A 418,109-nucleotide genomic window follows, 5' to 3' on the forward strand; every position below is an offset into this window, starting at 1 on the left:
TCCAGTTTACAGTGTTTACAGTTGTTAATCGGCAGGGTTGTTCGTTAATCAGCAGGGTTGTTCATTCTCTGGGGTTCTGGACGGAGACTACAGGTAAAGGTACCAACCACCTTCGTCACGATTTCAGACACCTTAATATCAAGTTTCAGTCAGAGCTTAAACCTCAGATATCCTGCTTCCTGTTGCTCAGCAGCCTCTGGAACCAAAGGCTTCTCAAACCAGTATTTAGCCCTGGTCTTAGAACAGGAATTCTGCTTTCCCGACATGTAAAGGACAACGTACAAGCAGTAGGAGTTCCCCCAGGAAAGCAAAGGGAAGCTTCTTCAAGATTTTCAGACATTTCCCCAGAAGGGGCCTAACATGCAACCCGCAGGGGGAGAAACCCATGAATAGCTAGGCATGATTCGAACTTTTAGTTTCCTCATGTCCCCTTTCACAGGAAGCTGCTGGAAAATAGAGTAGGGAGGAGGGGGAGGTGGCCGTCTAACACTGCCCTCCTTGGAGGGGCGTGTTTACATGAGGCGGGGGAAGCCCTGGGAGGGGTAGTAAAGGGAGAACAAGTAGCAAGTGTAACACAGACAGTGGCTGGGGAGGACTAGACTTATTTCAACAGGTCTCTACATTGAGGCACCTGAAATCTGGTGAGAACTTTACACAACTTATTCTATATATAAAGCACAAGACACTCTACAACGTATAGGGTTGCCACTTAAGATTGAGACAAAGGGCGCTCACAAGGTGACGGTGGGGGGGCCAGGGGGTTGCCCGGGGCAGGGAGGGGGCACTCAGAGAAGCAAGCTTCCAGCTGGGAGCCCCCAACGCAGCTTGATCCCAGGACCCTATCACGACCTGAGCAGACACAACCGAGCCAGCCAGGTAACTAACCCCTAAGGTTGCCACTTAAAGTGTTTGGTTTGGTCTCAACCTTTTAAAAAAAATTTGAGAGACAGAGAGGCAGAGACAGGAAGAAGCAGGCTCCTCACGATGCGGGACTCGATCAGGATCTGGAGATCACATCCTAAGCCAAAGGCAGAAGCCCAACCACTGAGCCAACCCGGGGTCCCTTGGTCTTAGAACCTTAAAGGACTGTTCACTTTCTAGACCTCAACATACCTTGTGAGAACTGGCTGCCTGGATACAAGAATGAGCCCTTACCTAACGACACTCCTAAGATGAACACAGCTACTCGTCAGCAACATTACTGTGGGCCAGGCACTCTCACTGCTTAGAACTCCCCGTGGCAGTTATCGCTCCCAGCATACACTCAGTGGGCCAGAAATTTGCCTCTAACAAACCCAACTTGGGTTTACACCAATAGGAAATGAAGCTTCTAATTGCATTTGTCCCTTTATGAAGATCTCCATTTCTGCACTGCTAAAAGGTACAGCTTTTTAAAACAGCAAACTATGGACAAAACCAACAGCTGCCTTTAGTGGCACACCACATCCGCATTATCTGTGGCCTTTTCCAGCGCAATTTCCTGAGAGCTCAGTAGTTTGCAAGGCTACAAAGATTCACTCTGCATCTACAAGATCAGATACCTGGCTTAGAGCATTAATAACCTTTCCATGTACAAAGAACTGTATTAGAGTGAAATGATGTGGGTCCTGATGTTGCAAAGACATGGGAGTCATGGGAATGGGAACAGTATCTCTATCACCCAGAGCTGCCCTGAGTTTTTAAAGTTTTCAGGAGGGGATGAAGCTTGAAGTAAATCCATTAGCCTGGAGGACAACAGGACAAAGTGCTGGCCTGGGCTTGAAACCTTGGCTCTAACAGGTGAGAAGCCATGGGTAGAAGTCATGCAGAGGCCTAGAAATAGGACAAGCACCTTTTGCACTGACGGGGAGCATAGCCGGAGTACATCTACATGTCCTATGCATTCAAGAGAGAAGTATCAGTCTAGAAAGGCAGGGGGCTGATGGAGCAGGCTTATGAAATTATGAACAGCTCCTTAACAGGGCTTATGTGATCATATTCTCTGAGTCCCTTCTTTCCCCACCCCCCTATCCAAATCCATTTTCCATCCACTTTAAAAACTGAAGAACTATGACCCCAAGAGGCATTTCCCAGGCAGTCTGGCCCCAGTTTGTGAGGATACGCCAGTTGTGGCAGACTGACAACTTGCCAATGTCCTTCCTTCCTCTCCTTGTTCCTTCTCAGGTGACACCAACTGGGCACACACAAGCCCAAAATAAAAACCAACTCCTGGCTTCAGAGTGGTAAAGCTCAACAAGGAACAAACAGTGGTCTAGAATAACCTTATCAGAGAGCCAGCACATGCCCTTGTACTTGTCCGCTTGCAGATTCCACGTCATTCCAAAGAGAAAGAGCAAGTGGTAGCTAAAACTCAACCATCCATCTTCAGCCCTGAGGTCCATCAGGGAGGTAGATGAATAGGTCCCTCTGGTGGCAGAGCCACCAAGCATAATTACCTAGCCACTCCTAGGTCTCATTGAGACCAGTTCCCCCAAAATGTGAAGCTATAATTCAACTGCTAATACCACCAATTCCAAGCAGTATGCTGCCAAAGGGTGCTTAAGTTGAGGAGGCTGCTTTTCAAACATCTCCTGTATTCTGTTTTAGGCAAAGTTTATGGGTTAGAATTTATCCCAAGAGGCAGAGAATCCTAGAATTTTTAAGACTGAGAAAGCAGGGGCAGGTGACAGAGCGAGAGAAAGGAGGCTCCCTGGTGAGTAGGGAGTCCTGATGCCGGACTCGGGACTCGCTCCCAGGAGCCAGGATCATGACCTGAGCCCAAGGCAGATGCTGACTAAGCAACCCAGGCACTGAGAATCCTAGAAATAAAAGTTACTCTTATTTCCAATGGAAAAGTTTTATTTCATAGTTTACAAATTTAAGTCATTTAACACAGGTACAACAGAAACGTGTGAACGTGAACCCTACACCACCCCCAAAAAGCATATGAAAACACACAAGGATAGGGAAATTCAAAACTAAGTTGCCTAAACGTACAATTTTCGAACTAGGCCTATCATTAAGGTCCGCGGCTTCAGTAGGAAAGCATGGTCCGCGAGTAGTGATCATGCAAGTCCACCTGGAGGGCACTCTGATCCCTGTTCAGCTTCAGCGCCTCGGAAAGGAGGCTGCGCAGCCGCTCAACACTATCAACCAAGCGGTTCACCTTTGGAAAAGTAATGAGTCTTTCCAGGGGCACGTAGAATTTCTTTCCCACACAGTAAGGCTTGGGGGAGCTCTCAATTTGGGCCCTTTGAGCGTCGGTGACGATTAATCCGTACCGTGGGACGCAACTGTCTTCTGGCACCAATCTACCGTTCACCTTTTTCTTCTTCGGATCCACGATAAACCGCAGTCTCATAGAGTTGGAGGCTCTTAACACCTCTGCACTCAGGACTAACAGGAGGTTTTTCTTCTCCTGTAAACTGGGATATGCTGTTGTAAAAACCTGAAGGAAAAAAATTTCATCACTTTCCTGCATCTCGAATTAACTGTACACTTGTATATCAAACCCTATCAGCCGGGAGTGCAACATAATGGGAATCACTACTGGCACAGTTTCTGCAAAGATTTAATCCTGATGATCAAAAAGTATCCCAAAGCCAGGTTTCTACCAATTCACACCAACCCAATGTTCCAACTTGATATTAGAAGGAAAAGGGTATAAAAATTGTTAAAAGGTCTATCATAAATAAATAAAAATTAAAAAAAAAAAAGAGGGATCCTTGGGTGGCGCAGCGGTTTGGCGCCTGCCTTTGGCCCAGGGCGTGATCCTGGAGATCTGGGATCGAATCCCACATCGGGCTCCTGGTGCATGGAGCCTGCTTCTCCCTCTGCCTATGTCTCTGCCTCTCTCTCTCTCTCTCTCTGTGACTATCATAAATAAATAAAAATATTTAAAAAAATTGTTAAAAGGGCAACGTGCTTATTCTTCACACCAGAACCTGAAAACAAGGGTCTGAGAAGCTTGGAGGTTCAGGGGTAATTCCTTTCCTGAGCCCCACTATGAAGTACTGCTGGCTTTCCTCTTTCCTGCTGCTGCTGACAGGGGGAGGGTCGCTGGCACATCAGCTTGGTGGTCTCTAAGGAGGTGGTCTCTAATCAACCCATGCCCAGTTGTGGGCATGAAAACTTCTCCTAAGATCATTTACACTTATCTCTACAGAGTTCAGCATCCTAACCCATCTGCTTCTTTCCCTGGTCACTACCTCACAAAATACTCACGGTTTCATAAACATGTTCCTCTGGTGTGGAAATGCATGATTCAGTTGCCTTTGCTTCGTTTTTCTGGAAGACCCCTATCTGGGTACAGTACCCAACATGCTCAGCTCCTGCTGGTGGAGACCCCACACCAGTAAACTCTACTGAGTAATTGTAGAGATTTGCCACATCCGAAGCCCTGAAATCAATTTTGAAACGTATTAACATAATGAGCTAAGATTTACTAAATGCAACACAGTAACACACAGGGTTTACTTCCTTCTGAGGGATTCAGGGTCCTGAGTGTCAGTGTCCAAGTAATTGTAAAAATATGGAGAAAGGAAAAGTTAGAGCACAGTTTATGGGTAAAAAAGGAGACCACACTGGTTACAATCCCAATTGTTGCGCAATGCCAGAAACATGACGTCTGGCAAGGCCCTGGCAAGGAACCCCCCTGGCAAGGCTCACCTACAGTGCCCTATGCCCTCTGCTTTGTTTCCTCATCTTCACACCACTACTTAGGCCTTCGTATCAAGACACCTGGTGCCCCCCCACCATACACTTTTCCATGCTTGCCTGTCTCATATGCCCAAATACGGAGGCTCCTTTATATGCGCCAAGCTGAATATTGGGAATTTATATGTAAAAAGACATCATAGCATTTTAAACTCCTGTGGGATACCACACACACACACACACACACACACACACATATTGATAAGACTCGAACTCACCAGGTCTGAAACTGTATTCTGTTCCACTCAAATTTGTGATCTAAGTGTCTAAAGGTTGATGCTGGAAACAGGGGATTGAATTCAGAGTTTGGTGTGCTGATGATGATGATACGTGGGGAATAATAGCCAAATACAACTTCAGGAAACTTGGCCAGATCTTCAGAATCTAAATGTTCTATCCTGAAATGGTCAACAGGAAAGAATGCAATTATTTTCCTAGTTAAAGACTGTATTCATGAGACAGAGACAGAGACAGAGGAAGAAGCAGCTCCGTGCAAGGATCCTAGATCAGGATCATGCTCTGAGCTGAAGGCAGATGCTTAACCACTGACCACCAAGGGGTCCCTAAAAAAATTTCCATCGCTACATTGATTTACCCCTTCTCTAAATATAGAACAGTACTTAAATGACTTAAACCCAACTCTTCATATTCGCACTTTGCACTTCATCCACGTTACTCCTTTTCAGGGCTCTCTGGGCTTCAATGAAAGTAACTAAAGAAATGAGCAAAAGTATAAGCTCCCAGGAAACCTGCAGGTTTAGGAGACCAGAATACATGCCTTAGTTGTGGGCTTCAGGATCAGATACCAGTAGATTCTCACCCACACTCAAGAATCAGATCAACTAAGTACAGCCACTAGACCTGGGAAGCCATTCCTATCCTGATGCAGCAAGAGACACTAGTTGACAGAAAAACTCTACACAATATAAACAAACATTTTTAGGGCAAATATGCTGTCCAACTCCCCATAACCACTACAGCTCAGCTGGATGGTGATAGGGGCAGGAGATTAACTCCAGACCAGTAACTGGAAGATGCATAGGTACATGACTCAGCATCCTGGGTCTTCAATTTGGCTTCCTTGCAGTATGAATGCAAATACACAAAATGTGTAGTTGCAGCTATAATGCACTTGAGTGAAATTTCTTTAAATTCATACATTAGACAAAAGAAAAATGGTTGGGGAGATCCCTGGGTGGCTCAGTGGTTTAGCCCTTGCCTTCAGCCCAGGGCATGATCCTGGAGTCCCGGGATCGAGTCCCACGTCAGGCTCCCTGCGGGGAGCCTGCTTCTCCCTCTGCCTGTGTCTCTGCCTCTGTCTCTCAAGAATAAAATCTTTTTCTGTCTCTCAAGAATAAATAAAATCTTTTTCTCTCTGTCTCAAGAATAAATAAAATCTTTTTCTGTCTCTCAAGAATAAATAAAATCTTTTAAAAAAATCTGAAAGACAGAAGGCAAGAGCCTGACGTGGGACTCGATCCCGGGACTCCAGGATCATGCCCTGGGCCGAAGGCAAGAGTTAAACCACCGAGCCACCCAGTCTGCCCTAAATAAAATATTTTTTAAAAAACGGGTGCTCCTGCTATTTTTACAGCTTATCTGTAAATCTGAAAATAAAGCCAATCCTGTCAAAGCAATCTGCTTTACAAATTTAAATTATAAAATTTAGAGAACACTAAATTTACTGATACTAATTATATACAGCTTCTAATTTATACAGGAAGAATCAGTTTAATACTTACAATTCAATACATGTCATCAAGTCAAATCCAACCAAACGAGAGTCCTTCTGTACAGCAGAGCCACGATACAAGGTTATAGTCAAATCTAGGTCCCGAGGAACTAGATAATCCCCCACTGATGGGCTCAAATTACTTCTGCAAAAAACATAGAAGGGATCTTTCAATACTAATCTATTAAGAATCTCACCAGCTGTAGAATTCTAATAACTATCTAAATCAGTTTTCCATGACTTGATGTATTAAGCTCCAGGTCACAGGGTAACTTCCTCATAGATTACTGGTCAGACTAAAGAGCTGGTCCTGCTTAAATTAAAAGGCCTGGGACAATGTCTTAAGTTTAAGTTCTCTTGGTGTCCAGCATTAAAGATTTTGCCATTTGAAAATCTGCAGTGGTTTGGCTATTGTAATTAACTGAGGCTATGCTTTCTCCACTGGTCAGAAAAACTTATTCTCCATATTATAATAAAGTCATTCGGGTGCACTTGAGGCTATCATGGTGCCAATCTTCTAAACCAAGCTGTATGGACACTTCCTCACGCTGCCACTAATTTCAAATTATGCATAGAAACTTGTTATTACATTTCCCATTGAGAGGTACTGCCAGCGTAAGTATCTACTCCAACAAGATGTTCAATGCAATGATGGTATTTTAGCATCCATATAAGTGTGGCATCTCCAAAGCCCAAGTCTGCAACCTACAGATGAAACAGAACATTGAAATAGAAGTCAAATGACCAAAATTTTCAAGTGGTTGAGAATTACCATATAAACCATTATGTCAAGATCTTTAGGTAGAACAAAATTAACCTGAAACCTAACAGGCGAGGGGTGGGCAGGGAGTAAATTGTGTTTTTGGCACCCAGAACCCACATGGAAGGTATCCTATAAAATGCTAAGTGTGCATACCAAACATCAGACAGATCTGATCTTGAACAGCGTTTTAGGGATTTATTCAGTGTTAATATAAATGTACATTAAGGGGATTAGATTATTAAATGGATCTTAATTATGCAAGAAGTCTGCATTCACCACAGCAAAATCACCTACTAAATTATGGATTTCCACTTTAGGAGAATACTTTAATGGCACCCAATCCCAAAGATAGATAACCCAAATCAGCTTCTAGGGTAACTAAATGGCTTTTAAGGGGGAATCCAGGGATTTAATACTCAAGACAAGATTCCATATAATATTATCTTAAAAAGCAACGTGTTAAATCTGATTCAATTCTATCAGGAAACCAAAGTATTACAGCACTAATTCCCATGTGAAAAAAAAGGGACTAACTCTCCCTTAGCAATAAGGTATATTCGATCTATTCAATCCAATTTTTCCTCAAACCCGTTTCACCAAAGAACCTTTACCTTTAATATTTTAGGTAAGCCTTGCAATCTACCACAATATTGCACTCAGTAAAGGGTTTCTGAAGCAGGCACATTTATGGGACAGTGGGAGAAGGGTTCATAGCATTAAAAAATCTGGTCCAAGAGCAAATTACAGCTCTTACAAGAAACTTTAAGGATCCCTCCTAGAAAAGGATAACCTCAGCTCAATACATAATACTATCCAATCACACCACCCTTGTATCCCCTGCCAAAAATGTTTACTCCATTATTGAAAAAAAAAAAAAAAAAAAAAAAAAGCTTTTTCCTTTCTTGCAACAAGTCTTTAAATAATCTGCTTACTAACTAAATTTTCGGGTTTTTTATGACTCAGTTAAGACAGTCGGAAAGAAATACCTTCTTGGGTTTATGTTGTTGCACTAAATTTTTAACAAAGAAGTATCTCTGTTTATATAGTGGCGGTCTGAACTCAATCACTTCCTTGGTAGGCACTTCTTCACAATCATCAACCATACTGCTGCACTGAAACAGAAAAGAGGTGTTCTAAAATCAGCCACAAATTCAGGAGTTAAGTAAGGAAAAACGAGCTTCACCACTCTCAATACATTGTCCTTACAGCCACCTGTGTCTGGGGAAAAAAAAAAAAACTCAGTGGTATTTCCTCCAGTTCACATAAGCTCCTCCAGTCTTAAAAGTGAGATTTTGGGTTTATACTTCCTAGAGCTAATGCATTTAAAACAGTCTCTAGGCAACTACCAGAGCTTGGAGTTCAAGTAGGCGGGAGAATGAGACTCCTTGACCAAACTACTCCCAAGCCCTCTGATTAGGCCTTGACCTGGACACCATCGTCTTGGGCCTGCTCAGGCCAGCTTGAAATTTGAGAATGAGACAGCACAAGTAGGGTGCAGGGCTGAGAAAGACTCCCTGCTGAGCAGTGAGCTTAATGAAGGGTCTGTCCATGGACTCTGGGATCATGACCTGAGCCAGAGACAAACATTTGACTGAGCCACCCAGGCACCAAGAACCGTTAATGTCAACCAGATCAAATTTGTAACCACCCCTTGAAAATCTGATGGAGCTGTCTTACTGCCTTACCAAGAATCCTGTTAAATCAGTTTAGCAAGAGCCCACTCCCTTGTGGTCTCTTCCGTCCACACAGCCCTTCCGTTTGCTCATTGGCTATGAATCCCCGGCTGTTGAAAATGGAACTGAACACCATCTCTTCCCTACTGAAGACTTAATTTTTATTAACAAGGCATTTTCCCAGGTGTTCAGTAACCACAGTAGCAATTAGCACAGAAATACGACCTCCATACTCCAAGTGTTCATGGGGCTGTTTATCCAGACACTTCTTGGAAACGCAGACTCTCGGGCCTCTCAGGCCACACGCCTCAATCACCATCTTCAGTTAAAAACTCGCTGATCCAAAAGCACATTAACACCAGTTAAATACTATGAGTGTACTGTTTACCTCAATCCATCTCACGAATCCCTTTTGATACTCCTACAAGCAGGTTAAGAAAAGAATCATTACCTCTTTGTTTTCTCCCATTGCTTCCAAGTTTTGCTGCAACAAAAAAGCGGATGTATCCGAGCTGATTCGGCAAGCACTCGCTGTAAATACAAAGTACCACTTTTTAGGCGAGTCTGGACCCCACAGCTGCCTAAATGAGTAAAAAAGAGCAAGCTCCCTCCCTTTTCTTTACCTGTTACCATTTAATTAACAGAATTTACTCAACCTAAGCGGGGCTTCAGACAAAACAGGCTCAGAAACCAACAGTCACTTCTCACTAGGACAAACCCAGCTCCATACAGTAACCCCCATCGGTCCCCTTTCCGTTAAATTTGATACAAGCTGGACCATGAGTTCAGAGCCCCCAACTTCAGTAACTGACTTCTCAGGTGGCTCCAAACGCGCGGCTCCGAACAGCGACCCTGCGACCCCGCTCCCCCGCTCCCCCGCTGGGGCGCCCGACGCTCGCAGGCTGCCTCCCGCCACCGCGGGTGCGCTCCAGGGGCGGGGAAGGCGCGTCCGACACCCGCTCAGGCGGGACTTAAAGCCCTGGTTCTCAGCCTAAAACGTGGCCCGCACGTCCGTCACCAACTCCGGAGCCGCCGCTCGCCCCCCGCGTTACCCGCCCGCGGCCACACCTGAGCCGCCCGGGTTACCCGCCCGCGGCCACACCTGCGCCGGCCACACCCGCGCCGACCCCTCCCCCGCGGTTCAACCCAAGGCCCGGCCGCCCCGCCCGCGTTACCGCCCACACCCGCGGCCACACCTGAGCCGCCCCGCGTTACCCGCCCGCGGCCACACCCGCGCCGCCCCCTCCCCCCCAGCCACGCCGCCCACACCCGGGCCGTCCACACCCGCGCCCCCCGCCGGGCCCCCCCGCCCCCGCCCCGGTCTCGGGCAGCCCGGGTTCCCAGGCGCGGGGCTTGGAGGCGTCGGTTTCGCGGCTCCTAACGGCCGCCGGCGCGTGCCCCAGGCCATTGCCCAGGCGGCGAGGGCGTGGGGGGGGCATCTGGCCGGCGATCGCAGAGGTGGGGGGGCTCCCCGGGGGGCTCCCCGCCCCCAGCGACGAGCAGAGCGCGGCCCGGCCTTGCCCCGCGTCCAGGGGCGGCACCTCGCCTCCTAACCTGCCGCCTCCCGGAGCCTCAGAACGACCCGCGGGGCCCGGAGGGGCCTCGGCGCTCGGTAAGGCGGGTCCGATGACCTCTGAGCTCAGAAGAACGTTCCTTCAGCCCCAAACCTCCAACCGGTCATTTCCGCGTGCAGGGAGGGCACCTGTGCAGGGAGGGCAGCCACTGGACCATCTCTCAGAAACATTGCTGCATCTCGTGTCCTTCCCCTGCCAGACGTCCAACTGGACACTTTATAACCACTTATGTCTTTATTGTGGGCGGTGGAAGAGTTAGTTTCAGGAGGCCGAGAGGCAAAGCTGCATTCTTTAGGGGAAAAAAAATTTTTAGTCATTTTAAGAGACTGAAAAGCTGGTGCTTATTAATGAATCGATAACCTAATATTCCGTAAATTATATATTAGAACTGCACTTTCAAACAATGCCATAATATGCAAAGGAAAGTAATAACAGCTTTGGAATATCACAAATAGCTTACTCAATTGGGTATTTTGAGGGGTCTAGTCTCATAGTAAACATACAACGCAAGGGTCACTGTTTTGAGACGTTCCTATTGGCCTGAGGAAACTATTTTTTTTCGTTTTTTGTTTTTTAAGATATTTATTCATGAGAGACAGAGAGAGAGGCAGAGACATACGCAGAGGGAGAGGGAGAAGCAGGCTCCTTCCCAGGAGCCTGATGTGGGTCTGGATCCCTAGACCCTAGGCAGGGTCTAGGCCGAAGGCAGAGGCTCAGCCACTGAGCCATCCAGGCGTCCAGAAACAGTAGCTTTAGTCGATTGTCTTCATTAGAGGAATATATTCCTTATTACAGGTATATCATTTAAACAGAATCTTAAAAATTAATAAGTGAATTCCACTTCTGGGTATTTTTAGATTAATTCAACAAGGAGGCCATTGTATTGAGGTGGCTCTAATGCTTGGGCAGCCTACACATCAGCAAACCCAAACATAAGCCTGTAGATGCCTCAAGGTTAAAACATGGAAACCTGAGAATGTCCAGCGGCAGACAGTCCTTCCCAAATAAGGTACCTGTTTAAGCAGTAAGCAATCAAATAATTTCCTTGCTTTGCTTTGGCATCTTCCCTATACAAGTCTTCCCTCTAGCTCCTGACAGTGGTTAGGACCTACCCGATCCAAATTGATTTTTGCTCCAATTCCTAAAAATTTCAATATGCTTCAGTTTATCTATTAACAGTATATATGCAAATGAACCGAAAGCAGAGGCTTAAACAGATATTTGTACACCCGTGTTCATAGCAGTATCATTCAGAGCAGGAAAAGGTAGGAACAATCCAAATGTCCACCGACAGTTGAACAAAGGTGGTATATACATGCAATGAAATATCGTTCAGCCTTTAAAAGGAAATGCTAACATGCTACAGTATAGTTGAACCATGAAGACGTTATGCTAAGTGATAAGCCAGTCACAAAAGGACAAATACCGTAAGGGGCAGAGGGAGGAGGAAAAATAATTTTCAGTGCCACACTTTTCAGGAATATCATAGTTTTAGTCCTGTTCATTGTCTTTGAGGTTTTGTTATCTACCTGCAAACTGGGCTCGATCTTGAATTCTTCTAGTTTTCTCCAATAGATATGGAGATTTTCAATTTTCTCCCATCCTTCTGACTTGGGATCAATAAGAACAGAAACCATCCTTTTCCTAAAGCCCTGAGAGTTGAAGCTGGATGAGTTGATGAAAACTCCACTGAAGTCACCACAATAGCTCATAGCTCATGTATGGATAACCTTCATGCCTTGCTATGTGAGCCAAACCAGAAAGGTCACTGGAACACCTGATGATGTCACCAGCGACATTCAAACTGCAACCCAGGAGAATCTGATTACCACTGCCTCTCCTCACTCTAAAGATGCTTCAAGCCCAATATCTAGAAATCTTCTCCACTAACTGCCCTCTGGACCCAGAAACTCAGCTTATAGTCTGTTCATTAAGTTTTGTTTTTCTTTTGCCATAGAAATGCCATAGAAATTTAAGATTTTTTTTTTTTTTTTTTTTTTTTTTTTTGAGAGAAAGAGTGCACAAGCATGAGGGTCAGAGGGAGAGGGAAAGATAACCTCAAACAGAATACACTGAGTGTGGACCCTGATGCTGGGCTCCATCCCAGGACCCTGAGATCACCACTTGAGCCAAAAAACAAGAGTCAAATGCTCAACCGTCTGAGCCACCCAGGCACCCCTAGAAATGCCTCTTATTAAATCCTGATTGCTTGCACCTCATGTAGGCCTGACTTTGGGAGCTCACCTGAAACACCACCTCCTGAAATGAGGTACAGCTCTTTAACCTAATTGACCTAGTCTCAGGGTTAAGAGACTATTCAATGAGATCTGGGAAAAACTACCAACTGAGCTTCTGGATATGAAACTTCTTGAAGAAGTTTCAAAGGTTATAATTTGAGCAGTAGAATATGTCACCCCAAAGTATGCCTCTTGGGCATAAGGGTTGTTTTGAACTGATTATTTCCGGAAACAGAAAACACAGGAGAACCTCTGAAAACACAATTGAAATTATTTTTGTAAGGGAAATTTATAAAGGAAATCGCCATCTGTAATGGTGTCTCCCTCTTTATGCCAGGCAGGGAAAAATTATACTAAATCACAAGAAATCTTATAAATGGAGAAGAGACTGATTTAAATGTGCAAAACAAACCTTGTCCTTATTTATAGTGCTTTTCCTGATAGCCTCCCATAATTGGCCTCCCCAATACCCCCACTCCAACATCTTTCTTTGTCTATTCTGAAGATGGTATTTAAAATGGTGGCTTGGGGGATCCCTGGGTGGCTCAGCCGTTTAGCGCCTGCCTTTGGCCCAGGGTGTGATCCTGGAGTTCCGGGATTGAGTCCCACGTCGGGCTCCCACTGTGGAGCCTGCTTCTCTCTCTCTCATTAATAAATAAATAAATCTTTAAGAAAAAAAATTAAAAAATAAAAATAAAATGGTGGCTCAGGCTTCCTCTGGGATTTACTTGTTCTTCCCAAGTATCTCTCCTGTATACATGAGGTATACATGTTAATAGATTGTTTATTTTTCATATGTTAATATGTCTTTTAATACAGGAGTCTCAGCCAAAAATTCAAAAAGGTAGAAGGAAAATTAGTTTTCCTCTCCTTCAGTATGATACCATTTATATGAGATACCAAAATTCATGGAGTCAGAAGGGTTGTTGCCAGGGGCTGGGCTGGAGGGAGGAATTGGGTGTTAATGGTTAATGAGTACAGAGTTCAGTTTGGGATGATGGATGATGGTGATGGTTGCACACAACGTGAATGTACTTAATGCCCCTGAACTATATACTTAAAATGGTAAGTTTTAGCATAACATACAGACTTGTCAAATCAATATCCTTATACAGCTGGAAAAAAATTTAAATGTTATGAATATTTTACTACATATTAAAAATATTTAAACTTTTTAAGTTAATAAATGATCTGTACAGGATTCCTGGATTTAGAGTTTTTGCCTTAAGCTGCTAGCTGGATCACTTATGATGTTGAATTCTCATGTCTGACTCCCTCTCCGAATGTGCCTATTTTATCATTTTCCTGGTCTCCTGCTCTTTCAGTGTGAAAATCATCCTTGGCTCTATCCACTTCCACCCTTCCCACATTTGGACAATCGCCAAATCTTGACCTCTTCAAGCTGTCAGTTGCATCTGCTCCTTCCAGTGGCCAGTACCCTTGTTTACCCTTTGTTGTCTTGTTTTCATGCCTAATCTTACCTTCCTACACTAGATTGTTAAGTCCCACTGAGACCATGCTCTACACCTTCGGAATGAGTTTAAATTGAATAGGCCAAATAAACCTGTCCCCACCCACCATACTTTCTTTTCTCTTTACCCTGTATTATTTTTCTTAAAGATTTTATTTATTAGAAGAGAGAGTGAGCAGGGGGTGTGGTGGTTGGGACAGAGGGAGAGGGAGAGGACGACTCCCTGCTGATCAGGGAGCCCAACATGGGCCTCCATCCCAGGACTCCGAGATCATGACCTGAACCAAGGGCAGACCCTGAGCCACTCAGGCGCCCCTCCCCGGTGTTATTTTTTGCCGTAGCACCTACTGCCATCTGATAACCTATATATTTGTTCATTTGCTTATTGCCTGTTTCCTCCTCTTAGAATATTAGCTATAAGGAACTCAAATTTGTTAGCTCCAGTGTCCAGAGCACTACCCGCCTGGTACATCGCAGGCCCTCAGTAAACTTTTCTTAGATAAAGAATTATCATATTTGGTGCCTTTTGTTGTAAAATTCTTTTTATGGTAAAATAAAATATTGGACTTTGGCCAACTGAGAGGAGGTCTCTGGATGGATCCGTGCACATCTGTAACAATGATTTCCATAATTCTAAACAAGTTTGTGTGTGTGCTTTTATGTATGTGACAGAGAAAAAGAGAGAGACACACATAGATTATGTTCTCATAATTTTCTACACAATTATACTGATTTTCTTTATAGTTAAAAAATGTTAATATTGATTTGGCTATTACTCTCTAACCTTTCAAAATTTACTTACTCCTCTGAGTGTCAACTTTTCAGCTGAAAAGTGAGAAATAAGATTACCCATTCAAGGGGTGCCTGGGTGGCTTAGTCGGTTAAGTATCTGTCTTTGGCTCAGGTCATGATCCCTGGGTCCTAGGATGGAGTCCCACATCAGCTCCCTTGCAGCAGGGAGCCTGATTTTCCCTCTCCCTCTGCCCCTACCCCCTGCTTGTGCTCTCTCAAAATCTTAAAAAAAAAAAAAAAAAATTTACCCGTTGAATAAATGTACAGTATACCTATTATAGACCAAGTACTGGTTTGAGTGAAAAAGATAGAGGTACTTATGACTTCCAGTCCAGCAGTTGTGGGTGTGTAACAGGAGCACGGGGGTGCAAGGGCAGCTGGCTCCAAGGGTCTCAAACAGATCAGGTTCAGCCACTGGCTGCTGATAAAATCCAGAGGCAGAGAGAGTGGTGGTAAAAGAAGGAAAGAATTTATTTTAGTGAGGCCAACACTAAGAAGACAGTGGACTAACTTCTCAAAGACTGTCTCCAAAGTGCTGAAACTACTTCCGGGTTTATATAAGGAAAATGAAGGACAAAGGTTGGGGGTACATGTAGGTAGGCTAAAAAGGTCAGGCCAATTACTGACCTGGGGTCAATCACTCGGGACCTTAGGGACCCGGGGCAGTCTTTATTCTTGAGGAGTAGTTTCAGTTCCCACCAAGGATGCTTTGCACACAGGGTCTTTTGCATGAGTTAACAGGTAAGCTGGAAACAAAGAACTTAATCAGAAAGTATAGACAGGTCAAAATGGAGGCAGCAGAGGTCCTCTTTCACGTGTCTGCCGTGCAATAAGTGACCAACAGTTATCCTGGATGCCAGATTGAGCCTGATGCTCAAAATAGGATGAAATATTTAGAGGCCTTGAGAGAGATGTGAGGCAGAAACACTTTGCCAACAACTATATCATCGTGTCCAACCAGATGAACACGGCCGAGGTTGACACAGTGACAGGCAGGTCAACAGGCAGTTCAAAATCTATCGTATCTACAGAGCGTTCTCAGGAGAGGCGAGTCAGATGACTCCACCCTATCTGGCCAAGGTTGACAGCATTATCTCAAAGAACTTCTGAATGGGGAGGGTCAAGATGTGGAATATTTGTCATAAAACAATTGTGGCACACACACACATATCCCCGCCAAAATATTTACTGGGTTTCTGCTGCGATCAATTGTGAGGATGGAATTACTAGGTGGAAAAGACTATGGAGAAAGAAGATTGGAAAGGATTAAAAATCAAGCATTCATTCTAAGATATACCAACGTTGAGATGCATAAAGGACATCAAGTAGAGATTATTAGAAAGATAAACTAATGTGCAGCTTACCTCTCAATCACTTTTCAACCAGCTGAAAATAACTTTAAAAGATTTTTAAGTAATCTCTACACCCAACATGGGACTCAAATTTACAACCCTGAGACCCAGAGCCGCAGGCTGCACTGACTGAGCCCGCCAGGCACCCCTTAAATTAAAACTTAATAAAACATATCCTAGGAAACTAAAACGTGAGCCATCAGCTTTTCTAGCAAACCATTAATCTCCAGGACATTTCTGAGAATCTGTGCAGTGCCCTCAGCCCTATGTGCCCTGCAGCTACAGGACTTTGTGATGAACTCATTCAAAGCTTCCTAGAGGCATTCCCATTGTCCACAGTTTTTTCAACTGGTACCAGGGTAAAATTTATATGCCAGCTTGGCTGGGCCTCAGTGCCCAGCAATTCTTCTGGACGTTTCTATGAAGGTGTTTTTTTGTCTGAAATTAACATCTAAATTGTAGTCTTGCAGTAAAGCTGATAACCCTTTACAATGAGGGTGGGCCTAATCCAATCTGTTGAAGGTTTTAAGAGAATAAAGACTAATCGCCTCCTAGCAAGAGGGAAGTCGGCCAACTAACTGCCTTGGGCTCCAAATACAACTTCACCCTGTGTCTCCACCCCGCTGGCCCACCCTGCAGCTTTTGGACCTACCTTCCTCCTCAATAACATAAGCTAAGTCCTTTAAATAAATAAATATAAATATATATATAAATATAAAAATATATAACAGACACACATTTGATTCTCTGGAAAACCCTTCTTTATACAGCTTTTGAGTTCTCTCCTGTGTGTTCTCTCTTGGGCTGTCAGAAAAAAAAACGGACTCTGTGGGACCCAAGAAATTCAGAAAATGTCCCCCACCCCTGGCTCCTAGATAAGCAACAACTGCAGCCTGTAGCCCAAGTCAGCTCCAAGGAAAACCGCTGGGCACGCCCTTATTGGAATGAGGAACTAAGAGCTTGAGAAACTCCCCCACCCTTCTGGAAATCCCCTAGACCTGCGCATAAAAACCCAGCCGGAAGCCCCCAGGGTCCAGGTCCCTGCCCCGCCTGGTCGGGCACACTTGGGCTCAAGCTCGAGCTGGCTAATAGACCCTCGTGCGCTTGCATCGGTGTCGGCTCCTTGGTGGTTTCTCGGATTCGCAATCTTGGGCACGACATTTAGGGGCTCGTCCGGGATCCGAGAGACCCCAGGACCCCACCCGGAGGGTCCCACGCCTGGTGAGTGCACTCAACTTTCCTCTACCTGTTGCGCGCCTGTTCTGAGCTCCCTGCCCTCCTCCTACCTGCAGGAAGGCCAACCCGTAGAGGGGGACACTGGCTTGGGCGGGCGCGCTGGCGGCGGCGCCGGGGGCCTGGGGGGCGGGGTCCTCACCTGGGGGGAGGGCCGGCTGCCGGCCCATCGGTTCGCTTTCTGTTTTGTCTCCGCGGCCGCACTGGGACGTCTGTCTGCGTTACTGTGTCCTTGTTCATCGCCACGGCTGTCTGTGCCTCGGCGTGGACGGGGAGGGGGGGACATGGTGGGGCGGACACAACCCCCCCCCACACTCTTCCGCTTCTCGGACTTTAGGGAAAGGGCTCAATCCGAGCACGGACATTCGGAGAGGGAAATTTCAGACCTATTATCCTACAGGTTCAGGCCGTGATCTTCAGGGACAAACCGGACGCCACCTCGACCAGGTGCCCTACGTCCTGGCCTGGCGGGACAGGGTCGAGAATCCCCCTCCTTGGCTAAAACCATTTTTACCCCCAAGCAGGACCTCCCAAGATTCTAGCCCAGCGAAAGGCCGAGAAGGCGACCGACTCTACGACCCAAGCGCCCCTTTATCCGGTCGTGCAGGATTCCTCCCCCAGGACCTGATCCTCCCGCCGCCCTGCCGGAGGCGCCGGGGGCTGCAGACGGGGCGCCCCTCCCTGGCGGGTCCCGGAGCGCGGGCGGCCCCGCCCCCGACGGGCCCCGAGAGCGACCGAGGTCCTGGCCGTTCTCCAGCAGTGATTCATGTAATTGGAGAACCCAAAATGCAAAGTGCTCGGAAAACCCGAAGATCTAGTCGGGCTTTTAGATGCTGTTAGGAAGTGAGTCCCGGGGTCGCTGCACCCGCGCCGGCCAGCTGACCCCCGAGGCGGCCCGCCGAGGACCATCCCCTAAAGCTAGGGCTGCGTCGCTCCCACTTACCCGCTAACATCACCTGCGCTGTAGCCCCTCGCGGCTGAAACTAACCCCCACTCACCAAAATCTGACGTGGATAGTTCATAACGCAGCCACGGGAGAAATCTACCCCGATCCTGCTGGCGGTGCTATGACACCCGACCCCCCTTCTACCCTAATGCTTGCAGGTGGAGCCAAAATCCCGGTAGCAAAGGCCTCACCTTACAATCTGTGTCAGGCCAGGGGCCCTGCCTAGGCCTCCAGGCCACTACCGGGTCCTGTGCGATGGCAGGCGGCCTATACACAGGACCGGTGTCATTACCGCCCCAAGACAGCTGGGGCCTGCTCGAGGGATTAGCTCCCTGCGCTCAGGAACAGGTTATGAACAGAACTGGGGCTTCTGCGTGCTGGTTCAACTACTTCCTAGAATCATCTGTTGTTCAGAGGAGCAGGCACTTCAATGGATGGACCCCCCACGGGCGAAATAAGCGAGAGCCCATCTCTGCTGTCACCACCGCCACCCTACTAGGAATTGGTTTGGCTGGCGCAGGAACAGGTATTGCCTCACTGGCCACCCAGGCTTCCCACTACAGTAACCTTGGGGCTGCCATTGATGTAGAAATAGAGCAGAGAGACCTCCACTTCCCACCTCCAAGAATCCCTAACATCTTTATCTGAAGTGGTGCTCCAAAACAGGAGGGGCTTAGACCTAATTTTTCTGCAGCAAGGGGGAGTCTGCTGCCCTGGACGGAGTGCTGTTTCTGCACTGACCACTCAGGGATGGGCAGAGAATCAATGGCAAAGGTCAGGGAAGGATTGTCCAGGCAAAAAGGAGAGTGAGAGCAAGATCAGCAACAGGAGTGGTTCGAATCCTGGTTTGATCATTCCCCCTGGCTAACTACCTTGTTGTCCTCCCTAGCCGGCCCACTTATCATCCTCCTCCTGACCTTTGACCCTGCTTCATTAATAAACTAGTGGCTTTTGTCAGGGATGGGGTTAACCCCGTTCAACTCTTGGTGCTAAGGCAACAATACCAACCACTGAACTTTCAGGACCCATGACTGGGTCCTGCATTGGGTTCCTCTGAAAAGGGGAGGAATGTGGGACCCAAGAAATTCAGAAAATGTCACCCACCCGGCTCCTAGATAAGCAACAACTGCGGCTGTAGCCCAAGTCAGCTCCAAGGAAAACCGCAGAGCACACCCTTATCGGAATGAGGAACTAAGAACTTGAGAAACTCCCCCCACCCCTCTGGAAACCCCCTGCCTCCGCTCTGGGGCTATCCGTTAGGGGTGTGGTCTGTGGTCAGAGGGAAGTGAAGGGCAAGCCCTTGGCGGAAGGTCCATGGCTGGAACGAGGAACCAAGACCCCTAGAGCAGCCCATAAAAATCCAGCTGTAACCCACCTAGGGGTCCAAGTCCCTGCCCCACTGATGGGCATACTTGGACCCAAGCTCGAGCTTGCTAATAAGCCCTCGTGTGCTTGCATCAGTGTTGGCTCCTTGGTGGTTTCTCGGATTCAAAATCTTGGGCACAACAACTCCATTCTTCTCTTCCTAATACCCTTTCATTGACCCCATACATAAATGGATGATAATACCTCTGTATTGGTCAACTATTTTTATATAACAAATCACCCCAAACTCTACAATTTAGAACAACTGTAGAAAAAGTCATTTATGATTCCTCATGGGTCTGTGGATCCACACATCTCGACTGGGCTCTCCTGGGCAGCTCTGCTTTTCTTGTGGCAGCATTCAATCTTGAATACATATGGACTGTCATGACCATTTAAAATTTGGTATGCCCAGAATAACCAGGAGGAAAGTTGTCTCCCTCAAAGTGTTTTGTATGCTTTTTATTATTTTCTTCTTGGAATACCTATTTTCTCTAACTCATTCTTCAAGATGCAGCTCAAATGTCAAATATTCTGAGAAATTTATTAGCCAGGCTGGGGCTCCTTCCTCTGGACTCCAGCAGCACAACATTCATAGTTATATTGCTATTATCTATTGCTTACATAGATAGATGGGTAGATAGATCCCCTAGGCTGTGAATTCCTTGAGGGCAAGGGCCAGAGACTTTTAACCTTATGTCCCAGCTGTGGTGCTTAAAATCCAGAAGGTGTCCAATAAACTTATAACAAACCTCTCGTACTCCAATCCTTAATCTTGCTCTTCAAGTAGATTTTACACTTGTCAGAACCACACTGCTTAGTGTGTTTCATTATGTGATATTTCATAAGGGTAGCTTTCTAAGTGTTTGACTCTTGGGACACCTGGGTGGCTCAGCCGTTGAGCGTCTGCCCTCAATCCAGGGCATGATCCTGAGTCTGGGGATCCAGTCCCGCATTGGGCTCCGCAAGGAGCCTACTTCTCCCTTTGTTTTGTTTTTTTTTTTTTTTACTTTTTTTTTTACTTTTTTTTTACTTCTCCCTTTGACTATGTCTCTGCCTCTCTCTGTGTGTCCCTCATGAATAAATAAATATATTTTTTAGAAGTGTTTAACTCTTTAAAGGACCAGAAAAACTTTCATAAATGTTTACTGATGACCCATTCTGATAGTTACCCTACTTAACAGTGTTGGGCACATTGTTGGCCTTCAAGAAATGATTGTTGGTTGGATCATTAAATTATTGAAAGTCTGTTTTATTCTCCTGTTCCTATTGAGTACATAAGCCATTTAAAAGCCACTAAAAATGATAATTTGTAGAAAAATTACAAAGGAGTTAAATCTGTCTTTAGGTCTTCAGTTTGTCAGTCCTTCCTAACATCAGATGGTAGATGGATCCTGATTAAATTATGCCACTTGTCACACATTTTCTCATATCAAAAAAAAAAAAAAGTTAATGTGTTTAAAAGGAGTTTAAAATGCTGCCAAAGCAGTACTGTCAGAAACCATTAATCTTTAGCTATCTACATACTCCAGAGTAAGGAAAATATTTTACAGGAAAGAATTGTGCCAGCACAGTCATCTAATCTACCTAACCAAGACAAGCTGCATTATAAGGGCAATCTAGGGCACCTGGCTGGCTCGGTCTGTAGAGCATGCAACTCTTGATGTTGGGGTCATTGGGTATAGAGATTGCTTTAAGAAGGGGGGGTGGCAGGCTAAAATTATTCAGCAGTCTATTCACCATTCAAGAAAGTAAGATCTGTGTTACCATTCATTTTCTTTCATGTTACTCTTGTGTTGAAGATGGCTTTTCAACAAATGTGTGTTGATTACCAATGTTACATAAAGCACTACCTAGTGCCTTGAGGGTGGGAATAATGTCCTCAACTGCATATTCAAAAAATGTTTATAGGATGAAAGAACACGGGGCCCATGCACTTGTAGGATGTTATCTTCTCTATGAAGCATTCTCTTATCTCTTGATGTTACTGAGAAGTTTCTCCCTAGTGTTTCCATTGACCCTGGTTGGAGAAAAAGATATAAATTATAGTGGATGAAATAGGTACTATGAAAGAAGGAAGTAAAATACCAGTGGGAGCATAGAGGATAATTCATTCTGCCTTAGAGTCGGTCAGAGACACCTACTGAGAACTGGTAGCTTCTCGCTGGGCTGTGTAGGGTGAAATGGGGAAGACTGATTTCCAAAGAAAGGAAATTAATTCAAGTCACAAAGAAATGAATAAGAATGCCTTTTAACAAAAGGATTTCCCCAAAGTGCATTGCACCGAATATTTGAAGATTACTTATAGTATGAAGACAATTTTTTTTTAAAGATTTTATTTATTTATTCATGAGAGACAGAGGCAGACAGGCAGAGGGAGAAGCAGGCTCCATGCAGGGAGCCTGACGTGGGACTCCATCCCGGGTCTCCAGGATCATGCCCCCGGCAGGAGGCGGTGCTGAACCACTGAGCCACCCAGGGATCCTCTATGAAGACAATTTTTAAACCACATAATTAACATGGAGCCAGTATGAAGGAGAAGTAACATAATATGTAATAGCTGAGGTTAGGTAAATTAGAGGGAGAAAATCTCATTCAGTTTATCCAGTTCCCCTCAATCAGACCAGCCAAGGTCCTGACAGAGGGCTTAGCATGTGTTACACAATAATTTTTTAAAATAAGTTTTGGTGGATCCCTGGGTGGCTCAGCGGTTTGGCACCTGTCTTCAGCCCAGGGCCTGATCCTGGAGTCCTGGGATCGAGTCCCACGTCGGGCTCCCTGCATGGAGCCTGCTTCTCCCTCTGCCTTGTGTCTCTGCCTCTGTGTGTATCTCTCATGAATAAATAAATAAAATCTTTAAAAATATATATTTTGCATTTACTTGTATTTGATAAAGACTTCTTTCTTCTTCCCCCACTAACAGCCATTTGCCGTATTTCCACTTGGCTCAGGCAGAACTGGAGGAACCTTCCCTAAGAGGCTGATTTGGGTATCCACGTAATCAGCTGCTCCTCGGGCACTTACATACGGTGTAAAATAAAATTCTCACATTGGTAAGAGCATGATTCTCATACAAGTAGTGAGCATGGGACAAAGTTTTATTTAACTTACAGTGAGGGAACCAATGGAATGACAGCTGCGGAAGAAAGGATTTGAATAGCAAGTACATAGCGTTAGCAGGAAAGAATGAAGATTGCTAAGCTAGGTATGGAACTGATTAATATCCTAACGATCAATAAAAACCTAACCTTCAGAGTATCCTTTGTTTTCAAGCAGGAAACAACAAATTAGCCCTCCTTAATGTTAACCTGTAACTTTTTAGGGTTGCACACTGGGGCTTCTCACTCACAGATAGTACCTCAGATGTCTGTGAGCCAGCTTATACTCTGGCATGATATTAAAAATATCATGCAATCATCAGTCTCCCAAGTGCTGGATATTTTTTTCTGCTAGTAGTGCTGGCTGTCTTCGTGTGAGAATGGCCGCAGAACTGTCTGGCATCCTGATGGGATGGAGCAGGCCCAGAGGGAAAATCATAACAATGAATGTGTCCTGTGGGCCAGCTCTGCAGCTACATGGGAAGTAAAAAGGAAGAAATTAGACTTGAAATGCATGATTTCTAGAGTCTGTGGAAGAGTCTTCCCGTTATCAGATGTGCAAAATTATATCTATAATTTTAAATATATATATTTGTTCTTAACGAAAGCCCCCACGTTGTATACGCCTCATTGTGTAAACCCACAAACCTGGATCTGCCCTGCCAGGGTCAGGCCTAGAGGAACTGCTTGTACAACATCACAGTTACCCTGATCCCATTCTCCCAATAGGACCTCAGGCACACGGTGGTCCTGGCACCCAACAGGAGAGGAAATGTGGTCAACTTTGGTCAAATCTCCACCCTGGTTCAATCACATGTAAGGTCTAGGCAGGTGGTCAAGCTCATTGAGGACACAGGGCTGCCTCTGTGGGCTTGGGAGAGCAGGACTTCTTAGAATGGTTGGAGAGGACACAGGACAGATATACTGGAGGTACTTAAGATTCCTTATCTGTAGAATGAGGATTAAAAAGATCCATCTGACCTACTTGAAGGTCATTATGGTGAGAAAAGTGAACTAAAAGGTCTAAATAGTATAAATTTATTTTTAAAACCCAAATGACTTTGAATATTCAATAGTGCTCTGATAAAAGATGGCGTAGATGGAATGAAGAGAAATATTTGTTAAAGAGAAAGATATCTGATATTTGTTTATTTAGAAATGTGTTTTTGGGATCCCTGGGTGGCGCAGCGGTTTAGCGCCTGCCCTTGGCCCAGGGCGCGATCCTGGAGACCCGGGATCGAATCCTACGTCAGGCTCCCGGTGCATGGAGCCTGCTTCTCCCTCTGCCTATGTCTCTGCCTCTCTCTCTCTCTCTGTGTGTGTGACTATCATAAATAAATGAAAAAAAAAATTAAAAAAAAATTAGAAATGTGTTTTTTGTTGTTAGAAATGTGTTGAATCAGGGCTCCTAGTGGGAAAAAATTTATTATAGGATATTGAAATCTCACCTAAACTCTTAGGAAGCTAGGGAAAACAACTCTTATACACAGCCTAGAACAAACCCCAACAACCAAGGGGATTCTTTAGCAAAAATACCTGCACCCAAAATTCCACAACTGAGGCTCCACTTTGGATGTCAAAACCTCTGTCACCCTATGACCATGCTTGTCAGAAGATTAACCCCTAGATCTGGGGCCACCTTCTTCCATTGCTCACTTTTGAATCTAGTTCTCCTATGGGTGAGTCTAAGAAGTTGAGCCTAGTTTATATGCAACTGTAAGAGTCTTGGGGTGTAGTTTTTTGGGAGATGCAGGTGGGGCTTCTATTTGGAAATATGTGGAAAATGACCAAATTTAAGGAGGTGTTCAAAGCTATGAAGACTGAATTTCTCCCTCAGAAAAGTACACCTTTATGTCTCAGGCCATAAAAGCCACTAAAAGAATTAAAAGGAGCTAGGTTATGGTAAATAATTCCATAATAATAAAGCAATAATTAATACAAGTAATTTGTAGTAAGCAACTGCTCAGTGTTTACTGTGACGCTAGACACTGCACATATAGACTTGTTTAATCTTGAAGAACCTGTAAGTGGAGTACCATTGATTCCATTTTACATGTTAAAAAAACTGAGATTTGGGATGCCTGGATGGTTCAGTGGTTGAGTGTCTGCCTTTGGCTCAGGGTATGATCTCGGGGTCCTGGGATTGAGTCCCACATCGGGCTCCCACAGGGAGCCTACTTCTCCCTCTGCCTGTGTCTCTGCCTCTCTCTGTGTCTCTCATGAATAAATGAATAAAATCTTAAAAATAAAATAAACAGATTTAAGGTTACCCAAGACTGGGGCACCTGGCTGGCTCAGTAGATAGAGCATACAACTTTTTTGATTCTGGGGTCCTGAGTTCAAGCCCTAAGTTGGGTGTACAGCTTACTTCTAAAAACTCTTAAAAGTTTAACTTAATAAAGTAAATGAAGTTACCCAAGATCATAAATTCCGTAAGCAGCAGAGCTGGACTGAGAGCCCCAGTCGGTCTGGCTTTCATCATGCTCTGGATGGAGCTGGGTGTGGATATTTTGTCCCTTGGTGAGAAAATGTCCTTCAACTACACTTTATTTAGAGGGATGCAAAAAAGGCTGGGGTCTTCAGGCTACCCTCCCTCTCTACACTTCTGCTACTTCCTACTTCTATTCTCTTCTTTAAAACCTCTTTAGAACAAGGAAAAGTGAAGAAGAAATAATTAGAAAAATGCTTCTGACTTCTCAAAAATCTGCAGTCATAGGTTTTAACAAGAATGCTCTAGGCTCTGACATTGTCTGACGTAGCCAGCAGGCTTTAACTTTTGTTGCCCCAGTCACACACCTTTCTGACCTGGGGGAAGGAAGCCTCCCTTCCCCAAAACCACTGTCGAAAAATGTAGGCCTTTCCCCTGAGGATAGGGCTGTAAACAGCTCTTAGACTCACTTTGTCTTGTATTAATTTCTATTTTCCTTGAACATTCTTGTTGATTTGGGATGAGCTCTCCACTATAAGATTCTAGACCAATCCTGTCACCACTAATCTCATAGACCTGTTATTATGTGCCAGGTGGGGCTGAGAGACTCCCATACAAACAGGATTCTGATTATCTGAATGGTACCTGGGGCAATTCTGGGATTGGTGAGTAGATAAGGTTTTCCCTGCCCTCATGACCTATACTTCCTTTTCTTTTTTAAAAATTTATTTATTTATGAAATAAACCCTACACCCAACATGGGGCTTGAACTCACCACCCCAGGGATCAAGAGTCACAGGCTCTTAGCAACCCAGCCAGCCAAGTTTACCTTCATCTTAGAGAAACATTGGCATTTTATTCTCTCCTGTGCTGGGAACTGTCAACAGATTCCTAAGGCAGGAAAGCATTCAAGAGAGACAGGAAGAGAAAGTTGTTTTAGGTAATATGTTGAGGGTTCCCAAGATCGCTCTCAGGTTGGATAACTCAGTAGGAAGACTCACAGGACTCAGCACATAGTAGTAGTCATGAGTCTGATTTATTACAGTGAAAGGAAAACATACTCAGCAAAGGGAAAAGATCCATGGGGCAAAATCTGGAGTAAGCCAAGCACAAACCTACAGGGTCCTCTTCCAGCAGAGCCATAAAGAATGTGATAAAGTTCCTCCAATAACAAGTGGTGGTAACTCACAGATGGCACATGGTCAGGGCCCTTTTTGGTGCAACCATTGCTCTTTCTTTTCTTGGTCACCTTGGAATCGAGGAATCCAAAACTGACAAATTATTTTTAAAGAGATTTTATTTTTCAGATCGGTTTTAGGTTCACAGCAAAAATGAGCAGAAAGTATAATGTTCCCATAAAACCCTTGTCGCCATAAACATAATATTGCTTATTTGCAATATTCCACATTACAGTAGAACATTTATGACAATCAATGAAAGTATATTAACAAATAATTGTCGCCCAAAGTTCATAGTTTACATTAAGGTTCACTCTTGCTGTCATATATTCTATGGGTTTTAACATGTATGTGGTATGTATCCACCCCAGTAGTATCATACAGAGTATTTTCACTGTTGTAAAAATCCTCTGTGCCCTACCTATCTCTTGGAAACTGCTGTCTTCATAGTATGACTGTTCCAGAGGTCATACAGTTGGAATCAGACAGTATATAGCCTTTACAGATTGCTTTTTTTACTTAGTAATATGCATTTAAGTTATCCATGTTTTTTCAAGGCTGAATAGCTCATTTCTTTTTAGTGCTGAATAATATTTCATTGTCTGAGTGTACCACAGATTATCCATTTACCTACCTGGTTGTTTTCAAGTTTTGGCAACTGTAAGTAAAGCTCCTATACACAACTATGAGCAGGTGTTTAGGTGGATATAAGCTTTTAATTCTTTTGGATAAATACCAAGGAGGGCAATTGCTGGATCATGTGGTAAGAGTATGTTTAGTTTTATAGCAAACTGCTGAACTGTTTTCCAAAGTGGCTGTGCCATTTTTTATTATCATCAGCAATGAATGAGAGTTATTTCTGCTCCATATCCTCCTAGCATTTGGTGGTATTAGTGTTCTGGATTTGGGCCATTCTAATGGGCGTGAAAGAGAACTTCAAATGTGCACCCTGTGCCCCCCTACAGATGTGTAGTGGTATCTCATTTTCATTCACATTTCCCTGATGACATTTGGTGAGGCATCTGTTAACTAGGTTGTTTACTATTTTTTTAAACTTTTATTGATTTAAGTAATGTCTACACCCAACATGGAGCTTGAACTCAAAACTCTGAGATCAAGAGTCAGATGCTTTACCAACTGAGCCAGCCAGGAGGTACCCCTTGACTTTTTAATTTAATTTAATTTAATTTAATTTAATTTAATTTAATTTAATTTAATTTTTTAAATAAGCCCTATACCCAAATCAGAACTTGAACTCAGGATTCTGAGATCAAGGTTCACATGCTCTACTGAATGAGCCAGTAAGATGCCCCTCTTTTTGTTTATTTTTAAAGTCTTTGTATAGGGGCACCTGGGTGGCTCAATCAGTTAAGTGTCTGCCTTCAGCTTAGGTCATGATTCCAAAGTCCTGGGATCAAGCCCCACATCAGGTTCTGCACTCAAGGAGCCTGTCTCTCCCTTTCCTTCTACTCCTCCCCACTCATGCTCTCCCTCTCTCTCAAAAAAAAATTAAATAAGTAAATAAAATCTTTGTATATTTTGGATGAGAGCCAGATTATCCATCAATATGTTAAAAAATATTAGATGTATCTTTTACAAATATTTTCTACAAGCCCGTGGCTTCTCTTATAATTCTCTTGATCTCTCACACATTTTTAAACTGACATTCCTAAAATTTTTCATCAAAATTTTATGGAGCTGTGATGGATATAATTCGCTTTGATTTATTAATATTGATATTTGACAATAATATACCACTCCTTTAAAGATAGTCAGTGAAATTTAATACTATAACTGATACTGTTAGGCATTTTAAAAACACATGAAGGGCAGCCCGGGTGGCTCAGCGGTTTAGCGCTGCCTTCAGTCCAGTGCGTGATCCTGGAGACCCTGGATGGAGTCCCACATCAGGCTCCCCGCATGGAGCCTGCTTCTCCCTCTGCCTGTGTCTCTGCCTCTCTCTCCTCTCTGTCTCTCATTAATAAATAAATAAAATATAAATAAATACATAAATACATAAATAAATAAATAATAAAAACACATGAAGCTACTTTGGAAGTGAGAAATTTTATTTCATTATTTTTCTTCTTGATCTAGTATTTTCATTCCACTTCCCTCATAATATTTTATCCTAACAACATTTTTATGTTCACACATCTTTTTTTGGTCAAATTATTTTATTTCCCTGTAAGTAGAAGTATATTTTTAAAAAATGTTTTAAACTTCCTAAGAGCTTTAAAGCTTATTTTCTTCTATAGTACTTATTTAACAGTTATATATAGCTGATCAAAAAAGCAGAGATGTAAGTATTGGTAAATATTAAACACAAAACGTAACATTTTATTGGAAATACATCATTTAATGAGATTATATACATATATATACACATATTTTTTAAAGTTTTTTTTAAGTAATGTCTTCACCCAACATGAGGTTTGCACCTATAACCCCTAGATCAAAAGTTGCATGCTCCATTGAGTGAGCCAGCTAGGTGTTCAAAGATGATATATATTTTTAAGCAACTAGTACATTTAGCTATTTATGAATATTACTGATTTCTAAAGTGAGACAGAATATGTTATCAATATTGTCCCTATTTTTCATTTTTATATATGTAATTGCTGGAAAATCTTATTCACAGAAATGAGTAGATGGATCTGAAGGGGTTTTGTTATAGCAGTGTCACTTGATTCTTTGAACTACTTCCAAGTTATATGCTGTTAAAAAAAGAGACAGCCGACCCAAAATGGAATCACTTATGCTAGCCCACATCAACGGACCAAGACTTAATACCTAACCTAATTGCAGGGAATCCCTGGGTGGCGCAGCGGTTTGGCGCCTGCCTTTGGCCCAGGGTGCGATCCTGGAGATCCCGGGATCGAATCCCACATCGGGCTCCCGGTGCATGGAGCCTGCTTCTCCCTCTGCCTGTGTCTCTGCCTCTCTCTCTCTTTGTGTGACTATCATAAATAAATAAAAATTAAAAAAAAAAAAGAATCAATAACCTAATTGCAGTTTCAGACTCTTCCAGAATATAATCTTATTTTTTTCAAGATTTTAGTTATTGATTTGAGAGACAGCACAAGCTGGGGCTGAGGCAGAGGGAGAGACAGACTCCCCACAGAGCAGGGATCCCAATTCGGGGCTGGATCCCAGGGCTCTGGGATCATGACCTGAGTCAAAGGCAGACACATAACGGACTAACGACCAGGTGCTCCCCAGGACATAATATTAATCTGTCAATCTAGAATTTTCTGATCAACACCAATGAGGTAATCTGCCTGACGGACCCCCTGTGGTCCCTCATAGGAGGCCTGGCCTTGGCCGAAAGAATCCTCTTTTTGCTAAAATAACTTCCTTGACCCACTTCCTTCTGCCTATAAAAGTCTTCCAGTTTGTGTAGCTCCTCAGAGCTCCTTTTATATCTGCTAGATGGGACGCTGCCTGAATCATGATCATTGAATAAAGCCAGTAAGATTTTTAACTGTACTTAGTTGAATTTTGTCTTTTTTTTAACAATACCAAACGATGATGATTTGATATTTCATAAAAAAACAATTTTTAAAGTTTATTTTTTAAATAATCTCTACACCCATTGTGGGGTTTGAACTCATGACCCTGAGATAAAGAGTCATATGCTCTTTTGACTGGGCCAGTCAGGCCCCTCCAAAGTCATTTTTGATGGGGTCTATTTTGTAGACATTTTGATTAGGTCCCCTTCCTATTTTATTGGAAACCACCTGACTTGAAAAAGGATTTTCTTCCCCACCCAAAAAAAGGATTTTTTTTTAAAGATTTTTATATATTTTTTCATGAAAGACACAGAGAGAGAGGCAGAGATACAGGCAGAGGGAGAAGCAGGCTTCTCACAAGGAGCCTGATGCAGGACTCCCAGGACCCTGGAATCATGCCCTGAGCCAAAGGGAGATGTTCAACCGCTGAGCCACCCAGGCATCCCAAAAAAGGATTTTCTGTCTAGTCACTGGAGTCACCTTGTCAACACCAGTGCCAACATTGTTTTTGAGAAACGACACCATGTTTGGACCCTGAGGTTTTTATGCCTTAGGAAAATGTACCATTATAAGATTTTGACGAAAGAAACAAAAGCAAAAATGAACTATTGGGACTTCGTCAAGATAAGAAGCTTTTGCACAGCAAAGGATACAGTCAACAAAACTACAAGACAACCTACAGAATGGGAGAAGATAATTGCAAATGACGTATCAGATCAAGGGCTAGTTTCCTAGATCTATAAAGAACTTATTCAACTCAACAGCAAAGAAACAAACAATCCAATCATGAAATGGGCAAAAGACATGAAGAGAAATCTCACAGAGGAAGACACAGACGTGGCCAACACGCACATGAGAAAATGCTCTGCATCACTTGCCATCAGGGAAATACAAATCAAAGCCACAATGAGATACCACCTCGCCCCAGTGAGAATGGGGAAAATTCACAAAGCAGGAAACCACAAATGTTGGAGAGGATGTGGAGAAAAGGGAACCCTCTTACACTGTTGGTGGGAATGTGACCTGGTGCCGCCACTCTGGAAAAGTGTGTGGAGGTTCCTCAAAGAGTTAAAAACAGACCTGCCCTACGACCCTGCAATTGCAGTGTTGGGGATTTACCCCAAAGATACAGATGCAGTGAGACGCCAGGACACCTGCATCCTAATGTTCACAGCAGCAATGTCCACAATAGCCAAACTGTGGAAGGAGCCTCAGTGACCATCGAAAGCGAACGGATAAAGAAGCTGTGGTTTATGTATACAATGGAATATTCCTCAGCCATTAGAAATGACAAATACCCATCATTTGCTTCGACGTGGATGGAACTGGAGGGTATTATGCTGAGTGAAGTAAGTCAGTCGGAGAAGGACAAACAGTGTATGTTCTCATCCATTTGGGGAATATAAATAATAGTGAAAGGGAATATAAGGGAAGGGAGAAGAAATGTGTGGGAAATATCAGAAAGGGAGACAGAACATAAAGACTCCTAACTCTGGGAAAAGAGCTAGGGGTGGTGGAAGGGGAGGAGGGCAGGGGGTGTGGGTGAGTGGGTGACGGTCACTGAGGGGGGCACTCGACGGGATGAGCACTGGGTGTTATTCTGTATGTTGGCAAACTGAACACCAATAAAAACAACTTTATTATAAAAAAAAAAAAAACAGAAGTAGAATGCAAAGATACTCATGGCTTTGGGAAAACAAAACAAAACAAAGCCCTCCAATTCCTCAAAACATGAACTATATCCTGCACCACTCCAACACAGGTGAAGAGTGTCCTCCCACATCCCACGTAGCTGGAGGCTAGGCGTAGAGGTTCAGATCTCTCTGCGGTTGGGCCTGTGGGACACTCATGTGGACACACTAGGGGAGGGCCCCAGCTTTCTCTCCTCATTCGTGTGGGGGCCATATTTCTGGGGTGAGCCCTCTTCCGTTTCTTACCTCAGAGCAGCACCGATCCCTGTTTGTCGGGAGCACCAGATCATTGTCTAGGGAGCTGGAATAGTTGAAGCCAGAGACCATCTCTTCCAAGACCTCCTGGGTGCAGCTCTGCAAATAGAGTGCCCCGTAAATACAGGGCCAAGAGACCTTAGGGTCCTCCCGCGACATCACCCCCAGGGGACACCTGCATTAGAAACCACGTTCTCCTGTTCAGGCCAGAGGGGCAGCTGTGGAGACATCTGGCAAGGAGGAAGCCAGATGAAAGAGGCTCTTGGGCTCATGACTCCCATACTGGGAGTTGAGCTTGGTCCCCAGGACCCCCCTTCTCATCTGCCTGCTATGGCCTGGGGTCTGAACATCAAAGGTGTGTCAGGCTGCCAACAGCTGGCAGCTGGTTTGTGCCCAGAAGGGCATGTTCCTCTCCTCGGTCCCCTCTACACTCGCACACACACATACACACACACACCCAGACACACTCACACACGCATAAACACACAGACACACACACAAGGAGGTGGCAGAGGTGGGAGCCCGCTCAGCTGAGATCACAGTGTGCCTGCTCTCCAGTGGCCTCCCCAGGTTGCCTTGTTGTACCTGTTGAGGTCTCCTGCCACATAAGCAGAAACGTCGGAGAAGAGGGCCGAGCTGACGTCGACAGCTACGTGAACATCTCTCACTCTGGACTCTCCAGAGCCCAGAGCAACTCAAAGTAGGACAACAGCAAGAGGACATCTTGTTCTCTCAACCGTCTCCAGTAAAGTGAGCGGTTGTGGAATGCAGGTGCCTGGTTACCAGAGTTCCAAATCAGTTGCAGGCCTGTCACCAAGGAAGTGACATCACTTTTTCAAGATACTGGGACCTGGGCCCCTTCCTCCAGTCAGCCCTATCCAGAGCCCCTTCTTGGCAGATGAATGCTTACCCCATGCCATCCCCTTAGCTTTACATCATGTGCCAAGAAATGCCATAGACACAACCCACTGAACATGCAATGAGGTCTACCCGTGAGGACACGGAGCTGAATTCAGACCTTTATTTCTGAGTTTTCTCAGTGCTATGTCATACCTAACCCACTGGGTCTCTCAAATAGTTCACAGTTTCCCAACCTGCACTGTGGAGATCAGCCTGGAATCTCCTAGAATCTACTTCCTAGGCACATCACCAGGGGTCTATGCATGATATTTATAAGGCGTGTGGGCTGGTACCCAGTGTATCTGAAGCACAGATATACGGATGGAAGATTGACCAGAAGGGGTGGGATGAGCCATGGAGCACCGCTTGGCAGAGGCCTGGGCTCCAGCAATGGAATATCACAATAGCAGGTTCCTCTGGCCTCATTTCGATGGGCGCACCACGATGTGGTGGTAACGCTCCAGGAGCCAGACAGGGTCTGAGGCTAGGACTTCCAGTACTATGTTGACTAGCAGTGGTGAGAGTGGACATCCCTGTCTCATTCCTGGTCTTAGGGGAAAGGCTCCCAGTGCTTCCCCATTGAGAATGATATTTGCTGTGGGCTCTTGGTAGATGGCTCTTAAGAGTTAAGGAGTGTCCCCACCGTCCCTACACTCTGAAGAGTTTTCATCAGGAATGGAGGCGGTATTTTGTCAAATGCTTTCTCTGCATCTATGGAGAGGATCCCATGGTTCTTGTTTTTTCTCTTGCTGATATGACCAATCACATTGATTGCTTTAGAGTGTTGAACCAGCCTTGCATCCCGGGCATAAATCCCACTTGGTCATGGTGAACAATCCTCTTAATGTCGCATTGGATCCTATTGGCTAGTATCTTGTTGAGAATGTTTCCGTCCATGTTCATCAGGGATATGGGTCTATAATTCTCCTTTCTGCTGGGTTCGTTGTCTAGTTTTGGAATAAAGGCGATGCTGGCCTCAGAGAACGAGTTTGGAAGTACCCCGTCTCTTTCTATCATTCCGCACAGCTTTAGTAGAATAGGTATGGTTTCTCCTTTCACGTTTGACAGAATTCCCCAGGGAAGCCCTCTGGCCTTGGACTTTTGTGTCTTGGGAGGTTTTTGATGACGGCTTCAATTTCCTCCCTGGTTATTGGCCTGTCAGGTTTTCTATTTCTTTCTGTTCCAGTTTTGGTCGTTTGTGGTTTCCCAGAAATGCGTCTATTTCTTCTATATTGTCTAATTTATTGGTGTATTGCTGCTCATGATATGTTTTTTAAAATCGTTTGTGTTTCCTTGGTGTTGGTGGTCATCTCTCCTTTGTCATTCATGATTTTATTAATTCGTGGCTTTTCTCTCTTCTTTTTAATAAGGCTGGCTCATGGTTTATCTATGTTCTTAATTTTTTCAAAGAACCAACTCCTTGTTTTGTTGATCTGTTCCACAGGTCTTCTGGTCTCTATTTCATTAAGTTCTGCTCGAATCTTTATTAACACTCTTCTTCTGCTGGGTGTAGTTTCTATTTGGTTTTTTGTCTCTAGCTCCTTTCCATGCAAGGTTAGCTTTTGTACTTGAGTGCTTTCCAGTTTTTGGATGGATGCTTGCATTGCGATGTATTTGCCCCTCAGGCTGCTTTTGCTGTATCCCAAAGATTGTGACCGGTTGTATCTTCATTCTCATTGGCTTCCGTGAATCTTTTTAGTTCTTCTCCAATTTCCTGCTTGAGCCTTCCATCTTTCAGCAGGATGGTCCTTAACCTCCCCGTGTTTGAAATCCTTCCAAACTTCTTCTTGTGATTTAGTTCTAATTTCAAAGCATTATGGTGCCAAAATAGGCAGGGGACGATCCCAATCTTTTGGTATCGGTTCAGGCCTGATTTGTGATCCAGTATGTGGTCTATTCTGGAGAAAGTTCCATGCGCAGTTGAGAAAAATGTGTATTCAGTTAGTCTGATGTAAATTTCTGCAAATATCTGTGAAATCCATCTCGTCCGGTCTATCATTTAAAGCTCTGGTTTCTTTGGAGATGTTGTGCTTACAAGATCTGTGGATCGTAGAAAGCGCTACATTCAAGTCACCAAGAGTAAGTGTATCGTTATCTCAGTATGTCTTAACTTTGGTTACTAACTGGCTGATATACTTGGCAGCACCCACATTCGGGGCATAAATATTGATGATTGTTAGGTCTTCTTGTTGGGTTGATCCTTTAAGTATGATATAGTGTCCCTCTTCATCTCTTCCTACAGTCTTGGGGTTAAACTTTAGTTTATCTGATATAAGGATGGCTACCCCTGCTTACTTTTGAGGACCATTTGAATGGTACATGGTTCTTCACCCATTCATTTTCAGGCTGTAGGTGTTTGCCTCAAATGAGTCTCATGGATCCCTGGGTGGCTCAGCAGTTTGGCACCTGCCTTTGGCCTAGGGCGCGATCCTGGATTCCCGGGATCGAGTCCCACGTCCGGCTCCTGGCCTGGAGCCTGCTTCTCTCTCCTCCTGTGTCTCTGCCTCTCTCTCTCTCTCTATGTCCATCATCAATCAATCAATCAATCAATCTTAAAAAAATAAAAATGAAATGAGTCTCTTGTAGACAGCAAATAGGTAGGTCTTGCTTTTTCATCCAGTCTGAAACCCTGCACCTTTTGATGGGCTCATTAAGTCCATTCACGTTCAGAGTTAGTATTGAAAGATAGGAATTTAGTGTCATCATGATACCTATGCAGTCCCTGTTTTTGTGGATTGTTTCCTTGGACCTCCTCTTTCTATTACAGAGTCCCCCTTTGTATTTCTTGCAGAGCCGGCTTGGTGGTCACATATTCTTTCAGTTCCTGCCTATCTTGGAAGCTCTTGATCTCTCCTTCTATTCTGGATGAGAGCCGTGCTGGATAGAGTAATCTCGGCTGCAGGTTCATCTCATTTAGGATCCTGAATGCATCCTGCCGGCCCTTTCTGGCCTGTCAGGTCTCTCTGGAGAGGTCTGCTGTTAATCTCATATTTCTACCCATAAAAGTCAGAGATCTCTTGTCTCTTGCTGCTTTAGGTATCTTCTCTTTCTCTTTGGAATTTGCAAGTTTCAGTATTCAATGTCGAGGTGTTGACTGGTTTTTATTCCTTTTGGGGGGGAATCTCTCCATTTCCTGGATCTGAATGCCTGTTTCCCTTCCCAAGTGAGGAAAGTTCTGAGCTATGATTTGTTCAAATGCATGTCTGGACCTCTGTCCCTTGCGGCGCCCTCGGGAACCCCAAGGAAATGGAGATTTTTCCTTCTGAGGCTGTCATTTTTTTCCCTTCACCGATCCTCATGATCTTTTAAATGTTTTTATCTTTTTTTCCTCAGTTTCCCTCTTTGCCTTCAACTTGTCTTCTATGTCTCTCACTCGTTCTTCTACCTCATGAACCCTCGTCTTTAGGACCTCTAGTTTGGATTGCATCTCATTTAACTGATTTCTAATTTCTGCCTGGTGACCTCTAAAATCTGCAGTCATGAAGTCTCTTGAATCCTTTACGCTTTTTTCTAGAGACACCAGTAGCTTTATAATTGTGCTTCTGAATTGGCTTTCTGACGTTGAATTGTAATCCAAATTCTGTAACTCAGTGAGAAAGAGGAATGTTCCCGAGTCTCACTTTTGAGGTTAGTTTTTCCTTCAGTCATTTTGCTCAGTGCAGAGTGGCCAGAAACAAGTTGTATTGGGAAAAGGAGAAAAGAGCAGAAAAAAAGGAAAGAAGAAGAAGAGGGAGGAGGAGGAGGGGGAGGAAGAGGAGGAGGACGAGGAGGAGAAGAGAAAAAACGGAGGGGAAGCAAACAGAAAACCAAAAGCCAGGGGGCGTATCCTCTGAATCTATGTACTGTAACCCCCTCGACTTCCCCTGGACCTTTGCAGTGCTGTTTGGGCAATAACTGGCTTTTCTGCTGTCCTTCTATGTGGTCTTCTGGTGGCAGGTCCTGCTGTGCTGTTTCTAAGGAATGAGAACCTGGGGGAGCTGCGCAGGCCCCTGCCAGGTGCACGGCAAAGTGGGAGCTGTTCATCCTGTGAGGTCCCTGCTCATCCCAGGTACAAGGTGACCCCAGGAGGAACCACTGTGGCGGCAGCCAGCTCCCCAGCCCTGGAGTCAGCTCCCGCAGTAGCTACCTCAGCTCCCAGTCTCCAGGGGCCTGGATGCTCCGGGGGCAGGGCCGTGGACCTGCACAACTTGGATCCCCCTGGGCAGGAACATCCTCCTCTCCTGGGCCTTTGGGCTTTGCCTGTCCCGGGTGGAAGCCGGGTCCTGGGCTGTGCCCCTAGTACCCTGGGCGCTGGGACCTGCGCTGCTGGAATCCGCACTCGGGGCCCTGGGGCCCCCTGCAGCCCTTTAGGCATCTTGGCCGCGGGGTGGGGGCTCCCCCTGGGCGCAGGTGCTCTGTTAGTGCCCCCGGGAGCCTGAGGGCCTCCCCACCCTCCTGGGATCCTGCCAAACTCACTGGAACTCATGCTCCTCTGGGGGGGGGGGGGGGGCTCTCCTGCCCTGGGGGCCTCGCCCTGGAGCCTCAGCCTGGTTCTTCGGGGGGCCTCCCCTTGTTGGCTTTTTTATTTGTTTACTTTTTCCCCATCTTCCGACCTTCAGAGAAGCGCCAACTCTTCTCACTGCGGCCTTCCAGCTACTCTCTATTTAAATCTCAGGCCGAATTCATAGGTTTTCAGGATGATGCTAAAGTTATCTAGGTAAGTTGGGGGGGGGGGGGGCAGGTGACCTGCGGACCCTCTTCTTCCACCCCCTTGCCCCCTGCCCCATTCGTATGGTAATTGATAGGAATATATTTATTGCCATTTGATCCTTCAGGTCATCAGCTTGGTGGCATTGCCCTCACGGAAGCCCCTGAATGCTCCTCTCTCATTCATCATCTATCAACGATCCAGACAGCAAAGGCTCATGAGCCCCCATGACATAACCGAAGTATAAGACCTAAGGCGTCAGGCTCAGTTAGCGATTCCAGACAAGACAGTGTAAGTGTGTACACTGAGCCTGAGTGTGCAAGCTGCTGAATGTCTGGGACCACGGACATCAGAACAACAAAGACCTGTCTCGCAGGGAGATTGTGTGGGTTTCTGCGGCCGAACCATTATTCTGGCAAGGGGGAGCCGATGTCTGACCCATCAGGTCCCAGCAGGGAAGAGCGGCCACTAGGCCCTCGACCAAGAAACTGGGGCCATCAGGGAATTGCTGCTTTCAAGAGAGCTGCCCAGGGAGGTACAGGGAGGCAGGAGATCTTAGCTCAGGAGTCAGCACAGGAGTTCATGGAAGCTGGCCCAGGTGTGGCCTTCATGTACACAAATATCTCTCCCCCTCATGCACACCAAGAGGGAAAAGGACGTCAGAGATCACTGTCAAGGACCCAGGAGAATTCCAGGCTTGGTCAGGGGTGAAGTTGGAACCCGAGAGCGAGACTGAGGATGGAAGCCGTGCCTGCCCTGAGGTCATCCACTAATGATCTTCCCCTGGCCTCATGCCGTCCATGTGCAGCACAGGGTCTCTTTACGTGTGTGCCCACTTTGGTGTTGATGCAATTGCAGAGGTTGACCTAGACGACTCCACGCTCCGAATAATGGGAATGGCAAACCCGAAACCCAAGCCAAAAGAATCCACATCAGAAGAAGTGGCAAGACAAAGTCCTCCTTCCTTGAAAGTGTACAAAGGGAGCCCCTGTCCTGGGCAGGAGAGGGTCCTGGCGGGCGGTCCCCTTCAGGACCCCCAGGTCAGGGGTGTTGCTGTTCCTGGGGAAGTCCCTGCACCCTCTGAATATCAGCAGCTCTGAGGGGGTGTCTCTGCTGTCTGCCCAAGTTCCTGACACTGTCCTTTGGGGAAGGGGGCCTGGGGATGTGCTTCAGGAGCTGGGAGGAGGCTGGATCCTCTACTTCTTCCCACATCAGGAGCTGGGGACTCTGTAAGATTTCTCCTTTAAAATGAGCACAAGAGGGTCGCCTGGTAGCTCAGTGTCGGGGCCTCTGCCTCTGTCTCAGATCCTGACCCTGGAGCCCTGGGTTTCAGGCCCATGACCGACCCCCCACACGGAGCCCGCCTCTGTCTGTCCCTCGTCAATAAAGAAAACAATATCTGGATGGAAAAGATAGAAAATGACTATGAGACCTTTTGATTCTCTTAGATTCCAACAGGAAGCAAAAGACCCAAACGACTCCTGGACAGTAAAGCGGCTTTAATATCACAACATTGAAATCTTCCATTTATGAGTTAAGACCATGACATATCGTCCTCCCAATAGAAGAGGCGGGAGGAAGTGGTGTCGCACAGACGGGCCCCGTCCCCTTGAGGCCCCTGCACCTCGGCTCAGGCCTGAGGGTGACTGCGGCCGGCTCCTCCTGTCTGGTGGCCGGCTCGGGGCTCCAGCTGGCAGGACAGGGTGTAGCTGAGGACAGAGGGACACGTGTGAGTTGAGCAGGAGCTTCAGGTCCGGAGTCTCCCCTGGGATTTCCAAGGAGCTGGAGCCTGGAGCCCCAGCAGCAGGGCTGGAGGCCGCCCCCGGAGCCAAAGGAGAAGGATCCCTGAGGGGCCCCTGAGCAGGCCGCCCTCCCGCCCTCAGCCCTGGGGGCCTCACCTCTCCTCCTCGCTGAGCCACGTCCCAGACTGGAACCAGGCCCGGAACGGCTGCTCGGGCTCGATGCGGTACCGATCCGCGGCCACCTGGAGCAGCAGGATCTCGGTCAGGACTCGGTACTCCTGGGCCCGGAGAGAGGACGGGGGCATGAGGAGCCTGGGGGCGGCGAGGCCTTCGGGGGCTGCGCCCGGGGACAGGGGCCCGGGGCTGGTCTCTGACACGTGGCGACCCCCCATCCTGCACACTCCTCCCGTCCCAGCTGGTTCTCAGAGGGGAGCACACCCGGCCCAGCCCTGGCCAGGTGTCCCTGATGGCCGCGCCTCTGGCCTGGCCAACTGCGGGGACTTTCCCTTTCTCAGGAAACCGTCCCCGACAATGTGACAATGAGGGGATGGAGGCCCGGCGTGGTGCTCCCGGGGACCCCTCTGACAGCCCCAGCCTCCCCCTCCGTGCGGGAGCTCAGAGAGAGCCTCACCTTGTTCTTCTTCCGGTGGTTGACCTCATTGCCCTGGAAAGCAGACAAGCACAGTCCATCGGGGAGAGGCCTCGGGTGCTACTGGGTGCCGCTACCCACCCCCACTCACGCCGCCCTAGGGCCAGGCACACAGGGGCCAGGACCCCGCAGTGACAGGCCTGCGATCCAGGCCAGGCCCCGGGTCCAGGGAAAGGAGACCTGGCGGGGAGGGAGCGGATCTGGCGTCCCGGAGCACAGGAGGGGAGGACAAAGCCTCAGGTGGGCAGGAGATGCGAGGCTCGCTAAGGGCCTGCTCAGGCCGGGGACCCTGACGTCACTCGGCCCCCACAGGCTGAGGCCCACCCAGCCTGACCTCGGCTGCTTGGCATTCGGGCCGCAGACTCGATCTCGGGACCCGTGACTTAGGTGCAGCCTCCCTCACTCCTCCCAGCCCTGGGCCCTGGACCCGCGCTCCCAGGGCAGCGGGGAGCCTTTCAGGAGGGGAGACTTGCCAAGGACGGAGAGCTCGGGGCTCGGCTCAGGGGCCCTGTGCTCCCCCACATCAGGACTCCGGCCCCCCGTCCCAGCCCCGGGCCCACGCACCTCCAGGTACTCCTCCATGGCAGTATCCAGCATGAAGAGCTCGGTGAGGAAGGTGCCCAGGAAGGGGACGACACCCTGTGTCGGGGCGGGGAAGGAATGAGGCCCTGCTCTCGGGTCCCCGGGGCCCCTCCCTGGGACAGGTCAGCACCCCGGCCCGCCCGCCCCAGCTCCCACGTGGTGCAGACCAGGACCCTTGGGGCCTCCCCTGGGCTCCCCCCCTCACCCTCCCACAACACCAGAGTCCTCCTAAGCGCGTCAAGGGCGAGCTGTAGGACATCGGGGTGTAGGTGCTCCGGGCCCTGCCACCACAGACACATTGTTTCCAGCTGTATAGACCCTCCTCCGGGTCACCTCGAAAGAAGGGTTGTCGAAGCTGTGGCTACGGGAGGCAGAGCTGGAGTCGGAAGGCCCCACCTGCCTTGATTTGGGGCCTTCCAGCTCTCTGGGGAGAACCCTCTCCTCTGGGCTCGAGGCCACGGATCCGGGGCTCGCTCACCTGCTGCTGCTGCCGCCTCTTCCATGCTGTCTGCATGTTGATCCCCAGGGCTCCAAGCTTAGCCGGCCGGTCCTGTAGGGCCAAGGACAAGTTCCTCAAGACCGTGATCACCTCGGGCCACTACTCCCACCAAACTTTCTTTTTTCTTTTCTTTTTATGTATATATTTATTTCTAATGCTGTTCATTTTGCCAACATATAGAATAACACCCAGTGCTCATGCCATCAGGTGCCCCTCCCAGTGCCCGTCACCCAGTCGCCCCCACACCCCGCCCACCTCCCCTTCCACCACCCATCTTTGACCTCACACCCTGGACATCGACCAGAAGCAGAGGGTAGCCGCGACGTCCTCCTTCAGCCTCCCGTGAGGGATTCCAGAACAACCTCAGCTCCAGCATTCACTCCCTGTGTGACCTGGAGCTTGCAGCCTGGCCTCCCTGAGCCTGGTTCCTCACTGGGAAAGGGGCGAATTCCAGCTCCCTCCCTCGGTCTCCCGAGGACCCAGGGTCCTATTCCTACCATCCCCGTTGGGGCCCTCATCCCATTCAAATCCCTCGATGGGCGCAGGCCTGTCCTCTGGGCTCTCCAGTTCGGGAGAGGCCCCCATCGGGACCGGCTGGCGACAGGGAGCGCGAGGGTCCAGCTCAGGGATCCTGGTTGAGCAGCAGCTGCTTTTCCACCCCTGGTGGATTTTCACCCCAGGCTGCGTCCACGTTCATGCCAAAGGCTTCACTCGCCGAAGGAATGCTCCGGGCCAGTCCCTAATTCAGTCACGTAGGACACCGTTGCTCCCACGCCGCCTCTCTTTCTATCCCAACACCTCCCATACTACCTTGAGAAGCAGGTTCCTGCTCTGGGGATTGTCCTGGGAGCACAGTTTTTCAAATGCTTGAATCTTCTTCCTGAGGAGAGAGAAAGAAGGCAGGACGGATGTTGGAACACTAGGTTCGGGTTGAGGGCAGACCCTGTGATCTGAGACCTCGAAGGATTTCAACTGCTGGATCAGGGTTTCCTTGGGTTCCTCTGAGCACTCAGGTCGTTGAAGGACACGGGAGGGAGCTCTTTGGAGGGTCATCCGGTGCATCCGATGCCCTATTAATTGAACAGCTCTGCTTTGGTCAGTTTTGGTTTCAATTGCGAAGAGACTCTAGTTGCTGTCATGTTCGCATCCAAAACCTTGTACCTCAGCTCAGCCCAGACTCCCCAAATGGGGACATTTGGAGGCATGGTGGCCTCTTGGCCAGGAAGCCTGAGAAAATCCCCTGCCCGCCTGCCCACCCACATCCTGTTGTCATGGATTCCTGCCTCCTAGGAAGTCCAGGGTGACCGAGGAAGCCAGAAAGGACAGGCCTATGGGACATCTCTCATCGTTCATGGTCCTTCTGGAGCAAGGACCCCTCACCTGGAAACTTTGGCCCATGTGTTCTTCAGGCGGTGAATTGAGACACTCTGCAGAGCCGAGAGGATGGCGTGCAGGGAGGAGTAGTTCCGTAAGGTTCGGCAGGCCTGGGGAGGAAGAGCATGAGCTGTCAGGTGGCCAGCAGGAGCCCTGTCTGCTGGAGAGCTGCACTCTGCTCAGTGTCAGTCTCCTCTCCTGCATGAGACGGATGTGCAGGGGCCTACAGAAGGGCGCATGGAGGACCCCCCGAGGAGCCCTGCTGGGGAGAGGCGGCATTTCCCTTCCCTCCAAGGAAAGAGTCATGTGGGAACTGAGCATCCCAACATCAGGCCATGCAAGGGATGGGCAGCATGTTCCCGGGAAGAAGAACTCAGAGCAGAGACTTCAACCTTGAGGAATGATCAAGGGAAGAGCAGTTGCCAGGCTCAGAAGAGCAGGTCAGCCGGGCCTCCCGTAGGCTGACCTTGGCCACCTTGATCCAGTGCTCCACCACCTCCGCCCTGTCCCGGGCCGTCATGCGTGCGTTGCCAAGGCAGGTGGTGATGACGCAGTTGGCCACGTTGTTGAACTGGGTGACGGTGGCACTGACTGTGCATGTCCGGTGCTCATATCCAGGCTCATTTCTCTTGGACCAGATGGAGCCCAGGCACTGTTGGGGCTGCACCTTCTTGAAAAGATCCTAGAGAATAGGGGGACGCTCGCTCACACAGCCATTGCACATGCAGGATTCATGTCCTACATAGGGGTCCCCTGTCAGAGCCGGGGCTCAGCCAGCACAGAAAGTGGCCTGACCCAGTTAGAGTCCCTGGACTGCCCTCCATTGCTCTTCCCTGAGGGAGCCCAGTGCAGGATGAACGAGGAGCAGGTACTGCCAGGGGGTGGTAGGGGGGCAGGAGGGCTCTGTACCCTGATCATCCCCACTAACTTCAAGTTACAGGTGGCAGTTTAAGGGGGATCCTCAGGGGGCATCTTCCCCTCCCACTGTTCATGCCCTGGCCCTCCTCCTCTCTCAACAGCACATTCTCACAGAGTGGGGGGCAGCCACACATTTGTCTGCCTCCCTGAACTTCGGTTTCCATTAGATGCCTAATAAGTGTGGGGTGCTCGGCCTCCAAGGCAGGTGCGTGGTGAGTCGTGGGCTCGGCCGCACACAGTGAGTTGCCCCCGCTGCCCGCCCAGGACCAGGGCCTGCCCCTTTACGTATCAGTTCTGGCTCATGTAATCGACACAGGGACTCTGGGTCAGTCCATCCCATGGTCTAGCTCCACAGTCTGCAGCTGGACAGTGAGAGCAAGGGTTTGAGGAACTGGACAGGGTGAGGTGGTTGGTAAGGGATGGAGCTGAGATCTGGACCCCGACCACACAAGTGCGCATCAGGGAAAGGCAGGACTGGGGCAGATGACAGCAGGAAGCAAGCCTGCCCCGGCCCCCCGGCCTGGGCGCCCCGCTGCTCACCGCGTCTATGGAGGTCAACTGCTCTGCCACCAGCTTGGGAGGGAAGGCCATGAGCCCAGGCTGCTCCTCATGCCGCTGGTGCGCGGGGGTTCCCCAGTGGCAGGTGGCCTCTGGGGCTGGAGGTGGCTCCGTCTTTGTGCTTAGGGAAGGAGTGTCAGTCCCCACGAAGGCTGGTGGTGGAACTGACTGCAGTTCAGGACCCGGTACACGTGAGGAAGGCACCAGCTCTTGTTTCAGGTCTGGAGGAGCCGACGGAGGAGACGCCGGAAGGAGCCGTGGAGCTGGCACTGGGACAGGATAAGGAGAAATGTTTGTCCACAGGGCTGACTTGCCCCATGTCCTTCCAGAAACAGGGCAGAGTCCATGGCCGATAGAGAAACACGCAGCCCCTGAACCCCATCCCAGATAGTCTGCCCAGCTTGCAATCCCCCTTACCCTCTGACTCTGCGTCTGCCTCCGTGAGCTGCAGAAGTTGCCGTGGCATCACGATAATGGGGGCATGGCAATACAGGGCATACAGGTTTGCCTGCACCCAGGACTCCTGTACATCGAAGCAGGCCCGGTGCAGGGACGGCCAGGTGTCCTGCAGATTCCGGTCAGGCCAGGTCCCCGAGATGGGAGAGAGGGTGCTGGGGAGAGTCAGGTGCGGAGCCGCATCAGAGCATGGCCTTTCATGCCATGTGGTACTCGCATAGCACCATTCTTTGTGTAGGGGTCCCCGAGAATGTCCTCAGCATGACTTCCAACCCCCCTGTCGCTGGCCTTGCAGTAGATGACCTGGTCATCCAGAAAACCTGTCTGAGTCTGGTGTTTCTACTTCTTCTCTCTTCTCAATGGCCAAGGGCCTCCTCTACTGCATCCTCCATGCACACCGGATTTGGGGCTTAGGTTTGTGGCAGATTGGTGAGTGGTCTGCTCGCCAAAGCTTCTGTTCTTGGCCCCAGTGGTGTATGGGGTGGTCACTCACCTAGAGAATTGCTGGCCCAGGACTCGTTGGGCTGTGGTGAACACTTGGTAGAGACAAGAAAGGACTGGGTTGATGATGAGGCTTCTGTCCTGGAAGGATGGCACCAAGGACTGTAGAAAATCATCCATTCTCCCTTCTCTGAGCGTCAGCATGGTCCTGGCCTCACTCACGGATAGGGTTGATTGCTTTTCACACCAGAGACACAAGGAGGGGCACTGTAGTCAGCCTCCAAACCGGGAACCACTGGGAAGATCAAGGTCTGGCGCCCCGCCCACAGACTCCCAACCCCTCAGAAAGTTGCACAGGACAAGGGACTCGAGTGCCCACACAGAAAATGGTTCGAGGCTTCAAAGTACCACTGGTTTTAGAGAAGACATGGTAAAGCATTGGCCACTTCAACACGTTCTGTTAGCCGAGCAACAACAGCATTCCTCTCAACTACTAGCTCTTACGAAGACCAGGATGCCACAGAGTCTTCAGTTACATCCCAACTGCCACGAGAACACAGAGGCCTAGACCCTCAAATGCTGTTCAAGTTCATATACATTGGGGTGAGAAGAGACCAGAGCGTGGGCTGCATGGGGTTTCCCTTAAGCAGATGTGGCTTCGGCTGTCCCTGACCTAGGAGGAAGGCTCAAGGGAAAATTCCCTTCTCCTGCAGGGCCCAAGGGTGTCAGTTTTTTCTAGAGTAGGCTCTGGGCATGCCCTGATCCTCTCTGCGTGTGGATTGACCATGAATGGGGGCCTGCTCTCACTGCAGGCCTTTAATGGATGTGGTTGGTGGCCTGATCCCCTTCTGCTTGTCAGGGGAGATGGAGGAGTTGAACTCTTGGATGAGCACCTCATCCAAGCGTTCCTGGGTGGATCATTCCAAAAAGAGCCAGCTACTGGTGCCAGGAGGCATCAGAGGCCTTCCCCCTCATCTGGGGTTCCAGGTTATGGCAGGTCTAGCAACCCAAACAGTCTGTGGGGACACATAAGGTGCTCCTTGCAGGACTGCAGAGATGGCAAGAGAATGGCATTAGGTCAAAGGCCAGGGCCTTGAGAGTCTGAATGCCTGTGGCAGACGGCCCCATTGATGGAGGACTACGAAGATCTATCAGGATACAGCTCATGAGCTGTTGGGCCTACAATGATCTGATATGTTCTGAGAGACGACATGTTATTGAGAAACATATAGGGAGAAACTATGTAAACATTTGATATGAAAACATATAGGATGACTTCATCCCGCCCTTGCTTTTGTGTTAAATCACCCTCCTTAGTGTGATGATTTGGAAGGGCTCAGAGAAGGTCGGCAGGGACGGTGGAGCTGGCTTCTCCAAAGCATATCTGGGACTAGTAGGTGAAATAATAAAAACAGAAGACAGAAGATACTCTACGTAGAAAACCCAAAAGCCTCCACCTCAAGATTGCTAGAACTCATACAATTTGAGCAATTTGGTAGCGTGGCAGGGTACAAAATCAATGCCCAGAAATCAGTGGCATTTCTCTACACTACCAATGAGACTGAAGAAAGTGAACTTAAGGAGTCAATCCCATTTACAATTGCACCCAAAAGCATAAGATACCTAGGAATAAACCTAACTAAAGAGGTAAAGGATCTATACCCTAAAAACTACAGAACACATCTGAAGGAAATAGAGGAAGACACAAAGAGATGGAAAAATATTCCATGCTCATGGATTGGCAGAATTGATATTGTGAAAATGTCCATGTTACCCAGGGCAATGTACACGTTTAATGCAATCCCTATCAAAATACCGTGGCCTTTCTTCAGAGAGTTAGAACAAATTATTTTAAGGTTTGTGTGCAATCCGAAAAGACAGGGGAATCGCCAGGGGAATTTTAAAAAAGAAAACCATAGCTGGGGGCATCACAATGCCAGATTTCAGGGTGTACTACAAAGCTGTGGTCATCAAGACAGTGTGGTCCTGGCACAAAAACAGACACATAGATCAATGGAACAGAATAGAGAACCCAGAAGTGGACCCTGAACTTTACGGTCAACTAATATTCGATAAGGTGGAAAGACGATCCACTGGAAGAAAGACAGTCTCTTCAATAAATGGTGCTGGGAAAATTGGACATCCACATGCAGAAGAATGAAACTAGACCACTCTCTTGCAGCAGACACAAAATTGAACTCAAAATGGATGAAAGATCTAAATGTGAGACAAGATTCCATCAAAATCCTAGAGGAGAACACAGGCAACACCCTTTTTGAACTCGGCCACAGTAACTTCTTGCAAGATACATCCACGAAGGCAAAAGAAATAAAAGCAAACATGAACTATTGGGACTTCATCAAGATAAGAAGCTTTTGCACAGCAAAGGATACAGTCAACAATACTCAAAGACAACCTACAGAGTGGGAGAAGAGATTTGCAAATGACGTATCAGATCAAGGGCTAGTTTCCTAGATCTATAAAGAACTTATTCAACTCAACAGCAAAGAAACAAACAATCCAATCATGAAATGGGCAAAAGACATGAAGAGAAATCTCACAGAGGAAGACACAGACGTGGCCAACACGCACATGAGAAAATGCTCTGCATCACTTGCCATCAGGGAAATACAAATCAAAGCCACAATGAGATACCACCTCGCCCCAGTGAGAATGGGGAAAATTCACAAAGCAGGAAACCACAAATGTTGGAGAGGATGTGGAGAAAAGGGAACCCTCTTACACTGTTGGTGGGAATGTGACCTGGTGCCGCCACTCTGGAAAAGTGTGTGGAGGTTCCTCAAAGAGTTAAAAACAGACCTGCCCTACGACCCTGCAATTGCAGTGTTGGGGATTTACCCCAAAGATACAGATGCAGTGAGACGCCAGGACACCTGCATCCTAATGTTCACAGCAGCAATGTCCACAATAGCCAAACTGTGGAAGGAGCCTCAGTGACCATCGAAAGCGAACGGATAAAGAAGCTGTGGTTTATGTATACAATGGAATATTCCTCAGCCATTAGAAATGACAAATACCCATCATTTGCTTCGACGTGGATGGAACTGGAGGGTATTATGCTGAGTGAAGTAAGTCAGTCGGAGAAGGACAAACAGTGTATGTTCTCATCCATTTGGGGAATATAAATAATAGTGAAAGGGAATATAAGGGAAGGGAGAAGAAATGTGTGGGAAATATCAGAAAGGGAGACAGAACATAAAGACTCCTAACTCTGGGAAAAGAGCTAGGGGTGGTGGAAGGGGAGGAGGGCAGGGGGTGTGGGTGAGTGGGTGACGGTCACTGAGGGGGGCACTCGACGGGATGAGCACTGGGTGTTATTCTGTATGTTGGCAAACTGAACACCAATAAAAACAACTTTATTATAAAAAAAAAAAAAACAGAAGTAGAATGCAAAGATACTCATGGCTTTGGGAAAACAAAACAAAACAAAGCCCTCCAATTCCTCAAAACATGAACTATATCCTGCACCACTCCAACACAGGTGAAGAGTGTCCTCCCACATCCCACGTAGCTGGAGGCTAGGCGTAGAGGTTCAGATCTCTCTGCGGTTGGGCCTGTGGGACACTCATGTGGACACACTAGGGGAGGGCCCCAGCTTTCTCTCCTCATTCGTGTGGGGGCCATATTTCTGGGGTGAGCCCTCTTCCGTTTCTTACCTCAGAGCAGCACCGATCCCTGTTTGTCGGGAGCACCAGATCATTGTCTAGGGAGCTGGAATAGTTGAAGCCAGAGACCATCTCTTCCAAGACCTCCTGGGTGCAGCTCTGCAAATAGAGTGCCCCGTAAATACAGGGCCAAGAGACCTTAGGGTCCTCCCGCGACATCACCCCCAGGGGACACCTGCATTAGAAACCACGTTCTCCTGTTCAGGCCAGAGGGGCAGCTGTGGAGACATCTGGCAAGGAGGAAGCCAGATGAAAGAGGCTCTTGGGCTCATGACTCCCATACTGGGAGTTGAGCTTGGTCCCCAGGACCCCCCTTCTCATCTGCCTGCTATGGCCTGGGGTCTGAACATCAAAGGTGTGTCAGGCTGCCAACAGCTGGCAGCTGGTTTGTGCCCAGAAGGGCATGTTCCTCTCCTCGGTCCCCTCTACACTCGCACACACACATACACACACACACCCAGACACACTCACACACGCATAAACACACAGACACACACACAAGGAGGTGGCAGAGGTGGGAGCCCGCTCAGCTGAGATCACAGTGTGCCTGCTCTCCAGTGGCCTCCCCAGGTTGCCTTGTTGTACCTGTTGAGGTCTCCTGCCACATAAGCAGAAACGTCGGAGAAGAGGGCCGAGCTGACGTCGACAGCTACGTGAACATCTCTCACTCTGGACTCTCCAGAGCCCAGAGCAACTCAAAGTAGGACAACAGCAAGAGGACATCTTGTTCTCTCAACCGTCTCCAGTAAAGTGAGCGGTTGTGGAATGCAGGTGCCTGGTTACCAGAGTTCCAAATCAGTTGCAGGCCTGTCACCAAGGAAGTGACATCACTTTTTCAAGATACTGGGACCTGGGCCCCTTCCTCCAGTCAGCCCTATCCAGAGCCCCTTCTTGGCAGATGAATGCTTACCCCATGCCATCCCCTTAGCTTTACATCATGTGCCAAGAAATGCCATAGACACAACCCACTGAACATGCAATGAGGTCTACCCGTGAGGACACGGAGCTGAATTCAGACCTTTATTTCTGAGTTTTCTCAGTGCTATGTCATACCTAACCCACTGGGTCTCTCAAATAGTTCACAGTTTCCCAACCTGCACTGTGGAGATCAGCCTGGAATCTCCTAGAATCTACTTCCTAGGCACATCACCAGGGGTCTATGCATGATATTTATAAGGCGTGTGGGCTGGTACCCAGTGTATCTGAAGCACAGATATACGGATGGAAGATTGACCAGAAGGGGTGGGATGAGCCATGGAGCACCGCTTGGCAGAGGCCTGGGCTCCAGCAATGGAATATCACAATAGCAGGTTCCTCTGGCCTCATTTCGATGGGCGCACCACGATGTGGTGGTAACGCTCCAGGAGCCAGACAGGGTCTGAGGCTAGGACTTCCAGTACTATGTTGACTAGCAGTGGTGAGAGTGGACATCCCTGTCTCATTCCTGGTCTTAGGGGAAAGGCTCCCAGTGCTTCCCCATTGAGAATGATATTTGCTGTGGGCTCTTGGTAGATGGCTCTTAAGAGTTAAGGAGTGTCCCCACCGTCCCTACACTCTGAAGAGTTTTCATCAGGAATGGAGGCGGTATTTTGTCAAATGCTTTCTCTGCATCTATGGAGAGGATCCCATGGTTCTTGTTTTTTCTCTTGCTGATATGACCAATCACATTGATTGCTTTAGAGTGTTGAACCAGCCTTGCATCCCGGGCATAAATCCCACTTGGTCATGGTGAACAATCCTCTTAATGTCGCATTGGATCCTATTGGCTAGTATCTTGTTGAGAATGTTTCCGTCCATGTTCATCAGGGATATGGGTCTATAATTCTCCTTTCTGCTGGGTTCGTTGTCTAGTTTTGGAATAAAGGCGATGCTGGCCTCAGAGAACGAGTTTGGAAGTACCCCGTCTCTTTCTATCATTCCGCACAGCTTTAGTAGAATAGGTATGGTTTCTCCTTTCACGTTTGACAGAATTCCCCAGGGAAGCCCTCTGGCCTTGGACTTTTGTGTCTTGGGAGGTTTTTGATGACGGCTTCAATTTCCTCCCTGGTTATTGGCCTGTCAGGTTTTCTATTTCTTTCTGTTCCAGTTTTGGTCGTTTGTGGTTTCCCAGAAATGCGTCTATTTCTTCTATATTGTCTAATTTATTGGTGTATTGCTGCTCATGATATGTTTTTTAAAATCGTTTGTGTTTCCTTGGTGTTGGTGGTCATCTCTCCTTTGTCATTCATGATTTTATTAATTCGTGGCTTTTCTCTCTTCTTTTTAATAAGGCTGGCTCATGGTTTATCTATGTTCTTAATTTTTTCAAAGAACCAACTCCTTGTTTTGTTGATCTGTTCCACAGGTCTTCTGGTCTCTATTTCATTAAGTTCTGCTCGAATCTTTATTAACACTCTTCTTCTGCTGGGTGTAGTTTCTATTTGGTTTTTTGTCTCTAGCTCCTTTCCATGCAAGGTTAGCTTTTGTACTTGAGTGCTTTCCAGTTTTTGGATGGATGCTTGCATTGCGATGTATTTGCCCCTCAGGCTGCTTTTGCTGTATCCCAAAGATTGTGACCGGTTGTATCTTCATTCTCATTGGCTTCCGTGAATCTTTTTAGTTCTTCTCCAATTTCCTGCTTGAGCCTTCCATCTTTCAGCAGGATGGTCCTTAACCTCCCCGTGTTTGAAATCCTTCCAAACTTCTTCTTGTGATTTAGTTCTAATTTCAAAGCATTATGGTGCCAAAATAGGCAGGGGACGATCCCAATCTTTTGGTATCGGTTCAGGCCTGATTTGTGATCCAGTATGTGGTCTATTCTGGAGAAAGTTCCATGCGCAGTTGAGAAAAATGTGTATTCAGTTAGTCTGATGTAAATTTCTGCAAATATCTGTGAAATCCATCTCGTCCGGTCTATCATTTAAAGCTCTGGTTTCTTTGGAGATGTTGTGCTTACAAGATCTGTGGATCGTAGAAAGCGCTACATTCAAGTCACCAAGAGTAAGTGTATCGTTATCTCAGTATGTCTTAACTTTGGTTACTAACTGGCTGATATACTTGGCAGCACCCACATTCGGGGCATAAATATTGATGATTGTTAGGTCTTCTTGTTGGGTTGATCCTTTAAGTATGATATAGTGTCCCTCTTCATCTCTTCCTACAGTCTTGGGGTTAAACTTTAGTTTATCTGATATAAGGATGGCTACCCCTGCTTACTTTTGAGGACCATTTGAATGGTACATGGTTCTTCACCCATTCATTTTCAGGCTGTAGGTGTTTGCCTCAAATGAGTCTCATGGATCCCTGGGTGGCTCAGCAGTTTGGCACCTGCCTTTGGCCTAGGGCGCGATCCTGGATTCCCGGGATCGAGTCCCACGTCCGGCTCCTGGCCTGGAGCCTGCTTCTCTCTCCTCCTGTGTCTCTGCCTCTCTCTCTCTCTCTATGTCCATCATCAATCAATCAATCAATCAATCTTAAAAAAATAAAAATGAAATGAGTCTCTTGTAGACAGCAAATAGGTAGGTCTTGCTTTTTCATCCAGTCTGAAACCCTGCACCTTTTGATGGGCTCATTAAGTCCATTCACGTTCAGAGTTAGTATTGAAAGATAGGAATTTAGTGTCATCATGATACCTATGCAGTCCCTGTTTTTGTGGATTGTTTCCTTGGACCTCCTCTTTCTATTACAGAGTCCCCCTTTGTATTTCTTGCAGAGCCGGCTTGGTGGTCACATATTCTTTCAGTTCCTGCCTATCTTGGAAGCTCTTGATCTCTCCTTCTATTCTGGATGAGAGCCGTGCTGGATAGAGTAATCTCGGCTGCAGGTTCATCTCATTTAGGATCCTGAATGCATCCTGCCGGCCCTTTCTGGCCTGTCAGGTCTCTCTGGAGAGGTCTGCTGTTAATCTCATATTTCTACCCATAAAAGTCAGAGATCTCTTGTCTCTTGCTGCTTTAGGTATCTTCTCTTTCTCTTTGGAATTTGCAAGTTTCAGTATTCAATGTCGAGGTGTTGACTGGTTTTTATTCCTTTTGGGGGGGAATCTCTCCATTTCCTGGATCTGAATGCCTGTTTCCCTTCCCAAGTGAGGAAAGTTCTGAGCTATGATTTGTTCAAATGCATGTCTGGACCTCTGTCCCTTGCGGCGCCCTCGGGAACCCCAAGGAAATGGAGATTTTTCCTTCTGAGGCTGTCATTTTTTTCCCTTCACCGATCCTCATGATCTTTTAAATGTTTTTATCTTTTTTTCCTCAGTTTCCCTCTTTGCCTTCAACTTGTCTTCTATGTCTCTCACTCGTTCTTCTACCTCATGAACCCTCGTCTTTAGGACCTCTAGTTTGGATTGCATCTCATTTAACTGATTTCTAATTTCTGCCTGGTGACCTCTAAAATCTGCAGTCATGAAGTCTCTTGAATCCTTTACGCTTTTTTCTAGAGACACCAGTAGCTTTATAATTGTGCTTCTGAATTGGCTTTCTGACGTTGAATTGTAATCCAAATTCTGTAACTCAGTGAGAAAGAGGAATGTTCCCGAGTCTCACTTTTGAGGTTAGTTTTTCCTTCAGTCATTTTGCTCAGTGCAGAGTGGCCAGAAACAAGTTGTATTGGGAAAAGGAGAAAAGAGCAGAAAAAAAGGAAAGAAGAAGAAGAGGGAGGAGGAGGAGGGGGAGGAAGAGGAGGAGGACGAGGAGGAGAAGAGAAAAAACGGAGGGGAAGCAAACAGAAAACCAAAAGCCAGGGGGCGTATCCTCTGAATCTATGTACTGTAACCCCCTCGACTTCCCCTGGACCTTTGCAGTGCTGTTTGGGCAATAACTGGCTTTTCTGCTGTCCTTCTATGTGGTCTTCTGGTGGCAGGTCCTGCTGTGCTGTTTCTAAGGAATGAGAACCTGGGGGAGCTGCGCAGGCCCCTGCCAGGTGCACGGCAAAGTGGGAGCTGTTCATCCTGTGAGGTCCCTGCTCATCCCAGGTACAAGGTGACCCCAGGAGGAACCACTGTGGCGGCAGCCAGCTCCCCAGCCCTGGAGTCAGCTCCCGCAGTAGCTACCTCAGCTCCCAGTCTCCAGGGGCCTGGATGCTCCGGGGGCAGGGCCGTGGACCTGCACAACTTGGATCCCCCTGGGCAGGAACATCCTCCTCTCCTGGGCCTTTGGGCTTTGCCTGTCCCGGGTGGAAGCCGGGTCCTGGGCTGTGCCCCTAGTACCCTGGGCGCTGGGACCTGCGCTGCTGGAATCCGCACTCGGGGCCCTGGGGCCCCCTGCAGCCCTTTAGGCATCTTGGCCGCGGGGTGGGGGCTCCCCCTGGGCGCAGGTGCTCTGTTAGTGCCCCCGGGAGCCTGAGGGCCTCCCCACCCTCCTGGGATCCTGCCAAACTCACTGGAACTCATGCTCCTCTGGGGGGGGGGGGGCTCTCCTGCCCTGGGGGCCTCGCCCTGGAGCCTCAGCCTGGTTCTTCGGGGGGCCTCCCCTTGTTGGCTTTTTTATTTGTTTACTTTTTCCCCATCTTCCGACCTTCAGAGAAGCGCCAACTCTTCTCACTGCGGCCTTCCAGCTACTCTCTATTTAAATCTCAGGCCGAATTCATAGGTTTTCAGGATGATGCTAAAGTTATCTAGGTAAGTTGGGGGGGGGGGGGGCAGGTGACCTGCGGACCCTCTTCTTCCACCCCCTTGCCCCCTGCCCCATTCGTATGGTAATTGATAGGAATATATTTATTGCCATTTGATCCTTCAGGTCATCAGCTTGGTGGCATTGCCCTCACGGAAGCCCCTGAATGCTCCTCTCTCATTCATCATCTATCAACGATCCAGACAGCAAAGGCTCATGAGCCCCCATGACATAACCGAAGTATAAGACCTAAGGCGTCAGGCTCAGTTAGCGATTCCAGACAAGACAGTGTAAGTGTGTACACTGAGCCTGAGTGTGCAAGCTGCTGAATGTCTGGGACCACGGACATCAGAACAACAAAGACCTGTCTCGCAGGGAGATTGTGTGGGTTTCTGCGGCCGAACCATTATTCTGGCAAGGGGGAGCCGATGTCTGACCCATCAGGTCCCAGCAGGGAAGAGCGGCCACTAGGCCCTCGACCAAGAAACTGGGGCCATCAGGGAATTGCTGCTTTCAAGAGAGCTGCCCAGGGAGGTACAGGGAGGCAGGAGATCTTAGCTCAGGAGTCAGCACAGGAGTTCATGGAAGCTGGCCCAGGTGTGGCCTTCATGTACACAAATATCTCTCCCCCTCATGCACACCAAGAGGGAAAAGGACGTCAGAGATCACTGTCAAGGACCCAGGAGAATTCCAGGCTTGGTCAGGGGTGAAGTTGGAACCCGAGAGCGAGACTGAGGATGGAAGCCGTGCCTGCCCTGAGGTCATCCACTAATGATCTTCCCCTGGCCTCATGCCGTCCATGTGCAGCACAGGGTCTCTTTACGTGTGTGCCCACTTTGGTGTTGATGCAATTGCAGAGGTTGACCTAGACGACTCCACGCTCCGAATAATGGGAATGGCAAACCCGAAACCCAAGCCAAAAGAATCCACATCAGAAGAAGTGGCAAGACAAAGTCCTCCTTCCTTGAAAGTGTACAAAGGGAGCCCCTGTCCTGGGCAGGAGAGGGTCCTGGCGGGCGGTCCCCTTCAGGACCCCCAGGTCAGGGGTGTTGCTGTTCCTGGGGAAGTCCCTGCACCCTCTGAATATCAGCAGCTCTGAGGGGGTGTCTCTGCTGTCTGCCCAAGTTCCTGACACTGTCCTTTGGGGAAGGGGGCCTGGGGATGTGCTTCAGGAGCTGGGAGGAGGCTGGATCCTCTACTTCTTCCCACATCAGGAGCTGGGGACTCTGTAAGATTTCTCCTTTAAAATGAGCACAAGAGGGTCGCCTGGTAGCTCAGTGTCGGGGCCTCTGCCTCTGTCTCAGATCCTGACCCTGGAGCCCTGGGTTTCAGGCCCATGACCGACCCCCCACACGGAGCCCGCCTCTGTCTGTCCCTCGTCAATAAAGAAAACAATATCTGGATGGAAAAGATAGAAAATGACTATGAGACCTTTTGATTCTCTTAGATTCCAACAGGAAGCAAAAGACCCAAACGACTCCTGGACAGTAAAGCGGCTTTAATATCACAACATTGAAATCTTCCATTTATGAGTTAAGACCATGACATATCGTCCTCCCAATAGAAGAGGCGGGAGGAAGTGGTGTCGCACAGACGGGCCCCGTCCCCTTGAGGCCCCTGCACCTCGGCTCAGGCCTGAGGGTGACTGCGGCCGGCTCCTCCTGTCTGGTGGCCGGCTCGGGGCTCCAGCTGGCAGGACAGGGTGTAGCTGAGGACAGAGGGACACGTGTGAGTTGAGCAGGAGCTTCAGGTCCGGAGTCTCCCCTGGGATTTCCAAGGAGCTGGAGCCTGGAGCCCCAGCAGCAGGGCTGGAGGCCGCCCCCGGAGCCAAAGGAGAAGGATCCCTGAGGGGCCCCTGAGCAGGCCGCCCTCCCGCCCTCAGCCCTGGGGGCCTCACCTCTCCTCCTCGCTGAGCCACGTCCCAGACTGGAACCAGGCCCGGAACGGCTGCTCGGGCTCGATGCGGTACCGATCCGCGGCCACCTGGAGCAGCAGGATCTCGGTCAGGACTCGGTACTCCTGGGCCCGGAGAGAGGACGGGGGCATGAGGAGCCTGGGGGCGGCGAGGCCTTCGGGGGCTGCGCCCGGGGACAGGGGCCCGGGGCTGGTCTCTGACACGTGGCGACCCCCCATCCTGCACACTCCTCCCGTCCCAGCTGGTTCTCAGAGGGGAGCACACCCGGCCCCGCCCTGGCCAGGTGTCCCTGATGGCCGTGCCTCTGGCCTGGCCAACTGCGGGGACTTTCCCTTTCTCAGGAAACCGTCCCCGACAATGTGACAATGAGGGGATGGAGGCCCGGCGTGGTGCTCCCGGGGACCCCTCTGACAGCCCCAGCCTCCCCCTCCGTGCGGGAGCTCAGAGAGAGCCTCACCTTGTTCTTCTTCCGGTGGTTGACCTCATTGCCCTGGAAAGCAGACAAGCACAGTCCATCGGGGAGAGGCCTCGGGTGCTACTGGGTGCCGCTACCCACCCCCACTCACGCCGCCCTAGGGCCAGGCACACAGGGGCCAGGACCCCGCAGTGACAGGCCTGCGATCCAGGCCAGGCCCCGGGTCCAGGGAAAGGAGACCTGGCGGGGAGGGAGCGGATCTGGCGTCCCGGAGCACAGGAGGGGAGGACAAAGCCTCAGGTGGGCAGGAGGTGCGAGGCTCGCTAAGGGCCTGCTCAGGCCGGGGACCCTGACGTCACTCGGCCCCCACAGGCTGAGGCCCACCCAGCCTGACCTCGGCTGCTTGGCATTCGGGCCGCAGACTCGATCTCGGGACCCGTGACTTAGGTGCAGCCTCCCTCACTCCTCCCAGCCCTGGGCCCTGGACCCGCGCTCCCAGGGCAGCGGGGAGCCTTTCAGGAGGGGAGACTTGCCAAGGACGGAGAGCTCGGGGCTCGGCTCAGGGGCCCTGTGCTCCCCCACATCAGGACTCCGGCCCCCCGTCCCAGCCCCGGGCCCACGCACCTCCAGGTACTCCTCCATGGCAGTATCCAGCATGAAGAGCTCGGTGAGGAAGGTGCCCAGGAAGGGGACGACACCCTGTGTCGGGGCGGGGAAGGAATGAGGCCCTGCTCTCGGGTCCCCGGGGTCCCTCCCTGGGACAGGTCAGCACCCCGGCCCGCCCGCCCCAGCTCCCACGTGGTGCAGACCAGGACCCTTGGGGCCTCCCCTGGGCTCCCCCCCTCACCCTCCCACAACACCAGAGTCCTCCTAAGCGCGTCAAGGGCGAGCTGTAGGACATCGGGGTGTAGGTGCTCCGGGCCCTGCCACCACAGACACATTGTTTCCAGCTGTATAGACCCTCCTCCGGGTCACCTCGAAAGAAGGGTTGTCGAAGCTGTGGCTACGGGAGGCAGAGCTGGAGTCGGAAGGCCCCACCTGCCTTGATTTGGGGCCTTCCAGCTCTCTGGGGAGAACCCTCTCCTCTGGGCTCGAGGCCACGGATCCGGGGCTCGCTCACCTGCTGCTGCTGCCGCCTCTTCCATGCTGTCTGCATGTTGATCCCCAGGGCTCCAAGCTTAGCCGGCCGGTCCTGTAGGGCCAAGGACAAGTTCCTCAAGACCGTGATCACCTCGGGCCACTACTCCCACCAAACTTTCTTTTTTCTTTTCTTTTTATGTATATATTTATTTCTAATGCTGTTCATTTTGCCAACATATAGAATAACACCCAGTGCTCATGCCATCAGGTGCCCCTCCCAGTGCCCGTCACCCAGTCGCCCCCACACCCCGCCCACCTCCCCTTCCACCACCCATCTTTGACCTCACACCCTGGACATCGACCAGAAGCAGAGGGTAGCCGCGACGTCCTCCTTCAGCCTCCCGTGAGGGATTCCAGAACAACCTCAGCTCCAGCATTCACTCCCTGTGTGACCTGGAGCTTGCAGCCTGGCCTCCCTGAGCCTGGTTCCTCACTGGGAAAGGGGCGAATTCCAGCTCCCTCCCTCGGTCTCCCGAGGACCCAGGGTCCTATTCCTACCATCCCCGTTGGGGCCCTCATCCCATTCAAATCCCTCGATGGGCGCAGGCCTGTCCTCTGGGCTCTCCAGTTCGGGAGAGGCCCCCATCGGGACCGGCTGGCGACAGGGAGCGCGAGGGTCCAGCTCAGGGATCCTGGTTGAGCAGCAGCTGCTTTTCCACCCCTGGTGGATTTTCACCCCAGGCTGCGTTCACGTTCATGCCAAAGGCTTCACTCGCCGAAGGAATGCTCCGGGCCAGTCCCTAATTCAGTCACGTAGGACACCGTTGCTCCCACGCCGCCTCTCTTTCTATCCCAACACCTCCCATACTACCTTGAGAAGCAGGTTCCTGCTCTGGGGATTGTCCTGGGAGCACAGTTTTTCAAATGCTTGAATCTTCTTCCTGAGGAGAGAGAAAGAAGGCAGGACGGATGTTGGAACACTAGGTTCGGGTTGAGGGCAGACCCTGTGATCTGAGACCTCGAAGGATTTCAACTGCTGGATCAGGGTTTCCTTGGGTTCCTCTGAGCACTCAGGTCGTTGAAGGACACGGGAGGGAGCTCTTTGGAGGGTCATCCGGTGCATCCGATGCCCTATTAATTGAACAGCTCTGCTTTGGTCAGTTTTGGTTTCAATTGCGAAGAGACTCTAGTTGCTGTCATGTTCGCATCCAAAACCTTGTACCTCAGCTCAGCCCAGACTCCCCAAATGGGGACATTTGGAGGCATGGTGGCCTCTTGGCCAGGAAGCCTGAGAAAATCCCCTGCCCGCCTGCCCACCCACATCCTGTTGTCATGGATTCCTGCCTCCTAGGAAGTCCAGGGTGACCGAGGAAGCCAGAAAGGACAGGCCTATGGGACATCTCTCATCAACTGAGTTAATTAGTTTATTTCCTTATTTTTATTTTATTTTTTTAAAGATTTTATTTATTCATTCAGAGAGAGAGAGAGAGAGGCAGAGACACAGGCAGAGGGAGAAGCAGGCTCCATGCAGGAAGCCCGACATGGGACTTGATCCCGAGACTCCAGGGCCATGCCCTGGGCAGAAGGCACCAAACCACTGAGCCATCCAGGGATCCCCTCTTTACTTATTTTTAAAGGGAGGGGGCAGAAGGAGAGGAAGAAAGCATTTTAAGCAGTGTCCACACCTTGTGTGGGGCTCAATCTCACAACCCTGAGATTATGATCTGAGCCAAAATCAAGAGTTGTACACTCAGCTGACGGCCCCCAACTGAGTAAATTTAAAGATCTAATTAACTTTTTTCCAAGGATCCAGGAATGGGGCAGTATCCCATCTAGCAAATAGAAAGGAGTTGTACAAAATGGAAGGCTTTCATAGGCAGAAAGGATGGGACAAGAAAGTTAAAAGATTGCATTCTTTCAAGCAAGTTTCCAGGGCCAGGGTCTTATCAGGCTGATGAGCTCACACAGGCTGATCAGGAAATTTGAGACTGAATGGTTTAAAATTCCACTCCTAGTAAGACTTTTATCTGTAGAGAACAACCTGAGGGTGGCTGGAGGGGAGGTGGGAGGAGAGAGGGGATAAATGGGTGATGGGTATTAAGGAGGACACTTGTGATGAGCAGTGGGTGTTATATGTAAGTGATGAATCACTAAATTCTATTCCTGAAAATAATATTACACTATGTGTTAACTAACTAGATTTTATTGTTTTTATTATTTTATTTGTTTTATTATTTTATTTTAAAAAATATTTTATTTATTCATGAGAGGTACAGAGAGAGGCAAAGACACAGGCAGAGGGAGAAGCAGGCTCCCCACGGGGAGCCCGATGTTGGACTCTATCCTGGGACCCCAGGATCACCCCTGAGCCAAAGGCAGACGCTCAACCACTGAGCCACCAGGCGTCCTACTAACTTGAAACATAATAAATAAAATTCCACTCCTAGAAGAGGCTGAAACTGCATTAACTATTAAATCTTGGTGGGTGAGGCTTAACACAAATGACTCCATTTTGGGCTGGTTATTTTTTTTTTTTAAGATTTTATCTATTTATTCATTCATGAGAGACACACAGAGAGAGAGAGAGAGAGGCAGAGACACAGGCAGAGGGAGAAGCAGGCTCCATGCAGGGAGCCCGGTGTGGGACTCGATCCCGGGACCCCAGGGTCACGCCCTGGGCTGAAGGCGGTGCTAAACCACTGAGCCCCCCCCCCCCCGGGCTGCTCAAGGGCCAGTTATTTCTAACAAGTTCTTGCTCTTGTTTTTTTTTTTTTTTTTCTTTCCTTGCTTCCTCAGAATCTGGGTATGAGCCTGGGTGAATCTATATGACTCCATGACTCCTTCCTTATCCTCCATTCTTTTATTGGGATGTCTGACTGGCTCAGTCGGTAGAGCACACAACTCTTAATCTCAGGGTCATGAGTTCATGAGTTCAAGCCCCTGATTGGCATGCAGCCCACCTAAAAACAAAACACCAAAAAACACATTCTTTTTGCTTCAGGGCCTGCTAACTGCTTGATTTTCTGTTCCATTCAAATCCCAGCAAGGGTCTGGAAGCCCCAGCTCATCTCATTCAGAGGGAGCCACATCACAGGTCACAGCATGTGGATCTGTACTACCTCTGGTCCAAGTGGCCACGGCCAGATGGCCAAGGTCACCAGGTATATATCATGGCCACATAGGGTTGCCCTCTCAACAGCACTAGGAGTGAAACAGTTACACTTAGAAGGGGCAATGGGTGTGCAAAAGCCACAGAGAGGAGGTTGTTATTCACAGTTATTCTCCCTTAAATGATTTTCAAAGGTTGAGGTAGAACCTCTGAAATATTCCTTATTTCTTGTGAACAGCTTAAAATAAATCTGGTATCAAGTTTATGACCCATCTGCTGAGTAGATCTATCCCCTCTGTAATCCTGGCCATGCTACACAGTTGGCAGCCACACAAAAATGTCTCTGGCAAAACGCTGTATCACAATTTAGATTCCTAATGGGAAGTAAAAAGACAACAGTTAGATTTAGAAAATAAGACTGCAATAACATTTTTAAAATTGTTTAAGTGTATTTTATTTAAATTTGATTAATTAATATATAATGTATTATCGGTTTCAGAGGTAGTCAGTGATTCATCAATCTTATACTTAAAAAAAAAAAGACATTTACTTAATTTATTTGAGAGAGAGTGGCAGAGAGGGGGAGAAGCAGGCTCCCCACAGAGCAGGGAGCCTGACACAGGGCTTGATTCTAGGACCCTGGGAGCATGACCCAAGCTGAAAATAAATGCATAACCAACTGAGCCACCCAGGCATCTCGACTGCATTAACATTTTTAAGGTGGATTTTTTTATCATTTACATATTTTTTAAGATTTTTAAAATTTTATTTATTCATGAGAGACACAGAAAGAGAAGCAGAGACACAAGCAGAGGGAGAAGCAGGCTCCCTGCAGGGAGCCCAATGAGGGACTTGAACCCAGAACCCTAGGATCACAACCTGAGCCAAAGGCATACACCCAACTGCTGAGCCACTCAGGTATCCCCCTCTATACCCAGTATGGGGCCAAACTCACAAGAGATCAAGAGTCACCTGTAATACCGACTGAGTCAGCCAGGCACCCCTAGTAATTTTTAAATTTCAACTCATACCTCTTCTGATTCAGTACTTTGAAATAATAACCAATAAATAAGGGTAGCTTTGTCCAATACCCTTGATTGTTTATTTCCACATCCCTGAATGTGCATATCAGATTTTTAGTTCCAGGGTACCTCAGTCAATGGCATCTTATGTTACTCTCGATTTATAGTTCTAAATAGTAAAATGTTCAAAACACCAGAACATTTATATTAATTACACATGGTAGTTATTTTAATTCTTTACTCATTTATTCATGAATGATACATATTTATTTTTTAAAGGATTTTATTTATTATAGAGAGAAAGAGAGTGTGTGAGCATGGGGTCAGGAAGAGGGGGAAGGAGAGGGACAAGCAGACTCCGTGCTGAGCTCCATCCCATCACCAGAGATCATGACCTGAGCCAAAAATCAAGAGTCAGATGCTTCACTGACTGAGCCCCATGATACATATGTATTGAGCAGTTACTACATGAAAACATGCCAGGCTTTTTCTTTTTTTTTTTAATAATAAATTTATTTTTTATTGGTGTTCAATTTGCCACCATACAGAATAACACCCAGTGCTCATCCCATCAAGTGCCCCCCTCAGTGCCCGTCACCCATTCACCCCCACCCCCCGCCCTCCTCCCCTTCTACCATCCCCAGTTCGTTTCCCAGAGTTAGGAGTCTTCATGTTCTGTCTCCCTTTCTGATATTTCCTACCCATTTCTTCTCCCTTCCCTTCTATTCCCTTTCACTATTATTTATATTCCCCAAATGAATGAGAACATATAATGTTTGTCCTTCTCCAATTGACTCACTTCACTCAGCATAATACCCTCCAGTTCCATCCACGTTGAAGCAAATGGTGGGTATTTGTCATTTCTAATGGCTGAGTAATATTCCATTGTATACATAAACCACATCTTCTTTATCCACTCATCTTTCGATGGACACCGAGGCTCCTTCCACAGTTTGGCTATTGTGGACATTGCTGCTATAAACATCGGGGTGCAGGTGTCCCGGCGTTTCACTGCATCTGTATCTTTGGGGTAAATCCCCAACAGTGCAATTGCTGGGTTGTAGGGCAGGTCTATTTTTAACTCTTTGAGGAACCTCCACACAGTTTTCCAGAGAGGCTTTTTCTTTTTGTAAGAAATTGATGGAGGGGTGCCCGGGTGACTCAGTCAATTGAGCATCTCCCTTCTGCTCTGATTGGGTCATGATCCTGGGGTCCTGGTATCGAGTCCTGGGTCAGGCTCCCAACAGGGAGCTTGCTTCTCACTCTGCCTGTGTCCCTGCCTCTCTCTGTGTTTCTCATGAATAAGTAAATTTTAAAAATCTTTTAAAAAAAGAATAAAAAAAGAAAAAGAAAAACAACAGAAACATAAAGGATAGAGTAACCAAAGCAATTTTTAAGATTTATTTACTTATTTGAGAGTGGGAGCACGCAGGGGGGAGGGAGAAAGTTTTTTTTTTTTTTTAATTTTATCTATTTCCTTGAGACAGAGAACAAAGGGAGGGTGAGAGGGAGAGGCAGACTCCCCACTAAGCAGGGAGCCCAATGTGGGGCTCGATCCCAGGTTCCTGGGATTATCATGTCCTGAGCTGAAGGCAGATGATTAACCAACTGAGCCACCCATGTGTCCAAGGGCTGATAGATCTTTTTTTTTTTTTTTTGAAGATTTTTTTATTCATGAGAGACCCACAAAGAGAGAGACATATTTTAAGGGTTTTTTTTTTAAAGTAAGCAGTCCACCCAACTTAGGGCTTGAACTCAGGACCCCAAGATCAAAAAAGTTGCATGCTCTATCTACTGAGCCAGCCAGGTGCCCCAGTCTAGGGTAACCTGAAACCTGTTGTGTGTTTTTTTTTTTAATTTTATTTTTAATATTGTATTCATTTATCCATGAGAGACACAGACAGAGACAGAAGCAGGCTCCATGCACCGGGAGCCCAACGCAGGACTCGATCCCAGGTCTCCAGGATCGCACCTTGGGCCAAAGGCAGGTGCTAAACCGCTGAGCCACCCAGGTGTCCCGGTAGTTCTTTTTTTTTTTAATGTATTTATTTATGATAGTCACACAGAGAGAGAGAGAGAGAGAGAGGCAGAGACATAGGCAGAGGGAGAAGCAGGCTCCATGCACCGGGAGCCCGACGTGGGATTCGATCCTGGGTCTCCAGGATCACGCCCTAGGCCAAAGGCAGGCGCTAAACCGCTGCGCCACCCAGGGATCCCGTGTCCGGGTAGTTCTTAAACATAAAAGCACGAATCATAGGGCAACCTGGTGGCTCAGCGGTTTAGCGCCGCCTTCAGCCTAGGGCGTGATCCTGGAAACCAGGGATCGATTCCCGCATCGGGATCCCTGCATGGAGCCTGCTTCTCCCTCTGCCTGTGTCTCTGCCTCTCTCTGTGTGTCTCTCATGAATAAATAAATAAAATCTTAAAAAAAAAACACACACACACACACACAATGAGGGACACCTGAGTGATGACATACCTCTTAGAATGGCTAAAACAAAAACAACCTATCATGCCAAGTGTTGGTGATGACATGGTACTACTGGAATTCTCATACAGTGCTGGTGGGACTGTAAAATTGTACAACCACTTAGAAAACAGTTTGGCTGTTTTATTCTTTTTCTTTTATTTTTAAATGAGATTTTATTTTTAGGCAATCTCCACACTCCACATGAGACTTGAACTTACAACCCTGAGGCAGCCAGGTGTCCCTTGACTGTTTCTTTAAAACTTAGAGGCACTTGGCTTGCTCAACTGGCTACACTTCCAACTCTTGATTTTAGCTCAGGTCATGATTTCTAGAGTTGAGCCCCACAACTGGGTCTGCACTGGGCATGAAGCCTGCATAGGATTCTCTCTCCCTCTGCCTCCCTCACCCTGTGTGTGCTCTCCCTTGAAAAAAAAAATTTTTTTTAATATATATATATATATATTTTAAATATTTAAAAGTTAATCAGGGATCCCTGGGTGGCGCAGCGGTTTGGCGCCTGCCTTTGGCTCAGGGCGCGATCCTGGAGACCCGGGATCGAATCCCATATCAGGCTCCCGGTGCATGGAGCCTGCTTCTCCCTCTGCCTATGTCTCTGCCTCTCTCTCTCTCTCTCTCTCTCTCTCTGTGACTATCATAAATAAAAATTAAAAAAAAAGAAGTTAAACACATGGGACCCCTGACTGGCTCAGTTGGTAGAACATGTGACTCTTTATCTTGAGGTTGTGAGTTTGATACCCATATTGGGTGCAGAGATTATTTAAAAATAATAATTGAAAAAATAAAAGTTAAACACATCAAATAACAGTCACTCTACATTTAGGTTTGTAGCCAAAAGACACAAAAACATATTTACACAAAGGCTAGTACACAATGTTGATAGCAATTTTATTTATTTATTTGATTTGATTTGATTTAAGGGGCACCTGAGTGGCTCAGTCAGTTAAGCATCTACCCTCAGCTCAGGTCATGATCCCAGGATCCTGGGATCAAGCCCTGCATCGGATCCTTGCTCAGTGGGGAGCCTGCTTCTCCCTCTGCTTCTGCAACTCCCCTTGCTTGTGTTCTCTCTCTCTCTCTCTATTAAGTAAATAAAACCTTTAATTTTTTTTTTTTTTATTTAAGACTGAGAGAGAGCACAGAGGGAGAGGGAGAAGCAGATTCCTTGCTGTGCAGAGCCCAACTTGGGGCTTGATCCTAGGATCATGGCGTGAGTTGAAGGCACGTTTAACCGACAAAGCCAGCCAGGTACCCCAGCAGCTATATTTATAATAGCCCCAAATTAGATAACCAAATGCCCATCACCATATGATTGAACAAACTGTAGGAAATCCTACAATTGAATACTATTCAATAATAATACATATATAATCTTATAACCTGTTGATACAAGCAACAAGGATAAATCTCAGGCTTGTGCTGACCTAAAGAAGCCAGGCAAAAAAGAACGAAGTGTATAATTCCATTTATTTAAAATTCCAGAAAATGCAAACTGACAGAAAATGGCTGCCTGGGGATGGAGTTGAAGGAGACATTGATTCCAAAAGGGCACAAGATAACTTTTGGAGGCGGTGGAAGGTTATCTTGATTGTGGTTGATGAGTGCTGTGGTCTGAATGTATCCCTGCAAAATGCATACGTTGAAAAATTTTTTTAAAGATTTTATTTATTTATGAGAGACACACAGAGAGAGACAGAGACACAGGCAGAGGGAGAAGCAGACTCCATGCAGGGACCCCAATGTGGGACTCGATCCCAGGTCTCCAGGATCAGGCCCTGGGCCAAAGGCAGCACTAAACTGCCCCTAGCCACCTGGGCTGCCCTGAAATTCGAAGTCTCCAAAGTGGCTGTATTAGGAGGTGAAGGCTTTGGGAGGTGTTTAAATCATGAGGGTGGAGCCCTCATACATGGGATCAGTTTTCTTATGAAAGAGATCCTAGGAGGTTCCCCATCTTCAGCCATGTGAGTACAGCTAGGTGTCAACTCTGACCCAGGGAAGAGCATGTCCCTTGATCTTGGTTGGACTCCTTAGCATTCAGAACTGTGAGAGGGACGCCTGGGTGGCTCATTGGTTGAGCATCTGCCTTTAGCTCGGGCACCTGATCCTGGGGGTTCTGGGATAGACTCCCATATCAGGGTCCCGGGAGGGAGCCTGCTTCTCCCTCTGCCTATGTCTCTGTGTATCTTATGAATAAATAAATAAATAAATAAAATCTTTAAAAAATAACTGTGAGAAGTTAATTACTGGTATTTATAAATTACCGTTTGTTGTAACAGCATAAATGGACTAAGACAATTGGTGTGCACTAAGTAATACACTTAAGTAAAGGAAAAACTCGGTTCAACATTCTTTTTCATTGTATTTTCAACTTAGTAATTCATTAGATGTTGGGATCATCAATTTTCCTTGGTAAGTACAGTAATATAAACTAAGTATAGAAAAACAAGATCTACTAAGATGTGAAAACCACTTCTCTCAAAGCTTCAGTTCTTTATTTTTAAGATTTTATTTACTTATTCATGAGAGAGACAGACAGAGAGAGAGAGAGGCAGAGACACAGGCAGAGGGAGAAGCAGGCTCCATGCAGGGAGTCTGATGTGGGACTCGATGCTGGGACCCTGGAATCACGACCTGAGCCAAAGGCAGCCGCTCAACCACTGAGCCACCCAGGTGTCCCTATTTATTATTATTATTTTTTTTTTTATAAATTTTTTTTTTTATTTATTTATGATAGTCACAGAGAGAGAGAGAGAGAGAGAGAGAGGCAGAGACACAGGCAGAGGGAGAAGCAGGCTCCATGCACTGGGAGCCCGATGTGGGATTCGATCCCGGGTCTCCAGGATCGCGCCCTAGGCCGAAGGCAGGCGCCAAACCGCTGCGCCACCTAGGGATCCCCCTATTTATTATTTTTTAAAAGATTTTATGTAATTGTTAGCATGAGCACAAGTGGGGGGCAGCGGGAGAGGGAGAAGCTCTCTTTTCAGCAGGGAGTCTGACTTGGGGATCAATCCCAGGACCCTGAGATCATAATCTGAGTCGCAGGCAAGATGCTGAACCTTAACTGACTGAACCACCCACGTGTCCCTCCAACCATTTATTTATTTATCATTTACCTTTCCTTGCATTGTCATACTAGGTTATCCCCGTTTACCTCCTACTTCTGTTTTCTCCCTCCTGGTTCATCTTTATGCAGGTATGGATTTTCCTCTCCTCTGTATATGAGGCATTGAAAAGTTAGGACCTCCAGTTTCCAACTTTCAACCCAGTGTCTAGGAAAGAATAAATGATAAAAAAGTGCCACAGGGGCACCTGGGTGGCTTCAGCCAAAGAGCGTGTGACTGGATCTTGGGTGGTGAGCTTGAGACCCACGATGCAAGTGGAGATAAATAAGACTTAAATTTTAAAAAAGTGGGGGGGGGGGTCACAGGAATCATATATGATTAAGAGTGGAAATGGTCACTAGGTTTTAGCATGGCAATGAGGATGTCACTGAGTGAGATCTCGGGTAGGGGTGTTACACGTTTGGGATGAAGAATCTGGCAATGCTCTGAAGCATGATTGGAGCCAGAGAATATTATTTGGGGGTCACAGGTGTAATCGCGGAGTCCTGGGATTTAAACGCCAGCGCAGGGATCCCTGGGTGGCGCAGTGGTTTAGCGCCTGCCTTTGGCCCAGGGCGCGATCCTGGAGACCCAGGATCAAATCCCACGTCGGGCTCCCGGTGCATGGAGCCTGCTTCTCCCTCTGCCTATGTCACTGCCTCTCTCTCTCTCTCTCTCTCATAAATAAATAAAAAAATTTAAAAAAATAAAAAATAAAAAAAAATAAACGCCAGCGCATTCCTTGTTTCATCGTGGCCTCCCCCAGCCATTACTCCATCGGCGGCTCCCGTCCTGGGCCGGTCACCGTCCAACGAGTCTGGCCCTCCTGCTTCTACAAACCCCCAGGCTGAAACTGCCCGGTGACAGCCCCTGTAGAAACTCCAGGGCTCTCGGCAGGCTCTCCTAGCTCCCCCAAACCAAGAATCTCCTCTGGGTTAACAACAGCTTTTGAGCGACAAGAGGTACGCGTCCTCCCGCCCGCCTCTCCTCCCCGCGCCCAGAAGGGGCCGCAGAGCCGACGGGCTCGAGCGGGGACGAGCGGGGAGGACAGACAGCCCTAGCCCACGCCCCCACGAGCCCGCGACGCTCCACACGGCAGCTGCATGAGGCTTCCCAATCTTTTTTTTTTTTTTTAAGATTTTATTTACCAATGATAGACACACACACAGACAGAGGCAGAGACACAGGCAGAGGGAGCAGCAGGCTCCAGGCAGGAGACCGACGCGGGCCTCGATCCCCGGTCCCCAGGGTCACGCCCCGGGGCCGAAGGCGGCGCTAAACCGCTGGGCCGCCCGGGCTGCCCAAGGTTTCCCAATCTTACAACCGAATAAATCTGAGGACGCAAACAAATAGTGCCGCCGGCGGACAGAAGGCTGTAACCACTGCGTCGGAACCACACGGCGGCACCAAGGCCGCGTCACCATCCCTTTCAGGGAATCCAGAATCGGTAACTCGAGAGCCTGGAGCGCTCCGTAGGCGTCGAGTCACGCATTCGCGAGCATCTATCCCTGCGGCTCGCTTCCTGCCCGGCTTTCGAGAGGAGGAGGCGGGCCCCTAGTCCAGACACTAAGACACACGAGGTGGGCGCCCGAGCTCCCAGGGGAACCCTCCTAGGAGCCTCGCGCGGAAGACCCCGCAGGGACCGCGGCGCGCACAGAACGCGCGGAACCAGGAAGAGGAAGGCCCCGCCCAGCCGGGCGTCCCTGATTGGCTGCCGGCCCGCTTGGAACTCTGGGGCGGGCGGCGTCACATCCGCCGGGCCCGCCATCTTGTTCCCAGGGGCAGTTGGCGGAAGAGATCGCGCTCCGTGGCCGCCGGCTCGCCTTCTGCCGGGAGTTCTCGCGGCCCGCGCTTCGGCGTCTACGTTCGCCTCAGGGTCCTTCTGTCGGCGTCCCCGTTGCCCTCCCTCACCCAGCTGGGGGACAGCGAGGCGGCCCCCTCTCCCGACGGCGTTCCATGGAGTAGGGTCCCGGACCGTTGTCCCGAGGAGCGAGATCGAGCTTGGCCCCCTCCCCCTCCCTCCTCCCTCCCTCCTTCCTTCCGCCGCAACATGGCTAACAACAGCCCCGCGCTGACAGGCAACTCGCAGCCGCAGCACCAGGCGGCGGCGGCCGCGGCCCAGCAGCAGCAGCAGTGCGGCGGCGGCGGCGGCGCCACCAAGCCGGCGGTCTCGGGCAAGCAGGGGAATGTGCTGCCGCTGTGGGGCAACGAGAAGACGATGAACCTCAACCCCATGATCTTGACCAATATCCTGTCGTCGCCTTACTTCAAAGTGCAGCTCTACGAGCTCAAGACCTACCACGAGGTGGTGGACGAGATCTACTTTAAGGTACGAAGCGTCTAGGCCTGGGGGGCCGGGGCGGGCGGGTCAGTTCCGTGGAGGGGTGTGGAGGAGCCGGGCGGAGGCGGCCCTTGAGGTCTGAGCGTCCGTAGGCGCGGGGGGTTGGGTGGGGGAGCGGTGCTCCGTAGTCGGCCAGGGAGGGGTCAGACGGGCCGCCCGAGCCCGCCACCATTGAAGTCTCTCCTCCCCCAACCTCCTGCCCACCCCTGGGGGAAGTTGGGCGGGAGGGGTGGGGGAGGGGAGAAGAGGGTGACTGAATCCTCTCCAGTTCACAGCTTTAAAATTATTCCTTTTGACGTGGATCTACTCAGCGCCAACTTGTTGGTGCTTCTCCCGCTCACCCCGGGCCAGGGCGTGTATTGACTTCGATGTTGGCCTCGTGTTGTTGGTATTCTTTATCCGATCCAGACAGGGAAGTGGTCAGTGCGAGTGTCGGGTGGGGGTGGGAGGGTTGAGGGTGGAGAGGTGCCAGGGCAGGAGGTGTACAGAAGGCCTGGAAAATTTCCCAGCAGGAAGTCAGGAGTAAGTGGTCTCAGTTACTTGTGCATTGGGCTTGTTTAGAATTATCTGGGCCCTGGGCTTCTGCGGCAGGGTCGGTGCTGGCTTGGCTGTGCTGGGGAGCTCACCTGGCGCCTCCTCACTGCACTCTTGTCTCAGTTCTTGTTTCGTTAGCAGGATTGACTCAGTCTTGCAGCGAGGCTCGGAGCAGCCCAGGGTCGCAGGTAGAGGTATGCACTATTAATCATGCTCAATCGCCATAAATGCATTTCCCTGGTTAAATGAACGGCTAATTAGGTACTTTTTGGCCATTGGTTTTGGGCTTTTCTTCACCAACTAGATAGGTTTTCTCCACTTCCCTGCAAATTATGTAGTTTTAAAAATATCTTCCAGGCCTCGTAAGGTTAATTCATATTTTAAGGAATGTTAATAGTCTTAATGATCTTTAAATATTTTAGCTAGAACATGTAACAAAACACCATCCATTTTGAGTATTTAATTCTTGGAACATTTGACAGACCACAAAGTATTTTCTGTGATCTGAACATACCTGTAGAAGTGTTAGCAGAAGGAAATTCTCTTTATTTGCTTTTAGGTTATATTCTGCCCACAATCCTCCCCCCACCCCACCTCTTTAAGCGATTAGGGTATTAAAGGATTTTTTTTTTTTTTTGAGATACTAGTTTTTGATAGAAAATGATACTTTGAGAGTACAGTTCAACTTTGGGTATGTAAACTACACTGAAATTTTGTTATCTTTTTATAAGAGTATATTGTAAGTAATTGTAGTACTTTGAACTAGGTTTATTAGCTTTTAAAAGGTAAGACCTTTTTCAGCATGAATACAGTATGGTGGATATTCTTAGTTTTGTGTAGTAAACTTAAAGAAACCATGGAAAATTGGGTTCCTGCTCTTTCTGTAGCAGGTTCTGTTTAGTAACACAGGCAGATGTTAATGTGATAGAGGAAAAGCTTGTTTTCAAATTTCAAATACTGTGTTTTGAAACAATTTAAGATTGTACTAGAAATTATTTAAATATAGTTTAAAAATTAAAGATGGAGGCTTTGTTATCAGGATGTCCAGATTAAATAATCATTGAAATATGTAGGCTTCTAGTTTTAAGTCAGTTTTGTGTTGCATCCCCCCCCTTTGGCTGGCCTTTAAGGAATTGAAACATCTTTCATAGCAAACTGGGGGAAGGAAATGAAACCTTAAAGCAGTGCTGAGCCTAACAGTGTAATGCTTACATTCAAATGCATGCTTTTCTGTCTGAAGCCACTGAAAAAGGCTATAAAAATGTAACCATGGGTGGGTGAAGCTACACTTTTAGGAATGCATAGTGAAAGAACAGGATTTTACTTTGATTTTGTTTTAAATTAAGAGAAACAGATCTTTCTAAAAGACCTTGAGTTATGTGTTACCAAATTAATATTCTTTCTTTGCTATTTGTAGGTAAAGTATGTGGTTTTTATAGGGTGCTCATCTCAACAAAGATACTGTATCAATTATACTTAATATAATGACTAGTCACACTCAGTTTTTAACAGTTTATACTGTTTTTCTGGGGGAAAACTGAATTGGTTTACATAATTAGGCTGAAAATAAACCCAACAAGAATGATCTTTGTAGGTGTGGCCCTTGTAATTTCATCTTTAATCAGGAACGAACATAATGCCTATTCATGGTAAAAAAAAATGTACAGTTTCATAATTTTGCATTAGAAGTAACTTATTGCTGTTTAACATACTTAAGTCATTTTTCTTTATTTGATGTAGAATTTTAAATCATAAAATTAAGAGCATTATTTTTTGAAATACTAAAACTTCATTGATGCTTCAAGTTGAAGCCTTAAATCCATTTTAAAATGAGAATCTTTATTTTTTTAAACAACTCAGAGTAAGATACAAAATTTTAATATATTATCACGTTTTTTACAATTATATGAGATTCCTAGAAATCTCTTGGCTCAACAAGAATCAGCTCTCTACAGAGCTGTTTTAATGGAATTTCTGCTCATGAAACTGTTGAGGTTTTTGCCAAACTCTGGCAGTTTTATTGGTGCTTTTAAAAAAACTAAGCAGTTTTTCAAAGATGGTTTATATAATGTATGTAAGCAAAATATATAATGTCAATACACTCAGCTTCCAAACTTTTGGAAGAATCTGCTCTATTATGGACTTGGGTTTACTTTAATCATAGCTTTAAAAAAATTCGAAGTATGAATGTTTGTTGTGTTCCTCTTTTCTATTTCAGGTCACGCATGTTGAGCCGTGGGAGAAAGGAAGCAGGAAAACAGCAGGCCAAACGGGGATGTGCGGAGGGGTAAGTAGAAGTACGTGCATTTTTCAGTTTTTCTGTGTCTGATAACTAAGTTTATATTTAGGAAACTAAAAGTGACAGTTACTCAAATGACAGTTGGCAAAGCTTAGAAGTTTTGCTTTTATCTAAATCCAGGTGGCTCGTGAATGGGGTTAAAACATGCTGTTTAATAATGCTCTAATGTTAGTTTTGGATCATATCTTGTTATTACTACCTAATGGAATTAATCAATTGGTGTTAAATATCTCTGTTTTTTTACTACTTTTTTTTTTTTTTTTAACTGTTTCCCTTAAAGGTTCGAGGTGTTGGAACAGGAGGAATTGTTTCTACAGCTTTCTGCCTGTTATACAAATTATTTACTCTGAAGCTAACTCGTAAGCAAGTGATGGGTCTCATAACGCACACAGACTCTCCATATATTAGAGCCCTTGGATTTATGTATATAAGGTAAGCATGCATTTATCTACATTTCCATTAAGTATATCATTTTAATTCATGTAAACCTAATCAATCTTTTGTAATTCTAGGTACACACAGCCCCCTACAGATCTATGGGACTGGTTTGAATCTTTCCTTGATGATGAAGAGGTATGTCAACAAGGGTAATAATTAGTTTTCTTCTCATTGCTCTCATGTTTTTAGTATCTTTTATTGGAGGCTTAATGTTTTTCACAATCTCCTGTAGTTAGGTTTACTTCACTCTTACTTTTGGAATTGCTGTCCTTTTACTAAGACATAGTGGATTTTATATATCATTAAGTTTTTTAAATTTTCTTATTTCTTAATTGTTTAAATGGTTTTGGTAACTATTAAATTTTTTCTTCCTGATTACATTTTGTGTATTGCATTGATCTTGACTTGTACAGTTGATAGTGATTTTTTAAGTGGGCCAGTCTCAGGATTGAGGTGTTAAGACATGCCCGTACAATACTAATTATAGTGCTTTTATTCTTTTGGAACTTTTCAGCTCTCTACACTCTAACTTCTTCCATGTATCTTAATACTCCCACTTGCGTAGACGTGCAGAATTGAAGAGCTGGGTGGGATTTCAATAGGGTGAGAGTTTAGATGATATATCCAAAATGATCAAAGTATTTCAATTCTAGCTACTTTTGGAAACATTGCTGTGTCATATTTAAATCACAGTTATGTATTAATATGCTTACACAGTGATGTCCAAGATCTCAAAAAGGTACTTCATACATACCTGTATTATCCATACATATGCCCCCCACCACTTTGTATTTTAAGGTTCATAGCATAAACTTTGAGTCCCATGCTTCAATAGTACTATTTAAAACATTTGTACAAAGAATTTGTTGAATTAAAGGATAGTTCTAATAGGTCTTCCTAGTGTGTTTTTATATTATGTGCACACCTAAAACTCTCTTGTAGGCATGGAGAATTTTAGTCTGCTTTTTTTTTTTTTTTTTTTTTTTTGGCAGGGGCTATTTACTGAATTACTCATTTTCCTGAAGAAGCAAAAAATGTATTAGGTGATAAATCACAATCTTTAAAGTAGTTTTTCTTTTTAGAAGAGATTTTTCAGGCCAAAACACTTCTCCCTTCTATATTTAAAAAGCATGTCCCTCTTCGTAATTGGTATTGTATTAGGTTTGTTTCTGAATGCTTCTATTTAATCTGTTTTTTATTGTATTTACAAACCTTAGGATCTCTATTTAAGCTAACTTATTGTTTTCTTCCTTAGATATCTGCAGCGATTATATTTGGAAATACTGTATATCTGAACACTTAAATGTGTGTGAGTGCAAGCAGTTTTACCTTTAGCTCTTGTTTTCCTGTTTAGATAACAAATCTCACTTTCCTTGTGTGCTTGCACTATAGGTTTGGGACTGACAATAGCTGACTAACATGTCCTGAGCTGTGAGAGGGCATAGCAAGAAGGCCTTCATGCGGTAATGACCCTTTTCAGAGACAATGGTCATCATGGATTATGCGTTTCCAATTATTTGTTCATTTATTTATTTTCTACATGACTCTAAATTAGAAACCTCACTGCTTCATGGCAGTTGGTTTGCTATTGCTTCCAGTTTTATGAGGGCTTCATTTTATATTAGAGCTGTTAAAAGATAATCTTTAGAGAGGATTGTCTGAAGTAGTTCATATGCAGTTAGGCTACAGTGCTAGGAATGATGTGTGCAAATGTGTCCACAGAAAGAAATACATACTTAGTAGGTATGTGGAATGTTAATTTAAGTTTATGTTCCACAGAGTTTAGTAATGTAAGGGGCTGTTTCATGTTCCTGTTAACTGAGTGAGATCAATGCTCTTTATGCCCACGAGGCTGCAGGATTTGTTCGCACCTGCATGCACACACTTAAGCCCAAGTATTTCTCTGTATCATTCATTACCAGATTAGTAGGGTACACAAATTAAAATTTTCGTTAGAATTTTTTGTATTTGAGATTCCAAAGATGGTAATATTTTTATAGTATTCACATATATATTGAAATTATTATTTTTTTGACGGCTAGGGTATCTTTTGTGTTTTTGTAGGACCTAGATGTGAAGGCTGGTGGAGGCTGTGTAATGACCATTGGAGAAATGCTGCGGTCTTTTCTCACAAAATTGGAGTGGTTTTCTACCCTGTTTCCAAGAATTCCAGTTCCAGTTCAGAAGAATATTGATCAACAGATTAAAACCCGCCCCAGAAAAATCAAGAAGGATGGGAAGGAAGGTCCTGAGGAAATAGACAGACATGTTGAACGCAGGCGTTCCAGGTAACGTACCTCTTGGAATTACTTGAAAGATAGGCTTTATAAAAGGTCCTCGGAGATCAGCGGCAAATTCTTAGAAAATTATCTGTATGCTGTTCATTTTATGAGTTTGTCGCTTTTAACCCTGAAAGGTTATTTTCTGCCTTTTGGGGCCTTTAATCGTTCCTAACATGTCTATGTAAGTTGGGGACCTAAATAAATAACACTCTCAAAAGTAAAATTTTTAGGATATGTTTTATTTGTTGAAATTTTCTTTTTCCTTACTTTATTAAATATTAGGTCTCCGAGGAGATCACTGAGTCCACGGAGGTCCCCAAGAAGATCAAGAAGTAGAAGCCATCATCGGGAGGGCCATGGGTCTTCTAGTTTTGATCGAGAATTAGAAAGAGAGAAAGAACGCCAGCGACTAGAGCGTGAAGCCAAAGAAAGGGAGAAAGAAAGGCGAAGATCCCGAAGTATTGATCGGGGGTTGGAACGCAGGCGGAGTAGCAGGAGTAGGGAAAGGCATAGAAGTCGTAGTCGAAGTCGGGATAGGAAAGGGGACCGAAGAGACAGGGATCGGGAAAGAGAAAAAGAAAATGAGAGAGGTAGAAGACGAGATCGTGACTATGATAAGGAAAGAGGTAATGACCGAGAAAAGGAGCGAGAGCGATCAAGAGAACGGTCCAAGGAACGGAGAAGTAGGGGTGAGGTAGAAGAGAAGAAACACAAAGAAGATAAAGATGATAGGCGGCATAGAGATGACAAAAAAGATTCCAAGAAGGAGAAAAAACACAGTAGGAGTAGAAGCAGAGAAAGGAAACACAGAAGTAGGAGTAGAAGTAGGAATGCAGGGAAACGAAGCAGAAGCAGGAGCAAAGAGAAATCAAGTAAACATAAAAATGAAAGTAAAGAAAAATCAAATAAACGAAGTAGAAGTGGCAGTCAAGGAAGAACTGACAGTGTTGAAAAATCAAGAAAACGGGAGCATAGCCCCAGCAAAGAAAAATCTAGAAAGCGTAGCAGAAGCAAAGAACGTTCCCACAAACGAGATCACAGTGATAGTAAGGACCAGTCTGACAAACACGATCGTCGAAGGAGCCAAAGTATAGAACCAGAGAGCCAAGAAAGGCAACATAAAAACAAAGATGAGACTGTGTGAAGTTTTTTTTTTTTTTTTGTAAAAGTGGATCACATTGAATCCTATAAATGTTTGATTAAATCTGCTTTCTTTTTCTTCCTCCCAAGTTGAGATTGTGCCGTAGTTAAGCACTCTTCAAGCTCCCTGTAGGCTGCATTTTCATTTCCTCTTTTGTGTAGGGAAGTGCCTTTGTAATCCCATTTATTGCATTGATGTTTTCACCCAATTGTTGAGTTTGATACATGATGCACAGATTGTTCTTGCATTTTTATTGTTTAATTGTTTTTGAGATGTACAGTCTGTACATATGTCCTGAAAATGTTTTAATTCCTTTGGCATGGTTGCCATGTTGGTTAAATTTGTATAAGGCAATAAACTGCCGCTAATTCTATTTTTGTTTTGTAGGTGTGGGATTATGGTTTGTGTACTGAAGTTAGCATGGCTGTGCTTTTCATAATAGAATGCTAAAGACTTTGAGAATGGATCTTGGATGTCTATTCTGGGAGAATTGTGTGCTTTCAGTGTACACGAGGGCAGCAGTTGTAGGATTAACATTGTCCACTGTATATTCTCTTGGAAGGCTCTTGTTTAATGTGTTACACTTAATATTCTCCACAGTTAACTTTTAGATTCATGACAAGGTAGTTTCTGAGGCAGAAGTTTCAATTAGGCTGTGATTCGATCAAAAGTCCTTTTAGCATTCTACCTCAAAGGGACACTGTTATTATGCCTAAAATATATTCACTTAGTTTTCCTTTTTTATTTGAAAAAATACATGTCATGTAATCTTTTTTCTCGAATTTCTCAGATTTTAAAGTACTATATTAAAGGAAAAAATTAATGTCTAAAGCCTAGCATTCTTGCAGCAACCCTATACTAACGTGAAATTGGGAGAGGGTGGGGCAGATGAGTAGAGAAATCGATTCAAGCCTCAAGCTTCCAAAGGATTTTTATAAATGGAAAAAACTTAAATTATGAAACAGCTTGGTAATAGTCTCCTTTTTTTAAAATTCAAGACTTTTTTATTGATAATGAAGATTGCTGTTTTGAGTTTTTAAACTTAATCTAGGACAGAGAAATATTAAAAGTAATGCTATGCTGCATTATTTAAGATTATCAGCAGATTATTTGAAAGATTGTTCTTATGACTTGTATTCTGATTACAGAGAACGATCAACGATCATGAGTGTGGAATAAATACTGGATTAAATCCTTTATTCTGGGTGTTGGCTTCCCCCCCCTTCCCCTTTGTCAACATTTTAAATATTTTTATTGTGGAAATTTATACAGTGTTAGAGTCACACTTTGTGTAGAGGGTTGGATATCTCAGTGCCCAGATGACCAGTGAATTTTAAACGGGTAGACTAGAATTGAATTGGATATGTGATAGTCAATAATATTTACTAGGAAAAAAAATATTTACTAGAGTTCTTAATATCAGCAATTCCTTTTGTCAGTGGGTATTCTGTGTGTCGCTAGGTTCTTTTCAATTGGGTGATTACTTAATTTTCACATCAAAGGTGCTTAATGAGATACTTTGCACTTGGATTACATACTAGAATCATTTAAAATTTGGACCTGAGGTGACTTTTATATAAGACCACTCCTCCAGTTTTTTTAGAACAAGAAATTGAGGTCCGAGGTGATTTGTTCAGTCAACAGCAAGACTAAAAGGGAGTGTTCCAGACAGTGTATGTAGACCATCTTCCCATGTTTGATCTCACTGTTTATATTGGCCAACTCGATGGGCACTCGGAAACCACCTTGCAAAGTGTTACATGGGGCAAACAAGTACATTTGGAAGAGTCCTTCATATGTGGGCTTAACATTTGTACCTACCTAACTCCAGAAAAATCTCATTAAATGAAGGAATTCCTCACTGAAAAAATGCTACGCTTTTTTTTTTAATAAGTAGAAGATTCAGTCATCTTGCCTTTTAAATTGAGCATCAAGTAAATTGACAAATTAGAAAAGCATTTTAAAGTAATGAAAGATTAATTTTAAATATTTTTAGCCTACCTGAATTATGGTGCTATTCCTAAATATAGTTCCACCTGTAATGTTCATTTCACAGTGTATTTTACGTAAAATGTGGAAAGAATTTCAGATAGAGATGAAAATATTATAAGCTGTATTTGATTTCCTCTGATTTTTAATGTTTAAGTTGACCCTTGAACATTTTGATAAGTAGTAGAATATGTTAATAATACTAATTGTTGCCAAACATATGCATGGTTTAATTTGAAGAGCAGCTTCCTGAAAGACCAGGAAAACAAGTGGCTGCAAAAGACCTCGGAATTATTTCTTACAACATGAGCAAACTTGAAAAGCTTTAGACAGAACGTTATAAATAGCCTCTTTCGGTGTGTTCTCGGCTTACTGAAATGACTTCACCTTTTTGTGTACTAATATCTTTCATCTGTTTTCTAATGTTCCATTTGCAATTAAATACTATACATGGGCTAGTTTATTATTAATCTTGAAATTTTAATATAAAAGTTTTGTTTTAATGCCAAATTTATAATCAGTTGAGGTTTAGTGCTGCTTAACCTTTGAGTTACAGGCTCTTTTTTAGGAATCTAATGAAAGCTACAAATCATGTCTAGAAAAATTAAAAGTACTCTAAAACTTGAATGCAATTTCAAAAGCACTAAACTGTCCTAGGGCTTCTGTACTGTTTACCTTTTTTTTTTTTTTTAAAGCTATGATTAGATAAACAGGGAATGAATAGGAAGTTTGTTTCTGAGAGTACTAAAGGTAATATAGCTTTTAGGGTTTTTTTGTTTTTTAGTTAAAAGGAAAAAATGGGGGGGGGGGCGTGAAGCTTAATGATACTAAGATCTTCCCCAAAAGAGTTGTCCTTTATGAATAGAAAGTTTTTTTTAACTTAATCAGATATGAGGCCCAGACAGGCAGTTTATACATCTTTCCACTGATTTCCAATGCACAACCTGGATTATAGGACTAGTTGACCAGTTCTCTCTGGTTATATTGGCCAACTAACAGACTTTAAATTGGTTCTGGTCCTAATCTGATTATATCACAGCCTTGAGCAATTCATCCAATTACAGCGAGACTTTATTTTTATGGAAAAGGAAACTTCCTGATTGTCTTTGAATTCCTTTGTTCCGTCCCATGGGATCTCTTAGCACTTGGCAAATACTACTGAAGTGGCATTTTTCATTTTAGGATCACTGGCTATCAACATTTGTTACTGTAGGAAACATGACAGTGAATAAAAACAAAAATGTTACTCTCAGCCGATTTAAAATCCGTTCTGTTTCTCCGACCATTAATAGTCAAATTTCTATTACATAATCTTGGCCCATAATGTATCACACAGGTAGGGTGTCGGGGAGGTTGTCTTCAGCATGTTACAAAAACGAGTTCCAGTTGTTCAAATTGATCAGTTGGCCTTAGTGTTTCATAGAATACCCAAACCATGAGGTTTTTGGTTTTGTTCTTTATCAGAAGGATCAGGAAAAGAAAAGCCATCATAAGGAAATAACTTAAACTTCTCTGACGTGCGAAGTGCACTCGTCTACAGCTAGCTCTCTGGTCAGTACTTGCTCTGGCCATTCTGAAGCTGAATTCTTTCTCCATCGGGTCCTTGGATCTTGTCACTCCCTGCAAGTCCTGCCAGGCCTCACATCCTCAGTAAATGTACAATCTCCGAGAGAAAAGTGCTTGCTGAGCAAACACAAGAGCAGTCCTTTTGCCTGCCCAACTTCCCTCTTAGAAATTCTGAAGTTACCAGTGTCCTTAATAGTATCAATAAGGTGAAGTTTCTCAAGTGCTGGGCTCAGGCAGCCAGTTCTCAGTTTGGGAACTGAGAAGAAATCCCCCAATAAATGGCACATCCACAATCACTGGCAGTCCCGGCACAAGGTCATCATAACTTCCCAGAATGGGAACCAGGGGATTTATCCGGGGATTCCTCCCCGGATAAAATGCGCTCCTCTCTGGTTCCCATTCTGGGAAGTTATGATGACCTTGTGCCGGGACTGCCAGTGATTGTGGATGTGCCATTTATTGGGGGATTTCTTCTCAGTTCCCAAATCCCTCTTTGTGAGCCTGAGCCCTCCAAGCCTTTGCCTGCTAGCATGTATTCAACTTGTCAGTAGAGGATACTGGAGGGATGCTGAAGAAAGCTGCTCATCCTGGTTCTAGTGGGGTTTTTTCCTTCTGTAGTGTGTGGGGGCTGGTGGCTCCTGGGAGAGTGCTTCCCAGCAAGTGCACCGGTCCCCCTGCCAGCTTCCCAGCAGGGTTCTTTGGCAGCCCTGGGGCGGGAGGGTTGCTTCCAAGCTAGGTTTGTTGACACCCTCTCCTCCAGCCCTGGGCTTCAGTAGCAAACCTCACAACCATGCCCTCGCCAACAGTCTGACAGTCTTGCAAAGGAACCTCTTCCAATTGGTTTCCTACGTGGGTCACTTGGCTTAGCTGTAGGCACAGTGGCTGCTCCTGTAGCCACTACTGCTGTGTTCTTGAGTTCTCTCCACCCTTAGTAACTAATCCCCTGTTCCTGGGTACTAGTTCTCTACATCACTCTTCCCCTGTTCAAGTTGCCGTGTCTCCGGTTCGGACTGGACCTTGCCTGGTACAGTGGATTGAGATGCCGGCCGCAAGGGTGCCCACCGCGGCAGGCTGGGTGATAGCCCCCGATGGAGTGGAGTATACAGGGCTCAACCCGTTAAGATTGCTGAGCAGCATCTAAGTGAATCACTGGCTCCCTAGCAGAATTTTGGCTGAGAGCTAGAAGTGGTCGAGCCCCTAGAAGAGTGGATAAGGCTTGTGTCGTCTTATGAGGATGCCCACGTGAAAGCGATGGCACAATGAATAACCTGAAGCTGCCTTGCTTCCTGCTTTCTCATTTCTGTTTTGTTTGTTTGTTTGTTTGTTTGTTTGTTTGTTTGTTTTGTCTGGTCCCTGGATGTGCTTGGGGCTTGTCTTCCTTCAAATGGCCTTTCTCCTCCTGGGAACCCACAAGCCTCATTGGTTTCTCTAATCCTAACCATCAGAGATCTCTGATGAGTGGTCTGTCTTCCTGACATTTCCTTGACATTTAATCTTATCTGTGCTCGACACCAGTGAGAAAATGTCATCTGCTTGATTGGACCTGGCAAAGAAGTCCACGAAGAAGCCCCAAGTGCGGTTGCTTTTCCTTGACAGAAATTGCCCAGGGGCAGAAGAGGGATATACAGGTATGGAAGAAAAATGGAGTAGGGATTAGGGCAACTGTAAATCTCAGTGTCCGCTTCTTCCCTGGACGATCAGGCTTTCTCCCATGTTCCTTCTCTGTCACTAAAGAACTTGCTTATTTCCTATTTCAACCCTCGCTAGTTTCTTACGTCCCTCCTGCACCTCCATACTCATTCTCCCGTCACAGACAGACACTATCCCTCAACTTGCTGTCCCCTCTCCCCCAAACGACACTAGCTGCGGTCACATCTGTCCTGTTTTCCTCCTTAGCTCTGTCACTTTTAATCCGTCGTTACGTGTTGTCAACTCTGCCCTACACTTAGAATTCTACTTTCATGTGGCCAAGGCTGCCAACTGTCCAATATCCATCCTTCCCTTCTTCTATAACAATAGCATTTTTTGACCGTGTGTGCCTTATTTTCTTTCAGCTTGGCATAGCCATGAGACCAACTTCTGCATACTGGGATGGAACTGGCAGCAGGAACCTCCCTTAAGAGCCTCTTGGCAAAAAAAAAAAAAAAAAAAAAGAGCCTCTTGGCATAAAGTTCAGCTCCCCCCCCACCCCGCCCCACCACCTTCCTGAACTCCGCTGCTTAGAACCTTCATAGGGTAACTGGCACTTTATTTTGGACTAGAAGAAGAGAGCTTCGCTTACACACTGGCAGACTTAAATATTGAAGGGAGCCTAGGTCTCTGCAGACTCCCATGGAACAGAACTGCTCTCCCAGCTCTAGACGCTCTGCCTCCACTATTTTACACCCGAAAGACTCTTCTGTTTAAGCCACCACGTTTTTTTGTCAGTCTCAGAAAAGCATAATCCTAACATTATAGTTTTTTTAAGCCAAGTTTTGATTTATTTTTTTCTTAAGATTTTATTTATTTATTCATGAGAGACAGAGAGAAGCAGAGACACGGGCAGATGGAGAAGCAGGCTCCCCGCGGGGACCCCGAAGCGGGACTCAATCCCCAACCGGGATCACGCCCTGGGCCGAAGGCAGACGCTCAACCGCTGAGCCAGCCAAGTGCCCCCTAACATTATAGTTTTGATATCTGTAATTCTATACCAGGTAACAAAGCCTAAAATGTTCAGTGTTAGCTTAGTAAAGGACGTTGGATGTCAGGAAGCACAGACACAGGTATCGTGAGCTAGAAAGCTCGTGCCTCTGAACAGGCAGCGGCCTAACATTTTTCTCTCATTCTAGACTTTTGTCTTTATCTTTTCAGCTCCTCTCCAGGCCTTTGGGTTCTTGACTAATTTAATTTCCCTGGCATTACCGTATTAGCACACTAAGAATGTTTAAACAGACTCACTCTTGCAGCCACTTCCCCTTCTAGTTGCCTTAGCTCCACGCTCCTCAGGACCTAAACTCTGGCACTTACTGCTCTGCAGAATTCTGGTCCCGAAAGAATTACAGACAGCTGGCAAATTTAGAAACACAAAGTTTTAAAGTAAATTTATGTTATGAAACAACTGCTTTATTTGCATCATTTACCATTGGAACTGCTCAGCAGTAACACTTTTTTTTTTTTTTTTTTTTTAGCAGTAACACTCACTCAGAACCTATTTGACAACAACCAAGGAGTTGACGCTGGCCCAAACCCCGTTGGTCGCATAAAATCACTGTACCTCCAGACACGGCTTCTCCCTCTCCTCTGAACCTCCCAGCTCCTCTAAAGTTCTTGTCATCCGCTTGCCCACAGCTCAGGTCATCCACAGACCTTGAGAGATACTCCCCTAGAATGTAAATACTTAGTCTTAACACGTGTCCCGATACCTCTTTTCTCACTCCTCCTGCCATGATTCTTAGTGACAGAACAATCTTTACAATACTTGGAACTCTGAATTTCCTGATCTAAACTCTAGTGATTTTTCCTTTCCTCCACCTGACCTCAGCTGCCAATTCCAATAGTAACATCCGAGAACTGGCCATTGTCAATAACTGAAACTCGTCCACAGCCTCCATTTCAAACATCCCATTCTTCTAATCACCAACTCCCACATTTTCTTTCTTTTTTTTTAAGTTTTTATTTATTTATTCATGAGAAACGAGAGAGAGAGAAAGAGAGGGAGAGAGAGAGAGAGAGGCAGAGACACAGGCAGAGGGAGAAGCAGGCTCCATGCAGGGAACCCAACGTGGGATTCGATCCTGGGTCTCCAGGGTCATGCCCTGGGCCGAAGACAGCACTAAGCCACTGAGCCACCCAGGGATCCCCAACTTCCACATTTTCTGTTTGCTTTCCTCTAATATCCTTTCCACCACTTTTTTAAATTTTATTTTTATTTTTTTATTTTTATTTATTTTTACCACTTTTTAAAAAATATTTTATTTATTCATGAGAGACCCAGCAAGAGAGGCAGAGACACAGGCAGAGGGAGAAGCAATCTCCCTGTGGGGAGCCCGATGCGGGACTCCATCCCAGGACCCCGGGATCATGACCTGAGCTAAAGGTCAGGCTCAACCACCGGGCCCCCCAGGCGCCCCTCCCGGGTCCTAGCTGAACACTCCCCATGGCCGCCTCTGTCCCTGAGCACGAGTGGCCGAAAATACCTGGAGACCATTCACAGTCATGCTAACTAGCAGTCTCTTGAACTCATGACCATAAACCTCCGGGACTCTGGGCTCCTATGAACCTGAGAGTGAAACAACCTCTCTGTGAACCAACCTCCCCCTCCTCACTGTCACCCACCCCTGGTGGATGCCCAAGTGCTCCATTCCCCTTGCCCCTCCGGAGTTGTCCTGGATTCAGGCCATGGGCACTTCCTTTACCTCCCAGCGCATCAGGTGGAAGAGGCATCACCTGGAAGAGGGTATGACTTAGGCCAGGTGACTTTGAGCTGAGGGCAAGCGTGAGAGGCTCCCTGGGGCTGTCCACCAGGGCACTCCCCCACTTAGGAGGCGCTCACCTGGCTCTCGCCAAGCCCTCCTGCTCCTCAGGGCCTGCCTCTTCCTTCGGCCTGCCAAGCTCTTTTCTGAGGGCTCTTCCTCACTTCCCTGGAGCCTCTGCTCAAGCACCTCATTGCTAGAGAAATCTCCCCTGACCACAGTAAATAAACTCCGTCCCTCAATATTCTTTCCTTCTGCTCTGCTTTATTTTTCTTCACCACAGTTGGCAATGCCTGAAATATTAGATATTTATTACTTTAGCTGCTTATTTTGTCCTTTTATTTAAAGATTATTTATTTTTTATTTATTCATGAGATAGAGATAGAGAGAGAGAGACGCCGAGACACAGACAGAGGGAGAAACAGGCTCCATGCAGGGAGCCCAACGTGGGACCCGATCCCAGGTCTCTGGGATCACACCCTGGGCTGAAGGTGGCGCTAAACCGCTGAGCCACCCGGGCTCCCATTTTGTCCTTTTTCTACTAGAGTGCATGCTCCATCAGTGCAGGGCTTTGGTTTGTTTCTGTTTATGTCCCCAGTGCCCAGAATAGATCTTGGTATGCAGTAAGTGCTCAATATATACTTGTTGAGGGCACAAACAAAAATGCCTTGAATGCACAGTAGTTCACTGGCAGAAAGCAGAGTTGTTTTTGTTTTGTTTTGTTTTTAAGATTTTATTTAAGGTGGGCTGCCTGGGTGGCTCAGTGGTTGAGCATCTATCTGCTTTCGGCTCAGGTCGTGACCCCAGGGTCCTGGGATAGAGTCCTACATCAGGCTCCCTGCAGGGAGTCTGGTTCTCCCTCTGCCTGGGTCTCTGCCTCTCTCTCTGTCTCTCATGAATAAATAATTTTTAAAAATATTTTATTTGATAGAGCACATGAGCAGATGTGAGGGACAGAGAGAAGGAGAAGTAGACTCACCACTGAGCAGGGAGCCCAATGTGTGGCTCAATCCTGGGACTCTAGAATCATGATCTGAACCCAAGGCAGATACCTAACTGACTAAGCCCCTCAGGTGCCACCCTTGAATGGTTTAGGGGAAGGACCTCAGAGTGTTGGAATTAGACTGTTTTTTTAAAGCAACTTTTTTTTTTTTCAAGATTTTATTTATCTAATATCTATCTATTTATTTATTTATTTATTTATTTATTTATTTATTTGACAGAGAAAGCACACAAGCAGGGGGAGCGGCTGGCAGAGGCAGAGGGAGAGGAAGAAGCAGGCTTCTCACCAGCAGGGTGTCTGATGTGGGGCTCCATCGCAGGACCCTGGGATCATGACCTGAGCCGAAGGCAGATGCTTACCCAACTGAGCCACCCAGGCGCCCTTAAACCAACTTTATTGAGATATAACTGAAGTACATATATATTTGTGGCTCATCAATGGGCTTGTAGACTTCTATATAAAAAAGGAGCACTCTAATCTCACCAGCACACACACACTTCTCTACATGTATTTCTTAGCAGTAAAACATGGAAAAGAATCTTATATTTAGGTATTTAGTTTTCACTCTTCCTAGGCAGAGAAGTTTCTGTTTGACCCACTTCTCATTTATAAATGATATAAAGCAAATCCTCTCCTCTCCCACGTTATTGAACTTGACCCTATTTTATTACTCATATGGGGAAATGGAGTTTGAATGTAAGTCTCAACATAGCTCAACCCAGAATTCTGTTAGAAATATGCTAAATACCTCCATCCCCTGTTATAACCAAGAACTCATTTTGTAGCTACTTTGTAGCTTACTTTTAAAAGTTGTTCATGGGGAGGCACCCTGGTAGCTCAGTCGGTTAAGCATCCAACTCTTGATTTCGGCTCAGATCATGACCTCAGGGTTTTGGGGTTCCCCACGGTCAGACTCTACTAGGCATGGAACCTGCTCAGGATTCTCTCTCTCCCTTACCCTCTGCATACCCCCCCTCCTTTCTTCCTCTCAAAAAAATTTTTTATTTTAATAGGAATTGCCATATGGTTAGAGAAACCCTTGGCTTCTAGTTCTAATGGTACCTTTCTTTCAGAGACTCCCAATGCTATTCTTTTCTTTTTTCTTCACTCCCTTTTTAGGAATATTGAGCCTGCCTAGATCAGGAGTGCAGTCAAGTAATTTTCTTTCTGAAAAGCTCCCCCTCCACTGTGTAGTCTCTTCTTAGTCCTTAGTCTACTTGGGAAAGGTTTGTTTTTCTTTTTCAAATGTTTCATTTTGAAGTAGTTATAAATTCACAGGAGGTTGTAAAGAAAGTACAGAGAAGTACCATAAACTTCTTCCAGTTTCTGTCAATCGTAGTAACACCTTATACAAGGATGGTACAGCATCATAGCCAAGCAACTGACATTGCTACAGGCTGTAGCTCTTATTCAGATGTCACCAGTTATGCACACACATGCACATCCCCGTGAGTGAGTGACTCTGGGCAATTTTATCACATTCATAGCCTTGCATAACCACCACCACAAGATGCTCAACTGGGTGTGCCTGGGTGGCTCGGTCAGTTGAGCGTCCCTTCTTGATTTCAGCTTGGTTTGTAGTCTTGGGGTCCTGGGATCGAGGCCCGAGTAGGGCTCTGCACTCAGTGGGGAGACTGCTTGTCTCCCTCTCCCTTTGCCCCTCCCCCTGCCCTCTCTCTCTCTCTTTAAAAATCTTTTTTTTTAATTTTTTTTTTATTTTTATTCATGATAGGCACACAGTGAGAGAGAGAGAGGCAGAGACACAGGCAGAGGGAGAAGCAGGCTCCATGCACCGGGAGCCTGATGTGGGATTCGATCCCGGATCTCCAGGATCGCGCCCTGGGCCAAAGGCAGGCGCCAAACCGCTGCGCCACCCAGGGATCCCTCTCTCTCTCTTTAATAAATAAATCTTTTTTAAAAAAGATGCACAATTATACAATCACCATGAGGCTCCATTTATATCCAGACCACCTCCTCCCCCCATCCCTAATTCCTGACAACTGTTAATCTGTTCCCTATCTTTATAATTATGTTATTTCACAAATGTTACACCAGCAGAATCATGAGGTGTGTATCCTTTTGAGATTGGCTCCTCTGCATAATTTTTTTTTTCACTCAGCATGATTTTGTTGAGGTTCACCCAAGTTGCTGTGTGTATCAATAGTTTAGTTATTATCCCTTCTTATTGGTGAGTAGTATTCCATGTTTAACCACTCATGGAAAAGGATTTTTTATGTTTCAATATGAAGCAATACCCATGGCCTTTGTCTTATTCAGGGAAAACCTGTATTTTTATAGCCGCTTATGGTATACATCAAATAACTACAAAGGGACATACTTTTCCTAACTAATCTCTGAACATTGGAAACGTTTTCAACTATCAAGTTTTTCTAGTGGCGAAAACATGGGTTCAATTATGCCACAGCCAGATTCATTTTTTTATTTATTAATTTTTTTTCACAGCCAGATTCATTAAAACACACAAACACACACACATACACATACACAACAACTGAAAACTTTCAAAATTAAGATTCCTATTTCCCTTAAATAGTTCACTGGCCTCTTTAAGAAAGAAAAATGTTGGTATCTGTGAAATTAAATTTACAAAAAGAGAAATAAAATTTCTGGTAACTCCAGGAGAACTTATACCTGTTGGAAAATTATGAGCTATCTTGTAATAAAAGCTTTCTGCTTGATATATAAATTCACTGAAATAAGAATTAGAACAATCCCAGGTTTCTGGTAAAATGGGCCACATATACAAAGATCCACTCCCAGGTTAATAGAACTGGATGGCAATTGTCACAAAAAAACAAAAAACACAACAAAAGCTTTGCATGCATCATTGTTAGAGGCGCTATTGTTTCGTAAATTAAAAGGAATCATGCTGTTTCCCTCTCATGAAATGTTCTTCCTTTACATTCAAACAAAACAAACCGCAGCTATCTCCTAGGCTCAGCTCCAGACCCTTCTCTACAATTCTTCCAAACACACAGCCCTCTGTTCTCCAACTCCTGACGTCTGTGAGGTGGCGCGTCTCGTGTACTGCTGTGTGCAAATTCTATTTGAGATTCTTATAACTGAGCATCTTACTGGGTTCCAGGCTTCTGTCTGTTGTTTTTTGAGAGCTTACTTATAAGAGCAAAATAAACCTGGAAACATCCTACAGTCCTACAATGTGGTACTGGTTCCATATATGATAATTAGAACTAAAGAATGATAAATATAGGCATGTATTTAGTGTTGTGGAAAGATGTTCACAGAACACACAGATGTCTGTTATTGTACTGTCATCGTCAAACTCAAACTACTAGCATTTTCTATATATGTAACCATGACAATGATAAAGTGTACATAAAGGAGAGAGACTGAAACATTAATAATCCAGGGTTATGTATTTTTCCCTTTCATTTTCTGTTTTTTTTTTCAAAAGTTTAATGATAAACATGAGCAATAAAAAATACTCAAAAGTTAATGCTATTGGGGATCCCTGGGTGGCTCAGCAGTTTAGCGCCGCCTTCGGCCCAGGGCGTGATCCTGGAGACCCGGGGTCGGGTCCCATGTTGGGCTTCCTGCGTGGAGCCTGCTTCTCCCTCTGCCTGTGTCTCTGCCTCTCTCTCTCTCTTTCTCTGTGTCTCTCATGAATAAATAAATAAAACATTTTTTAAAAAAGATTTTATGAATAAATAAATAAAATATTTAAAAAAGATTTTATGAATAAATAAATAAAATATTTTTAAAAAGGATTTTATGAATAAATAAAATATTTTTTAAAAAGATTTTATGAATAAATAAAATATTTTTAAAAAAGATTTTATGAATAAATAAAATATTTTTTAAAAAAGATTTTATTTATTCATGAGAGATACAGAGAGAGAGAGAGAGAGGCAGAGACACAGGCAGAGGGAGAAGCAGGCTCCACGCAGGAAGCCCAACATGGGACCCGACCCCGGGTCTCCAGGATCACGCCCTGGGCCGAAGGCGGCGCTAAACCGCTGAGCCACCCGGGCTGCCCGAAATAAATAAAATCTTAAAAAAAAAAAAAAAAGTTAATGCTACTATGAATACTTGTATATAAGTTTTTGGTTTTTTTTAATTTAAATTTTTATTTAAATTCAATTGATAAATATATAGTGTATTATTAGTCCTCAGAGGCAGAGTTCAATGATTCATCAGTCTCATATGATACCCAGTGCTCATTACAACCTGTGCCTTCCTTAATGCCCTCACCCAGTTACCCCATCACCCCACCCCCTCCCTTCCAGTAACGTTCAGTTTATTTCCTATCATTAAGAGTCTCTTATGGGGGATGCCTGGGTAGCTCAGCACTTGAACCTCTGCCTTCAGCTCAGGGTGTGATCCTGGAATTCTGGGATCAAGTCCCACATCAGGACCCTGCATGGAGCCTGCATCTCCCTCTGCCAGTGCCTCTCTATGTCTGCCTCTCTATGTCTCTCATGAATAAATAAATAAATCTTAAAAAAAAAAAAAAAAGAATCTCTTATGGTTTGTCTCCCTGATTTCATCTTATTTTTCCCTCCTTTCTCCTATCATCCTCTGTTTTGTTTCTTAAATTCCACATATGAGTGAGACCATATGATAATTGCCTTTCCCTGTGTATATAAATTTTTGTATGAACATATACTTTCATTTCTCTCGGGTAAATACCTAGGGGTGAAATGGTTGGGCCATATACTAGGTGTATGTTGTACACACAAATATGTCCAGGTATATATCTTATGTGAAGTGTTTGTTCAAATCTTCTGCTCATTTTTTATTAAGTTTTCTTCTTTTTTTAAAAGATTTTATTTATTTATTCATGAGAGACATAAAGAGAGGCAGAGACATAGGCAGAGGGAGAAGCAGGCTCCATGCAAGGAGCCCAATGCAGGACTCCATCCCAGATCCTGGGATCACGCCCTGTGGCAAAGGCAGACACTCAACCACTGAGCCACCCAAGCATCCCTTAAGTCGTTTTCTTATTAGGTTTTGAGAGTATATACATATTTTTAAAATTCCTAATTAAAAATTAAATATGTGATCTGCAAATATTTACCCCCAATGTGTGGTTTGTTTTTTCATTCCCTTAATAGTGCAAAAGTTTTTGATTTTGATGAAGTTCAAAGTATCAATTTTTTAAATGGATCATGCTTTCAGTGTGGTATCTAAGAAATCTTTGACTAATCTAACATCACAGCGAGTTTTTTCTGGAAGTTTTATAGTTTTAGGTGTTACATTTAGGTCTATAATCCATTTTGAATTAATTTTTTATGTAGGGTAAGATATGGATCAAAGCTCATGTTCTTTGCATCTGATTATTTAATCATTCCAGTACCATTTGTTGAAAAGACTATCCTTTTTCTACTGGATTGCCTTTGTACGTTTGTTGAAAATCAATTGTCTATATATGTTTGGGTCTATTTCTGGACTCTCTATGCTGTTCTGTTGATCTATTTTATTCCATTGATTTATCCGTCTTCACGCCAATCATTATAACCAATTAATCCTGTCTTAATTACTGTAGTTTTATAATAAGTCGAAGTCATAGGTGGTAAATCCATTCCCTTTTGCCCTATTTCAGTTGGAAACAGAGGTCTGATGAATTTTAATCCCAGCTCCACCATGTAATACTTGTGTGATTCCATAAAAGTCAGTTAATACTGTTTATTACTAATTTACATACTTGCTTATTACTAGAATTGTTTATAGTGTTTAGATTAAATGCTTATAAAGAGCTCAAACGGGCACCTGGGTGGCTCAGTGGTTGGGCGTCTGCCTTCAGCTCAGGGTGTGATCCTGGAGACCCAGGATGGAGTTCCATGTTGGGCCCCCGCAGGGAGCCTGCTTCTCCCTCTGCTTGTGTCTCTGCCTCTCTCTGTGTGTCTCTCATGAATAAATAAAATCTTTGAAAAAAAATTTTTTTAAAGAAGAGAGCATTCTACATATTACCTTGAAACCCAGGTTACAGTACCTTTATGGCCAGTTTGGGGTGGTTTTCATCAACTCTTCTTTTTTTCAGCCTTGGCAATATCTGTCCCTGCCAATCTCCAAGTGCCCCCAGGAACGGGTCAGTTCCACACTGAAGAGGAGGAGCTACTTCCCAGGATCGCAGCCCTACAGCCCCAGCAATCCACAGTGCTGCCCTCCTGGGGACCGAAGAGGACCCGGATCACTCTGTTGCGTGTGCCATGTGAGTGCTATGTTCAACAGGATGGCTGGTGGACACAAGAAATGTTTGCCTTTGATTGGATTCACTCTTATCTGTCTTAAATTGGTGAGTTCATCATTCCAACCGACCTGCAACTAGTTAGAAAAAAAAAGAGAGAGAGACATTTATTACCTTTTTATTTTTTTGAGAGAGACTAGGGGGTAGGGAGATAGAAAACAAATACTTTTGGACCATACCAAGATTGCATATGTTTGCATGTTTGAAATTTAATGCAATTTACTAGAGAAAGAAAACAAGATTATCATTATATTTTAAGAACAAAGATTTTTGAGAAATCTGTCAGCAGCTGCTTAGTTCAATAGGCAGACTCAGTGAGAAAAATGAAATAGTAATGTGATCTGCCTCCAGCCTCTAAATTCTATTTGGATTTCTTTGTGGCAGATTTGAGTTTGGGAAATGATTTGTGCAAATAACTACTCTGTATGGATTCAAATATTGCTCACATAACATATTAAAATGTTGTAATAAATTTATTGCTGCTCTGACTTATGTTTTATGTTTCCCCAAATGGTATTTTTCTCCATGGTTCTAATTTTTGTAAACTTTCCTTTTCAGGTTGCTTCAGCAAAAACAGGTAAAATTTTTTGAAATGCAAGTTTTTCCTCACCATGTTTGACGTTAATTTCCATTGTTAATTCTTGAGCTGTCCTGAAATAGAAAAGCTCTACCAGGAAAAATATTCAGCATCTCCTGAGCACTCACACTGTGAGTGTAACTGATAAGACAGATACATGGATCAAACTTATGAGTCCTCATAAGATACTCCTATCAAAAAAAAAAAAAGATACTCCTATCAAGTGCTGAGATATAGAAAGTCATGTAGTCATGGATTTTCTCAAATACATTTAGCCATTAGTAAAATATTATGATTATCATTCTAGTTAAAGAAATAAAGTTTTAAGCATAAATAGCAGTCTAATTTATATAATTTTTCTTTTTTTAAGATTTTATTTATTTATTCATGATAGAGAGAGAAAGGCAGAGACACAGGCAGAGGGAGAAGCAGGCTCCCTGCAGGGAGCCTGATGTGGGCTCGATCCCAGGACCCAGGATCATGCCCTGAGCCACAGGCAGAGGTTCAACCGCTAAGCCACTCGTGCCCCAACCCTTCCCACCTTTCTTTTTTTTTAATTTTTTTTTAAATTATTTTTTATTTTTTATTTTTATTTATGATAGTCACACACAGAGAGAGAGAGAGAGGCAGAGACACAGGCAGAGGGAGAAGCAGGCTCCATGCACCGGAAGCCCAACGTGGGATTCGATCCCGGGTCTCCAGGATCACGCCCTGGGCCAAAGGCAGGCGCCAAACCGCTGCGCCACCCAGGGATCCCCCTTCCCACCTTTCAAAGTGCCCTTGAACACACTATTTTACTTAATCATTACAACAATCCCAAGATGTAGATATTTCTCATTTCTTTTTTTTTTAAATATTTTACATTTCAAAGTAAATCCTAAAATGCAGACAAGATCAATATTCTAGATGCTCAGGGGAGAAAACAGAGGCTGGAAGAGGCTGAATGACTTGGACACAATCACATGCAAAAGTAAATGTCAGAGCCAGGCCTCCAACCCGGAGCCGCTGGATCCAAAGTATATGCTGTTTCCACTGGGCAACCTTGTTCTACCCCGCGGACACTGGGGTCACGCGCTACTCCTCTGACCTTGCTCACTTCACGGTGGTCGATGTGGTGGCGCTGTCAGCCCTTGGCAGGCCTGGGAGGAGACAGTCTAGCCTTTCCGGTGCCTCTCCAACCACTCCATGAACGCACTGCCAGGCCTTGTCTGCCGATGGCTAGTTTGGGTGTCATTTTTCCAGGAAGCTGGTCCACTCCAACGAGAATGAGTAGCTAACCCAGGAGACAAGATACACTGCGGGGACAAAGGAAGACAGAGTTGAGAGACGTCACAAAGTTTGTTAGAGGAAAGAAGGCAAATAACTGAGAGCACGGGCCCCTGGGTGGCTCAGTGGTTCAGCGTCTGCCTCCAGCTCAGGGAGTGATCCCAGGGTCCTGGGATCGAGTCCCACATCAGGTTCCCCGCAGGGAGCCTGCCTCTCCCTCTGCCTGGGTCTCTGCCTCTCTCTCTGTGTCTCTCATGAATAAATAAAATCTTAAAAGAAAAAAAAAACTGGGAGTAGAAAAGTGATGAGTGTGTGGGAGGGATAAAAGTGGAGGCCCTTGCTGGGGCTTTCTTTTTTTTTAAATATATATATATGTATACACACACACATATATATATATATTTTAAGATTTTATTTATTTATTCATGAAAGGCAGAGAGAAAGAGAGAGAGAGAGAGAGGCAGAGACACAGGCAGAGGGAGAAGCAGCCTCCATGCAGGGAGCCCGATGCGGGACTTGATCCCAGGACTCCAGGATCACACCCTGGGGCCGAAGGCAGGCGCTAAACAGCTGAGCCACCCAGGTATCCCCTTAACATATATATTTTAAAGATTCATTATTTATTATTTGAGAGAGAGAGAGTGTGAGTAGCAGGGAGGGGGAAGGGAGAGGGAAAGATCATTTTGAGTAGACTCTGCTCTGAGCAAGGAGCTGGACACAGGGCTTGATCTCACGACCCTGAGACTGTGACCTAAGCCAAAACCAAGAGTCAGATGCCTAACTAGCTGCGCCAGCCAGGTGCCCCTTGCCGGGCCTTTCTGTCCTGCCGTGGGTGGGAGGGGACATGGATGCTTCCAGTGGAGTCACCTTCTGGGGGTCGACGGCTACGATGAGCAGGTCTGTAACGTCTCCCCAGCAGATATAAGTCTCAGTTTTCTTTTGATGGCAAAGGAGACAGTCCTGGGTGATGTTCAAGGAATGTCTGGCCAGAGCACAGTGGCGACTTTGTTCCGTCTTGCCGCATGGTCGTTTCGGAGCTAGCGCCAGAGCCAAGTCTCTAGGCTGTTGGTACAGAAGGAGGTTGTCTGTGTCACGCACGCAGGGATTTGGCTGGCGGGGAACTGCTGGGGGCCTGCTGGGGGTGGGGCGTTGGTACTGCTAAGCCACACATGGGTCTGTATTTACTTTCTCCTCTTTGCCCTAGAGTTTAGTTTGGAATTTGGTATATGGGGATTTTACCCAGCAAATGCAGTATATTGAACATAAAAGTCCAAGTGCCAGTTGCAGACTTAAGCCCAGATGTTTTTGTTTGACCTTTTCTCTGCGTGGACCTCCTACACCGAGGGCATTTTAGCTGTCTGTGGATTTTTGCAATGTAGTAAATCTTGTCACCATGCTGTATCTCCTGCCCCTTACGTGAAGTGTGGGAATGTCTTATATACACTCCTGATGTCGGCATTCAGGTCCCCGAGACAAACCACGGCCTGGCACGGGTGAGGAGGGACCACAGCATCTCATTCTCATGCTGGGGCCGACGTTTTGATGGAGAAGGGGAGAAAAAAGTTTATTTTTATTTTATATAGCAGAATCTAAAAAATGGTTCTACTCTGATAATATGGAAGTATGATAGAGCAATCCCCAAACAACTCATTTCTTCCTCTTCTTCCATTTAGATTAAAAACCACGTGGGAAATGTGCAAGTGCATGAGGTGGAGACACAGGCTCGGCAGAGGTGGGCCCCTCTCTGTCAGGCAGAGGCAGTGGAGCAGGAGTCAGGGACAGGGCGGGCGGGAGTTCACAGGTGCCGAACCAGAGAAGAAGCCTCCAGAATGAAGCTCTCAGAGTTCTTCCCCACAATCACAGCCCACTCTTTTTTTTTTTTTTTTTTTAAGATTGTATTTATTTATTCATGAGAGACACGGAGAGAGAGGCAGAGACACAGGCAGAGGGAGAAGCAGGCTCCCTATGGGGAGCCCGATGTGGGGCTCAATCCCAGGACCCCAGGATTACGCTCTGGGCCAAAGGCAGGCGCCTGACCGCTGAGCCACCCAGGCATCCCCCCACCCTTTTTTTTTTTTTTTTTTTTTTGAGTAGGCTCTGTGCGTAATGTGGGGCTTAAGCTCACAATCCCAAGATCAAGGGTTGCATGCTCCACGGACTGAGCCAGGCAGGGCCTGCCCTCCCCATTCTGATTTAACTCTTTGAAAAGTACAAAAAATGCAAATTATCCCAGAGGCAACTGGGAAAAATGTCTCTGAAATCCTGTTACTGAATGAGAGGCTTGAGCTTTCTGGCTCTCTTCTGGAGAGTAGCTTTGCCTTTCTTTTTCTCTATTTCTGTCTTAATCCTGAAAACGAGGGCAGGGGCGCCTGGCTGGCTCAGTCAGTAGAGAATGTGACTCTTGATCTCGAGGTTATGAGTTCGAGCTCCATGTTAGGTGTGGAGATTACTTAAACATAAAATCTTAGAAGACAAAAGAAAAGAAAGGGCACTTGGGTGGTTCCCTCGGTTAAGCGTCTGCCTTTGGTTTGGCTCATGATCCCAGGATCCTGGTAACAAGCCCAGGTCCCCTGCTCTGCAGGGAGTCTGCTTCTCCCTTTCCCTCTGCCTGCCACTCGCCCTGCTCTCTCTCTCCATCAAATAAATGAATAAATAAGAAAAGAAAATAAGGGCAAAGTTTATGTCTAAAGGATGGCAGGAAAATGATTTCGTTTGAAAAGTAAAATGATGAAAGAAATAATCTTCATAGGTATCCAAGCCAATGTAACCTCAAAATCTCTCCCAAGAGGCCTGGGTGGCTCAGCTGGTTATGCATCTAACTCTTGATTTCAACTCAGGTCATGATCTCAGGGTGGTGGGATCAAGGCCCTTGCAGGGCTCACGCTCAGCATGGAGTCTGCTTGGGATTCTCTCCCTCCCTCTGTGCCACTGCCTCTGACTTGTGCACTCTCTCTCTCCACACCCCCCCCCCCCCGCTCTAAAACAAACAAACAAACAAATAAATAAAATCTTTAAAATCTCTTTCAGCTCCTGACATACCCACTATTGATCAGGCATACTCAAAAATCAGCAACAGCATCACTGTGGAGTGGGCCACCGTGCCAGGGGCCACCAGTTATCTCCTTACGGCTGAAGATGGAGACACTGTCATTGAAACCACGGTGGCCAATTCCCCGGGCACTGTGACAGGCCTGAAGGCTGCGACCTTGTACCAAATCACCGTCAGATCCATCAGTGCCACCGGGAGAAGCCAAGCATCGCCTCCGAAGCAGGCAAAGACAGGTAGCTGGATGCTCGGCCTCTGTTGAGCTAGTGTTTATAACCTAGATCGGTCATACTGAGGCTTCAAGTACATGATAGAATTGTGAAAGTGTCATGTGAGTGACTACAATTCAGGGCCCAGGGGTAAAAGCCACCAAATGATGTTTTTGGCTGATTCAGATATCTGGGGAGCAGGTGGTATTTAAATTTCAGATGCTTTGGAAAACAAAACCCATTTCTGGCCATCTTTGAGAACATTCTTGCTTTTAAATCTCTGAAAAAGAGATTTCTGTTTTTAACCTCAGTTATCCATAAAGACCATGCTAAATCAAGAATAGGTAGAAAGGATTTTGCTACATTTTGACTTGCTTAAAATAAAAGTACTTAGCTTGTCATCAACATGACTTAAATGGAGTTGATAAAGTTGTACCGAGGCCTATTTCCAAAAGGTTGTTACACATTAAAATATTATAAACCACCGTTTCCCCCCGAGTTATAATTATAGGGATGTTTTATATAATTTCTTACAAACCTCCAGTTGAAAGTAATGCCTAATATTAGACCTTTTCTGTTCCTCATTCCTCTGCCGAGTCATTTATGATTAATACACATTTAGTCACTAATTATTTCATGAAACTCTGCTGTAAATCCTTTCACAAAGCAAATAATTGTCTCATAATATGGATGATCAACTTCAAATTACTTGTTCCTAAATTTGAATTATCCTCTATCTGCAAACGCATGTGTTTTTGTCCTTCTAGTATTGGCTGCACCAATTCTAGAAGTGAGCTCTCCGAGTCCAGATTCTATTCTTGTGCAGTGGGAAGCCGTATATATGGCGATTGGATTCTCCGTTTCCATTATGCGAGCTAATGGTTTGGGTAGAGTATGGAAAGAGAATACCACAAACACCTCGTTGACATTCACCAGTTTAGATGCTGGGACTCTCTACACCATAAAGGCCTACGCGTGGAATGCCAATGGAACCCCTGGGGATGACTCCACCTGTAATCAGAGAACAAGTAAGGACTTCCCAGCTCAGCCCCAAGCAATCTCCCTCTTGATTAATGAGAGGGGCCGATGCATTGTAACCATCAGGCAGTGTGTTAACTGATAAGTACAGAACAGCTGGCAGCAGATATTTAGATTTATTAGTTTATTTATAGTGTCTTGGCTCTTCCTTCTTGGTAATTTAGATGCTTACTACATGTATAAAGAAATGCTGCTCAGAATACACAGAGTATGGCTTCCCCCTCACTGACACCAACTTATTTTCAAGCACACACATTCAATATCACACAGCAGGACATGATTTATGTTAGGTTTACCAGTCTCCCATACCCTGCCTAGGTTCAGACCAATGGCATAAACAAAAAGAAATAGGACAAACAGGAATTCATTTACTCAGTAGACATTTAGTGAGTGTATGCCAACTCTGGGCATTGTTCTAGAGGTCCAGCCACCAACAAAACAAAGTTCCTGTTGTTACAGTACTTTATGCTGTGGTGGGGAATCAGAGTTTCAGATATATTTTCTTTCTTTTTGTTTAAATATTTTATTTATTTGACAGAGAGAGAGCACAAGCAGGGGGAATGGCAGGCAGAAGGAGAGGGAGAAGCAGGCTCTCTGCATAGCAGGGTGCCTGATGTGGGGCTTGATGGTAGGACCTTGGGATCATGACCTGGGCCAAAGGTAGACACTCAATTGACTGAGCCACCCAGGCACCCCTCAATTATATTTTCTAAAACTTCAATTTAGGCCTGAGGTAAACATGGGGCTTCCTATCACCTCTTTTCCAGTTACAGGCTGAGAAGCTAGAGCATGGCGTGTGTCTCACCATCCCCATTGCAGGGGTACCCTGACCACAGGGTCAGGTGCATGATAAATGAAAGCCCAAACCGAGTTGCTGGAGCAAGCCAGAAGAATGAGAAGGAGAGAGAGGGAAGGAGAGAGATTTTTTTCTTCTCTTGAGCCAAAGTAAGCCATCCACTGATAATATGGCCTAATAGACACCAGATTCTCACCAAGAAAATTAGCTATTTCATCCCTTGGAGAAGACCAAGGAAAGGATGCAAAGAAACCAGAAATGTTCTCCCCAACATTCCCTAAGTTTGGAGGGGAGTGGAAGCCCTGTTGTCTATGTGTCAAGACAGAAATTCAGGGAGAAAAGGATTTGCCTTTTATAATGCTTCTCTCAGGTGAAATCAAGTTGGCACAAAGATAATTCATGACAGGCCTGGTGCGTCAGGATGTCTGTGATAAACTAGTGTCCCTGGGGTTTTTTCCTAGATATTCATTCTTTCTTTCTTTCCACAAACATTGACAATGACCCACTATGTGCTGAACATAGTTTACCTGATGGGGATAGAAAATCAATTAAGGCATAATCCCTACACACTCAGAGAAATGACTGTGTCTTGGGAGAGACCAAATTGTCAATCAGTGGTTATAGTTCTATGTGACAAGTGCTTTGAGAGAAGGTTTTGCAGGCATGGAGTTGTGGGGGAGGAATCTTCTACATTAGGCTGGGGACAGCAATCTCCTACAAGTGACTGTTTTCTTAAAGCCTTCCTCTTCATTTGTTTCCCGTATTTTAAAATTTTGTAGAGTTTAGATTTAGCCTCTCTATAGTTTGCTAAGGCTGTCATAACAAACTACCACAAACTAACTCAAACAACAAAAAATTATCATCTCCCAGTTTTGGAAGCTGGAAGTCTGAAATCAAAATGTCAGCATAGTTGGTTTCTTCTCCGGGCTGTGAAGGATCTGTTCCAGGACTTTCTCCTTGGCTTGTATAGGGCACCTTCCATAGTCCATGGCATTCTCCCTGGAAGCATATGCCTGTGTCCAGATTTCCTCTCTTTATTATTTTATTTTTATTTATTTTTAAATGAAATTTGCATGTTACCCCTGTGACATGCAAATTAGTATGGCCCATGCCATACTAATTTCAGTTTTAGTATATGTGCTACTGAAGCCAGTACAAAATTGACTGTCTTTATAAGGACACCCATCGTATTAGATTAGGGCCTATACTAATATCTCATCTTTTTTTTTTTTTTTTTTTTAATGATCTCATCTTAACTGATTGCATCTCTTATGACCCTGTTTTCAAATAAGATGACATTTTGAGGTACTAGGGGTTAGGACTTCAACATATGAAATTTGAGAGGACCGACTACTCATTTTTCCAGGTTTTCTCACGCCCCATGAGGGAAGGACAGGTTGTCCTAAAATACTGCAGGCTACCCTTACTAGCTTTGAGCCTAGAATTACCCCAGAGTAGATCTGCCTCTGCAGATGAGCTGACCATGAAACAGGGGAGGGGTCCTGTGAAGATGGCCTATAGGAGAAACATGGCAGGTGCCTGCCTTGCAGAGGATGAGTTGAGTACCCGTTTCCTCAGCCTTCCTTGTACAACCGTCTGTGCCCAGAAGGTGGTTTCTGCTCACATGCTGTGCAACAGGTCTCTAATGCTTACCAGATGGGCTTCATCACAGCACAGATTCTGGAGTATGAGGCCAATTTCTCCTCTCTCGGCACAAGAGGATACTCCTCAAGCTTTTTCAAGAGGATAACCCTGAAAAATAGGAAGGCATAGTTCTAAGAATGTAGACGGAAGTGTTTTGGAGACACCAAAATGTGTGCCTTAATATGTGACCATCATACTTGATATTTTCCTTCCTTCCCTTTGATTTGGAATGGAATGAAAGTCTGCTTTTTTCTTTTTTTTTTCTAGAAACAGCTATGACCTAAAAGCTCTTACATAAAAAATGTGTCAAAAGTAAAGAAGGGAGGGATGTCTGGCTGGCTCAGTTGGTAGAGCACATGATTCTTGATCTCAGGGTTGTACATTTGAGCCCCAATTTGGCTATAGAGACTGCTTGACAATTGGTTAAGCATCTGACTCTTGACCCCAGGGCCATGGGATCAAGCCCCACATCAGGCTCCGCACTCAGCAGGGAGTCTGTTTGAGATTCTCTCCTTCTCTTTCTGCCCCTTTCCCCACTCAAGCTCTTTCTCTCTCTAAAATACATAAATAGGGATGCCTGGGTGGCTCAGCGGTTGAGTGTCTGCCTTTGGCTCAGGGCGTGGTCCTGGGGTTCTCGGATCGAGTCCCACATTGGGCTCCCTGCACAGAGCCTGCTTCTCCCTCTGCCTGTGTCTCTGCCTCTCTCTCTCTCTCTCTCTCTGTGTGTCTCTCATGAATGAATGAATGAACAAATAAATAAAATAAATTTAAAAACATAAATCTTTTAAAAAATAAGTAAAAAATAAAAGGTAAAGAAGGGATATTGTTGAAGCCTAATCTATTCAGCTTCATCAATCAATAATAGAATATTTGACCTCCCACTTAATAGTAACATACCCACATGGTCCTTTTAGCCCTTCATGTATACAATTTCATTTAATTATTCAATCACTTATTGTGTTGTGCATTCACTGATTCATTCATTCAAAATATGCTTATTATCAACTATATATGTTAGGGACTCGATCTTATTAGATCCATTTTAATTTTTATTTATTTACGATAGTCACAGAGAGAGAGAGAGAGAGAGAGAGAGAGGCAGAGACACAGGCAGAGGGAGAAGCAGACTCCATGCACCGGGAGCCCGATGTGGGGTTCGATCCCGGGTCTCCAGGATCGCGCCCTGGGCCAAAGGCAGGCGCCAAATCGCTGCGCCACCCAGGGATCCCTAGATCCATTTTACAGTTGATAAAAAAATTAAATAACAGACTAAATAACATGGCCAAAGTCACATAGCTAGAGTTTTCATAGTCAATGGCAGATGCGTTATCCTAAATCCCAATGCTATGCTCTAAATACTAGCAATTATCCTACTATGGTGGCACCCCATCCCCCAAGCTTTAGGATATCGTTAGGTCAAATCTTACTTGGGTTCTTAAAGGTACTGCAAAATCTTAATTGTTTCTCAAAAATCTAGGTCCTCAAGCTCCTGCCAACATTCAAGTCTCTTTTGACAGTGGGGCTCTGAAGGCCTCTGTTTCATGGGCCCCAACGGAAGGAGCTTTCAACTATACTGTGATGGCTTCGAGTGATTCTTCAAAGCTGAGCTGTAGTACAACTCTCAGTACCTGTACCATCTCCTCCCTCCAGTGTGGGACTGAGTACCTCATTTCAGTTTTAGCAAGTAATGATGCTGGTTCTAGCCAATCAACTTCAGCGGAGGCCCTAAAAACTGGTATGTAAACAAGAGTGAGATCACTGTGGGGCCTGTGAACCAGAGTGACTGCCAGAAGGGAAACATAATCACCTGATAATGTTCCAGAACATTCTGGAAGCAGTGAAAATGAAAGCCTAGTCTAAATGAAAGCGTGGAATTGGACAATCTAATGAGTTTTAGTAATGTGATACTGAAACCAGATATCATACACTGGAAAAAGCACTTCTTTGAAAATTCATTGAAGTCCTGGCTCCTATTCTAGTCTATCATTAATTAATCTTCTTTATCCTTTGTAAAGTTGTACAAATTCTAAGATCCAGTTGGAGTGATGCACAGCTCTAACCATGTGGTACAGATAGCAGCCTCTTCCTTACATCATGCTTCACAGACCTAGACCTGGTGAGAGCTATTTTTTAAAGATAAAGATGGGCAGTCTATAATTCTTAGTATGTGTCTGTGTTTGTTTGTTTTTTTTATTTTAAAGATTTTATTTATTCATGAGAGAGAGAGAGAGAGGCAAAGGGAGAAGCAGGCTCCATGCAGGGAGCCCGACGTCGGACTCGATCCTGGGTCTCCAGGATCACGCCCTGGGCTGAAGGTGGCGCTAAACCACTAGGCCACCCGGGCTGCCCGTGTGTGTGTGTGTGTGTGTGTGTGTGTGTGTGTGTGTGTGTGAAGATTTTATTTATTTATTTATTTGAGAGGGAGAGAGAGAACAGGGAGAGAGAGAGAGCATGAGCAGAGAGAGCAGATTCCCCAGTGATCAGGGACTCAGATATGGAGATTGATCCCAGGACCCCAGGATCATGACCTGAGCTGAAGGCAGTTGCTTCACCAATTGAGCCACCCAGGCATCCCAGTATGTGTTTAAATATCTTCATTTTCATCTTATCGAGAAATAATGACTTACAAATATGGAGTTTTACTCCTCTAGAAATATTTGTACATTTTGGTGATGGGAACTAAAATTTAGTGAAGACCTGCTATGTACCAGGCACTATAAATACATGATTTTATTTAATTTTCATGACCACTCAACGAGGCAGGCTCTATTACCTCCTTTTTCAGACAGGAAAGTTTTAGGTCTGAGAAGTGAAATAATTTTTCCAAAGGCACACCAACAGTGAGTGCTAGAGCTAGATTCAAGCCTAGGATTGCCTGATTTTAGTCCTCTAAGCCAAAGAAAATGTAGATAATCACAATAATGTCCAGTTTACCCAACAGTCAGAACTACATCACTAGAAGTATAAAAGGCTTCTGAACAGGGAGGAAAAGAGCTATCACCAAGTCGATGCACTGTTATTCACAGGGAAACAGTATAGCCAAGCCCTCAGCTCCACAGTTTCTTATAGTTGTGTTAAATTAAGGTCACTGATAGCAAACCTGGTGATTTGGCTTCTCTTCTGACAGCTGTAATTTACTCTGGTCGGCACATTAGGAAGGGTCATGAGGTCGGGATAGCTGAGAGTGAAGGAAGAGATAAGAATACACTTTCAAAAGCACAGCAGATCCAAGTTAGTCATTTAATGCAGGAGAGAACCTTCCAGTGTTTCCCAGTCTTGGATGCACATTAAGAGAATCTGGGGAGCTTTTCACAAATCCACCTAAGACCAATTAAATCAGAGTTGCTGGGCACGGAGTCTGGGTATGACTGGTTTATAAAAGCTCCTCCGTGAATTCTAATGTGCAGCCAGGGTAAAGTGGCAGGGAAGCAATCCTGCACATTTACAGTAGGGAGGCACCACTGCACTTTGGGCATAAAACAGTTAGTCATGATCATGGGAACAGCCCACAGTTATCAATAAAAGAACTATGTTTAGAAGATGCTGTGTGTTTCCCAGGTTCCAGAATTGTGAAATATATTTTAGGAAGATTCCCACTAGAGATGGCTAAAATTTTAAAAGCTTAGAGCTTTAAAGAATAAACTTCATTTGAATTCTGTGCTGATCCTGGCGTTGCCTTAACACAGAAATGCAGGCAGTAGCAACAAAGGGGATCCATGCCTCTTTGACATGGTCTAACTAGCAGGTATTGTGTAAGATAAATTTTAAGACATGTGAGAATGTCTTGTTGGCCTGCACATACTATCTGATGCATTCCTTGTCCGTGGCGTGTGAACAATCCTGGACAATTGCAAAGATGCAAAGAAAAATCTCTTGCAAGACACTCATACCTGTTCATTATTTACTATTTCCTAGTTGCTTGTGCACCTGGCAGAGTGACCATCCGAGAAGATCCTCCTGGCCACCTATCTGTGGCTTGGTCCAGTGTAGATCTGGGCGATTACTATGTGGCCTTTGTGAAGAGTGACGATGGCTTGGAAGTCCACTGCAACACATCCCTCACCCAGTGCAATTTCTTATCTGAATGTGGCTTCACTTACTTTATCAGTGTTTTTGCCTATAACAAGGCAGGCCAGAGTCCTCTGGGCGATGTGGTCAATTATACCACAGGTAAGTTGCACTTGATGCTTATAAAGGGAGTCTGGAGTTCACTTAACAGCAGCGTAGATCACCCAATTGATTTACCTAGAATACCTGAGAGTCATGCTATGGCCTAGAACAGAAAGAGAAGCTCTCCTCTCACATTCTTTCCAGATCAGGAAATTTTGGCTACATGGACTCAAGCTTGAGGAGAACACAAGGCTTAGGAAGAGAGCAAAGAATATGGTCGTTCACACCTGCTCTGAAAAGCCAACCCCCCCACCAAGATCTACTCAGTGCTTAGCACCCTATGTAAGGTGCCGAAGGGGATGCAGTCCTCCTGTCTCAGGAGTTCACTCTTTCCCCAAGACCCAAAACCAGAGATGCAATTGCAAAGTCGTGGCATCGCACAAAAGGCTCTGCAGCAGGACACCTGTGTTTAAGTCCCGTTGTGACCACTAACCCATTACAGAATAAGGATAATGATGTTTAGCTTTCTAGTTCCTTAGTATCCTCCACAGCAAAATCGGACAAATAATGAGAGCATAAGTATGAAAGGTATTTGTATGTGGTAAAGCACAATGCAAAGTATTTTTATTAGCATCATTACTACTATTATTCTCCACCCCCAGGCTTGGATCTTCCACAAAGCAGGGATTGTTTTATTTACCTCTTCATCCTCAATGCTTATCATAGTGTGATCAACCTATAGGAGAGGCTTGATTTCTGAAGAATGAATGGAGTGACTTGAAATTAATGAACCATGCTTACAAATAAGAACATTAGAATATCATTACATAATAACACTACTAGCTGGATTACAATAAATTTTACCAAGACGAAAGAATCAAATAATTGGTGCCTTTAGAATATGGAATTAAGGGGCTACCAATCAAGTCTCAAAAGCATAGGAGGGCTTTCCAGAAGGAGTGGCCTTGACTTGGATGTTTAAGGGTGGATGGAATGTAGGTGGGACAAGGGCATCCCAGAGAAAGTCCAAGCTGAGCTAGACATTTGTCAGAATTGTCAGAATTCATCCACGACATGATATAGGGTCTCTTCTAAGATCTACTAATACAATGATGTTTGCCCCTCCTGAAGCCCTCAGTTTTATCTGGTGTTTGGAAAGACTGATAGGATCTAGCTGTTAGACAAGGTATGATTTTTCTCAGGCAGAGAGGGGAATAGCATTCCAGTAGAGGGTTAACAGTCCTTGAGGCATAGGGAAATGAGAGCATATGTGGGCTGGGGAATTGAGAAGACTGGTGTGGCCGGTGATGGGGGAGGCACAACTGAACATGTAGACTGGATGCAGCTTTTAATGACCTTTAGACGTCATGCGTCAAGGAATTATCCTCTATGTAGTGGGTGTTAGGCCAAGATTGGAGCTGGAAGAGAATTGTAGGAGAATTTATTTATTTATTTATTTATTTATTTATTTATTTATTTACTTATTTGGGAGAGGGATAGAAGGAGAGGGAAAGGGAAAGAGAAACTCAAGCAGGCTCCACACCCAGCACGGAGCACAATGCCAGGCTCAATCTAGAGACTCTGAGATCATGACCTGAGTGGAAATCAAGTCAGACACTTAACCGACTCGGCCACTCAGGCTCCCCATGGAGATTCTTGCAGCAATTTAGGAGACCAGTGGCAGAGGCTCTGGGCACCAGAAAGTCAGGTCCCTCTGATATCACTGCTCCTTCACTGACCTCCATTCTCTCTCTCTGCTCCTGCTTTCAGCTCCCTGTTGTCCTACTGACATTAACCCGGTGTTAGTGTCCAGTGACAGAGTAGAGATCGTCTGGTCTCCTGTCCGTGGTGCCGAACTTTATGAAACCAAGGCTGTAGATGGGTTCAATGTGGTTGAGTGCAATGACACGGCTCCTGCTTGCACCCTCTCAGCTCTAGAGTGTGACACCAAGTACAACATCACAGTGTATTCCTTTAGTGAAGTCCGGGGCAGCAACATGTCGTGTACTTCCCAATTCATAACCACAGGTATGATACAACGTGGTTTCCTTCACTGACTTTGAACAATTCACCCCAGCTATGTCCCTCGGAATGGATGTTTAGCAAGAACTATAAAACGGCTCTTTGTGGGGACCATTAGAGCCCCTGTCTTTCTACAGAGAGGCCGAAGGGAAGGTAGAACAGGGGAAGTGGGAAGACAAGAAAACAAAAAAAGGAGGTCATGGAAGAGTGGAAGGTTTCCCCAGGGATTACTTCAGCCATTCGGTTCCTCTGACTTTTGCGGGCTTGTCTATATTCACACCATGAAAGTCAAGCCCACATCTTTTGTCTTTCTTTCTTTTTTTTGGAGGGGGAGAGAGAGAGAGAGAGAGTTATAGTAGGGAGGGGCAGAGGGAGAGGGAGAGAGTCTTAAGTGGGCTCCACACCCAGCTCAGAGCCTGACGTGAGGCTTGATCTCAGGACCCTGAGATCCTGACATGAGCCAAAATCAAGAGTTGGATGATGGGTGCCTGGGTGGCTCAGTCAGTTAAGCATCTGCCTTTGGCTGAGGTTGTGACTCCAGGGTGCTGGGATTGAGCCCCTGCATCAAGTTCCTTGCTCAGCAGGGAGCCTGCTTCTCCCTCTCTCCTGCCCCCAGCTTGTGCTTTCTTTCTCTCTCAAATAAATAAAATCATAAAAAAAAAAAGATTGGATGCTTAGCTCACAGAGCCACCCAGGAACCCCAAGACCCCAAATGTTTGTCCTAATTGCTTTTGCTTTTGGAGTTCAAAATGCCTCAATGTTTTCCAGTGAGTCTGATGCTATAGGAATCTAATACCATGTTTCCACCCAAAAGCTCTGTGAATCTGGCCTATGTGCTTTGTCAGGTTGAAAGTAGTGATGATCTCATTTGGGGAAAAAATCGGTTTAAAACAAATGGCACACCTGATATTTTTGACTCAACTGTTCCCATTAATAACCTAAAATCTCAGCTCCTTGCAGGCCTGAAATAAAAAATGTTTCGAAGGATGCTTTCTCCACAATTAACGTGCACTGGCGATCCACTAATGATGATGCCACTTACACAGTGACTGCCCACGGGGAGAAAGGGCTGTATCTGTGTAGCAGCAGAGGAGAGTCCTGCACCATGGGGGGCTTGCCCTGTGGCTCCATGTTCTCCATCACTGTGGTGGCTGAAACACAGGCAGGACGGAGCCTGCCCAGCTACAGTGTGCCCCTAGAAACAGGTAGGTAGCAACCACCAGCCTGAACATTGACTTCAGCGTCATCCTTAGATATTGTTATAAGACATGAACTTTCTCATTTGATCTACCCGAAGTGTGATAGAAATACATTGAACTCATGAACAGCCCTGGTCTTAGAAAATAAAACTTGCAATATTTGGACACAGTTTCTGTAAAAATATCATCAGAAGACTCTAATATGCTGACATCAAAGGAGGAAAGCATTGACTCTACAAAACATTTATTTGAATTCATATTCCTCTGTGACTTCCTCTCCCAAAACAACTAGCAAGTGACCAAATGATCTGGCTCATTTTTTATTTCTTGGGCTCACCCCTTTCAAATCTTTCTGTATAAAATGCTTTCGGAATTTCAGTTTTCTAATTGGTGAGAGGAGGATCGTAGATTCCTTGGGTGGTTGTGAATGTTAATGCTGCAAGCACTTGGCATGGTGCCTGACACATAGTGAGAGCTGCATAAGAGAACGCTGCTCCTGCTTCATAGCGCCAGGTGTGAGGGGAATTTAGCAAATTACTTAAAGCCTTTGGACATTATTTTCTCTTATATACGATATATGGAGCTTTGAACTATGAGTTGAAACATAAAAAGCAACAGATCAGAGACAATGCCCAATATTCAGGAAGATTCTAGATATCCTATATCCTGAATAATGGGCCCCTGAAAAACTGAGAATTGGCTGTGGAATTCTTAAGTGGCTAAAAATATTGTGAGCTTTTATATCAATTATGTACTATGAAATACATGAAAAAGGCAAAACACATTGAATTGTAAAGGCTATGAAATGTTATTTTGAGAGAAGAGGTGAATGCAGCCATTGCTTTGAAATTTGCAACTGGAATGGTTAAAGTTGGGAAACAACCAAGGATTTCTTTCTTAATCTGAAAAAAAAAAAAAAAACCTAGAACTCACATTACCCACAGCTAGTTAGTACACCGTTCTTGGGGGAAAGCACCCCCTATGTACACTTGATGTTAAATAATGTATCAGAGGGAATGAGATTTTGCTTAACAATTGAAGGTTTGAGAACTTTAGGATATTGAATGAAATATAGACAAAATACCATTCTTGGTTATTGTCCACAATAAATCCCCAATTCTTTCTCTTTTTCCCCATCTAAGTGCCATGCTGTCCGGCTGGTCTGACAGTAACTCAGGTCACCCAGTCAGTAATCAATGTGAGCTGGACTGCTGGGACCGGGGCCCAAACCTATGTGACGGTTCTGGAGTCACACACTGGACAGTCTAAGTGTCTCACCCATCAAAACCAGTGCCTCCTGGGATGCATCGCATGTGGCATCAATTACACAGTGGCATTAAAAGCGATTAGTGCCACTGGGTTGACGGCAGACTGCACCTACCAAGCTTATTCCTCTAGTAAGTGAATTCTAAACTCCAGCTATGGAGTACCAATAAGGATTTTGACTATTATAAATCCAGACACAAGCCCCTCCTTCTCATTTAAAAAGATACTGCATCTCCATCTAGCTAGCATTATACATTCATAGTACTTTCTAAAATGTTTACAGTTTTCCTCTTAGCTTAGAACCTCAAAGCTTCAGGGACGCCCGGGTGGCTCAGCGGTTGAACGTCTGCCTTCGTCTCAGGATGTGATCCCAGGTCTGGGGATCGAGCCCTGCATCAGGCTCCTGCATGGAACCTGCTTCTCCCTCTGTCCATGTCTCTGCCTCTCTCTGTGTCTCTCATGAATAGATAAATAAAATCTTAGAAAAAAAAAAAAAAGAACCTCAAAGCTTCAGAGGCTCCTGTTGGTGGTTGCTGAATTAATTTCCTGGGTAACATGGCTCAGATGTACTTTTTTTGAAGGGAGGACAGATTTTTCTATGACACAGCTACCTGCAGCACAGAGTAAATCAGTCTGTTAGAGTTCTCGGAAAGCATTGAGGTCACACATTCTATTTGGCTTGAATTCTTTTCTTCTCATTATATTACGCTATTACCTCTCTTGTCTAAACCACTCCAGCTCCTTCTATGGTTTCTTATTTCAACAGGCTAAAAGGAGCACTGTCTACTGACAGTTTTGTATCTTGTTCTTCACAAAGACCAAATCAATAGGAATAGCAGGGGAGGGTAGAAGTGGTACAGGGTTAGCAAAGAAGATTCTCTTGATGATTCTAGTCCACTGAAGTGGCGGCTTTGGAGCACTGTTTTGAAAAAGGAAAGGAAGGAAGAAAAAAGAAACAAAACTCCTTAAAACACCTTTTTAATAAGAGTACAATGATCAGTTTATTGTGTCTACCCCAGGACATAGGATGGGAGAGCTGAAATTTTGCCACCCCAGGGACAATAAAAGAATCTTCAGCCAGGAGCCTAAGGATATGGCGTTTTTGCTGTGTGTGTGTGTGTGTGTGTGTGTGTGTGTGTGTGTGTGTTTTAAGATTTTATTTATTGATTGATGAGAGACACAAAGAGAGAGGCAGAGACACAGACAGAGGGAGAAGCAGGCTCCCTGCAATGTGGGGCTCGATCCCAGGACCCCAGGATCATGACCTGAGCCAAAGGCAGGCGCTAAATCGCTGAGCCACCCAGGCATCCTGAGACATGGCTTCTTATAAGCTGTGTTGCCTTATCTTCCCTGATTTTGCTTCCTCATTGGTAAGAGAAATAGTAATAACTATAATGTGAAAGCATTTATAACATGCTATACGTATGTAAGGGGTTTCATATTTTCTTTGGGCCTATTGTTTTCCATCAGATTTGCTGCCTAAATTCTAACCCTGATATCCAGTTCTGGGAATATGGCCTGCTGCTTATCTTCCCATGTAAAAAGCTGCTTTTTTTTTTTTTTTTTTTTTTTTTTTTTTTAAAGGAAAGAATGAATCAAAAGAACCTAATTATCTGTAACTGGATTTTAATTTAAATTGTTGTACAACAACATTTTTATCTTAGTTACTGAGTAGTCCACCATCTGGTGCCCTGCTTGACACAGAGTGTGTGGCCTGCTCAAGGCATTTAGAGAAGAGAAAAAGAAGGATCTAATGAGCTAGCATGGACAAAGTGGGGTGAGCAAAGCCTGGTCACTTGACTGCTATGTAAGTCACTGTTCCCCAGGCATCATGCTACTCAGCTAGCAAAATAGGTCTTTTCAATTAAAGCTGAATGCAGTTAATTTAAATTCAATCCCACTAAAATCATATGGAACTAGGACATTATGAAATCTCTTGACAAGGATGTTGTGCATTTGACTCACATAGTTTGAGATACTGTAGCTACCAAGTGGGGACTTTTGGCCTCACCATTGTTCTCTATTAAAAATTCATGGCCCACCTCACTGTCATATAGGGATTTCTAATCATGGAAAGAACTTGCATACCCCTTCAAATAATGCTCTAATTATGCATTATTTAGGTTTTTAGGGGAAACTTACTTTGCTTCCATGTTTATCTGATGATGAAATAAGTGATTTGTGTCTGTTTTTCTCCTGCAGGTGCCTGCTGCCCATTGGGAGTGAAATTGTATAGACTGGGCCCTAATGGCATTCGAATCTACTGGCAAGCCTCCAGGGGCTCTGCCAATTACAGCACTGACCTCTATGGTTCCAAAGGCATTTTCACATGTGCCCCAAGCGCTGGCCTCAGTTTTTGTGATGTCACCGAGATACCCTGTGGGGATGTATATACCGTGATGGTCTCACCAGTGTCTGAGACAGGACTGAAGCTTACTTTCTGTCCAAAAAAAATATATTCAGGTAGAGCAATAGAGCCCTTAAACCCTCTATTTAAAACCCTGAACTCCATCTGTGAATCAAGACTCAGAGCAATTACACTTATTTGCTATGTAGGAGGTCAGGGAGGTGTGAAATTTTCTACACCCTGCATGCGGATTCTGGGTACAGGGACCTCAAGCTTCTTTGGAATTGTGATGCTTTCTTATCATATGATTTGGAGACACTCCTCTCTTCACTTGCTGACCCTTTCTTTTTCAGAAAAAGGACCAGATGCTTGCTGTTTAAATAGTAAAGCGGATTTAAAATGATTTTCTGCTTTGAGGTTTGGGAATAGATTTTTAACATAGTCTCAGAGATAACGAGAGACACCCTGAAATGTTGGAAATTAAGAGACTTGAATCTCTGCACAAGTTCAGACTTATGACTAAGCAGAAGTTGGAGGATCAGGGGAAAAAATGAATTTATAAATCATAAGCTAGGTTTGGAAATATGAGTGGGCAGACAGTCTGTGATCACAAAACAAGACTGTCAGCAGCTGCCATCTCACCAGAACTAGCAGAAGAACGTTAGCAATTCTCCTGCTCTGTATTCCAGCACCTTCTGCTACCTTGCCTAGGGCATAGTCATATATTTTTCATATATTTCTAAAAAAATTTTGTAAAGAAATGAGATGATAAGGTCCTAGAACTTTATAGGTGATCACAGAAAGAGGAGTAAATATTAGCTCAGAAACCTTTACTGAAAACCAGAATCTAAAATTCCCAATTACATATAGGTGGCACGAGGGCTCAAATGGCCCCTGGACAGAACCAGGCCAGTTCCTCATATTGGTGTTCTTGCTGCGCATGGCTGTCATGCTCTGATTCCTCATTTTTTCATTATCTTGTCCATAGGACAAGCTGGCCTAGAGTAGTGCCCTATGGGAAAGGACAGGAATAGGTTCTTGGGGTGAGGGTCAGCTCTTAGGAAAAAAAGAGACTTTCATTCAATAACAGTGTTTCATCATATTTGCATTACATTTTACGATTTATCAAGTGTTTTCACATTCAGTCTCTTATTAAATGTTCAAAATAACTCTGAATTAGATTTAACAAATCTTATTATCTCCAATTCATAAATGAAAAAACTGAAGCTTCGGCTCCCACATCTCTATCTATAACCTTTCTCTTCTTCTCACCCCTAAATTAATATTCAAATTCATATTTGACTCTTCTAATCCCTAAATTCATATTCGTATACCTCTACCTGGAGGTGCCCCAGGGCTTCCAACTCCTCAGATCCTCCTGATCTTCTCCTGCAGTTTCTAATTTTCCTCCTGGCATCCTTGTTTCAGGTATGAGAGCTGATCACCTGGGAGTCAGCTTCCCTCTCCCTCACCCTCCCGATCTCAGGGGTCTCCAAGTCCTGTCCTGTTCACTTCATGATGTATTTTCTTTTTAACTATTTTTTTGAAGCTTTTATTTATTTGAGAGAGAGGGCGAGAGAGAGAGAGAGAGAGAGAGAGGGAGAGAGAGCAGGAGAGGCAGATGGAGAGGGAGAGGCAGACTCCCCACTCAGCAGGGAGCCCAACATGGGGCTCGATCCCGTGTCCCAGGGATCATGACCTGAGCTGAATGCGGATGCTTACCTGCCTGATCCACCCAGGTGCTCCCCTTTTTAAAACTTTTAAAGTAAGCTCTGTACCTCGCATGGGGTTTGAACTCACAACCCCACACTCAAGGGTTGCATGTTCTACCAACTAAGCCAGCCAAGCACTTCTCAAGACAGTTTTTATTTTTTTTAAGATTTTATTTATTCATTCATGAGAGACACAGAGAGAGAGGCAGAAGGAGAAGCAGGCTCCCCACAGGGAGCCTGATGTGGGACTTGATCCCAGGACCCCAGGATCTCGACCTGAGCCAAAGGTAGACACTCAACCACTGAGACACCCAGGGGCCCCTCATGATGGTTTTTTTTTTTTTTAATTTTTTTAAATTTTATTTATTTATGATAGTCACATAGAGAGAGAGAGAGAGAGGCAGAGACATAGGCAGAGGGAGAAGCAGGCTCCATGCACTGGGAGCCTGACGTGGGATTCGATCCGGGGTCTCCAGGATCGCGCCCTGGGCCAAAGGCAGGCGCCAAACCGCTGCGCCACCCAGGGATCCCTCATGATGGTTTTTAAATCCAAATTCTTCTCTCTCCTACACCTACTGCTATATAATAGGTCCACACCACTTCTCACCTAGAATATTGTACCAGTCTTGTCTTCCTGAACTCATGTCAGCCTCCATACTATTTTTTTTAATCTTTATTTATTTATGATAGTCACACAGAGAGAGAGAGAGAGAGAGAGAGGCAGAGACACAGGCAGAGACACAGGCAGAGGGAGAAGCAGGCTCCATGCACCGGGAGCCCGACGTGGGATTTCCAGGACACTGAATTTGTGTTTCTTTTATGCTTCAAAATCCTCAAAAATGGGCAGCCCAGGTGGCTCAGTGGTTTAGCACCGCCTTCAGCCCAGGGCCTGACCCTGGAGACCCAGGATCAAGTCCGATGTCGGGCTCCCTGCATGGAGCCTGCTTCGTCTTCTGCCTGTGTCTCTGCCTTTCTCTGTGTGTGTGTCTCTCATGAATAAATAAATAAAATCTTTAAAAAAAAAAATCCTCAAAAGTGTTCCATTTCCCAATAGGAAAAAAGTCAATACTTTGAGCGTGGCATTCAAGGTTCCTCATTGTCTGTCTGTTAGTTGGTCTTCCTACACCTGCATTGTCCTCTTTTGGATTACTTTAAAAGTTTTAAAAAGGGGAGCACCTGGGTGGATCAGGCAGGTAAGCATCCACATTCAGCTCAGGTCATGATCCCTGGGACATGGGATCGAGCCCCATGTTGGGCTCCCTGCTGAGCGGGGAGTCTGCCTCTCCCTCTCCATCTGTCTCTCCTGCTCTCTCTCCCTCTCTCTCTCGCCCTCTCTCTCAAAAAATTAAATATCTTTTTATTTAGTACAAGCCATGTATGAAAAAAATTTAAATTTTCTAGTAGCTGCATTAAAAATTAAAAAGGTAAAATTAATAATACATTTTAGTTAATCCAATATATCCAAAATATTATAATTTCCACATGAAATCAGTATAAAAATTTCACATTATTTTTTTCATACTGAGAATCTGCTGTGGATTTTATGCTCCACAGCACACTTCAGTTCAGACTAGCCACATTTGGAGTTTTCAGCAGCTACATGTGACAAATGCCTGCTGGTTAAGCAATATAATTCTAGGCTCATTCCACAACATCTGTCCTGAGAAGACTCTATTCTCCAGTGTAGCCACACACACCTGCCCTCACCACACACATATACCACGCCCAGCTTGCCTCTGAGCTGATGCAGTACTCTTCTCTGCCTGGAATTCCACCTCCATCAAAGGAACTCCACCAGCACAAATTTCTTCTCCTCTGTAAAGTTTCCAAATCCTAGAGGTTGATTTATTCTTCTTGCTACCTCCTTTATGACCCCATATCACCTGTGTCTTTATGACATCATATGACTGTGAATTGAAAACGTGTTATTTCCCCTAATAAATGATAATCTCTGGATTCTCAACACAAAGCACACAACTATCACCCAATATATTTTAAATTAAAAATGAATAAATTAATGAGTTTCTCTGGTTGCCTGTGATCCTACAGCCAGTATGTTAATCACCAGAAGTCCTTGTTAGTTAGAACTCTAATACCTGGGGAGCCTGAGTGGCTCAGTTGGTTGAGCATCTGCTTTTCACTCAGGTCACGATCTCCAGGTCCTGGGATCTAGACGCACAGCAGGTTCCCTGCTCAGCGGGGAGCCTGCTTCTCCCTCTCCCTCTGTTTCTCCCCCTGCTTGTGCTCTATCAAATAAATAAATAAAATCTTAAAAAATAATTAAAAAAGGAACTCCAATACCCACTGCTGGGATGCCATCTCAAGCCTGCAGTCATTCCACATTAGCAAGGATTAGGTGTCTAGACTCCAGTTAGGGAATCCACTTTTGCTCCATCTCTCTGCTAAAGAAACAGGTGTTTAGGGAAAGATTTTTGGTTTTGTTTCTTGAGTTTCTTTTTTTTCGATATCAGTGGTGCCTTCCTTTGATAATTAAGACAATATTATAAATGATAATAATGACTAATGTTTATTGAGTGTATGTGTCCAGCACTATTTTGAGGGCTTTACATATGCTAACTTAGTTGATCCCTGTAACAACCTTATGAGGTTGACATTCTGATTCTTACCACTTTACAGATAAACTAAAGCACAGAAAAGTGAAGTGACTTGTCCAAGGTCATACTGCTAGTAGTTATATCCTTTTATCACTCAAGCTGGGTCTTAATCACTCTTTGGTTCACTATCCCATTATTCTTTAAGTTATATCTTCACTATCTTTTTTTTAATATCTTCACCATCTTAAATATGTTCATTAATATATTTTAAATGCTTTTGTTTTTATTCATTACAGTAACCTGCTCTGGAAGTACACTTGGAATGGGTAAGTCATTTTCTCATGGATAAAATAGAATTTTTGTTGTTGCTCTTTCGGGTGATGTAATATAGTAGGGATTAAAGCTGACTCTTTCTTTCTTGCTCTCCCCTCCCACAACCTTTTCTCCCCTATTGCAATGTCTCCCCTCAGATTTCACCAGTTAGGATGAATTCCTTTGCATTCGGAAGTCTCTTCAGTTTCCAGGGTCCCACAGGAAAATGTAAATATGGTTCAATAGAGGCAGCCGCTTCATCCTTCACTTCAGAGACTGGTTCCCAGCCCTGCTGGACATTGAGTCACCTTCTAGAGCTTAAAAACAATTGATGCCTGGGCTTTATCCCCAGAAAGTCTGATTTAATTGGTCTGGGGTAAGATCAGGATTTTTCAAAGCTCCTTAGGTGATTCTAAAGCATAGCCAACCCTGAGAACTGCAGCTTAGAGCAGACCTTCTCAAACTTTATTGTGCATACAAATCACCTGGGCCTTGTTAAAACTAGATCCTGATTCGGTAGGTGTGGGAGGATCTGAGACTGCACTTTTTAACAAGGTCCTGGTCATGCTGGTGACATTGATGCTGCGTGTCTGACCACACTTTTAGTAGCCAGGTGTTAGAGGGAATCTGTTAATAGCCTGCAAAGAGCCAACATGTCTGGTTCCAGTTTGCAAGGGTGAATATGCCCAGTGGAGGAAAAGAGGGTGCTAAAAGGGGAGTTGGAGTATGGATAACCCTTGCTGCCTCCTTGGTTACCCCCAGGACTGATTCAGCTAGGAGGCTAGTAGCCACACATGGAAGCTTCTCTTGGGAAGGGCTGCAGGGATGACCACAGACCTGAGTGCTAACCCAGTGAGCAGCATGTGCTGCTTCATGAGGAATCTTGCCCTGTCTTGTAGGGAGGGGCCTGCTTGGTTTGAGGCTTTGGGAAAACCCCCGGGAAATATTTTCAACCCCAAACTACAAACAGGATGGATACACACACACACACACACACACACACACACACACACAGCCATTTGTCCAGTCAGACATGGCTGACTTCAGAGGGTAGGGGTAGAAATGAAGTCTTCCTATCAGTAAACCCCACAGGAGAGCCTCCCAGTTTGGGCCAGCTCCTAATCCAACACTTCCTTCCACTGGCAGGGATTGGCTCTGGAGTCTCTCTCCACTGCCTATTCTGTTTCCTCTCCTGGCCCATTGCTTCTCTGAGGACAGCAGACACATGCTTTTCAATTCTTGCCCACCTGCAGGTCTGAAATAAGCATAAGCCCTATTATTTTTAAAAAGGTTTTTGTTTCCAGGGACTATAAGGAAACCAGCTTGACTTACTAAAAACAAACTGAGGAAACGTCTAAATAAAAAAAAAAAAATTCTTGAAAACATTCTCACAGTATTCATGACCACAAACCCTGGTCTTTAGTGAAATGTACACAGGCCTGGGTCTGCATTTTTGGAAACTATATCCAGTATTTTGAACGTATTAAGCCAGTGTTCCCCTGAGCCCCAGAAGAGTAATGGAAGTGACTCGGGGGCCACTGGCAGGAGACGAGTGATATGTTATCCAGGACTTTCCTAAGATTTTGTTAAAGATAGAGTTGCACTGCTTTAAAAAAAAATACTTGAAAACCATCACTCAAACACTGCTATTCATCAGCATTACCAGAAAGCTTGTTCAAAATGTGTAGCCTCAGGGGGCACCAGGCTGGCTTAGTCAGTAGAGCATGTGACTCTAGACCCTAGGGGTTGTGAGTTTGAACCCCAGGTTGGTGTAGAGATTACTTAAAAAGAAAATGTAGATGCCCAGGCTGTTGTTGAGGTGGGATAGGGTCTGGGTCTCTGTATTTCTATCAGGTTCCAAGTGATTCTGATACTCTGGAGTTTGGGCAGTAGCTCCCTAGGTCACCACTCTCCCCTTCCTTGGTCCCTCTGCGTGGCCCCTGGTCATCACTTATCCATGCCTCAGCAAGATTCAGGCTTAAGCTTGAAATCTTAACTTCTCTTTAAGTTGATCCTCAAGACTCTCAAAAATAAGAGTAAGCCAGATCATTTGAGAGTTTCTACATCACATGTAATCATTATATCTAGGGAGGAATTCTAAACTGCTGTCTCTAGCTTCAGCATTTCTCCTCCATATATCAAATTAGGTCACTGGGTGACATGGGGCTCCCAGATAGGCCAAGGGAAGCCTTGGGAATCTTGTTGGTCTAAGACTTTTGGTCTTCCTTGGCTCTTGGATTATTCTTTTCTTTTTTTTTAAGATTTTTATTTATGAGAAACACATGAGAGAGACACAGAGAGAGAGGCAGCGACACAGGCAGAGGGAGAAGCAGGCTCCATGCAAGAAGCCTGATGTGGGACTCGATCCTGGGACTCTAGGGTCATGCCCTGAGCCGAGGGCAGATGCTAAACTGCTGAGCCACCCAGGTGTCCCTATCCTAAGGCTTTTCAATAGCATGAATGGTTTAAGAGACAGATCTGGGTTCAAATCTTACCACTATTACCCTTTCTGGCAAGTTGCTTCAATTCTCCCTCAGCCTAGGTTTCCTGAAAATTGAAATAGTCAACTCGTCCGGTGTTATGAGGTATAAACTTTGGACATAATGACAGGCCCATAGTAAGCACTTAATAAATGATAGTTATTATTAACTCAGGATCCGTTTAAGCTCATATCATGCTTTATTACATCATGTGTCAGTTATTATTTTTTAAGGTTTTATTTATTTATTTATGAGAGACACACAGAAAGAGGAAGAGAAATAGGCAGAAGGAGAAGCAGGCTCCCTGCGGGGAGCCTGATCTGGGACTCAATCCCAGGACCCGGGGATCACAACCTGAGCCCAAGACAGATGCTCAACCGCTGAGCCATGTAGGCGCCCCCATGTGTCAGTTATTAACATTTTAGCATGCTACTTCCAGGATATGTGCATTGTGAAGTCAGTCTTCATAATACCCTAATTCATTGGCTCTCAAAGTGTGGCCCCAGGGCCAACAGCATGAGCAACATCTGGGAACTTCTTAGAAACGCAATTTGTGAGGCTTCACCATAGACCTAATGAGTGATGAGTCAGGGGCCCAGCAATCTTTGTTTTAATAAACCCTCTGAGTGATTTTGATGCACTCTAAAGTTTGAGAACCACAGCTCTAATTCAAAGAAGCTACTTTGGTACTGGGAATTTGATTCACGTTGGAAGGGAAAGGAAAACAGTCTACCTGAGGCAATGGGGCTCTAACAGCAGGTAGCCTGACATCACTCTGTGGAGGCATTCTTAGTCCTCAGCATCTAGCCTCACCTGCACTTTCAGGAGGATTTTCCTCCCCAAAACTTCCTCAGCAATGAAATGGGTTTAGTATGTTGTCCCTACACAGCTCCCTGAATCAATAAAATTTGAAAGCTGTCTGAGAACAGAGCAAATTGGCCTGGGGGTAGAGAGGAAAGTTCTTTGTCCTGAGTCAAGGCAGTCTGAACTGGTAGAGGTTGTGGGCGGGGTCTTTTCCTGAAGCACCTGGATTAGTTGGAACCTACTGGTTAGTTTCTTCTTGCCCTTTCAGCAATTCAGATTGTCTTAATTTCCTGTTTTCTTGCTGTGAAGTGCTACAAAAACAGCATTTTGAATCAAAATACTAAGCTAACTTTCAGAGACATTTGAGGGCTTTTTAAGAAAATGTCTGCATATGTAATGTATCTTGTGGCTTCTTCCCTTCCAGTGATTTACAGGGGGAAAAGAAATGCAGAATGACACAGGGAACCCTGGCTAAAAACAGACTTAGTGAGTAACTTACATTGAAATGAGTCAAAGGCAAAGTGTTTTGGCTTTGTTTTAAATTTTTTTTCCCATATCTTTTGCAGGGTTGACTAAATTGTTAGTGTGATTAGAGGTGGAAAAGCTCTATTAGAATACAAAAATGCCTGTAGGGTAGGATAAGCTCTTTTGGCCTCTGTAAGGACAACTCTGACTCCACTTCCTGAAGGCAAGCAAGGTCAGGCATGTCCTCATCTGCACAGGAGTTCAAGCTCTGCTATGGAGAAGACTCAGAGAAATTAATCCAGAAAGTGCTCTGGAAGACTGCCAGAGTGTGCTCGCACACTGGGAAAATTCTGGAAGTGTGAAAGATCTGTTTAGCAGAGACTGTCTCTGGGATTTCATATCCAAACACCACACAGACTTCAACACATCCACTTATAGGTATTTCATGGACACCAGGACTTGCCGTTCAAGGACTGCAAATGTTCACTCCTGGAGAGCTTGATATCCAGCCACCACGCAGAGACACTGCTCATCTCAAGACCTCCAGCAGGACTTTGGCGTAGATTGGAGAGCCACAGCTGCCAGGGCAACCTGTAGTAACAAATCATCTCAAGTAAGAAGAAAGCAAGTTGCAGATATTGTTTGCCAAGTCAAAGCATTCTGTGATGTTACCTCTGCGTGAACATCTGGGCAAGTATAGCTGCTGGCCTGTTGCTGGAAGGATTTTTTTTTTTTTTTTTTGCTGGAAGGATTATAGTCAAGGTTGTGAGTGAGCAAAAACTTCAATGGAGGGACAGCCAAGGCAAAGCTTTCAACAGTGGCAGACTGACAGGCACACATCTTTTGTGGGGAGGATCATCAATCTTGTTGGTCGTATCCCCATGCTCCCACTGCAATATTTTCATCTCGAGAGAAGACAATGATATATAATAGAAATCTGTTGTACCTAGAAAATGTCCTTTGAAAGCTTATTAAAAAAAGTAATGTGAGTAGGAAAAATGGAGTTTGTTGCATCAGAGAGCACCACAGAGTAGGGCTGAGTTTAATTCAGTTTTTTTTTTTTTTTTAAGATTTTATTTATTTATTCATGAGAGGGGGAGAAAGAGAGAGAAAGAGAGGCAGAGAGAGAAGCAGGCTCCATTCAGGGAGTCCGACATGGGACTCTATCCCATGTCTCCAGGATCAGGCCCTGGGCTAAAGGCAGCGCTAAACCGCTGTGCCACCAGAGCTATTCTTAAACAACAGTATATAAACAGGAGCTGAACTAGGTGTTATCTATATCATTTGAAGAACTCATTGCTTAATAAAGATTTCCAGACATTACCTCTGGAGATTTTAATTCAGTACATCTGGGTCCAGGCTTGGGCATCTATCTATATTTTTAACAAACTTGCCAAGTGACATGTGGCCGGGTTTGAGAAACGTAAAAGGTTTACATTGGCGAGTTCTTCCCTGAAGCAAAATTTCAGTGACAGGAGGCTAGGAAGTGTTAAAAGATGAATTGAGGCATATTAAACATTTTACGAGTTTGAGCAGAACTTAATTCTAATTTAGTAGCACCAAACCAGAAGTGGTTACAGGCACTCCACTGACAGGATCTCAAGGAAACACTTTCATAGAGAAGAGAGAAGCAAAGCAAGGATATTATTTGATTGGCTGTAGCTTAAGTGGTTTCCACATTTGGGAAAGCCCAATTGGCTGATTGGTTGTCCTTAGATTTTGATTCTTTTTAAAAGATTTTATTTATTTATTTATTTGAGTGAGCAAGAGAGAAAGAAGAGAGGGAGAGAGAGAGAGCATGAGTAGGGGTGGAGACGGATTAGGGAGAGGGAGAAGCAGACTGTCCTGTTAAGTAGGGACCCTGAGATCGTGACCTGAGCTGAAGGCAGACACTTAGCCAACTGAGCCACCCAGATGCCCCACATTTTGATTTCTTAACCTTGAGACACTTACAGGTGTAGGTTTTGGTTTGCTTACACAGACTGCTAAGGCATTAGAACCACCTCAGTTTAATGGCCTCTTTGTTTAACAGAAGGTAGATGGCTGTGGCATATAAAGAAAGATTGGTGAGAAGATCTGGGGGTGTCCATGAGGTTCAGAGTGGGTCCATGCCCTGTGAGGGCAGACATGAACTCGGGCAGTGTTCTGGGCTGTGGTGCAGGGTCCATGCAAGACTGTGTGCTGAGCCCAGTTGCCAGCAGGGTGTTCTTCCAAATAGAGCTGTGTTCATTGCTGATTAGAATGGTCAAAGGCTAAGGCCAAATGTAGGTCAGAATCCCTGGTTCTAGGATGCTAGGGAGCTGGGACCAGTACACCTATACCTTATGAATACCAGGGCCACAAAATGAAATGGCCATCTACTTTAGGCATCTGAGCTGGGCTGTTTTGGTCAGAGTTCCACAGAAGACAAGGTGGTCCACACTAAAACTAAAATATGGATGTAGCACATGAAATGTGCTTCTATTCTAGGTGCTTCCCACATACTCAGTTCATTCTCAGAACAACTCTATGAGCTAGATAATATTACTCTTTTTTTATTTATTTATTTTTTTAAAATATTACTCTTTTATACTGATAAAGAAAATGAGACTCAGAAAGGTCAAGTACCCCACTCATGTTTGCATAGCCAAGTCAACGTGCAGCATTGATGAGAACTACTAATCCATGATACTTTTATGGAGGATATTTATCTGGATTATCATGATTAAGTCATCATTACTAATGAAGAAGGCCTGGGAATAAGATGGTGAGTGATTTGCCCTAACTCAAGAGCTTTTACATTCAGCTCTTAGTTATTTTGATTCTTTTTCTTTTTTTTTTTTTTTAATTCCCCCGCCCCTCCCCGCAAAGCAGGTGTTTTGCCTCTGACCAGTGTTATTGGATTTGACCTTCTATTCTGTCCTCTCATGTTCAGGGGACTCAAATTCCTTGTCCAATTTGCCCAGGCAAACAGACTAGAAGAGGTGGAGAGACAGCTCAGGGAGGTTATACGAAACTAAGGGAGCAAGGGAGGGTATGCAGTATGGTACAACAGAAAGGGCAATGGTCTTGGGGTCATTCTGAGGTCTTAAGTGGTTTATTTTGCTTCTGAGTCTCAGTTTTCACATCTGTAAAATGGCAATAAGAATTTTCATCTTGGGCCATGTGAGGTTTTATCTTATTTAACACACAAACGCAATGAAACAGGTGTTTGAAGTCACATGCTTCTAAAAGGCAGAGACAGCATCTTGTGCTGTGGACCTGTATCTTTGTGCAGCTAAGGCACACATTTGTTCCATTAGAACACACTGCTCCCTGGTAACCCAGCCTTCAGGAGCGTGAGCCACAGCTGCACCCGACATGATCCAAGTCAAACTTTCAGCCCCAGAGGGAGTTTCTGTGTCATTCCCGGGCACCTGGTCATTCTCCTCAAGGTAGGAGATGGAGGCACTTCACCCACCTCCCTCTTCTGCCTCGGTTTGCCTCTCTAGGGCAAGGAGCTCCATTTTAGAAGGGTGAGTGCACTGTCATGCCTTTTTCTTAGGGCTTGGGGCTCCACCTCCTCTACTAAGCAGAATCTGATTTTAAATTGAAAAGGGAGAGGGAAATAATGTGTTCATTTAAGATCCTGAACAGCTGAGTCCATTTAAAGCAAGTTTAAAAGAGGCCAGGGCTCTGGCTTCCATTCCCATACAAGCCATGAATGGGAAAGCCATTAATGCCACAGGTTGTGCTCGAACCCATTTTATGGCTGCTTTTATTCTTCATTCTCCTTTTCTCTCCTACAGAGCATATATTGTAAATTATCCCATAGACAGGATACTCTATTGCTTTCTGTGTAGCTTAGACACAGTCCGCATTCCACCGCAAGCGCGGCCTCCTGGGCAAGTTTCAGATTCCTTGTCTTTAAGGAGGATCCGTGAGATAATCCACTCACCTTAAAGCACTCCGTAAATATTAGCCACTATCATTACTAGTATAGTAACTAACCATTTCCACTTATTAAGATCATTGGTTCTTTGCAATCTGCAGGAAAGTCTTTCCTTTTTTAAGATTTTATTTATTTACTCAGGAGAGACACACAGAGAGAGGCGGAGACGCAGGCAGAGGGAGAAGCAGGCTCCGCGCAGGGAGCCCGACGCAGGACTCGATCCTCGGTCTCGGGGGTCATGACCTGAGCCGCAGGCAGACGCTCAACCGCGGAGCCACCCGGGCGCCCCTATTTTGTGATTAACTGATTTCGCCTCAAAAGATTCCTCTCAGGAAGTAGTTTTCTGCCCCAAATTTCTAAGTCTGAGCACAAATCAGCTTCTTTGTGAAGAGGCTCTTAACAATAATTCCTTCGTCTTTCTTTAGCAATCCCTTCTTTGGACCCCTAAGGCATTGCTAACCCCTCCCACACAATTTCGTACGTCAACTTTTGCTTGTTGAGGACACAGCCGCCGTCCTGCGGGCTCCTGTACGGCGAGGTCTTCATTAAGGCCTTCGCTTTTCCGACCAACTACCGACTACCGTCGGCCGGGAAAGGCCTCAAACGAGGCTTAAGGGGCCTCGCAAGCGGGTCTCTCATTCATAGGAGCGCCCTGGAGGGGGCCTCAGAGCCGTACACAATCACTGTGTCCTGAAAACGGAGCGACACCAACCTCCGCGGGACACCTTTCCTAGCGGGTAGCTGAGCGCGCCCCCAGGGCCGCGCGCTGCGAACGGCTTCGCGACAGGGACGTCCTTCTCCAGGACGGCGAGCGTGGACGCCGAGCGTCGGACGTCGCGCTCCCCACCTGACCCGCACGCGCCGCTGCTGGGTCCCCCAGGTCCGGGGCCTTCCGCGGACAGAGCCCCCGCCGGGGGGCGCACGACTGCCCGGCCGACCCGCCCGCACTGCGCAGCCTCCGCCCGGAAGTGGGCGGGAATCCGCGGGCGGCCGCGCGTGACGTCACGCGGCGGGGGCGGGGCCGCCGAGCTTGGCCGGCTCCAGTGGCTGCGCCTCGGCGGTGTTGGGAAGATGGCGCCGCCGGCGACGGAGCGGGGGCTGAAGAGCGTCGTGTGGCAGAGTGAGTGCGGTGGGGCGGGGGCTGAGAGGGAAGGCCAAGCTTTCCTGCCCCGGGCCGCTCGGGCAGCCGCGCGGGCACTTGTTGCTTTGGGGCCCCTGCCAGCCCGGGGACTTGCGGCCTCCTGGCTCTCGCGGGCACCCCTCGCCCCGGCCCGGCTCTGGCCTGGAGGCGGCGCCCGGGTCAGCGGCCCCGTCGGGCCCGGCGGCGATGTCCGTCCCCCGGCGCCGTCTGTGCGGCGTGTGGCCGCGGCTCGCCCGTCGCCGCCTCCCGGGTTTCCAGGCACTGCTTATTGTGCTGCTTCGTTTCGGTACCAAGCAGGGTTTTATCACTGCGCTTTTCAGTGTCCCCTCGAAGAGAAACAAAACGAGAGGAGCCCACTCTCCAGAGGGTCCTTGAGAAAGACCCACTTGAGCGGTCAGATGTCGGGGCCCGGTCCCCGCCGCGCTGCGGGCCTCCCTGCTGTGGGGACTGAGCTGCTGCTTGGCGGTGCCGGACGTGCCGCCCTCCTCCTCCGCGAGTTCGTAAAACTCGCTGCAGAGCTCGCTGTGCTGGGTGACAGGGGCAGCAACCACCAAGCAGGAAGAACCATCGTTGTTTGGCTCGCTGCGTTCAAATTAATTATGGCCTAGCCGTGGAACAGGGAGTTGACACCTAATTAGTATTTCTGACTCCGACTTGTTGAGCGAAGGGTAGAAATGACGAGTTAACAAAATCCTGGGAGCTTCTTGTGTAAAATTAAAACTCCAAATCAGTAACTGGCCTGTTGCTGAACGTAACTGGATACTAAAAACGACTGTATAAATAGAAGGGGGAGAATACATTACAATAACATCTTTTTAAAACTTGAAAATTATAAGGTTGGCATTCTGTGTTTTCAGGTTTGCATGGGTGACTTTTAAGATTCGGTAGTATTTTTCAATTACAGCGTAAGTACATTTATATGAACATGGGTAGTGAATTGCATTGTATAAATAATTTCCGAGATCTGTGTGGTCCTTAACATCAGCATTTATCAGGAAAAAAGGGTAACGATAGTAACTTCAGTTTTGCTAGTGTGGAAACTGGGCAAGAGGGAGAGCTTAGAGACAAAAAAATTTCCGTCCGTGCTGTTAACTTGGGGTAGCACCAGGATGTCAGATGAAGTGTAAGATAAGATGGGATACTGAAAGGAAGGAAAGAGATGTCAGGCTTAAAAAATATGTCTTTGAATCTTTGTATAAATAGAAACATAACTAAAACACAAGATGACATTCATTCAGCGTATAGGAAGTAGAGAGAGAAGAGGGACTCAGTTCTGTTCGCAAGAGATACCAGAGTCTGGAGGAAACGATGGAGGAATCTCCTAAGAGGTAGGAGAATCCTACAGTTGACTGGGGAAAGGTTTTGCTAGAGTGGGGATAGTGCAGTTAAGTCATGGTAGAGAGCTAAATAACTTAACCTGCAATTTACCCAAAATGTAGGAAGAAGGAAACTAATATTTCTTGAATATTTATTCTGTGCCGGGCATTATTCTTTATATCTATTAAAATTTGGTAGAAATTACTACCTTTATTTCATAGATGTTAAAACTGATACAGCTATTATAATAGCTGTATTATTCTTAAGAGCCAAAAAATCAAATAATCCAAATACCCATGGATTGATGAATAGGTAAATAACAGGCAGTATGTCCCTACAGTGGACTATCAAGCAATAAAAAGGAATGAAGTGCTGATAAAAGCTGCAATATTGATGAACCTTGAAAAAGTTGGGCCAAATGGAAGAAGCCATTCACAACCGCATGTTGTGTGACTCCATTTACATTAAATATCCAGAAGTGACATATATAGAGAGACAGTAGATTAACAGTTGTGTACCTCTGGGGGGCGTGGAGAAAATGGGGAGACTCGGGGATAATGGTTAAGGGGATGGTTTCCTTTTGGAGTAATGAAAATGTTTCAAAATTGATTATGGTGGTGGATGCACAACTCTGAATATACTGAAAGCCATGTAATCATACACTTTGGGTGAATTATATGGTATGCAAATTATATCTCAATAAAGCTTTTTCTAAGAAACCTGATAACAGTATTAAATATAGACTTAGGGACCCTGCTTGCCTCAGCGGTTGAGCGCTTGCCTTTGGTTTAGGTCGTGATCCTGGGGTCCGAGGATCGAGTCCTGCATCAGGCTCCCTGCACAGAGCCTGCTTCTCCCTCTGCCTGTGTCCCATAAATAAAATAAAGAAAGAAAGAAAGAGAGAAGGAGAAAGAAAGAAAGAGAGAGAGAGAAAGAAAGATAGATTGATTGATTTAGTATTCATACCCAGCTCTTTCTGGCTGCAGGGTTTAATGTGTTATATGTCTGTGATTTTCTGTAATGTTTAATGTAAACCTTAGTTCAGAGCCTTATCTTATGCCCAGTCTGTTGGCAGTAGTCTCCTAACTAAGCCTCTAAGTGCTTGTTCTTTCTCACTCCAGTCTATGTGACTAATAGTTGCCAGAATAATTTTCTTGTAACAGTGAGGTGCTATGATCATGTTATTTGCTTGAAGACCTGTAGAGAGAGACCCCTCCAGTTGTCTAGAGATCATTTCAAATAGTCTGCTTATTTTCTACCTTTTCCTTGTATAATCTTGATGTTCAACTAGTCTATACTGTTTATTCTTGAAATCTTCTACCTCTACATCTTTATGACAGTTTTTGTGTAGAATGCTCCCCCTATACCTGTTCTTTACCTGTCCAAATTTTAGCTAGCCTTCAAGTCTTGGCTCAAATGGGGCTACTATCTCCACAGTGGCTTCTTATTTTAACCCAGCCTCTTACATTTCTGTAGCATTTGGTTTATCCTTCTCAAATGACACTTCTCACTACTGCCTAATGTCTCTTGATAGGCTTCTCAAAGTTGGGTCCACTATTGTGTGTCCACTATTGTGTCTAGGGAATAATAGAAGACAAATATGTAAACAAAAAATATTTCAGTTTGTGATATATATATATGGGCAGGGGCTGCTTTAACTAGATGGATCAGGAAAAGTTTCTCTGAGCAGGTGACACTTGATCTGAGACCTAAAACATGAGAAGAGATCAGCCTTTAAGGACTGTCTTAAAAACACTTTTTTAAAAAAAAATCTTTAGGGATCCCTGGGTGGCTCAGCGGTTGAGCGGCTGCCTTCAGCTCAGGGCGTGATTCCGGGGGTCTGGAGATTGAGTTCCACGTTGGGCTCCTCGCAGGGAGCCTGCTTCTCCCTCTGCCTGTGTCTCTGCTTCTTCTCTGTCCCTCGTGAATAAATAAAAATCTTTAAAAATAAAATTTAAAAAAGCTTTAATATTTTGAGTGGAAAGGCTGTATTAATAAAGCTAATTTCCATACTTAAAATCAATGAAAGTTTCTAGTGTTTGGTATTGCTTATTTGCCACTTTCTGCTACAGAAAAGCAGTAGCAAAAATATCATTGATATAAGATTTTAAATAAAAATTTGATGAAGCTGGGATGCCTGGGTGGCTCATCAGTTGAGCGTCTGTCTGCCTGTGGCTCACGGCATGATCCCAGAGTCCCAGGATCAAGTCCCCCATATTGGGTTCTCTGCATGGAGCCTGCTTCTCCTCCCGCTTCCTATGTGTCTGCTTCTCTCTGTCTCTCATGAATAAATAAATAAAATCTCTAAAAAAATTTTTTGATGAAATTTATTTAAAAAGTAAAGCAACAAAACAAGAGTAATTAAATCTACCACAGAGCAATCTCAGGCCACATGTGGCATTTTTTCCTTAACACAGTCTTATTTTGTTGTCTGTAAATAGTAGTCTGATGTCTGTGATTCATAGCATATATGTTATAGGAAATATTAAGAGAAAGTTCATTTAGAAAAATTACAAATAAAAGTAATCAGACCATATTTTAAGTTTTCCTTTTAGTCCTTATATAGCTACACATATATTTTTTATTTTTTGTCATTCTATGGCTTCCTTTTTTTTTTTTTAAACCTAATACTGATGTGGCATTTTCCATGCTATTTCATAATCTTTGCTATTAACATTTTCAGGTGTCTTTAAATACCTTGATGTAGCAAGAAATTTTGATATATTCTCCCAGCCTCCTTCTCCAGACACAACCACTCAGGTTTCTCACAAATTCTTCTACAAGTTTTCCATGCAAATATAAGCATATGTAAAATATTTTTTTGTTTCAATCAATTATTTTTATGTATTTTTTCATTCTGCTTATTTTAAGTTTATCTTGTTGAGCAAAATATTATTCTTTTAATTTTTGGATATTTGCACAGTCCTGTATTTACTTAAGCCAGTATTAATTGGGTACTCTATGCTGCAGATTGATTTGGGTGCATATACCTTGACTTCCTGGAATTTACAGTGTAGTGGGGGGTGATGTTACACAAGTAGCACTTGGTATATTAGCAGTGCAGAACGGTTTCATGGGAGAAGAGAAGAAAAAGGAATCATTTCCTCTCTGGGATTGGATCAAGGAAGACTTCAAAAAGGAAGTGCAATTGAAATGTGGTAGGATTTCACCAGACGGGGAAATTGAGCCGTGGCCCAAAGATGAAAAAGTACAATTTTTATGGAAGAGGGAATGATTCCTTCTAAGTATAGGGTATTTGTTGCAAGGAATAGGTGACGAAGACTAAAACGTAGGTTGGAGCTAAATAGTTTAGGCATTAGGTGATGGGGAACCATTAAAAAGCATTTTTTTTCCCTCTCTCAATATAATGAGTATTGCATTTGTTCCTTCCCTGGTCTCCTGGGTTTACCTTTATAAAGATTCTTGCCTGGGTGGGCTCAGTCAGTTAAGCATCTGACTCTTGATCTCAGCTCTTGATTGATCTTCATCTCGGGGTCATGAGTTCAAGCCTCACATTGTGCTCCATGCTGGGTCTGCGGCTGACTTAAAAAAAAAAAAAAAGATTCTTAACCATTCATTAAATAACTTGGGCCACCACAGGTCAGCAGAATCTGTTGGGTTTCTAATTAAGAATTAAGTAACATGTATAAGTTTTCTGAGAATGTAAATTTCTTTATGGCCTACCAATGTGCTTTTGACTTTTGACTTTTTGATTTTTCAAACACCTTGTCATTTGCATTACTTTTAAAGACTGGTTTATTATTTCTTCTCATTGGACTAATCGTTGGAAGATTTGGTGTCTACTCCAGATTATACTTCGCTTTCCCAGCCTAAAGAATGAGGAGTTTAGACTACATGTTTTTCAAGATTTTTTCAGTTTGAATTCATGTTTCCATTTTTTTAGATCTTCATTTTGTATATTTTCTTTATTTCCATTTGCATTCCTAAAAGTTTTCTCTTTTGTTAAGTTATAAATATTTACTACTAGGTTTTCATTGTTTAATTACATTTTATTTTATTTTTTTAAAGATGTAAAGATTTAAATATTTATTCATGAGAGATGCAGAGGAGAGAGAGAGAGAGAGAGGCAGAGACACAGACAGAGGGAGAAGCAGGCTCCATGCAGAGAGCCTGATACAGAACTCGATCCCGGGACCCCCAGGATCACGGCCTGAGCCAAAGGCAGACGCTTAACCGTTGAGCCACCCAGATGTCCCATTTACTGACATTTTACAAATCATCTGTGTCTTTAGGCACTTTGCTCTGAAATTTGTTTAGCATGATTCTCTGCTCCTTGTTTATTTACTTAGGCATGATCTTAGTCCAACTTGGCAAGATAATTTGAATTCCATAAGTGTATTAAAGATCTAAAGTAGAAAAAGTAAAACAACAAAACGTGGAGAAAATATAAGATAGCATGAGTTAGACTTTTAAAAAAAACCCGAAACTCAAATCTCATTTAAAAGAAAAAGACTTGGGCAGCCCCGGTGGCTTAGCGGTTTAGTGCCACCTTCAGCCTGGGGTTGGATCCCCGGATCCAGTCCCACGTCAGGCTCCCTGCATGGAGCCTGCTTCGCCCTCTGCCTGTGTCTCTGCCTGTTTCTCTCTCTCTCTCTGTGTCTTTCATTAATAAATAAATTTAAAAAACATTAAAAAAAAGAATTTTAAAAGAAAAAGATTTGATAAATAAAAATTGTAAATTCCTATATGGTAGAAGACACCAGCTAAATTATATTCACAGAAAACATTGACCATGCATAGGAGAGAAAGGGTTAATATACCGAGAGTATCTGCAAATTGATTAGGAGAAAATAATGACTCAACAGAATAATAAATAAAGGATGTGAACATGATTTGCAGATTAGGACATTGAATTGATTGTTTTTTTAGTGGAAATGTGAATTAAGACCAGTTCTTTTTCTTTGACCCATCAGATTGATACCATGCTATAATTGGGAAGCTTGCTGGTAGGAATGTGAATGGTTAAAAACTTTTTGAGAAAGCATTTGGAAGAGAAAAAAAAGCATTTGACATACAGTAAAATAAAAGACATAACTTTTGGTGCCAGCAGTCTCATTTATGGGAACCTGTGTTTCAGAAATAAAAAGAATGATACATAAAGATAGGGGCCCATGGATAGGATGGGTGGCTCAGTTGGTTAAGCATCTGACTGTAGCTCTGGTCATGATATTGGGGTTTTGGGATTGAGCCTCTCAATGAGCTCTGTGCTCAGTGGGGAGTCTGCTTGTCCCTCTGCCCTTGCCCTTCTCTTACACACACAAACACTCTCAAAGTCTTAAAAAAAGACATATGTATAAAGATCTTCATTGCCATGTTATAGTGGCAAAAATGGAAACTCCTGGGGGTCCCGGGATCGAGTTCTGCATCGGGCTCTCTGCATGGAGCCTGCTTCTCCCTCTGTCTGTGTCCCTGCCCCTCTCTCTCTCTCTCTCTCTCTGCATCTCTCATGAATAAATAAATAAAGTCTTTATAAGGTAAACCTAGGAGACCAGGGAAGGAACAAATGCAATACTCATTATATTGAGAGAGGGAAAAAAATGCTTTTTAATGGTTCCCCACCACCTAATGCCTAAACTATTTAGCTCCAACCTACGTTTTAGTCTTCGTCACCTATTCCTTGCAACAAATACCCTATACTTAGAAGGAATCGTTCCCTCTTCCATAAAAATTGTACTTTTTCATCTTTGGGCCACGGCTCAATTTCCCTCTGGTGAAATCCTACCAGTTGAGCTATATAAAAATAAAGCAAGCTTAGAAAGAGAAGTAGTATAGTAGTATCTAAACTCTGCCTGAGGGCAGCCCCGGTGGCGCAGCGGTTTAGCGCCACCTGCAGCCCAGGGCGTGATCCTGAAGACCCTGGGTCGAGTCCCACATCAGGCTCCCTGCATGGAGTCTGCTTCTTCCTCTGCCTGTGTCTCTGTCCCTCTCTCTCTCTCTTTCTCTGTGTCTCTCATGAATAAATAAATAAGATCTTTAAAAAAAATATATTAAAAAAAATAAACTCTGCCTGAGAAATCCTTCATCTCTGCCTTTAACGTAGAAGAAACCAGTGCTTTAGGCTTAAATTAGTAATAAACTCTCTAGGCTTTTGCCATAATTCTCATTTAACATTATAATCTCCCTAGCAAACATATATAAGCATCTTAACTAGTATTTCTTAACACTTTCAATCCTTCCCAAATACAATAAAACCTTCCAGATCATACTTCTATGAATATTGGTAATCCTTATTAAATATACCCTCTGCTTGAACATGTCTTTTTTTTTAACATGTCATTTTTTAATATGATGCTAAAAATTGATGGTATATTTCTACAAGCATTAACTTAAATATAAATTAAGTAGGTGAGTTTAAATGAATTCTGTAAACACTCATTACCAGGAATTAATGAAATTAGAAGTTACTATAATTTATATTTAAATTATATTTTTATCTATTATATACTACATATTAGTTTTCAAAATTGAAAATTAGTGAAACATTAAATGTGGGGGATCGTCATTTTATTTATTTTTTAATTTTTATTTTTAAAAAATATTTATTCATGAGAGAGAGAGAGGCAGAGACATAGGCAGAGGGAGAAGCAGGCTTCCCGCAGGGAGCTTGATGTGTGACTCGATTCCAGGACCCCAGGACCATGACCAGAGCCAAAGGCAGGTGCTCAACCACTGAGCCACTCAGGTGCCCTGGGAATTGTCTTTTTATAAATTAGAACAACAGGTATTTGTGTGAATTGCCTATGTACATTATTTAATACATAAGAAAAAGGTTTTTGTAAATCAGTGAACTAATTTAAAAATAGATGAATTTTGAAAATCATTGCAAGGAACATGTTTATATTTATTGATTATAAGTCAAGACTGAACTTTTTTTATCTAATACTAAATATAAATTGATGAAAATGGTAATGCAGTAAACCAGAAAGAAAAGTATTTACCTAGTTTTGATTATCAGATATAATTTAGCAATAGGCTATTTAGGGATTTTCCTATGAGTTTTTTTTTTTCTTGTTTACTTGGGATTTAAGTAAAATAGGAAAACAAATCAGATAATAGTTTCAGAAATATTTTCCAGATATGTTTATATACTTAAATATATTAGTTTTTTATAATACTTTTATTCTCAAAAGTTTAAAAACATACTACAGTTTAAAGATAGGTAGGGGTTGTATGGGTGGTCAGTTGAGCATCCCACTCTTGATTTCAGCTCAGGTCATGATCCCAGGGTCATGGGATCCAGCCCCCCAGTTGGGCTCCTCCTTCAGCGTTGAGGGTCAGGGGAGGGAATCTGCTTGAGATTCTCTCTCCCTCTGCTCTTCCCCCAATTAGATATGCATGTGTTTTCTGTCTCTCTCAAAATCAATAAATGTTAGGTGTTAAAGATAACTGGATTTTTACTTTGAGTTTAACAGGTATATATACTTTTTATGTAAGTTAGCAGATTTTCAAATTGGATACTTTCCCAATGTTTTTGATCTTTTGAGTAGTTATTATATTTGTTCATTAAGATTTGTGAATAATTTTTTTTTTTTTTGCAGAGATAAAAGCAACAGTGTTTGATGACTGCAAGAAAGAAGGCGAATGGAAGGTAGAATTTGCATATTTTGCCCTTTAATTGAGGACAATGTATTATTATTATACTTGTATAAGAATGTAGAGTCTGGAAGTATACTGATTGCATTCAAATCCCAACTTCATCACTTGATAGCTGTGGCTTCTTGGGTAAATTACTTGACCTCTCTGTTTTTTTTTTTTTTTTCTATAATAGGAATAGTATTACCTCATAGTGTGGTTGTAAAGATAAATTAATTAATCCATGGCAAATGATTAGAACAGTACCTGGAACATTTGTTATTCCAGAAATAGAATTTTATAATTTTAAGAAAATTTGATGTTAAACACAAGATACATTTAAAATGAACAAGTTCTTTTAAAAAATGAATAAGTTCTCTGATTCAAAATGGAAATGTTTTATTTGCTTACTTATATATATTATATGTATGTATATTGAGAAAATAAATCTCCAGGTCCTACAAGTGAAAAGGTGAGTTGAGATCATTTGCCTACTGTCCTGATATTTTCATTTTACATTATAAAAGGTTTATATTTGAATAGATTTAATATATTCTGTCTTGTGAATTCTTGACAATCAAGTACTTACACTATTTCTTAATTTATGTTAATTTTAAGATAATGCTTTTAGATGAATTTACCACTAAGCTTTTGGCATCATGTTGCAAAATGACAGATCTTCTAGCAGAGGGTATAACTGGTAAGTGTTACCAATACTCATCATGAAAACTTTTTTTTACTGTGACTGGGAAAGTTTGAAGTATTAATAAATTTTAGTCATTGTGTTTCTGAGGGGGTTGTGTTTTATTATTTTTATAACTCTAGCCATAATAATTATGTTGGACATTCTTTTCTCTGTAAATCTTCAGAATAACTCCTGGAAGTTTTCTTCAGCTGAGATTATAATTCATAGCCTCTGACCAAGAGTATAAGTTAGTTGCCTTGTTGAATTTGTCATTTAAAATTTTAAATTTTACATATTTGATAAAGGTTTTGTATGTCGACATACTGGGTATACCTCAGTGTTTTTATTAATGTTGGTGGTTTTCATGTATTGCTTTTAAATGGATAGAAAGATTTATGTTATAAATCAACTTTTATACATATTTACAAGTGTATAATATTGACTTTTTAAGTTTCTCTTTATTACCTGGAAATGAGGCAGTTAATTATAAGTTTAAGTCAGCTTTAGAATGGCATTATGAAAAAAATTATGCTGCCAAAAGTTACCTTCCATTAGGCAGGATCGTGTTAATGAGATTAATTGCTGTTACGTTTTAGGAGTAATACCCATATTTTACAATATTTATAATCCTATCATCATCCTTAAATTCCTCATCCGTTCACTCATTTATTTAAATTTGATCTTCACGACAACCCTTCAGAGATTTTTAAAATACCCTCACTGGTAACTAGGAAACTGAGACTCAAAGTCGAAAATAATTATTTCTTTTATATTTTGCAACCTAATGTAGAATGTGTACCCTCTGTCACTGCTACTTGTGAGATTCAAACATACACCAGTATTTTTAAGAAAACCTGAGCATTGTGTACAAGGGGAGGATTAACTAAAATTTTTTATAATGTTTATTTTGATATTTATATATAAAATCTTTAATATATAATCTCTTACTATTGATTATATATTCAGTTTGTCTTTATGGCCTTTCCATGGAAAAAGCTCTCCAATAGAAATCAGAAGATTAAAACCTTGATTTTTCAACTGTTGTACAAATGTAATACCAATTAAGCCATGAAGTTTTTTAAGTTTCCAGAGGTCATTCTGATTTGCAGTAGAATGAGAACCGTTTGCTAATGTGTATGAAAATTCTGTGAATCTACAGAAAAGATTCTGCTGCCATGTAAGTTTGGGAAGTAACATTAGACAAAGCTAAAGAGGTTTCTTTAGGACTTCCAGAGTTTTTTTTTGTTTTTTTTTTTTTTTTGTATGCCAACATGTATGTGGATCTCCTGGGTTCAAGTGTAGTACTCAGTTTTCTAAATTTATTTAGAAAGAAAGCTTTTTTTTTGAGAAGCATTTCATAAGGACTGTTTATCATGGAGTATATTGTTTCTTTATATCCTCTGCTGTCACCTTGGTTTACTTGGTTTAATCATAATCATATCTACCAACTTGAACTTGTCACAGTCATTTTGAGTCCCACATGTGCTCTTGATTCTTTAATTAAGAATCCCTCAATTAAACTCAGCATTGCAGTTTTGGTGGTCATACCTTCTGTGGTCATTCAGGTCATTTGTGAAACTATTCAGTAGTATTTTCGAAGTTTTAAAAAATAAATGAGAAAAATATGCATGTATGATACTACTTTAGTGAAGAATAAAGTTAAATAGTAAAAAATAGACAGGGGCAAGGGCACCTGGGTGGTTCAGTTGGTTACGTATCAAGCCTTCAGCTCAGGTCATGATCCCAGGGTCCTGGGATTGAGCCCCACGTTGGGCTCCCTGGTCTGTGGGGAGCCTGCTCCCTCTCCCTCTGCTGTTTCCCTTGCTTGTGTTCTCTTTCTCTCTCTGTGTCAAATAAATTAAAAAAAAAAAAAAAAAAAAAAAAGACTGGGAATTAAATGAATCCTTTGTTACTATTACAGGAATACTCATAAAAATCTTTTTAAAAAATCTATTAGATACCCATCTTTCAGGAAATTGAAGAAGTGACATTTTCTGCTATTAATAACCAGACATTTAAGAATATTTTCAAAGTTTGTATTCTAAATCATATCACAGTGTTTTCACATTTTAACATATACATTACTCACCAAGCATAATAGGATATATAGCATAAGATGACTGTAAGGCACTTGATTTTGAGTATTAAGCAGTAAAATAAGTTTACAGATTTAACCTTAATTTTTTTTAAAAAAGATTTTATTTATTCATATAGACACAGAGAGGCAGAGAAGCAGGCTCCACACAGGGTGCCCGACATGGGACTCGATCTAGGGACTCTGGGATCACACTGAAGGCAGACGCTCAACTAGTGAGCCACCCAGGTGTCTCAACCTTAATCTTTTTTTAAGGATTTATTTATTTGAGAGAGAGAGCATGAGGGGGAGGGGTAGAGGAAAAGGGAGAGAGAATCTGAAGCCGACTTAGCATGAAGCCTGTCACAGGGTGGTCTCACAATCCTGAGATCACCACCTGAGCTGAAGCCAAGAGTCAGTTGCTTAACTGACTAAGCCACCCAGGAGCCCCTAACCTTAATCTTTTAAGGGTGAAATTACAGGGGCATCTGAGTGGCTGTCATTTAAGCATCTGCCTTCTGCTCAGGTCAAGATTCCAGGGTCCTAGGATGGAGCTTTGTGTCGGGCTTCCTGCTCAGTTAGGAGGCTGTTTCTCTTTCTCCCTCTGCCTGCCTCTCCCCCTGCTGTGCTTTCTTTCTCTCAAATAAATAAATCTTTTAAAAAAGTGGAATTACAATTGTTGGGAATGGGGATAAAAATAAAATTAAGTATCTCCTTGGAAACCTTATCTGATATCCTAAGTAGAAGCTATGATAAACCTATACTTTAGTAGTATAAATGAAGGAATGGAAGATAAATCATCCTATTTACCAAAGAAGTCCAATATAAATATCAAAATAAACATTATAAAAGTTTTTAGTTAATCTTCCCAATGCTCAGGTTTTCTTAAAAATACTGATGTATGTTTGAATCTCACAAGTAGCATTTCTTGCTTTATGGCATGTTGCTCGCTTATGCTTGTAGTCCTAACTGTGAAATAGCTGCTTTATCTTTTTCTTCTCATGATCCACACTTAGTCCAGAGTTGAATTCTAGGGAAGATACATTTTTGGGAGGCTTTTTTTTTTTTTTAAGTATTTAGTTATTTAAAAGATTTTATTTATTCATGAGAGACGCACAGAGAGAGAGAGAGAGAGAGAGGCAGAGACACAACGCAGAGGGAGAAGCAGGCTCCATGCAGGGAGCCTGACGTGGGACTCCATCCTGGGTCTCCCAAGATAACACCCTGGGCTGAAGGCAGTGCTAAATTGCTGAGCCACCCGGGCTGCCCAAGATTTTATTTATTTTAGAGAGGGAGAGAGAGAGAGTGCACAAGTGGCAGAGGGGGAGGGAAGGGACAAGCAAACTCCATGCTGAGCATGGAGCACAGTGGGGGGCTTGATCTCAGGACCCTGAGATCGTGACCTGAGCCCAAATCCAGAGTTGTTCGCTTAACTGACTGAGCCACTTAGGTGTCCCTACATTTTGGGGATTTTTTGAAATATCAAATGGAGACAAAGAAATATTAAACCTAGTTATGTAAATGTGTTTCCCTATTATTATAAATAAGAAGTAAAGCTTATTTTAAAATTGTTTCAAGTGTATAAATACTTGGTTATATAAAATGACTTTTTTTTAATTAGTTGTGGAGAATATTTATAAGAATCGAGAACCTGTCAGACAAATGAAAGCTCTTTATTTTATCTCTCCAACATCAAAGGTGAGTATTTTGAATCTTTAAAAAATATGTTTTTCATTCACCATTGACATCATTTTCTCATAGAAAATTCAAATATACATTCTTAATTAGAAAATTAGTGCTACAACCTAGTTTGCTTAGGAAAGTTTTTCTGTGTTAGAAATTGTTTCATTTGTACTCTTGTCAATAAGAATATATAAGTGAAAGAATTCTTCCCCTTCTCCCATATATGAAAAAGAATTTAATTGTATAAAATGGTAGAGTTTCTTTGAGTAATTTGTTAACTCAGTGCTTTCCTGTGCAACCATATTTTTTTTGGAGGACAGCAATGTACATAAAAGAACTAGTCTTGGATTAATTCTTTATCTTAGTGACTTCTCTATAGCATACATTTATGTATATGTATATACACATGTATGTATGCATGTAAGTGTATATATAAATACATTTTTTATGTCAAAGGTATATCTTAGTTTATGATCTGTGATTGGGCTCATACTTAAAGCCAAACTTTTAGAGTGAAGTAAATACCAGATTCCTTTATTCTGTACAATATTTGAGAATGAATTTTTTTTTAAGATTTTATTTATTTATTCATGAGAGACACAGAGAGAGAGAGAGAGGCAGAGACACAGGCAGAGGGAGAAGCAGGCTCCACACAGGGAGCCCGATGTGGGACTCGTTCCCGGGACTCCAGGATCACGCCCTGAGCCAAAGGCTGACATTAACCACTGAGCTACCCAGGCGTCCCTAGAATGAATTTTCCAATTCATACTTTGACATATTCCCACTCAGAATGTTAAAGTTGAAGATTCCAGTTTCTTTTCTTCTGATTCTAGCAGACAGCAGGGAAAAAAAACCCAATTATTCACTGTTCAGGCTCTGTATATTGGCTGCTGGTGTGTGTGTGTGTGTGTGTGTGTGTGTGTGTGTGTTTTATTTTAAAAAGAGAATGGGAAGGAAGGGCAGAGGGAGAGGCAGAAAAAGAGAGAAACCCGAGCAGATACTGTGCTGAGCAAAGAGTCTGATAACGTGGCTTGATCTCAGGACCGTGAGATCATGACCTGTCCCAAAACCGAGAGTCAGACACTTAACCCACTGAGCTACCCAGGCGCCCCTGGCTGCTGGTGGGTTTTAATGATATTTTGTATCCTAATGCTAATTCTTAGCATTAACAGATAATGATGTAAAAGTCTATGTGGCCATTGAAAATGAGATTTCTAGGAAATTTTAATGATTTAGGTAATTGTTATTTTTAATGTTAAGTAACAGGAGCAGGATACAAAATTGTGTGTTCAATAAAGCAGCAAAGGAGTCAGAGAAAAAGGTACCTGAATGAGACTCCTTTTTTTTTTTGCTACAACCAACTCTAGCTTCTCTTTCTGTCCTGAGTCAATTACCTATTGGGTTCTACAACTCTGTGAGTATCAGTGTGGGCTTAGGCTCATGCAACACCAGTGGAGAAACCTAGTGAGAGACTTCCTTCCTCAGTGGCTGGGTGAGCATCTGTAGACCAGTGTCAGAGTGTTCCCAGCCAGAGGTCGTAAAATGACAGATTTCTGAAAGAGTTTGGCTGTAAGAGATTTCTGAACCCCAGGGGAAAGGTCCGCTAGTGAAAAAGAGAAGCCCTGTGGTTTGTTTATTTATATACCTATAGCCCTCAGGAGGGGAAATCTTTTTGCCTTCCTCCTTTTGTGAAACTGCCTGTTTTTAGGATCCTCAACAACAAACCTCCAATGAGTTGACAAAGGAAAGCGTTGACATATCTAAGTGGATCAAGCTGCCAGAGAGGAAGTTTTCAGTAAGAATGAAGAAAATATACATCTTACAAAATGTAGCTACTTGGAGAGAAGGATGACGACCTAAACAGAAAAATAATACACATAAGGAGAGTCTAGTATAGCACATAAAAAATTTCTTGAAGCTCAAAACTGTGATTTCTCTCAGTTAATTGCAGAAAAGGATAATCACCATCAAAATTTGAATTAATAGCCTAGAAGATAAAAATGGAGTATCTCAAAGCAAAAAACCAAAGTAATGGAGACTTGCTAGATAGATCCATGTGATCTAACATGCGATTCTAGGAGTTCCAGAAGTACAAAAAGGAACAGATGGAGGAGAAATCATTAAAATCTATGTTCTTCTGTTTTTCATTTTTGCTTCCAGATCATTGTATCTTTAAAACTATTAGCATAATAAGTAAACAAACAAACAACTACTAGATTGTATTACCTGCTGTTCCTCCTCCTTGAAGTCATTTCCCAGCCTCTGGGTCTTTCATTATCCCTTGATAACTTTACTCCTAGCTGACTGTTCCTCTCTTTAGCACCTCTTCTAGTCTCAATGGCTTCATTATCCAGGTTGATAACATTTCCAGTATGTTCGTTGGCTTCTCAGTTCCTTGATTTGTTACCTTCTAACAGGGTCTTCTGTGGGTCTTTAGCTTCCCAGTCACTGAATCATTCCTGGATCTTCTCATTGCTGAAACAATACTCTGTTCATACATATTACCTTACTGCTTCTTAGGTCTTTAGCTATTACTGTCTAGACAACATAGCATTTTAAAAAAATCAATTTATAAAGTAAACTGTTAAGGTTTTATTTATCAAAAAAGAATAATCTTAGATATTTATAGCATATTTAAATTAGTATTTGGTTAAATGTGTATTAACAGCTAACCTTCTTTAAGTCTGTAGACTGTTTTTTACGCGATTTTGCAAGTAAGTCCGAGAACAAATACAAAGCAGCGTATATATACTTCACTGACTGTAAGTAGCTTTGTAGTATTGCTTCATTGTTTAAATCTTATTGAGTATTTCTTACAATACTATTATGATATTATGATTTTTTATTGCTTGTTCTAATTGGTTAAAAAGAATCTAAAGGTATCATAATCTATCCTAATTTGCATTAAGGTGATAGAAAATTAAATTCCGAACTAGTCATTTTTGCTGGTATACAATGGTGGGGGGTTGGTGGTGAGGGCTATCCATCAAATTTTATGCTGCTGACAGGAATTTTTTTTAAATCAAAGTTTTAATTGAGGATTTGATCATATAATCAAAAATAAGACCCTTTGGGAGAGTACTGAAGAAATTGCCATCTGTTTGGCAAATATTAATGGAGAGAATCTATCACATTTCTCTTACTGAACCGTATGTTCAAATAGAAAGCAGCTAAACTAAATCACGGAGAAGTCCACAAACACATACTTCTGCTTTATGTTATACCTTACATAATTATACTGCAAAATAAAAATGCCATTCATCTAAGTGCAGTCTTGGTCTGTGCTATTAGAGATTCATCATTTTAACTAGTATATTTTTCCTGTAAGTTATTATTTATCTCATACCTGTAGTACTTTGCATTTTAAATACCATGCCATAACTTTTTAATCCTTTAAATAGCCTTACTATACAGAAATTCATGTTTATGGAATTGATAAAAGTTAATGTGTGTGAAGCATCTTAAGGAATCTTGAGACTAAAGAACATCATGTTAAATGACACTAGGACCCAATGATTGATGTTCCAACCTAGATTAAAGGTGAGGTTGAGGTGGAACAGGCTCTAAGATCTGGAATTTATCAGTCTCAGGATTTCCCGTCTTCAGAGAAGTTCTTGTAATACATAGAAGGGAAAACTAATACTTTGGTTAGTTTTGGTGTGGTTGCACTTAGTATTAAAATTTAGAGAACTAGTATAAATTCCTAAGAAGTTCTGAAAGTCTTATAAAAGTTTATTAAGTCCCGGATTTGGATCTGATTTTACTTCCTGCCAATTTTAGTTTGCTATAAGCAGCTCTCTAAGGAAATAATCTTAGATATGGTTCCTATGAATTGGGAAAATGGAATTTCTGTTACAGTCCTCTTCGCTAGAATATATTTGCTCTGTAAAGTGAAGAATATTTACATATTATCTCTGTACTCATAGTAAATTACTTTGTAAAAGTCATGAATTCTATGTAGAAAAAATCTTGAATGTTGAAATGATTAATTCAAAAGAATAAAAATTTAGATGGAGTTAATACTCTAATTTTTCTTTTTCCATCTCAGTTTGCCCTGATAGTCTCTTTAACAAAATTAAGGCTTCTTGCTCCAAATCAATAAGAAGATGTAAAGAAATAAATATTTCCTTCATTCCACTTGAATCTCAGGTACTTCTTCTTTTTTTTTTTTTTTTAATTTTAGCTCACAATGGATTTTAAAATTTGATTTTATGACCTTTTATGAACTTACTTGTTAATAAGGTATATCCTAAAGATGTTTTATATACTGTGTATTTAGTGAATCTTGAACAATTCACAAGTAGACATTTCTCATGATGAAGGAAAGGAGAAGAGCATAAATTGAAATAGAACATCATGAAAGTGGAGTTTAAATTTTACGGCTGCCACTAAGTCCTGTATATGTCAAGTTTTACAGCACTACCAGATTATGAAATCCAAAGATTCTGAGCACAGTCTATGTTAGATGACTCCAAAGAAATACTTTCAGCTTCTGTGACCATTTGTAATAACAAAACAAATGTTCTTCAATAAATTTTTTATAGAACATTATTAGATTATTTTAACATAAAAAATTTTGAATTTTTAAAATTCATTTTGACTTTGGAATAGTTATTAGCCTCCAATTAATAATAAAAGTGATAGGAAACACCTATATAGTACTCTCTATGCCAGACACTTTGCTAAATGTTTTCCGTAAATATATTCATGTAATCCTCATAATAGTTCTATTAATAGACAGTAATCCCATCTTCATTTTAAAAATGGCAAAATCAGAGAAGTTAAGTAACTGCCCCAAATCACACAGCGAGTGCATTGCTCAGCTTTGTTGTGCTCTGTTGTCTATGTTTGGATTCTAACATTTCATAGAATTAGAATAATTCACTGTTGTTTGGAACCATAAGGTCAGTATTTTAAGAGATGGAAAGGCTCTAGAAAAGAGATTTTTCTTTTAAGCTGTTGCAGTTTGGGGCAAAAAGAAATTAAATCCAAACTGTAAAATTTTAAGATAACCATTTAACATTAGATTGTTTCCAAAGGTTACCTTAAGACCTATTTCTTTTAATATGATATGTAAGTTTAGTGTAGGATGAAATGGGCTTCCTAAATGACGTGGGATATAAACAGTAGTGTGAGAAATATTACAAGCATATCCAGAGCATCTGCTGTACAGATGGTAAATATAGTTTTAGTCTCAGAATTCATTAAAATTCTGCAGTTGCTCTTTTTGAAAGAGAGATTTGTGTAGCTATCTGACCAATTTGATTGGTGATGGAAATAACTTGTCTTTGTCTATATAGAGGACTCTCATGAGAATCATCTTACTGGTCTTTGCAAAATGTTGTGATTATTTAAGGTCCTGTCTATCTGCTTTGTTTTTCCCCTATGAAGCTTTTGCCTTTATTTCCTTGATATCTTAACAAGGTTTATGTAGTAAACTTAACTGCTATGGAGGAATTATAGTGAAAGTACTTTGAACTTTTGTTCATTTGTGAGTGAAGATAATAAATACAACTAAGCTGTTTGAGTTATGCAAGATCATGTGCAGTGGATGCTGTCTGCTAGATGCAAAGTGATTTGTTGTGCTGAGTATGATATATGCCCTACATGTACCTGAATGCTGTAAAAGAAGTCCAAACAATTAAACATTTTCAAAATGATATCAATTAGGATTAGATTTAATTGCATAGAACAGAAAAATTTACTTGCAATAGCTTAAACAAAATGGAAATTTATTTCTTACTAATATAAAAGAAGTCAGGAAATGGGTTATGTATGGCAGGTATGCTGACTCTACAAAGTTGTCAAGGGCCTATTCTAGGGATGACCCTCATGATCCAAGGTAACTATAGAATAATTTCATCCTCATTTGGGGAAGCAGGATGAAGGAGAGAAAGAAGAAAGTATATAGATTTCCTTTATATCTTGTTGGCTAAAATTTAGTCACATGGGTATACATAAATGTATGAGGAAAAAAATGTAGTCTTTTAGCTATGCATATGTAGATATGTGGCTGCTTCCCCCAGAGAACTGGTGTGGTTACTGAAAAGGACGGGAAGAATGGTTTTGGGGGAGGCAAGGAAAAGAGATTAATTTGTACTGGGAGAATGGGAAAATATTTGAAGAATGGATAGAATTTCATAAGATAGTAATAAAGAGAGAAAGAAGAGGAAAGTGAGAATAGCCTGAATGCAGAGATACAGAAGCAGAAAAGTAGAGGGGAGCAGCAGAAGTGTGCATTATAAAGGCTGAAGATATGTTAGATAGATCTGTCTCTATAGGTAGGTTGGGACTGTTGTAAGAGGCTCCAGGTCCCACCAAGAATAATGGCAGAAAATGCACTGATGCAGAAGACCATGGGACTGGTCCTAATGTTTTTAAGGAAAAGTAGAAGTCAGGAGACCATTGGGGAGAGATTATTAAAATCAGATATGATAGTGCTCCAAAGAAAAGTTGGACATTCAGCACATTTAGAGGTTGCACAGAGAGGAAGGAGGTTGATTCACTCCTGAATTTGAGTCAAAGAGATTAAAGAAATCTCTCAGAGAGTTTAAGATAATTACTGCTGTCACATATACATTAAAGCAATTAGATGTCAGACATTCAAGAATGTATGGGAAACTGATGATGGTGGACCTTAGGTAGTACAGAGTCTGGTGGAGTTTAGTAGAGAGGGTGCTAGATGATGTCTAGATAGAAATAGAGCTAAGCCAGCTATAGTTTAGCAAGAAAAGTAGATGGAAGTGGTAGGGGTGGGGAGAGTCTTTAAGGAGCTGATTATGGATCATGACGTTGAAGAAAGTATTTGGTAATAGTCTAAAGGAACATGTAATAGTGGACATGAAAAGTGGAGAAGGGGAGGAAGGAAATGGAAGAAATGGGAGTGTAGAATGAAAACCAGCTCTGAAATTCTCTTTGGTTTATTGGACTATCAGTTTAGATTAATTTAAACTGTGGTAACAACTTCCTAAATCTCAGTATATTACAATAACCAAGTTTGTTTCTCATTTGTGTTTTTGTCCATTGTGGTTTGCCTGGGGCTGTGCTCTGTATTCTCTTCATTCCAGGTCTTAAGCTCAAGGAGCAGCCCTTGTCTGGGACGTAGCAGAGGTAAAAGAGAAATGGTAGAGCCACACAATGGCTCCTTCCACTTACCCACCCCCCCACCCCCACCAATGGCTTTAAAGCTTTTGTGGGGAAGTAGAATGGGTCACTTCTACTCATTCCCATTGATGATAGCTAACGCTAACTTCAGTGAGTGAGAGGCCCTTTAGGGAAGGACTGTAAGCTTTATTTATTTTATTTTATTTATTTTATTTTATTATATATTTTATTTTATTTTAATTTATTTTATTTTATTTTTTTTATTTATAGAAAGAGAGAGAAAGAGCAGAGGTTGGGGGTGGGAGAGGGAGAGAGAATCTGAAGGAGGTGCAGAGCCCAGTGCAGAGCCCAACTCAGGGATTGATCCCACAACCCTGAGTTCATGACCTGAGCTAAATCAAGAGTCAGACTCTTAACTGATTGACCCACCCAGTTGTCCCAGGGCAGTAAGTATTTTTGAACAGATAATATTAGCTACTGTTGTGTGATAATGTACTATGAGAAGTGCTTTTTTGGCAGTTAATACAACAGCCAACACTTTGAGCAACACAGACATAAGTGGATTAGCTATGGCTAAATCTCCATCCCTCTTTGGGCTGCTGCTCTTGGTTATGTGTTACGTTCAAAGAAATGAATGCCCTACAGTGAAAGGACACTTTCACGAGGAAGCTTATTCATAGTTTAGTAGTTAACCTATGATAATTGTTATATACCTACTTTTACACTCAATACGTTATCCTAGGCTAAGAGGGATTACTATCATTATTTTTTAAAAAATAAAAATTAGTTTAATGGAGAACTCCCAACCCCAGTTAGAGAGCTGCTTCTTTTGTACTCTTCAAATAACACAATAATAGTAAATCTCTAATCCAGTTCTTTGTACATAAGTAAATGCTTTTGTTAGTTGAATAAATGTGTCTTTGAGGTTTCAGTGTATCTATGATTAGACCAGTTACTAGGTCTGACACAATAGGTGTTTTTGGGAAATATGTTTCTATTTTAAGGAAATGAAGACTACCTGAGGAATTGAAGAAACATCTCAACTATGGAAAATTTCTGGGTTATTCTCTAATGGATTAAGTTGCTTAATGTAGGTCAAATATATAGACCAATTTTGGCTTTGTTGTATTTGTGCCAGGTATTAGATTTTTTAGTTTGACTACCTCAGATTTGTTCATCTGTTGCACAGGTAGTGAAAAACAAACAGTACAATCTGTATATGAAACAAGAATTGAGGGAGAGGGGTAGACTAAGCAGGAAAGGAGAATGAGAAAAGAAATAAGGATGAAATCAAGAGGACAGAGAGAAAATGAGACTTGATTAAGGTAAAGACGGAGAGAGGTAGACTAAGCAGGAAAGGAGAATGAGAAAAGAAATAGGGATGAAATCAAGAGGACAGAGAGAAAATGAGACTTGAATGAGGTAAAGACACAGTGGCCTCAGGAAACAGCGTGGTTAGTGCAAGTAATTTTTTTAATGTCCCAAATAATAGCTGTGTTTTTTATTTATTTATTTATTTTTTAATTAAGTCAGCAAATTGACAGTGTGACCTTTTTTTCGGCCTAACTTAGGTTTATACTCTTGATGTACCAGATGCATTCTATTACTGTTACAGTCCAGACCCTAGTAATGCAAATGGAAAAGATGCCATTATGGAAGCAATGGCTGAGCAGATAGTAACAGTGTGTGCTACCCTGGACGAAAATCCTGGAGTAAGATATAAAAGGTAAGATACTCAGTAGTGTCTGTATATTACGATTTCTATTTGATCTCTAGTGTAAAGGTAAGTAATGTCTCTGTGCTTGTGTTCATTGGTTTGCAGTTTATTTTCCATGTAGAATTATGCTGTACATATAGAAGATATAGTTTAAGGTTGAAATTTCAGAGCAACTAACAGCCTTTATTACTAAATTTCAGAGCTTAAATTTGGTGTGATTTGCAAGCACTTTTTCATGAGTTTAAGAAATGCTTAGAGGAAGGGTCTTTGTTGTGATATAGAGAATACAGTCTTAAAGTTAATGTTTTATTACATTTTCACCAAATTTGAATTGCTATATTATCTGAATAGTGGTTTTAGTGTTGAAGTGTTCATAGTGTCTAATTCCAGTGGCCATTTTAAATAGATTATTGGGGTTTTTTAAAAAGATAAAGTTTGACTTTGATACTATGTACTTTTATTTATTTGCTTCTTTTTAAAAATAAAATTTACTGTGAAGTATATTAATTACATATGTATGGCTTGGTAAATCATTCCAAAGTGAACATATCCTCTAACCCCACCAAGGTCAAGAAATAGAATGTAGATGGCATCTCAGAGGTTCTGCTCATGATCCCCCTTGATCATCACACCATCTCTCCTCCCCAGAGGTGACTGCTATCCTGACTTCTAACACATTTTTAGTTTTGCCTGATGTTGAACTTGGTAAAATGAAATTATATAATATTTTTTGTTTCTGGCTTGTTTATTCCACATTATGTTCTGAGAGTCATTTATGTTGTTGTATGTAACCAACATACAACATGGATTTTAATCCCTGCTAATTACTAGCTGTGTGACCCTTATGCCTTCAGTTTCCTTATCTATGAAATGGGAATGATAATAATACCCATCTTATAAAGTTGTTGTTAGAACTCTGTAAAGCTTTCAGAATAGTGCATGGCACTAGTAAAATGGTAGTAGTATAAATATACTGTGGTACTTCCTATAAGTATTATCACTCACTTCTCTTTTAGAAGTTTCTTTAATTTAAACATTGGCATTGGTCAAGTTTGTTGGCCCAACTGTTTAATTTCAAATTCATGTGATACCTTAAGCTATATTACTCTCAACCACTTAAAAAATCTATTAATTACTTAGAAAAGTATAGCAAATCCCATTAATTCAGATGTTACCTAATAAGCTCTACTCATACATACATCAGGTCTTGAAAACATTCTTTTTCTTATAGGTAATGTACTAATTACATTTCAACTTCAGGAGAACAGAGCTAAGTGGTTTATCTTCTGGTAGAGTTCAGTGTTCAAGTTTCTGCTCTTGGTATTAGCTCTGTTGAGGGAAATGAGTAAATATAACCAATTAATAATTTAAAAAGCTCACCTATGGACCTGTTTTGAGTTCTTAAAATAGTTAAAGAATAATTTAGGCTTTTAAAGTTCTACATGTATTTTCTCAAAGCATTCCTTTTTTATTTTTATTTTTATTTATTTATGATAGTCACACACAGAGAGAGGCAGAGACACAGGCAGAGGGAGAAGCAGGCTCCATGCAAGAGAGAGAGAGAGGCAGAGACACAGGCAGAGGGAGAAGCAGGCTCCATGCACCGGGAGCCCGATGTGGGATTCGATCCCGGGTCTCCAGGATCGCGCCCTGGGCCAAAGGCAGGCACCAAACCGCTGCGCCACCCAGGGATCCCTCAAAGCATTCCTTTATATCTTCTGGACTGTTACAGTGTAATTCTAACATAAAATTACTTCCTTTTGAAATATTTTATTTTATTTATTTATTTATTTTTAAATTTTTATTTATTTATGATAGTCACACACACACACAGAGAGAGAGAGAGAGAGGCAGAGACACAGGCAGAGGGAGAAGCAGGCTCCATGCAGGGAGCCCGACGTGGGACTCGATCCCGGGTCTCCAGGATCACACCCTGGGCCAAAGGCAGGCGCCAAACCCCTGCGCCACCCAGGGATACCTTGAAATATTTTAAAGCAAAATGGGTAATAAATTATTCTTTATAGTTGCTGCTTTATTTAACTCTCCAAAGTCCTCACAATGAGATCCTCTGTTTTTGAGGTTGGTATGCTAGTTGAGGAGCCTTTTCCAGCATTTTTCTTGTAGACTCAAAAGTACCATAATAACATGTCACTGATCATGAAGTTTTAAGTTAGACTATGATTTTATCATTTTAGAAGAGAGTGATATACAAGATTTTATGCAAAAGATTATATTGGAAAGATGATCAGCTGTTAGAGAACATGTTGGGATATCGCACACTGCTAGTGGGAAGGATAATTGGTCAACTTATTTGGAGAGCAATATACTAATATCTAGAAAAGTAAAAATAATATACTTTGTGACTTGGCAGTTATACTTTTAGGCAAATATACTGACTTAAATGTCTATTCTTAAGGGAATGAATACATAGAATCCAGTAGAATCATATGATCGAATACTATTTAGAACTAAAATGATAAATTTGGTATATATGTGTCAACATAGATCTCAAACATATATAAAACATATATAAAATAGTAACTATATATAACAGCATTGACAGGAAGACTGCACACCAAATTCATGATCTTGGTTAGATAGAGTAGTGGAGAAGCCTAGGAATTGGGAAGGAAATAAAAGGAACTGCAATTTTACTTATATGTATTATTTTCTTTACATTAAGAAAATTGAAGCACATAAAAGGTTTACATTTGTAAAATCCAGACAAATTAGTATAATATTATATTTGTTATTATCTGAATTTTTCTGTTGATAAACTTAATAAACTAGCATGGTTTAATTTTAGAATTCAGCTTTAGATATTATAACATATGTTTTGAAAGAAAGATAATTGTTTGAACATTTTTTCCACTTTTAGTAAACCTCTAGATAATGCCAGTAAGCTTGCCCAGCTTGTTGAAAAAAAACTTGAAAACTACTACAAAATTGATGAAAAGAGCCAAATAAAGGTAATGTATAAAAGGCAAATAGTGATTATGCACAAAGTCTGTTATTTCTTCATAAAGCAAAAAAGCTATTGTTCATTTTCCACTACTTATTGGGGAATCATTAACATAGATGGTAGCTGAAACCTTAATAGTGTGGTTTTTGTGGGGAAGATACATGTTTGAAGTAAGCACTATGTCCAAATCTGGGCTCTGCCATTTAATTTATAGATATGTCAATTTGGGCAACTTATGTAACTTTTCTGTGCCTGAGTTTTTTTATCTACAAATGGGGATAATAAGAATACCTATTTTATAAAGTAGAGAGAGGGTTTTTATAACAATGCTTGCTACTGAGTAAACAGTATATTCTAGTTATTGCTAGCTCTGTGACTTTGTACAAATTATCTACTTGAGTTTTTTCATTTATAAAATGGATGAGGTAAACATATTAGCTTGGTTGATTAGTATGAAGATGAGGCAAATTAACGTGTCTGGCACATATAGGAGTTTAATAAATGGCAGCTATTATTATCTTATGAAAATAGTATAAAGTAATCGGAGACTAAGGTTGAGACCTGGAGAATACCAGCATTTAGGCTTGGGTTGGAGAATGAAGTGAGTAGACTGAAGGAGGTGGGGCCAGAGGCTAGGGAGCCATATGAAGTGAACGGAAGAAACTGTTGATAATTTAGAACTAAGAGGAGATGAGAGAGGAAACCACTGATAAAGTGTTTTTTAGTATGTGGAATGAAAAGAATAATACATAGAATGTAAAGGGAACGAAAGCAGGGCTTGAATCTTTTTCTATTTGGAATCTTGGAAGGCATCCCAGTGGAAGGGGCTCTTGAGCTTAAAGAATCAGTACATTATAGAAGAGGGACTTTTTGCTTTAATAACCTGATTCTTTGGCAGAGGCATAATGAAAAAGGGAAGTTCACAAACAGCTGCACTGAAATGGGAGGGTATAAGCTTAGATGTAGTGTTAGTCTAGAACTTTAAAAGTTACTAGAGGTCTGGTGAAAGCTGTTCTGGTTGTAGTTAGGAGGATAGTGGCTCAGTGGGTAGCATAGTAATAATAAATGTATGTTGAATGAGAGAAGAGACATACAATCAGTATGTTAGTAAATACCCTTTTGTCCTTCATAATTTCAATGAAAAAAAAAAAAGAATCCGCAATAAACAAACTTGTCCTTTCCATTTTTCTGCCTGGGAAATTATACATCCTTCAAATGCTGGATAATTTTCCTTCATTTAAGGGCATAATGAAGTGTCACCTCCTTTCCGAAGCGTTTCCTGACTCTTTAGGTCAAATGATACTTCCTTCCACATATCATAACCCCAATCCTTAATATCAACTTACATTGCACTTTTTCTATTTGTGTTTTTGAGGACTTAAAACTTACATGAATTGAAGGCTAAGTGCTAAGCACTAAATGTCTTATGGTGTTATTACATTAAATCTTTACAGTCATCGGTTCTACAGAACAGCAGAGGTTCTGGTTGTATTTTGTTTTACAAATGAAAATACTGAGATACTAACAAGTTAAACAGTTTGTCTAAAGTCTTATAGCAAAATAGTGGTCAAAATTGGACTCCAACCTGGATCTCTGTGATTCCAGAGGCCATGCTCTTAACCATGTATTTGTCTCAAGGTTTATCTTACAGCAAAGCAAGAGTTTTTGAGTGAGATAGTAAAGTGGTAGTACAAAGCTCCCAAAGTAGGAGGGGATCCAAGAGGGTTGTCCCTGTCTCAAGGTTTAAATGAAAATGGTTAATTAAAAATTTTTAAAGGTCTATTTCATGTAATTTAACTATGTCTCATATATGTAAATAAATAGGAAACATCTGTCTAATGAGTTGTAGTTACTTATTTTTTTCTTTGAAGGTTTTATTTAAAGTCAAGTTAACGTATAGTGTTAGTTTCAGGGGCAGAATTTGGTGATTCATCACGTGCATGGATTTGTAGTTATTTCTTACTGCTTTAATAATTCAAAAAATTTATTAATTTCTAAAACAAAGTATGGAAAATACTGATATTAACAATACTTTTCCCGCCACTGTTATTCACTGTTTCATGATTAGTGCTATTTGTGAATTAATAACACGGCTTTCGTTTTGATTTGCCATCCTAGCTGGCATCAGTATAATCTTTTTAAATAGCATAACAGTTAAGAGCACAGGCATGGAGTGAAACTGACCTGGGATGGAATATCTGTTCTGCCACTGACTAGCTATGTGATTTGGGCAGGTTACAAATTTTAAGCTTTAATGCCCTTGTCAAATGGAAATAATAATACCTGCCCCACATGGTTGCTATAAGAATTAAATTATATATTTTTTGCTTAGCACTTGTGCTTAGAGCTTTAGTAAATACTATTCATAATTTATATCAGTTTTAGGGTCTATGGAGCTGAATTCCTCAGAAAATGGATTTTAGTGCAAGGCAGATGTTACTTTTTTACAATGAATTTTCACAATATTGTAATATTGAATATAACCCCTTAATCTAATTATGAAAGCTTTTGGTTTTATAGTCTTGTTTTTCTCTTTGTTGTGCCACTCTGAATTTCTATTTTAATAGAACTTCATGTTCTTAAGAATGAGACAGAACTTAGGAGAAATCTGCTTTTGTTTTCTGAGATATTAACAAGGTGTTCACACAAAGAAATTCAAATTTCTGAAGATAATTTTATCTTGTTATTCCAGGGTAAAACTCATTCCCAGCTCATAATAATTGATCGTGGCTTTGATCCTGTGTCCACTGTCCTGCATGAACTGACCTTTCAGGCAATGGCATATGATCTACTGCCAATTGAGAATGATACATACAAGCAAGTATAACTTGAAGGGCATATAAAGGGCATATACAAACAGAATATATAGGATATGAGCATTCATGTAGGCACCAGAAATCTAAAGCCCCTGTAACTTTGATATTCAGAAACCTAACCATTCTCTTACCGCTATAATCATAACTTGTTAAAAATATCTTGACCTTGTAAGTTAATGGATAATTTGCTTTGAAAAAGCTTTTTTGGTATAGTTACTTCCTTAATTAATGTGTACAACAAAGGTACATTTAAACAGGTAGAATTTGGACTTTTTGCTTATGTTAAGAGTAAATACCAGGCTCACTACTATATTTGTTGAAGTGGAAACCATATTCAAACTTGTTAGGCTATAATTATTCTGACTCACACATGCAAAAGTGTCTGTGTGTATGTCTTGTCAATATAATGTATTTAAGAAGATTAGGAGACTGGAAAACTGAATAGGATAACTACTAAGAATGGGCATAGTGTTACTAATTTGATACCTATTGACTTATCTCTAATATAAGCATATGTAGTTTAAAAGTAATGCCAAACAGAAAGCTAAATGAAAAGTGAAATAACTTTTCTATCAAGGAACTATTTTATTGTATTACTGTGAATCATTTTGAGCATATATAGATGTACATACATGTATATATTACATGTTAATATCATAATCTCTAAGTCCAAATTGGCATTTTTCAGCTATGATTTACTGCTTAAGCATAGTAGAAAAAGGAAAATGAGTTAGTTTTCTGAAATTTTATATTTAAATTAATCTAGTAATTCTAATAGATGAAAAGATCTATTTTCTATTGTGTGTATTGTAATTTATGTGTTTTTTGTTGTGTGTTTATTTGTATTCTGGTCAAATCCTGGCTCCTAAATTTTTCTCTGTGTAATTTATATTACTGTCTGGTGATATATAGGAATCAGTATTGCTATTTTTCTAATACAAAAGTAGTTTTAAACAGTTTATTCAGAGTTTTCAGAAGAGATACTGTTTATCTCTTGTCGTTCAGTCTCTAAACCTTCATTGCCCAAGAGATTTAAAAAAGAACTAAATTTTTATTTATTTATTTATTTATCTATCTATTTATTTATTTATTTTTTAGGATTTATTTATTTATTTATGATAGACACAGAGAGAAAGAGAGAGAGAAGAGAGAGAGAGGCAGAGACACAGGCAGAGGGAGAAGCAGGCTCCATGCCAGAAGCCTGACACGGGACTCGATCCCGGGACTCCAGGATCGCAACCTAAGCCAAAGGCAGGCGCCAAACCGCTGAGCCACCCTGGGATCCCCTAAGAATTAAATTTTTAAAAAGGAAAAAAAGGAATTAAAGGACTTGGTTTCAGACTATAAACATACATGTCAGATTTTTTTTTTTAAAGATTTTATTTATTTTTATTCATGAGAGACAAGAGAGAGAGGCAGAGACACAGGCAGAGGGAGAAGCAGACTCCATGCAGGGAGCCCAATGTGGGACTCGATCCGGGGTCTCCAGGATCAGGCCCTGGGCTGAAGGCAGAACTAAACCACTGACCCACCCGGGCTGCCCCATGTAAATAACCTAGTATTTACAATATTTGTCTCTCACAAGGCACCTGTGGCTTAGTTGTCTAAAGCATCCCAACTCTTGATTTCAGCTCAGGTCAGATCAAGCCCCATGTCAGGCTTTGAGCTGGGTGGGTATGGAGCCTGCTTAAGATTCTCTCTCCCTGTCTTTTTGCCCCTCCCCTTCCATCCATCCATCCGTCATCTCCCTTCAACCCCTCATTTGGCTCTGTGATGGGTGTAGTGCCTACTTTAAAAAAAAAAATTTCACTCCCTAGGTTTGATGGCAAAGAAAGCCAGGTTTAATTTTTTAAGAGTAAAGAAGAGGCTTAAAAAAAAAAAAAAAAAAAAAAACCAGCAATACTCTATTATGAATCAGGAAAGTCCAGAGATAAGACTAAGATGGAAGCTTGAACTACTTATGTTTTGTAGTCCATTACAATTGTTAATGGAACCAATACAAAGCAGAAAATTCTCAGTATCCATATTCTACTTTTTATTTTGGTGATTGATTGATTTTTGGTGATCTCTTTAAATGTACTCTTAAAATAGGGTTGTCATCTTCTTTTATTATTGTTAGGCTTACTGCCTGCCGTAATCTTTGTTTATAAATCAAAGGTTAAAGATATTATATGAGTACAAAGTGGCATTTTAAATTGCAAATGGGCGGCTTCCGTTCTTAGTGTATTCTGAGTGAGCACAGTCACTCTACCTTTGGATATCTGCAATTAAGACCACATAGGTAAATGGTTTTATAGGGGGGCCTATAATTTGGGGAATTCTGGAAGTGAGTGCACTCATACAGTAGAAATCTACATTTATTGTCTGCAGTTTAGGGCTGGGAAAGTTCAAAGCTGCCCTTCCTAATCTTGGCTCAGGAAACTGACAGTTGCAAGGGTGATTGAATCTCCCTAGCTCCACAGATGGAAGGAGGCTATCTGCATAAAAAAGAGAAGGGAGAAATTACATTTGGGGAGGCATTCAGGAAGCCCATTTTGAGTAATTTCATGAACTCCTTGAATTGCTTCTTGCTTCAGTAGGACTCATTAAAGCAATCACAATTTTTTATGATTACATTAGTTTTTCTCTCATTTCCTTTCCCATTCTTCAAAGGAGATGTGGTTTATAGGATTAGGGAAGAATATAGAAACAGATAATACATGTTTATGAATTTATTTACTTGGATACATGTTTATGAAAGTGTGAACTCTGACATCAGTATTTAATAGGCTACATTAGGGGTGAATTTCTGTTCTTCACTTAATGAGTCTTTGATAGTTATGTTGATGGTTATGATGAACACATCAAAATAGTATTTTAAGCAATTAGGAGATGTTAATATAAATTCAGTGTTGTTCTTAGAGTTGATTGTAGGACATTGAATTTTTGTTTCATAAAATACCATTTTGCTGACCCTAAAACTATAATATAGCTAAATCCTAACATTTGAAAACAAAAATATCTTGGTAGATAGCACTTTGATTTTTAATGTAAGGATAGCAATATGCCATAGTTTTGATTAGGTATTCATTATCCTCCTAAAATATTGATTGAATAGTGTGTATTGTTCAATTTCTTGAGCTGAGTGTTAAAATTAGTATTTGTAAAACTGTTTCTTCCACTTTTGGTGGGGGGTAATCCAAAAGATTTATATTTCTGTCTACTTGCAGATACAAAACAGATGGGAAAGAGAAGGAGGCAATCCTTGAAGAAGATGATGACCTCTGGGTCAGAATTCGACATCGGCATATTGCAGTTGTATTAGAGTATGTGAACCCACTTTAATTTTTATTACATATTTTTCAGGCACTATGTACATGAAAGTGTATTTTATAATCTAAAATATTTCTCTAAAGAGTTACACCTTGGAAATCTAAAGAATTTCCTCAAATTTGACAGGGAAATTCCCAAACTAATGAAGGAAATTTCATCAACAAAGAAGGCAACAGAAGGAAAGGTAAGACTTTTATTTAACATTCAAAATAATATGGTGAGTTTTAAAATGTGTTTAAAGTTTTTATTTTATCTTTTTAATTTTCCATTTGGCAAAATTTCTGACATACACAAAAGTAGAGAAAATGAATTCCCATGTACCTATTACCTAATGTCAATAGTTAGCAACATTTTGTCTGTCTTGTTTCATTTGAATTTATTTTTAAATTTTTATTTTATTTTTAATTTTTTAAAAAAGATTTATTTATTCATGAGAGACACACAGAGACAGAGACATACATCGGCAGAGGGAGAAGCAGGCTCCCTGCAGAAAGCCTGATGTGGAACTCAATCCCGGATCCCGAGATCACATCCTGAGCTGTAGGCAGACAACCACTGAGCCACCCAGGTGTCCCTGAGTTTATTTTTATTTTTATTTTTTTATTTTTTTTCCTGAGTTTATTTTTAAAAGGCCATTTTAGCTGATTTCATCAGTGCATTTTTTGTTAGATATTTTTTTTATATTGAGGTGTAATTTACCTAAGTGCACAAATCTTTTTTTTTTTTTTTAAGATTTTTTTATTTTATTATTTATTTATGAGAGAGAGAGAGAAAAAGAGAGAGAGGCAGGGACACAGGCAGAGGGAGAAGCAGGCTCCATGCAGGGAGCCCGATGTGGGACTCGATCCCAGGACTCCAGGATCACGCCTGGGCCTAAGGCAGGCACTAAACAGCTGAGCCACCCAGGGATCCCCTAAGTGCACAAATCTTAAGTATATACTGAGTAAATTTTTACTTTTATGTGTATATATTTGGAACCACCACCTAAATCAAGATAGAAAACCTTTCCATCATTCCAGAAGATTATACAATAATATCATCTGTGAATAAAGAAAATTTAACCCAATCCTTTCCAATCTTTATACATTTTAAAATAGTTTTCTTTGTAGTTAATATCTCTTAGCTTTATAATGTAGAACAGAATTGATGATAGAGGATATCATTGTCTCATTCCCAGCCTTAGGAGAAACATGTTTGAAATTTCACCTTTGAGTGTTGTATTTTAGATACATCCTTTTGTTGTTGTTGTTGTTGTTGTTTTTGTTGTTTTTGAGAGAAAGCACAAGATCGGGAGGGGTGGGCTGAGGGCAAGGAAGAGAGAGAATCCCAAGCAGTCTACACACCTTGCATGCGGTCCAGTGTGGGCTCCATCCCAGGACACTTGAAGTCATCATGTGAGCCAAAATCAAGATTTGGATGCTCAATTTACTGAGCCACTCAGGTGCCCCTTTAGGTTTATCCAGGATTATCCTATTATTAATTTGCAAGTAGGATGTTCAGGTTTTTGTAATTAGAATGGGTGTTAGATTTCATCAAATGTTTTCTTAGCATCTATTGAAATTATTTTTCTCCTTTTTTCTGTTAATATGACAAATTACATTGATTCTCTAACAAACCAACCATGTATTCCCAGAATAAGTTGCACTAGTCTTGATGCATTATCCTTTTCCTATAACACTGAATGTATTTGCTAAAATTTTGCTTGGGATATTTAATTCCAGGTTTATGAGAAATATTTCCCTGTCATATTCCTTTTTTATAAGATTTTATTTATTTACTTAGAGAGAGCCACTTGTAAATAGGGGGAGGGAGAGAGAATCTCACACAGACTCTGTATGGAGCACAAGATGTCCAGTATAGGGCTAGATGTCACAGTCTTGAGATCATGACTTGAGCCAGGATCAGGAGTCGGACACTCCCCAACTGAGCTGTCCTGGCACCCCAGAATGTATCCTTATATTTTCATAGTCTACCTTAAAGTATACTTTTGCCATGTCCTGAATAATTCAAGAATCTTACAACAGTTTAACTACATTTATCCCTTCCTCTTTTGTGTTATTGTTTTCATATATTTTACTACAACATGTGTTTTATAGACTAAAGATATCATTTGAGGGGGGCGGTGCCTGGGTGGCTCAGTTGGTTGAGCATCTGACTCTTGATTTCTGCTCAGGTCTTGATCTTAGGGACCAAGCCCTGTGTGAGGTTCCATGCTCAGCAGGGAGTCTGATTAAAATGATCTCCCTCTGCCCCTTGCCACCCCCACCCTATGCTCACACTCTTTTGTTCTCTCTCTAAAAATAAATAAATAAATCTTTTAAAAAGATGTTATTTTTGGGATCCCTGGGTGGCGCAGCGGTTTAGCGCCTGCCTTTGGCCCAGGGCGCGATCCTGGAGACCTGGGATCGAATCCCACGTCAGGCTCCCGGTGTATGGAGCCTGCTTCTCCCTCTGCCTATGTCTCTGCCTCTCTCTCTCTCTCTCTCTCTCTCTCTCTCTCTCTCTGTGACTATCATAAATAAATAAAAATTTAAAAAAAATGTTATTTTTGTTTTAAATTCTCAATAGACTTTTGTTTGTTTTTTGTTTGTTTGTTTTTTAGAGAGAGAGAGAGAGTGTGGAAGGGGTGGGGAGGGGGAGAATTTTAAGCAGGCTCCATGGCCTGCATGGAGCCCAACATGGGGCTCTGTCCCATAGCCCTGAGATCATGAAACCAAGAGTTGGACATTTAACCGATGGAGCCACCAAGGAGCCCCAATTCTCAGTGACTTTTATATTACCCACATGTGTGTGAAATTTATTGTTACTTACTCCTTACTACTCTTCAGTGTTTTTCCATGAAGGCTGGATGAATTTTCAACTTTTGTTTTATCTGAAGATATCTTTGCTTTGCAAACTTTTCAGGTACACTTTTGCAAGATTTAAAATTCAAGGTTGGCAGTTTTCCTTTTAGCAGTGTGAAGATTTCAATGCATCACCTTTTGGCTACCATAGTTTTATATTAAGGAAGCCAGCTTTCATGTTGTTTTCCTGAAGATAAAGTGTCTTTTGGGACGCCTGGGTAGATCAGCAGTTGAGTGTCTGCCTTTGGCTCAGAGCGTGATCCCAGGTCTTGGGATCAAGTCCCGCATTGGGCTCCCTGTGAGAAGCCTGCTTCTCCCTCTGCCTATGTCTCTGCCTTTCTCTGTGTGTCTCTCATGAATAAATAAATAAAAAAATTTTAAGTGTCTTTTTAAAGATTTTCCCTTTATTTTTGATTTTTAGCAATTTAGCCATCATGTTTCTTACTGTAATATATTTTTCTTGGTATGTCTCTTCCTTGGGTTTGTTGAGCTGTTTGAATCACTGGATTAGTAACTTTCATCATATTTGTAAAATTCTTGGCCATTATTTCCTCGTGTCTTGATTTCATCCTACTATTTCTCCTTTCCTCCCAGGACTCCATCTACTTGAGTTAGATTTCTTTTTTTTTCTACCATATTCTACATCTTTTACATTCTGTTCCTTTTTTTTTTCCCCATACTTTTTTCCTCTTTGCTTTAATTGAATGTTTTCTATTAACCCGAGTCTCCTATTTCTGTCTCTGTTGATGTCCATTCTCCTGTTAAAGTCATTCTATATATTGTTCTTTTTACATTGATTTATAAAAGTTCTTGCTGTATAATATAAAATTCTGTGTGTTTTGACAAATTCCTACAATCATATAACCACAGTCAATATATAGAATACTTCCATTACCTTCCCAAAATTCCTTTTTGTCCCTTGTAGATAACCCCTCTATTCAGCTCTGATCTGGCAACCACTACTCTGTTCTCTGTCTCTATAGTGTAGCCTTTATAATACAGTAGGACTTCTCATTTATTGTAATACACTTGTATTCATGTTGCATGTAACAGTGGCTTCACCAACTAAATACTGAGTAGTGTTCCAGTTTCTGTGTATACCACAGTTTATCTACTCAAGTTGTTGAACATTTTTTTTTTTTTCAGGTTGTTGGTAATTATGAGTAAAGCCACTATAAAACATTCAGGTCTCGTATAAACAGGTGTTTTCATTCACTTGGGTAAATGAGTGAAATTGCTGGGTCATATGGTAAATGCTTTTTTAACTTTATAAGAAAATTCCAAACTGTTGTGGCTGTACCATTTTATACTCCCACCACCATTATAGGAAGTCACTTTGGTTTTATTTTTATTTATTTTAAGATTTTATTTATTTATTTGAAAGAGAGAGAGAGAGTGATAGTACGAATAGGGAGGAGATGGAGAAGCAGCTCCCCACTGAGCAAGGAGGCTTATGGAGGGCTTAATCCCAGGACCCTGGGATCACAACCTGAGGAGAGGATAGACTCTTAACCGACTCAGCCACCCAGACATATTTGACAGTGTTTTTTTTTTTTTTTTTTTTTTAATTTTTATTTATTTATGATAGTCACACAGAGAGAGAGAGAGAGGCAGAGACACAGGCAGAGGGAGAAGCAGGCTCCATGCACCGGGAGCCCGACGTGGGACTCGATCCTGGGTCTCCAGGATCGCGCCCTGGGCCAAAGGCAGGCGCTAAACCGCTGCGCCACCCAGGTATCCCGACAGTGGTTTTAATTTCTAATACTGTATTTAGTTTTAAGATAGCTGTTGAATTTTTTAAATAAATTCTAATTTTCTGATGAAATACTGTATCTTTTTCATCCATTTAGTCCATCTTTTCCTGTTTTCTTTAACATAAATATGTAATTTTTGAATTTCTTGTTTGCTAACTCCCCAACATCTGGATCGTCTTAGGTCAGCCTTTTTTTTTTTTTTTTTTTTTTTTAAATTCCAGTATAGTTAACATACAGTGTTATATAAGTTTCAGGTGTACAATATAGTGATTTAACAATTCCATACATTACTCAGGTGTTTATCATAAAGTGTGCTTTTAATCTCTTATCACCTATTGCACCCATTCCCCCTGCAACTCCCCCTCCGGTACCATCAGTTTGTTCTCTGTAGTTAAGAGTCTGCTTTTTGGTTTCTTTTTTTCTTTGTTCATTTGTTTTGTTTCTTAGATTCCATATGAGTGAAATCGTATGGTATTTCTTTTTCTGACTGGCTTATTTCATTAGCATTAGACTCTCTAGATCCATCCATGTTGTTGCAAATGGCAAGATGTCATTCTTTTTTATTTCTGAATAATATTCTATTGTGTATATATACCACATCTTCTTTGTCTGAGATCTATGTTTATTGACTATTTTATCGCTTCACTATTGATCACTTTTTTACATGTCCAGTAGTATTTTGGTGTATGGTAGACATCTCAGATAACATATTTCAGAGGTTCTAAATGATGTTTGTTTGGTTTTTTTTTTTGCAAATAGTATTAAGTTCTTTTCTGATGGCTGGGTAGCTCAGCAGTTGAGTGTCTGCCTTTAATCTGCTGATAAGTAACTTTAATTTTGTTGAGACTTAATACAAGGTGCTGTTATGGTGAGTGTATTTCCTTTTGTACTTAGTTCAAAGACATAGTCCTAGTACTGAATGTCTGGTATGTTCACTTAGCTCTTTCTTCTTTTTTTTTTTTTTTTTTAAAGATTTTATTTATTTATTTATTCATGATAGTCACACACAGAGAGAGAGGCAGAGACATAGGCAGAGGGAGAAGCAGGCTCCATGCAGGAAGCCCAACGTGGGATTCGATCCCGGGTCTCCAGGATCGCGCCCTGGGCCAAAGGCAGGTGCTAAACCGCTGTGCCACCCAGGGATCCCGCTCTTTCTTCTTTGGATCAGAGAATACCAGTATTTTCTTACCACTAAGATCCCTCTGAAATCTTTGTTTAGCATTTAGCCACCCAGCAGTTGTTCTGTGGCAGTCCTTTAAGAGTTTTTCTGTTTATGTGTGCACCTTAGCTTTTGGCTAGGGATCTCAAGCAACCCTTCTTTGAGTTATGTTGTGACTAGCTCTTTCTCTGTAGCACCAACCCCCCCCCCCCCCCCCGCCCCGACCCTACCTCACGAGCCCCAGCTCTGATCTCTTTCCTCTATCCAGAGAGACTAGAGCTTTTTACATGAATTCTGCTTTCTTTCCTATGTTTGGGAAAATGTCCCAGTGAAACGTCAGGGTCAGTACAAGGATCACCTATGCTTTCTTTTGCTCAAGTATCTTAGCTTTGAGCTCTTTTTCTCATACATTGGCTGAGAGCTCTTATGTATTTTGTCCAATTCTGTTGTTTATGGAGGGAGACTAATTCTGATACCAACTACTTTGTTGTAACTTACAGTCTTTTGAGCTTTTTTTTTTAATTTGCCACATATTTAGAAAATTAACAATAGGGGGATCCCTAGGTGGCTCAGCAGTTTGGCACCTGCCTTCAGCCCAGGGCGTGATCCAGGAGTCCCAGGATTGAGTCCCAAATCGGGCTCCCTGCATGGAGCCTGCTTCTCCCTCTGCCTGTCTCTCTCTCTCTCTCTCTTTCTCTCTCTGTCTCTCATGAATAAATAAATATTTTTTAAAAATTAACAATAAAACTACAAGATTTAAAAATTATTATATAGAGGGTACCAAGGTGGAGCAGTCAGTTAAGCATCTGACTCTTGGTTTCAGCTCAGGGTATGATCTCAGGATCATGAGATTGAGCCCCTCCTTGGGCTCCGGGCTCAGCACAGAGTCTGCTTAAGATTCTCTCTCTCCTTCTGTCTCTCCCCTCTGTGCGTGCACTCTCTCTCTCAAATAAATAAAAATAAATCATAAAAAAAATTAAGAAACTGCAAAAATTGTTATACAGGATATCTGCATTATAAGTTTGTTTTAAAAATGTTTGACTTTTTTTTCTAGACATCACTTAGTGCACTTGCCCAGCTCATGAAAAAGATGCCCCATTTTCGTAAACAGATTACTAAGGTAAGCAGTATTGTATATGAGATTACTTTATCATTTTTAGTGTATTAGTCCATCCAGTTCTATAGTCAGGATTAGTAGTGGGTGTCTTGGGATACTTGGTATTAGTTACCCTCTAAAATTCATCCAAATCCAGCTTCAACTTTTTGTATCTTTGTCTTCAGCAGCTAGAGAATTTTGTGTTTATCAACTTAAAAAGAAAATTCAACATTGGATTAACCAGTGGTGGTTCTGCTTGGTTCTTTAATAATTATATATTAGTAGTTAAGAGCAGCTAAGCCGTGTTAGCATTTAAACTGTTCATTTTGCTGTATCAGTCCTTCTTATGAGTCATTGTCAGAATAATCTTAACACATTTTTTTTTTTTTATCATATGGCACCCTGATCAAGAACCGATAATATAAATTCAAAAACTTTTTCTGTTGGACTTTTAGGGCTTAGCTTTTTTTTTTCCCTGACCACCTTTATCATTACTCTTAAACACATAGTCAACCCTTCCATTTTATTTTTTGCTGTCTCTTGATTGTCCCCTGTGGACCATGTTAATTCTCACTTCTCTTTTTTCTTGAACTATTTTCCTTTTTTACGTGGTACCTCCTTTCCACCTCAGCCCATAATTTCCTTCGTGCCCATCTCACAAGTTTAATATTATCAATTGTACAAAAAGAAGTTAAAATGTATTCAATAATTGATTTCTTTTGTTTTTCAGCAAGTTGTTCATCTTAACTTAGCAGAAGATTGCATGAGTAAATTCAAGCCTAATATAGAAAAACTCTGTAAAAGTGAACAGGTATGTGCAGAGTGAGAAATACCTATGCCATCATAAACTTCTAGATTAAACTTTGTAAGATGCACTAAATCACAGAATCTCTTTTAGAAGGAGGCTCAACTTGGCAGTATTTAAATACATCACTCCCCGGTTACCTGGGTGGCTTAGTCGGTTTAAGCATCTGACTTGATTTCAGCTCAGGTGTAGATCTCTGCAAGGTGGAATTCAGGCACCGAGTTGGACTCCACACTTGGGCATGGACCCTACTTAAAAAATAAAAATAAATAAATAGGGATCCCTGGGTGGCGCAGAGGTTTAGCGCTTGCCTTTGGCCCAGGGCGCAATCCTGGAGACCTGGGATCAAATCCCACGTCGGGCTCCCAGTGCATGGAGCCTGCTTCTCCCTCTGCCTATGTCTCTGCCTCTCTCTCTCTCTCTCTCTCTCTCTCTCTCTCTGGCTATCATAAATAAATAAAAATTAAAAATAAAATAAATAAAAATAAAAGTAAATTAATAAATAAATACATCATTCCTCTCCAACATTATCAGGTAGCTATAGGTATCATAATAAACAGTCTTTCCTAATCTATAATTGTGTGTTTTGGGTTAAATGTGATAATTTTAGTGTTTGGAACATTATTTCAGAGTAATGCTATTGGCAGGCCTTTCTTAATAGGTGCAACATTTAATGCAGCACCCTGCAGCATACTACATTGGCACATTTAACTTGTTTTAAGAGTCCCTCCTGCACCCCCTCCCCCACCACCACCATAATGCCAAAACTGTTTAGACCGGTGCTAAGAGAAATGGAATGCAAGCGCTATTGAATTTTATTTGTTTGATTTTTTTTGAGACACTGAGAGCAAGAGAGAGCATGAACAGGGAAAGGGCATGGGGGAGGGAGAGAGAATCTTAAGCAGGGGTTCAATCTCATGACCTTGTGATTATGTATTACCTCAGCTGAAATCAAGAGTCAGACATTTAACCAACTGAGCCACCCAGGCACCCCAAGCCATATGTAATTTTAAATATTACAGTATAGCTGACTCTTGGATGGGGATCAGGGGTGCTGATCCCCCCCACACACACACACACAGTAAAAAAGTCCATGTATAACTTTTGACTCCCGCAAAACTTGACTCCCCCACTCTAATAACCGTCTATTTGACCAGAAGCCTTACTGATAACATAAGCAGTTGGTTAACACATATTTTGTATGTTATATGTATTATATACTGTATTCTTACAGTAATGCAAGCTAGAGGAAATGTTTCTAAGAAAAGCATAAGGAAGAGAAAAATACATGTAAAGCACTTTGTTATATTTATTGAAAGGGATCCCTGGGTGGCGCAGCAGTTTAGCGCCTGCCTTTGGCCCAGGGCGCGATCCTGGAGACCTGGGATCGAATCCCACATCAGGCTCCCGGTGCATGGAGCCTGCTTCTCCCTCTGCCTATGTCTCTGCCTCTCTCTCTTTCTCTCTGTGTGACTATCATAAATAAATGAAAAAAAAAATTTTTTTGAAAAAAATCCATGGATAAGTGGATTCGCACACTTCAAACCCGTGCTATTCAAAGGTCAACTGTAGTCACGTTAAAAAGGTAAAAAGAAAGGTAGTTAATTTAAACAATGTATTTTAAAAAAATAAAAATAAACAATGTATTTGACTTGATCTAATGTTTTCCAAACATTATTTCAACATGTAATCAATATAAAAAATATTAGTGACATATTTTACATTCCTTTTTATGCACCAAGTCTTCAAAATCTAGTGTTTTCATTTATAAACACAGCTTAATTCAGGCTAGCCACATTTCAAGTGCTCATTAACCACATGTGGCTCAGGATTACCCTAGAAGCATAGGTTTAATCTGTTTTTTTCTCTGAATTATTTTTTTGACTTTTTATATTTTGTACAATCAGTAGTTTACAAGTAATGCCTATATTTGAAGTATCATCAATGTTACATTAAAATTTAGCAAGATTTGGGCAGCCCCGGTGGCGCAGCGGTTTGGCGCCGCCTGCAGCCCGGGGCGTAATCCAGGAGACCCTGGATCGAGTTCCGCGTTGGGCTCTCTGCATGGAGCCTGCTTCTCCCTCTGCCTGTGTCTCTGTCTCTCGCTTTCTCTCTGTCTCTATGAATAAATAAAATAAAATCTTAAAAAAAAAAAATTTAGCAAGATTTAAGATCTTTAAAAAAATATTTTATTTTTAATCTCTACCCAGTGTGGGGCTTTGAACTTAACAATCCTGAAATCAGGAGTCACATACTCTACTGACTGAGCCAGCCAGGTACCCCTGGATTTAAGAGATTTTTAATTGAGAAGTGAACTTGGATTATAGGCCACTGACTATATTTAATTTTCATTAAGGACCTGGCACTTGGAACTGATGCAGAAGGACAGAAAGTGAAAGATTCTATGAGAGTACTCCTTCCAGTTCTGCTCAACAAAAGTCATGATAATTATGATAAAATAAGAGCAATTCTACTTTACATCTTCAGTATTAATGGTAATACTTTATTTTTATGAATATATTAAAATACTCAAATCTAAAATCACGTTATAATAAGTAATTACTATTGATCATAGGAGAGTCTTAGAAAATTCAAAAGTAGTAGCTTATGTTGGGTAAGATAAATATAAGGAAAAATTGGAAATTGGGAGAAGATTGAAGGATATATAATTAAACATTTGCTTTTATTTAAAAAGCTTTATTCATGGGTACTACCTGAAACTAGACATGATTGTGGTAGCAATTATGTGATTGTGCACTCATATTTTTATCTAAGGAACTACGGAAGAAAATTTGGACAGGTTGATCCAGAACGTAAAGATAGAAAATGAGAGTGACATGATCCGTAACTGGAGTTACCTTGGTGTTCCCATTGTCCCCCCAGTAAGAAATCTTTCGTTCAATATATATTCCTATCTGTACGTATATGGTTGTTTGCATTAAATATGTTTTCTTATGTGGGAATCCAAGTAAATAATCTTCTTAATTTTACTCTATAGATTTGGTAAGTAAAAATTTTTACATTTTGTTTTCTGTATATGAGTAATTTGGACAAATACATTTTTCTAGTGAATTTATATCTTAGGTCTTCTGTTATAATTTACTCTTTATGCTTTTCTCTGATTCCTTTTATAGTAAATCTTGAAAGAACTCTGTTTAGAATCTCTCTTTCCCATCAAGCTTTGCACTTTTGAGTAAATATATTTTCTGGTACTGATACATATTTTATCAGAGCACAAAATTATGAAATTATGTGACTCCTCCTACTTAGATTTTTTGAGTAGGCATTTCTACTCTTAGTTGGTTTTTTGTTGTTGTTGTTGTTGTTTTATAAGAATATATTAATTTGAGAGAGAGTGAGCAAGAGAGAATGCTCATAGCAGAAGGTAAGGGGCAGAGGGAAAGGGAGAAGTAGACCCACCACAAGCAGAGAGCCTGACATGGGGCACAAGGATCAATCCCAGAACCCTGAGATCCTGATGTGAGCCGAAGGTAGATGCTTAACCCACTGAGCCATCCAGGTGCCCCTGCACTCTTAGTTTTACTGAGTCAAACAGTCAACATAGTATTTGCTGTACTTTAAATACCTTTTTAAGAAATGTAATAATATTACTATATAAGATTACGGGTTTAAAATTTTTTTCTTCTATTAGTCTCAACAAAGTAAACCATTAAGAAAGGATAGGTCTACAGAAGAAACTTTTCAACTCTCTCGATGGACACCTTTTATCAAAGATATTTTGGAGGTAAAATTCATTAAATTTTACTTATACCCTAAGTGCCTTTGTGTAGAATATTTTTTCCTTTTTTATGTTTATCTGTCAGTCTGAGCATATCTGTTGGTCAGAAATTTCTGCTGTACTGGGAGGGTTCATAAAAGAAGGCTGTATCTGGGGTCAAGGGTGGAAAGGAAATGTGAAGATTCTTTAAAGATCTCAAACAAACTTACAAACTGCCTCAAAATAAATAAAAGTAAGCATACATACTGCCTTATTGGAAAAAAAAAAAAAACCCTGTTGTTTTAAATAACTATATGTAGCAGAAGGTTAAATAATTTATTTGAATGAAAGTTCTACAAAATAACGTTTGCATACAACCAGTTAGACTCTGGTATTCTTGGAAAAGTATTTGTGTTATTAAACTGTAAATTGTAAATTATAGTTTGCTGTTCCGTCCAACAGATGGCTTATGCCTTTAGTACTGTTTGCTTTTAGAAACTAATATTCAATTATGGGAAATTAGAAAATGAACTAATAAAAGTTGTATTATGAGCAATAAAATCATGACATTGATTGTTCAGTTATAGTTTCATTTATTCCAATTTTCCTTTGACTTAAACCTGTTTCAACTTTGCTTTGGGAACTAAATGTGTATAATTTATGACTATAATTTTCCTGTTTTGTTTGGCTGATTTTGTCATTCACACATTCTTATCTAGGTGAAAAGTTTAAAGAATTTAGACTTTGTTTTCTACAACATAACCTACCCATAACAAGGATCTAGCTGAGTAGTTTTTCTTGGCTGGTACATTTAAAATAAGAATTGACTTCCTGAATCCTGTAATAAGTATTTGCATGTTAATTTAAAAAGTTTAGTTTTGGCTCAGTGGCATTCTAAGACCTTCAGGATTTCTCCTGAAACTTGATTTCTTTGCTTCTTATAGTTTTAATGAAATATTCTTGGATTACTGAATACCTTTTGCTCATTCTTTATGCCCATGTACTAGTAATACCTTTTATATTACTGTGCTGTAATGCAGTGGTCTCCAGATTGTTATAATCATGCATAACTTAACCATAAAAATTGTGAACATAAGCTTATAGTATATGACTATTTATAAACTATGTATTACTGTGCTGGTGAGAAACATAATCTATATACCTAGCAAATCCTATATCATAAACCCTAAAAAAATTTTTTTAACAAAAGGAAAAGTTCTCTCATCCCTTAGGTCAGGGATGCACATCCTATTTTAGAGCCACTGCAATGAAGGGCAAGGCCTGGGCTCTCCAGTAGCCTAAGAGGTATGTCAGGACTAGGATGTTATTTAGAAACCCCTAGCACTCTAGAGATAAATGTTTTGATAAGGTCTCTGCATTCCTTATACCAGTATTGGAGACCCTCCACGTGAAGAAATGTAGACATTCAGTAAATATTGGTTTAATAAGTAAGTAAATGATTGCATTAGTTTTTGAAGCAAGTAAGATTTGTAAGTATCAGAGAGAAAGCTAACCTTATTTCATTAAATATTTACATACCTTTAGGTCCCTGACTTGTAAACACAAGTTTTGAGTTTTATGTAAAATGCACAAATAAAAAATCCTGGAATTTACATTTTTTTGTTGGTGTTAATTCTTTTCTTCCGTAGGATGCCATTGATAATAGATTAGATTCAAAAGAATGGCCATATTGTTCCCAGTGTCCAGCAGTATGGAATGGCTCAGGAGCTGTAAGGTAAAACCTATCAATGAAAGCCGGTGAAACTGTCGATATGATATTGCAGACTAATAATTGAAATGGTACAGAAGTAACTCTAATATTGGCAACATTCCTGGAGGCATAGTCACTTAAGAGACAGGTTTTCTTTAACTTCAACCTGTTTTAAGTGATTCCAGGTAAGCAGTATGAAAATGTACTGTATCATTAAAAAAAAAAAAAAAGTTTCCTACCTTATACTGGAGTGTCAACTCCCAGTCCCACCCTACTTTACATAATACCAAACCGTTGTCTCTTTTGTTCATTAAATGGGTAAACACCCAAGTCTCTTGTTTGCTAAGATTAGACTAACACTCCACTAGGCCGACAAGCCTCAACTTAGTTTACCACTCCAGTGTTTAGCTTCCTCTTTACTGCTAGCCTTTGGAGATTTCTCTTATTTGTTTATTTTCAGCTGTGCTTTTAAAAAGGAGTTCACTCTTATTTTAACCAAAGCTTCTAGGTGCTTCCTAGAGTGAGATTTTCAGGATCTAGGGATTTTATTATTATTATTTTTTATCTATCAGAATGTAAAACACCAGCACGACACCTTATACATGTATGCAAAACAAATTACTTGTTTTATTTTGTTTGATTATATTTATAATCCCATTGTCCTAAAATTGCTATTCAGAAATTTAAAAATTATTGGGATCACATAATTGTTTTGGGCATTATTATCTCCTTTTTTCTCTTTTCTTTCTTTCTTATTTTTTTTTGCTTTTTCTTTTGAAAAAATTTTTTTAAATTTATTTTAGAGTGTGTGTGTGTGCGCACGCGCACACCTGCGCACAAGAGTGGGGCAGAGGGAAAGAATCTCAAGCAGACCTCCCCACTGAGCAAGAGCAACACAGGGCTCGATCTCAAAACCCTAAGATCATGACTTGAGCCAAAATCAAGAGTTGGACACTCAACTAACTCAGTCACCCAGGCACTTTTTGAAATAGTCTTTTTTTTTTTATAAAAAATTTTTTCTTTAAGCTTTTGTTTTTTATTCATGAGAGACACAGAGAGAGAGGCTGAGACATAGGCAGAGGGGGAAGCAGGCTCACTGCGGGGAGTCCAGTGCGTAACTCCATCCCAGGACCCCAGGATCACAACCTGAGTGGAAGGCAGACACTCAACTACTGAGCACCCAGCTGCCCCTTGAAATAGTTTTTATTGGGCAGCCTGGGTGGCTCAGCAGTTGAGCACGGCCTTCGCCCAGGACGTGATCCTGGGGACCTGGGATCAAGTCCCACATCGGGCTCCCTGCATGGAGCCTGCTTCTCCCTCTGCCTATGTCTCTGCCTCTCTCTGTGTCTCTCGTGAATAAATAAAATCTTAAAAAAAAAAAAAAAGAAATTGTATTTATTTATTTATTTTTAAAGATTGTATTTATTTATTCCTGAGAGACACACAGAGAGAGAGGCAGAGGGAGAAGCAGGGTCCCTGCGGGGAGCCTGATGTGGGACTCGATCCCAGGATCCAGGATCATGCCCTGAGCCGAGGGCAGACGCTTTAACAGCTGCTCCACTCAGGCATCCCTTGAAATAGTTTTTTTTTTTTTTTTTAAGATTTTATTTATTTATTCATGAGAGACACAGAAAGAGAGAGGCAGAGACAGGCAGAGGGAGAAGCAGGCTCCATGCAGGGAGCCTGATGCGGGAATTGATCCTGGGACTTGGGGTCACACCCTGAGCCAAAGGCAGATGCTCAGCTGCTGAGCCACCCAGGTGTCCCTGTTTTATGAATTTAATTGTTTCCGATTCCACATAGAAGTGAGATCATGCAGTAGTTGTCTTTTTGAGCCCAACATAATTTCACTTAGCATAATGTCTTGCAGGTTCATTCATGTAGTTAAAGTTGGCAGGATTTCCTTCTTTTTTTTAAGTTTTTATTGTATTTTAATTTTTTTTAAAGATTTTATTTATTTGAGAGTGAGAAAGTGAGCACAAGCAGGGAGGTGGGGAGGGAAAGAGGGAAGGGGAGAAAGAAGGCTGAGCATGGAGCCTGACATGAGTGAGGTTCAATCCTAAGACCCTGAGATCATGATCTGAGCTGAGGGCAGATGCTTACCTGGTTCATTGGGCCACCAGGTGCCCATTTCCTTCTTCTTCTTTTTTTTTTTTTTTTTTTAAAGCTGAATAATGGGATCCCTGGGGTGGCGCAGCGGTTTGGCGCCTGCCTTTGGCCCAGGGCACAATCCTGGAGACCCGGGATCGAATCCCACGTCGGGCTCCCGGTGCATGGAGCCTGCTTCTCCCTCTGCCTGTGTCTCTGCGCCTCTTTCTCTCTGTGACTATCATAAATAAATAAAAATTAAAAAAATAAATAAATAAAGCTGAATAATATTCCACTGCATGCATGCATATATATATATACACACATACACACACACTACATTTTCTCTTTTTTTTTTTTTTTTTTTCACACTACATTTTCTTAATCCATTTCTCCATCAACAGATATTTAAGTGTTCTGTGTCTTGGCTATTACAAATAATGCTGCAGTAAACACAGAAGTGCAGATATGTCCTTGATAAACTCCTACCATCATACCTTACTGAGTTCAGCATGGGATTTCCCTGTACCACATCAGCTCCAGATCTGTACCTGTGCTTCCCTCCCTGTGCCTATAAAATAGAGCTGACACTCTCTGATTTGCTTCATATGAAGAAATAATATATCTGAGAAGTCTATGACTTCCTAAAGTTTAAAAAAATGAAGGGAGTGGCACTGAAACAAGAGGATTTTAAAGACTTCAGAAAGTCATAGATTTTGGGATGCCTGGGTGGCTCAGTGGTTGAGCGCGCCTGCCTTTGGCCCAGGGTGTGATCCTAGACTCCCAGGACAGAGTTCCACATTGGGCTCCCTGCATGAAGCCTACCTCTTTCTGCCTATGTCTCTGCCTCTGTGTGTGTGTGTGTCTCATGAATAAATAAATACAATCTTAAAAAAAGAAAGAAAGAAAGTCATATATTTTCGGGTGTCTGGGTGACTCAGTTAAGCATCTGACTCTTGGTTTCAGCTCGGGTGATCTCAGGGTCCTGGGATCGAGCCCCATGTCAGGCTCTGTGCTCAGCATGGAGTCTGCTTGAGTTTCTTTCTCCTCCTCCCTCTGCTCCTTTCCCCTGCACTTGCTCGCTCACTCTCTCTCTCTCTCTCAAATCTTAAAAAAAAAAAAAAAAAGTCCTAGACTTTTCAGGTATATAGTGTCAGCTCTATTTTATGTGTAAAAATGCTGAACTAGGTTATGAGCGATTTGTCCAAACTCTGTTAGACCAAAATTAAACTTAAAATGGAGCTGTCCTACCTAACCTGTCTTGGTTCTCCATTCATACCATTGTTAAGTCATTTCCATAAAATAAGTATAATTGGTGTCAAATTTGAGTTTGTTTGAGTTAGGCTTTTTTAAAACTCTGCAAGCACTGTGGCTTTGGAAATATTTTTAACGTGTGGGTATTTATTTTTTAGTGCTCGCCAGAAACCTAGAACTAATTATTTAGAGGACCGAAAAAATGGGTCAAAGCTGATTATTTTTGTAATTGGAGGAATTACATACTCTGAAATGCGTTGTGCTTATGAAGTTTCTCAGGCCCATAAATCCTGTGAGGTTATTATTGGTAAGACATTTTCCTCTTTTCAGTTTTGTTTTAAACAATGCAAACCGTTATATTCTAAGTTACATAGAGGACTAAATTGTTGAATACAGAAGAACTTACTAATCATAGTGTTTTATCTAATGTGCCACAGTTCTTTCCTGATTGACCTTTCTGATAATTTGATTTTTAAATATTCTATTTTCAGAGGAATAAGCTTCAAAATATTATATTACTTAGATATTATTAAATATGTCTTTTAAAATATTATGTTCTCTACTTGCCCTTAATATTAAATAAGTTTTAAGACATAAATACGTTTCTACTACAGAAATACTTTTGAATGTTTTTGTGCGTGTGGACTTGACATTGGCAAGTCCTGAATGGAATTTAGGTGTTTTGTTTTTAAGATTTTATTTATTTATTTGACAGAGAGCACACTCAGGGGAAGAGGGAGAAACAAGCAGGTTCCCCTCTGAGCAGGAGTCAGACCCTTCCAGGGATTGATCCCTTTGCCTGTCCCCCTGCTCCTGCTCCCTCGCTCGCTCGCTCGCTCTCTGAAATAAATCTTTAAAAAAAATTTTTTTTTTCAGTCAAAGCCACTGATACAGAAGCTCTCCTCATGCACAGTTGTGTACCAGGTCTAAATCTACAGCTCTGCTTAATGATCCTGTGATTGAACAGTGACTATTCTGTTCTGTCACAAGGATACGATAACCTCCAGTTTGATCTTCAGCATATCAATGCATAGCACAAAGTAGACAAAGTACTAGGAGTGGTTTACTGAGCATGCTGTTCAATGAAGGGGAAGGACTGAAATATTGAGGTATAGGCAGATTTCAGGAATGTGTCCTATAGAAATTTTGTTAAATTGCTCCCAAGCTATGACACTTTGCAAATTTGAGGAAGAGGGCAATATAATTAGTCAAGAAGAATATGTAACTGCTGGACTCTGAAAATGTATCTTCTATCCTGCCAGGTTCTACGCATGTTTTGACACCCAGGAAACTTTTGGATGATATAAAGATGCTGAATAAACCCAAGGATAAAGTCTCCTTTACTAAGGATGAATAATGATTTTCATTTCTTTTGGAGATTCTTACTAACATGTTCAACTAAAATCAAGACAAAGTTGTTATGTCATTTAAACAATGTAAATATTTTATGGAATAATGATTTTTCAAATATATTTCATAAGGGACTTTATGATTACATATCATAAATTTGCCATTTTTAATAATTTAAATAGTGTTGCTGCTTTGTAGATGATGAGAAGAAATGTTAAAATGCTTTTTTTTTTTTTTGTTAAAATGCTTTCTAAGAGGAAATTTTTCACTTTTGCAACTGAATATATTAGAATTATGGGTAATTTTTCACAACTACCTATGTACATACTAATTACTTATCAGATTACCTATCAAATATAGTTTTTTGGGAAAGAATGATTTTAAATGAGAAGGTTATAAAAGTAAAACTGTATGATAGAATGATTTTCTATAAATAGTTTTTTTCATTTGAAATTCATTTATGTGTAAATTAATTCTGTCATTAATAGAATAATTTCACAGTGTATACTGTCTACCCAAATACTTCTAAAGAACACAATTTTATATAATTTCAAAATCATATATGTTTAAAGTAGAAGACCAAAAATAAGTCTGATATTCTAAGAGAAAGTAAATGTATAGTTACAAAAATTTATCTTTTGGGGGGCAAGGGAAGAAGGAGAAGTTGGGAAGTTTAAAAGTTCTAAATCAGAAAGTTACAAAAAAGAAAATGCGCCATAATCTTCCCACCATGATAGATCCTGTTGACTTTTTATAAAAATAATGTCATATTTGTATAAGGTTGGATAATATAAAGATACGTATACACATGTGTTAAGCAAAGGGTGTGTCTTTATTTCAAATCTCTCTTTACCCGACCTCATAGTGGCCTCATAGTTTAATATACTACTCATCTTCAGAGTTTTGCTCTTACATATAATGCAGCATTGTTAGGGTACATACCTTTGCAAACACAAATACTTTTTTTTTTTTAAAGAATTTTTATTTATTCATGAGAGACACACAGAGAGAGAGGCAGAGAAATAGGCAGAGAGAGAACCAGGCTCCATCCACACAGGGAGCCTGATATGGGACTCGATCCCAGGTCTCCAGGATCACGCCTTGGGCCAAAGGCAGGCACTCAACCCCTGAGCCACCCAGGTGTCCCCTATTTTTTTTTTTTTTTTTAAGATTTTTATTCATTTATTTGAAAGAGAGCACAGTTGGGCAGAGGCAGAGGGAGAGAGAGAAGCAGACTCCCTGCTGAGCAGGGAACTTGGATCGGTACCTGAGCTGAAGGCAGACGCTTAACCAACTGAGTTACCGAGGTGCCCAGGTGCCCCCTACACAAATACTTTTATGATATAAATTTCTAGCAATGGTATAGCTGGCCAAAGTATTTGTGCATTTAAAATGTAGTTGACTTTTGAACATCGTTTATGGGTGCTGACCCTTGCCTCCAAACCATGCAGTTGAAAATCTGTTGAAAAACTGTTTACTCCTCAGAAACTTTACTAGTAGCCTACTGTTGACCAGAAGCCTACCAAAAACGTAAGTGGTCGATAAACACAAATTTTGTACTTTATGTATTGTATACTGTATTCTTACAATAAAGGAAAATGTTAAAATCATAAGAGAATACATTTACAATACTCTACTATATTTATCCATAAAATCTATGTTTAGGTGGGCCTGTGCAAACTTGTGTAACTTGTGTTGTCCAAGAATCAACTGTGCTGATACTACCATTTAAAATTTTCATGTAGGTAAACCTATTACTTTTCCTTTTTGATTTCTGAATTATATGTTAAACCTAGATGGGATCCCTGGGTGGCGCAGCGGTTTGGCGCCTGCCTTTGGCCCAGGGCACAATCCTGGAGACCCGGGATCGAATCCCACGTCGGGCTCCCGGTGCATAGAGCCTGCTTCTCCCTCTGCCTGTGTCTGCCTCTCTCTCTCTCTCTCTGTGTGACTATCATAAATAAATAAAAAATTTAAAAATTAAATTAAAAAAAAACAAACCTAGATATACCTTTTACAACTAAGATTATAAATTCACTCATTTTTTCTTCTAGAACATTTCCATAGGTTTCATTTTATTTTTACAGGCAATTCTTTCATCCATCTAGAATTGACTTTAATGTGAGAATGTATGCTAGGTATTGTCTCTTAGCACTTGGCATTAGGTCTCATGCCTCCCCATCTCATACCACAGGGGATGAAAGGCTAAAAATGCAGTTTTGCAGACTTAAAGATAGCAGGGTTCCGGACAGTTTAGGTTCTGCCAATGATTTGCATTTCGTCAAGATTTAGAAGGTGGAGATTATGTACCATGACTGTACTAGTGGGACAAGCAAGCTTCTGCCACCAACAGCACTGGCTTCCTGTTCCCTGGATCACAGAAGATGATAGAACCTTGAGTCTAAAAGTATGTTGGCCCCCAGTTTCTGCCCCTTCAGCTTGTTCTTTGATTTTTCAAAAAATTATTTGTTTGTTTGTTTGTTTGTTTATTTATTTATTTATTTGAGAGAGCACAAGCAAGCGGGGAGATGGTGGTGGAGGAGAGAGCAAGGGAGAAGTAGGCACCTCCTGAATGCAGAGCTCAACACAGAGCTCAGTCCCAAGACCCCAAAATCATGACCTCAGCAGAAGGCAGACAGACGTTTAACCGACTGAGCCATCCAGGCGCCTCTTTCCTCTGATTTTTAAGGATCTGTATTCTATTCTTTGAAATACCTTGTGGAATTTCTGTTCTATGTGAACCCTGACACAAGCAGTATGTAACAGGAATCCAGCTTTCTTCCTAAACAGTCAGGTATTGTACAATGTATTGGGTAATCTCTCCTCATTGAGTCTGAAATACTATCTTTATCATACACTAAATTTATATTTGTATTTTGGTCTGTTTCTGAATTCTCTTTTATTGACTTAGAGTTCATAATGTTGTTTTTCCCTGTTTTAATTTGTGCTATACTTTATTTTTATTTTTTTTAAAGACTTTATTTATTCATGAGAGAGAGGAGCAGGCTCCATGCAGGGAGCCTGACGTGGGACTCGATCCTAGGTATTCAGGATCAGGCCCTGGGCTGAAGGCAGGCACTAAACCGCTGAGCCACCCGGGCTGCCCTGTGCTATATTTTATTAAAAAAATTTTTTTAAACTCCATGCCACACGTGGGGCTTGAACTCATGACCCTGAGATCAAGAGTGGCATGCTTTATTGACTAAGCCAGCCAGACACCCCTAATTTGTGCTGTATTTTAATGTATGACAGATACAATTTCTACTCCACCCACATCTAAATCACTGTTATTTTTCAGAGATTTTCTAGCTATTACATTTTTCTAAATAAACTTCAGTATCATTTTGTTAATACCAAGTTATTTTGGATTTTCATTAGGTTTGCAGTAAATTTATAGGTTAATTTAAGAAGAATTGACAGCTCTAGAATATTGAAACTTGAGATTCAGGAATATGGAATTCTTTTTATTTACCTAAATCTTTATGACCTTCAAAACCTTTATTTTCAGGATGCCTGGGTGGCTCAGCAGTTGAGCGTCTTTGGCTCAGGGTGTGATTCCCGGGGTTCCAGGATCGAGTCCTGCATCGGGCTCCCTGCGTGGAGCCTGCTTCTCCCTCTGCCTGTGTCTCTACCTCTCTCTCTCTCTCTATCTCTGTCTCTCATGAATAAATAAATAAAATCTTTAAAAAAAAAACTTTATTTTTCTTCATATAGGTACTGTAGTTGCCATAATACCTTTATATTGTGTTCCATGTATATTAGATTTTTTATATTTTCAAACATCTTTATATAGGAACATTATTGGTTTGATATGTTAATTTCATAACTTGGCTATTTTATTAGTGATAGCAAAATAATAACATGGAAGTGCTTACTTAGAGCTTTATACATGCCAGGCGCTGTTTCAAAGTGCTTATATTACCTCATTTAATCTTCTCATTTAATCCTGTGAGAATAGGCACTATTATTATCATCTCCATTTGAAAGCTGAGAAAACTGGAGCACATGATGTCATGTCACCTGGGCGTGCATGTTGGTACACAGCTCTCTTCGTGCATGGAACATGGGAACGGTTCACTGCCAGTGAAAGGGTTAGTTTTTGGTGTCTTTGTTCTATCTGAGGCCCTTGTATACCTTGGTTACTGTCTGTCCAGAGTTAATACATGTGGAACAGAGACTTACACTGATCCAGTGCCCTGGGACAGATGGAACCAAGAGTGTGATGACAGCAAACACTGGCCCAATCATTCAGTCACTTAACACCTCAGTGATGACTTTGTCCTGTCAGTGATGTGAGATCCTTTGAGGCCTCCAATTTATGTATATTTTAGGCTTAAAATTGGGGAGACCCTGTTTCCTAAATTTACTGAATTCAAAGACATAGGTTGTCATCTCACATAAATTCCTTGTATAAACTGATCCCACCTCCAGAATTAGCAGTTACCGATTCTGATAAGACCCTGAAAAAGATACTTTGCTCTTAAAACTAACTGAAACCATTTATTCGCTATCTCGGAAGCCCACGTTTGCTTCCTGTTAATATGTGCTTCATTTGTAAAGTATAGTGGATTCACATTGTTCTGCCATATTCACAAAAAAGTAAGGAAATTACCGGCTGTTGAAGACACAAAAAAATTCTTGCATGTGAGCTCCAAAGACCCAGATCTTGACAGTTTATTTTTTAAGATGTGATGCGTCCCTAACTCAGTTCTCTAGGTATTTGTAACCCTTTGTGAAGGCTGTCAAATTGCATGCAAGCAGGTTTCTTTTAGAATCAAAGGAGCAAAAAAGTCTTCATCCCACAGTAAAATTTCTACTACCAAAGCAACATTTTGAGTATTAAATATAAACGTATTCAAATTCAGTAGGAATTAGGTCTATTTTAAATCCCTAGCCATAAGTTTACAGTTGAAAGGAGTGATAAGAGGACTTTTCACTTGTATAATCTAATAGTTAAAGTGCATGGCTAGAATTTCTTTATTGAAGAAATCATCCCCCCTCCCTCGTCCTGCTTCTTGCTCCTGGCAGCCTCAAGCCACCAGGGCACAGCCACACGTTGGAAATAAACATAAAGAGGCCTCTGAACAGTGGAAACTGCCCGGTGTTGGCTTCCCATATGGCTGCCCTCGCAATGGTGAGCCCTTGAATCTCAAAATACAATTATGTTCAGTTAATGAGCTTGTTTTTCTGGTCTGTTCCTGCAGCAGAGTTAGAAGACAGATCTGTCAGAATTTGCACAAAGACGGGAGGAGACGCCCAAGGCTACATAATTGGTAAATATAAAATAACCTTTGTAAATCAGAACCTGGCACATTATTTTAAAAAAAGATGAGCGAGAGAGTGCCAGCGAGCGAGCGAGTACGAACAGGGTGGGAGAGAGCAGCAGACTCCCTGCTGAGCAGAGGCCCACACAGGGCTCAGGATCAGGACCCTGGGCTCTTGACCTGAGCTGAAGGCGGACACTTCCCACTGAGCCATCCAGGCACCCAGGGCCTAGCACTCCCAGAACTTCTTAAGGACATGGCTCTGTTTCTGGTTCTTGGATTAAACACATTGCAGTGATTGTTCATAATGACCCTCAGTCATCAAGGAAGTGTAAAATTACATTTAGAATATAGTTTAATAAAGCAGAGATGGGCTATATTTTTAAATACATGATTACAATAGTTAAGTTTCTACAAAGGTTAATTGAGGCTTTAAGAACATTCATTTATGGTGGTCCTTTCTAACCTGGGCTCCATGGATTTGCTCTAGGTGTCCCTGAACTTTTAAAAATTGTGTGCAGGGGATCCCTGGGTGGCGCAGTGGTTTGGCGCCTGCCTTTGGCCCAGGGCGCGATCCTGGAGACCCAGGATCGAATCCCACGTTGGGCTCCCGGTGCATGGAGCCTGCTTCTCCCTCTGCCTGTGTCTCTGCCTCTCTCTCTCTCTCTGTGTGTGACTATCATAAATAAATTAAGAAAAAAAATATTTAAAAAAATTGTGTGCAAAATTGTGTGTGCGTATATCCCTTTTCCTTGAAGAGTGGAGCATAAAGGAGGGAGACTCCATACCTTTCATCAGATTCTCAAAGACGGTTGAGCCCAAAAATGGTTAAGAACTAATGAATCGTATGAGAGCCCTTCAAGGCAGAGAAGTGTAATTTTAAACTTGGAGACAGGATAGTGATGCTTGGCACACAAAACCAGGTTATCAAGTTGTGATTAAATTTAGGTAAGTGATGACTAGAAGCCTCTTAGCATATACACAGTTTAAGCTCCCTTCTTTTCCTCTTAAAATGCTACTTCCAGGGATCCCTGGGTGGCGCAGCAGTTTGGCACCTGCCTTTGGCCCAGGGCGCGATCCTGGAGACCTGGGATCGAATCCCACGTCGGGCTCCCGGTGCATGGAGCCTGCTTCTCCCTCTGCCTATGTCTCTGCCTCTCTCTCTCTCTGTGTGTGTGTGTCTCTCTCTCTCTGTGACTATAATAAATAAATAAAAATTTAAAATAAAATAAAATGCTACTTCCAGTCTTTGCTCTCATCCTTACAGTACCCCAGCTTAAAGTACTATTAGCCACAAAATCAGACGTATCTTCAGGGTGGCCTCTGCTTTATCTCTTGTAAGGCACCCTAAACCAATTTCCAAGTCCCAAAGTTAAAAATAGTCCATTCTCCAGCCAGATGGACAAATAGCAACTGCCTTGGCCACAAAAAATCTTCAAAGTGGGAATAGATTCAATTCTCCCTCCACAGAGCAAAGCTCTGGGGGTTGGGAAACCCTTTGTTGACTGTTTGGAGTGAATAGAGGCCTCAGGAAGCAGAGAAAGAGCCAATAATGTGCTGCTCTGTCATTCGAGAGGTTATAAATCAGTCTTGAAGCAAATCAAAATCTTGTCCTGGCATTCTACACGAAATACTATAAATTTAGTTAATCCCTGGTACATAGTTTTAGTGAATTATCTTCACTTTTGTCCCAAATTCATTAATCTAGGACTAACACTTTTGCATCTGACTTCAAGAGATCTTCGCGTAATTTATAACAAACATATTGGAAGAATTCTCATACCGTACAGAAAGTGAGTAAAGAGTATAGAGTCTTCCTTCCCTGAATGACTCCCAATTCCATTTCCTAGAGATCCACTGAATATTTTTGTGTATTGTTCCAGAAAATAGGCATGCCCTTTGAAAAACACGCAAATGAGGTCACACTACATATAGTATGAGTCATCTTGCTTTTTTTTGCTATCTTGTAAGATAATCCACCTCATTTTCTTCAGTGGCTGCAGAGCACTAGCTGCATGACTGTTGGTATTTATGAATCACCATGTAGGGTATTAATTAATTCCATCTCGGGGCTCTTCTCATCAGTGCTCCAGTGCCCATCCATGTGCGATCCCATGGCCTATGTGGGAATGTGGGAGTTACTATGAAGTAATCACTGCTCAGAAGGTTAGTGCTTTTACATTTGTGGAATTTGATACCAAGTTGCCTTCCCACCATGTTGCACCAATTTACACTTCCACCCTCAGGATACAAAAGCACCTGTCACCCCCAGCCTCCCTGACACTGGCTTTTCTAAACTTTAGTTTTTGCCATACTGATAGACAAAAGTATAGTTTATTGTTTTGTTCTTTTTTTTTTTTTTTTTTTTTTTTTTTTTTAGTAACCTCTACACCCAACATGGGACTTGAACTCCTGACCCTGAGATCAAGGGTTGCATGCTCTTCCCACTGAGTCAGCCAGGCACTCCTAGTTTATTGTTTTGATTTCTTTTATTATGAGTTAGGAAAAACATATTTATTTTAAAATAAATATTAATTTTAAGAATCAAGGGTCCATTTTTTTTTCCTTTTAAGCACTTGGTGCCCCCCATTTCATATGGTTTTGGTATTTTCTCTAGAAAGTCACCTTCCTAAATTGTATAGTAAGATACTTTTGGGGGGAAGATCAAGTTTTCTTAGCATTTTTCTTTTTTTTAAGTCCTCAGTTGCCTTGGGTCGAACTAGTATTTCATTTGCTTCCTCCATCTCTGTGCTTTGGCAAGATCTTCTGCAATAATTCTAATCATTCGATCAGTAGTTTCTTTCAAAATGGTTGCTGTCCTTAGGGCATGATCCAAAGATGAGTTTAATATCTACAGAGGAAAAGTCCACACGTTAAAAGTTACTGTTTCTGTTAATTGGGTTATCTCATTATTAACATTGCAAGATGGAATTTTTGGAGCATTCTTTTCCCACCCAGTCTATTCCTGTTTTTGACGGTTAGTTTCCTAGGAAACCAATCTGAGATGGAATATATTTTTTAGGGAAAGGGACAGAAAAAACACCCAACACGTGACTGATGAGTGTGAATCAGAGGGTGAGGTCAGCAACCTGCTGGGCTGTTGCCCTGCTTCAGAGGAAGAGGTCCGTGAGAAAGAAGGAAAGCTCTTGGGAGTCATCGAAGGGGATTTAGGGGGTCATAACCCCAGAGGGGGCACCGAGGAGTATTAGTGATTGCATTGGAAGCCTTTGAAAGTGGCCTGGGATTTGATTTGAAAATAGGGAACTGCTGGCAGCTCTAACCCCAGTGTCACTCGAACAGACTTGTGAGTGGCTGGAAACAGTCGCTGCTGCCTTCAGTCCTGGCTCAGGGGATCCTGTGGCTGAGGCACCACCCACAAAACACTTTCTCCAGGAAATTTCCCTTGGAACCAATTTAGGAATAATACAAACCATGTGGCTGCTCAGGCTGTGTGTCCTTATGTTAGTGCTGAGCACACATTGTTTTTAGCAGAGCCAATTTTCTGGTGCCCCCACACTGTAATAATGTAAAAGCCATCAGTTTTCTGGTCAAGCCCATACTTAAAAGCTGCAAGGATTCTAGATTTTTTTTTCCCGAGTCCTCACCTCAGATTTTGTTTCTTTGGTACTGCCAAAGTTTCTTAAGGATTTGCTTCCAGAAATCCTGCAGGAGTAGAAATGGAGTGAGGGTGTAGCAAGGTCTGAATTGTAGGTCATGAAAACCCTAAGATTCTTTCTAGAAGGCAAAAGCATATTTGTATCAATCTCTCCTCTCCCCCTTGCTCTGTGGTGCTTCAGTAATGGCCGTGTGTGTGTGTGTGTGTGTGTGTTGGGACTGAGGAGTTTATGCACTCTCTGCCTTTTGTAGCTCTCATAGCCCTGTTGTGGTTGACCACAGAAATGAGTTGTTCCACGACCACGAAGGGCATTTCCTCTCAGAATCTGTCTCTACTTCTGTTGCCACAGAAAGAGGCGAGACTCCAATTTTTATTCAGTTTTTATTCTTTTTGGACCAACCTTTTACCCAACATATTTATAAAGCAAATGCACACAAATCTGCCAATTGCAGGCACTTTGACTTGAGTTCATTCTATCACTGGTAAGCTTAACACAGCAAGGAGGCAGCAGCAGTAGGAAGATAGAAGCAGCACCTCTTTAAACAGGCACCCCTCAACTACTACACTGTAAGTATTACTACATCTGTTGATGGTCTGGGTGAATAAGAGGGGCTGGCATCACTATGTACAGTTCTCCTGGTTGTGCACTGCATGGCTCTGGGAGGTTTCATTCACAAAGACTATGTGAAGGGCACTGCCTGGTGTTATGCTTTGCACAACCATGAGTAGTGGCCTTAATGGATGCCACAAGACCTTGCCTGTTGACAGGTGAGCTATGGAGCCATCCTCACAACCCCCTGGCTTGGGATTCCTTCTGTTAAGCATTACTTCTTTGGTACATAAAACACTTGTGGCAGTCATCTCCAGAAAGTCCGACCTCAAATGCTTGTGACCCAATGTGTCCCTTCATCTCCCTCCCCTACCACATTCACATGAGTTGGTTCCGCAGTTTAGTTGAACACATTGGATCTATCATCCGGTTGACAGCATCAGAGACCATCAGCATCAGGAGCCCCTAGCTAATAGAAATCTCCAGACAGGACAGGGCAGGGCAGTGTGGTGCAGTGGGAAGGGCATAGGCTTCAGAGTCCACTGTCTCCCCACATCCAATCAGTCACCTTATCTACAATAACAGCCATCACTTGCTGAATGCCAGGTACCTTTCCAAGTACTTTATATGTATTGGCTCAATCCTCAATGAATTTGGCACTATTGTTATTCCTACTTGGGGAATAATGGGCAAACAGTGGGGAAAGCAAAGCACAGAGATCTCAAGGACACTGAACCAAGATGCAAACCCAAAATAACCCCAGAGGCCACATTCTTGAACACCACACTGCATTATGATAGTAGCTAGTGAGTTCCGACTGAGTGAGTGCCGAGCCTAAACTGTTAACCACCCTGCTACACCACTATTGGTTCTGCCTCCTGACCGCTCTCTTTCCTTTTCTACCACCCTTGGCGAAGGCTACCATCATCTCACCTGGATTATTGCCCCAGCCTCTTACTTGGCCTCTGTGCTTCACGCCTGGACTCCTCTACTCCATTCCTGCTTCTTTAGTAGTTAGAATGATCTTTTAAAACACTAGGAAACTTTAAAAACACTCTGGTTTAAAACTTCATTGGCTTGTTATACTCAAGAGTTTGAAATCCTTCCTGTGGCTGACAAGCCCCTACATGGTCTGCCCTGCCCATCCCTTCACCAGCCCCATCTTGCCCCACAGCCACACGCTCTACACTGTTCCTGAACTTGCCAAGGGCCCTTCCCACTCCAGCAAGCTCTCAGACTAGAATGTCCTCACTGTTAGCCTCTACATCCTCTTGCTAGTTGACTCACACTTATCTTTTGGTGTTCAGCTTCCCTGAACCCCCAAATTAGGTATTAGTACTCAGTACACTCCCTTTGTGGCACTTACAAAGACTGGCCCTTCTACCAAAAAAGTAACTTCCATGAGGGCAGGGACAGTAGTTTAATTTTTCACTGTGTCCTCCCCAAGCAGGTGCATGCGGGGCCTTCTTGGTGCATGGTGCATGCCTGGTGGCCTTCTTGGGGCTGGGAGTCCTTCTATGACCATAATCCCCCTCCCATGTGGCACTCTTGTCATGCAATCTCTCACTAGAAACGATGGGGGTGACCCCTGGCATGGGACACTGCTACTGACATTCAAATATTTGTTGAATGAATAAACAAATGTTTGAAGTATTAGTCATACTTTGGGGTTTGAATTTTGGCTCTACTACTTATGATCTAGGTGATCTTGGGCCAATAATTTAATGCACTAAGCATATTGTATGTAACCAGTTAATGGGTAGTCATTTTTATTATCATTAATAATAAAATAATACTTACTTTCCTGGTATGGTCTCATGTTCATCATGAGAGGATTTTGGATTCGATGTCTGGGAACAGATCCATTCTGGTTTTGAACAAGCTGAAAAATGTTAGCTATGATTAAATTCAGAGCATCAAAAATTATCCCCAAATGGTGGATATATGGGTATCATTTCCCGAACTTTTCTGTATGAATGAAATATTTCATGCAATTTTAATGAATAAGATTAGGGAACATAGAAAACAAAGAACTTTCAAGTATTCTGAATTCACGAAAAGAAATTCAACTTATTTATTTATTTTAAGAAATCCAACTTTTAAAAAGAGTTTTCTCAGTACCCAAGAGACCAAGAGTCTAGATTTAGGTTTCTGGGGTGCTAGCTGTGTGATTCTTGAGCATCTGTCCAACCTCTGTGGACTCAACTACTTCATCTGACAAGTGAAGGGATAATCCCTTCCATAGCATGGACCAAATGGATTCCTGAAGTCCTCTCCAAACACAAGAGCAAGGCTTCTAGGAGTCAGAAACTAAATTATGTTACTAAGACAATTCCAGAAAATTGAGACTAAACTGAAAAGAAGATAAATATAGGAAAGGCACCATGGAAGATAAGAAGAAAGTCAGGGAAAGGAAGAGAGAAGAATCAATGGCCTAAAATCTGCTTTCTCTGTTTCTGGTTCTCCTTCCAGGTCTCCTGTCTTATTCGTCCGTCTCTCATAGCTAGGCTTCACACCCCCTGAGGAGGGTTCTATTTGACAAGGAACTAGGAGACATTGTCTCTCAGACATGGAAGGCAGAGCAGAAGCCAGAAAGCTCAAATTAGTCATGCTGACCACCCAAACTTAAGTCATGATGAGCAGAGATACTAATGAGTTCAGTCTTAATTCTTTGCTCTCCAAATATAATTTTGGATTTTATTTGAAACATCATAACTCAGAGTTGGGAAGGACCATAGGGTCATCTGGTCCAGTTCTAGTCTGGTCTATAGATTTGCAATATCCTGATGGAGTATATTGTCTCCGGATGGGATCTGTAGAGACATCTCTACAGATAGGACTCATGACCTCCCACAGCAACCCACTCCATTCCAATTTCTGGAAGATTCTTATCAACATTGAACAATGCCTCTCTATGACTTCTACCCTCTTGGCCACATACATTTACTAATGCAGTTCAAAGTCACACTTCAGATGACTCAGTTGACCCCTCATTCCTTCATATATTGGAATAACAAGTCTCATGGGCTATAGACCCAAAGGCCAAGGAGACAGTAAAGAAATCTGCCCTGTTGCTTCTGCAGAGTTTTAATGGCTGTCATCTTGAAAGCATACATCCATTTGAAGGATTTGGCAGCTGGGGGGTGTAAGGGACGCACAGCTGAGTTCAATGAGGTAGATGGCATTCTTTCATCTTGGAAATTGGCAGTTGGGAAAGATAAGAAACATTCCCCTGGATGCCCTGTCCCAGATAGGGAGAAAAAGTGCTCTGGTGGTATGAATTTTTCCCTCAAGCAGAGGATGTCAAAGAGCAGCTATGGCTGTTGTTCAGAAGCAAAACAAGGAGTATTTCCTTCTCTCCCTTTTGTTCTCTTAGCACACCCTTTGCTCATTGTAACATCACATTTTGCCATGAATTTTCCTTATTTGGGTATGAATTCCTTTCAATAGATTATGAACTCCTTGGGAGGGAGGAGCCATGTCTTATTCATCTTTATAAATAAATGTTTGTGGGATTTTAATTTTTTCCAAAGACAGCAAAATTTTATATTGAAATTAGCAATATGATGTTTAAGGAGTATAAAAATAGTCTGTTTCTTTACATGACGACTTTTAGTAGAGATATGTTTAAAGCTTTCACCTGAATAATAGCAATACTAGTGGTAATTATTCAGTTGGTCATTTGTTTAGCAAATATTTACAATTTGTTACCCACTTACACTGAGTTAGCACTTGATAACTTTATTGCTAGGATCTCCTATCTCCCAGCCCTGGCCCAGTCTCTTGCCATCCAGGATGTAAAAGCATCAGATGAGTACTGGAGAGCCAAGCAGCAGACTGGAGAGGGCAAGGGCTCCCCAAAGGGAAGCAGTAGGCTGTGTGATATGGGTCCCGCACGCCCAGGAGACCAGCCTGTTTACAAAGATGAGATCATGCAGCAGATATACTTACAAGGTGAAGAATTTTTATTGTCATTTAAAAAGCAGAGCTTGACAAAGGCACTTCTTTCGTTAGGATTTAAGTAATTCTGTCCTGGGCTGTTGTACCTATAATGAAATTCTAAAAAGAAAAGATGAAAAATACAACTCGTTACCTGCAAACAACAGCTGTCCCCACTCACGAGCTCTTTGCAAGTCCTCTGAGCCGCACTCACCTTTGAGTGGCTCTTTGCTACAGACTCTTCTGGAATTGTGATTCTCAGTGCCATAGTTTTCACATTTATTACTCTGCAATCCAGTCCTGGAAGCAGAATGGCAGCTGGGGCTGGTATCAGAACCTGAAAAAGCCCAAGTTACACAGAGGAAGAGTTTCTTCATTAGAGTCCTAAAATGCGGTGTGGAGAGTACAGTTCTAACCGTGCAAGGTATGCCGTAGGCGCCAAAGTGTTCAATTTCCCCAGCTGTGTTCCCAAGGGGAGCTGCCAGCCTAGGGATGACATTTGGAATCCCATTATGACAACTGAGAGATGTTTTGGTAAGTAGTAGATCTTAGCCTCAAGCTTTTCCTCGCACAGGTAGGGGCTTAGAGGTCTGTTGAATCGATGAGAGAGGTCTGTGAGAATTCGGTCCACTGAATTAACAACATATGCAAGATTGGTATTTTTCCTGATTTGCCCTGATACACGCATGTTCTTTTCTTAGATCTTATTGTGGCCAAGAGCTTGTGTTTTTTCACCTAGATGTTTTACTCTACATCAAATCCATGAGCTGATACAGGAAACTGAATTATAGCTTTGCCCTTATCTGCACCAAAGAGGGGCTGGTTGTAGAGAGTGTGTATGACTAGTGCAGGTCTAGAATCTGGCAGGCTGTGGGCAATGGAGCCTTCCAGATAAGGCTGGAGTGTGAGAGCCTGGGCCAGACAAGCAAGCACAACAGGCTTGGGGTCCAAGCAGCATCTCAGCTCCAGGAGTGATGAGGCCAGAGGACAGACTGCCAGTGCTACCTGCCTTGTGCACCCAGTATTATGCTCATTTGTAACATTATCTTTCTAAGAGTAAGTCACAATGGAATGAGCTCTGGGGATGTTTTTTCTCTTCCATATCTCAGTCAGTAGTCATTGAGGGGCTCCTGGGTGGTTCAGTTGATGGAGCATCTGACTCTTGGTTTTGGCTCAGGTTTTGATCTTGAGGTCGGGCTCCATCTCAGTGTGGAGTCTGCTGGAGATTGTCTCCCTCCCCCTTTGTCCCCTCCCCCCACTCATGTGAGCTTGCTGTCTCTCTCTCTCTCAAATAAATAAATAAATAAAATTATTGAATCTCTTCTCAATCTATAACTGAAGGAAATTACAATAGAGGATCATGGGCCTACCCTGGGAAGGTTGCATAGTAGAAAGAGAATGAGGTTCAGATAGACCCGAGTTTAAAGTCTGGTTCTGCCACTAGTTAGTGGTGATGGTTAAAAATATGTCCAAAAATTTTTTGATATGTTCTTCAGAATGTAGAGCCTAATTCTTCTCTCCTTGAGTGTGGGCTGGATTTAGTGACTGAATTTAATCACAAAGTGGTAGGGATGACGTATAAATTCCAAAACTAAAAAAAAATAAAATAAATAAAAAATAAATAAATTCCAAAACTAGGTCATAAAAGACTCTGAAGCTTCCATTTTGGACTTGGTCTTGGATCACGTGGCTGCCATGTCATAATGACACTCAAGCAGCTTACTGGAGAGGCCCACATGTAGAGGAACTAAGACCTCCTCCCAATGGCCTTGTGAGTGAACCTTCTTAGAAGCAGATTCTCCAGTCCCAGGCAAGTCTTCAGATGATGGCAGTACTGACCAACATCTGACTACAGCCTCATGAGAGAACTTGAGCCTGCATCACCGAGCTAAGCTGCTCCCAAATTCCTGACCCATAGAAATTACAAGATAGAGGGATGCCTGGGTGGCTCAGTCAGTTAAACTTCTGACTTCGACACAAATCTTGATCATATGGATCTAGCCCCATATTGGGCTTGCTGCTCAGCGGGGAACCTGCTTCTCCCTCTCCACTGCTTGTTCTCTCTCTCTCTCAAATAAATACATAAAATCTAAAAAAAAAAAAAAAAAGAAAAAAATAACGAGATAGAAAACATCTGTGGTTGTGAACCATTAACTTTTGGGATACTTCACTATACAGCAGTAGAAATACATCAGCTCTTTGGCAAGTCACTAAATTTCTCTGAGTCTCCATTTCCTTATCTGTAAAATAAAGATAATTCCTGCTTACAGGAGTGTAGGGTAGATATGTTATATACTATATCAGCAGTTCTCAAATTCTTTATGTCAGAACCCTTTTTATATTCTTAAAATTGAGGACCCTAATTGAGGACCCTAAAGAGCTTTTCCTTATAGTTTTTATCTACCATATATCATAATTTGTGCCATTTTTTTATGCCTGTGGTGAAAAATCTCACCCTGCATTGGAGAAGAGCTATTATAGTACATTCAGTCAGTTGAATATGGACTGGTATTATAAATTTCAAGTCATTTTTGCTTCTGCAGGATCATTCAAATCTTTCCAAGACTGAATGGACAGTCCTAAGGGCTTTTTTTTTTTTTAAATAGAATTCTAAACTGAGGGATTTAAAAATATTTTATTTATTTTGACATTTAGAACCAATAGTAATTCATTTCATGCTGACAAAATACCAGGTTTTTATTTTTAATTTTTCAGAAACATTTTATTCATTTATTTATTTTAGATAGAGAAAGGGGAGGAGCAGAGGGGGAGGGAGAGAGACAAGTAGACCCCATGTTGAGCATGGGACTCGATGCAAGGCTGGATCCCACCATCCCAAGATCACAACCTGAGCTGAAACCAAGAGTCCAGCGCTCAATAACTGAGCCAACCAGGTGCCCCAAAGTAATGGGCTTTAATTTATTTTATTTTATTTTTTTTTTTTAATTTATGATAGTCACAGAGAGAGAGAGAGAGAGAGAGAGAGAGAGGCAGAGACACAGGCAGAGGGAGAAGCAGGCTCCATGCACCGGGAGCCCGACGTGGGATTCGATCCCGGGTCTCCAGGATCGCGCCCTGGGCCAAAGGCAGGCGCCAAACTGCTGTGCCACCCAGGGATCCCATGGGCTTTAATTTAAAGGAAAAGTATGAGACGAGTGGCAGTGTTTTATGTTTTGGCAAGCATCTTGAGGATCTGGCTTAATAGAAGGCAGCTGGATTCCATTCAATCTGTTGCAGTATTGGCCTTGCATGGATACGTAGCTGGGAGAGAGAGGACTTCACCGCCCTCCTGAAAGGGTCTCAGGGACCCCAGGGCCTTCCGACCACACTTTGAAACCCTGTACTGTTACAGCATATCTGGTATAGTAGGTGTTCAATCGATGAAACATTACTGTTACTGTTAGCAAATGAATTATCTACAGAGAAGAAGTAGGACTACATGGGACGGAACAGAAAGAACACCGAGTTGAAGGAAAGACTCTGGGCTACCAGTCTGTATCAACGTCCACAAGCCTTGTTAGCACTCTGGCCCCAGTTTCTCGGGTACAAACAGGGTGGACTAGGCTCAGGGGTGACTCTCAGGCTCGGGAGTCGCCTGGACAGGCAGGCCTCGGCCTCACCTCTTCCTCAACCAGTGTGTTTCTGCCAGGGGATGTTTTTCTACTTCAACTACCTTTGGAGGAAGGCGGCTATGACCAAAAAAAAAAAAAAAAAAAAAAAAAAAAAAAATCACTGAATCCCATGCCCTGCCCTGGTGCTCTCCTGGCCTCCTCCCAGCTCTCATTTTCTTTGCTTCTGTGAAATGTGTGTGGACAAGACAGCAGCAATTCTCCCACAGCCAGTAAGCTCACCAGGTGCAGATTATGGGTCACGCTGGAAGGGTGACACACAGAGCTGAGGCCACCTCATGACCCAGTGCATGGAGTCCTCTGATTCCCACAGAAACAGACATGGGCATTTTCACCCTGTCTGACCACATTTGATCTATTTGAATCTATTCAGTTATTAATTTTTTACATATTGCCTCCAAAAATACAATATGCAACACCCTAGTCTAGGTAAAGCTGTTTGGTGTGGCAGGTGGTCTGTCTGCAGTGAGCGGACCGTGGAGAGGGGCCTTGAGGCTGGAACACCCACAGCCCTGGGGCCCCTCAACTTACTGACAACAGAATCTGCACGCAGCGCCTCTTCTTGAATGGCAGTGGGACACTTTCTGCTGTTGGTCCTTCTGTGCCCTTTCTTCTCCATGTTTTCCTTCCTATAAGAGGTGCATAAGATCCCATAAACTTTTTGTACACTTCTCACAGAGATCATGAGAGTACTGGTAAAACTGAAATGTTCGGGATCCCTGGGTGGTGCAGCAGTTTGGCGCCTGCCTTTGGCCCAGGGCGCGATCCTGGAGACCTGGGATCAAATCCCACGTCGGGCTCCCGGTGCATGGAGCCTGCTTCTCCCTCTGCCTGTGTCTCTGCCTCTCTCTCTCTCTCTGTGACTATCATAAATAAATAAAAATTAAAAAAAAATAAAACTGAAATGTTCAATTTCTTGTATCAGAGCCTGGGGCGATAATGGGAGTGGCATGTTGTCCTCATAACAGAGATCCCTTCTGCCTGTCTTTCTATAAGAAACTTCGCCCCAGCACCAGGTGGCCTGGTAAGAATGTGTATGCTAAATGTTAAAAGTAAATCTGCTTTGTTCCCCAGAGGATAGCATCTAATCATCATGCAATATAGAAATATAGATGCAATACAGAAATTTGTACAGAATTATAAAATTCTAAAAAAAAAAAAAAAAAAGAATTATAAAATTCTGTACAAATTTGTATGGAATTATATCATTGTATTTGTATGGAATTATAAAATTTGGAGTTTTCTTTTATTCATGTCTCCAAATCAATTCTTTTTTTAATAAAGATTTTATTTCTTTATTCATGAGAGACAGAGAGAGAGAGGCAGAGACACAGGCAGAGGGAGAAGCAGGCTCCCTGCGGGGAGCCCAATGTGGGACTCGATCCCCATGAGCCTGGGATCATGCTCTGAGCCAAAGGCTCAACCACTGAGCCCCCCGGCGCCCCTTAAAATCAATTCTTTATCAGTACTAGGTCACATAGGAGCCTTTGTGGCTTTGGCTCCATAAAGTGCAAGCTGAATGCACCCAGTGAATCCAGCAAGATGGATTTTGTCCAGTGTGTATGGGGCTAAAAGCTATGGGAGCAGACAGGGTTAGTTTTAGCTGTACAAGGCCGCCAGGGGGCATCAAGAAAGATACCTTACAGTTGTCATTTACCAGGACACTTTCTGTGACCTGTCTGTAGCTTCAGCCTCCTTCTTCACAGAAATTCTAACTCCTTCAGAGAAATTCTGATTAATCACAATTCCTAATAAAGCCCTTGCTGAGCCCCTGAGATACAGTAATAGCCTCCAGGAAAGTTGCTCGTTCTTAGTGTGGAAGGCACTTTGCCCATGATATCCTGGACATCGCTGGTGGGCGGAATGAGATGCATTCCCTGGGGGATGGGGGACAAGCCCTAGGCATTCCCTGGCAAATGCAGCACACCCAACTGTCCCTAGGCCTGCTGCCCGTGGAGAGAAGCACTGTGGCTGGAGTTGGTGGGGCTGGGGGCTGAGAAGCTGGGCCCTTCCCTTCGGAAAAACATGCTTTCTTCCTGACTCACATATTTTCTCACACCTCATTTTCTGTCTCCACCCTCCGCCTTTGGGGCATTTGAACATCTGCTCTCCAAAGTGGAAAACCTGGATTTCTTTCAAGTGAGTTCAGGCCCACACATGACTTTCTTTTTCTGCCTCTTTAAAACTTCTTTGAACACTAAAATCTTCTTGCCAAATGCAAAAACCAAGAGCCATTCTACTTGAGGAGACAGTTTTCCAAGAAGATAAAGTAACTAAAGGGTGTTCTTAAATCCAGAATCCTGCATCAGGCACAGCACAAAGGGATAAGCATTTTATATGCAGCATATATATCCTTTATGTGCATATAAATACCCTCCAAATGTCAGCAAATGTCATAAAGCACATGTCCTAACAGAGATATCTAATCTTCTAGAAGAGGAAAGAGTATATAGAGTCCTTTGTTCAATTAGTCCCTCAGGTGTTATGTAGTTTACCAAGATTTTAATTTATAAAGCATGTGTATCTCTACTTCACACCCCATCAGTACATTCATTGTTAGATCTGATTTCACACTTGGTTGTGCTTTTCCTGCCCTCTTGTCCATCATTAAAGAGAAATTTTAGTCTGGAATATCGATTCCTGCCTTGGTACTACAGAGTACCTGTGAGGTCTAGACTAGGAATTTGGAAAAGAAGCATTTAATACCTTGAATGCTTAATCAGAATGTGTTTTAAATGTAAAACTGTTTTTATTATACTGAATACAATCTAAAAAAAATTCCCAAACCTGGGTTTAATTCAATTGATAGTAACAGTGGGCCTGGGGCGGCTCAGGGAGTCGGCATCATCATTGCCTCTTATATTTAAAGGAGAATCAAAGCCTGTGGTTGGCAGGTCAGTTCCAAGCCACGGTCCACAGCCGACGCCGCACGGTCATTTTTAGCACAAACACGGAGCTGTTTCCTTTTTTAGGGGGAGGAAACTCAGCAATACCAACACTTAGGACAAGCGCCCATTCCCGCGGTGGATCGCGCTCCAACCTCAGACCTCGTCACCTGCGCCTACTAGAGCCCATTCTGTGCGGGACGATTGTGGCGGAGCGGCCCTGCCTCCTGACCCCTGACCTCTCCAAGGGAAGTGAGCCAAGCTTTGGTCCCGTCCACAGCGCCTCCTGAGGGCGCAACAGAAGCTCCAAATGATTCCGAATCCACATGGGCTGGCAGCGGATCCCAAGAAAGTTTCCGGGAGCCCTGGGTGGCTCAGCTGTTGAGCGCCGCCTTCCGCCCAGGGCGTGACCCCGGGGTCCCGGGGTCCCTGCTCGGGGCCTGCTTCTCCCTCTGCCTGTGTCTCTGTCTCCCTCTCTCTCTCGCCGTGTCTCTCAAGAATAAATAAATAAATCTTAAAAACAAAACCAAAGTTTCCGAGAACATTACGGTTTCTCCGTAGGATTTCACATCTGTAGGTTTTTGCACGATTTATAGCTTCTTCGCCTCTGGAAAATCCCCCGAGATGTGGGGTTGGGTTTATTCCAGTGGGCGGACGGAGGGGCAGGGCAGCTGCTCGGGGGACGCGAGGAGGGGGCGGGGCACGCTGCTGTCCAGGTGCGGCTGCAGCCCGGCCCGGACGCGCTGTGGCCTGGGCTCCACCGAGGAACCTGGGAGAATCACTTGAGCAGATTTAAAAGAAGTATTCGGGGGGGGGGGGGGGCGCACTCGGCGGTGGGGCGTCCGCCTTCGGCCCAGGGCGTGACCCCGGGGTCTCGGGATCGAGCCTCGCCTGGGGCTCCCCGCGGGGGGGCCCTGCTTCCGACTCTGCCTGGGTCTCTGCGTCTCTGCGTCTCTCATGGATAAGTAAATACAATCTTTAAAATAACTGAATGGCTAGAAGTGCTCCTGCCGAGGCCGCAGCCCAGGGAGGCCGCACGGGGGTGAGGCCGCCGCTTGCGCATCTCCCCGGGGCGCCGCCGCTCGCAGCCCTCGAGGCACAGCGGCAGGATTCGGGAATCGGGGAGGCGGCGACTTCCCGCACCTGTTGGCCCCCCGCCCCGACCCCGCGGAGTCCCCCCCCCCCCCCACCGCGGGTGGGCGGCGAGGGGCGCTCACCGTTCCAGGGCCCGGCGGCCACCCGCACGGCCGGGGCTGCTCGGCTCCGCCCGGTCCTGCCTCCCCGCGCTGCGCTCCGGCTGCTCCTGCACCGCAAAGCACACTCCATGGGGCCGTGGACGGGGACTGGGACGGGGCCGGGGCCCGGGACGGGGCCGTGGACGGGGACGGGGACTGGGACTGGGACGGGGCCGTGGACGGGGCCCGGGACGGGGCCGTGGACGGGGATGGGGCCCGGGACGGGGACGGGGCCAGGAGGGTCCTCGGGCCTGCCGCCCGCACCCTGGGCCTGCCGACTCCTTGCTCCAACCTCCTGGCTGTGTGCTCGGGCCTGGCGGGGGGCGGCCACTGTGGGGGCGGCCACGGGGGGGGGGTGACGGCCTGGCTGGGAGGGGGCGGCCTGGCTGGGGGGGGCTTATCTGGGGGGGCCGGCTTGGAGGCGGCCACTGGCAGGGGGTGGCGGCCTGGCGGGAGGGGAGCGGCCACGGGGGGGGGGGGGGGGCGGCCACTGGAGGGGGCCACCTGGTTGGCGGGGGCTGGCTCAGGGGGACCCGCCTGGCAGGAGTAGGGGGAGGACGGCCAGCCGCTGCAGAGGCTGCGGCCCTGGCCCCGCTTCTCTCCTCCCGATATTTAAAAATTTAGTTTACAGATAAGAGAATATGTTTCCCCTTTATTTCTTTCCTTAGTGTCAAATTACCTGAAGCTCCACTGGAGCTAAATGAACAGATTTAGGCAGATAATTTTAAATCCATCAATCTGACTGCTCTTCGTAGAGCTCTACAAGCTTCTCCAAAGAAATGCATTCAACTATGAATTAAAACAGGGTGTAGGGACTACTTAGAGCCTTAAATTATTGTTTATATGTCCCTTTTTAACACAGAAAAATTACACTACCTCACTGAAGGGCCTGACACCACCCAGCGTGTATTTTCTTTTTCTGTTTTTTTTTTTTTTTAATCCTTTCTGTAAACAGAAAAGGTGCTTTTCTCACCATTATAAACACTGCCGGCATAAGCATCGTTGTACAGATAGCTTCTTCCACATTTTGAATTACTTCCTTAGGAAATGTCTAGGTCAAAGGTTGTGAACATGTTTGCGTGATGATACATATTGCCAAACTGCCTTCCGCAAACGTTGGAAGAATTACACAGCCGCCAACAATGTGGGCAGTGCAACTTGACCACACCTTCCTCCGCATCAGGAATCATCCTTGAAAATGTTTTTGTTAATTTAAAAAGGGGGGAGGTGGCATCTTGTGGGTAATTAGCATTTCCTCTGTTATTAAAGAAGATAAACATTTCCCCATGTGCTTATTTATTGGCTATGTTTCCTAGTTCATATTCCATATTCTAGTTCATGCCCTTTACAGCTTTGGAGGGTTTCAGTATTTCCTGATTGATAAAATTGATCATTTGTTGATTGCTCATTGTGCCACGTGCTTCTCATACAGCCTCGTCTGTTCCTCCTCGCCATCCTGGCATGTTGTACCCATTTGAATGCCCATTTTAATCAACTGAGGCTCAGAATTTCGGCAACGTGACAAGGTCACAGTAAGTGGCAGAACTGGGATTGGACCTTTACCCGTATGCTTGTGTTCTTAACCACAATTTTACTGCTCCTCTGTGCACTTGCCAGAGCACTTTGTACAATAAATATCTCTATTGAATGTTATTTGTTCTTAACATTTTTCAACTTGTCTGCCTTTAAAAAAAGTGGCTGCGGTTTTTTTGTAAATATTAGTTAAAATGTTGATGTTATAGAAGAGATGACAATGGCCAAGAAACATGAAAATGAGTGGAATGTCACAAATCGTCAGAGAAATATAGCTCAAAACAATGAGATACTTATTTCACTTATCATTTCACTTATCATTCCAGCAAAGTTGGAAAGAAAAAGAAAAAAATTCCCCAAGGGTGGGCTCAGGGGAACACATCTCTTTTCCCATGTGCAGCTGGGGCATGACACCAACTTGCTCAGGGCCAGTTTATCAGAATTTTCACTCTGTGCCTCTTGAACCATTGACCACACTGCTAGGTTTTTATTGTACGGAAAGAATCAAGAACGGCTGAAAGCCTGCATATAAAACAATGTTACCAAAGCAACGTTTATAATATCAAAGAACCAGAAAAAAACTAAATGTCCACCAGCAAGGGATTGGTTAAGTGAATTGGTATAATGAAATACAATGCAGTCCTTAAAAATGAAGCTGTAGGTTTATTCTATGACATTGTTAAGATGCCCACAGTAGAATACCAAATGAAAAAAAAATCATAATAGGATCCCATTTTTGCAAACACATGTCTGCAGAGAAGATTGTACAGATATACTCTAATGTATTAGCTAGAATTTTTTCTCCATGACATGTTCTTCTTTGTACTTTTCTCTATCTTCTGACTTATTTTTGCAATAAGAATAAATTATTTTTATAATTTAAAAAATAAAGGCTTTCCCTCCGTGTTTCCTTTGATCACTTCTCACTTTGAGGGCTACAGGGGTAACCCTGCCCTTCACATATAAGGCAGGTTTACATGAGCAGAATGTAGGCAGGTGCCCTCCTCCTGAAACTGGGATCTAATGTCCCCTAACATTTGTCCTGGGCAAGTCTCCTCACCTTCCAACTCCTCTCTCCAAGTCTTTGCAAACTGTGAAGCTCTGAACCAACAGAACTAGTATTGTTTACTGCTTATTATAATTTTGTCACTATCATTTTAGATGTAAGGGTTTTTAATCCCAGTACTTGCAGCTCATTCATAATGAAATAATCTCAAGGTGTGGCTCCCCCAGACCGGCAGTACTGGCATCACCTGGGAGCTTGTTAGAAATGCAGACTCGTAGGCTTACCTCAGACCCACTGAATCAAAGCCTGTGTACAGTAAGATTTGCACACGATTCCAAGGCATACTGCAGTTGCAGAAGGCCTGATCTAGAGCAGATACCTCAGGCGAGTGTCTCTGAGCACCAAGAGTGGGAAGTATTAGCTTCCCAGCAGCTGTCGCCAGCACTAACATGCAAGGTGTCAGGTACTATAAGAGCTAGGTGATCGCAATGATGCCAGTTTCAGAGCCACGCTCAAGGAGCACTGGTTATGGTCAGAGAGCCAACAGAATGAATGAACTGAACTGAGCAGGACTGGGCTGCTGGCCATGACCTGGAATCAGAGGACAACCTCATGGCCATTTAATCAGATTAGTCTGTGTTATTGTTGTTTGTTGGGTTTGGGTGGGGGGGTTTTGGTGGTTGTTTTTTTAGGCAGTTTAAATTTAGAATCAGTTCTTGAGCTCCGTGGGAGCCTCACTTTGTGGGATTCTTGGCTAAGAGTCATCAGATATTTAACTGCAGCATTCCTAGGGTGATGGGAAGGTACAACCTGGGGTAGAAGGTGGTGGGGCCATCATGTGCCACTCTCCCTTTCTCCTCTCAGAACTTGTCCATCCCTCCCTTGGGAGCATAGATGTGAAGGAAGGGGTCTGTTGCTGCCCCAAAGGGCAGCCGGTGTTCCTTCAGAATCCACAGGGCTGCCCAGAGCTGCCTTTAGAATTGCAGTTCCACGGGGAGGGACTCAAATCAGTTCAGCATTCCCACCCCACCTCTGAGGCACCATCACATCCTGCCTGGAGTTCCTGTGCCTGACTCTTCACCTACCTGTCTCCTTCTTATCCCTCCCTCCCAACTCAGTTCAAATCTTACCTGCCCTGACCATGTCTCCCAAGTGACTTGGCCCTCCCACAGTGAGTGACTTTTGGTCACATGCCATTACTTAATAGTCACAAAAGCTAACACCCAGGTAGTGTGCTTACTATAAGCCAGGCCCCGTTTCAAGCACTCTACCTATGTTAACTCGACACCATAACAACATAACAATTTCTAACAAGCTGCCAGGTGATAGCAATGCTCTTGGTCTGGGGACCACACTTGAGATGATTTCATTACAAATTTATTGGAAGTGCTGGGAACAAAAATCTGTGAGTCTAAAATGATAATGGCAAAATTATAAGGAAAATCAAACAAGAATAATTCTGTTGGTTTAGAACTTTACAGTTTGCAAGGACTTTTTGCAGAAGAGGGGTTGGAAGCTTAGGCAAGTATTATCTTTAATTTATGCAGGAGGAAACTGAGAGACGTTACGTAACTTGCCCAAGGTCACAAAGCTGATGAGTGACAGAGCCAGTACTCAGACCCAGTTCAGCTCCAGAGTCACAGGAATGTATTATGTTCAGTGCATTGTGCTTTTTAACATTCTGTAATTACACATTAATTTTATTTGTTCATCATATGTGTCCCTCACAGAAATGTAAGCATCTTGAGGGCAGGTGATTTGTCTGCTTTGTTTGTTTTACACCAATACCTAGAAAAATGCCTACCATTTACCAATAAATACTTGAATGAATGAATAATCCTAGCAGTGGATTCTCTTTCCGGAGCCACTTATCATAAAGTTATAGAGTTCTCATTATTGTGCAACAGCTGCTGGCAAACCTGGGACCCAGTCAAGAAAAGCAAACCCAGACCCAAGAGAGCTGCTGGGCGGAAGGCTAGGCTCACTCCCCAGGCTCCCTCATACTACCCACAAGCTAATTCAAGTTCACAACTTGGGAAGCATTGAAACTGTTAAATCCTCAAGGGCTCAGAGGTTACTATCCTGAGCATTCATGCTAGACCAGGTGTTTAGTCAAATATTTGGGATACAAGGATAAGTACAAAGGCACAAGGACAAGTGAGACCCAGTGCTCTGGGGACACAGACGTCTGAGCAAAGAATTCTGCCCAGGGTGGGGGACTGTGTGTCAAAGTTATATAAATGGCCTAACTCTAAAGCTGAGCCATGAATGAAATTTTGCTGGAAGGGTTAAGTGTTTTGAAGGGGCAAACACACCATTTTGGCAGGGCTAGTATTTACATGATTATCAACATCTTGTTCTTAACTGTGACAAAAATCTATTCAGATTTTGAGTATCAGCCACGGGTTGTGACTTCAGATACTGTCTGGAAAAATAAAAAGGAGTCACCTTAAGGTAATTATCCAGATTATTCAGTTTCTCAGAATTTTAATTTCATCTGAAATGTTCTGATACTTAAGGCTACAAAAACAAAAAGCATAGAAAGACAGTAGTGATTGATTTGAATTCCTAATCTTGCATATGTGGACAATCCAAAAGAATTTAACTTGAGAGTAGGAAAATGCAGAGTGGGCCCATGGGAAATAGTTCTTCCCATAGAGTGTGTTATTTTTTACGTAGAAGAGGGAATAGACTATTAATAAAAATTATTTCTCCCAGGCACAATCCCAAAAATGTTGCTGATGAACCACTGAAGAAATAGCTTTTCAGTGGTTCATCAGTTTAAACTGCATTGTTACATCTTAAACTAGTAAGATATTTCAAACACCAACACTTCAAATTGCTTCTAATTTGTAAAAGCTGCTTCTATTTTAAATTGTATGATTCATGGGACTTTGGAAAGTTAAATTTTCATGAAATATTAAAATAGAATTCATGATTTCATGAATTAGGATTCCATAAATGCATCAAAAACATTTTTCCTGGCATAAAAGTAGGCTGTAGGTTGCTGTATTACCTCATTTGAGGGTGGAGAGGTTGTGGATGCCAAGTCATCCGGGATGATTGGAGAACTCACGGGAAGAGAGACGGCTGACGTACATTTGCCCTTATTAATTTTCTCTTTAACATCTTCAAGTAGCATCTCCAACTTGAAGATTTCACCTTCCACTTCTCTAATAGACATAAACAGGCATCGTATTGGGTATGCAGTCAACATTCTAATTAGTAGCAACAGTTTGTGAATATAGCATTGATCTATATTATTAATGTGGTTTGGCTTCAGACAGGAAGGATAATGGACACCCGCCCTGACACGCATCCTGTTTATAGTCTCACTCCAAAGGCCTGGGCTCTAATCCTTATTTCATTATTCATTAGCTGTGTATCCTTGGGGAAAATCACTTAATCTTACTATGCCTCCAATGTCTCAACTATAACATGAGATAACAATACTCTGCCCATCTGGATCTAATTATTTTGAGGTCCCTTACAGTTTTAAGTGCTATGATTCTATGGAAATAATGATTTATATCAAATGAAAAGAGGAAGAACATGAAATATCTGAATAATCTGATTAAAAGCTTGATCTATAGGCATATGTACACATATGTACATGTATATGTATATGTATATGTATAAATGTACACATATAAAAAAATGTACACATAAATACCTAATTTCCCCGAGCCACTACATTTACAAAAATTTACCTCATATTAATCCACAAAGAAAAATCTCAACAAATTCCAAAACATTAAAAATTATACCACTGCTTTCTCACTAAGATCAGGAAAAGACACCACTCCTTTTCAACATTGTACTGGAAGTCCTATCTAATGTAATAAGACAAGAAAAGAAAATGTAAGGTACACAGATTGGAAAGGAAGAAATAAAAGTGTCTTTGTTCACAGATGAAAATCCAAAAGAACTGAAAAACTAGAACTAACAGGCAACTATAGTGAGGTTGCAGGATACAAGGTTAATATATAAAAGTGAATCATTTAGCTATATATTATGAATGAACAAGTGGAATTTCAAATTAAAAATATCATTTACATTAAGATCCAAAAAAATGAAATACTTAGGTATAAATTTAACAAAATATGTACAAGCTCTATATAAGGAAAACTATAAAACTCTGATGAATGAAATCAAATAACTAAATAAATGGAGAGATATTCCATGTTTGTGGATAGGAAGATTCAATATTGTCAAGATGTCAGTGCTTCCCAACTCAATCTGTAGATTCAATGCAACCCTCATCAAAATCTTGGCTAGTTCTTTTGTGGATATTGACAAAATGACTCTAAAGTCTATATGAAGAAACAAAAGACTCAGAATAGCCAACACAATATTGAAAGACAAGAACAAAGTTGGAGGACTGATTACCCAACTTCGAGACCTACTATAAAGCCACAATAATCAAAGCAGTGTGGTATTGGCAAAAGACCATACAAATAGATCAATCAGTGGAACAGAATAGAGAACCCAGAAACAGACTCACGTAATTATAGTCACCCTATCTTTGACAAAAGAGCAAAGGCAGTGCAATGGAGAAAAGACAGTCTTTTCCACAAATGGTGCTGGAACAATTGGATAGCCATGTGCAAAAAAATGAATCTAGACACAGACCTTATACCCTTCATAAAAATTAACTCAAAATGCATTACAGACCTAATGTAAAATGCAAAAGTGTAAAACTCCTAGAAGATGACATAGTAGAATTATCTGATAATTTTGGGTATGGTGATGACTTTTGAGATACAAAATCAGACACCATCCGTGAAAGGAATAATGATAAGCGAGACTTCACTAAAATTAAAACTTCTGTTCTGTCAAGAAAATAAGAAGATAAGCCACAGAGCCAAGAGACAATATTGGCAAAAGACTGATAAAGATAAAGAACCAAAAAAAAAAAAAAAAAGATAAAGAACCATTATCAAGGACACCTGGGTGGCTTGGCGGTTGAGTGTCTGCCTTCGGCTCAGGGTGTGATCCCCAGGTCTGGGATCAGGTCCTGCATTGGGCTCCTTGCGGGGAGCCTGCTTCTCTCTCTGCCTATGTCTCTCTCTCTCTCTCTCTCTCTCTATCTCTCATTAATAAATAAATAAAATATTTTTTAAAAAAGAACCGTTATCCAAAATGTACAAAGAACTCTTAAAACTCAACAATAAGAAAACAACCCAATTTTAATGTGCTACAGACCTTAATAGATACCTCACCAAAGAAAATATACAGATGGGAAATAAGCCTATAAAAAGATGCTCCACACCATACATCATCAGGGAAATGCAAATTTAAACAACAATGAGATGCCACTATACGTTAGTAGAATTGCTAGAATATAGGATGCTAACAACACCAAATGCTGACACGGATGTGGAGCAATAGGAACTCTCATTCATTGCTGGTGGGAACTGAAAATGGTACAGCCACTTTGGAAGACAGTTTGACAGTTTCTTTCAAAACTAAATATATTCTCACCATTTCATTCAAATACTCCTTGGTATTTACCCAAAGGAGTTAAAAGTTATGTCAACACAAAAACTTGCACACAGATGTTTATAGCAGCTATATTCATACTTGTCAAAACCTGGTGGCAACCAAGATGTCCTTCAGTAAGTGAATGGATAAGTAAACTGGTACATCTAGACTGGAATATTATTCATCACTAAAAACAAATGAGTTATCAAGTCATGAAAAGACATGTAGGAACCTTAAACACATATTACTAACTGGAAGAAGCCTAATCTGAAAAGTCTACATATTGCATGATTCCAGCTGTGTGGCACACTCTGGAAAACGCAAAACTATAGCAACAGTAAAAAGATCAGTGATTGCCTCGGTTGGGGTGGGGGAGGGATGAATAGGTGAAGTACGAAGGATTTTCAGGACAGTGAAAATTCTCTGTATGGTGCCACAAAGATGGATGCAAGTCATTATACATGTGTTCAAAACCATAGAATGTACAGCACCAACAGTAAACCCCAATGCAGACTATGGCCTTTGGATAATTATGATTTATCTGTGTAGGTTTATCAGTTGTAACAAACATACACTTTGGTGGGGGATGCTAATAATGGGAAAGGCTGTGCATGTGTGCAGGCAGAGATATATGGGAAATCTCTCTACCTCCCTCTCAATTTTCCTGTGAAGGTAAAGATGCTCTTAAAAAATAAAGTCTAAAAAAATTATACCACTGACATTCTTTGATCATTGGAAAGTAATAACAAAAATATGGCAACAACAGCAATAAAAAAACTAATTGGAAATTTTAACACTCATACTAATAACTCTTGGGTTCCTAGGAAATAAAAATAAAGATTAGGGATACTCTACAAGTGAGTAATAGATGAGAAAACAACATGTAAAACCAATATAACATAGCTAGTGCAGTACTTTGAGGAAAACTTAGAGCTTAAAATGCATTTACTAGGGGGAAATGTTCAAAATAAATGATGTAAATATTCAAAACAGGAAGATAGAAAAAGAACGACAAGATAAACCGCCTTAAAGGAGAAATAAATGAAACTGAAAAGAGACCAATAAAACAAAACATTTTCTTTGAAAATATCTATAAAATAAATCAGTAAAAAGTCTGACTGAAAAGCATAAGTAATAGTAAGAATGAAAAAGGAAAGAGGGATGTCTGGGTGACTCAGTGGTAGACTGTCTGCCTTTGGCTCAGGTCGTGATCCCCAGGTCCTGAGATCAAATCCCATATCAGGCTCCCCACATGAAGCCTGCTTCTCCCTCTGCCTATGTCTCTGTATCTCTGTCTGTGTCTCTCAGGAATAAATAATTTAAAAAAAAAAAAAAAGAATGAGAAAAGAAAACAGAAGAAAAAATTTTAATCAAATAAGATTGACCAACTCTATGCCTACACAGTTTAGAATCTAGGTGAAATGGACAAGTCTCTAAGAAAACATAAATTATTAAAATCTACTCAAAAAGAGGTAGGAAATCTGAAAAAAAAAAAAAAAAACAGAAAAAAAATAGAAAAGATTATTGAGAATCTATCCCCTAAAAAGGCACCAAATACAAGTAGGATTATGAGTTCTAGAAAGACTTTTAAGTAACCTTTTTGTTTTCTTTTTTAAAGATTCATTTATTTATTATTTATGATAGACACAGAGAGAGAGAGAGAGAGGCAGAGACACAGAAGGAGGGAGAAGCAGGCTCCATGCTGGGAGCCCGATGCGGGACTTGATCCCGGGACTCCGGGACCGTGCCCTGGGCCAAAGGCAGGCGCCAAACCACTGAGCCACACAGGGATCCCCTAAGTAACACTTTTGGAACATAAAAACAAAAGGGAAAATTTCCCAAATCATCTTATTGTTAAATATTAGGGTATTTATTGATATATGTTATTATATTAATAGATTTAGGAAATAAACTAAATAGATCTCTATCTCCCATTTGATTAAACATTTTCCTAAATTAAAAAAGTATACTCCTAATAAACTAGGAGTAGAAGAAAACTTTCTTGATAAAGCTTATCTACTTGAAACTACAGCAAGCGTCATACTTGGAAAAAAAAATCCCCTTAGTGTTCAGATCATGATAAGAATGATTGCTTTGCTACTATTATTTATCATCGTTTTAGAAAACCTAACAAATAAAATACACTAGTAAAAAGAAATGTGATATATAAGAATTGGAGGGAAGAAAAGATAAAGTATAAATATTTAGGAGGGAACTGGGAGAGAGGGGAACCTATCATTATTTTCAAATGCTATGACTGTCATACCTAAAAACTAAGACAATCAACAAACAGAACAGAATTGGGTAAGGTGGCCCAGCACAAATTGAATATATGATTTTTCTTTGTTTCTTGTATAACAATTATGGAAAACATCTGTTACTCATGTTCAGAAAACCTATAAAATACCTAGGAATAAGTCTAACAAAACATACATGAACTCTACATGAAGAAAACACACTCCTGGATGGGAACACTCATCGCAAGGTTTCAACTCTTTAATCTGTAAATTCAACACAATCCTGAACAAAATTCTAGTGGAATTTCATTAAGGAAGTTCGGCGAGCTGATTATAAATTTTATGGGTAAGAAGAGTGCAAGAACAGCTAATAAAATTTAAAGAAGAAATATTTCAAAATATACACTGCACTGCAGTCATTTAAAACTGTTTGGTTAATGTGGAAATAGAAACGTAACTCAGTGGGATAGAAGAGAACCAGTCCCGTCTACCCGTGGAGAGGTTTTTTTTTTTCTTAATAGGATAAAAGTGGCTTTTCTACCCAGTGGAAAAGCCTGCTCTACTCAGGAAGCAGCAGGAGAAAGATCTCAGCATGGAAAGCTATATTCATCATCAAGTAAAAATAGGAAAATATCCTCTAATCTAGCAAGTAAACAAGAACTGAGCAGAGGACAAGGAGAGGCTGAAAATCTGAAGGAAGTAAAATGGTAGAGCAAGGCCTGAAGGTCGTGGGAAGAAATGGGTTTAAGGACCATGGCCATGTGGGTTGGAAGTGAGTGAGGAAAGAAAGAGGAAGTGAAAACATGCAGCTCTGGAGGTGGGGAAAAGACATTTTTAAAAAAGTTTATTTATCTTTTAGTTATCTCTACATCCAACGTGGGGCTTGAACTCAGACCCTGAGATCAAGAGTCACCTGTTTTTCCAACTGAGCCAGCAAGGCGCCCAGGAAAAGACATTTTTGAGGGAATTTGTGATTTTTTCTGCAAAGCAGAAGACAAGCTGATATCAGAGAGAAGTAATTGGTGGAGGCAGGGCCCCATTTCTTGGCCCCCTGGCTTCTGGTGTTAGCATGTGAAATGACCATCAGACTGCTTTCTGACAAGATGCATGTAATAAAATAACTATTTTTGCTTATTACCTTTTTTTTTCTTTTCTTTCTTTTTTTTTTTTTTTTTTGCTTATTACCTTTTAAAAGCAACAATAAGGTTTTCACAAGAGCACATAGTGGACTTAAGCAAGTAATTAGTCAGTGAATCTACAGAATTCTTTCCCTTGAAATGGCCTTTGGACTCAACACTTAGAAGGTTCTGGACAATTAATTGTATGGGTTTCTGCTCCTTGCCACATTATGCCTATGTGAGAACAAGAGGACCAGTGTCAAGCTGGGTAGCCTCACTTGCTCTGACATGGTTTTAACTCAGTTTGAGAAGAGACTGGGTCCTTCCCTTGCCCCAGTATTGAAAGCTTTTCCTGTATCTGGGATATAATTGCAGTTGAAACTCTTTTGATTTATACTGGGTCCAGCACACTGTGGGTGTAACTAGGATATAAATACGGCGTTGCATAACTTTGGTCTTACTGCACACAGAGGCCTGACTTTAAAATGACTGCTCAGACAAGTGGGATTCCTTGGAATAGAAATATCCTCCCTCTATTAGTTTTTAAATAAATAGTGAAAATATGTAGAGACCTTTCTTTCCCACAAAACAAAATAAGCCTTTGGGGTGGGGGGAAAGAAGTCAATATTAAAACCTCATCCTTGCTGTCTAATTACTCCGTGTTGAAATAACAGTAGACAGAGATGCCGTTCATCTTAAGAAAGTAAAATTGTACTTTGGGGAAAAAAACACCTCAGGACATGAATGCCAAAATATAAACCATTCAAGTAATCTGGCATCAAGAATGATTCCATGTTAAAACGCTATGAATAGAAAGGGCTGAATTTACAAGGATTAAGCCTCCTGAATGAATTCTTTTAAACCATACCAGGAAATTAAATGGAAACAATCCTAGCCTTAAGTCCTGGAATACATCTTAAAATTATTTGGGTTGGAGAGAGAGGAGCACAGGGCCAGAAAACATGGCCAGTTGGAAACTTCAGTGAGTTTGCTTCCAAGTTTCTAATGTGAATTAACTCAGAAGTCATTTTCCCTCTAAGCTTTAAAATTGTCCCTTTATGGGGATCTGTGGGTCCCTCAGCCCCACATTAACCTACCTAACAATGGTGCTTTTGTGCCCACTGCCCCTCTGGAATTGTCTGTGGATGGGAAAGAGGGGGACAGAAGAACCAGCCAGGGGGAATAGAGGCAGGACATGAGGAGCTTGGAGAGAAGGCTCTCTGGGGTGAACGTGTGAGCCCTTCTAGGGTTTTCTTGTGCCGTTCCGGGTCTCAGAACCAGTTCTGACACCCAACAAAGGACAAGATTGTGGTACAAAATCTGTCCCCCAGGAGACAGCCGTTCTTCTCTAGGCCTCCATCCGGGTCAGTGCCCAGCACAGGACCTCATATGTAGCAGGAATTCTGCGCTGTGTGTCGCCAGGGGGTGACAGTGGCACTGGTGGCACACTTTTAGCTGATCCTAGATCAGGGGCTGTGCAGGCACGAAGCCAGCAGCCACATCAGAATCCCACCTGAAGGAGGTTGCCTCTGCCCCCTCCACCTCACACAGTTTAAGCCTGACCTTTCTGGATCAAAGTCACCGACAGCTGGGGATTCATGCCTGTGAACTTGCTTCAAAGTCAGATGCTTCTCCTTGTTGTCCAGAAACTCCTGCTCCAGCAGTTCAAGGTGTCCCTGTAGCTTCTCCAGGACCTGCAGCAGTGAAGTCATCAGAATCATACACATGTAAGCCTCTGCATGTGGTTGTTTCCCCCCAAAATACAAGGAGGGTGTACTCTACAATCGGTTCAAAATGAAGTCACCATCCTTCTCCTGGCAATTGTTTTGTTTCAGAGTCTGGCCTCTAAAATGCAGACAATCCGAAAAGCCACCTCCATGTTTACAACATCCTCTTAGCACACAGCCTTTTCAGCACGCTGACCTGATTTCTCTCGCAGAACCCCATCAAGGGCTTCTGAACTCCCCTAATAGGATGTCAATAATCTGCGCTTTTGCAGAACGAGTTTTAGCTTATAGAGCACTTTCCTGTGCATTATCTTAGTTAATCCACACATCAATGTTGTCAATGTTGCAAAATAGATTTTATTATCTCAGTTGCATACAGGAGGAAATCGGAGCTCTAGGAGTGATGTCTGAAGCTACGTAGACCTTAAAAGGGACTGATGTGAGAGGACGCGAGTTTAAGTCTATGGCATGTGGAGTGTGAGACGGGGAAGGGACATCAGGAAGTTTAGCCAGAGTTTCGAATGGGTCTTTGAGACATCCATACACACAGCTTTGGGCAGATGAATACTTACACCATGCAAGTTAAGGTCTGGTCTTGATGTGTAGAAGCTTCAGCAATCTGAGCACTGCCTGGGTGTGGCCCTCAGCCAAAGTATGAGAAAGAAAAGTTATATCAGGCACAACAATACCTGGTCTCAGAGATTTTATTCCAGTTGGGATAAGAGACTGGATTTGAGGATTTTGCCACGGTTCAGTAGAAGAAGTGAGACCTAAGTCAGGCTTGAAGAATGCTCAGGAGGGCCTGGACCAGGCAGTGTTCATGAACGTGGAAAGCAAGAAATGACTGGCGAGATATTGCATATAACACAATGGGGTTACGGGATCAGACATTCCAGGGTTCAAGTTCAGACTCTTTCACCTAATAATTGTGTGATGTTAGTCAGCTTGAACTCTGAACTTCAGTTTTGTCATCTGAGATAAAAATAGCCTTCACCTCATACTGTGAAAATTAAATGAGTTCATGCTGAGTGCCAGGATTTCTGATTTCTAAAATCAGATTTCTGATTTTAATTCTGATTTCTAAAAATGAAAAAAAAAAAACAAGTTTGGAAACATATTGGCCAAAGGACATAAAAAATGGCAGGTGTGGTCGATGTTTTCCATGTCCCCTACCCCCAGATTCATCCTCTGTCTTTTCTGCGAGCCAGCCGGGAGGCTGACCTTCAGTGGACCACCTCTACAGGCTCCCTCGCCCCGGCATTGGTTTCAGCCAATGGAAGGCAACAGGAGAAGAGAGAAATGCAGAAGGATGAGGGAGGGGTCTCTATGTCCCTGATGTCCTCCTGTCTGTATCAGCTACTCCTGCAGCTATAGCTACTCTCCCTGGGCTCCAAAATCTGCTCTTCCTCCTCCCCTCTGCCCCACTGTTCTTACCAGCACTGTTGTAAAATGATGCCTTAGTAAACTCTCCTCGGTTGCTCCACTGGAGTAAACCACCAGGGTCTTGTGAGGACCCTGACTGACACTGTAAATCTCACAGACAAAGCTCAGGCTTCCAACTCGGGAGGCAGAAAAAATGAGAAACCCGACTTAAAATGAGGAATTTGAAAAAGCTAATGGATCTGAATGAAGCTGTCAACATTAGACCAGTAGAATTTTCAGTGAGAGCAGGAGAACCAAGTGGAGATACCCACAAGCATTTGGAGCTGTGGATGAGAAGTTAGGACCAGTAATTTAAGAATTGGTAGACGGGAATGGCAGTGAAAACCTTGAGAAGGAATTAGGTGTTCAAGGGAAAGAGAAAAGAGAGAAAGCCAGTCACAAGTTGTAACTTAAGATCTTGGGATTTAAATTGTGTTCTCTCTCAGAAGAGAAGGCATGGTTTTCTAGCCATAAATTACCTCCTATAATTCTCACAGGAACTCTGAGATGGGGAGACACACCACATGCTTTAGGTCATAACCACCAATGCATAGAGCCAGCGTATCTGCTCCAACATCCAACTGCTTTCCATCCTGTGGTGCTGCTCATGCTGACGTTAGTTTTAGCTCTGCTGACCTTCTTCCAGCACTGAACCAAATGGATCTGGAACTCTCAGGCCAAGGCTGACGCTGTGCGGAGTCACCTTGACTCTCTCTCCTAGCATGAATCCCCACATGTCCTCTAGCATCAAGGAGAAACTTCCTGGATCAAAGCCGCAGAAGGCAGGTGCCTGGAACCAGTTCCCTCTGCTTTGTTCAGCCCTTTGAAAATCTGCGTTCCCCCGTTCCTGAAAGCCCAGGGTTTTTTGCTCTCTCCTTTATCATTCACTCCTCAACTCCTGCAATCTGGCTTCTACAGACCTACCATTTTATTGAAACCAGGTTTGCCAAGGTCCCTCGTGATCTCGTGGTTGCTGAATCCTATGCACTCCTTGATTTGACATTTCCCTTTGTTTTCTTTCTTTCTTTCTTTCTTTCTTTCTTTCTTTCTTTCTTTCTTTCTTTCTTTCTTTTCTTTCTTTCTCTTTCTTTCTTTCTTTTTTTTTTTTTGTCAGATTGTATTTATTTATTCATGAGAGACACAGAGTGGCAGAGACACAGGCAGAGGGAGAAGCAGGCTCCATGCGGGGAGCCCGATGTGGGACTTGATTCGAGGACCCCGGGATCAGGCCCGGGGCCCGAGGCAGATGCTCAGCCTCTGAGCCACCCAGACATCCCTTCTTTTGGCTTTAACAGCTCTGCCCCCTGTAGGTCCACCTTGACCTTTCAGGCCACTCCTCGTCAGTCTCCGTTGAGGACCCCTCTTCTTTAACCTGCCTCTGTTTGCGGATTCTTTCCTTTCACTTCTTTACTGCTTACTTTGCATGTTGCCTGGGCAATCTCATAGACTTCATAGCTTCAACCCACAGCTAGACCCAAATTCACCTTTCTGGCCCGAACAACTCCTCTAAGGCCTAGATCCACTGATTTAATTGCCTACTGGATCTCTCCAGTTGGATGTCCTACAGGGACCTCAGCATGAACTTGACACCTTGTCTCCTGCTTGCCTCCCACACCCATTAGGAACTGGATCTTCCATTTTTAGTCCTGACTTTGGTTGCCCAAGCTAGAAATCTGAAACTCATCCAAGCCTCTCCCTTCGTTTATTCACCGGTCTTAATTTGCCACCACTTTGTTAAACTCTTAGATTTGTTCCCCTCTCTATACTCATTGCCAATTTTGTTTCAGGCCCTCATAACTTGTTACCTGGAGTATGACTTCCTAGCTATAGCCTTGTCCCCAGGGGCTCGCCAATCCTTGGCTTTCAATACTCCAATGTTGCCCCATCACTCAATCTCAGGACCAAATCTAAGCTCCTTATCATGTGTGTAAAGGTCTTGCATGATGTAGTCCTAACTCTCCCTCTAGTTTCCTCCTTTTCTCTTCACCACATGTACCCTGAGCTCCATCTGGCCAATTAAAATGCCATACAGTTCCTTAAACTATCAGCACTTTCTGCCCCCTGTGCCACTGTACCTGCTGATTCCTTTTCTTGGAGCACCCCCTTACCCCTACTTTGCCAGTCTCACACATATTCATCCTACACTATCAAGCTCAGAGGTCAATCACTTCTAGGGAGCTTTCCAAAGTGCCCTCTAATTGGCAAGGGTGAGCTTCTCCGAGGCTGCTATTAGCATCGTATGTAACATTTCTTGAGCTTCATGCTGTTTGTCTATTTACCAATCTGTTGTTCCTAGGAGACTGTCAGCCACTTGAAATTGCTCTTTCATCTCCAAATCCCTAACACCTAGTACAAAGTCTGGGACATAGGAAGTACCTGATAAGTGTGTGTTGAATGAATGAATGAGTTATTTAATTAATTCAATGAGTGAATGAATAATGCACTGTCTCTTAACATTGGAGTCTTCCTAGTTTTTGTCTATGCTGTCTGGTTTCTACTGCATAGCCTACCCTGAGTTTTGTTTTGGTTCTTCACATCAGGACTTCTGACCACCTGCCTTCTGACCACCTGTTGCTGACCTAATGGCCTGAGCGACATATTTGACCTTGCACATTTCTGGCTCTAGTAATCTCAGCTTTTTACCCCATTGCCATGCTCCACCCCCCACTTCCCACAACCCTGGCACTGAAGAACAAGGCTGTGTGGTTACAATATAAATTAGTGATTTGATGAAATGCAACAACAAGTAAGGATGGGAAAGTCACAGATTTTGATCTGAAAAGCATAGCTTTAAGATCAGTTTAAGTTTTCAAAGGTTTATATACTGAGTTTTCAGATACTGTCACATTTTATAAACGTATCCCCCAAGATCCAACAACTCTGGATGAGTTTGCCCTTTATAATAACTGACATGTTATTCTTTTAAGGCTACTATGGTCTCAGATTTATTGTGGGGTGACTGCTAAGAAATAATAGCCATAAGTAACAGATTCACCTAAGAATGAGAGAGGGCTAAATAACTATAGAAATAGAGTTTTAAGCTCTTTCAGCCCCAGTAACACAAAGCTCTTGAGCCTCAAATAACCAATGAGATACTCAGCCTCAGCATGTTGGGAAGTTGGGTGGGGGCAGATGGGAAGATGGGGAAAGGGAAAAAATGTAAATTAAACACTGACAACATTTTGTACTGGTTACCAAATATATCAAGCTTGAAATATGTTTTTATTTTTTATTTATTTATTTTTGAAATATGTTTTTAAATCTTAATTTAAGTCAGCATTAATAATTAAGGACATAATATATGTAAGACACAAAGCCAGGCCTCTTGAGGTTACTGCCCTTAATCTTCAGCAAAGCATTTCCACCCCCACCAATGTAGAGAAAACATGGTGCTATAAAGTCATTTATATTTACTCATGTCAAGTTCCTTAACAAAGATGTTTAAAACTGAATAAAATTTATTACCAGTTTCTTGTCTTGCAAATGATAGGGAGCGTCCTGTGCTATGCTTTTGGAAAATTCTTGTACCTGCAGTGGAAAAATGCAATGATTCGTTAATGGCATGATGTCTTATGTCTGAATTTGGTCTTCTATTGGCCATAATTAGCTTTAAAAATATTACTTTAATCTTCAGTTGATCAGTCTGTTCTTTTAACTTCTGGCACATCTGTTTCCCTCGGGTTATCTTTTGAAATATGTACGAAGAACTTGGGAAAGGGTCTTTCTGAGAGGTTGATGACACCTTAAAGAGACTGGCCTCAGATTCTATTCCTGTATAAGAAAGAATAAGTTTTGGCTTCCATTTGTCTCAACCTCACCGCAGACTTATTAAGTACTAAAAATAGAAGTCTGTAGCAACCACCACCATTTGCTATTAAAAAAAAGTTTTCAAAATGTATATCTAAATCAAAAAGGTTTAAAAATGTTAGTACCTAGGGGCGCCTGGGTGACTCAGTTGGTTAAGCATCTGATTTTGATTTTGGCTCAGGTCATGATCTCAGGGTCAAGAGAGCAAGCCCGGCATCTGGTTCCATGATGGGCGTGGAGCCTGCTTAAGATTCTCTCTCTCTACCTCTCCCTTTGCCCCTCCATCCATCTCCTCTGCCCCCCCCCAAAAAAAAATAAAAAAATAAAATTTAAATGTTAGTACCTGTGAGATATTCTTGGTGAATATGTATTGTGGGTTCCATCTGTACAAAGGATAAGAAACATTATTTATTGTTGATGAAACTGGTCAATGACGCCATTATTCCAAGCAATCCAAAGTGTTGTGGTCATCATGGGGGCATCCCAGAATTGTGTCAAGAGCTGAGTCCCTGGTGCCAAGGTTGAATTCTACTCTGACACTTATCTGCTGGGTGACTCAAGGCAATTACTCCGTGAACCTCAAATTCCTCAACAATGAGGATAGAAATAGAACCTACCTCCTAAGGTTGTTATGAGGATGAAATGAAATAATATCCAGTACATGGTAAGCATTCCTAACATGCCAGCTGTTACTACTACCATGTTTGATGCTATTATGGGAAATACTGAAACATTTTTCCTAAAACTGTTGTCACCAGCTCTGTTGCTTCTGCTATCACTAATATCATGCACGGTAACCATTCGTTGGAAAATAACATAAAAAAATACGCATTAAGTTCCAAAATGTGAGTCAAGATAGTGATTGTTTACTCACCACAGACAAACAGGACAGGAGCTTAAATTCTAGAGTGACCCACCTTGAGGGTCTTCCCACTATTCTCAAGACATAAAAGCTCAGAAACATGCTAGTACCCGAGAACTCAACAGTGGTGGTCAAACTAGACTTTGGTTATAATGAATATCTCAATTGTATGATGGATAGTCTAGTTCCTCAACCTAAACTGACAAGACTAGAGAAAAATCAGACACCTGACTTTGGACTGCCACTGCCAGGGAGGGGTGCCTAACATCCATTCTGCTCCTACACTGAGGACTTGCACACCCAGGGGTGTTTTTCTGCAAGCAGAATGAGAACCTCTGAGACTTGCCAGTGTCAGACACAAACATTATGAGTCAAGGCCAGGTGGGCTGCCAGCTTCAGGTGTGTGTGTGGGGGGGGGGGAGAGCGGGTGAGTTTGAGTGTTCTGCTCAAGCTTCCCAGAGCATTCAACCAAAAGAGAAGGGAGTTGAAACATGAAGGGGTGGAAATGGAAACAGGCAGAGAGTGTTCAGTCCAAAGTGCCTTCATACAAAGCTTAAGGGAAAGATCATCCTTTGATGGCAAAGTGCCAGAAAACTAAAATGCTAACAATTGAACCTCAAATAATCAATGAGATCCCAAGCCCCAATGTGTTGGGAAGTTGGATGGGGGGATGGGAAGATGAGGAAAGGAGAAATAGTATAAATTAAACCTTAACAAAATTTGGTCTTCGGGGACACCTGGCTGGCTCAATCGGTAGAGCATGAAGCTCTTTATCTTGGGGTTGTGAGTTTGAGCCCCATGTTAGGTTCGAGATTATTTAAAAAATAAAATCAAATCCCAATGTAAGTGTTAAAAAAATGTGGTACTAAATAGTTACCAATATAGCAAGCTTGGAATAAGTTCTTAAAGGTCTTAATTTGATTTGATTTAATAATAATAAGGGTGTAATGTATGGAAGACAGAAGGCCAGGCCCCTGGGGGAATTAGGCAATGGAAAGATGAAGACAAGGTTGCTGCCCTCCAGAGTACTCAAGTCTAGTGGAAGAAACAGATATTCCCAAATTACTATGATCCAAAGTAGGCTGAGATAAATGTTCTGACAGAAACCTAAACAACAGGGGATCCCTGGGTTGCTCAACGGTTTGGCGCCTGCCTTTGGCCCAGGGCACGATCCTGGAGTCCCGGGATCGAGTCCCACGTCAGGCTCCCGGCATGGAGCCTGCTTCTCCCTCCTCTTGTGTCTCTGCCTCTCTCTCTCTCTCTCTCTCTCTCATAAATAAATAAATAAATCTAAAAAAAAAAAGAAACCTAAACAACAGAGGATATGAAGGACTAACTGGGGATGGGAATGAGTGTCAGGAAAGTCACGCAGTCAACTGGCAATTGAAGGAGGCCATGAAAACAAGGAGGTTTTTGATAAGCAGGGGTGGGATGTTCCACGTGGGGCAGGAGCTCAGAGGGTACAGGGCCAGAGAGCTTGGGGACCAGCCAGGTCACTGAGGATGACTCCTGGGGGACGAGAACTAAGTTTATAAGGGTAGGATGGAGCCAAAAACATGGGGAAACTCAAATTCTAGGTCAAAGAATTTGGAGTTTATTCTCTGATGGTGTTGTTTTTTGTCTAGCCCCTGATTCTTCTCAGGAAGACACCTTCTGAGCTTCTGACCAGGTCAAAGACTAGAAGTCCTTTCCATGTGCCTCACAAAGACTCACACAGATATGGATGAGCAGTGGCCCCAAGTATGCATTTCCTAGAGATTGCTTTCACTTACCTCTACCTGTTGTGAAGATTCAGCACTTTTCCTTTTCTGCTCTTGTTTTTCAATACAGTTTGACCTAGACATGCTTTCTAAAATAACTTGCACAATAACTGACTTATCTCTCAATTTAGGAGAAAAGCTGGCTTGTTTATCTGTTGTAAGGGGTTTATTAATTATGTTGTTTTTAGGGGTTTTCACTTTGGGTGCAACTTTAGAGAAATCAGATAACTGGTAATGAACCTGACCATGGCCATGTTTGAACCCATTGCCTGAAACTGCTTTTTCAGTCTGCAGTTTCTGGGGTGGCTGCCCTTGGCAACTTTTTGGTTTATCATGTGGACTCCTGATTTTAGTTAGAAAATTTAAAGTTTCTTGATGGCTGCTCTCTCCAGCAGCCTGTATATCAGAGGTGTTTTCTTCTGTCATAGTTAGAGAACAACAGGGCACATTGCTGTGTTCACCATCCCTTCTGGGGCTCAGTTGGTCTGTGAGTTCTGGGGTTTGTTCTTTTGGCCAAGAATTCTTAACATGGCACAAAATAATGTTTTTAATAATAGCTTCATCAGAACTGTCAGCATCAGCAATCTCTGGGAGAGTTTCACAATTAATGCCTTGACCTTTTAAGAATTCCTCATTGGAAAGGTGATGGAGTAAAATATCAGAAATGTTTGACTTTGAAGGGTCTCTTTCATTAGTCAGAATGTCAAGATTTGTGGTAGATTGCTTCTCTGTATCATAGTTTTTGTTGATAACAGTTTTAGTCATTTTACCCAGAGTCATGGTTATGTCTGCATTTCTGCAAGTCCCTTTATATGTAGCCTTTCCTTGAGGGTCATCTACTGTTAAACTAATTTGATTTGAGACATCAAGGATGTCATTTTTTGAGGTAAAATTATAATCATTGTATATCTTAGTTTGGGAGAAATCCCCATCATAAGGCAAATCTTCTGGTTGCTTAGAAGTTGTAGCTTCTGAGAAATTGGCTTTGTCCATGTATATGCAGCCTGACCTCCTTTGTCCTTTGTTGCCTGTTCTTGATGTTAATTGTAATAGTAGATCTTCTGGTTTTCATTGATTGTCTTCATTGCATGTCCTATTCTGTGCAAAATGAGAAGAACCTCATTGTTAAATATACTGGAATAAGGTATGAAACTATGCTTATGTTGCTATTTATGCCAGAACAAAATGGATGCTTTTCATTTAGGGAAATCCTGTTACAACCATGTATGCAGAATGCTCAGCCAAGTGATATATAAGCAAGGAAGGGGGATCCCTGGGTGGCTCAGTGGTTTAGCGCCTGCCTTTGGCCCAGGATGCGATCCTAGAGTCCCAGGATTGAGTCCCACGTCAGGCTCCTGGCATGGAACCTGCCTCTCCCTCCTCCTGTGTCTCTGCCTTTCTCTCTCTCTCTATGTCTATCATAAATAAATAAATAAATAAATATTTTTTTAAAAAAAAAGCAAGAAAAAAAAAGTTTGGGAGGATATTTAAAATTTTTTATTTATTGAATTTTGGGGGAGAATTTGGCCTCTGGTCTCCCAAATATTTATCAATTTCTCCTTAGAAATGCTATTTGGAATTTATTCTACCCAAATAGGAGCTTAGGAAGCAAGTGAAAGATTGTTATTTTAAAGTGCCAGAGGAAAAAAAAAAGTGCCAGAGGGCGGGGAGGGGGCAGCAGGCCTGGGCCTTCCCCGCCTCAAAAAATAAATAAATAAATAAATAAAATAAAATAAATCAGTAAAATAAAATAAAGTGCCAGGGATTGCATGGTACTGAAAGCTGGCTCAGCTCAAATATAACCACCAGCCTTCTCTGCTTTGGTGTTGTTGTTTTTTTCCATCTGTCCCTCCAGACGTTCTGGTCCCTGTCCTTTTCCCCCTTTCTCCTGTATGTTAAAGAAAGGCAGAGGACTAATAGAAATAGGACCAAGGAACAAAAAGTGCTTTTGAACGCCAGCCTCCCTTTTCTAATTAAAACCTGGGCAGAACCCAGAGAGGAGAGGCTACTTTGCTCTGAGCAGTCCCACCTGGTTGCCACAGCCTGGTTGTAGCAGTGTATCTTAGGGGCACTTCAGAAAATGGTCAGAGCAAAACTATCTGCCATTTGATATCGGTATTTCTTTCTCTTTTTTTTTTTTTTTAAACAAACTCGAAAACATCCATTTAGATATCTCTTTTTTGACTTGCAAACTTTTGGAACAACTCCTTAGAAGCAGTAAGATTTCCTCCAGTTTTAAATGGAGTAATTGAAGCTCTGACTCAACCAGGGGATCTGAAGCCACCAGCTCCCTCCTTTGCTCATATAATGACAGGGTTGAATGAGTGGATCTCTGAAACTGTCTCCTCCTTTAAATTTTTATGAGTCTGTGAACTTGTGGTTTATTAGATAATCTGAAAATCTAAAATAATATGTTTAACCCCCCCAAAATGAGCTAATTCTCCAAGAAAAAGGGTAGTATAAACTAAATGTGGTAAAGACATTTACAGAACATTGTTCAAAAATCTTAATTTATAGATATGCTCCGATGTTAGAGAACTCAAATCAAAAAGATAATTGTTTAGAGTGAAGGGGCAGGAAGGGGGAATGGAGGGAGGGAGAAGAAGGGAAGAAGGGGAAGAGGAAGAAGAAGAGGGGGAGGAGGGAATAGGGAGAGTAGGAGGATGGGAGAAGGAGAAGAAGAAGAATCACTGTAGGATTAATTTAAATTATTTAGAGCCTAATATTTACTGTAAAGTGAGGTATATCTTCATAAACAGAATTGTAGGCTACTCCAACCCAAATTGAAGAACAAGGGAAAATGCTTTCCAGAAAAGTCAAAAAAGCATGGTGGAAAAGCAAGAATTGAGAGATATAGATGTGAATTCCAGCTTCTCTACCTATTAGCTATATGCCATCAGGCAAGTTACTTAATTTTCCTGAGTCCTAGTTTCCTTTTCTGAAAAAATAGAATAATAATATCTAGTTCATAGGGTTGCTAGAAGAAGCTCTTGGCACAGAGTAAAGCTCTTGGCACAGAGTAAGCATTCAATTAAGGGTAGTTTAAAAATGAAAAAAGAGTCTCAGTGTTGAAATACTGAAGAATGCTCAGATACAGAAGGCTAGGTACTCTGTGCAGATATTTAAAGGATAAAGGAAAAAACAGTGTATATAAGACATGATCTGTATAAGAGTTTTAAAACTATTTTTAAAATCTACCTGTAAATGAATATATTGTTTGATGGTGAAACTATCACTAAATAAATTTAAATAGAATGTGTCTAAGATATCCAAATGGCCAACAGGTACATGAAGAAATATTCAACATCACTCATCATCAGGAAATGCAAATCAAAATAACAATGAGATATCACCTCACACCTGTTAGAATGGCAATCATCAAGAAGACAACAACAAATGTTGGCAAGGATGTGGAGAGAAGAGAACCCTTGTAACACTGTTGGTGGGAATGTAAATTGATTGTCACTATGAAAAACAATATGGAGTTTCTTCAAAAAATTAAAAATAGATCTACCATATGATCCAACAATTCTACTTCTGGGTATATACACAAAGAAAATGTAAACAGAATATCAAAGAGATATATGCACTTCCATGTTTATTGCAGCATTATTCACAATCACCAAGATATGGAAACAACCTAAGTGCCCATCAATGAATGTGTGGTTAAAGAAAATGAGAAAGAAGGACATCCTTACACCTACAACAACACGAATGGACCTTGAGCACATTATACTAAGTGAAATAAGTCAATCAGAGAGACAAGTACGTGAATGGTATCACCTAGATGTAGACTCTAAAAGAGCCAAACTCCTAAAAACAGAGAGTAAAAAGGTGATTACCGGGGAATGGGGGTGGGGGGTTGAACAGATGTAGTTTAAGGATATAAACTTTCAATGAATAGTAAATAAGTGTTAGAGCTCTAATACACAGCATCATGAATATAGACAATAACATTGTATTATAATCATAAAACTTGCTGAGAGACTAGAACTTAATTATTCCAACCACTATAAAGAAATGCAATTATGTAATATGATAGAGGTACTAATTATCACTGCAAAGGCAGTCATATTATAATATATAAATGTATCAAATTAACATGTGTACACTTCAAAATTACATAATTCCACATGTCAAATATACTTCATTTTAAAAGTCTGATTTTGGGATGCCTGGGTGGCTCAGCAGCTGAGCATCTGCCTTTGGCCCAGGGCGTGATCCTGGGTTCCTGGAATCGAGTCCCACATGGGGATCCCTGCATGGAGCCTGCTTCTTCCTCTGCCTGTGTCTCTGCCTCTCTCTCTGTGTCTCTCATGAATAAATAAATAAATTTTTTAAAGGCTGATTTCAAAAAATAAATAAATAAAAAGTCTGATTTCTGAGAGAAAAAAAGAGTATCTTTAAGCGCCTGCAGAGAAAAGAGAAAAGAGAGATGAAGTCTAGTTTTGCAGGACTTTAGTAACCCAAGCTACAGCCCCAAAACTCATCCTCATGCCTTCTTTGTATCTTGAGATGCTCCTTGCTGACCCCGAGGCCCCCCGCTTTTTTAAAGATTGTATTCATTTATTCATGAGAGACACAGAGAGAGGGGCAGAGACATAGGCAGAGGAGGAAGCAGACTCTCTGTGGGGAGCCTGATGCAGGACTCAATCTCAGGACCCCGGGATCATGCCCTGAGCCCAAGGCAGATGCTCAACCACTGAGCAATCCAGGTGCCCCACCTCTAAGCCCTTTTTGCTTAAGAAAGGAAAGACCTTTTGTTAGCGGGATCCTAGTTACTCAAATATCATCCCACTTAAACTGATACCATTTAATTTTTGCCAAGAAAAAGAAAAAGAGAGAGACTACCAAAATAATCTACACCCTTAGCATTTTAATGGACGTCTTACAGGTAGCTGTAAGGAACTGGAATATCTTCTCAGGTCGAAACCAGCTCAATCTCGGAATCCAAAGGTGAATCTGAAGAGGTTCTGGTCAGAACTTAACAGAACCTTTGTATAGACCCAATTTGGTTTACTGAGTTCACGTGAACACATCTAAGGCCATGACTGCTTATGTAGCTAACTGACCATTATGTGCTCAGCAATAGCTCACAAATCACCCTGAGCATGAACACTTGGAGCAAATAAGGCTAGCACACCCCAGTGACCAGCCCTGTGAAAACACTTCAGTCTGGGACCTAAGCAACAGGTGTTCACCATGCTGACATATATCCCCTGTGTGGTTTACTTTTTTATAAAGTCTGAATTTGGTGTTGAAGTGGTGACTTGTGCTTAGTAATTTGCCCAGTTTAAGAGAAGGTAACCATGGCTAGGATGATTAGGAATCTGATGGAATCAATTAAGAATGTCTAAAGAAGGGAAAATAAAAACTCCTTAGTGGTTAGAGATCAAAGATGGTCAGTGAATCATTGTTTCTGGGTAGTAGGTGATGTTTGTTTTATTCACTAAGCCCATTTAGTGGTAATAAGATGTTATGTATTATGTTTTATATTGGAGGATTATTCCCATCTTCAAAGGAAAACTGGGGCCATGTGCCTGTGACACTCACTTAACTTCATTTCGAATACCTACCATTGTGTTTAGACCTTTGCTAGTCTCCAGACAGGTTATGACGCAGAGGCAGGGGAGAAAGCAGACATTGTTTCTACCCACCCTTCAAGACTTCCTCCGTAAATTAAGCCACTTAACACTCAGGTCCTGAACCCTACTCTTTTAAGATCAACCCTATGAAGTGTAATAAAAGCAGTTTACAGTTAGATCCAAATTCTTCTTCCTTCTTTATATGTCATATATGTCACAGTTAGAAACTTTAAGTGCATGATCCAATTATTTAAGTTTTATTTTTGTTGGTTTGGTTGGTTTTTTTGTATTGGGGCACCTTGATAACTCAGTCCATTAAGCATCTGCCTTTGGCTCAGGTCATGATCTCAGGGTACTGGGATCTAGTCCCAAGTCGGGCTCCCTGCTCAACGGGGAGTCTGCTCCTCCCTCTCCCTTTGCCCCTCCACCCCCACTTGGGTGTTCTCACTGTCTCTCAAATAAATGAAATCTTTTTAAAAAGACTTTTATTTTGGGGGTGCTTGGGTGGCTCAGTCAGTTAAGCATCTAACTCTTGGTTTTGGCTCAGATCACAATCTAGGGGTTGAGAGATTGAGCCCCACGTTGGGCTCTGCACTCCCTGCAGAGTCTGCTTAGTTCTTTCTTTCCCTCCCCCTCTGCCCCTCCTCTTGCTCTCTCTCTCAAGTAAAGAAATAAAATCTTTTAAAAATATATATATATTTTAAAATTTTTAAGTCATCTCTACACCCAGCATGAGGCTCAATCTCCCAACGCTGAGATCAAGAGGGGCGGGAGTCTACTGATGGAGCCAGGTGCCCCTGCTACGGTTTTTTCTACCACCTAAAGCTCTAAGTCTTCGACCAACACACACCACCGTCAACACAAAGAGGTAAAACGACAGTGGTAGCAATAGAGACTCCCCTCCATCCTGGGATCTCTGCACCTCATGGAGTGAAGCCATGAACCTTTCAGCACAGATGAGAAATCCTTTAATTCTAAATCATCTTCCTTGTTTTCAATAGTAGGAATTTGGCTGCAATTAAGTAATAGAACAAAAACCGAGCATCCAAACCATGGTGGCCTGCTCCTTCCATGTTCCTTCAATTGCAAGAAATTAACTTTGAAAACTACCTAAGGGGGATCCCTGGGTGGCGCAGTGGTTTAGTGCCTGCCTTTGGCCCGGCGCATGATCCTGGAGACCCAGGATCGAATCCCACGTCAGGCTCCCTGCATGGAGCCTGCTTCTCCCTCTGCCTGTGTCTCTGCCTCTCTCTCTCTCTCTCTCTCTCTCTGTGACTATCATGAATAAATGAATAAATAAATAAAATCTTAAAAAAAAAAAAAAACTACCTAAGGAACTTCTGATGTGATCTAAACTTGTCCGTGTGTGTGTGTGTGTGTGGTCTTTTAGGTGCATGCAAAAATACTTAGTTTGACTCTGAATTTTCAAATTCTCTCTCTCTGTTTCTAGCTCAAGATTTCTATTTACCCATGAAGGCAAATAGGAGATGGTTTAGAATAATATGTCGTAGGCTATGCCCAAAGGCCAGGTATTCATGGATTTTGTCTCCAGTGTATGGTGTTTTAGATTCAAGTATTTTCAAAGGCAATATGATACAGGGTCCCTCTGCAATGACTGCATTTGATTACGTGCTGGTAATGCTATCAGCTAACTTTATCTCAGAAATGTGGGTGCACACAAATAGGGTCTATATAGCTGCAACCATATACCTTGCAGTATGGCCGTCTGGTTTCCTCCTGTCATTGAATGGCAGAAGGGAGACACTCTGTTGGAGCAACAAATCAACCCAGTGCTCCCTCGAGAGCCATCTGGGTATATTATTTACAGCCCATCTTGGAGATACAGACCCAGACCCTTGGTAAATGTGCATGAATCTGATGACCACCTGTTACAAATTACCTATCCTGAAACTATTTGAAAAATCTGAGCAAAAGGCTTTTGAAACTGTGAGTGAACTAGTATTTGGAGAAGCTTCCTCCCTGTGTTTTATCAGCAGCCTTTGTTTGGTATACCTGCCTTTTGGGAGTCAGTGCTGTCTCTTTATCCAATTTTCCCATTGACATAACCATGTAGTTATCTTGGATTGTCTAATTTGTGCTATGAACCATAGACCTTTGCTGTGCTTTGGAAACAGTTCGAAAACTCTTGCCAACTGATTTTCTACAAACAATTCTAATCAAAAATTTTAAAGAACATTGATTTAAAGAAGTGTAATTTTTGAAAGATTTTATTTATTTATTTATTTATTTATTTATTTATTTACTTATTTATTTATTTATTTATTTATTTATTTATTTATTTATTTATTTATGAGAGACACACAGAGAGAGGCAGAGACACACAGGCAGAAGAAGAAACAGGCTCCCTGCAGGGAGTCCAATATGGAACTTGATCCCAGGACCCTGAGATCATGACCTGAGCCAAAGGCAGATGCTCAATCGCTGAGCCACCCAGGCATCCCTATAATCTAAAAACAAAACAAAACAAAACCTTTTCCTTTCCCTAAACTTTCTAGCTTAAGTTTGGCAACTCTTAGAGATAAGAGGGGCCAGAATATAAATTATGTCCTTATAGAAAAATAATAGCACTACTTCCTTAGCCCCTTTCTTATAAAAAGCTCAAGGCACTTTAGTAATCAGTTAGACTCTTCCCAACATGACTATGAAGTAAATATTACTTAATCCAATGCTAAAATGCCAATTTTTATCAATTTTACTTGCTATATTAAGATCCTAGAAGCGACAACCATACAAAAGGAAAATAAGGTTCAGCATTCAGCCTATTATGTTGGGCTTGTGTAGGCTTAATAAACATTAATTAAGGCACACAATACCCAGAGGAGGTATTTCTTCACCCACTCAAGCAATACCGTCATCTCAGAAATGGAAACTCAGTACAGTGCTAAACAATTTAGGCCAGGAAATAATTACCTGCTCAAAAGATAGCAGTGCTTTGCTTCTAAGTAACACTTTCCAACCAAGAGTATCCAGCCACATTACAAACTCTAATTAAACAGTCTCAGAGGGTTAATAAGTATTTCCCCTTAACCTCAACAGATTGAAGGAGAGAAAGCAAATTAGCCAGAATTACACAGAGGGTCACTAGCAGCAAAGATTTAGTCCCTTGGATTCCAGTATTAGGTGGAAAGTGAAGAAAGCAAAGGTTTATGGAGGACTCACTATGTGCTGGGCCCTCTGTGTATTTCATCTCATCAATTCTCTCCATGGCCCCTGAGATAAATACTCTATCATCCCTGCTATGGGCTAAGGAAATGAGCTCAGAAATGCAGCTAGGACAGCTCAGACTGATTCTAAAGACAATTTGTTTCTGCTCCTATTAGACCACATGTCACAAAGTGGAAAAAGAAATAGTGGTCAGACTCACCAGAGCTTTTTTTTTTTTTTAAAAAACAGGATTGGTAACTAATTTCTATTCCTGCTGTAGCTAATTATCCCAAACCTAGTGGCTTAAAACAACACAAATTCATTATCTTTCAGTTCTGGAGGTCAGAAGTACAAAAATGAGTCTCAGTGGGCTGAAATCAAGGTGTCAGCAGCCTGCATTCCTTCTGAAGGCTCTAGTGGAGAATCCATTCCCTTGCTTTTTCCAGCTTCTAAAGGTGATTTGCATTCCTTGAGTGGTGGCCACTTTCTTCATCTTCAAAGCCAACATCATAGCATCTTCAAATCTCATTTTGACTCTGACCCTCATACCTCCCTTTAACTTCACAGGACCCCTGTGATTACAAAAATGGGTCCACCTAGATAATCCAAGATGCTCTCGTCCCCTCAAAGTCCCTAACTGGACCACATCTGCAAAACCTCTTTTTTTTTTTTTTTAATGATAGAGAGAGAGAGAGAGAGGCAGAGACACAGGCAGAGGGAGAAGCAGGCTCCATGCACCGGGAGCCCGATGTGGGATTCGATCCCGGGTCTCCAGGATCGCGCCCTGGGCCAAAGGCAGGCGCCAAACCGCTGCGCCACCCAGGGATCCCTGCAAAACCTCTTTTGACCTGTAAAGTGACATATTCAAAGGTTCCACGGATTAAGATGTAGGCATCTTTGGGGGCCATTATTTTGCTTATCACAGTACTATATTTTATATTTGGAGAGTTCTTAGAAAACCAGGATCTATGCCTCATCATTTCTTCTCTTGTACCTGTTACCCACAAAGCCACTCCTAAAATAGAGCTTTGTCATCTCATGGAGCAAACTTTTTGAGATACAGTAAATACTTTAGGAGGACATATCTCAAAAGTATAAAGTTAAAAAAAAAACAGTAAATGATTGGCACACCTGGGTGGTTCAGTTGGTTAGGTGACTGACTCTTGGTTTCAGAGTCCTGGTCTCAGGGTTATGAGATCAAACCCTGTGTGCTCATGCTCAGTGCAGAATCTGCTTGTCTTTCTCCCTCTCTTCCTTCTGCCCTTCCCCCTCCCCTCTTACTCATGAGTGTGCACTCTCTCTTTCTCTCTCAGATAAGTAAACAAATAAAATGTATTTTAAAAAATAAAAAAAAATTGGGGCACCTGGGTGGCTCAGTGGTTGAGCGTCTGCCTTTGGCTCAGGGCATGATCCCAGGGTCCTGGGATCAAGTTCAGCATTGGGCTCCCTGCATGGAGCCTGCTTCTCCTTCTGCCTGTGTCTCTGCCTCTCTCTCTGTGTGTCTCTCATGAATAAATAAATAAAATCTTTAAAAATAAAATAAAAAATAAAAAATAAAAAATTGGGCAACCCTCTTGGGTCCCCTCCCTCTACGGGAGCTTTGTACAATCGCTCAATAAACTTTGCTTTGCTGCCCACCTAAATAAATAAATTAATTAATTAACAATTTTAAAAATAAAAAACCATAAATTATAGCTATTTATGCATGCAACCACCTGGATGCATCTCAAAATAATTATGCCATTTGAAATAAGCCAAAAGAGAGTACATGTTTATATAAAATTCAAAAAATGCAAAGTAGTATACAGTGACAGAAAGCAAATCACTGGTTGTCTGGGGTTGGGATGCAGGCCCGGAGAAGGATTACCAAGGGACATAAGAACATTTTTAGTATTGATGAATATATATAGTTTTTTAATTTACTTTTTCAGTTTGTTTTGTTTTGTTTTGTTTTGTTTTGTTTTTATTTATTTATTTTTTATTGGTGTTCAATTTACAGAATAACCCCCAGTGCCCTTCACTCATTCACTCCCACCCCCCGCCCTCCTCCCCTTCTACCACCCCTAGTTCGTTTCCCAGAGTTAGCAGTCTTTACGTTCTGTCTCCCTTTCTGATATTTCCCACACATTTCTTCTCCCTTCCCTTATATTCCCTTTCACTATTATTTATATTCCCCAAATGAATGAGAACATATAATGTTTGTCTTTCTCCGATTGACTTACTTCACTCAGCAACTTTTTCAGTTTTATTTAAATTCTAGTTGGTTAATGCACAGTGTAATTGCTTCTTGGTCTTTTGGCTAAGATCAAGTGTAGTATCTGTTCCTATCAGGTTAATACATAGTGCAATATTGGTTTCAGGAGTAGAAGCCAGTGATTCAGGGAAACCTGGGTGGCTCAGGAGTTGAACATCTGCCTTTGGCTCAAGTGGTGATCCCGGGGTCCTGAGATCGAGTCTTGCATCAAGCTCCCCAGAGGGAGCCGCCTCTCCCTCTACCTATGTGTCTGCATTTCTCTGTGTCTCTCATGAATAAATAAATAAAATCTTTTAAAAAAAGTCAGTGATTCATCACTTACATGCAACACCCAGTGCTCATCACAAGTGCCCTCCTTAATCCCCATCACCTAGCTACCGCATCCCCCATCCACCTCCTTTGGATTGATGGATATATTGATTGTGGTGTTGGTTTCACAGATGTATAAATATGTCATACAAATGTCAAACTTGAAAAATTGTGTACTTTATGTGCTATTTATTATATGTCAATTGCAGCTCAATAAAGCTGTTAAAAAATACATGAAAAGAAACTTCAAAACCTCCAAGGCTCACAAGGACTTCATAATGAGGTGAAAGAGCTAAAGAAAAACTTGTGTCACCCTGCAAAATAACCTGATCTACATAGCTCTGCAGAAAATTCTTACACACCTCATCCAGATGTTATCATTTCAGGATGATTGAAGATTTGCAAGTATAATACATTTGGGAGTTTATTTTGCATATTATCTAAGCTTATCTTAGCTTGGCATATGAAGCCCTTTGTGAACTGTGTGGGCCTCTTGCCTCTCCAACCTGTCTTCCTACTACACCTGGACTTGAAATTCATGCTTCAACAATGCCAAACTATTTATAGTTGTCCAAGCTCACCTGGTGTTTTATGTCTCCATAAAATGTACTGCCCTCCTCTCAGCTTCCTTGGCCAGGGGAAGCCATCACCTCCTCCTCCGCCACCTCCAGTTCCTAGATAACCATTCTCGGCTACACTTTCCCCACCATATTATAACTAATCGTTTCACTTCTGTTTCTGTCACTGGCCTACCTGTACTCCTGACCTTGGCATATAGCAGAGACTCAACAGTTATTTCATGGAATTAGAAATGCTCCCAGTATGTCATAGAACAAACTCCATCATTAGGGTGTATGTAGGGAAGGACATCCACGAAAAGAGGAGTTTGGCTATTGGTAGATGAAGGGATAAAACATGGTCATGACCTTGGTGGCAATGACGCAACTGCAGCCCCAAGGAGAGCAATGGTTCTCAGCAGGAGGCAGGACCATTGCAGAGGGGTTCAGAAACTGTAGGGTGTTTCTGGTTACCACAGTGCTGCCTGACTCGGAAGGTGCTCCTGGTATTTAGTACCTGGAGACCAAGAGGGAAGCTAGGTACAGAGCAGCCCCGTACAAAGAATGATCACCTCCAGCGTGCCAATAAGGCTTTAATTTTTAAAAATACTACTGTAAAGATAAAAAGTATTTTCTCTGTAAAGACTAAAAATACTTTTCTTCAGTGCTTCAGGTGAGTGGAGGTGCATTCAGGGAAGGGCCAAAGTCCTCTCCCCCAGCTGCAAACACTCGCTCTCCTTGTCCCTATCTCTCTCACTAGCCAAGTGTCACTCTTCCCTCTTACTGTATCCCCTTCATCTCATATTCCTCAGATACCTGGTCTCCTTCCCACTGTGGGACCTTCACTTCATGCTGTTCACTCTGCCCAGAGTGACCGCTCCACCTTCCTCCCTTTGCCTGGTTATTTCTTACATATCCCTCAGTATGTCATTTCCTAGAACCTTCCCTCATCTCCTTTGTTAGGCCTGCTTCCCCTAAGAAGCTTTCAGAGCATTCTGCGTATCTCTCTAATAGCCTTTATTACAATTCTAAAATGTTGGTGGAATGAAGAAGAGAGAGAAGACGGAAGGAGGAGGAAGGCAAGCAGAAAGGAAGACCCATTTGGCTGTTTGAGAAAGGTGGAAAGAGCACACATTTCTATAAACCAGACTCTTAGCTCTCTATTCCTTATTAATTGAGAACTTGAATAAGTTATCTAAGTGATTTACACCTCAGTTTCCTCATCCACAAAATGAGGATAAAGGGTGCTTATAGGAATTTGATGACAGAAGTACATAGAGTATCTTGCTCAGCGTCTGACACATGGAGGGTGTTCAATAAATATCAAATCTTCTTTCCCCCTCTTCCTCCTTTTCCCCTAAGTGAAGGGCAGGTACATGTAGAAGTTTAGTTGAGGAAGCTGGACTGAAAAAACCCTTATGCCTAGCTTGATGGAAAGAACTTCTATAAGCCTTTTAAATGGGTTTTGGAAACTCTGAGAACTCAAAAATGTCTTTTAAAAAGCCTGTGGTTCAGGGCTGGGTTGTGAGTAGAAGCAACGAGGGGCATTCATAGACACTGATCTGAAATGTTGCTCACTATTTTTGAAAGACCTACTCTTCGTAATCCTTTTAGCAAGCTAGCAAGTAAATGTAGGATGACCATACCTGGTTTCTTAGAAGGAATTTGAGCCAACTGGGAAGTGAGGAACCTCTAAAAAGTTACTTAGTCCTTTATGTCTCTGAGATCAGGATCCTACTGAGGTCCTACTGATGAAAAAAAAAATGGTTGGGGAGGACCAACTGTGACACTTACTGAGGTGGAGTCTAGCCACTAAAGTAGAAAGAGTTCTAAATGACCACAATTTAGATTTGTGCAATTTGCTGTCAAGGGAACCTCTGGGCACATCTGCAATCCCATAATTAAGACTGATAAAAGTGTCATAAAATAATGGGCATAATCTTCAGAGAAGAACATCTGAGCATGCATATTATCCTAAAGGCAAATAGACTCTTAGAAGTTCAACACACAGGAGACTGCCAGGGTAGTCATCATAGTCCTTTCTAAGCAATCCATCCTACTAAGTGATATTTGGAATAACAGGATAGTAAGTAAGTTTCATTGTGCAACTTGTTTTGTACATGACACCACGTGAATTAAAAGCACTTGATTGCCTTGCTAACAGGCAGCTTCCAGATCTACTGTTAAGCCATGATATTGAACACTTCAACTTTAGAGAACCCCAAAAGTTAACCCAGTAAAAGAACACAGGGTGTTTCCTGGTTAAAGCCCTGAACTACCACTTGCTTTTCTTTCTCAGACAGGCTTCTTAAACCTATTTTCTTTGTTCCACGAATCCTAAAGTGTTGCCTTGCTCACTTGCCCTTTCCAATTCCTGTCCTGGATTTAAAGTAGAAAGTTCTGCATCCTGGGATGCCCTCAGTCTGAGAATGATTAGTCACCCTAGTGTAGGGCAGATTCCCTCAACTCTACCAAACTCCTAAACTGTTATTCCCTGACCCCTAAGAATTTACCCCTGTTTCATATATATGTCTTTTTTTATTTTTTATTTTTTCTATGTATTTTTTTTTATAGAAAGCCACCAGAAGGAAGTAACAGAGAGCACGCTTGTGGGGGAATGTTCAAATCCATAGTATTTTTTCTTAGTTTTAACCTTTTTTATTGCTTGATGCTTTTAGCTTATTGTATAAAATGAGAAAAGTACAGAAATGTCCAGACTCAGATGGCTTTTGCATAATTCTTTTGTGTTTATTAAACATGTTTTACATCGTTGTGATCATAATAAATTAAGCAATTTTGCAACATGCTTTTTTTCACTAAACATAAAGAACATTTCCCCATGTTATTGTACTTTGAAATAAATGTTTATTTTTAATAGTTCTGTCCACTACATGGCTACACTGTAATTAATCATTTTCCTAACAACAGATATTTAGATTGATTCCAGTTTTCAAAATTTTTATCTTTACCTATATTTTAAATTATTTCCTTGGGATAAATTCTTAGGTGAGCAAGTATTAGGACAAGTATAAAAATTGTAATGTTCCTAATAATGATTTCAAGAAGTCTGTACAAGCATATATTCTCACCAGCAACATGGCAATGATAGTTTGATATGCTCTGTAACACTGAACAGTGGCATTTAAAAAAAATCTTTGTCAACAAATAAAGTATTTCAGTGTTGTCTCAGTTTGCAGTACTTTGATGACTAGAAAGTCTAGACATTTTTCATGTTTATTAGCTCTTTAATTTTTTCATTTGTGAATTCTCTCAGTCCTTTGCTCATTTAACTATTATCCACAATATGACTATTTTTTTGTTATTACAAAAATAATACATGTTCATTATGAAAGGTGTTAGAAAATGTAAGAACTCAATTCAACATATTGTATTTGTGTCAACCAGGATACATCTAAGCCATCTTTTTTTTTGAAGTATAGTTGACAATGTTACATTCGTTTCAAGTGTACAACATAGTGATTCCAACAACTCTATATATTATGCTATTCTCACTACAAGTATAACTACCAAATGTTACATTATGACCCTATTATAATACCATTAACTATATTCTCTATGCAGTACCTTTCATCCCTGTGACTTATTCATTCCATGAAAGGAAGCCTGTACCTCCCACTATCCTTAAACACGTTTTGCTCAATAACACCCACCCCTTCTCTCTGACAACCACCAATTACATACAATGGAGAAAAGACAGTCTATTCAATAAATGATTCTGGGAAAACTGAACAGCTACATGCAAAAGAATAAAATTGGATCACCTTTTTAGACTATACATACAAATAAACTAAAAATGGGTCAAAGACCTAAATGTGAGATCCAAAACTATAAAACTCCCAAAAGAAAATATAGACAATAATGTCTTTGACATAAATCTTAGCAATATTTTTCTAGATATGTCCTCACCTTAGGCAAGGGAAACAAAAATAAGCTATTGAGACTACACCAAAATGAAAAGCTTTTTGCACAAAGGAAAGAACCATCAACAAAACAAAAAGTCAACCTACTGAATGGGAGAAGATATTTGCAAATGATATATCCAATAAGGGATTAATATCTAAAATACATAAAGAACTTATACAACTCAACATCAGAAAAACAAATAATCTAATTAAAAATGAGCAGAGAAACGGAATAGAAATTTTCTCCAAGGAAGACATACAGATGGCAAATAGACACATGAAAAAATGCTCAACGTCACTAATCATCAGGGAAATGCAAATCAAAACCACAATGAGATATCACCTCACATGAGTCAGAATGGCTAGTATCAAAAAGACAAGAGATAAAAAGTGTTAGTGAGGATACAGAGAAAAAGGAACGCTTGTGCACTGTTGGTGGGAATGCAAAGTGGTGCAGTCACTGTGGAAAACAGTATGGTGATTTCTCAAAAAAATTAAAAATAGAAATATCATATGCTCCAGTATTCCCACTACTGGTTATTTACCCAAAGAAAATGAAAACCCTAATTTGAAAAGATATATGTACCCCTATGTTTATTGCAGCATTATTTACAATAGCCAATATATGGAAAGAACTCAAGTGTCCATCATTCCAATTTTTGGTATATGTGCTGCTGAAGCAAGCATGAGATATGTTCTTCTAAACCCACTATTTGGGGGCACCTGGCTGGCTCAGTCAGTGAAGCAGGTAACTCTTGATCTCAGAATCATGAGTTAGAGGCCAGCATTGGGTATAGAGATTACATAAAAAAGAAAGCTTTAAAAAAAAAGGAGAAACAATATACTTTAAAATAAAAACACTTTTTTGAGAGTTTCTATCATGAATGGATGTTGAATTTTGTCAAAGGCTTTTTCTGCACCTGAGATTATTGTGTGATCTTTCATTTTGTTAATGTGTTTTTTATACTGATTGATTTGCAGATGTTGAACCATCCTTGCATCTCTAAAACAAATCTTATTTGATCTTGGTATATGACCCTTTTAACATGTTATTGAATGTGGGTTGCTAATATTTTGTTGAGAATTTTTGCATCTATATCAATTAGGAATATTGGCCTGTAGTTTTTTGTTTTTTGTTTTGTTTGTTTGTTTGTTTGTTTTGTAGTGTCTTTGGTTTTAGTATCAGGGTAATACTGGTCTCATAGAATGGTATTTGGAAGCTTTCCTTCCTCTTATATTATTTGGAATAGTTTGAAATGAATAGATCTTAAGTCTTTTTTAATTGGTTGATACTATTCACCTGTGAATTCATCTGATCTTGGAGCTGTGTTTGTTGAGAGTTGTTACCAATTTAATTTCATTACTAGTAATCAGTCTATTAAGATTTTCTACCTCTTCCTGATTCAGTTTTAGAAGGTTGTATGCTTCTAGGAGTGTATCCATTTCTCCTAGGTTGTTTAATTTATTGGCATATAATGTTCCATTGTAGTTGCTTATAATCTTTTGTACTTCTATTTGTGCTGGTTGTTATGTCTCCTTTTTCATTTCTGATTTTATTTATTCATGTCCTCTCTTTTTTTCTTGATGAATCTTGCTAAATGTTTATTAATTTTGTTTCTTTTCAAAGAGCTAGATCTTGGTTTCACTGGGTTTTTTTTTTTGTCTCTCATTTAATTCTGATATTTTAAAAACTATATTTACTTTTATTTATTTGAGGAGGGAAGGGTAGAGGGAGAGAATCTTAAGCAGACTCCCTGCTGAGTGTAAAGCCCAACATAGGGCTCAATCTCACTATCCTGAGATCATGATCTGAGTCAAAATCAAGAGTCAGATGCCTCACCAACAGAGCCGCCCAGGGGTCCCTAATTCTGCTCTGATCTTTATTACTTCCTTTCCTTTAGTGACTTTGGAGTTTGGTCTTCTTTTTCCATTTTTTTTTTTTTTTATGTATAAGGTTAGATTGTTTAAGATCTTCTTGTCTCTTGAAGTAGGCTTATATCACTATAAATTTCCCTCTTGATCTGCTTTCACTGCATCCAAAGATTTTGGACTGTTGTGTTTTCATTTTCATTTGTCTTCCTGTATTTTTAAATTTCCTTTTATTTCTTCATTGACTCATGGATTGTTTAGCATGTTGTTTAGCCTTCATGTGTTTGTGCTGTTTCCAGTTTTTCTCTTATGATTGATTTCTAGTTTCATACCATTGTGGGCAGAAAAGATACTTGATATGATTTAAAGCTCCTTAAATGTATTAAGACTTGTTTTGTCACCTAACATGTGATTTGTCATGGAGAATCTTCCATGTGCATTTGAAAAGATTGTGTATGCTGTTGTTTTTGAAGGGAATATTCTGTATATATTTTTTAAGTCCATCTGATCTATTAGTCATTCAAAGACACAGTTTCCTTATTGATTTCCTGCTGGGATAATCTATTCATTGATGTAAGTGGGGTGTTGAAGTTCTCTACTTATTAGTGTATTACTGTCAATTTTTCCATTACATATATTTGCTTTATGTGTTTAGATGTTCCAATGTTGGGTGCATAAATATTTACAGTTGTTATATCCTCTTATTGGAATTGATCATTATGTAATACCCTTTTTGTCTCTTGCTGCAGTCTTTGTTTCTTTTTTTCTTTTCTTTTTTTTTTTTTGAGAGAAAGAAGGTGGGGAAGGGGGGAGAGAGAGAATCTTTATTTTTTGAGAATCTTTTTTTTTTAAAGATTTATTTATTGGGACGACTGGGTGGCTCACCAGTTTAGCACCTGCCTTCAGCCCAGGGTGTGATCCTGGGGTCCTGGGATCAAGTCCCATGTCAGGCTCCCTGCATGGAGCCTGCTTCTCCCTCTGCCTGTGTCTCTGTCTCTCTCTCTCTCTGTGTGACTATCATAAATAAATAAAAATGTTAAAAAAAATTTATTAAAAAAAAAAGATTTATTTATTTGAGAGAGAGTGGGGAGGTGGGGTGTAAGGCAGAGGGGGAGAGAGAATCTCAAGCAGATTCACCTCTGAGTAGGGCACCTAATGCAGGGCTCAATCTCATAATACTGAAATCATGACCTGAGCTAAAATCAAGAGTTAAGTGTTTAACTTACTGAGACATCCAGGTGCCTCTTCAATCTTTGTTTTATTTATTTTAGATTTTATTTATTTATTCATGAGAGATACAGAGAGAGAGGCAGAGACATAGACAGAAGGAGAAGCAGGCTCCTCACAGGGAACCCGATGTGGAACTTGATCCCCAGACCCAAGATCATGCCCTGAGCTGAAGGCAGATGCTCAAGTGCTGAGCCACCCAGGCATCCCTCAATCTTTGTTTGTTTGATTGATTTTAAATATTTTATTTATTTATTCATGAGAGACAGACAGAGAGGCAGAGACACAGGCAGAGGGAGAAGCAGGCTCCACGCAGGAAGCCCAATGTGGGACCTGATCCCAGAAGTCCGGGTTCACACCCTGAGCCCAAGGCAGATGCTCAACCGCTGAGCCACCCAGGCGTCCCTCAATCTTTGTTTTAAAGTTCATTTTATATGTTAATTGAAATTAAAAATTTTAAATGTCAGAAAAGTAAAAAGAAAAAAATAAAGTTCATTTTGTATAAGTATTACTACCCTGGCTCTTTATTTTTTTCCTGTTTTCATTCACATGGAATATCTTTATCCATTCCTTCACTTTCAGTCTATAGGTGTCTTTTGGTCTCTGAACGACATCTCTTGCATGCAGCATATGGGTGGGTAAGTAGGTCTTATTTTTTCATCCCTGCTGTCACCCTATATCTTTTGACTGGAGAATTTAGGCCATTATTTAGACCATTTACATGTAAAGGAATTATTGATAGGTATGTACTTACTGCCATTTTGTTAATTGTTCTCGGTTTTTTTGTTTTTTAGTTCCCTGTTCCCTTTTCCCCTTGCTCTCTTTCCCTGTGATTGATGAGTTTCTTTAGTGTTATACTTGGCTTTCTTTCTCTTTATTTTTAGGGTATCTATTATAGGCTTTGGGTTTGTGGCTACCAGGAGGTTTATATATAACATCTTAAGTATATAGCAGTCTCTATTAAGTTGATGGCCACTTAAAGTCAAACATATTCTAAAAGAATTTCATTTTTACCCCCCACCACATTTTATGTATATGTTGTCATATTTCACATCTTTTTATTTTGTGAGTCCCTTTAACTAATTTTGTAGATATATTTTTTAATTGTTTTATGTTGTGGTATGGTTCTCCTTGGCTTCATCTTGTTTGGAACTCTCTGTGCTTCTTGAACCTTGATATCTGTACTCTTCCTCAGCTTAGGGAATTTTTAAGCTATTATTTCTTCAGATAAGTTTTCTGCCCCGTTCTTTCCCTCTTCTCCGTCTGGCATCTATATAATGCAAATGCTTGCTCACTTTATGTTATCCAAGAGATCCTCTAACCTCTTCTTGTTTTTTGTTCTTTTTCATTTTTTGGTGTTCAGTTTATGTACTTCCCATTACCCTGTCTTCCAGATCACTGATCTGTTCTTCTCCATCTTCCAATCTACAATTGATTTCCTCTAATGTATATTTCATTTCAGTTATTGTATTATTCAATTCTGATTGGTTCTTTTAAAATTTTTTATTTATTTATGATAGTCACACACAGAGAGAGAGGCAGAGACATAGGCAGAGGGAGAAGCAGGCTCCATGCACCAGGAGCCCGATGTGGGATTCCATCCCAGGTCTCCAGGATCACGCCCTGGGCCAAAGGCAGGCGCTAAACTGCTGTGCCACACAGGGATGCCTGATTGGTTCTTTTTAAAAAATCTTTGTTGAAGTTCTCACTGAATTTATCCCTCCTTTCTCCAGTCCAGTGAGCATCTTTATGACCTTTACTTTGAACTCTTGTGTTGATTGGTTATCTCTGTTTCATTTAGCTCTTTTTTCAAGGTTTTGTCTTGTCTTTTATTTGGAGCATATTCTTCTGTCTCTTCATTTTGCTTGATGTCCTGTTTGTTTCTATAAATTAGGCAAAACAGCTACTTCTCCTAAACTTGAAGGAATGGTTTTGTGTATGGTCATTCCCTGGGTAGACTGTGTATTAAGCGATAATTTTTAATGGCTGTGTAATATTCCATTGTATGGGTGAACAAGTACTGTTTTCATTAATCTCTGGGCATATAAATTGTGTCTAATCTTTCCATATTTAAATGGTTGGGTGCTGAATGTGATGAACACTGGTACATTTATTTTGCACACTTGTCTGATCATTTATGTAGGTAAAGTCCTTAAAAATGGAATTATTACCTCTGGAATTGGTCCAGAGGTGCTAAAGTTTTTGATATATATTACAGAACCTTCCTTCAAAATGATTATATCAATTTCCAGCCCCAACAGCAATATGTGAGAGGACTAATTTCATCATATTGAGTATTATCACTCTTTTTCATCTACAATTTGATAGGCAAAAAAAGTATCCCATTGTTTTGAGTTTATTTAAACCCTAGTGATGCTGAAGTTCATATGTGGGCTTATTGTGGGCTCTTAAAATTCCATTCTAAAGTGTTAGTCCTTGGCCTTTCCTTTCTATTGGGTTGTTGCCATTTTTTCTGTTGGGTTGTTTCATAGTAAGAGCTCTTAAAATATAAGTATTTAATATTAACCCTTTGTCTATCACATGTCTCATTTGTCATCTTCCTTTTGACTTTATAAGAAGCAACATACGGAGAGGTTAAAAGCCTAGCCCCTGAGACAGACTGGCTCTGCCATTTGCCAGCTGTGGTGTATGCTGCTTAGGTGCCCTGTCTGGATACCCTTTACTCACCAGTACCTTCATCTCCCAGACCTGTGAGGTTGGCTGTTAAGGATTATAGCTGTCCTTCTCTCTGTAGAGTTTGCACTACAAGATGCTGGGGAAGTTATACCCCACCCCATCCCAATATGGAGATACAAAAAGCTGCCACTCTTCTGTAAAGTGGGGGGCTAATTTTATGGTTCATGCTCTAGACTCTAGAGACTTCCCTGTATGAGTCAGACCAAGGCTAAGATTTTCTAAGATCCATTCTTACTTGACCCTTTTCTGTTCACTATCCTGTTTTACTCTTTTTCTTACAGGTTCATCCTGAAAGCTCTTCTTCAATAAATCATGCATATTTAATCCTTGTTTCAGGACCTGCTTCTAGGGAATCAACTTAAGATTCTGTAAAATGAATATGCTATTAATACTTGTATCACATGGTTGTAAAGATACTTATTATGCATAAGGCATTGTCTTAAACACTTTATATGTATTAGTCCATTTAGTTCCTATTACCAATGAGGGTCCAGGTATAATCTTCAAATATCTAAGTGCTCAGAACAATGCTGGTATATATTTAGCATCAATAATTCTTAGTTATTATTATTTATTAAATCATTCTACATTCTTTTTTTTAAAGATTTATTTATTTGAGAGAAAGACAGGGAGAGAGAGAGAGGAAAGGGGCAGAGTTAGAGAGAGAAGGAGAGAAGTAGGCTCCCCACTGAGCATAGAGCCTGACATGGGGCTCTATCTCAAAGCCCTGAGATCATGACCTGAGCCAAAACCAAGAGTTGGATGCTTAACTAACTGAGCCACTCAGGCACCCCTATTAAGTCATTCTATATTTCAAATAGAAGATTAAGTCTGTTAATAAGCTGTTTCTCCTGGATTTTGAGGTCTCCTTCCCATGCCCCTTTTCTTAGGTGTTCCTTTGGAAAGCTCTTTCCCCTCATTTTTTCCCTCTTTTATTCCAAAAGTCCACATTCTTGCTGAGGAACTTCTACCAAGTCCACATTCTTGCTGAGGAACTTCTACATCTAATATTCTTGGTTTCTGTTAAGGGAGCACTGTTATTCTCTGATAGACTTTGTTGAAAAGGGAAGAAACAAGTGTTTTCTCCTGGATTATTCAAATTTGCCTGGACTCAATGGAGTTCTTTATAATTTAGAGGAACGTCCAACCACTGTAGCTTTACCTTAAAAAACAAAACAAGGGGCACCTGGGTGGCTCAAATCAGTAGAGTGTTTGTCTTCAGCTCAGATCGTGTCCCAGGGTTCTGCTCAGTTGAGAGCCTGCTTCTCTCTGCTCCATCAAGAACCTGCTTCTCCCTCTCCTTCCTGGTTGTTCTTTCTGTTGTTATTTCTCTGTCTCTCAAATAAATAAAATCTTAAAACAAAACAAGACAAAACAAAACACTAAGCTTGGGCTATCTTAACAACCTTGCACATTGTAGTACTATGTGTATTCAAGGCTCTCTCCCTTCTCCAGGGCACTGGGAAATGATCAAGGAAGTGCCAATATCAGCAGTGTTAACATCAGAGGGGTTTTCAAGTCATATGGAAATGCAATAAAATTGCTGCTATGTCCCTAGCCCCTAATATAGTGTTTAGCACATAATAGGTATTTAAACACATGTGTTCTTAAACAGATGAATGAAAGAATCTACAAGGCAAGAAAGAGCAATGACATTGGTTTATAGTATTATCCACATATTTGCCACTTACTGTGGTTATCATCTGCTTTCTGCATCTTTATCCAAGATCATTTTCCTTCTTGAAGGATAACCTTTATAACTTCAGTTAGTGAGGGTCTGTGATGGCAAAACCAGTTTTTGTTTACCTAAAAATGCCTTTATTTCAATCTCATTTTTAGAAGATATCTGCATTGGTTAAATAATTCTAGGTTGACAGTCATTTTTCTCTCAGTACATTCTTTTGGCTTATATTTTTACAGTTGCAAAGTCACCAGCTAAGTGTTGTTTCATTAGAGGTAGTCAGCTCTTTCTCTTGTACTTGTTACAAAGCTACTTCTTTGTTTTTGGTGCTCTGCATTTTCATTATCTTATGTGTAAATATCTTTTTTCTTTTTCTCTTTTTAAAATCTTGTGTAAATTATTGTCTATTTTTCTTCTCATTTTAGAATTTTGATTAGACACATGTTAGATCTTCTATCCTCTATGTTTCACTTTTATATGAAAAAATTAATTTGATTCTATCTTTCAGTTTGCTGATTTTCTCTTCACCATATCTAATCTGCTGTTAAACCTGCCCACTGACTTTCTTTCTTTCTTTCTTTTTTTTTTTTTTTTTAAGAGAGAAAGCATGAGAGCAAGTGGGGGGTGGGACAGAGGGAGAGAGAGAATCTGAAGCAGGTTCCAGATTCCATCCCCAGTGCAGAGCCTGGAGTGGGGCTCAGTCTCACAACCCTGAGACCATGACCTGAGTGGAAATCAAGAGTTGGATGCTTAACTGACTGAGCCACCCAGGCGCCCCCTGCCTATTGACTTTTAAATTCTAATTATTATATGTCTTTTTTTTTTTTTTTTAAGATTTTACTTATTTATTCATGAGAGACACACAGAGACAGGCAGAAACACAGGCAGAGGGAGAAGCAGGCTCCCCACGGGGAGCCTGATGTGGGACTCTATCCCAGAATCCCAGGATCACGACCTGAGCTAAAGGCAGATGCTCAACCACTGAGCCACTCAGTTGCCCCTATATATCTTTTTTTTTTAAGTCTAGAAGTTTTTTTGAATTCTTTTTAAAACCTGCCTGTTCATTTTTGGCAGAACTTTGCTCATTATTTATATTTTCAATCTTCTATTTAATTGCTTTAAATCTATTAAACATATTTATGACTCTATGATTGGTAATTCCAATTTCAATGTCTTTATGAGTTTGATTTTGCTTTTTTCCCCCACTAATTCTTATATAAGATGCCTTGTTTCTTTGTATGATTTACAGTTTGACCAAGAGTTTGCATTTCTTGGAATTTCTTCTGTGTAAATTTTAGGGGTTTGGATTAAGTTGGTGTCTTAGTCAACTTGAGCGGACAAAATATCATAAACTGGGTTGCTTAAATGAAACATTTATTCCTGACAGTTCTGGAAGCTGGGAAGTCCAAAATCAGGGTGCCAGCAGATTGTGTCTGGCGAGGGCCCATTTCTTGGTTCTTAGAGGGCTGTCACCTCACTGTGTCTTTGTGTGTGAGGCTGCCCTTCAGGTCTTTTTTTTTTATAAGGGCACTAATCTCATTCATGAGTGCTCCACTCTCTTGACCTTTTGATTACAAAAGCCCTATCCACAAATACTATCACAATGGGAATTAAATTTAAACATATAAATTTTGGGGAGACACAAACATTCAGTCTCTAGAGGTGATTTGGTTTAGCTTTGCCAGTTGCCTGGAGGTACCATTAACCTGAAACCACTTTAAAGTAAATTATGTGTTTGAGTTTCAGACGAGCCAGGTAGAGCAGATTTTGTCTTTGGTAAAAAAACAAACAAACAAACAAACAAACAAACAAAAAAACATCAGAAGAGATTTCCTCCTCTATTTTATATTAAGGATGATCATAGGCAATTTTCTTCTGCTGTCTTCTGGGAAAAGGTAGGAGGGAACTTTGAGAATCCTGGCTTATGTGTGAAGTCTCTTATTAGATTCCCATCATGGTAGGACCTGGCCTTTGTCTCTTTTTTCCATGCCTCATGAGACCATGATAACTAAAATTCAAGTTCATCTGCTTATCGATTTTTACTAGTTCCTAGCTTCCAAATAATGTTTACTTGAATCCTAGGTCAATAATAAATTTTCTTTTTATTTTTTAAATATTTGAAAGCATTTTAGGTTGTTTTCAGTGGGAGTGTTGAACAGGATATCTGGGTTATTACTCTTAGACATGGAAGTTTACAGAGTGATTTTCTTCCTTACTTTTTATTCTGAAAAACTCCAAATTTCTAGAAAAAGTAAAAGAATATTATGTAAATAGTGCAGTACAAGAATAAGAAATATATCTTTACCCAGGTCTAATTGTTAGCATTTAGTTTGTATTTCTCTCCTTTCTCTGTCTTTTGGTGAACCATTTGAATGTAAGTTGCGGAAGTCATGGTTTTTTAATCCTTAAGTACCTCAGGCTTGCATCTCCTAAAAGTAATACAAAAGTTTCCATATAACCATAATTCCATGTTATCTCTAGGAAAATTAACAGTAATTCCTTTTTATCTAATATATTCTCTATATTCAAATTTCCCCAATTGTTTCTTAAATGTTTTTTATAGTCTCTCATCATCTCTCTCTGGTTTAGGAGTCTATCAAGACTCATGTACCTCCTTTGGTTGTTTTTCGTGACAATGATGTTCATGAAGAGTCTGAGTTCATTGTCTTATAGAATATCTGAAATTTTGGTTTTGTTTCAGAGTGTTCCTTTAAAAATACAAACAAATGAAGTTATTCCCGTGTTTAAAATCTCTGGCTATTCTAACATTTAGAAAATAAAGCCCACATTCATTATCCTGGCTTACAAACGTCTACATAATCTGGTGTGACTTGACCCTGTAAGTTCTTCTCTACCTCACCTCACTTAAGCCATAGTGGTCTTTTTCCAGTTTCTCAAACCCACAAAGCTTGTTCTCAAGTTTAAAGTTGGCTCCTTATAATAATTAAAGTCTTGGTTTGAATACCACCTTCTCAAAGTGGACTTTCTTACCTTGACCCTCAATGTAAAGTATCTTTCAATCACTCACTCTCACATCACCCTCCTTTGAATTCTCTGCACGGTACTTGTCACAACCTGATACTTTTCTAAGTATTTATTTTTATTGAACTCCATGAAAGCAGGGGCTGTGCTCTGTCTTGCTCCTTACTATATTCCCACCACCTAGAACAGTTCCTGACACATAGTATAAACCTAATAAATACTTGCTAAATACTGTAATGAATAAGCTGAAAGCTGAGGGCTGAAAAGGAGCCAGCCATTTAAAGGACCTGAGGGAAAAAAATCTTGGCAGTGAGAACTGCCAGGGAGAAGGCCTTGAGGGAACCCTGAGGCTTGGTGTATTCTAGGGATGGAGGAATGTTCTGTGTACTGGAAGGGAAGTAAGCTAGGAGAGGAAAATACAGGAGAGTAGAGAGGTGGGTAGGGCAAGATGACTTAGGGCTTGGTGGGCAGTGGTAGGGAATTTAGATTTTATTTTAAATCAAATGATAAACCGCTAAAGGTTTTCAAACAGGAGAGTGACATAATCTGATTTATGCCTTTTAAAAGGAGAATTAAAAAACTAAGTCAACTTGAGTAAGATGAAGATAACTAACACCCGTGAAAGAAAATCCCTTGTGTAGGAGAAGATTGCCAGGTTAGAAATAATGATTCATTTTGGACATGTTGAATTCGATACACTACACTTCCTTTGTGGTTTTCCTATCAACACCCAAAAAAGAATTTATGGGTGAGAAGGAATTATAATACCTACCTCTGAAACAGTACAGGCATCTAATTCAGTTGATGTTTATAAGTACCTGATATTAAAGGTTGTTGTTGATAATAGTAAGAGCTACCATTTATTAAGCAGCCAGCCACTATGTTAGCCGCTTAGCAAAACTTACTTCACGGAAGCATAACCACCACCTTCATTACCTGTGTTTTGCAGCTGAGGAAAGGGAGGCTAAAGAGGATAAGTAACTCCTTCAAGGTCAATCAGCCCACAGGAGGCAAAGATGTGAGTCAAATCCAGGTCAAGTTTGATGCCAAAGCTGTTATTCTGACCAATTTGCCAAAACACGTTCCCCCAGTAAGAGAAATGCTGCTTGGATTGCTGGTTTTGGCCACCATTCAGAGACATACTGAATCTGGGGTTTTCCCTGACACATCCTTAAGCCTGCAGGAACATTTAACTTTCATTTCAGTGGAGAAATAATCTAATCAAATCCGCGTTTTTGTTGAACTTGATACAGAGAGGAGGTGCACGGATGCCACCCGGACTTGCCCCGCTGTGTCTGGGACACTGGCCTGAAGCCGAGCTAAGTGCCACCCATTTTCCCGGGGACCGGCAACTCCGCAGTCGACACAAGTTTGCTGTCTTCACAGCTGGAAATGCCAGAATTGGGACAGGGCCGCAAGAACGGAGGCTGCCTCGTTCAGACTTTGACACGGGTCCCTCTTTTTTTCTTAAACATCCCGCCGATGCCGCTTGGGAAACTCGTTCTCCAGGAGGCACGGAGCCGTAAGTGCAGGACGCATCTGCTCTGAGCACCAGCTTTTAACGGGGTCTGGGCCAGAGCCCCTCTGCGCACGCTGCGCGACATTTACCGCTGCACCCCTCGGTGTCTGCGGAAAGACGCCAGGAAAGCCGTCCCCCCTCCGTCCCCACTTGATGTCAGGTCGCGGGCGGGCCTCCCCGCCCGATCCCGAGCAGCTGGACGCGCAGCCCCGCCCCCGCCCCGCCCCCGCGCCCACGCCCCGCCCCCCGCGCCGGCCATTGGCGGGTCCGAAAGACGCGGGGCGTTGTCGGTTTGAATGGGAGCGACAGCAGCTGGGGCGCAGGCGCAGAGGGGGACCGGCCGGGCGGGCGGCGCCGAGGGGCCCCGGGCGGCGAGGACGGCCCAGCGAGCTCTGGCCCACGTGACCCACGGCGAGCGGCGGGGGGGCGCGCCTGCCTCCCTGGTGCCCCTGCCCGGAGACGCGCCCCCCGCGCGGGCCCGCCTGGGGGAGGGGCCGCGGCCACCGTCCGGCGCCCGAGGCTGCCGCCGCTGCAGCCCCGTGGCGTCCGCCGCGCTCTGGGACTCGCCGGCCCGCGGGAGGTGAGTGCGGAGGCGTCCGAGGGCGCCCCGCGCGGGGAGCCGGCCGGGGGGCGTGTGTGCGCGCGGGGCCGGTGCGCGGGGCGGCGTCCCGGGGGTCGGCCGGGAGGCTGAGGAAACCAGAAGCGGGGAGAGGAGCCGCGGCTGGAGGGCGCGAGCTGTTTTCCTGTGGCGAGGCTTTGCAGGAGGGTCCCGCGTAAGAGCTCTGTGCTCCAACTTTCCAGCAATAAAAAGTCCGATAGGGCACCGCGACTCCTCACGCCTTCTGAGGGCGGCGGCGGTGGGCGAAGACCCCGAGCGCCGGCCGAGTCGCGCCGCGGCGGGCGGCGTTCCCGCGCGCTTGGCCCCGGAGCTGGCGGGCCGGCGCGCACCTGCGTCCAGCGCGTCGCGGTTCGTGAATCCGCGCCCGACGGGGCTGGTAGGCGGCTGCAAGACGCCCCGGTGAGCAGAGGACGTTAAGGCCCTTGTCCGAAAAGCTGCATAATCTATAGACTATCCTTGAGGAGTTAAAAAAAAAAAAGTGGGAAATCTGTCAGTTCTTTGTTTTCATGGTTGCCAGTCGTATCCTTTTAACTGGTATCACTTGGACTCCGTTAAAGAAAACGGGTAAGGGTGGAAATTTTATTTGCCTTGATGCATAATTCAACTCTGCGCAGCGCAGAGCGGCACGAAGTCGCTTCTTGGCTTTCCTTTCTGTCGACTTGGGTTGGAGTCTGGGTAGCGTGTGTGGGCTCAGCATGCCACCCGAGCTGAATTTTCAAGCCGCCACTCTAGGAGGGTGCCCGGAGATTTCCGGTGTGATAGCCGCCACTGTGATTACCTCTGATAAAGACCACTGTTGCTTGGGTTGCCCCTTATTCGAGAAGCAGCTTCGGTTGGTTCTTCTGTTGCTCACTTGTGAACAAAGGGACGCTCGCTGTTGATTGACCTGGGTGTGTGTGAGGAGAGTGAGGACTGGGGGGCGGGGGCGGGGGGCGGGAGGGCCGTGCCAGACTACCCCGCTCTACGTCTACGGTGAACCGGCAGGCTCCTTCGTGGGCGGGCGTGTGCACTAGAAGGGGTGGAGCAGATACAAAGTAAAAAGTTGTAAGGAAGTGTTGCAGAGGCTTTGCCCACAAAATCAGCTTTGGCAAGAGCAGCAGTTTAGGTGTGTTTTCCAGTGTTATTAAATCAGACATGTAGTGTTACAAATATATATTTTTTAAAAGATTTTATTTGTTCATAAGATAAAGAGAGGCAGAGACATATGCAGAGGGAGAAGCAGGCTCCCTGAGGGGGAGGGGAGGCGTGATGTGGGACTGGATCCCGGGACCCCTGGGATCACACCCTGAGCTGAAGGCAGTCGCTCAACCACTGAGCCACCCAGGCACCGCCAAATATTATATTATATATATATATTTTTAAATATTTTATTTATTCAGGAGAGGGGCGGGGACAGAGAGAAGCCGGCTCCATGCGGGGAGCCCGACGTGGGACTCGATCCCGGGTCTTCAGAATCAGGCCCTGGGCAGAAGGCAGGTGCTAAACCGCTGAGCCACCCGGGCTGCCCAATATTTTAATACAAATATATAAGTATAGTATATAAGATATGTCTTAAAGTCCAGTGTTCTCACTATTATAGGATTCTTTGCTGGTTCATAGTTCTTCTTCCCAGGCAAAAAAATAAAAAAGTATGTTGCACATCGATTATGTCCAAGGCAATTTGCTTGGTGTTTTGAGATGACAAAAGAAAACTTCCTCTTCAGCAGTTGCTCCTGGAGTTTTTGAAGTATCTTTCTTCTGTCTCCCTCCTCTCCCCTACATGTTGCTGCCAGTTTATTTTACTAACACAGATCCAACTTTGCTATTACTTTGTTGAAAAAATTACAATATTAAATACAAGGCCACATACATATTCACAATCCCTAACACTTTAGTGCCTTCTTAGACTTCTCTTTTCCTCCTCCTAACCCAGTGTGCTTGTCTTGAGCATACATTCTGTGCATTCCTACCTCCCTACTTCTGCTGGAGACATTTCCCTGTGACTGGAATGCCTTTGCTTCATTTACCTAATAAGGTCTACCCATCCTTCAAGGTGCAGTACAGATATCCTTGCTTCTATAAAGCTTTCCCTGGTCCTTTTTATTTAGAATCATTCTTCCCATATCCTCTCATAACATTACTGAACTGAATAAAAACATTTTCCACAGGATAGTGATAATTTTTGGAAGAAGACAAAGTTATATTTTCCTATACGGAATTCTGAATTCAAACTCTCAGTGACTCTTGTAGACATTTTTAACCCTTTTGCATTTGGGATTTATTTCTGCTTAAAATTTTGAAATCAGTTTTGCCTCTAATTAGGAGAACTGGTTTATTGTCATTTACTTAACTCAAGAACAATGCCCAATAGAAAGGACTACTTCTATTCACTACTGAGTTTTTCATATATATATTGGTTTAAGCCGATGGCCGACTAACATTGGTGGTACTAAATGGCTATATAGGCCAATATTCTCTCTTGATTGGTAACCAGTTTTTGTCAAACTTGTGTGTTCCCTATGGTTTTTCTTTTTTTTTTTCTTTTTTTTTGACATAATAATGTCTTCATAAAGCTATATTTATTTTGAATTTGTTTCTTTGAGCCCCTATTAATTGCATCATGTTTGTCCAATAATGTACATAGGCCCTAAAAAAGAAAAACCCATAAACTTCTACATATTTATTAACAAAAAGATTATAGATCAGAAGGGGCAAGTACTAATATATATACATTCAGAGGTTGGGGTGTTTTTGGTAGAAATTGGGCTTGGTTTGAATCCTCAGTCTTTTTGGATTGCAGACATACTCTTGTGGTCTCCTGGTTTTGTAACCTGAATAGTCATTTGGAAAGCACTGAAAATGTAATTGGGATTGATGAAAATGTAGAATGTCTTTTTTTTTTAAACATTAATAGGTCTTTTATAACTTTGGTATTGTAATACTTCTAAGTATCCGTTTTTATGTGTTTATAACAATCAACTACAAATCATATTTCTTACACAAGTGTAACTGAAACTCTTTCAAAAGGTTATTAATTTTACTAATGGATTGAAAATCTGTATCTAGGGCAGCCTGACTGCCTCAGTGGTTTAGCGCCGCCTTTAGGCCAGGGTGTGATCCTGGAGCCCTGGGATTGAGTCCCATGTTGGGCTCCCTGCATGGAGCCTGCTTCTTCCTCTGTCTGTCTCTCTGTCTCTTTCTCTCTCTGTCTCTCATGAATAAATAAATAAATAATCCTTTAAAAAAAACAACACGTATCCATTAACATTTTATAGGGAAGAAAATTAACATTATTTTTAAACTCTAGGCTTCGGTTTGATGAGAAATAAAACTAAGTAATGGAGAAAAGTACTAATTTTATTCTAATAAACACACTCATTTAGTTGAACACACACACACAAACACACACACACACACACACATTCACTCACTCACTCTCTCCGTGCCCAGTATGGAGCCCAGTGCAGGGTTTGAATTATGACCCTGAGATTAAGACTTGAGCTGAGACCAAGAGTCGGATGCTTAACCAACTGAGTCACTGATTACTTATTTATATTTGTAAATATATTTATGTTTACATTCATATTTGTAAATATACATAAGTAATCTTGGGGTGCATGGCTGGCTCAGTTGGTAGAGCATGTGATTTGATTTCGGGGTTGTAAGTTTGAGTCCCACATTGGGTGTAGCGCCTACTGAAAAAAAATAGTAATTTGTTGGAGCAGGACTTTTGATAACTGCTTTGTAGGGAAAAAGGAAACCAAGATTAGGGATGTTACATAAAAGCAATCTCCCTTTTCTCCTTGAAATTTTTAAGCAACTGCTTCATCCTCTTGAATTATAATCATGGAGGATTATAATTACAAAACAAAAGTTTTGGTGATTAGTGTAGTCACTGGCATAATTCAAATTCACTCCATGTATAACCTAAAAATAGAGCCCCTCTCTTGTTTATAACACACACCTCCCCCTATGAAAAATCTTCTTTATCATGGGCTGCCAAACCAAAGACACTAAGAGTTCATGCAATAATTATTATATCCATAGTACTTTGTGTAGAGACTTTTGGAAACTACTGGTGACCTACATTCAGCATTTCTTATATAAGTAGACTCATACTGATCCTTTCTCACTGTATAACAACAGTGAAGGCTTGAAATATTCAAATCTTTTTCTTCTTCTAGATTACATTTTGTTTTAGTATTTATCTAATTTGAATTTTCATATATGGTTTATTTGTATCTGGTTATTCAGGAAGCATAGTTCATTGGAGTCCTTAAATATAAATGTTTCTCATCAAAAAAAGAAGTTCGGGGATCCCTGAGTGGCTCAGTGGTTTGGTGCCTGCCTTTGGCCCAGGGCGCGATCCTGGAGTCCTGGGATCGAGTCCCGCATCGGAGCCTGCTTTTTCCCTCTGCCTGTGTCTCTGCCCCTCTCTTTCTCTCTCTCTCTCTATCATAAATAAATAAAATAAATAAATATTAAAACAAAAGAAAAAAAGTTCATGCATATTTAGTTTAGAGTGGTAAGCTTTTATGTATAAACTGAAAACATGAAAAGGAATTTTTCTTGTATATTGCTAAAATTGTTTGGATCATACTACTCTGAAGTGGTTGCATTTGTTGTTTTGACATTTCTAAAGGCCATGGCTCTAGATCTGAATTTTTTTTAATCTGCCAAGAATAAAAATGAGAGTTTGAAATTAATAGTATCTTTAGTTTGTATGTATTTGATATCTTTCATATTGGCCTTTGAGAATTAATTTCAAATACACTTGGAAACCCTTCTGACTGGTGGTATACTTTTAAGATATAGATTTATTGGAATCTAGAACCATTAATCTATTCTTTGAATTTTATTCTATTTAGCTAATAGTCACAGACAGCTTATTAGAAAGTTTCTATAATAAAATATGTGTTTTAGTTAGCAGTTTCACAGTTATGCTTCTTTTCTAAACATACCTGGCCTGACATCTCACAGACTAACCTTTGATTGTTGCACACATAAAGATTAGCAATAAATTAAGACTTAACCTTAATTGGAGTACATAATTTAGGATTATATATTTGCTTAAGGAAAACTTTATTTATACAGTTTTTAAAAATTAATTAATTTATTTATTCATGAGAGATACACAGAGAGAGAGGCAGAGACACAGGCAGAGGGAGAAGCAGGCTCCATGCAGGGAGCCTGACAGGGGACTGGATCCCAGGTCTCCAGGATCAGGCCTTGGGCCCAAGGTGGCGCTAAACCGCTGAGCCACCCGGGTTGCCTATTCATACAGTTTTTATAGCATAACTTGGTAAATTTGCATTTCTCCAGAATGATAGAGAATAGAATAATCTGCTTAACTAAGCACTATGATTGTTTATTTTATTATTTTGGGACTATGGAAAGTAATTTACATTTGCTATGTATGACAGTTGTTAGAGGATACTAACTTCATGTTCAGCATTATACGTGAGTATTCATGGATATACACACACACATACATAGGCTTGATCTATCTTTAGTTCAGAGTATTATGTAAAAATTTGGTTATATTACTGGTTTAGAGATTGAGTATGTTGAAAAAAGGATCAAAACTGTCATGCATTGCTTTAATTTTTTCTTTCATTGTACTTGTTTCTTAATTTTGCCACTGACTTATTGGTACTATAAGAAAATTTTAATTTAAAGATGCACAAAAATTGAGAAATGTCAGTCACTCAATTCTACTTTTTTTTTTTTACCCCTCAGATTCTTTCCCACTTATCAAATTTTATATGATTTCAAATGATCTCAAGTTTGATATCTTTATTTTTTTCAGCTATTATTTGTGAATATAGCACTTTACCAAGTACAAGTTTAATAGAAGGATTCTGCTTTTTCCCATTTGAAGGAATAGCTTTATTTTCTCCTCTTGGAATTTTTTTTTAATTTTATTTATTTTTTCATGATAGTCACACCCACAGAGAGAGAGAGGCAGAGACATAGGCAGAGGGAGAAGCAGGCTCCATATAGGGAGCCTGACGTGGGATTCGATCCTGGGTCTCCAGGATCGCACCCTGGGCCAAAGGCAGGCGCTAAACCACTGCGCCACCCAGGGATCCCTCTCCTCTTGGAATTATCCCTCTTGCAATCCAGTTTGTCGGTCACTGTGTACTACTGCTGTTCCATCTATCTTGAAAATTGGAAATCTTTTAAGTTCTCTGTTAACTGCTTGACCTTTGCCTCTCACATCTAGTGAGTGGGTGTTGTTTTTCATTTTTCTTTAGAAACTCCTAGCTAGAGTTTCTAAAGAAACTCCTTACTTAAGGACCCTGCCATTTTTGAGTCTGATTTCCCTTGCTTCAAGCACTAATTTCCGACATCAGTTATATACTCTGATATCAAAATAATTTTTCTTGCTTTTAGTTGGCTCCTTAACACCTGCCACACTAAAACCAAGCTCCGAACTTTTCTCCCTGTTGGACTTTGTTGTGGCATCCTTCTTTATGACTCCCATTATTACTACAATGTGTATTTGTTGTTATAACCTCTACTCTAATATAAAAGATCTTCATTTAAAATATGTTCTTGATTCTTCCTCCATATTTATCCCTGCTCACATTGATAAAGGGCTATTGTATCTGACTTGAAACACTACAACTGAAAGGGATTTGGGGAATTTGTTGTACCTTAAAGGGAATTATTAAGATAAGAAAAGCTTAAAGAATTTAGATCATCTAATCTATACACAAGAAAAGTAAGTTATATTTATTGTGTGATGAGTGTTGCCAGTTTATGGAGATACTTAAAGAATAAGACCAGAGATTATTGGCACTTAATTTGGATAGTTTGGATAAATTGAAAAGACAAAAGATTTACATGTAACTGTGTATCCACCATCACTTAGTTTGCAAATATTTTACTGCCAGTGGAGTAAAGCAAGGCTAGGATTTATTTACTCTGATTCCATACCTTGGACAGTGCCTAGTCCACCTATTTTGACTTCCTAATCAGGTAATTAAATGTGAGGCAGTTAGTGATATACCACTTTATTTTTCTATATGCTTTTATCAGTTTCTAGCATGTTGAAAAAAATTACTTCTTTCTCCTTATTTCTCTGTGATTAGACCGAAAGATGCTGAGAGTTTTTGTTAGCAGTGAGGTTTTGGGAGCACTGTTTTTTAAAACTTGGAAGGTGTTATTAAGGACATATATTTCCTTGTAAATTACTAGTTATAAGTGTTAATGGAGATTGGAGATTAAATTTGATGACCTCCTTTTTTTTTTTTTTTTTTTTTTTTTTTTTTAATTTGATGACCTCTTAACGTTCTTTCAAACCTATAACTTCCATTTCCTGGTCTTGTTAAATTTTCTTATCCTAGCAAACATAATTTAATATTTATTGCAGATTTTATTAGTGTTACACTGGTAATATATAAACTATATGTTAAATATGAAGTGGGTTTGTTAACTCTGTGATGTGGTACATGAATGAACAGTGGTTACTGAATTGTTTAGAGAATTCTTGCAGAATTAATCATTGGATCAAGAATCGCTTGTTAGTTCAGTGAATAATTATAAGAAATGCTACTTTGTTATGGAGATTGTAATGTAAGAGTGACTTTTTGGGATACACTTCTTCTGAGAACTGTAAAACCATATTACAAATTGCCCTTATTGTAATGGTGGATAGTAATATATCTTCTTGCTCGTTTTAATTATTTTTAAAATGTTTCTCTACGCAGTTTTAGGTAAGGTTATTTCACAACTCCAGTGATAGACATTTGTTAATTTTACTCCATATTTACATTTTAATCAGTATGGAGTTAGCATATTTTTTATTGATTGGTAAAATTTAGAATTTCATTATGATCTGGATGAAAAAATATTTCAGTTAAATTGTAACTTAATTTAATTCAAAGTTAAATTGATTTTAATATTTCACCGTCTACCCCATTTTATAAATAACAGCCTAAACCTCGGCATGGGTAGGGGAAGACCTTCGGTTGACAGTTTAGCTGTTGTATAATCTAGATGTACTTTGAAGGTACTGCTATTAATATCTACACTAATTCTCCTTATAGTGTTGTATTTATGAAGGAGACACAATAGAATTCTGAGTAATAGAAAAAGATTTGTTGGATTAATAGCTGCTACCCTATCTTTTCAGCCTTTCTTAAGACACTACTTCCTTTGTTGGACAAGGGAAGAGATAAAGGGATGTTTTCTGTTTTTTATGTGTCAAACTGGTTATTAATATGAAAATCTCATTTGCCCTGGGAAGGTTGTCGATATTCCTGAGGCTGGTCCTTTCCACCTTCCTCCTCCTCACAGGTCCTTTATGTTCTGTTCCTTACTAACCTCTCTCTAACTGTACTTGATTAACAAAGTAGTGCGTGTGTGATGATTTAGAGTCTAGTTTATGTTTTAGCTGAAGTATTTAAAAGGATGGTTATATGGCAAAGGAATTAGGCTTATTGGATGGCAGCAGAAGGGAAAAATGGGAGAAATGGAAAGATTGCTCAAAGCATGGAACAGATTTCTAAAAGGACTATTCAAAATTAGGATTAGCCAGTTTGGGACCCTTCTGGGAATGCTGTAGTAAAATGTTAGACTAACTGACCTGTAGGGTTGTTTATAACACTGAGATTCTAGGACTTAATAATTGTGTGTGTGTGTGTGTGTGTGTGTGTGTGTGTAAACTGTATCTATTTATTTATATACACACATACATATATTTTACCTTATTTGTTTCTCTCAACTGTTACCTTAGAAGTTATAGTTTATATCTGATGGCCTATAGTTTCTTTGTAATATACCTGGGTATGGGATTCATTTTCATTTTTCCTGTTTAGGACTTAGTGTGTGCTGCTTCAGTCTGCTAATTTAAGTCCATCTTCACTTCTGAAAAATTCTCTTTATCACTGAAGATATTTTTACTTTTCTGTTTTCCTTCAAGTACTGTAATCAGACCTCTGTCAGAGCCTCTCATTTTGTCTTCCTTTTCTCTGAACTGCTCTAGTATTTTTCATCTCTTATCTCTTTGTGAAGGTCTGGATAATTTCTTCAGATATTCTTCTAATTCACACATTCTCTCTTTAGCAGGTTATTAATACCAATGTTCATACCATCACTTTTTTAATAGTAGTAAAAAAATCCAAAAAACTACAATCCAAATGCCCATCAACAGAATAAAAAATACTTGGTATTTAATGGGATATGACACAGTAGTGAAAATATGCAAACTGTAGCTATGTGCAACAAGTGAGATGAATCTCGAAAACATCATGTTAAGCAAAGCCATACAACACTAAATCATATAATTTTTAGGCCGATGGATTGTACCATAATTAGCAATGGAATAATGAACAAAATTCAGTTTAGAGACTACCTTAGAGGGGAAAGGAAGGTGTGATTGATTAGGTTGAGGCACCCAGGAGACTTTAGAGGCAGTGATAATGTTTTTTATCTTACACTGGGTGGTGTTATATAAATGTTTGTTGTGTCATTCTACTATACACATATTTTCTAAATTTCTTTTTTACCTACTCAATATTAATAAAAACATTTTAAAGACCTTAAAAAGTAAGAATAAGGGCAGCCCTGGTAGTTCAGCGGTTTAGCGCCTGCCTTCAGCCCGGGCGTGATCCTGGAGTCCCAGGATCGAGTCCCATGTCGAGCTCCCTGCATGGAGCCTGCTTCTCCCTCTGCCTGTGTCTCTGCCTCTCTCTCTCTCTCTCTCTCTCTGTCTGTCATGAATAAATAAAATCTTTAAAAAGAAAAGTAAGAATAGAATATACTCTGAGAGCAAATGAATACAAAGTATAACCTAATTATCAGCACAGATACCTTTGAAGGAATAAGTTTAAAGTTTGGAATTGGCTTGTTCAAATCATTACTGAATTCTCATTTTACCTCTTATAATAGCAATTTTTAAAAGCTTAAAGAATAATAATTTAAAAAAAAAAAAAGAATAATAATTTTCTCTTTAGATACCCTAACACATTCTTCTATATTGGTTTATAATAGAAAACATTACATAAATTATTGTATTTTAAAACGATTTTAAAAATAAGGTACAGGTCCCAAATAAATGTAATGTATTCACATCCTTATTTAGAAGCTTTGTGGTGACAGTTAAGCCCTCTGCTGTTTTTCTTCTGTGATTGATATGACAGCAGTCTGTGGAGTTAGCTGTGAGATTATGTACTACAGCTTGGAATTACTTTAGGTTATTATTTGAAAATAGGACTTCAAGCAAGGCATCTTGTATTCCTTTTGCAGAAATTTTGCTGAAGTGCTGCTGAAAGGGCCAGAGATGCAAGGATTTGGGACACATTTTGAACCTTTAAGCTGTCTGACATTGACCTCCTTTCATTATTAATAAAGAAGAAGCAGGAGCTTAGGATGTATTAACACCAACTCATTAATATACTAACTGGACAATGTTCTGCAACAATTCTACATTGTAAAGAACTGGATTGGCACAAAATAAAATAATTTCAATTTTACTCAACTTATAATATGACTCGATGGAGGAAAATTTGATAAGCATGAGGGAAGACCATTCTTTTCATGTTCGTTACAGGTAAGACTACTGCTTTCTTGGTAGCTTTTAATCCTTATATAAACATGTATGTAGCTCTGATCATTTCAAATTTAAATTTGAATATATTCAAAATAAACTAGCCTTAATATCTCCTGTATACGATATTTTCTTTTTGTTGTGGTGGTTGTAAGTTTTTATATCCTTTCTATAGGAAAATGGTGGTAAAAACTAATTATGTGTTATAGTTTATTAATGTTTTATGGAAAAGTTTATGGATAATTTATATTTTGTAACTGTTGTAATGCAAATATAAAAAATATATTTCTAAATGTTTGGGGTAAAAGACGGACTGTAATATGTCAGATGAATGACCTAATTTTTGTGTTTCAGTTTTTAATGGTGATCTTTTATAAATAAGCTTTTTAAAAAGTGAGTAACATTGAAATGGGTGGATACTTTCTAAACATAAACTAATAGCCAGTTTAATATTTAGTGATAAAATGTTAATGGCCGTTTGTATACATTTAGGAACAAAGCATTGGGGCGCCTGGGTGGCTCATTGATTGAGCATCTGCCTTTGGCTCAGGTCGTGATCCCAGGATCCTAGGATCGATTTTTCCTCTGCCTGTGTCTCTGTCTCTCTCTGTGTGTCTCTCATGAATAAATAAATAAAATCTTAAAAAAAAAAAAAGGAACAAAGCATTGATATCAGCATCATTATCTTTTTCTAATTTTTTAAGATTTTTTATTTATTTATTCATAGAGATGCAGAGAGAGAGAGAGAGGCAGAGACACAGGCAGAAGAAGCAGACTCCATGCAGAGAGCCTGATGTGGGACTCGATCCAGGGTCTCCAGGATCATGCCTTGGGCTGCAGGCAGCGCTAAACCGCTGCGCCACCGGGGCTGCCCTTAGCATCATTATTTAACATTTATTCTAGAAGTTCTGGTCATTGCACTAAACTGTAAAATGAGCATAAACCTAAATATTGGGATGAAAGGCATGTGATTGTTACTAAGGTGATTAGAATACTAATTGATACTAATAGATTCTTTATCAAAACTGTTATAAATTAATATTAAATAAACATCAGAACTTGCAGCAACGAGTAGTATTCAGCATCTCTAATAAGTTGAAGGTGTTGGTTGCCAAATCTTAGATATTTTAACACATGTTTAGGAAGTAGATTTGTTGGAGCACATGATTCATGTTAGGGCAAGGTGCCACCACAGAAGTCTATATAGGTAAGATAGGGTATTTCTATTAAAAAAAGAAGGGGGCACCTGGGTGGCTCAGTGGTTGAGCGTCTGCCTTTGGCTCAGGTCATGATCCTGGGGTCCTGAGATCAAGTTCTGCATTGGGTTCCCTGCATGGAGCCTGCTTCTCCCTCTGCCTTTCTCTGCCTAGCTCTCTCTGTGTCTCTCATGACTAAATAAATAAATAAAAATCTTTAAAAAAAAAAAGTTTTGAATAGAAGAAATGGAAGATATTCAACATAATTAAAATGAGCTTTTAAAGGCCCTCTCTCTACTCTCTTGGGCATAGTTCCAGAAACCTGGAAGTTATCTTATGTGCTTTTCTTCCCCACTTACTCTCTGTATCCAGTGTGAAGCCTTGCCAGTTTTACCTCCTAAATGTTGCTCAGATTGACCTATCCATCTGGATCCTCCCTATCACTGGTATAGTTTAGGCCCCCATCATCTTCCCTGTAGACTCCCTCCATTCTCCATTCTTGTCTTTTAGAATCCATGTTTTTAATTTGCCGCTAGAGGGCTTAGTCTAAAAACACAGAGCCAACTGTGCAAATTCTGCTTTATCGCTATGGTGGCTCATTGTCATCGGTAGGGCAGAGCCAGGCTTATCATATATACAAGATCTTCCATTTTCTAGCCTCTATATATTCCTTTGTCCTTACTTTCTCCAGTCTTCACGTTGTACTTTGAGCTCTGCTTCCCTGTACATGTCTTGCTGTTCAATGTCTCTGTGCTTTTGCTCATGTTGTACCCTAGGACTTGTATTATCTACTCCTGGAAACCATTTCTAAATGTGATTGTTTGACTGTGTGCCCTCCCTGTGCTCATGTAACATCTTTTGCGTATTTCTTCCTTTGCATCAACTATATTAAAATTCATTGTATTTCTTTATATGTTTGTCTCCTTCTTGACTACTCCCTTCCTTGACTATTAATTTCCTTAGGGCAGCCACGATGCCTAGCATGTTGTCTGACTCATAGTACATGTTTGATGGAATGTCCATGTAATTCCATTGGACATAACTATCAGATAAGTCTAGTAACATTTTATCTGTCTTACTAAACATTTTTAAGAGTGATATACTTCTTAATACTGTAAGAGCAGCAGGTAAGGAGGAGTGGATTTTACCTCTGCCTGTAGGAGGGTCTTAGATTTGTCCTTTTAACCTGATAGGTCAAAACTATATAAAACATAGTTTATGTATTGGTATAGGACTTCACCAAAAGGAACTTTAAACTCTGTAACTATTTTTAGTAAGAATATGCCAAACTCTGACTACATCAGTGCTCTCAGATCAGCATTCTGAATAATGACTGGATTGTTATATAATTGCAGGTAATATTTTGTATCTTTTATGTTAGGAGTCCTGGCCTAGTATAAATTATTCTTCTCCTCTATTAAACAGGTAGCATGTTATGTGGTATCCATATGGTTCTTTGATTGTGGCAAACAGGTAGCATGTAATGTGGTATCCATATGGTCTTTTCCATATGATGACTGTGGCAAACAGTCATCCCTGGAGGAGTTTCTGTGGCACACTGAGTTTGTAATTTTGAAATGGAATAATCCTTCAGACATTAAGGAAGCTCCTGATGGATACCAGAATGCTATATTTTGTGATCTATTTGTGGAGGTAGAGAGAAATGGAGACTGATAGTAAAGTGAAATTAGTTTCTAAACTTTAAAATGGCATATGATTCATTTTATAATAATTATTAATTTTTTAGGCATAATATTAAATTTTTTTGAAACTGCTCTCTTTTAGAGATACATGCTAAAATATTTACAAGTGAAATATGCTTTCTGAAATGTACTTCAAAAAAATCTGGGGTTGGAGAGTGAGGATGGAAGTAGAGCTAAAATACACTGGTAATAGTATATATTGGTATTGTTGATGTTGAAAAATGGATATATCAGGTTCATTATCAAACTAGTTCCTCTAGTTTTATATTTCTTTTAAAAAGTCTTTGTTCATACTTGTTACTATGAATAATAAACACTTCAGTACTTTCATATTGTAAAAATTAGACTATTGCACATAAGTTGTAAAGGAATACAATTTTGTTGTTGAATTCTTCATTTTGCTAGGTAAATGTAGTTGTTAATATTCTTTCCTGAAGAATAATTTGAGGTAATGCAGAATGGTGGAAATAGCATTGGATTTGGTGACAAAGACAGGATTTCATTTTCTCATCTTTGTAATCATATGATTTTAATAGGTCATTCAACCTATCTGAGCATCATTTTCCTCTTCTATAATAATTCCTATCTCAGAGGGTTATATTGAGTGTTAAATTTGATATAATATGTAGTAAAATCACTTTTAAAACTAAGTTACCAGGGGATGCCTGGGTGGCTCAGCGGTTGAGCGTCTGCCTTAGGTTCAGGGTATGATCCTGGGGTTCTGGGATTGAGTCCCACATCAGGCTCCCTGCATGGAGCCTGCTTCTCCCTCTGCCTATGTCTCTGCCTCTCTCTGTGTCTCTCATGAATAAATAAATGAAATCTTAAAAAAACAAAAAACAAAACAAAGTTACCAATCAAAATTCAAATCTAAATAAAAATAAATTCACACGGCTTTCCCTCTCACAAAATAAACTAGAATAACTAGATATATGTGGTAAATTAGGTGGATAAAAATTGTTTGTGGGGGATAGGATTGATAATGGGAAAGACCCATGCCAGATTAGAACCCACTGAAAGTAGAGGGAGCTAAGGTCTGTAAAAAGAGATTTGACAGCCACAGAAGACAGCAAAATGGAGAAAATGCAGAGCACTCTTGTTTTGAATCCGGAGTTCTCAGTTCCATTGTTTATTCTTGAATAGTATGTAAACCCTTTGAGGGGAGGATCAAATTTACTACAGATTACTACATAATCTGTAGTAAATCTTTTAAAATGATGTTAGCATTGAGGTTTTAATCCTTTTTTGCTTTCATTGGTATGCAGTGAATACAAGAAACCAAAATTAAGGAGGTAAAGGGAAAAATCTAGTGTGGAAGAAAAGTAAATAATAATAAAATACAAAAATCAAATTGAAATGACATGAGTTTGTGCAAAAGAAAAAGAAATTCTAGCTATAATGGTCTATTAGCAAAAACAGCATTTCAGTTAAGGATAGTAGTACTGTGTTTATTTATAGTTATTAGGAGTGTACTTCTTTGATTATATAACTAGATAGGCCATTAGGGAGAATAAAAGAAACCAGGTGTGTGGGTTATATGTTGATAGAGATATTTTCCCAGTTTATTTTCTACTCTGGTTATGTTCTTTGTTTCCAACCCAGCTGGTAAACAAATGAAGTAATTCTAATCTCTCATAGAGACAAAGAGGCTATGAAATTACTTTCTCTCTTACTATTTAATGATCTTCTAAAAAATTTATAAGCCAACCTGCCTTGACTATTTTGCAATTAGATATATTTGATTGAGGTGTTGGGAGATTTTGTCAGAATATTGACTTATTTTCTAATGAAACTATACCAGAGCCACAGTATTTCTCAGAATTAATCATAAACTAGAGAATTTGGGACTTTGTTTTGGGAATTAGTTACTGAAATATCTTTTCTAAGGTAGTTTCCCTTACAGGCGTTCTTACTTCATGGACTTCAGAGACAGCTCAGTAGCCAGTAGGGTTCCAATTTGCCGTCACTCTTTCTAATGAAAATTATCTAAAATGACTTTTTAAAAATTAGTAGCTGTTATGACACCATTCAATCTGTAGCTAAATTAATATTATATACAGCATTTGGTTTGATATAAGTTTAATTCAGAAAGTCAAATATTTGTGGTGAAGATATTTTTTTGAAGAAAACATTTCTTTGGATTATATGGATATAGCAAACATGTTGTATATTTCCAATTTTTACATGTCTTATATCTTAATAGCCTGTTCTGGCTTATCTCTGACTTCCTCGCCATCCAGCTGCCTGTCCTGAACAGATGGTGCTGCTGTGTGTAACTATTTCTCTCCCTCTCCCTCAGTGAATACTCAATGATTATTATCATTAGTATTCCATTGTACAGTGGCATGCAATTTTCTTTAATACTCTATTGATGGACATTTAAATTGTGTGGGTTATTTTTTTTTTTTTGCTGCTGTGAACATCCTTTCACATATCTTTATGAATTTGTGTACATACAGCTTTAATAACTAGCAGTGAAATTGCTCAGTATATAACTTCCATAATTGAAATCATGCTTAAATTAAAAATTTTTAAATAAAAAAGGTAATATATTTTATATGTAAAAATACCTTTTCCAATTTTTTTCCTATGGTAATTTTTTTTTTTTTCCTATGGTAATTTTGAAAGTCCAGTGGTTTTGGTATTCAGACAAATAAAGACAGCTAGTTTCAGTAGCTTATGTAGTAGAAGAACTCTTCAATAAAATCACATATTTACCAAATAGTCTTTTGCTGCCTTGTTTCTCTTCACACACAGAATGTACCAGTAACCTCATAAAACTTTAAACAAAAATAATCTTTTTCTTTATGAAGTCTCTAATTTTAAAAAAATACAGTCCTAAATGGCAGTTTTCACTTGTGAAAGACAAAAATTGGTTTTATTAATTTGAAATGACATAAATATAAATGTAGCAATTTCCTCTTTCTGATTTAACCAATTAATTTTTCCATGTACTTAAGTTGTTCTTTGTATCTAATTGACTTGGTCTACTGTTTAAGCAAGATGTTAGAGGTTTACTTGCATCATTTTGCCTAGATTCATAAAGTGAGGGTAAAATCACTAGTCTGACTGTGAACGGACAGTATCCTTTGGCAGCATTACTTGAATTATAAAAAAAAAAATACCTGCATGTAAAACTTGAAAATTACCTATCAGAAATGACTAAATAAACCTGTTTATTTCGAACTGAATCTACTTTGAACCTTTGCAATTAGCTCTGTTAATCTTAGTCCAGACTTCTCTTTAGGTTTATCAGATTTCTTTTCCACTTTTGCAATTCCATTTTAATTTATGGCTTTAAGGAGCCTTGACATTTTATAAGCCAAAAGAAAGCATCTGAAGAAGAAACATGTTACTTGACCTGCTACCATAAATACAAAAGTATAATCATATTTGAATGAATTTAGGGTGAGTGGTGGTTTAAATCACATTTTCTGTTAAAGCAGTGATTCTCAATTCTGGCATACAATGTTGGAATTACCTGGAGGTATTTAAAAAAAAAAATACTGCGAGCCAGACCTCCTACCCAGAGAGGGTCCCGGCATCGAGAGATTTATTTGTTTGTTTGTTTGTTTATATTTATTTATTTATTATATAGAGAGAGTGGTGGAGGAAGGGCAGAGGGAGAGGGAGAGGAAGTCTCAGGCAGATTCCATGCTGAGCATGGAGCCTGACACGGAGTTTGATCTCACAACCCTGAGATCACCACCTGAGCCGAAACCAACCGAACCCAAGTTGACCACGCCACCCAGGTCCCCCACAATGAGAATTTTAAAAAACACTCCACATAAGCTCTGCTGTTGTATAACCAGGATGAAGAATCACTCTCCAGGGGCGTCTCAGTGGCTCAGTCAGTTAGGCGTCTCCCTTCAGCTCAGGTCCTGATCTCAGAATCCTGGGATCAGACTCCCTGCTCAGTGGGGGGCCTGCTTTTTCCCTTTCCCTTTGCTATTCCTCCTGCTTGTGCTCTCTGGCAGCCACTTTCTCTGTTAAATAAAATCTTAAAAAGAAAAAAAAAGAATCACTGCTCTGTTAGAGATGCTCAAAGCTAATTCTACTAAGGAGTAAATTCATGCTGCTCACAAAATTAAAATGCTTGATGAGCTCAACCAGGGTTTTCTAAAGGGTAATATGGTAATTTAACTTTTTTATTCTAATACTACATATTGTTTTAATGTGCATTAAAAAATAAACATAAGTATTACATCAAACAGTTTCATGATACTGCTTTGGATGAAGCTAGATTTTTCTTTTTTTTTTTGTAAGGACATGTGCCAATTTCAAAGAAATTTTACAAATTATAGAAACATTTAAGTGAATGATTAGGTAATACATAGACATTGCAGAAATCATAAAAATGTTGAAGAAACACAGTGGTAAGTTTGGCAAAAGGCCCCCACTAAAGTCTAGTATTAAAACCTGAAGGAAGTATCAGTGGTTTTTCTCCTACCTAGATTTACAGTACCTAATTCTTCTGGTTTTTAAAAATCCAGTGACAGACTTACAGGATTAGACTTTCTGTAAATCTTTTTTTTTTTTTTTTAAGATTTTATTTATTTATTCATGAGAAACAGAGAGAGAGAGGTAGAGACACAGGTAGAGGGAGGCTCCATGCAGGGAGCCCAACGTGAGACTTGATCCCAAGACCCCAAGATCATGCCAAAGGCAGGGGCTAAACCACTGAGCCATCCAGGCTGCCCCAAATTTCTGTAAATCTTGAAATTATTCCTTTCTAACCTGAAGTTTCTTGACACCTAGTTCTCTTATGGAGGTATGCCTTATAGATGAAAATATTTTGCTCCTCCTTTTTTCTGAGGTATAGATGATCGTGTGGTGGTGAGAACAGGAATGTGTGTATGGGTGTATGAGAGAGTAAGAGGTGTGGATGTTTGTAGGAGGGGTTGATGGACAGATGAGTAGATCATTTAGATATGTGGATAGAGAAGGGTATGTATTATAGGACTTCACCTTCCCCAGCTACCCATTTTCTCCCCAGACTCTCAGGAAGTTCGTAAGACTCAGAGTACTTTAGGAAACATACTTTAGGTTCTCTCATTGGTAAACTGGGTTGCTCTGGATGGGCCATTTAAAATGGGCTCCATATAGAGAGATTTAGCTACCCTTTATGAAAGACCTCAGAGGCTCAGATATTTGATTAGGCAAATTAGCCCATACTATAAATAATAGTTTACTGTTTTATCAATAATGTATATCTACTTCAAATATAGAGGCAGCTTTTCTGAGCAAGTAGGCACAGTCAGCATTAAAATTATATTACCTGAAGTTAAAAATACTGTGGTATAGTTATAATGTAATGTTGTAAATGTCTGTCCTATATAATATTATAGAATGGAAGCTTCTTGCCTAGAACTGGCCTTGGAAGGGGAACGTCTGTGTAAATCAGGAGACTGCCGTGCTGGTGTGTCATTCTTTGAAGCTGCAGTTCAAGTTGGAACTGAAGACCTAAAAACACTTAGTGCTATTTACAGCCAGCTGGGCAATGCTTATTTCTATCTGCATGATTATGCCAAAGCATTGGAATACCATCATCATGATTTAACTCTTGCAAGGTAATTAATTTAAGAATTAAAGAATTTTAATTCCTTCTCCCTAAATATCCCTTAAAAATATTTTCATTCAATTAAAAAAACGAACTTAATACATTTTAGTGAGCTCTCATTCATAGCATTGCATTTTAAAACTAATCTTTAGGCTGATCACTGTTTAATTAAATGAATTAATGGTAGTGAAATGACCTTAGAGTTTAATTAAATGAATGAAAATTAATTAAATTTAAATATAGAAATGTCAGTTTTAAATTTTTATTTAAAGTAGCTAATGGGTCCTTCTTTCCTAAAGGATGTCAGTTGTCTTCTGGGAAAAACTGTACTCTGGATGCTTTATTTTTAACACCACTTGCTTTTTTTTTTTTTTTTTTTTTTTCCCCAGGACTATTGGAGACCAGCTGGGGGAAGCCAAAGCTAGTGGTAATCTGGGAAACACTTTAAAAGTTCTTGGGAATTTTGATGAAGCTGTAGTTTGTTGTCAGCGACATCTAGATATTTCTAGAGAGCTTAATGACAAGGTAATAAGGAACATTGGATGGCAGGCCAAATGTTTTCATTGAACTTGCTTTGTGTTTTAATTCTATTTAATCTGTAGTTTACTAAAAGTTAATACAAAAAATTCATAGAAAAATAAAAGAAAAAAAATAAAAAATTTAAAATACCAGAGAAAAAATAATAACACATTCTTCTTTCATAAGTAATCATTTGGTTCTGTGTGGATGGCCAATGTAAATGTTTCTTTCTCTTAATCATCAAGGATATTATAAATAAATACACGATCAGCATTAGAATGCCTGGCTTCTGATTTCAAAATGTAAATTCTGCTGATATCTTCATCTAGGTGGGAGAAGCAAGAGCACTTTACAATCTTGGAAATGTGTATCATGCCAAAGGGAAAAGTTTTGGTTGCCCTGGTCCTCAGGACATAGGAGAATTTCCAGAAGAAGTGAGAAATGCCCTGCAGGCAGCTGTGGATTATTATGAGTAAGTAGCACTGATACATTCATGTGGCCCACCTAAGCCTTGGATCTATCCTACATTCTTTATCCAATAATACATTTTTAAGTTTCGCAAAGGTTTTAGAATTATGGACTAGGGATGGCCTGGGTGGCTCAGCAGTTGAGAGCCTGCCTTCGGCCCAGGGTGTGATCCTGGAGTCCCAGGATTGAGTCCCACATCAGGCTCCCTGCATGGAGCCTGCTTCTCTCTCTGCCTGTGTCTCTGCCTCTATCTCTGTATCTCTCATGAATAAATAAAATATTTTTAAAAAAAGAAAAGAATTATGGACTAGCAAATAAAAATAAACCATCAAATAGCTGCTAAATGTTATAGTGTTAGGTTAGTAGTAATCTCCCCTGGAAAGCTTTCCTTTAAACTGTTAACTAGTGCCACTTAGTGGCAGAAACAAGAAATATCAATCATTAGCCTAAGTTATGTGAAGTAAATTTAGTCTCTTACCAGGATTTCATAGAACTTCTTACATGTAAGGGTTCCAAGACTGACTCTGTTCTTGACTTTGAACAGAGCCTGCCTTAATTGTTCAGTAAAGTATTCCCAGTTATTTACTATAATCACCCTCCATCATAGATATATCTTTTTATTTTTAAGATTTTATTTATTTATTTAGAGTACTTGTGTGCATGCAGTCGGCAGGAGGGGCAGGGAGAGGGCAAGAGAATCTCAAGCAGACTCCCTGCTGAGTGTGGAGCCAGCCATGGAACTCAATCTCAGGACCCTGAGATCATGACCTGTGCTGAAATCAAAAGTCAGATGCTCAACCAGCTGAGCCCTGCAGCCACCCCTTTCATAGATATATCTTTAAAATGTGGGGATCCCTGGGTGGCCCAGCGGTTTAGCACCTGCCTTTGGCCCAGGGCATGATCCTGGAGTCCCGGGATCAAGTCCCATGTCGGGCTCCCGGCATGGAGCCTGCTTCTCCCTCCTCCTGCATCTCTGCCTCTCTCTCTCTCTATCTACGTCTATCATGAATAAATAAATAAATAAATCTTTTTTAAAAAGTGGCACATTATGGCTATAAGCTTGTTTAATTTTTTTTGATAAAAAGAATTTGATTTGTAAATCAAACCAATACATTTTTTCCTCAAACTTATTTTTTCACAACTTTGTTATCATTTAGGGAAAATCTATCACTAGTGACTGCTTTGGGTGATCGAGCAGCCCAAGGACGTGCCTTTGGAAATCTTGGAAACACACATTACCTCCTTGGCAACTTCAGGGATGCAGTTATAGCTCATGAGCAGGTACAGTGCAAGGCTTTGGATCCAGATCATTTTTTCCATCAGGTTTTGAACAGTGATTATTCTTTAGTTTTATTATAGCTATATCTAATTAGAATTTTCTGTTTCAGCGTCTCCTTATTGCAAAAGAATTTGGAGATAAAGCAGCTGAAAGAAGAGCATATAGCAACCTTGGAAATGCATATATATTTCTTGGTGAATTTGAAACTGCCTCTGAATACTACAAGTTAGTGTAATATTTCTGTAGATAAATGTAAAATGAGTAGTTATGCAAACCTATTAAATAATAGGCTTTGGGTTTAAAACTTGCATTTTGTACATACTAGCAGCAGGATCTTGTGCTTCTAATCCTCAATTTCTTCATCTGTAACAGATCATGCCAATTCCTTGCTTTTGGTATTGTGAGGATTGAATGAAAGACTATATTAACTGTTTACTTTGCATAGGACCTGATATTATTGTACCTTAGATTTAATGGTAGTATTATGATTCCTTTATATTTCTTTTATCTTTAATTGTTTTTAAATGAAATTCTAAACTTTTAAAGTCTTCTTAGCCTGTTCAGCATGTGTGGTGTATATACTTATATGCTTTTTCTCACCCAGTTATGTGTTTTCAGAAAAACCATGAGAAAGCCTAGTAATAAAAATATGCCCTAGTTTTTGCCAGGCATCTCTGAATTCTTTTGCCCACTATCTCACCCCCTTGTTGAACAGTTGGCTCATTCTCCTCTGTCCATCTTTGATCCTCACCATAAGCTGAGGCCCCATTCACTTACCTGAGAAGTTGGCAAACCCAGCTTCTTCTGGACAGTCATTCTGATCTATCAATACACTTGAAACATAGATAATAGCAAGGTATAGACTCTTTGACATTGTCCAGTCTATGCTTCTTAGTTTGGAGTTTTCTCTAATTAGTGGGGATTGAAGGCCCATACAGATGTTAGGCAGAGCCAGTTTAAAACATGGATACAGTGATTGATTTGTATTTTATTGTTAAAGAATCCAGTGTGAGAGAGTTTGGGGTAGTTTGCCATCTACAAACAAAGGTAAAATTGCTTTAGGTCCATCAAAAAAATAGAATGTCATCCCAACCTACTATAAACATTGACCAATGGTTAATATTTGTTGGTTAGTTAGATATGAAATATCTTCCCAAATAAAATATATTACTAAATATAGAGTATATATTTTGATTTTAAATATTAAAATGTCTTATATTTTAAAGCAAAAGACATAGAAATGTCTTAATAAATGAACTACTTGTGTTAAATACTGAAAGTTCTGTAATAAAGCAGATGATGGCTATTTGACTAAAAAATATTAGTGTTAAGTAATAAAACTTCCTCCTCCTGCCCTCTTCATAAGTAGGCTAGAACTGAGGGAGGATTCTGCTTTAGAGCTGTTTTCAGGATCACACAAGAAGACTGTCTTAACATTTTAAATCTATATCCTTCAGGATAGAAAGCAGTAGTTGGGTAAGCCTACATTAGCAATTGAATTTGGTTCCAGAAGGACTTCTGAACATTTACAAATCAACTCAAAGAGTAATGGTGTGCCAGAAAGATACCCCAGGATCTGAAAGCAAACCCAAAAGTCTTCCAAAAATGTTTGAGAGGGGGCAATGTTAGAATAAGTGTGTAACCTCCCAAGGTAACAGCTTTGAAGGTATCACCATTAAATATATAATTTCAGGTTTGTTTGCTTAAAACCATCATATTTTATCATATACTTATTTTCATATAATTATAAATCATATGAAATATTTTCACTATTGAGCAGAGATTATAGAAGTCATTTAAGTATTAACATTTATTAGCATCTACTGTGAACGAGATCTATTCTAAGCATTTCATATATATTAATTCATTTAATCCTCACAAAACCCTGTGGGTATTTTCCCCATTTTATATATGAAGAAACAGAAGTTGAGTGACTTGGCCCATTACAGAGCTAATAGTTGGCAAAGTTGGGATTTGAACCCAGTCGAAACTCTAGGATTCACAATCTTAACTGCTACACTAGCTTCTCATTGACACTTCAATGGGTCTTAGGTAGAATTTGGTTAATGTTTAAATATGGTCTTCAGTATTTTTCATGAATCAATGACTAATGATCTACGCATTAGAATTTTAACTATATATTTTAAATTTTGTCAAAATGCAAAGACAACCATATGATTGCAAAGACAAGTTATGTAGACAAAATTCTCTTTGAGTTATGGCCATTACAACTGGGACAGTTTTTTTTTAATGTTAAAAATACTATATTATATAATCTTTAGAGGCATTTGACCTCATGTCAGTATTCCTTTTCTCTGAAGAATTAATAGGACTCTCCAATTTATTCTTAGAGTCTAGATTTGGTTTTTGTGTTTCTAAGACATCTTTTCATTTTGTCTGGAAGTATAGAGAAGTTATAAAATAGATTTACTTTAAAGGCAGGAGGAAAAGTGTGAGTTTTATGATTATTATAGCCAAAAATAAAAATGATCATTGTGTAAGAATTAACTTCTTTTTTTAGAAAGACACTACTATTGGCTCGACAGCTTAAAGACAGAGCTGTGGAAGCACAGTCTTGTTATAGTCTTGGAAACACGTATACTTTGCTTCAAGACTATGAAAAAGCCATTGATTATCATCTGAAGCACTTAGCAATTGCTCAAGAGCTAAATGATAGGTAAGTTATACAGCTTTTTACTATAATTATAGTAAAATATAGATGCATCATTGAATCTCTAGAATTTTTCCTTTGTTTTTGTTTCCTTTGTTTTCCTTTTAATTCTTTTTTTAAGGAATTTCTTGTTTTAGTCTCCTCCTCTCTATATTACTGTTTTTGAAGGGCTAGCATGTCTTAGAAGATTAGACTGATCCATAGAGCCTTGAACCAAGATCAATAAATAGGTCACAAACTCAGTTGCCTACAAAGGTCGTCTTGACTAGATCAGTGTGGGAATTATGGTAAACTTACAGATAAGGCCCAATGTAAAGGGAACATCTGCTCCTCAGCTCCAGCTCATTCTTGCCAGGCAGGACTGAGGATGTGTTATGTCCAGATACTCCTCTTTTTTAAAGAGAAGCTGGAAGTCCTGAGTTTTATATGAAATCTTCTGATTTTTAAATGTTGATGGCTATTTTTTTTAAAAACTGTATGAAAAAGCAGTGTATCTCTACAGTCATTTAATCCATGATATTTGCTTTAAGAAGACAGATTTTTACTTCAGTATGAAGAAAAACTTCTCTGTAGTTGTTCAAAATGAAGTATACCACTTCAAGAGAGAGTGAGTTCTCTCTCCCCAGTGGTATTCAAATGTGGACTGAATGGTTACCTGGTAGGGCTATCATGAAAAGAAAATGGAGTCGTTTAACTAGAAGACCTATCCCTGAGATTTTATTTTATAATATATGGTATGTTTTAAAAGACTGCTTCCTATTTATTTATTTATTTATTTATTTATTTATTTATTTATTTAAATGTTTCCCATTTTATTTTATTTTTTTAATATTTTATTTATTTATTCATGATAGTCACACACACACAGAGAGAGAGGCAGAGACACAGGCAGAGGGAGAAGCAGGCTCCATGCAGGGAGCCCAACGCGGGACCCGATCCCGGGTCTCCAGGATTGTGCCCTGGGCCAAAGGCAGGCGGCGCTAAACCGCTGCGCCACCCAGGGATCCCTAAATGTTTCCCATTTTAATATCTAATTCTGAGTTCAGTATTATCTGGGTATTCTAATGTCTCTAGTATGAATATATTTATGTTCTTTATATAAAAGACCAAATAAATCCAGAGCATTATTTATACCTTTAATTACTGCTAGATAGCTTTTATTCTATACACAGCTCTTTCAGATAACTGAATGTTAGCTTTGAATTGTTTTGTAGAATTGGTGAAGGAAGAGCATGTTGGAGCTTAGGAAATGCGTACACTGCTCTAGGGAATCATGATCAAGCAATGCATTTTGCTGAAAAGCACTTGGAAATTTCAAGAGAGGTATGAAACTAAAAACCTTTCTGCTATTATGATTCACCAATTTGCAGAGGAGGAGGAAGTCCTATTATCTTTCTAGATCGCTCCTATATGACCTAGTAATAAATTTAAGTATGTTATTCCCTTGGCATAAGAACTGCACAAAGCATTTTGAGATACAGATCAGAGGTCTGTTTGCACTGGCCTTGATGTAGGAAAACAGGAAGGTAAGGCCAGGCATGAGGAAATGGAAAGGTTGCTAAAATATGCCTCCTGTTTCTACATGGAAAAGTAGATGGTATAGAAAGAAAAACTTGTTTTGTTTTGTTTTGTAAACATGGTTTTTATAATCAAGGATTGGTTCCTATTGCAGTTCTGCCACTTTCTGGCAATTTGAGCTTGGAAACCTTTTCTGAGCTCATTTCTCTCATTTGTAAAATGGGAAGAACAATACCTAACTTGCAGGTATTAGAGATAGTGTCTGTAAGTGCCTAGTGTAATGTTTAGTGCTGGCTTAATACATACTATTACTATGGAATGGAAACAAAATATTCTAAGGAAATTTTAATCCTGTGGTGACAAGTTAATGTATCACAGAATAACCTACATTATTACTAAATGATTGTAGAAATTTAACTAATATTTAGAGAATGAATTAACACAATGTAATTAGTTTTCCTATTGCCATATTTTAGAAATTTCCCTTTTCTTTAAAACAATTACTATTGAAAAAAACCATTTTGTTCAGTCTCTTAATTCTAATATAACTATTTCATTTCTTTATATTTTATTCGAGTTTTAGGCTCACAACATTTTCAGCTAATCTTCATAATTCTTTGTCTTTAATACTACTCTAAATGTTTGTGGTTGAAAAAAAATGTTTGTGGTTGTAGGTTGGGGATAGAAGTGGTGAACTAACAGCACGACTGAATCTCTCAGATCTTCAAATGGTTCTTGGTCTAAGCTACAGCACAAATAATTCAATAATGTCTGAAAATATTGAAATTGATAACAGCTTGCATGGTAAGTAATAGGTCTTCACATCCAATTTCTTTATCCTCAATTACATTTATATTACGTATCACATGTTTATCATATCCAGAGAGAATATTACAGAGGAAGTTCAACTTTTTATAATACTTTTTTGCTTTACCCCAGTCCTATTAATTTATCAATAAAGAATACAGTATTTTACAGCTGATATCAGGAAGTTAGGAATGGTAAAGGTATTTTTTAATACATTTAAATTATCTATAGGCTCACTGAAAAATTTATAAATGTGAAGATGACAAAATCAAAACATTTTTTTAAATTCAAGTGTTTTTTACATATTTGATTTTTGTGTAGCTCTTTTCTTCCCATTTAATTTCTTTCTTTTTTTTTTTAAGATTTTATTTATTTGAGAGAGTGAGTGAGTGAGTGAAAGCAAGCAGAGGGAGGGAGAGGGACAAGCAGACTACTCTGAATGTGGAGCCTGACTCAGGGCTTGATCTCATGACCCTGAGGTCATGAGCTGAGCTGAAATCAAGAGTCATTCACTTAACCGACAGAGATATCCAGGTGCCCCTCCCATTTACTTTCTAAAGTGATCTCTTAGTATTATTACTATTTTTTTTTTAATCCAGAAAACTGGGAAATATTCTTTAGGTCAGCGCCTAAAGGAAGATTTGACATTGTTACAGGGAAAACATGCTTGAATGTCTCTGTTTCTACATGAAAAAGATTGTACTTTTTTTTTTAAGTAAGTCTCAAATCGCATGTGAGGCTTGAACTCATGAATCGCATGCTCTACTGATTGAGCCAGCCAAGTGCCCCCCAAAATTCTGCTTCTGATTAAAGAAATAAGGACATCAGATTACATTTCCAGTGCTCTGTGATTGTGTGAGACCCCATTATACAGATCTGGTGGAGGCTCTAAAAATTCTCAGTCTGAGAAAAGTCACCAATTCACATCAGTATTGGGACTTGAAAGTTGGTGACAAATTGAGCTTTCATCTTTCTAATTTCTCTAAACCCATATAAAGAAAGGAAGAAGGAAAAGAAGTCAGTAACTAGTTGTCCTGTTAAGACTGAAAGAACATTCAATGAAAGATACTGAAGTATGAGCAGTGTATGGACTGTGTGCTCTGCAGCATAGTAATGGACTAAGGAGTTCCCTAGGTTTAATTTTCAAGGAGGCTGTATTGTAATAGTTCTTATCTTTTTTAAAAAATTTTTATTTATTTATGATAGTCACACAGAGAGAGAGAGAGAGAGAGAGAGGCAGAGACACAGGCAGAGGGAGAAGCAGGCTCCATGCACCGGGAGCCCGACGTGGGATTCAATCCCGGGTCTCCAGGATCACGCCCTGGGCCAAAGGCAGGCGCCAAACTGCTGCGCCACCCAGGGATCCCTAGTTCTTATATTTTAGCAGACTATCACTTGTTCTCCTGGACCATTCTAACTGTAGACTCATTACTTTGTTCCCACTTAAAACAAAACTTGAAAATAGTAGTTCATTTCTTTACTTCTTCAGTTCCCATTCACTACCCATTCTCTGCTCAACTCACTTCACTCAGGCTTTGGTTCCATCATGACACCGAAACCTTTTCAAGGTTACCAGAGATCTCCATTTTACCAAATCACTGCTCAGTTTTCAAATGTCAGATTACTTGATTTCTCAGCAATGTTTCCTACTGCTGATCATTCCCCTCTCAAAATATTTTGGTCATTCGGCTTCCAGGATTATCCTCCTTTTTTTTGGTTTGCTTTTTTGTTTCTTTTATTCATTGCTGTATCTCCAGTGCCACCTCACTGGCCACTCTCAGCCTTCATTATTCTCTCCTCATCATCCTTCACCCTTGAAATTTGTAGTGCTCAGAGATCAGTTCTTGAACCTCTTCTTCCTTCCCCTACCATCTAGTAGAACTTTCTGTGAAGATGGAAATATTATATATCCAGTCTGTCCGCTATAATGGCCTCTAGCCTTATGTGGTTCTTGAGCACTTGGTTATTGCAAAAGAGAAAATTAATTCTTAATATTATTAATTGTAATTAATTAAAAATTTAAAAGCCACATGGGACTAGTGGCTACTGTATGAAACAGCACAACTCTAGATGATTTCATTCTGTTGATTGGCTTTTATATCTTCTATATAGTGATGATTTTCAAATTGATGTTTCCATTCATGATTTTTCCCCTTATGTTTGAGATTCACATATGTAACATTTCCATTTGAATATCTAATTGGCATCTAAAACTTAACCTGTCCAGAACAGAGCTCTTGTTTTTTCTTCCCACACATGTTCTTCCTCCAGTCTGCCCCATCTCAGGAAATGGTACTACCATTCATCTAAGTCTTCAGGCCAAATACCTATGAGTCATCCTTGTTCCTTTTCTTCCACTCACTTCCTACATCCAGCCTATCAGAAACCCTACCTTCCAAATATATGCCTAATCTCTATTACAATGTTCACTGCAGCAATCTTAGTACAAACTGCCAATGTTTCCCATTAGGGTACTAGCCTATCAACTATTTCTCTTCCATTCATAATCCCTCACACTGACTTTTTCACACAGCAGCCAGAGTGCTCTTTTAAAATGTAAATCATTGGGAGATCCCTGGGTGGCTCAGCGGCTTAGCGCCTGCCTTGGGCCCAGGGTGTGATCATGGAGTCCCAGGATTGAATCCCACGTCGGGCTCCCGGTGCATGGAGCCTGCTTCTCCCTCTGCCTGTGTCTCTGCCTCTCTCTCTCTGTGTCTCTCATGAATAAATAAATAAAATCTTAAAAAATAAATAAAATGTAAATCATGTTGTCAGTTCAAAATCCTCTGATGATTTCCCATCACACCTAGAATCAAATCCTCTCTTGTCACCATGGTTAAAAGGCCTTATGGAATCTCAACCTACTTCAGCATCACTTCCTACCACTCCCCTCTTTGCTCTTTGTGGCTGTATGAAGACAGGTATTTTTTGGTTTCTTTTATTCATTGCTGTATCTCCAGTGCCAGGAAAAATCTGCTGGCTAAAGGAACTTCAAGGAAACACCAGTTTCTGGTGTTGGCTCAAGGTAGAGAAAGGGAGTGTTCCTTAAGAATCTGAATTCCTGGGATCCCTGGGTGGCGCAGCGGTTTGGCGCCTGCCTTTGGCCCGGGGCGCGATCCTGGAGACCCCGGGATCGAATCCCACATCGGGCTCCCAGTGCATGGAGCCTGCTTCTCCCTCTGCCTATGTGTCTGCCTCTCTCTCTCTGTGTGTGACTATCATAAATAAATAAATAAAAATTAAAAAAAAAAAGAATCTGAATTCCTAAGCCTGCCTATGTCCTGGTTTGGAATTTGATTTATTCTACCTGCATGGTGTAAGAAACCCCAGTCCACTGAAGTGCAAAGGGGTTAGAAATGCTCCTAGAGGGACGGGACGTTGGGTGGCTCAGTCGATTAAGCATCTGTTTTCGGCTCAGGTCATGATCTCCGGGTCCTGGGATCCAGCCCCACATAGGGCTCCCTCCTGGGCAGGGAGCCTGCTTCTCCCCTCTTCCTCTGCCTGCTATTCCCCCTGCTAGTGCTCTTGTTCTGTCAAATAAATAAATTCTTTAAAAAATATTTTTTAAATCTTTAAAAAAAAAATAATAAATAGATGAAAGGTCTGAGAACACCAGTATTGAAATGTGGGTAATGGAAACTCTTACTCAGTATTGATAATGATAGAAATATGTCTACTCTCAAGAACAGTCTGACAACATTCTGGTAAAGTGGAGGATGTACTAAGCATATGAGCAACAGTTCTACTCACAGTTACATACCGCCAATACCCAAACTAGAAGAAACTCTTGCTCATGTCACTAAGATACATTTCCAAGAATTTCTTTGGGAGTACTGCTTATCTGATTAAAAAAAAAAAAAATTGGAACCAGTCTATAAATCTGTGTCCCCAGTAGAACAGATAAAGAATTTCCTAGTCCTAAAATGGTAATGAAAATTAAACTGGGGATGCCTGGGTGGCTCAGTGTTTGAGCGTCTGCCTTTGGCCCAGGGCATGATCCTGGAGTCCCAGGATCGAGTCCCACATCGGGCTCCCCATATGGAGCCTGCTTCTCCCTCTTCCTGTGTCTCTGCCTCTCTATCTCTCATGAATAAATAAAATCTTAAAAAAAAAAAAAATTAAACTACACATAGCAACTTGGCTGAATCTCAAAAACATAATGTTGCTTGAAGGAATCAAGTTAGATGATATATACAGTACGGAAGCATTTATTTATTATAAGCTATATTGCTTAGAGATCTATTCATATGTAATAAAAATATTAAAATTACAGAGAAAGAGGCAAGTTATAGAGAGAGTCACAGAGGAGGAGTTAGATATTTTTTTTAAAGATTTATTTATTTATTCAGAGAGAGCGAGAGAGAGGCAGAGACACAGGCAGAGGGAGAAGCAGGCTCCATGCAGGAAGCCTGATGTGGGACTCGACTCCGGGTCTCCAGGATCACACCCCAGGCTGCAGGCGGCGCTAAACCGCTGTGCCACCGGGGCTGCCCACAGAGGAGGAGTTAATGTGTTGAAAATGGTTTATTTCTTAAGCTGGGTATTAGGTATCATATATTCCTTATATCATGTCTTTAAAATATTGATCTTTAAAAGACTGAATTGATATGAAAATTCTCTATATTTAATGATTATTGAAAAAATTTGAGAACCTTTTATTTTAACTTTACTATCTAATTCATTCTTAAAATAGAAATGAGTAACTTAGAGAAGAGTAACAACAAGTAACAACAGGGGCACCTGCCTGGCTCAGTTGGTAGATCATGCAACTCAATCTCAGGGTCATGAGTTCAAGCCCTATATTGGGCATGGAGCCTACTTAAAAAAAAGGAAAGAAAAGAAAGTAACGATATAGTACTAAGGATGTTATTTTGATTTGATTTGGTTTTTTTTCCAGTTTTACTGAGAAATGTTTGATATACATGACTAAGTGTAAGGTACTCAGCATGATTGCCTCATTAACATACGTAGTGATCACCACAGTAGGTTCAGCTAACATCCATCTTCTCATACAGATAGAAAAGAAGGGAAAAAAAAAAAAAAAAAAACTCTTCTTGCAATGAGCACTCTTAGGATAAACCCTCCGAGCAACTTTCCTAAGTATCATATAGCAGTGTTAACTATAGTCATCCTGTTGTACATTACATCCCTAATACTTACTTACCTTATAACTGGAAGTTTGTATCTTTTGACCACCTTCCCCTCCCCTACTCCCTTCCCTAACCCCCTCTGTTTCTGGTAAACTCAAGTTTACCATCTTTTTCCTAGTTCAGATATTTTCTTTTTCTTCTTCTTTTTTTATTTTTGATTTCCACTATAAGTAAGCTCATACAAGATTTTTCCTTCTTATTTTTTTTAAGTCTATGTGGATAGTATAAAACCAGTTATTATAAAACGCCTTTTCTAAATTAAGGGGTATTGTTAGTAACCAAAGTCAGTTTCCAACCAAAATGTAACTTCCTTACATCAAAGCATTTTAGAGGGAGTGGATATTCTATTTTTATGTAGTTGGTATGGAAAATTATTATTCTTAAAAGAATACATGTTTGTACGTTTTTTGCTTCCATATGGGCTTGTTTTACACATTTTAAAATTGAATAACCTAGAGATGCTGAACTTGTAGTCTTAAGGGGTCCCCAGTTTATTTGAATTATTATTATTATTTTTCTTTTTACAAAGGTGCACGCCCCAAGTTTGGACGCCGACACAGTATGGAAAACATGGAACTTATGAAGTTAACACCAGAAAAGGTTGGCAGCTTTTATGTTTTACATTTCTTGAACTGTTAAAATCAAATATTTAAATAACTTTTAACTTAAATGAATAATATAAATAAACCTTGTCTTGTATGGGTATCACTTTAAAATTTTCCTTTAAAAAGAATCAGAGGAAAAAATAAATAAAAATAAAAAGAATCAGAAAAAAGTACAGTCCAAAAAGAATGTGTATAACATGTTGCCATCTGTATAAGAAAAGTATTATGCATATATATTCTTTATAGATACATACAGCCTTTCTGGAAGAATATGTAAGAAACTTGCTAACAACTGCTTCTGGGAAAAGGACTGGGTGTCTGAATTAGGAGAGATATTTACTTCATATATAGCTTGAACTGTTTGAATATTTTAACATGTACATGTATTCCTTTTTTTTTTTTTAACTAAAAGAAGATCAGAAAAACTTAAAAAGGTTAAGAGGCTCCCCCCCACACACTGCATTAACAGCAACATTATTGCAAGGTTAATGATATTTATGAGCAAGCTATATTTTCTAGCTACATTTCTTTTTCTTACTTTTTTTAAAAATTTTTTTAAAAAAATTTTTATTTATTTATGATAGTCACACAGAGAGAGAGAGAGAGAGAGAGAGAGAGGCAGAGACACAGGCAGAGGGAGAAGCAGGCTCCATGCACCGGGAACCCGATGTGGGATTCGATCCCGGATCTCCAGGATCGCGCCCTGGGCCAAAGGCAGGCGCCAAACCGCTGCGCCACCCAGGGATCCCTCTAGCTACATTTCTTAAAAGCATTCTCTTAACTAACAACTTTTATTCAAGATCTTATCTGGGCTTTTTCTCTTTTAACATAACATAATTTTTAAAAGGTTATTTTTCTTTATTATTTTTTATTAAGTTTTTAAATTCCGGTTTAGTTAACATACAGTGTTACGAGTTTCAGATGTATAATATAGTGATTGAATACTTCTGTACACTACTCAGTGCTCATCATGCCAAGTATACTCTTTAATCCCCATCACCTGTTTCACCCATCCCCTCACCCTGTAAAAAGGTTTTTGAAGAAAAAAAATGAAGGCTGCTTGCTTCCACTTTTGCTTAACTTAATTTTACATTGTTAAGGTAGGTTGTTCTTCTGTGGTATATTTTAGAAAATATTCTTTATAAAATAGGCTCATTATAATAACTTCAGAAAATTTCAGCAAGGAAATTAAAATTATGAGTAATCTCACCTCCTAGTGGTAACTACAGTTATTAATATTTTGATATTTATTCATCTTGCATTTTTATATGAATATTATATTACAGATGTTATAATACATAGTTAATACATCATTTTCATGCCATTAAACATTTTTCTGCTGTATTATAATAGGCATATGATTTTTTAATATTGACATTTCTGTGGAAATAGTTTTCTTAAGACTAACATCTAATTAACTTGAATTTATAGCCAATATTTTTTTATTCCAAACAATTAAAGTTGTTCAAAAACTCTGAAGGACTTTGTGATTTCCCGCAAGTATCTACCTCTTATCTTGTCAGTTCCAAAGCTATCTAATCTGCAAATTATTTTTTAAAAAAACTTTTAAGTCAATTTAGGTCTCTTTTTTTATTCTTGTAGGAATGTACTGATTAATTTACTCTTGTGCCTAGCTCTGTAGGGTACTAACTGTAGATTCCATTAAGAAGGTGACCAGATTCAGGGGATCCCTAGGTGGCTCAGGGGTTTGGCGCCTGCCTTTGGCCCAGGGAGCGATCCTGTAGTCCCAGGATCGAGTCCTGCATCGGGCTCCCGGCATGGAGCCTGCTTCTCCCTCCTCCTGTGTCTCTGCTTCTCTCTCTATATATATATCTATCATGAATAAATAAATGAATAAATCTTAAAAAAAAAAAAAGTGACCAGATTCAACTCAAAGTTGGCTTTTCCAAGAGCCAAATAATGACAAAATTCTATCTTTAAATATGTTTGGGATTAGTTCTGTGTTTTCTTTTCCTCATCATAAAGTTGCATCGAGTTATTTCATTACTCTCAAAGTAAAAAACCATTTATAAAGAAAAAGAAACATCTGTGTTAGAGATGCTTCTTAAGAAAGCACAGTTGCAGGGAACTCTTGCAGACCACAGATGTTGGAAAATGCCTTTTTGCTACTCTCACATTTGATTGGTCATTCTGCTTAGTGTGGAATTATTGGTTAGAAATAATTTTCTTTCTTTTTTTTTTTTTTAAAGATTTTATTCACGAAACATAGGCAAATACATAGGCAGAGGGAGAAGCAGGCTCCTCGCAGGGAGCCCAATATGGGACTTAGTCCCCAGACTGGGGTCATGCCCTGAGCCTAACACAGACGCTCAACCGCTGAGCTACTTGGGCATCCCTTATTTGGACTTCTCACAGAAACACTCAAGAATACAGACTGGAACAATGTCCTCAGAATTATGAAGGAAAATTATTTCCGGGACACCTGGGTGGCTCAGCAGTTGAGCATCAGCGTTAGCTGGGCATGACCCTAGTCTGAGGATTAAGTCCCTCATCAGGCTCCCTTGCAAGGAGCCTGCTTCTCCCTCTGCCTGTGTCTCTGCCTCTCTCTGTATCTCATGAATAAATAAATAAAATCTTTAAAAGAGAGAGAGAGAGAAGTCCAAATAAGTATATAGGAAACATTTAAAGTTTTTCACATTTCTACTTGGGATTTAGGTGTTCTAACATCTGGGGCCATTTACTGTCTCTAAAATCAGGAGACCTTGAAGTTCACTCCAGCAGTAGTATCACCTTCCCCTTATAACCTGTATAAGAAAAGGAACAGAGGGAGAGAAAAAAGCTTCATTTGATGCAGATAGCTTGGTTTCCTCACTAGCTGCCTGTCTCTCTGAGGTATGGTAGCCTGAGGGCAGGACCTAACTCTAATTTGTGCCTCATGAGGTAACTACAAAAAAAGCATGTTTTATCAAATTATCAGTTATTACATAACATAGACCTTTGGATTTACTTACAAACAAGATTGAAATGTTAAAGTTGCAAATGTCACGTAGCTACTGTACATACTGTGTGTTTTCCTTTCTACTCAGTAAATATTTTTTATATTGAGTCTGTTTTTTAGAGGTTAAGTATATTTAAACCAGATCTAGGCCTATATAAATTGCTCATTAGATGGTTTTTGCCTGTTGAGAATTTAGTAGTTAGTGAAAACAAAAAGTATCACCAAAAAATTGCTACAGCTATGTAAGTTTTAGATATTAATTTCTACAGTTTAAAATTCTGCATATGTCCAAAATTTCCAGTTGTAACATTTTTAATTAACTCTTATCCAGAATAAAACTTGCTCTTTCCCTGACCAAATTTTATTTTATTTTAATTTTATTTTTAAGATTTTATTTATTCATTTATGAGAGACACACACAGAGAGAGAGAGAGAGAGGCAGAGACACAGGCAGAGGGAGAAGCAAGCTCCACGCAGGGAGCCTGATATGAGACTTGATCCCAGGTCTCCAGGTTCATGCCCTGGGCTAAAGGCAGGCGCCAAACCACTGAGCCACCCAGGGATCCCCTCAAATTTTATTTTTATGGGATTTTGGCAAACTCTGTTTTATTACTCTTAAGTTCTTAAAAGTCACCATTTTAATGTTTTGATAATGAGAAGTCCACAGTATACGTTTGGTATAAGCTGTTGAAAATAGAAATACTGGCAAAAAGGAATTTATTAAGAGATCTAAGCTGCCCCACACACAAAATGGGCGGTGAAGACAGGTAAGACAGGTTAATATTATAGAAAACCAAAGATAGCTCTGTTTTTTCATGCCCTGCTTTCCATTTATGTTTATAATTTTATAGGTACAGAACTGGAACAGTGAAATTCTTGCTAAACAAAAGCCTCTTATTGCCAAACCTTCTGCAAAGTTGCTCTTTGTCAACAGATTAAAGGGGAAAAAGTGCAAAACTAATTCCTCCACTAAAGTTCTCCAGGATGCCAGTAATTCCATTGATCGCCGAATTCCAAATTCTCAGAGGGTACGTATAATAATAAGTTTTTGAGTGTTGTGCTTCAAGTATCTACATTTTAGTTTTCTTGTATTCAGACTGAATATTCCGTAATTTGTATTAGACATTTAATACAAAATACTGTTTTTATTCAAAGAAGTCTTGCATATTTCCCTATCTTTTCTTTTTCAAGGTAGAAACTATAATTACTCCATTCATGGATATGTTGCTTTACTACTTTGGATAGTAATTGTTTGTCATTGTTTGCAAAAATATTATCTTTTTTTTTTTTTTTTTTTTTTTTTACTGCAGTGTCTCCCAGTAAAACTGTCCTTCTTTCAGTTTAGAAGTTAGAACAAATTAAACTTAGAGGTTGAAGGATTTTAAAATACTAATTTAAGATAGTATCTGCTAGCATCAATTTCTATTTATTTATACTGAAATTATAATAGAATTAAAAACTATTTTGATGAAAAGTGATCACAGGACTCAGATTACTAAATATAACTATATAATATTTTATTTCTAAATATCAGAAGTATCTTTAATTAAGCTAACCTGCACTCTGATAAAAGAATCAAAATAAATCACAAAGATGATACGTCAAATTATCAAGTCCATTTTTCAATGAGAGCTTTTGGAAAACTTATGGTAGTCTTTTTCTTTCTTTCTTTCTTTCTTTTTTTTTTTTTTTGGACAGCTTTCTTTTGGTTCTCTTATCAGCATTCCACCTATGTCTGTACCCTGGTGGTGTCCTTTGTCTTGATTTTTATCAGTAGTTTTTTCCAAGTGTATGACTAACAAAAGGAAATATTATGGGGTATATAATGGACCATGAATATTTTTTTAGACCTAGAGCAGATCTCAGAGGCATACCTTTGTTCAAGGTTTGAGGTCTTAACTAAGCCCACTTAGCCCAACTGAAAATGTCCATACTTCTGAGGCCTCCCTGTGTTTTGATGTTCAGTATTTTGAATTCAAGCCTTTTTTGCCCCTAGGAAAGTCTTGTGAGTGATTACAAGTGCATCTGACTACAGCTTATGTACATACTTAATCCCAGTCCTCAAACTAAACATGTTAAGAACTGTACTCTGAACCCCTCCTGTTTCCCTTAATATATGCCATGTTCTCTGTCCCCCAGGTTAGGAACCCAGGTGTCATTCTAGACTCCCTCTTTCACTAACCACATCTAGTCAATCCCTGCATCCCTCAGATCTGCCTCCGGCCCCTTCTTTCTGAAAATAAACCTCAGCTGCTATGTATGTCATAGTCCTTAGTGCATTACTATATCTCTTACCCAGATGTTTGGAATAGGCAACTGAGCTGATTGCTTTCCCTGCATTAACCTCTGCAGCCATTTGGAGGGGCCAGTTCTGTTTCTGTTCAAAGCTGCTTAAAATTATTATTACCAATGCTCCTCTTACTTCATATAGGATAACTTGTTAGTATGTCATACAGAGGCTCTTGTTTGGTGGCCTCTTCCCACCTCTTCACCTCTCCTACCCCCTTTAGTTCATTATCCCCTGAATACTACAAACTTTTAGCATCGCATATTAATCACTATGAAGCATATACCTGTAAATGTGAATTCATTCTTCAGGAGCCAATTCAAATATCACAGTTTCCCTAAAGGATTAGTTTTGCCCGTCTCCTGAAGCCTATAATTTTTTATATAAATGTACCTCTACCATAATACTTATATCATTATGAAAAACAAAATATTTTTTATTAAACATTGCATCTGTCATTTTAAGCTTTGAAGTTTCCAAGTAAAGTATGACGGGTTTCCTTCTGCCCTAAATATTTATTTATATGAGGTTTATGTTTTTTTAAAGAGCTTCAAATCTTTAAATATAGTAAAGGACCTTGGAAAATCACTATGCTTTGTTAGTTTTAAGTTCTTAGAGAGATTAATTTACTTTTAAATTCTTTTGTAGAATCTTAAAACTGAACTTTGAGCCTAGGATCACTTAATTTTTATATAAATCTTTTAGTATCTGAAGTAGTTCCCCAGAGTCTGAGGTACATTTCTTTAGCCTTAGAAATTACAAGGATTAAAAATTAAAATACATAACTAGAATAAATAAAATATAACGAGAAATGCTTTTTATTAGTTGGATTGAAATAACTTTATTATCAAGGTTGCCATCTTGAAATCTTTATAATGAAAATGTCAATTTTTATTTTTAATCTTCATCCTTTACCTTTTGCATATGTATCATGATTTTGCTCCATTGATGATGTGATGATAATGCTGGAATATTAAGATTTTTCTCTCAATATTTCAGAAAGTCAGTACAGATACTATTGGAGATGAAGGGTTCTTTGACCTGGTAAGCCGATTTCAGAGCAATCGGATGGATGATCAGAGGTGCTGTTTACAAGAACAGAGCTGTGGGCCAGCTTCAACTGCAGCGTCTTCCACTCCCCCTAGAGTGATGCTTAAAAGTGAGTAATTGTGCTTCTCCCCCAATTTTAATAGTTTCCTTTGATATTCGTGTGATTTCTTTCTGAGAGTTCAGTTTTCTTCAGTGCAAGTACAGTAAATGAACCTGAACCCAGGTGTATCTGAAATGCTGGTATTTCTTCAGTTCAGAACAAAGTTTTGTTTCAGTTCCCCTAGGTTTATTTGTATTTTAGTTCAGTGCACTTTCAACTAACTGTAACATACTGTCTCCTTAGAGTCTTTGGGACTGGGAAAAAAATCTAACTTTAAAAGTAAAAATAGTAAAGGGAAAAATTTAAGTTATACATACCTTATAATTCTGTGTAAATCACAAATGCTTCCTATCTGGATTTTTAAAAAGCCAAGACAGACTGAGGAGAAACCTATGACTAAGGCGGAAGCTAAGGCCTGCCTGAGCCTTAGAAGGGTTACTTAAAATTTTCTACTTCAGCTACCAAAAGACTTCCTCTGCCATAGACTAGGACTTAACTCTTAGTTAGCTAAATGGTTCCTATCCAGGGCATAGAATAAAGACTGTCTCATTCATCCTCACGTGAGAAATGATATAAGACAATGTATTACCTTCTGAAATCTAGCCCCAGATCTTGTAGAGTTATCTTTTTGGGGGGCAGTAGGCTCCATGCCCAACACAGGGCTCAAACTCAACGACCATAAGATCAAGACCTGAGCTGCGATCAAGAGTTGAACACCTAACTGACTGAGCCACCTAGGCACCCCTTGTAAAGTTATATTTTGAGTGGGCATAGATAAAAAGAAATATAGTCTAATCTGAATAACCTTTAAGTGGATCATCTGAAGTACTCTGGGATTTGTTCTTCCCTACCTGCCCATATCATAGGCCCCAGTGTATCAGTGACTCTCAGTGACAAAGCTAAAGCAGGGGGACAGAGTGGATGTTGGGACTGAACAAGGCTGAAAGGAACTATATGTATATTAAAAATATGCTTAAATATTTTTGTGATGTTACGGATTTTTTTCCTATTCATAGCACCATCTGTTTCCATGGTGTCCCCCAACACGGATGAGTTTTTAGACCTTCTTGCCAGCTCACAGAGCCGCCGTCTTGATGACCAAAGAGCCAGTTTCAGTAATTTGCCAGGGCTTCGTCTAACACAAAACAACAATAAGTCTGTACTTGGCCACCTGATGACTAATGACAACAAAGAGCCTGATGAAGATTTCTTTGACATCCTTGTAAAATGTCAAGTATGTATGCATATTTTTGTCATTCTGTGTATGGCTCAGATACTGTTGAGAGCTTTGGCAGTATTATAATTCTAATCTGGGAAGGGCTTATTTTGTATTAGGGACACAATTACCATTCAGGGGTCCATCAGACTCTTTAGATTCCTATGATAGTTTCTTTGTATCATTTTGGGTGGTAAGGCAAGATGAGATGTTGCTGATGACTCTGAGCTGTGGTGGAGAGGAAATTATGAAAGGTAGGGAAGGAGACCTAGAAAAGACACCCTCTTTTATCAATGGTAGGAGAGAGTATCAGGAAGAGCCAGTGATTAATGGGGAGAGTCTAGCGGGAGCCCTTTCTAGACTGCTTTAGGAGAAATGCACATACCAAGATAGCTTTCGTTTTTAGTTATTTTAATAATTATTTGCCAAAATGGTTAAGGAATATCTCAAATGGCTTGAATAGAACCAGAAAAATAATCCTTATTTTCACTAAAGAGACATTTCCTCTGTCTGACCCTGATTCTGTGTGTTTTCTCATTCATAAAAAGATGAGGTAATGACATAATGACACATACATACTACCTACCTCTCATTCATTCAACAGAAAATTATTGAGCACACTGTGTTCTTGGCACTAGTCTAGACATTTGAGACACATACTTGGCCTTTAAAGGAGCCTACATTTTAGGATCCTTTAGGAGAGACAGTAAATAAGTCTGTACATATGTATAGATATTATATGTTAGACACTGATACTTGCTATAAAGAAAATTAAAGCCACATAAAGGAGTAAGGTATCTAGTGGTGGTGGTGGTTAGGGAAGATGTTCCATGTGAACAGAGATCTGAATGAGGCAAAACAGCCATGTGAATATTTAGTGGAAGCATTCCATGCAGACACAGCAAGTCTCTTCTTGGCTATAAAAGCTTAGCAGGTTCAAGGAATGGCAAGGTTGCCAGTATGACTGGTGTGGAGTGAATAAAGGGTAAGGGAGAGCAGTAGGAGATGAGGATGGAGAAAGAACCAGCCTAGATCTTATAGGCTATGATGAGGTCTTGTATCCCAAATGTGATAGTAAGACATTGGAGGGTCTGGAAGATCATCCCAGCTACTGCTGAAAGTATGTGAAGTGCCAAAGAGTTAGTAGGAAAACTAGCTAAAAAACCAGTATGGGGGGATACCTGGGTGGCTCAGTGGTTGAGCATCTGCCTTTGGCTTGAGGCATGATCCTGGAGTTCTGGGATCAGGTCCCACATTGGGCTTCCTGCGTGGAGCCTGCTTCTCCCTCTGCCTGTGTCTCTGCCTCTCTCTCTGTGTCTTTCATGAATAAATAAATAAAATCTTGAAAAAAGAAAAGAAAGAAAACCAACATGGGTAATTCAGGGAAAAGATACTGGTGACTTTGACTAGTGTAATGGTGTTAGGAGAGATGATAAGTAGCAGTTGAAATAGGGATATATTTTGAAGTTATGGTTGGATTGGAAAGACCTATTAATAAATGGATGGGAGTTATAAGAAAGAAAAATAATCAAAGAGGGTTCCAACCTTGTTGGCTTTGAACAACTGAATCTGTGAATGGTACAGTTTACTGAAATGGAGAAGTCAAAAGGAGAAAGAGGTTTGGGAAGAAAAAGCAGGAGATGTACTTTAGGTAGATAAATTTGAGTTATGTAAGTAGATACTCAAGTGGAGATGTTGAATAAGCAATTGGATATATAAAAATCTGGAGCCCCAGAGAGAAAAGACTTGGGGAGTCATCCGCTATATACTGATGTATATAGCTGGTATTAAATGTATATAGCTGTATATAGCTGGTATTAAAGCTTTGGGAAGATAGTATCTAAAGAATAGATAAGGAAACACGAAGACTAAGCTCTGGGCATTACAAAATTGAACGGAATAGAGGAAGATAAGCCAGCAAAGCAGCCATCAGCCTGGAGGAATGCTTTCACTAAATATTCACATGGCTGTTTCACCTCATTCATATCTCTGTTCACATGCCAGTCCTGGAACATCTTCCTTAACCACCAACACCCCTAGATACCCTACTCCTTTATATGGCAAAGTGTTTTAAGGAATGTTGAACTCTGTCAAACGCTGCTAAGAAGCCAACTAAGATGATGGCTGATCTAGATTTGGCAACATGCAGATTATTAGTCATTTTGAAAGACACTGTTTTAGGGACATGATGGGGACACAGGATTGAGGAGGTTGAAAACATGGAAAGCGTAAAGGGGGAAATAGTAAACATAGGATAGAGGTGGGTTTTTTTTTCTTATTTTGGGAGTTAATACTGCATGTCTCTTGATGTAAATGATCAAGTAGAGGGAAGAACCAGTGATGCAGCAGAATATGGGATAATTGAAGTTTTTGTGCAGGTGAGAAGGAAAGCAGAATATATATATATATATGTTTACAGATTTAGAGATAGGTGTAGATAGGACTTCTCTCTGGTTGTTTTTATTTTCTTAGCAAAGTAAGAAGTAGGGACATAATTGGAGATTGGGGTTGAAGCATTGTGATTTTGAAGAAGTTACTTTGAGAAACTGAAAGCATATTGACCAGGGAAAAGTAATAGGATTATTGAGCTACCCTGAGGACTCATTTGAAATTCACTGTCACTGAAGTAAGACAGGTCAGTACAGTGGTGTATTTTCTCGAGGCATAACCAGTTACTTAAGGATACAGAGATTTAATCAAGGTCAGTATTTTGACAGAATAGGATGGAGGGAGAGAGAAACACATGCCAGGGAATGATTTTAATAAGGGACTTGAAATCTAGGCTGCATCTAAGAAGGGAAAGTAAGGAAATGAAAGGTTTAGAAGTGAAAAGTAACAGTGATCCCATGGGTTTTTAAAAAATTCTAAAGACCCATAACTAATTACAGACCATCAGATAGATATAAATGAAGCAAAAACTGACAGCATTAAAGGGAGAAGTGAACATTTCTACAAAAATAGTTGGAGCACCCTCTCTCAATAATAAGTAGGACAGCCAGGCAGATGATAAAATGAACAACACAATAAACCAGCTAGTTCTTATAGAACATACTTTTCTCTCTCTCTCTCTCTTTTTTTTTTTTTTTTTTAAGATTTTAGTTATTCATGAGAGACACAGAGAGCTGGCAGAGACACAGGCAGAGGGAGAAGCAGACTCCCTCCAGGAGAGCTCAATGTGGGACTTGAGACCAGGACCCTGGGATCACACCCTGAGCCAGAGACAGATGCTCAACCACTGAGCCACTCAGGCGTCCCCAGAACATATATTCTTCTCAAGTGCATATGGAATATTCTCCAGGATAGCTCAGATGTTAGGCCACAAAAGAAGTCTCAAAATTTTAAAAGATAGATATCATATAGAGTATCTTCTCTGACCATAACAGGATGAAGTTAGAAGCAATAACAGAAGAAAAAATGGAGAATTCACAAATTTGTGGGAATTAATGGGCAGAGAAAAATCACAAGGGAAATTAAAAAATACCTAGAGACTGATGAAAATGAAAACACAATATTCCAAAACTCTGGGATGTAGTGAAGGTAGTACTTAGGAATTTTATAGCTGTAAATGTTTACAATAAAAAAGATCTCAAATCAACAGCCTAAAGCTTTAGACCTTAAGGGGCTAGAAAAAGAACAAACTAAATCTAAAGTTAGCACAAGGAAGGAAACGGAGAACAGAAAAATAGAAAAAAATAAAACCTTAAACCTGGTTATTTGAAAAGTTTAACAACTGGTAAACATTGAATACAACTGGTAAACATTTAACTAGGGGAAGGAAAAGGGCAGGCTCAAGTTACTAAAATTAGAACAAAAGAGGGGACATTACTCTTATTCTACAGAAATAAAAAGAATTTTAGGAGAATACTATGAATGATTATGTGCCAACAAGTTGGACAACCCATATGAAATGGACTTAAATAACTAGAAACACAAAATCAACCAACACTAAATCATGAATAGAAAATAGACCCATAATCTGCAAGATTATATCGGTAATAAAAAACCTCCTGACAGAGAAAAGCCCTGGTTCTGATGGCTTCACTGGTGAATTCTACCAAACATTTAAAGAGGTAACACCAGTCCTCATACTTTTCCAGATAACTGAAGAGAGGAATTAGGAATGCTTCCTATTCTGAAATCCTTCTATGAGGTCATTATTGCCATGATGCCAAAGCCAAACAAAACACTACTGTTTTGAAAAGAAAACTATGTGGCCATATCCATTTTGAATATAGATGCAAAAATCATCAATAAAATACTAGCAAACAGAATCCAGTAAAAAGATTATACACCATGCCCAGGTGTAATTTGTTCCTGAAATGCAAGGATGGTTCAACATAGGGGAAATCAGTCTATTACATACATCACATTAATAGAAAGTGAAAAAAACCTCAATAATCTAAATTGATGTGGAAAAGCATTTGACAAAATTCAACACATTTTCTTGTTAAAAACACTCAACAAATTAGGAATAGTGAGAAACTATCACACCATTATAAAAGTCATTTTGGGGGGATACCTGGATGGCTCGGTTGGTTGGGTCCAGCTCTTGAATTCAACTCAGGATTGTGAAATTGAGCACTGTGTGGGGGGAGCTCTGTGCTTGGCTCAGTCTGCTTGTCCCTCTCCCTCTTGCCCTATGTGTGCATGCTGTCTCTCAAATAAATAGATAAAGTCTTTTAAAATCATTTATGAATTACAGCTGCCATCATACTCAATGGTAAAAGGCAAAAGCTTTTCTCTCAGATCAGGAACAAGACAAGGAGCTCATTTTTGCTACCTCTATTCAATGTAATACTGGAACTTCTAGCAGAGCAATTAGGCAAAAAAAAGAAAAGCATCTAGATTGGAAAGGAAAACGTAAAATCATTCAGAAATGACAGTCTTCTATATAGAAAACCGTAAAGATTTCACCAAAAACAACAACAAAAAAAACAACCAAAATCCCTGTACAACCAAGAAATTCAGCAAAATAACGGGAATACAAAATTAATATCCAAAAATCAGTTGTGTTTCCATACACTAACAATGAACAGACTAAAAAGGAAATTAAGAAAACAATTATTCTTAAAATAGCATCAAAAAGAATGAGCTACTCCAGAATGAACTTAGCCAGGGAGGTGAAAGACTTGAACAATGAAAACTACAATTTCTTAAAGAATGAAACCTCATAAATAAAATGGAAAAGAATCTTATGTTCATGAATTAGAAGATTTAATATTCTTAAAATGCCAGTAACCACCCAGAGTATAATCTATACATTTAATGAACTCCTTATCCAAATGTAAGTAAGGTTTTTTACAGAAACAGAAAATTCCATCTTGAAATTTCTGTGGAATCTCAGGGGAACCCAAGTAACTGAAACAGTCTTGAGCAAGCAGAACAAAGGTGGAGGCCTCACACTTCCTGATTTCAAATTTTACTACAAAGCTACAGTAGTCAAACAGTTATGGTTCTGGCATAATGACAGACATACAGAGAGACCAATAGGAAGGAGAGCCCCGAAATAAATCCTTGAATGATTTTCAGCAAGTGTGTCAAGACTACTAAATGGGGAAAGGGGTCTCATCAATAAATGATTCTGGGAAAAGTATCTACATGCAAAAGACTGAGGCTGGACCCTTACCTAACACCATATATAAAAACTGATTCAGAATGGATCAAAGACCCAAATGTAAGAGCTAAGACTTGTAGAAAACATAAAGGGAAGCTTCAAGACTTTTGACTTGGCAGTGATTTCTTAGTTATGACACCAAAGGCACAGGCAACAAAAGAAGAAATAGACAAACCTGGATGTCATGAAAATGTAAAACTTTTGACACAGGGAAAGCATAAGCAGGGGGAGTGACAGGCAGAGGGAGAGGGAAGCAGGCTCCCCTTGGAGCAGGGAGCCCGATGCAGGGCTTGATCACAGGACATCATGACCTGAGCCGAAGGCAGACACCTAACCAACTGAGCCACCCAGATGACCCTGAAATTTTTTAACTTTTGTACATCAGATGACACTTTTACAAAAGTAAAAAGGCAACTCACAGAAAGCATTTCATAAAACCAATAAAGGATTGAGAATAGAGAATTCTAAAGGGATTTATTTATTTATTTATTTATTCATTCATTCATTCATTTATTTATTTATGATAGACAGGCAGAGACACAGGCAGAGGGAGAAGCAGACTCCATGCCAGGAGCCTGACGTGGGACTCGATCCCGGGACTCCAGGATGGCTCCCTGAGCCAAAGGCAGGCTCTAAACCGCTGAGCCACCCAGGGATCCCCGAGAATAGAGAATTCTAAAATGTAACTACCAAAAAACCTATTTCAAAAATGGGCAAGAGGCACCTGAGAGGCCCAGTCGGTTAGGTATCAAGAGTCAGTTCTTGATTTCGAATCAGGTCATGATCCTCAGGGTCATGAGATTGAGCCCTGGTTGGGCTTGTGTTGGTGTGGAGCCTGCTTAAGGTTCTCTCTGTGCCTCTCCCCCTCTCTCCCCACCACCACCAAAGAATCCAAACAGACATTTCTCCAAAGAAGATGTACAAATGACCAATAATCACAAGAAGGGATGCACAACATCACAAATTAGAGAAATGGGAATCAAAACTACAATGAAATACTACCTCACACCCATTAGGAAGCTACCATTAACGACAAAACAAGCACATTGGTGAGGATGTGGAACTGGAACTGTCCTGCACTGTAGGTGAGAACAGAAAATGGTGGAGTTGCTATGAAAAACAGTATGTGGTTCCTCAAGAATAGAAGTACCATCTGATCTAACAACCTCGTGTCTGGGTATATACCCAAAACAGTTGAAATCCCGGATATGAACAGATATTTGTACACCCATGTACAAGCAGCATTATTCACAAATAGCCAAAAGGTAGAGGCAACCAGGTGCCCACTTGCAGATGGACAAAATGTGGCCCACATACCAAATGGAGTATTTTTCAGCCTTAAAAATGAGGTGAATTCTGACAAAAGCCACAACACGGGTGAACCCTGAAGACGTTATGCTGAGAAGTAGGCAGTCACAGGGGGACAAATACTGTACAGTTCCACTCACAGGAGGTAGAGTAGTCGGAGTCATACAAAGTGGAATGATGGTTGCCAGGGGCTGGAGAGGGGAGAATGGGAGCTACTGTTCAGTAGGTTTATGGTTGTAGTTTTACAAGATGAACATGTTCTGGATGTGGATGGTGATGACCACCCAGCAGGATGAATGTGCTTAACACTGAACTGTACACTTAAAAATGGTTAGTGTTAGACTTTACCACAATTTAAAAAAAAGATTTTCCTAGGGGATTACTCTCTAGCCTGAACTGGAAAATTGGAGGTGGTGGTCACCATGAGATGTTTGAAATCATGATTGTAAAGGCAGTGCAATTATTGAAAACGACCAAGTTCGGCCTGGGACCATGGGAACTTACAGAGAAGGCAGAGGTAAAGAATGAAGACCGGAAGTGGTCTAGGGCCCCAAGCGCCCAAGTTGGACAAATTGGAGGACGATGAAATGAACTCACCATGAAAGGAGAAATGAAGCACGAGCCGTGTGTGTGTGTGTGTGTGTGTGTGTGTGTGGCGGCAGGGGGTTGCTCACACAGAGGCCAGTGAGCAGCTGCCTGTGAGGGTCACAGGGCTGTGGCGTTAAATGCCAAGGCCGGTCAGTGCACAGCGCCCAGCAGGAGTGGGCACTCGAAGGTCAGCTAGTGGATTCCTGCTCTGGAGCTACTCCACCAGACTGTACACTGTTAAGTGTTTGTATTTTTTTTACCAAAGCCGTGAAGTTCTACTTCTCCATAATACTTGCTATATTCTGATTATAAAAGTCCTGGAAAAGATTTATTAGGTTTCAGGTCTAAAGATTACATTTCGGAGATGAGGTGAAAAAAGTTTTTATTGGGTTGACAAACATGAACACAGAATTTGTGTTTTAATCTCTTTTCAGGGGTCCAGATTAGATGATCAAAGATGTGCTCCACCACCTGCCACTACAAAGGGACCAACAGTACCAGATGAGGACTTTTTTAGCTTGATTTTACGTTCTCAGGCGAAAAGAATGGATGAACAGAGAGTTCTTTTACAAAGAGATCAAAACCGAGACACTGAATTTGGACTGAAGGACCTTTTGCAAAGTAAAGCATTGTTGGAATTTAAAAATACGGGGAAAAAATAAGCAAACCACTAGTTCTTTAAAAACGATCTTCCTTTCAGAACACAGCAAAGAAATTCAATTTATGTTTCCTTAAATGGAGAAATTATAGCACTGTAATACAGCTTAACATGCTCTAGAATGATGTAAATATTTAATCTTTAATAGTGTATTAACATTCCTCTGGACACAGACTTGTTTCGGGGTGGAGGGAGGGGTCTGATCAAAGGTGCTTCATCAACTTTTGTGGTTAAGGCTCAGATTGTGTTTTTTGGCAACTTGTTAGATTCGTTTACCTAGCGCTTGAAAAGTAGGAAGGTAAATGAATCTAGAGTTTAATCCTCATGCTAATTCTTTAAAATCTTAATGGACAAGGGCGTTTTTAATACTGAACTATGAAGGTAGTGAGAAATTATGCTATTTAGTGAAAGTAACATACTTGCCCAATGTGTAAAAAAAAAAATCTTATTAAAAATCTAGATCTTTTTTTTCTGCTAAGAAAGTCGCATTTTCAATGTTACTAGATCAGAGCCATTTATAACAACTCTTAAATAAACTTCTAGCATGTTTTGGGCCCTTTATTTTTAAAGTGTGTATGGCTTAGAACTATATCAAAATACTGCTGTTAAATTTTTTAAGACCTAATGTCAAAAAAACACCACAACCTCAAAACTCATGTAGTTGTATCAAGAACGTAGGCCATGAAAATAGAAAACAGATGAAAACTCAAAATTTAATTATGGAAGATGGAGGTTGTCCTCAGTCATCATTAAGCCTTCCCCTCCTCCCAGGCACTGAAGTAGTTTACAAGCGTAAACTAGGACGTGACATAAAGTAAGCTTAGCAAAAGATGACAGCAGGGATGGGACACAGCAGGCAGGGCCTTAGTCTCAGGGAGACTTCTGGAACGCAGATGCTCACACCCCAGAACAAGTTGGCAACTCATTCACCATTGGTTGCTTCTGACTGCATAGCTGGGATGGGCTCTGGGGCTCTGTTCTTTCTAAAAATCCTTCAGGGACTTGGTGGGCAGTGAGAACCACTTCTCCAAATGGCCAGGTTCACAAAAATAGTTACTCAGTCTGGAATCACATTAAAGGCTCAGGAAGAAAGAGATTATTCTTGGTTCTAAGATCAGATTTTGTCAAAAGTACTCAGTGAACACCTGGATCATGTGATGCTTTAGGGATTATATATAGGACATAACGTCCTAGATAGCATCCTTTTAAAAACCCTCATTTCATGGGGGCTTTTTCTTAGAAGCATATTCAATGAGCAAAGACAGCACACGAACCATAATAATGTAAAAATAAGTGTTTATTTTGTGTATACGGTTCTTAGACCCTGTAAACATTCCACATTATCTATTCCATTTAAGAACTGCTTTTAAAAAGCTGTCTAACCCATTGTGATTTTCCAAAAAGCCTGCTGCTAAAATCCTTGATTTTAATAATAAATATGGGCTGGACAATAAACAATTCTATTCAAGTTATGAACTGGCCTTGATCTGCTCAGTCTGCTTTAGTGTCTTCCCTAAATTGCTGTCAACAGCAGCAGTGTGTTGCCCTGCTAGCTCTCAAAGTGGACTGCATCCCCAACGGTTATCTGTAATAAAAGAAGACAAAGAGGAGATTTTACTTAATTTTTTACAGATTCATTCTCGGATAAAAAGCAGTCGAGTTCAAACAGCATTAACTCCACTCTCACAGCTCCAGGCTGTCACCTGAGACAGTCACTGCTCTTCAGAATCCAGTCAGCTCAGAGGACAGCTACCACCCTGGGCACATATTTACCCATCAGGTTGGTGTGAGTCGGTCTGGCCCTCAGGGAGGACTTAATAAGCACGGCTATTCATAAATCCACTCCCAACTGCAGGCAGCCTTGCAGTAGTTCATTTGTTACATATCTACTGTGATGTAAACTTTTATATAAGATCCTATTGCATTTGCTGGAAAAAACTACCTTTCTGACGAGTTACTAAAGTGTTTGCAGTATTAAACTAGAAAATAATATGAACGTGAAGTTTTACATCCTCTTGCTGGGGTGATTTTTTAAAATCTTCATTGACAATGGCATCTTTTTAAACTTCACCAGGGATGTACAGAGACTCTGCTGTTCAGCAAAAATAATGTACTCGACCAATGTGTAAAGTATGCATTTGGCAGGGAAGGAGTAAAGCTATTCTTAGTCTGGCTACGGAAAACCAAGATTACCTACTTATTAACCAGCTGTGGTAACTAAATTCTGGTAATCTTCAGTTCTGTCTTAGCTGAGGGAAAAGAAAGAAAGGGGGCTTAAGGAAGCAGGCCCAGTCGCCACTGGAAGACTTGAGCGATGGAGGCAGATTCGGAAGGCCGAGGCCACGATGATGGGGGCGGACTCCAAGACTGCATCAAGACGCTGAAGCGTACCAAGACGGTGAAGCTGACTAGTGGCCTTCCCCACCACTTTTGGAAACAGCGAATCCAATGCACAAAAAATCATTAACTGAAGTAGGTATTATAGGACTTTCACTAGGAAATACCCACGTTGGCTAGTTGGTTCCTATATATGCCTGTGAACCATAAAACTCAGTTTTCAATGTCCCCTGATCCAAACTATCCTCTTTAATTATTTGAAACTAGTGAGATGCTTGCCATATGTTCATTTATAAGGTCCTGCTGCAAAATTAACACCTCAAACTTCACAGGAGGTATCAGTATGAAAGTGAAATTAGACAAAAGATAAAGTCAAACTGAGGTATGTATTAGGTAGTTCTGATGGTCAGTAAAAATATCGGTGTGTAAGTCAGCACCTGTGGAGTAAAAGGACATCTGGAGAAGAGCGGTAGTTGTGAAGAGTATACTTTACAAAACCCAAAGATGACCTCCAAGCTGCGGTCGAAGTCTGTGTTCCTCTAGGCATGTGGGCCGCCATCCGGATCCTTTCCACAGCTGGCTGGGCTGCACGCGCTGCCTGCCTCTGGGCTGCTTCTGGCATCAGTCCTGAGCTGGGCCTCTTTCTCTGCCGGAGAACCTTCCACCTTCTCTGAGGCGTCTGCGCCAGAGCCCCGCCTCACACACTGGCTGCTTTCAGTACTGCTTTCTGAGGGTGTGCTTTCTGCCTGGATTCCCTCCATTCCTTTGGGCTTTGTATCCAAAACAGGTAATTTATGCTGCAGAGAATTACATTTTAGTTGTTTAACATAATATGAAGATTCAATAATCAAATCAAATGCATTTAACAAGTTCCTATGCAAATCTGTACCAAACTCTCAAATCCCAGCTCCGGTGTGGTGCTATAATTATGTAAATGTTATTAAGCCTCACAGAGCTGTGTGCGGAGGAGTGGGGCACCTAGGATATGCCAGGTGGTCTGGTCACCCAGCTTGAGGAAGGCCAAGAGGACTGGTGACCAGGACTGCTAACTCCTCTTGCCTGGTGAGAATAATTCATTCGACAAAATTTACTGAGTCTGTATTAAGTCCCAGGTACTGGGGATACAGCAGGAACAAAACCGACAAAAATCCTTGCCCTCACTCGAACTTCCAGTTAGCTTGGGGAGCCAAGCAACAAATTAACAAAATACCAAGCTGGGGTTGGACTGCTGCTTAAATTAGGGTAGAAAGGTGGTACCGCAGTAAAGGCCTGAAGAAACGCACCACACGAATACACAGGGCACAGCAAGTAAAAAGGTTCTAAGTTCACAGAACAGCAAGGAGGCCCTTGCGGCTAAAGGAGAGTGAGCGTAGGAGGAGAAGAGCCACGTGCTAACGGAGGGCCACTGTGGGACATTCCAGGCCCCAGGCCACTGAGATCACGAGCTTTCCCTTCAAGTGCGCCGGGAAATCCCTGGAGGATCCGTGATGAGCGGTGCATTACCGTTAACCAGTAAAGCTGAAAGGAACACCTGAAAATTTTCTAGATGTATATGGGTATGTTTATTCTTATAAGAAACTCCATGGGAAGGATTCTGATTTTCTAGATTCTACTGTGCTCATAACTATTTCTCAAAGGTTTACAGGTGCAACTTAAACTTTGCAAATGACAATGTAAATTTCTCTCTCAAACAGAAATGTAAATGTCTCTTTAAATGGCCAATCCTGCAGGTAGAAAGTAAGGGTCTAAGGGCGCCTGGGTGACTCAGTTGGTTAAGCGTCTGCCTTGGGCTCCTGTCACGATCCTGGAGTGGTGGGGGATCAAGACCCACATTGGGCTCCTGCTCAGCAGGGAGTCTGCTTCTCCCTCTCCCTCTGCTCCTCCCCCTGCTCATGCTCTCGCGTGCTCTCTCTCATTCACTCTCTCAAAATCTAAAAAAAAATAAAAAATAAAAAAGCGTCTAGCCAATGATACCAAAGATTTGGGAAAGCGGGGTATTATGACCCCTCCTGACCCCTCTTCCATCCAGCTGAGCCTTTAGGGCTCTCCTGCAGGTTCCTCGGGGTTCCAGGCCTTCAGTGAGGACTTTTCTCTGAGCTCTTCAAAGGCAAAAATTTCAGTCACACTTGGTTTCCTATAAAATTTCTATGAATTACCACCTGTTCTGTTAAATAGTATATAACATAAAAATTAAATCTCGTTTTATTTCTTCTGAGAGGGCTGAAATTTGACCAGAAAAGAGAAAGTAAACAATTATATATTGACATAATTAACCATGGAAAGTAAAAGAAGAAATGCCTAGCCAGACGCTCTCAGGAAGCACTTAGCCTAGCATGAAGGGACAGCAAAATAAACAGTTGCTGACTTACACCGGGTACCATCTTGGGATGCTCCCTCGCCTCTGCGTATGGTACATCACATGGCCGGAGCACTTCGGGGCTCTTGTTGCCAGTCTTAGGTCTCAAGTCAACATCATTCTCTCTCAAAACATCTCTTCTACCCTCATATGTTCTGTCATAAGGGCCTTGCTCAATGGGGCTGATCTGGCCTCTATAATAGAAATCTGCATCACCTGCTCCACCATGGGGTCTATAATCAACTTCGTTCAGCCGTCCTCTATCACCTGGCCCAAGTGCCCGGGGTGGTTCTCTCTCAGGACCACCTAAATGTCTCAGCATATTAACTGATCTTCCAGCACCATAGCAGAAACTCTAGAAGGAAAAGAAATACATAGTCCTGAGTATTTAAATGGCTGACTCACAATGAAATCATCCAAGGTGCTAACAAAATTACCTAACTTGACTTATGGCATTTGGACACACAAACCTGTTTCACTATTGATTCATTAGAGACCTCTTTTTAGATTAAGTGTTAAGTAGACATTTCAATCAGCTGAACATTTTGACTGAATTGTAACAAGGGCAGTTTGGCTAAAACCTAGAAACTCGAATTAGAAGGTACTAATTGTGAACTGCTCATCAGCTATTTTCACACCCACCTGAGGTAAATGCTAAACATTAGAGTTGCACATTGATTCCATAAACATTCTCATGTGGGTAACTTTTCTACAAATAAATACAAACTTGACTCTAGTGACAGCTAAGTTCAATGGCCTTTGAGTCCCGTTTCATGAGAAAAATAGGCAGCAGTTCTCAAAGCGTGGTCTAGGGGTCCTTGGGGGTGATCCCAGAGACCATTTCAGGAACTCTGTGAGGTCAAACTTTTCATATTTCAAAGACCTTAGTCTTTTTTTACTCTTCCCCTCTGAGCCGTTTGGGGAGGTCTCCTGGGGCTAGAATGACTTCCACACTCTGACGGCTCATGGATGGTGTCCTTGTGTACTTAATATGGTAAGTATCAAAAATAAAACCCCCATAACAAGAGCTCTTTTTGTCTTCAGCTTTTTTGTTTTTGTGGTCTGCAGTAATTAAGAATGCAAAAGAGGGGGGATCCCTGGGTGGCTCAGCGGTTTAGTGCCTGCCTTCAGCCCAGGGCGGGATCCTGGAGACCCGGGATCGAGTCCCACGTCGGGCTCCCTGCATGGAGCCTGCTTCTCCCTCTGCCTGTGTCTCTGCCCCTCCCTCTCTGTCTCATAAAGAAATAAAATCTTTAAAAAAAATGCAAAAGGGTCCTAAAAACAAGTTTGAAAATCACTGTGCTGAAGAAACCATTTGAAGACAATAGTAGTAAAAGTCCTTTTCTTAGGCACATGAAGCAATAAGAGATGATGGGTTTTTGTTTATAATTTCAGTTTCAGAGACAACCATCATCCCCCACTGAGGATGGTTTGACCTAGAACTGTTCGGCTTCATAGTGCTCAGGAAAGTGGCAGTGCATTCAGAAGAAACTACTTCAAATTTAGGATTTGGATCTTTTCCTGGACTAACAACCTCGGGTACGATCCCCTCTGGTGATGCTGGGCAGGGGCAGCCCCCAGTTGGCCATGCGGACACGAGGGTGGAGCACCCCTACCTTCAAAACCACTCCGTACCCACACAACCATTCTGCTGCTCCCTTTCAGTACAACGTTCAATGAACTGTGAGATGTCTGGCCCTTGTTATAAACAGGCTTTGTGTTAGATGATTCTGCCCAAGTGCAGGCTAACAAGTGTTCTGTGCATGTTTAAGGCGGACTGGGCCAGGCTGCGATTCCTGAAAGCTACGTGCAGCAAGTCTATTTTTGACTTATGATATTTTCAACTTACAGTGGGTTTATCAGGATGCAATCCCATCCGAAGTCCAGGAAAATCTGCACTACTATACAATTAATGTCACCTAACAAAACCATACCCCTAAACCGGAGTCCTGTAATCACAAGCCAAAACACAAAACCAAAACAGGAATAATTTCAAAGTGAATAAGATGTAGTAAATTTTGTATCCTCAGGGAACACAATTCTTTTTAATAATTTAAACTGGAAGGTACTAATTGTCTGATAATTGCTCTTATGTTGGGTCTATTCATACCCATCAGAGAAAGTAAACACTGAAAATATTTAAAGTCATAAACCTTAAATAGGTTCATTTCTTTACAAATACAAACCTGGCCTTTCCCAGGCACATCTGGGTTTTTACATTTCATTTTATGTGACAATTGCTCTCTTAAGGTAGAGGCCAAAACTCAACAATAAAAAAGCCAAAGAGACCACAGAAGAATGATGAATAATGTTTCTTCTTAATAAATTTCTGTTCCTGGATCCCCCCCACTGCTTCTCAGTAACCTACCTTCTTCCACATCCTGACCGGATTCCATGGGAACGCCAATGCTCTTCCCTTCTTGGTGAGGCAAAAACTCAGTCTGAGATAAGTAGGCCCCCTTTCTCAAAGAGGACTAAACAACTGCCTTCATGTATATTAATTCACCAAGTTAAAGAACAAATTTAAAAAGATGTTATTATTCTAAGTCACTGCCATGACATCTACAGTCAAATGAGAATCATGTCCTCACTTAAAGGAATATATATATGTAAGTATAAATAAATCTGTAGGGATCCCTGGGTGGCGCAGCGGTTTAGCGCCTGCCTTTGGCCCAGGGCGCGATCCTGGAGACCCGGGATCGGATCCCACATCGGGCTCCTGGTGCATGGAGCCTGCTTCTCCCTCTGCCTGTGTCTCTGCCTCTGCCTCTCTCTCTCTCTCTCTCTCTCTCTCTCTCTGTGTGACTATCATAAATAAATAAAAATTAAAAAAAAAAATCTGTATCACTTAAAAATCATCTTTTCATACCAATAAGCATAATTTAGCCTGATTTACAACAGCAGAAAAGTCTAAGTTCTATAATTGCATTTTTTCTACAAGTCCTGTTGACAGTCAACAGTGCTCTATACTAACCAGGACAGCTAACGCCATGATGATGAGCACTGGAATGTGAAGGAATACTGGGAGCTCCTTCATGAACTCTCTAATAAATTCACCAGCTCCTTTCCCGATGTGTTTCAATGGCTCCGTGACAAAGTTGGTGAATGTAACTGCCAGTGCCTAAAACAAAAGATCACAGCAACTTAATTTTTCCCTCAAAGGATGGAGCACACAGAATGAGCCAAAATTCACCATGCACTGGGATCAAAATTATGTTCATAAATTAAAATGCTTTTAATGTGAAAATCACTGTGCAACAGAAGTATATTTTCTACAAGAGTTTTTTATTAGCAAAATGATTGTAAAAAACACTAACAACTTTTAATAGATAGAAGAGATTTTTCACAGACTTTGTAGAAGCAACTTTTACAAAATGTATTCTATTACCTTTGTTGGTGGGACCAACCAAATAGGGTTGACTAGTAAGAGCTCATAATATTTTTGGCATGGGTCATCCTTATAGGTCCATGAACTTCTAAACAATTCTATTTAAAGAAACAGACAAAACACTGAGTCATTAAAAAAAAAGTCACATTTCATTCCCAAATAAGACAATTTTGGTTTTGTCCCTGTCCCTGCCACCAACCAAATTTAAATGCTGTACAAATAGCTTCCCTGTAACACTGATTTAAAAATTTTTCACCTTGTGTCCAAAATATTTTAAAAATTTCTTCAAATTAGACAAGTCTTATGTGGCTAAAACATTTTATTTTATGAAAATTTCTAAAAGGTAAATATTTAAAAACTGTTCCTTATCACCTACAAATGAAGCCAAGTAAAACCACAGAAATCTGAGCGAGATTGCTGAATTACACGAAAGTCAATATTCTGGCTGTGATTGCTATAGTCAGGTAAGACACTTCTACTGGGGAAAATGGGGAAGGGTACACCCATCTGTTTTACTTCTTACAAATACCTGTGCATCTAGGATCATCTCAATAAAATTTCAATTTAAAAAGTCAGTTCTTATTTTGCAAAATAAAGAACATTCCCAATTTTTCTTTTTTTTTTTTTTTTTTTTGTTTTTTAGTATTATTTATTCATGAGAGAGAGAGAGAAAGAGAGAGAGAGGCAGAGATACAGGCAGAAGGAGAAGCAGGCTCCATGCAGGGAGCCTCATGCGGGACTCGATCCCGGGTCTCCAAGATCACGCCCTGGGCTGAAGGCAGCGCTAAACTGCTGAGCCACCCAGGCTGCCCCTATTCCCAATTTTTCTAAATCAGGCTTATGTACATTACATACTAGCCTGAGCTAGAGGAGGCAGTCAGTTTTCCCCTGTAGCCAGGAAGCAAGACTGGGTTGGGTTAGTTCCCATAATTTTTAAAGAAACATTACTTTGGATACCCTGTTTTGTACAATCTGCGGAGATTCTATCTGTGTCAGTTATGGACTTGGGTTTATAAAGTGCCTCTGAGCACTAAACCATTCCTGTTGCTAAATATACAGAACCAAAGGCAGTCAACAGTAGTGAGAATGTTATACAGTCTGTGAGGGAAAAAAAAGTTAAAGAACTTTCCTCTTAAAAAAAAAAAATGTACAGGGCAGCCCCGGTGGCACAGTGGTTTAGCACCGCCTGCAGCCCAGGGCGTGATCCTGGAGACCCTGGATCGAGTCCCACATCGGGCTCTCTGGATGGTGCCTGCTTCTCCTTCTGCCTGTGTGTCTGTCTGTCTCTCTCTCTCTCTTTCTGTGACCCTATGAATAAATAAAATCTTTAAAAAAAAATGTACAGTAAAGCTACACCATAAGATTTCATAAGTCAGTATAAGGATATTAAGCATAAAATGGTTATTAATTCATATGAACTCTGACTCACTTCTTTAGTAACATTGTGGACACTCTTCCTAACACTAGACAGACAAGATGAGCATCACCTCCATCACAGTCTATGGAGAAGACCGGTAATACGAGAGCTGGTAAAGACACGGTTCCTGCTCCCTCCCTGTGATATTACATGAGCACAGGAGTCATGGACTGAACCCTGACCCTTCTTGCATGTTCTTCTGATACTGAAGACTTAGTCAGGAAAAGCGTCCTTCTGGTATTTTATCATTTCTCTGTATTTACGAATATACAGTCTCTCCTTCTTGGAAATTCTATTCAAAATGAGGCCTGATGAACCAACACCTTACCCCAGAGGCTTCCAATCCAGTCCATCTTCTCGGCACACACATTGTTTAATGGCTCCATCTTGGCAACCTCAGCCTGATGCTGTGCGAACGCGAGCTGACCAACACCAAAAGGGAGCTATGAGCGGCTGTGAACATGAAGGTTATGTCTACATATCCAAAAACCTGACTTCAAAGTATGTCTTCTTCACCAGATAACAGATTGCTGATGGTTTTTTAATAGAAAAAAAAATACATTTTTAAAATAGCTCTTCTCTGCTCATGGCAAAGCACAGTATTAATGCAACGAGTAAGGATAAGGAACTATATCTTTGTAGGTAATTTTGATGAGAAAGGTAAATCTTTGACTAGAAAAGATTGTTTTAAAAAATTAGTTCAGATATAATTTATACCACATCCAAAAATATAATTATATATATTAAATGACTACTCATTTTCTTTTATAATTCACGATAAAATGGTGTTTTACTCTGGTTTCAGCACAAATGGCCTATATAATGTGTTGGGTTTTTTTTTTTTTTAATATATACAAACCCTGGGAGAAATCGCCAAAATAGCAATATTCAACCAAACTTTTTTCCTTTAATTTGTAAGTAATTAGTTCTAGAAGCTATAGAACTTAGAGCAAAAGGTTAAGGATGTATTACAATGATTTAATCCGATAAACTCATTGAAAATATTTTGCTACTTGACTCACCCTGCTAGAAAGATCTAAAATTGTCCTTCAATGCTATTTTGACAGGAACAGTAGGTGCTTCATTTGACTTTCTATATTCAGCATGATCCCAATTTTGAAAGGATTAAAATTTAGAAAAAATACTGGAAAGAAATATCTCAATATATTGACAGCAATTATCTCTAGGTGACAAAATTATAGGTAATTGTTTTTAAAAATCAAATTTCACCTTATGACCTTCTATCTTTTCTAAATAATCTTATTATTAACATATCATTTTCATATTCAGAAAATAATCTTTTAAAAAATAATATATTTTTTTAATAATATTTTGATATCTTTTCTGGCAAAGAATGAAAGCATATACCCTCAACTACCTACATAAAAATTTTTAAAATGTATCTACCAGGGCACCAGGGCAGCTCAGTCAGTAAAGCATCTGCCTTCGGCTCAGGTCACAATCTCAGGGTTCCGAGACTGAGTCCCATGTCAGGCTCCCTGCTCAGTGAGGAATCTGCTTCTCCCTCTGCCCCTCCCCCACTTGTTCTCTCTCATTCTCTCTCTCAAATAAAATCTTAAAAAATAAAAAAAAATGTATCTACTTAGCTCTATTTTGATTTAGCTGGCCCAGATACCACCCATCAGAAATTGGGTTATGAAAATTAGGCCTGCACCAAACTGGTCAGGGACCAAAACACCAGGTACAGGTGAGCGGCTGCCAGTGTCCTCCCCTCTCCCTGGCATCTCCAGTCACTGCCTTCAGCCCCAATCAGAGCCAAGTCTTCTGTTATGAAGTAACATTAAAACATCTGAAAACCTTCTACCTACTTAATACCTTATATAAATACATCCAATTCCATCCCAAACTGAAGAGGAAACTGATGAATAAAACACGCCTCAACTGGGTGTACCAATGCACATACGTCCACAGCTCAGTAGCTACTAATCCCACGATGCAGAGCAGACACAGAAGCACCTGGAAAACAGGAAGAAGTGGAGAGCAGAGTTACTGCCAAGCCATCCTCCCCACCACAAAATGATTAATTGTCAGCAAAAACAAAAGAACTGGCCTCAGATATGCAACATCACCTCTGCCATTCTGCTGCATGGTCAATTCAGCAGGAGTGTCTTCGTACAAGTTCTTAACGTACTTATGGTTGAGTTTTTAAAGCATTTCTAAAAATGAGCTGTAACTTATGCCCCCCTTGTCCCTTCTTACCATTAGCACATTATATGGATCCACTCCAAAAGAATCTTCAAATCGCCACTTCCAGGTTTCAAAATCATGAAATTTAAAATTAATTAAAATATCACTTAGCGCATCATCCAAGGCTCCTGGTTTCCAATCCTCTCCACTGAGAAACTTCTGTATTTCTAACAAGGTTTGTCTTTTTAGAATAATCTCAGCATCATAATGCATATCATCTTTGTTTTCTTCAGGCTGAATTAAATTTGCCAAAAAAAAAAATAGAAAAGAGAAATATTTCAAGAGAAAAGCCAATTTGGAAGTAAATATATATGTGGTTCACATTTCATATGTATAAAATAAAAGTAATACTATCCACCTATTTGTCTCACATAAAAACCAGAGATCATACATGTGAAAAACATTAATTATAAACAATACGCACATGATATACAATTCTATAAAGTAGCCCTTGCCACAGTAAAAAGCTTTGGTGGGGGTAGGGGAAGAACTACTTAAAACACATTGTTCTTTTTCTCAGCATAGAATGATCTTACATCAGTGTGAATGAGAACATGTGCAAGTAGTAGAAAACAAAGGCCAGCATGGAATTTCCTTGCCAAGTTATGAATGCATTAAATTTCCAACTGTTTAGTAAAGTTCAAATAGCAAATTTAAAGCACCTCTCCCCATTTGAAATAAATAATGAAAATATCCACTACACTGATTAGTATCACACCAATACTCACGAGTCCGAGCTTTCTGGCTTCAATCAAAATCTTATTTAAGTATCTCCTAAAAACAGGATTGCTTTGACTTTCATAGTCTTCCTTCTTTCTCTTTTCACACTCATCAATCTGTAATCACAAAATAAATCCAACATTAGATAGCATCAAAGTTTCATGTAAGGGTCAAGTTTCTAGCCTAGTGGCCCCATCAAGATCAAGGTAAGGAGCCTGCAATTATCAGCTATATGAAAACGTAGAACTCCCTACTTTCTGTGGACTCTCTTTTGCAAAGGGCAGGTAGGCAACAAATGAGGAATACAAGTCCAGCACTTAGCCCTGACTGGCAGTGTTTCTGCTGACTATCAGCAATTCTTTTAAGACTGACTGACTTGAGACAGAGAGAGAGGGAGAGTGTATGAGCAGGAGGGGCAAAGGGAGAGCAAGGGAGAATCTCAAGCACAGTCTGCTCTCAGTGTGGAGCCAGATGGGGGGCTCCATCTCACCACGCTGAGATCACTACCTGAGCTGAAACCAAGAGTTGAATGCTTAGCTGATTGAGCCACCCAGGGGCCCCTTTATGGGAATGTTGTCTGTGGGGTGTTTTGTTTTTAAGATTTATTTCTTTATTTTCAAGGTGGGCAGAGGGAGAGGAAGAGTCCCAAGCAGACTCCATACTGAGCATGGAGCCCACGGCAGAGCTCAATCTCATGACCCTGAGATCACGACCTGAGCCAAAACCAAATATTGGACTCAATCAACTGTGCCACCCAGGTGCCCTGAGAATGTTTTGTTTTTTTTTTAAAGAATTTATTTATTCATTCATGAGAGGTGCAAAGAGAGAGAGAGAGGCAGAGACACAGGCAGAGGGAGAAGCAGGCTCCATGCAGGGAGCCCGATGCGGGACTCAATCCTGGGACTCCAGGATCACACCCCGGGGCATTTCCCAGTATACAACCAAACAAGCTCATGATACTACAAAACGTAGTTAAACTGAGGCAAATTTTATCCAAGCGTCTCGTGGCAAGCACCTGGGTGAGACCATTTACACCCAGTAAGAACCACAGCAGCGCTTGCAGATCTGGAATTTAGATCTCAGTATCTCTGTTCACAAGCTCCCCAAGCCTCTCAAGCTGGAAACCTCCCTCCTTCACTCCACCCCTTTCCCTCCTCCCTCAGCTCCCCAAACTTGCCTATTCCACCTTGAGAAACCTAACACTTTCCTCCTCGACACCCATCACTGTGACACCCATCACTGTGTCGGCTGGAGCATTCAGCATTGCTAGACCTCTGCCACCCGTCTCCTTCTGAGGCCCCCTCCACTGGGCCACCAGCTGAGTCTCCACAGCCAACATCCATTCAAACCCCTTAATAATTTTGATTTATTTCCTTTCTTATAAACTCTATTTCAGCCATACATATAAAAGGATTGAATAAATGAAGGAATAGCTACCACACACTAAATTATAATAATCCCTTCTATTTATAAGAGTATTCTTATGTTCATCAGGTGGTCACAGGCCCATTTCTTCATGGGTACCTTTGTCATGAGTCCATCATAACCTAGCACTGTGACAGCTGATAGAGAATCAATGAATTAAACATATTTCTTGTTCCAAGAAATGCTCAGTCTGGTAAAGAAATAATTACAACATAGCAAGATAAATGTTATAACAGGAAAATAAAAGTACTATTAAAAAAAAAAAAGGGGGGGGGGATCCCTGGGTGGCGCAGCGGTTTGGCGCCTGCCTTTGGCCCGGGGCACGATCCTGGAGACCCGGGATCGAGTCCCACGTCGGGCTCCCAGTGCATGGAGCCTGCTTCTCCCTCTGCCTGTGTCTCTGCCTCTCTCTCTCTCTCTCTGTGTGACTATCATAAATTAAAAAAAAAAAAAAAAAAAAAAAAAAAAAAAAAGGCCAGAGCAATGAAAGAGAAAACGAGGCTAGAGTAACTAAAGAAAAAATTATATACAAATTGTACAATACACAGAAACATATATAATGTTAGCAAAGACGGGAAACAGCAATTTAACATACTATAAGTAATATAAAATTCAGGAATTAAAAATATTCTAACCTTATGAGTTAAAGAATCAAGTTTGCTATAACATTCCGACAATTCGTCAGCATGTGACAAGTCAGGACTGAATTCCTTTTTCTCTGCTATACCATATTTTACCTAAAGCAAAACAGAGATTTTATTTTATTGTTCAGTTGTGAAAATAACCTAAAGAACACTAAAATGTGACTTCATCATTTTATGACTGTTATATTTTTCATCTGTGTTGAACAACCAAAAAAGAGTCTCACGTTTACATACTAGCCAAGAACTAAAATCAAGTAAGTTTGTGGCTCAATGGGCTTTACGTTCATATTTAAGACAGAAATAAACAGGTGGAGTTGAAATCTTCTCAGACTAAGAATCAGGGAGATATTCTACATGGTTGCAGTCATTGATACATGACTCTTGATCCTGGAAACTGTGAGAAACAGTAACAGAAGGAGACTATTTCCATTACAGACCAATAAGGTCTTACCCACTTGCACATGCACTTTTTAATACCTGAGATTTTCTCATTGTTCCTGAAGCAGCATCATAGTTAAGCATGTCTGTGGGGTCAATCCAGTCATCATCATGAGCATAACCAGTTATCAGCCACAGACATTCACAAAGCAGCAGAGAATACAGCATCCTGCATGAAGGCTAAAAAATTTGTAATAGACATAATGAAATATAATTATTTATAGAAAAATGGTTTTGTAATAAATACTATCTATTTCCCTCTAACACTAAGATAATGTTTTCTTTCTGAATAATAACTGAAATAAAAATACTCAGTAAAATGGTATTCACATATTCTTGCTGAGGCAAAAAGAAAATAGGAACTTTTTGTATGATTCAGGATTCCAATCCTAGATTTATACCCAAGGAATGAACACACATACCCACACAAAAGCTTGTACACAAATGTTTCCAGCCACATTATTCACAAGAGCGGAAAAAGTAGAAACAATTCAAATGTCTATGGATAACTAAATGTGGTGTGCCCATACAATGGGAGATTATTAGGCCATAACAAGGAATGAAGTACTGACACATGCTACAACATGGATGAACCTCGAGAGCACTGTGCTGTATGAAAGATGCCAGGCGCCAAAGACCAGATAGTAAATTATCCCATTTATATGAAATGTCCAGAACAGGCAAATCTAGAGATGGACAGTAGATTAGTAGGTGCTCAGGGCTAGGGACAGAACAAAGAGTTGGTAGTTAAATGGTACAGGGCTTCTTTTTGAGGTGATGAAAAAGGATCTAAAACTGACTATGGTGATGGCTGCACATGTCTGTGAATATACAAAAAGCACTGAATTGTGCTCTCTGAATGAGGGAATAGTATATGAGACACTTCTCAGTAAAACTGCTTTAGAAAAGAAGAGGTATTTAACCACTCCCTCCCTCAAAATTCTTTTTTTAACACATGGACAATAGAAAGGTATGAAGATTCAAACAAGGTGACTGAACTCCCAAACCATTCAGAGAAAATAATCTGCTTCATCTAAGGCTCTGCAGAAACACTGTCAAATCATTTGAATACTCAATACCGCCTCTATTCGATACTTCCCAATACAGTCTCCACTAAACACATGTGGCTATTTTAAATAAAATTAAAAATTCAGTTCCTCATTCATGCTAGCTGCATTTCAAGTGCTCCCACATGGGTCTAGTGGCTGCCACACTAGACAGGGCAGACATAGAACATTTCCATCATTGCAGAAAGTTCTTTTGGACAGCCTGTTCCATATTTACGATGAGTAAAAATCAAATAAGGGATTTCCCAGATGAGAAAGTCCTGAGATTTTAGTCTTTTTATTTGTAAAAATAAAAGCAACTCCAGGCTATATTAAACACTCCTCCTTTGTGCTCCTAGCATGGTCTTTATTCTTCTAGCACAACACACAATCAAATTAGCCATGCACTGGTCAGTCTCTTCTGTTGGCACAGTGGCTGGGGATTTTGGCTGTGCATTAGAATCACCTGGCAAGCTTCTAACCACCCCCCCACCAATCTCCTGGCCACATCCCAGATCAATCAAATCAGAATCTCTAAGGATGGGACCCAGGCCGTTGGCTTTTTAAAGCATCTCAGATGATTCCAACTGGCAGTGAGGTTAGAAAACCACTGTGCTATGATGTGAACTTTTCCAGGAGAAAGTACTATCTTATTCCAATCGGAATTCACCTTCCTGAGGACTCTCCATCTTGCCCCCTCCACTTTTCCAAGCCCAACACCTGGCCCAGTGGGTGGCGCATGAGAGACATTCAATACATGTCAAGCAGCAAATGCATATGGTCAAAGCTATACAGGGATTCAAAGGATGAAGCAACCACATCTGACTGGGAGAAACTGGCACAAGAATGGGCATCGGCAAGAGACAGGGAAGTGTGCCTAAGAGGGCAAGGTGAGGGTGGCTGAGGAGTCCATGAACCTTCAAAACTGTAAATTCGAGGATGGACATGGTGGGGCTGGGAGAAAGCTGTATGACAGGTCGGCTGTGGGACAATGCCGATGGCCAACCTCAACTGCTAACAGTAGCTGTGAATGGCGAGGGAGTCACATTTGGGGAAATCACAGTACTAAGTGTACAGAATGTACTGGATTCAGAGAGTCCTACAAGGAGGCTGAAATAGCAAAAGGATGCTGAATCACATTCTAAAGTTCAGTTCTATAAGCCTCAGCTGCTGAATGTACGTAAGGAAAGAAAACAGCAAGCATGGCCAAGATTTCAAGGCTGACCAACAACAAAAAGGTGGTATTATTAACGTCAAAAGAAATTCAGAATGAGAACATGGTTTTGGAGAAAAGTTCAGCATTCGTTTGTTCAACATTTATTAAATACCTACTGAATATTGGGCACTGTCTTATATGATGGGGACACCAGGAAATTAGCCTGGCCAGGTTTTGTTAAGAAGCCACATGGAGGGGAGGGTACACAGAAACAGGGGACAAGAGGGGACAATAAGTTGACAAAACAATTTGAGACAGTGAAATGTCCTGCGGAAAAAAAATGAAGGACAATGGCACAGATGGATTAAGCAATGTAGGGAAGGTCTCTGAGGAGATTAAAGATAACCAAGAACTCTGTCAAGTCCCCATTGAGAGACAGAGTTTATTTTCCCTCCTCCTGACTTTGGACTGTGACCACCGTTGGCTACGGAAAGAGGAAAAACTGAAATAAAAGCATTTATTTAGGGTTTAGAATTGCAATTTGGGGAGCAACCCAAATTGTGGCCCACTGCAGGGGAAAAGTTAGGGGTTTTATAAGAAAAAGTATAAGATAAGCTTACATCAGCGGTTTACCAAGAATTATAAATGGGAGATCTTACAATTTTACAATTCATTGTTTTCTAGGTATGTTAGTTGCTAGTAAAATCCCTTTTGCAGAGGGTCCAACTTTTGTTAAAAATACAGATAACAGCAGTCAGGTACTCAGTCATATGCCTTCGCCCAGTTCAAGAGTAGAATGCAATTCCTGTTTCAAAAGCAGGATGAAGTTTCCATCACAATCTTCTATGAGCAAAGGTTTTTATAAAGCTTCACAATATTTAGCCAAAATATTGTGGAGAAGTGATGCTGCGTTGGTTCTGGGCCTGGTTTGGCCTATGGTGGTTCAGCTGTTTCTACTTTATCACTTTGGAATGCCTACTACTGTACCTCTGCTGCTATGCTGTGAGGCCTAGCCACATGGACAGGCCATGTGTAGGGTCGCAAAGCTCCCAGCTGGCAAACATCATCAATGGCCAGCCATGTGAATGAGTCATCCTCATGGTCCCAGTCCGAGTCATCCTCATGGTCCCAGTCCAATCTCACGGTAACCCAGCCAAAATCATGTGAAATAAAAGAACTGGGCAGCCCCGGTGGCCCAGAGGTTTAGCGCCGCCTTCGCCCAGGGTGTGATCTTGGAGATCTGGGATCGAGTCCCGCATCAGGTTCCCTGCGTGGAGCCTGCTTCTCCCTCTGCCTGTTTCTCTGCCTCTCACTCTCTCTGTGTCTCTCGTGAGTAAATAAATAAAATCTTAAAAATAAATAAATAAATAAATAAATAAACAAACGAACTATGCAGATGAGTCCAGTTAAGGCCCATAATCCCACAGAATCATGAGAAATAAAATGGCTGTTCAAAGCCTCTAAACTTTGAGGTGGTTTGTCACACAGCAGTACATAACCACAACATTTGGGACGCCTGGATGGCTCGGTGGTTGAGCATCTATCTGCCTTCGGCTCAGGTCCTAATCCTGGGATCAGGGATCGAGCCCCGCATTGGATTCCTTGAAGGGAGCCTGCTTCTCCCTCTGCCTATGTCTTGGCCTCTCTCTCTGTGTCTGGGTCTCTCACAAATGAATAAAATAAGATCTTTTTTTTTAATATTTTATTTATTTATTCATGAGAGACACAGAGAGAGAGAGAGAGAAAGAGAGAGAGAGGGAGGCAGAGGGAGAAGCAGGCTCCATGCAAGGAGCCCGACGTGGGACTCGATCCCGGGTCTCCAAATTCACATCCTGGACTGAAGGCGGCGCTAAACCACTGAGACACCGGGGCTGCCCTAAACTAAGATCTTAAAAAAAAAAAAAAAAAAAAAAGATAACCATAATATTTAAGCAGAAAAAAAATGATAAGAAGCTAACCTTAGGAAGACTTGGGAAAAGAACATCCAGAGAGTAGATCTAGCAACCATAAAGACCAGAGGGTGGAGAAAATTTGAAGCACTCAAAGACTAGCAGGAAGGCTGAAACGCCACAGTACCCCATGATCCCCAGAGCGCTACTACCCCCAGTAGCAGGCTACTGGCCAAAATGAGGTAACAGGGATCAGGTGTACTTTCCTGCCTGAACAACCAAAACCACTGCACAAAATCTATGAAGCAAGTTTTCAAGACACTGGACACCAAGCAAGTATAACAGTCTTTGGAAAATGGGAACCAAACGCAGACAACCCTTCCACTGCCCCAGGTTACTGCCTTCCTAACAGTTTCCAGGCCATGCGCACAGGAAGGGGGAACTCAGACGGAGCCCAGAAAGCCCCTGTGGAAATAGAGCTGAGAATCTTGGGGACCGAGACAAGAGAAAGTTGCAAAGACAGAGCTCCAGAGATCTGCACAGGGCCCCTGCAATATAATAAAGGACATCTGGTCTTTGACCTCAGTTCCTCCAAAGACCCAAGAAATTTCCTGAGTGACAGCAGTGTCTTTTGTGATGAGGTGCTACTGATGTGACTCTGCTGGGCCCCAAGGTAGCTTCAGGGTGGGGGATGGTCATCAGAAAGACCAGGCACATGATTAGAGGGTTGGAACTTTCAACCATCCAACCTCAGGGAAGGAAGGAAAATGGTGTCGTTCAATCACATGGCCAATGATTTAACCAGTCATGCCCACATACTGAAACCACAATAAAAACTCTGCACACTGAGACTCAGAGGAGCTGGTTGGTGACACACAGATGTGCCAGGAAAGTGACATGCCTGGATTTCACAGAGAGGACACAAAGGTGGTCCCCAAGGTGTGTGTCTGTCATGGAGACAGCCTTGAACAGGACTGTGACCTTAACTTGTGAGGGTGTGCACTACTCTGGGTATATTGTGTCTGAACTGAACTGCAGGACATCCAGTCTGTGTCAGAGAACTGGTATGGGAACAGACCCCCCTTGGCACTTGATGAGATGAGCACTGGGTGTTATACTATAAGTTAGCAAATCAAACTCCAATAAAAAAAATATACCAAAAAAAAAAAAAAAAAAGGAACCAGACTCCCTTGAGTCTTCAGCAAGGCTCTGATCAATGCATACATAGCAGGAAACACCTCAGGCCTGAAAAAGAACCACAGAAAGGATTCAATACAAAAATAAACACGTGTGAAAAACAATAAGTTAGGACACAAACTTGCAATAAATAAAACCAAAAATTAGTTCTTTGAAAGAACTTAAAAAATGTGATAAACCTATAGTAAGATTAAGAAGAAAAAGAGAAGGCCACCAAAATCAGTATCAGGAGTGAAACAGGATAAACTTATTCATGACTAAAACAATTAGCAAACCAAGAATAAAAGAAAACTTTGCCAGAAAGTGTACTACAGGCAAACCCTGCACGTGATGGTAAGTACTAAAATCCTTCCCTCTGAGATCAAGAATGAAATGATTAAAAAAAGCTCTGGAGGGTTTCTGGGATATTGACAGTAATCACAAAGGTATATGTTTTTTAATAATTTGCAAGGATGAACATTTATATTTTACACAGTTTTCTGTATTTCATATTTTACAAAAGGCTTTTTTTTAAATGGGAAAGACTAGGGGTGCCTGGGTGGCTCAGTCGTTTAAGCGCCTGGCTCCAGCTCAGGCCATGATCTCCAGGTCCTGGGATGGAGCCCCACAGCAGGCTCCCTGCCAAGCCTGCTTCTCCCTCTCCCCCTGCTTGTCCTGTGTGTGTGTGTGTCAAATAAATAAAATGGGAAAGATTATTGAGACATTGTATGGTCTGAACCATATTCCTCCAAAATTCTTATGTTGAAGTCCTAAACCCCAGGTCCCCAGAATATGACTATACTTGGAGATGGTATCTCCATAAAGAGGTAACTAAGTTAAAATGACGTCATCAGCATGGGCCCTAATCCAATATGACTGGTGTCCTTATAAGAAGAAATCTGGACACAGGGGGAAGATGAGGTGAAGACACAGGAAGAAGGTAACCATCTACAAGCTGAAAGAAGGAAATCAATCTGGGTGCCACTGTGATCTTGGATTTCCAGCCTCCAGTATTGCAAGAAAATAAGTTATTTAAGGTACTAGTCTGTGGAATTTGTCATGGCAGCCACAGCAAACTAATAGAGATTTCTTCCAATGTAAAAAGACTAAGAAAGTCTCCAGCCCATGGACTCTTGACATATTACAGAAGTTTAACCTCAAAGGAAAAAGGCCTGAATAAAAGAAACAATGTTGAGCAAAGGAACTGGTCAAGCATACTGATAAATGAAGCCAACTACTAATAGTAAAATCAAACAAAAACCCACAACTTTTTATGTTTAAAAATGAAAAACCAAAATACCAAGTAATAATAACAGTGGGAAAGGATCTCCATTGCACTCTAGAAACAGAAATACTGGATGCCTGTACACTTTATGGAGGGCGGGGGGAAGAGTTAAACTAAGGAATAAAGCCTTCAGAAGATCCAAACACAAGAGAAGGGAGTTAAGACTAATAAAGCAGTAGAGCACAAGCTGAAAAATGCAATTTGCAGAAACCAATAGGGCCTTACAGTGAAAGGGGCATTAGTCAACTGTATTAAATACTTCAGGGAAGCTGAGAAAACTAAAATCCGGGGGCGGGGAAGCCACTGGATTGCTTAATTAGTTGGTTATCTGTGAAATGACTTCCACAGGTTGCCAAGGAGAAACGTACTTCTAAGTAGTGAAGGACTGAGGTGACAAAGGGAGTCTCTGAACTGAGCAGAAGCTCCGAGAAGATGGCAGCTTGCTTACGGAAAAGGCTTTTCAAAGGCAACAAGGTTTCACCGTCCTTCATTAACAGAAACGAACAAAGAGGGACAGAAAGAAAGGTACTAAAGCAAAAACAGAAGCCGACAGAGCTCACATCCGTGTAATGATCAAGAAGACGGTGGAATGGTTCCCTGGGAAGCCAGGAGTGTGTCGCTGTGTCAGGAAGCTGGAATGCGGGAATGAACACCCGGCAAGACAGCTCTACCGGGAACTCTACACCAAGGGAGATTCATCCAAAACCTGTCAAGAAGCTGAGTTTTGACTGTGACCCGCAAAAGTCATGTAACTGGGCCATGCTACTTTCTCCAATGACCTTCAGCAGATGCAGAGCTTTACCCAGGACCAGGAACTGAAGAAACCCAGAAAGTCAAGGAGGTGAGGTGAAAGAGCGGCGCCAGCTGCAAGCCCTCCTGCGAGGCCCGAGGTCACTGACCGAAGGCCGGAGCTCCGGGAGAAATCCCACAGTCGATCTCACACTTCCTCCCAGCAAAACTGCGTCTAAACCTGCTGGGGATCTTGTGAAAGACCGCTTCCGACGGAGCCCGTCTGATGTGGGCCTGAGATTCTGCACTTCTAACAGCTCCTGGTGACGGCAGATCTCAGTCCAAGAAGCAAAGTGTTCAGGAAAAACGACCATCGTGTGTTGGTTCAGGTTAACGGAGGCACCTGATTCTACTGCTCGGCAGTTAATACTAAGCTCTCTCCTCCGGTTCTTCCTTTTCTAAAATCGCCTTTCTCATCTGCTTCAAGCTTTCACATTAATTTCAAAATTATAATATCTACAATAGCAGTGTTTGAGGACTATGTGCCAAACACTGTCACAGACATTCATTGGATTCTCGCAGAAACTCACGTTAGTGTGGCTATCTTCGTCTGACAGATCAGGAAAACAAACTGGGTGGAGAGCCAGCAAAGGACTGAGATCTCCCAGCAAAGTCCCTGCGAAGAGGAAATGGGCACAGCAAAAAAATATCTGATGCACTACAACTGCCTGAGAAAGACGAACTGCCGAGTCAGATCTGTGTTCCCCGGGACGCTGCGCGGGCAGGTCGGGCGCCCGCGGGCAGGAGGGCTCGCGCGCGGGGGCCGCTCCCCCCGGGCCAGCTTCCCTGGCCGCCGCCACCGAGGGAGAACGCGCGGCTCTTCACGCCCACTCGCCGTCCAGCTTTTTACATTCAAGTCCGACTTGGAGTCTTGAAAAATGAACTGCGGCCAAGTCTGAACTACGCCGCTGACGCTGTCTGCTCAAGTTCTGGGAGCAGCTTTCAGGGGTAACTAACGGCCACAACATCGGCGTCCGCCTGTGTCGGGGTCTCGCTCCGCGCCGGCCTGTCCCGCTCCCCAGGCCGCTCTCGGAACGGGGTGACGCGACAGCAGCGGCGCTGCGACCCCGGGTGAGGCGGCGGGTCGCCCCAGGCCCCGGCCCCCGCGGCCTCCCCGCCCGCCCGCGGCGCCGACACCGGCCGCGCCGACTCACCGCCGCACCGCCCGCCTTTCCGCGTCGCGGGAAGAAAGACGCTCCCCCGGCCGGTCGGCTGGGAAAGATGGCGAGCCGCTGTGGAGCCGCCGAGCGCTTCGGCGGGCGCGGGGCGTCGCGCGCGTGCTCATCGACTCGCTCGGCCGGCGGCTGTGCGTCCTGCCCGGCGCGCGGCGGGGCGGGGCGGGGCGCCGAGGGACGGGGCGGGGCGGGGCGCCGAGGGGCGGGGCGGGGCGGGGCGCCGAGGGGCGGGGCAGGGCGGCGGGCGGCGGCCGGGTTGTCCCGCTGGGAGCTGCTGAGCCGCCCGCCGGCAAGCCTTACGAGGAGGCCGAATGTTCACGAGCGCGAAGCACGTTTTCTTAGTGTTGATTTGTTTTGTGATCCGAATGTGTGACCTGTGCAGTCATTACTTAAGCAGGGTATAGTGAGGGACTCCGGTGGTCTTATATGGTGGGGGGGGGGACTACACATTGTGCTGTAGTCTGGAAATAATAAATTTTGTTTTGTTTTTGGCCTTGCAATTTCAGGAAACTCTCCAAGGAGGAACTGCTGAGTCATACACACCAGGAGGAAATGAGAAGCGTGCGCAAGAGTGGCGACAAATGTAGAAGTCTGTCAGAATTCGGTGTATACTGTCGTGCGCTGGCGTGTACATGTGGCTCGTTACGGTCTTTAAGTCAAAATACAGAGGACGTGAAGTTCACCGTCGTACCCGTGTGCAGGCAGCCAGTTCGGGGTCGTCCAGGGCATGCGTTTGGCCCCAGCCGTCCCCGCAGCTCCTTCCCCCGGCGACACTGAGCCACCAGCCCGTTTAAACGCCTGTTCAGCACCCGCCTCCCCTCTTCCCTGGTTGTTTCGTGTCTCACAAATTCGACAAAACTAGGAACCTAAGGAGAGACTCATAAGGTACTTGTCTTTTGTGGCTGGCTGATTTTACTTAGCATGACGTTGGTACTGCGGCTCGCCCATACTGTGGCATAGAAATTCCCTTTTTATAGGCTAAATAACATTTCAGGGCAGCCCGGAGGGGGGCGGGGCTCACTGGTTTAACCCCGCCTGCAGCCCAGGGCCTGATCCTGGGGCCTCTGGATCGAGTCCCGCGTCCGGCTCCCTGCGTGGGGCCTGCTTCTCCCTCTGCCTATGTCTCTGTCTCTCTCTCTCTCTCTCTCTCTCTCTCTCTCTCTCTCTGTCTCTCTAATAAATAAATAAAATCTTTAAAATCAATCTTCATTGTACTGCGTACCGCGGTTTATCCATTGATGTGTTGGCGGACTTCTTGGCTGCTGGCACCTTGTGGCTCTTGTGAGTGATGCTGCCCTGAACCTGAATGTGCGGATCTCTTCAATCCCTGCGTGCAGGTTTTTGGGGTATATATCCAGAAGTGGGATTGATAGGTCATATGGTACTTCTGTTTTTAATTTTTTTAAAACCACTATGCTGTGTCTACAGTGGCTGAAACTTTTGTTATAGGATTGGCAACCTTTATTGAAGCCATAGCATGTACAGGATTCTCAAATGGAAACAATATAAAACCTGCCATAAAAGTTAGTAAAAGATGCAAGGTAGACCACCTTTTAATACTGTTACAATGGCAATAACAGCTTTACAAGTATTTGTAGGATTTCTATAGCATCTTTTTTATCCTGTAGCATTTTTATGAACTATTATTCCATAAGAACCATCAAATCATCACATCATTTAAATTGAGACAGTACAATGTGGTTTATTAATATTTCAAACGCTATAAGTGCCTCATAAAATGTTGTTACAAATACTTAAATGTTCTATTCTCAGTGATCATTCCCTTTGTTCTTATATAAATGTAGCTCCTGGGTTTTTAAAAACTAGAATCAGACATGTTTCTTCATTATCTGTTTAATTTTCATTCATAAATGTGTCGTGAACATAAATATGGGTCTCATAAAAACAAAACATCATCCACAGGCCTGTTTTCCGGTCCCGTGACTTCCCACAACCCTATTTGGCCTCTCGAACAGTATTTATCTGTGGAAAAACAGATATTTCTGGGGAGTTTCTAAAATATCTTTTTTAGCCTATGCTAACCAGGGGATATTTCAAGGATATCATAGAAATAGCTGCTTCCTGTCAGGCTAGAAGTTCAGTGAGGACCTAAAACTCCTTGGTTCCCATCCATAAGGCTCTGCCATCCTTCCTGGAACTGCAGTGGAGGTCATCAGCATCAAAGCGAATCCTGCACCTTCAGTCACATGCACCCTAATGACAGTCCCCCTTCCACGTCAGTGATGGCGATCCTGGCTGAAGCTATAGGAGGGTCCACTGCTACATACATAGATCTGATTGACTGGGGACGCCCAGAAACACTTTGCAATTTTGCAAAGATCTAAGAGAGTTGCCAAATAAAATACAGAATGCCTAGTTAAATAAATTTTGATTTCAGATAAATACTGAATATTTTTTTAGCATGACTATGTCCCATGCAATATTTGGGAGATACTTTGGGACAGACTAAAAGAAACCATTCATTGTTTGATGGGACATAGCTATACTTAAAACTTATTTGTTGTTTACCTGGAATACAAATTTGATTGAGTGTCATGTACTTATAATTGCTAAACCTGGCAACCCTGGACTGGCCGGGAAGAACAAAAATCCAAAGAGGAGTGTATTATTGCTGTTATTGAATCCACAGGCTGTTGAGGACAGGGAATTAGGCCTCACGGTGAATCAGCTATGGACTTCAGAGAATCCTTTGGGGCACTGTGGAAAATACAGGGTTCATGTGAAGTCCTCATGAAATATATTTAGCTGCATGAAAAAAATATTTATTTTGAGAGCGAGCAAATGAGTGTGGAGAGGGGCAGAGAGAGAGAATCTTTTAAGCAGACTCCCCACTGAGCATGGAGTCTGATGCGGAACTGAACCCCACAGTCCATGAGATCATGACCTGAGCCGAAACCAAGAGTTGGACACTTAACCAACTGAGTCACCCCCGTGACCCACTAGTTTATTAATGTCCTAGCTGCACCTATTGAGTACAAATTAGCTACCTAGTTAAATTTGAACAACCTCTCCAACCTAAGTTGGGTAATTCCAGGATAGACACCACTTTGGGGATTGCATTTTCCCATCTATTCTCTTTTTGATCATGCAAACTAAAAAAAAATCCAAATACTCACTTAATACCACAGTATAAATGGGCTCCAAACATACTTTAATTCTTCAAATGGAATTATATATTAGAGGCAGCCGCGATGGCCCAGTGGTTTGGCGCTGCCTTCAGCCTGGGGTGTGATCCTGGATACCCGGGATCGAGTCCCACATCGGGCTCCCTGCGTGGAGCCTGCTTCTCCCTCTGCCTGTGTCTCTGCCTCTCTCTTTCTCTGTGTGTGTGTGTGTGTGTGTGTGTGTGTGTGTCTGTCATGAAGAAATACATAAAATCTTTAAAAAAAAAAAAAAGGAATTATATATTAGGATAATTATTTATAAAGGCCTACTACATTAAAAAAAAAGTTGGGGTGATTTTATCTATCTTACAGACCATCACATGCAGTCAGGATAGGGTAGGTGTCAGTTTTGTTCAACAAATCTGCTTGTAGAAAGTGGCAGGGTTTGAGTTGGGCTTCTGGGGTGAGCATACTGAAATTTCTCCTCCAGGCCCAGGTCATTACTGGAGTCAGCCTAGCTCCTGTTTCCAAATTTTCTTTCTCGGAAAGTGAGGTTCCACCTGTGCTCCTCTCTATAGTGACTTTTCTACATAGTTTCTGCAGATCTATCTGGCTTTTTACCAGGAGTAATTAAGACATTTGTAAGTTGAGTTGGTAACACTTTGGAATTGGGTTTTAGGATAACACACTGCAGGTCAGAGACAGTTAATGAGTGGATGCTATGCTTTTGGTGATGGTACAAATTTCTTCAAAACCGTGTGTTCTGGGACCCCTGGGTGGCTCAGCGGTTGAGCGTCTGCCTTTGGCTCAGGGTGTGATCCTGGAGTCCCGGGATCGAGTCCCACATCAGGCTCCCTGCATGGAGCCTGCTTCTCCCTCTCTCTGTGTTTCTGCCTCTGTCTCTCATGAATAAATAAAATCTTAAAAAAAAAAAAAAAAAAAACCCGTGTATTCTTTTAGTTAGATCTTTAACTTGTCTGCATGGGTCCGTCTTTTTTTAATGATCCAGGCTGAAATGCTTTAGTACAATCAGGATTTCTGGGCAGCGAAGATGCTATAGGTGATGGAGGTACAGGCAGAGAGGGGGCGGGGGGGAGTGGAGGCAGTAATGGCTGAGGAGGAAGGTGAGTTGCTGGCTGTGGCAGGATGGGAGATGGTTTAGAACATAGGCAGGCACATTTGGAAGTTTCCCACTTATGTGACACATTTGGCCACAACTTGGACAGCATGAGTTTTCTGTGATGGTTTTCAATGCCTCCTGGAGTTTGCATAATTCACTTTCCAAAATGCAAAACTGTTTTAGACTGTGAAGTTCTTGGCGGCAATAATGGGGTGGAAAGGTGAGGTCTTTCAATATGCCTAAACTCTGGCCGTGCAGTTCTGGCATCAGCTGTATATAGATCACACTTTATTTGTCTTAAGTTTTTTTGTATCTTTGATAGTGGGAAATTTGAAGTTCTGGTTTGATCTTAGCCAGCTTCTGCTAAGGAGTGTTATCTGTTGAAGGAATAGCCACTATTTTTAGTGAGGGTGATGGAGGGGGAGGGGTAACTAGCTTGAAGTGAGAGGCTTATTTTTTTTTAATAATCTTTTCACTTTGGCTTTCAGCTTTTTTCTTGTTTGAACTTGGGCATTATCGAAGTCTAAGAGCCTGGGGATTAGATGGAGTTAGGGTAGCGGCCTCTTTCTTGCCATAGTGGCTACGCCCTTTTATATTGCCACCAATAATACACAAGAGTTTCAATTTCTCCACATCCTTGCCAATACGTATTATCTTGTGTCTTTGATAACGGCCACCCTAGTGGTTGTGAGGTGGTATCTCACTGTGGTTTTTATTTTCATTTCCCTAATGATTAGTAGTGTTAAGCATCTTTTCATGTGCTTATTGGTCATTTGTCTATCTTCTTTGAAGAATTTTTTTTTTTAGACTTTATATATTTGAGAGAGACAGAGAGAGAATGAGGAGAGAGAGAGAGAATCTGAAGCAGACTCTATACTGAACACAGAGCCCAATGCGGGGCTCCATCCCACAACCACAAGATCGTGACCTGAGCCAAAACAGAGTTGGACTCTTAACTGACTGAGCCACCCAGGCGCCCTGGAGAAATGTTTCAAATGCTTTGCCCATCTTTTAATCGGGTTGGTCTTTGGGTTGTTTTTGAGCTGTAATTCTTATATATTCTGGATATTAATCCTTTATCAGATATATGATTTGCAAATACTTTCTCCCATTTTGTGGGTTGCATTTTCTGTGTATTATATCCTTTGGCTTATTACAACTAAAAATATTTAAAAATACAGGCACCTGGGGGGCTCAGTGGTTGAGCATCTGCCTTTTGCTCAGGTCATGATCCCGGGGTTCTGGGATTGAGTCCCACATCAGGCTCCCTGCAGTGAGCTTGCTTCTCCCTCTGCCTATGTCTCTGCCTCTCTGTCTCTGATGAATAAATAAAATCTTCTTAAAATTTGTTAAAAAAATAAACTTTCAATCAGACCTCTGACACTTCTGTGGAAAGGAGCTAAGAATTTCTGCAACTCCTTATCCCTACTCTCCTTCTCCATACCCCCACTGAGAAGGGTTCAAAGAACATAGATACTTCAGTTCTCTTACCTTTTCATATGACCCTCCAAGAATCTATTAACCTCCATGGAGAAGACAGTATGGAGGCATGTGAAAACTAACATATGTAAACAGATATGTATTAAATTATGTAATATAGTGATTATATTTCTAGTGATTATTATCTAATGTACTCCAAAATGAATTCCATACCCCATATACAGGAGGATCTTAAAGTTCTCTCCTTGAAAGTGGAATAATTTTATGAACATTTTTTTTTTTTTTACCATGAAGTTGCGCTGGTCTATATCAAGAAATGCTTTTTCCTAGTTTTAAACTTAACACTAATGACCTGCTGTAATGTCTAGAATGTATGAAATTGAGCATGAAAGTAAACTGAAGAGACTGTGGCATACATTTAGCAGAATTTCCCTCTGCAAAGGTAGGAAAACTGTGTACCTACTGAATATATACAACTAATGGGATTTCTTTTTTTATTTTTTTCTAAAGCACTCAGTTCAACATATTTTTAATCTAACTTACAATTTATATATTTTGCTGGGCTTTTTATTAATCAGCTTTCACTTTTCCAGAATGGAAAGTCCCCCAGGTCCTGAATAAAAGAGACAAGAGACACACAAAAGTTAAGCAGTTGCCCAAGTAAAAAGTAAGTTAGTAGAACAACTTTATTTATTTTAGTAATCTCCACACCCAACATGGGGCTCGAGCTTACAACCCTGAGCTCAAGAGTCACACACTCCACCAACTGAGCCAGCAAGGTGCCCCAGTTGAACTTTAGAAAGAAATTTAAGAAACTAATTGTGGGATTCCCCCCCTGGACCACACCACCTGCAAGTAAACTGGAACAAAAAAAATTCTAAATTGAAAGTCACAGACACTGAGGAACAGGAATACTTTCAGGTGTCAAGAGGTCTTTATTGAAATAATAGCACAGTTACACTTCTAATACCCTTTCCACTTGTATACAATAGATTAAAAATGCTTGCTACACACAGTGCACAGACAGTTCAATAATTAGAACCAACTCAACTGCATTTAAAATAAATAGCCTATTTAATAATTTAAAGTAAAATTACTGTACAATATGAAAATAAAGATACATAAATGTTAGATCTACAATGCCATAGGAATAAAATCATTATTCTGCATTACACAAAACAGTGCAAGGAACAAATTCAAATAAGCTTTTGGAGTGCAAAGTTAAAATTTTTCCATTTTAAATTATCATGCAGACATAGCATTTCAAACCATGCTATAGTCTATGGCAATGTTTTTAATTTTTAAGAGGATTAAATGCCAGCCAGTAAATTTACTGTACCATCGAGTGTTGCATCACATAACGCTGCTGCTCTACTTCTACAGTACAGTTTAGAAGGGAGGTATCTTGTTGCATTCAAAACATTGAAATTAACAAGTTTCTGAAGCAAACATATTTATTTACCTTTTAAGCCTGAAGCAAAATAATGTGACAAAATAGTAATTCTATCCCTGGGTTTAAGAGAAAAAGAAAACGCCAATACCACATAATGAACTAAGAAGCAGTTTTCCATCCATCTTTAAATTCCATAATAATCCTTAGTGAAAATAACCATGTAATTTTTGAGAGACATAGAAAATTCTGACCTCTAGCTGACAAGTGGTATAATATCATGGGACTGTGAGAAAAGTAATTTCTGAACACCTATGTTTAATCTGTGTAGAACTTGGTTGCATTACATGTAATAATATGCTTAAAGTATAGTTCAATTTCAGTGTGTATATAAAACTGTTATTTAGGCAAAGACCAAGGAATGCATTTAATACTAAACCGTAAACACATCGTCCACCTTGACTTGGAGTGCACACTGACAACGTAAGAGCTCTTCCGCAGACTTTGGCAACAAGACTACATACAGCAGGTCACAGCAGCACGAGCTCACATGGAAGACTGAAACCACTGCAGAATAACACCACCCAACAGTTCCTATCAAAGGGATACACGTTAAGAAGGGGCCTCCTCGTGCTAAGCCACTTTTCCGATCAGCTATGTTCTTCAAAATTGTTAATTTTCACAACTCAGTAGTCTTAAGTCTCTGTGCTTTCACTGCATAGACTGACACAGGGTATACTCTATCCATTGTAAGTCCAGAGGGTTACAGTTCTGTCTGCAGAGGATGACAGGAAGGAAAGATCCTGGGTGTGCCACCTGCACTGAATCACTTTGTCCTTGTGCTCCCCCACCACCATGATAGGAAGTTGTTTCGTGAGATCTCCTAAATTAAAAAGAGAGACACTGATTTACAATACAAAATAAGTATATGCATAGATTTCACAGACTTCCTGGTACCTGAAGGCATTACAGTATACCAAGTCCTAAACTACATTAATACATTTAAAGGTTTAAACAGGGAAAAATTATTAAATACCTAATTATGTCAGTAGTATTCAGTAAAATATACACAGCAACACTGACATAGCTGCCACTGTCTCCTTGAAACTCTCTTAGCTTGACTTCTCCATGACTTTGGTGCCCCTGCACCCTGGTCTCCTTTGCTGGTTTGCTGCTCCTTTCCCAGGAGGCAGCCTTCAGATTTCCCGTTTCCTTTACACCCACTTCCTATGAAATTGCATCTAGTACCATGGTATCATGGCCATTTGTATACTTATGACTCACACATTTCACCCCTAACCTTGACTTCTCACCTGAGCTCCAGACCACTGTCCAAATAGCTATTCGACATCTCACTTGACTGCCTGATAGTCATCCTAATTTGTTTAAACCAAACTCTTGCTTGCCCAAACCTGCTCCTCTTCTTCCTCCTATGTATCTTAATTAATGACACCATCTGGTTCCTCATGCCAAAAACCTAGGAGTCAGCACTCCCCTCACTCCCTAAATTTAAACCAAACATATAAAAATACATCCCAAGTTCAGTCACTTCTTATCACCCCACATCTACCACTCTAATCCAAGCTACCATCATTCCTCACCTGAACTGTTCCAATAGCCTCCTCACTGATATTTACACTTATAATCCATTCTCCCTACATAACTCAAAATTATCTTTTAAACAGATACCAATAGATATCAGATGACTCCCTATTTTGAATATTCCAAAGAATTCCCATTATGCTTTTTATAAATGTCTACAAAACCCTGCCGCTAGTTTCTTCTGTCTTTCCCTTCCTTAGTTCTCTAAGTCCCAGCCACATTAGCTTCTTGCAGTGTCATGACCATGCTGAATTCACTCTTGCCTCAGCACCTTTCCACTCGCTATGGTCTCCTCCTGGGGTCCTAACCTACCTTGTGCCTTCTCATCACTCAAGTCTCTGCACAAATGGCACTTCCCTAGAGAGACCATCTCAAGCCTGCCTAAAATAGCCTTCCCCACCCACACAGTCACTCTCTCCCACCTTGCTGATTTTTTAATAGCATTTACCAATACTTGAAGTTACACCATTTATTGGTTTACTTTTTATTTACCTCCACAATGTAAGCTCAATCAAGGAGGAAGTTACCTGTCTTATTCATCTCTCTGTCACTAGTTGATACAAAATAAATATTTGCTTACTAACTTATTAAAAATAAAACTAGATGCTGAAGAAATAATTATACAGATTATACCCTAAGTTTTTAAAAGTAGAAGCAAATAGTACATAATGCATATTTTAACATCTATCATCATTGAACTCAAAATGATTCAGTGTATTAAATGTTGATTCTTTCAAATATTTTAGAAATACTTAACAAAATAACCTATTCACTTGATTTAACTATTTGCTATAATTCACATCAATACGGCACTAGTAATTTGTTCAGTAAATACTATAAAACTAAAATTTGAAAATGTTATAAAGTTGATTACACCAGATTAACAACAACAAAAAGATCCAAATAGCCATAAAAATCCTAGAAGAGAGCACAGGCAGTAATTTCTCTGACATTAGCAGTAGCAACATTTTTCTAGATATGTCTTCTAAGGCAAAGGAAACGAAAACAAAAACAAACCATTGGGAACTACAACAAAATAAAAAGCTTCTGCACAGAAAGAGAATCAACAAAACAAAAACACAACCTATGGAATGGGAGATGATATTTGCAAATGACATATGTGATAAAGGGTCAGAATCCAAAATACCTAAAGAAGTTATACAACTGAACACTAAAAAAACAACCCAATTAAAAGTGGGCAGATGACATGAACTGACATGCCTCCAAAGAAGACATTCAGACAGCCAACAGACACATGAAAAGATGCTCAACATCACCCGGCATCAGGGAAATACAAATCAAAACCTTAATGAGATATTACCTCATACCTGTCAGAATGGTAAATTAAAAACACAAGAAACAACAAGTGTTGGTGAGGATTTGGAGAAAAAAGAAAGGAACCATCGTGCACTGTTAGTGGGAACACAAACTGGTGCAGCCACTGTGGAAAACAGTATGGAGGTTCCCCAAAAAATTAAAAATAGAACTACCATATGATCCAGTAATTCCATTACTGGGTATTTACCCAAAGAATACAAAAACAGTAATTCAAAAAAATATATATGCACCCTTATTTTTATTGTAGCATTATTTACAATAGCCATGATATGCAAGAAACTCAAATACCAATCAACAGATGAATAGATACATAAGATGTGGTATAGACACACACAACGGAATATTACTCAGCCAGGAAAAAGAATGAAATCTTGCCATTTGCAACAACATGGATGGAGGGTATAATGCTAAGTGAAATCAGTCAGGGAAATACAAATACCATATGATTTCACTTATTGTGGAATTTAAGAAATAAAACAAAGAAAAAAAGAGAAATGAAAAACCAGACTTTTAGTTGTAGAGAACAAACTGATGGTTACCAGAGGGAAGATAGGTGGGGGGATGGGTGAAATAGATGAAGGAGATTAAGAGTACAACTATCTTGAAGAGCACCAGTTAATGTACAGAATTTTTGTGTTTTTTTGTTTTTTTTTTTAATTTTATTTATGATAGGCACACAGTGAGAGAGAGAGGCAGAGACACAGGCAGAGGGAGAAGCAGGCTCCATGCACTGGGAGCCCGACGTGGGATTCGATCCCGGCTCCAGGATCGCGCCCTGGGCCAAAGGCAGGCGCCAAACCGCGGCGCCACCCAGGGATCCCCTGTACAGAATTTTTGAATCATTATACTGTATACCTCAAACTAATACAACACTGTACGTTAATTATACTGAAATTTCAAAAATAAAGTTTTAAAAAAGTTGTATGTAGATTTAAAAGAGAGAGAGAGAGAGATCTGAAATAGGAGAGACTACAAACACGGAAAGAGGTCAATTTCCCTCACCTTGTAGGTCTGTCACCTTTATTTTCATATCATAGGATCCTGTCAGCAGGTAATGAGCTCCAGGAGAGAATCGAACAGAGCGAACATCACTGGAATGAGGGTGATAACTTTGTACCATTCTTCCTCCTCTTATGTCATATAACATGCAGCTAGAATCTTCTTGTCCTGTGGCTAAGAGACGGCCACTGGGATCAACAGCTACAGAGGCCACTGCACTACCTGTATAGAACAAAGAATACAAGTTTCATATGGAAAAATCAATATAGCTATGATTATGAACATAATCAACAGCTAATTTTGTTCATTATGTTCTCTGAACCGTACAGGAAAAAATTAATGTACCTTATCAAAACTGTTAAGAAAAAGTCCAACTTAGCATTCAACCAATAACAATTGCATCCTTTTTTAGAGACAAAGTATGAAGCAAGATCCTGTGAGAAATGAGAAAGTCCATTTTTTGGTCACTTGAGGAACTCTCTGGAACACCGTTACTTATAGTACAATAGTGCAACAGATGAGCTACTTTTCCTAAGGCAGTGCTATCACTGCTGGGTAAGTATCCAGAATACTCCCACAACCAGCTTAAAGTCTAGTTAGGGGAACAAGAAATTAAAATAATAAAATGTTTTAGGACACAGTGTAGGAAATGTATTTAGGCAACACACCAATAACAGCCAGTAGAAATCAGATGAAAATAAATGCTGAGTCCACAGGCTGCAGCCCTAAATCTAGACCGTACAATTTCAATGAGGGCAATAATGCCCCCCACCCAGGGGATGCAAAATGGTTCCCAGGAGACAAAAAAAAAAAAAACTTAAATATTAACAATAGTTTGTAGCCCTCCAAAGATGAACTACTACTCCATCCAACAAAATCTATTCCTAGTATTTAATTTCTCTGGTTAGGAAAAAATTTAATTTTGCTTTTCTCTTTGCGTGGGGGTAGGATGCTTGCAATAATGAAAATAAAATTGAAGAGCACTGCTCTGGGCATGGTAAAGAGTCTGCACTTTTTTTTTTTTTTAAGATTTTATTTATTTATTCATGAGAGACCGAGAGGCAGAGACATAGGCAGAGGAAGAAGCAGGCTCCATGTAGGGAGCTTGATGCAGGACTCAATCCCGAGACTCCAGGATCATGCCCCGGGCAGAAGGCAGGTGCTAATAAACTGCTGAGCCACCCAGGTGTTCCTCTTTAAACCATGTTATACATTAACTTTGGCGACAATGCAAACTAAACTTTAACAAATCAATGATAATATACTCAAATATAAAAACAGAATTATACATGTGTGCATACTCCAGAATCAAGTTTGCTAGAACGAATCATATCTGGTTTGAATCAAAGTATAGAAAAAGATCCATGTAGAAACTAAAAAAAAAAACAATAGGACAGATCAAACTAGGAGCTAGTTCTTTGAAAAAAAATGAGTAAAACCGATTAACTTCTAGCCAGCTTTATCAAGAAAAAAAGAAAAAAGGAGTCAAATAAATAAAATCACAAATAAGAAAGGAGAAATAATAACCAACACTACAGAAATGAAAACAATTTTAAGAGAATATTATGAAAGACTATATGCCAACAATTGGACAACCTAGAAGAAATGGACAAATTTCTAGAAATGTAAACTACCAGAAAAGGAACAGGAAAAAATAGAAAATTTGAACAGACCAATAACCAGCAAAGAAACTGAATCAGTAATCAAAAAACTCCAAACAAACAAAAGTCCAGGACCAGATGACTCCACAGGAGAACTCTATTTACTTACTTACTTAATGAAAGAATAAGTTTTTTTTTCTTCTTCAAATTGTTATTTAAATTCCAGTTAGTTAACATACAGTGTACATTAGTTTCAACTACAGAATCTAGTGATTCATCACTTACCTATAACACCCAATGCTCATGACAAGTGCCCTCCTTAGTACCAATCACCCCTTTAGCCCATCCCCGCACCCACCTCCCATCTCGTAACCCTAAGTCTGTTCTCTATAGTTAAGAGTCTGTTTCTGGGTTTGCCTCTCTCTCTCTCTTTTTTTTTTCTACACCTATGTTCATCTATTTTGTTTCTTAAATTTCTTATATGAGTGGATTTATATGGTATTTATCCTTCTCTGACTACTTATTTCACTTAGCATAATATTCTCTAGTTCCATCCACATTGTTGCAAATGGCAAGATTTCATTTTTTTATGGCTGAATAATATGCCATTGTATATATGTACATCCTGTTTATCCATTCAGTCAATGGACATTTGGGCTCTTTCCATATTTTGACTATTGTTGATAGTTCTGCTATAAGCACTGGGGTGCATGTATCCCTTTGAATCCATATTTTTGTATCCTTTGGATAAATACCTAGCAGTGCAACATTTAAAGAAGAGTTAGGACCTATTCTCAAACTATTCCAAAAAAACAGAAAAAGGAAGGGAAAACTTCCAAAAATTCATTCTATGAGGCCAGCATTATCCTGATACTAAAACCAGACAGACACCACTAAAAAAGAGAACTACAGGCCAATATCCCTGATGAACAGAGATGCAAAAGCCCTCAACAAAATACTAGCAAACTGAATCCAATACATTAAAAAAGTCATTCACCACAACCAAGTGGGTTTTATTCCTGGGTTGCAAGTGTGGTTCAATTTTCATAAATCCATTTGATGTGATACATTGTATCAATAAGAGAAAGGAGAAGAACCATAATATGATCATTTCAATGGACACAGAAAAAGCATCTGACAAAGTACAACACCCATTCATGATAAAAACCCTCAACAAAGTAGGTTTAGAAAGAACATACTTCAACATAATAAGGGCCATTTACGAAAAATCTACAGCTAACATCATCCTTAATGGGGAAAAACTGAGAGGTTTTCCTCTAAGGTCAGGAAAAAGGCAAGGATATTCACTCTTACCACTTACCACTTTTATTCAACATGGTACTGGAAGTCCTATCTATAGCAGTCAGACAACAGAAAGAAAAGACATCCAAATCATTAAGGAAGACATAAAACTTTCACTATTTGCAGATGATTATATATATATCTACCTATATATAGGTATCTATCTATATACCTATATAGATACCTATGTATCTATATACCTATATAGATACCTATCTATCTATATAAAAGATATAATTTTTTTTGAAAAACTCCAAAAACCTGCTAGAACTAATAAACAGATTTATTTAAGTCAAAGGATACAAAATCAATGTACAGAAATCTGTTGCATTTCTATACACCAATGATGAAGCAGCAGAAAGAGAAATTAAACCTACCAGAGGTGAAAGATCTGTGCTCTGAAAACTATAAAACACTGATAAAAGAAACTGAAGAGGACACAAAGAAATGGAAACACATTCCATGCTTAAGGATTGGAAGGACAAATATTGTTTGTTTGTTTGTTTGTTTGTTTTTTTAATTTTTATTTATTTATGATAGTCACACAGAGAGAAAGAGAGAGAGGCAGAGACACAGGCAGAGGGAGAAGCAGGCTCCATGCAGGGAACCTGATGCGGGACTCGATCCTGGGTCTCCAGGATCACACCCCAGGCTGCAGGCGGCGCTAAACTGCTGCACCACCGGGGCTGCCGGAAGGACAAATATTGTTAAAAATGTTAAAGTGTCTACACCACCCAAAGCAATCTACACATTTAATGTAATCACTATCAAAATACCAACAGCACTTTTCACAGAACTTTAAAAAATTTTCTAAAATTTGTATGAAATCACAAAAGACTCCAAACTGCCAGAGTAACCTTGAAAAAGGAAAGCAAAGCTGGAGGTATCACAATTCTGGGCTTCAGGTTATGTAACAAAGCTGTAGTCAGCAAACAGTATGGTACTGGCACAAAAACAAGCACATAGATTAACAGAACAGAATAGAACCCACAACTACAAGGTCAATTAATCTTTGACAAAACAGGAAAGAATATCCAATGGGGAAAAAGACAGTATATACTCAACAAATGGTGTTGGGAAAACTGGACAGCAACAGGCAAAAGAATGAAATTGGACCAGTTTCTTATGCCATACAGAAAAATAAATTGAAAATGGATTAAAGATGGGCAGCCCCGGTGGCGCAGCGGTTTAGCGCCGCCTGCAGCCCGGGGTGTGATCTGGAGACCCTGGATCAAGTCCCACTTCGGGCTCTTTGCATGGAGCCTGCTTCTCCCTCTGCCTGTGTCTCTGCCTCTCTCTCTCTGCATCTCTATGAATAAATAAATAAAATCTTAAAAAAAAAAAAAGAAAAGAAAATGGATTAAAGGCCTAAATGTGAGAACATAAAAATTCTAGAAGAGAACACAGACAGTAACTTCTTTGACATTGGCCAAAGCAACTTTTTTCTAGACAGGTCTCCTGAAGCAAGGGAAACCGAAGTAAAAATAAACTACTGAGACTTTATCAAAATAAAAAGCATCTGCACAGTGAAGCAAACAATCACAGAACTAAAAGGCAACCCACAGGATAGGAGAAGATATTTGCAAATGACATATCTGATAAAGGATTAGTATCCAAAATATATAAAGTACTTACACAACTCAAAATTAAAAAAACAGATAATCCAATTAAAAATGGACAGAGACATGAATAGACATTTCTCTAAATAAGTCAAACAGAGGCTAAAAGATAAATGAAAAGATGTTCATCATCACTTACTATCAGAGAAATGTAAATAATGAGATATCACCTCACACCTGTCAGAGTGGCTAAAATCAACAACACAAGAAACAAGTGTTGGCAAGAGGAAGCCTCTTCCGCTGTTGGTGAGAATGCAAACTAGTGCAGCCACTCTAGAAAACAGTATGGAGGTTCCTCAAAAAGTTAAAGATAGTGCAATTGCTGCATTGTAGGGTAGTTCTACTAGGTATTTACCCAAAGAATACAGAAACACTAATTCAAAAGGATATATGCATATAAAATATATTTATAGCAGCATTATTTACAATAGCCAAATTATGGAAGTAGCCAATTGGACTTCCAGTTATGGAAGGTGTCCACTAATTGATGAATGGATATAGAAAATGTGGGGTGTGTGTATATAAATGTAATGAAATATTATTCAACCATAAGATAGAATGAAATCTTAGCTTTTGCAATGACATGGATGGAGCTAGAGAGTATAATGCTGAGTGAAATAAGTCAGAAAAAGACAAATACCACATGATTTTCACTCATATGTGGAATTTAAGAAACAAAATGAGCACAGAGAATAAAAAGAGAAATCAAGAAACACACTCTTAATTAGAGACAGCAAACTGATGGTTAGCAGAGGTGAGGCAGGTAGGGGAGATAGGTTAAATAGGTGACAAGGATTAAGGAATGCACTTGTTATGATGAGCACTGGGTGATGTATGTAAGTGCTGAATCACCCTATTGTACACCTGAAACTAACATAACACTGCATGTTAACTGACTGGAATTAAAATAAAAACTTAAAAATAAAAACCCAGAGCACTGAGTGAGCCTCAAATGAAACACTCAGCAATATTCACTGAGTTAACGCCAGTCCCCAGTAAGCTGTATATTGTGTGATGCTAATTCAATGGCACCTCTAGTCAAAGTTTTATTAAAATAGTAAGTAAAATATTCCTAAAAAAAAAAAAAAAGGCCATGAAAGTCAAGAGAATAAACAAAGCATCAAAATAAAACAAAACCATCACCAAAAAGCAGGAATAAAAGACAGGTGTTTCACTTGGAAGAGTGCCATAGAATTGCTATTAAAAACTACAAAGGAAAAAAAAAACAAAAAAACTACAAAGGCAGAAAAAGGACCCTAAAATAAAGACAATAGTAAAATACTGCATCACTCTTAGATACCAGCATTTAAAACTGTTTAAAATAGTAGAATACTGCATCACTCTCAGATACCAACATCTATGATACAACACAAAGAGCAGTACCCTCAGTTTACACAGAACAATCCAGGTGTATACTGTTAGGTTTAAAATGTGAGGCATGTATTATAACTACCATTTCTGTGTGCATGTGTATGTATGTTTCAAGACAACAGATGGGCAGCCCGCATGGCTCAGTGGTTTAGCGCTGCTTTCCGCCCAGGGCACGATCCTGGAGACCCAGGATTGAGTCCCGCATCAGGCTCCCTGCATGGAGCCTGTTTCTCCCTCTGTCTGTGTCTCTGCCTCTCTTTCTCTCTCTCTCTCTGTGTCTCTCATGAATAAATAAATAAAATCTTTAAAAAATAACAATAATAAATAAAGACAACAGATTATGATATATACAAACTTCTTGATTATACTAACAGATTTTGTATAGAAGAATAAATAAGAAACTCGTCCCTTAGGGAAAGACACCAAAGAAAAGGAGTGACTTCAAAGAAATTGACTTTGTTCAATTTCAATTTCTCTGCTGCATATTTATTTAAAAAAAAATATTTTAAGGTAGGAGGTTTTTTTTTAAGATTTTATTTATTTATTCATGAGAGACACAGAGAGGAAGAGAGGCAGAGACAGAAGCAGAGGGAGAAGCAGGGGGAGATGCAGCACCCCTCCCCAAGGAGCCTGATGCGGAACTCAATCCCGAATCCCAGGATCATGCCCTGAGCCAAAGGCAGACACTCAACCACTGAGCCACCCAGGTATCCCTAAAGGTATAAGTTCTAAAACAGCCCTGCCACGTAATAATTGGGGCATGATACTTAATCTCCCTGGGCCTCAGTTTCCTAAGCTGAATTTTATTTTTACAAAGAAAGTAATAGATGAAAAGTATTTTGAAAGAATTTAAGATAATAAAATACCACGCATTTATTTTACTATTTGTTCCTGTTTTTTTTTTTTGTTTTTTTTTTTTAACATATGTGTTGCTGGGGAGAGGAAGTAAGTGCATTTTATAAAGTTTCTTTCTCACATAAATTCATTTAAATTCCAGAAAAACCTACCAGTTCCATGGAATGTTGTCCCAACAACACGAACACAGCTTGGTACTCGAAGATCCCAAAATCTAACAGTCTTATCTTGGGAACCAGATGCAATCATCCAGCCACTCCAGGTATAAAGTGCTAAAATATGCCCTATAAAAGATCATATACTCAGTTATTACTGTGGAACAGTGCTCTTCCTAAACACATTCAAAGCTAGGTACTCCTTACATGTGATGATCTGGTTAATCAAGTATACTAGCTGGTAGAGATTTTCCACATATATCAAATACATCGGCAATTTTCAAAAAACTAAAATTCAGTAAAATGTACAATGTGAAAACCATACTAAACAATCTTTTTTGTGATTCAGTATTTCAGAATATCGTAATTAGTACTGAAAAAAATATTATCATTTGAAATCATGGCAAATGATGGCAAAGCACTGGATCGTGGGGTTAGAACAGTGGCTTTGCAAGAGACAGAACTGAGGTTGTATCTCAGTTCTGCCATATTTAGCTATAAGATACTGGCCAAGCCTTACCTTTTCAAATTTCATTTCATGTGTAAGATACAGATAAAACTTTATGCCTTAAAAGGTTGTAGTGAGGATTAAATTAAGAAATTATGTGTATAAGCAAAGGATTTAGCATACCAGGGAAATGTTACTTATCATTACTATGTTGTACCCAAGTTTGTCCCAATTTTTTTTTTATTTTTTATTTTTTAAAATTTTTTATTTATTTATGATAGTCACACACAGAGAGAGAGAGAGGCAGAGACACAGGCAGAGGGAGAAGCAGGCTCCATGCACTGGGAGCCTGACGTGGGATTCGATCCTGGGTCTCCAGGATCGCGCCCTGGGCCAAAGGCAAGCGCCAAACCGCTGCGCCACCCAGGGATCCCCCAATTTAAATTTTTAAAATAAAAATTTCCTGTCTTGAAGAAGTCCCTTTTTTTTTTTAGATTTTATTTATTTATTCATGAGAAACACAGAGATAGAGATAGAGAGAGACAGAGAGAGAGCGAGCGCACGCTCGCAAGAGCGGCAGAGGGAGAAGCAGGCTCCATGCAGGGAGCCCGATGCAGGACTCGATCCCAGGTTTCCAGGATCAGGCCCTGGGCTGAAGGCAGCACTAAACCGCTGAGCCACCCGGGCTGCCTGAAGAAGTCCCTTTTGATAAAATATACCCCATTACTGAAAATGCAGTGGTGGGGGGGAAGCACAGGCTGAACAAAAAGATAAGTAGCATCTGAGACTATTGCATACCTGTATGTCCACTCAGAGCATGCAGGCCCTGTCCTCTTTGACAATCAGTTGTATAAATGTTACAATCCCCTGCTCCAGCACTTATCAAAATGGCTCCACCACTTTCTGGGCCTTCCATAAATGCCAAGTCTCTAATTGTCCCATCATGCATACTAAATTCCAGATCTGGTCCTGAAACAACAATAAGAATTTAAAAAAAAGATGCTGCTCAACTTACTGTGATAATTTGAGATTGCCAAACTGTCTCAAAACTAAGCAAGAATAATGGAAGAGATGTGGTTTACATTTTCATTTAGGGATTAATACTATAATCAATCTCACTTTACTGAGCAAAGAACTCTAAGAAATCAAAATACTGATTCAGTTATCATCATCCCTAAAACAAAGCTATGGAGTTACCTTCTCTTTTATCCCAAAGAAAATGAAAGAGAAGACAGGTACTCTCTGGAACATATTCATTAATGCATTGCTGGTAGTTGAATGCAACTAAGCAATTATAATATAAAAAACTCTTAAGACTATATTCTTAGATTAAATTGAAAGTAATACAGAGATATATCAAAGATACAACATAGAACATTAAGAATACATTGGTTAGCCACTGCTTACATACTTGGGACCTACCTGTTGCATTACAAGTCTCTGCATTGAAGGGCAGCACTTTGACATATTTGTCATTTGATCCTGTTGCTAACAGCTGTCCACAAGGACTCCAGGCCACACAGTAAATGGATCCTTTATGATGTTTATTCCTTTTAAAACGTACCACTGGCTGCTTAGGGATGTCACATGCACTAAAAAGAAAAATTACAGAAAGACATTTCAATTTCTTGCGTGTTTAAATTAATGAAGTTCTGTATTATAGTTGTTCTTGAGGGAGGGAACAAAAAAGTATCAGACAACATGCCAATAATAATTAAAAATTCATGGAAAGAATTTAAAGCATATTTAAAACCCAAAAGTAGGGCACATAGGTGGCTCAGTTAGTTAAGCATCTGCCTTCGGCTCAGGTCATGATCCCAGGGTCCTAAGATTGAGCCTCACATCAGGCTCTGTGTTGAGATTGCTTCTTCTTCTCCTTTTCCCTCTCCCACTCCCCCTGCTTGTGTCTCTCTCTGTAAAATAAATAAATAAAAATCTTTAAAATCTTTAAATCTGGGATCCCCGGGCAGCTCAGCAGTTTGGTGCCTGCCTTTGGCCCAGGGCGTGATCCTGGGATCAAGTCCTGTATCGGACTCCCTGCGTGGAGCCTGCTTCTCCCTCTGCCTGTGTCTCTGCCTCTCTCTCTCTCTCTCTGTGTCCCTCATGAGTGAATAAATAAATCATAAATAAATAAATATAAATAAATTCTTTTAAAAAATAATTTTTAAAAATCCAGAAGTAAAATTATGAACTATTTTTAGACTAACCTCTTATTTCAGATCACATAGCAAACAAGACTTTTTCTTTTTAAGATTTTATTTATCTGTTTGACAGAGAGAGAAAATGAGCACACAAGCAGGAGGAGCATCAGGGAGAGGGAGAGGAAGAAGCAGGGTCCCCATGAAGCAGGGAGCCCAATGCAGGGCTTGATCCCAGGACCCTGGATCATAACCTGAGCCAAAGGCACATGCTTAACTGGCTAAGCCACCCAGGCACCTCAAAATTATTTTTTTAAGAAGTTTCCATTTCACATATTTTTCCTGGATTTTAACTCAGAAACCTAGAAGAATGAAAAAAGAGCTTCTAATCCTTCCAAATTCAAAAAGTTCAAAAAAACATTTATTAAATACGTAAGATGAGCAACTAACTAGGGCTGAGGGAAGGCAAGAGATGAATAAAAAATAAGAGGCAAGAATTCTTTCTAGAGTTTAAAATCTGGCAAGGGTTGATATTGTGACTATCCGCATACAATAAGGCAGGTAGGTATAAATGTTCTGAGTTCAGTACAAAGTACTTAGGCCTTAACAGACAGGGATAATTTTTACAGTATTCTGATGATGGCAGAAGAATAGTTCTAGTGAAGATAAAATATTGTAGGGAAAGTGCCAGCTGAATGTGCAGTACAGGAAACAGACTGTGGGGTAGCAGGAAGAAGCCCAGGGCTTCCAGAATGGAAACTAAGCAGATGGACACCATAGTAGGTGAAGAGCTCCAGGCATGGCTGTAGAAGGTCCTGAATGCCATGTTCCTCAGGAGTTTGGCCTTCAATGGAGTCAAATATTGGTTTAAAAGAGTAATAGTATCTTATCTGCATATTAAAACACAGACTAATATTAGGGTACTAAAAATTTTTATTAGATATGGTAACACCAGATCTATATAAGAAAATGTATACGTTTTTGTAGATTCATCCTAAATGGTGAAATAATATATCTAGGATTTATATCTAGGAAATACTTTAGCAAACAAATAAAAAGATGAAGCAAATATGACAAAAATCTTGACAATTACTGCATTTCAGCGTACTAATCTCTATTTTTGTACATGTTCAAAAAGTTTCATAATTAAAAACAGAAAAAAAAGACTGATTAATTGCCAATACCTAGAAGGTGCTTAATATTCATCTAGAAAATAGATCAAAAGATTCCCTTTTCAGTTGCCTATTTAATTCATGGCCTAATCAAAACATTTTATGACAAAAATTTATAAAATTAACCTGTGGGCGACCACAGACTAGCTGGAGTAACTGAACCAAACCAGGCCTGGACTTGCGTCCCTCATTCACTCAAAAGGCTCGGGAGGGATCCCTGGGTGGCGCAGCGGTTTGGCGCCTGCCTTTGGCCCAGGGCGCGATCCTGGAGACCCGGGATCGAGTCCCACGTCGGGCTCCCAGTGCATGGAGCCTGCTTCTCCCTCTGCCTGTGTCTCTGCCTCTCTCTCTCTCTCTCTGTGACTATCATAAATAAAATAAAAAAAAAAATTAAAAAAAAAAAAAAAAGGCTCGGGAGCCTAAAGGGTGAATAGTTGGTTGATGATTTAGAAAGGGCTTGAGCAATGGTTCTCAGGGCTCGCTTGTACGTGATCGCCCACATAACACAACAGATACAACTTATTCTGGCCTGGTCATAAATGTAAATAAGGGTCTGTGCTGTCCTTGCTGGTCTGTTTACCATATCTAATATTCCTTTGAAGTATACACATCTGGATCAACAAGCTTATCTATTTACCAGGGTCTTCTGGCACCCGTGAGTCTGTCTTGCATGCTGAGAAAGGGAAACTGTGGAGGGTTTCACAAACATGCTAAAAATAGACACCTTCTTAGATTTGTTTTACTCATACTATAAAATGTTTTAAAACCTTGAATAAAGCTGACGCTACTTGGACATCATCCACTGTGTCCCTCCTGTCCCCATCTTTTTACTTTTATTTTCCTCATCCCCTTATCCTCAGGACCCTAATCGTGTTGCCACAGCGTGCGCAACATTAACCAATGATTCTTAAGTATATTTCTTAAGCACTGAAAATAAAAGTTTAAAAGCTTCATAAAAAGAAAAGAAATAAAAATGAAACACTACTGAATGGCAATCCTGAAAAAGGAACCAATATAGCTAAATTAAAAACTAAAGCAAGAATGACAGTACAAACCATCTATCCTTACCTTGGATCAATTACTTCTGGATAGGCACATACTCTCAGAGTTTTTGAATTTGAACCTACAGCATATAAGCCACCACCTGGATGAAAAGCTACTGCTCTAACAGCTTGTGTGTCTTCTAGGGTATTAATACAAACAAATTGCTTTTTTGATTTGTCATCCTGTAGAAAGAATAAATATAAAAGTCATCCTATGAAAAAAATGAATTTGAAAAAATTCATCTTTAGCCCATTTTAAACTCATTTGAACTCTATTATTCACTTTACATTCACTATCTACAATCACATATGCTTTTAAATGGCAAATTCAAGTTAACCCAGTTTTTCTACTTTTTTGCTGCCCATTGCTTAACTAAGTTCAGAGAACTCATAAATGTTTACATTTTTCTTTGCTATGACAAAACATAAGAATATGCATTCTCATATTTATCTTTAACTATCAAGAAAAAAATAGCTCACATATATAATTCTTATAAAATTAACAGAATGTCATTTGTGTTTCTAAAAGTAGGAAGAAAAGACTATAACTCAACCCACTTGGGTGGGGGGATAGTTTACCATTATCTCCAGCAATGAATACTTTAATATTTCAAACTGAAATTGTAAAATACCCTTTTAAAATTGCAAAAGTGATTTTAATCAGACCATTTAATTTAAATCTCATTTTTATTTTAAACTGTCAACCTGTCCTATTCTGAAAAAGGCAAGTCGAAGAAGTTCTATATAAAAGCTTTTGTGACTCTTGCTATTAGAATCTATTGGAAACTACTATGCTACCATGACAATGGACTGGACCTGGAACAGGGACCTCGAGACTCGGTGTGGTCAATAGATCTAACCAAATCCTGCCTTTGGGAAGTATGAGTGTCAAGTACACACACAAAGGCAAATGACTTCAGCTCTAGGACCCACAGGGACTACATCAATGAAGAGATTATGCCTCTCCCTACACAAACTTTTATGTATTCATACAATAAATACATCCTCATGGGGGAATTGGGGGGAAATCTGATAGGTCATACTATGTCTAATTTATGTAACTGAATTCTTATTCATTTGAAATTATTCGATTAGAAATGCTACATTTCCCATTAACCCACATACAAGAAATGTGACTGCCAAATGAACAGCATTGGTAGATAAAAGAAAAATAGAGAGGAATGACTAATTAAGTGCCCTATAGCATAATATAATAATTATTAAGGGTTGCTTTAGAACAGATGTGGCAGTCACCAATCAACTTTATTTGTTGTTCTTCGGTGTGTTTAAATTTTTTTAAAAACTTCTTGCTATTTTTAAAATCGATTCAACATAGAAATCTACACTCCTACAATTTCTTGAAAATAAAAGAAATGGAAACACTAGATAAGTATATTTCTTTGTGCAAAGGACAAATATTTTTATGTGCTTATCACAATAGTCAATTTCATTCGTTTATGTTACCTATTTGGCTCTATAACCATCTGAAATAATGGCTTTGTTTATGGGGTAAAACTTGAACTAAAGAAAATAAGATAGAATGAAGCTGAAGTTTAGGGAAGGATGTTTGGTTCTAAAGCAAAAAAAAAAAAAAAAAAAAGAGCTGCACTGATGAGAAGCCCAAAGGAAAAACCAATAATATCTGAACAAATTAACCATAGGGTTCAGAGACTAGTGCTTAACTCATGAGCCAAGATTTGCTACTAGGCCATTAAAATGAATACTTTCAAATATTTTCAACGTTTTCTGAGACAACTTCTTCGCTTACCCAGTGAAAGCTCAACTACCTTGAGACAAATAATATCATTAAAAATAATGATTATTTCTAAAAATGGTTCTTTCTATGAATTGAGAATTCTTAGCAAAATCTGCAAGTATAAATAAAAATAATGATGAAACCTCCTTCCTTAAAGTATTACCTCTTCCCCTCTTGATCTTGACAGATTCCCTGAAGAATCTCCAAGAGCTGGCTTACTGACCGAATGTTCTGATGAGCTGTGTGAATAGAAATTCAAATAAAGTTTACTATGAATATAAAACAGAAACTAAGTTTATCCTTTCAATCTCTAACATTGATTTTTTTTTTTTGGCAAATGACCCACACTGACCCCAATCAAAGTAACTCTCTGATGCCATTTATTAAGAGGCTCTGGGATTCAGTGATGCCAAGCGTAGTTGTAAGGAGGGAGAAGCCATTCTGGAAAGGAGATGAAGTTAAGGTCCACAAGTTTTTTTTTTTTTTTTTTTTTTAATTTATTTATAATAGTCACACGGAGAGAGAAAGAGAGGCAGAGACATAGGCAGAGGGAGAAGCAGGCTCCATGCACTGGGAGCCCGACGTGGGATTCGATCCCGGGTCTCCAGGATCGCGCCCTGGGCCAAAGGCAGGCGCCAAACTGCTGCACCACCCAGGGATCCCGGTCCACAAGTTTTATAGTAAGATGTCAAGTAGCTTTCACCTGCTGAGTTCTAGAAGCCTGGATGCTATGGTTAAATGTTACCCCAGGCAGGAACTTGGATTGCTCTTTAGGAAAATTATCTGGCCCAAGAGAAAAGACTAATAGAAACTGACAGTTGAGAGTCTTCAATAAAACAGTGTTTCCCCTTAATCACTTTTTGTTATGTAGACAAATCCATATATATACATAGACTTCCTTCCAATTCTTTTTTTTCCCTTTATACCTCACTCTTCACAGATAGTAAGGATTTCCAGATATTTGAAGAAAGCTTCCCAGATAAAAGCCAGAGACTAAAACAAACAGAAAAAGCAGGGCAACTGGGTGACTCAGTTGATTAAGTGTCTGACTTTGGATCAGGTCATGATCTTAGAGACTTGGGATCAAGCCTGGGATCAAGCCTGAGTCAGACTCTGCACTCAGTGGGGAGTCTGCTTCTCTCTCTGCCCTTCCCTCTGCATGTGCTCTCTCTCAAATAAATAAGTAAAATCTTAAAAAGAAAATAAAACAGAAAAAGGAATTTGATTTATATTTCTCTGATAATGAGTGATGTTGAGCAATTTTTCATGTATTTGTTGGCCATCTGTATGTCTTTGCAAAAATGTATATGCATGCCTTCTGCCCATTTTTTAACTGGATATTTGTTTTTGGGATGTTGAGTTTTGTAAGTCCTTTACATATTTTGGATACTAACCCTTTATCAGATATGTCTTTTGCAAATATCTTCTCCCATTCCAAAGGTTCCTTTTTAGTTTTGTTGATTGTTTCCTTGACTGTGCGGAAGCTTTTTATTTTGATGAAGTCCCAATGGTTTATTTTTGCTCTTGTTTCTCTTACCTCAGGAGACACATATAGTAGGAGGTTGCTACAGGAGATATCAAAGAGGTTGCTGCCTGTGTTCTCCTCTAGGATTTTAATGGTTTCCTGTCTCACATTTAGGTCTTTAATCCATTTTTAATTTATTTTTGCATATAGTATAGAAACTGGTCCAGTTTCATTCTTTTGCATGTTGCCATCCAACCTTCCCGACACTATGTTAAAGAGACTGTCCTTTTCCCATTGGTTAATCTTTCCTGCTTTGTCAAAAATTAACTGACTATATAGTTGTGGGTTCATTTTTAGGTTTTCTATTCTGTTCTATTGATCTATGTGTCTATTTGTTGGTACCATGCTGTTTTGATCACTATGGCTTTGTAATACAACAAATTAAAACTACAATGAGATATCACCTCATACCTGTCAGAATGGCTAAAATCAACAACTCAAGAAACAACAGGTGTTGACTAGGCTGTAGAGAAAGGAGAACCCCCTTGCACTATTGGTGGGAATGCAAACTGTGCAGCCACTCTGGAAAACAGTATAGAGGTTCCTCAAAAAGTTAAAGATAGAACTACCCTATAATACAGCAATTGCACTGATAGGCATTTACCCAAAGAATACAAAAACACTAATTCAAAGGGATACATGTATATAAAATGATACGTTTACAGCAGCATTATTTACAATAGCCAAATTATGGAAGCAGCCCAGGTGTCCATTGATTGATGAATGGATAAAGAAAATGTGGTATATAAACACACAATGGAATGTTATTCAACCATAAAAAAGAATGAGATCTTGTCATTTGCAATGGCATGGATGGAGCTAGAGAGTATAATGCTAAATGAAATAAGTCAGAGAAAGACAAATATCACATGATTTCACTCATATGTGGAATTTAAGAAACAAAACAAGCAAAGGGGAAAAAAAAGAGCGTGAGGCAAAACAAGGAAAAGACTCTTAACTACAGAGAACAAACTGATGGTTACCAGAGGGGAGGTGGGTGAGGGATGCATGAAATAGGTGATGGGAATCAAGGGGGGCACTTGCTATGATGAGCCCAGGTGTTGCATGTAAGTGCTGAATCACTAAATTATACAACTGAAACTAAAATTATACTGTATGTTAACTAACTGTAATTTTTTAAAGATTTATTTATTTATGATAGACATAGTGAGAGAGAGAGAGAGAGAGAGAGAGACAGGCAGAGACACAGGAGGAGGGAGAAGCAGGCTCCATGCCGGGAGCCTGATGTGGGACTCGATCCCGGGACTCCAGGATCGCACCCTGGGCCAAAGGCAGGCGCTAAACTGCTGAGCCACCCAGGGATCCCAACTAACTGTAATTTAAATAAAAAGTTAGGGATGCCTGGGTGGCTCAGCAGTCAAGCATCTGCCTTTGGCTCAGGGCATGATCCTGAAGACCCAGGATCAAGTCCCATGTCAGGCTTCCTGCATGGAGCCTGCTTCTCCCTCTGTCTATGTCTCTGCCTGCCTCTCTCTGTGTCTTTCACGAATAAATAAATAAAATCTTTAAAAATAAATAAATATTTAAAAAGGGGGGATTTGGAAAGAGTTATTTCAGAAAACAAAACCGACAAAAACAATTTAAATTCTGAGAGATGTAAGAGGAAAAAAGAAATCCAAGAAACAAAAATGAGATGTACAAAAAAAATTCTTTTAAGGAAAACTTTTTTTTTTTTTTAGTAAGAGATCAGTTTATGGTTAACGGTATGGGACAGACCAGGAAGGTACCAGGGCCCATAGTAATGAGCTTCCCAGGAATAGACTGACAGACTTACAAGTAAACAGAGGGGCAGGGAAACAAAGCCAAATGGCTGAGAGACCCAGGCCCAGCCTCAGTGGCTGTACCTGGGCCCTAGTTCCAGTTCTGCCCTGGGAACCTGGGGGATGAGCAGGACCTACAGGTGCCTCAGTTCTTGTAAGGCTCCCATCTCCTCACTCCCTCCTGTCCCCTACCAGCAGGCTGGGACTTCTCACATGTGGTGTATTGCCAGGGCTAGGGAATGGCTGGTCTAGGGGTGGGAAGGCAGAGGCCTGGGTAGTACGGGGTTAGCAGCACTGGGTGGAACTTAGAAAATAACAATATGGTAGGAAACAACCAACACAAAATGGAGATGAGGAAATTGCTAACTAAAAAATATTTTTTTAAGTTCAAAGAACTTAAGTTTCTAGCCTAAAAGGTCCCATTGTTACCTAGCAGAATAGAAGGAAAAGAAACTTACTCTGATGTATATCATGAAATTTTTAGAACATCGTGGAAAAGAAGGAAAAGAAAGTCCTAAAAAATTTCAGATGGAAAAAGCAGCAGTCTTCATAGAGAGGATCTGGTCACAATGGCATCAGATTTCTTAATAAGAACACTGAAACATGTAGCAATTCCTTTGAAACTCTAACTAATGATTTCCATCCTGGCCCTCTATACTCAGCTATACTAACAAATCAAATGGGAAATATTTAGACATGGAAAGTCTCAGAAACTTTACCTCTAATGTGCCCATTTTCAGGAAGCTACAGGAGATCCTGAAAACAAGAGATCCAATACAGAGAGGAGACAAAGGAAATTCCCAGAAGGAGAATGAAGGCAAGTCTCAGGACTCACGCCTGAATAAAATGGCCTAGAGGTAATGAATATAAAGTGAAGCAAGAGTGATCCTGCAGAATGTCTCCAATGGGGGATAAAATGGAAAAGAGACAACTATCAACTGAGTGTTTAATGAGAGGTACTAAGAAAATTAAGCATGTTCGCACACCAAAACTGACGCAATTAATGTCTCCATGAAAAACAAAAGTTGTATAAAAAGGAAACATAATCATATTATATTACACAACTCAGATATAAGTAAAATTTACATGGCCATGGTAATGTTAACACTGAATACTGATTTAAACAAAATGATACATACTGGAAAGAAAGAGTAGACAATGTGAATGTATTGTGGGTGAAGAGTATGGTAGCTAAGTCTAAAATTGGTAGGGAACGGACATAATAAAAATAGTAACAGAAGCGTGTTATTCAGAAATGTGGAGATATATAGCACAAGAAATAGCTAAGTGGGTTAAAAATGACAGAAATAGAAATCATAGACAAAGATGGGTAAGATAGCTTTGAAGTGCTGTTTTATTTATATGACTTTAATTTTAAAAAAATCAATTTTAAAATTTGAGTTCTAGTTTTGGGAGTGCAAAAATACAGTTATAGAAACTGTAATAAGGAAGTAAGTATTAGATAAACTTAAGCTCTTAAATATAAAACTATAATTTTTGATACAAAATTTATAAAGCTAATTTCTGTAAGCATCCAAAGGCCAGAAGCAAGTTATGCACTCTCAAAGATGTTTAATGTTAAGAATAGATGAAGAAACTCTTATGTGGAATTTAAGAAACAAAGCAAACAAACAAAGGGGGGGAAAAGACAAAGAAACAGACTCTTACCTATAGAGAACAAACTGATGGTTATGGGTCGAGGGGAGGGTGAAATAGGTGATGGAGATTAAGGAGTACACTTGTGAGAATGAGCATTGGGTGATTAAAAACTTAAGAAAAAGAATAGATGAAGAAAGTGCTCCTTAACTATGCCTATTGCATATATTAACACTTGTTTACTAATCATAGCAAAATAAAAAATCTTCCCTGAGGAGTGCCTGGGTGGCTCAGTTGGTTAAGTGTCTGCCTTTAGCTCAGGGCATGATCCCAGGATCCTGGAATCAAGCCCAATGTGGATGGGGCTCTCTGCTCAGTAGGGAGACTGCTTCTCCCTCTCCTTCAGCCGGCTCCTCCCCCTGCCTGTGCTCTTTCTCTAATAAATAAATAAAATCTTAAACAAAAAAAAAAACTTCCCTGATTAGTGAAAATATAAATATGCAAGAGGTCTTCAATTGCTATAACCGCCAGAGTTGCCAAGACTTTCTTGCTGCAATCATCCCAAAATGTTACAAAACATCTTGCGCTCTCAAAGTCTGTGAATTAAAAGTATTATTTGCTGGGCAGCCCCGGTGGCACAGCAGTTTAGCGCCGCCTGCAGCCCAGGGCGTGATCCTGGAAACCCTGGATCGAGTCCCATGTCAGGCTCTCTGCGTGGTGCCTGCTTCTCTCTCTGCCTGTGTCTCTGCCTTTCTCTCTCTCTGTGTCTCTATGAATAAATAAATAAAGTCTTTAAAAAATATATTATTTGCTGAAAGGTATCAATGGCCAAAAAAAAAAAAAAAACCAGGGAGAAGATAAAACCTTAAGATCTCTTATGACAACTTATAAAAAAATAGAATTGTCTTGGTGGTAGTAAGAAAGCAAAAATAAGAATAGGAGAACTGAGGGACACCTGGCTGGCTCAGCAGTTGAGCCTCTGCCTTTGGCTCAGGGAGTGATCCCAGGGTTCCAGGATTGAGTACCGAATTGGGCTTCCTACATGGAGCCTGCTTCTCCTCTGCCTGTGTCTCTGCATCTCTCTCTCTATCTCTCATGAATAAATAAATAAATCTTAAAAAAAAAAAAATAGGAGAACCCTCTCTTTAAAATAAATAAATCTAGGCAGCCCGGGGGGGGGGGGGGGGGGGGGGGCTCAGCGGTTTAGCGCCGCCTTCAGCCCAGGGCCTGATTCTGGAGACCTGGGATCAAGTCCCATGTTGGGCTCCCTGCATGGAGCCTGCTTCTCCCTCTGCTTGTGTCTCTGCCTCTCTCTCGGTGTGTCTCTCATGAATAAATAAATAAAATCTTTTAAAAAAAATTAATAAAATAAATCTTTAAAAGAAAAGATAAAAAAATAAAAATAGGAGAACAAAGGCCACTAAGAAATTTAGAAGTAGTAGAAAAGAATATAAAGGCAGAAAAGACAGATTAGAAAAAGATTTGGTATGTAATGGGCTCCAATAACTTGTTTGCAAGGTTCCAGAGAGAAGTTCAACTTTCTAGGTTTCCATTCATTAATAGGATGTTAATATTTCCAGGTTTTACAAATTAAAGTACTTACATTTGATTTCCAGAAGGTGATTCCTCAAGAAAAGGTATGTGATTTGTTGATCCAGGATTAGAAGGGGTGCTTGTGTGAATATTTGAAGCATCATGTGTTATTCTCTGACTAGAGTCTTGGGGTGGTGTAACAAAATTCGTTAGAGAATTATTATTAGATCCATTGTTTTTGCTCCCATTACATTGTTGGTTGAGTGCTGATACCTCATTACCAAGGCTATCCATTCCAATATTTAATTCACCAAGCTTTTGAATGGACCTGTAAAATGAAACAATGCAATTACATTAAAATGAAAACTTAATCACATTCTTAACACATAGAAAAGGGGTGCCTGGGTGGCTCAGTTGGTTAAGCATCTGCCTCTGGCTCAGGTCATGATCCTGGTCCTGGGATTGACCCCACCTCTCTTTGGGCTCCCTGTCAGTGGGGAGCCTGCTTCTGCTTCTTCCTCTGCTCTTCCCCTCCCCTCAGTTCGCGCGCTCTCTCTCTCTCTCTCTCTCTCATGTGCTATCTCAAATAAATAAATAAAATCTTTAAAAATATATATAGAAGATTTCAAATTTGAAAAGGTAAATTAATGCACATATAGTACATAAATGGTAAATTCAGTACTAAAAATTACCATCATTGGCTTAAGATATAACCATGATACTGAAAAAAAATTTCAAATTTTCCTACAGTATGTCACTGTAGGATATAGGCATAAAACCACCTTTTACCATAAAAACATTTTTAAAAACATATTTCTTCTCCATTATAACTTTGGTTTAATTTTCAATTTAAAACTTAATTTCCCAAAATAGTCAACAAAAATATCACCACTACCAAAACTTCTCACCAAGACAAAACATGCCATTTTCGTTTTATTTCTCTAGTAATATCATATCAACTAAGAAATGTATGATTAGAGCAGGCCATGATGGGACAGTCAAGTGGCATCCTATTACTCACGCATTCATTCATTCTACGAAGACTATGATCTAGGCACTAAGGAGATAAAACAGGAAGCAAAACAAGTTAGCCTCAAGGTCTTTCCCTCATCACAAGTCTTCCTGTATCAGGATAGACTGACTTCTTTTGTTGGACTCAGAGCTCCACGCAGCACAAAAGGGAAGCTGACAAGCTCTGTTAAAACTTAGACCCAGAACTGGCCCAGTATCACTTTCTACAACCTAGATTCAACATGAGAGAGGAGTACAGTGGTATAATTACCAAGAAGTGTTGTGGTTTATTGTAGTTTCTAGTTTTCCTACATTAAACATTAGAAGGTATGTGTGTGTGTATGTGCGCGTGCGCACGTGCATGTATACTCAGGGCTTAGGAAAGACTTTAAAAGAGCAGTTCAATATTACTAAAAAGAAATGGAAGCCATTATTAAATATTTATGTTAAAATTTTAAACTAAGCTGCATTTCCCAAAATTGTGTTCTATGAATCCTGTGAAATGCTCCCGATAAAGAATGAGTCTGAGGTCAAGTCAATTTGGAAAATGCTAAGTATAAAGAGTCTAAAAGCTGACATCATTTTGATTCTCTAAAAGTGGGGAGGATGGAGCAGAATATGCTTATACTAAGTGCCAAATCAGTGGTGATGATTACTAGAATTGACAGAAACAAAATACCAAGAAGTATAAATAATACAGTACTGTTAACAAAAATTCTATCATACTTTAGTTGATTTTTTTCAATAAGATTATGTAATATGACTTTTCTTCTTTCTATGACTCTTAGAAAAAGATACAAAATTTAAATCTCAAAACATTCTAGCTTAATTGCTAGAATGATTTGAAAAAATAAAACATTAGAGGGAGAAAGGATATTTTATTTTGTAGATTCTTTTTCTATCCAATTTGTCCATGGCAGTAGGTACTTTAAAGTCCTGATACTTGCTCAGATATATGAAACCAAAGACCTAGGAAAAAAGGACTGAATAAAATCATTTTATTAAAGGGCTAGAAAACAATAGATGAGAGTTAAGATAACAGGGAGAATTTATATGAAACTAATTTACAAAAGCTAAATAACACGAAGTAACTTGATTTCTATTTATAATTGTCTTTAAAGGAAAGATAAACCATCTTGAACAGCTTAACTTTTTTTTCTGTGGAGGTACTTCCCTTACCACTATTAGGATCACAGAACCTTGCCACTTTATCTTCTGATTTAATGCTAGCTATCTGAAAAATAAGATGGTGAGGAAAACCAACTGCAATCATGACCTAATGGATATGAAGAAGATATCCAAAAACCAGAAATGACAGTTCATCAAAATAGGATAATTTTGATAAGCTACTGACTTATCAGAGGTGGTAAGAAAATGATCCTCAAATGCAAGGTTTGGAAGCCTACTCAGATTATTTAGATTACCACTATAAACATTCCTTGTGTGAAGGCTTGAAGACTGAATCAATTTTAGGCTTGATGACTTGCACAACCCTCAGAGTATCAAGTAGATTACTTCCAATGTTATTGAACCAAGTAAAGAACTGACAGTCACTACTGCATTGCCTAATCATAATCACAATAATAACCTACATTTATGGTACATTTCCTATATGCTAGGAATTATTCTAAGTAATTTTTATATATTAACTCATTTAATCTTCCAACAACCTTTGCTCATTTAAATATACATATTCTAGTTTATTGATTTTTTTAAAGATTTTATTTATTTATTCATAGAAACACAGAGAGAGAATGAGAGGCAGAGACACAGGCAGAGGAAGAAGCAGGCTCCATGCAGAGAGTGGGACTCCATCCAGGGTCCCCAGGATCACGCCCTGGGCTGCAGGTGGCGCTAAACCGCTGCGCCACCAGGGCTGCCCTCTAGTTTATTGATTTTTAAAAAGACACACTACTATCTACCTATACATTCACACACCTCCTATAATTATGAACAATGTAAATGCATATTGTCCTGGCAGAAATTATGAATAATTTTAAATGAATAATTTTAATATTGACTTCTGAAAGTTCAAGAACCCCATATAACAATAAAAACGATAGTGAACACTTAATATAGTGCTTACTATATGCCCAGTACTATTCTAAGCACTTTGCATACATTAACTCATTTCACCTTCACCGCTATTCTATGAAGTAGGTGAGAAAACAAGCAAAAAGAAACTAAGTAACTAGGACTCCTAGGATCTCAGCTACCCTTGGGGCAGCTGAATCCACCTGGCTGTCCTTCCAGTTATGAGCCGAACCACTATATTTCTGCTCTCCTTGCTTAGAAGTGAAAAAAGGTTTAAAGAGAAGAACAAAATTAGATAACGCTGAGGATGCTGTGAAAGGAAGATATTTCTCTGTTACTTGAAACACTTAAAACACTTTAAAATTTCAAGTTATATATAGAAAATAGCAGTCATTGTGTGCTTTCAATAGCTTTGAAATGATTCCTTATGTTTTAAAATGTGTTTGAAAGACATACCTATTAAGGAATTGTTCTGTAAGATTCTGCTGCTGATCAGGACCATCTTCCTGATTCACACCTCCCTCAAGCAGCATTTGTTGGTATATCTGTCGCTGTTGCTCTTTCTGTTCTAAATGCTGTTGATAGCGTAATCTTTGCCTATAATATTCTTGAAACTGTTCTGTTGAATCTCGAAGCTGAAAAATATTAGAAAAAGTAATATGTTTGAGCAGACTATGATTTTTTTTTAATCTTTTTTTTTTTTTAATTTGTTTATGATAGTCACAGAGACAGAGAGAGAGAGGCAGAGACACAGGCAGAGGGAGAAGCAGGCTCCATGCACCGGGAGCCTGATGTGGGATTCGATCCCAGGTCTCCAGGATCGCGCCCTGGGCCAAAGGCAGGCGCCAAACCGCTGCGCCACTCAGGGATCCCCAGAGCAGACTATGATTAAATATATGTCTCTACCCAACAGTAACTTCTATAAACACTGGATGAAATATGCAAGTAGCTATATTTAACAATTACAAAACACTTAATGTGTTGTTCTTTGAATAATAACATAGTATCCGTGAGTTTTCAAAGTCAAATAGATCAGTTAATTTGCTTTATTCTATAGCAAGACCAAAATGAATGGTCATCCTGGATTTCTGACTAACCCAAAATATACAAATATAGTGGTCATAAGGTCACGGAATTAGATGTATAGCTCTTGAAAAAATACTGAAAGGCTACATTAATATTTAATAAACACAATATTAACTTTGTCCAACAATTTAAGCTTGTAAATGGTTTACTATGTTACTCTAGAGAGAAACTTTAAAAATTTTCTTCAGGGACACCTGGGTGGCTCAACTGTTGAGTGTCATTCTGCCTTCGGCTCAGGGCGTGATCCTGGAGTCCTGGGATCAAATCCCACATCGGGCTCCCTGCATGGAGCCTGCTTCTCCCTCTGCCTATGTCTCTGCCTCTCTCTGTGTCTCTCATGAATAAATAAATAAAATCTTTTTTAAAAATTTTCCTCAAATACAACTTTAATTCAGGTTTCAAATGGCCTTTCACAAGAAAGTGGGATACATGGGTAGTAAACTTAATCTCAACACTCCTACTTTGTTCTTCTAAAAGAACTATATAGCACCCAAACTTACAGGACATACATATTTTGTAAATTCCAATATTGGCATAGAAAGACTTTTCTGACAAGCTGGAATCCAGTCATATAACACGGATCATGTGAACTGGGGTGCCCCTGGAACAGGTCATTCATGTCTAAAATTGGCCCACACTGATAATAAGCTTAATGAAGCGTCTTATATAGCTAACTAAAGCTAAAGCTGTCTCCCCTTTTCCAGGAAATAATAGCAATCCTCCTCTATTTCATGACTTAGAGCAATAACTCTGAGACAAAATTATGTGTCCTTTTAAATTTTTTATTGTTGGTAAAATAGAAAATTTCACTTTAATCATTTTTATGAGTACAATTCAGTGGCATTAATTATACTCACAACATTGTGCAATAATCACCACTCTTTCCAAAATTCTTCACCAACCTACAGAGTGCCTGTGTAACCGTTAAGCAGTAACTTACTACTTCTCCCTCCCCTGAGCTCCTGGTAACCTCTGTTCTACCTTCTCCAAAACTTCACCAATTTTAGATATTTGATATAAGTGGAATATATACTTGTCCTTTTCTGTCTGGCTTATTTGACTCAGCATGATGTTTTCAAAGTTCATCTGTGTTCTAGCATAGGTCAGAATTTCATTCCTTTTTGTGGCTGAACAACATTCCATTTAATGAATATGCATGCCACTTCTGCTTACCCATTAATCTGTGAGTGCACACTGGGGTTATATCTACCTTTTGACCACTGTGAATAATGCTGCTATGAACATGGATGTATAGATGTCCGTGTGAGTCCTTGTTTTCAATGCTTTAGAGTGGAATTGCTGGGATATATGGTAATTGTATATTTAGCTATTTTTAGCTATTTAAGGTACCACCAATCCATAGTGCACTATTTTACATTCAAATCAACAATGTATGAGGGTTTAGACTTCACTTCCCCACCAACACTTATTATTTTCCACTGTTTTAACTATCCTAGCAGTTGTGAAGCTATATTTCATTGTGGTTTTGATTTGCCTTTCACTAATGACTACTGGTACTAAGCATCTTTTCATGTGCCTATTGGCCATTTGAATATATTCTTTGGAGAAATGTCTATTCAACTCTTTTTTTCTAAGTCAGACTGTCTTTTTGTTCAGTTGTAGTTCTTTATATATTCTAGATATTAAACCCTTATCAGATATATAATTGTCAAATACTTTTCCCATTCTGCTCACCATCTTTTCACTTTCTTGATAAAGTCCTTTGATGCACAAGTTTTTAATTTTGAGAAATTCAATTTACCAATTTTTATGTTTGTTACTCAAGCTTTTGCTATCATATCTAAGAACACATTATAAAATCCAAGATCATGAAGATTTGCCCTTATGTTTTCTTCTAAGAGTTTTATACTGAGTTCCTATAATATAGTAGTTGATCTGTTTTTAGTTAATTTTTGTACATTATGTGAAGTAGAGATCCAACTTCATTCTTTTCCATGTGGAAATCCAATTGATCCATCATCATCTGTTGAAAAAACTATTCTTTCTCCATTGAATAGACCTGGCACCTTATGCCAAAAGTCAATTAGCCACAGATATATGGGACTACCTCTGGTCTCTCAAATGTAGTCCACTGGGCTATACTTCTAGTCTTATGAGAGTACTGAACAGGTCTGATTACTATAGCTTGTATAGCTACTGTAGCTTTGTAGCTTTGAAATCATGAACTATGTAAGAGTACTCCAACTTCGTTTTTTTTTTTTTTTTTTTTCTCAAAATTGTTTTGGCTATTCAGGACATATTATATTACATTTCTATGTGAATTTGAGTACTGGCTTTTCCATTGCTGCAAAAAAAGGCTGTGAAATTTTTATAGGAATTACATGGAATCTGTAGATCATACTAGTTAGTACTGACATCTTAACAATATTAGGTCTCCCTATCTGTGACCACAGGGTATCTTCCCATTTCTTTTGATCTTAAAACTTGCTTCAGCAATGTTTTACAGATTTCAATGTACAAATTTTTCACCTTGTTGGTTTAATTTATTCCCAAGTATTTTATCTTCTTATAAGCTATTATAAGTGGAATTGTTTTACTTTTTAAAAGATTTTATTTATTTATTTATTTATTTATTTATTTATTTATTTATTTGAGAGAGAGAGAGAGAGAGGGAGAGAGACTGTCCGCTGAGAAGGGATCCTGACTTGGGGCTTGATCCCAGGACCCTGGGATCATGACCCAAGCTGAAAGCAGACACTTAACCGACTGAGCCACCTAGGCACCCCTGGAATTGTTTTATTAATTTCCTGTTCAAATTGTTCATTGCTGGCAGTGGAGAAACACAACCAACTTTTATGTATTATTCTTGCACCCTGCAACTTTTCTGAACTTGTTTGTAAGCTCTAGTAGCTTTCTTATGTATTCTTTGGGATTTTCTATAAATAGGAGCATGTCATCTATAAATAAAGATAGCTTTACTCTTCCTTTCCAATCTGGATTTCAATCTTTTATAATTTATTGAGATTTTTTCTGGGTCCTAACATATGCTCTATCCTGAAGAATGTTGCATATGCACTTGAGAAGAATGTGTATTTTCCTATTGTTGGAGTGTTCTTTTTTTCTTGTTAGTATCACTTTATTTATATATTTGTATTCACATATTGTTAATATTTCACATATTCCCAACACAAAGTTACCAGCACTTGAAATACTAACACCCACCTAAGGTGTCTAAGAAAACAACTTCTAAAAACATTGATACAGAGGCACCTGGATGGCTCAGTCAGTTAAATGTCTACTCCAGCTCAGGCCATGATCTTGGGTCCTGGGATCCAGCCCTGCATCAGGCTCCCTGCTCAGTGGGGAGTCTGCTTGTCCTTCTGCCCCGCCCCCCATTCATGCACACTCTTTCTCTCAAATAAAATCTTTAAAAAATAAAAAAATAAAAAAACTAATACAGGTACCACTGGGTTAAAAAAAAAAAAAAGGTGCATTTTCCAAAACAACAATATTGTTGGAATGTTCTATAGATGTTTGTTAGGTCTAGTTAGTTTAGAGTAGGTTCAAGTACTCTGTATCCTTATTGATCTTCTGTTTAGATGTTCTACCCATTACTGTAAATGGTACTGAGGTCTCCAACTATTATTTCTCCCTTCAAGTTTGCCAACGTTTGCTTCATAGATTTGGGGGTTCTGTTGTTTGGTGCATATTCATATGTCTTTTTATTTTTTTTAATTTTTTTTAAAGATTTTATTTATTTATTCATGAGAGACACCGAGAAATAGGCAGAGACACAGGCAGAGGGAGAGGCAGGCTCCCTGCAGGGAGCCCAGTGTGGGACTCAATCCTGGGTCTCCAGGATCATGCCCTGAGCTGAAGGCAGACGCTTAACCGCTGAGCCACCCAGGTGTCCCCATATGTATTTTTAATAGTAATTTTTGTACCTCATTCTTAATATTTAATTGAAAACATAAAAAAATGTTTACATTTATTAAATGGGATGCCTGGGTGGCTTAGTGGTTAAGCATCTGCCTGAGCTCAAGGTGTGATTCCAGTGTCCGGGATCAAGTCCCACATCGGGCTCCCCGCAGGGAGCCTGCTTCTCCCTGTGCCTATGTCTCTCCTTCTCTCTGTGTCTCTCATAAATAAATAAATAAAATTTAAAAAATAAAAATAAAAAATAAACTTATTAAGCCTCTTCATCTCTTCTAAGTGGCATACTATATAAGATAAAATTTATACTCTCCTTCATAATACAATTTCTTTTCCAAAACACCAGAGAAAAATAATTTGGAACTCTAAAGACTTGGATAAAAGCATTTTATATTATACATGTCATAATTTCTTGTTCATTAAATCTAAGTAGTAAAATATAGAGGATATATCTTAAAAATACACACTATCCACATTTAATGTGAGTTCAATTACTTGAGTCCTGAAACGTACGATTAATGTAAACTGTGGTATTTTTGATTGTTAATAAGTTCACCTGTGCTATAAAATACACAACTAAAAATACCATATCCTTAAGGGAAGAGAGAAAATGACAATTAATAAGAAAGTCTAGATATGCTCTCACTCCCAAATGTCGGAAAATTCCTTTTACTTTCTACCCAAGCAAATGCTATTACTTCTTTCAAAGAGAATAATTCTAAAAGACACTAGGTATATTAAACATTACCTCATTTTTTTCTTGCTTAGCTGGTCCTGGATTCTGTGTTCCATTTGCAGACTCTTTTTCTGAAACTGAACTCTGGCCCAGGATTTCACTGCTTATAGGCCGCTGTGCCTCAACAGGTGTATCACTTCTTCCAGAAAGATACAAAAAACAAATAGGAAGAGGTTGGGGTGAAGGAAAATATATTTTAGAGAAATTTTACTTAACACAATGAATATTTAGTCTAAATGTTTATCAAATATGCAAAAAATAGATTTTTAAATTTTCCTTTCTCCTCTTAAGGGTACTATGTAAGGATTTTTTAAACAAATAGAATATGCTTATCACAGAAGTGTACTGGATTATTAAGTAAGGAGGGTAGAGGCTCCAGTCTAAAACAAGATGTGTGGTCTTGGGAAAATCCTTACATCCTCTGTTGCTCAGCTTCATCTATAAATTGAATTGAATAAAAAGCTCAATGACCTAATGCCTGAATTCTCTTTATGTATCTTAATCTGTGATTTTGTTATCTGAACATTAATTTTTTCCCTCCAATAGATTTCAACAAAATTCTAAGAATTGTTAAGATTTTATTAAAAGACTGTCTTTAGGGGATCCCTGGGTGGCTCAGTGGTTTAGCGCCTGCCTTTGGCCTGGGGGATGATCTTGGGGTCCCAGGATCCAGTCCCACATCGGGCTCCCGGCATGGAACCTGCTTCTCCCTCTACCTGTGTCTCTGTCTTCTCTCTGTGTCTGTCATGAATAAATAAGTAGAATCTTAAAAAAAAATAATAAATAAATAAAAAGACTGTCTTTGGTTTATTTGCACTTAACATAAAAGCCAAACATACACTTTTCCAATATATTTTTTTAAGATTTTATTTATTCATGAAACACACACAGAGAGAGAGGCAGAGACACAGGCAGAGGGAGAAGCAGGCTCCATGCAGGGAGCCCGATGTGGGACTCGATCCCAGGTCCCCAGGATCACACCCTGGGCTGCAGGTGGCGCTAAACCGCTGAGCCACCGGGACTGCCCCCCTTTCCAATATTTTTAATGTATACTACTTAGTAAGCTTAATATATTCTATCAGGTTGTTCCTAATATTTCTTCTTTCCATAGTAACTCGTTCAAAATTTTAAAAACTAACATCATCCAAAATACCACAGACAAATATGGATTACCTATTGGCACAAGGCACCATGGGAACATGTACAAAAGTAAAACGATCTTTGCCTTGAAGGAACTGGATTATGAGATGGCTTCTTAATGGCCTCTCCAGGCAGAAGTATGTAAGACATAACAAACTACAGGTCTAGGGTTCAGGAAGCAGAGCTAAATAGTCATCTTCACAAAGGCACCACTGGTTAAGGAGCTTTCTAATTTATAAGTATCTCAACATACATAATCAGACATGTACTCAGAGGAGGAAGTAAAAGATATAGGAAAAACTTTCAGCTACCATTCAGTGCTGTAACCTAATAATGACAAGAGGTCCCATTTTATGTCCACAAGACAGATTTTTTAAGTTATTAACTGTATATAGAATAAAATGACCTTCATAAGGTAACATTCAATTTTGCAAATTATATACCATTTCCACATGCATTATCTCATTTAACTTGCACAGTAACTTGTGAAATAGATTGTGACTCCCATTTCACAGATGAGGAACAAAGGGATTTTCCTAAATAATATAGCCAGTAAATAAAACTAGAATTTGAATCCAGATCTTCAGGCTCCAAATCCAATGCAGACCCATTTCTGAGAATTTTTTTTTTTTTTGGCATTCAATTTTGAGATCATTACACTGAATAGCCAAAGTTTATATATTTCAACTCGTTTTTCTTCCTTTTTTGAGTTTATGTTTGAGTGAAAAGCTATCTTTGCAAAACACTACACACTTTCCTATAAACCTTTATGTTTTAATTTTTCTTGTTCACCATAGTAACCCAATCACTATACCTGGATGCAGCATGGTGCTAGCACAGAGTAGACACTCAAATATTTTTAAACAAATATGGACTTCAAACATGAATTACCACAAATAAGAGGTTTCTTCATGTGGCATCTTCAACATAATTGATCTAATTAAACTTCCCAATATTTTAACATTATATCTAAAATATTTTTAAAGACAAAGTTACCTTTTTCCAAAGTAAATTTTTATACTTTATCCACAGCACAACAGCTCTCCCATAGCATGTTATTAGCAGCCCTTTTGACATATTGTCATGACCAGGAGTGTGACACTCAGAAGGGGAGAAATTTATATTTACTAAGCACCATTTACATACTTGCCACTCTGCTAAGAGCGTTATCTCACTTCACAAGACAACACCCTATTTTACAGAGGTGGTCATTTAGGCTCAAAGAAATTAAGGAACTGTCTCAAGGTCACACAACTGATAAATGGCAAAGCTATTATTCAAGCCCAAGTCTGACTCCAAAGATCACATTCTATTCATTATTTCACACTGCTTTGTCTCATAATTTTTCCAATTTCACAAGCATGACAATTGTTTTCTGGGATACTGCTACTGCTCAGCTAATTACACATGTATTACTCACTTTTTGATAGGTCACTTTTTACCTCTCTGCTTATCCTGTAATCTAGTAACTTATCTTCCACTTTTTTCCATCATTATCCAGTCATTCCTCAATTTCTACTACTTTCTTTTCATTGGCAACAGCAAATGCAGAGTCATATCTGGCTGGATTTTTATGTTCTCCTTCTTTATAAAGACAATCTCACTGGTGTACAAGTCCAAACATGTCATTCATTATACTGACCAAAAAGTTCTGATCATCTTATGTATTCAGAATATCAGCAGTTCCCCCAGAACTAAAGCTTAACATCCTAAACGCTGAAAATTTTCTTTAGAGATTGGAAAGTCCAAGAAAAGTTTAAGATAGTTTCTACTGATGCTCAAGACTCTCTATTCCTTTGGGATTTAGATAACAGGATGCTCCTATATTGTTATATTCATCCATTTTCATGACTAGATATTATCTCTATCTTTCAAGTAGAGCAATAAGATGCCTTAAGAAGTCACCCTAGGCTTTAGATGAGATCAGGAGCGTTCAGGGTGGTATGGCCGTAGACACCCTAGGCTTTAGGAAGTCTCCTCACTTAACATCCTAAAATCCTCCTTTCTCTTTAAGGAATATTAAAGAAGATATCACAATCCCCTCCTCTATAAACCTATAGCAACTTAATAGAAAATGATTCCAAAAAAAAAGAAAATGATTCCATATGTATTTATCTTGGATTTCTTATGTCTTAACTAAAGATTTCTTCTGACTTTAATTGGAAAAAGAAATTCCAAGTCCAGTGCTCCCTTATCCTCAATAAAGAATACCTCTAACTATCTTATATGAATAAGGTTTAGTTTTTGTGTTCTTTCAATAAATTTTTGCAGTCAATAGTAATACTTCAGAGTATCAATCTGAGTGTAGGAAACCAACTATATGTCCCAATGGTGAGGCAGGAAAGTTTCTAACTCTTGAAATAAAGAACTGCTAATCAGGAAATTATTCTTTCATGCCAGGTTTATTTTTATTTTTATTTTTAATTTATTTATGATAGGCACACAGTGAGAGAGAGAGAGAAGCAGAGACATAGGCAGAGGGAGAAGCAGGCTCCATGCACCGGGAGCCCAACGTGGGATTCGATCCCGGGTCTCCAGGATCGCGGCCTGGGCCAAAGGCAGGCACTAAACCGCGGCGCCACCCAGGGATCCCTCATGCCAGGTTTAAAAGAAAAACTGAGTGGTGGCTTTAACACTTATTTCTTTCATGTTTTAAGAGTTACTAGAAAAAATAAGTGGGAAATATCAGAAAGGGAGACAGAACATGAAAGACTCCTAACTCTGGGAAACGAACTAGGGGTGGTGGAAGGGGAGGTAGGTGGGGTGGGGGTGACTAGGTGGCGGGCACTTGACGGGATGAGCACTGGGTGTTATTCTGTATGTTGACAAACTGAACACCAATAAAAAATAAATTTATTTAAAAAAAAAAAAAGAGTTACTAGAAAAAACATGGGGCAGCCTGGATGGCTCAGCGGTTTGGCGCCGCCTTCAGCCCGGGATGTGATCCTGGAGACCCAGGATTGAGACCCACGTCGGGCTCCCTGTGTGGAGCCTGCTTCTCCCTCTGCCTGTGTTTCTGCCTCTCTGTATCTCTCATGAATAAATAAATGGAATCTTTAAAAAAAAAAAAAAAGAAAAGAGTTACTAGAAAAAACAGAAGTGAAAATAACCAGATATTTTTATGTACATTCAATACTATTTACTATTCAGTACTTTTCACGTGTTCAGTATTGTTTATAGAAAAAAAAAGTGGACATAATCTGCTGTCCTATGATAAGGAATATATATTATAGTCCCAATTTTAAAAAATGTATTCATAGAAAAAAGACTTGTCGTCTATATGTGAGACTATGTGGGATTTTAATTCTCATATTCACACTTCTATATTTTCCAAAATTTCTTCAATGTTCATGTATTGCCTTAATAACCAGCAAAAGAATAATAGGATATAAAGATCCTCCCTGATAATTTTAATTATCAAAATTTTAGAAATGCTTTGTAAAATTTAAGGACTGACTTTCAACTAAAGAGACTTAAACAGGGGCACCTGGGTGGCTTAGTGGGTTAAGCACTGGATTCTTGATTTCAGTTCAGATCATGATTTCAGGATTGTGTGACTGAACCCCACATCGAACTCTGTGCTGGGTGTGCTTGGGATTTTCTCTCCCTCTGCCCCTCCCCATTCCTCCTTCTCTAAAAAAAAATAAATAAATAAGAACAATAAATGGACTTGAACATTAAATATACACAATCTCACACTTGTGAATATTTTCTAACTTTTATGAGTAAATACTTACCGTTCAGGGGATTCTTCATAAATACTGTGACATTCTGTATTCTCAAGCATGAGACTTCTACTAAGATTTTGCACACCTGGATAATGGAAGTTAGCAAAGGAGTGTGACATTGGAGAAGTTTTGTTTCCAAGGTCTGAGATTCTCTTATCATGACTGGTTAGTCCACAAGTGAGGCCATCTAAAGCAGGATTCAGAGAACGGGTCATATAGGCATCAGCTGATTGAGGCCTTCTCATTGGAGATGATGGATAGGGAGAAAGTTTGCTGATAAGGGGAGTCAAGAGATCAGCATATGCAGCTTTTGTAGGTTTCAGAAGTTTGTCAACATGAATATTAAGCATTTTCTGTTCAAAAGCACAAGAGAAGACAGAAGATGGGAGATTCTGAAGCCATGACAATAAACTCAGATCCAAGTCATCACAACCATTACCACACAAAAGATCAATGCCAAGAAGTACTTCACTTTCTGTAATTTCTTCTCCAGTTGCTTTACTTTGACAAAATTCTACACAGCATTCATAAAGCAGGCCCTTCATTACAAGCTGAAATAAACGATTGTTACTTGCTTTAAAACCAGCCTCACTTAGCTTCCTATCAGCAGGGATGAATTCTGCAACCATAACACAAGCCTCTTCAAAACAGTGAACTCGTGCAGTGCTCGGATTCCAGTCCTTAAATTCGGCATGATTGGTCAGACGAGGCAAAGTCAAAAGCAAACAGAGCTTGCTATAATCATCTTTAGAAGGACAATACTCTTCTAAGGCATGCAAACACTGCACAGCTTCTTGCATGGTAAATTCCAGCTGTAAGAAAAATTTAAGTGATCACTATAAACAGAGATTCTGTGAGATATGAAAACAAGAGTATTTTATTCATATACAAAGATACTTTACAAACTATTCAACTGCAAAAGGATAAATTCTAGTGTCACAGAATATTTGTATAATATGCAAGATAACTTTTCAAATCAGGAATCAAAATGCTTTTCACTACTAAAATAAAAATATTAAATAATTTAATTAGTAAATTAAATTCTAACTACAAAAATAGTGTTCTAAGGGCACCTGAGTGGCTCAATGGTTGAGCTCTGATTTGACTCAGGTCATAATCCTGTGGTCTTGGGATCAAGTCGCTCATCGGGTTCCCTGCATGGACCCTGCTTCTCCCTCTGCCTATGTCTCTGCCTCTCCCTCTCTCTGTGTCTCTCATGAATAAATAAATAAAATCTTTAAAAAAAAATTAGGTCTTTTGACTTACACTCTAGAGTTCTTCCCACATTTAAACATCATTATCTAGCAAACATTTCTCTAGTATACATGAAACTCCTCACTGTAATATCTTTTGAGCTTATTTCAATGAACACTTACTAACAATAAGTTTCCTTGGTTTAGATGTAACAATACTATTATTAAAACTTAAAAAAAATTTTTCTAATCAAAAAAACCCTTCATGCGGTGCCTGGGTGGCTCAGTCAATTACGCGTCTGACTTTGGTTCAGGTCATGATCTCAGAACCGTGGGATTGAGCCCTGTGGCAGGCTCCCTACTCAGGGGGAAGTCTGCCTCTCCTCCTCGCTCTCCCTATGCCCCTCCCTGGCTCATGCTTGCTCTCTCTCAAAGAAAGAAAGAAATGTTTTAAAAGATTCTTTATATCATTAAATTTAATTTGTCATAAAGGCATAAAGATTTTATCAAAAACCACTTCTGTTGTGCTGAGCACTGGATACTGTAAATAAGTGATGAATCATTGGATTCTATATCTGAAATTATGTTATACAATATAACAACTAATTGGATTTTTTTTTTTTTAACTAATTGGAATTTAAATAAAAACTTGGGAGGAAAAAACACCTCTGGATCAATGAATACTGAAAAACAGAAAGAGAAAGGAAACATAATCCAATTCTGGGATAAGAAAGAAGCACAATGTAGCATCTTTAACTCAAACATCTATTACAATCTAAATCACCTTAAACAGGAATGTACACTCTCCAGTCAGCCATTCATTTATCATATTTGCCTAAATCTTGGAACAAGTTTAGAAGCATTACAGATTGAAAGTACTACAGCTGCAAAAGAGTAAATCTTATCCAATTCCCACCTCAAAACTTTGAAAACTCATGATACTGATCTTTTTAGTGTATAAAATACTTATGACTGAAACAAGACTATGGCGCAAACCTTCAGGAATAAAAATCTTACATGCTGGGGCTCATCTTCTGCTGACATTGCATTGTTAACACATAGAGCTTCTAAAAACTTCTGCTTCAGGATAATATAACGAAACCTGTAAAAAATAAAATATGAAATGTTAAAATTAAAAAGCTGAGTTATGGGAAGCCCAGGTGGCTCAGCAGTTTGGTGCTGCCTTCAACCCAGGGCCTGATCTGGAGACCCAGGATTGAGTCCCACATCAGGCTCCCTGCATGGAGCCTGCTTCTCCCTCTGCCTGTGTCTCTGCCTCTCTCTGGGTCTCTCATGAATAAATAAATAAAATCTTAAAAAAAAATTTTTTAAAGCTGAGTTATAGCAATGTCAAAGATTGGAAATGAAACCCAAGTTCCCAGAGCAAAACTGGACACATTTGTCCTAAAGGACTAATTATTCCCTTAAGAAAAGAATTTTTAAAAATTAATTTTCCAATGTCTCATAAATCAAATGCACTTATAAGTTACCATGACTACATTTGCTTTCAAAAAATTCTTAAAATTCTTAAAAACTGAGGCACCTGGGTGGCTCAGTTAAGCATCTACCTTCAGTTCAGTTCATGATCCCAGCCAGGGTCTTGGGATCAAATCCCACATCAGGCTTCCCACTCAGCGGGGAGTCTGCTTCTCTCTCTACCTGTCCCTCCCTTCACACCCTCCCACCCCCATTCATGCTTTCTCCCTAATAAATAAAATCTTTAAAAATATTCTTGAGGGGCAGCCCCGGTGGCGCAGCGGTTTAGTGCCACCTGCAGCCCAGGGCGTGATCCTGGAGACCCTGGATCGAGTCCCACGTCAGGCTCTCTGTATGATGCCTGCTTCTCCCTCTGCCTATGTCTCTGCCTCTCTCTCTCTCTCTCTCTCCATGAATAAATAAAATCTTTAAAATATATATATATTCTTGAAAACTTACCACATTGAAGCCACAATTAAAATAATTTCTGTAGTGGGGCACCTGGGTGGCTCAGAGCATGATCTCAGGGTCCCGGGATCAAGTCCCACATCAGGCTCCCCATAGGGAGCCTGCTTCTCCCTCTGCCTATGTCTCTGCCTCTCTCTGTGTCTCTCATGAATAAATAAATATAATCTTTAAAAACGAACTAGGGGTGGTGGAAGGGGAGGTGGGTGGGGGGCGGGGGTGACTGGGTGGCAGGCAGGAGGTGGGGACTTGATGAGATGAGCACTGGGTGTTATTCTGTATGTTGACAAACTGAACACCAATAAAAAATAAATTTATTTAAAAAAAAAATAGAGCAGCCTGGGTGGCTCAGCAGTTTAGCGCCACCTTCAGCCCAGGGCATGATCCTCGAAATCTGGGATCGAGTCCCACATCAGGCTACCTTGCATGAAGCCTGCTTCTCCCTCTGTCCTGTATCTCTGCCTCTCTCTCTCTCTCTCTCTCTCTCTCACGAATAAATAAAATCTTTTAAAAAATAAATAAATAAAAGCAAAATAATTTCAGTAGTAAATACAACTTAATACTTAAAGGAAAGGAGATTTCTACTTCCAATATTAATTCTGAACAAGAATCAAGTTTTATGGAAGATATCAAATATCATTTAATATGATATCAAAGTCCTTTACATTCAAAATGTTTTGTTTATTATGTTTTATTACTTTGCATTTTATTCAAAACATGTCTTTATTCTTTTCAAAGATGAGAACGGTCTAATAAAAAGCCAACTAAAAGATCATAAGAAATGAACAACATTTCTGAAAAGTCATAAAATAATCCATAAACTTTAAAACTTTTTTTGCAAGTAGGTTCCATGCCCAGCACAGAGCCCAACATAAGGCTTGAACTCACAACCCTGAGATCAAGACCTGAGCTGAGATCAAGAGCTGGATGCTTGACCAACTGAACCACCCAGGAACCTTTAAACTTTAAAACTTTTTAACAGAGATTTTTCAGGGAGAAGAGTCTACTTGACTTGTCCAAGAATTGACAAATGTTGGATGCCTTAAGCACCTTAAAGAAAAATTATTTCTAAGGACTGAAAAGAAAATAATAATGAACCTTCAGTCATTCCTTCAACCACTGTTATGGTAGCAAATATGTGTCCAATAAAACAAAATCCTTGCCTTCAAAAAGAGGGTCATCTAATAAATTTTATGCAATATGTATACTGTTTCAGCAAGGTCTCAAAGGAGTGTGAAACCAATTCTATTAGAAGAGATGGGAAGTATAAGGAAAATCTTGTAAGAGCTGACTCTTGGAAGATGACCAGGAATGTGCAATGTAAAGGCAGGAGACAATGAAAGGAATACTATTCCAGATGAATGAACAATATACAAAAGCAAACAGGTATCATATAGAACTAGTGGTATGAATGGAGGATCAAAAAACAATATAAGGCTGTACTTCCATTAATGGTGGAATAACTTGTATCTGGCTAACCTTTCTGCAGATAACAATGATAAACTCTAGATAAAGTTTTTAAGGGGTAGCCCTGGTGGCGCAGCGGTTTAGCGCCGCCTGCAGCCCGGGGTGTGATCCTGGAGACCCAGGATCGAGTCCCACATCGGGCTCCCTGCATGGAGCCTGCTTCTCCCTCTGCCTGTGTCTCTGCCTCTCTCTTCGCTCTCTCTGAATGAATAAATAAATAAATCTTTAAAAAAAAAAAAGTTTTTAAAAAATAAGTATTTGAAAGCAATGAAAAACAACAAAAAGCTGGCACAATTAGAGGGAAGTCTATCCTTGAAAAAAAAAAAAGAAACTTTGAGGTGAGATTCAAGGGTATAAGGCTCTCCAGCTGGGGACACTCTCCAGTCAACACAGTGTGAGCTAAAACTCAAGTACAAAGTTGCAGTTTCACTTTCTTGAAAAGTCAGCGAACAAGTTGGTGCTGCAAGAGTAACTGAAAAGCAAGGAGACAGCCAAAAAAGAAGGAAGCCATAATGAAAAATGCACAAAAATCCACTATAAAAACTCAGCCCAAATCTTTGGCTGTCCCTCAAACTGAGAAGATGTAAGGGAGACTCCAAGGAGCCCAAAGAAAGCAACAGATGGAAGGCTAATTAACTGAACAAAGATCTCAGCTGGCATACACTAAGTGAGAGTGTAATCAAGTTAACTATCTGTATGAATAAAAATCAACACTTTTCAAAGGAAGATAACAGAATCCAGAGTCCCAGCAATGAATCCACAATGTGCAGAATACATTTTTAAAATGACTAGATATATTTTTTAAAAGTGACTCATAGATAAGATAAAGGCAAATCAATAGAAATTGAGCCTAAAATGACTTAGAAGTTGGAATTAGCAGACAAAGATTATTAGCAAACACTACCTACCATAAATATGTTCAAGGCCTTAAAGGTAAATATAGTAACAACAAGTAAACAGATGGAAATAGCAGAAAAATTATAAAGTAAATTCTGAAACTAAAAGGTACAATTATCTGAAATGAAAAATTCACTGTTTATGAGCAGACTGCTAATAGCAGAAAAAGGTGCTGATGAACACTGAAGGTAAATCAGTAGAAATAATCCAGACTGAAGAATACACAGAAAAAAAAAGTTTTTAAAAACTTAACAGAGCCTCAGTCCTGTGGGACAATATCATCATCTAATACTGTATAGAGTCCCAGAAAGAAAAAGAGCAGAAAAAATATTTAAAGAAGTAATGGCCAAATTTGATGAAAAATATAAACTTAAAGATTCAAAAAGTTCAGCAAACCCTAAGCAGGAAAAATAACAGAAACTACATGTAAGTACATCATAATCAAACTGCTCAAAGCCAATGATAAAATCTTGTTGCCAGAGTCAGGAGTGGGAAGGGTGGGCAGAACAGGTAAAGTGGAGCCAAAGGTACAAACTTCCAATTATAAAGTAAGTCATAGGGATGTAACGTACAGCTTGGTGACTATAATTAATAATATTGTATTGCATATTTTTAAAAAGATTTTATTTATTTATTCATGAGTGACACAGAGAGGCAGAATCATAGGCAGAGAGAGAAGTAGGCTCCTCGCAGGGAGTCTGATGCAGGACTCGATCCCAGACCCTAGGATCACACCCTAAGCCAAAGGCAGATGCTCAATCGCTAAGCCACCCAGGTGTCCCTGTATTGCACATATTAAAGTTGCTAAGAGAGATCTTAGAAATCTTGCTCACAAGAAAGAAAAATTTTTGTAACTATGTATAGGGATGAATGTTAACTAGACTTACTGTAATGATTTCACAATATATACAAATATGCAATTACTATATTGTACAACTAAAGCCGATATAATGTTATTTGTATGTTAAATATATCTCAATTTAGAAAAAGGAATAGGGGATCCCTGGGTGGCCCTGCTTCGGCCCAGGGCATGATCCTAGAGTCCAGGGATCGATCGAGTCCCGCCCGCATCAGGTTCCCTGCATGGAGCCTGCTTCTCTCTCTGCCTCTGTCTGCCTCTCTCTGTGTCACTCATGAATAAATAAATAAATAAGATATTTAAAAAAAGAAAAAAAGAAAAATCTTGAAGGCAGTCAAGAAAAAAAGAAAAAGGAAAAGGAAACATACAAGATAATCAGGTATGTCATACATCAGCTGTCAAACAAACACAGCTAAGTATTCATCAGAAATAATGGAGGCCAGGAGACAATGGAATGACATTTTTTTTTTTTTTTGGAATGACATCTTTTTTTTTTAAAGATTTTATCTTATTTATTCATAGAGACAGAGAGAGAGAGAGAGAGAGAGAGAGGCAGAGACACAGGCAGAGGGAGAAGCAGGCACCACACAGAGAGCCTGACGTGGAACTCGATCCCGGGTCTCCAGGATCACGCCCTGGGCTGCAGGCGGCGCTAAACCGCTGCGCCACCAGGGCTGCCCTGGAATGACATCTTTAAAATCTTTATACTAGGGATACCTGGGTGGCTCAGCAGTTGAGCGTCTGCCTTTGGCTCAGGGAGTGATCCCGGAGTTCCCGGATCGAGTCTCACATCGGGTTCCCTACATGGAGCCTGCTTCTCCTTCTGCCTGTGTCTCTGCCTCTCTGTATCTCTCATGAATAAATAAAAATCTTAAAAAACAAAAAAAACAAAAAAACTTCATACTATTATGAGGTAACAACTGTTTCAGATATGGCCCTTGTGACTTTTTGTATAGACACTACCAAAACAGGTAGGTTTATGTATCAGATTTTCAACCAACTGAAGTACATGCAACTTGTCCTCTAGAAGTACTCCAACTCAATTGGATTGAGTATACTATTTTCTAGGAAAGCTAAGTAGGAAAGTTTAAAAACACAGCCTTATTTTTACATTTTTGTTTATTGTTTTGTTCTGCTAAGCTTCTACCAATGATAAGACATTAAAAACTCCAGAAGAAATCTTACCTTTTTTTGTCAAATTTTTCCATACATTCTAGAGGCTGAATGAACTGAAGAACTTCATCCCACTGACCATCAAGGATTAGCTGCCTATATAAAGAAAAAAAAACCCATGCATGTTATCAAATTTGGGTTATACTAATTAAAAGCAGAATAAATATGATAGCGTTAAACTTCAGTCTGAAAAAAACAAAATGAAACAAAAACTTCAGTATGAAATCTGTAATGAGGTTAACATTGTATTTGGTTCCTCAAACATAATTAAATTTTTCATAACATTTGTAACTACATGTCCTATATGAGAAGAATTTGTGCTCTGCAACCACTTCTCATTCTAATACACCTGTGTTTTCACCTATATAAAAACACTGGGCTAAGTCTAAAAGTTTATTTTCCTATTTATCTTACAGTTTTAAAGCTCTTTCATATTTTTTAGGGGCCAGTGTGTGGGTATGTTCCAGACTCACCAAATCAGTGGTTCTTAATTGGGCCAATTTGCCCGCAAGATATCTGGTAATGTTTGGAGACATTTTGGGTTGTCACAATTAGGGGTGCTACTGGCATTAACTGGGTATAGGTCAGAGATGCTGCTAAACATGCTACAAATGACAGGACAACCCACACACCTCCACAAAACAAAGAATTATCCAGCCCAAAATGTTACTAAATGCTGAGGCTGAGAAATCCTGCTCTAAATTTTGATTTCTACATCTTCGAGGCATTTTACACTCAAACTTATACTCTGAAAATAAAAACAGCAAGGAAAAAAAATAAAAAATAAAAACAAAAAAACAAACAAACAAACAAAAAAAAAAACAGCAAGGAATAAGATCAGATTTCATCCTACTTTGGTGGTCTATAGGAACTTCCAAAAGCTATAAAACATTCTTATAGCTGCCCTTTTATAATAGCAATTTCCCTACTTTAGGATTTTTAGAACAGTAAAATTTTAAAAGGGATGGGCAGGAAGATCTATATCAGATTGTCAACTTTTGAGTCTGCAAATAAGGAATATTAATAAAAAGCAATCATGCTATATATAATAATTTTATAAAGAGGTATTTTAATATTTAAAAAGTAGGAAGACATAATTTCAAAGGCTAGTCCTTTAAGATAAATACATTTAGTTTAAAAATGTACTTGTTCTGGGGTACCTGGGTGGCTCAGTGGTTGAGCATCTGCCTTTGGCTCAGTTCATGATCCCAGAGTCCTGGGATCAAGTCCCACATCGGGCTCCCTAGAGAGAGCCTGCTTCTCCCTTTCCCTCTGCACATGTCTCTGCCTCTCTCTCTCTCTCTCTCTCTCTCTCTCTGTCTCTCATGAATAAACAAAATCTTTTAAAAAATAAAAAAAAAAGTAACTTGCTATTCAAAAAAAATTTTTTTTTAAGATTTTATTCATTCATTCATGTGAGACACAGAGAGAGAGACAGAGAGCCACAGGCAGAGGGAGAAGCAGGCTCCCCACAGACAGCCCGATGTGGGACTTGACCCCAGGACCCAGGGATCATGACCTGAGCCAAAGGCCGACACTCAACCACTGAGCTACCCAGGTGCCCCCCCATTCCAAAATTCTTTGCATTTCACCTCATATCAGTAAAACTTCATCTAGAAACTCAATAGGTTCTTGGAGGGGGGATTATTTTAGAGTCACTGCTAAATTCCAGGAGTAGCAATGCTTGAAAGACAGGGCCAAAAGAATGATAGGTTCCTGACAATTATTAACTAAGCTCCACAGAGCTAAATGACATTCACAACATCAAATACAGGGAAGTTCAAGGAATTTAAATAAATTCTCTTTAATATATTGAAGGGTTTTTTTAAAGTTCCTTTTTCATGACTTAGGAATGCTTCATTTTTTAAGGCTTTTCATGACACAAAATGCCATATGTCCAAGAATCTGTACTCTTTGCCAAAGATATTCAATATCACATAAGCAGAGAATAAATTTTCTGTCTGGAAATCTGCGTTTTTCTTTTTCCATCCAATTCAAGTTAGAATATATTTAGCCTCTCATTTTGGCAAATATGTTAATTCCCTTTTGCTCTACAATTCCAAGAATCTTGTTCTAAGGAAATAATCCAAGATACAGAAAAAGTCACATGTACAAAACATACTCAGTAGAGCATTTATTTAAGATAAATTGGAAATAACTTGTCTAAAAATAGAGGAATCTTTAGAAAATTAAATTAAAAATTTTTACAATATAAATTTGTAATAACACAGAATCCTTATGATGTTAATGGATAAAGAAGGACACTAAAATAAATAAATAAATAAATAAATAAATAAATAAATAAATAAATAAATAAATAAAATAAAATAAAATAAAATAAAATAAAATAAGGACACTAAATTATAAATGAAACAGAATTGCTGGGTTTTTAAAAAATATGCACAGAAAATTATCAGTATGTAGTGTGTCTAAGTGGTGGGTGATTTTTCTTATTTTTATATATTTTGTATAATGAATATGTTTATATTCACTTCTATGGCAAAAAAACGGTATTGCAGAAATATTTTCTTTATCTTTCTGGAGTCTCTGGTTTCTTGAAATCAAGTATTTTTTGTGATGATGCCACAACCATAATGGAATTGTAACTCCCATTTTTTTAATGGACCCCTGGATCTTACTACTGAAAACATTCTATATAAAACATTATTTTGTTAATGTTCCTTTACAAAAACATTATTTTTAAAAATTATATAGCCTTTTCATGACTGTAAGTACCTACCCATAGTACACATATTACCTTATTAATACGTAACACTTCTTTGAAAGAGCTACAAACCTCATAATACTAATGAAATCATACCTTAGAAAAAGCATATCATCTGAAAATAGGCCATTTATGACTCCACTTTCCTTCTCAAGGGCCAACATACTAATGTGAAGCTTCTTTGAATTCAAGAAGTCTAAAATTAGCTTAATGATTTCAACCTCTTTTACATTCACTGTTTCTTCCGCCGTCATGTTGATAGCCTAAATATTAAACCAAACAAAAACAAAAATTAGTCTTACTGTTTTATTTCTAAGTGTTATTAACTGTCTGGAACTACACATAAGAGATTTCTTGGAAATAGTACAGGTATTTTGAAGTGAAATTAATTTAGTATTTATCAAAACCAGTCATTCTTTAAGATATAATAAAGGTTATTTGTTAATTTTTTAAGTTAAAAATTAGTTAATTTTTTTAAGTCCTTATCTTTGAGAGATACACAATGAATAATACAGATTAAATGATATAAAGTCTGTGATTTGCTTCATAATAATACAAGAGGAGACTGGGAAGAGGTAAACAGGAAACAAGAAAATAATACAGATTAAATGATATAAAGTCTGTGATTTGCTTCATAATAATACAAGAGGAGACTGGGAAGAGGTAAACAGGAAACAAGAATCATGGCTATTGAAGTAGGTAATGGGTAAATGGAAGTTCACATATTTGCTATGGTCTGAACATTTGTGTCCTCTCAAAATTAATCTATTGAAATCCTAATCTCCAAACTGATGGTATCAGGATGTGAAGACTTTGGGAAGTGATTAGATCTGATTAGATCTGACTTGGTGGGGTTAGTGTCTTTCAAGAGGCCCCAGAAAACTAACTCAACCCTTCCACCTTGTAGGGATGCAATGAGAAGACAGCAGTCTGCAACCAGAAAGAGAATTCTCATCAGAACCTGACCATGATGGGATCCCTGGGTGGCGCAGCGGTTTGGCGCCTGCCTTTGGCCCAGGGCGCGATCCTGGAGACCCGGGATCGAATCCCACGTCGGGCTCCCGGTGCATGGAGCCTGCTTCTCCCTCTGCCTGTGTCTCTGCCTCTCTCTCTCTCTCTGTGACTATCATGAATAAATAAATAAAATCTTTAAAAAAAAAAAAAAGAACCTGACCATGATAACACTCTGATTGTAGATTTCCAGCTTCCAAAGCTGTGAGCAATAAATTTCTGCTATTTATAAGCCAGTCTAGTATTACGTTACAGCAATCCAAATGGACTGAGACAATATTATTCTGCCTATTCTTACATATTTTTAAATTTTGCCATAATAAAGAATATTTTAAAAAGTCACTAATAACCAAACCATGTTTAGCTTTGTTCTAACTACCTTTCCTTAAGTATACACTCATTCAGTATGCACTTAACTGCTTTTTTTCTTTGACAGGCACAGTTCTATACTTAGGAAAAACTGGCTTTGTCCTTAAGAAGCTTATAGTCTACCAGCAACATGTAAAATGTTTTTTATACCTTTATACCTTTTATACCTTTTATACCTTTATCCCTTTATACCTTTATACCTTGTACTTTGGAGCCAAACAAAGCAAGGCTAGTTAAAAAGTGCAACGTTAAAAAAAGTTAAAATTAAAAAAAAGTGCAACGTTAAGTCATATTGGTACTATCAACCTAAATGTGAAACAAAGATATTTCAACTCTCTACAAGCTCTTCTTTTATCTTTAAGTGTGCAGTGATACAACTGATCACATAGGTTATAAACTCATAAAGATTTAGAACTAGGAGTAATTCTGAAGGTCATTTCACAGATGAGGCCACACAAGTTAAATGGCCTACGTTGTTGCAATTTTCAAATGATAAGGCTCAGAGCAATACAAAAGACTAGACTACCATGCTAAGGAGATTAGCTGCAGATGCGTTATCAGATCAAACAGACTGCAAGTACATCTTTCTCACAGTATCAACTTTAACCAAGGTCACAGAAACAAATACATATATGTATGCAAACATTATTTTTTTTCCAATTTATTATTTTGTCAATTAACTTCTTCATAATGATAAGTGCAAATATCTAGCATACTAGAATACTATCAAATGAAGACATTTTCTTTCTTAGGTAGAGAAGGTGGTAGGGTAAATAAGGGACAGAAAACATGGGGAGATAATTACATGATTCAAATATTTAATGACATTAGACTAAGCTAATCTCCTACATCCATCCCAACAATATGGACGTGCTTGCCTCAAGAAACAAACAAATCACCAATCTCTCTCAGCAGAGCAGCTGCCCCAGTTCCCCGTGCTTTGAGTTTCTCTTTGCTCTCTGCTGAGGTAACTGTCCTCCTGTTCATAGACTTTGTTCAGAAGAAGATACACCATGAAAGATATTTCTACTCAGTAAATTTTTTTGAAGATTTTATTTATTTATTTATTTGACAGAGCAAGAGGGCACAAGCAGGGGGGAGCAGCAGAGTGAGAAACAGCCTGCTGAGCATGGAACCAGACGTGGGGCTCTGTCCCAGGACCCTGGAATCATGGCCTGAGTGGAAGGCAGACACTCAACTGACTGAGCCGCCCAGGTGCCCCTCTACTCAGTAAATTCTAATTACATTTCAGACCTGCTTCCCTGATATTACAACTAAAGCACAATGATTAGTGATTTTAGCATTTTCCAAACCTTCATATAATTCTTACTAACATAAGAATGGCTTTTACTAATTTAGTTATCAGAAAAATAATTGCCCCCTCCATCTCTTAAGTTCTTAAAGGGCACTTCACTTATATAACTATGTACTAACCATACAACCTAGTGCAGAAGTGAGATGCAATTTTCTAGTGTTGTTCAATATACCCAATGATACTGAATACTTTGCCTCCATTTATTCAATATTCAGTCTTAATATGGAGTAACTCTTGAGTTACTATAAATCTATGGCAACAGGCCCACTTTAAATCATAACTACAAGTTTAATGCTGACATCATTTCTGATTAATAAAGCCTAAGAAAAGAAATACATTCTTACAAATACATATTCTACACTGACTTTACATTTAAGGTTTGAATAGCTACAGGAAATGTATTCTAATTAACCTAAATTGGTCAGGGTTTTTAAAAAGACAAGCGTTAAATCTATACTCTGAAATTCCTAGGAGAAAAGTATAGTATTTTAACCACCCAACCTAGAATTTTACTTTTTATAAGATTCACTGTTGTTGGATATAATATAAAACATAGATAAAGGGGCACCTGGGTGGCTGTCAGTTAAACATCTGCCTTCAGCTTAGGGTCCTGGGATCGAGACCCACATCAGGCTCCCCGCTCAGCAGGGAGTCTGCTTCTCCCTCTCCTTTTCCCCTCTTGTGTTCTCTCAAATAAATAAGTTCTTTAAAAAGCAAAACACAACAAACATAGATATATGTTTAATGACTGTATCTTATTCTTTTTTAACCACCCTGTATTACTGAAACATTTATAGAGGTACCCAAAATCCTACCTATATAATTTAGAAATTAAGAACATTATGAATAGAAGTTTTAAAGATAACATAACATATAAAAACATAATTCATAAACATTTTAAATTTCCTTGAACAATTAATCCCTACAAAGCTAGCATTTTTCTCTAATTCAGAAGTAGAATTCAGTAATAAATGCTTCATCCCCCATCCTCATGGGAGATATAAAAGAATTAACTAGTTTAGAAACGACTAAAATTATCTTTTAAAACGAGATGCACAGTATGTTAAATGTTCAATAAATGTTAGTTGAATTAACTTAAGATGCAAGAATTAATGAAGAAATGTCTAAAAATGTACAGAGTAGATGATTTTCTTTCCTACTATTCTAAAAGCCACTCAAAAGGATAGAGGCGAGCCTAGATGGCTCAGCAGATTGTCAACTCTCGGTTTTGGCTCAGGTCCTCATCTCATGGATCATGGGAATCCAGCCCCGAGTTGGGCTCCATGCTCAGTGGGAGCCTGCTTGGATATTCTCTCCCTCTGCCCCTTCTCCTGCTTCCACTCCCACTCTCTGAAATAAATAAGTAAATCTTTAAGAAAGGAGTGGGGGCTCCTGGGTGGCTTAGTTGGTTAAACATCTGCCTCTGGCTCAGGTCATGATCCCAGGGTCCTGAGATCTAGGCCTGTTTCTTCCCTGCTGAGTGAGAAACTGCTTTTCCCTTTCCCTCTACCCCCTGTCCCTGCTTGTGTGTGTACTCTCTCTCTTAAATAAATAAATGAAATCTTAAAAAAAAGAAATAAATGAAATCTTAAAAAAAGAAATAAAAGGATAGACCTCTGGCCCTTTAATCTATTTAGCCAAAGTCAGCTCTGACAATAGCTTAGGTAAACACACCAGCCCATGGTAAATGCGAACAATTACTCACCAGGCAGAATTTCTGTAGGGCCAAGAATAAAGTGTTTTCCACTGAAAACAGAAAACAAAATGAAAAAAAATTTTAGAAGGTTGTCAGTATTTCCATAATAAATGACAAATTTACCTATAAAATTTCACAAAAACATTTCTATGGATTTTCCTTTAAGAAGTAAGTTTTTACTAATATCTAACTCTGGACTTGGTAAAATAAGGAAATAAGTTTTCCTCCATAATAAGTACTTCTGGATACCAGTTGGAAAATAGTTAGTATTTCAGTACTTAAAATATAATATCAACAGAAACTAAATTCCAGATGAGGTCTCTATCCTCATACTGAGCTTAATCTCAAACAACATTAGAAGAATATATTAAGGGGCAAGAAATAAAATTATTTTCAGAAATCTAAGATTATGGGGCACATGGGTGGCTCAGTTGGTTAGTCATCTGCCTTTGGCTTGGGTAATGGTCCCAGGACCCTGGGATAGAGCCCCACATCTGGCTCTCTGCTCAGCGGGTAGCCTGCTTCTCCCTCTCCCTGCCACTCTGCCTACTTGTGGTCTCTGCCAAATAAATAAAAATTTTTTTAAAAAATCTAAGATTAAAGGTAAAATGTTAACAAGAAAAAAAGGCAGAATGTCAACAGAAATATATTAACTTCTATGTATATTTCTATACATAGATATGGAAAGAGTTTCATGAAAAAATATCAGTGGTAGCTTTCTAATCAAATATAAATAACTGTTTTAAATGTTCCTTTGCAGTAAGGAACATTCAAAGTGTTCCTTTACTCACTTATAATACAGATAAGGAAGGAAGAAAAATGCACAAAGCTAAGAATGATTCACAAGTATAAAATTAAGGGAATCAAGGTACAGCCCTTATAAATTTTATAGTCAAGAAAAGAATGCTTAAGAATGACTCTATTAATCTCCAACTCCATCCCATACAATAAAAACCACTCTCTTTAATCTTCCAAGTACTACAGATTGCCTAACAATGAATAACACTGTCTTACCATTCCTGTTTACAGGCAAAAATGCAGATAAAGAACTGAAGTATTATGAAGCCTTGTTATGTAATACCAAACTGCAACATAAGACTACTGCACCTTTTCCTTTAAAAAAAAAAAAATGGAGGGATCCCTAGGCGGCGCTGCGGTTTGGCGCCTGCCTTTGGCCCAGGGCGCGATCCTGGAGACCCGGGATCGAATCCCACGTTGGGCTCCCGGTGCATGGAGCCTGCTTCTCCCTCTGCCTGTGTCTCTGCCTCTCTCTCTCTCTCTCTCTCTGTGACTATCATAAATAAATAAAAATTTTTTTAGAAAATGGAAAAATAGGGGCACCTGGGTGGCTCAGTCAGTAGAATGCCTGCCTTTGGCTCAGGTCATGATGTCGGGGTCCTAGGATTGAGCCCCAGTGGGGCTCCCTGCTCAGCAGGGAGTCTGCTTCTCCCTCTCCCTCTGTTCCTCCCAGCCATCCGTGCTCTCTCAAATAAATAAATAAATAAAAATTAAATAAATAAATAAATTCTTTTTAATGGAGAAATAAATTTGCTATCTTTTTAAAATAGCATTCTAAAAATTTATGTTACCACCAGGTCAGTTAACTGTAAATGTCTGGCCTTTGGAATTATAAATGTGATGTTGCAAGTCACTTAATCTCCATGGGTCTCAATTTCTTCATATATAAAACAAGAGGGTTAATTTCGGTAATTTCTACTATTTCAAGTTTTATGACTTGCTTTAAGTCATATTTCAATAACAAGAATTCTACATAATTTTTCTTAGTGGGCAAAACAAAAACAAAAACAAAATTTCTTAGTGGGAAATATAAAGTGTGGGATAATTAAAGTCTCTAATCTATAAGGCCAGGTAAGTAAGAGAAAATAGATTTGTTTTAAATCATATATGCAGGCGGGTTCCAGGCGATTCGAGCTCCAGACAGGATGATCGAGGTTGTTTGCAACGACCGTCTAGGGAAGAAGGTCCGCGTTAAGTGCAACACTGATGACACCATCGGGGACCTTAAGCTGATCGCAGCCCAAACTGGCACCCGTTGGAACAAGATCGTCCTGAAGAAGTGGTACACGATTTTCAAGGACCACGTGTCTTTGGGGGACTATGAAATCCACGATGGGATGAACCTGGAGCTTTATTACCAATAGAGCAGAATTCCTTCCATTTGTCCTGTCCTGCCTCCCCCCCCACCCCGCTCCTCTCCCCTCCTGTTGGCTCCTCTCCCCTCTTCACTACCATCTCCCCCACACTGATACGGATGCTTGTTTTTAAAAACTCATGTTAATAAAATCTTAGAAGTTGCTTCAAAAAAATAAATAAATAAATAAATAAATCATATATGCAAACAAAAGTCCTTCTACCTGCAAAACTCTGTAATGTCTGCTTATCAGCTAAAGTTTATAACATGAATGTAGCCTGTAGCCCTTCTTTTTTTTTTAATTTTTATTTATTTATTATAGTCACACAGAGAGAGAGAGAAGCAGAGACACAGGCAGAAGGAGAAGCAGGCTCCATGCACTGGGAGCCCGATGTGGGATTCGATCCCGGGTCTTCAGGATCGCGCCCTGGGCCAAAGGCAGACCTTAAACCGCTGCGCCACCCAGGGATCCCAGCCTGTAGCCCTTCTTACTGTTGACAGCTGTTCTCTATTCATCAATTATTCTAATTTACCTTCTGGAACTGTGAATAATTTTGGCCTAAAGACCAAATTATCTCTAAAGCAGGTACAGCTTAATATAGCTATAAAAAGAAAAGAATTCAATTACCATAAACTATATGTTGTATATATGCATAAAATATCTCTGGGGGATAAAAGACAAAAAAATTGATAAAGATGATTGTATCAAAGGAAAACTGGATAATTAAAGAAGAGGAACAGGAGGAAGACATTCCACTACATACCCTTTTGTACCTTTTGAGTTTTGTACCATATACAAATATCACCTATTCAAAAAAATTTTAAATAATAATATGAAACATAAGTAATGAATTTCCCATTACAAATTACTTCAGAATTCTAATTGCAAGTAACTGGAAGGAATTAGTAATATAATGAATATAAAGAACAAATTTGAGAATGATTTGTAATTTTTTTTATAACACAAGACCTCTTCTCAGATCTGATTCAAATATTTCAATCTTTATGAGATTAAAGTAGTTGTGTTCTTTCCATATTCAAATCCACAAGAATTTTAAAAATATAGTTAATTGCTGAAGAACTGAAAATTTCTAAGATAAACAAAAAAAAAAAAGTATTTTTGACTTAGACTATACAATTAAGTCCCATAACCCAGAAAATGTAAAGAAAGAGAACTGTCAAATTTAGCAAAATGTAAACTATAAACCTTCCATTTTTAATAGAAGTTGCCATAAGTAAGTTAAAGAAGACAAAAGACAAGGGCACCTTGGTGGCATAGTGAGTTAAGTGTCTGACTCTTGGTTTCAGCTCAGGTCATGGTCTCCGGCCATGAGATTGATGCTGGGCATTGGACTCTGCTCTCAGCAGGAAGTCTGCTTGAGATTTTCTCTCTCTCTCTCTTTCTCTCTCTGTCTCTCTCTCCTTCCACCCCTTTCCACTCTCTCTCTCAAGTAAATAAATAAATCTTAAAAAAAAAGGACAAAAGACAAACTAGGAATAAATATAACACACATAAAAGGTTAAGTGATTACCACTGAGAACATATAAATAGCATCTTCAAATAGCCTCCAAAATTCTGGTTGAACAATGAGCAAAGACTACAGACAGCTCACAGAACGACAAAAAGACCAATAAATTTATGATAAGATGTTCAATGTCACTAGCGTTATTAAAATAAGATATAATTTATGGCCTACTAGTTTTGCAAAAAAAGACCTGATATCCAGACCTGGCAAGAGTGGGGGTAAATGCCCTTTCACATATTAAGAATGTAAGTTGGGACAAACCTTTTTTTTTTGTAAAGATTTTATTTATTTATTCATGATAGCCACACAGAGAGAGACAGAGAGGCAGAGACACAGGCAGAGGGAGAAGCAGGCTCCATGCAGGGAGCCCGACGTGGGATTCGATCCCGGGTCTCCAGGATCGCGCCCCGGGCCAAAGGCAGGCGCCAAACCGCTGTGCCACCCAGGGATCCCTGGGACAAACTTTTTGAAAGAGAATCTGAAAGCATAGAATTTTTATCTACAAAAATTTTAAATGTTTATACTCTGACTCACCAATTCCACTTCTAGAAACCTATCCTGAAAAAGTACTTGCAAATATACACAAAGATACATATACAATGATGTTCCTTGAAGATCTGCCTGTAATAGAGAAAAATTAGAAATGAACTGAGCTCTCATCAATAGAATTGTTAAATTATGGTAAATTCATTAATACAGAATACAAATGCATTCTCACAAAGCAAAGGCACATCACAGAACAATATAACTATCAATAAATATTTGCTGAATGAATATAAATAGGTCCACTTATTTTTTTTAAAGGGAGGACATAGTATCTCTGTGTCTAAATAAATAACAAAGAAAGGTCTAGTGGGATACATATCAAACTGTTCAGAATGGTTACCTCTGAAGACAGGAATGGTATTGGATACAAGGCATTAAGCTAGGAATGCAAAAGGATTGAAGGGGGATTGTTTTACTCTTTATCATTTGTAACATCAGAATGGTTTACAAACAATACATATTTGTGCATTACTTGTATATTTTCACACACATTTCTTGTATGAATACAATTTTTAATTTTAAAAAGAAAAAAACTATGAAAAAATTAAAGGATTAGATCTCAAAGGTTCTCTTCTACATCAATGTAACAACTAGAATAGGATTCCAAAGATAGGATTAACTGCTATGTTTACAATGCAAAAACTATTGGGTACTATTCTAAGATCTTTACTTATATTGTTTAATTGATCCTTATAACAATCTTATGGGATAGGCAGTTTCATCCCCATTTTACAGATGAAGACACTTGGCTTTGTAAATTTAAGAAATTAACCCACTATCTGGGGCACCTGAATCAGAAGAGCATGCAACCCTTGATGTCAGGGTTGCGAGTTCAAGCCCTACATCTACATCTACACTGGGTGTAGAGATTACTTAAATAAACTAAAAAAAAATTTAACCCAGTATTTACATTAAGACTAAACATGTATTTCATAAGCAGCTAAATACTTCTTTCAACAGTGTGTAAAGACATTTATTCTGATATCAGCATCCATGTGGACACCAACCAGGAAATCTTTAACAAGTACCAGAGGACATCTATTTAGCAGGGTAGCAAAACAAAGGGAAGGCAATTTTACATAATTTATATATGTAATTTATCTTTATTATATTAATCATATATATGGCTAATCTTTAGATCAATTTTTCATTAGTTCCTTGAACATTTGAGCAACTTGAACTCTTCATTTTTTCCTTAAACATCTGGGCTGCCTTATCTTGGTAGCCAGACAAGAAATTGTCTCCCCTTCCCCCAATTCATATCCTAAGCTTTGTAGCAATGAAAATTAGAATTTCTGGCTGACAGACAGATAGACATACAGATACAGAGAGAACAAGCAAAGAGAGAGAAAGAGAAAAGGAGAAAGTGTAGAAAAGAAAAGAAATACAGTAGTCAAAGGTCATAATCCTAGAGCAAGATTAGAAACATAGTCTGAGATTCTAAAGCTTTCTGCTCTATCACACTAATTCCCAAGCAAGTGAAGAGTAAAGATATCTTACAAAGACAAGGAAAGAAAATGGAAAGAGTCACCTAAATATGCCAAAATGAAAAAGCTTCATAGTACTGAAATAATTTTTAAAAATTATTCCAAAAGAGGACCCTAGTTTTATGATCTTTCACATTATTTTTCTATTAAACAATGTTAATAGGGTAGGTAAATAGACTTCCAATAGGTTAGGTAAACAGAAGTCTGCATTAATAAGTCTAACCAGATTTCTAAACATATACTTTTAGCTAGAAAGACAAAAAGTATTAGCCCAACTGTGTAAGAAACTAAAATAAAATTAGATACTACTTTTAACTTAAAAAAAAATCTCTCCAGGTCTAATAAAAGACACTTCTTAACTCATTTAATAAGCCCCACTTAAGTTTAAAATTATGTTATCTAAATGAATACTGTCATCAAAAAAGCAATATTGAAACTGACAGCAGGGAAGGGAACCCGAAGGAAGGAAAAGAAAAAAAAAAAAAAGAAGAAGAAGAAGAAAAAATGAGATCTAAGAACTCCAGAGTTTAATTTTCAAGTTTAAAATGGACTTCAGGGGGATTCCTGGGCGGCTCAGTGGTTTCGCACCTGCCTTTGGCCCAGGGCGCGATCCTGGATTCCCGGGATCGAGTCCCGCATCAGCTCCCGGCATGGAGCCTGCTTCTCCCTCAGCCTGTGTCTCTGCCTCTAACATATATAAATAAATAAATCTTAAAAAAATAATAAAATAAAAAATAAAATAAAATAAATAAAATAAAATAAAATAAATAAAATAAAATAATAAAATAAAATAAAATAAATAAAATAAAATAAATAAAATAAAATAAAATAAAAAAATAAAATAAAATAAAATAAAATAAAATAAAATAAAATAAAATAAAATAAAATAAAATAAAATAGACTTCAGTTGGAATGCCTGGGTGGCTCAGTAGTTGAGCATCTGCCTTCAGCTCAGGGCATGATCCCAGGTCTGGGGATCGAGTCTCACCCCACACTGGGCTTCCCAAGGAGAAGCCTATGTTCTGCCGCTCTCCTTGTGTCTCTCATGAATAAATAAATAAAATCTTTAAAGAATAAAATGGGGGCAACTCCGGTGGCTCAGCGGTTTAGCGCCGCCTTTGGCCCAGGGCGTGATCCTGGAGACCCGGGATCGAGTCCCACATCAGGCTCCCTACATGGAACCTGCTTCTCCCTCTGCCTGTGTCTCTGCCAATCTCTCTCTGTGTCTCTCATGAATAAATAAATAAAATCTTTTAAAAATAAATAAATATAAAATAAAATGGACTTCAGTTTTTAAAGTACCTATGCAAACCACACCAAATATGGGGAAATCTAGATAAACCTAGATAAATTTAACAGTGTTGTAACAAATGCTTTACTACTAAACATAATTTTTTTTATAAATTTTTATTTATTTATGATAGTCACACAGAGAGAGAGAGAGAGGCAGAGACACAGGCAGAGGGAGAAGCAGGCTCCATGCCAGGAGCCCGACATGGGATTCGATCCCGGGTCTCTAGGATCACGCCCTGGGCCAAAGGCAGGCGCCAAACCGCTGCGCCACCCAGGGATCCCTAAACATAATTTTTAGAGAACTAAAAGCAAAAGTATTAAGGCATAAGAATTTTATTTATTTTGAGAGAGAGCAAGTGAGCACGTGCCCGTGCACGAGAGTGGGCAGCAGGGGTGATGGGGCAGAAGGAGAGGGGAAGAGGGAAAGGGAATCTTAAGCAGGCTCCACACCCAGCAGGGCTCAATCTCACAACCCTGAGATGATGACCAGAGCCAAAATCAAGAGTTGGATCAAGAGTTGGATGCTTAACCGACTGAGCCACCCAGACACCCCTAAGGCAATAAGAATTTTAGACTGAAAAACAAAATGTGTAGAGATTTTTTTATTCTTAAATAATACACTTACAGCTTACTGGCTTAGAACATGGTTCAGGTGATTTCTTTAAGACCTACCAGACCTTTGCTGTGTTCTCTGGTCTCAAAACAAACAGCTTCTAGGCAGAAAACTCACAGATTGTGTCACTGATCTCAAGACCAAATGGACAGACCAAAATGAGTCCATTCTTTAAAACAATTCAAGGGATCCCTGGGTGGCGCAGCGGTTTGGCGCCTGCCTTTGGCCCAGGGCGCGATCCTGGAGACCCGGGATCGAATCCCACATCAGGTTCCCGGTGTATGGAGCCTGCTTCTCCCTCTGCCTATGTCTCTGCGCCTCTCTCTCTGTGACTATCATAAATAAATAAAAAAATTAAAAAAAAAAAACAATTCAAAATGGGATTCCCACTTACTAATGAGCAACAGTGCCACCACCTGATATACAATTTTTATGTGACATTAGATAGAGCTAAGAACTCCAGGTCTCCTGACTTGCAGCCAAAAGCTTAGGTGTTAATCATAACAAAGAATTAAAGGATTTTTGGAATCCCTGGGTGGTGCAGTGGTTTAGTGCCTGCCTTTGGCCCAGGGCGCGATCCTGGAGTCCCGGGATCAAATCCCATGTCGGGCTCCCAGTGCATGGAGCCTGCTTCTCCCTCTGCCTATGTCTCTGCCTCTCTCTCTCTCTCTCTCTCTCTCTCATAAATAAATAAAAATTAAAAAAAATAAAATAAAACTATAAAAAAAAGAATTAAAGGATTTTTAAATATTTTTATTCCTTAAATCATCATAGCAGCTCATGGTGAAAATTCAAATTTCAAAAAATATTTTTTTTTTACTAAGCAGAGTTTCAACCTATAAAGATGTAAATCAGAAATATAGAAAGTTTATAATCTTAATATTTATAATATTTATAACAAAAATTAATTCTAAACTCTAAGCACAAATTAGCGCTTTATCACCTAAGGTCAAAGTAAAATATTCATATAATTTCATACAATATTCCTTATTTTTTTCTGTTTTACCTTTATGGTAAAAGGGATGGTCTCTTTTTTTTCTTAAAGATTTTATTTATTTATTCATGAAAGACAGAGAGAGAGAGAGACAGAGGAAGAAGCAGGCTCCATGCAGGGAGCCCGATGCAGAACTCGATCCCAGGACCATGGGATCACGCCCTGAGCCAAAGGAAGAAGCTCAATTGCTGAGCCACCCAGGCATCCCTAAAAAGAATGTTCTAAGAACACAATTTCATCTTTTATTATATAATGAAACCTCCAATATAGTTTTCTAGCACACTAAAACCAAGATAAAAAGTCTTTGTAAAACAGATTAAAAATGTCCTTCATGTCCTTGTTTATTCCCACACATACTTTATTATTTTCAAAGAGAAAAAGCAGAACTTAAGGTATTTGTTTATACTTCAAAAATTGAACTACATAGGGACGCCTGGGTGGCTCAGCGGTTGAGCTTTGGCTCGGAGTGTGATCCCAGAAAATTCTGGGATGGAGTCCCACATCGGGTTCCTCGAGAGGAGCCTGCTTCTCCTTCTCCCTGTGTCTCTGCCTCTCATGAATAAATAAATAAAATCCTTAAAAAAAATTGAACTACATAAAAAACGGGTCAATAGGTCAACATTTGGAAACATATAGGGAAATGTACTGTATCAAGAGTCACAAAAAGTTGAAAATGTACTGAAAAAGCCAAAATTTTACATTAACTACTGAAAAAAGTACAATATATACTATATAATTACCTATTAAAGTTTTCCATCCTTAGCTTGTATATATTTATCACAGAATTGAGTTGGAAGGTACATTAGTCCATTCTCCTACTATTTAGTACAGAATATCCAAATACTTACCTTTAACAGTTGGTCTGCCAATCTGTACATAAATGCCTCCAATGACAGAAAATTTTTATACCCCTCTCACAAGGCACCTGTGGAAGGGAGTCTCTAAGATGGTCACCAATGACCCTACTAGTGTTTACAACCTTTATTACTCACTGGCCCTTAAATATGGGCTGGACTTAAGTGACTCACTTCTACACAAAAGCATAGCAAAAATGTTGAGATGTCACTTCCAAGATTTGATGATATTGAGAGTGTACCCATGTGCCCTGTTCTCTCAGACTGCTCACTCTGGGGGAAGACAGCAGTCATTCCATGAGACAACCTTGTGGAAACATCCAAGTGGCAAAGCAAAGAATGGAAACCCTCAGTCCAACAGCCCACAGTAACATAGGCCCAAGTTATTGAGCTTGGAAGTTTATCCCTGATTTGTATCTTCAGGTGAGACCACAGCCCCTCTCAGCAGCTTGACTGCAACCTTAAGAGAGACTAAATCAGAGGCGCTGGGCAGCCCGGGTGGCTCAGCGGTTTAGCGCCACCTTCAGCCCAGGGCGTGATCCTGGAGTCTGGGGATGGAGTCCCACATCGGGCTCCCTGCGTGGAGCCTGCTTCTCCCTCTGCCTGTGTCTCTGCCTCTCTCTCTCTCTCTCTCTCCCCTCTGTGTATTCTCATGAATAAATAAATAAAATATTTTTAAATCAATCAATCAATCAATCAATCAGAGGCACTAAGTAGGGCTATGCCCAGATTCCTGACCCTCAGAAACAGTAAGATAAATATTTGTTGTTTTAAGCCACTATGTTTTGGAAAACGTAACTTATCATTTATCACTCAGTAATAGACAATACAGGACGACTCCTATAATTTTTTCACAAGTAGCAAAATTTTGCTTTTCTTTTTTTTTTTTTTTAAGGTGGGGAAGGGCAGAGGGGAAGAGAATCTTAAGAAGGCCCCACAACCAGTGCAGAGTCTGATGCAGGGCTCCATTTCACAACCCAGAGATCATGACCTGAGCTGAAATCAAGAGTAGGATGCTTATAAAAAGAAAAAAAAAAAGAGTAGGATGCTTAAACTGAGCCACGCCGACACCCCAAAATTTTGCTTTCCTCATACTGAACTGAAATCTACTTTCTTGTAACTTTCATCTAGTTATGTCTTCAGGATCAGAATGATACAAGTTTGTTATGTTTAAAACTTTCACGTTTGAATCTGACAATAATCATGTTTATATTCCTATTTGCTTCAACCTTTCTTCACACAGCTTACCGATCCCCTAGTCTTCTAGTCCTTTTCCTCTGAACATGTGTTAATCTCCCTCTTAAAACATCCAAAACAGAACACAATACTCCAGGTATGGTCATGTCCAGCTACTGTATATACTGAAATTAACACTTCCCATGATGGGGCACTATACTATATGGGGCACTATATACACACCCAAAAACCTAAAGTTGCTTTACATCAACATCTGTTTTTCAGATACTTGTTTTTGTACTTCCCAGAATTTCATTTCTAAAAATTATCTAGAAGTTAGAAGGAAAATCAACTCAATTCAATTTCCAGGCTTTCAAAATTAGATTTTAAAAAGGTTAGACCAGGGCAGCCCGGGTGGCTCAGCGGTTTAGAACCCCTTCAGCCCAGGACCTGATCGTGGAGACCGGGGATTGAGTCCCACAGGGGACTCCCTGCATGGAGCCTGCTTCTCCCTCCAGCTGGGTCTCTGCCTCTCTCTCCTCCCTGTGTCTCCATGAATAAATAAATAAAATCTTAAAAAAAAAAAAAGGTTAAACAAAAAATGGGTATTAGGACTCCAATTTTAGTTCAGGGATACTGAAGTTTTTCAAGTTTTCTCAAATAAGATTCTATTTTCTTTTTCAATACATCAACAAAAGTCACAAAACATGAAATTTAGCCTTAGAAATGTGTTTATTTCATAGAATTCATCCATTATCTGTATCAAATGTATCTAATAGTATGTTTATATATTTTTTCTGTATAGAACTGTTCTATTTATAGAATATAAATATATTCTATTTATAGAATATAGGGTGTTGGTTTGTAAAATAAGATAAAGGTCCAGACAGACTGGCAAGTATCTGAATAGTGCTTAATAAATATTTCTCCCTTAAGAGTTCATATTTCTCCCCTTAAGAGTTTCTCCCCTTAAGAGTTCATATTTCTCCCCTTAAGAGTTCATATCCATGGTAAAACCAGTATGTCAAAAGGGCTGCTAATACCATGCTATGGAAGAGCTACTGCTCTGTAGATAAAGTATAAAAGTTTAAAAGTTGGAAAAAGTTTAAAAATATTGTTTTAAAATATATTTTAGGAAATAGTTTAAAAATATTGTTTTAAAATGTATTTTAGGGCAGCCCGGGTGGCTCAGCCGTTTAGCGCCACCTTCAGCCCAGGGCCTGATCCTGGAGACTTGGGATCAAGTCCCACGTTGGGCTCCCAGCATGGAGCCTGCTTCTCCATCTGCCTGTGTGTCTCTACCCACCCCCCCCTTTCTCATGAATAAATAAAAATCTTTAAAATATATATATTTTTTTTTTAAGGTGTAACTTTTTTAAGATTTTATTTATTTATTCATGAGACACACACAGAGAGAGGCAGAGACATAGGCAGAGGGAGGAGGAGGTTCCCTGTGGGGAGCCTGATGCAGGACTCAATCCTAGGACCCCGGAATCACAACCTGAGCGGAGGCAGACACTCAACCACTGAGCCACCCAGGTGCCCCTTTCGGTGTAATTTTAAAATACTGGGAAGCTTGATCAGATCAAGTATGTTGAAGATGCCATATGAAGACACTTCTACTGTGGTAATGCTTGTTTTAAGTCCGTATTTGTTTAAAATATATTTGAGGGATCCCTGGTTGGTGCAGTGGTTTGGCGCCTGCCTTTGGCCCAGGGCACGATCCTGGAGACCCGGGATCGAGTCCCACGTTGGGCTCCCGGTGCATGGAGCCTGCTTCTCCCTCTGCCTGTGTCTCTGCCTCTCTCTATCATAAATAAAAAAAATATATATATATATATATATATTTATTTATTTATTTATTTATTTATTTGAGTATTGGGGTGCCTGGGTGGCTCAGCTGGTTAAGCATCCAACACTTGATTTCAGCTCAGGTCATGGTCTCAGGGTTGTAAGACAGAGCTCAGTGCCCAACGTGGAACCTGCTTAAGATTCTCTCTCTCCCTCTCCCCCCTTAAAAATAAAAGTGAAAAAATATATATCTGAGTGATACTCAGTGCTAGCACCATGTTGCATCCTGGGGATACAATGACTGAGTTACTATGGTGAACAAAAATATGAAACAGGAAAGAAAGGTTTATAAGGGAGTATGTAGCGTTTTTTAAGGATAATTTTTCACACAAACATAAACTCAAAACAAAAAGGAAGAAAAATCAGTTGAAATATATAAGCTTTGGCTATTCAGTGTAATGGATACTGAATACTACATGGGGGGGAAAAAAGTATCCTTAGGCATGAGCCAGCACTGGATTTGGAGTTTGAAGACCTGGGTTCAAGTCTTCTTTACAAAGGTAATATGCATAAAATATAAAAAGCACCATGAAAGAATTACAAATAAAATGCCATGGAAGTTCACAATAGTAATGGGGTTTTCTGCTAAGAATAGGTCTGAGGGATTGTTAATATCTTAATATAAAGATGGTAAAGGAAAAGGTACTAAGATTTATTGTGCATTTACTATGCCAGGCTCTTAAATACTGTTCCTATATAGTATTTACAAATTCTTACAACTCCATAATTTCATTTCACAGATGATTACACTAATTCTCAGAAATGTTAGGTACTCGTCTAAGGTCATACACCAAAAAGTGCAGAAGAAAGGGACGACAGGGTCTATAGGACTAAAACCCTTTGACTTTCCCACTATAACATTCTGACATTTACATGGGGAGAAAACAAGAGGGGATACTCGGGATAATGAACCTAATGTCAAAGTTTCAGAAATTGGAATTCAACTTATTTCCTATGCTATGTAGTGATTTGCCATTCATTAGCTGAGTAAGTCTAAGGCAATGCTTCTTAAATTTTTTTCTGTAAGGGCAGAGAACAATTGAACCATCCTCAGGAGCCCTTAAGGATGTAATTTTTTTTTTTGAAGCTTTTGAAATTTACCTTAGAAATTAGTGATTACATTCTCCATGTCATCATTTTGTGCTTTAATGTAAAAACAGCATTTTTTTATCCAACTTTTCAAGTGAAATTGATGAACATTCCTTAAGTGAGTGCCATGTTAGGTGACCACAGATTTATCACTAGGCACACTGCAGCTTATCTGTAACAAATACTATTTGAAAAGCATAGATAAAAGGGATTAAATGATTTATTGATTATTCAAGAAGCAATGATCCGTAATGAGGATTTCTTTTTAAGATTTTATTTATTTATTCATGGAGACAGAAAGAAAGAGAGAGAGAGAGATGCAGGCAGAGACACAGGTAGAGGGAGAAGCAGGCTCCATCCAGGGAGCCTGATGAGGGATTCGATCCCGGGACTCCAGGATCACACCCTGGGTGAAAGGCAGGCGCTAAACCGCTGAGCCACCCAGGGTTCCCTGAGGATTGCTTAATACCAAATGAATCTCAAGTCAGAGTATCCACCGCCTTATTTTCTAAATTTGAGAACATCTTATTGAAAGCAGGAAAGCAATCACTGCACACATATGGAAGGAAACACCCTTTTTCCATGTCACCATGGTCATAAAAGAACTTGCATCAAAGAGTAAGGATGCACTTTAATAGCTCCTGTGAGCCCTGTAAAGTCATTGTAAGAAAGAAGTCCTGGACCTCAAAATGCTAAATGGATCATGCAGAGGATTTTAATTATCTTTGCCAATGTTCCACTTTATTAAAAGGTAATCAACAGATGCCTTAAATTTTCTCCAAAGGGCTTTCAAACAGATTATTTTGTTCAACCTAAGGAAGGGCCCATTCCAGACTAAAATAATAGGTATTATCCCCATTTTACCGATCTAGATATTGGATTCAACAGTAGGATAAGTAGTCTTCAATAGCAAAGTATATTGTAATCAATAGCAAAATGAAACTTAAATCCAGGCCATCTGATTTCCAGCTTACTGATCTACAAAGGAAAAATGCATCTTTTCATATGTATTTTGAAGTGTTTCTTAAACTGTAGTATATATCAACCATATCACATGCTGTCCATTCAGTAACTGATAAACTCAATAATACAAAGAGAAAAAGAGGCTGAACACAATTACGTAACTAGGAACTTAGGATAATACCCTTTTTCTTTTATGATATTTTCCTAATACTGGCTCTTAAGAGAGAGAAAGAAAAAAGAATTAGGAAGTAGGAGGGAGAGATAAACACGTTAAAATCTTTTTACAAAAAACTATGTATTTATAATGACATCTAAGTTTGAGTGTTGGGTTTTTTACTAGACAATATACTATTAATGGTTTAATTGCTATTCTTTTCCCTTATTATATAATAATTTTTCTTTGCTGTGTGGAAGCAATCTACCCTCTAAAACCTAAGGTAAAATTGTTCATTACATCTTCATCCTAAATGAAATCTCGAGAATATGCCATATAAAGGAAAATGGGCTCTTAGGCGTTTCTCCTTTCTAGTAAAATTTCAATGCAACTCATGCCAATACTGGAGACAAAAAAAAAAAAAAAAAAAACTACTTGGATTTACTGTGAAAAAAAGATTTGTAGCATATTTAAAGCCTACATGTTAATTTCTGTGCCATTAACTTCTTGATGCATCCTATGAAGTCTACAACAAAGGGAGGGAAATAAGTGTTAGATCACAACCTATGAATCTGGGTGGAACAAAGACTTCTCCTTTCATTATGCAGAGAACCAAGTTGCCAAAAACGCTCGGCTCAGCTACCATGCGCGGTTACTGACTGCACGTCTGGGCATAGAGAAGAAAAACATCAGCCCCTGGTCAAGAGCTGCCCCCGCCTACTCCTGCCCTCGCCCCCTTAGCCCAAGGCCTCGCCGCAGGGCTTGACCCCGACCTTTCTCCCCAGTGCGCGGGACCCGCTGAGCCCTAGGAGTTCCGCAGCTCCCGCGTCTCCTACGCAGGCGCCCCCCGCCCCAGCGAAGCCCGGTCCCCAGCCCAGGCAGCCCCCGCCCCGACCCCCGCCCGGACCCCCAGCGGCTGCTGCACGACCACTGACGTAAGATCAGGCCGAAGCCCGGCGCGCCGAGCTGCCCCACGCGAGCTCGGCTCCGCGCCCGCCGCGCAGCTTCGTCCCCTCCTCGCGGCCCAGGCGTGCCCAGACGCCCCTCGGTGGTCCCACTGCCCGGCAGCGGGGCGAGCACGCAAGGCTCGGAGCGCCAGCCCCTCCCGCTCGGCAGCGGCCACAGGGCACTCAGCCTGCGCCCGCCCGCCGCTCCCCGCCGCCGCCGCCCGCTCCCGGGTCGCCGCCCCCCGCCGCCCCACCCCCGCTCCCCCGCCGACCGCGCCAGCGCGAGGGGCGTCGCTCTGCCCCCGAGCCGGGCCGGCCGAGACCGGAAGGTGGGGTCCAGGGGCGGCGGCCTCCGAACAGGGGCCGGCAGCTTCCAGGGCCGCCTCCGGCGGCGGGGCCTCACCCACGACCCCGGCCCCCAGGCAGGCGGCACCCGAGCCTACCCGAAACCCTTCTCCCCGCCGCGCACGCCGCCCTGCGGGCCGAGGGCGGCCGGAGTCGGAGCCCAGGTGGTGACAGGTGGCGACCGGTGACCATGGCAACCCGAGCTGCGGCGCGGCCGACCCCGCCTCCGCCTCCGGGAGTCACTCACCTGAGGGCTCCCGGACGGGGCCCCGGCACGGCCGGCTCCGGGCTGCAGCTGGAGCGCGAGGGCGGAGGTCTGGGCCCGGGCTGGCGTCGGCGCTCCCCGCTCCGCCCGCGCGTCACTCCATCGGTCGGCCCGGCCTGCTCCGCGCCCGCCCCTCCCGAAGGGCCGCTCGGCTCAGCCCGGCGGACTGCGGTTGTCAAGCGGCCGAGCCGAGCTCAGTCCCGAGCTGCAGCCAATCACCGCGCTCCGCCGAGGCGCCTCAGGACCCCGCCGAGGGGCGGCCAGCCAGGTGCCTGAGCCGAAGGGCGAGCCTGCCGGGCGGGCGCAAGCTTGAGAGGCGGGGAGCGGCCCAGGCGGCCGAGCCTGCCTCCGAGGACCCGCGGCGCCCCGAGGGTCGGCCTGCCGATTGGCCGGGAGGCGGCGGCCGGGGCGCTGCCGGGGCCCTCGCGTCCCGAAATAGCGCAGAGGGCGCTGTCGCCGCCTCGGAGCCGAGGAGTCGTCAGCGCATTAGAGTCCTCAATATTCCTACCGACAATTTATTAATAAAGGCTAATGGAATAACTTGGGCCTCCTTCCCCTCTGTCTCCGCTTTGGCAGGCCCCACTTCCTCCCTGAAAACTCCAGCAGCTTTATTTGCCCTATTCTTGATTTTTCCTTTTGGGATGCTGACATGCCTTCGAGCACTTTCGGTTACTTAACACTTAACCGGACTCGCAGGTTTGTTTTTTTATTACCCTTCTTGGTGTAAGTCCTTGACAACTCACTTTCCTACCCCACTGGTGCAGTAGTAATTCTACAAATCTACGTGATGCTTCACCGAGCTGAATTGAGCTTTCAGTGGGTATAACCATGTAGAAGAGCTAATAAAGTGATACAAACCTGTAAGAGCCTTGTCCTCATAAAGGCCCAACGCCAAGAGTGAGCTCTCCCGAAGCTCACTCGGGAAAAGAGTGGTGATAATAAACATCAAAAACATATCTGAACAGGAAGGATTTAATCCAACCTAAGATAAAAGAAGCGATTGTGTGAGGGAACGGTTCTAAGAAAAATATTTACAGGAGGCCCGGGTGGCTCAGCGGTTGAGCACCTGCCTTTGGCTCAAGGCGTGATCCCGGATTCCCGGGTTGGGACCCACATCAGGCTCCCTATATGCAGCCTGCTTCTCCCTCTGCCTGGGTCTCTGCCTCTCTCTGTGTGTATGTCTCTCATAAATACATAAAATCTTTAAAAAAAATTCACAAATTCAGGGAAAACAGTTTATGCACAATTTGGATTGCCTAGGCCTGATTAACTCGTAGAAGAAAGCCTTCATTCAGAACTTTCTCACTAAGTAGTGACAGGCAAATAAATATAAACACAAGTTAATGTCATCCAGGGTCTTGATATTAAAAAAAAACAAGACAAAATTTTACAGAATGTTTAAATTGAAAAAGTGGTCAGATATATTCCAGAAATGCCAGTATAGTTTTTGCCAGTATAATCCATCTGAGAATCTGCTTCTTGATTCTTTAAGATTGTATTTATTTATTTGAGAGAGAGACAGAGAGAGAGAGAGAGAGAGAGAAGTGGCAGGGGTTAAGGGGCAGAGGGAGAAGCAGACTCCCTGTGGAGCAGGAAGCCAGATGTGGGCCTGGATCTCAGGACCCTGAGATCAAGGCCTGAGCCAAAGGCAAACGAGTTAACCCACTTAGCCACCCAGGTACCCCACTTCTTGATCTTAATTCTCAAACAGTACCAGTTGCAAGAACCAAGCATTATTTATTTAAATTTTCAACTAGCTCTACAAAGGGTTATTAATCAGGGACAATCTGACAAACATTTGACACCTATTAAGGGCAGGGCACTACACAAAAGGAAGAACCTGATCTGTTACTAGACTTGTTTGGGCATTCATATTAAGCATAACATGAAGTGCTTTGCCTATGTTCTCACTTGAGCCTCACAATCTCCCTTAAGATGCCTGTTAACTATTCCCATTTTAGAAATTAAGGAAAATAATTTGCCCAAGGTCAAACAGCTGATCTGTAGGAGAGCCAAGATTTTAACCATTATGATTCTTAAACCCTTCTTTTTGGACTCTACTTCAGTGTATCAACTGGAATTTTTAGTTTGAAAAAGTGACCTTATTCTGACAAGGTAGAGGGGATAAGAGGTCTAATTCATGTTTATCCCCCCCCCCATATCCTGTGATATAGTGTTATGTGGATCTAAATTTTCAACAAGTAGTCATCAGAACTGTTAGAAGCAAATGTGTAACCATTATATTTCCAGAAAAAGGGAATGGGGGATAGAAAGGAACCAGACACTGAAATACAAGACATCTGGTATGTCTCATCACTTGTTCAGTGATAAATGCATTGACTATATATTCGCTTCCTAATGTAACATCAAGTTTTACACTACAACCTTAATAGCTGTTTGACTACAGTATCACCTTTCCTTCTACACTCAGCCACACTGGTTAAGATTAGATCTTCTTGTCTTTCACTCTAGTTGCTGCAAAGCAGCAAATTGTTCAGAAAGGACAAGGCTTTCTTAGTTGAAGGACTGTCCTTAGATTCCAAGGTACTGCCTCAATCATTCACCAAATACATATCCAGTGCCTACTCTGGATCAGGAACTAGGTTAGGCATCATTTGAAAATGCAGGTTCTAACTTGTGGAAATGATTCATGGTACCTTGTGACTTAAATGCCTATAGGCTAAGGTGGACCCCTTTTAATAAAGATTCTCAAATTTCATTTCTAAAAAGGGAAATAGACATTTCTGGTTTTCTCCAAACAGTGGAAAGGAATCTGAGCACAAGCTTAAATTAGGAAATCTTGCCTCAAGCTGTTCAGGGGAAGTTCAGCAGGTATAGGAGCACTTATTTTAAAAGTTCCATTCTCCTTCTTAGAACACATACACGTAAATACACACACCAAAGAGCTGTGTGCTTTAGAGCCAGGGCACTGCCGGCTCTGGGAGAACAAACAAAATACCATCACTGCTGCTTCTCTTTCAAATAGGCTTAAGGATTATGTAGGTGGAATACCTGGGTCTACCAGCACTTCTCTTTTTTTTTTTTTTTTTTTTTTAAGATTTTACTTATTGGGACGCCCAGGAGCAAGGGGAGGAGCAAAGGAAGAGGGAGAAGCAGACTCCCTGCTGAGCAAGGAGCCTACTAGGAGCTCCATCCCAGGACCCTGGGATCACGACCTGATCCAAAGGCATACACTTAACTGACTGCCACCCAGGCACCCAAGATGTTATATTGAAAACAAAAGTAAAAATTTGAAAATATTTTGTTTTGCCACAAAAAAGTTATCCTACCTTAATGAAGTCATTGACATACGTCAAAATCCATAAAAGGGGAAACTATAGGTTAATAAATGTTAATAAAACATCAATCACATGAAGCAGCATAATTTGGAATGGCTGTTTTAGGATAAGGTTAATACCTTACTAGTGAGAATCTTGAAACTATTTAGTAGAACTTGCTAGAAAGGGAGATGCCTGGGTGGCTCAGTGGTTGAGCGTCTGCCTTCGGCTCAGGGCATGATCCTGGAGTCCCGGGATCGAGTCCCACATGGGACTCCCTGCATGGAGCCATTTTCTCCCTCTGGCTGTGTCTCTGTTTTTCTCTCTTGTGTCTCTCATGAACAAATAAATAAAATCTTAAAAAAAAAAAAAAAAAGAACTTGCTAGAAAGATAAAAGAAAAACATGAGATTCATGAAAATGAGTCTAGGTAGGTATCATGCCCCCAAAATACTTACAAAAATCCTATTTCAGAGAAATTAAGTACAGTATTAGCATCTCTTTTAGAATTTGGTCAGTAACTAAATAGGCTCTTTCCTACTAAATTTACAGTTATTTATCTAAAATTGCCACACAGGGGTACCTGCTTGGCTCAGTTGGTTGAGCATCTGACTCTTGATTTCTGTTCAGGTCCTGATCTCAGAGTTGTGGGATCGAGCACCCAGTCAGGCCTGTGCTCAGCACATAGCAGGGAAATTGCCTAAAGATTCTCTCCCTCTCCCTCTCCCCACCCACCCCACATGTGCCCACTTTCTTTCTCTTATATAAATAAATAAATCTTTAAAAAAATAAATAGCCACACAAAAGCACATGACAAAATGTTTTGTTTTACCATTTGTTCTTCCTATCCTAAAAGAATACACCCAAGTTCAAAGTAGTTTACCAGGCTTTCTGTGTAAGTACAATAAAGTGAGCATGTGAACCGAAGTCTCAATGCTACAAATTACACATGAATTAGGGTTTTGTACAAAAGTTCAGATTGAAACTCTTACTGGTAACATATAAGAAATTTGCTCATGGGGTGCCTGGGTGGCTTAGCCAGTTAAGCGTCTGCCTTCAGATTAGGTCATGATCCCAAGGTCCTGGGATTGACCCCTGCTTTGGGCTCCTCGCTGAGCACGGAGCCTGCTTCTCCCTCTCCCTCTGCCTGCCGCTCCCCTTGCTTGTGTGGTTGTGTGCTCTCTCTGTGAAATAAATAAATGAAATAAATAAATAAATAAAATCTATAAAAAAGAAATTTGCTCCTTACTTTACCTCTATAACTTTAGAGTTCTACTCATCCAGATACTATACAGCCAACTCATATCTGTGCTATGCCTCAAATAAAATAGGTGCTTAATAAGTACTTGCTGATATATCAATATGTTTTCTGTGATCCTATCCTATAATATAACAGTCTAGGTCATATAATCATTCACTAAGATCTAGGAAAAACAGCAGTCTATAACACATTTAACACCTTGCTCACTGGTCATCCACCTCTAAGTCTCTGTGTTAAGAAGGTAAACATAGGGACCCTAAGAAAATCAGGTATAGAGAATCGGGAATGTTCTGGAATACAGGCAGAGTGCTTAAAAAGTTATTTTTAAAGGGCACCTGGGTGGCTCAGTCAGCTAAGTGTCTCCCTTTGGCTCAGGTCATGATCTTGGTATTCTGGGGTCGAGCCCTGTGTCGGGCTCCCTGCTCAGTGGGGAGTCTGCTTCTGCCTCTGCCCCTAGGCCCTGCTCATGCTCTTCCTTCCTCCCTCCCTCTCTCTCTCTCAAATAAAGACATAATCTTTAAAAAAAAAAAAAAAAAGTTCATGATTTCCAAGCACAGTGAGAAGTATCAGCTCTTGGTAGCAACTTTGAAGTTTCCCTGAAGATACTGGAAGTAAAATTGCCCTCTTTGAATTAACTCTGAGCTCAACATTTGAATAAGTTAGAGTAGAAGTATACAAGCCACCTGAAAGCCACAAACAGACCAGGCTTGGATGGGTATTGTCACTGAAAATAAAAACTCAAGCCAAGTTTCCAGTGTTAGTAACAAAGGAATCTTGAAGGTTGCTCCTCAGGAAACATGGCGCTCAGCTTCAAGCTCTGGGGGAAGCCATTCTTCCTGTTTCTGTTTCTTTCTCTTACCTGATGCTCCAAGCAATGCATTCATCTAACTCCCCTCATTCTGATTCACCTTCATATTTATATTTTGATTTCCCCACATTGTCTGCCTAGGATGAGGAAGAATTTGCTGGTCAAACCCATGCAAGTTTTACCTATATCTATAAATTGGCATCCATGTTCATACATTGGTTTTACAAGCTTGGTTTCGAAGTCCACCCTGAAACATGGATGTGCTCTCCTTTTGCGAGTGAAATCAGTTTCCAAGTCTGCAGTGATGCAAATCAAACCCTGGACTACATATTCACCCAAGTAATGCAACCTCCTGAGGCCTCTTGGGAAGTGGCCAAGCGACTCTCCAGACACCACTTCTTTCGACTGATGAGAAGCCAAGTGAGCTATTGCCCCACTTAAAAATTTCTACACTGAGAATATTACAGCTTTTAAGAAAATCAGTTTAAATACAGTAAAACCAATTTCAAGAGAATCATAAATTAGATGTTCTGCTTGAGCATCAAATAAACATGCTAGCCAAAAAAGGAAAGTATGATTTTTTTAGAGAGCCTCACTTAAGTGGGGGAGGAAGAGCTATTAGAGATTAACAGAAATTTAGACCTACCCAATGCAATGGGTAATCAAACAGCAATGGGTGACACCTTGTTTAGATTATATTGCAAACAGATGGTAGGAGGTAGAACAAGAGCCCCTCCCGAACACTTTGACATCCTAACCCTCAGAACCTGTGAATATGTTATTTTACATGGTAAGAGACTTTGCTGGTATGATTAAGTTATTAAGGCTTTTAAAACGGGGAGGTTATTCTGGGTTATCCAGATGGGTCCAATATAATTGCATGGATCCTTAGAAGCAGAGAACTTTTCCCAGCAGTGGTCAGAGAGATAGGACTATGGAAGGAAGATGGAACATTGCTAACTTGGAAGACAGAAGGGGACTAAGAGCCAAAGAATTCAGGCTCTGGGTGCCAGAAAAGGCAAGTAAACAGGTTCTCTCCTAGAACATCCAGAAAGGAATGCAGTAGCTTGATTTAAGCCCCAGTGAGGCCTATGTCAAACTTCTGACCTAAAGAACTGGTAAGATAATGACTTAGTGTTGTTTTAAGTCACTAAATTTACAGTAATCTGTTATAGAAACCATAGAAAACAAACTCCAAAAGATATTTTGAGACAAATTAGATTTAAACAGAGATGGGGTATTATTAAATCGAGTATTGGGGAATTAATGTTAATTTTTGTTAAGGTATGATAATAGTATTTTGGCTATCTTTTAAAACTTTTTGTTAGAGATGACATACAGAAGAATTTATAGTTGAAATGATACAATGAAAGCTGTGACTGGCCTTATAATACCTCCCTTCTCCCCGAAAAGGTAGGGGAATAGATATTAAAATTGGCAAAGGTTAATTGTTGAAGACAAGGGCTCACAATACTATTCTATTGTTGTGTATACTTGAGATTTTTCATAGTAAGTTTTTTTAAGTGACTTGACTCCAGAAAAAGCACCTGAACACTACAAATCAGCACTGACTCAAATAGTTTTCTGTGATGATGAAAATGTTCTGCATCTGCACTGTTCAATGCTGCAGCCACTAGGCATGGGGCTCATGAGCCCTTGAAATACAGCTAGTACAACTGAGGAATTGAAGGTTTCGTTTTATTTAATTTGAATGAAGTAAATTTAGTATATTTAGTCCCATGTGGCTATTGGCTACCATATTACAGTGTAGCTCTAGACATTAGAAGGGAGCCATATTACCTTACTATTAGAATTCAAGTAAGTAGGGGAGGCTAGGTGGCTCAGTCAGTTAAGTTTCTGCCTTCGGGTCAGGTCATGATCCCAGGGTCCTGGGATGGAGTTCTGCATCCAGCACCCTGCTCAGTGGGGAGTCTGCTTCTCCCTCTCTCTCTGCCTCTCGCCCAGCTCGTGCGCTTGCATGTTCTCTCTCTCAAATGAATAATCTTTAAAAAAAAAAAAAAGTTTAGAATTCAAATAAGTAAGTTCATGAATCGAGTCAATGCACATGTTATTTTTGTTTGCCCAGCTTCTCTTTCCCTTTCTCATTAATAATACTCAGCTCTTACCTACTACCCTCAATACTGGGGATTTTCTGTATTGGTAAGTGAAGTAACTCCCTGGATCAGTTTTATGGATGGAAACCCTAGAACTGCTATCATGTTCGCTTGACACAGAGGTTCTTGAGAGAGTAAAACCAAAATTTGGATAAAGATGGACACAGTCTTGATCCTCAAGTTTTGGGTTTTTTGTTTTTTGTTTTTTTTTTAGTTTTTATTTATTTATTCATGAGAGACACACATAGAGAGAGGCAGAGACATGGATAGAGGGAGAAGCAGGCTCCATGCAGGAAGCCCGATGTGGGACTCAATCCCGGGATCCCAGGATCATGCCCTGAGCCAAAGGTAGACGCTCAACCGCTGAGCCACCCAGGCATCCCAATCCTCAAGTTCTTAAATCCAGTCAACTCTGGGGAATCAACTTCATCCCCACTTTCCCTTGTTTCAGTTGGATAAACCAATAAATTCCTCTCTTCTGCTTATGCTATTTTTAAGTCAAGTTCTATCACTTGCAATCTACAAGGTCCCATAAAAAACTTATGTGCCAGTGTGACTGGCGAAATAGTAAGATTAATTGCACTGCTATAGACTAAACTATAACCCCCTAAAATTTGTTATGTTTAAGCCCCTAACCCTCCCCTTCCACCTGACTATATTGGAGATAGGGCTTTTAAGGAGGCTATTAAGGTTAAATGATGTCGTAAGGGTGGAACCCTGATTTGACAGAACTGGTACCCTTATAAAAAGAGGAAGAAACAACAGAGCTCTCTCAGACAAATACAGACACAGTGAGAAGGCAGCTGTCTGTAAGCTACCAGGAAGAGCCTTCATTGGATCCCAACCATGGTGCATTCTGATCTTAGACTTCCAGCCTCTAGAACTGTGACAAAGTAAATTTCTGTTGTTTCAGCTGCCCAGTCTATGATATTGTAATAGCAGCCCTAGCTAACTAAGACAAGTACCAGTATAGCTCCCCTAGTGCTAGGTTTTTGTTTTTTTTTAAGATTTTATTTATTCATGAGAGACACAGAGGGAGAGGCAGAGACACAGGCAGAGGGAGAAGCAGGCTCCATGCAGGGAGCCCAACATGGGACTCAATCCCGGGTCTCCAGGATCAGGCCTTGGGCTGAAGGCAGCGCTAAACCGCTGAGCCACCGGGGCTGCCCACTAGTTATTACCAGTTCTTTTTTTAGGGTGAAGTATACCCTGATCAACAAAAAGTGATACGCTGAGATCTTATTATTCTACTTGCACTCTTGATTTCAGCTTAGATTGGAGTAGCTTTTCAATTGGATTTTCCTTTTTGTTTTTTGTTTTTTAAAAGTAGGCTCCATGTCCAACATGGGGCTTGAACTCATGACCCTGAGACTGAGAGTCACATGCTCTACTGACTGTGCCAGCCAGGAACCCCAGTTTTTGCTTTTTTAAATAACACAAAGATCAGCCCAGCTATCTTGAATCCCATTATCAATTCAGAAGGACTACAAGAATAATATAGAAAAAATGATTTTTAATGAAATTAAGCAGCCAAAATTATATTACTAGTAATGGGGAGAAAAAGCTGATAAATCACAGTCAAATTCAATTATAAACCTAATTTTTCATTTTATTCCTTGTATCAACAGGTTAAGAAAGTGAAATTCTCCTACATACTGATTTATGTTTATAAGCAGCACACAAAACATTATTTCACAGAGAAATATTCAGTAATCCCCTTAATTGCAGTTTCTTATTTTAATCTAAATGCAATAATTTAATAAGCTTAACACACACAAAAATGGTATATCCTGAACTACAAAAGTGGTTTCCATAGCCATATATAATTTTAGTCAAGTACACATTTCCACAATGAACAATTACTAACAAACATGTTAATAAAACACTATCTCAAATGCTTATCCTGCCATCAGCTTTTTAAGCAACACCATTTCTACTACTGAAAGTATTTATTTTCAGAAGTTTTAATCTGACCTAGGAAAATGAGTTCTCTTAAAACTTGACAACTAGTTCATTATTAAGTCCAAAAGGTTTTAAATCAAAGCCTTCCAATACGGAAGAATTCACATGAAACTTTTCATTTAAAAAAACAAACAAAAAAATCATTCTTGTAATCTAAAGAATATTAAAAAACAAATATCTTAAGACCAATAAACATTCCTCCAAAACACTATTATTTTCTTGTATTACCTTCTCCTTTAAAAAAAAATGCAAACCAGTTCACTCTCTTAATAATTTCTTAGACTTCTGTAGTCTAAAAACTTTAGAATACATGAAACATCTTAGCAATCATAATCAAAGGTGCCCTTTAGATTTCATATATTAAACAGCTATTGTATAGCCTACAATGGCACAAATACACTCAACACATAAATACTACTTCATCATTTAGACGGTCAAAGTCAGAAGGAACTGCATGGTTTGCAAGGTATTTCAACTTACATGTGGTCATTAAAACCCAACAAGTAATTCAAGTATAGTCATATAAGGGCAGGCAATTCAAGGCTCAAATTTCGCTCTAAAATTGAAGATCTGAAAATAAAAGCTGAAAACTTTGTTTCTCCATCTTGGATATACATGGATAGATACTGGGACCTTACTGTGGAAAATATACAATTATTATACACGGTTTCCCCAGAAAATAATGAAGCTTCAGAAAATACAGAAAGTGTCAAGACCCATAATTTGCTTCATCAAAAGCTTTTCTAGCTCGTTTCAATTCTTCATTCATAGTAAGCAAGTCTTTAACCCTAGCAAACTTCCTTGGGTCCTTTCGAATCAAGAAGACGATATCTTCGACTTGTACCCGACCTTGTCTTCCAATTGACATTGCCTTGTGAGTCTATTACAAAGAAATAAATTAACTTAAAACAAATCTAGTATTTTACTCTTTTAATTTCCAATTATTTAATATTGGTGAACCTGAAGATTTTCTCTTCTAATTTTTATAGCTATTCATTTGTAAATTGTCTTTCTATTCATGTCGTTTATCCACTTTCTACTGTATTACAGCAACATTTCTCTTAATGGTTTATAAACATCTTACAATACTAAGGATATAAAAGCTATCAAATTTATTGATTTTTTAAAAATTTTTATTTATGATAGTCACACAGAGAAAGAGAGAGGCAGAGACATAGGCAGAGGGAGAGCAGGCTCCAGGCACCGGGAGCCCGACGTGGGATTCGATACCGGGTCTCCAGGATCACGCCCTGGGCCAAAGGCAGGCGCCAAACCGCAGTGCCACCCAGGGATCCCGTGATTTTTTTTTTTTAAGATTTTATTTATTTATTCATGAGAGACACAAAGAGAGAGAGAGACAACAGGCAGAGGGAGAAGCAGGCTCCACACAGGGAACCCAATGCGGGACTCGATCCCGAATCTCCAGGATCATGCTCTGGGCTGAAGGCAGGCGCTAAACCACTGAGCCACCCGGGCTGCCCAAATTATTGGTTTCTTTTTTGTTTTTTGTTATTGTTTTATGTTATTTATATAAAATAATTCTGTAATTTCTTTTTAACTGCACATTTCATTAAAGCTTTCTGTCTCAGTACCTGATAAATAGTGGTAGGTCTTCTCAAATTCAAATAAATCTCATCTCATATCACATATTCATCCTGTGCAAAAACAAAGGTTCATCATAGCATTATTTCTAATGACTAAAAAAGGGGAAACTAAGTATTTAATAAGGCATTAAATAAAAAAATTTGGGCATATCCAGTCAATATTAAGAAGCCATTAAAAATATTACAGTGTTATGCAACGACCTGGGGGTCAGAGTTCTACTTATCTAATTGAAAAAGCAAGCTCTAAGACTAAATATACTATATGATTTCAATTTAATAAAGTTTAAAAATACGTGCAACAAAACTCAAGAAGGGCAGCCTGGGTGGTTCAGCAGTTGAGTGCCTGCCTTCAGCCTAGGGTGTGATCCTGGAGACCCGTGATCGAGTCCCACATCGGGCTCCCTGCATGGAGCTTGCTTCTCCCTCTGCCTGTGTCTCTGCCCCTCTCTCTCTCTCTCTCATGAATAAATAAAATCTTTAAAAAAAAAAAAAAAAACCAAGAAAATATTCAGCAAAGTCTCAGCATAAGTGGTTTCTAGGTGGAAGGATTGCAGATTTCTATTTTCTTTCCTGAACCTTTTAATATCGCCTAAACTTAATATTATTTTTATAAATGGAAAATAATTTTTAAAAATGCATATTCTGGAATATTCACAGGAATTTTACTTCTATTATTCTGTACTAATGAAATAATCTTTTTTTTTTAAGATTTCATTTATTTATTAGAGAGAGAGAGGGGCAGAGACACAGGCAGACGGAGAAGCAGGCTCCCTGAGGGGAGCCCGATGCAGAAATAATCTATAATATAATACAAGGTAGAAAGTCAAGGAACAAAAAATAAAAAAATAAAAAAAAGAAAAAGAAAAATAAATAAATAGAAAAAGTCAAGGAACACAACCAAACTCAGTATCCCCATCCCTGTAAGTATATACAAGGAGATGGGAGGACATTTCATGAATATGATCATTCAAAATTACCTACTCAATGAAAAATAATCTGCAAATGATTTATATAAGAGAGATATGGTTAAATATATTAGAAAACAACTTAAATGAATTTTATGTAACTATTAAAATAATTGTGATTAGAATATAAGAAATACATACTATAAAACTGAGTAAAATAAATATTTACCATGATTACCACTATGTAAGCATTGTATACATTTAAATAAATACTGGAAGGGGGAAACTTACATTAGATGACAGGATTATGGTTAATATTTTAATATTTTATTCAAGGATCTTATAATTATGTCCTTAGGAATAAAATTCAGGAGAGAGTAGAATATTGTGTTTTTTTTTTTTTGAGAGGGTAGAATATTGTATGTATACATATACTACATACATGTATGTTTACATATCTATGTATCTTTAATGATAAATAATAACCAGTAAGTTCCACAAAAAGGCACTCAAATGGATAAGCTTATTTCAAGAGGATGGCAAAGTTCTAGTCTTATCTAAAAGCTAGAATTTCAAATATATTACTCAAGTAACTAAGACCAATTACAAAGAAATCTTACCATTTCAGTGATGAACTCTATGACAAGGTCTTCAAGAATATCCACTGACTCAGTATAAGGATTCTGGTCATCCCCAAACCCATACATCATACATCGCACTGTAAAAGATGTCATTTTTGTTTACCTGAACAATTTTAACAATCTTACTGATACTTTTTCAAATTAGAAATGGACCAAATTAGAGAAGATACTTGTATAAACGTATACTTACACTGTATTTGTCATCTTCAAGTATGGACTTTGATGTAAAAGATTTTAACCACATTTCATAACCAACTGTTCCTGTTCTTCCCTAGTAGGAATTTCTGTTCCCTCCCAGTTACTGAGCCCTGACATCAATATTCTTTCCCTAACTTCTATCATCTATTCACTAACAACCCTGGGATACCTTTAAGTAAAAAACTCCATGGCAGTGACAGGATAAGTAGCAATGGCTCAGCCCTTACTGAGAGTGTTCTGTGTGTTTATGGTGTTGGTGGGTGGGAGGGGCATGGAGCATCAGAAAAGAGAAGGCAAAATCCTTTCTAACACTAACACAGGGAAAAAGGACATGAGAGAAAATACTCCAAATACTATTTATATGAAGAACACGGTAATCAAAAGGAGAAAGCAAACTATGTGGAATCTTGACAGTTTACTTCCTAGATCAATGCTCTGCTAACAAACTCTTTTCAGGCTTCATCTGAAAGAACCATTAAAAAATGCAAAACAGGGCAGCCCTCGTGGCGCAGCGGTTTGGTGCCACTGCGGCCTGGGGTGTGATCCTGGGGATTCGGGATCGGTGCCGCGTCGGGCTCCCTGCATGGAGCCTGCTTCTCCCTCTGCCTGTGTCTCTGCCTCTCTCTCTCTGTCTACGAATAAATAAATAAAATGTTTAAAAAATAAATAATGCAAAAGAGGAGAAAAAAAAACTAATACAGGGTAAAAAAAAAAAAAAAATGCTAACAGCTATTTACCGGGCATATAGTTTTAAGCCTTTCACATATATAACCCATTTAATCCTCACAACAATCCTTTGCAGTAGATACAATTATTATCCTTATTCTATATAGGTGAGAATATTGAGGCACTGACTGACCTAAGTGACTTGCCCAAGGTTACATAGAGCAAGAGATGGAACCTACTTTTTTTTTTTTTTAAGATTTTATTTATTTATTCATGAGAGATATGCAGAGAGGCAGACACAGGCAGAGGGAGAAGCAGCCTCCCCACAAGGAACCCAATGCAAGACTTGATCTCGGGACCCTGGGATCATGCCCTAAGCCAAAGGCAGATGCTCAACCACTGAGCCACCCAGGCGCCCCTGGAACCTACTTTTGAAAGCAGCTGATCTGGCTCGAGTCTATATTCCTACCCTCTACAGTATTACACTTCTTGGTAGTTTAAGGCAGATGGGATCCATATAGATTCTCATCCTATAGTCTAAACTCCCAGTTAGTCTATGGACATGCTCTGAGAAATCCTTGAGCCCTTCTGAAATTATATGCAAAAATTTTATGTTATTTGTGTATGTACATTTTTCTGCAAAGAATAATCAACTCTTACTGGATTCTGAAAGGAGTATATAAATGTTAAAAAAAAAAAAAACCTCTCTCAATGTTGAAAAGGTTTTGTATCTTGATCTGGGGGTGATTATAAGTATATGTAAATACCTAAAATTCATCAAGCTGTTAGCTTAAGACTAGTACTCTTTTTTAAGTACAGGGGGAAAAAAATGGATCTCCTAGAACACTTCAAAGGAAGAAATGAGTACAAGCTGGTCCAACTGAAAGGAGAATGAAGTACACCAGGCCTAGGTCCAGATATAGGGGGTACAAAAATGAACACAAGAGCCAGTATTTTTTTTTCTCTTTTGGATTATGACTTTTTTTCCTTTTTTGGGGGGGGGTGGGGTGGGATAATTTCGGACTTACTTCAGAAGAGTTGCAAAAATAGTAAAGGGCTTCCAAATACCCTATATCCATCTTCCCCTTAACATCTTACTGAACCACAGACATTTACCAAAACTAAGAAATTAACATTTATAGAAGTACAGAACTTACTCAGATTGCACTAGTTTTTCTTTTTTTCTAAAGATTTATTTATTTATTTATGAGAGAGAGAGAGAGAGAGAGGCAGAGACACAGGAAGAGGGAGAAGCAGGCTCCATGCCAGGAGCCTGATGCGGGACTCGATTCCGGGACTCCAGGATCCTACCCTGAGCCAAAGGCAGGCGCTAAACCGCTGAGCCACCCAGGGATCCCCAGTACCGGTTTTTCAACTAATGTCCTCTTTCTATTTCAGGATCCCACACTATTTAGTTATCATGCCTCCTTACTTTCCATTGATCAGTGACAGTTTCTCAAATTAAGGTCATTTTTCATGACCTTGACCCTTCGGAAGAATTCTGGTTAGTGATGGTGTAGAATGTTCTCCAATTTGAGTTTCTCTGGTGTTTTCTCATGATTAGACTGTGGGTACTCATTACTAGAAAGGGTACCATACAGGTGAGGTGCCCTCTTAATGCATCATATTGGAGGTACATGATGTTATACATTACTGGTGATGTTGACTTTGATCATCAGCTAATACTTTAGACATTACTTGTCTGCCAGGATTCTCCATTGCAAGCTTACTATTTTTCCTTAAATATTTGAGGAAGATACTTTGTCATTAACATTTTGATGAGCATAATTCACCAGTATATATGTTAACTGCATTTGGTTAAAGGGTTTGTAAAGACACAAATACCAGTGAATTATTTGAAACTTTGTGTTATAAAGTAGCAATTAAAAAAAAACAAAGTTTCGGATAACAGATGTCAGCCAATAAATTATACAAGATTAAAGTAAGACAAGGAGAAGGCTGTGAATATTCCAAACTCTTATCATCACAAAAATAAAACAAGCCAAGCAGAACAAACATTTCTGCTAAGAAGTGACAATGCAAACATCAGTCTGGGATGCTCTGCCGTGGAAATCCCCTTCTTACGCTGATATAAGAAATAAAAACAGAATAAAGAGTATCAAAGATGGATTAAGGAGTGGTCAACTTTAGGTGAGACATTGAGATACGGAGGATTTGAGTCATTAAAAAAATATAAATATATACCGACTGCAGTTTCAAGAGCATTTGGGAATCATTCAGTCCGACCCAGCATAAATAAACCATATATTCATGTGCTGCCTCCTTTGTCACTACTCAGCCATAACTACATGTAAAAGACACAGGATGGAGAGCACATTCTCACAGTGCCTTTCAGGGACTAGCTTTGACTGTCACTAGGAACAGCAGCTCTCCCTCTTGCTGCTGCCAAAGAGTCAAGCCTATCTATTGAGGGAATACACTAGAGAACCAATACATTACAATCTCTATGCCACTGTACTGTCTTACACTACTCATCACCTTTCTGTCTTGTCCAATGCTTTAGTCCGAAGGCCCAACTTAATTCCTACCATCAGTACCTGTTCCAGGATCCATCATAACCTTAGACTTGTAGTCTAGGAGTTCTGCTGCAATAGTAAGGGACACAAAAATGGAGGTATGTTTTTTGGCCCTGAATTGAAACACTGATCACATTTCTTCAATTAAAAAGAAAAGTGCATATACACGCCCACCCACCTACACACACACAAATTGGGGTTAGGATCACTACTATTTGATTCAGAAGTTAAACACGTTTTATGGGCAAGTCTGAGAATATTGTTCCCACGGAGAACATTAATCTACTTTGAATAAACATGTCTAAAAGTTTTTATTGTCGGGATCCCTGGGTGGTTCAGCCGTTTAGCGCCTGCCTTTGGCCCAGGGCATGATCCTGAAGTCCCAGGATCAAGTCCCACATCCGGCTCCCTGCATGGAGCCTGCTTCACCTCTGCCTCTCTCTCTGTGTCTCTCATGAATAAATAAGTAAAATCTTTAAAAAAAAAAAAAGTTTTTATTCTCTGTAATTGAATCATTGTCAAATATTACTTACATTCTTTAGAAAAAAGTCTCTTCCTTTTACCCTGTCCGCCTTCTGCACCTCCTCCAATTTCTTCATTTTCTTCCTCAAACTACAAATTAAAACGTATATGTGAAATGTCAAGTGCTGCATTTGATTATTAAATAATTAACGTTTAATTTTTTTTTCATTTCTAACACTGATATTGTGCCAGAAAGCCTAAAGCAAGCAGCAAAAAATCATGAAATCTCAGCGTTTTAAGAACCTTAATGACTATCCAGTCCAACTTTCCACTTACGCAGGAATGGCTTCTACGATGTCCCTAACAAATAATCCTACTGCCTCTCCTGGAAGAGTTATGATGACCATACTTTTTTTTTTTTTTAAACCAACTAGTTAGTCTATTACTACAGTTTTTACTATTAAGAATTGGTACTGAATCAAAGTAAGCAAACTAGTATTTACTAAGCATCGCTTACACAGGACTAGGAACTTCCCTCCAATAAGCCTGAACCCCATTTTTTGACATGTAAACAAAGGCTCAAAGTTAAGAAACTGGCTCAGAGATAAAAGAGATTTTGAAATCCAGGTTCCCTGATTTTCGGTCCATTATTTTCCCACAACTCTACAGTAAGCACATAGTTTTGTTATCAGCTGCAGTATCGGTTCATAAAGCGCGCTAACAAACAATTAGCATTGTCCTCGGATGGCTTTCCAGGCGATTCGGAGTGTCCAGCAGACAGACACCAAAAGCAAAAGCAAGCAGAAGCAAGCAGAAGCAAGCAGCCACCGTCCTACTCTTCACGTCCTGCCCCACGTACTAAGAGATGAACCCGAAGGGAAAGGCTAGCTGGGCGTGAAGTCTCCGAACTCTCTCCAGTGTACTGGCTAAGGTGAATCTGAACTCAGGCTCCGCTCCTGTCCCCCAGGGAATGAAGAAACGGGTGGGTGGGAACGGCGGCGGTCACTCACAGCAGGGTCTTCCTCCTCGTCGGCCATGCCGCCGGCCAGCCTAGGAGCCGCAGCCTCGCTTGCAGCCGCTTCACTAGTTCCTCTGCCTCACTTCCGGTGACGCGCCGGGAGGGGCGGGGAGGGGCGGGGCCTAGCCGGGCGGGGCGGGGGCGGGGCCTAACCGGGAGGGGCTGGGCGGGGCGGGGGCGGGGGCGGGGCCGAGCCGGGCGGGGCGGGGCCTAGTCGGCCAACCCGCGAGGAGATCGCGCGGAGACTTAACGGCAGGTGCAAGCGGACAGGGGGATGAGCCGCAGGTTCTGTGATCAAGATCACGGATTGATTACGTATTAGGAAAGAAAAGGAAATCGTAGACTGGGCAGTGTGTATGTTGTGGCCCTGAATTGGCTTCTACGTATGGAATCACCGCTCCCTGATTCGGGGCTGTGAAGCTACGTATCACTGGGGTGCCAGTGGTCCTTGGGATGCCCGAAGAGTGTGTTTACACAATTTTAACAACCTATAGTTACACTATTATTTTTTTTAAGATTTCATTTATTTATTCATGAGAGAGAGAGACAGAGACAGAGGCACAGGCAGAGGGAGAAGCAGGCTCTCTGCGGGGAGCCCGACATGGGACTCGATCCCCGGTCTCCAGGATCAGGCCCTGGACCAAAGGTGGCGCTAAACCGCTGAGCCACCGGGGCTGCCCTAGTTACACTCTTTTTTTTAAATTTATGATAGTCTCACACACACACACACACACAGAGAGAGAGAGGCAGAGGGAGAAGCAGGCTCCATGCGCCGGGAGCCTGACGTGGGATTCGATCCCGGGTCTCCAGGATCGCGCCCTGGGCCAAAGGCAGGCGCCAAACCGCTGCGCCACCCAGGGATCCCTAGTTACACTATTATTAATTGCCAAGCACTACACTGATTATTGGGTATGTTTTCCTTCACCGCTAGTTTTTAAGAGGAAAACATCACCCCCTTAAACTGAGGATTAAATATTTGTGGGGAATTTTGTGATCAGAACAATGAGGAAAACCACTGGCGTTAGAAGGCTAAAGCTAGGGATATCAAATGTTCTGCAATGCAAGGCATGATGCCACACAAGGAGAAGTTGTCCCACAATATTTCTGAATGCCCTGCTAAACATTCATGTGAATGAAAAACCTATAATTATCTGAGCCTAGAACCTAACTTTGTTTAGATACTAAACATGTCTTATGTTTTTTTAAAGATTTTATTTATTTATTCATGAGAGATATAGAGAGAGAGAAGCAGAGACACAGGCAGAGGGAGAAGCAGGCTCCATGCAGGGAGCCCGAGGTGGGACTCGATCCCGGAACTCCAGGATCATGCCCTGGGCCAAAGGCAGGCGCTAACCGGTGAGCCACCCAGGGATCCCCTGTCTTAAGCTTTTAACTCACATTTTCTAGGAATGAAACTGTGGGATAACAAAATATATATATATATTGGTCTCTGCTTCCAGTTCCTGGCACAAAGCTTCTAAAACCCTTGCAATTCCTAAGTGATAAGAGCATAGGAGCATTTTTTATTCTCATGAAGCAATTTAGGGTAGGCAATTTAGGGTGGGCTCCTGGTTGGGGGCTGGTCACCGGAAAGACCAAGCTATGATTGAAAGGTTGGAGGTTTCAGTCCCAGCTCCCATTTTCCAGAGAGAGGACAGAAGCTAGAAATGTAGTTAATGATTGATCATGCTTACAGGAAGCATAAAAATCCCCAAAAATATGGAGTTTGGAGACATTCCAGGTTGGGGAATACATCTACCTATGGAAAGAATTACACACCCCTAACTCCACAGGGACAGAGGCTCTTCACTCAGGACCCTCTCAGACCTCACTCTCATCATCTGGCTGTTCATCTAAATAAATGTTTCTCTGAATTCTGTGAGCTATTCTAGCAAATAAATCCAAGAGGGAGGAAATCATGGGGACCTTTTGTAGCCAAGTTGGACAGACATGTGGATAACCTGGGGCCTACTTGTGATTGGCATCTAAAATGGGAGGCAGTTTTGTGGGACTGAGCCCTTAGCCAGTGGGATCTAACACTATGTCCAGGTAGATAGTGTCAGAATTGAATTAGACTGTAGGACACCCAGCTAGTGTCATAGAACTATTTGCTATGAGAAAAGAAACACACATTTGGTGACCAGAAGTGTCAGAAGTGAAATGTTCTGTGTGAAAGTAAGGAATAAAGACACACAGGGAGGGATGAACTGACAGTTTTTCCCAAAATAGCAAGTGCCCTAGAATTGGAGGGATATTGTACTTTGTTTTGAGCTTATCAAACAAGCTATGAAGCATTTCAGGAAATAATGTCACCAAAATCCACATCTGAGTATCCCATGCTCACTGAAATCATTCTGCATTCGTAGCCCCTACATTCATGGTGATTCTATATATAGGTGCAAGCATCTGAAATCATTATACTCTCTAGTGTATTCAAGCCAGAGCATTCATGTATTGAAACAGATAATTCACTGTCTGTATTTTATCTTTATATTACAATGGGACATCATATATTATTTTTATTTTTCATTTAATATATTATTTTTATATTATTGGATAGTTAGATATATTTGTTATTTATTGTTACATAACAAATTATCCCCTAAAAAAAAAACAAATTATCCCCTAACTTAGTGGCTTAAAACAAACATTCACCACAGTTTCTGTGGGTTAGGAATCTGTGTGCAGGTTAGCTGGCTCAAGATCCCTTATGTTGCTGGCAGCATGTTGGCTGTGGCTGCAGTCTCAACTGAAGTAAGAAAGATCCACTTCCAAAATCATTTACATGGTTGTCCGCAGGAATTCATTCCTTTGGGTTAGTAGACTAACTCCCTCAGTTTCTTGTCACAGGATCCTCTCCATATGGCAGCTTGCAACATGGCAGCTTGCCTCTCTCAGCACAAATGAAGGAGAGAATCAGGAACGCCCAAGACAGACACCACAGTTTTTTTGTAACCTAATCTAGTAAGTGGCATCCCATCACTCTGTCCTATTCTATGTACTAGAAGTCAAGTAGGTACAGCCCACACTCAAGGAGAGGGGATTACACAAAGATGGGTATACCATACCAGGAGGCAGATGTCATTGTGTGTTCTCTGAGAGGTTATATTATCTGTGAATGTCATTTCAGAATCATAAAGGAGACATTATAATACTTCTGTTATTTAAGAAAGATTTTGAGTCTGATAGGGTTGAGAATTGTTGTGTTAGGTAATGATGAAACTCTGGCCTTGCCCAGGGGTTCAGGTATAAAACATTCACTGTGTCCATTTTCAGGGGATTCATAAAATGTGCTGGGTGTGCACCAAGAAGTACTATGCAGCAATCAGAAGTAATAAATAGACTAACAACATGGACAGAGCTTAGAAACATAGTACTAAATTTTAAAAAAACCAATATGATATCAATAACAATATAACAATATAACGATAGCAATATGATAAACAATAATTATATCTATAGCAATACCATTTATGTAAATTAAATATAGAGACACAAAAAATAGATATCTTACAGGAGCAAATAAAAAAAAGACATTGAATACATTGAAAGGTTGAAATACATTGAAAGGTTGTGGGGCAATGCACAGCTAAATAACAGATGAAAGACTTTGGAAGGACCAATTACAATAGGATGTCATGAACTAGAGCATCAATAATTCAACCTTCTGAACCTGAGATCCAAAATATAAAAGGTAAAAAATGCAGTTATGAGCAGAGCAGAAATAAAGCACAGAGGGTGAAAAGTCATTGTGTGCTTCTAGAAGATGTTTTGGGTGAATTACCAGAGCCAGGTTTGTTAGATGGGATGAAGGAAATGAGGCTGGAAATGAAGCTGGAGTTAGAATGTGAAAGGCCTGGAATGCTCTTTTTGGAGACTGAATTTCACACTGCAGAATCAGAAGAGACACAGCACGGTATCTTTTTTTAAAAAAAGATCACTTTAGTAGGAAGACCTAGGATGAGAGATGATTAGAACCTGAATTAAAAAGAAGGAACTTTAGGAGGTAGAATTTATAGGACTTTGTTGTCTGAATGAATCTGAGAGCTGTGGAGAAAGAAGTTTTGGGCAGCCTGGGTGGCTCAGCGGTTTAACGCCGCCTTCAGCCCAGGGCCTGATCCTGGAGACCAGGGATTGAGTCCCATGTCAGGCTTCCTGCATGGAGCCTGCTTCTCCCTCTGTCTGCTTCTCCGCTTCTCTGTTTCTCGAATAAATAAATAAAATCCTTAAAAAAAAAGAGAGAGATAGAAAGAGGTTTACAACCAGATGCATAGAATGTTATTTTAAAATTTTTTGTTAATTCATTATGAGAGACACAGAGATAGGCAGAGACATAGGCAGAGGGAGAAGCAGGCTTCCCTCAGGGAGCCCGATGCGAGACTCAATCCCAGGACCCTGGGATCACGACCTGAGCCAAAGGCAGATGCTCAACCACTGAGCCACCCAGGCACCCAGATAGAATGTTAGTAGTATAAATTGGAAAGTAAAATGGGAAAGCAATTGGAGCAGAAGGAGAAAAGTAAGCTCAGTCTAAGAGTCTAGAGATGTCCTATAGACAGAAGTACAGGCCTGGAAATCCACAGAGAAAGGAATGAAGAAATGGTGTGGGAGACACCAACACAAAGGTGACAGTTTAAAGACTGCACGGCAAAGCGCCTGGGCAGCTCACTTGGTTGAGCATCTGCCTTCAGCTCAGGTCATGATCCTGTGGTCCAGGGATCAAGCTCCAAGTCAGGCTCCCTGCTCAGCAGATGGTTTGCTTCTCCCTCTCCTGTGATCTCTCTCATTCTTGCTCTCTCTCACATAAATAAATAAAATCTTAAAAAGAATAATTAAAGACTATATGGGAACAAAGGCAAGAGAGAAGGGGGGCAAAGGGCAGATCCTTAGCAATGGTACATCAAGAAACAGAAAAAACAGAAGGAATAGTCCAAGAGGTAGTATTGAGATAAATTTCTAGGCCCACAATGGAGCCATTCCTGCCATGTCAGCAAATGGAAACTTAATTCTCTGTTTGACGAGAAATGTAGCATATTCCTTAGCCAGTCCCCAAATGCCAAGCCAACTCTGGGCTGTCTCACTCCAAACAAGGTTGACTATCAGTCAGCCAAACAGATATTTTCATTTTCTCTTTCTTGTGCTTTATTCTTTATCCTATAAAAGTGTTCTGACTTCCACCTCACTTTGCAGCTCTGAGAGACTGTCCACTTCATGAAATGTTCAAATCCAAGGACTTTTCCTAAATCTCCTTAATCATTTTTAACAGTAGGAAAAGACAAAAGAGGAAAATGAAAAGAATATATTTTGAAAGCCAAAAGAGAAAAAGTTTCAAAAACAAGTGGCCAGGAGTCCTCTGTGCCACAGAAAATAAGAGTGTAAGAGATTTAAGATGAGGCCTTGAATTTGACAATTAGGAGGTGGGAGCATAATCTGGACAGCATAGTTCCAGGGTGACAGCAAAAATGGAAGCCAGATTATAAGCGGTTAAGGAATGGCTCAGTCGGTTGAGCAAGTACCTTTGGCTCAGGTCATGATCCCAGGGTCCCGCATGGAGCCCCACCTGGAACCCCTGTAGGGCTCCTTGCTCAGCTGAGAGTCTGCTCCTTCCTCTCCCTCTGTCCACCCCCCACCCCCCCCCCGTGCTCTTGAGCATGCCCGAGCACTCCCTCTCTCTCAAATGAATAAATAAAAAATCTTTTTTAAAAAAAGAGGTTAATATATGAGAGTATAGGGCAGCCCCATGGCGCAGCGGTTTAGCGCCGCCTGCAGCCCAGGGCGTGATCCTGGAGACCGTGGATCGAGTCCCACGTCAGGCTCCCTGCATGAAGCCTGCTTCTCCCTCTGCCTGTGTCTCTGCCTCTCTCTCTCTCTGCATCTCTATGAATAAATAAATACAAATCTTTAAAAAAAAGATATGAGAGTATAGTTGGACAGTGAAGGATTAAAAAAGCAAAGAGGAAAAGAGTCTCAGAATCAAGGAAGGCAGACTTTGAATAAATGATTACCAAATGAGTAAGGCTGTGATTTGTTCCAGAACACTTAGCGAACTGCTAGAAAAAACAGTTTTCTGCTTTTATTACAGCAAAAAAAGAGGAATGAGCTTCTAAAGAAAAGGTTAATGACAAAAGAGATCTGTTCACAAAAGAATGGAGTCAGCAGAGGGGCAGACAGCAGTAGTTGATAGAAGGGAACAGAAGAGCTGGGTTGTGGGAGAAAAATCTGGACAAAAAGGCAGTGGGACGGACTACCAGAAATGCAGAAAACAGGAGGCTCAGAGGTGGGCTTGAGGGAGGCATGCATCAGTGATGGGATAGGAGAGGGCAGGCAGGTAATACCAACTAGACCCCAAATCCAGTAGAAGCTATGCAGTCCCACCCTCACCCTGCCCCACCATGCACCCCACCCTCACTCCTACCCCTCCACCACAAGGTACAGACCTCTGCAGTGCTACTCTCTGTTTAGAGCTTAGGGAGGTGGTGTCATTTTTTTTAAGTGGCCTTCAGAATTTCCACAATAATCTTGTGCAGTCTTAACCATCTGCTTCTTTACCAAAGAATGCTTATACTCTGGTTAAACTTGCAGGCTCTGGGATCAGATGAATTGGCTTTAAAATCCTAGTTGTACTCAGAGCACCTGGGTGTCTCAGTTGTTGAGCACCCCTCTTTTGATTTCAGCTCGGGTCATGGGATCGAGCCCTGAATTGGATTTTGCACTCAGCACAAATCTGCTCAAGATTCTCTCTCCCGGGATCCCTGGGTGGCGCAGCGGTTTGGCGCCTGCCTTTGGCCCAGGGCACGATCCTGGAGACCCGGGATCGAATCCCACATCGGGCTCCTGGCGCATGGAGCCTGCTTCTCCCTCTGCCTATGTCTCTGCCTCTCTCTCTTTCTCTCTCTGTGACTATCATAAATAAATAAAAAAATTAAAAAAAAAGATTCTCTCTCCCTCTGACCCTCCCCCCCCAAAAAAATCCTAGCTGTATTACTTACCAGTTATGTTCCTTTTGAGACAACTTATTTGACTTCTCAATACATCCCTTCCTTATCTGTGAGATGGAGATAATAAGTTACTAACCTTAAAAGGTTATTATGAGGCTTGGGTGGGTTAATACTCACAAGGTGCTTTGAACTATATTTGGCATGTAGTAAGCATTCTGTGTCAGCTGTTTTTATTCCAGAACCTATTATTTAGTAGCATCTTCTGCTGTTCTCCTTTATGAACTCTACATTCTAGTTCTACAAGGCCACATTCAATTATTCATGCAACAAATATTTAACAAGCATCTATAAGATGTGCAGCACTTGTATGGGACTGGGGATAAAATGACAAACAATGAAAATACACAGTTCCAGGCCCATGAACCTTACAGGATAGTAGGGGGACATGAACCGAATATATATGTATGCTCTGATAGTTTATGATGGGGGAAGGCAACCAGGAAGTTCAGAGGTGCCTTCCTTGAACAGGTGAGGTTTGAGCTGAGACCTCAGGGATGAATGGAGCCAGCCAGTGAAGGAGAAAGGCAAGAGTGTGCTGTGCCCCAAACTTATCCTGTGCTTTCTCATCTCCATGGCTTTGATCACTCTCCTCCTTTCCCACTAGAATACCTTTCTTTCTTTTAAATGTTTTGTTTATTCATGAGAGACACAGAGAGACAGAGAGTGGGCAGAGGGAGAAGCAGGCTCCTTGCAAGGAACCCCCGTTACGGGACTCGATCCCAGGATCCCAAGATCACGACCTGAGCCAAAGGCAGACACTCAACCACTGAGCCACCCAGGTGCCCCTAGAACACCTTTCTTTTTTTGTTGAAATGCTACACGCACCTTTCCAGCCCAGCTAAAATGTCTGCACCTCCACTAAACATCCCCTGGGCTCTCCAGCTGAAAGTACTTTCTCATTTTCTCTACCACAGCATGTAATTTTCATTTCTCTTCAACACTTCTCACTTTATACTACATTTTCTGGCAATTTATACACACATCTTGTCTTCTAAATCTTATTAAAAACAGAGTCTGTTTCTCATTCATCTTTCAGCTCCCAAAGGCTAGCACATTCCTTAGACTCTGAAGTCCTGGAACAAATATTTGTAGCATAAATTAATGCCTGTTTGACATCCCTTTTCAAATATGTTATAATTCAAATGAAGCTATTGTTGCAAGCTGTGCCTTTGGGACTGAACTTATTCTTTGGTTCAACCAGAATGCCATAGTCATAGTCCCCATGACAGATTAGTGTTTACCGCAGTGACCACAACAACCTGAACAAACAGGCCACTGTTCTTGACTGACAGATGTTTGGCAACAACTGCCTGTCTTCCAGTGGAGGCTGAAATGAACTGAGGAAGCTCTATTTATTCCCCCACAGTTTGGCTGCAAGAGCCAGTGGCCCAGGCTTTGGCCTAATGTAAGGCTATGGTGCTTTCCAGGGTGACAGGCTTGGAACAAAACCATCAAAGATCAGTATCATGGGAAAGCATTCCAAACTGCAGTATAAAAGCAAGAGGAAGGAAGCTTTGAAGTGAGACAGACCTGGGCTTGGATCCTAACTACTTATGTGATGCTACCCATGTGCCTCCTTTGAATCTTAGATTTCTAATTTTAAAAATATTCTACAGAACAGTTATGAAGATCAAAGATAATGTCTTTACATACATAATGCCTGTGCTCAATTAAATGTATTCATTCATCTATCTTCTCTGATACCGTTTGTTCCCTGAGGGCAGGGACTCATTTCTGCCTCTATTCCTGCAAAATCTAGCAAAGTGCTCAGCACATATTAGACACTGGTTAATATTTTTTAAACAAATGAACAACAACAATAGTAATGACTAGCATTTATGGAGTGCTTAGTGCATGCCAGGTATTGTTGTAAACAGTAATTCATTTAGTCCTTCAAAGACCATAAAAAGGAGCAACCAATACAACCCAATTTTACAGAAAGAAAACACAATTGCTTTAAATACAAAATTCCTGGTATAACAAATTTTGAAATAAAAATCTGGGGAGATCCCTGGGTGGCTCAGCGGTTTAGCGCCTGCCTTTGGCCCAGGGCATGATCCTGGGGTTCCAAGATTGAGTCCTGCATCAGGCTCCCTGTGTGGAGCCTGCTTTTCCGTCTGCTTCTCTCTCTCTCTGTCTCTCATAAATAAATAAATAAAATCTTAAAAAAAAAAAAAAAGAAAGAAAAATCTGGTGAGATTCATCTTTTTTTTTTTTAAGATTTTATTTATTTATTCATGGGACACACAGAGAGAGGCAGAGGGAGAAGTAGGCTCCCTGTAGGGAGCCTGATGCTAGACTCGATCCCCACTCCAGGATCACAACCTGACCCAAAGACAGATGCTCAACCACTGAGCCACCCAGGTGCCCCATGATTCATTTTATTTAATAAAAAGATAAACTACCTTATAAAACCTAGAGAAAAAAATGTAGAGAGAGAAAAGATGAATGTAAGAGAATGTAGGAGTGGGAAGGAGTAGGAAGAAGAAAGACATATGGAAAAAGAAAAACTAGAAATGGGCAAATTCTGGGCAGAGTATAAAATAACGACTTAATCATAGTAAGATATTGTGGTTTATCACTGTCCTTTGAAATAGTAATTAGCCAACTAATCACTCTTCTCGTCTCTCCAACTGTGATGTCTTTGTCCTTAAACTTTATTCTTAAATTCTGAGAGTGATTGGGAAAAAACACTTATCTTTTAGAGAGTGGCTAAAATTGGAGTGGCTGTGGGGCACCTAGTAGCTCAGTCAGTTAAGGGGCCCTCTCTTGATTTCTGCTCAGATCATGATCTCAGGGTGATGAGAGCGAGCCTTGCATATGAGACTCTGTGCTCAATGGGGAGTCCAAAGTCTGCTTGAGATTCTCTCCCTCTCCTACTTGTATGCTCTATAAATAAATAAATTGTAAAAAAAAAAATTGGAGTGGTTTCCATCAGTACAAAACGGTAAGATAAAGTTATCACCAAAAGGAGTAATTAGCATGAGCAAAAAGTGTGAAAGCAAAGAGTACATTTGAAGAACAGAAGTCTTTTCACAGCTGAAGCTTAGTCTACCTAGGCAAACAGTGGAAAGTGCTGCAGGAAGGCCATGAGTAACAGGGTA

The 418,109-nt window shown here is 40.7% G+C and overlaps 10 protein-coding genes, 9 long non-coding RNA genes and 3 pseudogenes across 73 annotated transcripts; 10 read left to right on the forward strand and 12 right to left on the reverse strand.

Moving 5' to 3' along the window:
- Positions 1–2,817: 2,817 nt before the first annotated feature.
- Positions 2,818–17,823, reverse strand: HENMT1 (HEN methyltransferase 1). 9 transcript variants are annotated; one of them, XM_077905682.1, is made up of 9 exons: positions 17,665–17,707; positions 10,566–10,726; positions 9,315–9,394; positions 8,177–8,297; positions 7,017–7,132; positions 6,438–6,572; positions 4,914–5,093; positions 4,204–4,378; positions 2,818–3,427 (listed from the first exon to the last, which is right to left on the reverse strand). In XM_077905682.1, exons 1-9 carry the CDS (start codon positions 17,690–17,692, stop codon positions 3,014–3,016), a joined length of 1,410 nt encoding a protein of 469 aa, XP_077761808.1. In that variant the 5' UTR covers positions 17,693–17,707; the 3' UTR covers positions 2,818–3,013. The 9 variants fall into 9 exon arrangements, with proteins under 9 accessions (XP_077761808.1, XP_077761810.1, XP_077761809.1 ...); XM_077905684.1 differs by lacking the exon at positions 17,665–17,707 and adding an exon at positions 17,576–17,656; XM_077905683.1 differs by lacking the exon at positions 10,566–10,726 and having other exon boundaries at positions 17,665–17,823.
- On the forward strand, positions 10,128–36,943 carry LOC144318594 (uncharacterized). 2 transcript variants are annotated; one of them, XR_013384645.1, is made up of 3 exons: positions 10,259–10,475; positions 22,757–22,886; positions 36,832–36,943. It is a non-coding gene; the product is annotated as an uncharacterized LOC144318594 (long non-coding RNA). The 2 variants fall into 2 exon arrangements; XR_013384644.1 differs by lacking the exon at positions 36,832–36,943 and having other exon boundaries at positions 10,128–10,475; positions 22,757–23,250.
- On the forward strand, positions 17,132–22,700 carry LOC144318595 (uncharacterized). The gene is made up of 2 exons (XR_013384646.1): positions 17,132–17,510; positions 18,047–22,700. It is a non-coding gene; the product is annotated as an uncharacterized LOC144318595 (long non-coding RNA).
- LOC144318593 (uncharacterized) lies at positions 21,088–32,774 on the reverse strand. 2 transcript variants are annotated; one of them, XR_013384642.1, is made up of 4 exons: positions 32,581–32,774; positions 31,987–32,094; positions 23,192–23,404; positions 21,088–21,853 (listed from the first exon to the last, which is right to left on the reverse strand). It is a non-coding gene; the product is annotated as an uncharacterized LOC144318593 (long non-coding RNA). The 2 variants fall into 2 exon arrangements; XR_013384643.1 differs by lacking the exon at positions 23,192–23,404 and having other exon boundaries at positions 21,835–21,853.
- A 2,123-nt stretch (positions 36,944–39,066) lies between the features above and the next one.
- LOC144318596 (uncharacterized) lies at positions 39,067–39,998 on the reverse strand. The gene is made up of 3 exons (XR_013384648.1): positions 39,956–39,998; positions 39,481–39,602; positions 39,067–39,291 (listed from the first exon to the last, which is right to left on the reverse strand). It is a non-coding gene; the product is annotated as an uncharacterized LOC144318596 (long non-coding RNA).
- Positions 39,999–40,536: 538 nt separating this feature from the next.
- Positions 40,537–49,266, reverse strand: LOC144318597 (ral guanine nucleotide dissociation stimulator-like). Of its 3 annotated transcripts, none has more exons than XR_013384649.1 (9): positions 49,073–49,266; positions 48,479–48,586; positions 44,854–45,038; positions 44,322–44,515; positions 43,887–44,173; positions 42,895–43,110; positions 42,435–42,538; positions 41,034–41,934; positions 40,537–40,612 (listed from the first exon to the last, which is right to left on the reverse strand). XR_013384649.1 is itself a non-coding variant. In XM_077905691.1 (8 exons), exons 1-8 carry the CDS (start codon positions 49,208–49,210, stop codon positions 41,841–41,843), a joined length of 1,326 nt encoding a protein of 441 aa, XP_077761817.1. In that variant the 5' UTR covers positions 49,211–49,266; the 3' UTR covers positions 40,964–41,840. The 3 variants fall into 3 exon arrangements, 1 of the variants encoding a protein (XP_077761817.1); XR_013384650.1 differs by lacking the exon at positions 40,537–40,612 and adding an exon at positions 40,749–40,916; XM_077905691.1 differs by lacking the exon at positions 40,537–40,612 and having other exon boundaries at positions 40,964–41,934.
- Positions 49,267–55,555: 6,289 nt separating this feature from the next.
- Positions 55,556–56,487, reverse strand: LOC144318080 (uncharacterized). Its single transcript, XR_013383934.1, has 3 exons — positions 56,445–56,487; positions 55,970–56,091; positions 55,556–55,780 (listed from the first exon to the last, which is right to left on the reverse strand). It is a non-coding gene; the product is annotated as an uncharacterized LOC144318080 (long non-coding RNA).
- A 12,467-nt stretch (positions 56,488–68,954) lies between these two features.
- On the forward strand, positions 68,955–77,434 carry PRPF38B (pre-mRNA processing factor 38B). 2 transcript variants are annotated; one of them, XM_077905692.1, is made up of 8 exons: positions 68,955–69,531; positions 69,812–69,962; positions 70,219–70,271; positions 72,296–72,364; positions 72,657–72,808; positions 72,889–72,949; positions 74,879–75,102; positions 75,379–77,434. In XM_077905692.1, exons 1-8 carry the CDS (start codon positions 69,253–69,255, stop codon positions 76,238–76,240), a joined length of 1,851 nt encoding a protein of 616 aa, XP_077761818.1. In that variant the 5' UTR covers positions 68,955–69,252; the 3' UTR covers positions 76,241–77,434. The 2 variants fall into 2 exon arrangements, with proteins under 2 accessions (XP_077761818.1, XP_077761819.1); XM_077905693.1 differs by lacking the exons at positions 69,812–69,962; positions 70,219–70,271 and having other exon boundaries at positions 68,956–69,531.
- Positions 77,435–80,159: 2,725 nt separating this feature from the next.
- Positions 80,160–120,669, forward strand: FNDC7 (fibronectin type III domain containing 7). The gene is made up of 14 exons (XM_077905708.1): positions 80,160–81,420; positions 91,269–91,523; positions 92,034–92,052; positions 96,346–96,600; positions 97,341–97,601; positions 101,529–101,786; positions 103,967–104,221; positions 105,932–106,189; positions 107,134–107,388; positions 108,525–108,779; positions 110,851–111,111; positions 115,559–115,588; positions 119,283–119,344; positions 119,425–120,669. Exons 2-13 carry the CDS (start codon positions 91,449–91,451, stop codon positions 119,312–119,314), a joined length of 2,214 nt encoding a protein of 737 aa, XP_077761834.1. The 5' UTR covers positions 80,160–81,420; positions 91,269–91,448; the 3' UTR covers positions 119,315–119,344; positions 119,425–120,669.
- LOC144318604 (uncharacterized) lies at positions 82,373–124,184 on the reverse strand. Of its 8 annotated transcripts, none has more exons than XR_013384656.1 (8): positions 123,946–124,177; positions 119,787–119,914; positions 103,152–103,229; positions 100,061–100,159; positions 94,186–94,380; positions 93,140–93,347; positions 91,221–91,552; positions 82,373–83,153 (listed from the first exon to the last, which is right to left on the reverse strand). It is a non-coding gene; the product is annotated as an uncharacterized LOC144318604 (long non-coding RNA). The 8 variants fall into 8 exon arrangements; XR_013384663.1 differs by lacking the exon at positions 82,373–83,153 and adding an exon at positions 119,996–120,213 and having other exon boundaries at positions 89,259–91,552; positions 123,946–124,181; XR_013384660.1 differs by lacking the exon at positions 82,373–83,153 and adding an exon at positions 119,996–120,228 and having other exon boundaries at positions 89,259–91,552; positions 123,946–124,181.
- A 31-nt stretch (positions 124,185–124,215) lies between these two features.
- On the forward strand, positions 124,216–179,650 carry STXBP3 (syntaxin binding protein 3). Of its 4 annotated transcripts, XR_013384653.1 has the most exons (21): positions 124,217–124,353; positions 133,251–133,300; positions 133,903–133,984; positions 137,665–137,741; positions 140,410–140,488; positions 141,775–141,875; positions 146,402–146,556; positions 149,426–149,516; positions 152,202–152,326; positions 155,535–155,630; positions 155,764–155,821; positions 162,448–162,513; positions 163,220–163,300; positions 165,651–165,789; positions 166,070–166,176; positions 166,947–167,039; positions 168,662–168,747; positions 172,224–172,372; positions 173,328–173,501; positions 177,374–177,506; positions 178,620–179,650. XR_013384653.1 is itself a non-coding variant. In XM_077905705.1 (19 exons), exons 1-19 carry the CDS (start codon positions 124,305–124,307, stop codon positions 173,420–173,422), a joined length of 1,779 nt encoding a protein of 592 aa, XP_077761831.1. In that variant the 5' UTR covers positions 124,217–124,304; the 3' UTR covers positions 173,423–174,237. The 4 variants fall into 4 exon arrangements, 3 of the variants coding, with proteins under 3 accessions (XP_077761833.1, XP_077761832.1, XP_077761831.1); XM_077905705.1 differs by lacking the exons at positions 177,374–177,506; positions 178,620–179,650 and having other exon boundaries at positions 173,328–174,237; XM_077905707.1 differs by lacking the exons at positions 165,651–165,789; positions 166,070–166,176; positions 177,374–177,506; positions 178,620–179,650 and having other exon boundaries at positions 124,216–124,353; positions 173,328–174,237.
- A 1,564-nt stretch (positions 179,651–181,214) lies between these two features.
- AKNAD1 (AKNA domain containing 1) lies at positions 181,215–243,412 on the reverse strand. Of its 12 annotated transcripts, none has more exons than XM_077905701.1 (15): positions 220,382–220,546; positions 215,502–216,587; positions 213,211–213,250; positions 212,683–212,831; positions 212,526–212,588; positions 207,475–207,605; positions 200,089–200,245; positions 194,516–194,601; positions 190,945–191,042; positions 186,999–187,121; positions 186,797–186,904; positions 184,646–184,727; positions 182,285–182,342; positions 182,111–182,195; positions 181,391–181,530 (listed from the first exon to the last, which is right to left on the reverse strand). In XM_077905701.1, exons 2-14 carry the CDS (start codon positions 216,480–216,482, stop codon positions 182,142–182,144), a joined length of 2,130 nt encoding a protein of 709 aa, XP_077761827.1. In that variant the 5' UTR covers positions 216,483–216,587; positions 220,382–220,546; the 3' UTR covers positions 181,391–181,530; positions 182,111–182,141. The 12 variants fall into 12 exon arrangements, 11 of the variants coding, with proteins under 11 accessions (XP_077761822.1, XP_077761821.1, XP_077761823.1 ...); XM_077905699.1 differs by having other exon boundaries at positions 182,285–182,414; XM_077905696.1 differs by lacking the exons at positions 182,111–182,195; positions 220,382–220,546 and adding an exon at positions 242,675–243,412 and having other exon boundaries at positions 181,215–181,530; positions 182,285–182,414.
- LOC144318605 (uncharacterized) lies at positions 184,735–193,829 on the forward strand. Its single transcript, XR_013384664.1, has 2 exons — positions 184,735–188,594; positions 193,386–193,829. It is a non-coding gene; the product is annotated as an uncharacterized LOC144318605 (long non-coding RNA).
- LOC144319843 (U2 spliceosomal RNA) lies at positions 226,519–226,670 on the forward strand (annotated as a pseudogene).
- Positions 243,413–243,563: 151 nt separating the features above from the next.
- Positions 243,564–305,083, forward strand: GPSM2 (G protein signaling modulator 2). Of its 8 annotated transcripts, none has more exons than XM_077905717.1 (17): positions 243,684–243,837; positions 254,110–254,413; positions 262,658–262,879; positions 263,259–263,394; positions 263,718–263,860; positions 265,014–265,137; positions 265,245–265,360; positions 267,657–267,812; positions 269,021–269,129; positions 269,999–270,128; positions 275,811–275,881; positions 279,697–279,873; positions 282,132–282,291; positions 283,299–283,516; positions 291,443–291,629; positions 293,299–293,446; positions 304,714–305,083. In XM_077905717.1, the coding sequence occupies exons 2-17, from the start codon at positions 254,358–254,360 to the stop codon at positions 305,066–305,068; spliced, it is 2,508 nt and encodes an 835-aa protein (XP_077761843.1). In that variant the 5' UTR covers positions 243,684–243,837; positions 254,110–254,357; the 3' UTR covers positions 305,069–305,083. The 8 variants fall into 8 exon arrangements, 7 of the variants coding, with proteins under 7 accessions (XP_077761846.1, XP_077761843.1, XP_077761847.1 ...); XM_077905721.1 differs by lacking the exon at positions 304,714–305,083 and adding an exon at positions 297,755–299,444 and having other exon boundaries at positions 243,685–243,837; XM_077905718.1 differs by lacking the exon at positions 243,684–243,837 and adding an exon at positions 244,318–244,440.
- Positions 293,006–315,253, reverse strand: CLCC1 (chloride channel CLIC like 1). 7 transcript variants are annotated; one of them, XR_013384667.1, is made up of 12 exons: positions 314,051–314,432; positions 306,639–306,779; positions 306,153–306,254; positions 304,101–304,208; positions 303,385–303,606; positions 303,001–303,141; positions 301,493–301,586; positions 299,748–299,845; positions 299,334–299,480; positions 296,373–296,714; positions 294,441–294,800; positions 293,006–293,251 (listed from the first exon to the last, which is right to left on the reverse strand). XR_013384667.1 is itself a non-coding variant. In XM_077905727.1 (12 exons), exons 3-12 carry the CDS (start codon positions 306,765–306,767, stop codon positions 294,543–294,545), a joined length of 1,641 nt encoding a protein of 546 aa, XP_077761853.1. In that variant the 5' UTR covers positions 306,768–306,779; positions 314,471–314,556; positions 315,095–315,234; the 3' UTR covers positions 293,006–294,542. The 7 variants fall into 7 exon arrangements, 6 of the variants coding, with proteins under 6 accessions (XP_077761853.1, XP_077761852.1, XP_077761857.1 ...); XM_077905727.1 differs by lacking the exon at positions 314,051–314,432 and adding exons at positions 314,471–314,556; positions 315,095–315,234 and having other exon boundaries at positions 293,006–294,800; XM_077905726.1 differs by having other exon boundaries at positions 294,513–294,800.
- On the reverse strand, positions 309,305–313,924 carry LOC144318612 (uncharacterized). Its single transcript, XR_013384669.1, has 2 exons — positions 313,712–313,924; positions 309,305–310,149 (listed from the first exon to the last, which is right to left on the reverse strand). It is a non-coding gene; the product is annotated as an uncharacterized LOC144318612 (long non-coding RNA).
- Positions 315,254–315,320: 67 nt separating the features above from the next.
- On the forward strand, positions 315,321–316,320 carry LOC144318611 (uncharacterized). The gene is made up of 2 exons (XR_013384668.1): positions 315,321–315,513; positions 315,622–316,320. It is a non-coding gene; the product is annotated as an uncharacterized LOC144318611 (long non-coding RNA).
- A 2,888-nt stretch (positions 316,321–319,208) lies between these two features.
- Positions 319,209–319,874, reverse strand: LOC144319169 (proline-rich protein 11 pseudogene; annotated as a pseudogene).
- Positions 319,875–321,712: 1,838 nt separating this feature from the next.
- On the reverse strand, positions 321,713–390,724 carry WDR47 (WD repeat domain 47). 8 transcript variants are annotated; one of them, XM_077905715.1, is made up of 18 exons: positions 390,537–390,724; positions 378,512–378,598; positions 376,985–377,053; positions 374,309–374,349; positions 370,005–370,171; positions 367,196–367,279; positions 361,843–361,948; positions 359,663–360,465; positions 354,798–354,924; positions 349,526–349,704; positions 346,095–346,352; positions 339,753–339,828; positions 337,859–338,016; positions 334,903–335,072; positions 334,279–334,449; positions 333,026–333,161; positions 326,133–326,347; positions 321,713–323,073 (listed from the first exon to the last, which is right to left on the reverse strand). In XM_077905715.1, exons 5-18 carry the CDS (start codon positions 370,160–370,162, stop codon positions 322,931–322,933), a joined length of 2,784 nt encoding a protein of 927 aa, XP_077761841.1. In that variant the 5' UTR covers positions 370,163–370,171; positions 374,309–374,349; positions 376,985–377,053; positions 378,512–378,598; positions 390,537–390,724; the 3' UTR covers positions 321,713–322,930. The 8 variants fall into 8 exon arrangements, with proteins under 8 accessions (XP_077761841.1, XP_077761839.1, XP_077761842.1 ...); XM_077905713.1 differs by lacking the exon at positions 376,985–377,053 and having other exon boundaries at positions 390,537–390,723; XM_077905716.1 differs by lacking the exons at positions 376,985–377,053; positions 378,512–378,598 and having other exon boundaries at positions 390,537–390,723.
- LOC144318081 (ubiquitin-like protein 5 pseudogene) lies at positions 376,211–376,615 on the forward strand (annotated as a pseudogene).
- An 8,783-nt stretch (positions 390,725–399,507) lies between the features above and the next one.
- On the reverse strand, positions 399,508–408,122 carry TAF13 (TATA-box binding protein associated factor 13). Its single transcript, XM_077905732.1, has 4 exons — positions 408,000–408,122; positions 407,061–407,139; positions 403,106–403,203; positions 399,508–400,856 (listed from the first exon to the last, which is right to left on the reverse strand). Exons 1-4 carry the CDS (start codon positions 408,024–408,026, stop codon positions 400,686–400,688), a joined length of 375 nt encoding a protein of 124 aa, XP_077761858.1. The 5' UTR covers positions 408,027–408,122; the 3' UTR covers positions 399,508–400,685.
- Between the last annotated feature and the right edge of the window lie 9,987 nt (positions 408,123–418,109).

This window comes from Canis aureus, chromosome 8, assembly GCF_053574225.1.
Source record: "Canis aureus isolate CA01 chromosome 8, VMU_Caureus_v.1.0, whole genome shotgun sequence".
In the NCBI taxonomy this organism is placed as follows: Eukaryota; Metazoa; Chordata; class Mammalia; order Carnivora; family Canidae; genus Canis; species Canis aureus.

Excerpts from the sequence above, each read along its gene's own strand:
- HENMT1 (XM_077905682.1), bottom strand. The coding sequence starts at position 17,692 with ATGGGCCGGCAGCCGGCCCTCCCCCCAG. Across the intron at positions 10,727-17,664 it reads GCAGCCGGCCCTCCCCCCAG|AATGCAGCTTTGCCTCTCGG; the intron begins GTGAGGACCCCG and ends TTTCCCCTAAAG. Across the intron at positions 3,428-4,203 it reads AGGAACATGTTTATGAAACC|GTTTTTACAACAGCATATCC; the intron begins GTGAGTATTTTG and ends TTTTTCCTTCAG.
- FNDC7 (XM_077905708.1), top strand. The coding sequence starts at position 91,449 with ATGTTCAACAGGATGGCTGGTGGACACAAGAAATGTTTGCCTTTGATT. Across the intron at positions 101,787-103,966 it reads AGCGGAGGCCCTAAAAACTG|TTGCTTGTGCACCTGGCAGA; the intron begins GTATGTAAACAA and ends ACTATTTCCTAG. Across the intron at positions 115,589-119,282 it reads TGGAAGTACACTTGGAATGG|TGATTTACAGGGGGAAAAGA; the intron begins GTAAGTCATTTT and ends CTTCCCTTCCAG.
- AKNAD1 (XM_077905696.1), bottom strand. The coding sequence starts at position 216,482 with ATGGACAAAGCCAATTTCTCAGAAGCTACAACTTCTAAGCAACCAGAA. Across the intron at positions 194,602-200,088 it reads CCTCTCCACCCTCAAATGAG|GAGCAGCCGGAGCGCAGCGC; the intron begins GTAATACAGCAA and ends TTTGCGGTGCAG. Across the intron at positions 191,043-194,515 it reads GGCCGCCGGGCCCTGGAACG|GAAGGAAAACATGGAGAAGA; the intron begins GTGAGCGCCCCT and ends CACCTCTTATAG.
- LOC144318597 (XM_077905691.1), bottom strand. The coding sequence starts at position 49,210 with ATGTCCTCTTGCTGTTGTCCTACTTTGAGTTGCTCTGGGCTCTGGAGA. Across the intron at positions 44,516-44,853 it reads CTGGGCCAGCAATTCTCTAG|CACCCTCTCTCCCATCTCGG; the intron begins GTGAGTGACCAC and ends GACTCTCCCCAG. Across the intron at positions 42,539-42,894 it reads ACTGGATCAAGGTGGCCAAG|GCCTGCCGAACCTTACGGAA; the intron begins GTCAGCCTACGG and ends CTTCCTCCCCAG.
- PRPF38B (XM_077905692.1), top strand. The coding sequence starts at position 69,253 with ATGGCTAACAACAGCCCCGCGCTGACAGGCAACTCGCAGCCGCAGCAC. Across the intron at positions 70,272-72,295 it reads GCCCAGGGTCGCAGGTAGAG|GTCACGCATGTTGAGCCGTG; the intron begins GTATGCACTATT and ends TTTCTATTTCAG. Across the intron at positions 72,365-72,656 it reads AAACGGGGATGTGCGGAGGG|GTTCGAGGTGTTGGAACAGG; the intron begins GTAAGTAGAAGT and ends TTTCCCTTAAAG.
- GPSM2 (XM_077905717.1), top strand. The coding sequence starts at position 254,358 with ATGGAGGAAAATTTGATAAGCATGAGGGAAGACCATTCTTTTCATGTT. Across the intron at positions 254,414-262,657 it reads TCTTTTCATGTTCGTTACAG|AATGGAAGCTTCTTGCCTAG; the intron begins GTAAGACTACTG and ends ATAATATTATAG. Across the intron at positions 269,130-269,998 it reads ACTTGGAAATTTCAAGAGAG|GTTGGGGATAGAAGTGGTGA; the intron begins GTATGAAACTAA and ends TTGTGGTTGTAG.
- CLCC1 (XM_077905726.1), bottom strand. The coding sequence starts at position 314,254 with ATGGTCGTTTTTCCTGAACACTTTGCTTCTTGGACTGAGATCTGCCGT. Across the intron at positions 303,607-304,100 it reads AAGCCAGAAAGCTCGGACTC|CCTGAAGAAAACAAAGATGA; the intron begins GTGAGTATTGGT and ends AATTTAATTCAG. Across the intron at positions 296,715-299,333 it reads TCATGGCGTTAGCTGTCCTG|AGTTTCTGCTATGGTGCTGG; the intron begins GTTAGTATAGAG and ends TTTTCCTTCTAG.
- WDR47 (XM_077905712.1), bottom strand. The coding sequence starts at position 374,793 with ATGTGGGGCTCTATCCCAGGGTCCTGGGACCATTACCCAAGCCAAAGG. Across the intron at positions 335,073-337,858 it reads CCAGAAGTAATTGATCCAAG|TGCATGTGACATCCCTAAGC; the intron begins GTAAGGATAGAT and ends TTTTCTTTTTAG. Across the intron at positions 333,162-334,278 it reads TGCTCTGAGTGGACATACAG|GGCATATTTTAGCACTTTAT; the intron begins GTATGCAATAGT and ends GATCTTTTATAG.
- TAF13 (XM_077905732.1), bottom strand. The coding sequence starts at position 408,026 with ATGGCCGACGAGGAGGAAGACCCTGCT. Across the intron at positions 407,140-407,999 it reads ACGAGGAGGAAGACCCTGCT|TTTGAGGAAGAAAATGAAGA; the intron begins GTGAGTGACCGC and ends TTTAATTTGTAG. Across the intron at positions 403,204-407,060 it reads GAGACTTTTTTCTAAAGAAT|TGCGATGTATGATGTATGGG; the intron begins GTAAGTAATATT and ends CATCTTTTACAG.
- STXBP3 (XM_077905705.1), top strand. The coding sequence starts at position 124,305 with ATGGCGCCGCCGGCGACGGAGCGGGGGCTGAAGAGCGTCGTGTGGCAG. Across the intron at positions 162,514-163,219 it reads TTCGTAAACAGATTACTAAG|CAAGTTGTTCATCTTAACTT; the intron begins GTAAGCAGTATT and ends TTTGTTTTTCAG. Across the intron at positions 165,790-166,069 it reads TTACATCTTCAGTATTAATG|GAACTACGGAAGAAAATTTG; the intron begins GTAATACTTTAT and ends TTTTTATCTAAG.